Raw genomic sequence first — 568,779 nt, forward strand, 5'->3', positions numbered from 1 at the left:
CAGAATTATTTTGTAAGCTTGGAGGTGGGCTTTTGATACGTAGATGAACGTTACATATAGCGTAGTCACAGGGAGTGGCTAGATCAGGCTGGAGCGGGCACAGGAGAGAGGATACAGTTTTTACCAGAAGAGAACGAGAGAATGGAAAGTTGCAGCTGGTATGATTCATCTCTTTGTTTGTACAACTACTTCAATAAAGAATCAATTAAACTGGAAATAATGACTGGAGGATCCGTTTTCTTGATCGTTTGCGTAAGTTCCACTCCTCCCTGCCTGTGTAGTAATGGCAATGGAAAGTTGGACATTGGAAAGGTTTGAAATTGCCATTACAGTAGTTTTAAAAAGCTCCTATCTGCATAACAGTTTATCTCACATTTTACCTTTTTAAGTTCATATGATCATTCTGCTTCTCTTGGTTACTTAGATTATTGGGAAGAATTATTACTTTTGTCAGCATCATTCCACTTTCAAGTTCACTCATGCCTTTTGTCATTTTACTTCCCCTGCAATCAACCTACATTTGATCTTGCCATCCCTTCAGTCTTTCCCTGCATCTCAAAATAACTATGGGCCTGTCCCACTTAGGCGATTTTCCAGCGGACTGCCGGCAACTGTTAAGTTGCCGACAGTCGCCTGAAAAACCGGCAACTGGAACGGCGACTGTCAGAGTGGAACACACAATCACACACACATACACATCGCTTCCTTCACCAGACCGTTATGCAGGCAGGGGACAGGGCAAGCGGGGCGAGCGCTGTCTAAAACATTCTCATGGTGCGAAGCCAAGGAGAAACAGACACACACCGCGATGAACTGGAAGGTTGGCGCTGTAAAAAGACACCTCAAAGCACAGTGTATGGTAAGTCCTTTAAAAGAGGGGGAGGGGGAAGAAGGGGAAAGAAGGAGTGGAGACAACTTTTAAGAAGCCAGAGATACACGGCTGTGAAGCTTGGCGGACATTTAACATTACCGGTCGGTTATCCTTGGTTCTGAAAACTACTGCTTACCTTTGTTTTTCCCCAATCAGCCAATGAAATTCACCGGTCAGCACCGGCTACAACCTACGAGAACCTCCGAGAACCATCGACCTCCTGGCAATCCATTAGGACCTCCTGGCGACTTCATTCTCGCTACCCTCGATGGCGGCTTCATTCTAGTAGCCGCTAAATTTTCAACATGTTGAAAAATTCATGGCGACCATAATGAGGCCGCGACTAGTTCCCAGAATGCGGGAACATCTCACGATCATGAAGGCGACTGTTTATCTCTCATTTAACCAGTTTTGATGAAAGGGCTCTCTTTACACTTGCTGAATACTGGGTGTGTTTAGCATATCTACTTTAATTTCAGAATTCTAATATCCACAGAATTTACATTTTGTATAATGAACTGAACACAGTTTCACCAAAGGTAGATCTATCGGGTCAAGTTGTTTCACAACTACAAAAAGATCTATATTCCAGGTGCACCATAATTGACTTAAGATTTCCATTTCCACAAAACATTGTGATTAGAAATATTATACTTTCCGATAATTTATTTGTATTGCTGATTGCCCATTTCAAAGCTGGGGAATCTGAGATCATAAATATTGTAAACCTGCATGAACATTGATTACCCAAGTTCAGATCTTATCCTTCCCATATTTCTCTGTTCGCTTTTTTCATCCATATTTAACTTTGCGTCATTGTTAACAAAGGTGGACAACCTATAGACTGGAACAGTGAGTTTAGTATGCGATTGAATAAAATAAATCCTTTACTCAATTAACTTTAATAGTACTGATACGTATATATTTTATGAAACCATCTTTTTTTAGCTTTTGATGGTGAAGTTTGTTCGGCACAGATTTGTGTAATTGAAAGAATACAATAATTTACGCGGAAAAATGATTTATTTCACGCATGTTAAATTAGCGAGAAGGTTGGTTGTTCTGACTTGTCACGTCACCGAAAATCTAAAAAAGAACAGCAAACAGTGGTCTACGTTTTGTATGTATTTCTTTTGGATTGCGACAGTGTTTTGACGGTACCATTATTACAACTATAATGCGCGCTAAACGATTTTTTAAAGTGTGCCTCGGCCGATTGAAAATTACAGAAAAGGAAACGCAAGAGGTCATGCATGTGAAATCAATCCATGTGCACGGTGTCGATATGTTGGGTCCTAAACAGTGACATCTTTACAATTACATCATTGCCGAGAAAGTATGCAGCTGCTTTCGAGGGCGCACAAAGCGTTGACATTTGGAAATGTTACAGCTATCTCTCCAGCATTGATCCTGGAGAGCAACCTACATCTGCCTTTTACTACTACCTACACTTTACACTGCAGCATGTTCTCCAACAGAGCGTCGACTCCAGCGATTCTTTTAATGCAAAATAATCAAATAAAATATTGTAAATCATGCCTCCAAAAAGCATCTGCACACCAATTGCACACACAGCAAACCCCCCCCCCCCCCCCCTCCCCTCTGCTGAACAGCTGGGTAGAGTACGGCTAGTTCCATAGGTGCTGCATTTAACATCTCCGAACCAAGGTATGAGGTAATGCCAAATAAACGGATACGCCCATATCGATCAGGATATATACTGTGCATGAAATTCACCATCACCTGCTTTACACACACACACATATATTGCATAAGTCTCAAAGCATTCTGTTTTACTCACTTGGCTGGTAGCATTACAATCCGTTGCACATGCCGATAATTTTATATGTGTGTGCATATATACACACACACACACACACACACACACACACACACACACATATATATACACATAAGATGCTCGGCATTTGCAACTGATTGGGATGCTATCAGCCGAGTGAGTAAAACAGAATGCAATATATATATATAAGATACTCGGCATATGCATCCGATTGCTATGCTACCAGTTGAGTGGATGAGTAAAATAGAAGGCAGTGAGGTCTATGCGATATATATAATGTATGTGTGTGTATATATATATATATACATATGTATAGATGCACACACACATGTATTGCATATAACTTATTGTATTATATGTATAAGGTGCTCGGCATATGCAACGGATCACGATGCTACCAGCCGAGTGAATGAGTAAATGCAATGAGCTCCACCGTTCCTCGGAGCCGGGCAGCGTGTGACTCGTGCACACTCATACTCACAGAGTGGGAGCGGTGGGGAGGTGGGGAGCGGATGCAGAGGCTGCGCGGCGCCGCCAGGTGCCCCGGGCTCGCGCGCCCTCCCCTCCCCTCCCCTCCCCTCCGCGCTCGAGCCCGGCCGGCTCGCCGTTTGCCGTTTCCACAAATGTCTTTACCCCCCCGCCTCCTCCTCCTCATCCTCCTCCTCCCCTCCCTTATTTAAAACAATTACTGCCGTTTGTTAATGTTAACACTTCCAAACCTCACTCCCAGTCGTGGTCTCCGGAGCGGCGGTGACGGGCGGGCGGGAAGTGAAGGCGCTGGCGACGGTCGCCGGCTCCACATCAAACCGGCATCGGCGGCGGAGGAAATGGCTTGCTCCGGTTTTTATTCCCCTCCTTCAAAGTTGAGGATGTGAACTGAAGAATACCAGGGCTGTCAACGCTTGTTCTGTGTTATAGATATGTAAAAATAACTGAGAAAAGCAGCCCGGGAAGGAGGTGTCAGTCAGGGCGGCAAATGTCAGGAGCAATGGCCGGCGTTTCCCCCTGAACTGTCAAACAGGGGGGGGGGTCGACTTTTTCCTTGCACGATTCTGTTTATTTTCCGCTGGAAGGTGGAGCTTTTTTCCCTCCCCCGGTCTCCGGCTCCGCCGCTGGCCTGAGAGACTGGGAGGAAGATGATGTGCGAGGTGATGCCCACCATCAGCGAGGACACCCTCAGCCAGAGGGGCTCCCAGAGCAGCTCGGAGGACTCCAATTTCGAGCAGCTGATGGTCAACATGTTGGACGAACGCGACCGGCTGCTCGACACCCTCCGGGAGACCCAGGAGAGCCTGGCGCTAGCACAGGGCAAACTCCAGGATGTCATCTACGATAGGGACTCTCTGCAGCGCCAGCTCAACTCTGCATTGCCCCAGGTAGGAGCACCCGGCTTCTCAGAGTAAGATTTGCAATGTGCACTCCTGCAACTGTGGGTTGCCTCCCGCATGAGTTTAACCACCAGATTTCTGCTTCTCGTGATTCATGTAATCCGTCAATATCTTAGTTTGTCAGGCAGATCGCACCTTCGTTACCAATGCAATGGTTTAAAGGGAAGATTAAAAAAGAAATAAAATATGTGTAATAAATCCGGCATACGTTACCCTTCTTTAACTCACAAGCAGCTGCCTTCTAAATCCACTCTTGTAGTGAAGTACTTCCACATTGTAGTTGGGTGTAGAGTTTGAGGATTAGGACATTGCACCCACGATGGAACAGTGATTATATATATTTCTGAGGCAAGATGGTGTGATTTGGAGGATAACTTCCGAGTAATGATCTCCCGATAATGAGGTTGCCCGTTTGGCTTCTTGAGCATTGTTTAAGCAGCACTTTGTTTGAGCATTCCAACATGCTTCTGACTTGCGATTTGTAGATGGTGGAAAGTCTTTGGGAGTCTGGAGGTGAGTTACTCTTGTAAGATACCATCTTCTGATCTGTTCTTTTAGCTACAGTTCCTGGTGAGTGTTCACTTTCATGATACATAAGAGATTGTAGACGTTGGAATCTTAAGCAAAAAAACCAAAACTGCTGGGCAAACTCAATTGGCCATGCAGCACCAGTGGAGGAAAATGGACAATCTGAAGAAGGATCCTGACCCAAAACATCATCACTGTTTCCCTCCCCAGATACTGCTCAACCCACTGAGTTCTTCGAGGTTTGTTTTTAACTTCTAGGATGTGGATGGTAAAGCTTCATCAATGATAATGTTATTGAATTAGACTATTTCATGGGAGAATGTCAGAGTCTGCTACTTGTGTGTTTCAAATGATATTTTTCTTATCTCAGCCCTGAATATAGCATAGGTTATTTTGTTTTGTGAGTTGTGAATGGAATGAAACGTTGTGCAATCATCGACAAACATCTCCACAAAGAATGTGGCTGATGTAGCAACTGAATATGGTTGGGTCTGAGGAATTCCTGCAGCAGAGTCCTTGGCTCGAGATGATGAATATTTAACAACCACATCCAGTGGCGGACTGGGTCTAAAAATATTGGTTGCCAGGAGACAAAGGGGGCCCACTTCATCAGGGGCCCACTTGATATAGGGGCCCCACTTCATCAGGGGCCCACTTGCTATTGGGCAAGCTGACACCCTGGCCAGTCCGCCACTGACTACATCAATGGTCCTTTGCCTGCAGTTTCACTACAGCCGGCAGAGACTTTCCCTTCCATACCTGTTGATTTCACTTTTAATATTGTCTTGGTGAATGGTAAATAATCAAACTAGTAAGCATCATTGCAGGTTTGGATTATGAAATGTAGTTTGTAACACTATAATAATAATAATAATAAATTTTATTTATGGGCGCCTTTCAAGAGTCTCAAGGACACCTTACAAAAATTTAGCAGGTTGAGGAAAATCATGTAAGGGGAATGAAATAAATAGTAGAGACATGACTAGTACACAAAGTAAATAAAGAATTCAATTCAAAACACAATATGAGGCAATTAATGCACAGATGAAAAGGGAGGGGGACGTGGGGCTAAGGATAGGCAGAGGTGAAGAGATGGGCCTTGAGGCGGGACTGGAAGATGGTGAGGGACACGGAATTGCGGATCAGTTGGGGGAGGGAGTTCCAGAGCCTGGGAGCTGCCCTGGAGAAGGCTCTGTCCCCAAAACTGCGGAGGTTGGACTTGTGGATGGAGAGGAGACCAGCTGATGTGGATCTGAGGGACCGGGAGGGTTGGTAGGGGGAGAGGAGGTCAGTGAGATATGGGGGGGCCAGATGGTGGAGGGCTTTGTAGGTGAGGATAAGGATTTTGTAGGTGATCCGGTGGGAGATGGGAAGCCAGTGAAGTTGTTTGAGGACTGGAGTGATGTGATGCCAGGATTTGGTATGGGTGATGAGTCGGGCGGCTGCGTTCTGGACCAGTTGGAGTCGGTTGATGTAGGTGGAGCTGATGCCAAGGAGAAGTGAGTTGCAATAGTCCAGTCGGGAGGAGATGAAGGCATGGATGAGTCTTTCAGCAGCGTGAGGTGTGAGAGAGGGTCTGAGTTTGGCGATGTTGCGGAGATGAAAGAAGGAGGTTTTAATGACATGGCGGATGTGAGGCTCAAGGGAGAGGGTGGAATCAAAGATCACGCCAAGGTTGCGGGCCTGGGGAGATGGGAAGACAGTGGTGCTGTCGATGGTGAGAGTGGGGTTATTGATTTTGCTGAGTGTGGCTTTGGAGCCTATGAGGAGGAATTCTGTCTTATCGCTGTTGAGTTTGAGGAAGTTATGTTGCATCCAGGTTTTTATAGCTGACAAACAGGAGTTGATATGGGAGAGGGGGTGGGGGGGGGGTTGTGGGGGGATTTGGTGCCGAGGTAGATCTGGGTGTCATCGGCGTAACACTGGAAGTCCAGGTTTAAGTGGCGGAGTATCTGACCAAGGGGGAGGATGTAGATGATGAAGAGGAGGGGGCCGAGTACGGAGCCTTGGGGAACGCCTTGAGTGACTGTGGCTGTAGCAGAAGTGTGGTTGTGGAGAGAGATGAAGTGGGATCTGTTGGAAAGGTAGGAACGGAGCCAGCTGAGTGCAGAGCCTTCAATGCCGAGGTCTTTGAATCTGGTGAGCAGGATGTTATGGTTCACTGTATCGAAGGCTGCGCTCAGGTCGAGTAGGATGAGGATGTTGAGGGAACCAGTGTCAGCAGAGGCGAGGAGTTCGTTGAGGACTTTGAGGAGAGCAGTTTCTGTGCTATGGAGGGGGCGAAAGCCAGATTGGAGGGGTTCAAGTAGGTTATACGCAAGGAGGTGGGAATGAAGTTGCGGCGCAACGATACGCTCCAGGGTTTTTGAAAGAAAGGGGAGGTTTGAGATTGGGCGGTAGTTAATGAGAGAGGAGGGATCAAGACCAGGTTTCTTTAAGATTGGTGTGACAGCAGCAGTTTTGAAAGCGGAGGGGACAATTCCTTGGGACAATGAGGAGTTGAAGAGATTTGTGAGGTAGGGGCAGAGAACGGGAAGGCAGGACTTCAGCAGGGGAATGGGGAGAGGGTCGAGGGAGCAGGTAGTGGGTTTGGAAGAGCTGATGAGTTTGGAGATTTCAGTAGGGGTGACCAGGTCAAACTGGGAGAGGAAGCAGTGTGGAGGAGGGGTAAGGAGGTCAGTGGAGATGTTGAAAGGAGGGGCCTTGGTAGGTGATGGAGTAGATGCTGGGGAGTCGGGTACAGGGGATAAAGATTGATAGATGGTGCTGATTTTATCAGTGAAAACGTGGAGGAATGAGTTGCAGAGAACCGGAGTAGAGGTAGGGAGAGTGTTGGCTCGAGGCTTGAGGAGGTTGCCCACTGTGGAGAAGAGGGTTCTGTGGTTTAGGCAGGGATCGGTGAATATAGAGGAGAGGTAGGCAGATTTTGCAGCAATGAGGGCATCTTTGTAGTCAGTGAGGTAGAGTTTGTAAGCTTCAAGGTGGACTGAGATGATTTATTTGTGAGTCTTTCAAGTCGGCGACCAGTCTGTTTCAGTTTATGAAGTGCAGGTGTGTATCAGGGTGAAGATGTGTTGAAAGTTACCGTTCTTGTTTTGAGGGGGGCCATAGTGTTAAGGGAGGTAGACAAGGTGGAGTTGAGATGGTTTGTGAGATCATCAGGTGAGATATGGGTTGAGCCCAGGGGGAGAGTGGTGGAGAAGCAGGTCAGAGAGATGGTGGGGATCAATGGATTTTAGATTACGGAAGGTGATTTCTCGGAGGAAGCGGGGGCGAGGTGTCGGAGAAGGGATGATGAACTGTATAAGCTTATGATCAGAGAGGGGGAAGAGGCGTGGATGGAGGTCGAGTACCGGTTGATTTGTGGAGCAGACCAGGTCAAGGATGTGACCTTTGTCATGGGTGGAAAAGGTGACGTGCTGAGTGAGAGAGAAGTTGTCAAGTAAAAAGGCGAATTCAGATGCGAGCTTGCAGGTGGGGGAGTCCATGTGAATATTTAAGTTACCAAGTAGCAGCAGACGTGGGGAGAGGGATGAGGCAAGTGTGAGGAGTTCAGTGAAGTCAGATAGGAAGGAGGGGTTTGGTTTAGGTGGCCGGTAAATGAGGATGACTGTCATGGAGGAAAGGGCTTTGAAGGCGAGGAATTCAAATGATGCTACTGGGGGGAAGGTGAGTTCAGTGATCCGAAAATTCTGGTTGAAAATAACAGCGAGGCCACCTCCATGGCGGGAGGGGCGGGGTTTGGAAATGTAATTAAATCCAGGTGGGGATGCTTGATTGAGGGAGAAGAAGACATTGGGTTGTTGCCAGGTCTCAGTGAGCAGAAGGAAGTCCAGAGTGTTGTCAAGGACTAGTTCATGGAGGGCAAGGGCTTTGTTGTTGAGCGACCTGGTGTTGAGGAGGGCAAAGTTGGCATTATGAGAGGGTGGAGGGATGGGGGAAGGCTGGAGAGATCTGAGGTTGTCCCGGTTGACAGTGCGTGCGGTCAGCTGGGATGGGGGGTGACGCAGTTGAGGGGGGGTAGAGCGTGGTAGTGAGCAGATGGATGGAATGGAATGTCCGTGGTTGAAGTAAACAAGCTTGCGCCGAGAGCCTCTGTGGATGAAACGGGGTCGACGTAGAAGTCTAAGCTGTTTAATGACTTGGATGCAGGATGGGATGTGGTTGTTGAGGAAACCAGTATGTACTGTAGTTGTTTCTTGTAGTTGAAGTATTTCTGCTATAACTCAATAGTTGTGTTCCTATTGTGTTCCTATCCTAAACTTTGCGTTATAGAAATATTTGTGCCAATGGGGAAAATTGGGTTAGGGGATTGGGAGTTTCAGACTCGAAATAACAAAGTTTTGTTTTCTCCTGCAGGATTTTCAAAAATAGTTTTGTTTTACTATAGAAATAAGGTTGTTTTTGTTACTGTAAGCTTAATATACTAATGGCTTAATGTTATATTGTTTAATGGAGTATCACTGCATAAGTGTCAATAGTAGTGATTGCTGGCAATTTCAATGTCCTGCAGTGAAACTGAGAGGCTGTGTTCTTAAGAAACAATGGTTACTGCAGGGAGTTATGTGAAACAATTCTTTACTCCAGACATTTTGTTTGTCCAAGGCAGCTTTCTCTCTGCTTGTCAATTTCCAAACTAACTTTGAAGTAGTTCTGTAGTCCCTTATCAAAATCGCATTAGAATCAATTTGGCTCACATTGTCTAAATAGAGTTCCCTAATTCAGTGGTTCGCAACCTTTTTTCAGTGATGTACCCCCTGTGAAATATTTTTTCAGCCAAGTACCCCCTAACCAGCGCAAAAATATAAGCCTACATATATGTAGGCCTATATTTTAAAATCTCACGTACCCCCTGGAGTGCCTTCACGAACCCCCAGGGGTACGCGTACCCCCATTTGAAAACCACTGCCCTAATTCATCAATAGCGTTATATCTAATTTGATTTAAAGAAACTTGCATTATAACAGAACTACCCATATTTGATATTTTATCTATATATACTAATCTAATATTTACAAGATTAATGTCCACATAGAAAATAATGGCTTATAGATTGTGTATGATACATACTGGATAATGTATGACTGTAAATTCATTATTTAAAAACAATTATACATAACTGTTGGGTTGTTGAAAATGTTAAATTAAACAAAGACCAACGTTTTCAAATTTTGATGAGAAACTAGTAAATATTGAGTTTCAATAGTGTGCCAATCTTTGTAAGTTTCTTATACATGTTTCGTGATAATATTCTGGAAAAGTAATATGCATCTGGACCATATCACCTGTGTATTTCTGCTGTTTTTCCTGCGATATTGTGTTCTTTATTATTGTGGTAACTAATTTCTTGAAATCTGAATATGATATATAGGCAGACATCCAAAATGTATTCAAAATTGAAATTAGTGTTTGCATGTTGAATGATTTAAAAAAAAAGATTTCCAGCTTGCCATTGTCTTGTTTTGAGATACCTGAGTATATTTGAAAAAGGAACTGAATCAGTGTTATTTTATCTTATTAAGAGGTCAACATAGTGTTAAGGGTGTTTTTAAAAAAGGAAAGCCATTTGGAAAGATGCATAACAGCAGTTTAAATTTGAAAGAGTTATTTTTGAAATTTGAGGACTGTCATCAAATAATATCAAAATATACCATTTGATTCCATATATACATCCAGTAATTTAAAACAAAAATCAGTGTTATGTATTGAAATTATTAAAAATAAATATTAGTTGTAGCATGATTATCTACTATTTGGCTGTGAGCCATACATTTAATTCTATATTGTTCAAATCAATATTTAAAACTCAATTTTTTTGGCTATTTTAAAGACTATTGGACATTGCATTTGAGCACAAGATTTTACAGCTGAGTGTTATGAATGACCAAAACATTGATTGAATCATAGGCCATATTTGCATTTGCTCATTATGTATGTGGTTGCCAAGGCAGTACATGTACATCCTGGTGATAGTCCAAGACAGGTTGGACATCCTCTTCGTTTCGTTGTGTGGTTGTCTAATCCAGACAAGATAATAGGACGTCAAGATGTAGCATGACAGTTTGAGAATTAGAATTGTGTAAAAATGCAATTATAAATAAAATGGGTGCTTACAGTCAAATTAACCATCACGTTTGTGGGGTTATTTATTTATTTATTCCACACTGTTGTGGCTGATTCTTAACTGCTCACTGAAGTTGCTTAAGAAGCCATTGAGTTCCAAGAAGACACTTTGCCAGGATTGAAGAAGGATCAATCATACACTTAGTGTATCTTGGTATGGACAATAAATGCTCTCCTTCCTATTGAGACCTAAAACTTGAGAATGAAGTCTTCAAGTGACAGTATGCTAGCTGATTATAGTGTCTGAATATGGTGGCTAATTCACAATCTTTCTGTTAATCATATTTATTGCTTATTTTTTCAAATAATGTGTGCCCTCTTCCATTTTTTGTACATGCCTACTTGAACATGCCCTGTTTATCAGGAGAGAGAACATGGTTGATTAGAACAAGGCTGCATACTCTCTCCTCTCCTCTACTCTCTCTACACCAACGACTGGACCTCCACAGACACCTCTGTCAAGCTTCTCAAGTTTGCGGATGACACAACCCTGCTTGGACTGATCCAGGATGGGGAGGAATCTGCCTACAGACAGGAAGTGTCACAGCTGGCGTCCAGGTGCAATCGCAACAACCAAGAGCTCAATGCTCTTAAGACAGTGGAATTGATTGTAGACTTTAGCAGGGCTCCCCCTCCCCTCATCCCACTCACCATCAATAACACAGTCACATCTGTGGAGTCTTTTAAGTCCCTGGGAACCATCATCTCCAAGGACCTTAAGTGGGGGGGCTACCATCGACTCCACAGTCAAAAAGGCACAACAGAGGATGTACTTCCTACGGCAGCTGAGGAAGCACAATCTGCCACAGGCAATGATGGTCCAATTCTACACGGCCATCGTAGAGTCTGTTCTCACCTTCTCCATCATGGTCTGGTTTGGCTCAGCCACCAAGCACGGCACCTGGAGGCTGCAGCGAATTGTCCGATCAGCTGAGAAGGTTATTGGCTGCAACCTTCTCTCCATTGATTGATTGATTATTGATTGATTATACCTTTAATAATCCTTTACAGGAAATTACAGTGCCACGACAGCTTCAAGACAGACATAACACCACACATTTCCTCAAATAGCTTCCATACTTAACGTTAAAATACAAGTTAAAATACAATGAATGAAAAAAAGGTGCAGTTATTTATGCACATTATATAACCTTATAGCAGCTGGTATACAAGACTACCTATGTCTTTCAGTTTTGCACATTGGTGCAATCAGTCTCTGACTGAAGATGCTGCTCTTGATCACCTTCAGGGCATGGAGTGGGTGAGTGGGGTTGGTCATTATTGAACCCAGTTTGTTCAGAGTTCTGGCCTCTGAACTGTACACTGCAAGGGCCAGGAAGCGAGCGGGCAAGATCATCTCTGACCCCTCTCACCCTGGCCACAAACTCTTTGAATCACTTCCCTCTGGAAGGCTACTCCAGACTGTCAAAACCGCCGCAGCCAGACATAAAAACAGTTTTTATCCACGAGTAGTTGCTCTACTCAACAGCCAAAAATCTGTAGCTCCCTTTGATCTGGTATTTTGTTGGTTCACATGCTTGATCAATGGTGTTTTATCATTAATGTTTTATTATTATTAATGTTTAGTGTTTTCTGAGTCATTCGTAACTGTCACTGTATGTCATGTTGTTACTTGTGGGCGGAGCACCAAGGCAAATTCCTTGTATGTGAATACTTGGCCAATAAACGTACTTACTTAATGAAGGCTATATATCCACATTGTCTCCGCATTCATCCCTGAATAGCAGTACTATTCTTTGCTCTTTTTATACCTGTGATTGCAGATCTACATGGATTGAACATCTATAGAATCTGTCAAGTAAATTAAGGGGATTTTGTTGGTAGTTTCAAAAGATAGATAGATAGATATAATTTATTGCCACACAACCAGGGTCGGTGGAAATTTGGGTTGTCAGCAGCAGTACAATAATAAAGAACACACAATAAAACTGTAACACAAACATCCACCACAGCTGTGGTGGAAGGCACAAACATTTGGCCAGTCCTCCTCCATTTCCCCCCCGTGTACAGGACCAGAGTCCAGAGTCAGTCCAGGATCGGCTCTTCCTCACCGGAGACCGCGGCTTTAAGATGGTGTAGGCCGCAGGCCAGCGGTCGAGATTTAAAGTCCCCGCCGCAGCCAGAAGCACCGTAAACTGCAGGGCCGGCGGTCGAAGCTCCCCCCCGGGGTGATGGTAAGTCCATGCCGGGCCCGCGGTAGAAGTTGGCCGGCAGTGATGGCTTCTTCTTCCCCCGGGTCCCCCGCGAGGGTGTAGACGCCGCACCAGCTGGAGCTCTGCAGACCGCGGCATCAGGCTGTGACTTCAGGCTGCCGGCTGCCCCGGGCCAGCGAAACGGAGCGCTCCCCTCCAGCGAGCCCCAACGAGGGCTAACCCGCTCCATGACGAGAGTCTACGCTGCGCCCGCCGCTGAAGCCCCGGGCGCATCTCCGGGAAAGGCCGCGTCGATCCTTTATGTTAGGCCATGGAGGAGGCGACCGAAGCGGTTTCCCCCTTATCCCCCCACACCACCCCCCACACAAAACACACGAAGGAACATTAAATGCAGACTTTAAAACATACGGAGAAAAAAAAGGGGAAAAAAACACATAGCTACACAAACGTACTGATTTCCATAGTAGATCCAAAACTGTTGACTGCACAAATGATCTGAACAATCTTATTTGCTTTCAATCTGTGGAATGTATTTACTTTCTTGATGCAGCTGGCAACTTCGTAAATTATGCTACAGGCAACTCCTACATTATGATCGTTCAGATAATGGAAATTCACTCTGATGGAATTCTAAAATCAAAAAATTGAAATTTCTTCTTAGGGAATTTGTGTGTGTGGGGGGATAAAAGGTGAATAAATATAAAATCCCCCCCCCCCCCCGACACTCATTTCTTGATACATGCATAGATGACATCGCTTTGTGTTAAGAAAAGTCTTGATACGCTCTGATTTCTAGTTATTCAACTTCCACCTTCCTCCCCCCCCTTCCCCCGCCTATAATGGGGGGATCGGCTGTATTGTTCTAGATGATATTACCCACAGACTTCTATACCACATTCATCTTATAACGGAAACAAGGTTAGAAGTAAATGTATGTATTCAACCATTCGGAAGTTCATCAACTACAAATCCATTGATGGCTCTGACTTAAACGTTAAATGAACCCAACAGAAACTGAGGGATAGGTTATACGGGCATTTGGATGGGCAAGGGCTGATTAGGGATAGTCAGCATGGTTTTGTACGTGGGAGGTCGTGTCTCACAAATCTGATTGAGTTTTTTGAAGACGTGACCAAAAAGGTCGATGAGGGAACGGTTGTAGATGTTGTATACATGGATTTCAGTAAGGTGTTCGACAAGGTTCCACATGGTAGGCTGCTCTGAAAGGTTAGATCCCATGGGATCCAAGGAGAGATAGCTGAATGGATAGCAAATTTGCTTCATGGAAGGAAGCAAAGGGTGATGGTGGAAGGTTGCTTCTCAGACTGGAGGCCTGAGAATAGTGGTGTGCCTCAGGGTTTGGTGCTGGGCCCGTTACTGTTTGAATGAATGAATGAATGAATGAATAAGTTTATTGGCCAAGTATTCACATACAAAGAATTTGCCTTGGTGCTCCGCCCGCAAGTGACAACGACATACAGTGACAGTTGGGAATGGCACATAAAACATTAAACATTAATAATAAAACATTATTGATTAAACAAGTGAATTAAAGAAAAAAAAACAGATTTTTGGTTATTGAGTGGAGCTACTACTCGTGGAAAAAAGCTGTTTTTATGTCTGGCTGTGGCAGCTTTGACAGTCTGGCATCGCCTTCCAGAGGGAAGTGATTCAAAGAGTTTGTGGCCAGGGCGAAAGGGGTCAGAGATGATCTTACCGCTTCCTGACCCTTGCAGTGTACAGTTCATCAATGGAAGGAAGATTGCATCCAATAACCTTCTCAGCTGATCGGACGATTTGCTGCAGCCTCCGGATGTCGTGCTTGGTGGCTTAGCCAAACCAGACCATGATGGAGAAGATGATAACAGACACTACGATGTCCGTGTAGAATTGGACCATCATTGCCTGTGGCAGATTGCGCTTCCTCAGCTGCCGCAGGAAGTACATTCTCTGTTGTGCCTTTTTGACTGTGGAGTCGATGGTAGACCCCCATTTAAGGTCCTTGGAGATGATGATTCCCAAGGACTTAAACGACTCCACAGATGTGACTGTGGTGTTGTTGATGGTGAATGGGGTGAGGGGAGGGGGAGCACTCCTAAAGTCTACAATCAATTCCACTGTCTTAAAAGCATTGAGCTCCAGATTGTTGCGATGGCACCAGGCCGCCAGCTGTGTCACTTCCTGTCTGTAGGCAGATTCTTCCCCATTCTGGATCAGTTCAATCAGGGTTGTGTCGTCCGCAAACTTGAGAAGTTTCACAGAGGAGTCAGTGGAGGTGCAGTCATTGGTGTAGAGATAGTAGAGGAGAGGAGAGAGTTCGCAGCCTTGTGGTGCTCCTATGCTGAGGGTTTGCGGATCCGAGATGTGCTTTCCCAGCCACATATGCTGCTTCCTGTCTGTCAGGAAGCTGCTGATCCACCGGCAGAGGGGTTCAGGCACAGTCAACTCGGAATGTTTGGAGTGTAGTAGCTCTGACGCAATGGTTTTGAATGCATAGCTAAAATCAACAAACAAAATCCTCGCATAGGTCCCCTGGCGGTCTAGGTGCTGGAGGATGCAGTGCAGGCCCAGGTTGACTGCATCATCCACAGATATATTGGCCCGATATGTAAACTGCAGAAGGTCCTGCAGGGGGTTCGTGATATTTTTCAGCTTGGCCAGCACAAGCCTTTCAAGGGTCTTCATGACTACAGAGGTCAGTGCGACAGGCCTGTAGTCATTAAGACCAGTAATCCTTGCCTTTTTGGGTACAGGAACAATAGTGGAGACTTTGAAGCAGGCAGGGATAGTACAGGTTTGCAGGGACTCGTTGAAAATGTCTTTGTAGACCGGTGCCAGTTGTTCAGCACAGAGCTTGGGAGTCGAGGGGGAAACATTGTCCGGTCCTGGAGATTTCCGGCTTTTCTGTCTTCTGAACAGCCTCTCCACCTCCTCTATTTTTATTGTTGATGATGGAGAAGTGATGTTGTGTAGCACGGAGGGGATGGGTAATTGGGTGTGAAGTGGTGATTGGAGAGGGGTGGGTGGGAAAGGGTCCCGTCTTTTCAGACTGGAGTCTTGCTTTAAGTTGGTGTGAAGTGGTGATTTTGGGAGGAGTGGGTGTAGAAAGGTCCAGTCTTTGCAGACAGGTCAGGGTGTAAAGTGTTGGTTGGGGTGGGAAAGGGTCCAGTCTTTTCAGACTGGAGTTTTGCTTTAAGTAGGTGTGAAGTGGTGAATGGGGAGGAGTGGGTGCAGACTGGGGTCTGGCTGTGTTGGTTGGGGAGTAAGTAAGTAAGTAAGTAAACTTTATTTATATAGCGCATTTTAAGACAATTTGCATTGACCCCAAAGCGCTTCACATAATTTAAATAATAATAAGTTCCATAGAAAAAGGTTTTAAAAAAAAAAAAAAAAATGAATAAAAATGGACACAACATATTACAGGGTTCAACACAAACACCCCCCCACAGCAGAATCAAAACATTTCCACTGCGGGGGAAAGGCACCAGAAAGTTAAGTCCTCTTTCTCTGTGAAACATCCCGAGGTCAGGGCCCATCTGTGGCCGTGCAGCCAGTCCGATGATTTTCAGGGCCCTCTTGCCGTAAAGATGAAACATCGGCGTCGGGTGAAACATTCCTCAGCGGCTTGGAAAAGTCTGGAGCGGCTGTCCCCTCCCCGGAGACCGGAGACCACGGCACTCGTAGTCCTCCGGCCGCGCCGGCTCGAGCTCCGACCCCGGCGAACTCGATCTCTGGCTCTGCGGCGCTCCAAATCCAAATCCAGCGCCGCCCGCGGCCGAACGCCCGCAGCCACAGCTCCGCGATGTTGGAAGTCGGCGACCAAAGCGCTCCGGAGCTTACCGCACGGCGACCCGGTAGGCATCGCCCGCTCCTTGTTGGTATCCCAGCGCTGCGCCACCGCCGCCGAAGCTGTAGTCCCAGCCGATCCCGACAGGAAAACGCCGCTCCACTTTCGGTGGTAGGCCGCGAGGACGGGGCGAAGAAACAGCACGGAGGGATGCTGCCTCTCCGACCAGGTAGGGGACTAAGAATAAAGTTTCCCCCTTCCCCAGGGGAGTGGGGGAGGTGGTAACAGGGTTACGTTTCTGCTTGTCAAACCTGCAGTAGAACTCATTCAGGTCGTTGGTCAGCTGACGATTGTCCAAAGAGTGGGGGGGGGGGGGGGGGGGGGGGGGGGGGGGGGGGGGCCTTTCCTCTTGTAGCTGGTGATTTCTTGCAAGCCCTTTCAAACTGAAGAAGAGTCACTAGCTTAGAATTTTCTCCTCAACTTCTCAGAGTACCTTTTCTTGGCAGCTCTGATTCCTCTTCTCAGCTTGTAGTTTGCCTGCGTGAAGAGGTCTGCATTCCCGCTCCTGTAAGCTTCATCTTTAGACTGTCGGAGCTTTCTGAATTCTGCAGTAAACCAGGGCTTGTCAAGAGACAATAGGCAATAGGTGCAGGAGTAGGCCATTTGTCCCTTCGAGCCAGCACCGCCATTCAATGTGATCATAGCTGTCGTTGTTGAACCAGGTCCGGGCCCTAGTTGGAATACAACTGTCCTCACAAAAGCTGACATATGATGATACAGTGGCTGTATACTCATCAAGGCTTGTGTTGCTTCCCTGAATACATTCCAATCCATGCAGTCAAAGCAGGATTGTAGGTTCTCAATGCCCGATCTTGTCCACCTTTTCATTGTTCTGACCACAGGCTTAGCAGATTTTAGTTTCTGCCTGTAGGCCGGAATAAGGTGAACTAGACAATGATCAGAGAGACCCAGACCCGCCTGGGGAACAGAGGGATATGCGTTGGGGCAGTTAACCTGAAATCTGTACATTGAAAGGTCACGTCTGAGGTTAGCTTTGTTAAAGTCCCCCAAAACAATGAGCGTGGAGTCTGAGAAGTCACTCTCTACCCTCATTACCCGGTCAGCGAGTTGCGTTTGCGCCTCACGTACGCAGGCATGGGGGGGGAGGGGGGATGTAAACTCCAGCGAGAATAAAGGAGTTAAATTCCCTTGGCGTGTAGAAGGGTTTGCAGTTTATAAAGAAGGATTCTAGGTTGGGCAGTTTGATAGTACCGTGATGTCGCTGCACCATTCCTGGTTAGTATAGAAACATATTCCACCCTCTCTTGATTTCCCCGCTGCCTCCACTTCACGGTCTGCTCTGTGAAGTTGGAAGCCAGCCAGTTGCAGCGCGCTGTCCGGGGTCGACTCACACAGCCAGGTCTCGGTGAAGCACAAGGCAGTGGCTCGAGAGAAGTCCTTGTTTGTCCAGCGCAGGAGTTGCAGTTCGTCCACTTTGTTATTGAGAGAACGTACGTTTGCCAGGAATATGCTCGGGAGTAGTGTTGTGAATCGGGTGAGTGCTCCAGAGCACTTTCCACGGGTCCTCCTCCATCTCAAGACCTTGAATGCAGCCACAGCCCTGAGTATGTCCAAATAATCCAATGAGTGAGAGAAATCCGGAATGGTGTTTGGTGGTACTGTATTTCCGATGTTAATGAGTACCTCTCTCGTGAAAGTAATCTTTGTAGGGTTTTTACAGATGACACAATCGAACAAACATACAAAACAGCAAGGAGCTGTACACCGTGGCAGCCATCGTCGGCGCCAGCAGCAGCAAGTTTACTGTTTGTCATCTACATCAGTGATTTGGATAAGAACGTACAGGGCAAACTTAGCAAGTTTGCTGATGATACAAAAGTGGTGGTTTGGAGTTAGTGAAGATGGTTGTGAAAGATTGCAGCAGGATCTTGATCGATTGGCCAGGTGGGCTGAGGAATGGTTGATGGAATTTAATACAGAAAAATGTGAGGTGTTGCATTTTAGGATGTCTAACCTACACAGAACCTACACAGTGAATGGTAGGCCTCTGGGGAGTGTTGTAGAGCAGAGGGATCTAGGAGTGCAGGTGCATGGTGCATGGTTCCTTGAAGGTCGAGTCACAGGTAGATAAGGTGGTCAAAAAGGCTTTTCATCAATCTTTTGGCCTTCATCAGTCAGAGTATTGAGTATAGCAGTTGGGATGTCATGTTGCAGTTGTATAAGACGTTGGTGAGACCGCATTTAGAATATTGTGTTCAGTTCTGGGCACCATGTAATAGGACAGATATTGTCAAGCTTGAAGAGGTTCAGAGAAGATTTACGACGATTTTGCCAGGACTAGAGGGTCTGAGCTATAGGGAGAGGTTGAGTAGGCTGGATATCTATTCCTTGGAGTGCAGGAGGATGAGCGGTGATCTTATAGAGGTGTATAAAATCATGAGAGGAATAGATCAGGTAGATGCACAGAATCTCTTGCCCAGAGTAGGGTAATCGAGGACCAAAGGACATAGGTTCAAGGTGAAGGGGAAAAGATTTAATAGGAATCTGAAGGGTAACTTTTTTCACACAAAGGGTGGTAGGTGTATGGAACTAGCTGCCAGAGGAGGTAGTTGAGGCTGGGACTATCCCAACCTTTAAGAAACAGTTAGACAGGTACATGGATAGGACAGGTTTGGAGGGATATAGACAAAGTGCAGGCAGGTGGGACTGGTATAATGGAATGATGGAAATATCTCCAGTTTAAATACACCTAAAGATTCTGCAATTGCCACTCTTGGGGAGAGAATTCTGAAGATTTACAGTTCTTTGAAATAAATAATCTCATTGGTGGGCACCTAACACATTATTGTGAAATCATGCCCTTTAGACCCTTACCAGGGAAAACAAGCTTCAACATTATTTAGTCCCTTCAGAATTAGGCATTTTTAAATTAGATTATCTCAGGTTATATTCCAATAGAAAGTTCAAGGAGAGGTCTAATGACATCATTTGAAAAATAGCATTATTTTATTTGACTCTACACAGAAGTAAATTGCGATCAAAAGATGTTAAGATTGGTTTTACAATCTGACCAATATGATTGAAAGCTGAAATTAGATGATAAGTAGGCATTTGAGTCTTTGCATCTTCTATATTACTAAATCTCTGTTCTTGACCGCTTTTGGCCTTCTGTGCTGCGATTTCCGAGAGAACGCCGCCACCTACGGCCGCCATTTATGGCCACCTCGCTCAGAGCCCCCCTCCGCCGCATGTGTGGCGAGGATTTTTCCCGTCGATGAAAAATGACAGAGATATTAATGTTTCCACAAAATTCCCCATTCTCTCTGCTGCCCCTGCTGGAGGGAGGGGGAGGGACTATAAAACCAGGAAGTGGTGTGCCTCAATCAGTCTCTGCAAGTGGCGTGCCTCAATCAGAGCTCTGAATAACACTAAACAAATGTCTCCACAGCTGTGAGTACCCATAATGTGGTTTGAAAATGAAAATCTGGTTAGTTTGAGGAACAAAGCACTGCCTGCAAATGGTTGTTTGGGTTGAAGTAAAAAGGCACCCTCTCTCTCTCTCTCCCATTCCTCTCTCTCCCAACCTCTCCCTCTCCCTATCCCTCTCTCTTTCTCTCTCTCTCTCTCCCCCCCTGTCTCTCTCCCTTTCTCTCTCTCTCTCCCCTCCTCCCCCCCCTCTCCCCATCACGCCCCCTCTCCTCTCCCCCCCTCCTCTCTCCCCCCTCCTCTCTCCGCCCCTCCACTCTCCCCCCCTCCTCCCTCCTCTCCTCCCTCCCCTCCTGTCTCCCCCTCCTCTCTCCCCCCTCTCTCCTCTTCCCCCTCCCTCTCCTCTCTCCCCCTCTCCCCCCCTCTCTCCCCCCCTCTCACCCCTCCGCCCCCTCTCCTCCCCCCCTCTCCTCTCCCCCCCCTCTCCTCTCCCCCCCTCTCCTCTCCCCCCTCTCCTCTCCCCCTCTCCTCTCCCTCCCCTCTCCTCTCCTCCCCTCTCCTCTCCTCTCACCCCCCTCTCCTCTCCCCCCCTCTCCTCTCTCCCCTCTCCTCCCCCCCTCTCCTCTCCCCCTCTCCCCCCCCCCTCTCACCCCCCCCCCTCTCCTCCCCCCTCTCCCCCTTCTCCTCTCCCCCCTCTCCTCTCCCCCTCTCCCTCTCTCACCCCTTCTCCTCCCCTCCCCTCTCCTCTCCCCCCCTCTCCCCTCTCTCCTCCCCCCCCCTCTATCCTCCTCCCCCCCCTCTCCTCTGCCCCCCTCTCCTCTCCCCCCCTCTCCTCTCCCCCCTCTCCTGTCCTCCCCCCCCCTCTCCTCTCCTCCCCCCCTCTCCTCCCCCTCTCCTCCCCCCCTCTCCTCCCCCCCTCTCCTCCCCTCCTCATCCTCCCTCCCGCTCCTCCCCCCCTCTCCTCTCCTCTCCCCCCTCTCCTCTCCTCCCCCCCTCCGTCTCCCCCCCTCCCTCTCTCCTCTCCCCCCTCTCCTCTCCTCCCCCCCTCTCCTCCCCCTCTCCCCGCCCCTCTCCCCCCTCTCCTCCCCCCCTCTCCTCCCCCTCTCCTCTTCCCCCTCTCCTCCCCCTCTCCTCTCCTCTCCTCCCCTCTCTCTCCTCCCCCTCTCCTCTCCTCCCCTCTCACTCTCCTCCCCCTCTCCTCTCATCTCCCCCCCTCTCCTCTCCCCCCTCTCCTCTCTCCCCTCTCTCTCTCTCCCCTCTTTTTCTCCCTCTCCCCTCCATCCCCTCCCCCACCGTCCCTCCCCTAAATCCCCCTCCCCTCCACACACCCCTACCCCTTCCCGCCACACTCCCCTACCCCCTTCCCTCCACCCTCCCTCCCCCTTCCTGCTCCCCACATCTCCCCCTCCCCTCACCTCACCCCCCTCTCAGCACACTCTCTCCCCCCCCCTCCTCCCCCTCTCTCCTCCCCCTCTCTCCTCCCCTGTCTCCTCCCCCCCTCCCCCATCTCCCCCCTCTCTCTCCCCTCCATCCCCTCCCCCACCCCCCCTCCCTCCCCTAAACCCCCTCTCCACACCCCCTACCCTCTTCCCTCCACCCTCCCTGCTCCCCACCTCTCCCCCTCACCCCCTCTCAGCACCCCCTCTCTCTCCCCCACACTCTCACCCTCTCTCTCTCCTCCCCTCCTCCCCCACCTTTCCCCCCCTCACCCACCCTCCCACTTCTCCTCCTCTCCACCCCCTATCCCTCTTGCCCCTCTCTGTGTGTCTCTCTCTCTCTGTCTCTGCCCCTTCTCTCTCTACCCTCACTCTCTAACCCCGCTGCCCCCCTCCCTCTCTAGATGTGACTGCGTTGGGGGCTATGCGTCAGTAGATAGGGTGGTTATGGGGTAAAAGGAGCAAATTAATAATATTAATATAATATCAAGGTGAGTGCGGGGGGGGGGGGGTGGGGGATAGTTAGTGTGTGTGACGCTGCATGCCGCATCCCCCCCCACAACCGCACGTTGGGGGAACAGACCCAACGGGTCTGCACTTGGTCTAGTATATTACTAAAAGTCTGTTCTTGACCGGTTTTGGCCATCTATGCTGCGATTTCCGAGAGAACACCGCCACCTACGGCCGTCATTTTTAGCCACCTTGCTCAGAGCCCCCCTCCGCCGTATGTGTGCCGAGGATTTTTCCCGTCGATGAAAAATGACAGAGATAATAATGATTTTACAAAATTCCCCATTCTCTCTGCTGCCCCCGCTGGCGGCAGGGGGGAGGGACTATAAAACCAGGAAGTGGTGTGCCTCAATCAGTGTCTGCAAGCTGGAGGAAGGCAGAGGGTCACGTTTCTCTGAGCTGTGAATAACACTGAACACATGTCAACTCAAATGTAAGTGTCCTTAGTGGTTCTAAAACGCTTGCAGAATGTGTCTATTGGTTCTAAAATGTTTGCAAAAAGTGTCTATTGGTTCTAAAATGTTTGCAAAAAGTCTCTTTTGGTTCTACAATGCTTGCAGAATGTGTCTTTTTTGGTTCTAAAATGTTATTAGGTTCTCCACCCCCTTTCCTCTCCCCCCCCCTCTCCTCTCCCCCCCTCTCCTCTTCCCCCTCTCCTCCTCCCCCCTCTCCTCTCCCCCCCTCTCATCTCCCCCCCTCTCCTCTCCCCCCTCTCCTCTTCCCCCCCCTCTCCTCCCCCCCTCTCCTCTCCCCCCCTCTCCTCTTCCCCCCCTCTCCTCTTCCCCCCCTCTCCTCTCCCCCCCTCTCCTCCTCCCCCCTCTCATCTCCCCCTCTCCTCCCCCCCCTCTCCCCCCCTCATCCTCTTCCCCCCCTCTCCTCTACCCCCCCTCTCCTCTTCCCCCCCTCTCCTCTTCCCCCCCTCTCCTCTTCCCCCTCTCCTCTTCCCCCCCTCTCCTCTTCCCCCCCTCTCCTCTTTCCCCCCTCTCCTCTTTCCCCCCCTCTCCTCTCCCCCCCTCTCCTCTCCCCCCCTCTCCTCCCCCCCTCTCCTCCCCCCCTCTCCTCCCCCCTCTCCTCCCCCCTCTCCTCCCCCCCTCTCCCCCCCCCTCATCCCCCCTCTTCTCTCACCCCCTCTCCTCCCCCCCTCTCCTCCCCCCTCTCCTCTCCCCCCCTCTCCTCGCCCCCTCTCCTCTTCCCCCTCTCCTCCCCCCCCCACTCCTCTCCTCTCCCCCTCCCCCCTCTCTCCCCTCTTTTTCTCCCACCCTCCCCTCCATCCCTTCCCCCACCATTCCTCCCCTAAACCCCCTCCCCTCCACACACCCCTACCCCCTTCCCTCCACCCCCTCCCTGCTCCCCACCTCTCCCCCTCCCCTCTCAGCACACCCTCTCTCTCCCCCTCTTTCCCCTCTTTCCCCTCTCTCCCCCTCGCTCCCTCTCTCTCCCCCCCTCCCCCTCCCCTCCTCTTCCCCCCTCTCTCCCCCCTCTCTACCCCCCTCTCTCCCTCCTCTCCCCCCCTCTCTCCCCTCCATCCCCTCCCTCCCCTAAACCCTAAACCCCCTCCCCTCCACACCCCCTACCCTCTTCCCTCCCCCTCCCTGCTCCCCACCTCACCCCCCTCTCAGCATCCTCTCTCTCTCCCCCTCACTCTCACCCTCTCTCTCTCCTCCCCTCCACCCCCACCTTTCCCCCCTCACCCACCCTCCCTCTTATCCTCCTCTCCACCCCCCTATTCCTCTTGCCCTTCTCTCTGTGTCTCTGTCTCTCTCTCTGTCTCTGCCCCTTCTCTCTCTGCCCTCACTCGCTACCCCCGCCTGCCCCCCGCCCCTCTCTAGATGTGACTGCAAGTTGAGGGCTATGCGTCAGTAGATAGGGTGGTTATGGGGTAAAAGGAGCAAATTAATAATATTAATATATCAAGGGGGTAATTAGCGTGAGTGCGGGGGTGGGGGATAGTTAGTGTGTGTGCCGCTGCGTGCCACCCCCCCCCCCCCCCCCCCCACAAACGCACGTTGGGGGAACAGACCCAACGGGTCTGCACTTGGTCTAGTTCTATATATTATTATGAATGCACTGCATTTCTGAACTTTTTGCTGTTTTATGATCTGTTCATGTGTCATCATTATGCAGCTTTATCATCCACCAATCCACTCCTACTCACTTGGTTCCACATATTGCATTCCAGCTCTTGCCCCACCACCGTCACCTTTTTTATACTGGCTATCCCCCCTCCACTTTTTCTTAAACACTGAGGAAGGGTTTAATCCTGAAATGTCAACTGTCTATTTCCCTCCACAGATACTGCTTGACCCGCTGAATTCTTCCAACACCTTGTTTCTGAAGAAGGTGTTTCGGCCCAAAACGTTGCCTATTTCCTTCGCTCCATAGATGCTGCTGCACCCACTGAGTTTCTCCAGCATTTTTGTGTACCTTCGATTTTCCAGCATCTGCAGTTCCTTCTTAAACACCTTGTTTCATATCATTGATTCTGTTTATCCAATGAGCTGTTGACTGAAGAGAAGTAGGAGTAGCTTAAAATCCATAGTAAATGGATTTTAGGCTACCAATTTGGGCATCACAGTGGCGCAGCAGTAGAGCTGCTGCCTCACAGTGCCAGAGACCCGGGTTCGATCTCGACTGCGGGTGCTGTCAGTATGGAGTTTGTATGTTTTCCCTGGGACAGCGCGTGTTTTCTCCGGGTGCTCTGGTTTATTCCCACACTCCAATGACGTGCAGATTTGTAGGTTAATTGTCTTCTGTAAATTCCACCTAGTGTGTAGGATAGAACTAGCGTATGGGTGATCGTTTGTCGGCGCAGACTTGGTGTGTCGAAGGGGCTGTTTCCACGCTATATCTCTAAACTAAACTAAACTTGCAGGTAGGCCTGTTGAAGGGTTGCTCATAGGAAGTCTCATCTAGCCCTATTATTTTATAGATTGGTATATTATTGAAGATATCTGAAAAGCCATGCAGGAGAAAGCTGCATAGAAGTATATAGGCATTTGCTGAATTATTGGAGATGCCTATTAGATTAGATATTATGCTTTATCATTGATTGCCAAGGTCACTTTAGAGTTTTGTAAGAGACAATAACACATCTCTCAGTTCACTTTGCACAAATGAATCAAACAATTTGCGAATGCTCGCTTCTCCTGAGCAAATTAGTATATAATGTTGGCAATAGATGCCAGTGTTCAGATTTAAAGAGCTCTGAGATTTTTAAACTGTGTAACGATATCCCTTATGTCCAGGGTTTCATTGGTTGATCTTGTATCCATTAGCAAACTACAAGACCAGTGAGCATCCGATGATAAGTAGAAAAGCTATTCCATTATTATCCATGTTGTACAGTATATGACCATGACAGAGGAAAATAAGTTCATGCACATCCTGTGGGTCATAATGTCCCTTTCTTCTCTAACCATCTAGGAGTGTCGCAGGAAGGCTCTTCTGAGCAATGATGCCTATTGTACAATGAATATCTTTACAAGTTTTATTGTTGTTGCTTATTTCACTAAGATAGTTCCTATCTTCGCGACAGTCCAAAATGAATATTACATTTCTATTAAACTAATTGACATAGGAAAATTAATCTAATTAGTTATTCTTTTGCAATGTTTCTCTTGTTGCTTTACTTGTCACACAGGTGGCTTGGTCCCCCAACGCAATATTTCACCACTGACCCATAGCCCCCAACTGCACAGGCGCAGCTCATTTCCCCTTATCCCTAGCACTCTCTCCTCCTATTCACCCTCCCTCCTTTCCCCTCTCCTCCTCCCCTCACCAATCCCTCCCCCACCTCTCTCTCTCTCTCCTATCCCCTACCCTCAGTCACTCCCTCCCTCCATAACCTCTCTCCCCTTCCTATCCCTCTATCCCGCATGTCCCCCACTCCTCACCTCCCCTATCCCCCCACTATCCCTCCACACCTCCCCAACTGCCCTCCTCTCCCTCAACTCCCCACTCCCTGCCTCCCCCACTCCCTCCTCCTCTACTCCCACCTCCGCTTCCTCGATTCCCCCTCCTCCCCCACTCTCCCTCCTCACCTCCTGCCACTTTTCCCTCCTACCCTCCCCCAATCCCTCCCTCACCTCTCCTTTCCCCTACCCTCAGTCACTCCCTCCCTCCATCCATAACTCCTCTCCCTTCCCTACGCCCCTCTTCTCCCTCTATTGCCTCTCCTACCCCACACTCCCTCCTCAACTCACCAGGATCTCAAGGTTGCCGCTCCTCTCCCTTCTTGGGGGGAGAGTTCGGAGAAAAGACAGGGGAAGAGCCATGAGGGAGGGGGTATCACGGGGGCGGGGGGCAAGAGAGAAGGGCCTGGTGCTGCAGGACATTGCGATGGCGGTGCGTTTGGGACTCGCAGCGGACGCTGGATGCTCTCCTCCGCCGGATCAGACTTTCCGCTTTCCGTTTGGTGAAATCTCCGACTCGGGGCCGGGCCGCTTACGGTCCCTTGGAAAATTGTGTCCGGTTGGAGACCTCCGCCGGCCACCAACAGCATCCCTCAGCTCCAGTAAAGACATGATGGTGCAGGAAGGGCAGACCTTCCCGGGGAGTGACAGGAGAAGAGACCAATCCGCGCGGCGCTGACTGGCAGGACACTGGCTGGTTTTTACGATTTTTGAACCTCTCGCTTTTACAATATACTGCCAATCAGAACGAAACTTGTTGCACTCGCAGCACAGGAGAACGGTGAGTGAGCTGACGAAAAATCGTAGCGCTATCGCATACTGTTTTTGCGCAAATAGAAAAAAAACGCAAACCGGAGGAGCACAAGATCAGAGTTTTAGTTATGTATAGATAGATAGATATCAAAAAGAACACTATAAACGTATGATAACAAACTTTAGTTCAATTTGACTAGTCTCTGCGTAAAATGAAACCAGAACACATTTGTAAATATTTTATACACAGAGACTATCACCTTTATATGAATGCTGATCTCTCAATTATATCCTTAATTTATATATAAAAATGATTCAGTTGAAAAATGCTGTGTGTGGGAAGAAACGTTTTACATAATTAGACAATTTCATGAACTTTATCTCACACTGCATAATTTCAGTAATAATTAATTTAATTTGATATTAAATTTACATTGCAGTGGGCCAGGTCAAATTGGAGCCAACAACAGATAACCTCAGACAGGGTGTTTCCCGGATAAGCCAATTGTTGGTGGGACAGTGGGATCCCAAGAGAGATGCATTGTTGCGAACTGCAGAACAGGTCAACCAAATATTAATGGAGGAAGAGGGGAGGGATGAGGGAGAAACATATTGTTTTGTAATTACTTGTGAATTTTCTATGTGGAAATTGAATGCATTACAGCAGTGCTAACACATTACATTAATTCATTGCTGGAGAAAAGCATCCTGATTAGTTTGAGAATGGTGTTGTCAAAACCACTGGCATTTACCTCATTATTCCATGAAACTGACAGCCACTGCAAGATTCACATATATGCCTTTTTGACATGGAAATTCAAAAGATACTGTTTGTAATTTGTCATGAGGTTGTGTTAGGTTGTGTTCTGATGCTGAATTCAACACGAAGTTCACCAAGAATGTGAAAACTTGGAATAATTCCCACTCTTTACTTTCCAAAAAACCTTGCACCGGGTCTGAAGTGAGAATAAATTATTTTTCCCTTGATTTTAATGAAGAGCACAGCTGAAAAATATAATTAACTTAAGAAAACATGCTTGGCTTATTGATTTAACAGAATATTTAAACGCTTACAAGACTTGTTTAAAAAAAAATCTTTGAAGACTTGTTCATTTAGATTTTGTGTGTTTTTAAGACTTTGATGCTTTGATTTATTTTAAAATCTATTTAATACTTTCAATGTTTTGAATATTTTTCAATATAATCATTCAAGAATATTCAGTTGTTTTTAAATGAATAAGGTATTGAAGTATATAAAATTGAGGGGCATGATCAGATTTTTGTTCTCAGGATGGAAAACTAGAGGGCATAGCTTTAAGGTGAGAAAAGAAGATGTGCAGGGCAAGTTTTTTTTACACAATGGTCGGTGAGTACCTGGAATGTGCTGTGGAGGAGGTGGTGGTTGAAGCAGATATGTTAATGGAATTTAAAAGATAGGCATATGGATATGCAGGTTATGGAGAGAGTTGGGTTTTGTGTAGGTAGATAAACGATAGTCTTGTCATCATGATCAGCACAGACATTGTTGACCAAAGGACCTGTTCTTGAGCTGTGTGGAACAGTTCCAGTAAATTTTGCAATGATGAGTTGGCCTTCTGAGAGATGTTAAGATTGTATAAGTGAACTAGTTTGAGTCACTCCAAATGTCACCCTTTTAACATGTGCAATGTAATTTTGCCCAAGGTTTTGCAGCAAATGGCTTAAAATCTTCTTTGAAATTCATACTGGGAGAATGACTAAAAGGTAATGTTGTTGGCCTCAAAATCTCCAAAATGTGTTCTAACTTTCTTTACAATGTTGAAAATGTGTGTTAGAGAGCGAGACTGTTAAAAGCTTTGATTGTTAAGACTGCCAGTGCATATCAGAGGTAAGCAATACACTTCCATATTGAAGCTATTTTGATGGAACCAAGACCATAAAATATCTTCTGGGTAAGAGATTATTATATTTGCCCATTGTTGTTCCACCACTATGGAACAGGATATGGTTGTTGCTTTAGAATGCCTTAGCTGGTGAAGCAAATAGAAAACACAAAGGATGCCTTTTGTATGCATCATAAAAATGTCTGCATTTGATATAGATAGGCGAGCCCCATTGTGTATGTGAAGCTAAAAGGCAGGGAGTGAAATGTTTCCATTGAATACCTTGGAAAAGTTTCCCTTATCCATCAAATTTAATATAACATTTAGTACCTGATTAGCAAGCCTGATCCATCGTAATGCTCTTCAACAGACCGAACAGCAGTTTCTTGATATCCAAATGTAACTAATCTTACTATCCTCCATGTCTATCTAGTTGTGAACACCAAATCATCCTCTGCGATAATCTTCAACACTGGTGCTCCGCAAAAATGCATTCTCAGCCGCTTTCTTTATTCTTTATCACACCCACGGCTGTGCAGCCACTTACAAATCTAATTCAATTTATAATTTTGCAGATGACACCACCATTGTGATGTCAATAATGATGATGGAGTATAGGAAGATTAAGAACTTTGTGACCTGGTGTAAAGACAACAACATTTCTCTCAATATCAGCAAGGCAAAGGAGATAGTGTTTGACTTCAGGAAGTGAAATGGTACACGATGGCGCCGGAGTAGAGATGGTTGAAAGCTTCAAATTCCTAGGAGTAAATATCACCAACAACTTCTCCTGGACCACCCTTATTGAAGCAATGGCCAAGAAAGCACACCAACAACTCTACTTCCTTAGAAGGCTTAGGAAGTTTGGTATGTTCCCAACAACTCTCATCAACTTCTACAGATGCGCCAAAGAAAGCGTCACGCATGGTTTGGGAACAGCTCCATTCAAGGCCGCAAGAAATTGCAGAGAATTGTGGACGCAACCCAGACCATCACACAAACCAATCTCCATTCCATTTACACTATTTATACCTCTTGCTGCCTCGGCAAGGCCACCAGCATAATCAAGAGCGAGTGGTACCCTGGCCACTCCCTCTTCTACCCTCTCCCATTGGGCAAAAGATATAGAAGTGTGAAAACACACACCTCCAGATTTAGGGACAGTTCCCAGTTGCTATCAGGCAACTGAACAATCCAACTACTACTATCTACCTCATTGGAGACCCTTGGACTATCTTTGATTGGACTTTACTGGCTTTATCTTGTACTAAACATTAATAACGTTATTCCCTTTATCATGTAACTGTACACTGTAAATGGCTTGATTGTAAGCATGTATCGTCATTCTGCTGACTGATTAGTACGCAACAAGCTTTTCACTGTACCTCGGTACATGTGACAATAAACTAAACTCAAAACATAAAAAGCTTCCTTTTTATTCTTGACCAAATTTATAACCTCTCATTATCCAAGGTTCGCTTGCCTTGCCATAGTTGTTCCTCGTTAGTGAAAGATGCAAGTGCTTAACTGTGCTCAGATGGTCTTTAAACAATTCCCACATATCAGATGTGGACTTGCCAAATAATAGCTGCTCCCAATTTTCGTTCCCTAACTCTTGCCTAATAATGTTGTAATTTGCCCTCCCCCAATTTAGTGCTTTCCCTAAGGTCCAACTTCTCCGAACTATATTAACATTTCAGTTGTGATTTCTGTCCCCAAAATATACTAGTCACCTGTCCACGGTTGTTTCTCTGTACAAAGTCCAATCTGGTCCCTCCACTGGACTATCCCCTTTTGGATACATCTAACAGATTCTGCCCTGTCTAAGTATCTTGCACTGAGGAAGTGACTATCAGTATTGAACAAGTTAACATCTTCCAGTATGACAACCCAGTGGCTTTTACATTTTACCATAATTTGTCTTCATATATCTGTTCCTCTACATCCTATTGGGAATGACTGCACCTTTCTTATTTTTGAGTTCTACTTTTATTGCCTCAGTGCACAAACCCTCCAGCATGTCTTCTCCAAGCTCGCACCCCTCATTTTTCAAACCATCAGAATAGGATTGGAAGCCCTGGGCATGTGTGCTTGCAGGAGGAGGAGGGTGGAGATCAAAGACCGTTGATAATGGTTTGGATGAAATAAAGGTTAGATCTGAAGCTGCAATGATTTGGGGAAGGGAATAGTAGGCCGTGGTAAATAAAAGGTTGGAGAGTTGGTGAGAAGAGAGTAGAGGCCAAAATTGGATGGAGGTTGTTAACCAGAATGGGGGAATGAGGAAGAGATTAAAGGCAGGGGATGGAGATCAACTATGAAAACTAGTAGGTGGAATCATATAATATAAAACAGAATTGAAAACATATGGCATCACCCATGTACTGAGAATAGGATGGTTATCTGCCCTTGTGCCATCTCCGTTCATAAGAACAGAGAACCAACAAAGTTGAAGATTGCTCTGTAATGGGGCCTTTTCACGGGGCGAGTTGACGCAAGATGTCACAAGAGTGAAGAGGTCGTGGTCCAGCACGAGTCTCGCACGATATAACGGGGATAGATAAAGAGCTCCCACGGTACTCGGCATTTATGTTATTTGTGCGAGTGACTTGGCCGTTTCCCGAGCTTTCGCGTTAAATCTTGAATGAACATCGTGAACTACACGTGACACAAATGATGTAACTTTTTTTTTCACACACTATATATATCCTCCCTTGGTTGAATTGGCTCATTTGGAGACATATTTTACTGTGTATGTGGGAGACACAGATGGACTGAGCACAGTACCTCGGTCTTACTGTGTGTGGGAGAGGGGGAGAAAGAGACGTACACTCACAGAGGCAGAGTCTCTCAGCCTGTGTAAGAGGGAGGGAGAGAGAGAGAGAGGCACACACAAGGTGGATGTGAAATCTCACCTGCCTGTTTCAGTGACAGACACCCGCCGCCAGTAAAGAAGACACCCCCATCTGTCTCCCCCTCCTCTCCCTCGACTCCCCCACCTTTCCCTCCCAACTCCAGTCCCGTCCCGACCCCCTGGGAAACTGAATAGAGCAACAATATAGATTATAGAAACTGAAACAATATAGAAACTGAATAGCGCAACATGGCAAAAACATCTCTGACACGCTTTACCCCCTTTCTTTGAGATTTTCTGGGAGCCATCTCTGCAAGTGTTCCTGTTAAAAAGATTATCCAACAATGACAATTAGGTGGGACGTCCTCGAAGGACACATGTTCCCTTGTCGATATTGAGACCACCTGTTTTACTCACCTTCTGTCCCCTCTGTCCAGCTTCCGGGTTTACCGTTCGCAGGAGTTCCCACGCGCTATATCTCTAAAATCTAAAGTTAGGTAATGTCTAAAGGAACTGCAGACGCTGGTTAATGCTGGTTAATACGTACAGAAGGACACAACATGTTGGTGTAACTCAGCAGGTAAGTCAGATCTGGGAAGAAAAACATAAAAAGCTGGAGTAAGTCAGCGGGTCAGGCAGCATCTCTGGAGAAAAAGAATAGGTGACGATTCGAATCGGAGCCCTTCTTCAGACAGCCTAATCGGAATTGAGTCTGAAGATGTGTCTCGTCCCGAAACATCAGCTTTTTTTCTCCAGAGATGCTGCTTGACTCGCTGAGTTACTCCAGCTTTTTGTGTCTGTCTTCGGTTTAAACCAGCATGTGCAGTTCACTCCTTAAACGGGTCTCTGTACAACATTGATTAGTAGCGTTCCGGACCCCTGGACCCGAGGACTCCGACCTGTATCTCTCAAAGAAGTACATGTGAAAAATTTCTCACGGACCATAAAAATGCGTAACCTTTCAGTAAAGTCCCTTTTAAAGTCCCTTTTAAAGATTATAGTTATTTTCTTGAATCTCATTAACATAACTCATGAATAAGTTGATGTCCATATGCGGATGCAAATCTTTATTTTTATTTATTTTTTAAATTCAATCCCACATAAGATAATTTTTACTCTCCTTCTGTCCCCTCTGTCCAGCTTCTGGGTTCACCGTTCGCAGGAGTTCCCACGGTACCCGCAAGAGTTATTACGGATATCGCACTGGCCACTACGTTCATATAATGTTGCAATACTCAACCACAAGTGTACAAGTCAATCTTGGAGAAATTCAAACTTTCTTGAATTTTCTCCCGAGTGACCAAGTTACACGATGACCTGCCGTTAGCGCTACGGTGGTCCACGAATGACGTACTGTTATCGCACGAGGTTCCCACGATGTTAAACTCCGGTTAACTCTTGCGTCAAGTCGCCCCGTGAAAAGGCCGCTTAAGAAGCCAAATGCACAGAATTAGGTATTTTTCATCTCTTGCTCTAAATTGCCTGGCTGTTTATACTTTACAATATTATTGATAGAATATAGCTTCTATTCTGGATTGTGGCAATCAATTTTCACACTCATTATTTTCCAAATTGACCTTTTTATTTAAGTTGCTGCACAATATTTGCCAGGCCTGATGCTGAAATGTCTTCCTTTCCTGAATTGCTATGACTGCATGCCTCTGTAATGTGATTTGCAGGATTGATTTCATTGTGCTCTATATTCATCAAAGGAATGTACATAAGGTGCTGTCTCAAAAAGGCAGTTAATACCATCACCACAAAACTCTGGCCACACTCTCATCTTGAAACTGCCATTGGGAAGAAGGTACAGGGGCTTAAACCATGACCTCCAGGTTTAAGTACAGCTTCTTCCTGGCAATCATCGGACTTTAGAACACTCCGATACTAGTCATAATACAACCTCAGCAGCTATGAACTATTATGGACTTTGTTTTGGTTGCAATATATACTTTGGATTTGCACTAGGTCTGATTTCATAATGCCGATTGTTATATATTTATTTGTGAGATTTCATCGATGGGCCTATAACCTACAGCGTAAGAATTTCATTGTCCTACTCCCAGTACATAAAATAATTAATCACTCTTGACTCTGGGTAAGTTGCATTGAGGATGGACTACTTCTTCAAAGCCTATCTGAATTCCATTCCCTCACCAATACAGTTTTGATATAGTACAGATAGATAATTCCTTTTTAACACAAGCAAGTCCAGATTAATACTTTTTAACGCAAGCAATTACACCTCCTTGGTGCACAGGTTGGGTTTTGGAAGTAATATTTTGCATTTAAAATATTGACAAAAATATTACCATTCTCTGATGCGAAAAGTCTTTCAGGCGGATGACAAAGAGCAGGCCGAGCTTTTCTAATAAGCCCTTTGATTGCAGATGCTCCCCGACATGAAGAATAAACTTTTTGTCACACTGCGCTTTTGTAAAGTGTTATGATTCTTGCATTCTTGCATGTTTCTGACTGAAATAATCCAATGGGTGTATGCATGGTTTCCTCTCTTGTAAATTAGGTGTTTCTTTTAGGTTTTCTAATCAGTGTTTGAAATTGTGTGGGCCAATTACACTTTGACAGAATGTGAATGTCTGGTTCTCTTTACTTGTGACCAAGAACATGTTATCTGGTCTTAAATGTTAAGGCATTTGTTGATAAGAATTTTCGATAAAGTCTGATCTCATTTGTATTGTAAATCTTTTCAGGTTGCAATTTTTCTTTCATTGCAACTGTGAACAACTAACTTGCCTTATTTAATGTCTCCCCTTGAATGTAGATCTCATAATGCCATGTTTTTAGTTATGCAGTCGATGGCTAATATTTTCCACCATTCATAGTTGTTTTTTAATGCAGTAAACTATATATGCTGTACATACAATGTCTGTTTTGTTTCAAAATTTATTTTATTTTTAAAGTGGAAGCAGAAAATGGTGGAAAACTGTCAGCTTGCAACATCTGTGGAGAAAGTTGAGTTGAAGTTTTACGTTGAGAAAAGGAGGCTGACCTGAAACATTAACACTGTTATTGCATATTGCTTGACCTGCTGAGTATTTCTAGTATAGTTTCGATACAGTGCAGAAACAGGCCCTTCTGCCCACCGGGTCCACGCCGACCAGCGATCCCCACATATTAACACAATCCTATACACATTAGGAACAATTTTTACATTTACCAAGCCAATTTACATACACACCTGGAGTGTGGGAGGAAACCTAAGATCTTGGAGAAAACCCACGCAGGACACGGGGAGAATGTACAAACTCCGTAAAGACAGCATCCGTAGTCGAGATCGAACCATAGTCTCCGGTGCTGCAAGCGCTGTAAGGCAGGAACTCCACCACTGCGCCACCATGCCACCCTTAGTCTGCTTTTATTTCAGATTTGCAGTTTTATATCCCTTTTGATTGTTTTCTCCCAATCCTTACCATTCTTTGTGTCTTTTTCTTGCCACTTGAAATGCTAATCGGATTAGAAATCGGGCTGTCCATTCTTTTTTTGAAATTATGATCACTTTGTTCACTGATTGCATATTCTACAAATAATACTTTACAGGCCTTTTTCCTGTTCGAAACAATTTTTTTTCCAGTGGTTAAAACTACACTTCTGCTCCAGAAGTGTCTGTGTTATGACCATGATTGGACCACATGGTAATCAGAGATGTATATGTAACAGACATTCAGAGGAGATACACGTGGAGGATTTTTTTCTCAACACAAACTGCAAAACATCACATTTTTAGTGTTAATCCATTCAATAGTGCCATACTCAGTATTCGCAACTAAGGGCAGCACAATGGCACAGCGGTAGAGTTGCTGCCTTACAGCGCCAGAGACCTGCGTTCAATCCTTACTGCTGGTGTTGTCTGTACGGAGTTTGTAAGTTCTCCCTGTGACCGTGTGGGTTTTATCCGAGTGCTCCGGTTTTCTCCCATACCCCAAAGGTGTACAGGTTTGTAGGTTAATTGGCTTCTGCAAAGTATAAATTGTCCCAAGTGTGTATGATAGTACTAGTGCATGGGATGATCACTGGTCGGCGAGGACTCGGTGGGGCCACACTGTTTCAACACTGTCTCTCCAAGGTCTAACCTAAACAAAATGACCAAACCACTCGTGGCCCTGCTGGGGTGATTATCCCTTCTCTTGTTTTGAGGGCTGTACCCATCAGATTCTTCCACTCTTTGTCTGGCAGTGGAAGGACCCTAGACCAAGGTCCTCCCCTACAGAGCCTTCGCATTGGCTGCACCAAGTTTCAGTGTGTCCTCAACATGTACTCCTGAAGTCTGGAGTGAGGCTGTCGGTAGCATTCCCAGGCGGATATCTCGCTGTGCTGGACAACCAACATGAATCAGGCATATACAATGGAAGCACATCTTATCTTCAATCCTTTGTTGAGACAAGTTGGATCACATTGATATTCTCATAGTTTTTGAGGACAAAAGCCAGATTTGCAAATCATTCTTTTTACCATATTATTGTGAGGATGGCTCTCCAGATGCACAAACCAGCCCACCCCCCCACCCCTCCCAGCCCCCAAGTACTAATACGCAGAAAAAAAAAGACTGGCATGCGAAGTGCCAAAATAGACTGTCTGGAATCTCATTCTGCGGTTTCTATGTAGTCCAATTCAGATAACATTGGAATCAATTGTTGGTAGATTTGGCCAAATGCATGTGAATATCTCACAATTATGTCAGATTCCAAATATCGATGGTTATCACCTGTGGCATTAGGGATGGTGCTGGGTTTGCCAGTGACCACATTGACACTTGCAGTAGGGTGAACACGCATATATTTTATTCACAGTGGTAAGGAAGACCAGGACCACATGAGGATGCTGCTCCTCGATGTCAGGGTGTATATACGGTAGCACTGACGATCTTGGGCTTGTCCCGGCGGTTCTCGTCTTTGAAAGAGGCAGATTTGGACATGAGGATGAAATATTTGGAAACATTACAAATCTTGTGACTGTTGAGTGAATGGCGGCGCTGTAATGACGGCGGCCCCTGCAGTCCATCTGTCCTTTTTTAAATTATTGTCCCGTTCAACGTGTAGTTTGCTGTGGTTTATATATTGTTTTTAACTGTGTATATGAGGGGGGGGTGGGGGGGAAACTTTTAAATCTCTTCCCTGCATGTCGTTGGGGTCTAGCACTGAGGAGCGGCCTCCAACCGGAACGACCTGGGAGCTCCAGTCGCGGAGCCTGCAGACTTACCATGGCGGGGCTGGCCGGCCTTGGAGCGTGGGGAACTGTAGTGGCGCGCGGCTGCATCCAGACTTCGGGGCTTCGGAGGCTCCAGCTGCAGGCCTGTGGACGGTGACATCGGGAGCTCGCGGGTCCCCCCGGCGGCAGCTTCTCCCGCCCGAGTTGCGGGGCTGAGGACGACCCGGAGCGGGGCCTTACATCTTTGGCTGATTTAACAGCCACGGGACTTGCCATCGCCCGCCGGGGTCCCCAACATTAAGACGCGGAGTGGGGCCTTACATCGCCCGGCGCGACTTTAACGGCCACGGGATTTGCCATTGCCCGCCGGGGGCCCCAACATTAAGACCCGGAGCAGGGCCTTACACGTTGGCGCGGACTTACCATCACCCGCCGGGGGCTTTGACATCGGGAGAGCAGGGGAGAGACAAGACTTTGCCTTCCATCACAGTGAGGAGGAGATTCGCTGTGATGGATGTCTGTGTGAATTGAGTTGGTTGTGTGTCTTGTAAAATTGTTTCTTTTTGTTGTATGGCTGAAGAAACCAAAGTTCCTAACGGAAAAATAAAGTTAATTGAATTGAATTGAATGGGACTTGGTTTAGTTTTAGTTTTGAGATACAGCGCGGAAACAGGCCCTTCAGCCCACTGAGCCCACGCCAACCAGCGATCCCTGTACATTAACATTATCCTACAAACACTGGGGACAAATTACATTTATACCATGCCAAATAACCTACAAACCCGTACATATTCAGAGTTTCGGAGGAAACCCACGCAGGTCATGGGGAGAACGTACAAAGTCTGTACAGACAAGCACCTGGATCTTTGGTGCGGTATGGCAGCAACTCTACCGCTGCACCACCATGCCACCCTGTGTGAGCAGCATTTTTGGATGACCTCAGCTTTATTTAAGGTGCTGGTTTGGGTTTTTGCCAGAAGAGTAATGGAATGGTTGTATTTGGAAGTAACAAAAGTGAGGAAGAAGATTTCAGAAGCAAATTGATTGAGCTATTGCAGCATAATGAAGCAAAGAAACGCACAATGAAGTATAATCAGAACCTTAAGTGGTGGGGGATAGGATAAACATTAGAATAAATCATAATTGACTTGAACACCTGTTTAAATTCTGAGGCTTAATGTGCCTATAATAAATAGTTGAATATTCTGCATTTCAAAGGAAGAATAGTATTGAGATCCTCATTGCATCATCATATCTAGTACACATCACCTTGAAGAGTGATGTTTGAACATGTAATTGCTGTGAAATGGTGGCATAAATGCAGTAAATGGGAATTGGCAGACAGTTCAGGACATTAGTAATAATTTATTTAATAGGTACATTCGTCATCATGATGGCTGCCTTTACAATATCAGTGGCACAGCATGATCTTAGACTAAAACTGCTCAGTCAGTTTCTGCGAGTCACCACTCAAAGACATATGACCCAAGGGATAGCCAAAGTAACAAAGATAGAGGGCCTTCAAATGTGTATGGGTGCAAATTGCATCCAGCTTGTAAGATGCGATATTTCAGATCTGAATTTTCATCAGGACATTTCATTACAGATGTGAAACACTATTTCCACAACCTACTGCCCAACATGTCAAGAATTCTAATGCTTTTTGATTTATATTTTGGATTTTGAGTAAAGTTTTCCTTTGATGAGTAGGTTAGGTGAAATAATTATCATCTGGGAGAACCCTGATGCACCTTTTCAAAAATTGCTAAGTAATATGTCACTATTTGAAGCTAGATGGAGCATAAGATTATTTCACTTATCTAACATTTGAAATAACTCGGTTTGCAAAAATATTTCTCCTTTGCCCGTGGCATCTAATTTTGTCTCCTGTTGCACTAACCCACAATGAATGCTGCTATGGAACTGTATGACTGAATTGCTAAAATGCAGGAGGAAGGCAGTTACCATTTTACAAGGTAAACCCAAGGAACCATAGATGCTGATTTACAAAAAAAGACACAAAGTGTTGGAGTAACTCAACGGGTCAGGCAGCATCCCTGGAGAACATGCATAGGAAACATTTCAGATCAGTATCCTACAGACGGCTTGTGGAAGCGGGGAGAAAGCTAGTAGAGAAGTGGGTGTGGGACAATGCAAGGCAGGTGATAGATGGATAAGGTGAGGGGGTTTAATTGGCAGATTGATGGACTAAGACCAGAGATGAAAAGCAGTAAAAAATCTGTGAGGTAAGGAGAGACGGGGTGTGAAATGTGAGGCCAGAGGAAGCAATATAGGATGGGGGGAGGGGGGGGGGGGGTGAAGGGGAAAGGGAAGTGGGGTGGTGGAAGAAATGGTTGGGCACTTGGGTAAGGGGGCAGAGAGGGGTGGGGACCCGCGAATGGGCATCTTGGCCAAGCCCAGGAGCAAACCGACAGGGTGACCCCCCCCCCCCCCCCCCGATTGGCCCTCCCCACTCCTGCCCTGTGTCCAAACACTGGGATCGTGGGATCAGAACTTGAGGAGCAGCCCCTTCAGATATTCGTACAGGGGCAGCAACCTCACACACTCCATATACATGTGGAACACGGTCTCTCTCTCTCTCTCTCTCTCTCTCTCTCTCTCTCTCTCTCTCTCTCCCTCTCTCTCCCTCTCTTTCCCTCTCTTTCCCTCTCTCCCCCTCTCTTTCTCCCCCCCCCCCTCCCCCCCCCCCCCCCCACATTGTGATGTCATGTGGCACTCGGCAGCTTGAGAGCCAATTGTGATTGGTGCATTGTGAGTAGCATTGTGACATCATCACTGCAAGCTGCTGGAAAAAGAGTTTGTGAGAAGCGTTGGGCTTTTTTTATAGCTTTAATCGTGAATAACGTGAAATATAGGATGAAATCTTAAGTGAACCTGAGTACGGCGTGGACGATAAAAATGTGTCAGAATATGTAAAAATTGAAGAGCTAGCACGTAATGTTTTGAGGAAGATACAAAACATACAGACAGACACACAAGATGAGACTTTTATAGATATACTAGACCAAGTGCAGACCCGTTGGGTCTGTTTCCCCAACGGCGTTTTGCAGGGGGGGGGGGGGGGGGGGGGGCTGCGGCATCAAACTCATATTAACCAACCCCCAAACACACAGGTGGGGGGAGGGAGGGGGGATGTGAAGAGGGGAGGGAGGGGAGAGGAGGTGGAGGAAATGGGACAGATTTGGGAGGGAAAGGAGAGCGGGGTAGGGGGTGAGAGAGGGGGATGGGGAGATAGATGTGGTGGAGGGGGAGGATGGGGAGGTAGGGAAGGAGGGAGGGAGGGGGAGAGGGGTGGGGGAGAGAGGGGAAAGAGTGGAGAGGGGTAGGGGGAGTGATGGAAGAGGGACAGAGGGGTAGGAGGAAGGGGGTGGCGTAGAGAGGGAAGGGGGGGGGGGGAGAGAGGGATGGGTGGGAGAGGGGTTTCGGAGAGGGAAACATAGAACCATTGAAATTAAGTGCAGGAGTAGGCCATTCGGCCCTTCGAGCCTGCACCACCATTCAATATGATCGTGGCTGATCATCCAACTCAGTATCCTGTACCTGCCTTCTCTCCATACCCCCTGATCCCTTTAGCCACAAGGACCACATCTAACTCCCTCTTAAATACAGCCAATGAACAGGCCTCAACTACCTTCTGTGCCAGTGAATTCCAGAGATTCACCACTCTCTGTGTTAAAAATGTTTTTCTCATCTCGGTCCTAAAAGATTTACCCCTTATCCTTAAACTGTGACCCCTTGTTCTGGACTTCCCCAACATCTGGAACAATCTTCCTGCATCTAGCCTGTCCAACCCCTTAAGAATTTTGTAAGTTTCTATAAGATACCCCCTCAATCTTTTAAATTCTAGCATGTACAAGCCGAGTCTATCCAGTCTTTCGTCATATGAAAGTCCTGACATCCCAGGAATCAGTCTGGTGAACCTTCTCTGTACTCCCTCTATGGCAACGATGTATTTGAACATTGGGCATTGTGACATCACACGATGGAACGTTCACCAGGGGCTGGGGCTGGTGCTGCTTCTATGGGTGAGAAGCCAGTTTAGTTGTGAAATATTGGGGGGGGGGGGGGGGGTGGGTTAGGATTTGATTAAAAACGTGCACTTAAACACGACGACCAATGGCAAACCCGTTGGGTCTGATCCCCCAACGCAGCCGTTCCCTACCCGTAGCCCCCCCTGGGGGGGGGGGGTGGGGGGCGGGCGCCTCACACACACTAACCACCCCCACACACAGAGTTGGAAAAGTGCATAAAGACCGTTCCCTACCTGTAGCCCCCAGGGGAGATTTGGTCGTCGAAGTCGGGTCCCTGCCGTCTTAAAATATCGTATCTTGAAGTCGTCGAAGTCGGGTCCGTCTCGGCAACGCGTGGGGGGGGTGGTGGGGGGGTTAGCGGTGCGGCATCACACACACGAAGCTTCGACACACACAGAGCCTTAAAAGTGTAAATGCCCGACCTCTTTTCCGTTTTTCTCTAATTTAATTAAGATGTGCAGGTGGTGTTCTTATCGAGGTTCAGGGGTGAATGACGTAAATATTTTCACACAATATGGGAACATCTCATGTTGTCTTGAAGGCTCCTCGGCCCACATCTGACTCTCTGTACTGTCACTATGGCAACGATGTCTATGAGCACTGGGCATTGTGACATCACACGATGGAACGTTCACCATTGGCTGGGGCTCCTGCATAGGCATATGTAAATGAATCCATTCCGATTGGACATATGTGAAGATTGGGCATTGTGACATCACACGATGGAACGCTCAGCAGGGGCTGGTGCTGGTGAAGGTTCTGTGGGTGTGAAGCCAGTTTAGTTTTGAAATATTGGGGGGGGGGGGGGGGGTTAGGATTTGATTAAAAACGTACACTTAAACACGTCGAAATGTAATGAGGAACGGATACTTAGAAAGAAAAGAGAAATCTCTACCAAAATGGAAAAGATGTCGGCGATTCAGCGTTCCCCCTTATCCTTAAACTTTGACCCCTTGTTCTGGTCTTCCCCAACATCCGGAACAATCTTCCTGCATCTAGCCTGTCCAACCCCTTAAGAATTTTAAACGTCTCTATAAGATACCCCCTCAATCTTCTAAAATCTAGCGATTACAAGGCGAGTCTATCCAGTCTTTCTTCATATGAAAGTTCTGACATAACAGGAATCAGCCTGGTGAACCTTCTCTGTACTCCCTCTCTATGGCAACGATGTCTTTGAGCATTGGGCATTGTGACATCACACGATGGAACGTTCACCATTGGCTTGGGCTCCTGCATAGGCATATGTAAATGGATCCATTCCGATTGGACATATGTGAAGATTGGGCATTGTGACATCACACGATGGAACGTTCAGCAGGGGCTGGGGCTGGTGAAGGTTCTGTGGGTGTGAAGCCAGTTTAGTTTTGAAATATTGGGGGGGGGGGGGGGAAGGATTTGATTAAAAACGTGTACTTAAACACGACGGAATGTAATGAGGAGCGGATACTTAGAAAGAAAAGTGAAATCTCTACCGAAATGGAAAAGATGTCGGCGATTCTGCGTCCAGTTTCGGAGTTGCAGGGAATCAATGGAAGAAATGTGACAGCCGGACGGAGTTCCGTTTCGGAATTTTGGGCGAGAGTTTTATATATTAATAGATATAGATAGATTGTTAAACAAAGGATGAACAAAATGACCATGTGTTATTTATAATTGTATTAAAGATTTGAATTAACCATGCACAACAAATTTGTTGTAATAAACAGCTTAACAATTTTTGTTGAGTAATTCTAGCCTCTTGTGTTTTATTTAGACTTCCAGCATCTGTGATTTCTTGCTCTGAAATTACTGTTGATTTCAGTTATATGCTATTATTTTGACTGGGCTTTATCCATTAATTTCAATTAGATTAAGCTCTATAAAGTGTTGGAAAGTGTAAGATGATAATTTTTGAAATGAATTAACAGTATAGAGACTAAGACAGAATTGTAAATGAGATTGGGTGAAATGAATGGCAAATATTACACAAAAAGAGAGCAAAATAATAATTGGACTTTGTTGGAGAAAAAGTTGTCAGAAAAGAAAAAAGAAAATATGTTTTCCACCTTGTCAAGTCTCAGAACACGTTAAGCATGCAAGAATGAGACTTCAAATCCATTGCCAGAGACAGCGTTTGGCAGTATTTAAAACTAGAGTTGAAGGAATATTTATCTTTGAATGGATAAGAATGAATCAGACGTTGGGAATTGTCGCGCACTGGTATAGCAACACAATATTATTCAATATATTGGAGGTTATGGTGGTAGTGTGGTAGTTAATTTATTTAATTAGTAATTTAAAATCTTGGATTAACAATCCAGAGACGAGAGTTAATATCCTATAATGGATAGCTGTGGAATTTACATTCTGTTAATTAAATGATTTCACTTTTATGTATATTTTTTGTCATAGTGATGACTGATTGGTGGATTATAGTTGAAAGCTTGCCCGTTATATTGAAGCAGAATAAGGATAAAAACCTATGAATCAACCAGTGTCAACCTAGATTCTGATGTTGGTCATGGTAAAGACTTTAACAATTTGAATGACCATTGCAAAATCATCACAAAATGGCCGGGGTTTACATCAAAAGTAGAGAAGCTGCCTAACGATTAAATAAGCAACAGCCTGACAATCATATTTCTCCCCAATGACACTCTTCATCATGTTGACTGGCAGTAGCATTGTGCTGAATGGCTTAGAATTGGTATTTCAAAACTGGATATTCTTAAAACACCTTGGGCCATCAGCACAACCTGTTTGATGAACAGCCAGACTTTTAAAAAGTTTCATCACCACTGCTCTCAGACTCCTGCATCAATCACCTCTTTCCCATCCCATTTCCTGAGGTGATGCCATGTGTTCTAAATTTTAACTGTACCTCATTTGCTTATTCTGCTATTGTACTTTAATATTCTTTTTTACTCAAATCTTGCAATGGCACAATTATGTACCATGTTGCTGTTTTTGCACTCATCATGTTTATTGTATTTACCATTACAAATGTATGCTGTTTACTCTGTTTCGTATGAAGCAGAAATGTCATTGCATTGTGGTGTATATGATAAAAAACTAATCTGTTACTTCATGTTAATTTGTTACTTCATTCATATAACAATCAAGCAGAGAATCAGCCCAAGTATCATAAGACATATTTGGTGTAATACCATGCAAAACCCAATTTAAAGGTTTAGTAAAGAAACCATTGAGAATACAAAGGTAATAGAACTGGAACGTATCCCAATTGTTGTGTTTAAAATTTGATTCTCTGCATTATGTGCACTTCTAGCAGTAGCAGTGTGACATCTTCCTGGCAATATGGAAAATTGCCCAATTTCTGCAAAGTCAGCCGTATGAACATTGAAATCCCCAATTTTAGGTAACTTCTATAAACATCTTCCACGGCCTCCCTCCCCTGCGTCATCCCCTCCCCTGCGTCATCCTCTCCCCTCCATCATTCCCCCTCCCCCCTTACCCTACCTCCACTAAAAAATAGTTCCATAGTTGGTGTAAGTAAGTAATGTTGGCTCACACCTGCCTCTATCTGACAATCAGGGAATCTCCTTGCCTGACATCACCTGCTGCCAACCCTGATTTGTCCTCTGATGTCACCTGTTGCTGGCCCTGATTTTTCCACCTAGTTTTTTTCCCTCCAATCTCCTTCCAACAGTCAGTCTGAAGAAGGGTTCTGACCCGACATGCCACCTTTCCATTTTCCCTCAGAGATACTGCCTGACCCAGTGAGTTACTCCAGCATTTTGTGTCTATCTCTAATGATAAGTTGATGGTTGATTCCATTTTTATCCTCTCAGATAGAACTGTCCATTCCTGGTTGCAGCGAGGACCAGCTAGCAACCAGGGAGGGGCTGGTAAAGCTAAGTAACATTTTGCTCTGCCCCAATTTTAGAAACACAGAAGCTAGAAATATGAAATGCAGAAAATGCAAGACTAAGACCTGCCTTAGTCCTGCAGGTAAGGCAGCATTAGTGAGTGGAAATGCTGAAGAAATGTTTAAGGTCAATGCCCTTTCATTAGATCTAGGAAAAAGTTTAAAAAATGGAAATGCTTCAAGTTGCAGAGAATGAGGAGGAGTGGGAAGAACAAGGTATATATACCAGTTGTGATGTTATCCCTCTTTCCCACTCCCCACACACTAGAGGCAATTTACTGAGGCCAATTACAAACCTGCATGTCTTTGGGATGTGGGAGGGAATGTAGGATGTGTTGGCTGAGAGGAGGTGGTGAAGCCTTATTAACGGCAATGAATCTGTCTGGAAGAAGTGTAAATCGAGGGAGATGATTAAGAACAGAAACGGAGAAAATAAATAAATTCATAAAGTGTTGGAACTGTGAGTAATCTGGAATTTGCAGGAAAAATCAAACAGATTAGACAGCTTCTGTAAAGAAGAAAAGTTGAGTTAATGTTGCAGATCAGATGTAATATTGTGCCTAATCAGACATTGAAAAGCAGAAAAACTAGATAATGGTATCTAAGGAAGAAACAAAATACATACTGGAATCACACAAACTGGACATATCCACAAAGGTAAAAACCAAGGTTGATGACCCATTCGACGCACAATCGCAAAAGATCATTGACCCTAAAAGCCAACTTTTCCACCCACCCAAACCACGCACTGGCACTGCCTGACTTGCTGAACTATTGTTCTTGCATTGGAACTGGAAAGAGTGGTTATCTAAAATTGTTAAATTCCTTTTGAGTTCTGTAGCATGTTTGGACAGAAGGTGAAATTTTGTTGCTTTAGTTAACTTTTTTTTCAAAGAAATATTATGTGCCAAAATGAAGAGCTCAAAGTGGGAATGGGATAGAAACATAAAATGATGGGCAACTGGACAAATGATGTGTAAGGTCATTCTTGTTGACTGAATAGAGATGCTCTTCAAAATTATCGCTCAATCTGCATTGGGTTTCTTATTTGTAGAAAAAGACCCATATCATCAGCACCAAATTCTCGTGGTTCCTTTAGTTTAATATTTCCTTTAGTATGGTGCTCATAGTCTCTTACGCTGGAGAAACTAAACACAGATTAGGTAATCATTTTGTGGGACATATTTTTGGTTTGTAAAGATGGTCTGAGTATTCCATTTGCCTCTCAGTTTAATTCTCCATCTCGCTGCCACTCTGACAGTTTTTGGCCTCTTATACTGTTTGATTGTTGACAAAGAGAGCTTTAGAAATAATATCTCTTTTTTTTTTGTGGCGATTGAATAATCTCCCCCTGCTTTCCTTCTTCACTAATTCCTTCTCTTTCACTTTTTCTTTATCGGTTTTTCACCCACGCTCACTAATCTATTCTTCACTTTTCACAACCTCTTTTTCTTCTCTCCTTTCTCACTTCTCTCTTTAAAAAAAAAAAAAGGGAAGTTGTACAGAGAATGTAATATGTTAACATCGTTTTTGTACCAATGCATTGTACTCATTTAAATAAAATATATTTTTTTTAAATAAAAAAAATAATATCTCATTTATCTTTGGGTCACAACCCCCCACATTTAATCTGAATTCACAGTTTCAGATAACCAACGTTTTCTGTTTGTGTCAAAAATCTCCAGTTCAGATATAAGCATGAGAAATGCTGGACTTGTTGAAACAGTTTAGGTGGCAATTGGTGGTGATGGCAGTTTAGGTCTTTCAAGTTGACACTTTTATGATTGGGTGTGAGAGGTTGATCATTGGCACTGTTTCTGGCTCCATGGTTTTGGCCTGGCCTGATAAGATTTTCCAACATTTTCTCTTTTTGTTCAAGATTTTCAGCATCTGCAATTTTTTTACTGTTTGCCTCTTGAGGTAGAATCACCAATTTGTAACCTTTAAGGGTCTGTCCCACTTGGGCGACCTAATCCGCGAGTTCTGGCGAGTTTGCCCTCGACTCACTCGCAGCATGGTCGACACGAGGTCGTAGGAGGTCTTTGTAACTCTCCTTCATGCTCGAGAGCAGTCCCCGTGTACTCGAGGCCTCAGCTAGGTCGGGCGTATTTTTCAACATGTTGAAAAATGCCCGCGAGTAAAAAAAGGGCGCCATGGAAAAAATCGCTTGAGTGAGGCTCAAACGAAATTCCGTTTCCACAGCCATACAAACAAAGACAATTTCCTACAGACATACACACAATTTAATTCACACAAACATCCATCACAGTGAACCCAGTCTAAAAGTCCCAATGTTGGAGCCCCCGGTGGGCGCTGGAATGTCCCACGGCCATGAAGCCGGGCCGGGCGATGTACGTCCCCGCTCCGGGTCGTTCCAACCCCGCGACACGGGCTGGAAAAGTCGCGTTGCGGGAAGCGGTCTCTCCCCCCGGACCCGCGAGCTCCCGATGTCCCAGTCCACCGGACCTGCGGCTGCGTTGCTGGAGCCTCCGCGCCCCAGGAGTCGAGTCGCAGCAACGAGTCACCACCGCTCCCCACGCTCCGAGGCCGGCCAGCCCCACGATGGTGAGTAGTCCGCAGCTCTGCAGTCTCCCGAGCCCCCGGGTCGTTCAGGTTGGAGGCCGCTCCACGGTGCTAGGCCCCCAACGACAACGACAGGGAAAAGGTCTGGTCTCCCGGACAGGGAAGAGATTTTAAACAGTTTCCCCCTCCACCCCCCCCCCCGCCCCCCGCCCCCCACCCCCCACATATACACATTTAAAACCAGTATTAAAAAAACATCAACACTACATTTAACTAGACAAAAAATAAAAAAAGACAGACAGGCTGTAGGGGCCGCTGCAACGGGTGAGTCGCGCCACCAACCAGGTAGGTCGGCATGTTAGTCGTCGGTAATCGAGGGTAGTCGAAGGTAGTCGTAGATAGTCTTCATCATAGTCGAAGGAGATCGAAGGTCGTCTTCACTCTCCACTATTCAGTCCAATTTTCCCAATTTTCAGACAGATTCATTGCCATTATAACAAGCCATTGTCACTTTCAGTCAGCGACGCATAAGAATATATCATCCATTATCCAACAACTTCCAATCTATCACGGCCATTCCCATTGTTCTCTCCCTCTCCTCCCAACAACTCCGCCCCCAATTTGAGTGGCACAGTGGCACATTAGCAGATACCCAGGTTTGATCCTGACTATGGGTGCTGTCTGTATGGAGTTTGTACATTGTCCATGTGACCGTGCAGGTTTTCTCTGGGTGCTCGTTTCCCATATTCCAAAGATGTGCTGGTTTGTAGGTTAATTGGCTTCTTTACATTGCTCCTAGTGTGCAGGTTAGAACTAGTGAATGGGTGATCGTAGTTGGAGTGGCCTTGATGGTTGTTTTTATGCTGTATCTATAAACTAAATTAAGTTGTCCCTTGTCTGCAACTTGAAATATATCTGACTTTTTAGACATTCCTAGCTTCAATGTAAGATCACTGATCTGAAAAAATCTTTGTTTCTTTTTCCACAGGTACTGCTTGATCTGAAGAGTACTTCCAGCATTTTCTGTTTTTATTTGCAGTAAACAATAACAGACAATAACTGCCTCCAACAAGGAAATGTCTAACTGCCTATCCTTGCATTTAAGGCAATTACCATTGAGTCACCATCATTCACATCCCGCTGGGCACCATTGACCAGAAACTCATCTGAAGTAGTGACCACTGGCGTCACAAGAGCTGGATATCCTGTAGTGAGCAATTCCCGTTCTGGAATCTGAAATATTTATATATCATCTCCATATCAAAAGCATGATGAAAATCTCCTCACTTACCTGAATGAGTGCAGTACCAGCAACACCCAAGATGCTCAGTACTATCTGGTACAAAGCATAATGGAAGCATCAAATACTAGAGGGCGTAGGTTTAATGTAAGAGCGGAAAAGTTTAAAGGAAATGTGTGATGCAAGTTTTTTTTTTTGACATAGATGAGTGCCTGGAATGCGCTCTTGGGTTTGTGGTGGAGGCAGATATGATAGTGGCATTTATGAGTCTTTTGGCTAAGCACGTGGATATGCAGGGAAGGGAGGGTTATGGATTTTGTGCAGGCAGATAAGTGTTGGTCTTGACATCATGTTCAGCACAGACGTTGTGTATCGGAGGGCCTATTGCTCTCCTGTACTGTTCTATGTTTTAAAGTAGTTTGCTTGATTGACATTCTATCCACTTTTGAACGTACTTCCTCCAGCACCATCCACTGTGCACCATCACCGTAATGTGCTCATCTATAAAATTAATCTCTTGGGCTACTTTATTAGCCCGAAGCCAAAAATAGGGCTCCATTACCAAGAAGGACAAGGGCAGAAAGTGCATGGAAACATCACCATCTGCAAGTTGTCCAAGCAACATCTTTCTAATTTGGATAGATATTAGTATTCCCCATCAAGACTGGTTTAAATCCCTACTTAACAATAATGTTAATACCAGAAAGACAAAGACATGGACACAAAACATTGTTTGTAAAGTATTAAAGGTTTAGGCCCTGGCATACATAGATGGCCTATTGAATAAACCGTTCAAGGAGATGGCTCATCAACAACTTGAAATAAATTCAGGAGTGAAATATAAATCTAGATTTTCCACTGATGCTCAGATTTCAAAACCTGAATTCAGAAAATACTTTCATGGTTAGTCAAGCATATGCAATTTTGTGAAGAAAATGGCAAAGCAGTGCAATGTCTATTTAATGACGTATCTGCCCCTGGCTGAAGTTGCTATTAGGTTTGGTTCAAATACAGCCACTCAGCTCAAATTTAGTTTTAACTTTATTGATATACTGTCAGTAGGACTTCAGTAATGATTGCAAAAATACAACCCTTTAGACGAAAAGAAAAATAACACCAAATCAAAAAGTAAAGGTGGATAGCACTTTACCTTGATTTCATGACCAGTTCTTAACTTTAACTCACAAGGTCACCATATAGCTGCCATACGTTATCATAGATCAAATGATGAACATCATAATTTCAGTTTTTATGTAATAACATGGAACTGCAGATGCTGGTTTACACCAAAGTTAGACATAAAATGCTGGAGTAACTCAGCGAGTAGTCATGCAGCATCTCTGAAGAAAATGGGTAGGTGATGTTTTGGGTCGGGACCTTTCTTCAGTCTTAAGAAGGGCCCAGACCCAAACCGTCACCTGTCCGTTTTCTCCAGAGATGCTGCCTGATCCGCTGAGTTACTCCAGCACTTTGTGTCTATAATTCTAGCTTTTCTGTTCTTGCCTGCCGAAGTGAGCCATTATTTGATTGGATCTAATCATTAACCTATTTTCCCATTGATGTGAAGGCACACCATCCATATCTGTCAGATTGTGCCCTATATCACTTTAGAATCACAATTCTATCCTTGTTAAACACAGTTGTCTTTTTCTTTCTTGTGCTGAACAGGACATAATTTCCTTAGTGTGGAAGTTTTGTCAATGTTGAATATCATTCCTTTGTAACTAGCATCTTGCATGCTAGTTACAATGGCAGTCCCAATGCTCTTTCCCAAAAGTGCTTTGTATACACAACAGAGTGTATACTGAAACTGTCATTTAACAAGCACATCTGTTTTCTTATTTCACCCTTCTGCAACCATTTTGTTTTCTGATATTATCCTGTGATGGTTTTATATGGAAACACTACCGAGATATTTATGAGCAACAATATTCTGATTAAATTTCCTGATTAAGCATTTATCAGTTAATTTCAATCTAAGTTCTCGCAAAATAATGGCCAACAATTGCAACAATAAAGAACAAATATTGGCATATGCCAGTTTTGTGCTGAGCCGTAGGAGACCTCTGTGGGGTATGCTGTTCACAGTAGCTTTACAAATCAGGGGATTTGAGGAACTAATCATCCATAAAACAGGCTTAGCAGCATGTGAATTTTGATGCCTAATTTCCCACCATTGTGTGAGCTGGTAAAGGGACAATTCTCAACAGGCCAATAAGACATTGCGGTATCATTGAGCACCTTGAGCAGGGATTGTGGTGGTAGACACCTCCAACCAACAAAAAATATTCCGCTTATGTTGAGGTGCAAGGCCATGTAACATTCAATTCAATTAATGGCTCATTGCACTAAACTTGAGGACCTCAGCTAAATAAGAATAGATCTTTTATTTGCACATAGAATAACATTCGGCATATGTGCAATATTTATAAAGGCTGTTATGGACTTTTTTGAAATGTATGATGCATGCACAAAATATATGCAAATATACATGCAAAATATATTTTTTCAGTGTAGCCGGCAAGGCTAACATTTATTGTCCATCTCTATTTGCATAACTTGATTGCATATAGCATCAAAATGTTAACTACAAGATTAGCAAATTTTCAGATGACATAAAAAGAGTTGTGGGTAGAGAGAAAGATTGTCAGGTTATGAATCAGTTGCATATTGCACATGAAGTTTAATCTGGACAAGTGTGAGGTGTTGCATTCTTGGTAGTAATGAAAGCGTACAGCAAATTTGCCTTCATTGGTTGGGACATTGTGTATAAAAGTCGGGAAGTCATGTTGCAGTAGTATTAAACTTTGGTCAAGGCATGTATGAAGCACTGTATGAAGTTCTGCCAGTCACACTATAGGAAGGGTATGAGGGTTTGGTGTTGAAAAGGTTCACCAGGATGTTGCCTGGTTTGGAATGTATTAATTATAAGGAGAAGTTGGACAATCCGGACTGTCGGAAGCTGAGAGGCGACCTGACAAAGTGTATAAAATTATGAGAGGCATGGATGAAATCGATTGCCAGAGTCTTTTTCTCAGGTTAGAAATGTCAAATTCTAGAAGACATTGGTTTAAAGTGAGAAGGGGAAAGTTTAAAAAGAGATTTGCAAGACAATTTTTTTACCTATAGTGGTAGGTGCCTGGAATGCAATGTCACACTGACCTGTCTGTTATCAGCCTTCTTCACAGCCTGGGTAAGATCCTAAGCAAACTTGAAGAACAGCACCTCATATTCCTCCGAGGTAGTCTATAACCCGGCGTCTACAATTTCGGTTTGAACATTGAAATTTACAATTTCAGAGAACCCTTCCTCCTGTGTTTTCCACCTTCTCTTCTTCTGATCCACTTCCGGTCCTCCCATTTTTATTATCTTTCGTATACCCCTACCTCCAGCCCCGCATCACCTATTTAATACCCCTCCTCCTCCTATCTCCATCCACCCACCACTCCCATATTTCATCCACTGGACCACCTCCTCATCTAGTTCCATCTGCCCTTCATCTCAATTAATGTTTTGCATTCTCACACTAGTAGATGATGTCATCCTCCAGCAATGTCTCCACCTTCACCCGTCCCTCCTTCCACCCGAGTCCGTTGCCTTTTTTCCCCTTGTCTGCCTCCACCTATGCGCCCACCACCCTCCCACTCAAATTCACCCCTAACAAAATCCTACAATTCATCACCCCATCTCAGTTCACCATTCATCTGTTGGCTCCTGTCTCACTCCCCCACTCCCTCTTTTTACATTGGATATCTTCCCTCACTATGTCCTGCTTCATTTTAATCATCAATAATTCCTTTCCTTCACAGATGCTGCCTGATATGTTGAGTTCCTCCTGCATTTTGTAAATTTTCACCATGCTATAAGGAGCCATTGAAGTTTTATGTGAAAAGGAATAAAGTGGTAATAGGGGGCAGTATAGATTGTTGATAGATATTTACTATGCAGCTATAAATGTATGTCCGGAAGGCTGTGTTATGTTTTTTTTTGAACTGGAGGGAAGTAGAGTGGGAAAGGAGAGATTCAGCTGTTGTGGTCCACATGATGCCATTGACAGACAAATCAAGTAAAGAGTTTCTGTTGACCAGATATGAGCAGCTGCATTCTACAGAACAACAAAAGGGACAATCTTTAGGTTGCTACCTGAACTGTGTGATAAAGTATTTGAATTCTACCAAATAGTTCCTTGAAAGTGGCATCAAAAGTAGATAGGGTAGTGAAGAAGACATTTGGCTTGTACTTCATCTATCAGACTGAGTATAGGAGTTAGAACGTTAAGTTACATTTGTACAAGATCCTGGTCAGGCAGTATTTGGAGTACTGTGCTCAGTTTTGGTCACCCTGCTTTAGGAACAATGTCATTAAGATGGAAATAATGCAGAGAAGACATATGAGGATCTTGCTGGGGCTCAAGGGCCTGAACTACAAGGGGAGATTGGACATGCTTGGACTTGATTCCTTGGAGTGCAGGAGACTGAGTGGTGATCTAATAGAGGTGTATTAAATCATGATGGGCATACATTGGATGAATGCACAGTCTTTTTCCAAGGATAGGGGAATCAAGAACCAGGGGGCATATGTCTAGGGTGACAGGAAAGATTTAAAAGGGACCTGAGCGGCAATTATTTTCACACAGAAGGTGGAAGGTATATGGCACGAGCTGCCAGATGAAACAGATTAGATAGGTACAATAGTAACATTTAAAAGACATTTGGGCAGATACATGGATAGGAAAGGTTTAGAAGGATATGGGCCTAAGCTGGGCAAATGGGACTAGCTTGGATGGGGCATTTTGATTAGCATGGATAAATTAAGCTAACCTGGTTTCTAGTGTTTGACTTTAAGACTCTTTGGAGAGGGTACAGAAGAAGTTTAGCAAAATGTTTCCTGGATTGTACAGTATTATCTATAAAGAGAGATTGGATAAACTTGGATTGTTATTAATTTATGAGGGGCATAGATAGTGTCGACAATCAAAACCTTTTACCCAATGTGGAAATATCAAGGACTAGCAAAGTTTAAAGGAAATGTGCGTGGCAATTTTATTGGGCAAGGTCCTCAATGAGTATTTCTCCTCTGTTTTTATTGTGGAAAAAGACATGATGATTGAGAACTTGGGACAGTTTATGGAGATGTCTTGATGACAGTTTGTATTATGGATAAGGAGGTGCTGGCATCCTAAGGCGTATGAAGGTAGATACATTTCCCGGGCCTGATCAGATATATCCGAGGACAATGTAGGAGGCGAGAGGAAAATATTCCAGAACCCTGGCTGGGATTTAGACTGGAGGATGGCAAATTATGTGCTGCTATTTAGGATGGGCTGCAAGGAAAAGCCTAGGAACTATGGACCAATGAGCCTAACATCTGTGGTAGGCAAGTTACTGGTGATTCTGTGGAAATTCATTGCCACAGAAGGCTGTGGTGTCCAAGCCAATGGATATTTTTAAGGTGGAGATTGATAGGTTGTTGATTTGTAAGAGTGTCAAGGGTACGGGGACAAGGCAGGAGATGGGATTGGGAGGGAAAGATAGATTGGCCATGATTGAATGGTGGAGTAGACTTGATGGGCCAAATGGCCTAATTCTGCTGCTGCAACTTATGAACATGAGAGAAATCTGAGGGAAAAAATATATATATGCATTTGGATAGAATGGGTGATCAGGGATAGTCAGCATGGTTTTGCACATTGGAGATCATGTCTTATGAATTTAACCGTTTTTTTGAGAAGTAACCAAAAAGATTAGGGCAGAGCCGTAGATGTCTACATGGTAGGCTGCTCTGGAAGGTTAGATCGCATCAGATCCAGGGTGATCTAACTGACTAGATATAGAATTGGCTTCATGGAAGGAAGCAGAGGGTGATGGTGGTAGGCTCTTTCGGATTGGAGGGCTGTAACTAGTGGATCTTTGCCTAGGGATCTGTGTTGTGGCCAATACTGTTTGTAGTTTATATCAATGCTTTGTATGATGATGTACAAGGCATGATTGGTAAGTTTGCAGATGACACTAAAGTGGGTGGTATCGTAGATAGTGAAGGTGATTATCAAAAATTACAGCAAGTTCTTGATCAGCTGGGCAAGTGGGCTGAGGAATGCAGATGTGTGAGGTGTTGCATTTTGGGATGTCAAACCTGAATAGGACCTTCACAGTGAATGGTAGGGCCTCTGAAAGTGTTGTAAAACTGAGAGACCTAGGAGTACAAGTACATTGTTCCTTGAAAGCATTTCCCCACCACTTCAAGCAGGGTGCAGGGCCACCAAACTCAAGTGCAGTTTCCTACCACTTCAAGCAGGGTGCAGGGCCACCAAACTCAAGTGCAGTTTCATGCCACTTCAAGCAGGATGCAAGGCCACCATATGCTAGTGCTGTTTAATGCCATTTCAAGCAGGGTGCAAGGCCACCAAATTCAAGTGCAGTTTCATACCACTTCAAGCAGGTTGCAAGACAACCAAATTGAAGTGCAGTTTCATACCATTTCAAGCAGGGTGCAAGGCCACCAAATTCAAGTGCAGTTTCATACTATTTCAAGCAGGGTACAAGGCCACCAAATTCAAGTGCAGTTTCATACCATTTCATGCAGGGTGCAAGGTCACCACATTCAAATGCAGTTTCATACCATTTCAAGCAGGGTGAAACCACCATAAAACCACACAAACACCACATTAACACCGCACCGCATAACTCACAGTTCAGTAGACATTCAGTGTGTTCCATTGATTCACAGCTCAGACAGAGTTGTGACCTCTCCCTCCCCCATTTTGCAAAGACTGAACCACACCCACACTTCCGGGTTTTGTAATCCCTCCCCCTCCCACCGGAAGGGGCGTGGCTTTCATGGCGTGATTGACAGGAGAGAGTTTATCAATATTTTTTCAAACACTAATAACACTTTTCTTTTTCATTGATGGGAAGAATCCTCTGCACCTGATGAGCGGAGGGGGACTGAGTAAGATGGCCAAAAATCACAGCCGTAAGTGATAGTGTTTTATCTAAAATCAATATACAGTGCAAACAGGAAGTTGTGCAGTTACCACCACCAACAACCATTTGCAGTGTAGCATTTCAAAGCAGTTACCACCACCAGCAACCATTTGCAGTGCAGCATTTCAATGCAGTTACCACCACCAGCAACCATTTGCAGTGCAGCATTTCAAAGCAGTTACCACTACCAGAAACCATTTGCAGTGCAGCATTTCAAAGCAGTTACCACCACCAACAACCATTTGCAGTGCAGCATTTCAAAGCAGTTACCACCACCAACAACCATTTGCAGTGCAGCATTTCAAAGCAGTTACCACCACCAACAACCATTTGCAGTGCAGCATTTCAAAGCAGTTACCACCACCAACAACTATTTGCAGTGCAGCATTTCAAAGCAGTTACCACCATCAACAACCATTTGCAGTGCAGCATTTCAAAGCAGTTACCACCACCAACAACCATTTGCAGTGCAGCATTTCAAAGCAGTTACCACCACCAACAACCATTTACAGTGCAGCATTTAAAGCAACCACATTTTCATTTTCAAACCACATTAAAGGCACTCACAGTTGAGTAGACGTGCGTTCAGTGTTATTCACAGCTCAGAGAGACGTGACCCTCTTGCTTCCTCCATCTTGCAGAGACTGAGTGAGGCACAACACTTCCGGGTTTTATAGTCCCTCCCCCCTCCCACCAGCAGGGGCAGCAGAGAGAATGTCAACATTTTTAAAACATTAATAACTCTTTTATTTTTAATCGATGGGAAAAACCCTCTTGTCCTGCGTAGTGGAGGGGGACCGTAAGTGGCAGCGTTTTTTTTCAAAAATCATGAAACAAAAAAACAGGATGTTGTCAAGATCTTACTTTTAGTAATATAGATTTGGGCAGGTACATAGACAGGAAAGGTATAAAGGGATATGGGCCAAACATGGATAGGGGGAACTAACATAGATTGGGCATCTTGAACTCAACAATGTTGAGTATAAACCCTATAGTTTCTGGGTCTGTAACGCAAATAATTGCAGATGCTGATTTACAGAAAAAGACAACTAAATGCTGGAGTGACTCAAGGTGACATTTCGGGTGGGGTCTCCACCAGACTCCGAAGTAGGATTCTGACCCGAAGCATCATCTTTCCATGTTCTTCAGAGATGCTGCCTAACACGTTGAGTTACTCTAGCGCTTTGTGTCTGTCTTTGGGTCTGACTAGTACCAAAGTACTGCTACATCAGAGCCTCCCTGGATGCCCGCCATGGCCATTACAACAAACAATAGCTTGCTGTCTCCAAAGCTAACCCTGTAATTCTGAAATCTTTAATTTACACTGGTGATCAGTTTGCCTAAAGGGGCTGTCCCACTTGGGCGACGTAATCTGCGAGTTTAAAAGAGTGGCTTTGACCTTCAAACTTGCAGCATGGTCGGCACGTGGTCCTATGAGGTCCTATGAGATCGCTGGAATGCTCCTTCATGCTCGAGGGAAGTTCCCAAATACTCGTGGCCTCAACTAGGTCGTGGAAACATTTTCAGCATGTTGAAAAAATTTCCACGAGTAAAATTTGGTCGGCATGGTTCTTTTTGACTCGTGATGCAGTGGAGTGGGGTCGCATGTAGTTACAGGCAGTCAAGGGCAGCCGTAGGCAATCTCCTTCGCCGACTGGGTATTTTGATTGGCTCATTGGAGTTTTCAGGACCAAGGAAACCTAACGGTAGGTAAAATGCCCGCTAAACTTTATTATACTTCTTAAAAGTGTCTCCACTCCTTCTCCCCCCTTCTCTCCCCTTCACCCCCCTCCCCTTCTCTCCCCTTCTCTCTCCTTCTCTCTCCGCCTCTCTCCCCCTCTCTCCCCCCCCCCCCCCCCCCCCGCGCTCTCTAAAGGACTTACTGTAGACTGTGGCAGCCGTTTACCTTCCTCTTCATCGCGCAGACAGCGCTCTCCCGCTTTCCCTGGCCCCCGCCTTCGCGATGTGTTTGTGTTTATGTGTGTGCGGTCGGTCGGGGGCGGGGGTGAAACATGTTCTCTGTCTCTTCCTTCGGGGGAATGCGACGTCTGCGCTGAGGCCTAATGGCGGAGCTGGCGGTCTCCAACCTGCGACCGACCCCGAGGCTCCGGAGGCAGAGCCAGCCAGGACTTACCAACGAGAGGCTGGCCGTCTTCGGGGTTGAGGCAGCGGTGGCCCAACTTGCTGGTGCGGCGTTCTGGCTTTCGGCGGCGGCCTGGAGCTGATGCAGCGGGGCTTGGAGCTGGGGCAGCGGCCCGGAGCTGGGGCAGCGGCCCGGAGCGGAGACTGCGGGACCCGGAGCTGGGGCAGTGGGGCTCGGAGCTGGGGCAGCGGCCTGGAGCTGGGGCAGCGGCCTGGAGCTGAGACTGCGGGAGCTGGGGCAGCGGCCCCGAACCGAGACTGCGGGACCCGGAGCTGGGGCGGCGGCCCGGAGCGGAGACTGCGGGACCTGGAGCTGGGGCGGCGGCCTGGAGCTGGGGCAGCGGCCTGGAGCTGAGACTGCGGGAGCTGGGGCAGCGGCCCGGAGCGGAGACTGCGGGACCCGGAGCTGGGGCGGCGGCCCGGAGCGGAGACTGCGGGACCCGGAGCTGGGGCGGCGGCCTGGAGCTGGGTCGGCTGCCCGGAGCTGATGCTGTGGCGGGCCGTCTCGGAGCGGAGACGGCGTTCCGGCTTTCAGCGGCGGCGACAACACCACGGAGGTCTGCTGGACTGGATGGTGGCATCTCCGGCCTGGATCGATCGCCTCAGCGCAGAGGGAGAACAAGGAGGGAAGAGACGGAGACTAAGACTTTGCCTCCATCACAGTGAGGATGTGCTTGGTGAACTCACTGTGGTGGATGTTTAATTTGTGTTTATTGTATGTTTTGTTATTATTGATTCTGTGTATGACTGCAGGCAACATAATTTTGTTCAGTCTGAAAGGTCTGAATGACAATAAAGGAATCTAATTCTAATTCTAAGCTAGGCAGTGTTGCTGTGCGAACAAGCACTCACTGCCTGGTCAGTCAAAACTGACTGCTACTGAATCAGTGCATAGGAAATGCTAACTGATCATTCAGTTTAGTTTAGTTTTAGTTTAGAGATACAGCGCGGAAACAGATCTTTCGACCCATCGAATACGTACCGACCAGCAACTCCTACACATTAACACTATCTTACATAAACTAGGGACAATTTTCACTTATACAAACCTGTACGTCTTTGGAGTGTTGGAGGAAACAAAAGATCTTGGAGCAAACCCACGGGGTCACGGGGCAAATGTACAAACTCCATACAGACAGCACCCGTAGTCAGGATTGATCCCGGGACTCTGCTGTAAGGCAGCAACTTTACCACTGCGCCACCGTGCCACTTAAGTTGATCTTATGTAAACAACGTTTGGAAAAGCTGAAATACAAGTCTGCATTTTGGACAACATCAGAATGCTGCATGTCATTGTTTTAATTCTTTCTGATTACATTTAATCAAGGACACTTGCCTGAATATTGGATGTGAGAATGTAATCTTATTGATAGATTTGCTTATATTTTTCTGATTATCTCCAGAGCCAAATTATTTTCCTCCCTGGATTTTTGTTACTTACCTTACCAAATGCATCTTGAAAAGATCACCTAGAGTCTATCCAGGACCATTATTGCATTCTGAAGACACAAGGAACTGCAGATGCTAGTTTATGAAAAGGACACAAAATCTTGGAGTAACTCAGCCAATCAGACAGCATCTCTGGAGAACATGGATAGCCGTGATTTGGATTGGGACCCTTCTTCAGACTGATTGTAATAAGTGAGGAGGTGGAGGAAGTTGGAAGCAGGACAAAGGGTGGCAAGTGCTCGGTGGATACAGGAGAGGGGGGATTTGATTGGCAGATGGTTGGACAAAGGCCACAGCATTTTCAGTCATCGTGTCTTAAATGAAATAATGCCTGTTGGCAAGGCAAGTGTTAACACTCCAAGAAAAGGCAGAAATCAGATGTTGGTTGACCAAGCAATAATGTAATTGGACTATTTATGTTAACAATTAACACCGGCTTCTATGTTTCAGTGCTCTATCTTGATGTCCAGGATGGCCTTGTTCCTGAACACCAATTGAATTTTCTCTACCTTTGGTCTTTTCGGCATTTCATCATGTTTCCACATGTATATACATATACATATATATGTGTGGGAGCATATATTATATATGCACGCACATATGTACACTTAAAAAATAAACAAATAACAGAAGTGCAAAAAGACAGAACCTATGCCCCCGAGTCTATGCATTTCAGAGCTTATTGGAGGTTGTGGTATTTAATAACATGATGGCTGTAGGGTAGAACCTGTTTCTGAACCTGGACGTTACAATTTTTGGGCCTCTGTACCTTCTTCCCAATGGCAGGGGTGAAATGAGTGTGTGGGCGGTGTGGGTCTCTGATGATGCTGGCTGCCTTTTTGAGGCAGCGACTCTTGTAGATCGCTTCCATGGTGGGAGGTCAGTGCCCATGATGGACTGGGCTGTGTTCACCTCCTTTCGCAGTCTTCTTCGTTCCTGGGCATTCAAGTTGCCGAACCAGGCCATGATGCAACCAGTTAATATGTTCTCGACTGTACACCTGTAGAAGTTCGAGAACATACTGAATCTCCGCAATTAATATGTTCTCAACTGTACATCTGTAGAAGTTCAAGAGAACATACTGAATCTCCGCAATCTTCTCAGGAAGTAGAGGTGTTGATGAGCTTCCTTTATGATTGCATCAGTGTGCTGGGTCCAGGAAAGATGTTGAGAAATATGCACGCCCAGGAATTTGAAGCTTTTGGCTCTCTCCACCATCGTCCCATCGATAGAGACAGGTTTCATCACATCTCACTTATTTCCTCTGACTCATCATAATATGTAATTCGTCCTACAACGCCGGTATCATCAGTGAACTTGGAGATGGAGTTTGTCCTGTGTCTGACTATACTCTGAGTATAGAGTGAGTAGAGCAAGGGGCTGAGCACACAGCCTTGAGGTGCTCCCGTAGTGATGGTTATTGAGGAAGAAGTGTGCAGACAGTGGTGTGTTGATGAGGAAGTCAAGGATCGGTTACAGAGAGATGCGCAGAGACCCAGTTTGGTGAGCTTGATAACTAGCTTGGAGGGGATGATGATATTGAATGCCGAGCTGTAGTCTATAAACAGTCTGACGTATGTGTTTTACCACACTCTGACTAAATAAATTCTTCTTCATCTACTTCCTAAAGGAACATCTTTTTATTCTGAGGTTATGACCTCTGGTCCTAGACTCTCCCACTAGTGGGAACATCCTCTCCACATCTGCTCTATCTAAGCCTTTCACTATTCGGTAAGTTTCATTGAGATCCCCCTCATCCTTCTAAACTCCAGCAAGTAGAGGCCTAGCGCCGTCAAACACTCATCATATGTTAACATGTCATTTCAGCTTTGATTCTTTACTTGCCTTTTTCCTTGGTGCATCTTCATAAAGATCAGCATTTGGTCATCTTTGAAAATGCGTGCTGAGTTTACAGATACCCCATATTCTAGTAATTTGTGCTTCTCTGATGAAATTACATATGTTACACATCAAAAAATCTGTACATTTGGAACTTCCTCTTCCTATGGTGTTGACGGGGCGGGCCAATTTATTATTAATTAATTTTATAGTCTGCAACATAGCTCATTTTCTCATCAACCATTGCAGCTTTATATGAAGAGAATCCATCAAGACTGTTTTTATTGAAACAAGCTTCTTATTATAACTTGCATTTACGTCAACAACAATACTGCCTGATTAATGACATCATTAGAACATATTAGAACAACATATTTTAAGTTTTACAAAGAACATGATAGCGGCTGACAAATAGCAAGCAACACTTGATCCACGCAAATGTAAGGCAACATGTAAGGTAACTTTAAAATGAGACCCCTAATGTTCAGTAGCATTTCCTTTACTGATTTATGCCCCATCAATATTTTACAGTAAAAATAACTGAATGAGGAAGATAATTATAGTGGATTTGTGAGCAGGTCAGAGGCTGGGTAGTCGAGGGAGTGACTCAGTTTCAGACTGCCCAAAGCCATTCTCGTGCTTCCGAGGCACAACAGTGTCTGATGGAATTCTCGCTACTGGCTGAAGGGGTCCAATATCACTTTAGAAGCTTGTGGGATAAAACAATCGACTTGATCCACAGCTGAGCATCAACCAGAAACACTCACTCCACAATCACAAATGCACCTTAGCTATTGTTTACACTGTTTATAATTTACACTGCTGCAACTTGCCAAAAATCTTTATTAGTACCTCTCAATCCAACAACTATGAAGTAGAGTGACAAGCATGTGGGAACACCATATGCACGTTTGCAAGTCACACCCCAGTCTGCTTTAAAATATTTCACCTCTCTCCCACTATCGCTGTAGACCACCCACCCAATAGCACTATAGAAATAGTGTTATTCCCACCATAAGTACTGAAACTGTTCCAAGATACTGGTTTCACCCCACCTTTTCACGGGAAATTAGAAATGATCATCAAGTGCTGGGCTTGCATGACTCCCACATTTCAAATCCACAAAAACTAAGAGAAGCCATACTTTCCATCTTTACTCTCCTTCTGTTATTGATCAGCTGAGCATCTATTTGACCACAAAGAATGAATAGAGGACTAAATCATCAGATTATTTTTATTAAACCAATTAGGAGAAAAATATTTAAATGACAACTCTTCCCTCTTTTTCATATAATTATTTCCTGACTTCCATATGCCTTTGACATGAACGCTTGGCCAAGAAAACCTTATTATGGATTGCACCATCATGCCATGAGCAACATTAGCCTGGGTGACGTACTGAGAGAGACAATTTATTCACTGAGGAACCATTCCCAAATTACCACATCAGCGTATTGACAATCCTAATTAGTGCTGGAAAATAGTTTAGTGGAGTATTGTGACACCCTAAAAGCCTATTTAAATATTAATAATTACAGTTGCAAAGGGAATTTACAGTTCCATAAGCTGAACTTTTATGGTAGATTTTCAAGCTTCAAAAGTAGTACCCAAACTTTTAGTAGTTTGGTTAATGTTGAAATAGAAAATTGGTCATTGATTAACAAATACTTCAATGATGGTTGGCTTCAGAAATGCTGAATTAGTAGTGGATTCCTGCTGGATCTCCCATGCCCCGAAGTATACCAGTCATCCTTTCAGACAGATCAGCCAATGAAACACCAACTTTTGCTGTAGGCTGCTTCTTCACTGTTCTTTTTAAATATTCTGGAGCAGGATGTATTGGCAACCTAGACCACCAGTCGGCTGTTACCTGTGCTAACCTTTTCTTCCAACCTAGCTGCATGATTTTCACTGCATGTAGATCCCACCTCTAAGCAACTCTGCAGAGGACATCATTTTGCATTACCTGGATTTAGTGTCTGAGTATGTCAGATTTTTGTGAATATTGATTGTGTGGGAGAAAAAAAGGCACCAGCGAGGGTCATGGTAAGGGCCATGGTGTGGTGAGAGGGAAAAGGGAAGGAATACATGCTCACTTAAACCGTTTGTAGCTTGCAAATCTGGAAGAGATTGTGGGCAAAAGCAGAAATGGGATGCAGGAAAATCATGATCCCTTCTATAATGGTCTCCATGCCGTCAATTGTCCTCCACTGTGGTGGGGTGTGGAAGCTGTACTATGACGTTTAATATTACCAATACTGATTATGTACCGATTTTTCTTGCAAGAGAGAGGGAACAGTGTTAGTAGGTGCCTTGTATTGTGTTCAGGTAATCTACATGTAATGGATGAACATTGAGGGTGCAGAAAATGGCATGTGTATGTGAGATTTGAATCTAAGTTAAGGATTGGGGTATGCTATAAAGATTGGGTTGCAGCTCTGATATAGATTTTTGCTGATAATTCATGGGTGAGGGTAACAGTGTATTTTGTGGGTATCTCCACCAATCTTGACCAGGTGGTAAGTTTCTATGCTTGTAACAGAACTGTTTTCATATCAGTGCTCACATTGACCATGTCCTAGTCTACTTTAGGGTTTATGACTATATGCCCCTGTTATAGGAATAAACAAACTATATTTGGCTACTTTTTGAAAGTCAAAAACTACAAATATGCTGGAAATCTGAAATGAACACAGAAAATGCTGGAAACACTCATTAGATTGGGTCGTAATTGTGTATTTGTATAATTGTGTACAGGGAATCCATTAACATTTCTGGCTGAAAACCTTTCATAAGAGCTGTAAAATATAGAGAATAAGTAAGTTTTGATTTGTAGAATGGGTGGGGGAAGGAATGAATAGGCCTAGGCTGTTGTGAGGATACTCTATTTGTGAAACAGTCTGATGGAGACATGTATATGCTGAAAAATGCAGTTAAAGCTTTCAGCTATATCTGAAACATAAAAGAGAATTTGGTATAATTAGCAATGCTCAGAAGATCCCATTGTATCTGTGGAGAGAAGAACCTTACAGCAGAACTGTCAAGTGGGTAACCTTACAGCAGAACTGTCATGTGCTGATACAAACAAAGAAAGCAAGTTACCTGAAATTGTTGAAATTGGATTGAATTTCAAATGTAGAGTGGGTGACTTCAAAAAGGGAATATTGGGACATCACATGTCAGTTTGCATTGGTAGTGGGCAGCAACCGCAGCTTCAAATTCCTCGGGTGACCTGTCCTTGGCCCAGCACATAGATGTAATCAAAAGTAGGTACACCAACGCCTCTACTTTTTTGGAAGCTTAAAGTGATTTGGTGTGTCACCAAATACTCTGACAAATCTATGCAGATTTACAAAATAAAGTTTTCGGACTGGTTTCATCATAGCCTGATATTGCAATTCCAATACATGTGAATGCAAGAGGCTGCAGAGAGTGAAGGACTGAGACCAGTCCATCACAGGCACAGCCCTCCTCACTATTGAAACCGTCTACATGATGCGCTATCTCAAGAAGGTGACATCTATCAGCAAGGATGCCCACCATCTGGACTGTGCCCTCTTCTCATTGCTGCAATCATGCAGGTGGTACAGAAGTCTGAAATACCACATCTCCAGGTTCAGAAACAGCTACTGTATTTTCCTACAATCATTTGGTTCTTAAATTTACCTGCACAACCCTAATCCTGCATCAACAATGGAACACGACAGACCCCTCTTGCATACCAGTGACTTTTTTTCTAAATGTTTTGCACCAATGTTTTGTTTTTTTGCAGTCTTTTCCTTTTCACTGTGCTTTGAAATTCTATGTAATTTATGTATACTTTTTATAATTAATGTTTATGCGTGTTGTCTGAGTCACTATACCTCTGTTGCTGCTGCAAACAAAAAAATAATTGTAGCTGTACCTCACCATATTTGTGCATATGAGAATAGAATCTACATGATTGATTGAAGAGTCTTTGCTTGGTCCACAGGGATGACCCAAGCTACGGGCTAGATGCAGGAAAATGTTCCTGATGTTGGTGGAGTCCAGAACCAAGGGTCACAGATTAAGAATTAAGGGTTAAGCCATTTAGGACTGAGATCAGGTAAAACATTTTCACCCGGAGAGTTGTGAATTTGTGGAATTCTCTGCCACAGAAGGCAGTGAAGGCCAATTCACTGGATGTGTTCAAGAGAGAGTTAGATATAGCTCTTCGGGCTCATAATCAAGGGATATGGGGAGAAAGCAGGGAGGGGCTACTGATTATGGATGATCAGCCATGATCATATTTAATGGTGGTGCTGGCTCGAAGGGCCGAATGGCCCATTCCTGCACCTATTTTCTATGTTTCTTGTTTAAGCTTCCACTTGCCTGTCATTGCAGTTCTCAGTCTCACTTTGATGTCTGACATGGTTCCAAGAGGCCCAATGCAAGCATAAGGAACAGCATGTCATCTTCTGCCTGGGCACATTTTAGCCTTCCAGATTCTTGTATTTAACATTTTTGGTTATAACTGCACAAATTGTTATCAGATTCTTTTGTTGCACTCTCAAAAAAATAAGTTTTAGTTTATTTGCATAATATTTACTCATGCAACTGGAAAACAGGGATAACTTACATCAGTAGCTGATGAAAGCTGCAAGCAATAATTATTCCTTTCATGTGCTAGATCTGAATTGGCCTTTCTTAAAATATGCAGCATTGAATGCTGTCAGAGATTGTTGTAATTTAGCATTAATATGTAGAGCAAACAAGTAACAAGGCATAGCATAACCTTGCAACGTTATGTGACAGGTTAACCAATTAACACTTAATGTGAACCCTTGGTTGTTCATCCAATTTTTCTATTCGACCACAATCAGTTTAGCCACCGAACGACTGACTGAAGTAGTAGATTTCAGTTTGTGGGGAGTTGTGTGGAGGCCAGATAAGGTATTTATCTCTCAGTGGACACTCCTACCCCATTCAAAACTCTGTTTGCTGCTCACTCTAAGATTAGGAAGCAGTGACCCAGAAATAGGTTGTTGCCATTCAGGAGCAGAATAAGTCGCATCAATCACAATTAGATGCATGGTCTAGGGCAATGGTTCCCAACCTTTTTTAGTTCATGCCCCCCTTGGGCTCTTTAAATTTTCTGTGACCCCCCCGACATTATTAGTGGAAAAAAAGGTGGCCCCCTTCATTGAACCTGTGGCCCCCTAAATCCCCAAATGTTTCTGTGGCCCCCCTGAAATTTGCCATGGCCCCAGGTTGGGAATCACTGGTCTAGGGTAAGTATTAAAGGTACTTTGGAGCCAGAAGGTGGCATCATCTCACAGGATGTCAGCATCTTTTGATTTGTCAGTGGCTCTCTGGCAATATCCTTAAGGGCCTGTCCCAATTAGGCGATTTTCTTGGCGACTGCCGGCGACTGTCACAGTCGTGGCAAGTTGCCGAGAAAGGGGCGGCAGGACCCCTCCCTATGACAATGTCTATGACAAGCTACTACAACCTACCACCTAGTCGATGTCACGCTACCGATAACCGGCGACCCAATCGTCATGACTTAGGGCGTCATCCTACGACCACACCTACGACAACCTACGACCACACAGGCGACAACCGAAGTCAACCTACGTGCACCCGCAACAAACTAAGACAAGCAACGAACCTGTCGGCGACAACTGAAGACAATTCAGTCGCCGGTATCTGTCACCGGTTGACGTAGGTTGACGTGGGTAGTCGCCAATGTAATTCACCGAAGTCAGCACCTGCCGACAACCAACGTCACCTGGCGACAACCTGCTTCATCCTGGCGACAACCTACGACAGCATTCATGACAGGAGAAGACAAGCTAGGTCAAGCCCACAGTCGCAGAAAGGTTTTGAACATTTCAAATTCCAGCGGTGACCAGAAAAACATTACGACTCTTTAAGCGACTTGAGGAGACTACTCACGACCATACAGGCGTCACCCCGCCACCATGTGGCGACAGCCTAGTCGCCTGTAGTCGCCCAAAAAATCGCCTAAGTGGGACAGGGGCTTTACCTATGCCATTAACTCACAGTTCAGCCAGTGAAAAGTAGAATTGTCATAGTCTTCCAACACAGCTCTCATCCATCACAACAAATGAAACCAGCCTAAAGTGGAAGGGTAGAGTAAAATTGAATGTACTGACTGGTCTGGCAAATATCTGGAAAGCTACTCCTTCGGGGACTCAAGAGTAATAGTTTATATTAATGTGCATTTAGTGCATAGTCTGACTATAATGTAAATAAAAAAATTTAAATAATTAAATTTGGCCCTTTGGGCCACCGAGTCTGCACTGATCAGCGATCTCCCCATACACTAGCACTACCCTACACACTAGGGACAATTTACAAATAACAGGAGCCAATTAACCTACAAACCTGTATGTGGATTATGGGTGGAAACCGTATCACCCGTAGAGAACCCACACGGTCACAGAGCGAATGTATGAACTTCATACAGTCAGCACCTTTATTCAGGATTGAATCTGGGTCTCGCACTGCAAGGCAGCAAGTCAACACATGTGCCACTGTGCCGCCCATGAGGCCTTTTTGACTCCCTTTAATTAATCTCAGCCTTTCTAATCCCTCAGAAGTAAATTCCCTATCATTGATGTTAGGTTCGCACCTGTGAAGTATTTAAAAAATGTCACCCTTTCACACTAAAATGAAATGATAGTACAAAATGCAGTTGATATTAAAAAAGTTCAAATTCTTTATTACTATAACTATAACCCTATTATTCTTACTGCCTTCTTGAAGAAAGGTAGTGAATGTGCTATCCTTCAGTCATCAGAGACTTTACTTTTGGCCAATGAAGATTTAATAATCTATGTCAGTATCCTAGTATTCGCCAACCTTACTTTCCATAGAAATCTGGGATTTCATTGCACCCTGTAGATCTATTCCCCATTAAGCCCAATAAGGTACCTATTGGCTTCTTTGTAATGCAATATTTTCCCGAATTTCACCATTAACCCACCCCCTCCACCTGAATTCTCCACATATAATGTTCTTTTCCTTGGTTGAGAAATGTTCCTTTAAGACCTCACCTATGTCCTCTGGTCACACATGCATTGTAATTTTGGTCCTGAGAGAGCCCTCCTCTTTCCCTAATTACCTTCTTGTACTTAATATACTTTAAAATAAGTTTTAAGATTTTCTGTATTCCTGCCAAAAAATGATATTTTAGGCTCCTCCTTCTGCTCCTGATCTCTTTTTGAAATAACGAGTCTCCTGTTTTCAATTCTCTATACTTGTCATACTGTTCCTTTATATCCAGCCCTTAATATCTCTTGACATCCGGAATTCCCCAAGCCTACCATCATTTCCTTTCACTCTACAGAAATACATTAGCCTTGAACTTCTAATACTTAACATTTAAATACTTTCCACTTGTTGGTTGTATGCCAATTTGCAAGTAGCTTCCCATTGACACTCCAACCATTTGCTACATTCTTTAAGATTAGCTGCCACTGAGCCATCCAGAATATATATATACTGACTCAAAAACCTCTCTGGTTGTCCTTTAAAAGTTCAACCCCCTCCATTCCTTTTACACTAAAATAAAATAATCATAGAAAATGCAGTTAGCATTGGTGAAATTGAAACCTCCTACTATGATAACCATATTACTTTTTTGTGTCTCTGAGATTTTTCTATATACCTGCCTCTCCACCTCATGCTGACTGTTAAGAGGTCTGTAGTATTCTCCTGTGACATCATAATACCTTTTCCGTTACACAATGATATGTTCTATCATTATGGTCTTATTTGAACAACCTTCTGTGATATCCTCCCTTCTTACCGCAGCAATGAATTTTATCAATATTGCATCCTCTTTTAACATCCATGTCCCATCCACCAACTATCATGCCAAAAGATACTATACCTGAAATATTGAGTAGCCAGTTCTGCCCTCCAGTCAACTGTGACTTGCTGATAACAGGCAGTATTATATTTTCACGTGTTGAGCAGCACATCCTCCTTACTAGTCGGGCTTGCATTAAAATTGGCATTCTGTCTTGCAATCCTTTTGGATATCCTATTGTGCACATTCAATGGTACCATATTGTCACACGTATGTAGGCACAGTGAAATTCCGTGTTTGCATACAGATCAGTAAAAATCTTAATGTAATAAAAAGGGACCGCAGATGTTGGTTTATACCAAAGATAGATATAAAATGCTGGAGTAACTCAGCAGGTCTGGAGAAAACGGTTAGGAAACATTTTGGATTGCTTCTTCAGACTGATTAGTAATCAGACTAAAATTAATTAATTAATCAAAGTTATTGCAGATCAGTAAAAATCTTACCATGCGTAGGTATAATCGAGTGGATGAATAAAATATTTCACTGGGGCAATAAGTTCATAAGTCATAGGAACTGAATTAGGCCATTGGGATCCTTGAGACCATTCAAGGATTCAATCATGGTTGATTTTTTTTTTCTCTTTCAACCCCATTCTCCTGCCTTCTCCCAGTAACCTTTGACACCCTTACTCATCAAGAAACTGTCAATCTTCGCTTTAAAAATACCTAAGACTTGACCTCCACAGCCATCTGTGGCAATGAATTCCACAGATCACCACCCTTTGGCGAAAGTACACAAGATTCACCATGTTTCAGGTGCCAAATTGTATCCTTCATGTTCAGAGATATTACATTTTTTTGTCTTATATTGACCTTTTGTCTAGGCAGCAACACTGGGTTGACGTTGCAGGGGTCGGCATGGCTAGGCAATGTTGTCGATGTACTCCACCGCTGCTCCGCCTGCCGAGACTGCATCCAATCCGCATGCTTGGCCACTTAAGCTTGATCTAATTAAACCCCAGTCTGCTGCCGGGTCTCCAGCAGCCAACTCCACCAATGCAATGATACAGACACGTCGACCTATGAACGTGCTGCCCCACGTCTCATGCAGTCTCCATTGTCGAGCGTGTCCCACAGCCAAACAGGAATCATCCAAGAGGGTGGGAGGTGAGCCCCAGCCCACTTACACGCAGCGCTCTTTTGCTCCATCCGCCACTGCTGCCAATTTATGCTCGACTTATTGGTCTGACAGTATTTCAATATTTGACTGCACTACCCACTCAACAGTACATCTATTCTGTACCATTTTCCTTGCCAAATTAGTTAAAACCTTCCCCAAGCACCATCAATTCATTCATCTTCGTTGAAAACATTAGCAACGCAGTGGTCCTGGTTTCCGACGGGAATGTTCCTTCAAGTTCAAGTTCAAGTTCAAGTGAGTTTATTGTCATGTGTCCCTGTATAGGACAATGAAATTCTTGCTTTGCTTAAGCACACAGAAAATAGTAGGCATTTACTACAAAACAGATAAATGTGTCCATATACCATGATATAAATATATACACACATGAATAAATAAACTGGTAGTGCAAATAACAGAAAGTGGTTGCTAATAATCAGAGTTTTGTCCGAGCCAGGTTTAATAACCTGATGGCTGAGGGGAAGTAGCTATTCCTGAACCTGGTTGTTGCAGTCTTCAGGCTCCTGTACCTTCTACCTGAAGGTAGCAGGGAGATCAGTGTGTGGCCAGGATGGTGTGGGTCTTTGATGATACTGCCAGCCTTTTTGAGGCAGCGACTGCGATAAATCCCCTCGATGGAAGGAAGGTCAGAGCCGATGATGGAATGGGCAGTGTTTACTACTTTTTGTAATCTTTTCCTCTCCAGGGCGCTCAAATTTCCGAACCAAGCCACGATGCAACCGGTCAGCATGCTCTCGACTGTGCACCTGTAGAAGTTAGAGAGAGTCTTCCTTGACAATCCGACTCTCCGTAATCTTCTCAGGAAGTAGAGGCGCTGATGAGCTTTTTTGATAATTGCGTTCGTGTTCTCGGACCAGGAAAGAATCATCCCCATCAGTGATACGCCCCACAATAGTGGTGTCGTCAGCGAACTTGATGATGGAGTTCGCACTGTGGTTCGCTACGCAGTCATGGGTATAGAGTGAGTACAGCAGGGGGCTGAGCACGCAGCCTTGAGGTGCTCCCGTGCTGATTGTTATTGAGGCTGACACATTTCCACCAATACGAACAGACTGGTCTGTGGACGAGGAAGTCGAGGATCCAGTTGCAGAGGGATGCGCAGAGACCCAGTTCTGCGAGTTTGGTAACCAGTTTGGAGGGGATGATTGTGTTAAATGCCGAGCTGTAATCAATGAATAACAGCCTGACATATGAGTTTTTGTTGTCCAAGTGGTCCAGTGCGGAGTGGAGGGCCAGCGAGATCGCATCCACCGTTGATCTGTTGTGGCGGTACGCGAACTGCAGTGGGTCCAGGTTTTTGTCGATGTAGGAGTTGATTTGCTCCATGATCAACCTCTCAAAGCACTTCATCACCACCGGCGTTAGTGCCACTGGTCGATAGTCATTGAGGCACGTCACCTTACTCTTCTTGGGCACCGGTATAATTGATGCCCTTTTAAAGCAGGTGGGGACCTCAGACCTCAGAAGTGAGAGGTTGAAAATGTCCGTAAAAACTCCCGCCAGTTGGTCCGCACAGGTTTTTAGAACACGGCCGGGTATACCATCAGGTCCAGGTGCTTTTCGGGGGTTCACCCCTCTGAAGGATTTCCTGACATCGGCCTCTGTGACTGAGACTGAAATGCCATCACAGCGAATGGGGGATCGGGAAGGCACATCAGTATTCTCCCTGTCAAAGCGTGCGTAAAACGCATTGAGCTCGTCAGGGAGTGATGTTACACCGGCATTCGAGCTGCCTCCTGGTTTTGCCTTGTAGGAGGTGATTGCATTCAGACCCTGCCACAGCTGCCGAACATCTGTCTCGTCCTCCAGTTTGGAGCAGAAGTCCCTTTTGGCCTTTTTGATGGCCTTACCAAGGTCGTATCTGGTCTTCATGTAGGCCACTGTATCGTTGGATGTGAATGCCCTGTGTCTGGACTTCAGGAGAGTGCGGATCTCAAAGTTCATCCAAGGTTTCTGATTGGGAAACACTCGGAAGGTTTTTGTAGGGATGCAGTCCTCCACACATTTCTTTATGAAGTCTGTAACGACTGTGGCATATTCGTTCAAGTCCGTTGCCGAGTCCTTGAACATTGCCCAGTCTACAGACTCCAAACAGTCCTGGAGTTGTTCTTCTGCCCCCCCCCCCGACCAGCTCTGTGCTGTCCTCACTTCTGGGGGTGCGCTCTTTAATTGCTGCTTGTAGGCAGGAAGAAGCAGCACCGCGGTATGGTCGGACTTACCGAAGTGAGGGCGAGGGATAGAACGATAGGCATTCTTGATGGTGGTGTAGCAGTGGTCGAGGGTGTTAGGTCCTCTGGTGCAGCAGGAGACATGTTGGTGGAAGTTGGGGAGTGATTTCTTGAGGTTCGCCTTATTGAAGTCCCCAGCAATGGTGGTAAATGCCTCGGGGTAAGACGTCTGGTGTTTGTTGACCACGGCATGCAGCTCCTCCAGTGCCAGACGGACGTCTGCCTGGGGTGGGATGTAGACCGCGGTCAGGATAACGGAGGTGAATTCTCTCGGGAGGTAGAAGGGACGGCACTTCACCGCCAGATGTTCGAGGTGTGGAGAGCAGGAGCATCCTTACAATGCTATGTACGACAGTAATCGCAACTTCTACTGTAGATTACAGTGGATGGTCATTGGTTCGCTAGAAGCTCATCCGCCCTTTGACAGGTCTTGTTTTGGTCCTGCTGGGGGTTCACAGCCCCCTCCTCACCGTGCAAACCAGGTGGGGGAGACGGTTTTGTCGCCGACTATCCAACTATGAAGCAGGTAGCACGGGATTACATGGTACCCATGGCGGAGGAAACTCCCCTCGACCTGACCTGGAAGCACCATCAAGCTTTTCCTCAAAAATGTTAGTCCTGTTTTTGAACATTGTTGGGAAATGGGCAGTACCAGCTGTAAAATATCAGCGATGAAAGCTTGGCAAGTAAGTTAAGGGTAAATAATATTGATAGAAAGTTAGACAGTTCTGTGAAGATTAATTAGAGTGGAATTAAATAAAAACTATAATGATATCTCAAAAAATAGAGGGAGTGAATGGTAGGCTCCAAAGCATGAAGAGTTTCCATAAGTATCTAAAAAGAAAGGGAGTAACTAAGGTGACTGCTGGTCCCTCACTGGATAATAATGTGGAATTAACTGGAAACTTTGGGAAATAGGGGAGATGTTGGACAAATATACTTCACAAATGCTCTAATCAAAGGAAATAAAGGTGTGGGAGGAACATAGAATAATAGCTGTTACTAAGGAAAAGATACTGGAGAATTAATGGGAATAAAGACTAACTAGTCCCCTCAACTAATGCCCTACATTCTGGAGCTATAAAATAGATTATGGTTGCATTAGTTATGATCTGACAAAATTACCTGGATTTCGTGAGGCCCCAACAGCGGAGTAAATAACCATAAGACCATAAGACATTGGATCAGAATTAGGCCATTCAGCGCATCAAATCTACTACACTATTCAATTATGGCTGATCTATGATTTGTTATCATGGCTGAAAACAAATGTAATGTCTCTATTCAAGGAAAGAGGGAGTTAAGGGCCTGTCCCACAATACGAGTTTACCCAAGAGCTCTCCCGAGTTTAAAAAAAAATCAACTCGTGGTAAGTACGTAGAATGTACGTAGCGGGGACGTCTCTTAGCGGCTCGTAACGCTAACGGCAGATACTCGGGAAACGCGGTAAGCTCGTGAAGTTTTTTCAACATGTTGAAAAATGTCCACGAGAGCCCCGAGTACCTACGAGCGGCTATTACCGTAATTCTCCGAGTTCGAATCAGGGGAAACCCGGGAGAACTCTTGAATTACCTCGTACAGTGGGACAGGCTCTTTAGATAACCTGACATTTATCATTTTCAAAAATGTTAGAAACAATATTAAAGAAGTTGTAACTGGAATTTGAGAAAATATTAATCCAATCAAACAGCCATCGTTTATGGTGGGAAATCATATTTGACTATTCATTATTGTTCTTTGGGGATGTCACGAGCAGGATGCTTGATGGGAATTCAGTGGACATTCAGTGTATTTGAGTTTCTCTGAAGCATTCTAGAAGGCAATTCTAGATTATTGATTGATAGGACTTTGTGACTTGCATGGTAATATCTTAGCATACTGTAGATAGAAAATTAATTTATTAATAAAAGAAAGTTGGACTAACTGGATAATTTTCAGTATACCAAGCTATAGCTATACAAATATCATGGGATTCAATGACAGGACCTGAATTATTTATGATATACATGATTTAAACAAAGAGATTCACCGTATTGTCAAATTTTCAAATGTTATGAAGATAGCTGGTTGATTAAAGTGAGGCACTTTGGAAGGGACATACTGTAGATGCGTTAAGCAAGTGGATAACAATTAGGTAAATGAGGTATGTTGGAGGAGAAATGTGAGGTTCTCTGCTTTGGTAAGAAGAATAAAAAGGCAGAATGTTGTTTAAATGGTGAAAAAGAGCTGTAGTACAGATATAGACACAATGCTGGAGTAACTCCGCGGGACAGGCAGCATCTCTGGAGAGAAGGAATGGGTGACGTTTCAGATCGAGACCCTTCTTCAGACATAGTACAGATATTTCTTTGTGTCTCCATATATAAAGTTTATCGTGCAAGCACAGCATGTAGTTAAGAAGGCAAAAAGAATGTTTGAATAAAAACAGAAAACGCTGGAAAGACTCAGCAAGTCTAGCAGCATTTGTCGAAGGAGAAATAATCAGGTCTGTTTCTGTTTTGAATTTCCTGCATCTATTTTTTAGATAGAACACTGGCCTAAATTGTCAAGGCAATGGAATATAAAATTAGATGGGTTTTGCCATTATTGTCCCTAGCATTAGTAAGATGACACCTGGAAGTTTTAGTCATCTCAATTAAGGAGAGGTATGGTTGTATTGTAGGCAGTTAAAAGAAGAAGTAGAAACAAGGCATTGTAGGTGATGGATTGCAAAATAAAAGACACAAAGTGCTGGAGTCACTCAACAAGGTAGGCATCATCTCTGGAGAATATGGATAGGTGACATTTCAGGCTGGGAACCTTCCCCAGTTAAAATAAAGGTTAGGCTGATTCCTGTGACGGAGCTTAGTGGACATTTGAGAAGTTTATGCCTTTACATATTGAAGTTCATGTGATGACAAGGAAGATACTCAGCTAGCATAGCCAGACATTTGATCACCAAGGGAGTTGATGGTTATAGGGAAAAATATGAAATTAAATCTAAGATCAGATCATCCACGATCTTATTGAATAGATGAGAGGCATTGTATGTTGTTAACTTGTTCTTTCTCCTTTTGTTCCTATGTTCTGGTAAGCAAACAATACTTGGTTATTACCCAAATAGTCAAAGTGAAAGTGTGTGAAATACACTGACCCAGGAGTTTCTCTTGCATTATGCATCCTCATAATGTTTCTATATCTTCTATAGTCTCATATTCTCTTTCACAATTATTTTTCATGACTAGCTTTGTTTTTTGCCCCCTCTATGTACTTGGCCTTTATTCTTTCTGAGTTTCTTCTCATTTCTTTTATGATTGGTTCTGTTTCAAATTGAGTTTATTATCATATGCGCAAGTATGGAGAAGTATAGGTGCCATGAAAATTATAAGCACATACTCAGGAACAGTACAAAGTTTGTACGTTCTCTCCGTGACCTGCGTGGGTTTTCCCCGAGAGCTCAGGTTTCCTCCCACACTCCAAATGCGTACAGGTTTGTGGGTTAATTGGCTTCGATAAAATTGTAAGTTGTCCCTAGTATGTGTAGAATAATGTTAGTTTGCGGGGAATACTGGTCTTGTGTTGAAGGGTCTGTTTCCGCGCTGTATCCCTAAGCTGAACTAAACTATAGAAGTTCAAGAGATTATTTGTTGACATATTGAATAATCTTTATTTTTTAATGGAATAAAGGCAAAGATTGAATTTTATGATGATTGCATCAATCTGCTGGGTCCAAGGCAGATCTTCTGAGATAATCACGCCCAGGAACTTGAAGTTGTTGACTCTCTCTGCCAACAACCCGTTGATGGTCAGATTTGTGGATCCTTGGCCTTCCTCGTCTAAAGTCAACAATCAGTTCCTTTCTTTTACTGATGTTGAGAGCAAGATTGTTCTTGCACCATTCAATACTATGATCGATCTCCCTCCTAAACTCTGACATCATTATCCGTAATTTACCCATTAATGGTGGTGTCGTCAGTAAATTTAAAGATGGAATTGGAACTTTGTCCGGCTGCACAGTCATAATTATAGAGTGAGTAGAGTAGGGGGCTAAGCATACAACCTTACGGTACAAATATGTAGATGGTTATCGAGGAGGAAATGTTGTTCTCTCCTGGACCCTGACCCATCACTGTCTATGATTCAACTAACCACAATAGTGTCATTAGCAAATGTATAGATGGCATTGTAGCTGTGCTGCATGGATGGCTCAGCTCACCAATTCTCCCACACTGCACAAAGTAAAATCTTTTCCTGCTGATTCATGTATTTGTTCTGACTCAAGAAACGAACTATTTGGCTTAGCATCCGATTCACTACTATTTATGTCTCCCGCTCTAACTTCACTCAATCTTACATTGCGACTAATAAATATAGCTTACCCTGCACTATATTACAAATGCCTCTCTTAATATATGGATCACTATGTTTGTGTAAATTAAAGATAGAAATTACTTTTTTCATACTTTCAATATTGAGTGTTCCATTAGTGTTTGAAGACAAATTTGCAGATGTTCATATTTCATAGAGATTATCGATCAATTACTAATACGAAGTCAAAACAAGAAACACAAGTAGATATATCTTGTAATCTTCAAGTGCATGGTTCACCAAGCCTACGTTCATTGTGTCACAGTCGTTGAGTCTTAACTAAAACTCTGATCATCTGCTCTTCCGGTTTGCGCGTTTTTTAAATTTGTGCAAAAACGGTACGCGTTAGTGCTACGATTCTTCATCAGCTCACTCGTCGTTCTCCTGTGGTGCGAGTACAACAAGTTTTGTTCCGATCGGTAGTATATTGTAAATGTTAGCGAGGTTTAAATATTGTAAAAACCCGCGTGCGCAGATCAATCTCTCCTTCGGGTTTTGGTCTCTTCTCCTGTCACTCCCCAGGACGGTCCGCCCCTTCCTGCGCCATCGTGTCTTTACTGGAGCTGCCTCCCAAACACACCGCCATCGCAACGCCTCGCAGTTCCAGCCCCTTCCCCTCTGGTCCCCCTCGCTGGCTCCTGCCTCCCTCCCCCATAATACCCCCCTCTCCCTCATGGCTCTTCCCCCGTCTTTTCTCCGAACTCTCCCCCCACCCTCACACCTCCCATCCCCCCACCGCCCACATGCCGGCTGGTGCTTCCAGGCTGGGCCGAGGATCATTCGAGGCGCGCAAGGAGAGGAGCGGCAACCTCAAGATCCTGGGGAGGTGAGGAGGGAGTGCGAGAGGAGAGGGGAGAGAGGGAGAGGAGGGGAGTAAGGAAGGGAGAGGAGTTATGGAGGGAGAGAGGGAGTAACTGAAGGTAGGGAAAAGGAGAGGTGAGGGAGGGAAAAGAAGAGGGAGGAGGTGAGGAGGGAGAGTGGGGAGGAGAGGAAATAGAGGGAGAGGAGGGCAGTGGGGAGGTGAGGAAGGATAGTGGGCGGGATAGGGGAGGTGAGGAAGGATAGTGGGGGGGATAGGGGGAGGTGGGGTTTAGAGAGATAGGAGGGTGGTAGAGAGGGGAGAGGAGTTATGGAGGGAGTGAGGGATTGACTGAGGGTAGGGGAAAGGAGTGGGAGAGAGGTAGAGGGATTGGGGTGGGGAGGAGAAGAAGGGAAAGAAGAGGGAGGGTGAAGAGGAGGGGGAGAGAGTGCTCGGGATGAGGGGAAATGAGCTGCGCCTGTGCAGTTGGGGGCGATGGGTGAGTGGTGGAATATTGCGTTGGGGGACCAAGCCTCCTGTGTGACAGGGACCCAACGTGTCCCAATTAGTCTAGTGTCCCTCTAAACTTGTCCTATCCATGTACCGTCTAAATGTTTCTTAAATGTTGCAATAGTACCACTCACAACTATCTCTTCAGGCAGCTCGTTCCATATGCCCACCATTCTTTGTGTGAAAAAGTTACCCCTTGGGTTCTTATGAAATCTTTCCCCCTCACCTTAAACCTATGTCATCTGGTTCTTGAATCCACTACTCTGGACAAGAGGCTCTGGGCGTCTACCCTATCTATTCCTCTCATGATATATACACCTCTATAAAATCACCCTTCATCCTCCTGTGCTCCAAGGAATAGAGTCCTACCCCGTTCTACCTCTCCCTTTAGTTCAGGCCCTCGAGTCCTGGCAACATCCTTGTAAATCTTCTTTGCACCCTTTCCAGCTTGACAACATCTTTCTCATAACATGGCGCCCAAAACTGAACACAATACTATAAGTGCAGCCTCACCAATGCCTTATACAACTGCAACATGACCTCCAACTTCTATACTCAATGCCTGGATTTCCAGGCAGTTCTTCCTTTAGATTAAGACCTTTCTATGCCATGTCTGACCTGGAAATCTTACACTGCAACTCTTGCATTGATGAAATGGTTCTCTGGGAATTTCAGACTTGTTATTTTTAAAAAGAGCTAATGAATTAGTTCTAGTTGTCCAACCTTTTCATATTTTCTCTATGAAAACTTGCTCCTTATTAGTAACTTATTTTTTCCATTTTAATAGCAAATCACAAAATTAATTTACTATGCACTATAAGATCCATTTTCTAGGCACCCGGTGAACTACATGGTTAAGATATTGAGTACAAGGAACAGTATAGTCAAATAACCATGAATTAGCCATGAAAGAGATGTCATGATAAATGGTTTGTAGTTTGTCTCAGATCAAATGTATGAGTTGGAAGGAAAAGAGGGATTTTCTTTTACGCTGAGGAATGGGAGAACTAAGGTGCTCAAATGTGTTTAACCTGTAAATCACGTGTTACATGTGACCAACAGTGCTGGGAATCTTGACTTGAAGGTCAGATAGCACAATCATTTGCCCAATGTATTTTTTATTTATGTTTGTGTCCTCCGTGAATTTTGTGGGATTGGACATTTGAAAAAAGTATTTGATGCTGTTGGTGGATAAGTACTTAATGAGATATGTGCTAACATAAACAACAGAATATATTCAACAGATATGCTTTCAACATATATTTGCGCACCTTGGTTTTTCCTAAGATAAAAGTGCTAGATTGGTCAACATTTTAATTGTGAACTACAACAGCATCTATATTATTAAATCTCTGATCTTGACCGCTTTTGGCTGACTGTGCTGCGATTTCCGAGAGAACGCCGCCACCTACGGCCGTCATTTTAGGCCACCTCGCTCAGAGCCACCCTCCGCCGTATGAGTGCAGAGGATTTTTTCCGTAGATGAAAAATGAGAGAGATATTAATGTTTTTACAAAATTCCCCATTCTCTCTGCTGCCTCCGCTGGCGGCAGGGGGAGGGACTATAAAACCAGGAAGTGTCGTGCCTCACTCAGTCTGCCAGACCAGGAAGCGAGAAGGTCACGGCTCTCTGAGCTGCGAATAACACTGAACGCACGTCTACTCCACAGTGAGTCCCCTCGGTGCGGCTGTAAAGTGGCTGCAGCCCTTTTTTAACAAGTTTGTGTTCACAAAATGAATTTTGGTTGTTGGGTGTCTGCAGCCCAATTGTTTGCCTCTCCTTTTTCTAACAAGTGTGTGTTCACAAAATGAATTTTGGTTGTCGGGTGTCTGCAGCCCAATTGTTTGCCTCTCCTTTTTCGAACGAGTGTGTGTTCACAAAATGAATTTTGGTTGTCGGGTGTCTGAGGCCCAATTATTTGCCTCGCCTTTTTTAACAAGTTTGTGTTCAAAAAATGAATTTTGGTTGTCGGGTGTCTGCGGCCCAATTGTTTGCCTCGCTTTTTTTTAACAAGTTTGTGTTCACAAAATGAATTTTGGTTGTCGGGTGTCTGCGGCCCAATTGTTTGCCTCGCCTTTTTTAACAAGTGTGTGTTCACAAAATGAATTTTGGTTGTCGGGTGTCTGCAACCCAATTGTTTGCCTTGGTTTGGCTTTTAGAATCGTTGCAACAGTTGGATGCCTGCCCAAGCATCCAAAGGGCCCACAATGTCTATACTAGCCCTCTGGAAACCAGTACCTTCAGCCCGCAACACCCATACTAGCGCAACAGACAGCCCCCCCCCCCCACTGGCGAGCAGTATTGGAATTGGTGGAGAGGTGGAATATTGCGTTTGTGACCAGCCCTCCCGTGTGATGCTGGGACCCAACGGGTCCCACTTAGTCTAGTAACATATCATTGAAAAGACGACTTGTGTAGGGGAAATAAACAACTAACCTGAGTATTTTCTGTTATAAAATTGCACAATTTATTAAATGGAATAGATGTGCATTGTGCACATGGCAAAATATTATGCAGAGCTTGCAGTTGTGGTTGATGGCCGTGTAATGCTGGCTGATATGAAGCTTTCTATCACATACATGTCCAGGTACATGTCTTGGGTCACATACATGCTGCTAACACATAGTGTTGATTAGACACAGGAAACCCCTGAATTGCAAGAGAGCATAAGAGAAGAATCTACCATTCCAATGATAATCAACCTTGCCTGTACCTAGTCTGTAGTGGATTCTGAGACGAAGGCTGGCAGACGCATAACGATTGGGTCTGCAAGTGTAGAAAAGGAGTTGGTCACCAGTCCCATGCTTGATAGCATGCCCTGCCAAAGTTATATATAAGGAGTTCTCCGTGATATTTGACATTTCAGGCAGACCTATCCAAGAATCTCACTGTGTATGCCAATCAGTCATTGTCCTTTTGTCATTAAGATCCTCCTTGGAGTTCTTTGGAACAAAACTTACGTCTTGCCACTATCTCAGGCGTTATCCCTGGCTGGCTGGACACATCTTATACCTGGTGACTTGCCCCTTTCCATGAACCATGTGCAAAGTTTCGTTTTTCAAGCAGCATGCTAGATCAAATGATGGGTTGCTTTTTTCTTCAATGTCATTGTAATGAGTCAACTCGAACACACATCAAGATACAACACATATTTATTAAATCTACATACAGCAAGGATCTGCAGTCATCACATCTCCAAGCTGCTATTCATTCTAACTAGCGTAAGCAGGCTATTGATAATATGAATATATAGTAGGCGGAGTCACTACTAATAAACCTATAATTGGCTAGTATGAAATAGCCAATCTACATCCTTCCTTGTAGAAACAAAAGAAGCATCGGTAACTAAGCAATATAGGAGGGATGTTAATAATATATTTGCAGAATTACACAAAAAATGTTGCTATATCTAACGGGTGGCCTGCAAACCCTTCTGGGCCGTGTGCGGTAGGAGTCCGCCTCATCTCCTTTCATTGAAGAAAAATCCGGGGAGGGAAAGGGGTAAACAACAGACGGCCTGACAGGCAGGGAGGAAGATGAGATAGGCGAGCTAGACGCCAAACGCCGCGGGGAGCCCACAGTGGGAACAATAGGTGACAGTGGGGTCGCGGGACCGACTGTAGGAGGGTATACGAAACGCGAGACATCAGGATACAGAGTCGCAGGACGCTGTTCCTTCACTGGAAGTATATGTTGACGGTTGCGTCTGTAGATGGCTCCGTTCGCTTCGACCAAACAAGTGCACGGCTCTTTGGCAGGGCCGTAGATGTGTCCCAGACGTGCATAGCCTTTGTTTGTCTGGAGACGGACCACTTGTCCGTGAGCGAGAGGTTTAAGTGGCTTGCTGGACTTGTCGAAGAAGTGTTTCCGCGTGTCACATTTGGATTGTTGTTGCTTCTGAACTGCAGTCGGGGAATGAACTTGTGGCTGCAAAAGCTGCTGGGACACAGGCAGAGGGGTACGGGTTTGGCGAGACATCAGTCGTTGGGCAGGAGAACCCAGTATGGGATCCCGCGCAATATTCCTTAGTTTGAGCAAGTCCAGGTACATGTCTGATTTGGCAAGGTATGACCGCTCCATGAGTTGTTTTGCACTCCAGACCGCACGTTCGTCGAGTCCATTGGACTGTGGGAATTTGGAGCTGCTGGTAATATGTTGAAAGTCCCATCATTGTGCAAAGTTTTTAAAAGCTTGGCTGGTGAACTGTCTGCCGTTGTCAGACTGGATAAGTGCAGGGAGCCGTGCACGGAGAGGTGGCGCTGCAATTATTCGATTATAGCTTCAGAAGTAGTGATTTGAAGTAAGTCGATTTCGAACCAGCCAGAGTAAGAGTCTACAAGGACCAGATAGTGTTTCCCATGCCATTCGAAGATGTCAGTGGCTAACGTGGACCACGGGAGAGGGGGTAATGGGTGCGGCAGTAGAGGCTGCTTTTGCTGATGTGGCATCAGGCTTTTGCAGAAAGCGCAAACTTCGTTTTTTTCACGTATGTATTTGGTCATTCCGGGCCAGTAAAACATGCTTTGCGCTCTTTGGAGGGTTGCCTCCACGCCAGGATGTCGTCAAAGTATTTGTCCTGGAGGGCTGCTAAGATCACTGCCCTGTGGCCCTTGACAATAATTTCATCCTCATCGCGAACCAGGAAGTATGGGCGTCTCGAGCGGGGTGTTGTGTTGCTTATCCGGCCAGCCGTGCCGGATGACTGCAGACAACAATTGTAAGGTCTCATCAGCAGCCGTGTGTTGCGCTAGGCTGCTCAAACTGTCAGTTGGCACAAATGAAACCTTCATTACTGAGAATTGGTCCTTCTCGGAGAGTTGTTCGTTGGTTTTACGCGGGGCTCTAGATAGCGTGTCTGCTTTGTGCATCTTTGCCTTTCTTGTAGACAATGTTGAAATCAAATCGCTGTAGTTGCATCATCATTCGCTGTAGTGCTGGGGCAGCGTGGATCGGTTTGTTCAAAATGGTGAACAGGTGGTCAGTCTCGATAGTCACAGACTTTCCCAAGATAAAGTCCTTGAATTTAGTGCAGGCGAAAACTACTGCAAGCAGTTCCTTTTCGATCTGGGCGTAACGCTGTTCAGTATCAGTCAGCATACGGGAGGCGTACGAAACGGGCTTGAAATTTCCATCGATAGTAGTCTGTAGACACGCTGTGCGTAGCCCATACTATAGCAATGTTACAAAATTTTGAGATTTTAAAAATCAAGTCTGCAATTTATCCCATCAGATAAAGCATAAAAAGAAGTTTAATTTGACACCTAATTCACTTTCATATCTTCAGTATTAAAAAGGTTATGGCCATTTTCATACTCGGAAATTAGCATCTTGTTCCCTATTGATTTTCCATTGACTTAACACAAAAGCTGTGATCAAGAACAGTCTAAAGCCCATAACTTTATTAAAAATTAAGAGAACTGAAATAAATTTTCAGTTATTATAGATTGAAGCATTCTGAAACAAATATTAAACAATCTTACTTGGATGACCTGAAATTAAAGCATATAATTAGTTAGTTACCCAATTGTAGCTAATTCCAAAATTCCAAATTTCAATTACTAGACATCTATCCATTTCTTAAGGAAAGATTAACATTTTTAAATAGCCTAAGTGTCTAAGAACATTCACACAAGAATTCACAATAAAACATGATTTTTAAATCTCATTGACATTAATTTATAGATCAAATGGAAGGGATTTAGTGTTCAATTGCTGTAAATTATTGGCCATTTAAATCAGCTTGCGAGTGGGATTTTGTGGAACGCGCTGGTTTGGAATGCTGCCATTGCGGTGGATTTGAAGCCCATATGGCATGAAAGATACTGTGGGATTGAATGGGCCCCCAAGTCAGCTACTCGCAACATAAAATTTTGTATAAAGGGATCTTAAGAAGCCCTTTAAAATGTAAAAATAAACAACCTACCTTGCCTTGTCCCTACATGAGATCCGTCCCGTTGTCGGGGTTCGCGGCTTTAGAGGATGATTTTTAATCTACTATAACAATTAAATAACCCAATTTAGTTTAAAAATAGCTGCAGCGAACGAATTCTGCAGTGATTTTTCGTTAGCAACTAAGTAGGCTGAACAACATCGATTTCAACAGCCTAGAGAAAATCGCGTTTTAAACCCGCCCCCCTCTCAAAGGTGCCAAAGTCGCGCACACGGGCAGCGGCAGAACTGCAGCGCCGCTGAAGGTAAGTTTTGCAACATACCTACATACTGGGACGCATCGCAGGTGAGCGTTACTGGTGATTCCAAAGCAAAGTAGGCGAGAGTGGGGGCCAGCTGGCCAGCTGCAATTTGAGAGTGTCAAAAGCTGTTTGGTTCTGCGTGTACCAGGACCACGCTCCGACCTTGTGTGTCGGTTCTCATAGGGGAAGATATGTCGCTGAGGTTGGGAATAAATTTACCCAGGTAGTTGACCATTCCGAGGAACCTTTGTAAGCTCATGACGTCAGTAAGAACAGACATTTCGTTGATAGCTGTAGTTTTCGACAGGTCTGGTTTGAGACCATCACTTGTGAACAAATGACTTCCTGCACCTATTTTCTATATTGGGGACGTTCAGCCATGATCACAATGAATGGTGGTGCTGGCTCAAAGGGCCGAATGGCCTCCTCCTGCACCTATTTTCTATGTAAGTAACTTGAAACCTGCACTTCAGGGGATTGAGTTTGAGATGAATGGCTTTGGCACGGTCAAGTACTTCCTTCAGATTGGCGTCATGTTCAGCCAGATCGCGTCCGTAGACGAGAAAATCATCAACAATGATAGCGCATGGGTATTCTGCAAACAATTGTTCCATAGTGCGCTGGAAAACTTCGCTGGCGGAGTTGATGTCAAAGGACATTCTCAGAAATTTGTATCGGCCAAAAGGGGTGCCGAACGTAACAAGATTGGACGAGTCTGGGTCCAGTGGAATCTGCCAAAATGAGCCTTTGGCATCCAGAACTGAGAATACTGCTGCGTTGCCTATCTGGGCAGCAACATCTTCTGTCGTTCGCATTAGGTAATGCGGGCGTTTGATGGCAGTGTTAAGATCTCTGGGGTTTATGCAAATACGGATCTCCTCATTATTTTTCTTTGTTGCAACGACCATGGTGGAAACCCAGTCAGACGGGTCAGTAACTTCAGCATTAACACCCATGGAGACCATGAGATTGAGTTCAGTGTGTATTCGGTCGCGCATGGCATACGGCACACGATGTGGCACTCTGACCACAGGAGTAACTTTGGAATCAACAGCAATGTGGTATTTGATAGGCAACTTGCCAAGCTCATCGGTAAACAGTTAGACAATAAACAATAGGTCCAGGAGTAGGCCATTCGGCCCTTCGAGCCAGCACCGCCATTCAATGTGATCATGACTGATCATCCCCAATCAGTACCTCGTTCCTGCCTTCTCCCCATATCCCCTGACTCCGCTATTTTTAAGAGCCCTATCTAGCTCTCTCCTGAAAGCATCCAGAGAACTCGCCTCTACCGCCCTCTGAGGCAGAGAATTCCACAGACTCACCACTCTCTGTGAGAAAAAGTGTTTCCTCGTCTCCGTTCTTTTTTTTTTTTTTATATTTTTTTTTTAATGTTTTGTTTATTTTATTAGAAGTTAATACAGTACAAAACAGTACAGTGGAACCTAATTTTAGGTGCCAACTATGTCATACCGTAATCCATTCTATGTACAACCTCTACTTTTATGTTTTGAGAAGGGAAGTAAGACAAGAAAAAGAAAACAATAGAAAGGGGAAAAAGAGGAAAAATAGATGGTAGAGAATAGAAAAACGTGAAGTGTGTACCCTGTATATAAAAAAAAGAGAAAGTAGAAAGTAGAAATAGGAGAGAAGGCCCCTTAAAAGAGAAATTTTCAAATCTTTATTCGGAGAAGTAGATCTATCCACGGCATGAACTGAAATCAGCAATCTTTACGGTACCGCTGCATCACATGATTCCAAAAAGTCGATGAAAGGAGACCAACTCCTTAAGAATTGGTCATATTTATCTATTAGTCGGAGTCTCATTTCTTCAAGGCGTGCTATGTCCATCATATTCCTAAACCACATTTTAACAGTTGGTATGGTTGTATTTTTCCAAAATTTAAGTATCAATTTCTTTCCAATTATTAACCCATAATTAAAAAAAATTTTGGTCTTTATTTAAATTGATATCTTCTACTATTATTCCAAATATAATCCATTCCGTTTTAGGTTCTATTGTGGACTTAAAAAGCTTTGTAAATATATCAAATATATCGCTCCAAAATTTATTCAACTTTGTACATCCTACAAATGAATGTGTTATTTTAGCGTTTTGAAACAAACATTTATCGCATCTGGGAGAGACGTTTGGATAAAATTTATTCAACCTCGTTTTTGAATAATATAGTTTATGTAATAATTTGAATTTAATTAAATTATGTCTTGCATTAATAGAACAATTATGTGTGCTAATCAGATACTTTTCCCATCTATCCTTCGAGATTTTTATCATTAGCTCATGTTCCCAATCTTCTCTTAGTGCTTCTGTTGAGGGTAATTCTCTATTTAATATATTATTATAAAAGTATGATATTAGTTTTTGTGAATCAGCTTAATATTCATTGCTTCTTCTAAAGGGTCTAAAAATATAGTTTGAAATCTATGTATATATTTCTTCATAAAGTCACATATCTGTATATATTTAAAATATTGATTATCCTTCAGTTTAAATTTAAATTTTAAATGTTGAAATGATAACAGTTTGCCCAATTCATACATATCCCCTACTTTCCTAATCCCCAGTCTATCCCATTGTTGATATGTTTTGTCGATGAGAGATGGTTTGAATGCGGGATTGTTCACTGGTGGGGTTAGTACTGATAGATTATTTGATTTCAAGGATACTTTTATTTGTTCCCAAATTCTTATTGTATTGTGAGTAATTGGGTTCTTCTTATATATTATACTATTCAATTTTATCGGTGAGAGCAAGATCGTTCCTATATCGTGCGGATAGCACTCCTCTTTCTCCATTCTTATCCACTCCAACTGCTGAGTGGAACTATCCAACCAGTACATTATGTTCTTAATATGCACTGCCCAGTAGTAATACATAAAGTTAGGTAATGATAAACCCCCAACTTCTTTAGGTTTACACAAATGCTTTCGTTGAATTCTGTGTGTTCTGTAATCCAATATAAAATTAGTGATAGTAGAATCAAAATTTTTGAAAAAGTATTTTGGAATATATATTGGGATCGCTTGAAACAAATATATTAATTGTGGTAAGAAAGTCATTTTTATAGCGTTAATTCTACCTATCAATGAGAGCGGGAGCGTTTTCCAAAATGTAATCATATCATTCAGTTTATTTAATAGTGGCATAAAATTGGCACTAAATAATGATTTGTGTCTTCTCGTAATTTGAATACCCAGATACTTGAATTTTTCTGTTGCAATTTTGAAGGGTAATTTTAGTAAGTGTCTCGAATCCTGTGGTTTTAAAGACATAATTTCGCTTTTATTCCAATTTATTCTATACCCTGAAAAAGAGCCAAATTCCTCAATTAATGTTAATAATGTGGGTATACTCGTTTGTGTATTAGTAATATATAAAACGATATCATCAGCGTATAATGACATTTTATTCTTTGAGTCCTTAGTGTTATATCCGTGAATATTCGGGTGATTTCTAATCCTTTCGGCCAGCGGTTCTATCATAAGGGCAAATAGCAATGGTGATAAGGCACAACCTTGCCTATTACCCCTTGATAAGTAAAATTTTGGAGATAGCATATTGTTAGTTAATATTCTTGCCGTAGGTCTATCGTAAAGTAGTTTAACCCATCTAATAAAATTCTCTCCCGTATTAAATTTTTGGAGTCCCTTGTATAAATACTGCCATTCTACTTGATCAAATGCCTTCTCTGCATCCAGCGTAACAACTGAAATATCTTCATTGTCCTCATTGTGAGAGTACATTATATTGAAAAGCCTTCTCAAATTATTAAATGATTGTCTTTTGGGTATAAATCCCGTTTTATCCGTATTTATTAAATTGTTAATATAATTATTTAGTCTTCTAGCTAGAATCTTTGCTAAAATTTTCTGATCCGTATTTAGAAGTGAAATAGCTCTATAAGAACCCGGTTCATCTAAATCTTTATCTTTTTCTGGTATAAGCGTTATTGTTGCTTCTGCTAGGGTTTCTGGTAGGTTATTTTCGGTATAAGCCTGCATGTATAAATTGAATAATCTTGGTATAATTGACTCCTGAAATCTTTTATAAAATTCATTACTAAAACCATCTGGTCCTGGGGTCTTCCCATTTTTCAGTGAGTTTATTATTTGTTTTATTTCTTCACTAGTAATCCGTGCTCCTAATTGCTCTTGTTCTAAACTATCCAATTTTGGGAGATTACAATTATCTAAAAAATTTGTAATTTTACTAACATCTGTATTTATTTTAGATGTATATAAATTATGATAAAATTGGGCAAACCTCTTATTAATATCCTTTGGTAGTGTTAGAAACTCACCCTTATCCGATTTAATTTTAGTGATAGTTTTTTCCTTTTCTTGTTGCTTCAGTTGCCTCGCAAGTAATTTATGTGGCTTATCCCCAAATTCGAAGTATTCTATTGATTTTATATTTCAATAAAGTTATCTTATTACGTTTATCTATGGTTGGGTCAGTTGCATTTTCCAGTTCTAGTAATTTTATTTCCTGTTCTATCCGCTGAAGTTCTCTTTTATTTTCCTTATTTTGAAAACTTTGGTAAGAGATTATGACACCGCGAATATATGCCTTGAAGGTTTCCCATAATAGCAGTGCAGAAATACCCGGCGTGTCATTTATTTCGAAAAAAAATGTTGTTTGTTCTTTTATATACTCATAGCCCTGCGGGTTATTTAATATGTGTGCGTTGAATCTCCAAAAAGGTTTTATACCCGGCGTTCCCTCAATTTTAAGTATAAAAGTCAATGGTGAATGATCAGAAATAATACCATTATGATATGATGGTTTATTCGTATACGGGATTAATTTTGTGTACAATAAGAAATAGTCAATTCGTGAATAAGTTTTATGAACTGATGAGTAAAATGAATATTCCCTACCACTTGGATTTCCTATTCTCCAAACATCAGCTTTGTTGTTATTTATTATATGTATTTAAAAATTCACAGGTCTTAGTTTTAACAAGACGCTTCCCTACCTTTATTGATTTATCTAAGTATGGATCTATAACACAGTTAAAATCTCCCCCCATTATTATATTTTGATAATTATGCTCTGCGATTAAATCTATTATTTTCTTTTAAAATTGTGGGTTATCAAAATTAGGCGCGTAAATATTTATCATAGTTAATGGCGTATTGTAAATTTCTCCCGTGACTATCACGTATCTTCCCTCTTTATCAGATATGGATTTCTTTAATTTAAAAGGTATACCCTTCCTTACGAGTTTATTGCGCGTAAGTAGTTAATTAGTTAGTTAGTTATATGTTATATGTGTAAATAATAGGTCATATAATGTTGGACAGGTGCATCATATCATGGCCATTTCAAAAGGGGACAGTCTCATAATTATCAGGGCTGAAGGACTTGGCAATGAGCCTGCGACTTTGAGCTTCAATCTGTGCTCAGTTCAGAAATTTAATTTGGGCTGTGTTATTGAAAAACACATTCTTGCCAGATAAGCCCGTTCTAAATGGCTTACTCCTTATACTTAAACTGTGGCCCCTGGTTCTGGACTCCCCCAACATCGGGAACATGTTTCCTGCCTCTAGCATATCCAAACCCTTAACAATCTTATATGTTTCAATGAGATCCCATCTCATCCTTCTAAACTCCAGAGTGTACAAGCCCAGCTGCTCCATTCTCTCAGCATATGACAGTCCCACCATCCCGGGAATTAACCTTGTAAACCTACGCTGCACTCCCTCAATCACAAGAATGTCCTTCCTCAAATTAGGGTACCAAAAGTGTACACAATACTCTAGGTGTGGTCTCACTAGGACTCTGTACAACTGCAGAAGGACCTCTTTGCTCCTATATTCGATTCCTCTTGTTATAAATGCCAACATGCCATTCGCTTTCTTCACTGCCTGCTGTACCTTTGTGCTTACTTTCATAGACTGATGTACAAGGACCCCCAGATCCCGTTATACTTCCCCTTTTCCCAACTTGACGCCATTTAGATAGTAATCTGCCTTCCTGTTTTTGCTACCAAAGTGGATAACGTCACATTTATCCCTATTAAACTTCATCTGCCATGCACCTGCCCACTCCCACAACCTGTCCAAGTCACCCTGCACTCTCATAGCATCCTCCTCACAATTCACATTGCCACCCAGCTTCGTGTCATCTGCAAATTTGCTAATGTTACTTTGAATCCCTTCATCCAAATCAATGGCGTATATTGTAAATAGCTGCGGTCCCAGCACCGAGCCTTGCGGGTCTTTACATTGAGAGAGTAGCTGTTGTGTAGGCCCGTCAGCGAGACAGAGTTTATGGACCGCGCGGCCAAAGTAAACCAGGCCTAGATCGTGGCATGCATTGATACCGAGCAAAGTCTCTGTATCTCCCTTAACAATATAAAACGGTATGGTATGGGTCTGTTTGTCGATGGTGCACTTTAAATCAGCTTGTCCAAGTGGGTGTAGTACTTCTCCCCCGTAAGCCTGAAGCGTTGCAGAGGCCTTATCAATATGTTCAGCATTACGAATTTTTTTAAACTCTCTTAATGAGATGATATTGCATTTGGCGCCAGTATCTATCTTTGCGATCAAAGGCTTGTTATTCACAAACATGGTTACCTCAGGGTCACGTTGCTTGTTAGACGAAGGGAGGAGAGAGTGGATGGCAGAACTGGTATCTGTACTCTCTTAGAACGGTGCGGGGTATTGCGAGTCAAGCTCTTGGAAGTCATTATCAGTAAACTCATGTTGAAGCAGGTGCAGGCTTGTCCTTGAAGCTACAGGAGTCACATGGGAACGACAGCGCCGAGCAAAGTGGTTTAATTTCTGGCAGGTTTTCTTGCAAGTGGTTTAATTTCTTTACAGGTTTTCCCATAGGCAGCACAGAATTGACGATACGTAGCATGGAAATAGTTGCAATTTTGACAACGAACTGCAGACCCAGTGCGGGGGTTGTGAGGGGAGAGATCTGTAAGATTAACATCATGCTGCGAACTTTGACTGAAGGGCACAGAGTCAGTATGGGGAGACGTTATCTCAGAAATACGACAGGCATGTTCTGGGGTTAAATCAGTTAAATCAGTGTTGCGAAGGAGCTAACCTCATAGCTTGCTGTCAAGCATTCCTCCTACAAGCTTAACCCGGGTGAGTTCATCCCGTAAAGCACAAAACCGCAGGGTCATCGATTGTTTCAGCAGGCACTCTGACCTGACCGACATCTTCCAAAACAGCAGGAGCAAAAGTGAAGTTGTCAGCACAATTCATTGCTTCAGGTCCTGCCAAATTAAGCAGAACAGATGCACACACCTCGGGGGGGGGGGGGGGGGGGGGGAGGGGATAAACATGAGCGGAGTGGGCAAGATTCACTTTCTGACACCATGTAATGAGTCGACTCGAACACACATCAAGATACAACACATATTTATTAAATCTACATACAGCAAGGATCTGCAGTCATCACATCTCCGAGCTGCTATTCATTCTAACTAGCGTGAGCAACCTCTTGATAATATGCAGTACATAATAGGCAGAATCACCACTAACAAACACTATAGTTGGCTAGTATGAAATAGCCAATCTACAGCTATATTATGCAGAAATCAGGGCCTTGTCAGAAATGACACTGACACGAAAAAGATTCTGGGTTATGTCCTTAGAATAAGGAGATGCTTACCTCAACTTTTTAGATTGTGAGGGGTAAGTAGAATATGCAAACAAGAATTTGATATGAGCATGCTTCATTTTCAGCAATCTTAACTTGTACATATGCTACATATGTTTGACAAATGAGTTGCGAGTTGACACAAGAGGTAACCCGAGTTAAACCTCATGGTAATAACGTACGATTAGCGTAAGGCATTCGTGAACGCAACGTAGTGCATCGTGGCGCTAACGGCAGGTACTCGTGTAACTTGTCTACTCTTGCCAAAAATCAAACATGTTTGAAATTTTCCACGAGTCAATTTTACTCTTGTGGTTAAGAATTTTAATAACGTAGTGGCCCGTGCGTTAACCTTAGTGACTCTTGAGTCTACCGTGGGAAGTCCTGGGCACGGTGAACCCGGCAGCTGGACAGAGGGGAAAAAAAGATGAGTAAAAAAAGGTGGTTTCAATATCACCACGTGACCTGGGTCCATCGAGGGCGTTTCACCTCATTGCTGGAGAATCTTTTTAAGAGGAAGACTTGTAGAGATGACTCCAAGAAAAGTCCAAAGAAAGGGAACAAAACATGCCAATAAGGCTTTTGTCATGCAGGAGGAGGAGGAGACGCAACAGGAGAGGCAGGTAGAGAGGCAGCAGGAGATGCCACAGGAGAAGTCAACACTGCCTGTGGGCTCCTTGGAGCAGGGAAAAGGTGATCAAGGAAATCTGCAGATTGCCTCCCCGGTAGAAGCTTTTCATATTGTCCATATAGAGATCTCCTTTGAAAGATGGGCTTCACCCAGTGAGACTTCCTCTTAATTCTCCTTTTTATTAATCTCACCCTTCTGCCTTCACGCAAGCGTCCTCGCATTACACAAATGGCTGCTGCATACAGCACTTGAATAAAAAACACCATCATCCTGGACTCGAAAAGCCTTATTGCAGACATGTCTCCAAATGAGCCAATTCAACCAAGGGAGGATTTTCTAGTGTGTGAAGAAAACACGTCACATCATTTGTACCACATGATGATTTTACAACACGTCAGTAGACAATGTTCGCTCAAGTTTAACGGGACAGGAACTGGTTAACTCGGGAGACGAAAATGTCAGATCGCAGAAATGACAAGTAAACGGGAAACTGCTGTCTACCCGTGGGAACTCGGTTAACCTCTTGATCTTTCACTTGGTATATCGTACACAACCACGAGCCCTTAACTCGGGTTACCTCTTGTGTCAACTCGCAACGTGAGAATGGCCTATTAAGGCCAAAGTAGATAAGGATGTTTATTTAGATTTACAACAGACATTTGATAAAAGTATAGTCCACGGTATTAGATGTAATATAATACGGTCAATTGAGGATTATTGGTCAAAATAAGTCGTTTTCAGCTTAATTATTGGGCTGTGAAAAGGATTAGAGCTTGGGTGTCAGCTTTTTATGATCTATTTTAATACTCTGATGAAGATATTAAGTCTAAAATCATTGCATTTGCTATCAATATAGAACCAAGTGATCTGAAGATGCAGAGAAGCTTCAAAGGGATGGGAAGGTAGGGTAAATCAATAGACCGGAACAAGGCAGATGTATAATGTGAAGAAATGTGAATTTGCATATTTTGGTAGGAGTAATTAAAAAAGCAGAATATATTTAAATAGCAGTTGACTGGAAAAAGTTGCTGTTTCATGGAGCCTGATTATTTTTGTGCATAAATCTGAGGAAGTTAACAAGCAGGTACAATATTAAGCGAAGGATGACATAGAACATTACCAACAATCTGTGATGGATCAACCACGTAAAACATAGAATAGTACAGCACAAGTACAGGCCCACCACCAGGTAGTCACCACCTTCTGTGGAAAAAAAACATGCCCCCCACATCTGCTTTAAACTTTGCAACTCTATTCTTAAAGCTATGCCCTGTGGTATTTGATTTTTCCATTCTGGAAAAAAGGTTCCGACTCTGCCACATCTATGCCTCTCATAATTTTATATACATCTATCAGATCTCCCTGCAACTATGACATTATAGAGAAAATAATCCATCCAATCTCTCCCTGTATCCAATACCCCATAATCTAGGCATCATTCTGGTAAACCTTCTTTGCACAATTTCCAAAACCTCCACATCCTTCCAGCAATGGCGCAACCAGAACTGTACATCTGGTTCACCCAAATGTATAATTTTACCTGGTATGGTTTCTCTGTGACCGCACACACATACCTATATGGTTAAGTTTTAACATTTGCCTCTGATTAGGGGCAACTAGCATTGTCTAATTGCTATTGATAAATATGTATTAAAAAATAATATGAGAGAGGGATTGAGAAATAAGACGGATCAAGGATAGAGTTCCTCGGTCCTTATGTTTCACCCCACCAGTCACCACATCCAACACATCATTCTCCGACATTTCCGCCACCTTCAGTGTGATTCACCACCAGTCACACCTTCCCATCCCCACCTCTTTTCTCCTCCTTCTGAGACCGCTCCCTCCACAACTCCTTGTTGCATTTCATCCCTTCCCAACAAAACTAATGGGCCTGTCCCACTTAGGCAATTTTCCAGACGACTGCCGGCGAATGTCAAGGGGAAGAGGGAGAAGGCGAGAAGGAGTGGAGACAACTTTTAAGAAGCTGACCGGTGAATTTCATTGGCTCATTGGGGAAAAAAAACAAGCAGTAGTTTTCAGAACCAAGGATAACCGACCGGTAGTGTTAAATGTCCGCCGAACTTCACAGCCGTGTATCTCTAGCTACTTAAAAGTTGTCTCCACTCCTTCTCCCCCTCCCCCCCCTTCCCCTCCCCTCCCCCCTCCTCTTTTAAAGGACTTATCGTACACTGTGCTAGCTGTCTTAATTACAGCGCCAACCTTCCTGTTCATCGCGGTGTGTGTCTGTATCATATTGGTTTTGCACAGTGTGAATTTCAGACAGCGCCCCCCCCGCTTGCCCTGTCCCCCGCCTTTGCGATGTGTTTGTGTGTGTTCCACTTTGACGGTCGCCGTTACAGTTGCAACTTGACAGTCACCGGCAGACGCCTGAAAAATTGCCTAAGTGGGACTGGCCCATAAGTGACCATTTTGCCGAACACTTGCGCTCGGTCCACCAAGTTCTGCTGGATCTCCTAGTTGCTAACCATTTTATAGTGTTATGGACCATTTTAATGTTGCAGTTATTTTTTGAAGTCTCTGAGTTTGTGACTCTGGAGAATATGCCTGAATGGAGATTTCTTGGTTAAAAAATTGCACTAGATATTTTCTAAATAAATGTACACATTTGAAGTACATTCACCAGAGATGTAATTTTCTGAAATTATATGATGATCCACTTTCGTTCGCTGTCACTGCTCTATAATGTTTTTTGCAATGTTGATTTAAACAGAGCTATCACACTTCAGTGAAGTATTCTGCCAGCAGGTGGTGCCATTAAATAATTTTTTGTGAAATGGTTTGCACAAGTTGATTGAGGCCAAGCATGTTACACTTGTGTTTGATTTCGAGGCTCTGTGGGCTTGAAGTTCCATATTTCATTTGAGTGTGCCAGTCATCTCCTGGGCTTTTTCTAGTAGAAAGTGAAAACAGCAGAGGGTTGATTAGCAACAAAGATCAGGTAGCCCAACATGTTCCAACACCAGGAATAGGATACCAGCAGTTAAATCCCCTGTGGAAGTTTAAGGTAGATGTGGAGCTGGAAGCTGGTGATGAGTTTGTAGGATTGGGACAGGATGATTTTGCCAGGTTCTGTAGCAGGGAGAAAGGTCAAATCTACAACTGAAACCTGGTCTATTTTTGTTGGGCCTGGAGGAGCACTCTTGGTTAATTATAAAGAATACATTTAACTGACAATCATTAAACTTACAAGCTTAAAAAAAAACTTAGTACATGGGTATAACAGCAAGAGATTAGCAGTAACAATGGAATCCATGTAAGCAGATACCAATGCGTTTGATAACAATTAGGAAGGAACTGCAGATGCTGGTTTAAACTGAAGATAGACACAAAAAGCTGGAATAACTCAGCGGGACAGGCAGTATCTTTGGAGAGAAGGAATGGGTGACGTTTCGAGTCGACAAGGGTCTTGACCCGAAACGTCACGCATTCCTTCTCTCCAGAGATGCTGCCTGTCCTGCTGAGTTACCACAGCTTTCTGTGTCCTACTTCGTATTTGATAATATGCTCCTCCTGGTTCTGATCTGCCATCAAAAGAAGTGGTATTAAAATCTATGATTTCCTGTCTGTCTTAACCTTTCTGCTTTAACTCTTCCTCTCCTGACAAATGGCAAAAATAGAATTCTCCTGATTATGTAAATAATCTGGATTGAGCATGCCAAATATAATGGGATTGAGAATCAGTTCTATTAAAAAAATAGCAAGTTGCTCCATTAGCACACCACTGAAGGACTAGTTGTGCAGATAATTAGTAAAGATTCTCATTATTTTAAAGTGAAAGATGAATTATGTAAGATCTACCAATGTTTAAATGTATAAAAGATCAGGAACTAATGAAGGAAGTAAGAATGTACCGATTAAATTATTGCACTGCAGGTTGGCCACAATCTAAAATGGAGTACAGTTTTAAAAATGAGGCAAATACCAGAGTAATGGATTGAAATGCAATGTTGTACAAAGAGGAGCGGCACCCAAGGCAAAGTAGGACACCGCCTCTGGAGAAAATGGGGCCGCGGTGGTTTACATCGAGATCCTGGGGAGGTGAGGAGGGAGATGGGGGGATTGAGGGAGAGGAGGGGGTGGGGAGGGAGAGGGGGGAGGAGGTGGAAAAGAGGGAGAGGAGGGGGGTGTGGGGGATGCAGGGAGTGGGGAATAGAGGGAGATGAGGGCAGTGGGGGAGGGGAGGAGGGATAGTAGGCGAGGTGGGGGAGGTGGAGGATAGAGGGATAGGAGGGCGGTAAGGAGGGGAGAGGTGTTATGCAGGGAGGGAGTGACTGAGGGTAGGGGAAAGGAGAGGGAGGGAGAGGTGAGGGAGGGATTGGGGAGGGCAGGGGTAGAGGGGAAAGAAGAGGGAGGGTGAAGAGGAGCGGAGGGAGTTCTGGGGAGGAGGGGGAATAGAGGGAGAGGAGGGGGGAATGAAGGAGGTAGGGAGTGTGGTATAGAAGGACAGGAGGGCAGTGGGGTCAGGAGATATAGTGGGGGGGGGTAGGGGGAGGTGAGGAGTTGGGGAGGTGGGGGATAGAGGGATAGGAGGGTGGTGTGGAGGGGAGAGGAGTTATGGAGGGAGAGAGGGAGTGACAGTAGGGGAAAGGACAGGGAGGGAGAGGTGAGGGAGGGATTGGAGGAGGGTAGGAGGAGAGGGGAAAGAAGAGGGCGGACGGAGGGGGGGAGGGAGAGCTGGGGGATGAGGGGAAATGAGCCCCACCTGCGCAGTTGGGGGCTATGGGTTAGTGGTGGAATGATGCGTTGGGGGAACGGGTTACGTTGGGGGAATGGGTGAGTGGTGGAATATTGCGCTAGGGAACGGGTTGCGTTGGGGGAGCAGACCTCCCGTGTGACAGGGACCCAACGGGTCCCACTTAGTCTAGTTATATACTATATATCCTTCCGGTTTGGGACATGTGAACTATCAGGCACTATTCAAGTGGCAGATATCATACTATAGAGACATCCAAATTCCATATAGGAATTTATGGCTGAATACAGAAGCACAGACTTGTACATGAATGCTACTTTCCCCAGAGTTCTGGGCGTTATGATGGTGTGCATGTAGCCCTGAAGGCAGCATCTGAGGATTTACTGATATACACATAGAACAGAAGGAAAATTCTCTTCCCTGAATGTCCAGCATGCCTGTGATTCAAACCAAGCCACGATTTCAATTGCTGCAGGAATGATGTCTAAAAGCAGATCACGGTACCTTCATTATCTGATTGACTGAAATGCTAGTGCCTTGTCATACTTTATGCTGTGTATATGTACAGATTTCTCTGGCTCAGCAGCCCATTCCCTGTTATCTTAGTGAAGTCCAAATCGAGAGAAAAAAATTCTATCATGTGTGTCCAAAATACAAATTGTCTGGTAGAGTATTTCAAAGCAAATATTTTAATCTTCCATATACATTAATGAAGAAATATAAATCTGTGACTTATAGCCCTTTTACACAGAGCATAGAACAGTACAACACATGATCAGGCCAAGCTTGGTATTCAGGCCAAAGGCACATGACAGCCCGCTTGGAATTTGCCAAAAGGCACCTGAAGGACTCTCAGACCATGAGAAACAAGATTCTCTGGTCTGATGAAACCAAGATTGAACCCTTTGGCCTGAATGCCAAGCGTCACGTTTGGAGGAAACCAGGCACCGTTCATCACCTGGCCAATACCATACCTACGGTGAGGCATGGTGATGGCAGCATCATGCTGTGGGGATGTTTTTCAGCGGCAGGAACTGGGAGACTAGTTTTGGTCGGGGAGGAAATGGACAGAGCAAAGTACAGAGAGATCCCTGATGAAACCCTGCTCCAGAGCGTTCTGGACCTCAGACTGGGGCGGAGGTTCACCTTCCAACAGTACAACGACCCTAAGCACACAGCCAAGACAACGCAGGAGTGGCTTCGTGACAAGTCTGTGAATGTGCTTGAGTGGCCCAGCCAGAGCCTGGACTTGAACCAGATCAAACATCTCTGGAGGAACATGAAAATAGCTGTGCATCGACACTCTCCATCCAACTTGACAGAACTTGAGAGGATCTGCAGGGAAGAATGGGAGAAATTACCCAAATACAGGTGTGCCAAGCTTGTAGCGTCATACCCACGAAGACTTGAGGCTGTAATCGCTGCCGAAAGTGCTTCGACAAGGTACTGAGTAAAAGGTCTGAATACTTAATGTAAATGTGATATTTCAGTTATTTCTTTTTAATTTATTTGCAAAAATTTCTAAACACCTGTTTTCGCTTTTTTATTATGGGGTATTGTGTGCAGATTGATGATAAAAATATTAATTTAATCTATCTTTGAATAAGGCTGTAACGTAACAAAATGTGGAAAAAGTGAAGGGGTCTGAATACTTTCTGAAAGGACTGCATATATATATATATATATATTGGTGTCTTGGACATAATTGTGTAAAAAAAAGACACAAAGTGCTGGAGTAACTTGACTGAAGAAGGGTCCTGATCCGAATCGTCACCTATCCATGTTCTCCAGAGATACTGCCTGACCCAACACTTTTTGTCCCTTTTTGTATGCATGTATATCCTGAATGCACTGTATATTCATTCATGGTGACCGGGTACATAGGCAGACCTTGGGTATTCACACTAATAACAAATGGCAGAATGTACATTTGATACCATTAGTGAAAAATTCTACTGTGTACAGTAAACCCTTGCAATAACAGATCTCTATATAGCGAATTCTAGTTATAGCATATCGAGACTTCTGTGGCAACTTTCGCCAGTTACCCAATGAGTGTCACCTGATGGATTGCCTGAGAGAGCTTGCAGCATGTAGGAGGTATGAGTACAGGGCCCATCCATGGTGAACTGTGTGTGGAGCTGGAGCTCACGTATCCCTGGCCTGTGAGTTCCTCCTTGATTAACCCCTGCCCCCCCCCCCCCCCCCATCATGTCTCTTCCCTCCCAGCCTTGGATTAAATTTAATCCCCCTCACTCAGATTAGCAGACAATCGGAAAAAATGGACATCAACCTGCCCACCTCCCAACCCCCCCTCCCCCCCGGTGGTCCATTATTGCGAGGGATCTTTGTATGGCATACAAATTATGCCATCTTCAAATACTGTAGAAGTATTAACCAGAGGTGGAGGCCTGTTCCAGTTTTAGTTAAAAGTTTAAAGGGACTTGACCATACTTGGGCTTTTCCAAGGCACTGACCCTTCCCAAACCATGTTTCTTTTTCTCTTCTCCCCATTCTAATTGCTCTTACCACTTTGTCACCCATGACAGTATCCTCACTGCCCCTGGAATCTCTTGCTTTTCCTGACAGTTTTCTCAGTCCCACCCCAATCATCTTCACTCTTTACCCCATTCATTGATTTCTCCTCCCAGCATTTCCTTGGTTTTCCCCATCCTGATCATGCCTTCAGTCTCCCACTATCTTCTCTGCCCACCACCCTTCCTTTATGCATCAATCTCTCCCAGGCCCTGTGATCCTCCACCCACTTCCCTGGTCTTTGCTGGCAATCTCGCTTCACCTACCCTGCAGTCCAACACATTTTCCCCATGCAAACTCCCTCCTCCAGAAGGCCAGGAATTGCAAAAGAAAAGCATCTATCTATCTATACATAACTAAAACTCTGATCTCGTGCTCTTCCAGTTTGCGCGGTTTTTCTATTTGCGCAAAAACGGTACACGATAGCGCTACGAATTTTCGTCAGTTCACTCGCCATCCTCCTGTGCTGCGAGTGCAACAAGTTTCATTCCGATCAGTAATATATTGTAAAAGTTAGCAAAGTTTAAAAATCGTAAAAACCGCACGTGCGCAGATCGATCTCCTCTCCTGCCAATCAGCACCGCACGGATTGGTTTCTTCTCCTGTCACTGCATGGGATGGTCCGCCCCTTCCTGCGCCATCGTTTCTTTACTGGAGCTGAGGATGGCCAGCGGAAGTCTCCAACCAGACACAATTTTTGGAAGGATTGGAAACGGCCCGGCCCAGCCCTGCGAGGAGTCGGAGATGTCACCAAATGGAAAGCGGAGAGTCTGATCCCGGCGGAGGACAGCATCCAGCACCCACTGTGAGTCTCATTGCAGCGCTCCAGCCCATTCCCCACTGGTCCCCCTCGCTGGCTCCTGCCCCCCCTCTCCCATGGTACCCCCCTCTCCCCCATGGCTCTTCCCCATCTTTTCTCCGAGCTCTCCCCCTACCCCCACACCACCCCAGCTCCTCCTACCCACTCACTGGCACGGCCGTAGCTGTTGGTGCTTCCGGGCCGAGCCGAGGATCCGAGGCCTGGCTCTAAGGGCACCGACGCCTGATGCTCCTCCAGGGCATGCAGGAACCTCGAGATCCTGAGCAGGGAATGTGGGGGAGGAGAGGGGATAGAGGGAGAGGAGGGGAGTAGGGAAGGGAGATAAATGAGTTATGTAGAGAGGGAGGGAGGGAGGAAGGAGGGAGGGTGGGAGTGACTGAGGGTAGGGAAAAGGAGAGGTGAGTGAGGTATTGGGGGAGGGTAGGAGGAGAAGGAAAGGAGGAGGTGAGGAGGGGGAAAAGAGGGAGAGGAGGGAGAGTAGAGGAGGGTGGGTGGGGGAGGTGGGGAATAGAGGGAGAGGAGGGCAGTGGGGAGGTGAGGACGGATAGTGGGGCGGATAGGGGGAGGTGAGGAATGGGGGATAGAGGGCTAGGTAGGGGAGAAGAGATAAGGAGGGAGGGATGGAGGGAGTGACTGAGGGTAGGGGAAAGGAGAGGGAGAGAGAGGTAATGGAGGGATTGGGGTAGGGGAGGAGGAGAGGGGAAAGAAGAGGGAGGGTGAAGAGGAGGGGGAGAGAGTGAGAGGCATGAGGGGAAATTAGCTGTGCCTGTGCAGTTGGAGGCTATGGGTGAGTGGTGGAATATTACATTGGGGGACCAAGGCTCCTGTGTGACGGACTCAACGGGTCCCACATAGTCTAGTTTATGTATAATTGCATGTGCAAGATCTTTTCGACCATGAGTCTCAGGGCTTCATCTGAAACTAGTACCGTCCTCTTCATAAAGTGCCTATTCAATCGTTGTTTTGACATGTTCAAGAATTTCTTTGTATAATCTTTTAGTTTAGGTTATAATTCCTATATTTTGTGGTTTCATGCTCTGTTTTAGATTTTGTGGTTTCATGCTCTGTACAATAAGGTTAATAAACCAAATTTTCATGAACTTTCTGTTGCTATGCTTCTGTAATTTTATCAGATATATCGTGAAATCCTTTTTGCACCTCACTACCAACACAGTTAGTCAGCATTGTGGCAGAATGTCCAAATAATTTGAGGTTTGCAGTGTGACATAAATAACATTTTTATAACTTGTATCAGAAAGACAATTTAAGGCACATGTCTTTTAACCTTTGTTTGTATAGAAAAATATGGACTGTGGATTCATAGTAGAACTCTTGGAAGATATGCTTCCCACTGTGAGTGTGGGACTATCAACTCTTGCTGAAAGTTCTTTCTTTTCATGCAAATTATGATTATGTCTTAAAATGATTTAATTCTATTTTTTTTGGAGAATACATATAATGTTTCAGTAACTTTGGGAAAGCGGAAATCTAATTGCAGATCAGATCTTGGAATCATTTTTTTGTGACCATACCCTAAGAAAGTTCAATAAAAATGCAAAAGTAACTGATTTTACTCAAGTGAAAGACAAGTTCCTAGTCAGTCAGAAGAGGCCCCTGTCTCCCACTGCATACGACTGTAGATGCATACACATGGATGCATGATGTCATTGGTTGATGCTGAATTCTGATGCTGAACATAATCACTAGACTGAAAGCAGTGATTACTGTTGGGTGCTGATGGGCAAGTCCACTTTACTGTGTTTGCACAAATGATATTCGGCGATGATCTCTGTAATTTCACAAGATTCTTTCATATATTCTTTAAATGGTTTTTAATTCAACCACAAGGAATTACCATTGGATGACTTAAAGTTATGGGAACATGCTGCTGATATTAATTGCTGTTACTGAAGAAACAGCAGATTTCATTTGTACAGTAACTACCCAGTGTACAAGAGATATTTAATAGTTAGCTTTATAAATAATATTGTATACCTGTGGATTACATATTGCTGCCAGCGATGATTTTCTCTGACATGAGTACGGGAACTGACTCTGTTAAGGTTCATCCACCTAATGGAACTCGATTTTATACTTTCCAGGTAAGATCAATCAGAAAATTACGACTGAAGCTTAATTAAGAATAGAAGAAAACTACTAACATTATATCAGATATATTTCTATTATAATTCACTGTAATCTATTTATTGTAAAGTGAAGCTTTCACCAATATAAATTTTGAGATTTATAATTTACATTATTAATTATTAATGAAAAATATGCAAAAAATAAGACTTCACTTGTTTATTTCAATAATAATTCCTCAATAAAATTAATGCTAAGCATTAACATATGAACGGACATTTTCCTTGTAGCTGTAAATTGTGCCAGTAAAAGCTGTATTTGGTTTTACAGACGGGTTTGGCATTATGTCTGTTGTTCGTTTTGTGAATTTTAGTTCACGTTTTGTGGTTGAAATATAATATCAGGAATATTTACTAAAATTATTTTGGAGAAAACTTTTTGATCTAGAATGAAGTATCACTTCCATTTTGTTTTGAATTTGTACAAACATGCTTGTTGGGAAACCTTTGTTTTGTGGTGAATTATTATAATTTTCAATCCATATACTTCATTTTGCTGTCTTTGCTAAGGCATAATTAATCATTGCAATGACTGAAGTTTAATCTCCAATAGCCAGTGATCAAACAATTAAGATTAAGCTTGCTCTAAGAGTAGATATAGAAACATAAAAATGACAGATAAGCTGGTATAAAAATGGTGAATGATTTTTAGAAAATATTTTATAGTACCAGATGTGTTTAAAATTTCAACAGACACTTAAAATCTATGAATTAATTTATTTTTGAATTAATTCAGGCAAATAGAATTGTAAATATAAAATTTTGGTCAGGATGGATAGTCAATATTTCTGGCTGTATTTTCACAAAATATTATCCTTAAACTGTGAAAGAATTGCATCTTATGACCTTAATGTACTGTCATCTATTTGTGGTAATTCCTTTGTTAGCAGCCAATGAAGAATAACGGTTACATCATGTGACAGATTTAAATCACCAAAATACATAGAGCATATAAAAGTACAGCACAGGAACAGGCCCTTTGGCCCACAATGTCTGTGCCAAATATGATGCAAAGCTAAATTAATCTCAACTCCTCAGGGTGGTGAATCTGTGGAATTCTTTGCCACAGAAGGCTGTGGAGGCCAGTGGATATTTTTAAGGCAGAGATACTGTAGATAGATTAATGATTTGTACAAATGTCAGAGGTTATGGGGAGAAGGCAGGAGAATGGGGTTAGAAGGGAGAGATAGATCAAGCATGATTGAATGGCGGAGTATAGATGGGCCAAATGGCCTAATTCTACTCCTATCACATGACCTTATGATCTGCCTGCAGAAGACCCATACCCCTCTATTCCATGCATATCCATGCACCTATCTACAGCCCTCATAAGCACCACTATCAAATCTGCCTCCATCACCATCCCTGGCATTCCAGGCAACTGTGTAAAATACTTGCTATGCACATTTCCTTTAAACTCAGAAATGTCTTCAGAATTTTCAGGTTATCAGTATGTTAGAAGAATGCTTAGAAACCAAAGCTATTAACCGCATGCTTCTACATTGAATAAGCCCAAAATTCCTGCTGTGCTCTTGGTTTTTCTATAATACATTGATTTTTTTTCATTAGTGTGGGGAGGGTAGTGGGAGATATAGATGCCCGTCAGGGTGGGTTAAGGAGAAGAGATGGGGGAACTAAAAGGGAGAGGGGGGGGGGGGGGGGGCGTTACCTAAAAGTGGACAATTCAGCATTCATACCATTGGGTTGTAAGCTACCCAAGCAGATGCTGTTCCTCCAGTTTGTGTTTGGCTCACTCTGGCAATGAAGAATCCCCGGGACAGGAAGGTCAGTATGGGAATGGGAAAGGGAATTAAAATTGTTAGCAATCAGGCCTGAGCAGGTCTGTGCTTGGTCTCACCGATATAAAGGAGGCCACATTAGGAGCACTGAATGCAGTAGATGAGTTTAGTGAAGTTGTGTGTGAATTTTTGTGTCACCCGGAAGGGCTGCTGTGGTCCCAGGATGGATGTGACATTACATCTCCTACAGTGGTGCTTTTCGTTTGCAAACCAGAATCTGCATTTCCTTGTATCTCCATGTTAATAATGGTGGGTATTCAAGACTCGTTAAAGATAAATTATGTCTGACTAATGATTATTAGTACTGGGAAATAGCAATAAAATGATAGCTTTTAGGTATGTTCTCGTTTATTCCTGTGTCATTCCCACCTGAAGTGTATCTGTGCAACCCTGCAGTGACATAAGAATTTAAGCAGTTTTTGTGCAATTTTTGTGTTTGGAGCACATAACCATTTTTTTTTTTAGCTCTGTACACTAGTTGGATATGTTCTGCATTTATGATAGCATGCAAGCACATTTTACCATTACTGCTATCATAAGTCATTACACATATTCGGGATCACTCATAACTGTGATGTCTATCCAGAAATGAGAATAAGCATTCTGCACCTCAGAGATAGCAGCAGTTGATTTAGAACTCTGGAATCCTGTCAGCGCTCTAGCACAGCAAAGTAATACACACAGCAAGAAGATGCCAGGATTCATGTTCTAAGTTTTCAGTGCAGAAAGAAGTTCACAGATTTCACATGTGTGGTCAAAATCAGTGAATGCATTAACAGACCCATCTACCAACAACTACACATCTATATTGGATCCTTTTACATGCAATGTATCTCCAACAATAGTTTCTCACAATCAAAATTTCAATCGGATTTTCAAATGTCCCACCACACACTGAGGTTTCATGGCTGTTGGTTTGTTTGAGGTGTTATAAATGATCAATGACATTTATTAGGCACTCTTCTTCTTCTTATCGAGTCCACACACAAGATTAGAAGTTGTTCAGCCAGAGCTGAACACACTTCTTGGCATCTGCCCAATGGTGTCTGTCTTGCGCTTCTTGTGCGTGGTGGTGGAAAGATTGGTTGAAACAGGGCCGCGACGTGAACGCTCTTTCCTTGGCCCCTATTAGGCACTGATTATATCATTATGTCCAACAATCTATGCTGGAATTGCACTCTGTATGGTTGAAAATGGAACTCATCTTGGCAATATGCCATATTATTAGATTTCCAAAATTCACTGAGAAAGCTTGCAAGTAAACAATGGAACCTTGTGTAGAGGAATAGGGTAAATTGAAAATGTGGAATAATATTCCAACAATGTCTCTGGGAGTGAAGGAAAGACGAAAATTGTTGGGAATGACAAACAGCTTTGCCAAACAAATGACAGTGTTTCACCAAAAAGTCGAACACGCTCTGAGACAATACCATTTAAAATCAATGCTGGTATTTCTAATTGAGCAGTTGGGTGGCAAATGTTGTGCCTCTAATTAAGGGCTGCAAGGAGAAGCCTGGGAACTGTAGGGCAGTGAGTGTGACATCTGTGGTCAGAAAGTTACTGGAGAATTCTGAGGGTTAAAATATGCACACATTTAAATAGACAAGGGGGGATTAGGAATAATCAGCATGATTTTGTATGTGGGAGACTGTCTCATGATTCTGAGTTTTTTGAAAATGTAACAAAAATGGTTGATGAAGGCAGAACTGCATACATTGTGAATTTCTGTAAGGTATTTCAGAAGGTTCCTCCTGATAGGCTGCTCTGGAAGGTTAGATTGCTCGGGATGAGCCAATTGGATAGAAAATTAGCTTGATGGAAGGAAACAGAGGGTGATTGTGGAAGGTTGGTTTTCAGACTAGAAGCCTGTGGCTAATGGTGTGTCTCAAGGATCAGGGCTGGGCCCATTGTGGTTTATATCAATGATTTGAATGAGAATGTACAAGGCATGATAAGTAAGTTTGCAGATGACACTAAAGTGGGTAGTGTTGCATTGTAGTGAAGATGGTTATTGTAGTGAAGATGGTTACCAAAGGTTACAGCAGGATCTTGATTAATTGGGCAAATGAACAGTGGAATGGAGTTTATGGAATTTAATGCAGATAAATGTGAGGTGTTGCATGTTGGGGTCTCACCAGGGCAATTTGAGTATATCAAACTTTGTTATGAATAACTATTAAATTCCTAAATGGTGAACCTGAGTACTTGCTCTTTGATGAGTTCTGATGCACAGAGATAAATCAGTCACATTTATTAATCAGCCATTTATAGTGAAAATATCAAACATTATTCTGTTTTTTCCTGGCACTTTCCTGCTTATGAAGTACAGGAAATGCTTCGGGTAGAATTTGCAAAGTTGATGCAAATCATTTTACAATATTTTGTGCAACCTCAACTCATCTGAAAGTGCAAGATATTTTTCCAATTTGGGAAACTGCATGTGCCTCTCACAGTAAAGGAGCTATCAGCAGTGTTTTTACAGGCAATATTCCTGGGCATACTTTCCACAAGAAGCACAGGAAACATGTTCCCACCTCACCTCCAAGAATCTAAAGTTTTCCAAGACATTCGTACTCAAAGATAGACACAAAAAGCTGGAGTAACTTAGCGGGACAGGCAGCATCTCTGGAGAGAAGGAATGGGTGACATTTCATGTCGAGATCCTTCTTCAGACTGACATTTCGGGTTGAGACCCATCCTACACATTGGTACTCAAAATGTGTCAACCACTGCAAGCATTTGGTCAGGTAACTTTGCTGAAATCACTCTGCTAACCAAGGTTAATGTCACTGTTATCTTAAAATTCGTTTTTAAATCATTCTTGTTTGTAGCATCACATGATTTAAATGATGTAATATATTAAACCTTATAGCTAATCGCTATATCATGGATGTCACTAATGGTATCTACTCAAGAAATATGCATTTCATCTTCTACTTAACAAGAGAAGAGCAAGCATAGACACATGGACTTGCCAAGGTTGTCAGCTTCCTGAAAATTCTGAGCATGAGTGATGCCACCCATGTGGTCTACACAAATCACAAAAGCTATACATTTTGAACAATGCAGCGTTTATGCAGTCATGAAATGAAAGTCCTCATGGTGAGGTACTTGTTTCCAGTTGTCTCCTTATCACATCCTCTCCTTACTCCTGATCATATTTGATTTCGGATCTTATTTGTAACTAGAGGCAAGGAGCCAACCTGAGCTGTGTGAGGAGTACAATCAGGTCTGATGAGATGCAATTCCTTTGCCTGGATTGATGTGGGTTCAGCTAGAGAGTCTCGTATTTCGTCATCATCTGTTGCATGCTTCACAACCATGTCATAGTTAGTTGGACATAATTTGTCAGAAAATGATGACAAAGAGATGACACTTGTTAAGTGCTATTTGTGTGAACCAAAGGCCTGAAGATTCTCCAAATAACTACACTGCACTTGCTCTTCATTCAGACAGAGAAATAGTAGTTCAGTCATTGACAGCACATGGCTGTGGAATTATCTGGGACAAGGTACCATAGTGAACAGTATCTGGCATAAGCAGATATACCAGAAGGAGATGAAATTTACCTTCACTTGATTATCAATGGCATGGCCAATGGCCAAGCTAAACATATAAACATGTATGACGAAAATTAGCAATAAAGAACAGCATCTATCAAGCATGGGCTAATATTTTCTGCTACTGCATTTGGAATATTGTCTATAACATGCTTTTGGCAACAATTGTAAAGTTTCCAATTGATCTTTCCATCAAAGAGTTCCATGTTTGGAATGCATCACGATTCTTGGCAAAATCAAAGGAAAAAACTTGGATTCTGTATCTGGCTGAATGAAGGTTGCTCATCTCAAAAGGAAGTACAGAAAAGCATCTGTCTTTATGGATGTTACTTGCACGAGGAAGAAAAATCATTTAAAAAAATGTGCTTATTGGAATATAGACACAAAATATCGGAGTAACTCAGCGGGACAGACAGCATCTCTGGAGAGAAGGAATGGGTGACGTTTCAGGTCGAGACCCTACTTCAGATTGATGTCAGGAGAGTGGGCGGTACTTAGATAAGCAAATGTATAGATAAGAAAGTGTTAGGTGTGAAAACGATGAAGGGAATGGAGATCGAGGAAAATGTAGAATAGATCATTGTTAGTTTGGAGAAGGTAACAGCAAAGTAAACAGATAAAATGTAGTCGGAGACAGTAAGACTGGTCGGTGAACTGGGAAGGGATGGATTGAGAGGGAAAGCAAGGGTTACTTGAAGTTAGAGAAGTCAATGTTCATATCGCTGGGGTGTAAGCTACCCAATCGAAACATGAGGTGCTGTTCCTCCAATTTGCGCTGGGCCTCACTATGACAATGGAGGAGGCCCAGGACAGAAGAATCAGTGTGGGAATGGGAGTTAAAGTGTTGAACAACCGGGAGATCAGGTAGATTAGGAGCCTGCGCCGATATACAGGAGTCCACACCTGGAACAGCGGATATAGTGGATGAGGTTGGAGGAGGTGCAAGTGAACCTATGTCTCTCCTAACAAATCTGTCGGGGTCCTTGAACAGAGTCGAAGGGGAAGGTATAGGGACAGGTATTGCTTATCTGAATGTTGGCCTCATAAAAAGCATATATGTGTATCAATACACTTGGTTGTCTGAGTTGGATTGGATTACCTTGTACAACATTTAGCTTGTATGAAGGGTCTTGACCCGAAATGCTACCCATTCTTTCTCTCCAGAGATGCTGCCTGTCCCGCTGAGTTACTCCAGCATTTTGTTGCTATCTTCAGCTTGTAAGACAACCTACCCTGTTCGTGCAGGATAACATATGTTTCATGTATCCGTAGCAATGTTACAAAATGTTGAGATTTTAAAAATCAAGTCTGCAATTTATCCCATCAGATAAAGCATAAAAATAAGTTTAATTTGACACCTAATTCACTTTCATATCTCAAGTATTTAAAAAGTTATGGCCATTTTCATACTCGGAAATTAGCATCTTGTTCCCTATTGATTTTCTATGGACATAACAAAAAAGCTGTGATCGTGGACAGTCAAAAGCCCATAACTTTCTTAAAAATTAAGAGAACTGAATGAAATTTTCAGTTATTATAGATTGAAGCATTCTGAAACAAATATAAAATAATCTTACTTCGATGACCTGAAATTAAAGCATATAATTAGTTAGTTACCTAATTGTAGCTAATTTCAAACTTCAATTACTAGATCTAAACATCTATCCATTTCTTAATAAATGATTAACATTTTTAAATAGCCTAAGTGTCCAAATAATATTCACAAATAATTCACAATAAAACATGATTTTAAAATCTCATTTACATTAATTTATAGGCCAAATGGAAGGAATTTAGTGTTTAATTGCTGTAAATTAAAGTCCATTTAAATCAGCTTTCTAGTGCGATCCTGTGAACGCGCTGGTTTAAAACATTCAAATTGCGGTAGATTTGTACCCTCAAATGCCCAGAAAAATACTGCGGAATATAATGGGCCCAAAATTAGCTACTCGCAACCTTAAACTTTGTATAAAGGGATCTTAAGAAGCCCTTTTTAACGTAAAAATAAACAGCCTACCTTCCGTTTACCCCTGTATGAGATCCGGCCGGTTGCCGGCGGTCGGGGGTTTAGAGGTTAATTTTTAACCTACTATAACAATTTAATAAAGCCCTTAAAACTAATAATAGCTCAAGCGAGGGAATCTTCCAGCGATTTTTCGTTAATAATTAACTAGGCTGAAAAAGCTCGATTTGAACAGCCTAGGGAAAATCGGGTTTTAAACCCGCCCCCCTCTAAACGGCGCCAAAATCGCGCACACGGGCTGGGACAGATTTTCAGCGACGTTTCAGGTAAGCTTTGCAACATACCTACATACTATGAGATTCATTTGTTTTAGAATATCAGGGACTTGTGGAAGATTTTATCAACATGATGAAATACCTCAATAGTTATAATCTTGAAGCAGCTATAATCATTTTCTGGGTACATGAGATATTATATAACAAGCCAAATCACACAACAGTCTTGATGAAGTAGTTTACTTCCTGGTAGTATGCAGACCCAATAGCTGATGAGTATTTTCCTTCTGCTCAAGAATATTTGAGATGTGAAAGATGATTAATTGGCAATCTAACATTGAAATCCTTGCTTTTGTAATATTAGTTTGTAACATTTTTAGGGAAACCGTTGTCCTAGGAGCAAACATTCCTGGATACTTCTGTAGTTCTTATTAGCACAATGCCAGGTGCTCCTCAACTTACGATGGGGTTAAGTTACCCATCGGAAATCAAAAAATTGTTAGTCGAAAATGCATTTAATACACCTAACCTACCAAACATTCTCTCTCTTCTGATAAGGCTCGAGAATAGTGGGAGAAGGCACTGGGGCTTCGACACTTGATTGTTTAGCTGGCATAGTGTTCTTCAGGAAGATATCAAGTTTTGAGTGCACAGTTTGTTTCCTTTCATTATATATTTCCCTATAGCAGGCAAGAGCATCCTGTATCCAGGGGCGGAAAACCCGGGGGGGACCAGAGGGGACACGTCCCCCCCATGTTTTGAGAGGTGGGGAACATCCCCACCCAAGTTTTTCTCATCCGGATTTTAAAATCTCCACTTTCCGCGAGACAGTGGAGGTGGGACTGCTGTTCGAGCGCGCCGATTGGACGAGAGCGACGTCGGTCAGCAGGCAATGAGGGCGGGACATGATTCAGCGCGATGATTGGAGGAGGGAGGAGTGGGGGGGGGGGTGGGACTGAGGATAGAGTGCGGTGATTGGAGGAGGGAGACGTGGCATAGACCTGCGCCTCATCCGCAGCCAGGATCGATCCCGGCCGGCTCTGTCCCATCCCCACCCGAGTGTCCCCCCCACGGGTGGCCAGAGACATCAGGAGTCAGACGCGAGCTGTACCCCCAAGCCCACAGCCAGCGCAGAGAAGCAGTGCTAAACCCAGCTCAACTCTGCCTGTCTCGCCAGGTGAACCTGCCTGGGATTGTGGGAAATATGGCCAGCGCGGAGAAGGCAGGGCTGTTGGTTAACCCGGCGAGACAGGCAGAGTTGAGCTGCATTTAGCGCTGGATTGAGCCTCCGAAGCCTCGCGCATTTGTGTGTGAGTGTGCGCATGCGCGCGTGGCCGCCAAAAATGGTGTCCCCCGGTCCCCTCCATATTTTGATAGCGAGTACCGTGCCTGCCTGTATCTGCCTGTAAGTTTTTGCGAATCTCTCATAATTGACGTCCATTTCTTCCGACATCCTTACGGAAGAAATGGATGTCAATTACGAGAGATCACGTCGATCACTTCGATCCCAATCGAGAGAATATCGTACTGTATATCGCTAGCCCGGGAAAAGATCAAATTTCAAAATTCGACGTATGCTTTCTACTGAATATATAATGCTTTTGCACCATCGTAAAGTCAAAATATTGTAAGTCGAAGCATCGTAAGTCGAGGAGCATCTGCAATTGAAAGTTCTTTTAGGTACTTACCGGATCTTCACACTCACTCCTCACCTCACCCACATAATTACAACCTGTCCCCAGTCCTGACCGAGCTCACTGATTATTAATATACTGCCAAGCCCTGATCCTTGGCCACCATCTCTTTTCCTTTCTCCTTAACCTTGTCTTAGGCAGCACATTTTCAACTGCAAAGAATTTCCTATGAAACTTGCAACAACAGATCCACATTTAAGTTTTTGTTGATATACCACTACTCTGGCCTGTCAGTATAGAATTTCTTGGCAATCTATCTACCTTAATATATAAAACTGTGTGCCTGCCGGCGTCCGGCGTCCGGCTGCCGGCTGCCGGCCGCCTTTCTTCCTTTGATTCCTTGCTACGCCGAAACCAGACGCAGAATCGCCGAGATCTTTTCCATTTCGGTAGAGATTTCACTTTTCTTTCTAAGTATCCACTCCTGATTACATTTCGTCGTGTTTATGTACACATTTTTAATCAAATCCTTCTCCCCCCCCCCCCCCCCCCCCCAATATTTCAAAAAAAAAACTGGCTTCTCACCCATAGAAGCAGCACCAGCCCCAGCCCCTGGTGAACGTTCCATCATGTGATGTCACAATGCCCGATGCTCACAGATGTCCAATCGGAATGGATTCATTTACATATGCCTTTGCAGGAGCACCAGCACCTGGTGAACGATCCATCGTGTGATGTCACAATGCCCAATGCTCAAATACATTGTTGCCATAGAGGGAGTACAGAGAAGGTTCACCAGACTGATTTCTGGGATGTCAGGACTTTCATATGAAGAAAGACTGGATAGACTCGGCTTGTACACGCTAGAATTTAGAAGATTGAGGGCGGATCTTATAGAAACGTACAACATTCTTAAGGGGTTGGACAGGCTAGATGCAGGAAGATTGTTCCAGATGTTGGGGAAGTCCAGAACAAGGGGTCACAGTTTAAAGATAAGGGGGAAATCCTTTAGGACAGAGATGAGAAAAACATTTTTCTCCCCCCGCCCCCTTCCCCCTGTCCCTCTTCCGTCACTCCCCCTACCCCTCTCTTCCTCCCTCCCCACTCTTCCACTTCTCTCCCCCTTCCCCTCCACTCTCCTTCCCCAATCTTTCCCCTCTCTCCCCCCACCCCTCTCCCCCTCCCTCCTTCCTCCCCTCCCTCCCCATCCCCCCTCCCCATCTCTCTCCTCATCTCTCACCCCCTACCCCGCTCTCCTTTCCCTCCCAAATCTGTCCCGTTTCCTCCTTCTCCTCTCCCCTCCCTCCCCTCTTCTCACCCCCCCTCCCCCCACCTGTATGTTTGGGGGGTGGTTAATGTGAGTGTGATGCCGCAGCCCCCCCCCCCCGCAAACGCCGTTGGGGAAACAGACCCAACGGGTCTGCACTTGGTCTAGTAAATTTTAAAATTCAAGCCACCAATAAAATAATCAATGAATAATTTTGTTTTACTTACTAATGCAGCAGAATATATTGCTGATGTGGAACTTCATTGAGCATTGAAGAAGGGTCTAAACCCGAAACGTCACCCATTCCTTCTCTCCAGAGATGCTGGATGCTGCCTGTCCTGCTGAGTTACTCCAGCATTTTGTGTCTATCTTCGGTTTAAACCAGCATCAGCAGTTCCTTCCTACACAAGTTAGCTGATGTTGTTTCCCTTCACTTTAAAAAAACAGTCATTAGCTAGACTATGCTTTGGGATATTGTGAGGTGATCACTCCCTTCTTCCAGAGTTAAATGTATTGGAAATTATTTGAAATGTTGCAGATGTCACAAAATACAAACATGTGATAACTATTGAGGGAAGATGGCAACAAACTTCACAAAGTCACAGGCAGACACCATGCAGGTGAAATACAATGCAGAGAAATGTAAGGAAGGAACTGCAGATGCTGGTTTAAACCGAAGATAGACACAAAAAGCTGGAGTAACTGAGTGGGACAGACAGCATCTCTGGAGAGAAGGAATGGGTAACGTTTCGGGTCAAGACCCTTCTTCAGAGAAATGTAACCTGTTACTATGCTGCTGTGTAACATCTAGGATAAAGTGAATAGAAGTCTGTTGTGGTATTAATTGTAGACACAAACATCTGCCAGTCCGACACACCAAAGTCTCAAGCATGCCTGATTTAAGCACATTTTACCATCCACCATATCAAAAGAATGGTCCCAACTCCCATAACTAGAGAATTGGAACATTGTGACCTGATCCTTTGCAATATCTACCATACTTTCCTCAGTTATTCAGTGATGTAACTTCGAGAATTTCCATTTTTTATGTTGCTCTTCTATATATATTGAAATGTACATTGCAGCGAGGAATCATTGTTCTATTCACTGTATCTATTCACTGTATCTGGCCCTCTCACAATTTTTATGCATCTCAACTAGATCTCCCCTCACGTTCAAGTTCGCGTTCAAGTTTGCGTTTATTGTCACTTAACCAATTAAGGTGCAGTGAAATTTGAGTTACCGTACAGCCATGCTAAGTGAAAAGCAACAATACATGCAGCCACATAAAATAAAATTTAACATAAACACCCACCACAGTGGAATCAACATTCCTCACTGTGATGGAAGGCAATAAAGTTCAGTCATCTACCTCCTTTGTTCGCCCGTGGTCGTCCGGGCGTTTGAATCCTCCCTAGTTCGCCGCTGCCGACAGTCCGATGTTCAAGCCCTCACGATGGAGACTCCGGCATCAGGATGGATCAGATCAGAACACAGTCAGCCTCTTCTTTTTTTAATTTTTTTAATTTTAATTTATTTTTATTAGAAGCAATTGTACACGGATAAATCGCTCGGCATCTACAATTATACAATTATTGTACAGCTTTTTTTTTTCAAATTTGATCATAACAAACACACAGTAGACAGAGAACAAAAAACAACAATTAAAGAAACAAAAAAAACAAAAACAAAACGAGTGGAGGGCAGCTACAATATCAGTCAGTGCAAGATCAAAGTTCGCTCAGATTAAAGACATAGCACAGCAGCAAAATAAACAAATCAGACAGTTATGCCTCATCAAGCAATATCAAAAATGGTTTCCACACCTTCAAAAAATAATTTTGTGAATTCCCTTTGTTAAAACGAATCTGTTCCATCTTAGCAATAGAAAGCATTTAGTTGAGCCACCTCTTGAAACATGGGGAGAGTGGAGACTTCCAATTCAGTAATATTATTTTTTTAACTGCAACCATACCTGCTCTAAGAATCTGCTTCTGGTGGGAAGGAAGGGCCCTTGTATTGTCAGAGCAACCAAAAATAGCCAGATTACAATCAGGCGGAATATTTATTCGACATTGTTTGGAAAGACAGTTAAATATGTCACTCCAGAAATTACTCAATACTGGACAGTGCCAAAATAAATGTGATAGTGATCCTTCTGCAGTACCACATCTGTCACACATGGAGGAAACCGATTCAAAAATCTTGTTAAGTTTGGTTTTAGAATAATGTAGTCTATGCAAGACTTTAAATTGAATTAATCTGTATCTAGAACTAATAGAGCAGCTCTGTATACCAGACAAACCTTCCTCCCACAGTTCATTTGACACAGGAGTGCCCAATTCTGCAGCCCAGGCCTCCCTGAGATGACCGGCTTCAACTGGTGTCGTAAAGGCAGTGACAAAGCGGGAGATCAAGTGTTTAGAGTCAGGCTGTGAGAGAAATAAATCATAAAGAATGTGACTTTTTGGTTTGACTATGAATTCTGGGATACGCTCCCGTACAAAATGCCTGACTTGAAGGTAGCGATAGAAGTGTTGTTGAGGAAGGCGATATTTAGTTTGGAGCTGAAAAAATGAGGCAAATTTATTATCTATGTAGAGATCATCAATACAACACAGCCCCTTCCCCCTCCAGTCCAGAAACACTCTATCCATCAGTGCCGGTTTGAACAAGTGATTGTGTACTATAGGGGTGTACACTGAGATATTTACCAATCCAAATAATTTTTTTATTTGATTCGGAATCCTTACGGAGTTTCTGAGAATGAAGTTATGGCCAACTAATTTGTAGGGACAGTCAGCCTCTTCTTAACGGAGAACGCGGCTTCACGGTGTTAAAGTCCACAGGCCCCACGGTCGGAGTGCTTTCGCTGGCGATGCTCGACAAAGGATCGCCCGCTCCGCGCTGGTAAGTCCACACTGCGCCCGCGACTTGAAGCTCCGGGCCGATCCCCAGGAAAGGCCGCATCACTCCACGATGTAGGCCGCAGGGAGAGACGAAGATGCGACACGGGAAAAAATTGCTTCTCCGTCGAGGTAAGTGGCTGAAAAAAGTTTCCTTCGGACCCCGCCCTCCCTCCACATAAAACATACCAAGAAACATTAAAACATATTTAAGACATTCTTAAAATAATAAAAACAGAGAAAGGACGAGACAGCCTGTTGGCGAGGCGGCCATTACGGGCGCCACCTGGTGGTCACCAATCTGTTACAAGGATAACAATCCAACATAGCCAAACTTTCCTTACAGCTATAATTCTCCTTCACTGTATCCTTCATGCTGCTTTTACAAATCTCCTATCATTTGGTGATCAAAAATATATGCTTATCTTATTTATTTTCTGCATCACTTCCTGCATACTGTGCCATAGACAGCATCCATTTTGCTTGAACACATATACCTTGTATTTATTCATTACATCTGTCAAAAACCTGGCACCAGTGGAACTGTTATCTTTTGGATCTCAATCAGACTTACACTTCTTTAGTTAACTATTTTTGGCGATATATTCATTACAGACTTTGTGGTTCTCTTTTTTTTTTTAATGGTTTCATCCATAGAATATGGTCATCACTGGTGATGCCAGCACATTGCCCAAGCCGAATTGAATGGTTTACTAAGTCATTTCCTCAGGCAATTAGAAGTCAACCACTTTGCTGCATAGGACAGACTCAATGAGAATGAAATTTTCCTTCCCTGAAACGTGGAAACATAGAAAATAGGTGCAAGAGTAGGCCATTCGCCAGCACTGCCATTTAATATGATCATGACTGATAATCCAGAATGAGTATCCTGTTCCTGCTTTTGCTCCATATCTTGTAGTACAGTTTGAACATGGTGATCATGTTCACTGGAAGAACCATCAGTAATGTCATTTCGGACTACTACTGTGACATCCTCCTTAATCAATAAAACACCACCTCTTTTTCCCCAACTTCCATATCTCCTGTAGCATCTGAACATGAAACATTAAGCTGCTAGTCCCTGTCGCTCTCTTAATCAGGTTTCTGCGACGGTTTCATCATCCCAGTTGCACGTTTTATCCACACCCTGAATCATCTGCCTTACCTGTCAGTCCTCTTGCATTAAACTAAATGCAATTCAATCCAACAGTCCTTCCCCGCTCCATGCCATGCACCTGCCTATTCTGACCACTGAACTTTTTTTCATCACCATCCATACGGACTTCCAGCCTCTCACTTGCCTTGCTCCTGCATTGGATCCTCCACCCTTGACAATCTAATTTAAACCCACACATGCAGCCCCAGCAAACCTGCCTGCTAGGTTATTGGTTCCACTCCAATTTAAGTGTAACTCATCCCTCTCGTACAAATCACCTCTGCCCAGAAGAGATTTTAGAAACTAATCAAGGTAAAATAAATAGGCATTTGAGAGAGGGAGGGGGGGGGGGGGGGTGGCGGGAGTGGGTGTGGAGGGGGATGGAGACGGGGGGAGCGGGACCCTTCCTCTCTGCCCCCCTCTCTGCCCCCCCTCCCTCTCTGCCCCACCTCCCTCTCTGCCCTCCCTTCCTCTCTGCCCCCCCTTCCTCTCAAACCCTCCCTCCCCCTTTCTGCCCCCCTCCCTCTCTGCCCCCCTCCTCGAGGGAGTGGTGAATATTGGGAGCTATGGGTGAGTGGTGGAGTATTGCGTTCGGGAACCAGCCCTCACCTGTGACGCCCCCCCCCCCCCCCTCACCCCTCGATCTCTCCCCCCCTCCATCTCCCTCTCTACCCCCCTCCCTCTCCCTCCCCCCCCCCCCCTCTCCAGGGGTTATGCGTGAGTGGATAGGACGGGGGATGGGGTAAAAGGAGCGAATTAATAATAATGGTTAGTGTGTGTGATGCCGAAGGTCGCCCCCCTCGCAACCGCGCGTTGAGGGGACGGGACCCAGAGGGTCCCCCTTGGTCTAGTTATTGATAAGCAGTCATCAATTGCTAGTATGTATGCTGTGGAGTCATTTGGACATGAACTCACTTCAATCCGTGTGGCAAAAGGTTATAGTTAGAGTTGTGTGGCAGGTTCTAAGCATAGGTTTACCATTAATTGGTTATAATGGGAGCTTCAGTATTAGTCTCCGAGAAGCCCCAAATCGCCAGAATCAAGAGGAGAGGACACACTTAGGGGTTGCTTGATAGGGTTGGTTCTAGCTATCGACTGTATGCCCAGAAGGCTTATAAAAGCTATGGTTCTACCTCCAACTATATGTGGAGCAGCAAATCAAGGTGATGTTTACTACTGCAGGGTTGACAGAATCTGACACCTACTTTACGGACAACTCCAATTATTGTGGAGCAGCACATGAGGGTGCTATTTGCTAGTGCAGGGTTAACAGATCTGATACCTATTGAGGGAAAGCTCCCACCACTCACTAGCTTTTTAAATTAATGGACTTTTGTGATCCTGCACCAAATTGACATTTGTCTGCACTCTCTGCCTGTAGAGGTAATTTGACTGGAGCATGAACAATGACGTTAAAAATAATTGCAGGTCTGTAGATAAAGTCAAAAACTGCTGCCCCAAAATAAAAAAATGTATTAAAAAATTCTCCAACCTTATTTGTATCAGGAAATTCCTAATTTGTTTTAAACAGCTGACCTTGACAGGTGGTTAATTGAGTCAAATTCTCAGAGGAACAGCAGATGAATTCCATAAAATTCGGCAATGTTTATTTACTCTTTGTTATTTTCATGTTTAATGTAATTTAAAGATTTGGGTTGGGTGAAAGTAGTTTTGCCCTGACTGCACTGAAAGTTTCTTAAGGGAGAGAAGCTCCCCCCTTCTCCATCCCCCCTCCACACCCACTCCCGCCACCCCCCCCCCCCCCCCTCTCCCTCTCTCAAATGCCTATTTCTTTTACCTTGATCTGAAGTTCAATTTCAATGATCCATTTTTTTTAAAACAAGGTGTTATTTAAAAACATTAGTAGCGACATTTGAAACCCATAGCCTATCTGTGGTTTTCTAATGGCTATCTATTAGAATTTCACTAGTATATGGCATTCATATCCACTCTGTGCCTATATAGTCTCAGCAAGATGTATTTTAGAGCCTTGACAATATTGTTATGCAATAGAAAATGCCGGAAATGCTCAGCTGGTCAGGCATCATGGAAAGAGAAACACAGTTAACCTTTTGGGTCAAAAGCCCTGTTCCATTTGAATCAGATGGGTGTTATTCAGTCTAATCACACATTTACAGAAGCGGCTCAGCAACTGAGTGAAAAGACATGGTGTTACCATTTCCATGTCCAGTGGGAAAGTATAGGAGCTATCCATGAAGATTTTTGGGATCTTGGCTAAAACTCAAATTGCATTCCCTTTCCCAAAGGGAATATTTGACATCTAGATAACCATCCATGTAGAATTGTTTTCCACCTGATTTAATTATTGCAAGATACTACCCTCCCACTGATGACATTTGGTTTGCTTTTCCTGTTTCATTTGATGACTGTTGATCTGGAGGTTTGGCTCTGCTTACTCAGAGCAGCATGCTCTTATCCTTTCACGAACTGAGGGCATATCCTGATCCCTTTCTGTAACAACAAACACTAAACTTGCCACTAAATTTTAAATGTTTCCTAAATTTACGTGCTTTTCCCCTTTGCAGCTCCTTCTCACTCCTTACCCACCCCAGTGTTATTCCACAATCTCTTTATTATTTTTCTCACAACCTCTTCATCAGCTTTATCTTCTACTTCACTGCTTCCTTCGTTCTGCTCCACATGTTAGTATCATCAGCCTTTCATCCTTTTTTTCAATGATGGAAAGAATGAAGCCAATGTCATGATGCAGCATAGGAAAGCAAAAGCCGTTTCTGTCACATTAGGTTCTCTTGTGCAGAGATTTGCAAAGACTGATGATTCAGTCCAAAACACTGACTAATACCATCTGGATAGTTGAGCAATTTTCCTGTGATTTACTCAGTAAAACCTTCTGTTGCCTGTCAAGTCAACCTGACAAAAAAAGTATGATAATATTAAACATTAATTAAATAAACCTTGTATAAAAGTGCATTGTGCTGAAAATAATTTGAATGTGAATCAAACTGCATCAGTAAACTGAGAAGTAATATATTTTTCTCTAGATATACAACGTCTGCAATTTTGAATTTCAAGAACTGATAAACCAATGTACAAAACTGATTTTACAAAAACCAATGAGCTAAAATAAGGCAAAAGCACCATGGCTTAGCTTCTTGAGAATATAGTTTTACAAATTATGACGTTTAATTGTAATTGTAATATGTTTGAGAATTGTCTGTCCATCTGATGATCCCTTTGAATTTCTGTCAAATTAGAATGATTTTTCTGTGTTAATGGAGTAACATAGATTAGCCTTAGCCATACCTGAGCCTTACCTCAGGGAAGGCATTGGCCTTACTTGAGTCCTACGCTCAGCACCGGTCCTGAAGTCTCCATGCTGCACACTATGCGGTTTGACTGTGGTCACACCACGCGATTTGGCTGTGCTGGGTTCTAATGCCCCCCCCCCCCCCCCCACTCAGGGAACTCAGTGGGGGTTCCACTGGTTCTTCCCCTTTCCCCTTGTATCATGTGACCCCAGCTACTGCCCATCCACACTATAGTCCTCATAACCCCCTCCTCCCTGACCACCCTCCTCCCCCCTACCAGACATCGCCTCGATCTCTACTCACCTGCCTTCCTCCGGCCCCAACCCATATCCTAGCCGTGTGTTCATCACCCTGACCTCCCCCTCTCTGAACGGTCTGTCCCCAACAGAGGCCTCACCTTTGTTCCTGTCCATCCCCATCTCAATGAGTTCAGTGCCCGCCATGATGTGGAGCTCTTCTTCCGTCGCCTCCACATCCAACCGTTTTTCCATGGGAAGGAGCCCTCACCCCCTAGTGATGCCCGCTTCTCCCGTCTCCAATGGACCCCGTCCTCTTGGACTCCCCTTCACGGCCATCTACCTGCTTTAGACCTTTTCATTATAAACTGCCGGTAAGACATCAGCTGCCTCAACTTTTCCACTCCCCTTTCTCACTCTAACCTCTCCCCCCCCCGAACGTACAGCCCTCCGCTCACTCTGCAACAACCCCGACTGGGTGATCAAATCTGCCGACAAGGGAGGTGCCGTGGTAGTCTCGCGCGCAGTCCTCTACCGGTCTGAGGCCAGGCGCCAACTCTACCGGTCTGAGGCCAGGCACCTCCTCCTACTTATCCTTGGACCATGACTCCCCCAGACGAGCACCAGGCCATTATCTCAAGCACCACCACTGGCTTCATCGCTTCTGGCTCCCTGCCCTCCCAAGCCTCCAACCTCATCGTTCCTCAGCCCCACACGATTTTATCTTCTCCCCAAAATCCACAAACCTGATTGTCCTGACAGACCCATTGTTTCTGCTTGTTCTTGTCCCACCAAAGTTATTTCCACTCACCTCGACTCCATCGTATCCCCCCCAGGTCAAATCCCTCCCTATCTTATGTCCAAGACACCTCCCATGCTCTTTGTCTCCTTCATGACTTCTGTTTCCCACCTCTCATCTTCACTATGGATGTCCAGTCACTTTCCACATCCATCCCCAACCAGGAGGGTCTTAAATTCTTCCGTTTCTTCCTCGACTGCAGAACCAACCAAACCCCATCTACTAATACTCTCCTCCGCCTAGCGGAGCTGGTCTTTACCCTCAACAATTTTTCCTTGACTCTTCTCATTTCCTCCAAATCCAAGGCGTAGCTATGGGCACGCACATGGGTCCCAGCTATGCCTGCCTCTTTGTAGTGTACGTCGAACTATCCTATCCCCGAACTCTACCTCCGCTACATTGACGACTGCATTGGTGCTACCTCCTGCACCCATGCAGAACTCACTGACTTCATCCATTTCACCACTAACTTCCATCTGGCACTCAAATTCACCTGGACCATTTCTGACATCTCCCTACCGTTTCCAGACCTCACCATCTCCATCGCAGGTAACAGACTACTGACCAACATCTACTACAAACCCACAGATTCCCATGGCTATCTGGACTACACTTCTTCCCACCCTGCCTCCTGTAAGAACTCTATCCCCTACTCCCAATTCCTTCGTCTACGCTGCATTTGCACCCAGGATGAGGCGTTCCAAACCAGGGCATCGAAGATGTCCTCATTCTTTAGGGAACGGGGCTCCCCTCTTCTATAGATGAGGTTCTCACCAGGGTCTCCTCTATATCCCGCAGCTCCGTTCTCACTCCCCATCCCCCCACTCGTAACAAGGACAGAGTCCTCCTTGTCCTCACCTTCCTCCCTACCAGTCGTCACATACAACATATAATCCTCCGACATTTTCGCCACCTCCAACGGGATCCCACCACTGGCCACATCTTCCCATATCCTTCCCTTTCTGTTTTCCACAGAGACCGTTCCCTCTTTAACTTTTCTAAAGCATTTGATGTCATCCCACACCAGAGACTGCTTCGGAAGCTTGACTTCTATGGTATTCGTTCCAACACGAAACGATGGATTTCCAGTTTCCTGACAAAACATCTTCAGCGGGTGTGTGTGTGAACGGAAAGAGCTCCAATTGGCATCCAGTGTTGAGTGGTACACCTCAGGGCACACACAGTACTTGGCCCACATCTGTTTTTGCTTTACATAAATGACATCCATGAAAAAGTCGCAAGTACGTCCAGACTATTCGCTGATGATTGTTTGCTGTACCGTCCAATTAAGTCAGCTGATGATGAAGATGCTCTCCAAAAAGATCTCAATACTATAGTTGAGTGGTCACAACAATGGGGCATGCAGTTCGACCCTTCCAAATGTGAAACCATGCGTGTCACCAGAACGAGGAATCCAGGCGAAACATCTTACAATATACTTGGTGTCACCCTTGAAGAATCCAAACAAACCAAGTATCTTGGCATCAAATTGCAGAATGATCTGCGTTGGAATGGTCAGGCTCATTATGCAACGGTAAAAGCAACAGGTGTCCTAAATTTTCTGAGGCACAACTTTCATCATTGTTCAACTTCTGTCAAGGAGAAGCTATACTTCACCCTCGTTAGACCTCATTTGGACTACGCAGTTGCAGCATGGGACCCATACACAAATAAAAACATTGCCTCCATTAAACGTGTCCAAAGACAGGCAGCTCGATTTGTTACAAACACCTATGAGAGAGAGGCGAGTGTCACCAAACTTCTGAATTCACTGGGGTGGAACCCTCTCCAAGACGGAGGTGAAGCTCACCGTTTGACCTGTTTTTACAAAATATTAAATGGTCAGCTCGACATAGACTACAAGACCTACACCAAACCCAAACCAGTTAGGAGCAGACGAGGGCATTCGATCCAATTTGTGATTCCAGCTACCAAGACAGATGTGTACAGCAATTCGTTCTTCCCCCGCACAATCAAACCATGGAATAATCTCCATCCTACCATAGTTACCCAACCAGATGCAACTAAATTTAAGGTAGCTCTTTCTTCCCAAAAACCCTTCCTGGCTTAAGTCCTCCCTCCACCACCTCCAGTTTAAATTCCATTTGGAATATTTTGGAGGACCAAGAAACCAAGAACCAAGAACTCCCTGGTCAATTTGTACCTTCCCACCCAAACCCGGTACTTTCCCTTGCAACCTCAGGAAATGCTACACTTGTCGCTTTACCTCCCCCCTCGACTCCATCCAAGGACCCAAGCAGTCTTTCCAGGTGAGGCAGAGGTTCACCTGCACCTCCTCCAACCGCATCCTATTGCATCCGCTGTTCCAGGTGTCAACTGCTCTACATCGGTGAGACCAAGCGCAGGCTTGGCGATCGCTTCGCCCAACACCTCCATTCAGTTTGCAATAACCAACCTGATCTCCCGGTGGCTCAGCACTTCAACTCCCCCTCCTATTCCGAATCCGACCTTTCTGTCCTGGGCCTCCTCCATGGCCAGAGTGAGTCCCACCGTAAATTGTAGGACCAGCATCTCATATTTTGCTTGGGTAGTTTACACCCCAGTGGTATGAACATTGACTTCTCCAATTTCAGGTAGTCCTTGCTTTCTCCTTCCTTTCCCTCCCCTTATCAGCTCTCCCACAGCCTACAGTCTCCGTCTCTCCCCCCCCCCCCCCCCCCTCCCCGACATCAGTCTGAAGATGGGTCTCGACCCAAAAAGTCGCCTATTCCTTCGCTCCATGGATGCTGCCTCACCCAGTGAGTTTCTCCAGCTTTTTTGTCTACCATAGATTAAAGAGCTATCATTTCAAATCTGTTCCAAAATGTCTGTGGCAGATTAATACTCTGATAAAGAACCAGTTCGCTTTTAGATCTGGAGAAAACTTGGTGCATCGTATGTAAATAGAGAGTGCATCAGAGAGAACATGATGCTCCCCTTTCAACCTGCATCCTCCAACTTACACGTCAAAAGCAACCTAAACAAATATTGTCAGTAATAAACAGGAATTTGGATTGAGGGAGGTTATCTTTGAGGTGGAAACCATTTTGTAAATGTCTTTTTTTTTGCTGTTAATTATTTTTTGTTGTTGTACCTTGTTGCTAGGAGGATTCCTCCAGCTCAGCGCAAGGCATTAATTAGTGGAGGATTTCCAAATTTAAATATTTATTTTTTTAGAAATGAAGCAGAAAAGATTAAGACACAAACTAACTTGCATTTATTTAATTCCTCTAATATAAGATTAACAGGTGTATTCACAAACACAATTTTACACTGTTAAAAAGCGATGTACAATTGCCGATGACTAAAGATTTGGCTAATGATAAGGGTTATAGTGATCATTTTAAAGGATGAGAGAGAGGTAGATTTTATGGAGAAAATGCGTGATGTTAACATCAAGGCAGCTAGAAACATAGCAACCATGATGGTGCAATTAATATCTGAACCCAGCAAGAATCCAGATTTGGAGGAGTGAAGAAATCCATAATTTCTAAAGCTGATAGAGAAGTGGGTTCATTCGCTCGTGTGTCAGAAGACGCATAGCTCGCTGTGGGCCTCCGTCGTTGTCCAACATGTTGACAGAATTGGTCGCCCGACGCGTCACTGAGTGCATCGTGTTTTTGTTTCCAGGGATCGCCATGAGGAGGCTTCTGCCATGATCCCCAGAGAAGTGGGTGATGTGGAAGAATGTGAAGAGCATTTTTTAGACCTTTCTTTCAACTTAGCTCAAGCCCAAAAAATCTTTTTTTATCGATTTATTAAACTTTGGTTACTTATACAAAGATAACATTAATAGCAAGAAAATTAAGCTACTGGCATTGCTAATATTTTGTGAAAAATGACAATGGTAATGCCAGTGATTTCAACATAGATGATGATAAATATGCCAATGCATGGCATTCACAATCCCCAGCAAGGAAATAAATATGTCCACTACATTGCAATAACTAGACTCATATGGCAAGAGATGTTCAAACAGTGATAGTCACTTTAACTGATTATACATACAATGTCTCTTGTCTGGTCAGTCTGGGTTGACTGCAGATCCATTGGATCCAATTAATCTTTCTTGGACTCCATCACCAATGACAATTGGTCAGTTCACTTTCAATTAATTTCATTATTTTATGTGTCATACCTTTCAAACTGGCTGCAATTACATCTGCACTCCAGTTGATATCACTTAATTTCTCGTTATCATTACAGTACCAGATATTGTTACAATATTGGATATCACTTCAGTTCTGGACATAATTACAGTATCTTCTCTCTCTGTATGTTTATATCTTTATGTTAGTGTTCCTATGAGCAGATCTTTCTGGACCAATTGCCGGCTTACATAATTTATATTCCAATTTCATTGGGAAGGCTGTTTATCTGTCACAGGGACATCAAAGGCGAGTGTATGGTGGTGGGGGGAAGTGTGTCATCCTTCTTGATCATGTTAAGTTGCATCCCCACAAGTCATTGATATCTCAAGGACACATACATGATTTGATGTTGTTGATCATTCTGAACTCTTGTCACATAAAAGATGGGTTGATGAGGCTATCGTTTCCGGATTATTGACTTTCCATGTATTTGATAAATCAGTACTTGTTCAACCAGAGCTCTCAGAATTATCTGTTTGAGACTAACTGTAGATTAAAAATAAATTATGATGAAGATCCCCATCAATAACTTGGTCTGCAGTAACCTTACTGCTCAGAAATTTGGTTTAAGTGAAATTACATATGATTGCTTTCTTTTGGTGAGACCAGACTTTCAAGTTCACAATCTGACAAGTGTCTATCCAAGGCCAATGTCATATTGATGTTGAAAAAGCAAATCATCTCTGCAGAAGGTTACAGAAAATGCTGCTTCAAAATTTATAGTGTATATGAATTGCACATACAGTTTCAGTTATTGGAAAATCCAGGAAGATGCAATTTAATATTCCATCAGAACTATGAGCATAAATTCTGGTGTGCTTCTTAATTGTATCCATCTGATGGATAATTATCACTCTATTCTCAATTGCAAGACTAAACTCAATTTTTTTCAATGTTTTCAAATCCCTCTATCTTATTAACCAAAACAATCAAATTGCAGTGCTTATTTAAAATATTACCTAATGTTAATAATTTCTTATTGTGTTATTTGCAAGTAGGTGTGCCATATCCAAGATGCATTCTTTCGTCCATTTCCCAATGCATTATGATGTGCTTGTTATCTAACACATAACCACTGGTTTGCTAACACACGGGTAACTCACTATCAACAAGCCATTTTTTTTAGAACCTTACTGAAAGATCCAAGTGAGTGTGTGGTGACCTTGGTCTATCCTGTCCCTTTGGTCTTGATGTGTCACGAATGGGGAGATTATCAAATGAAGCTCAAAAATAAAAATGTTCAGTAGTTTGACACAGCATTTCCTTGAGAAAGTTGCCATATTCATATTCTTAATCATTACTGATGTCTTTCAGAATTTATATGTCCTTGCATCTATAAATCTTCCGAACCGCCCGATCAACTCTCAGAATCCATTTGGTGGTATGATTTTCAAAACTTTAAAAAGATCTGCCATTGTACTGTAAATAATTCTTTTCAGGATCTCTGGGAGAATCTTACTATCCACGATAGTATTTTAATAGCTCAAATACTCTTCTCAGGCACTCCTTCAGAATTGGCAATGACTTGTTTCTCCACTTATTTTGTGGTTCTCAGATAGCTATTGCGGGGGTTAATGTGGGAATTAGACTCTTGACGCTTGAGGAGTAGGGCATGATGACTTTAAAAGAGCGAAAGGGTAAGTAGTTTTTGAGGCACTGTGCTCCTTTTGCTGCTTATGAGGGGCTTCTCTACATCAGTATCTCATTTTTAAACTAGCTTGTGGATGTGAAGTTCATAACACCAGCCTGAATGCTCCTCCATTTTGAGCCTTAGTTGCCAGAAAGTTCCAGGAGCAGGTGGGGGATGTCTCCGTTTTTCTTGGAGGCATTGAGCACATTGTGATTCTGATTCCCCTCATTTTTTTTAAAATATGATGGTGGACTGGCAATGGCTAGTATTTGGGGATATAATGTATAATTTACAGAAAATATATTTCTTTAAGGCGCAAAAGTTTACCAGGAAATGTGGCTGACAGTAGAAATTGATAAATCAAAGAAGAGGTGTATAATAGGAGGTATTCAATTAGCACCGATTTGTACCTCTTCTATCCTTGTCTCACACTTCTTGCCTTTTCATCTCTGGCCCTCATTCAACCATTTGCCTATCAAAACCCACTCTCACCCACATATACCTATCACTTGCCAGGCTTTGTCCTGCCCCTCCTCTTTACCAGCTTTCTCCCCACCCCACCTTCTCCACCACAATCAGCCTGAATAAGTGTCCCAATCCAACACATCACCTATGTTCTGCAGGGATGCCATCTTATTATCTGAGTTACTCCAGCACTCTGTCCTTTATGGTGTGAATGGATGAGTGATGGTCAGCCTGGACCTGGAAGACCAAAGGGCCTGTTTCCATGCTGCATCTCGCAATCAACCAATAGATCATACCCACTTACGTCCATTTGTGCCATTAATTGATCTATCCCGTTATGAATGTGAAGAGCTTCTCGATCTTGTACCTTTACAATACAATACAATGCAATACAATACAATACAATACATAACAATACAATACAATACAATACAATACAATACGGTTTTATTCATCACATTGCACATAAAGTGCAAGTGAAATGAATTTGCCAGCAGCGGTACAGTTCAGATAAGTCCTGAATTGGTGCCTCCCCACCGGAGACCGCGGCTTCAAGATGGTGTAGGCCGCAGGCCGGCGGTCGAAGATTTAAAGTCCCCGCCGCGCCGCAGCCAGAAGCACCGCAGACTGCAGGGCCGGCGGTCGAAGCTCCCCTCCAGGGGTGATGGTAAGTCCATGCCGGGCCCTCGTTAGAAGTTGGCCGCTGGGCCGGCCGTGGTGGCTTCTTCTTCCGGGTTCCCCACGAGGGATCCCGGGCTGCAGACGCCGTGCCAGCTGGAGCTCTGCAGACTGCGGCTTCAGGCTGCCGGCTGCCGCGGGCCAGCGAAACGGAGCGCTCCCCTCTGGCGAACCCCAGCGAGGGCGCGCCCGCTCCGCGCCGATAGTCCACACTGCGCCCGCCGCTGAAGCCCCGGGCGCGTCTCCGGGAAAGGCCGCCCGATCCTCGCTGTTAGGCCACGGGGGAGGCGGCCTGGAAAAAGTTGCCTCTCCGTGGAGGAGGCGACCAAAACGGTTTCCCCCTTACCCACCCACACCACCCCCCACACAAAACACACCGAGAACCATTAAAAACATACTTTAAAACATACTAATAAAATTAAAAAAGTTGAAAAAAGAACACGCTGCTGGCAGGGCGCCAGCTTGCAGCGCCCTCACCGACCTCACCGACCACTTTAATTTGCCAATTTACATTTTACAATATGTTGATCCATTTTACTGCTTGTCTGTTTTTTTCTGACTATCTCTCATTTTCAACTTTTGAAACATATGCTGTATACTTTACGTCTCTCTTTTTAAAATTTCCTTTGAGATTCCCATCCTACTGGCAAACTAGTTTAATTTGAGAATGCTCGGCTACCTCTTGCCATATTTTAGAATGCACTGCATTGAAAAGGATAGATTTCCTCTGCATTTTCTATTTGACTTGAAAATCATTGTGCGTTTACACAAATTGTGAGCTAGGATTTGATATCTGAAACCCACTTCACCCGATTGATATATGAAGACAGAGGACCAGCAGAAGCTGTGAAGGAAACCAGAAGAGGAGAGTCATACCAATTCATTGATATTTTTTCAGATCTTTAAATATATCTGGAATGCTCTCTAGTTATTTCTGGAAAATTCTCAGAAAGTTGTAGTCAATTCAACAATCGTGGTTCAAATCGTAGACACCAATAAATGGGACACAGAAAATGAACACAGGTCTTTACTGTGCCACACTGAAGAGAACTCAAGCGCTCTTTTGAAAATTCAATCCAGGAATTTTGCAAATGAATAGTTTCTGATTCACTTGCCAATCACTCATCAGCCCCGATGATCTAAATACATTTCTTGTTCCTTTAAACTGACCATCCCATTCTCAGTCTGAACTTTGACAACAGCATACCGTATCAGAGAAGCCGTCCAATTCTGCATTAAAATATGCTAGGGATTTAACACAATTATTGCATTACTTGGTTCTGCCATCATGTATAGTGCTTGTGGCCGCAGCATTCTTTTGCCATATTTTGACACAAAACTTGTCAGTATTGTGAACTGCGAAGAGCCTAATGATGGATTGCAACTGGATATAAAAAGGCCGGTAGAATGGGCGGTGAACTCAGTGGTGGAGGGAGGTTTCATTGTGTTTTTCAAGAGGGATCTGGGTAAATAAATGAAGAAAAGATTGTACGACTGTAGAAAGGGCCGAGGAAGAGAAGTAGTGAGTTGTTCTCGTAGGGAAGATAGACACAAAAAGCTGGAGTAACTCAGCGGGACAGGCAGCATCTCTGGAGAGAAGGAGTGGGCGACGTTTCGGGCCGAGACCCTTCTTCAGTTAGTGGAACATAAGGAGCCAAATGGTCTCCTGCACTGCAATGATTCAATAGTTGTGTGACATTGGAAGATTTTTTGCAGGTTTACTGAGCTGCAGAGCCTGCGAGGAAATATTAATACTTTTGTGATGGCAATGGCTTTTCTCAACATCCTCAAGTCCGGATGGCAAATCATTTTCCTGCTGACAAATGTTTCTCACGAGTATTGCCATCATTGAACTCAGCCAGCAATGAGACCCTGGCGAATTTCAGCAAGGACAAGTCTTCCTGTATTGTACGTTCCAACTGATTAGGAAGCACAAATTTTCACTTCTAGGAAATAAATAGCTAAATTGATAAAAATAAAAATAGCTGTACTTAACCTGAGCATGGCAAAAATAGGGAAAAAAAGACAAATTGAAAATGTGTGGTCACGATCCCATAACAATTATCATTTAGTCTTCACTGCAAGGACAGCCAAAGTGACTATAAGTCACAGACTCCCCCATAAAATCCCATGATTGACAATTAATTGTGTTGTTTAGTCACTGGCTGATTGTCCTCTTGAGTCAGAGGAATTACTTTTATCTTGCAGACCCACGTCAGGAAATGTGTGCATACTTATTTATCTATTACGCCCGACTAAAGTTGGCCTAGCCAGGAAAGTCATGGCTGCCTACTTTAGGTTTAGGTTATGTTCAGATTTATTATTGTCACATGTACGTTGAAAATGGGTTTTTTTTGCATGCCTACCGATCAGATTTATGGAACAAAAATACAATCAAGTCAAACTCGAGTACAATAGTTCGAACAAAGGGGAGGGTACAGAATGCAGAATATAGTTCACAGCATTTTAACACACCGGCAGTTCCATTAACAAAGTCCAAAGTCCAAAGTAGGGTAGAGGTGAATCGGACAGTACCATTGCATATGGAAGGACCATTCAGAAGCCTGATAACAGAAGGGATGAAACTGTTCCTTAGTCTGGTGGTGCACATTCTCAAGCTGCTGTCGCTTCTGCCCAATGGGACTAATGAGAAGGAACGACCGGGATGGTACAGGTTTTTGATTATGGTGGCTGCTTTTCCAAGGCATTGTGAAGTGTAGACGGGGTCAGTGGTGTAGAGTCTGTTCTGTGTGATGGATTGGGCTACACCCACAACTCACTGCAATTTCTTGTGGTCTTGGACAGAGCTGTTCCAAACCAAGCTGTGATGTAAGCTGGTGTATAATCTATGGTGCATCTGAAGAAGTTTGTAAGAATCAGTGGAGATATGCTGAATTTCCTCAGTCTGCCAATGAAGCAGAGGCATTGGTTTGTAATCTTGGCTGTTGCTTCAAAATGGTTGGTCCATGACAGATTGTTGAGTATATTAATGCTAAAGAACTGGAAGCTCTCAACCATTTCCACTTCGGCACCACTCATGGTGATTGGAGCATGTATTCAGACAAGTGTCCTGAAGTCGGTAATTAGCTCCTTCGACTTGCAGACATTGAGGGGGAGGTTGTTGCCCTGACACCATGTTACTAAGTTCATTGTTTGTGATTCGGCCCACCACACCGGTATCATCTGCAAATTTGCAAAAGGAGCCGAATGTATAGAAAGTATAGTAGGGGACTTGTGGGCAGTTGAGAGTTATTGTGGAGGAATTGTTGTCACCTAAACTCATTGATTGTGATTTGTGGGTCAGAAAGTTGAGAATTCATTTGCAAACTGGAGTGCTGACTCCAAGGTTCAGGAATTTAGAGATGAGTTTGGATGGGTAATGGTGTTGAGGGTGGAGCTACAGTCGATAAAGAGGAGTCTAACATAAGAGTCTTTGTTGTCTAGGGGTGATTCTTCAGTAAGTGTCTACTTTGGTGTCCAGCTACTTTGATGCTGTACATAAGGAAAATCCGTAATACTATCCCATTTCTTCTTTTTCTATATTGTTAATAAACATAATCCTCATAAATAAAGATTAAACCCTAAATGAATAAAGTGTTATTCCCCCCCCCCCCCCCCCTCCCCCCGACCTTTAATCAGCGCCAACTTCGAACGGTGCTGATCTCTTAGAATTGTTTTTTTTAATCGTTCTTTTTGAATTTGTTCTGGAGAACAAATCGTGCCACGTGCCATTCAGGAAACGATATGGCCAGGCATGACCTTCCGACGAGGCCATCCTGGGCTAAAGGCTTGGGCCACCAGGCCCGTCACGGCCACATCCGCGACTTAACCCCCGATCTCCATCCAGCTCCAGCTTCAGCCGGACACAAAGGCCCGTTGTAGCCGTCACCTCTCCCCGTGACCCGATGCCCCCCGCCACGCCTGGCCCTCTTCAGCCCTTTGTGCCTGGCTGGAGCTGGAACTGGAGCTGCTGGAGCTGGAGATGGAGGTGGAGGAGCTGGAGGTGGAGCTGGAGTCCGGGAGATCAGGGGTAAGCCCCAGCCCCAGCCCTAGCCCCAACCCTAGCCCCAGCCCCTACCCAAGCCCCAACCCCAACCCTAGACCCAACCCTAGCCCCAACCCTAACCCTAACCCCAACCCTAGCCCCAACCCTAACCCCAACCCTAGCCCCAACCCTAGCCCCAACCCTAGCCCCAACCCTAGCCCCAACCCCAGCTCCAACTCCAGCTCCAACTCCAGCCCCAGCCCGAACCCTAGCCCTAAAGATAGTTATAGTCATCTCCATCACGTGACGCTCCCAAACTTGATCATCTCCACTATGCTGAGTCATATCCATCACATGAGTATTTTATGCTCATAATGTGTAAAATAATATAACAATGACCATAATTATCAATTGTAATTGATAAATGAACAGTATTCTTCTGTCTATTCATCTGAAGTTAATATTGTTTTAGAGGAAGTTGGTGAAAAGTTATGTGAAGGTTACCATTCTTGCTGAAAATCACCACTTTTTTCGGCAGTAAACTGTTACGAAGATTTAAAATCAATGCGTTAGACTGAAAAAGTTTTTTTTTTGGTGGTTTATTTGAGGAAGATACTATAATTTGATAGACTGTGACAAAAATGTGATTTTATATTCTTAAATCAGTTATATTTTGCAGTTCATCATAAAAATATGACGGATATGACTGAATGCAATGGGCAACCTGGAAAAAGAAGAGGAAAAAATAAATTATATTCTCTAAAAGATTGCACCAAACATATTTTTCCCATAGTAGAGATGTTCATCTATGTGAAACAACATTCAAAGTTGCAAAAATTTCAGGTTTCCAGAAACTTAAAAGTAGACACTTACTGAAGAATCACTCCTAGGTGTTCCTGAAATTAGTGTAGGGCCAGGGACATGCTGGAGGTGGAGCTGGAGTCCGGGAGATCAGGGGTAAGCCCCAGCCCCAGCTGTGGGCCTGCTGCGATGGGAAACAAACAGCCATGGATCAAGGGTTTTTTTTAATTTATCAAAAAATGTATTCAATTACTAAAAAATATTATTTACACTACAATAAAACAAACCATAACCCACCACCATAATACAATACAAACAAATATCCTAAATAGACTACTATACAACTATGTTACAATCCTTATTGAGAATGCATTCAACCCCCTGTGGTGCGCAGCTGTCCCGGAAATCCCCCAGGGTGCCCGTGGACAGGGCGTAGTCCCTTTCTAACCCCACCCGGGCGCGATGGATCAAGGTTGGCTGGGAGACTGGAGTTCATGAGTTGTGGATGTAGCACAGTTCTCTCGAAGTACTTGATGATGGTGGATGTCAGAGCCATTGGATAGTAGTCATTAAGGCATGCTACTGTACTTTTCTTTGGCACTGTGATAGTGGTCTTCTTGCAGTGGGTGGTGCTTCAGAATGGAGTCGATAGAGTTTAAAGGTGTCTGTGAATACCCCTGCCAGCTGATCTGCACAGGTCCTGAGGACGCAGCCAGGGACTCCATCTGAGCTAGTTGCTTTCCACGGGTTCACTCTCAGGATGTTATTTATACCCACCTTAGTAATGTTGGCACAGATGTACCTGAGAGCAGTGGGGCAGGTGAAGTTGCTCCACTGACCTTCTGTTCAAAACGGTCATAGAATGCAGTGAGCTCATCGGAGGGAGACCCATTGTTGCCATTGATACTGTCTTCCTGCACTTTGTAGCCTGTTACAGCGTGCAAGCCTTGCCGTAATCTATGGATATCCGTGCCGTTGCATCGGGAATCTAGCTTGGTCCGGAATTCTCTTTTGGCATCATTAATAGCTCTGCGAGGGTGCAGGATAGATTACTTGTACCGATCAAAGGCTGCAGACTTGGACTTCACCTCGGAACAGACCTCCATGTTTTTTGGTTGGGGAACACACATATCGTTACACAGTCCTCTACACACTTGCTGATGAAGTCTGGCATTTTTATCTAGGTCAGCTGCAGAGTCCTTGAATATGGACCAACATTGGAATTCTACAGAATTCTGAAGACCACATATAGCTTCAAGAATATTTATGGGACGTCAATTTGAAAATCTGTAGGAGGAATTTTAATCCTACCCAATCAGCCAAAATTGAGACACATGCCAGCCTGCGATATCTCAAACCCATTCAGTTTGGACCTAATCTTAACTTTATTAGGCATCTGATTTAATTAATAACTTCACTAGTAAGTAATTGGAGCTGGAGATAAATATTTAAAGAGGAACTCAGGGGAATTCTGACAGATGGTCTCTTCTATGTGTTGTGAAGTGCAAGTTAAGGTAACATCCAAAATGAACGGGTTTGAGATATTGCAGGCTGACATGTGTCTCAATTTTGGTTGATTGGCTGGGATTCCCTGTGTGAATTCTTCAGAAATCTGTTCAAATGTGTCAGGCGGATCGTATGCTGCAAGTACTGTCCTTGATAACCCTATATTCTGTAATGTTATCTGGTAGCTCATTACAAATAGTCAAAACAAAAGGAAATTAAGAGTTAAGGGTCTGTCCCACTTACGCGATTTTTTTAGCGGCTGCCGGCATCCGTCATTAATCGCAGCAGGTGGCCGAGAATTTTCAACATGTCAAAAATCCAGTGGCGACCAGAAAAAGGTACGACTCTTTGGGTCACTACTCACGACCATGCACGACTCTTTGGGCCAATACTCACGGCATATCGCGGGTGACGCCTGTATGGTCGTGAGTAGTGGCCCAAAGAGTCGTACCTTTTTCTGGTTGCCACTGGATTTTCAACATGTTGAAAATTTTCGGCAACCTGCTGCGACTATGATGGGTGCCGGCAAGTCGCCAAAAAAAATTGCGTAAGTGGGACAGGCCCATTAGGCTCTTAGTTGTTTTTGTAAATTCTATTTCAAAAGGAACTCAATACATAAAAGGACACAAAGTGCTATAGTAAGTCAATGGGTCTGGCAGCATTTTTGGAGAACATGGTTAGGTGATGATTCGGGTCAGGACCCTTCTTCGGGCTGTTTGTTGTTGGGGGGGGGGGAGAGGGGAGGGGGTAAGAAACCTTGAAGAGAGGAATCAGGACAAAGCACAGCAGGTATTAGGAGGACACAGGCAAGGATTTGTTTTGATAGGCTGATGGTTGGGGAAAAGGCCAGAGATAAAAGCAGGAGGTGTGAGACAGAAGGACAGAAGAATTGCAAATTGTCAAGCCAAAGAAAGGAATGTCAGAGAGGAAGGGGGAGGCGAGGGTATCTCATTGAGACATATACGATTGTTAAGAGTTTGGACACGCTAGAGGCAGGAAACATGTCCCCGATGTTGGGGGAGTCCAGAACCAGGGGCCACAGTTTAAGAATAAGGAGTAAGCCATTTAGAACGGAGACGAAGAAACACTTTTTCTCACAGAGAGTGGTGAATCTGTGGAATCTGTGAGGCGGGTTCTCTGGATGCTTTCAAGAGAGAGCTAATTAGGGCTCTTAAAAATAGCGGAGTCAGGGGATATGGGGAGAAGGCAGGAACGGGGTACTGATTGGGGATGATCAGTCATGATCACATTGAATGGCGATGCTGGCTCGAAGGGCCGAATGGCCTACTCCTGCACCTATTGTCTATTGTCTATTGAGAGAAATAGATGTGAGTCCAGCTGGGACACAAGAGACATGTGGGGGAGAAAGGGGTGGTGTGGTCAAAAGCTGTATAAAGTGAACTAGCGATACAGATTTCTAGAGTGGCATTAGTGAAATCAGGACTGTAGGAAGAAATTTCATGCTGAGAATGATCTCTTTCTTGGAACACATCAAGCCACGTGTATTAGTGCCATGTACTGGGAAGGTTATGTCACTGCTCATGATCTTAGATCTTTAAAGGTGACTAGACCAGATTTCTAGAGTGGCATTAGTAAAATCAGGACTGTAGGAAGAAATTTCATGCTGAGAATGATCTCTTTCTTGGAACACGTCAAGCCACGTGTATTAGTGCCATGAACTGGGAAGGTTATGTCACTGCTCATGATCTTAGATCTTTAAAGGTGACTAGACCAAGTGGGACCCGTTGGGTCCCATCCCCTCAACGCAGGGTTGCGGGGGCAGGGGGGGGGGGGTGGCCTGCGGCGTCACACACACACTCACTAATCACCCCCCACACATACAGGGGGGGAAGGGTGGAGGAGTGGGGGGAGAGGGAGGGAGTGGGGGAGAGGGAGGGGGAGGGGAGGGGGAGAGTGGGGTGAATGGGGGGAGAGAGAGGAGGGGGAGAGAGGGGCAGAGAGAGGAGGGGGGAGAGAGAGGAGGGGGAGGGAGGGGGGTAGAGAGGAGTGGGAAGGGAGGGGGATGGAGGGAGAGGAGAAGGGGAGCCGAGCGAGCGGGCTGCAAAAAGCGAGCGGGCTGCGAAAAGCGAGCGTGCGACGTCACTCGCAGTGTGCGACATCACTCGTAACGTCATCATGTCATCAGCCAAAGCCAGCCGAGTTTCTAAGTTATTTGAAATTTTAATTAATAACTGTGGAAATAATGCATGAATTTTTCAGATAAGGCAATTTTTGACTTCACTGCATCAATCTCTACAGGAATATGTAAAAATGTTACCTTTAGAGCGTCATTTTTTCGAGCAGTATGATTACACACACACACACACACACACACACACACACACACACACACACACACACACACACACACACACACACACACACATCCATCGAAGGTCAGAGATTTATAAGTATACTAGACCAAGTGGGACTCGTTGGATCCCTGTCACACGGGAGGCCTGGTCCCCCAATGCAATCCGTTCCTCAATGCAATATTCCACCACTCACCCATAGCCCTCACGGGAGGCCTGGTCCCCCAATGCAACCCGTTACCAACGCAATATTCCACCACTCACCCATAGCCGACAACTGCGCAGGGGCTGCTCATTTTGCCTATGCACCCTCCCTCATTTTTAAACTTAAAAAAAAATGCAATTGCACTTGCTAGTTAGCAGAACTCAGTGTAGTGTGATTAAAAAATAAAAGCATTTGCACTTGCTAGGGCTAGCAGGACTCAGTGTACTTGGATACCAACAATGTTGCGAGCAGGGCTACAATCCCATTGTGACATCACAGCTGTAAGCACAGGGAATTAGCAGTTATTTTTTTCCAAGTTTCTTCAGATATTTGAAAATTTTGATTAATAACTCAAGAAATAAAGCATGAATTTTTCAGATAAGGTGATTTTTAACTACACGGGAAAAAACTCTACAGGAATATGTAAAAATGTTACCGTTATGGGCCTGTCCCACTTGGCCATCATTTGCGCCTCACGCAAGTGGTACGCGAAGATTTTGTAAATCACAAAATCCTGGGACGCCGTACGTGACCGCGCGTCACTGCCTATGTCATCATACGCACATAATGCGCACCATGCGCGCATCATGTGCTTGTCATGACGCGCTTGTCGTGCGTCGTGACGCGTAAATGATGTCGCGTAAATTACGTGCAAATGACGGCCAAGTGGGATAGGCCCTTTAAGCGTCGGTTTTTTGCAAGCAATATGATTATACACACACACACACACGCCTTTAATTAGCCAAGGTAACTTTAATTAGGCAAGGCAACTTTAATTAGGCAACACAGCTTTGGCATATCCAAACCAAAGGCAACACAGCTTCAGCATTTCCAAACCAATGGCAACACAGCTTTAGGATTTCCAAACCAAAGGCAACACAGCTTTAGCATTTCCAAACCAAATGCAACACAGCTTTAGCATTTCCAAACCAAAGGCAACACAGCTTTAGCATTTCCAAACTCTATTTTCAAACCACATTAAGGGCACTGACAGGTCAGTAAAACCACTCACAGTTTAGTAGACATGTGTTCAGTGTTATTCACAGTTCAGACTGAGAGACGTGACCCTCTTGCTCCCCCATCTAGCAGAGACTGACTGAGGCACGCAACACTTCCGGGTTTTATAGTCCCTCCGGAAGGGGCGTGGCCTTCAGGAGAGAGAATCTCAACATTTTTTAAACACTAATAACTCTTTTATTTTTCATCAATGGGAAAAATCCTCTTGTCCTGCGCAGCGGAGCGGGACTCTGAGTAAGATGGCCAAAAATCACAGCCGTAAATGGTAGCGTTTTTTCTAAAATCAATATGCAGAACAACAGGAAGTGGTCAAGATCAGACTTTTAGTAATATAGATAAGATAGGAAACTCTTGAAAAGAGATTATATGAAGAGAGAACTCTTATGTTCGTGACATTTTATAGCCCATACATAATTTTACCGTGGCTTTTGTTTGTCCCTAATCAGAGACCAAAGATTTAATTGTAATGGAAATGTCTAACAGTAGTGGTTTTGAGATGAAGTTTTGTCTTCCTGACTTCAGATATTTAGATGGTCAGGAGGAGAGATCATTGATGCCCACATGCATGAAATAAACAAATTTAATATGTTGGCAAAGTAAAAAACTAAGAAGGCAGATGGACTGTTAATAATTGCTTGTTAACAATGGAGTGCAAGACAAGAGTCCTGTTGGAACTGCACATGGTTTCTGTAAAACTATATCCAGATTATTTTGTGCAGTTTTATTAATATTTTAAAATGGTTATCCCTGCTTTTGAGGCCATATGGTGAAGATTTCAGGAGGTGTGCCTGCAATGATGAAAGAATGGGTCTTTATTCTCTGACGTTGTAAAAGAATAAGAGGTGATCTCATTCAAGCATATAATCTTGACTGAGGTAGATGCAGTGTACTGAAATAACCATATAACCATATAACCATATAACAATTACAGCACGGAAACAGGCCATCTCGGCCCTACAAGTCCGTGCTGAACAATTTTCTTCCCTTAGTCCCACCTGCCTGCACTCATACCATAACCCTCCATTCCCTTCTCATCCATATGCCTATCCAATTTATTCTTAAATGATACCAACGAACCTGCCGCCACCACTTCCACTGGAAGCTCATTCCACACCGCTACCACTCTCTGAGTAAAGAAGTTCCCCCTCATGTTACCCCTAAACTTCTGTCCCTTAATTCTGAAGTCATGTCCTCTTTGTCAACTGTCAACTTTGTCAACCTAACTGTCAAACATACTTTATACTCTTATGAGATTTAAAAAAAAGTACTACTCATAATCTTACACTTAGTGTCAAGACGAAAAGCATCATTTGGGACAAGCAAGAATAAACGAGGGGGAATAACGATCCTGACGATGGTGAGATAGAGATATGAATGGAAGTTCAGAGATGGTGGCCATGGTCTTTGGATTAATGGCTGATCAAAGACTGATACGGGAGAAATTTCTTTGAGGTTAGTGGAATCTTTGGAATTCGTTTGAGATAGATAGCTTTTTGGAGAAAGGCCACCAAAAAGGAGCTGAGAGCACAAATTGATTGAATGACAGAGCAGATTCATAGAGAATCTGCTAGACACATTTCTGATTCTAATCTTTGCTGTGTGCATCTACTTCCCCATTTTTGCCAGTCGACCGTCCTGTGGATTTCATAGCTTAATATTTAGGGAGAATTAAAACTCTTTTGATTTCAATATTGTATTAATTGTTGGTTTTGATTGTTGAAACACTCCTGTATGAAGTAGCAGAATAAAAATACTTTCTCTTCACACATTTTTACCCAAGTGCAAAGCAACTTCACATAAATTAGCACATTGAACACTGAATTTTTATTACCGCTGGCAACCTATTAATTATTTATGTACATGATCAGCGCTGAAGTAAGCTGCTGAAGTAAGCTGCTGTGTACCTTACTTGCCCAGCTGAGTTGAGCTAAATCGGTAGAAGCCTGTGATTAAATGAAAACCTTTGAATTTATCAATATGCTTTGACATTAATCAAAGTCGAACAACCTTGCTTGAAATCGCTAGTAGACTATTCTAGATCATGGATGGAATTTATTCGTGTAGTTCTGACGTACAAATTGGCAGCTGAATGAGGAACAGGATGTTGAAGTCTCTTTATGGCATTCAGGAATCAATAACTTGCTGGAGTTTTCTGGTCCGCCTCATGAGCTGTTGCTTTCCCGGGAACACGCAACTACTTCAAGGATGACTTCTAAAAAATATAAAGATTCATAACATTCTTATATTTTTATTAAAACTCTTAAAAGATGATTTGATATTTATCAGCAGCATAAATCAATTTCTGCTTGCTCTCTGTCACATGAGGCATTGAGAAAAGACCATTAGAGTAGCATGGAGACTGGGATGTTATTAACGTTCAGACAGTTGTATTACATGAGGCAGCAAGGCGAGGTGATTATGGCAGCATGGTGTCTATGGAATTTTATTAATGTTCAGGCAGTTCTATTACATGAGGCATCGAGGGCAGCCATTATGGCAGCATGGTGACTGGAATGTTATTAACTATGGACTGCATGAAGTCAAGTCACTTTTATTTCTATAGCACATTTAAAAAACAACTCTCGGTGACCAAAGTGCTTTACATTGGTGGAGGTACTAACGTTATACAACATGTGTTCATAGATTAAGTACATACAATAAATACATACATATAGCCCTCCCTCAGAGGACGTCAAGAAACGCTTGAGAGTAAAGATGAGTTTTAAGTCTCGACTTAAAAGAGTCGACGGAGGGGGCAGTTCTGATGGGAAGAGGGATGCTGTTTCACAGTCTAGGAGCTGCAACCGCAAAGGCGCGGTCGCCCCTGAGCTTATGCCTAGACCGCGGGTTGTTAAGTAACTCCAAGTCGGCCGATCTGAGGGATCTGGAGGTGGTGTGGTGGGTAAGCAGACTTTTGATGTAGGTGGGGGCAAGCCCGTTAAGGGCTTTGTAAACATAAAGAAGGATCTTGAAATTTATTCGGAACCGCACAGGGAGCCAGTGGAGAAAGGCCAGAATAGGGGTGATGTGGTCCCTTTGTCGGGTGCCCGTCAGGAGTCTCGCTGCGGCGTTTTGTACCAGTTGCAGGTGGGACAGGGAAGATTGGCTGATGTCAGTGTTAAGGGAGTTGCAATGATCGAGGCGGGAGGAGATAAATGTGTGGATGATCTTTTTGAGGTCATCAAACTGGAGGAATTGTTTTATTTTAGCTGTCCGAAGCTGGAAGAAGCTAGCTTTTACCATGGCATTGACTTGTTTGTCAAATTTCAATGCTGAGTCAAATATCACACCAATGTTTTTGACGTGAGGTTTGAGTAATGGGGTAAGGCTTCCAAGGCTGCCTGCTATCGTTTTGAGTGAGTCCGAGAGGCCGAGAAGGATGACCCCAGACTTACTCTTGTTTAGTTGGGGGAAGTTCTGGGCCATCCAACACTTTATATCCTCGAGGCAGTGGATAAGGTTAAGTAGATTTGATCGGTTTTTGGGCTTCAGGGGGAGTTGCGTATCGTCTGCATAGCAATGGAAGGAAATGCCTTTAGATTGTTCTGAGTGTGGACTAGCAGCTGCTGCAGTTAAGAGGTTTCCATCAAGAACACTGATTGATTGAAGACATCTCAATGAAATTAAAGTATGAGAGCACCTTTCCCTCTTCCACGTCTCTTTTATCCGGCTCAGCCTCTTTTTGATTCTTATAGTCATTCTGAATATCTAGAGGTAGTCTTATCAAGTCACCCGTGACTGGAAGTGGGGGTTTGCAGGTTAGAGCATGGAATTTAAAAATGTCTTTGTCGGAATACAATCATCATTACACACTGATAATTTTGTATTCTGCACTTGGCCATAAGGTGTATGTACTCAAACACTTAACCTGATGACATCTAGCATAAATCCTAACTGATATATGTGGCTGCTTCTTGGACCTCAATTTCAATTGTAAGCAAATCATTTGTGAACGCGATACAAACTGGAAAGAAAATCTTGGTGAATTTGTTTATACAAACATGTTTTTTCCAAACGCCTGGTATATGACAATGCAACCAAGTTAAACAAGCTAACAGATGGATCTGGTATGGCTGGATGTATCTTCAGTTGGTGTGAAAATCAGGGGAAAGATTCATGAAAAACTTTTAGTATGCTGATCAACTCAAATATTTTCTTCGAAAAGTATCTAATGATTATCCATGAAATATTCCCCTATTGGATGATTAATTCTCTTGTTGTAGGCAAATTGGATGTGAATGGAACAATCAAATCTGAAGGCTTCATGAATCAAACTATCATGAATGTGATTTTTGGATTACAAAGTAAGGGGTCTCAGAGGAGTTTTTGTCTCCTAATTTGAGGAAGGACATTCTTGCTATTGAGGGAGTGCAGTGTAGGTTCACCAGGTTAATTCCCGGGATGGCGGGACTGACATATGATAAAAGAATGGATCGACTGGAATTTATGATGAGAGGTTATCTTCTCGAAACATATAAAATTCTTAAGGGATTGGACAGGCTAGATGCAGGGAAAATGTTCCCGATGTTGGGGGTGTCCAGAACCAGGGGTCACAGTTTTAAAATAAGGGGTAGGCCATTTAGGACTGAGATGAGGAAAAACTTTTCCCCCAAAGAGTTGTGAATCTGTGAAATTCTCTGCCACAGAAGATAGTGGAGGCCAATTCACTGGATGTTTTCAAGAGAGAGTTAGATATAGCACTTAGGGCTAACGGAATCAAGGGATATGGGGAGAAAACAAGAACGGGGTACTGATTTTAGATGATCAGCCATGATCATGTTGAATGGCGGTGCTGGCTCGAAGAGCTGAATGGCCTACTCCTGCATTTATTTTCTATGTTTCTCTGAGTTTTGTAGTATTTTAATTCACGATTTCAATACTTCAAGGTTTCAAGGTCAGTTTATTGTCACATGTACAGTGAAATTCGAATTACCATACAGCCATACTAAAAAAAGCAACAAGACACACAACCGAGATGAGAAGAACTTTTTTCACACAGAGAGTGGTGAATCTCTGGAACTCTCTGCCACAGAGGGTAGTCGAGGCCAGTTCATTGGCTATATTTAAGAGTGAGTTAGATGTGGCCCATGTGGCTAAGGGGATCAGAGGGTATGGAGAGAAGGCAGGTACGGGATACTGAGTTGGATGATCAGCCATGATCATATTGAATGGCGGTGCAGGCTCGAAGGGCCGAATGGCCTACTCCTGCACCTAATTTCTATGTTTCTATGTTTCTAACTACATAAAAATTAACATAAACACCCACCACAGCGGATTCTCCACGTTCCCCACTGTGATGGAAGGCAATAACGTCTAATCTTCTTCCTCTTTATTTCATTTAATGCTGCCAGGAGGTCTTTTCTCAAATGCTCTCTTTGCTTTTCTTTTAACCATCTTTCCCTTTGATTCCTTGAGGTCAACCTTGTTCTTGCTATTTATAATCCGATTCTAGTCATGTGCAGCCTTTTTTTGTTTTATCTTCCTCTGTATTACTTTTATCGTCCTTAGCCTCTTTTGCTGCTATGTATTAGATGAACAACAAATGAGACTGGTCCACTTCAATAAATGATGCATCATAATAATCAGATTGCTCATGTGACCTCCTGTAAAGTGACAGGATCATCTATTTTGAGATGGTGATAATGAGCTCTGGCTTTTCAATGTTTCTTCTGCATCACCTTTTGAAAATACATAGCTTTAGCTTCACTAGATGAGTGTCTGTGACACACGCCTCCCTATCAATAATTCAGTAAGTGGTTGTCGTTAGTCGATATTGGTGTATTTACAAAGTCTCAGAAATATTGAACTTGGAATACATACACCAATGGGCATGGCACTGGAAAGCAACCACCAATGCTGTATCTGCAAATTTCTCTGAATTCAGTGGAATGATAAGGGAATCAATGTCAGTGTCATCATTCAAGCCTCCATCTCCAGCATTGGGCAGGGCTTGTCATTTACATGCCTGACACTTGACCTTCAAAGTTTATATTCTACTCAAAGCTCTGTCACAGGAAAAGATTACCAGTTAGGGAGAGGATAAGATTCAAGGATATGCTCAAAGCCTGCTTAAAGAATTGCACCAGCCACACTGACCTTTGGGAATGTCTTACTTCATGACAGGTTAAAGTATAGAAGGAGCATTTGGGATGGTATTGGGTGCTTTGAGCCCATCATCAAAAATACGCAGAAACCCAGAACAGGTGAAGAAAGGAATAAACTATCTTAAACTATCAATCCGCCAAATCGGACACTGCTTGCTGCAGCTGTGGGAGAGTCTGGAGTTACCACATTAGTCTCATTAGTGGCTTAAGAACCTTCAAATTCTTATTGGTAACAAACCATCCATGATCCCAGAGGAGTGCCAACGATGTGGAAATTTGAATAGGAAGCGAGTAAGTTCTGGCTCCATTTCATATCCTCACATATTTTTCAGTCCATCTTTCACCGATAAAACACAAAGTGCTAGAGGAGCTCAGCGGGTCACGCGGCATCTCTGGAGAAAGTGGATAGGTGACGTTTCAATTCGGAACATGAAGAAGGGTCTCGACCTGATGCATCGCCTATCCATTTTCTCCCGACATGCTGCCTGACCGCTGATTTATTCCAGCATTTTGTATCTATCTTTGGTATAAATCAGCATTTCCTTTGTATTACATTTAATCCAAGACGATCAGTTTCTGAGCATCAAGGACCAATTTCAGACTAAAAACAACCTCTTCAACCTCTCACCTACATGCGAGAGCTAAAGCAGGAACATGAGGAACACTGTCAAACTTGTGAATGGACATGATTATAGACAATAGACAATAGGTGCAGGAGTAAGTCATTCGGCCCCTCGAGCCAGCACCGCCATTCAATGTGATCATAATAATAATAATAATATATTTTATTTATGGGCGCCTTTCAAGAGTCTCAAGGACACCTTACAAAAATTTAGCAGGTAGAGGAAAAACATGTAAGGGGAATGAAATAAATAGTAGAGACATGACTAGTACACAAAGTAAAGACAGAATACAATTCAAAACACAGTATGAGGCAATTAATGCTCAGATGAAAAGGGAGGGGGACGTGGGGCTAAGGATAGGCAGAGGTGAAGAGATGGGTCTTGAGGCGGGACTGGAAGATGGTGAAGGACACGGAATTGCGGATCAGTTGGGGGAGGGAGTTCCAGAGCCTGAGAGCTGCCCTGGAGAAGGCTCTGTCCCCAAAACTGCGGAGGTTGGACTTGTGGATGGAGAGGAGAGCGGCTGATGTGGATCTGAGGGACCGTGAGGGTTGGTAGGGGGAGAGGAGGTCAGTGAGATATGGGGGGGCCAGATGGTGGAGGGCTTTGTAGGTGAGGATCAGGATTTTGTAGGTGATCCGGTGGGAGATGGGAAGCCAGTGAAGTTGTTTGAGGACTGGAGTGATGTGATGCCAGGATTTGGTGTGGGTGATGAGTCGGGCGGCTGCGTTCTGGACCAGTTGGAGTCGGTTGATGTAGGTGGAGCTGATGCCAAGGAGAAGTGAGTTGCAATAGTCCAGTCGGGAGGAGATGAAGGCATGGATGAGTCTTTCAGCAGCGGGAGGTGTGAGAGAGGGTCTGAGTTTGGTGATGTTGCGGAGATGAAAGAAGGAGGTTTTAATGACATGGCGGATGTGAGGCTCAAGGGAGAGGGTGGAATCAAAGATCACGCCAAGGTTGCGGGCCTTGGGAGATGGGGAGACAGTGGTGCCGTCGATGGTGAGAGTGGGGTTATTGATTTTGCTGAGTGTGGCTTTGGAGCCTTTGAGGAGGAATTCTGTCTTATCGCTGTTGAGTTTCAGGAAGTTATGTTGCATCCAGGTTTTTATAGCTGACAAACAGGAGTTGATATGGGAGAGGGGGGGGGGGGGGGGGTTGGGGGGGGATTTGGTGCCGAGGTAGATCTGGGTGTCATCGGCGTAACAGTGGAAGTCCAGGTTGAAGTGGCGGAGTATCTGACCAAGGGGGAGGATGTAGATGATGAAGAGGAGGGGGCCGAGTACGGAGCCTTGGGGAACGCCTTGAGTGACTGTGGCTGTAGCAGAGGTGTGGTTGTGGAGAGAGATGAAGTGGGATCTGTTGGAAAGGTAGGAACGGAGCCAGCTGAGTGCAGAGCCTTCAATGCCGAGGTCTTTGAGTCTGGTGAGCAGGATGTTGTGGTTCACTGTATCGAAGGCTGCGCTCAGGTCGAGGAGGATGAGGATGTTGAGGGAACCAGTGTCAGCAGAGGTGAGGAGGTCGTTGAGGACTTTGAGGAGAGCAGTTTCTGTGCTATGGATGGGGCGAAAGGCAGATTGGAGGGGTTCAAGTAGGTTATACCCAAGGAGGTGGGAATGAAGTTGCGACGCAACGATACGCTCCAGGGTTTTTGAAAGAAAGGGGAGGTTTGAGATTGGGCGGTAGTTAATGAAAGAGGAGGGATCAAGACCAGGTTTCTTTAAGATTGGTGTGACAGCAGCAGTTTTGAAAGCGGAGGGGACAATTCCTTGGGACAATGAGGAGTTGAAGAGATTAGTGAGGTAGGGGCAGAGAACGGGGAGGCAGGACTTCAGCAGGGGAGTGGGGAGAGGGTCGAGGGAGCAGGTAGTGAGTTTGGAAGAGCTGATGAGTTTGGAGATTTCAATAGGGGTGACCAGGTCAAACTGGGAGAGGAAGCAGTGTGGAGGAGGGGTAAGGAGGTCAGTGGAGATGTTGAAAGGAGGGGCCTTGGTAGGTGGTGGAGTAGATGCCGGGGAGTCGGGAACAGGGGATAAAGATTGATAGATGGTGCTGATTTTATCAGCGAAAAAGTGGAGGAATGAGTTGCAGAGAACCGGAGTAGAGGTCGGGAGAGTGTTGGCTCGAGGCTTGAGGAGGTTGCCCACTGTGGAGAAGAGGGTTCTGTGGTTTAGGCAGGGATCAGTGAATATGGAGGAGAGGTAGGCAGATTTTGCAGCAATGAGGGCATCTTTGTAATCAGTGAGGTGGAGTTTGTAAGCTTCAAGGTGGACTGTGAGAGATGATTTCTTTGTGAGTCGTTCAAGTCGGCGACCAGTCTGTTTCAGTTTACGAAGTGCAGGCGTGTACCAGGGTGAAGATGTGTTGAAAGTTACGGTTCTTGTTTTGAGGGGGGCCATAGTGTTAAGGGAGGTAGACAAGGTGGAGTTGAGATGGTTTGTGAGATCATCAGGTGAGATGGGGGCTGAGTCCAGGGGGAGAGTGGTGGAGAGGAGGTCAGAGAAATGGAGGGGATCAATGGATTTTAGATTACGGAATGTGATTTCTCGGAGGAAGCGAGGGCGAGGTGTCGGAGAAGGGATGGTGAACCGTATAAGCTTATGATCAGAGAGGGGGAAGAGGCATGGATGGAGGTCGAGTACCGGTTGATTTGTGGAGCAGACCAGGTCAAGGATGTGACCTTTGTCATGGGTGGGAAAGGTGACATGCTGAGTGAGAGAGATCAATGGCTGATCAACCACAATCAATACCATGTTCCTGCCTTCTCCCCATATCCCTTGACTCCGCTATCTTTAAGAGCTCTGTCCAGCTCTGTCTTGAAAGTATCCAGAGACCCAGCCTCCATCGCCCTCTGAGGCAGAGAATTCCACAGACTCACAACTCTCTGTGTGAAAAAGTTTTTCCTCATCTCCGTTCTAAGTGGTTTACCCCTTATTCTTAAACTGTGGCCCCTGGTTCTGGACTCCTCCAACATCGGGAACATGTTTCCTGCCTCTAGTGTGTCCAAACCCTTAATAATCTTATTTGTTTCAATAACATCCCCTCTCATCTAAATTCTAGAGTATACAAGCACAGCCGCTCCATTCTATCAACATATGACAGTCCCGCCATCCCAGGAATTAACCCGGTGAACCTACGCTGCACTCCCTCAATAGCAAGAATGTCCTTCCTCAAATTGGGAGACCAAAACTGCACACAATACTCCATGTGTGGTCTCACTTGGGCCCTGTACAACTGCAGAAGGACCTCTTTCCTCCTATACTCAACTCCTCTTGTTATGAAGGCCAACATTTGCTTTCTTCACTGCCTGCTGTGCCTACATGCTTACTTTCATTGAGTGATGAACAAGGACACCCAGATCCCGTTATACTACCGCTTTTCCCAACTTGACTCAATGTAGATAATAATCTTCCTTCCTGTTTTTGCCACCAAAAAGGATAACCTCACATTTATCCACATTAAACTGCATCTGCCATGCATCTGCCCACTCACTCAACCTGTCAAAGTCACCCTACATCCGTATAGCATTCTCTTCACAGTTCACACTGCCACCCAGCTTTGTGTCATCTGCAAATTTGCTAATGTTATTTTTAATCCCTTCATTGTACCGGTTACCGCAGCCAGCAGCTGTCCGTCTTTTCATCTCTTTTTTTTATTTTTAGTTAGTTAACGTGTTTTTGTTCTGGAGGTCTAGACTTTTTTATGTGGGGGGGGGGGGGGGGGAAGGAGGAAACTATCTTTCAGGGTCCCTACCTGGTCGGAGAGACGGCTTTTCTCCGGGCTGCAGTTTCGACCCGTCCTCGCGGCCTACCAGCGGGCCTGGAACGGCGTTTCCTGTCGGGGACCACCCAGAACCACGGCTTCGGCAGCGGCACAGCGCTGAAGCGCTATCGCGGAGCGGAGTGGGCGATGCCTTGCCCGGGTCGCCGCGCTGGAGCTCCGGTGAGCTGAAGACCGCCGAGAAAAACATCGCGGAGCTGCGGGACTGTGGAGCGGCCGGCCGCGGGCAGCGGCGCTGTACTTTACATCGGGAGCCTGGGATCTCTCGATGAGATCGCCAGTAGTGGAGCTCCATCCGGCGCGGCCCTGTTGGCTTCGGAAGCCGCGGCCTCCAGTACGGAAGCGGCCGTTCCAGGTGTCCCAAGCCGCTGTGAGGATTCTCCCGACGCCGGACCACCATCACCCGGCGAGAACGGCCAGGAACATCGGGTCTCCGTGGAGGCAACTGTGGAGGCCTCAATAGGCCTGACTATGGGTGGACTGGGGGTGGGGACTGGACATTGTGCCTTCCCTCAAAATGGGAACCATTGTGGGGGGATGTTCTTTATGTTTAAATCTCTTATTAATGTTATGTCTGTATTCTTTCTTTATGTGCTGCATGGCAAGAAGCATTTCACTACACCTAGGTGTATGTGATCATTAAATAACCTTTGAACCTTTGAACCTTAAATCATTAATGTATATTGTAAATAGCTGCGGTCCCAGCACCGAGCCTTGTGGTACCCCACTAGTCACTGCCTGCCATTCTGAAAGGGACCCGCTAATACCTACTCTTTGTTTCCTGTCTGCCAACCAATTTTCTATCCATGTCAACACCCTACCCCCAATACCATGTGCTCTAATTTTGCCCAGTAATCTCTTATGTGGGAGCTCATCAAATGCTTTCTGAAAGTCCAGGTACACTACATCTACTGGATTTCCGTTGTCCATTTTCCTAGTTATATCCTTAAAAAATTCCAGAAGATAAGTCAAGCATGATTTCCCCTTCGTAAATCCATGCTGACTCGGACCAATCCTGCTACTGCTATCCAAATGTGCAGCTATTTCACTTTTTATAATTGACTCCAGCATTATGCTGCATTTGCATGCTCAGAATTGTATAATACATCATTAACTATTTATCTGAAACTTGCAATAGCGTAGCAATCTTCAACATTGGCTAAACAAAAATTCTGCAACAGCCTGCTCGCAGTTCATAAGTTACTAAGTTCTCAAGTGATAGGAGCAGAATTAGGCCATTCGACCCATCAAGTCTACTCTGCCATTCAATCGTGGCTGATCTATCGTTCCCTCCCATCCCCATTCTTCTGCCTTCTCCCCATAACCCCTGACATCCTTACTAATCAAGAATCTATCAATCTCTGCCTTAAAAATATCCATTGATTTGGCCTCCACAGCTTTCTGTGACAACAAATTCCACAGATTCACCACTCCCTGACTAAAGAAATTCTTCCTCATTTCCTTCCTAAAGGTACATCTTTTTATTCAGAGGCTATGGCCTCTGGTCCTAGACTCTTCCACTAGTGGAAACATCCTCACCACATCCACTCTATCCAGGCCTTTTACTATTCGATCAGATCCAATGAGGTCTCCCCCTCATCCTTCCCATTCCTGGGATAATTCTTGTAAACCTTCTCTGGACCTTCTCTAGCACCAGTGAAACAACAAACTCCAAAAATAAGGTCTATATTGACAGAGGAACTAGACAATGTTGAGCAAATTGTTTGCCTTAGTAGTCATCTCTCCCAATGGACAAATATTAATGTCATGGTTTAGCACAGTATGCAATGTCTCACCTTTATCTTTGCTAGGCTGTCTCATCACTGATAACCATGGCAAGAGAATACATACTAGACTTTTAATTTACAACGTAATGTGTTCTTGTTCATGCAGGCCGTAGGTGACGCCCAAAATGTTTGAAAAACCTGGAATACCAGCATTAGAGTTTTCTTAAAAAGACATGAACTGAGAGGATGCTGGACAAAAATGCTGGAGAAACTCAGCGGGTGAGGCAGCATATATGGAGCGAAGGAATAGGTGACGTTTCAGGTCGAGACCCTTCTTCAAACTGAGAGTATTGTCACCTACCCTCCATATCCACAGGGGAGTGAACATTGGGTATCTTTATTACCTGTTGAGGCTTGCTTATCCTGCATCAATTCAAGTGGTGCAGACATTTGGTATAATGCCTGCTGCATGCCGACTAAAACATTTGTTCATTAATGGTGAAAGGAAATGAGAAGGCCAGAAAAAAACTTTAAAATCACCCTGAAAACAAACATCACATCACACAATGGCAGTCAGTCGATCCAGACAGTAGATCAAGACAAAATGAAGTTAGCTTGTCAGGGAAGAAATGAGCACTTTTGAGGAAAATAATCTTGCCTTGATTGCAGATAAAAGCAAGAAAAGTAAGGTCAGAGAGCTGTTATTCATAGCAACCATGCCTTTGAACATTACGTGTACCATCTGCTGATGTAGCTGCGATACAAGGCATAGACTCCTCACTCACCCTAGGACTCATGGTAAAATAAAATACATGAGGAAAGCATCTTCCGACTTGGATTGCGTCTGCTGCCACTGACAATCATAATTTTCGCAACCAGGGATGTGAGTTGAGAGGACCTGCAGGTGAATTATTATGATGTCCTGTACATCATTGACATCCTTTCGCAGTGTCCTCCAACTGCTTTTCGATTCCAATCCTCCAGGCAAAATTTGTAACATCTTGCTCGATATGTGATGCACCTGACTGCCTTCATACTGCTCTTCGTTGACTGAACTAACTCTGGATTCCCAAAGAGTCACACTATTCTGCTTAGTTTATACCTTCATCTGTCTTATGGGAACAGCACATCAACTTCGCATATTCCTTGCCTTCCATGCTAGGTGTTTGTTCCTTGTGAGAAGGTGGGATCGCATCTCGTCATGATATCAAGCTGTTTTTACAATATGAACCTGCAAAATGACTGGAATACAGTCAAGCAGCGACATAATTTCACCTGCAATTGAAGCCTTATATGAGCAGCACCAACTGGCAGTCGTGATGCTGCTACAAGCAAGATTTTCAGTGTAGCTGTACCTCACCATAATTGTGAATATGAAATCAGAGCACATGCATTCTGATTATACTGTTCACTTTTGTACCAGAAATATATACATGTTGACTGTTGACACCTGCCCACAGTTTAGCTGAAAGTCTGTGGAAAGAAAGAAAGATTTGCTTTAAGAACTGTGCCATCAACCAACATTTGAGCAAAAATAAATCATTTATTGTTTCATGCTAAAGACCTTCATTAGAACTGAGGAAGAGTTAAAGGATGTTCTTTTAGGAATGAGATGAGGAGAAATTTATTTTGACTAAAGGGCGGTGAATCTGTGGAAATCTTTGCCACAGAAGGCTGTGGTGGCAAAGTGAGTGGATATTTTTAAGGCAGAGATGGATAGATTCTTGATTAAGGTTTCAAGTTCAGTTTATTGTCACATGTACCAATTAAGGTACAGTGAAATTCGATCAAGTCAAGTCAAGAGAGTTTATTGTCATGTGTCCCAGATAGGACAATGAATGCTTGCTTGCTGCAGCACAACAGAATATTGTAAGCAAAAATACAGAACAGTTCAGTTCAATATACACATAAATAAGCAGATAAAGTGCAATAGGCTGTTACAGTTCAGAGTCTGTTTGTTGGCGAGTTTAATAGCCTGATGGCTGTGGGGAAAAAAGCTGTTCCTGAACCTGGATGTAACAGTTCTCAGGCTCCTGTACCTTCTGCCTGATGGTAGCGGAAAGATGAGTGTGTGGTCAGGATGGTGTGGGTCCAGGATGGTGTGGGTTCCACCAGCCCGGCGTGAGGGCCTGAACATCGGGCCGCCCGGTGCGGCGACTGCGGGTGCTCGGAAGGCCCAGACCACGGATGAACATCTGGGAAGATCGGAGGGGAGGCTGGCTGGACTATGGTGCCTTCCTCACCTTGGGGCCACTGTGTTATGTTGTGTCGTGGACTTTCTGTGTTTGTGCTTTTCTTTTTTAAATTCAATTTTATTTTTAATATGTTTTATTATTTATTATTTATTTATTTTTTATGATACTGCCTGTAAGGAAAATTCATTTCGTTGTCTCTAATTGAGACAATGACAATAAATTTGAATACAATACAATACAATACAATGATGTTGGCTGCCTTTTTGAGGCAGCAACTGTGATAGATCCCTTCGATGGTGGGGAGGTCAGAGCCGACGATGGACTGGGTTGTGGTCACAACTTTCTGCATCCTTTTCCGTTCCTGGATGCTCAAGTTGCCGAACCAAGCCATGATGCAACCAGTCAGCATGCTCTCTACTGTGCACCTGTAGAGGTTCAAGAGAGTCCTCTTTGACATACCGATCAGTGCAGGTGTCAGAGGTTATGGGGAGAAGGCAGCAGAATGGGGGACAGGAGGGAGAGATAGATCAGCTATGATTGAACGGCGGAGTAGACTTGATGGGCTGAATGGCCTAATTCTACTCCTAATCCTGATGACCTTATGACCTTAAGAGAGAAAGCAAGTACCAGTGAAGAGGGCAAAGGGTAAAACAAAGGAAATGCCAATAATAGTATGATATGAAGGACAACCCATTGGATGGACGGTTCAGCTCCTTTGTCAGTATAATGTGTTGCTAATGTTGTGAACTTTGGGTAAATCCACAGCAGTGTCCCTGGAGCCTGGAGCGAGTATTGCATTCGGGAACCAGCCCTCCCCTGTGACGCCACGCCCCATCCCCACCCCTCAAACTCTACCCCCATCCCTTTCTGTCCCCCCCCGCTCCCTCTCTGCCACCCCCGCTCCGCCCTCTGCTCTCTCTCTGCTTCCCCGCCCCGGCTCGGCCCTCTACCTCTGTCCTCTGTCTCTGCCCTTGCCCCCGCCCTCTGCTCCTGCTTGCCCTCTGCCCCTGCTTGCCCTCTGCCCCTGCTTGCCCTCTGCCTCTGCCCGCCCTCTGCCCCTGCCCCCCCCACTGCCCCAGCCTGCTCTCTGCCACCGTCCTATGCCTCTGCCCTCCCTCTGCCCCTGCCCATGCCCTCTCTCTGCCCCTGCCCTCTCCCTGCCCCTGCCCTCTCACTGCCCCTGCCCCTGCCCTCTCTCTATCCCTGCCCTCTCCCTGCCCCTGCCCTCTCACTGCCCCTGCCCCTGCCCTCTCTCTACCCCTGCCCTCTCACTGCCGCTGCCCTCTCTCCCTCACCCTCTCTAGCCTTGCCTGCCAGTTGGGAGCTATGCGTGAGTGGGTAGGGCGGGGGATGGGGAAAAAAGAGTGAATGATTAATATTAATATATAGGGGATAATATAATATCAAGGGGTAGTTAGTGTGTGTGTGTGTGTGTGGGGGGGGGGGGGGGGGTGGTTAGTGTGTGTGTGACGCCACAGGCCACCCCCCCCCCCCTCCCCAGCAAACGTTTGTTGAGGGGATGGTTCCGAACATAATTTTAGTATATTACTAAAATTATTGTCTTGTTTGTTTGTCCGTTTGTTTGCCCGGTTTGTATTTGCACAAAACGGTACACGATAGTACTGCAATTTTTGGCTCACCCTACTCACTATTGTCATGTGATGTAAATTAAACAAGTTTCATTCAGATTGATGGTATATTTTGCGTTTAAAACTTTAAAAAAGTAAAACAGCACCCCACTTGCCCCGCCCCCACTTGCCCCGCCCCCACTTGCCCAACTTGCCTAGACCCACTTGCGTCTTTACTTGACAGGCGTCACAAAGGACACCCCACAGGTCCTGAGCTTGCATTGTCAGACGTCATAAAGGACACCCATCGGGTCCTCAGCGCGACCTTTGCACAATTTCAGTCCGCCATCGTTTATTCCTGTCACAACGGCGATCCGACGGCTCCAAGGGTAAGTTTCCTATTTTAATTTCTGTTTCCTGCCTCTAGCGTGTCCAAACCCTTAACAATCTTATATATTTCATTGAGATACCCTCTCATCCTTCTAAACTCTAGAGTGTACAAGCCCAGCTGCTCCATTCTCTCAGCATATGACAGTCCCGCCATCCCGGGAATTAACCTTGTAAACCTACGCTGCACTCCCTCAATAGCAAGAATGTCCTTCCTCAAATTAGGGGACCAAAACTGCACACAATACTCCAGGGGGTCACAAGCCCTCCCCCTCCCCAGGCTCCCGGACGCTCGCCCCCCCCAACAGCCCCCGCCTCAAGTACAGCATCATCGCCGCCCTGCTGGAAAAAACGGGGTCAGCGGTGGTTTACATTGAGATCCTGGGGAGGTGAGGAGGGAGACTGGGGGGATTGTGGGAGTAGGGAGGGAGAGGAACGGGAAAGTGGGGGAGGTGAGGAGGGACAGTAGGAGAGGAGGGGGGATAAAGGGAGAGGTGGATAGGGAGGGGAGAGAGGTTATGGAGGGAGGGAGTGACTGAGGGTAGGGGAAAGGAGAGGCAGGGAGTGTGGGAGGGGAGGAGGACAGGGGAAAGAAAAGGGAGGGTGAAGAGGAGGGGGAGGGAGTGCTGGGGATGAGGGGGAATGGAGGAGGATATGGGTAGGAAGAGGGATGGTGAGACGCAGTTGGGGAGGGTTGCCCTGATGGCGAAGCGCAGTTGAGGGAGGGTTGCCATGACTCACGTCTCAATGGGGATCTCTGGTGTCACAATGGGAAACCCTCAGCCGCGCCTGCGCAGTTGGGGGCTATGGGTGAGTGGTGGAATATTATGTTGGGGGAACGGGACATAACTGGCCCCACTTGGTCTCGTAATAAATTAAAACTAACAATGCACTCATCTTTCATCTCAGCATATTGCAGCCTAGAGGACTAAGTATTGAATTCTCCAACTTGCTCTTTCTTTCTGTTTGCATCAGAACTAGCCATTTGTACATATACCTCCTCTCTCCCTTTTATCTCGATTGTATACTCCGGCCAGTTCAGCATGTCCCAGTAACCCAGCAGACTATACAAAATCAACACATTACACAGGCAAATGACCTTAACAGTCCATTCATTGGCCACCATTTCACTTTATTCGTGACATCTTCTTTGTTCCACTTATTGCTTACTCCCACTTTCTCTGTTACCTGGTCTAATTTGCTTTCTCGTGCAGGAAAGAACTGCAGATGCTGGTTTAAATCGAAGGTAGACACAAAATGCTGGAGTAAGTCAGCGGGACAGGCAGCATCTCTGGAGAGAAGGAATGGGCGATACCTTTCTCATCTGAAGAAGGGTCTCGACCCAATACGTAGCCCATACCTTCTCTCCAGAAATTCTGCCTGTCCTGCTGAGTTACTCCAGCATGTTGTGTCTACCTTTCTCTCCTACTTAGCTCTGAGGTAGGGTCTTCAACCTGAAACATTAAGTTTCGCTTTCCACTAATGCTGCTTGACTGACTGAGTAGTTTCACCATTTCTCATTATGTTTTAGATTTCAGTATCTTCGGTTTTATTTGTTTTCCATTACTGCAGTGACTTGTAAGCATGACGTTCCAGCCATACAAGTACCTGTTAAACTTGTGGTGAGAACAAAATGATATCAATAGGAGCAGAAAGGTTTTTACCAGCAGGTGTTAATAAATCTGATGCAGACTATTTTTAACTATCTTCGAATGGTGGATTTTGTAGACGATTGCTAAATCTTCCATGCCTAGTTCTGAATAACTTTGCTATCATTTGAAGAAAGATTTTTTTAGTTTAGTTTAGTTTAGAGATACAGCACGGAAACCGGCCCTTCACCCCACCGGGTCCTCGCCGACCAGCGATCCCCCACACATTAACGTTATTCTACACCCACTTGGGACAATTTTTACATTTACCAAGCCAATTAACCTACAAACCTGTACTTCTTTGAAATGTGGGAGGAAACCGAAGATCTCGGGGAAAAACCCACGCAGGTCACAGGGAGAACATACAAACTCTGTACAGACAGCACCCGTAATCGGGATCGAACCCGGTTCTCCGCTGCTGCATTCGCTATAAGGCAGCAACTCTACCGCTGCGCCACCGTGACTTTAGTCTTGCATCTCCATTCCATCAAAAATACACAATTCATACAGAAGCTGAGCTGAAACTATTCAGTGAATCTAACTCCACACCAGTATAGCGAGCAGATTGAAGAAACTGCTAATGTGACATGTTTTATAACTAGTTTTAAGACTTTACACAATGGTGCTATGAACCACAGTGCCAGCTATTTATTTCCCTAATAATCTAATTTTCAGAAAAGCTATTTTAAAGATGGTGTTATACCACCTCAGTAATATTGTCACTTATATTACTGATATGCTGACATTTCTTGCTGATATGGAACATGTATTTCATATGTGTTGGAAGGAACTGCAGATACTGGTTGAAACTGAAAATAGACACAAAATGCTGGAGTAAAGCAGCGGGACAGGCAGCATCTCTGGGGAGAAGGAATACGTGACATTTCGGGTCGAGACCCTTCTTCAGTCTAGAATTAGGGGAATGGGAATCGAGAGATATAGATGGTGATGTAGTGAGATATAGAACAAATGAATGAAAATATGCAAAAAAGTAATGATGATAAAGGAAACAGGCCATTGTTAGCTGTTTGCTGAGTGAGAATGAGAAGCTGGTGGGGGAGAGATGGAGTGTGACTTGGGTGGGGGAGGGATGGTGAATATTTGTAATGCAAAAGCTGTCTTATGGTTGATTATGGGAAAGATATATATGACTTTTCTTCTGTCATTTTTTCTCGTAAACTAATAATAATTCTCGAAAAATTAATAATAATTTAATTTATGGATAGAATGATAGCAGTAAGACCATAAAGGTTTTTAATTATATGTTCTGGCGAATCAAATGCAGACTACTTATAACGATCTTCAATTTAGGCATAACATCTTGTTCTCAGCATTTACAATTAGAATTGCAAAACTTCAAATGCCGTGCCATTGAGCTCCTCAGTGACACATACAGTATAATATGTGTGTCATCTTCTCGGTGTTTGACTTTCAAATGTTGGCTCAAAATATTTTGAAAGCTGTCTTAATCTTTCGCCATAAGCAGTCTTTATTGACATTGTGAACCATACTCCAATCCTCTAACTCAAAATGGTACTCTCAATTCTCCTACGTTGCTGAAGCTGCTTGAGCAAACTAGATGTACTTTCATTGTCACCCTTTATTCCCCTCAAACATTCTCAGCTCAATAAAACAACTCAAAACTTGAATACTAAAACCAAAATAATGCGGATACTGCAAATATTAAATAAAAACAGGCAGCAACTGTGGAGAGAGAAACAGAGATAATCCTTTGGGTTGATAACAGTACAATAATAAGAGTGATGTTAGAACAAGGAAGGATATAAGATATTAGTCCCAGAAGATTTACGCTTTCCGTAAGAGAAAATTCTTCTAACCCTCATAACCCTGGATGAAGTGACTCCTTTGCATCTCTAACATTACAACCTTTCTATTAAATTAACACTACTGTTGTTATTTTTTCCATTCTTTTTCTTTTAAAACTCCATTTACAGCATCTTGTCTGTTCCTCCTTCAAATTTCCTCACTGTGGCAAAATCAAATTTTAGCTTTCTAGCCTTTTTTTTACACTGGGCCACACTCAAACTTTATTTGCCTCAGTCTTTACTTTCTCCTAATGTTTCAAGCTTTTGATACCCAAACGTGGCATGACTCTTGCATCCGTTCTTGATATACCTGATCCTTATCATATATCATTTCAATTAATTTGGCAGAATCTTGCTTTCTCAATATATAATATGGTTTCTATCAATAATATGGTACATTGCTTCATCGTGTTACAGACTGTCACTTAGTAATAAAAGGTGATTATTTTTCCTTTCATTTTCCAATGTTCTTGGATTATTTGGAGATACTGAGGTTGATTTTGATTTCATGAGATTGTCAAAAAGATACAAGCAAATTGGCACCCCTTTTTAACCTTGTCAATTTTATTTTGAAGATAAGACACAAAATGCTGGCGTAACACATCGGGACAGGCAGCATCTCCAGAGAGAAGGAACAGGTGACGTTTCGGGTCGAGACCCTTCTTCAGACTGAAGTCTTGCGTCAGTCTTCTGTAGTTAGTCTTCTTCAGCCTGAAGCTGTTATTGTATCTATCTCAACGGCCTCCCCTGTCAGCTAGTTCCATATACCTGTCTGAGTGAAAAAGTTGACCTTCTGGTTCCTATTAAATCTTTCCCTCTCACCTTAAACCTATGGCCTCTACTTGATTCCCTTACCCTGGGAAAAAGACTCATGATCTTATATACATCGATAAGATCACCCTCCATCCACTTGTACTCCAAGGTATAAAGTCCTAGCCTGCCCAACCTCCCTATAGCTTAGGCCCATGTGACCTGGCAACATCCTCATAGATCTTCTCTGCACTATTTCAAGCTTAATAAAGAAGGGTTTCGACCCAAAACGTAACCCATTCCTTCTCTCCAGAGGTGCTGCCTGTCCCGCTAAGTTACTCCAGCTTTGTGTGTCTATCTTCGGTTTAAACCAGCATCTGCAGTTTCTTTCTACACATATTTAATTTTATTTTCTTTGACTTGACTGTTCTATCACCTATGCATATTCAGTCAGTGTCAGTCGCCCCGTATTGAATCAATTGACTAATTATTTTGTGAAGTAAAGGACAACACTTTGGTGCTTCTGGATAAGCTACTTTTCCAATGGATTGAAATGAACTGCTCTGAGATGTTGCTCTTTGTAAGTCAATGAACAACCACACTAATCTTGCCATGCTTCCTGGAAGAGCGTTATGGGTAATATGTTGTTAGAATCATTTGTCCGTAGTAGGACCTCTGCAACCATTATTGTCCGTAGTATGACCTCTGCAACCATTATTTATTTGCAAAGAATGATTTTGATTTGGGTTGATCATATAAAAGTTTCAATATCAGATAAACAACACTATTTCTTCCAAGAAACATTTTGATTAATTCAGATTTCATGCTCTCTTTCTACATTTGGCTTTCATTTGGCTGCTACTTTGTATTTCGCCTTTTTTTCAGTACAGTTTCCTTAGCAACGGATTCGCTCACTTCTGTACCATGCGGTAAAAACTGACACGGTACTTCTGAGCTGGACTGGCAAGACCTTTATTTATTGCTTATCCCTAAGTGGCTGGTAGGGCTATTTCAGAGACCCAATAAGTGTCAACAACGTGAGCCGAGGGTTACATTCAACAAATATCATTCCTTGCTGGCTATTAATGTTTCATGATTACTGATGTCTTTCCGCATTTTGTAATTCAAATGCAACTGATGTGATGCTGGGATTTGGACTGTAGTGGTCTTGTGTCTTTGGATTGCTAGCCTCAACCACCTTCTTCAGAAGTAATACCTAAGGGTTTTAGTTTAGTTTAGAGATGCAGCCTGGAAACAGGCCCCTCAGCCCACAGAGTCCACACCGACTATCTATCACCTGTTCACACATAGAAACATAGAAAATAGGTGCAGGAGTAGGCCATTCGGCCCTTCGAGCCTGCACCGCCATTCAATATGATCATGGCTGATCATCCAACTCAGTATCCTGTACCTGCCTTCTCTCCATACCCCAACTACCTCAACTACCTTCTGTGGCAGAGAATTCCAGAGATTCACCACTCTCTGTGTGAAAAACGTTTTTCTCATCTCGGTCCTAAAAGATTTCCCCCTTATCCTTAAACTGTGACCCCTTGTTCTGGACTTCCCCAACATCGGGAACAATCTTCCTGCATCTAGCCTGTCCAACCCCTTAAGAATTTTGTAAGTTTCTATAAGATCCCCCCTCAATCTTCTAAATTCTAGCGAGTACAAGCCGAGTCTATCCAGTCTTTCTTCATATGAAAGTCCTGACATCCCAGGAATCAGTTTGGTGAACCTTCTCTGTACTCCCTCTATGGCAAGAATGTCTTTCCTCAGATTAGGAGACCAAAACTGTACGCAATACTCCAGGTGTGGTCTCACCAAGACCCTGTACAACTGCAGTAGAACCTCCCTGCTCCTATACTCAAATCCTTTTGCTATGAATGCCAACATACCATTTGCTTTATTCACTGCCTGCTGCACCTGCATGCCTACTTTCAATGACTGGTGTACCAGGACACCCAGGTCTCGTTGCATCTCCCCTTTTCCTAATCGGCCACCATTCAGATAATAGTCTACTTTCCTGTTTTTGCCACCAAAATGGATAACCTCACATTTATCCACATTATACTGCATCTGCCACTCACCCAGCCTATCCAAGTCACCTTGCAGCCTCCTAGCATCCTCCTCACAGCTAACACTGCCCCCCAGCTTCCTGTCATCCGCAAACTTGGAGATGTTGCATTCAATTCTCTCGTCCAAATCATTAATATATATTGTAAATAGCTGGGGTCCCAGCACTGAGCCTTGCGGTACCCCACTAGTCACTGCCTGCCATTGTGAAAAGGACCCGTTTACTCCTACTCTTTGCTTCCTGTCTGCCAGCCAGTTCTGTATCCACGTCAATACTGAACCCCCAATACCGTGTGCTTTAAGTTTGCATACTAATCTCTTATGTGGGACCTTGTCGAAAACCTTCTGAAAGTCCAGATATAGCACATCTACTGGTTCTCCCTTATCCACTCTACTAGTTACATCCTCGAAAAATTCTATAAGATTTGTCAGACATGATTTACCTTTCATAAATCCATGCTGACTTTTTCCAATGATTTCACCACTTTCCAAATGTGGTGCTATCCCATCTTTAATAACTGACTCTAGCAGTTTCCCCACTACCGATGTTAGACTAACTGGTCTGTAATTCCCCGTTTTCTCTCTCCCTCCCTTTTTAAAAAGTTGGGTTACATTAGCTACCCTCCAATCCTCAGGAACTACTCAAGAATCTAAAGAGTTTTGAAAAATTATCACTAATGCATCCACTATTTCTGGGCTACTTCCTTAAGTATTCTGGGATGCAGCCTATCTGACCCTGGGGATTTATTAGCCTTTAATCCATTCAATTTACTTAACACCACTTCCCGGTTAACTTGGATTTCACTCAGTTCCTCCATCTCATTTAACCCCCGGTCCTCTGCTATTACCGGCAGATTATTTATGTCTTCCTTAGTGAAGACAGAACCAAAGTAGTTAGTCAATTGGTCTGCCATGTCCTTGTTCCCCATGATCAATTCACCTGTTTCTGACTGCAGGGGACCTACATTCGTTTTAACTAATCTTTTTCTCTTCACATATCTATAAAAACTGTTGCAGTCAGTTTTTATGTTCCCTGACAGTTTTCTTTCATAATATATTTTCCCTTTCCTAATTAAGCCCTTTGTCTTCCTCTGCTGGACTCTGATTTCTCCCAGTCCTCTGGTAGGCTGCTTTTTCTGGCTAATTTGTATGCTTCATCTTTTATTTTGATACTATCCCTGATTTCCCTTGTTATCCACGGATGCACTACCTTCCCTGATTTATTCTTTTGCCAAACTGGGATGAACAATTGTTGTAGTTCATCCATGCAGTCTTTAAATGCCTTCCATTGCACATCCACCGTCAACCCTTTAAGAATCAATTGTCAGTCTATCTTGGCCAATTCATGTCTCATACCCTCAAAGTTACCTTTCTTTAAGTTCAGAACCCTTGTTTCTGAATTAATTATGTCACTCTCCATCCTAATGAAGAACTCAACCATATTATGGTCCCTCTTGCCCAAGGGGCCACACACAACAAGACTGCTAATTAACCCTTCCTCATTACTCAATACCCAGTCTAGAATAGCCTGCTCTCTCTTTGGTTCCTCTACATGTCTCCTCATTGCAATTCAGGCAACGTTCCTGTGAAACTTTTTGCTGGTGGTCCTATCCGGTCAGTAGTACCGGACCTACATATAGATGGTTATGGAGTTAGACACAAAATGCTGGAGTAACTCAGTGGGACAGGCAGCATCTCTGGAGAGAAGGAATAGGTAACATTTTGTGTTGAGACCCTTCTTCAGATATCTGCAACATAAAGGTTGTGAGTAAACCCATGTCAGATTGTTAGTTGACTGGTCTGTAGAGCAACTTTTCCAGTTTAGACACCAGTTACCCAATGTTTGCAAGATGAACTGGATTACAATTGACTGGTGTATGACAAGCTTATACCTAACTACAGTATTATTTTTCTTTTATCTATCTGATATAACTGAAGAGGTTATTAAGCCATTTCATAGTCCATTGAATTGTCATCTGGAAAGTTGTGGCTCTGAAGTCATAAAGGGCAGAGAGCTAAGAGTAATGAATCCTTTCCCTGCGGGGTGTTTGAAAAGCAGATGGCAATTTTGTCGTCAGTAGTAAGATTATGATTGAATTTTTGCTTATCCTTAATTCTTGTGCTTCTCAAGCAACCTCTGAAACAAAGTGTAGATTGGTGAATAAATACTCTATTTTAGTGGTCTGAGAAACGACTACTGGAGTTTTCAACAGATCTTTATTCAAAAGTTTGATATCCAGTATACAGGCTTTCCAGGCTCGTCTGCCCACAACGGTGATCAGCGCTGAACTAACGCGCGCAAGTGAAAAAACGCGCGAAACAAGCAGCCCCTCCTGAGTCACGTGACCGCGGCTTCCGAACGCCGGGTTCAATATCTGCGTGCGCTAGCAGGCGCTGCTACACTATTTCAATTTAATAATGGATTGGGTGCCACAGTCCACATATACCATCAGTTACAGTTTTCTTAAACTGGCCTGTAATAACTTATGAAACTTCAGGGTGACATCTGCTGGAGCCACTGCCTCACAGCACCAGAGACCCAGGTTCGATCCTGACCACAGGCGATGACCATGTGGAGTTTGCACCTTTTCCCTGTGATTGCATGGGTTTCCTTGGGATGCTTCGGTTTCCGCACACATCCTAAAGACATGTGGGTTTGTAGGTTAATTGGCCTCTGTAAATTGCCCCTAGTATGTAGGGAGTGGATGAGAAAGTGGTAATAACATATAACTAGTGTGAACTGGTTGGCGTGGACTCGGTGGGCCGAAATGCCTGTTTCCATTCTGTCTCTAAACTAAACTAAAATATCCACACCCTATATGAACTATATGTTGCGAGAAATAAGATGAATATCATTATGCCTATGTTTTAAGTAAACATTAATTTTACTTCGGAGTCACGTGAGTGACTACGTGAAGAACCCCGCCAGGACGCATGCGTGTCATATCGCTTTCACGCTTGCGAAACGACAGGCGGGGTGGAGCGTTCCCCCGCAGCGGTAAGTTTGAAACCGCGACCTGCAGGTAAGTGACTTCCTCTGCGGTAGTTTTTTGTCCCCGCGCTGTTTTTACACAGGGGGGGAAGCTGGACAAAATAGTGTCCACAAGTGCTGCGAGTGAAGCTGGCTGGGGAGGACCGCGAAGTTGCGGGAGCCAGCAGCAGCTGAAGGCACAAGCCCCGTAAGTGGGATCAGCTGTGCCGACTTTTGGTCCCGCGCCGGCCAGAACACCACGGCCGGGCAGGAGACTATTCAGAATGGGGCCGTCGACTTTGACAAGTCGAAACGGCAGGAGGCGGGGTGGAACGACGTTCCCCCGTAGCGACAGTTTAAACCTGGACCTGCAGGTGTGAAACTGCGGTCTTTATTCTCCCCATACTGTTTCACAGGTGGGGAAACATGGAGAGCTGTGCAAACCACGGCAGGCGGCACAGGAATCACCCGTAAGGGAACAGCTGTGCCCGACTTCGCTCCCGCACCGGCCAGATTAAACACCATGGCTGGGCGGGAGACTATACAGAACGGAGCCGTTGGCTTTGACAAGTCAAAACGGCAGGAGGAGGGGTGGAAGGACGTTCCCCCATAACGGCAAGTTTTAAGCCTGGACCTGCAGGTAAGTGATACTGCGGTCTTTATTGTTCCCATACTGTTCTACAGGTGGGGGAAACATGCACAAGGCAAAGAAGTCGACCAGAGCTGCGACAAAGCTGGTGGGGGAAGACCGCGGAGTTGCAGACGCCAGCAGCGGCCGGCGGCACAGGAATCACCCGTAAGGGAACAGCTGTGCCCGACTTCGCCCCCGCACCGGCAAGATTAAACACTGCGTCTGGGCGGGAAGGCAAGAAGTAAACCAAAAGAGTCGTTGACTGATGAGTCCGACTTTGAGCAGCCGTGAGCGGCCAGCGACTTTGAGCGCTGGAGCCGGTTGGAGCGGCTTATGGAGCAGAGCTCCAACATGACAGACTCCGGGAGATGGAGTCTAGTCACCGTGGGGATATAAAAAACACCCACAGCAGCACCTTACGTAGGGCTGCACAGTGCATCTCCCTCGTCAGAGGGGAGTACTGGGGGGTCAATTCTGGGCTGACCCTGAAGAGGGGTTTTGACGAACAAAACTACAAGTGTGCAGGGGGTGCAGGAAGGCAAAATCTACTGTTCATGGTGTCCAAATACATACAGCCAGACCACGATGGACACCACTGCAAAAATACTTGGGACCAGGAAACTGCGTATCCCTGAATGTTCCAGTCGTGGAAATAGCATCTGGAAACATGTCGGAGCAGGACTTAGGAAAGCCCTGGGGCTCATAAAGGCGACAACATTAAGGATCTCCTACAGCCAAAGACAGCACCCTTATGCACCCACCAGCAGCACAAGAGAAGCTGGTGAAAGCTCAAAGGCCGGGCATACAGGACAGCGGTCTTTTAGACCATAGCCCAGACCGGCCTTCCTGGAAGATGCGCAAACCCTCAACCCAAAAACAAACCCAGACACCGGCGCCTCAACCTCCACGAAGACTACACAGAAGAAGCAAACTTCCACTGGTAACAATGGAGGTAGGTGGGTCTGGTCCCTTACAAATTATAGGAAGAGTGGATAATACACACATTGGTGGGAGATTACACTCTTTTGGATACATGGTGTATATCAACTACAGACACTTATATCCTAAGCAGTATCCAGGGATATACCATTGAATTGTGCAAAAGGGGTAATGGGTAAACCCAACACGATTGGCTGGAATTTGTGTCTTACATCTTTACCAAAAACAAAATAGATGGTGACAGTCGCATCATCATCGAATTGACCAAATTGAATACATTGTACTATATATTCAGTACAAAATGGGAACTGGTAACTGCTAAAGAACTGATTTCCAAAGGCTACTCCATGGCTAGCATCGACCTAAAAGATGCTTACTATTCAGTGCCTACACGGACTGATCACAAACGTTATTTTAAAAAATTCAACTGGATGGGGCAGCTCTGGCAGTATAGAGCTCTACCAAATACATAATCATATGATCATACTAATTGTGGGCATAACTTTGGAGTTGGCCTAACTAGCTGTAACAGCCACCATACAATTGGGTGAAAACTGGGGTTATCATCCATCCAGTTAAATCTAAACTAACGCCTACCAACATAATGGATTATTTGGGGTTCACTATGTCGGTGACTTTACCAAAGGACAAGGCTACAGTCTTAACTGAGGCCTGCAACAACCCCACTGACATCAGTGAACCGTCTATCAGATTGGTAGCAAGGGTAATTGGCATATAGTGTCTGCCTTTCCAGCCACACAATTTGGACCTTTGTATTACCAAAAATCTACAAAGGGCAAAAATACAAACACTCAAAGTTAATACTGGTCATTTTGACAGACCAATAAGCCACCAATCAAAGCTTATGGAATTAAAATGGTGGAGGGATAACATTCGGCATTGTTCCAACCCTATCGTTATCAGCAAACCCTTAGTGGTGCTACAAACTGATGCCAGTGTGCTTGGTTGGGGTACTACCAATTTCCATCTCCATCTGTGGAGGTAGATGAAAGGCACAGGAGGCATCATTATCACAGACACTGGGCATAAACTACCTGGAAATGTGGGGTGCGTTCTATGGCCTAAAGTCGTACTGCTCTGGGATAAATCACCAGCATGTTAGAATACAGAGTGACAATCTGACTAATACAATTTGGTGTTCAAAAGGGAACTGCAGATGCTGGAATATCGAAGGTACACAAAATTGCTGGAGGAACTCAGCGGGTGCAGCAGCATCTATGGAGCGAAGGAAATAGGCGACGTTTCGGGCCGAAACCCTTCTTCAGACTGATGGGGGGTGGGGAAAGAAAGAAGGAAAAAGGGAGGAGGAGGAGCCCGAGGGCGGGCGGATGGGAGGGTGGGAGGAGACAGCTAGAGGGTGAAGGAAGGGGAGGGGACAGCACAGGCTAGCCAAATTGGGGGAATTCAATGTTGATGCCATAAGGGCGCAAGGACCCCAGACGGAATATGAGGTGCTGTTCCTCCAATTTCTGCTGTTGCTCACTCTGGCAATGGAGGAGACCCAGGACAGAGAGGTCGGATTGGGAATGGGAGGGGGAGTTGAAGTGCTGAGCCACCGGGAGGTCAGGTAGGTTAAGGCGAACTGAGCGGAGGTGTTCGGCGAAACGGTCACCCAACCTACGCTTGGTCTCCCCGATGTAAATTAGCTGACATCTAGAGCAGCGGATGCAGTAGATGAGGTTGGAGGAGATACAGGTGAACCTTTGTCGCACCTGGAACGACTGCTTGGGACCTTGAATGGAGTTGAGGGGGGAGGTGAAGGGACAGGTGTTGCATTTCTTGCGGTTGCAACGGAAAGTGCCCGGGGAGGGGGTGGTGCGGGAGGGAAGGGAAGAATTGACGAGGGAGTTGCGGAGGGAGCGGTCTTTGCGGAAGGCAGACATGGGGGGAGATGGGAAGATGTGGCGAGTGGTGGGGTCACGTTGGAGGTGGCGGAAATGGCGGAGGATTATGTGTTGTATTTGCCGGCTGGTGGGGTGAAAGGTGAGGACCGTGACCCCACCACTCGCCACATCTTCCCATCTCCCCCCATGTCTGCCTTCCGCAAAGACCGCTCCCTCCGCAACTCCCTCGTCAATTCTTCCCTTCCCTCCTGCACCACCCCCTCCCCGGGCACTTTCCGTTGCAACCGCAAGAAATGCAACACCTGTCCCTTCACCTCCCCCCTCGACTCCATTCAAGGTCCCAATCAGTCGTTCCAGGTGCGACAAAGGTTCACCTGTATCTCCTCCAACCTCATCTACTGCATCCGCTGCTCTAGATGTCAGCTAATTTACATCGGGGAGACCAAGCGTAGGTTGGGTGACCGTTTCGCCGAACACCTCCGCTCAGTCCGCCTTAACCTACCTGACCTCCCGGTGGCTCAGCACTTCAACTCCCCCTCCCATTCCCAATCCGACCTCTCTGTCCTGGGTCTCCTCCATTGCCAGAGTGAGCAACAGCGGAAATTGGAGGAACAGCACCTCATATTCCGTCTGGGGTCCTTGCGCCCTTATGGCATCAACATTGAATTCCCCCAATTTGGCTAGCCTGTGCTGTCCCCTCCCCTTCCTTCACCCTCTAGCTGTCTCCTCCCACCCTCCCATCCGCCCGCCCTCGGGCTCCTCCTCCTCCCTTTTTCCTTCTTTCTTTCCCCACCCCCCATCAGTCTGAAGAAGGGTTTCGGCCCGAAACGTCGCCTATTTCCTTCGCTCCATAGATGCTGCTGCACCCGCTGAGTTCCTAATACAATTTGGTAATGGTGTATCCAGAGAAATATTTGAATATCAGCTACTTACCTACCAGGTAACCCAAAATTCAGTGACAGACATCAGGTCACGCAAATTCAATAAAATAAGACTTAATCACCAGTTACCAAACTGTGTTTCTTGGGAACCAGACTGTGGGAAAGCAGGGACAGATGCTTTTCACTGCATTGAGGGGGCAATTGTTTATCTATGCATTCCCTCCTTTTCTGTATCATCAGTCAGGTATTACGAAAAATACAACAAGACTCAGCGTCTGTTAATTGGTAGTGCCGATTGGCCTACTTAACCATGGTTCCCTGTGATACTCGACATGGGTTTTAACCATGTATCACCATCCTGAAACAACCAGATTATTGGTTCATCCCGTAACAAGGGAACCCATCCATGTCAAAAACAACAGACCTATCAATTTGTAGAGTCTAAAGAAACCTCTACTGCAACTGGGACTGGCGGACCGAACATTGAACATTATCTCAGCGGGCCACAGACAGTCCACCAAAAAACTATATCTGGTATACATCAGGAAATGGGAGATATATTGTCACAGAAACAACATCACCTACAGTTCGATGAACATAACGTCTGTTCTGGAATTCCTGGCAGGCCTCCATTATGATGAGGGGCTCAGTTACAGTGCCATTAACTGTGCCAGAAGTGCCCTTTCAACATATCTATGGCGAGGATCAGAGCGTCATTCTGTTGGGACTCACCCCTGGTAACCAAACTTATGAGGGGAATTTTTAATATCAATCCCCCAAGAACCAGGTACTCTCTAAAATGGGATATGAGTATTGCCCTAACGTTGCTAAGGAATTGGTCTCCAGCAACAGCTCTGTCCCTGCAAAGACTGACGCACAAAACAGTCATGCTGATGGCTTTGGTCACGGCACTAAGGGTACAGTCGTACATAAGTTAAGGCTGGACTATATGACTTCTTCAACAGGAATATAACGTTTCATATTACGAATTAGTCAAACAGAACAGACCGGGATCATCAGGCCTCAAAATAGAATTTAGGGATTACCCTACAGATATCGTCTCTGTATAATAAGACAAGTATTGTTATATATGGAGAACACCAAAAACATCTGAGGCTATGAGATGGCACTACTAATCAGCCACAAACAACCCACAAAAAAGTGTCGGTTCAAACTATTTCCAGATGGCTGAAACAGGTTTTAACAACAGCTGGGGTGGATACTAACATATTCAAATCTTATTCCACCAGGGCTGCAGCTACATCGGCAGCTATGGAGTTGGATGTACCAATGAACCAAATCCTCGAGACAGCAGGATGGATCAGGGGAAAATGTTCCAACTATTCTACCACAAACCAGTAGTTAAACTGGAACTTTGCAGAGCCAATTTTAAGTTCTGTAATATAATTTTACCCCATAAATAGGGGCTATAATTTGTTGTTAACAATTTATCATGGATTTCAATGTTGGATTCATGTCTAAACATGTTAACACAATTCCTCCCCCAGTCAATTAAGGCAGATGTGATGCATGGACTCGTTTCCACGGCATGAAATCACAGAGCTTTGAAATCTTCACGTAGTCACTCACGTGACTCCGAAGTAAAATAGTAAGATTAAACGAGAACTTACCAATTCGAAGTTTGATCGTTATTTTATGAGGAGTACGTTGAGGGAATACGTGCCCTCCGCTCCCACCCTTGATCATATACTCAACTGGTATTTTCTTCTCTAATCTTACTATGTTCAGTCATTACAGTTATCTGTGATTTCACACCGCTGCTTTGAAGAATGACACGCATGTGTCCTGGCGGGGTTCTTCACATATTCCCTCAACGTACTCATAAAATAACGATCATACTTCGAACTGGTAAGTTCTCGTTTAATCTTACTATTATTGACTGGATGAATTTCAGGTTGAGATATCATGGGGCACAAATTTTTCCTGTTGGTCAAAAGCTACAATGTCTGTTTTAAAATCCTGCTGTCTGGCAGAACTATTACAAAACTGTTCAAATAAGGGTTCTTAACTTCTTGAATAACCCTTTTCCCAATTTGAATGGTGTGAGGACCTGGTTCACCTATTCTTCATTTCATTCAGTAATTATTGGAACCAATTAGCAGCAAACACACTGGTTGAGGGAATTCTCCACCTGCGTGGAAATGTTTTCTGCTATGACACTTTTTATCACCACCATGAATATTACATTTTTGGTAATTTTTTGTTGTTGAATATTTTGTTTACGCACAAGGCCACAACTTGTTATTAACACTAATAAGCTGTGGTCTCTGCATAACCAGTGTCACTGGGCTGGAGGAGGAATGCCAGTAGGGGGAATGCATCAGAGTCTTGCAAATTACGCACATTGGAGTCTTGCAAATTAATGCCATTTTACAATAGAATTCTTGCAGCCAGGGCAGGTCTTGAGGGCTGCTCAGGAAACCCAAAAGGGAGTCATCATGCCCCATTCCACTACTGCAAATTCATCCTTCCAATAGAACAATCTCTGGACCCATCTCAAGGAAAACATGTGGAGAAACAATGTGAATAGAAAACCTAGGCAGATGAGGATGAACAGGAAGGCCACATGTAACTGCCAATAAACAACTCATCTATCAATGATTCAATACCAATGAAGCACAATGTTAAATTTACACAAACTTCTCCTTTGTGGATGGAATTGTTTTATATTACTTTCTTTGACACAAGAAACGTAGTGTTTGTGGTGGGTGAAAATAGAAAATAGTTAAAATAGTTAAAAGTTGTAGTATCCAGAAAATAATGTTTTGCTTTTGTGCTATGTATTAAGTTTAGGAGACTAAGGCATTCATTAATATTTAAAATTTATCCTTTAACAGGAGTTTGCTGCATTGACAAAAGAGCTAAATGCATGCAGAGAACAACTGCTGGAAAAAGAAGAGGAAATTTCTGAACTCAAAGCTGAGAGAAATAACACAAGAGTAAGCTATCTAAGCATATAACCTGGAAATTGTAATAGCCAGATATTTGAGAAGTAAACCACACCCGGATTCTTTCAGGGATTTTATTTATATGGGTTCAAGTATATTTTTGCTATCGTCTACCTATGGCTAAAGTTAGACCAGCTTATCAGCAGGATAAACAACAAATTAAACCTATCTTCTAAATCATCTGTAAACTGCAATGAGAGCAAAGAACAGAGAGCATAGAAAAGTACAACACAGGAACAGGCCCTTCGGCCCACACTGTCATGTCAAACTTGATGCTAAGATAATCACATCTGCCTGTGCATTATGTATATTCCTCCATTCCCTGCATATCTATTTGATATGTAAAAGCTTCTTAAATGCCACTTTTGGATTTGCCTTCACTACCACCCCTGGCAGTATGTTCCAAGCACCCATCAACCTCTTTGTAAAAAAAGGTTGCCCAGCACAACTCCTTTAAACTTTGCCCCTCTCATCTTAAAGCTATGGCCTCTAGTCTTTGACGTTTGCACCCTGAAAGGGTTCTAATTATTTACCCTTTCTAAGCTTCTCATAATTTGATATAGTCTATCAGGTCTCCCCTCAGGCTTAGGTGTTCCATAGGAAACCATACAAATTTGTCCAACCTCTCCTTGTAGCTAATACCATCTAATCAGGCAGCATTCTGGTAAACCTCTTCTGCACCTTCTCCAAAGCCTCCACATCCCTTGTGCAATGGGTTAACCAACACTTCACACATTGCGTGCACACCAGAGTCTTGTAGAGCTGCATCAAGACTTCTTGGCTCTGATACTCAATGCCCCATCCAATGAAGGGGAAGCATGCCATATGCCTTCTTTCCTACTATATCTGCTTGTGTTGCCACTTGCAAAGAGTTATGGGCCTAGACATCAAGATCCCTCTGAACATTAATGCTGTTAAAGGTCTTGCCATTAACTGTGTACTTTCCCTTTTCATTCGACCTCCCAAAGAGCAACACCTCTCGGATTAAACATCTTCTGTCATTTCTCCAGTCATTTCTGTAGTTGATCTATAAACCCGCTAAATACCTTGAAATGCTTCTTCACTATCCGCAACTCCAGTTAAATTGGTGTCATCTGCAGACTTACCAACAAACTCACCTACATTTATGTCCAAAGGAGATACAAGGAACTGCATATACCCATTTACAAAAAAAGCCAAAAAGTGTTGGCAGTATCTCTGGAGAACATGGATAGGTGATGATTCGGGTCAGGACCCTTCTTCAGACAAGTTACGCCTGCACTTTGTGTCTTTTGTTTTACACATTTATGTCCAAGTCACCTTTATATATATATATCACAAACAACTGAGGTCCCAGCACAGCTCCCTGCGGCACTACATTGCTCACAGACTTCCAAGTGAAATAAATTGCCATAGCATGTAGTTTATTCCAGAATTTGTGCCCAAATTGCATTTCGTGATTTGTTTAACCCAAATCAATCAGGCTGATGCACTAAGCAGCCTTATATGTGCATTTTTTCCGTTTCTTCTCGTTCATGTTTCATATGCTTACAGGTTATATAAATTTCCCCTGCATATGCAATTACAATCTTTATATCTGCACATTTATATGTTCCATTCCACCTGATTTTCACTAATTTTGATTTTCTATGATTTCTAGACATCCATCCTTTCTCTATAACCCAATCCTCTCTGATCTGTCTGGTATACACATTCTGCACGTAGTGCCATTTCCTCTCAGTGATATCTGACTCTTTGTTACAGTAGACCAGAAGCACCCATTAAATATGAAGGAAACAAATAATCACTGCAGGATTTAATTGTCCTGAACTAGTGAACTTTAACTCAGCCTCTGAATCTATCCATCCCTGCCAACAACTCTGAACATGGCTTCCAATTCACTGTACCTACCTTTTACTTCTCTTCATTTCACTTGTAGGAAGTTGACATACGTTTTGATGTAACTATTAGGAGTTTGTTAGGTAGTTTCATTTTTACTGGAGTTACAGAATAGAACTGCACCAGAATTTTAAAACCTGGGTATAATTTAATTTGATGAAGTTCCGCATTTGGAATTTTTTGACAATATTGCTATCTCGTATGCATTAGAGCTGTCTTAAATATCTGAACCAAGCAGAAGATAATGTTCAGTAGGAATGAGCTATCCGAGGGAAGGGTGTTTTACAAAGCACTATTTTGTTTTGTATGGAGATTAAAATAAAAAATCATGCAAATACCAAATTATGTGAGTAAGAATAAATAGCTATCACAAATGGACAGGTGGGAAAAGTTACGATAAATATGAACCTAGAGTTACGGTGGATTTTGTCTCTAAAATTACTATCACTCCTTGATCGGACTTTGCTGCCTTTACCTTGCACTAAACGTTATTCCCTTATCATGTATCTATACACTGTAAATGGCTCAATTGTAATCATGTTTTGTCTTTCTGCTGGCTGGTTAGCATTGCAACAAAAGCTTTACGGTCCACATGACAATAAACTGAACTGATAAACTAAACTGAAAATCACCTGTTAAGTAAAATGGAGCAAACCTAATATCTTACTATTTCTTTCAGCTTTTGTTGGAACATTTGGAATGTCTTGTTTCGAGGCATGAGCGATCACTGAGAATGACTGTGGTGAAACGGCAGGCACAGTCTCCTTCAGGAGTGTCCAGTGAAGTTGAGGTTTTGAAGGCACTAAAGTCACTTTTTGAACACCATAAAGCTTTAGATGAGAAGGTAAGTAGCTTGCATAGGAGGAGATTCTGTGAACCCACAACCAACAGGAAATTAACGCTCGCATGGAACACATTTCAAGAAATCATGGAAACATTATTTTGCAATTCCATATCCCATGAAAATTTATACACTTGTTAAGTGAGAAATATTTGATATTATCTCCCGTATTTACTGTTGTTTCTTAAATGACTAATTTGGAATGAAGGCCAAATGTAACACTGCTTAAATGAAAATTCTGTGTGCAGATAAATTGGTGTTTATCTGAGATTTTTAGCAAATGTATAACAAATCGGAGCGAGAGATCAAGAAACCAGACATATTGAGGATATAACATTGCTTTGTGTTAAAATCAGCAAACATACATATCTGGCTTTGAGTCTTATATATTTTATGCATTTATACAAAGGTGATTGAGCTTTGCGCAAAGTGCATGCATCGATGAAATGCACTGAAGTCTTTGGAGGTCTGATAATGTTTCACAGAGTATGTCATGTATAAATAATGGATCTTCTACCTACATCAAGTTCCTATAATCATTATGGGCTCCATAGTTTTTTAATACTGGTTTTAAATGTGTATATGTGGGGGGCGGGGGGGGGAGGGGGAAACTTTGAAATCTCTTCCCTGTCCGGGAGACCCGACCTTTTCCTTGTCGGGTTTCCGTTGTCGTTGGGGCCTAGCACCGTGGAGCGGCCTCCAACCTGAACGACCCGGGGGCTCGGGAGACTGCGGAGCTGCGGACTACTCACCATCGTGGGGCTGGCCGGCCTCGGTGCGTGGGGAGCGGTGGTGACTCGCTGCTGCGACTCGACTCCTGGGGCTCGGAGGCTCCAGCACCGCAGCCGCAGGTCCGGTGGACTGTCGGGGACATCGGGAGCTCACGGGTCCGGGGGGAGAGAGAGACCGCTTCCCGTCGGGAGAGACATGGAGAACAGGGGAGAGAAAAGACTTTTGCCTTCCATCACAGTGGGTTCACTGTGATGGATGTTTGTGTGAACTAAATTGTGTGTATGTCTAGAAATTGTCTGTTTGTATGGCTGTGGAAACGAAATTTCGTTTGAGCCTCACTGAGGCTCAAATGACAATAAAATTGTATTGTATTGTATTGTATGTATTGTAGTTTCCAATTTAATGTAATCTGCATGGAGTAATCCCGAGAGTGTCATGAAAAGTGGAAAAAATGAATTGCTTTAACATCTTTTATTTTAATCTGATTTATTATCAGATTCCATACATACAATTATGTTACCCAGCTCACCCCCCCACCCCCATTCGTCATCTCTTGACCCTGCCATTGTCTTGAAATTGTCCGACATTTTGGAGGAATAAACAGAAATGTCTTTCAACTTGATATGAAAGCAACTGAAGCCATTTTCTTCAGAATCCACCATGTACTTTGTGTCTTTTCTTGTAAACCAGCAACTGCAATTTCACCTGCAAACAGCTAACAATGACCTGTTTCCTTTATCATCGTTACTTTTTTGCATATCTTTCATTCATTTGTTCTATATTTCTACTTCACCGTCTATAACTCATTTCCCTTTCCCCTGACTCTAGTCTGAAGAAGGGGCTCGACCCAAAACTTCGCCCATACTTTCTCACCAGTGATGCTGCCTGGCCTGCTGAGTTACTCCAGCATTTTCTCCGTAAATCGCTAACCAATTAATCCTTCCCTTCGGATTCTGCTGCACTACTTTATTTCTTCTTTTCTATTGTAATGTTCATGTTATGCATTTATTTCTCTCAGGTGTTGAATTTGCAGCACGTCATTCTAATAAATGAACTAATCATATTGAAAAAGTCATATTAATAAGTTGAAAATATTAGGGCAAAAATTACTGTGTATTATGCTCATCATTCAAACATATTTCTGCAGAGTCTCTTAATTTATCAGAGGATTTGCCACTGTACCTAACCTGTTAAAGCATTAATGTCAGTGCTAAATTCAAAGTGGAGAAGGAACATTTATGTTGGCCAGGAAACAGAGAAACAAGCAGAAACCAAACACCAATGGTGGTAGGAGCGCACCACATCCCAAATTACCTAACTTCGTACCTCCCCCCCCCATACTGCCTGTGGCAGTGGATCAACATGGCCTTAACAGTCATTTTTCATATTCAGTTTCTTGAATGAAGGCAGAGTTGGTCAATTATAATGCGTCAAGGAAGATTTTTAATGCAAATGTAGTAAATGGCCCTGTGATGAAAAGTCTGTTTATATATACAAACTAAAAATGATCATCAAGTGGATTGCAGATTGTATTTTCAATTTATTGTGCACAACTGACACGAAATTGATCTCAAAACATCAAAAATAATTAAGTAGTTCTGAAATTATATTAATATGTTTCACGAAATTATATTAACAAACTATGGAAATCAAGGTTCTGCTTTCTCTGAGTGGTTATACAATGATTACTAACTTCCTTTAATACTGACTGGGAACTGTGGCATTATTTCTGTATTCAGTATGCTTCCAATAGTTTATATTTAGCATTAAAAGGTCAAAAAATAGAGCTATATGGGAAGCTATTATCATCACCAAATGTTCCAAGTAAATATAGAAAAACGATAACCATTCATTAAACCTGAATGCGCAAGGGATCAGTGTGAGGGGGGTGTCCACAACATTCGAACATGCTACTTTTTAGGGCTGCACATCTGAAACTGGGAGTCACAAGGTCGTTTTTGTAATGCACTATTTCTGAATTCAATAAAGCTACTCCAAAAATTCAACTAGGCATGTGTAGCGGAACCCAAACCACAGTAGCATTATAAAATGTCAGGAGTGAAGGTGTTGCTGATTTTGTTCAACAGTGAATTACTGATTGGGGAGAGGGTCTGTCGAAGCTAACATTTAATAAGGAAGGGGCGGTGAGTAGTTCTAAAAAATAGAGTTGTTAATGACGAAAAGTGTATACCCGCCTCTTCTCTCCCCCTCCCCTTATCTCCCCCGCCCCTATATTCCTTCCTCTGGCCTCACATTTAGCACTCCTTACCTCACATTTTTTGTATTTTTGTATTTTCATCTCTGGCCATTGTCCAGCCATCTGCGTTTCAACCATCTCTCCCCCCCATACCCCCCAAACCCCTTCCCCCTAACCCTCCCCGGATGTGTATCTATCTATCACTTGGGCATTATCCTGCCCTCCTCTCTTGCAGCTTTCTCCCCCTCACCACAATCAGTCTGAAAAATGGTCCCGACCCAAATCATCACCTATCCACGTTCTTCAGACTTGTACACTGAGTTACTCCAGCACTTTGTGTCCTTTTTAGCATTATTAAAACTTGCAAGTATCAATATTCCCCAATGATGAACCATGTGCCCAAATCTTTCCAAAATGCTTGATAGCTGACCACCCTGATTCCACCCCATGATTAGGATATCAATGTCCAACCAGCTAACACTACTCCACTTTGCTCCCTCCCCACTCCAACCCCTTCAAACCCCAAGAGGACATTTGATATTAAACAACTACCAACACATTTATCCCCATGGATAAACATTCATCAGTTCCTTGTTATTAAGCCTGACATCATAACGAACTCCAGGCTGTATTGAACCTCAGACTTTTGGCCTGCTAACATCTAACTCCCTGATCGAGCCACTGTATTTTTCTTCACATACTCTTCAGTGGTACAAATCATGGCCTAATCATTTGCTATAACACTATGCTGTTATCTTTGCAGGTCACACAACAATTTCTAGGCCACTGTACTTTCATTGTTGTAGTGTAAATTGGTCCATAACAATGGGATGAAAGTTGTATTTTGTTGTGGGCTTGAAGAGTGAGCTATGGTGATCAATTTGAATCCCAGTTGCTTTGAGTCCACAAAATAAAATCATCCATTATGTGTGATTAATTAGCAGTTCCAGTCAAATAGACCGTATGAATTACAGGATTACTTAATCACATTACATTTAAGACATAACTGTTGGGGCAAGTTGTTCTCTTGTTTGTACAGAACCTAACTGAGAAGTATCATTTTGACATTGTTCTTTTAGAAATTATCATTACTTGATGATTCTGAGATCTGAATGTTTTCTGATATATAACAACCAGTGCATGAATGTGATGTACAATTTGCTGTGAACCATGAGATGAATTTATAAAGGGATGAGCTTAATTCATAAGGTTATAAAATATGGTAATCTATTAATCAAGCATCTGATGTTGTTTGGCCAAGTTTTCTTCCTCTATCAATATACAGAGATTAGAGTAATAGCCTTCCTGTATTCAGGATAATCTTCCTCTAGTGTCAAGCGTAACACCTTGCATTGAATTTATTTCTGTGGATTTTATTTAATTTAGTTTTACATAGGAACCTAGATATGACATTGATGTCATAAGGAGTAACTCTCCACTCTTCCCATAAAGGTAGCCCATAGGTTAATGCTTTATTTTTAAACTATTAAGTATTATTTTTTATGTGCGATCCTGTACTCCTCATTGAATTATCATTAGTCTATGAGCTTAATTGTGATTAAGAAACAGAGATGCACTGGGTAACAAGATTGTTGAGATAAGGCCAATAACTTCCATGTTAATCATCTGGGAAATAATATACAACAATTGATCATTTGTCCCATGTAGAGCTCATCCAATTGTTGCATTGTATTGGGATGAACAGTACTGGGATTCTTCAGCGATAAGGTATTTAAAGGCTGCTTGGTTAAATAAACCTACCTACCACTTGACTTCAGAAGCCTGGTCATGAAAGATGAACCGAACCACTGGTGTCTATCTATTTTATTTCACAGATAGTTAGGGTGGTGAAGAAGATTTTGGGCACATTGGCTTTCAATGGTCAAGGAAATTAGTATAGAAGTTGAGACTTTATTACAGTTCTGCAAAATGTTGGCAAGCTCGCATTTGGTCTATTGTGTTCAATTTTGGTCATCCTGCTAGAAGAGGGATGTTATTAAGCTGGAAAGAGTGCAGAAGAGTTTTACGAGGATATTGCCAGGTCACAAGGACATGAGCTATAGCAAAAGGTGGGGCAGGCTAGGACTTTATATCTTGAAGTACAGGAGGCTGAAAGGTGATCTTATAGAGGTATATAACATCATGTCTTTTTCCTTGGATAAGGGAATCAAGAAGTAGAGGCCATAGGTTTAAGGTGAGAGGGAAAGATTTAATAGAAACCTGAAGGTCAACTTTTAAGACGGTCAGATGGTGTTGGGTATGTGGAACTAGCTGCCAAGGGATACCTTTAGATAGATGCTATAACAGCATTTTAAAAACATTTGGATAAGTACATGGGCCTAACACGAGCAAATGGGATAGTTTAGATGGGGCATTTTGATCGACGGATGAATTGAAGCAAAGCACCTGTGTCCATGCTGTATGACTATGATACCGCACCTCAATAATTGAAAGAATCTCATTTTTATTGTTCTTCATTACTGATGAGCTAAAAGAATTAGATCTTACTGTGAAGGCTGTATTTTCATTTTGCATGTATCCTGTCAATACTATAGAAACTAAAAATTATAGCCACGTATTGGTGAAGTGACGCTTCAGTTTTCAATGAGGTTACAACTTTGGGGAATTAATATAGTTTGTAGAACATCAAAGAATGGTTTGTGTTCTTATTCAAAAGAGTAAGTTTGGATTTCAGCTGGCTGTATTTTTCAGCACCTTCTATGCATCTTGAAAGTTAAGGTGCTGCTTTCTTCTTGATACTTGGATGAAATTTGCTCTCTTGGCTTGTGCAGGGCATTCAAATTCCAGTTGTATGATGCCAACTTCCTTCCTTCTGGTATAGCTGTGTTACTGACTTAGAGTCAACTTTGATGATTCTGTTTGGAGAATTTGTCAAGAATCAACTCGTGCTTACAGATATTGAGTTTATATTGAGTTTATAACATTGCTAATTCTTAATGGATTTTTCCAGAACTTCCATTTATTTGTTTTTGAATGAGTCACATTTTTAAAATTTAGGTTGACATAGTACTGTAGAAATGTACTGCAAATCATTCGGTCATATCTGTGCTAACATTTTGAGAAAGCAGTTTTGCTTTGACCCACATCTCCATTGTTATCCTTAACATCATAGATTGCTTATCTTCAAACATTTGTCCGAATTCCTGTTAAAATTATTTATGGTATTAGTTTCCACCTCATTTCCTGGGTGATATTCCAGATCCCAAAACTTCTGATTATAAACAAATTCTTATTTCACTTCTAGATCATTTTAAACTTTAAATCTTCAATCTCTGGTTATTGGTCATCCATTCTAACAAAAATTCTTGTCTAGAAAACCTCGATACCTCTATCCTTGACTATTCCAAGGAGAAAGGTTCAAATTTTTCATTTTATATTTTTAACTGAAATCCATTATCTTTGGGGCATCTATCAGGATGTAACCTCATCGGTAATCATATTATAGTCTTTATTTTATTCTCCAATTGTGGTGGTGGGCAAAATAATCAACAGTTGTCCACATGAGGTTTTTAACCAGTGATATATGAGATTACATAGAAACATAGAAAATAGGTGCAGGAGGAGGCCATTCGTCCCTACAATGCAGCACCGCCATTCATTGTGATCATGGCTGATTGTCCACAATCAATAATCCGTGCCTGCCTTCTCCCCATACCCCTTGATTTTGCTAGCCCCAAGAGCTCTCTCTGACCCTCTTGCAAATTAATCCAGTGAATTGACCTCCACTGCCTTCTGTGGCAGAGAAGTCCACAAATTCACAACTCTCTGGAGAAGTTTTTTCTCATCTCAATTTTAAATGGCCTCCCCTTTATTCTTAGACTCTGGTCCCTGGTTCTGGACTCCCCCAATATTGGGAACATTTTTCCTGCATCTAGCTTGTCCAGTCCTTTTATATTTTTTTATGTTTCTATAAGATACCCTCTCATCCTTCTAAATTCCAGTGAATACAAGCTTACTCTTTCCAATCTGTCATATGACAGTCCCGCCATCCCGGGAATTAACCTCGTGAACCTACGGTGGACTCCCTCAATAGCAAGGATGTCCTTCCTCAAATTAGGAGACCAAAACTGCACACAATACTCCAGATGAGGTCTCACCAGAGCCCTGTACAACTGCAGAAGGATGTCTTTACTCCTATACTCAAATCCTCTCATTATGAAGGCCAACATGCCATTAGTTTTCTTCACTGACTGCTATACCTGCATGTTTACTTTCAGTGACTGGTGTACAAGGACACCCAGGTCTCTTTGCACTTCCCTTTTTCCTAGTCTGACACTATTGAGATAATAATCTGCCATCTTGTTCTTGCCGCCAAAGTGGATAACCTCACATTTATCCACATTATACTGCATCTGCCATGCATCTGCCCAAGTCACCCTGCAACCTCCTAGCATCCTCTTCGCAGTTCACACTTTGTGTCTGCTTTGTGTCATCTGCAAATTTGCTAGTGTTACTTTTGATTCCATCATCTAAATCATTAATATATATTGTAAATAGTTGTGGCCCCAGCACCGAACCTTGTGGCACTCCACTCGCCACAGCCTGCCATTCTGACAGGGGCCAGTTTATTCCTACTATTTGTTTGAATGAATGAATGAATAAGTTTATAGGCCAAGTATGTACACGTACAAGGAATTTGTCTTGATGCTCCGCTCGCAAGTAACAGCACGACACAGTAAACCATTAAGAATAAAGCATTAAACATTAAAACATTAAGAATAAAACTTTATACTTTTAACATGTGAATGAAATAAAATACCAGAGCAAAAGGAAGCTACAGACATTTGGTTATTGAGTAGAACTGCTGCTCGTGGAAAAAAGCTGTTTTTATGTCTGACTGTGGCAGCTTTGACAGTCTGGAGTCACCTTCCAGAGGGAAGTGCTTCAAAGAGTTTGTGGCCAGGGCGAGAGGGGTCAGAGATGATCTTAAGAGATATCAAGAGTAAAATGTAAAAACTCTTGTAAGATGTAAAATGTAAGAACAAGATGGCAGATTATTATCTCAATAGTTGTTGATGTATGAACGTATTGCAAGTAAAATAAACAAATGGCATTATATGGTTATTGAGAATATAATCTGTGTGTCCAATTAGTAGGCAGGGATTGGAAATGTCAGCTGAGTGACATCGTATAAATTATAAATACCAAAGAGCTTTATATTCTCTCCTTCCTGTAATTTAGCTCTAGGCAGATGATCTGTCACCTGAATCTACCTGCACATGAAGTGAATGTACATGATAAAATGTCTGAAAGTGGCACTAAAAATGCTACATCCCCTCAGGAATCAAACTCCGAGAATGCAATTACCTTCAAACAAATGACAGCAGGAAGGGACCATATACAATAGTGGTGAAGATTTTAACATGAATTTTTTCTGGACACATTGTATGAAATGAGTGACAATGCATGGCCCCAAATTTACTGGCTCATCGTTTTGTTGCTGAAAAGTCTCTTTCTTTAGATTTGAGGCAACGTTAAGGCCTGCGCAAATGAATTGTGGAAGACACACCTAGATGCACAGAGAGCATAGAACAAGAACAGGCCCTTCGGCCCACTCTGTCTGCACTGAACACGATGCGAAGACCAACTCTTATCTTCCCGCACATAATCCACATCTCTCCATTCCCTGCATATACATGTGCCTATCCAAATGTCTCTTAAATGCCGCTATCATAAATGCTGCTATCAAACACCACCCCCGGCAGCGCGTTCCAGGTATTCACCACCCTCTGTATAACAGACTTGCACATCTCCTTTGAATTTTGCTCCTCTCACCTTAAAGCTATGCCCTCTAATTGATATATCCATCCTGAAAAAAAAAAGTTCTGACACTCACGCCTCTCATAATTTTATAACTTCTACCAGATCTTCCTGCGTTCCGGAGAAAACATTCATCATACAGACAATCATCATCCTTCTCATTCAGATTAGGCTATTGTCCTTACATTAGGCTATTGAGATAAATCGATCAGTCAAAAAAATCATGGCTTTTTGACTGATTCTGATCATAACTCCATTGGAAGGGTGCTGAACTGTTTGGGTGCTGAACTGTTCAAAAATAAGCCATCCAATGTATATTTATAAATATGCAGGCCTTGGAATGATCAAAGACGTTGCTAATAAGGTTATGGGAACAGAAAGAGCAAGGGATTCTTGCAAGCTAAATCTCAGTGGGGTAGTTAATGCTCAATGTGTTTTCTACAAACTTGACCTCAAATCTGTATACCCCCACTTGGAACATGATGGAAACAGACTTGCGATTTTAAAGCATTACTTTGTGTTTGATCTGAACAAAATAATGCAAAAATATAAAACTAAACATCCCTTGTGCAGAAGAACTATTTCAAAATTTAAACCAATAAATTATTCAAGGAATTTAAAAATACACTTCATTGCAATGTATTTTTCATAAGCTTTGGAAAATTGTCTTCTGTTTACAAGTGTAGAAAACACTGGAAACACTCAGAAAGGCAGACATCCAATGTGGAAAAAGAAATTGAGTAAACATTTTAACTCAAAGTCCCTTCATCGAGTTGGGGGAAAAAAAGTTTTAAGTTGCAGTGTTGGAGCCTCGTGAGAATAGAGCAAGTACCTTCGATAAAATGAAGTCAAGACTGCAGTAAATGTTAAGTAGGGAGGTTGGATGAATAAAACAAGCTAAATAGCTTAGAAATTAAGGCAGTTAGTAAGAGTGAGAGAGAGAAACACGAGCAAAGGGGTGTAAAAATTGCAAATTGCAAAGCAGTAGGAAATGCCCAAAAGGTCAGGCTATGTCTGTGGAGAGAGAATAAGACTAATCAATGCTATGGTTAGATTACTTACAGCATAATTTTCCAGTTCTGATATGAACAAAGAAGGATCTGCAACCTGAAATGTTAACATTGTTTCTGTTCCCACAGATGCTGACTGCCATACTGAGTATTTTCAGTGTTATCTGGTTTTATTTCAAATGTCCAATATCTGCATTAAAAAAACAAATTAATTACACTCACAAGTATTACTTGTACTTTGACATTGGGAAATGCACACACAAAGCATAGACATTCACAAGCACAGTGGAATTTTAAAATAATAATAAGCATGTTGGTTTATTGCCTGACAGAAAATAACAACTTTACATTATTATGACCTCAAGCAGTTTAGTGTTCAAAATCACTGAATCCTTCTATTTCCCTGCCTCTATCTTCTCCTGGAAGTCCTAGCATAAATTCTCTCCCTTTCTCTAATTATTTCTGTGAAATGACTTGGAACATAATTCTGTGTTAATATGTTACATAAGTGGAAATAACAAACATAGATGAAGGATGAAATAGGAATGGTTGTAGCTGTTAATATAAATGCCGAAGGGAATGGTTCTTGTGATGATACGTCTGTTCAACAGAAGTTGAGTGCTTTTTCGTAACCTTTTTAGTAACCTGTAATTCTTTCCAAGATTCAGTTTAAAGCTTCTAACATCCCACTTTAATAATTAATTGTGAGTGTGGAAGTTAGTCTTGCCATGTACTAGATCTGCATGTTGGTATCTAATGCTCTATATTACCGGGCTGGGATTTTTCATTGAGTCCTTGGAAAGTGAGAACTTTCCCCATGAAGGATGTGGAGCCAGAACACATTTCCTCTTCGATGAATTTGATGCTAATAGTAATTATTGCATAATTTTAATGAATTGTACATTGAGAGTTTTCCATCAATTGCTTAGGCACAGATATGCTTATTCAGTTCGGAGTACCTGAAAAGTGGATGCACATTGACCATTAATTTTTGATTGTCTTATGTTGACAGTCATGTGCACAGATTAATCCTTAAACTAATCGAAAATGGTATTCTAATGAATTCTGTCACTGTTTTGAACTCAAGTTCTCAGCTCTATTAATTTATTCAGTCATTTCTGTCAATCACAATTATCAATCAATGATGCATATTTCTCAGTGTTAAATGAGATTAAATCTTATTTCTATACCAACTATCCTATCTTTTTGCTAAACATATTCATTATAATAAATTATAAGTAGTGTTGATACAATTGGTTCGAGTTTTTTTGGGTATTCTCTGGGGTAAGATCTGTCTTTTTGATGGATCTCCACGGTTTCTACTGAAGTCAACAAGGAGATCGGGAGAAGTCTTGAGAAATACATTTCCAGTATAATTATAATTCAGATGAACCAAACAAAGGTAGAGTGTAGATAGACACAAAATGCTGGAGTAACTCAGCGGGACAGGCAGCATCTCTGGAGAGAAGGAATGGGTGACGTTTTGGGTGGAGACCCTTCTTCAGACTGGTTATGGATAAGGGAAGCTAGAGGTATTGACGGTGTTATGGAGAGATAAACATAGAAACATAGAAACAGAAAATAGGTGCAGGAGTAGGCCATTCGGCCCTTCGAGCCTGCACCGCCATTCAATATGATCATGGCTGATCATCCAACTCAGTATCCTGTACCTGCCTTCTCTCCATACCCCCTGATCCCTTTAGCCACAAGGGCCACATATAACTCCCTCTTAAATATAGCCAATGAACTGGCCTGAACTACATTCTGTGGCAGAGAATTCCAGAGATTCACCACTCTCTGTGTGAAAATTTTATTTCTCATCTCAGTCCTAAAAGATTTCCCCCTTATCCTGTGACCCCTTGTTCTGGACTTCCCCAACATCGGGAACAATCTTCCTGCATCTAGCCTGTCCAATCCCTTAAGAATTTTGTAAGTTTCTATAAGATCCCCCCTCAAAGAACAATGAATGAAAGATATGCAAAAAAGTTATGATAATAAAGGAAACAGGCCATTGTTAGCTGTTTGTAGGGTGAAAATGAGAAGCTAGACTGACTTGGGTGGGGGGTGGGATAGAGAGAGAGAGAGGGAATGCCAGGGCTACCTGAAGTGAGAGAAATCAATATTCATACCACTGGGTTGTAAGCTGCCAAAGCGAAATATGAGATGCTGTTCCTCCAATTTGCGTTTAGTCTCACTCTGACAATGGAGAAGACCTAGGACAGAAAGGTCTTTGTAGGTATGGGAAAGAGAATTAAAGTGTCCAGCAACCGGGAGATCAGGTTGGTTCACGCGGGCTGAACGAAGGTGTTCCGCAAAATGATCGCCTAGTCTGCGTTTGGTCTCGCCGATGTATAAGAGTCCACATCTTGAACGATGGATACAGTAGATGAGGTTGGATGAGGTACAAGTGAACCTCTGCCTAACCTGAAAGAACTGTCGAGGTCCCTGGACAGAGTCGAGGGAGGAGGTATTGCGACAGGTTTTGCATCTTCTGGGGTTGCAGGGGAAGGTACCTGGGGAGGGGGTGGTTTTGCTGGGAAGGGATGAGTTAACCAGGGAGTTGCGTAAGGTGGAAAAGGATGGAGATGGGAAAATGTGGCTAGTGGTGGGATCCCTTTGGAGGTGGCGAAATCTCGGCGAATTATGTTGAATGCGACGGCTGATGGGGTGGAAGGTAAGGACTAGGGGGACTCTATCTGTTGCGACCAGGAGCAAGGGCGGAGCTGCTGGATACCGAGGAGACACGAGTGAGGGCCACATCTATGATGGGAAAGAGGAACCCCTGTTCCCTAAAGAATGAGGACATCTTGGATGTCCTAGTATGGAACACCTCATCTTGGGCGCAGATGCGGCGTAGACGGAGGAATTGGGAGTAGGGGATAGAATCTTTGCAGGACGCAGGGTGGGAAGAAGTATAGTCGAGATAGTTGTGGGAGTCAGTGGGTTTGTAATAGACGTCAGTCAGAAGTCTATTTCCTGTGATGGAAACTGAGATCAAGAAAGGGGAGGGAGGTGTTGAAGATGGTCCGCGTGCAGGATGGAAATTGATGACGTCCATGAGTTCTGCATGGATGCAGGAGGTAGAGTTCGGGGATAGGCCCACTGTATGCCTGGAACAGAGATTGTTCAACGTACCCTACAAAGATCTTAGCTACGCCTTGGACTTGGAGCAAGTGGGAGGAGTCAAGTAGAAGTTGTTGAGGGTGAGGACCAGCTCCGTAGGCGGGGTAGGGAAATTGGATGGTTCTGCGGTCAAGTAAGAAACGGAGGACTAGGAATAGCATGAAAACACATTTATGATTGAATATAATTGGACTTTATTGTCACAGTGTCCACATTGAACTATGGTAAACTGTCATTTAAGAGGGTTCTCTTTATTGGCATGAGTCTACAACCAAATTATCTTTCTATTTTCTTTTAATTTACTGACAATCTAAATCCTGATTCTGTAGATTGTATCATTATTCATTGCAGTTATGCAAGACTTTGGAGCAATAACTTTTGCCCTTTACCTTAAAAGTTAAAAGAAAAAAAAGAGGATTAAAGAATCAAAAGGTAAGAAAATGAAAAGGAAAAAAAAGAACAAAATCCTGGAAGTCTGGCATGTTTGGATACAAAGATCTTGCAATCAGTGGAAAGTCTTGCTTACAAACAATACTTTCAGAGCATAAAAATCATGGCACATCTGTGTTCCAAAAGAGGATCTTAGACATTAGCAAAGTTTTATGTAATTCCCCTGATAATCTTTTATCTTGTTTGCCTTGAGTAAAGATCTAAGATAGCCTGTTGGATTTTTTCATTCATTTTCCTATCTCTTCATCAAAAAATTACACGATCAACTTCACAATTCTGCCCCAGAGACCAATCTGCATCTTGTAATATTGTTTGTGTTTCTGAATTCACTGAATTTCTCGTGAAGGAAAAAAAATGAATTTACCGAACACTCTCGAATTATATATGACAGAGTTTGGTGCTAGTTGGATGTCCAAAGAGTTTTAAATGGATATTGCTGCGGTACCAGGTTGGAATATGCAATGTTTTGATTGTCATCAAAATAACAAGTCAATCTGAAAAGTGCTGAATGCACAACAGTACTGAATTACAAAACAGAGGCAAAAGTGGACTAAATTGAGAAATTGTGATTACTTGATCAACATTACCATCGGCTCAAACTGATCGCTTATGGAACCATAATGATGGGCTACATCAGTACAGTAAGTAGCATTATGATGCACTTGCATTAAAAAAAATCTACCATTTATACAAATTTGTTGTGTTTTATCTGAAGGTGAGGGAACGTCTACGAATTGCATTGGAGAGAGTATCCACACTGGAAGAGGAATTGACTGCTGCTAACCAAGAGGTAACACGTTTAAACACAAATCTCTTTGGTTAGACGATTTTTGCCTTTTTTTAACCATACATCATGTGGCTTACATGACAATGAAATATCACCAAATTATGTTCAAATCATTAGTCTTCAGACCAAACTCCATGTTACCAACGTGTGATCGCAGCAACTAATCATACTGTGAAAGTAAAATCAAATGGGAGTTAATCACAGATTTATGTGATGTTTCCTTAAATTCCTCAAATGTGAAATATGTTTTATGGCCTTTGTGCAGTAGATTGACATGTGTGCATTTAAAAGGAGAACATGATCAATATTTAATGGACAATTAATAGGTCAATCAGGTGGAGGAAAGAACTGCAGATGCTGGTTTAAATCGAAGGTAGCCACAAAATGCTGGAATAACCTAGTTGGACCGGCAGCATCTCTGGAGAGAAGGAATGTGTGATGTTTCTGGGTCGAGACCCTACTTCAGACTGATGTCAGGGGAGTGGGTGGCTCCACTCCCTTGACATCAGTCTGAAGAAGGGTCTCGAACTGAAACGTCACACATCTCTCTCCAGAGATGCTGCCTGTCCCACTGAGTTACTCCAGCATTTGTGCATACAATATGTCAATCATTTTCTTTGTAAACCTGAGCACATAGCTTGGCAACTGTTATTTTGATAGGACTGCAAAACAGATACTGAGATTATGATTCACCCAACTAACTTGTGTCAGATGCACATAAGTATACAGCTGAATCATCCAACTGGCTGATACACAGTTATTGCCTTACCTTCCACAAATAAATACTGATTTAAGTGAGAAGGTCAGTAGTTCAGCAGAGGCATGTGTTATTCACTGAACTGTCAAGGTTACAATTTGCTCAGGTAGTAATATCTCTGTGTGCTGTTGAGTTTCTAGGGAGCTCAGAGACTCCTGGCCTTTTGCTGATGGATGTCCTCTGCTATGGGCAATCCGGGCAGCATCATTATTCCTTTTACGCATCTGAATAACAAGAGGCCTCTGACTTTATGAGACCCTGAGAAGGAACATGGTCACTGGTTCATTCTGGGACTTTGAGAAAAGAGGAAGCAGCAATAGAGGATGTGTAAATTATCCGATGAAGGTTTGAGAGGTGTTCCAGTTGTTTCATGTTGCACCATACAAACCACCTCTGCTCGATTGTCAATTTTAAAGCATTCATTTTATCTACCTGGTAAAATATTTTGATATTTTACATTTGTTTGTCCCTCAACCAGTAGTTGGAACAACCCTTGTAAAGCAAATGCAAAATAAGGTAGCTGATTGACTTTTAATCGAACATCACCATCAGTACATTTATGGGAATGGTTTTCTTATTGATGTTTGTGATCTCGGGTATCACTACAGTGATACTATGATCTCAAGTACCACAACAAATACTATTTACGGATTACTCCGAAAACTGGAGAAGACTATAATCTAACAAATAAGAGCATCGCAATTTGAGAACAATGGATAGTTTGTAAAAACTGAAGAGAAGTAAGTTTCAGTAAACTAAATACTGTTATAATTAAAATTGAAAATAATTTTGTTCAGCAAATTCACTTTATATGTGAGATTTCAAAGCATTTATGTATGTTTTCAGTTTTGTTTTTGCATTGGATATGATAAGGGGATGCCTGAGCCACATGGAAAAACATTTTGGTGAAATAGAAACTATATTATAGCCCATGAACCCCTCGACATTTTTCTCCCTCAGCTTGCTGTGTATAAACTCCTGGAAAATGACATTATCTGCATGTGGGAAGACTGGTCACATGGTCTTCAGTACGTGCCAATGATGTCTGTGCCACACAGGGTTTATCAGACAGTCTAGCTGCCAAACTCCACTGGCAGTTGGACAAGTTCAGCAGGGAGCGAAGGAACAGCATGTGATGCGACTGTAAGTACCTGGAAAATAGCTGGCAAGCAATGGTTTGAACTATCTGGACCATTGGATTGTGATCTCATTAACATACTTTGAGTAACCAGTCAATATTAACCACAAAGTCTTAGTGCAGCAAAACATAGTCAAGGTTTTAGTTTAGTTTAGTTTAGAGATATAGTACGAAAACAGGCCCTTCGGCCCACCAGGTCCGCGATGACCAGTAATCCCCCGCATATTAACACTATCCTACACACACTAGGGACAATTTTTACATTTACCAAGCCAATTAACCTACATACCTGTACGTCTTTGGAGTGTGGGAGGAAACCAAAGATCTTGGAGAAAACCCACGCATGTCACGGGGAGAACATATAAACTCTGTACAAACAGCACCCGTGGTCGGTTTCTCCGGCGCTGCAAGTGCTGTAAGGCAGCAACATACTGCTGTGCCACCGTGCCATGCATAGTTCTATGAAAAGCAAGTATCAATTTAAATTAGACAACACAATCATGCACGATGGTAATTAGTTGACATTTTAAAAGTAGTATTGATTGCTTAGACTGTTGAGCAAAACACTTAGTGCTAGAGGATCTTGGCGACTCAGGCAGCTTTTGTGGAAGAAATGAACAGACATGTTTTCGGGTCAAGACCCTTCTTCAGACGGATTGGAATTGGAGAAGAAAGTTGGAAAGGAGAGGTGTAGATAGAAAAAAGTCTGGCAAGTGATAGGTGGATTCAGATGAGGAAGGGGGTTGATTGGTAGGTCAATGAAGTAAGTGACAAAGGCTGGAGGTGAAAAGGAGACAAAAGAATGACAGATAAGGAGAGAAGAGGAGGAGTTAAATGTGTGCAGGAGGGAGGTATATGGGTGGATTTGATCAGAGGGAAGGGGAAAGAGGGGGTAAAAGGGAAATGGGAGACACGGGGATGGGTGGAGAGAAAGGTAGCAGGGAGACTGGGGTGTCTGAGATAATGCATCATGCATCAAGTATTGGATACATAATTTGCTTGCTGGTCGGAAGCAGAGAGTAGAAGGTAGTAAAATTAAAATATAGGTAGTCGCAATAAAAAGGTGATGATCACCTTGTTGGGATTGGACAATAGGCCTCCAAATAGTCAACGGGAAATAGAGGAACAAGTATGCTGGGAGATTGCATTATTTATGCATCGGTTTTAATGAGTCAGTTAGTAAGTTTATATATGACACCAAGACTGCTGGAGTTGTGGACTCTGAAGAATATTGTCAAAGCATGGAGTGGAGTATAGATCAGCTATAGAAATAAATGGAGACCCGCCAGATGAAATTAAGTCAGAGCAAATGTGAGGTGCTGCACTTGGGGAGGCCGGATGAAGAGGAAAGAACACAGTTAATGGAAAGCCTTCGTAATAGCACTAATGTATTGAGAAATCTTGGGGTCCAAGTCCATAGCTCCATTGAAAGTGGCAGCATGTGTAGATAGAGTGGTAAAGAAGGCGTATGGTATGCGTCCTTCGTGGATTGGGACATTGAATATAAGTATCAGGAGGTCATGATGTAGCTTTCTAAGACGTTTTTTGGAGTATAGTGTGCAGTTCTGGTTGCCTCAATGCAGGAAGGATGTGGAGGATTTGAAGGGGGTGCTCAGGAGATACAGAATAATGTCTGGATTAGAGGGTATAAGCGACACTAGAGGTGCGACAAACTTTGATTTTTTTTTCTGGATGGTCAGATGTTGAGGGGAGATCTGATAAAAGTATATAAAACTAGACTAAGTGGGACCCGTTAGGTCCCATGTTCACACGGGAGGGCTGGTCCCCCGACGCAATATTCCACCTCTCCACCAATTCCAATATTGGTGGCCAGTGGGGGGGCTTTCTGGAGCGCTGGTATGGGTTCTTGGGGTGGCAGCTCAGTCCCTCAAGCCTGATCTGCTGGCAGCTGGTGGGCTGGCAGTTGACTCATGGCTATTCCTTGAAATTCCATTTCAAGCAGGGTGCAAGGCCACCAAATTCAAATCCATTTTCCTACCATTTCAAGCAGGGTGCAAGGCCACCAAATTCAAGTGCAGTTTCCTACCACTTCAAGCAGGGTGCAAGGCCACCAAATTCAAGTGCAGTTTCCAACCACTTCAAGCAGGGTGCAAGGCCACCAAATTCAAGTGCAGTTTCATACCACTTTCAGCAGGGTGCAAGGCCACCAAATTCAGTGCAGTTTCATACCATTTCAAGCAGGATGCAAGGCCGACAAATTCAAGTGCTGTTTCATTCCACTTCAAGCAGGGTGCAAGGCCACCAAATTCAAATCCATTTTCCTACCACTTCAAGCAGGGTGCAAGGTCACCAAATTCAAGTGCAGTTTCATTCCATTTCAAGCAGGGTGCAAGGCCACCAAATTCAAGTGCAGCTTCATACCATTTCATGCAGGGTGAAATCACCATAAAACCACACAAAACACCAAACTCACAGTACAGTAGACATTCAGTGTGTTCAGTTGATTCACAGCTCAGACAGAGTCGTGACCTCTCCCACCCCCATCATGCAGTGACTGAGCCACACCCACACTTCCGGGTTTTATAACCCCTCCCACCGGAAAAGGTGTAGCCTTCATGGCGTGATTGACAGGAGAGAGATTCTCAACATTTTTTAAACACGAATAACACTTTTATTTTTAATTGATGGGAAGAATTCTCGGCACCTGCTCAGCGGAGGGGGACTGAGTAAGATGGCCAAAAATCCAGCCGTAAGTGGTAGCATTTTATCTAAAATCAATATACAGTGCAAACAGGAAGTAAGTGCATTTGCACTAGTGTCTTTTAACTTCAAGCCAAAGCCCCCAAGCCGCCATTTGCAGTAAGTAGTGCCTTTCAACTTCAAGCCAAAGCACCCAAGCCACCATTTGCAGTAAGTAGTGCCTTTCAACTTCAAGCCAAAGCTCCCAAGCTACCATTTGCAGTAAGTAGTGCCTTTCAACTTCAAACCAAAGCACTCAAGCCCCCATTTGCAGTAAGTAGTGCCTTTCAACTTCAAGCCAAAACACCCGCCACCATTTGCAGTAAGTAGTGCCTTTCAACTTCAAGCCAAAGCACCCAAGCCACCATTTGCAGTAAGTAGTGCCTTTCAACTTGAAGCCAAAGCTCCCAAGCTACCATTTGCAGTAAGTAGTGCCTTTCAACTTCAAACCAAAGCACTCAAGCCCCCATTTGCAGTAAGTAGTGCCTTTCAACTTCAAGCCAAAACACCCGCCACCATTTGCAGTAAGTAGTGCCTTTCAACTTCAAGCCAAAGCACCCAAGCCACCATTTGCAGTAAGTAGTGCCTTTCAACTTGAAGCCAAAGCACCCAAGCCACCATTTGCAGTAAGTAGTGCCTTTCAACTTCAAGCCAAAGCACCCAAACAACCATTTGCAGGCAGTGCCTTTTTACTTCAAACAAACCATATTTTCATTTTCAAACCACATTAAGGGGACTCAAAGTTGAGTAGACATTTGTTCAGTGTTATTCAGAGCTCAGAGAGATGTGACCCTTTGGCTTCATCCATCTTGCAGAGACTGAGTGAGGCACACCACTTCCTGGTTTTATAGTCCCTCCCCAACCCTCCAACAGGGCCAGCAGAGAGAATGGTGATTATTTTTAAAAACATTAATATCTCTCTGATTTGTCATCGATGGGAAAAATCCTCTGGTCCCGGAAGGCGGTGGGGGGGGCTCTGAGCGAGGTGGCCAAAAATGACGGCCGTAGGTGGCGGCGTTCTCTCGGAAATCACAGCACAGCGAGCCAAAAGCAGTCAAGATCAGACTTTTAGTAATATAGATTACTAGACCAAGTGCGACCCGTTGGATCCCTGTCACACGGGAGGCCTGGTCCCCCAACACAATCCGTTCCCCCAATGCAATATGCCGCCATTCACCCGTTCCCCCAACGCAACCCGTTCCCCCAATGCAATATTCCGCCACAAGTGAGATTTTGTAAAGTAAAACGTGAATAACGTAAAATATAACATCAATCTGAACAAAACTTGATATAAAACACACCACAAGACAATTGTGGGTGAGGTGGTGCAAAAATTGTACCGCTATCTTGTACCGTTTTGGCGCAGTTCAGGGCATTCCTCAATCACAGGCAGGCAGACAGCAGACTCACAAACAAACAAGATGAGAGTTTTAGTAATATATAAATATAGATAGATGAGAGACATACTTGGATAGACAATCAGAACTATTTTCTCAAGGTGGAAATGTCAGACTAGAAGGCATAACTTTAAGAAGAAAGCCAAGTTTTACGAGATATGCAGGTTAAGTTTTTTACACAGAATGTGGTGGATGCACATGGAGTACAGGAATTGGAAGGGTATGGAACATATGGAAGCAGGTGAGATTAGTTTAGCTTGGCATCATGTTCCGAACACACGGGTGGGTTGAGGGGCCTGTTCCTGTGCTGCACATTTCTATGTTCTATATGAATGGTGATAACTCTGCAGAGCCTGACCAATTATTTCCAAGGACACTGTGATAAGATAGAGAAGAAATTACTGATGCCCTGGCTAAGATATATGAATCTTGCCTATATGATCTTGTCTATATATCTATGATATATTAAGCTATATGAACCAAGAAGGTTGATGCGGGCAGAGCCATAGATGCAATCTATGTGGACTTCCACTGGGCCTTTGATAAAAGTCCGCATGGTATGAACATTAGATTGCTTGGGTTGCACCTTGTACCTTGTGGTCATCACTTCCAAAGAGTTCACCAGGGACTATACTGGAAGTTGGAATTTTATACTGAACAATTTTTACATTTATCAAGCCAATTAACCTACAAACTTGTACGTCTTTGGAATGTGGGAGGAAACCAAAGATCTTGGCGAAAATCCACGCAGGTCACAGGGAAAACGTACAAACTCTGTACAGACAGCGCCCGTAGTCGGGATCGAATCTGGGTCTCCGGCGCTGCATTTTGCTGTAAGGCCGCAACTCTATCGCTGCGCCACCGTGACTGCCCGGTTCCAAGATGAGCTATATAACTGGATACAGTGACACCAGGAACTACAGATGTCGCTGTACAAAAAACGACACAAAGTGCAGGTCAGGCAGCATCTCTGGAGTTCATGAATAGGTGATGTTTCAGTTGGGACCCTTCTTCAGACTGATTGTGGTGGGGATGGGGGGAAGAAAGCTGGAAGAGGTGTCAGCAGGATAAAACCTGGCAAGTGGTAAATGGTTACAGGTGATTGGGTGGAGGGGAGTGGGGTTGATTGGCAAAAGGCCAGTAAATTAAAAGACAAAAGGTGAGAGAAAAGGATAGAAGAGCTGTGAATTGTGAAACCAGAGGTAGGAATATAGGTGGAAGCGGATGGGGGAGGGGGAAGTGGAGAAATAGATGTGAATTCAGTGAGGCACAGGGACTAGAGGGGGAAGAAAGGTGAGGGGGTGGTTGTTGGAGAATTCAATGTTCATACCATTGTTATAAGCTAATTAAGTGGAATATGAGGTGCTGTTCCTCCAGTTTGCATGTTGCGTGATGCCCAGGACAGAAAGGTCAGTAAGGGAAAGAGAACATAAAATGGTCAGCATTTGCCAATCCACCAATAATACTCCCCCCCTCACCTGTATCAACCTATCACTTGTCAGATTTTGTTCTGCCTCGACTTTTCTTATAGCTCTCTTCCCAACCCACCGCCCCCGTACCTCCTCCCCCACCACCACAATTAGTCTGTCTGAAGAAGGGTCCCAACATGAAACTTCACATAATCATGTACTCCAGTGATGCTCCCTGACCTGCTGAGTTACTCCTGCACTTTGTGTCTTTTTTTACCGGATACAGAATTGGCTTCATGGCAGGTTGTTTCTCAGACAAGATGCCTGTGACTGGGTCAGTGCTGGGCCCACTGCTATTTGCCTTCTATATCAATGCTTTGGATGGGAATATACAAAGCATGATTCGTAAGTTTTCAGATGACATTAACATAAACAGTGAGGAATTACAGAGGAATTACAGTTGAGCAAGTGGAGAGAGGAATGGCAAATGGTGTTTAATTCAGATTGGTGGGAGGTGTTACATTTTGGAAAGTGTACTTATACTCTGAAATCCCCTATTCTAAAACATTCCCTCGGACCCTACCCTTCTCTTTGAAGGTCCAAGATACCAAGAACAAGAAGTCCTGCCCTTGTTCAACTTTACATAAAGCTTTTGGCATGCTCGCCTACAGAGAATTGAGTATAGAATTTGAGCCATTATGTTACAGTTGTATAAAATATTGTTGAGAGGCTGCACTTAGAGTATTGTATTCAGTTTTGGTAATCTTGCTCTAGGGAAGATGCCTTGAAGATGGAAAGAGTAATGAAAAGATTTACAAGGACATTGCCTGGAAATTAGGGCCTGATCTGTACGGAGAGATTGTTCAGGCTAGGATTTTATTCCTTACAGCACAGGGGGTAGAAGTGTGATCTTATAGAGGTGTATAAAAACATGACCGGCATAAGTAGGGTGAATGCAGTTTTTTCCCCCGAGATAGGGGATCAAGAACTGGAGGGCATAGGTTTAAGGCGAGAGTGGAAAAATTTAATAGGAACCTAAGGGACATTTTTTTTAACATAGAGAGCTGGGTATATGGAATGAGCTTCCATATGAGGCTGTTGAGGCCGATCCAATAATAGCATTTAATGACCATTGGACAGGTAGATGAACAGTAATGAATCAGAGGGATATGAGTCCACACCGACCAGCGATCTCCACACATCAACTCTATCCTACACACACTAGGGACAATTTACACATACACCAAGACAATTAACCTACATACTAGCAATGTTACAAAATTTTGAGATTTAAAAAATCAAGTCTGTAATTTATCCCATCAGATAAAGCATAAAAAGAAGTTTAACTTGACACCTCATTCACTTTCATATCTCATGTATTTAAAAAGTTATGGCCATTTTCATACTCGGAAATTAGCATCTTGTTCCCTATTGATTTTCTATGGACGTAACAAAAAAGCTGTGATCGTGAACAGTCAAAAGCCCATAACTTTCTTAAAAATTAAGAGAACTGAATGAAATTTTCAGTTATCATAGATTGAATCATTCTGAAACAAATATAAAACAATCTTACTTGGATGACCTGAAATTAAAGCATATAATTAGTTAGTTACCCAAGTGTAGCTAATTTCAAACTTCAATTACTAGATCTAAACATCTATCCATTTCTTAATAAATGATTAACATTTTTAAATAGCCTAAGTGTGCAAATAACATTCACAAATTATTCACAATAAAACATGATTTTTAAATCTCATTTACATTAATTTATAGGCCAAATGGAAGGAATTTAGTGTTCAATTGCTGTAAATTAAAGTCCATTTTAAATCAGCTTTCTAGTGGGATCCTGTGAACGCGCTGGTTTAGAACGTTCACATTGCGCTAGATTTGTGCCTCAAATGCCCAGAAAAATACTGCGGGATATAGTGGGCCCAAAATTAGCTACTCGCAACATTAAACTTTGTATAAAGGGATCTTAAGAAGCCCTTTTTAATGTAAAAATAAGCTACATACCTTCTGTGGTTTGCTCTATGAGACCCTGACGGCTGTCGGTGGTCGCGGGTTTAGAGATTGATTTTTAAACTACTATAACTATTATCCAAGGCCTTTAAAACTAATAATAGCTTTTGCGACGGGGTCTTCCAGCGATTTTTCGTTAATAATTAACAAGGCTGAACATCTTCGATTTAAACAGCCGAGAGAAAATCGCGTTTTAAACCCGCCCCCCTCTAAACGGCGCCAAAATCGCGCACACCCGCAGCGACAGATTTTCAGCGACGCTTCAGGTAGGCTTTGCAACATACCTATACATACCTGTACGTCTTTGGAGTGTGGGAGAAAACTGAAGATCTCGGAGAAAACCCACGCAGGTCAGGGAGAGAACGTACAAACTCCGTACAGACAAGCACCCGTAGTCAGGATCGAACCTGGGTCCCTGGTGCTGCATGTGCTGTAAAGCAGAAACTCTACAGCTGCACCACCGTGGCCGCCTCCTTTGCTGCTTTCCTTTTTTCAATAAGTGAGAACAATAATCTAACCAGATAGTGGCAGCTGAGCAGCAAAGAGTTGATTTTTTTTTAAAAGGTACTCCATCACTGAATCTGACCCTTGCAGACAATAAAGATCAGCTTCTACTAAGGAGTTGCATGTGGTGAGTCATTGGGCATTAGTGATGCCATCATCACATTCAAAGTGCATCTGGCTGAACACTTGAAGAGTCAGAACTTAAGTATGGGCCAAGAACTGGGAAGTGAGGATTCTGTTTTGGCCAGCTACAGATTCTAATGATTCTCTGATCAGCCTTCAACCAGGGCAGATGGAATATATGGCCTTGGTGCCAGCTGCATGGAAGATAGAGGGATGCACTAGTTCTATTGCTAAGGGTGCAGATATCGACTATAATAGGGCAGTTTATAGAGGAAGACAATTGTTCCTTGCATGTTAAAGTACTAAGTGTAAATTAATCAAGTATACTAAGACAGCCAGTTCCAAAATTTCACACTATTCTGGCATGAATGTGCTGTCATATTCCATTTCAACACTGGGTGACCCAACCATTCTGCATCATCTGGTGATTATTTCCTCACGTTCATTGCACCTCAAGCTGACCCAAATTATGCTGATCTTTGCACTCTAAGGCAATCAAGATTTAAATATTGCATGTATGTGACACTAAGTTAAAAGATCAGCTCTAATCTTATTGCACAAGACAGCACACACAAGTGCTGTATGGACTATTCCTATTTTTCTTTATTATCTGTTGCCAGGACTAGAGGGTGTGAGCTATAGGGAGAGGTTGAGTAGGCTGGGTCTCTATTTCTTGGAGCACAGGAGGAGGAGAGCTGATCTTGTAGAGGTGTATAAAATCATGATAGGAATTGATCGGGTAGATGCACAGAGTCTCTTGCCCAGAGTAGTGGAAGTGAGGACGAGAGGACATAGATGAAGGGAAAAATATTTAATAGGAATATGAGGGGTGACTTTTTCACACAAAGGGTGGTGGATGCATGGAACAAGCTGCCAGAGGAGGTAGTTGAGGCTGGGACTATCCCAATGTTTGAGAAACAATTAGACAGGTACATGGACAGGACAAGTGTAGCTGGGACATGTTGGCCTGTGTGGCCAAGTGCCTGTTTCCACACTATTACTCTATGACTCTAATTATAAATGACCTGGATGAACATGCAAGTTGCTAAGTTTGCTGATGACACAAAGGTAGACAGGAAAATAAGCTTTGAAGATGGCATGAGGCTACAAAGGTATAGTTTCACTAGCAGCATCTGTGGAGCGAATGATCAGGTGATGTTTCGGGTCAGAACCCTTTTGTTCAAGTTCAAGTTTGCGTTTATTGTCACTTAACTAATTAAGGTACAGTGAAATTTGAGTTACCGTACAGCCATACTAAGTGAAAAGCAACAATACACACAGCCACGTAATAAAATTTAACATAACCATCCACCACAGTGGAATCCACATTCTTCACTGTGATGGAAGGCAACAAAGTTCAGTCATCTTCCTCCTTTGTTCACCCCGTGGTCGGGGCCTTTGAACCCGCACTTGCCGCTGCCAACGGTCCGTTGTTCAAGCCCTTGCGTCGGGATGATAGAAACTCCGGCATCGGGACGGATCGGAACATTCCGCGGCATGGAGCTCTCGAGTCGGGCTCTGTTAAAGTTCACAGGCCCCGCGGTTGGAGCTCTCCACAATCCTCGGCAAAGGATCGCAGCTCCGAGATGGTAAGTCCGCGCCGCGCCAGCGGCTTGAAGCTCCGGGCCGGTCCCCAGGAAAGGCCTCACCACTCCACGATGTAGGCCGCAGAGGGGACGGAGATGCGACACGGAGAGAAATTGCATCTCCCTCAAGGCAAGTGGCTGAAAAAGATTCCCCCTGACTTAGATATAGTGATTGACTCAGAATACCAAATTCTGATCACGACCCCTTGCAACAAAATTTAACGTGACTAACTGCTGTGAAAATCAATTAAGGTAGTGCACGGTGGAACAAATAAAGTCACTAAGCCACTGCTTTTCAAGCTAAGTACTTTGCCAAACAAGTGAGGACAGTGAGGGAATAGGTAACATTGTGCTGAATTGTCTATGGATGACGAACCAAACAAACTGAAAGTAAATAAGTTATTGTGTTTCATATCAGATGGAGAAAGAATTGGGTTATAGTATGAAGCTCACAAATGAGACCTTAGAGATTGTATTAAATGTGCTACAAACATATTCTAATCCGTTTAGAAATGAAACAGTGGACTCTGTATTTAACCAGGACCAGGGAGAACCCATCGACACTCTCAACAGAACTAGGATTGTTAGCAGGTAATTGCAGTTATACAGATTTGAAGGACTCTCTTCCCAGAGAGCAAATTGCTTGTGGTTTTCAGGAGACCATCTTTAGAGAAACACCCTCATGTGAAAAAAAGTTAACTCCAGATAATACATAAAGACATGCAAAGCCATTAGAGTTAGTCTAAAAATGCTGGATAGCCAATAGTGGTTCATGCGATGTTGCAAGACAAAAAGCGGAAAACGAAAAGCTCTACTAAATCCTTTATTATGGATAGGGTCATGGGGGACTCATAAAGGAATGTCCCACATATGGGAAAACATGTTAGTTGTGCCATTTTCAGGACAGTGTGCAAATGTTTTCATGGACCTAGGAAACCAGTTTCTTCATTACCATATCTTGTTGGCACCGGGCAACTCTACTGTAATGGTGTGCCTAGGAAACCAGAAGTGCAAAACAAAGGCATTTTGAGGTGGCCAAAACAGAAAGGCACACCATTACAGTGGAGTTGCCCGGTACCAACAAGATATGGTAATGAAGAAACTCATTACAGATCAACAACAGAGACGGCAGAGGTAGTGCCTACCGGATCATACGATGTTATGATGGAAGGGCATTTAATGGAAAACAGGTACAAACAAAGGATGATTGCCAGATGCCAGTTTGGAGCTTGTGAACGATGCATGAATTATTCTGCAGAGCAAGAACACCACAGTTTGACAGAAAACGGCACCTAGTTACGATTAGGTCTGGATGGACAGTCCATCAATTCAATCATCGTCATTAGGAAGTTTTTTGTATGAAAGCTTATGTCTGGATGTTTAGATTTTTTTGTTGCCTTTTTCATGTGAAATATGACCTTTTGTTTGTATTGGTATAGGTTTATTATTGTCATGTATTCTGAGATACAGTGAAAAACTTTGTTGTGTGCCATCCAGGCAAATCATACCATACATGAATACATCAGGTAGTGCAAAGGAGAAAATAAATAGAATGCAGAATACAGTGTGACAGCTATGGAGAGTCATAGAGTCATAGAATGATACAGTGTAGAAGTAGGCCCTTCGGCCCAACTTGCCCACACCGGCCAACATGTCCCAGCTACACTAGTCCCAGCTGCCAGCATTTGGTTCATATCCCTCCAAACCTATCCTGTCCATGTACCTGTCTAACTGCTTCTTAAATGTTGGGGTAGTCCCAGCCTCAACTACCTCCTCACGCAGTTTGATCCATACACCCACCACACTTTACGTCAAAAGGTTACCCCTCAGATTCCTATTAAATCTTTTCCTCTTCACCTTAATAGAGAATGCAGATTTAAAAAAACCTATAGTCATTGTTGTTTGATGGATTTGTAGCATGAGACTAACTGCCCGCTCTATTGTATTAGTATTATTTAGTGTCGAGCATTCCAGAAGCTGCCATCCTTTGTGGAGACAGCTAGAATAAGGATGGCATTCTTACATTGTAAGCTTCTCTATTTTTAAGCGACCAGTTAGATTGAAGTCAACTGTTTTTCAGTTTCTTAAAAAGAAATATTGACACATAAATCATCAACCTTGCTCCAAACATATTATAATCACTGCAAGAACATTGTACAGACCAATATGCTAGGAGAAGGCATGTGAAACGCTTTCTCAGGGTGTGCCTAAGGTTGATTTATTACCAGTGGTTTGTTCAAAAGATTTGGGCCATTGGGATATAGGGCAAGTTGGCAAACTGGATCTAAAATTTAGCTTGGCAATAGTAGACAGAGGGTGATGGTAGAGGGTTGTTTTTGCGATTGGATGCCTGTGGTTCCCACAAGGCCAGTGTTGGGACTCCTATTGTTTATAGTATATGTAATTGACTCACGTAGATGTGCGAGGCATCATAAGTAAGTTCATAGATGGCTGGATAATTAGCTGAGTAGTTGATAGCTGCAGACAGATATTAATGTGTTGATAATGTAGGCCAAAATTTAGCAGTTGGGAGTTTAACCCAAACAAATGTCAGGACATGGATTTTGGGAATAATTAGACTGGGCAAAGCAGTTGCCAAACCAAGTTTGAAAAACTGCAGGCAATTTTGGTTAAGAATAATGAATGGATGGGTAGGTTTGTTCTTCTTGGGTGAAGGAAGATTTACTCAAGGTGAACAAAATTGTGTGAGTCAAGGATAGGATGAACAAGAAAAATCTATTTTCCCAGAAAGAACAACACAGAGTAATTTATCTCTTTTCTAAGGTAATAGAAGAAATAAAAGGAAGAAAGGGAGATCTCTCCTTCAATGTTAGCAGGATGTAGAAGTTCGTCATTGGCTTCAGGTAACAGGGTGGTGCACACACACCAGTCAGCATCAATGCTTCTGAATTGGAGATGATCAAGATCTTCAAATCCCTGAGCAATATTACTAATTATTTAAAGGTAGACACAAAATGCTGGAGTAACTCAGCAGGACAGGCAGCATCTCTGGAGAGAAGGAATGGGTGACATTTTGGGTCGAGACCCTTCTTCAGACATTTTCTTTCCTACTCACTTACAATTTATCCTGACACAACCACATTTTCACTTTCTTATATTTTGACTTCCTTTGTAGCTGTCGTATTCTGTAGTCTGGTAATTTTTTTCTTTGTGCTAATATTTTTGCTTGTGCGTGATTTAATTGTACTCATGTATGTATGATTTGACTGTATCGCAATAAGCTAATGCCAATACCAACTCGTTGCCTAAAGGATGTTGAAAGCAAAGGCTCTCATCATATTTAAAAAGTACCCGAATGAGAACATGATGATCTTCACAGCATAAATAGAGGTGGGAATTGTGATTCTCCTCATAGTTCATTTTGACTGGGATTGACATGATGGGCTGAATACCTTCCAGTGCCATAAGTTTTTATGTTTTTCTGAATGCTGATGAGTGTTATCAATTTACTTTTTACATTATTTTCGTAGAGGTGTTAATTAATGTATCACGTAAATTGCACATTGATATGAACAAGCTAAGGTTCTGTCGATAACTTCACTGAGAGTAAATTCCAAGTTTCTATGTTAAGACACACAACAGTTTGACTCCATATGCAAGAGTAGGTGTGAAGTGCAGGGTAGAACCTGGCAGTGACAGACGGCTTGATGATAGAAATCACAAGTATTCAGATTACACTATGGCATGTATAGTATATCCTGTCCTGCAGTAAAGCTGTGATGACTCACTTCACAGATTTTGATTGCTGAGGATAAACTGACTACAGTGACTTATTTTGCATCTCAGTGGGAAATCTGTGGTACAGATATTTTTCATGACATTTCTACAGCATTTTGCATTTTTATTTGTCCTAGTCTTTTTTACATGTGTAACTTATTACTGACGATTTTGAAATACTGTTGACTCCCAGGAAATGTATCCTTCCTTGAATAATAACGGTTAATTTCTGTAGTCCATTTCAGCAGGGGGTTGCAGGGATTGTTCTTCTCAGAGGTGTTATCTGATTGCCTTCCTTTTTGATAAACATATTAGGTTTTTTTTCATGACACTATACATACAAATACCAAAACTAAATCCGGGTCAAAAACAAAATTAACAATCTAATTAAAGGTACACAAAATTGCTGGGGAAACTCAGCGGGTGCAGCAGCATCTATGGAGCGAAGGAAATAGGCGACGTTTCGGGCCGAAACCCTTCTTCAGCTCAAAAATAAAAAAAAGATTTATCATGATCACTTAATTGTATGTGAACAGAGTGGCATGGTGGCGCACCAGTAGAGTTGTTGCCTTACTGCACTTGCAGCACCGGAGACCCAAGTTCGATCCCAACTACGTTCTGTCTGTACGAAATTTGCACGTTCTCTCCATGACCATGTGTGTTTTTCTCAGAGATCTTCGGTTTCCTCCCACATTCCAAAAATGTACAGGTTTGTAGGTGAATTGGCTTGGTATAAGTGTAAATTGTCCATAGTATGTGCAGGGTAGTGTTAATGTGTGGGGATCACAGGTCGGTGCGGACTCGGTGGCCCGAAGGGCATGTTTTCGTGCTGTATCTCTAAACTAAACTAAATTAAACTAAACTAAACTGGCCACCACAACTCTAACCTCATAGCCATGTTGACTCTTCTGAATTTATCAGATGTGCCTGATTCATATTTGCATTTCTTTTTTTTCCCAAAATATATGAAATAGAAACAGGAGTTGCCATGTGCACCCACCCACATCCCCTTCCACAACCCTGTTCTGGCATTCATAGTTGCTCCATGCCTTAAGTTCATCTCCTGCTTCAGTCCCATACTTTTTGATTCCTTTGTTGTCTAAAAATCAGTCAGCCTCCACTTTGAATATTGTCAGTGACTGAGCATGCATAGCCACTGGAAAGAAACGCCTGAAAATTTATGTATCTGAGTAAGCACACTGAAAGAGTGTTTTGGTAAGCGGCCAATCGTGATATCTTCTTATAAGAACAACCATCTCTGGTAGTATGTCACCGGTTTTAGTAGCCTTCTAGAATGTCGCTTCAAGAATTAACATCAAAGACAAGATGCCGACATCTGATGGAGAACAAACAACTATTATCGATGCTGGAATCTGAATCAGAATAACCTGAAGAACACAGCCACTCAGGCAGCCTCTTGTGGAAGAGAAATCAGTCAACACAAAATGTTGACCAGCCTTTTTTTCCATAGATGCCTGATTGGAAGAGTTCTTCCAGCATTTTAGATTTTGCTAACTATCAGATGACTTTCTAGTTCTATGGGTTCCGAGGTGACTAAATAGTCTTTTGGGGAACTGCAGATATGGGGAAGATGATGTTTTATGGTTAAAGTGGGCCAGATGTTGCATATGGCTTCTGCCTGCTTCTGTCTTAAAGCCTCAAGATATTTAGTTACCCTATTTTGAGTAGTCATGGATCAGGAATTCAGTACAATTTTTTCAAAGAGGCTTTGGAAGGAACATTGAAGCATTGTCTTTGTTCTCTTGCAAATCTCTTTCCATGAGAGAAAACTTGTAATAGCGTACTTGTTTCAAAGGTCTGGTGTTAGGCATGCATGCAATATGGCTTGCCCCCCAAGGGTAATTGACTGTGATCAGATTCCGGATGTTGGAGATGTAGTTCCTGGAAGAGAATCCAGACATTAATTTGCTTACCCTGCCAATGAATTTGGAGCATGTCGCAGAGATAGTGTTGTTGGTACTTCTCCAATGCTTTCAGTTAACTATTCTAGTCCATGTCTATGCAGGAGGGTGTTGGCCATTGCTGGACAGTAGACCACTCTTTTTCTATGAAGACTATCCAAAAATATCAAAGTTGGTATAATTAAAAATGTAGGAACTAATTAGTTATAGACACGTAGAATCTTGAACAGCAATCCGCATCATATTTCAAGACAGGGAAAAAAAACATAGATGCAGAATTCAAAAGGCTGAGTTCCAACAAAAAGACTTGTGACCAAAAAAACAGATGGGGCTGGAAAGAAAGCAAGAGATCCAGCTACCAGCCAATAAACAGTGTTGATAAGATCATCTATGGCTCAAACACCTGATTAGTACAGGTGTCAGAGGTTATGGGAAGAGGGCAAGATAATGGGGTTGAGAGGGAAAGATAGATCCGCCATGATTGAATGGCAGAGTAGTCTTGATGGGCTGAATAGCCAAATTCTGCTCCTATAACTTATGGCCCACCATCTGAGAGAACTTATCAAAGACAAAGGCCATAAGTGTCCCCTTAAGCAGCACTTTAGATATCTCATAAGATAGGCACAAAAAGCTGGAATAACAGCGGGAGAGACAGCATCTCTGGAGAGAAGGAATGGGTGACGTTTCTTGTCGAGACCCTTCCTCAGAACACATACCTGAAGCTATCTTTGACCAAATGCCATCACAAGTTTAGCTGAAATTTTGGAAGACCCCATATAGTTAGAGCCTCTGAATCCAAACAGAATTGAGATCAAACTCAATCGATATTCACAATGATGTTGAAGGATTCAAATAAATTGTTGCAGTGGTATTAAATATGTTTAATTACTTTGAATTGACAAATGCACAGTAATTGCTGACTTTTATTGTTTTACAGTAGACAATAAATCTTATGCAATTGCTTAAATCAATCTGCTCACTTGTTTTAAATCGATTTAAGATGTCAGTCTTAATGAAACTTAATTTTGCTTTGATTACATTTGGGGGATGCTGATTTAATTTCTGTCTAGTTGGTAATGGTATATAAAAGGTGATAATATTTCATCCCACTAAAGACTAATGAGCAGACTTTCACATTGATGAAACTCAGAACATGTTTTAATACTCCTTGTTTAAATGTGTTAATACCTTTTGCGATCGTGTTGATTAAAGATTTAAAATACATTTAAAACAATTACATCTCAAATTAATAGATTTTAAAAATAGTGAAAAATTGCAAAACTTATATAATGTGTAAATTAAATATAATTTAGAAAGGATGCATTTTCAAACAGAATTTTTGAGAATGCATTTTATTAAATTTGCTAATGCAAATACCTTAATTAATCTAATTAAAAAAGTTAAATTAAGATAATAATGTTTTATTTGCTAACGAAAGTTAGCTCGCAAGGCTGGGATCATGTACACAACTAAATTAATCTTGATGTACGAATTGTATAATTTGGCAGCAATAACTTGCTCTCATTGTAATCTAATTTTCATTCTTTAATTGGAGATAAAATGTTGACCATACCCGAGGTTTAAAGGCCTTGAAGAGACAAAGTAAGGGAGGGGAGTAAAGAGGGAAGAAGCTGAGTTAATTTAGCTGCCAAGGCATGGTTATGGGAGGCAGTGGAGAGTGGGGTGAGATTGTGAAAGATTTAGTTGCTGGCCAATTGAAAAGTGTGAGTTTCCCAGAACTACTGCTCAAGTTAACAGCAGAAACTGCTTCAAATTAATCAGATCTGTTTCTTGGGTACATCCTGACAAATTGGGAGTAGATTTGTGGTTGACAGCTGAAGATTGGAGCCAGTGAGTTTTACATTAAAAAAATGGAGATTAAAAGAATATAAGCCCTGTCCCACGGTACGAGTTCATTCCAAGAGTTCTCCCGAGTTTGCCCTGATTCGAACTCGGAGATATACGGTAATGGCCAGTCGTCGGTACTCGGGGCTCTCATGGACATTTTTCAACATGTTGAAAAATCTTCACGAGTCTTCCCGGGCTTACCTGCCGTTAGCGCGTCTTCCCGAGTACCTGTCGTTAGCGCTGAGATGTCCCCGAGCTCCGACGTACCCGCTACGTTCATTCTCTGTGCTTACCACACGTATGATTTTTTTTAAACTCGGGAGAGCTCTTGGAATGAACTCGTATCGTGGGACAGGGCTTTAAGGAGGTATCGGGGCATTGGAAAGTGACAAACATGACTTCATTGTTGACGAAAGGAGGAAGTGGGTTATCATGGGCCTGTTAGCTTAACATCGTTTGTTGATGTCTATAATCAAGGATGAAATAACCAGTCATCAAACAAAATCAAAATAGTTTTATGAAAGATAAGTCATCGAATTTGCTGGAGTTCTTTGATAATGTAACAGGCAGATTTTATAGAAGGGGACCTGTGGGCATTGTATTTTGGATTACAAAATGGCATTTGACAATTTGCCACACTAAAGGCTGGTGCATTTGAGCTCATGGTATTAGGGGAACTATGTGTAGCACGTTTTGAAGATGGGTTATTAAATAGAAGTCAAAGTTGGAATAAATATGTATTTTTTAGGCTGAAGGATTAAACTACTAAAGTACCAAAAGGATCAGCTCTTGGCTGTCAAATATTTTGATTTGTATTAATAATCTGGAGGGGGAAAAGTGTATAAATTATCCAAGTCTCTTAATGACAAGAAGATTGGTGGGAGGACATGTTGCAATAAGGTTATTTGGACTTTGCAACAGGATATAGGTAGGTTGAATGTGTGGGTGAAAATTTGGCAAGTGGTATTTAATGTGGGAATGTGTGAGATCAATGCACTTCAGTAAGAGGAATATAAAGACAACCTATAATCTCAATGGAGAAAGATTACAGATGAGTGAAGTACAGAGGGATCCTGCACAATTCATGTTCTTTAGCAGGCAGACAGATGCAGCGTGTGTCGAAAGACAAATGGCATATTGTCATTTATTTTAAGACTAGACTAAGTGGGACCCATTGGGTCCTTGTCACATGGGAGGCCTGGTCCCCCAACGCAACCCGTTCCCCAACGCAATATTCCACCACTCACCCATAGCCCCCAACTGCGCAGGAGTGGCTCATTTCCCCTCATTGCCCAGCACTCCCACCCCCTCCTCTTCACCCTCCCACTTCTTTCCCCTCTCCTCCTCCCCTCTCCAATCCTTCCCTCACCTCTCCCTCCCTCTCCTTTCCCCTACCCTCAGACACTCCCTCCCTCTCTCCATAATTCCTCTCACCTCCCTACTCCCTCCTATCCCTCTATCCCCCACCTCACCTCCCATACCCCCCCACTATCCCTCCTCACCTCTCCAACTCCTCCCTCCTCTCTCTCTATTCCCCCTCCTCCCCCCCTCTCCCTCCTCACCCCCCTCACTCCCCCCCCCCTCTCCCTCCCTACCCCCTCCTCTCCCTCAATCCCTCCACTCTCCCTCCTCACCTTAGGATCTCAAGGGTGCAGTTCCTTTCCCCCCTTGCATGTCCGGAGGTGCAGCAGCAATCGTCAGCTTCAGAGCCAGCCTCAGCGCCCAGGCCCTGGATCGTTGGCATTACCTCTGCCCGCCCCCCAGAGCCAGCTGCCCGCAGACACAACCCCAGCCTCAGCGCCAAGGCAGCGGATCCCCGTGGTCGGCGACAGTAAAATTAAAATGGAAGTATTCTTACCCATGTCACCGTTGTCAAAAAAAGATACCGATCTGACTTCTGGAAAGGCACCAACTGCGCCGGCATGGCTGAGGACCCATCGGGTGCCCTTTGTGACGCCAGTAAAGATGTGCACGGGAACTCTCTCCCAATTAATTTGTTTGAAACGTTAATAACTTTTAAAATATACCATCAATCTGAACAAAATGTTTCATTTACATCACAGGACAATGGTGAGTAAGGTGGGGCAAATATTGTAGAACTATTGTGTACCATTTTAGCACAAATAGAGGTACAACACAAATCTGCCAACAAACAAGATGAGAGTTTTATAAATGGCTAGTGTTTAGAAATAGGAATGTATTATGACAGTTATTGTGGTGTGGCCACACCTGAAATACTGTGAACAGTTTTGGTCCCCTTATACTGGCATTGGAGGTAGTCCAAAGGAGTCTGACCAATTCCTGGTTAGTAGAATGTTATCTCCTCATATGTAGCTTTGCATATAAAATGTAAGCTAATCTTATTGAAAAATACAAGATCCTGAGCGGGTGAATCTCCGGAATTCTTTGCCCATGGAGATTAAATCATGGGGATATTTAATGAAGAATTAGATTAATTTTTCAATATCGGGGAATTGAAAGGCACAGCAGACGGGACGAGGCCTGGAAAAGAACAATCAAGATCATATTTGAATGCTAGGGCGGACGTGAGTGGCTTTCACCTGCTCCTATTTTCTTTTTCTTTTTGTTCTGTGTGTTGGGGTTGGGATAATCAGTTGGATTTTGAAAGTTCAGAGAATCAAACATCAGAGGTTAGGAACAGGACTGGAAACTTGGTGGATAGACATCAGATCTCTAATTTTGATGGGAAATCGATTGATTGAGAGGTTCTGATCAGGAAAACGTTTGCAGAATAGCTTGACTTCTGGGATATCAGCTCCTGCTATTTCTGAATCCCAAGCAAAAACTGGAAAAGCACTTCCTGTTACATCCACACATTTTTTTAATCTCCCTCCAGTTACCTTGTTTCTTGGACTGTGGATAACATGTATTGATTTTGAGAGGGAATTGTTTTGGTAGTAAAATCCAGGTTTGTTAATGTAAGATATATTAATGGATAGACAAGTGCTAACTCCACACTCTGGCAACAAACTATCCCTGCTCTCCAGGCAGCAGAATATTATAATAATTGTCGGCAGGGGGTTTTAAGAGCAGGTGGTTGGTAAATGCACGTGCTGTGACTTTTAAGGATTCTCTTTGATACTTTACAGGCCTACATTTTAGTGCCACCTTAAATCACATACATATAATACCTGGTTAAGATTGGGTAGAGAGCACATACAACAACGGATGTTGACCAGTTTGATGTATATTGGACAAGGTTAGGCTGCAGCTAACATTTAATTCACCTAAGGAGGCAAACTATTAGCTTCCTCTCAGCATGAGTCCTTCCAAAGGTTTGCCTCTGCTCTACTTTACTCCAAAATATTTATCCACTGAATCTTTTTTAAACAACGATTATGCATTTTCTCAGCCATTTTTATTTTGTAGATGTGCCACAGTAAACAATATTAGCTGCTCTCCTTGATTATTGTTCCCAAATTAGTATTTGCGTGGACATTAGCATGGTACGTCACCATCTCATGAACAATAGGGCTTTCGTTACCAGAAGTATTATTTTGCTGACAATTTAAAAGTTTCTGAAAGACTATCTGTGTGCATGGGTTGTCCACATGTCAGCAAATTAAATGTGATTTTCCTATCATTCCTTTCTTCCCCAATTCATTGCTTAAACTCACTTTGCTTCATTGGTGAATGCCGAATTAAAAAAGGGCTACATGCATGAAACACTGAAGCACAACGCTTTGTGAATTAATAAAGGACTGTAATATCTTGCAGCTATTCACTCTTCTTAATCTATCTGTAAATTGACATACTAACCCATTGGCAATACACCCAGTAATGTGAGGTTAAAACCCCATACTGAAACTCAGAAATAGTGTAATTAAAGCCATTAGACCATCCGGTGTATCTCAGAGTATACCAAATCTATATATTATCAATTTATTAATATATTACTAAACCTATAAAAAAATCTGCATCTGTGCGAGGGTAGATTGCCTGAAGCAGCATGTGATGTACTGACTATGAGCTGGGGGAACAGAATATCAAGTTGAAGTTGCAAGCAGAGGCACCACTTCCATTTCTTCTGTCGCCATCACTCCTCACCATGAGATTTCCACTATTTTTCATTTGAATGAGCTATTGAGTGGTTTGCTACATTTCCATGTACAATGCCCATGGACAACACTGCATTCATTGTAATGCTTCCCTTGATGAAAGCCATCATGCACTTGCTGAAATGGTTGATATTCCTTTAAGGTGGTACGAATTACGACATTGTAAATGCTTGTAAGATTAGGCACTCATGTTTGAGACAAATACTGCTAACATCTCCAAGCATGCATGCTGTACCTCACTATTCTCAGTTTCAGCTCCAAGTATATTGTGTTTGTTGACAGCCGCATCAATACAACAATTTTGACCAGTTAATAATAGTCCTACTCCATCCGAATGTCTGTTTAATATCCCTGACACCATCTCCTCAGCTGCTTCTCTGGAGGTTGCAGGGACTCTTAATAGAAGTATATGAAATTAGGGTCGACAGCCAGAATCATTATGGGAAAGTTTAAAGGAGAAGTTGCAAGATTCTTTCACAGAGTGCAGTGAGTGCCTGGAATGCACTGCAGCGAAGGATAGTGGGGGAAGATGCATTTAGGAGACTTATGCATTCCCTGCTTGCTGAGCAGCAGGGCAGCAGGTAGCACAGGTAGCACTCTGCCTGGCAGCTTTACCCACGAGGTTCAACCCTGATCATGGTTGCTGTCTTTGTGGAGTTTGCATGTGGTCCCTCTGAAAAAGTCGAATTTCCTGTGTGCTCTGTTTTCCACCCGCATCCCAAATACTTGCTGTTTGGTAATTTAATTTGCAACTATTACAATTGCCCCTATTATAGTTGGGTGATAGGAGAATCTGGCTGTTTGGGAGAGAATACTGTATGTCATATTTCATTTCAATTAAGAAAGTTGCTGTTCAGCCTTTGCTGGTTCTCAGAGCAATCATATTGATCCTGTTGCTGCAGCTCATTGCTAGCGATGAAGTTCTTAAAGGCCTTTCAAGGAACCGTGGTGCAAAAGAATATGGAAGCCACACCACTTTTCAAAGAGTCTCAACCCTTGCTTCCCCTCCAGTGAATACTTCTTATGTTATTTTGTACATTGATGACCGATTCACAGGCACTTTTAATGGTCCTCCAAAACCTACGGGATTTGGCTGAGACTATTTCAGCACTCAGTGCTGGTAGAATTGAACTCAACTACACAATTGTTAGAACTTGCCTCAATGTAAAATCATAGATGATACAAACATGAAGCACAAACCAGGCCATTGATCGCCGTCTCTGCTCCTGGCACCATATATAAATTGCAGGAGGAATTGATTTTGCAGAAGGACATGCACATTTATGCACTAGACAATTAACTTTCTGGCTTTCCATCCACCACTTCTCATTTTTGTCTATTTTATTTGCTGGTTGAAAAGTTGCCAATTTAGTTATGATCACTGGTAAAACACCATAGATGTCTGAATATTGGAAAGAATACCTTGTATTTTCGGAATGAGGCTTGAGAAAATTAGATTTTATGTGTAGCGGTTAAATTGGTGGACTGATGAAATCGACAACGATATAAACATTCTCTGCTGTATTATTTGGTGCTGCTGGAGTATTCGTTTCTTCATGTCGATCCTCTCCTTCGTTCCTTTTCCCCCTCCTCCTCTCTTCCTCCTTCAAGGAATCATCTGGATAGACTGGGTGCTAGATCATTGTTTCCCCGCCTGGTCCAAAATGTTGCCAAATAAGGTAACAGTATAACTTCCACTCTGGAGATGCTGACGGTTACTTATTGAAAAGCATGTTGATCTGTTTAGGCCCTTGAGACAGATTTTCAGCGCGGCAGAGAAAAATCTGGTTGGCGTGCAAGCTTCATTTTGTTGTTTACGGACTTCATTTCATGAGATCTTCATTAATATTATCAGTACATTCTCTCCAATTATCAGTACATTCTCCCAGTAAATCAGCATTGAGGAGCGAATAGGTCTCAATTAATTTATTTATTTGTGGGGTCTTCATTCCTACATTTGCACAGTCAATGACTCTCTACAAATCAGGGATGTCAGCCAGTCTTCTGCTGATTCTAGTGTGAATCATACAGTTGCACTGCACTCTTATGGGCCATTTTGTCCATCTACACAAAACAAAATTGGCTGCATTAGGTCTGTGTCCTTCTCGGCCTTGTTTATTTAAGTGCTAGTCTTAATGATAGTGATTGGAGCCTTGTGATATTTTTTCACCTGATCATACTTCAGATCATTTTGTCCTTTGTTTGAGGGGAGCAATTCTGAGGAAATATCATTGTTCTGAGACACTAACTTTATTTTTCTCTCACTACAAATACTGACTTTCCGACGTGGAGCGTCGTTCATGTTTTCTATTTAATTTCACATATCTGCAGTATTTTGTTTTGGGATTATTGTTTAATTCACTGCTGCTTCTCTTCCAGGAATGCCGAATGATATAACACTGTGATATTTTCTCCAACCAGATTTCTATTTATCTTGCTTAACTGTTAATCATCTTTAGTTTCCATTTTTGTCCTTGTTTTTGATAAGATATCATCCATAGCCACATCTCCTTCCTTAGTTTGTGTCCAGCTTGGATTTAATTCAAAAAGATTATAATTATAATGATTTATTTCACTCTTTGCGTGAACCACACTGAATGTAATGCACAGACATTTACAGGCCCTTGATCACTTTCTCCATCAGCACTGACTCGCTCTGTCTTTCAACTACCCCGGATAGTGGAACCTCTTCATCCTTTATTACATTTAGTGCTTTAATAAAATACTTTGTTTGCTTCTTTTCAGATGTCAACAATCACAAACTCCAACAGTTCTTGAATTCAAAGTCTTTAAGATCTGTCTTCACCTTCATTTTTCTATCACTCCACCTCTCCTCCTAAATGTATCCCTTGATATGCTTTCACAACCGTTTACCCCTTTCTTGCTCTGATTCTAAATTATCAGACCTCAACTTCAACAAGCGGAACCTCAGCTTCAACACTTTGATATACACATACGAATTAATTCCAGACTTAATGTTCATCCTCATACCCATTTCTTTGGCCATGTGTATTTATTGCAGTTTTTTGATCGCTTCTTCAATCTTCAGAACGTTTCATACTGCCACCTTTGCTGTTACCTTGCCAGATTCTTTTGTCACAAAATGTATCGTGATATTGAGCAGCTCAGTTCTCCACTCTACTTCCTCAGCCTAACCAAACCCATTTGAACTTGCAGCACGTCAGTGACTAAGAACCAACATCTTCTGATATAGGGGTGATGCGGTTATTTGGTTAAGACTTGTCAAGGTCATAAGAACTGGAATTCCATCTATAAACCTATTTGTCTTGCATAAATACAAGACTTAAAATCTATTTCTTAAACCAAGCCTTTGGTTATCTGCAGTAATATTATTTTGTGTGATGTTCCCAAATAACATTTTGTGATTATATGTAAATGGGAGCTTTTATTTAAGTAACTTTGATGGGTTATGGAAGTCTACTCATTTCATGCCTCACAATAAAATTGCATTGCACACACAATGTTCTAAAGGATATGGAGGAACTCATATTTTGCTTGGGCATCTTACAACCCAGCAGTTTGAATATTGACTTCTCTGACTTCAAGTAACCCATGTGTTCCCCCTCTCTCCATCACTCCCCCAGCTCTCCGACCAGTTTGACTGTCTTCCTGATGAAACTTTATCCTGTTATGCTTTGCTGTCACCTTCCCCGAGCTAACAATGATTCTACATTTTCCTTGATCTCCGTTCCCTTTGATGTATCATTTTCACACCCTACTCTTCCACAACTGTGTCTCCCTCTCCCCTGACTCACAGTCTGAAGAAGGGTCTCGACCCAAAACATTGTCCATTACTGCTATCCGGAGATGCTGCCTGTGTTACTCCAGCATTTTGTGTCTATCTTCAGTGTTAACCAGCATCTGCCGTTCCTTCCGACACATTTAATCCGACACAATTGAAACAAAAAGTTTTATACATCATATGACACATTGAAACCTGGTAGAGAATCCAGATCTTAGTCAGAAGGCAACAGCCCAAGCATTTCAAAAATGTGTCACAAACTATCTTTCTTCGTTGCTGAAAGAGGTAGGAAGTGAGAAATTATATTGGCTGAGCATTGGCTGCTATTTTTAAGTTGTGCTTAAGATCTGTTATATAGCTTATAAAAAGACCTATGCTGTGAATTTTATCCAAGAGAGTCCTAAAATAGGATTGTCTGATGCTGAAATTTTGTGCAAGGGGTTGAAAATGTGGAATAAATTGGTATGTTTTAAAGTGCTTTTACCCAATGTACACTGGCATTTGCAGCTATTGTCAAATAATTCATCCATTTCCAGACATCACAAACAGCTGATATTTTGTTTGAGTATGTTAATTTAGGGGATATATGCTTGTTTGGGGACCGTTAAAATTTATTACCACAAATGTGATTGTAATCATGGGCCTGACCACTTGACTTACTCAGGAATAAAATATTATGCAGCACTAGGAGGAACTACCCAGCTCCATACTACCCAATTCACCCACACCCTTATTGATTGATCCACACATCTGTCCTGCAACCTATTTATAATTTTCTTCCAGTAAGGCAGGAATCCATATTTTTGTTTTGTAAAACAAGCAATCTCTATTGTCAATTCCTCATCTCCAATACGTCAATGAGGCATATATTGTGGCTACACACCACCCAAAAATATACTGTTTTAGTTATTCTTAAAGGCACTCAAGATTAGATTTAATTGCACTTCTCAGAGCGGAGGGGAGGCTGGCTGGACTATGGTGCCTTCCTCACCTTGGTGCCACTGTGTTATGTTGTGTCGTGGACTTTCAGTGTTTGTGCTTTTTTTTTAAATTCTATTTTATTTTTAATATGTTTTATTATTTATTATTATTTATTTATTTTTATTTTTATGATACTGTCTGTAAGGGAAATTCATTTCGTTGTCTCTAACTGAGACAATGACAATAAATTTGAATACAATACAATACAATACAAATATGATTGTATGCTATGCAGTTTTCAGTTACATGGACATCTTTTGAAAATATTTTTCAGAATCAATATTCTTAGACACAAGAAACTGCAGATGCTGGTATAAACAGAGACATGATCAGTCTGAAGAAGGATCTCGACCCGAAATGTCACCTCCAGAGATGCAGTCTGACCCGCTGAGTTACTCCAGCTTTTTGTATCTATCTCCCAATCAGTTTACCTCTACTAACACTCTCCTCCATCTGGCGGAACTTGTCCTCACCCGCAAAAACTTCTCTTTAGACTCCTCTCACTTTCTTCAAGTTAAGGGTGTAGCCATGGGCCTCAGCTATGCCTGCCCTTTTGTCGATATGTCGAACAGTCCTTGTTGCCATCGTACACTAGTATCATGCCGATATTCTTTCTCCCTTATATCGATGACTGCACCGGGGCTGACTTCTGCATCTGCGTAGAACTCATTGATTTCATTATCTTTACCACCCACTTCCACCCTGCCCTCATATTCACTTGAACTCTCTCTGACATCTCGCTCCCCTTTCTTGATCTCTCTGCCTCCATCTCAGGGAACAGAATATGAACTGACGTCTAGGACAAACCCACTGTTAGCTAGACTGGACTTCCTACCACCTTACCTCTTGCAAAGACACTATCCCTACTCTCAATTTCTCCCTACTCTGCCGAATCTGCTCCCAAAATTATGTGTTCCATTTTAGGGCATGTGAGATGTCATTTTTCTTTAATAAATATGATTTTCCCTCTGCTGTCATAAATGAATCCCTCATCCGCCTCTCCTCTGGGTCCCGTAGTTCTGCCCTATCCCCAGACGGGACAAGGATAGAGTTCCCCTGGTCCTTAACTTTCACCCCATCAGCCTCCACATCCAACACATCATTCTCCTACATATCCAACATTTTCAATGTGATCTCACCAGTCACATTTTCCCATACTCATTGTGTCTTTGCCACCCTCCACAACTCCTTTGTTCATCCTTCCTTTCCCATCAAAACCACCTCCTTCATAAGTACTTTCCCTAGCAACTACAGTAGATGTAACACCTGTCCCTATAACCCCCTCCCTCACATCCATCCAGGGACCGCAGCAATATTTCCAGGTGAGACAGAGGTTCACGGCACCTCCTCTAACTTCATCTTCTGCATCTGATGTTCCTGATGTGGCCTCCTTTGTGACCAAGCGTAGACTAGGTGACAATTTCGCCAAACCTTTGTACTCGGTCCATCAAGGCCTGCTGGATCTCCCAGTTGCTATCCATTTTAACTCCTCTTCCCTTTCCCATACTTCTATTTCTGTCCTGGGCCTCCTCTGCTGCCAGAGTGAGGCGATATGCAAGCTCAAGGAACAGCACCTCATATTCCACTTTAGTAGCTTACAACCTAATGGTATGAACATTGAATTCTACAATTTAAGGTAACTAGCCTACAAACACCTCACCCCCCATCTACCTTTCCCTAAGCTTTTTTTTTCTCTCGCTCTCTTTCCTGTGCTCCAGCTGGATATAGATCCATTTATCCCTTTACCCTGTCCGCTTCCGCCTATATTCCTCCTTCTGGCTTCGCAACTCCCACTTCTTCTATCCTTATCTTATACTTGTAGTATTTTCATCTCAGGCCTTTGTTCAGCTGCAAGCACCTCTCTTCCATCTTTCTCCCCCCACACCACAGTTAAAGCCCTGTCCCACGGTACGAGTTCATTCCAAGAGCTCTCCTGAGTTTGCCCTGATTTGAACTCGGAGATTTACGATAATGGCCACTCGTCGGTACTCGGGGCTCTCGTGGACATTTTTCAACATGTTGAAAAATCTTCACGAGTCTTTCCGTGCTTACCTACCGTTAGCGAGTCTTCCCGAGTACCTGCCGTTAGTGTTACCAGCCGCTAAGATACGTCCCCGAGCTCCGACGTACCCGCTACGTTCATTCTCCATGCTTACCACGAGTTTTTTTTTTTTTTAACTCGGGAGAGCTCTTGGAATGAACTCGTACCCTGGGACAGGGCTTTTAGTCTGATGAAGGATCCCGACCTGAAATGTCACCTATCCATGTTCTCCAGAGATGCTGCCTGACCTGCTGTGTTCCTCCAGTACCTGTATTTTGTGTCAATATTCTTAGTATTCAAAGTAGACTTTAGCACAATGAAACTATGATAACCTGACATCTGATTATTGCAACATTCTGATATTTTGGCATCTGGCTCATTCATTTTTCTAAAGTTTGAGTGAGGAGTCCAGAGCACAAGTTGGGTGTGCTGTCAGAGCTTATGGTTGAGGATGTAGCCAGAGCAAAGGTTTGTATTGTGGCCTGGGTATGCGGCCAGAGCCAGCCTTGTAGTCTGGAACCCCAGGGGTCAGGAGCATGGTAGGCTTGTGGTCAGAGCCAGGGTACAGAGTGCTTCTATATTTCCACCTCCATTTAACTAACCATTTTTCAATGAAAAAAAATGATCATACATTGTGTAACATATTTTTAAAAAAGGGATATATTTTGTATGGGTATGAATAAGAATAACATCTTATAGTCCAGAATGTACACTTGTCCGGCACCTCCAGAGTTCCAAGGGTGCCAGATTATCAGAATTTTACTTTAAGTTATGTCTTATTGTAGTTATGTCATTGTTTAATTATAATTAAAAATATTGAATGCAGAACTGCAGAATTTGTGAAGAGAGAAACAGTTAACATCAGAGTTTGGGGGGATGTGCAGGTAGATAAGTGATGGTCTTGATATCATGTTCGGCACAGACATTGTGGGTCGAAGGACCTATTCCTCTGCTGTATTGTTCTATGTTCTATTTCTTCAGAACCTGTCACCTTGATGCTTTTGAATTTCATTTTATGTACAAAGTGGGCTTTTGGCAGAATATTTATTGCCCCCAGAATATTTATTTATTGCTGGGATGCAATCCTTGGGATATCCAAACAAGAATGGGAATCTAGAGATTAGTGTCTCCAAGCTACTATACTGCATTATTCATTTGATAGAGCAATAGAATATACAACCCTTTGGACCTTACATCTAATGCCCAGTAGTTTCACTGAAAGTACACCATGTTGAAGTGCATACACGTTATATGCATGCTGGTTGTAGAGAATGAAATCAATATAATTTTAGAGGTAGAAGGTACTTAATGATATAACCGGCGCATGATATGTAAGTAGAGATTCATTTCCGTTAAGTATATTTTAGTATAATTTCAAATAGAAAATTATACTGGAATAAAATCAGCCTAGAGAAGCTTTAATTTTCCATGAAATATTTATCAAATTTCATACATCATTTATGACAAGTGTTTTATTTAAATTCTTACAGATAGCACTACAGCAAGAGCAAAAGGCACACTTTCAGAAGAATGAAGAATCTGCAGAATCTGAGCTTCCAGAGGGAGCAGAGCCAGGTCAGAGGCTTCATGGAAAGGTGAGTGAATGCATTGTCTCAAGTAAAACTCATTCTTTGTATGCTTGTCAAGTGTGGCATTAGTTCAAGTTATAGGCAATCAATTGCTTTTAATAGCCTTAAATTCCAAATGGTCCTTTCCAATTGAAAAATGACAAATTTCTTATTTGTGTTCTGCTTTGGCATTCTTGTTCTTTATTCACTGTGATTCATTCCTAACAACATTTAGTCCAGGAAATCTGTGAATCCTCCACCCCTTTCAGTAAACATTTGGAAAATGTCAAGAACATTTTCAGATCTGCTTCAACTTGCTGGTGAAAATTTGATGAAAGGATATTGGAATTTCCATTTGCACATGTATAATTTCTGGGCAAGTTAAAATAGTGGAATGAAGTACCTGAATGAGATCCCTGACAACATCTCCAGCCATTTGCATTTTCAATGATTCTGACAAAGAGATTCTAAGGGGTCGGCTTTGACTGCTCTACAGCTTTTCTAGACATTTTCTCACGAAGTAACAGTAAATGCCGAAAAAAGTCTATAGATCAAGGAAGAATCAGTGGAAAGAGAAACAGTTAACGTTTCAGATTGAAGTCACTTTATCAGAACTTGAGATGTTGAAGTTTGTGATCTTTAACATCAGAAAGGAAGGGTAAATGTCATCTGTAGTAGAGCCAAATGTGGCTGAGACAGCTTTGAGATTGACTGAGCTGGTATTGGTGCAGAGATCACAAGCATTCATATATTGACACCAGACATTCCAGGAATGAGTGGGTTAGCATATGATGAGCATTTTACAGCACTGGGCCACTACTCGCTGGAGTTTAGAAGATTAAGGGGGGACCTCATTGAAACTTACAGAATAATGAAAGGCATAGATAGAGTGGATGTGGAAAGGATCTTTCCACTGGTGGGAGTGTCTAGGACCGGAGGTCATAGCCTCAGAATTAAAGGGCGCTCTTTTAGATAGGAGGTGAGGAGGAACTAATTTAGTCAGAGGGTAGTTAATCTGTGGAACTCACTGTCACAGAGGGCTGTGGATGCCATGTCAGTGGATATTTTTAAGGCAGAGATAGACAAAATCTTGATTAGAACCGGTGTCAAAGGTTATGGGGAGAAGGTAGGAAAATGTGATTAAGAAGTGGAGATCAGCCATGATTGAATGGCAGAGTAGACTTGATGGGTCGAATGGCCTAATTCTACTCCTATAACGTGTGAACTTGTACATTTAGCATGGATCGCAGGATGTACTGGGAAGCACTGGGTAAATGAATATAACAGTGATTGCAGGTGGGCTGAATTGTGAAGTTGGATTGCAGTATAAATCCATGTGAGGTGAGTTGAAGCTGAAGACATTTGGTGAGGAAAGAGATATGTTTGTGGAAGCAAGTATTTGTCAACACTATGTTGAAGGCTAGGAGGGAAAGATAAACCAATGAGACTAAAGATGACAAAGGAGAGGTGGAAATCCCACTAGAGAGCCGAGGAGAACAGTAAATGAAAATAAAAACACTTCATCGGAAAGAGAAACATTAATGGTTTCTCTTTCAACAGATGATGCCACACCTTCACTTTCTATTTTTAGTTCATATTTCTAATGTTATCACCATTTTTGCTCACTTAAGGAGTTGGAGGGATTGAGTGGGTTTTCAGTGGTGATAACTAACAATGTTATAAGCCATCTCTGACATCATGGGCAGTAGTGTGGGAAGCTGGTACTGTTTTACAATATTTATCTTCCCCCTCATCTTTCATCCTCGTCCTCCTGTGGATTAATCTGTTAAAATGCATGGTCTGGTACATTTCTTATGAGCACACTTGAAATTATTCTGGATACCTGTGCTAATGAGTGTTGAAGAGTGCCTTCAAGTCAATTTAAACACGTGAAGCTCATCTTGCCCACCCTCGTGGCCTGGTGAACAGCAGATCAAGGCTTTTGATATCTGGTTTCTCATCAGCAATATCACCAAACTCCCAAGTCTGCCTCCAGGTTCAAAGCTGACACTAACCTTTTAGTTGTGCAGAACAAAACTATCATGAATATTTAAATGGAATTAAAGTTCTAATAGTTCATTGATATACCTTGTTGTCATGTGTGTGACTTGGTTTAGATTAATGATGGAGGTGCAATTTGAGCATCTGCTCAATTTGATTAGGATCATCATGGTAGAAGTTCATTATAATTCATCCATTAGTCAATTGTTTGCTGCATTTTTGTGCCCAAAGGAGATTGAGGATATATTTCCGTCAGCTCCAGTAAAGATCTGGGGACAAAAGATAGTTAAGTACTGTGTAAACTTTAACAGCTACTTTTAGTACGAGACCACCAGGTCCGTTAACTGTTTCTGGGTGAGAAAGAACCCCCTGTTTTTGAGGAGGCTGTTGATATCACCATTATCTCACACAGCAAGTCGACTTCCAAAAACAATGAAATTCCAACAAGTCAAGCAATGGAAAACTGCAAAGCATGAAATAGTGCACAGCATGGAATAGTGCAAAGCATGGAATAGTGCATAGCATGGAATAGTGCACAGCACGGAATAGTACACAGCATGGAATCGTGCAAAGCATGGTATAGTGCATAGCATGGAATAGTGCACAGCATGGAATAGTACAAAGTTCATCAGATGAATCCAACCCCTTTCTTTTCATGGTTAGTTTCTTCTGCAAATTGCAGTCCTTTGCGGCTGACCTCACAGGTATTCCCTTTTCAATGGACTCCATGCTCTCCCTTTGAAAAAGTGTCAACATTAGATAGTGACTATTAATGACTACTTCTATGGTGTCAACTCCAGGTCTATTAACTGTACTGTGTGACTGTGAAAATGATCATATTGCTTCTGTTTAAAGTCAAATCTATGACAGCCTAGGTGGCATCCTTGCTAATTTGATTTAAAAAATAAGTTAAACTCCCGGGAAAATTCCAGTGAAGAAACATTTCCCATTCATGGATACAAAAACATAAAAGTTTGTGTGCAACATAAAGTTTGAAAATTCTGTACTGCCACAAAGTTTGGAAGTGTAGTTAAATACTATGGAGGATAGTAGTTGATGCCAAAAGAACATTGTTGACTGGAAGAAAAGCAAATGTATTACAAATATATGCAGTGTAGTTCAAATCAGGCAATAGCAGGTGTACTTACACCAACTTTATAGATGTGCCGCAGAGAGCAATTTATCGGGATGCATCACAGCAGGGTTTGGGAACCTCCTTCCAACACTGCAAGAAATTGCAGAGTTGTGGACGTAGCCCAGTCCATCATGCAAGCCAACCTCCTTTCCACTGACTCTGTCTACACTTCATGTTGCCTTGGCAAGGCCACCAACATAATCAAGGATAAGGTCACTCCCTCTTCTCCCTTCTCCCATCTGGCAAGAGATGCAGAAGTGTAAAAACACACACCTCCAAATTCAGAGACAGTTTCTTCCCAGCTGTTATCAGGCAACTGAACCACCCTATCACCAACTACACCGTGGTCCTGACCTACCATCTACCTCATTGGAGACCCACGGACTATCTTTAATCAGACTTTACTGCACTTTATCTTGCACTAAACGTTATTCCCTTTATTCTGTATCTGTACACTGTGGACAACTAGCTTGCAAACATGTATAGTCTTTTCGCTGACTGGATAGCATATAACATAAAAAGCTTTTCACTGTACCTCGGTACACGTGACAATAATAATAAACTGAACTGAACTGCCCCAATGACCTGAATGCAATATGATAAAAGTTTAATGAAGTACTTTCAGAACCGATGCCAGTGAATGCATCTTCAAGTAGTAAATGCACTACTGGATTCAATCTTTGGTGTAAAGCACCATAGCCTCATCAATCATGATCCATCAATCTCTATTAATCAGGATACAATCCTCAACTTCTTGCTGTTCAATAATAAGCCTCTGGGCATGAGTAATCTTCAAGGGTAAAGTATAGATTTAGCCAGACGTTTCACTATTGAGCCTGCCATAAAGTCTATGTATGTGATGAAGAAGCATGGTAGAGCACTAACGTGCACAGAGCTTGGCCTCCATAAAGCTTGAGGTCTACACATTTCAACTTAGAAATTTCAACAATTCCACTGATATATTTGTGAATCCGCCGATTGATTGCTGATTGTAAAGGATTCTTTGGGATAGGATTTACTTGCATTTTGAATCAGAATGGGCTAATGAGGGACAGTAAGCACGCTTTTGTCAGTAGCAGATCATGCCTTACGAACTTGATTGAGTTTTTTGAGGAGGTGACAAAGGTGATGGATGAAGGAAGGACAGCGGATCTTTGTCTACCGATTTTGGTAAAGCATTTGATGATGTCTCTCAGTAGGCTGATCCAGAGATTAAGATGCATGGGAACCAGTATGACTTGGTCGTTTTTATTGAGAAACGACTTACTCATTGGAGATTGACGGTCGTAATGGAATGGTGTTGTTCTATCTGGAGGGCTGTGACCAGTGGAGTTTCACAGGGAACTGTGCTGGGGCCTTTGCTTTTTGTGTCTATCTTCCACGAGGAGGACATATCAAGCAGGTTAAATATAGAAACAGGTGTGATCCCAAGAGGGATACATAGTTTCAAAGTGTGAAGATAGTTAATGGACTTTCAGTCTGAAGAAGGGTCTCGACCCGAAACGTCACCCATTCCTTCTCTCCAGAGATGCTGCCTGTCCTGCTGAGTTTCTCCAGCATTTTGTGCCTATCTTCAGTTTAAACCAGCATCTACAGTTCCTTCCTACACTCCTCATGGAAGCCTTTCTTTCAGCCTTTCCCTCCCTCTTCTTGTAGCTTTTTCTGCTCTTTCTCTTTTCTCTTTCTTACCAATCATGTGGTATTACAAGGAGGGTAACTACAAATGCACCCAAATCTGGAGACATTTTGAAGTAAAGATAAAATTATTAAGGAAGCAAAGGAAAAATACTATGAACTTTAAATTATTTTAAAGGAAGTCCAAGAACTATCAACAGTTGTATAATGTTACCATCATACAATATAAATCAATTAGTAATTAAACTGCAAGTAGTCCTTTCAACAAACTCTGCTGGTGAAAACATCCTTCTGATGAATTCAAAGTCAGCTGTGCATTATAAAAGAAGGGGATTAGCTAGATCATTGAACTTTAATATTGCAGCATTGGCGTAAACATGTTGCGCACCGATTAACATCAAGAACATTCGGTTCAACTTTCATCCATTGGGAATTTGCCATGTATGTGTTAACATCTTCAAGTTAATGATCAGTAAGACCAATGCTACAAACATCAGCACTTGCCATATGTGCCATGTTGGAACCAAAGCAGCATTAGTAGTGCCAAAACAACAGGTACTCTAGCGCCAACGTTTACATCCACTGAATTAGTGAGAGGATAAGATTTGAATTTCACCAGAGGATGGATTTGGATATCTTGCAGCAATCAGAAAAGAATCCCTGAGCATCTAGCTCCTGGAATATCTATACCGTTGAAGTTGGGCAATGTCCTTGTACATCAATATACAAAGTTCTAATTGCAAAGTTAGAATTAGAACAACTCTTTGCAGTCTTCTGGAGAAAACTTCAAAGTTATTCTGACTTGTCCAGGCATCAAGTTATCAAGATCTTGATGTTTCCCTTGATAACCAGCTTCATAGCTCCGTTTGTCTCCAAGTATTTCGTACATCCTTCAGGATACTCTGAATCAATAATTCTAAATCAGCCATTTGGAAAGATAGATTGACACAAAGTGCTGGAGCAACTCACTGGTTCAGGCAGCATCTCTGGATAAAATGGTTCGGAGATATTTTGGTGGGACACTTCTTCAGACTGATTTTAGTGGAGGAACTGAGAAAAAACTGGAAGCGTAAAGAGGCAGGGTAAATCATTGTCGGCAACAGATGAGCACAGGTGAGGGGGTTCCCCGATAGGCAGACGGTTGGACAAAGGTTAAATATAGAAACAGGTATGATCCGAAGAGGGATACATAGTTTCAAACCGTGAAGCTAGTTAATGGACTTTTAGTCGAGGAGGGAGGGGAGAGAAACTGGTGCAAGGTCAGCCAGGATTCAAGAGAATGGAGGGGGGTAAAGTAACGGGGGATGCTTTCTCACCCAGAAAAAGTTCATGGATCTGATTTTCTTCCCTAAAGAACTCGTTGGGGTGAAATGACAAATGGTGAGACATTTTCCTGCATTTTGATTGATTCGCTGGAGTCATTAATGACAACCACAGTGTGTGCCTTTGGAGAATGTGACAACAGCAAGCTTATGTCAATCTGTGACATTGTTTGGAGAATCCTTATGCAATGAAATTGACAGTGAATGTATCCATGACCATGAAAAAAACAGAAAACCCATAAAAACGCATGGCCATATTTTTTTTACTTTATACAAAAGATTATTAATTGGGCATTCCTGTAAATGTCATCAATTTACCATTGACCTTATCCTTGTAGTTACTTGAAATTACCTTACACTAATAATGCTGAGCTGAGTGGGATTTTTCTCAGCTGTTTGGATAACACTACAACAGATGAGCGTGACAGCAAATTTTCAACAAGCACTTCCATTTCTCTACTCTTAACCTTGCATTTATTTAGCACTCTCAGGGTCAGAATGAAACCCTTTTTTTGCATTAGTGTAACAATGTCTCTTTTCACAAGTTCAGAAGTGATCTTGAACTTGAATGCTGTGTATGCAGATTATTACATGTTTATCCTGTAACTGCATGGGCTTTCCCTGCATTTTCTCGTTCTCTCCCAATTACTGATAATGTGCTGCTTAATAGGTTAATTCAATACTCTAAACTGCACTTATTGAGGATGAATGACTGGAGAATTAGGGTGGTGAGTTGCTGCAGGTATGAGATGAATGATGGGATTAGCATCGATGAGTGTTTGATGATCACAGCAAGTTCCATTTTCATGCGGTATGACTCTTCTGTGTTTCCTGCAGCTAATATATACAAGACCTTTCTGGACGAGGCAGTCTGTCAAGTCTTAGTAGTATTATGTTATGGCTGGATATTTAGTTTCAAATTATCATAACCTGAATTACAAAATCTGACCAATTTTATATCTTCTGCAGTATTATTGAGCTGGCAAAGACTTGCATTAATTCCATTGTTTGAGGTTATATTTAAAGTTTACTAACTATAACACCATTTAGACATTCACAACATAACAAATGTTATATTTAAAATACATCTTGGAGTCTATCTTAAGCACATTAAGTATTAAACCATCACATGTTATCATATCAAAAATACAATTTCAAGGTCGATACAAAATAAAAGAAGAATCCATTCTCTTCTCTTATGGCACCCCTCTGGTGTCATTTTCCTGGGTCCCAATAGCCCTTTGATTCTCAGCTATGGAATCATTCATTCTATCTGTTTGGAGCCTGCAAATGTGGATTTCCGCATGGGTGCCCCAATTTCCTTCTACATCCCAAGCATTTGCATGCTGAGAGGGTAATAGGCCGCTGTAAATATCACCAGTAATATATTTAGTTGATTTGTTCTAAACCATGCACATCCCTAACCTAATCTCAGCACTGAATTACTATGGATCAGAAGTGATGATATTAATGCAGAGGTGTCTTGCATAATAATAAATATCAATATTTTTGAACAAGGTTATAGTCTAAAAATTCCTTAGTGTTTCACCTGCTCCACAATCTAATTATCCATCTGGTCAGGCATTTGTGGAGGAGAAACAACTCTTTTTCAGGCTAATGATGTTGTATGAGAATTTGGCTTTGGTGAAAGGGCAACAGAAGTCCTGTTAATATTTGAAGAAGGTTTTCATTGCTGGTCTGATAAACTAACAATGATAAATGGGTAGCAGCTCTTAGATTTTTCCAGACCTATTAGTGCCAAAGGTTAATTTTCTCTCCTTAAATTCTTTTACATAATCTTAAAATGATCCCATGCAGACAATAGAATTTGAATTCAAATTTCATTCTTTCTGCTTAGCTTGTTCCTGAGTAATAGAACCAACATGACCGTTTCCCATTGATTGAAATTGGTGTACATAAGGTCTAAACATTCAAGACCCTTTGCATACCTCCATCAATGTGTTAATCATAGTTCATCTTTCCCAGTTTTGTTTTGGGATTTTGTTGATTTTATTGTAGATATTTTAACAATTCTCAAGAGCAACTCTATGTATCTGTTGTTTTTCTTTGCAGCGCCTTTCCAATGGTTCAGTTGACACCAATGATGAAATGAATCAAGTTATGGAACTGCAGGACTTACTGGAGAAACAGAATTTTGAAATGACACAGACAAAAGAGCATCTAGCAGCGTTATCTGGTCAGTTTGCTGTTGTGGAACAGGATCTAGAAACAGCCAGAAAAGATCTGATTAAATCAGAAGACATGAGTACTAAATATCAGAGGGATATTAGAGAGGTATGAATTTTATAAAATATTTATTTTGTATTAATCTTTGGGCTCAATGACAGTTGGTGATTTGAATAGTAGATACTTTGGGATAAAATATGCTGGTTTAAATCGAAGATAGACACAAAAAGCTGGAGTAACTCAGCGGGACAAGCCGCATCACAAAAAGCTGAATTAACTCAGTGGGACAGGCAGCAGGGTCTCGACCAGAAATGTCACCCATTCCTTCTCTCCAGAAATGCTGCCTGTCCCGCTGAGTTACTCCAGCTTTTTGTGTCTACTTTGGTATGCACTTCGGGATTGGTGTACACAAGGTCCAAAAATGTGAGAATCTTTGCGTACCTCCTCAAGTGTTAATGTGTTAATCATAGTTAATTTTCGTTGGTTAATCTATTAGCATAATTGTCTAGTTCAAGGTGTAGATTTAAGCAAGTGCATGGAACACACTGGTGGTGGGAATGAAAATTGGGTATAAGCGACTTTTTAGAGGATGTTTAGAGGACGTTTAGAGGATGTGACAGAATGAGAACAAAAATTCATACAAACCTTTGAAAGACAAACTAATATTCAACTGGAAAGGTAATGGTTATTGGTACTTTAAAATAATTTTCACATATATTTGCAACCAAAATTAAAATAATATAAAGACACATGGTACTGCAGATATTGGTTTACATAAAAAATACAGTGCTGGAATAGCTGAGCAGGTCAGGCAGTAGGTCTAGAGGACATGAATAGATGACATTTCAGGTCTGAAGAAAGATTCCAATCCGAAATGCCACCTATCCATGTCCTCCAGGCTTGCTGCTCTGAGTTGCTCCAATATATTTTTTTAAATAATATATTTTTTTAAATAATAGGAATCCCAGTATTTTACCATTTTTTACATGAAATACAATTTTTTTTGTGTGCAAAAAATATCTCCAGTTAAAGTAGTCAGATTGATTTATTAATTTTCCACAGGTAATCGCTCAGAAAGAAGATATGGAAGAAAGGATAACTACGTTGGAGAAGCGGTACCTTAATGTACAGAGGGAATCAACCTCAGTACATGACATAAACGACAAACTGGAAAACGAGTTGGCAAATAAGGACGATTTCTTTCGCCAGGTTCAATACATTTATAAATTAGTGGTTAATATAGTAATGGGATATAGTTTTCAGCATTAACTTTCAAAACAAATATTAGAATTTTGAAAAAACATCAGGAAAAATACATTTATTTTCTTACCACTGTTGAAGGTTCTTTATTATGCAAAATAATCATATTCAGTTGCCATAAATTAATAATTTCAGTAAATTATTGATCATAGTCTTTACCAGATTTTAAATCAGTAATTTATAAAAACACCTAGTTACATGTATTGAAACTACACATTACTAAGGTTGCTCATTCAGCCCAGTATAATTGATGAGGTTGCTGTATCCAAGTAAAAAACACACAGAATAAGATTTGGAGAAAAAAAGAATGAAGTTGTCTTTTATGTTGGAATGGTAACAAAGAACAAAACTGTAATCTTTCACATCTGCTTCAAAACTCAACAGGAAGGACCCAATGGGAATTAATTAAGAATTATTTCCAGTCTGGCAGATTGCTGATGGTTGAAATTAGGCAGGGGAGATCTTGCCTCTGGAAGCCCAAAGCCAAACTGATGCTAATGCATATTTTACATAAGCTTGTAAATTGATGCACAGTACTCCCAACAGAAACATATTGCAACTAATTAGATATATACACATGAATCCTGTTTTGTACAAGGATTTTTCTAGGGTGCTATAGCATTTTGAGTACCATGTTCCAGAGAGGATGTCGAAATCCACACATCACAGAAATTATATATTCATCAGGATTACACCAGGGGAAAAAAAATTTAAACTCAAGTTGGCACATTGGTATTGGCACAGCAAAAGTCAATGATAATAACTTGAATTGTTCACAGATATGCTGGCAGTTCCATGTCGAGCCTCTGGCATTAATTGTCATATCAGTGTAGTAGTTCAGTACTCCCATGTGCAAGTAGATGTCTGGAACATCGACACAGCTTCTTGATGATGATTCCCCAATTGTATTTTACCATGGCCCTCATCAGTACACATGCACGGATTGCCAGAATATATTCTGGGAAATCTTCCTGCTGTTTGTGCTCCAGGTTTAATCTAGAAGTCTATTCTAATGAATGGAGGAAACAGCTGTGAGGTAAAATGTATAACACGAACATATACTTATTTAATTTAATCAATGAAAGTGATTATAATTGTTTTAAGTTTCTTTTATTTCTTAATTTTTTCTCATGACAGGACATCATCACTTTGAAACGATCATTAGGAATAACGCAAGAGGAACAAATTATTTATGTCGATACAATAAAGTTCTGATAGCCGGACAGGTGTTGCTGGATTTTATAGAATACTGGATGTTACTCTAAAACCACAGCACACCTTTAATTCACCTTCTTTTAGATGCTTCACGGTAGCAAAATAAATGTTCCTGCAAATTTAAAGGGAGCCTGGGAAATAATGCCTCAGTTATTTTGAAAGGAGCAGGGCTCCAGTAAGGTTAAAGACAGCATGGAAACAGGGCCCTGTAAATTAATGGGAGTGTAGATAACAAGAACAAAGCAATAATATTTCAGATCTGCTTCAAGACTCAGGCTTTAAGAAATTTAACAGGATCCTGACATTATGTTGTAATAGGAGCCCAGTAAATTTAAGAGCCACGAGCGACAAGGCTTGTGTGTTCAAAGGGAGAGTGGGAAACAGTGCTCTGGTGTGATAAAGGGAGCATGGACAACATGTCCCCAGTATATTTATGGGAAGCATTGGGATTTTGGTCCCTGGTTTACTTGCAGGGAGTCCAGGTATGGAGCCCAAGTGAGTTTAAAGGGAATGTGTGAATTTCACTCGACACCCAAGCAGTTTAAAGGGAGCACATGGAATTGGGTATTAATGTATTTAAGGAAGTCCAGGTATGGGAGCCCCGTGTGTGTTTAAAGGGAGTGTGGGGAACAAGGCTGTTACTCGGACCCTTGTTATTCAGCTCCAAAATCATCTTAGCCAGCAAATTTGCCCATGTGGAGCCAGACCACATAAGTTCAAATTTATAGCAGAGCATAACAGTATGAATACACTGCAAGGCCAGCTCACCAACATACAGGCCTTTGAGAGCATTATTGTTTTTTTTATGACAAGCCAGAAATGTTGGCCGTAATCCCAGCCATGTTAAAGGGAGTTATATTTTAAGATTTTTGAATAAGTATATAACACAAATATTTAATATAATCTTTCATTGTTGATGGTAATGGACACCACCTTAAAATCTATAATAAATCACAGGATTAAAATATTTGAAAATAATATTTATATTCTGCTGAATAAATGTATACGATGTATTTAATTTTAGTTTATTGGAAACCGCAGACAGAAACTTTTTCACTGATGATCATTCAAATGAATGTTTTGCATCTCTATTACATGGGAATTTAGCTCGAAGAGAAAAATAGACAGTTACAGGAACGTTTGGAACTTGCTGAACAGAAGCTACAGCAAACAATGAAGCGAGCAGAAACATTGCCAGAAGTAGAAGCCGAACTTGCCCAGCGAATTACAGCCCTAACAAAGGTAAATATATTGATATGAATGTATTTATCTTATATTGCAAAATGTAAAATCCACCTTACTAAGTACACTACCACCTCAAATATACCTGCAACTACTGGATAAGGTATCACTGAAGCTTTTAACTGAGAATATAAAACATAGTTTTCCATTGACTACAGAAAGAGAACTGTCATATATAAAAGTTGGCTGTCCACTGACTATATTTCCATTTACATTGTCGAAAGGTACGTCAAGGGAGTGGGGGGGTATGCATTTTAAGTAATTCGCTGTTCAAAATAGTTAAATTATCCCGATCTACCTGCATGCTTTTCTGTTGATATGAAATTCAGGCTTGGCTGTTAGACATGGATTCCATTACTCAGACATTGAATGGAACCTGGTCAAGTGTACTAAAAGAGCAAAACACAAATGATGAATTGACATTTTGTTTTCAGTACTGCAATTAACACAGAAAATACTGGAAGCCATGTCTTCTTTAATAACCATCAAATAAAAGTAAAGGTGGCTTATTGGAAAGGTCTCTTTATAGCCATAGTGCTACTTGACTAAAGACATGAATTCTGGAGGAGGATTGCCCTTGACATCATTTGAGCTATTGTTGCATCAGATCTGGTAAAGGTCCCCTTGGCCCAAACATCTTCAGCTGTTTTACCAATAACTTTCCTTACCATCTATGTTATGAGGATGTTGCCAGGATTTAAGGGCTGAGCTATAGGGATAGGTTGGGCAGGCTATAACTGTATTCCTATGACCGCAGGAGGCTGAAGGGCGCTCTTATTCGGGTGTATAACATCATGAGGTGAATAGATAGGGTGAATGCACATTCACCCAGAGGAGGGGAATACAAAACAAGAGGGCATATGTTTAAAGTGAGAGGGGTAAGATTTGATAGGAACTTGAGGGGCATTCTTTTCACTCAGGGGTTGGTGGGTATATGGACAAACTGCCATAGGAGATAATTGAGGCAGATACTATTGAGGCAGATACTATAACATTTAAAAGACACTTGAACAGGTACATGCCATTGTAGGAAGGTTTAGAGGGATATGGGACAAACAAGTGGGTCTAGCTTAGGTGGAGCATCTCGGTCAGCTTGGAATGTTTGGCTAAATCTCTCTATGAGGTCCGACGCCAGGTATGGCAATGACCATACCAACACTTGCAATAGGGTGAACGCGTATATATTTTATTTACATTGGTAAGACAGTCCAGGATGGCATGGGGATACTGTCCCCTGCCGTCAGGGTGCATGTGCGATGGCGATCACAGCCTTGTCTCAGCAACTTAGCCTGATCTTCGAAGGAGGAAGCATGGTAATCTTAATCTTCTCACTGTAGTTCACCCTTAGCTTGAGAGGAGGCGCTGGCAGTCTCAGATTATCCTGGCAGCTCAGCTTTGTACTTGAAGAGGCAGTGCTGCCTGTCTGTGTATTATCCTGGCGACTCAGTCTTTGCCTCAGTGAGCGGCCTCTCTCTCTGCCTCTCGCTCTCTGCCTCTCTCTCTCTGCCTCTCTCTCTCTGCCTCTCTCTCTCTGCCTCTCTCTCTCTGCCTCTCTCCCTCTCCCTCTCCCTCTCCCTCTCCCCCTCCCCCTCCCCCTCCCTCTCTATCTCTATAATTTTAAGGGAGTACATTGCCTGTAACATCTTTCTTTTTCCTAATGTGAATGTAAAATTGTCTGGTTTTATCGATATAATTTGCATTTATTTTCATCCTTTTGATGTTCTTAGTATCTCTACTTGTCACTAGTTATTTTTACTGTTTTGTGTTATGTGATTTATCTTCCCCTTGTTTAAAGTCATCCATGACTTCTATTTTTGCAACTAGAACTCGTGTTACCTTGGTACATAAAATGGCTGTCTCAAAATTCATCTGTTGCATTATCCATGAGCATATTTCCCATTCACCACAGGCACTCTCTATTTCATTATATAGAAGTGAGGAGAATGTCCAAAAAATCTACATAAGCATCTAAGTACCAGCTTTATGAGAACACAATGATTACCTTAAAAATCATACATATCAAATGTTTGGTTTCATGCCTATCAGGCATTCTTGCAGTACAAGACACTGGGCCCTGTTATCGTTTTTAAGTGGTGATTTTCCAATTCAGCAGTTGGAACAAAATCTAATTTTTACTTTTAGGTACATGCAATGAATAAAAGGATGATCCAAGTTATAAGATTACAACGCAAATGAACACAGGAATCCAATTGGAGTTTTTCTCACGACCATTGTAACTTTGCTGATGCCCTACTCCATGATTTTTTCCAGGTTTTAGAATTCCCAGGTTTCCCATTCAAGCCTCAACGCAATGAACGAGCACATGTTGTCAATGCAGTTAAGAGGAGATTTGCATGGGTAGAGATAAGTTGAACTGAAGCTCTGACTTTCTATTCAGATACTATATTACCTTGTATTACATAGAAGTTAACTTGGGAGATATCCTGCTTAATAATTATCCTTCAACAGATATGATCCAAGACAAACTGGCAATTGATCAATTGGTTGCCTTGTTTCCTTCAACTGAAATCTAAGTAATCAACTGATAAGTGCTTTTAGGGCTATGATAATGTGAAAACATATATATAAATACAAGCTCTATAGTTATAAAATTGTAAAAAGTTGGTGAAGGAAAATGCCTCCTTTCTAGTTTTATAAGTGATCTGTAAAATGGCCTCCTTCTGTGCTGTAACTTATCAATGACTATGTTCTGATTTTTTATTTGTCCCTCCTCTTGCCCCCCGAGTTGTCAGTCTAGCTTAAGCTCTTCTATCTCATATAATGGCTATCCATATGTTTTGGAAGCAAAACTGCAAGAAATGATCACTACGTTTAGGATAGTAGTACCATTGATACACATGTAGAGTATTTTTTTTCCACGATTTATCATTGGGCAGTTTTGTGCTTCTGGATTTCTGTTTGTTACTAGACCAAGTGCAGACCCATTGGATCTGTTCCTCCAATGTGCGGATGTGGGGGGGGGGGGGCATGGCAGGGGGGGCGGCATGTGGCAGATGAGGAGAGAGTGGGGAGGGGGAGATGGGGAGAGAGTGGGAGGGGGAGGAGAGGGGAGGGGGGAAGGGAGAGAGAAGGGGATGAGGATGGGGGAGGGGAGGGGAGGAGAGCGGGGAGGGTGAAGGGGGAGACAGGGGTAAGGGGGTGATAGATGGGGAGGGGGGGAAGGGTGGGTGAGGGGGGTAGAGAGAGGTGGGGGAAGAGGAGGGGAGAGGAGAGTGGGAGGTGAGAGGAGAGGGGTGGGGGAGAAGAGGGGAGATGGGGAGGGGAGAGAGTAGAGGGGGAGAGAGAGAGAGAAAGGGGAGGGAGGAAGGGGGGGAGCGAGAGAAGGGGGAGTGAGGGAAAGGCACGGGGGTGGAAGGGAGTGAGAGAGGGGGAGAGATCTGTCCCATTGTGATATCGTATGTAAATGAGATCCATGGTGATTGTACATCTGTGAGATGGCACTGAGACTCATGCAGCAGTTTGATTTTAGTGGGAGCACATGAAGGTTCCAATCACACACCCCTGTCCCATTGTGATGTCATTTATGTAAATGAGATCCATTGTGATTGGACATCTGTGAGGTGGCACTGTGACTCATGCAGCAGTTTGATTTTAATTTTTTTTGATGTTTTGTGAACAATTTTATTCAAAATCTGGGGAAATAATTGACCATGTAAATCCAGCATGTTGTTATATTTGGCTGAATTAATCACTCATAAAAATACCTTTAACTGTATAACAAAGTACTGCTGGTGCTTGGGTGTTATAGGCTGTACAGTCCACCATGCCCTCAAGTAGCAATGTTACAAAATTTTGAGATTTAAAAATAAAGTCTGCAATTTATCCCATCAGATAAAGCATAAAAAGAAGTGTAATTTGACACCTAATTCACTTTCACATTTTCAGTATTAAAAATGTTATGGCCATTTTCATACTCTGAAATTAGCATCTTGTTCCCTATTGATTTCCATTGATTTAACTCAAAAGCTGTGATCAAGGACAGTCAAAAGCCCATAACCTTCTTAAAAATTAAGAGAACTGAATGAAATTTTCAGTTATTATGGATTGAAGCATTCTGAGCCAAATATGAAACAATCTTACTTGGATGACCTGAAATTAAAGCATATAATTAGTTGGTTACCCAATTGTAGCTAATTACAAAATTCAATTGCTAGATCTAAACATCTATCCATTTCTTAAGAAAAAGTAAACATTTTTAAATAGCCTAAATGTTCAAATACCATTCACACAATAATTCACAATATACCATGATTTTTAAATCTCATGGTCATGAATTTATAGGCCAAATGGAAGGAATTTAGTGTTTAATTCACGTAAATTAATGGGCATTTTAATCATCTTGCGAGTGGGTTTTTGTGGAACGCGCTGGTTTGGAACGTTGCGGTTGCAGTGAAGTTAAACCTCATATCGGCAGGAAAAATACTGCCGGTTCGTATATTTACATAATTACATTTTCGCAACGTGAAATTTTGATTAAAGGCATCCTTAGATGCAAGTTTATATATAAAATAAACGGCTTTCCTTTACCTATCCCGTACATGAAATCCGTACCCGTTGTCGGCGTTGACGGCTTTAGAAGATTATTTTTAATTTACTCATGTTCGTAAAATATTCAGTGCAATTTAAAAGAAACTTAATAAAACGGCAGTCCAAGCAATTACTCTTTAGCAGCTAAACAGCCTGACAGAAATCGATTTGATTAGGCTGGAGAAACAAGGCATTTTAAACCCGCCCCCCTCTCAAAGGCGCCAAAATCGCGCACACGGGCAGCGACAGATCTGCAGCGCCGCTGAAGGTAAGTTTTGTAACATACCTACCTCCAGCTGCTTGCTTAATTCTGGACAACCATGAGTATGGAACATGTAGGCTTGAGCTTGGCTTAATTATTCTTGGTTTAGGAATATACATGACAGATATTTCAACGTAATACAATAACAGAGTTCTGGTCAGCTCTTTCAATTGTATTTTAGGCTGAAGAGAGGCATGACAGCATAGAAGAACGTTTGAGACATTTAGAAACTCAGCTTGAAGAAAAGAATCAGGAACTGCAAAGGGTAAGTCATATCTGCTACGATAAATCCATATCCTGCTGTTTCAGTTCCTTCTGTTGTTAAATGTATTATTACTTGTTAAAGTAGATGGTCATGATGCAGCACATCATTTGATCAGCTGAGAAGGTTGTTGGCTGCAATCGTCCCCCATCGACGAACTGTACACTGTAAGGGCCAGGAAGGGAGCGGGTAAGATCATCTCTGACCCCTCTCACCCTGGCCACAAACTCTTTGAAGCACTTCCCTCTGGAAGGCGACTCCGGACTCTCAAAGCCGCCACAGCCAGATATAAAAACAGCTTTTTTCCACAAACAGTAGCTACTCAATAAACAAAAGTCTGTAGCCTCCTTGTGCTCTGGTATTTTATTTAATTCTTCACATGTTTAAATTATAATGTTTTATTTTTAATTGTCTACTGTATATCGTGTTGTTACTTGTGAGCAAAGCACCAAGGCAAATTCCTTGTATGTGTACATACTTGGCTAATAAAATGTATTCATTCATTCATATAGATGCTGGCGACTGCATTGTTTGTGCTGGGAGGCTTTGGAACTTTAGTCCCTTGATTCCATTTTCAATCAAGTTAATGACTATTCTGAACCTTACATTACCTTTACATGACCAGTGTGACTCTATTAAGCCTCTTTGGAGGCAAAGGAAAGGTAGGAGGGAATAGTAACAATCATCCCTCCCACGCTCCCTGAATCTGGGTTTAGCAGTAAGCAAGAGTTCAAATCCACAAGATATGGTTGGTATGCCAGAAGCCTGCTTCCACTTTACTGATTTTTGTGTGTTATCACAATTTATCAGATGGTGAGCAATAAATCTCCCTCAAGACAAACAGGTTGGCAATTCAATAATGTCAATCTCTCAACTAAAAATAATTTCAACATTGTGTTTGGAATTTATATTCAGATAAGAAGAGAAGTGAAAGAAGCTTGTCTCCAACATCAACTACATCTACTACCGACATCTACAACAAACCCACTGACTCCCAAAGCTATCTTGACTACACTTCTTCCCACCAAGCTTCCTGTAAATCCCCTATCCCCTATTCCCAATTCCTCTGTCTGCGCCGCATCTGCACCCAGGATGAAGTGTTCCGTACCAGGGCTTCGGAGATGTCCTCATTCTTTAGGAAACGGGGGTTCCCCTCTTCCATTATAAATGAGGCTCTCACGAGGGTCTCCTTGATATCCCACAGCTCCGCTCTTACTCCCCCTCTCCCCATTCGTAACAAGGACACAGTCCCCCTTGTCCTTACCTTCCACCCCATCAGCCATCGCATTCAGCATACAATCCTCGACTCCATCCAAGGACCCAAACATAATTTCCAGGTGAGGCAGAGGTTCACATGCATCTCCTCCAACCTCATCCACTGTATCCACTATTCCAGGTGTCACTTCTCGACATCGGCGAGACCAAGTGCAGGCTCGGCAATTGTTTCACTGAACACCTCTGCTCAGTCCATCTTAACCAACCTGATCTCCCGGTGGCTTAGCACTCAACTCCCCCTCCTTTTCCCAATCCGGCCTTTCTGTCCTGGGCCTCCTCCATTGCCAATGTGTGGCCCAGCGCAAATTAGATGAACAGCACTTCATATTTCGCTTGGGTAGTTTACACCCCAGCGGTATGAACATTGGCTTCTCGAACTTCAGATAGCCCTTGCTTTCTCCCTCCATCTCCTTCCCGATTCTCCCACTAGTCTTACTGTCTCCGACATTCTATCTTTGTCCCACCCCCTATCCTGATATTAGTCTGAAGAAGGGTCTCGACCCAAAACGTCACCCATTCCTTCTCTCCAGAGATGCTGCCTCACCCGCTGAGTTACTCCAGCATGTTGTGTCTACCTTCGATTTAAATCAGCATAGGCTGTTCTTTTTAACACACCATTCCCTCTTCTCTTCTTTTCACCCTAATATCATTCATAATAGAAATGCAGAGCTTATTCAGTAATACTCTAGAGATGTTCCAGCAAAATGAGAATGGCACAGTGATGCTTTCCAAGTTGCATCATAATAACCCATATATTTTAAATACTTTACCTCCTAATCCAAGCAGGTTTACCAAACTGCTGCTTGGATTAGAAGGTATTGAATTGAATTGAATTGAATTGAATAAATTTTATTAGCCAAGTATGTATACATACAATAAATTTGCCTTGGTGCTTTACTCGTAAGTACCAACACGATATACAGTAGACTATTAAAACTAAAACATTATAATTTACATATATGAAGAATGAAATAAAATACCAGAGCAAAAGGAGGCTACAGACTTTTGGCTGTTGAGTAGACATTACCTACATATTAGCTACAGGGTGAAGTTGAACAGACTTGGATTGTTTACTCGGGAATGCTGGTTGCAGGGAAATCTGATAGAAGTATATAGAATAATGGAGTCATAGACAGGTAGATTTTCAGAATCTTTTTCCCAAGAAGGAAAAATCAAATACTAGAGTACATAGTTTTAAGGTGGTAGTGCAAAGTACAACGGATATGTGGGGGCAAGTCTTTTGTTCAGAGGATGGTGAGTACCTGGAACACACTGCTGGGGTAGTAGTAGAGCAGATACAATTGTGGCATTTAAGAGCTTTTGGATACGCATATGGATATAGAGGGATATGGATTATGTGCAGGCATATAAGAGTTGGTCTTGCAATCATGTTTGGCACAAACATTGTTGGCTGAAGGGCCTGTTCTTGTGATCTACTGTTCCTTCACCAGCACCAGCGGAAAAGCAGTTGGAAATGGTGAGAGAATGCTGGCTAGATGAATCCACAGTCTTTGATTGACTAAGAAACCCAGGGGCTTTTCCTCCAGTGAAAAGCACAGACTCTAATCCTAAAAGGGGCAACATTTGAAGGAAGGAATATCATTTAGGTTAGTGAACAAAAAGCAAAACTGTCCATAGAGCCGATTGACAATCTTTTCCCCTCATTATTTTTGTTTTTCTTCCTATAGACTTCATTATTACTGAGGTTATACCAAAGGGCTTGTGGTTGCATGGGGACGAGGTCTGTCTTCAAATAAGTACACCCATAAAGACGGATGAAATTAAAGGAAAATAAACCAAATGAGCAAAAAATACTTTGCAAATGAAAATTAGCTTGAGTTGAGTAGGAACAATAAGGAATGAAGTTTGTTCCTTAACAAAAATTTTGAATGTTAAGTAAGAGATAAAGTGGATTTGTTCACCGTTCACTGTTATGTGTCATTATTGAGCTTGAAAAGTAAATCACTTGATTCTTGTCTTTAACAGCAAAATGGAAATATTTTAAAATTTCAAATGTTTTAGGCTCGACAAAGAGAAAAAATGAACGAAGAGCACAATAAGCGACTGTCAGACACGGTGGATAGATTGTTGACAGAGTCGAATGAGCGACTTCAGCTACATCTAAAGGAAAGAATGGCCGCATTAGAGGATAAGGTAAAATGTTACATCTTTATTCAAAGTAACTATCATTTTATTTTGTGACAATCAAATCGTAGAGTTGTACAGCACAGAAGTAGGCCCATTAACCCATAACATTCATGCAGATCTACACCTACACTCCACGCTGTTCCATCAACACCACGCTGCCCCTGCAAGGCTGCCAGCATAATCAAGAATGTCTCACTCCGGTCACTCCCTCTTCTCCTCTCTTCCATCAGGCAAGAGGTACAGAAGTTTGAAAACGCACACCTCCAGATTCAGGGACAGTTTCTTCCCGGCTGCTATAAGGCAACTGAACCATCCTATCACTAACACCTACCTCATTGGAGACCAAACTATCTTGAATCAGACTTTACTGGACTTTATCATGCACTAAACGTTATACCCTTTAGCCTGTATCTGTACACAGTGGACTGCTTGATTGTAATCATGTAGTCTTTTCGCTGACTGGATAGAGCGCAACAAATAGCTTTTCGCTGTACCTTGATACACGTGACAAAAATAAACTAAACTAAACTAAATACTATATTATTATCCCACTACATTAATTCAATTTGCCAGTACATGGTCCCTATCCTTTTGCATTTAAGTGCCTGGCTAAATGTCTCTTAAGCATAGGAATTGTATCTGACACCATCATCTTTTCTGGCTGTGAATTCCAGTATCAATCCTATGATGTCACAAAAAAACTTTAGATTTTAGAAACTTTAAAAGCTCCAATCCACTTTAAAACTCCTTCCTCTTATTTTAGGCCTGAGCCCTCATGTTTTTGATATCATGATTCTAATTATTCTATGCTTCTTATAAATTACATACTTCTATCGGGTGACCACTCAGCCACCTTTGCTCCAGGGAAAACCAATCCAACCTATCCAATCTCTCCCCATAAAGGAAGGTAGTGGAAGCAGATTCAAAAGTGAACTTTAAGAGTCATTTCGATAGGCACTTGAACATGTGGGGAATGGAGGTATATCGATCATGTGCAGGCAGATGGGCTTAGTTTAAGTTGACATCATGTATGGCACAGGCATCATGAGCTGAAGCTCCTATTCCTACTGTGCTATTCTGTGTTCTATAATTAAAGTCTTACATGCAAGATAACATCGTGGTGAATCTCCTCTGCACTCTTTCCAATGTAACTACATCCATCCTTTAGTGTGATGCTCAGAACTGCATGCTGTTCTCCAAGTATGATCTAACCAGTATTTTGTGAACTTGCAATATAACCTCACAACTTTTATGTTATTCTTTAAATTATTTTTTGATGCGAGCAAACCCAGCACTAATTGTCAATTTGTAATTGTTCTTGAGAAAATATTGGTGGGCAGTCTTCTGCTGCAATCCTTCTGATGAGCAAACTCCCACAGCTATTGTGTGAGGAGTTTTAGTATTTTGAGCCAGTGAAAGATTTGTGATGTATATGTGTGGAGGGATTTGTGTTTAGCCAGCAAACTGAATCTGATTTTTTCATGCGGGACCCATTCATTCTCTGAATTACAGCTGATTGGGACAGCATTAAAGAAAATCTTGTACAGCAGAGTTTCTTGAACAAATCAGGTTATTAAGGTTATTATCAGGTTATTAAGGCCTTGACTGGCTACAGTCAGCGATCATAGGGTGCAGAACCGAGGAATTGTAGATGTTGGTTTATAGAATGTATAAAAATATATATTGATCCTAGTTTGCAGTCAGATTGCTTATCCTGACTCCACAGCTTCATTGTGAAACTGGAAGTTGTGAAACATTGTGAGTCTGAAGAAGGGTTTCGGCCCGAAACGTCGCCTATTTCCTTCGCTCCATAGATGCTGCTGCACCCGCTGAGTTTCCCCAGCAATTTTGTGTACCTTCCACTGCTTCATTGTTCAGTTGATATGCAGTTGTGCACTTGGTGGTTGGCTAAATGCAGAATGCCACCCATACCTGTAAGCATAGTCGGCATGGATGAGTTGGGCTGAAGGGCCTGTTTCCATGCTGTATAATTCTATAACTAACTCTATAACTACAATAGCTAAATGACTGCTTAAGGAATTGTTAAGTACAGTGCAAATACAATGATTAAATTACTGCACTAAAACCCAGGGCCGTGAGTTCAAATTGCACATGGCAACTGCAGCTTTAAGTTCCATTAATAATCTGGAATTAAAACAAAAACAGGTATTTTCAACAATGATGACCACAAAATTATCAGATTCTCATAAAAGCCCAAGTAGGGGTTAATGGGGAAGAAATCTGCCATCTTTACCTAATCTGGTCTGTTTCAGACTCTAAATCACAGAAATCTGACTGGTTTAGTTGAGACTATTTTAGTGAAAGTAATTTTAGGACCATAGAGATGGGCATACCACTGATGGCCACATCCTGAAAAGTGAATAAATAGAAAAACATCCGTCCAAAGCTTCTCTATCCTGCCACCGTGAATGGCATTGGATAGTAAATAGTTTACAGGAAGAGGAAGATCCAAGTCCATGGAGGAGTCCAGCATATAAATGGAATTACTCACAGCAAATTGATCCAGAAGTACCATGTTGTTGATTTATCCTGGCTTCCTCCCGAGCTCTGCATCAACTGATTTTGCGGCAGTCGCCTGTAATCGCCAAAAAAATTGCCTAAGTAGTACAGGCCCATTAGTTTCCAATAAATTATTCACCAATTCCCTGTTTGCATTTTGCCAAGATTATTCAGCAGCCTTGTTCAAAATATGAATCAAAGACCTGGTTTCAAAAGGTGAACTGAGAGTGACTTCCATTGACACGGAGACAATATTTATCTGAGTGCGACATTAAGGAGCATTGGTAAACCAGAATGTAACATGCATCAAAGAGAAAACACTCCAATCATTAAAGTTGCACCAATCACAAGGAAGGTGGTTGTGATCGTTGGAGATCAGTCGTTAAAGCCCCAGAACAATGCTGCAGGAGTTCCTCAGGGCAACCAATAACAACTTTCCTTCCACATTAAGGTCAGAAGAGGGAATATTCACTGTTTAATGTATAATGCTCAATTCCATTCCATGGCTTCAGTTGGACAAAGCCATCTATGCTTGCATGAGGAAAGATGTAGGGGACACATTGGAAACAAAAGTATCAGATCATGACTATCACTAACTGGGCCAAGTCTAACCACCCACTGTTATCTTTAAATATATCTAATCCACAAATGTCCATGGGCTATTGACACCCAACCTAATACCAGTATTCTCAATCCCAGTTAGTCTTTACCTGCTGGTGCATTCAGCAACTGTTTCTATCTTCTGTTATAGGAAAAAACTTCACAATAAATAATAACAATGAACTGCTCCTGTTTCAGGTTTAACATTCTGATCGCCAGCATTGGCTGTAGGCCACGTGCCTTGAGTGCAGATGTGTTTTCGATCAACACAGGTTACTTTCAATGTAGGACTTCTGAAATTACTCCCCATTAACGTGCAACACTGCAAAGTGAAAGCATGATTGCTGCTCTCTAACACCACATAACATTCCACAGGTTGCACCACCTTATTCATTGTGTGGACAAAACAGGGACAATATGTCCCTGCACATGGCCATTTATTCAGTGTGATTGATTTTAAGTCTTCTTCTTCTTGCGTATGGCGTGCACAGCCTAAAGTTGTAGGTCAACTTGTTCTTAATTTGTTCATTAATTTGATCTATTTGTTTGTGCACGTCGGGTTGATTGCATTAGTTGAAACAGGGTGGACCACGTGAAGGTTGCAATCTCCCACCCCATTGATTTTAAGTAATAGTAAGTTTAACTTGTTCAGCAAAAACACAGAATAAGCTTCCATTCATGAAAGTATATATAAAGTGTTCTAAAAATACATCATAAACTCTTGCAAGAACATTTGCATATCATAAGTAGTGAGGTCCTTTGTGTGCAAACTCCGTTAATGTACTTAACATGCCTGTTTCATCAAATTTGTCAAATACAAATGCTTGTTTTATTATTTTAGAACATACTGATACAAGAATCTGAACTCTTAAGAAAACAACTAGAAGAGTCTCTTCATGATAAGGTAACATTATGAGCTCAGTTCAGGAGAAGATGTGATATAGTAACATTTTTTGATTATACATAATTAATCTGTTAAAGTTTAGTGCTTTGGTGGCAAACTGTTGAAGATCCATGATTTCATCATAATGGCAATTAATTATTATGACATTAAATAATAGTACATTAAAAGTTTCAGGCAGGCTTCTTTATCACTGTGTTCAATATCACCTTTAATGTGATTCAGTTATATTGCAACTTTGATCGATGAGCTGCACTTCACAATTACATTACAGTAGTCCAGGAGAGTATATGATTAGCATTGTGTGAATTAATTTATTGCTTTAAAATGGCTTATGCATGCACTATTTTGTCATTGAAGGGCTTTATAGTATTATAAAGACACTCTTCAATAAACTATGGATTAATTCTCGAACTCCTATTCATCTCAACAATGATTGTTTAATTGAGCTTGCAAGTGGTTTTCTGAAGAGGTAAACCTCCTGTTAGCAAAATATTTTACTAAGAGCAGAAACAAAGTCATCAGTGTTAATGCAGCTTGTATAATGACCCTTTCCAAGTTACAACAAATGTGGTACAGAATACTGGTGTCTCAGTATATTAGTGTGTGGGTTTTAATTTCCCAGTATTTTAGTGGTGATACTAAAACCAATTTCTGTTATTTCTTTTTGCAATTTGCACATTTCTATAAATTACATGGTTGTGTATTGTAAGAACTTTTGTTTAATTGCTAAAATTTGTATAATGACTTTTCTCCTCAGGAGCAATTAGCTGAAGAAGTAGAAAAATTACATGCAGAGGTTCAACAAATGAAAATGCAGTCAGTTTCTTTATTGGACTCAACCATGTCCAGGTAACCTGAAGGAGAAATGCCAGTTGAATACACGTATTTTAAATTGATATAGAACAGCACTCAAGGGCCTGTCCCACTTACGTGACTTTTTCGGAGACTGCCGGCACCCGCCATAGGTCGCCGAAAATTTTCAACATGTTGAAAATTCAGCGGTGACCAGAAAGATGCTATGACTCTTTTGGTGACTAGGAGACCTCTCACGACCATAGAGGCGCCACCCTGGCGACCTCTCACGACCATGCAGGCGACCTCCTGGCAACATGCCCCCTGGTGACACCCCGCAACACCCGTGACATGTCGCCAGGGGTCCCTGTATGGTCGTGAGAGGTCTCCTAGTCACCCAAAGAGTTGTAGCGTCTTTCTGGTTGCCGTTGAAATATAGTTGATGTCTCAAGCGTTTAGATAATTTTGTTTACATAACATTTCATTTATAGCATGTTAAATATTACAAATATAATGACTGTTATGATTTACATTAATATTTCAGCATTATTTACAGTAAAAATAATTTTTGGAAGACGGTGACCTCCAGTCCATAATATTCTTAGCAATATAATCTATGTATTGTTATCTGCAGGCCACTTTTGGATCCCTCACCTGAGAAACGGTATTCCATGGGCTCATTGATAGATAGCCAGTCTGACCATTTTAGGTCTTCCAATTTGCTAAGGAGATCACAGAGAGGGCGTTCATTGGGCCGCAGAGAAGAACCAAAGGTTTGTACTTGAGGTTTGAATTAATGCATAGCTACATAATTGTTAATGTACATGTTATCTTTTGCTCAACTCTTAATTCAATTTGTATGATTAAATAAGAATAAATTGAGTCCAATGAGATAACTTTATTGATGATGGTTTTATAGTCTTTATAGTTAATAAAGAGATTGAGGTCACACAGAAAAAGAGACTGCAGGTGCTGGAATGTGAAGCAACACATATCTGCTGGAGGAACCCAGCAGGTTGAACTGCATCTGCAGGGAAATGGGAATGGATGACATTTTGGATTAAAAACCTGCATCAGGGCTCAAAACATTGAGTTTCTCTGGCAAATTGTTGCTGATTGAGATTGGGAATCAAGGGTTGTGCTGGGAGACTCATTGATCAGAGAACTGATCTGTATGCAGAGCAGATTCAATGGGCCAAATAGCCTAATCATGCTCCTATATCTTATGGTCTAACTGTGAGTTAGTGGAGATTGGAAGACATGTGGAGTGGCTAGAGAGATCAGGGTTAGAGAGAAACAATATCTACCAAGAGCAGAGAATTTGATTGAACATAGATGAGGGGCTGGGAGAATATGTGTTTGGGGAGATATTTATGGGGTGCCCAGAGATATTGTGAGTTAGTGTTTAAGAAGGAACTGCAGATGCTGGAAAATTGAAGGTACACAAAAATGCTGGAGAAACTCAGCAGGTGCAGCAGCATCTATGGAGCGAAGGAAATAGGCAACGTTTCGGGCCGAAACCCTTCTTCAGACCGTGAGTTAGATTTGATATTGCCATTTCAACCGGTGACAGCTATATGGAAGTGGTGTGGGTGGCATTGGGAAATAGAAGATTGATGTGCAGGTCAGTCAGATCATGTAGGATTACAATTGTTGCAAGAGAAGGAGAGAAAATCCGTGAAATCTTATGAAAGACTTGGATTGAAGAGGGTCAAGGTGGCCTCATGGATTGGGGAACCTGGGGAGAAAATAAATCAAATGGAAGGGCAGATGGCTGGAGGTGATTTCATCCCTCATCGGGCATATGTTTGTGAAGGTTTGGAAGATTCCAAAGTCCAAACAGGTTTCCTTGGTACCAGCACAGAAACATTTGCATCCACTACCAAGAAGCAATGGTGCAAGAGTATGACTCCTTTTGGCTCGCAGGTTTCTCAACTCCACGAAACCAGAGGTCAGTGTTAAAGTTTAAGAATGTGAGGCACGTATCATCATTAAAATATTTCAATAAGGGATTCAGTTTCCGCAAGCAAGTTGCCCCCCAGGGCCTGGTTCACCTCCATTATAACTGTAAGTGAAAAGATTAGGTATAAATTGGGTTTGGGTTTGAGATCTTTTATACCTGTAGTTCTACCTGACTGAACCCCAATTATTTGGAGGGAAAATTGCTTTAAAATCTCTGCACTGAAAATGAAAATATGTGCAAGAAATTTGACTTCAACATGAAAAATAACAATTAATTTTCAACTCAGTAGATTTTATATACATGATATTTTTCCCATGATTTGAAATGTAACATTAATTTCTGTTGATGTATCTATGGATGTGACTTCTGAAAGATACAAATGATAATAATATGGAGGGATTTAAAACCAAGATAATATAAAAGTAATAGTTTCTAGCTTTCCATTTAGTTTGCATCGACCATGGGCAATGAAATGTGGATGACATGGGGAGTCATGGAATATGAGATTCATCTACCATAACTACAGCAGAAGATTTGCATCTCTAAGCTTCCTGTAAAACCTTCCACTAAAGTTATAATAAATGATTAGGACAATCATCCCAGAAATGTGACACTTTGTTTGCATTTCAGATACAGACACTTGGTGACAATGAATGGAGCAGAACTCAGCAGATTGGTATGCTGAGCAGCCATCAGTTTGAAAGTGACACTGAAATGTCTGACATTGATGATGATGATGACAGAGAAACAATATTTAGTTCCATGGATCTTCTTTCACCTAGTGGACATTCTGATGCTCAGACGCTTGCCATGATGTTACAAGAGCAGCTTGATGCTATTAACAATGAAATAAGGTGTCTTTATCATATTACATTTCAATAATGACTTACTATTATAAAAGATATTGAAGACAAATTTGGGAGATTAATTAAGATTTTGCAGATATGCTTTAATTTAGATAAATATAGATAGTACACGGAGTAACCAGTATCTGTACAAAGTGGTATAACGTGCAATGAACCTATTCTCAAGTATGTCTATGCAAGCAATTGAATCCACAATTTTTAATAAGAGGACCTAGCCAGACTGATTATAAATTCATAATTAGTTTACCTTTGTAGTTAGATTGGCTTTGGTACATGTAATTTAGTTTGTTTTTATATTTCAATGAAGCTGTATGACTATGAATTCAGAAGAAAGCTACCTGATTGCTGGGCATTTCCAGCATCACTCATTTCTTTTTGAACACTTGTTTAATAGTTTTCTCCTTCTCCTTTAATCTCTACCTTTTAGAAACATAGAAACTTAGAAAATAGGTGCAGGAGGAAGCCATTGGGTCCTTTGAGCCAGCACCGCCATTCATTGTGATCATGGCTGATCATCCACAATCAGTAACCCATGCCTGCCTTCTCCCCATACCCCTTGATTCCGCTAGTCCCAAGAGCTCTATCTAACTGTCTTTTAAATTCATCCAATGAATTCCACAAATTCACAACTCTGCGTGAAAACGTTTTTTCTCATCTCAGTTTTCAATGGTTTCCCCTTTATTCTCAGACTGTGGCCCCTGGTTCTGGACTCATCCAACATTGGGAATATTTTTCCTGTATCTAGCTTGTCCAGTCCTTTTATAATCTTATGTTTCTATAAGATCCTCCCTCATCCTAAATTCCAGTAAATACAAGCCCAGTCTTTCCAATCTTTCCTCATATGACAGTCCTGTCATCCCGGGGATTAACCTTGTGAACCTCCGCTGCTCTCCCTCACTAGCAAGGATGCCCTTCCTCAAATTAGGAGACCAAAACTGCACACAATGCTCCAGATATGGTCTTACCAGGGCCCTGTACAACTGCAGCAGGACCTCTTTACTCCTATACTCAAATCCTCTCTTTATAATGGCCAGCATGCCATTAGCTTTCTTCACTGTCTGCTGTACCTGCATGTTTACATTCAGTGACTGGTGTACAAGGACGGTCAGGTCTCGTTGCACTTCCCTTTTTCCTAATCTGACACCATTGAGATAATAATCTACCTCCTTGTTCTTGCGCTAAAGTGGATGACCTCACATTTACCTACATTATACTGCATCTGCCATGCATCTGCCCACTCACACCTCCTAGCATCCTCTTCGCAGTTCACACTGCCACCCAGCTTTGTGTCATCTACAAATTTGCTCGAGTTACTTTTAATTCCATTATCCAAAACATTAATATATATTGTAAATTGTTGCGGCCCCAGCACCGAGCCTTGCGGCACTCCACTCGCCACTGCCTGCCACTCTGACAGGGACCAGTTTATCCCTACTCTTTGTTTCCTGTCTGCCAACCAATTCTTTATCCATGTCAATACCCTACCCCCAATACCATGTGCTCTAATTTTGTCCATTATTCTCCTGTGTGGGACCTTATCCAAGGCTTTCTGAAAGTCCAGATACATTACATCCACTAGCTCTCCTTCATCCATTTTACTTGTCACATCCTCATAAAATTCCAGAAGATTAGTCAAGCAGGATTTCCCCTTCATAAATCCATGCTTATTTGGACCAATCCTTTTACTGCTATCCAAATGCGCCATTATTACTTATTTAATAATTGACTCCAGCATCTTCCCCACCACCGATGTCAGGCTAACTGTCTATAACCATATAACCATATAACAATTACAGCACGGAAACAGGCCAACTCGGCCCTTCTAGTCCGTGCCGAACACTTATTCTCCCCTAGTCCTATCTACCTGCACTCAGACCATAACCCTCCATTCCTTTCCCGTCCATATACCTATCCAATTTATTTTTAAATGATAAAATCGAACCTGCCTCCACCACTTCCACTGGAAGCTCATTCCACACAGCTACCACTCTCTGAGTAAAGAAGTTCCCCCTCATGTTACCCCTAAACTTCTGTCCCATAATTCTCAAGTCATGTCCTCTTGTTTGAATCTTCCCTACTCTCAATGGGAAAAGCTTATCCACGTCAACTCTGTCTATCCCTCTCATCATTTTAAAGACCTCTATCAAGTCCCCCCTTAACCTTCTGCGCTCCAAAGAATAAAGACCTAACTTGTTCAACCTTTCTCTGTAACTTAGTTGCTGAAACCCAGGCAATATTCTAGTAAATCTCCTCTGTACTCTCTCTATTTTGTTGACATCCTTCCTATAATTAGGCGACCAAAATTGTACACCATACTCCAGAATTGGCCTCACCAATGCCTTGTACAATTTTAACATTACATCCCAACTTCTATACTCAATGCTCTGATTTATAAAGGCCAGCACACCAAAAGCTTTCTTTACCACCCTATCTACATGAGATTCCAACTTCAGGGAACTGTGCACAGTTATTCCTAGATCCCTCTGTTCAACTGCATTCCTCAATTCCCTACCATTTACCATGCACTTCCTATTTTGATTTGTCCCGCCAAGATGTAGCACCTCACACTTATCAGCATTAAACTCCATCTGCCATCTTTCAGCCCACTCTACCAAATGGCCTAAATCTCTCTGTAGACTTTGAAAATCCACTTCATTATCCACAACACCACCTATCTTAGTATCATCTGCATACTTACTAATCCAATTTACCACACCTTCATCCAGATCATTGATGTACATGACAAACAACAGTGGACCCAACACAGATCCCTGTGGCACCCCACTAGTCACCGGCCTCCAACCTGACAAACAGCCATCCACCATTACTCTCTGGCATCTCCCATTCAGCCACTGTTGAATCCATCTTGCTACTCCACCATTAATACCCAACAATTGAACCTTCTTAACCAACCTTCCATGAGGAACCTTGTCAAAGGCCTTACTGAAGTCCATATAGACAACATCCACTGCTTTACCCTCATCAATTTCCCGAGTAACCTCTTCAAAAAATTCAAGAAGATTAGTCAAACATGACCTTCCAGGCACAAATCCATGTTAACTGTTCCTAATCAGACCCTGTTTATCCAGATGCTTATATATATTATCTCTAAGTAACCTTTCCATTAATTTGCCCACCACTGACGTCAAACTAACAGGTCTATAATTGCTAGGTTTACTCTTAGAACCCTTTTTAAACAATGGAACAACATGCGCAGTACGGCAATCCTCCGGCACTATTCCCATTTCTAATGACAATTGAAATATTTCTGTCATAGCCCCTGCTATTTCTACACTAACTTCCCTCAATGTCCTAGGGAATATCGTGTCAGGACCTGGAGACTTATGCGCTTTTATATTTTTCAAAAGTGTCAGTACTTCCTCTCCTTTGAATCTCATAGTTTCCATAGGTACTCTACTTGTTTCCCTTACCTCACATAATTCAATATCCTTCTCCTTGGTGAATACTGAAGAAAAGAAATTGTTCAATATCTCCCCCATCTCTTTTGGCTCTGCAAATAGCTGTCCACTCTGACTCTCTAATGGGCCAATTTTATCCCTCATTATCCTTTTGCTATTAATATAGCTGTAGAAACCCTTTGGATTTACTTTCACCTTACTTGCCAAAGCAACCTCATATCTTCTTTTAGCTTTTCTAATTTCTTTCTTAAGATTCTTTTTACATTCTTTATACTCCTCAAGCACCTAATTTACTCCATGCTGCCTATAATTATTGTAGATCTCTCTCTTTTTCCGAACCAAGTGTCCAATTTCCCTTGAAAACCATGGCTCTTTCCAATTTTTACTATTTCCTTTCAACCGAACAGGGACATAAAGATTCTGTACTCTTAAAATTTCATCTTTAAATGTCCTCCATTTCTCCTCCACATCCTTCCCATCAAACAAAATGTCCCAATTCACTCCTTTTAAATCCTTTCGCATCTCCTCAAAGTTAGCCTTTCTCCAATCAAAAATCTCAACCCTAGGTCCAGTTCTGACCCTCTCCATAATTATATTGAAACTAATGGTCTATAATTCCTCGTTTTCTCTCTCGCTCCTGTCTTGAAAAGTGGGATAACATTAGCTCCCCTCCAATGCACAAAAACTGATCCTGAATCTATAGAACATTGGAAAAAGATCACCAATGTGCCTCCAATTTCTAGAGCCATCTCCTTGAGTACCCTGGGATGCAGGCCATCAGGCCCTGGGGATTTATCAGCCTTCAGTCCCATCAGTCGACCCAACACTATATCTCGCCTAATGCAAATTTCTTTCAGTTCCTCTGTCTCCCTAGTTCCTCTGTCCTCTGGTACATCTGGGAGTTTATTTGTGTCTTCCTTAGTGATGACAGAACCAAAGTACCTGTTCCACTCTTCTGCCATTTCCTTGTTCCCTATAATAATTTCACCTGTTTCTGCCTTCAAGGGACCCACATTTGTCTTTACTAATCCTTTTCTCTTAACATACCTAGAGAGGCTTTTACTATCCTTCTTCATATTCTTGGTGAGCTTACCTTCGTACTTCATTTTTTCACCATGTATTGCCCTTTTTGTTACTTTCTAATGTCCTTTGAAAGTTTCCCAATCCTCAGGTTTCCCACTACTCTTTGCTATGTTATACATCTTTTCTTTTAGTTTTATACCGTCCCTAACTTCCCTTGTCAGCCACGGTTGCCTCTTACTCCCTTTAGAATCTTTCTTCCTCTTTGGAATGAAATGATCCTGCATCTTCTGGATTATGCCCAGAAGTTCCTGCCATTGCTGTTCCACCGTCATTCCTGCTAGGATCTTTTTCCAGTCGACCTTGGCCAGCTCCTCTCTCATGCCTTCACAATCCCCTTTGTCCAACTGCAACACTGACACTTCTGATTTAATCTTCTCCCTCTCAAATTGAAGATTAAAACTTATCATATTATGGTCACTACCTCCTAGCGGTTCCTTTACCTTGAGTTCCCTTATTAAATCTGGTTCATTAGACAACAGTAAATCCAGAATTGCCTTCTCTCTGGTAGGCCCCAATACAAGCAGCTCTAAGAATCCATCTCGGAGGCGCATGGATAAACATGGCAATTGCACAACCAGAAAATTCACGAGCATAACCAAAATCATAGTTCATTTATGAGAGGTGGTTTTGCTGTTAAGCCCAGCATTTATTGTTCATCCCCAATTGCCTTTGGAGAAAATGGAGAGGCGCCATTTTGAACTGATGCAGTTCATGCATTAATCAGTTTTGAGGAGCCTTTGGCCATTTCGGAGAGCATTTGTGAGTTAAGCATATTTCTTGAGAGTCCAGTTACATTTTGGAAAGATTGCAGAAGAACAACAGATTTTCCTCCATGTGGATACGGAGAACAGTCCAAAAGTTACAAGATTACTAATTCTAAATCATGACAGTATTTTAAGCATTGACTTGACCAATGATCAAAGGCATTTGAATGAATTATAAATATTGTGTGGGGTGTGAAAGAAATGAAATGCATGACAATTTTTTCTTAAACCTTTGTGAATTTTTCAGGTTAATCCAGGAAGAGAAGGAGTCAACTGAACTTCGTGCTGAGGAAATTGAGAATCGAGTGGGTAGTGTTAGCCTCGAAGGTCTAAATTTGGCCAGAATGCATCCAGGGAGATCTATTACAGGCTCGGTTACTGCGTCTTCATTAGCCAGTTCCTCCCCTCCGATAAGTGGGCACTCAACACCAAAATTTCAAGCACGTAGCCCTGCCAGGGACATGGATCGTATGGGCATCATGACACTGGTAAGTTTATGAATGAAATGTGATGCACTTTTTTCTGAATTTTCTTGAGAGTACTTACTGGAGAAAAAGGCAAGGCAAACTAGAGTTGAATTTTTTGCATTCCAAATTTTTAGATCGCAGAAAGCACGGGTCATCATCATAGTTCAAGCCTTACATAGAAAATTGCATGGTATTTTTGAATGGAAAGTCTAGGTTCGAAAGCATGTTCGAAGCTCTGGTTGTAAATGCTTTTTCTGGTTTATTATGTATGACTTATTGTAAACTATTATTCATATTCAAATTGGCAATGCTTGCAATGACCATCTGCTGTTCTTATTTATTTTTGTGCCTTTACTCTTTTGCCAAATCAGCCTAGTGATCTAAGGAAGCATCGGAGAAAGGTAATTATCTTAATTGCATTTCAAGGGAATACTATATATTTAGATTTTGAACATCAAATCATTCTTTGATTAGCATTTTTCAAAAAATCATAATTTGTCTAAACTCATTATTTATTTGATATTGTTGAGCATATATTTAGATATTTTACGGTTAGTGCTAATTATTACATTTTATATAATTTAGTAATATACATTTAGTGAGTAATATTAAAACTGCAATTTTGGAAGTATTTTCTGACATAGACACTTAGTATATGTTTGAGAACGGAGATCTCTCCTCTTGCTGTTCAGATTGCAGCTGTGCAGGAAGATGATCACGAAGATAAAGCTACGATAAAATGTGAAACATCACCTCCATCATCGCCAAGACCACTCAGAATGACACATACCCTCCCATCCTATCATGATGATATGCGAAGGTGAGTATCTCTATTGCAGGGATCCATCCCCATAAGCTCCTTCAAACATACATTGATGGATTTATACATAATTTACGTTTTGACTGATGGTATAATAACAATGTATTTTACCGATAAATGTCATTTAAGGATAGGGATAGTACACAGGAATGTTATACCAAATTGTGGTCAGAGCATACCCATAATACCTTTTCTTCTTAATGAGAAGATTATTTTTGGAGTTAAATTATTTGAACTGGTGTCATTTGAATGGCAGGCAGTGACTAGTGGCGTACCGCAAGGCTCAGTGCTGGGGCCGCAGCTATTTACAATGTACATTCATGATTTAGATGAACTGATTAAGTGTAACATTAGCAAATTTGCAGATGACACAAAGCTGGGTGGCAGTGTGAACTCTGAGGAGGATGCTATGAGGATGCAGGGTGCCTTGGACAGGTTGGATGAGTGGGGAGATGCATGGCAGTTGCAGTTTAATGTGGATAAATGTGAGGTTATCCACTTTGATGGCAAGAAGAGGAGGGCAGATTATTATCTGAACGGTGTCAAGTTAGGAAAAGGTGAAGTACAACGAGATCTGGGTGTCTTTGTTCAGCAGTCACTGAAAGTAAGCATGCAGGTACAGCAGGCAGTGAAGAAAGCTAATGGCATGTTGGCCTTCATAACAAGAGGAGTTGAGTGTAGGAGCAGAGGTCCTTCTACAGTTGTACAGGGCCCTAGTGAGACCACACCTGGAGTATTGTGTGCAGTTTTGGTCTCCAAATTTAAGGAAGGACATTCTTGCTATTGAGGGAGTGCAGCGTAGGTTCATGAGGTTAATTCCGGGGATGGCGGGACTGTAATATGTTGAAAGAATGGAGCGACTGGGTTTGTATACACTGGAATTTAGAAGGATGAGAGGGTATCTTATTGAAATAAAAAAGATTATTAAGGGATTTGACACGCAGGAGGCAGGAAACGTGTTCCCGATGTTGGGGGGGTCCAGAACCAGGGGCCACCGTTTAAGAATAAGGGGTAGGCCATTTAGAATGGAGATGAGGAAAAACCTTTTCACACAGAGAATTGTGAGTCAGTGGAATTCTCTGCTTCAGAAGGCAGTGGAGGCCAATTCTCTGGATGCTTTTAAGCGAGAGTTAGATAGAGCTCTTAAAGATAGCGGTCAAGGGATATGGGGAGAAGGCAGGAAAGGGGTACTGATTGTGGATGATCAGCCATGATCATAGTGAATGGCGGTGCCGGCTCGAAGGGCCGAATGGCCTACACCTACACCTATTGTCTATTGTCTATTGTCTATTATCTGTTGAAACACCTCTGTGATTTTTTTTCCTTCCTGGGCTGAGCTTATGCGCAAAGGATACATTTAGCAAATAAACAATTTTAAAAATATTTTTCACTTAATTTATGAGTTTACAAATGCTGTGTTTTTTATGTTTATTAAATTATAGTGAAAATACATGAAATTTTCATGGCAACCTCATTTTTATTTCATTTATAGGCAGTTAAATTTGGTGACCCGTTATTTGAAGTCTTGAAATTTTGGCAGTAGGTGAGGAATTATTTGTAAAGTGCTGAATGAGAAAAAAATATTGCAAATAGCCAATTTCTAATCTAATCATTTACAGTTTTTCAGCATCAATAGAAGCAGAAATGGGCAATTATAGTAGTACAAGTAGCCAGGACTCACTCCATAAAGGACAAAAGAAGAAAGGAATCAAATCCTCAATAGGCCGCTTATTTGGAAAGAGAGAGAAAGGGCGCCTAGGACATCTTGCCAAAGACCATTTGGCCTCAGTACAAGGTTAGCAAACCAATTATTAATTGCTGGATTGAATTAGAAAATGTTTCCTATTTTATGAAGTGACTACATTTGTGTATATATTTTGTTTGCTGCTGAAATAATTTTCTTTTTATAAAAGTGTTTCTGGAACAAAAAGCATCTTGTCTACTCTGTCAACCAGAATAAAAATAAACAAGTTTATTTTCTTTTTAGTTTAGCATTTGAATGTTGTTAGCTTTTATTCATCTAGTAAACTTGATCTCTTATTGCTTTGCACAAAAACAATGTAAAATATTGTCTTGTGGCCGTCATCCTGGAAGCTGACAACTCCTCGTTACTGATTCATCAACAATTAGAACATTATTCCTTTGTAATGTAGAAATGATAATGCTCAGAAGGCAATTCTGTATCAGTTATTCAATTAGTTCCACTCTCCTCATTCACCATGCACTGGCATGTGTTTTTAGAGCATATGTTTTCTTTCAAAGAGTTATCTAATTCGATTTTGGAATTTATTATTGACCAGTAACCATTTCTGGCAGTACATTCCAGATTATTATAACCATCATGGCTCTGGTTCTTTTGCCAGTTATCTTAAATTGTTAATTGTTAATGAGAATCAGCACTTGCTTAAATAAAAATAAAATTCAGATGATGGCAGTCAGTTCAGATAACAGATATGTTTAACTGTTATCTTTCATTCGTGTTTTCTATTCACTCCATTAAATCCCCATTTAGGGTTGTGCCGTGTAGAACTGCAGTACAGAAAACAGTGTATAAAATAATCCTTTCATCAGCTCTTTTCCATTCATTTATGCAGCTATAGTTAGAACCTTTTGTTCTGTATAATGTTATAAGCAGGTTAAGATCCATGGTATCAGGATATATGCTTATCACTCTACTTTACACCACCTTTTTTATATAATCAGACCCTTTTGCATAGTTGCTTGTTGTCTTTTTATCCTCCATTATAGTAATGTTTCCATCGTCATTTCTAAGAATTACAGCAAAATATTATCTTAACATCTTTGCCATTGTTCAATCCTATATTTGTGATATGATCTTCCCTTTTGTCTATTATTTTACAACTTTTATGCTTGTAGTGTCTTTATATTCTGTTAATTTCTTTTGATTCTTTTTAATATGAAATTTATTTCTAATATGTGTTTCTTTTAAGCTTCAGTATAGTTTTAATTCCTTTATGTATGGGATTGCAGTATATCATTTTAATGCAGTTACCTTTGCTTTATTGAGATATATTCATATATTATCGAGCACATACTTGATTTTTCTTTTAATGCGTTTGTTTATAAGGTGGTGCTCACTTTTCTCACAAATTCTACTTATTTGTCTGAGTTATATCTTCTATATTCAATCTATTCTGCATTAACATTTCCAAATAAGTTAGCCAAAGAATATTGCTATAAAAGAAAAAATGCTGGAAATACTCACCACACTAGACAGCATGCAGTATGTATATTGATGATCAGCAGTTTACGTCAATAACCTATCTTTAGAACTTGGAAAAGTTAATTTAATAAGTTTTAAGATGCAGTGAAAGGAGGTTGAGTGGTTAGAACATAAAATAAGTTTTATAATACGAGTGGCAGAAGAACTAAAATGCTGTACCCCAGCCATGTGAAGGCATGGGAGCGTTAGTTAGCTTGCAGTGCAGGCAATGTGCTGGAGGAGAAAAGAGTGGGAGGACCCCTTATGAAGTACAAGCATGCAAATCACGTCAAAGAGAAAGAATATAACATCCTAAATTATGTTATTTTCATCTTTAACCTTGCTCTTGTGCTAACCTGTAAAGATAGGAAATCCTAACAGGATCAGGTTTCTGAGTTAAAGGGATGTTGCAAAGCTCTAAGGTAGGCAAGAGTTTTTATTACATTCTAGAGAGAGGGGTGGGGGACGGAGAGGGAGAGGTGTGGGGTAAGGGGGAGAGAAGTGGTAGTGGGGAGGGAGGGGTAGGGGGAGTGGTGGAAGAGGGACAGAGGGGTAGGGGAAGGGGGCGGGGGAGAGAGGGAAGGGGGTGGGGTAGAGAGGGAAGTGGGGTGGGGGAGGGAGGGATGGGGGTGGGAGGAGGGGGAGGAGAAGGAGAGGGAGATGGAGAGGGGGAGGAGAGAGGTGGGGGAGGGGGAGAGAGGTGTGGGGGAGAGGGGAGGAAGGCGAGGAGGGAGATGGGGTAGGGGGTAGAGGGGGAAGAGTGTGAATGGAGGGGGAAGAGTGGGGAGGGGGAAGGGGGGGAGAGAGGGAAGGGGTGGGGGACAGAAGGGGGTGAGGGAGAGAGGGAAGGGGTGGGGGAGGGAAGGGGGGAGAGGGAAGGGGGGTGGGGGAGAGAGGGATGGGGTGGGAGGAGGGGGAGGAGAGGTAGAGGGGCGAGGAGAGGGAGATGGAGAAGGGGTGGAGAGAGGGATGGGGAGGGGGAGAGAGGGATGGGGGAGGGGGAGAGAGGGATGAGGGAGGGGGAGATATGTGTGGGGGAGGAGGGAGATGGGGTAGGGGAGGGAGGGGGAAGAGTGTGGAGGGAGGGGGAGAGGGGTGGGGGGAGAGAGGGGAAATAGTGGGGAGGGAGAGTGGAAGGGGGAAGGGTAGGGACAGTCCATCTGTTCCCCATTCCCTATCACCCCCAATCCTCTTTCTCTATTCCCACACACATGATGACGCACTTCGACACAGGCTGCGGGGGTGGGTGGGAGGGGCTGGGGCTGCTGCAAAGGCATATGTAAATGGACCCATTCCGATTGGACATCTGTGAGCATTGGGCATTGTGACATCACACGATGGAACGTTGCATTGTGACATCACACGATTGAACGTTCACCAACATGTTATGGGTGAGAGCAGTTTTTTTGGAAATTTTGGGGGGGTGGGTTAGAAGGATTTTATTAAAAATGTGTACATAAACACGACAAAATTTAATCAGGAGTGGATACTTGGAATGAAAAGTGAAATCTCTACCGAAATGGAAAAAATCTGGGCGTTTCTGCGTCTGACGTTGGCGTGGCAACGAATCAAAGGCTGGCAGCCACAAGTCAGAAACACACCCACACAGAGTTTTATATAATAATAGATGGTCTTAAATTACTATGGTTTTATTCCATATAAGACTCCATTTCAGTCCTGAATCTCTTCTAGGAAAGCGAACCTTTTATCCACTCTGCATCCGCATTATTTTTGTTATCCACTTGAATGGCCTGGGTGAGTGATTGCAAGCTAGTGGGCTTTTTTTTTCATTACAAACCCTATTTTTGTCCTACCTTGGTTTGCTATTCATAAGTTTACAAATAGAGCTAATAAATTATGAAAGTTCTTTTGTTAATAACTGATATGCACATTATCTAATGATATTACCGCAATCATTTTCATCCAAGTTCTGATTTTATCCAACATCCTCAAACAAAACTCTGTTTTTTTGTTTTTTTACAATCACTGGCTAACTCACATTTCAATTGATCCTCCAGTCACATAATTGCTGTGTGTTTAACATATTAATTGAAAACAATACTTCAATGAATCTGTTGTTATTGAGGGCAGATTTTGAAACTAACTTGCAGCCCCTATATTGACAAACACAAAATGAACTGGAAAAAAAGAGAAGTATGACTTAATTCTTTCTGCATATTTGCAAAGTGGTTTGTTAATTCTGTTCATTTTACCTTAAACACACACTTCCTTTCAGCAGGTATATTTGATGCAGAAATGAGTAACCAAGATTCCCTTGGATTGGGCAAATTAGGAACACAAGCAGAAAAAGACAGAAGATTGAAGAAAAAGTAAGTATTAACCAAAAGAAAATCTTATTTAATGAAGATGCATTAAATGCAAACATTGTGACAAAAAAAGAAAATTTCCCAAGGTTTAAACCAGTTGCTGATTTGTTTTATCCCATTTTGTACTCATATAGAAGATTATGCTTACGTTGATGATTTAAGATTAATACCTAGTGAAGATGTCCATTTCAATATAGCTTGTATTTTACAGACATGAATTATTAGAAGAAGCCCGGAGAAAAGGTTTGCCATTTGCACAGTGGGATGGACCAACAGTAGTAGCATGGCTTGAGGTAAAAGAGTTTTATCTTTGTTGTTTCTGTATGTAAACAATTCACGACTCATCCAAAGAATGAATACGTATAGTCAGCTGAATAACAGTTTACACAATCAGATAAAGGTTTACATGATAGCTTTGCTTTTCATTATTCAAGTTTTTTTTTCTACAGGGATAATGTTATAAATTTGTGTCACTAGCAATAAGTGTGTCTGTCAGGTGAACCAATTCACTTGTGGTATAAAATTATTCAGGTTGTATGATTATATAAGAGGTTAGATATAGCTCTTAGGGCGGACGGAATCAAGAGATATGGGGAGAAAGCAGGAATGGGGTACAGATTTCGGATGATCAGGCATGATCATATTGAATGGCGGTGCTGGCTCGAAGGGCAAAATGGCCTACTCCTGCACCCATGTTTCTATTATTAATTTAAGGTGATAGAACACTCAGCAAGCTCTCAAAATGCACTCTGCACTGGTAACATTTTATACCAGAAATGTCTATACATTCTGCACCATTTTTGGATGTTTGATTGGTATACATCCAGAGTCGTGGATGGATCATGCAAGATTTATACATGTCTCCAGAATCGATGCCTGTTTACCCCCCATTCCCATTTGTTCCTCAGCCTGACATGGAGGCTGAATGTGGACACTTATCTCAGTGGGCTTCTGCCTCCTAGGCTCCAGCAGTAAGTTTGGTCAGTGATGGGGACCTTGGGTGGCTCGATGAGGAGACCCAAGAACTCAATACTCCTGACGGCATTTCACAACCAGCAATGCTGGGTGTAAAAGCTGAAATGGTTTTACATAGTTTTAAATATTTCTTATCTACTGAGACATTGGAAAACTAATGACATGGAAAACATAATTACAATGATTTAAAAAAAAACAAGTTAACTCAGAACATTAACAACCATATCAATAACTTTCATTCATTCATCATCGTTGAAAACATTAGCGACGCAGTGGTGCTGATTTCCGACGGGAACGATGACGGACGCACCACACATCTCTGTCCTCCAGTTCCTGCGGACTTCCGCCGCTGGAAATATAGGATTTTGGTGCGTGTGCTTTATCATCATTCCTTACAATGCGATGTATGACTGTGATCGCAACTTCTACTGAAGTGTGGATGGCCGTTGGCTCGCTAGAAGCTCACCTGCCCTTTGACAGGTCTTGTTTTTGATCCTGCTGGGGAATCCACAGCCCCCTCCTCACCTGGCAAACCAGATCCGAGTGGCAAATTCCCCAGTATGGTTATCTCATCAAGGCGTGACTCCCAATCTGCGCTCCATGTGGAGTTCAAACATGGAGTAAACTGAGAGATTCAGCATTCCAAATATGTCAGAATTTTCCCCTCTCTACATCTGGTAACCCTTTGCCATGACAGAGCTCAAAATAGACTTTGTAGTTAGATGTGCGATCGATGTGGCCTGCCCGACATAAATTATATCATGTAATAGAGCCTCTATTGAAATGTTGGCTTGGAAGCAGACAGCTACATTGGTTGACTTGTCCAGGTGTATTTGGAATATTTTACATAGACACCAATGTTGCTATCTTTCTGTTGATAAACTGTCATGGCTGATGTTCACTAAATGAACTGAAGACAAACTTCAAGGATGGGATCTGAGGAGAATATTTATTTCATCCAGAGAAGTTAAAATCTAGAATTTGCTGCATAAAAAGGTGATGGAAGGCACAACATTTAAGAAGCATCTAGTCAAGCATTTGATTAGCCAGGGCATACAGATCTATTGGGGGTAAATACGACTAATCTAGATAAGTACCGTGGCTGGCAGAGACAGTTAGACCAAAAAACCCATTTTAATGCCATATCAAAGCTTCTCAAAGCTTATTTTGAGAAAGTGCAACATCGCTGCTGTCTGTTGGGATCTCGCAACCTTTGACCATGACTGGGCAAAGTGGAGAAGGAGCATTTAGACGGTAGTGTGAACTTCAAAGCCATGCTTCATAAGCATACAAACATTTTACATAACCAGTGGATGGTGAACTGCCCACCTGCCCATCATATAACTAATTCCCAATCCCAATCCATGGAAAAGTCTACAGTTCCCACATTAGCCTTATGATCCATTTTAGGATTCATAAAAGTAGACTGGAAGCAAATCATCCTCTATTCAAAGGGATTGCATAAGAGGAAGAAAACAATCTATATCAATGATTTGGAAGTGGGGATTGACTATAATTCATCTGAGTTTGCTGATAATGAAAATCTGAAAGGCATTGGGAAGAATCCAGACAAGCTACAGAGAGATAAAGACAAGTTAAATCAAGACAGATGGAAGACAATATTTTAAAAATATATAATTCATGCACTCAAGTTGAATTCAGGGTAGAAAAAAAGAAAAAAAGCATTTTTAAATGGTGAGGATTTGAAAGGAGTCGACATTTAGCCAGATTTAGATGACATTGTATGTGATTTACTGTAATTTAACGTACAAGAGTCTAACTCTTCTTCAAACTTTAGGAGTCCAAATATTGTGTGCACAAGTGGTCTAGGGAAGCATATACTTACAGTTTATGGAATTAAATTAAAGTTTATTAGCGATTCCTGGGATGATTGGTTTACCATATGAGAAGTAATTACACGCAAGTACTCAATTCTGAGGTTAAAGAAATGAGAGATGAGCTAATTTAAACTTACAAAGAGTATCACTAACAATTCAACTGGCAATTCAAGAAATTGTATCAGCACATCCAATGGTAAAGAACAGTACAGGTAGGTGCATGGATGATTTTTCCTTTGCCTGGGTGTCCAGAACTAGGAGTTACTGTCTGAAAATAAGGAATCAGTCATTCAGAACAGAACGAGAAGAACATTCTTCATTTAGTGGGTTGTGAATCTTTCAAATTCTCTGCCAGGAAGGGCAGTGGAGACTCATTTGCTAAATAGCAGACTGAATATGTTTGAGGCCAAAAGAGTTGCATGATGCAGTGTTAGTACAGGAAAGCCGTACTGAAGTAAAGATCAACCATGATCTTATTGAATGGTGGAGCAGGGAAGAGGTCCTGCTTCTATTTATCATGTTCTTTTAACAAACAAATTGCTGATTATTAAGTATTAAATATGTTACATCAATATTTTAATTGAATGTAATTATGATGAGGCTCCAGTCATTTTCAAAATTATACCCACCTGTTTGCTTTGCGATTCTGGCAACATTTAGATATACTTGAACAACCTTGTTAATAAGAGAATCGTGTTTTATTGCTGTGTACAGCTGTGGCTTGGAATGCCTGCTTGGTACGTGGCTGCTTGCCGGGCAAACGTGAAGAGTGGAGCCATTATGTCGGCCTTGTCTGATACTGAGATTCAAAGGGAAATAGGAATCAGCAACCCTCTTCACCGGTTGAAACTCAGACTAGCGATTCAAGAAATGGTATCACTAACAAGTCCATCAGCACCTCCAACATCAAGAACAGTGAGTAACATTTGTCATAACTTTTAACTGTCTTATCTTCACACTTGCATGTTGACAGTATATATCGTATAACACATATCAGGGAATGAATAACCAAGATATAATCAAATTGAAGGATTTAACATGTGAATAAAGTTCTCGCAATTTATCAGGTTTGGTTTACATGCTACTTTCATTTTAAATCATATTTCATCTTTTGGCTATTTCTAAACTATTCAATTGAATTGAATTTAATACTTGAATACTTTATTATCACAGTGAAATTCTATGCTTGCATGCCCAAGGTATGCAAACAGTCATCACACAAAGGGCACAGATAGAGTTACAAAGTTACCCGCACCAGGACCACCCTTGTTACTCCCCCCCCCCCACAGTGGTCCACACCTGCCGGATCCTCCTTTATTCTCGCCCCATCCTTCCCCCTCCCCCGCGCCAGGGCCTCCTTTGTTTTTTCTATGTCATTTATGTATTTAGTTATTGGTTTCAGTGCAAATCAAGAGAGTAAACCATTATACACAGAAAATATATTCAGATGTTATGAATACATAAGTAGTTTTGCCGTAACTCTAAGAACATACTACATCAAATAAAACAACCATTTCATTGACTGTATAACACTTCTTATATCATTTTCATTTAAATTGTGTCTTAAATATCATAATTGATAAAATATATAACACACTGATTGTTGTAAATCTCTAAATCCCGTGAAATATCTTTTGTATTATAAATTTTAACTTTAATTATTATTCCTGGTTTTTGCTGACGGTATAACTATTGTTTTTAATCATAAATTTATATTATGTATGTTAACCTGCTGTTTCATCATTTTTGGTATGTTATTCCAACTGTAATAATGCATGCATAGTTTTATCACAGTTTGCTTCTTGTATGAATTCTTCATTTTGTTTGTGCCAAAACTAGTACAAACCACAAATGTTCATTATGTTTCTATATTATCACATTAATCTCTACTTTTAATATGTCCTATCGCTAACATGTGTTTGCAATTTGTTTTTAAATTATTTGGTTGTTTTCGTATGTATTCTAAATTAGGTCAAGATTAGTAAGTCACATCAATACTCGAGTATGGATTCTAAGTATGGCTGATTGATTTCAGTGCCTAACTGTTGTATGCAGTCAACAAAATAAAGCAATAGGAGATTAAAACTGAAATTAGCCACTTTCCCCAAAAATAAGGAAGGCATATCAGTATATTTTGCAACTCCTTATCCCTGTTATACTACATTAGCATATCATCTGTCAGTGCTTTCAACTGGGAATAAATTGAGGGAGAAAAAAAAACTCAAGCAGCAGCAACAGCTTATATATATAAAACATCGTAGGTCACAGCTCTTCAAGTGTTCATCCAGGTGAATTTTAAATATAGTGAGCTTTTTTGCCTCCTATAATTTCAGTCGGTGAGCTCCGGAAACCCCCATCCCTCATAGATAAAAAAAACAATCTTTCCTCAGCTCCCCTCTAATCCTCCTTGACTTTACTTAAAGATTTATTATCTCTTATTTATTACATTCTTAGTTTCTCAAGCCAGTTTTTTGTGTTATTTCTAATGCTAGCTCTCCGTACCATTTGAGGAACATTTATACTGTAGCTAAATTCTAATATTATGTTTGCAAACAAATGTCTTATAAAATATATATTTTTTAATTAGGATTCAATTTTATTTATTTGTTCATACTTATTGAATTAGATAATAGACAATAGGTGCAGGAGTAGGCCATTTGGCCCTTCGAGCAAGCACCGCCATTCAATGTGATCATGGCTGATCATCCCCAATCAGTACCCCGTTCCTGCCTTCTCCCCATATCCCCTGACTCCGCTATTTTTAAGAGCCCTATCTAGCTCTCTCTTGAAAGCATCCAGAGAACCTGCCTCCACCACCCTCTGAGGCAGAGAATTCCACAGACTTCCTGTTTAGTACATATATCCAACAAATTCACTAATACAGCCTTTACAAAAAAATGTTCCCAACAGTGCATAACATGTAAATATTTGAGTTCTTTAGAGTAAAATACTTCAGTGTTGGGCATTAAGAAAAAAAAATTTCTGTCGGTGTAAAGTAAACAGACAGTAGAGAACCAAAAATGAAGATTTTTGAATAACTTAAAAGTAATTAATATTAATAAAGAAAATATACTAAATAAATTAATTGAACTAATAACTAACCCCTCCTCAGATCAGCTTTTTAGGATTCTAAACAGTTGGCTACAGTTTTGATGGATGTATTAATAATGATTTTCCACAAGTGAAAAATTTTGAATCTTAAATAAATACATAAATACTGAAAGAGGGGGAAAGTGGGAAACAATAGACAAGTAAATCATTAATTGTCAGGAAGTTACTATAATCCATAACAAAGATGCACTTAGAAAATCATAATGTGATGAGACATGTAATGAATGGGAAATAGTGACAAATCAAAGAGATGCAGGATAGATAGGAGAATACCAATGTACATAACAATTGGATATTTCATAAAATGCTGCACAATAGATTGACGTGTAAAATAGGATTGCAGAAATATACCAACAAAGATCTGATTATAAGGCAGAAAGTAGATGCGGGATAATAAGCTTTTTCAGATTGGCAACATTGTAAATGATATACCACATGGCTCAGTATGAGGCCGCTAGCTCTTAACGCTCTGCATTCATGACTGAGACGAAAGGGCAGAATGTACCTACGTGGGAAGACGAACTGTGAGGCGGATGCAGGAAATCTGTAAAGAGATATAGTCAGATGATGTAGGTGGGCAAGCAGGTAGCAGATGGAGTAAAATGTAGATTATCTCATTTGAAAAGAAGAGTAGAAAAAACTTTTTTTAAAATGGTGATAAACTAGATCTGGTGTATGATTTATAAGACATTAAGCTAACAGGCAATACATCAAGGCATTAAAAATGTGAATAGTATGTTAGTTTTTACTGCAAAGGAAGTGATTAAAAAAATGTCTTGCTGCAATTTAATAGTGCTTTCACGAAAACCCAACCCAATCTGTGTCTGGGTGCAATTTTGATTGTCTATTTGCCTTAAAAATGGTGCAGGATTGATCCACCAGTGAGGAAAGTTTGAGTGGTGTTGGCCAATACTTGGAAGAATCTGAGTTAATATATTTAACCATGTCGAATATTGATGTGGTTAATAGGTAGATTTTAAAAGCCTCTTTAGCTGGAGATTATGGATTCATGAGGTTGTCAAGGTAAAGGGTCAGTAATTTAGGACTGAGATGAGGAAAAAAATATTTACTCTCCCGGAGGCTGTAAATGTTCAGACTCAGCACTGATTTCAAAAGATTTTGGAAACTAATAGAATCAAAATAAATTGAGTTAGAGGATCAATTGTGATCTTAGTGAAGGGGAGAGCAGGCTCCGTGGGCCATGTGGCCTATTCCTGCTTCTATTTCTTATGTTTTTTATGTTCTTCTTTATCACTGCTTGCCTCACCTGGATTGACATTGGTTCTCTGTGGGCTTTATAAATAGCCCTCAGGAAATGTCTGGGTGACTCATGAGGAAATGGAAAATTTAACATCTGCTACAAGAATGGTTAGTCTCCTCTTTATTGCTCTTTTACATTAATGCCGATTTAATTTTGATATGGCTCAATTCACTTCTGGCATGCTTAATTTCCAAATATCTTTAATTTGTAATTTATAATTAAATATACATTCGCTAATGCACTCTTCATAACATTAATTAAATAATCATACATTAAGAAAAATCATGCAATATCCTCGACTGCTGTAATCTTAATTTCTCTTTGCGTAGGGAAAGGTTAGTAAGAATGCTGTTATGATTCTAAAAGAAGATAAAGAGATTTACTATAAACTATTTAAATTTCTCTGTAATTCTACCATTTGTCTGAGTTATTCTGTTTCACGCAGTTATGTTGTTATAAAATAGGAAGTAAATTTCTCCAAAATATTTCAAATGGAAGAATAATAAAACAATTTCTATGTAAAATTTACATTTGTCATAGTTTTACCCTCTCTAGCACATTTTTATGTGTTTGCAATTTGATCTGAAAGTGAAATCCTTTCAATCCATATTAATAATGTAATATGGTTATTGTAATCACATGTAATGTTCTACTATATGTCACCATGATTCACCATTTATTTATGTTCTGCTAATTATTTTATTATCACTCAAAACATCTTAATCCAGGAAAGTTCTCAGAATTTATTTTGTGTTGAACAATTAGGAATTACTAATTATTTTTCCAAATGAGAAAGTAGGTCAAATGTGGTTACAAATCTCTTAACACCAGTCTAAATTTACAGATGAGACTTGTTCTGAACCTGTCCACTTGAAGGTTTTATGGCACAGAAAGCTCTTGGTAGACACAATCAATGTAATATTTCAATTATTATTATCTCAAACACCACTGTCATCTATATTACTAAATCTCTGTTCTTGACCGCTTTTGGCCTTCTGTGCTGCGATTTCCGAGAGAACGCCGCCACCTACGGTCGTCATTTTTGGCTACCTCGCTCAGAGCCCCCCTCCGCCACATGTGTGCCGAGGATTTTTCCCGTCGATGAAAAATGACAGAGATATTAATGTTTTTACAAAATTCCCCATTCTCTCTGCTGCCCCTGCTGGAGGGAGGGGGAGGGACTATAAAACCAGGAAGTGATGTGCCTCAATCAGTCTCTGCAAGTTGTGTGCCTCAATCAGTCTCTGCAAGTGGTGTGCCTCAATCAGAGCTCTGAATAACACTGAACAAATGTCTCCACAGCTGTGAGTACCCATAATGTGGTTTGAAAATGAAAATATGGTTAGTTTGAGGAAAAAAGCACTGCCTGCAAATGGTTGTTTGGGTTGAAGTAAAAAAGCACCCTCTCTCTCTCTCTCCCCTCCTCTCTCTCCCCTCCTCTCTCTCCCCTCCTCTCTCTCCCCTCCTCTCTCTCCCCTCCCTATCCCTCTCTCTTTCTCTCTCTCTCCCCCGTCTCTCTCCCTTTCTCTCTCTCTCCCCTCCTCTCTCTCCCCTCCTCTCTCTCCCCCCCTCTCCCCTCCCCTCTCCTCTCCCCCCCTCCTCTCTCCCCCCCCTCCTCCCTCCTCTTCTCTCTCCCCCCTCTCTCCTCTCCCCCCCCTCCCCCCTCTCTCCCCCCCTCTCCCCACCGTCCCTCCCCTAAACCCCCCTCCCTCCACACACCCCTACCCCCTTCCCTCCACCCTCCCTCCCCCTCCCTGCTCCCACCTCACCTCACCCCCCTCTCAGCACACCCTCTCTCCCCCCCTCCCCCCTCTCTCCTCCCCCTCTCTCCTCCCCCCTCTCTCCTCCCCCTCTATCCTCCCCCCTCTCTCCTCCCCCCTCTCTCCTCTCCCCCTCTCTCCCCCCCCTCTCCTCTCCCCCCCTCCTCTCCCCCCTCTCTCCTCCCCCCTCTCTCCTCCCCCCTCTCTCCTCCCCCCTCTCTCCTCCCCCCTCTCTCCTCCCCCCTCTCTCCTCCCCCTCTCTCCTCCCCCACTCTCTCCCCCCATCTCTCCCCCTCGCTCATCCCCTCTCTCTCATCCCCCTCTCTCCTCCCCCCTCTCTCCTCCCCCCTCTCTGCTCCCCCCCTCTCTCCTCCCCCTCTCTCCTCTCCCCTCTCTCCTCCCCCTCTCTCCTCCCTCCCCTAAACCCCCTCCCCTCCACACCCCCTACCCTCTTCCCTCCACCCTCCCCCCTCCCTCCCTGTCCCTGCTCCCCACCTCTCCCCCCTCTCAGCACCCCCTCTCTCTCCCCCTCACTCTCACCCTCTCTCTCTCCTCCCCTCCTCCCCCACCATTCCCCCCTCACCCACCCTCCCTCTTCTCCTCCTCTCCACCCCCCATCCCTCTTGCCCCTCTCTCTGTGTCTCTGTCTCTCTCTCTGTCTCTGCTCCTTCTCTCTCTGCCCTCACTCTCTAACCCCGCCCCCCCCCCCCCCCCCCTCTCTAGATGTGACTACAAGTTGGGGGCTATGCGTCAGTAGATAGGGTGGTTATGGGGTAAAAGGAGCAAATTAATAATATTAATATAATATCAAGGGTGGTAATTAGCATGAGTGCGGGGAGGGGGGGGGGGGATAGTTAGTGTGTGTGACGCTGCATGCCGCCTCCCCCCCCCCACAACCGCACATTGGGGGAACAGACCCAACGGGTCTGCACTTGGTCTAGTTTTGTATTAAAAGCTTGTAGGATGGGAGAAGGTGCTTGAGATGTGCCATGGCCATATGCTGATGGTGACTGGGCCCTTGCAAGTTCCTGCCAGCATTGATTGCACCATGTCTGACATGGCACTGTGCTGCATTATCAAAGCTGATGGAGCAATGCATCAAAGAGTGTTAAGCTCGGGCAAAAACCATGTGGATGATGGATTTTATGGAATGCATTCCTGCTACCTTGGCTCCAGCTGCTGTCCCTTCCCCATCCCTGATTCATACGCCTGTTTCCCATTTCCTCACTATTATTTCCTGTTCCCTGCTTCTGCTTGGGATCCCACAGTTTTCTCAGAGAAGATTATTCACCTCAAAAGATGAAATGCTGAATTATTTTGATTAGGAGGAAAACTGAAAACGAAATTTCAATCCACGCTCATTTTGATATGGTGGTAGTGACTATTATATTGATATCTAGGTTATGGCATCGGGAATGGTTGTATGAAGGTCAGCCTGGTGTCCCTGAAGAGATAGGAGAGAAAGACGGTAACATTTGCATACTGCTCCAGCTAACTTTCATTACCACTGTTGACCCTGGACCTTGAACCCCCACAGCTATCTGAGCTCCCCACCTCTGCCCCAGTTCCTCCCAATTTAGATGAACCCGCACTGAATTTGCGTAAGTTGTGAGTAGCAGGAGTACCACTGGAAGAAAGTGTCCATTACAATTCAACGACTGTGGAATAAATGCCACTGTAATACAATACGTGACTAGAGCTTGATCTTTATCGATCTAAAATGATTTAAGATTTTTATTTGGATTAGTTTATTGTAATATATACCAGTGTGCAATAAACTTCCTTATTCACGGTTCATAGATTAAACTGTATGCAATAATGATAAATAAGACAATTAATGGAAAAACAGTAGAATGGTGCAAAGATTGTAGTGCAATCTAAAGTAGTGCAAAATAATTACGGAAGTGCAATAAGAAAATAACTGAATGAAATAGTTAAACATAAGAATACATGACAGCACCACCGAGAAGCGGTGTGAAAGAGATGTTTGGTTCAAGAGTGTGATAGAAAGGAATCTATAGGAGGCATTGCCTCAAAAAGGCAGTCAATATCATCAAAAACCCACACCATCCTGGCCACACTATTTCACTACTACCAGTGGGAAGCAGGTACAGCAGCCTGAAAACAATAGACAATAAGTGCAGAAGTAGGCAATTCGGCCCTTCGAGCCAGCATCGCCATTCAGTGTGATCATGGCTTATCATCCACAATCAGTACCCCGTTCCTGCCTTCTCTCCATATCCCTTAACTCCGCTATCCCTAAGAGCTCTATCTAACTAACTGACCACAATACTCAAGAACAGCTTCTTCCCACCAACCAGCAAACTCTTCAGCGTTGCACAACACTAACCCTGCCTCATGCACAATACTAACCCTGCCTCAGCAATTATGATCTTTGGTGGACCGTCTTTGGTTGCACTACAGATTTCAGATTTGCACTATTATGGTTACCTAGCATTACAGTTATTAATTTATTGATTATCTGTGTGTTATTGCATTAACATGCCTGTTAAGCTGCAGCAAATAAAAATTTCATTATTTTGTTGCCAGTACATATGACAATTAATGACTCAATTCATCTCAGATTCCTGGAAAGGATAGAACCTAATTGTCTTAATCAGAATGCAGTTGTTAACACATTTCTTAATGACAACTGTTATACTCATTCAGGCTGGATGAAGTAGTCTCGTCCCTGTCCACCATTTCAAGCGAGCAGATCCTCAGTCTCCTGAGGCCACTGCTGTATTACATTCGTTGTTGTTGCCTCGTGCTTCAATCTGTGTCTGTAAGCTGACAGGAGCAGCTCCGATGATGATCTAACTGGCCGAAATAAGGGCGATAGAGCACTAAATGTACTTGATGGTAGTATAGCATTGATCCAAAATATTAACACCTTGTGTGTGACAGGGGACATGATGATAGTAATTTGTTTCAGAAGTTTACTTGATTGATGGAGATGATGGGGATGATGAATAATCCAGCAGGATTTGCCAACTCAACAGATTTCATGATCAAGTATAATTCATCCATTACCATCTTGGTATTGGTTTTGGGTGGTATAAGGACCACCACAAGATGGTTAGTCATACAGCATGGAAACAGGCCCTCCAGCCCAACCTGCCCATACCGACCAAGATGCTGCATCCACGCTAGTCCCACTTGCCCGCGTATGGCCTATATCCCTCAAACCTTTCCTATCCATGTAATTGTCCAACTGTCTTGTAAATGTTGTTATAGTACCTGCCTCAACTGACCCCTCCAACAGCTCATTTTATATATGCAACCTGTGAAAAGGTTGCCCCTCAGGTTCCTATTAAATCTTTCCCCTCTAATCTTACACTTATGTCCTCCGGTTCTTGATTCCACCACTCTGCGTTAAAGACTCTGTGCATTCATCTATCTATCCCACATGATTTTATACACCTCTATAAGATCAGTCCTTAGCCTCATGCACTCCAAGGAATAAAGGCCTAGCCTGCCTAACATCTTCTTATAGCCCAGGCCCTCAAGTCCTGGCAACATCTTTGTAAATGGTTGAGGTGAATTCCTATGATACATATAAGGGATGACTTTTTGTGACAAGGCATTCCGGATCAGGGGAGCAGAAGTGAGCTCAGACCATCACATTAGCACATCCCAATGTTGATCAAAAAGCAGACGTCAAGATGTTCCCCCTTGCCTGAGGATTCCGTAGAGCCCGTACAAGTAATGGACAAATCCTCAGGTGGTATAGCAAGTCGGGTGAGTCATGGGTGTGCCATGTTACAATGAAACACAGAACAGAGCTGTGCTTGATTTCAATCTGAAACAGCAGGCCTGCTCCAAGCTTTTTGTTCTTCAGTAATTGAACCTAGTCTGAAGAAGGGTCTTGACCTGAAACGTCACCCATTCCTTCTCTCCAGAGAGGCTGCCTGTCCCGTTGAGTCATACCAGCTTTTTGTGTCTATCTTCTAGTTGAAAGTATAATGGGGAAGCGGGACAAAATCGGCATCCTCTCAGCTCCACCGGGAAACCCCACCCCCAATCACCATGCTGCTGTGCTTATTTGTACTCACGGCTGTACTGGTTGTATCGGCTCCAAATAGAATGGGTGGTCATCCACTAAAGGTGCAGGGAAAAAACACCATGCCTTTGCTACACATTTGAGATTTAATTTCTTTGAAGCAGAAATAGTTCAAGAAATTTGCTATTTTTTAGTTCACGATTTGGATAACGGTTTGAAATTTAAGGTAAAACTGTCCTTACAACAATTTTCTGCCTGTTTTCTTAATAATCTGAATATCATTCATTTTTAAACATTGGCATTTTATTGTATTGTATTTGATAGTTTTGCCAATTCTTTTTCTAAATGTTCTCTGGGTTAAATATAAAGCAGAGCTGGAGGATCAAAAATGAGCGTGACTGAGCGTTTAAATGATTTTGCATTTTTGGCAAAAGTGTCACTGATACATAATGTAGTGGCAGTAAAAAGAAATGGCAACTTCACTTTGCATTGCAGAGTTCGCCCCTTAAAGGTGAGCCCTGCAGGAAATAGGAGTAGGTGGAAGAGGATATAAGAGCTCAGCAGGCCATTGCAACATGGTGTACAAATTATTTGCATCTGTCATTGCACAGATGGGAAAGATTTGCTTCTGCCCATCTATTTGTTATGTGGCAATGCAAAATTATTTCTTAAAAGTTTAAATATTTTTAATAAAGTTGAATACAGATTCAAAAAAGCAGATTTTATACATCTATTTCAGTGCATTACAGAGAGCAAAAATGTTATGTTTGATACTTCATGGTAATAATTTGTTAAAAAATGGTCATGGCTGAATATCTGAAACACAAATTTTTTTTTCTGAGAATGTCAGAGCAAGCAGCAAATAAATTAGCATTTTGGAGAAAAAAAGATGAAGTGGCATCAAGCATAAGGGCCACAGGGTGAATCATTTCCATGTTGTCTGTGAATATGTTAGCTGACACAGCATGTCTACAGATTATTGCTTTTAGTAACAATTCATATTGTTGCAATAGTACTTTGGCCAAAATGATCATGATCTTACCAAAGACGACAGCACTTATTCTAGCTGGTCCTCAGTAACTAGAGGTGTTTCACAGGGATATGTTCTGGGACCTCTTGTTTCTGAAATAAATAAGTGACTTGGATGTAAATGTCGATGGGTTGGCGAGTAGGTTTGCTGACGATACCAACATTGGAGGAGTTCCAGACTGTGAGAAATGCTGTCAGAAGATACAGTGAGATGATATGGATCAGCTGCAGAAATGGGCAGAGAAATGGAAGATGGAATTTAAACTGAAGTTTAAAGATTTGCAGTTTGGGTGGTTGAATGCAATGAGAGAGGATACAGTTAATGGCAAGACCCTTCACAGCATTGATGTGCACGGGAATCGTGGAGTCCAAGTTCATAGCTCACTAAAAGTGGCAGCACAAGTAGATAAGGTGGTAAAGAAGCCATATGGTATGTTTGTTAGGGGAATTGAATATAAGAGTCTGGAAGTCATAATGCAGCTCTATAGATACTTTGGTTAGGATGCATCCGGAGTATTGTGTGTAGTTCTAGTCACCCTATTGCAGGAATGATGTGGAGGCTTTGGAGAGGGTGCAGAGGAGGTTTACCAGAATGCTGCCTGGATTAGAGAGTTGAGGGGACTTGATTAGAAGTATATAAAATTATGAGTGGCTTAGATAGGGTAGACAGTCAGAATCTTTTCCCCAAGGTGGAACTGTCCAACACTAGAGGGCACAACAATAAAGTGAGGGGTGTTTAAGAAGGAACTGCAGATGCTTGAAAATTGAAGGTAGACAAAAATGCTAGAGAAACTCAGCGGGTGAGGCAGCATCTATGGAGCGAAGGAAATAGGCAACGTTTCGGGTCAAGACTCTTCTTCAGACTAAGGGGGAAGGTTTAACAGAGATGTGCGATGCAAGTTTGTTTACACAAAGCGTGGTGAGGGTCTGGAACACGTTGCCAAAGGGACTGGTGGAGGCAGATACAATCATGACATTTAAGAGGCTTTTGGATAGGTACATGGAAATGCAGGGAATGGAGGGTTATTGAACATGTGCAGGCAGATGAGATCAGTTTCACTAAGCATCATGTTCAGCACAAACATTGTGGGCTGAAGGGTCCGTTCATGTGCTGTTGTATGTTCTATGTTTTGGTCGCCTCACTACAGGGACGGTGTAGAGGCTTTGGAAGATTTGGAGAGGGCACAGAAAAGGCTTACCTGAATGCTGCTTCGATTCAAGGGTATAAGCTGTAAGGAGTGGTTGGCCAAAGTTGGATTGTTTTCTCTGGAGCTTCAGAGGTTGAGGGGAGGCCTGATGGAAGCAGATAAAATTATGAGGGACATAGCCAGGGTAGACATCCAGAAACTTTTTCCCAGAGTGGAAATATGAAAGACGAGAGAACATAGCTTTAAGATCAGAGGAGAAATGTTTAAAGGAGATCTGCAGGGCAAGTTTCTTTTACACAGATTGGTGGATGCCTGTAGTGTGCTGCCATGGGTTGTGCTGGAATCAGATATGATAGTGACATTTAAGAGGCTTTTAGATGGTCACATGAATATACAGAGAAAGGAGTGAAATGGATCATATACACACAGAGAAGATTCGTTTTTAGCCTGTTTCTGTGCTGTATGCCTCAATATATTGCATTCATAATGTAATGTTTAATATAGTCATTGTACTAGCTTACAACTTTTTAAAAATGATATATCAAGGGCTATTGTATGAACCAATGCACCAACAAATAAAATCCTCCTACGAATAATCCGTGCATCTCCTCCCAGACCCCACCTCCGCTACTTCCATTTGCGTACAAACATTATTACTCACAGCTTGAGCTTCAAAACACTGCAAATCTGTCACAGGAAGATGTAACCTCATCTTGGCTTTCACTGCATAGCAATGATTTTCTAACACTCTTGGAACAAGTGCAGATGTACAAAGCATGCCACTGCATACATTTAAAATCTGGTTAAAAGTAATGTGAAAAGATAATTCAAATGAACTGCTATATATGTGTTTATGCAGATTCAAGCAACTAAATGTTTGCTACTGTATAGCCTCAGCATCTAATTTATTATCACAATGTGGAGTTTTATATTACACATAACAAAATAGAACATAGAAATTGTACTGTTTTGAATATTTAACACATTTGATATATTTAATAGTTGATAATTGAAGGGTATCTGGAAGTACTGTTGTGTTATCCGAGCACAGTTAAGAATGTCTGTTTGCAAAGGGATGCCTAAAATTCCCCCAAAAAATAGGTTTCACCAATTGATGTGGATGCTTTCAAAATTGCATCTAGCATAGTGTTGTTGGACTTAATGTAAAACATGGAAATGAGGTTTTTAAGGTAAGGTGCTCTGCAAAGCAACCATCCAATCTGCATTTGTTTTAGACTGCACTGTGAATACCAAATGTTCCAGATTAAAATAAGCACAAGTGAATCACTGCCTCACCTGGAAAAAATGTTTAGATCCTCAAATGACAGGAAAGACATTCAGCAGGGAAGTGATTCTAATGGGCATGTCCCACGTACACAATTACCTGTGACTGTCGGCACCCGTCATAGTCGCAGCAGGTGGCCGAAAATTTTCAACATGTTGTAAATCCAACGGCGTCCAGCAAAAGGTACGACTCTTTGGGCAACTAGTCATGACCATACAGGCATCACCCAGATTGCCTACCACTTTAATTCTCCATCCTACCACCACTCTAATCTATCTAATTGTGACTTTTTCACTGTTAAAATGAGCTTGGGTAAATAGCTTCTCACCTCCTATCTAAGCATGATGCTGCTTTTGAGTTTCATTATCAAATTCTCCATCAATAGTTTTCTGTCTGCATCAGAGCTGGTCATTTCTGCTGTAATGATGACATTGATTGACTCAGCCTTCAACACCATAATATCATATAAACTCATCCTTAAAGTTCTGAACCTTGGCCATGGGTCCTCCCACTGCAAATGGCTTCTGAACTTCACAACTGGCAATCTCTATCGGTTCAAATGAGTCATGACCTTTCCAACACCCTGGCAAAACAACATTGGTTCCCTCATAATGTTCTTTGCTTTGACCTTTGATCTAATCGCTGTACACCCATAGCTGTGTGTCCAACGCCAACACGATCTTTAAGTTTGTCGATGATACCACTGTTGTGGGCTGGATCTACCACAATTAGACAGTTTAAAGGAAAGAAATTGAGAATCTTGTCTCAATGTATCAGGACAACAACCTACGCCCAAGAAGAGTAAGGTAACATGCTTCAATGATTACCAACCTGTGGCACCAACGTCTGTGGTGATGAACCTTTTTGCGAGGGTTGTTATGGCACATATCAACTCCTACCTCAGCAAGAACCTGAACCCACCACAATTTGCCTACAGCCACAATAGATCAACAGGGGATGCAATCTCGCAGGTTTTCCACTCCGCACTGGACCACTTGGACAATAAAAACACATAAGTCAGGACGTTGTTCATAGACTACAGCTCAGTGTTTAACACCATCATCCCCTCTGAACTTGTTACGGACCTCAGTAATCTGAGTCTCTGTGCATCCCTTTGCAACTGGATCCTCAACTTCCTCACTAATAGAACACAATCGGTATGATTTGGCAACAACACTTCCTCCTCAATAACCATCAGCACAGGAGCACCTCAAAGCTGTGTGCTCAGCATCCTGCTCTGCTCACTCTTTGACTTTATAGCAGATGCAGTTCCAATTCATTTTAAATTAGTTGATGAAACCACCATTGTTGGATGAATTATGGATACCAGTGAGTCAGTGTATAGGAAGAAGATCGATCATCTGATCGATTGGAGCCAGAATAACAACCTTGCTCCCAACATCAGTAAAAGAAAGGAACTGATTGTTGACTTTAGAAGAGGCAGTCCAAGGATCTACAAACCTGTCTTCATCGGTGGTGGAGAGAGTCAACAACTTCAAGTTGCTGGGCGTGCATATCTCTGAACCCAGAGATGGAACCAGCACATTAACGCAATCATAGTGAAAGCCCATCAATGCCTTTATTTCCTTACAAGATTGAGGGGATTTGGAATGTCGATGAATACTCACTTGTACTTCAAAAGGTATATATTGACTGGTTCCGTCATGCCTTGGTTCGGCAACTCGAACGCCAAGGAACACAGGAGATTACAAACGATGGTGAGCATTGGTCAGTCCATCACAGATACTGACCTCTCCACCATCGAAGGGATTTATAAAAGACACAGTAACACCGCATCGTTAAGCACAACACTACCTTGGGTACACTCATTTTACTCCTGCCATCGGGAAGAAGGTTTAGGAGTCTGAAAACTGCAACATCCAAGTTCAGGAACAGCTTCTTCCCTCGGACCATCAGGCTATCAAACACTACGAACTCTAACTAAACTTTGAATTGCCTTGATTGCATTATGGACTTTGAGTTTTGTTTTGTTTATTACACTCTATAGTTTTTTTTTAATTGAAACTTTTTTAATGTTTGTTCATTATATTATCTATTGAGTACTGTGTTTACAAACCTGTTGTGCTGCTGCAAGTAAGAATTTAACAGTTGCATTTCGGTACATATGACAATAAAACTCTCTTGACTCTTTTCCCTCTTCTACCATCTGATAGAAAATACAGGATTTTGTAGGCTCAGACAGGCAAATTTCAGAACACTTTCCCCATAGCTAGTCAACTTCTGAACCAATCACCACTTTTTTATGCCTCCCCGAGGTATTGCCACGTGCTCTTACTATTTAACTATCTAATTTGGTTATTCTATTATTGTACTTTAATATTGTTTTGCATCATTCAGCTTTTACACTGCAATCTTGCACCATTTTGCTGTTTTGCTCTTATGCCATTTATTTTTCATTGCTGTATGTATACTGTGTAATCTAAATCTCAGGTGAACAAATGTATACGTTCTTGTAAAGTCAAAGAACAGGCTACTGCAAACAAGCAGTCAGGCCCAAGCATGTGCTTTGAGCTCGCCCTCTTGCTCTGCCTCGCTCACTCTGCCTCTCTCTCCAGCAAGCCAAGGTTTTACATAACTGTTTACCCGTTGCATTTTACAACTGTACTTAATGTATTTTTGTTTATTCCTTTAATCAGTGTTGGAGACTATCTGGCCATCTGCTGACAAATCCAATCCTGATGCATTTAGTCAGAAAATAGCATCTTTGTCGTCTCTCAGTACCATTGCTCAGTTCAACTACACTGTTTCCATAGTTCATCTCTCGCATAGTTGTTACAGTGACCATTCCTTGATCAGGCAATATACTGCTCGTTCTCAGTAACTAACAATTTATGTGAACGCCATATTAAACAATACAAGCACACTAAATCATGTGCATTTTGTGCAAGCTAAAGACTACTATATTATTACTGGCCTCACCCATCACAGATATTCCCTTTGTCCTATCCAATTCTCCTGCTACCTTCTGCACAACTCAGTACCGGTACTTAAACATTAGATTCCTCATTGAGATGAACAATAGAACCCAAACATGCAAGTGCTGCACCTCTTTCCATTTGAATGGAAATAAATGGCTGTGAGGGATCATGGTGAGTATAGGGTAAACTATATATTGTGTACAATTATTTGAGTTTATTAAAAGTTTTCAAGTGTTTTTTTGTCCTTTTTTTTCCTGGGACTTTAAAATAAATCATGCAAGTGGGTTTGTTCCGCACCAATCATCTGTCTCTCCCCTAACTTCTGAACATGCCTCAGGTTCAGTGTTTTGATGCCACTGAAAGGAATAAAAGTGTGGACTTGCCCTCAAGTTCATTGATTCCAATGCTAGTTTGTCTTTTCGTTTCATTCTCATTTCACTTTTATTTCAATCTCATTTCAGTCACTTCTTGTAATTTCCTATTTATTCTGATTTTAATCTATAATGCCCACTTGCGCATCTATCTTTATTCCTTAAAATTTTCTCTTCATTTTCTTTTTGTTTTGTTACTGATGTCTCTTTATCATTATCGCCATGATTTGTTCCAGGACACTCTGAAAAATGAAGGTATCCAAGGACCTTGTTCAATATTTACCTCTCAGTCCACATTGGGGTTATTTTTCTCAATGTGACATTTTTGAGTACTTGTTATTGTCATGCTTATCAATCTGACTGCCTTTCAAAGGTCACTCATAAATTGTTAACTACCCGGAGTATTTTCAGGACGTAAAATGTTCTGCCTAATTGTAAGGATTTGTTTAATTGATTGGGACAAAATGCATATCAGTCCAGTGCATATGCACTGACAACATTTGAACTGTTATCTGTGATTTTTTTTTCTCAAAGTTTCAACAGATTCACTCTCAGATCAAGGATCAAAATACTTTGATTTATTTTTTTGGGTACGGATTGGACACCAAATTGTTCCAAAATCTGGTTTTAACTATAATCTGAGGAATTTTGTCCAGTAGTCCTAAAAGAACTCCACCAATATCCTCAACAAAGATTGCTGTTGCTGCCATTTCTCTGATACCATCAGCTGAGGCTAGCGAATCTGTGTTATCTAAGAACAAATACTGTTGATAGTTATCTAACCTTTCTAGATGATAATGTAAATAACATGCAGTTATATACTTGTCATTCTGTAAATATTTTCTGTAAAAAAGTTTTCATTGATCAAAATCAATCAGTTCTAAAACGTTGGGAAATGTTAAAGAAGTTGTATTGCTGTAGTTCCAACAAACTTCAGTTAATAACCAAACGGCCTAGCACCATGAATTTAAATTTCATTGCAAGCATTGTTCTGCGGCACTATAACTAAATATTGTAAATGGGATGCTATAGTATACGAGTGTTCACATTTGGAATGGAGATCCAAATCATCGTTCATTTTCTACTCTGCAATGTAAGCATCCACTCAAACCCTTTTCCTTCCTTCAGAATGTAATTTAAATCAAATTTGCCTATTGGGAGTATATTTACTCGTGTAACATCACAGTCAAAGAAATGGTAGATTCTACTTATTTGTAGTGCCCAGAACCTTTTTATTTAAGCAAATTTGAGGAAGTTGCCAATATTATACATGATTCACAGAACCTGAATTCTTAAGTATTTAACTTTTTACTCGAGGCTTTTTGAAAACCAATTGGGATAACTCAGACAAGTAAAAATTCTAGAGAATTGAATGACAATTTGGGATTATTTCCAGAATATTGGATGATATGTCATGCATGCGCATTTTTTTTTAGTTTGAAAAAATCATTCACGGCACCCTGAGATTGTTGATTTATACTGATATAAGCAAGTTAGATGGGACATGTATGTAATAGGTGTGAGTTGAAGATGCTTGTCGTGGAAGAATGTGACATTCCTGGCTTAAAAATGTAATAGTATTTACACAACTTTCACAAAAGATTGAAAGGTAGAGAGTATTTGATTTTGAAAAAAATCATTTAGTCTTGAAATTCAAATACACAACTTCATGCATTTTCATTTAACTGCAGTTTGTTATTACAATTGTATTCATAAATAACCATTATTTATACTTATATTTAATAATCCATATGATCTCACTTTTCTTATTTTTATTAACTGTACTTTCTTGCAATCCTTAAGGACTCTGAAGAAGGCAGTTGGGCTCAGGTAATGCACGTTAAAATAGATAGTTCAAACATGTAAGTCTTAAATGGTTGACTACTTGTGTCTTTCAACATACTCTACAGTTTAAGTGGGTAGCATCTAAGGAATCTAAAATCTGTTCTGTTTGTAGATCATATAGTTAGCTCTTGTTTCAATGTACTGAGGCTAAAAATCTTTGGAACACTGCCAGGGACCATAGCAACGCGAAAAAGATACCCAACATTTAGCCTTCCTATTAAGAGCTAGATATTTCTTTATGGATGCGTGTGTGAACCCCAACAAGGACTTTCAGTGGGGTTATTAGTCTACCTGCTTGGACCGGTGCAACCCAGGCAAAGGACATATGTAGAAAATGTTTCCACCTAGCCCAGTCTCCTCTATGTGTAATGGTATACAAATGACAGAAACGCATCACATCATTTATTTTCCATTATTTTTGCCTGAGCAATATTAGAACACGAACTATCAGTGTGCACGTGGCATTAATTGCTGCTATAACTTTGGAGGTATTTATTAGTGTGTGCCATTTTGTTCTCTGCATTTTTATTTAATTTGTTTTAATTTTCAGCAAATGAGACATTCTTTATTATGCTATGCTTCTCTGGGCTGTGCGATACCATCTGAAAAAAGTGCAAAGTACCCATCATCAGAGCGTACAACGTTCACTAAAATCCATATCTACCCACTAAATTTAGATATGATCAGAATTAGAATATCTACTCTAGAATGTTTTGTTTTTTTATAATTTTTCACTGCACGGCTACATAATGCTATATCAATTTCCTCATTAAACTTTCAAAACAAATATGGAATATTTGTTCACTTTTCATGCAGGTTTATTAATCTGTCTTGATGAAGATTAACAATATTATGGAATAAAATTTGACTGGATAAGAATAATCATGGAGAAATATTCCTTTAGTATATTTCAACTTGTTGCTACTCCATACTGCAAATGAAAGAGAATATAAACCTATATTGTTAACATTTATTGTGCATTTTTAATAACCCCATCCCTCAACTTTCTTTGGATAAATCAGTTGTTGTGTTCTCCAACAGACCTTGGCTTATGGTGACATGAATCACGAATGGATTGGTAATGAATGGCTTCCTAGTTTGGGATTACCTCAGTACCGCAGTTATTTCATGGAGTGCCTGGTAGATGCTAGAATGCTGGATCACCTGACAAAGAAAGATCTCCGCATTCATTTAAAAATGGTGGATAGCTTTCATAGGTATGTTTAAATATTGTTAATAAAATATCCTTCTATACATAAAATACATTATATCACAAATGCAGACCTTCAATAAAATTAATTGAGGGACTTGAATAAACTGTAAACTAAAAGCACATTACTACCAAGGGTCATAAGTGCATAATTGTCATATGTAACAAAAATGTAACAATTCAATTCTTACTTGCAGCAGCATAACAGGACTGTAAACACAGTACTCATAGAGAACACGTTAAACAAAAGAGTTCAAATAAGTAAAACTAATAATATTAGTGCAAAACAAAAGCCTGAAGTCCCTAGTGTAACCAAGACAGTTTGTAGTTTGTAATTTAGTTGGTGTTTGTAGTATTCAAGTTGGTTGTTGAGAAAAAGCTGTTCCTGAACCTGGAGGTATTAGTTTTCAGACTCCTTTACCTTCTTCCCGATGGCAGGAATGAAATGAGAGTGTGGGCGGGATAGTGAGTGTACATGATGTTGGCTGCCTTTTTTGAGGCAATACCTCCTACAGATCTCTTTGATGGGGAGGTCAGTACCCATGATGAACTGGACAGTGTCCACCAGATTATGTAATCTCCTATGTTTTGGGGCATTCGAGGCCTAAATTGGGCCATGATGCAACCAGTCAATATGCTCTCTACTATACACCTGTAGGAGTTCAAGAGAGCATTCAGCGATATACCGAATCACCTCAATCTTCTAAGGAAGTAGTGGTGTTTACGGGCTCTCTTTATGATTGTAAGCAACCATAATTATAGATAGGTGCAAAGTTCCTCTGGGACATTGGTACACTGATGTGTACTGTGCAATAGATTTCTCCACAGCAGTCTTAACCTACTTCAGAGAATACTCAGACTGACTGTGGTAAGGTACACCAAGTGAAATTTAGATTAAGTAAGATCACAATTGAATTTCTACTTAATCACTATTTCCCTGACCCTATCCTATGCCCCATGATTTCATCAGTGCCAAAAACCCATCAGTCTTCATCTTAAATCTATGGAACAACTGAATATCCATTGTCCTTAAAGGTATGTAATTTTGATACCCGTTAACTGTTCCTCTCCATTCTAATTGCTGCCCTTGTACTAAGAATATGATTCCAAATAGATTCTAGGTAACTGCCTTGCCAACTTCTCAAAGAATTTTATAAAGTTTCATGAAATAACCACTCATTCTTCTAAACTCCAGAGAACGTAGGACAACTGTCTCATCCCAGGAACCAATTTATAAAACACGTGTTGCAATATCTCCAAGGCAAGCAATTACTTTCATAGGTAAGGGATCCAAAACTATATATGGTTTTTCAGGTATGATTTCGCCAAAGATCCTATTACTCCTACGCTTTCTGTCTGTCTTCCTACAGAACCAACTACTAATTTCCTCCTCTTTCTACACATATGGAAGGAACTTTGGTGTTGCTTTCAACTTTCCTCTCCTAATCGCTTTTTCCCTTCTTTTTTAACAATTTTCTGGTTGTCCTGTATTGATTTTTTTGAATTACCAGTTGTACTATAATGTTTTTACAGCATTGTAACATTTTTATTTTAATACTAATGTTAACTTCTGCAGTGAACCTGTTCCAGAGACAATCCCCCAGAAAAGGTACTACCTTCCTGGGTGATTTTTGTTTGCATAAAGAATGCTATATAGTCACAGCTGGGTATTGTATTCTTTCTACTGAGATCCAAGGCCCAAATTCTTACCTTTGTTTAAGGTTGCCCATCACCTTTACCATATAACAATATAACAGCACGGAAACAGGCCATCTCGGCCCTACAAGTCCGTGCCGAAAACTTGCCTGTCCAGATGGGAGGCCCGATCTCAGAGTTAAAGACAACCTGGAGTCCCAAATACAACTTGGCCAAGACTTCTGGCAGAATAGTAAGGCGGTCTTGTCTCCACGATACCTCTGCCAAATTTTGATAACTGGCAAAATCTCTCCCCAGCTTTGACAGAGTTAAAATCAGGAAGTGATTTTTAATAGTTTCATTGAACAATAAATCCAGCAATAATTTGGAAATTCAAAAAAGTTACCTTATTTTTTGAAAAAAATCTAAAATCACCAAAAACAGATAAATAATTTAAAACATAAAACTGGCACAATTTTTGTTTTTAAACTTAAGTTTATTTCCTAATATGAAACCTATTATACTCTTTGAAATCAATGCTATCTCAAATTCTGTGGCAGGCTAAAAAATACTCCAGATTTGAGATGCCGTTCACTTGTATAATGCTTCCCTTCTGGATCCATTTGGACGAGAGCAAATTGACAGATCTTCCATTCCAAATCAGCCATCAACTTTAGGACTTCTGAGTTTCTCAGTGCATGCTCATACACTGGTCAGGAAAAGGTAGGCTTATATCAGGCATAGGTAGCTTTGATCAAATGAATCCCTTGAGGAGTACAAGGGGTGTAGGAGTACACTTAAGAGGGAATTCGGAAGGGCAAAAGGGGACATGAGATATCCTTGGCAGAGAAGGTGAAGGAGAATCTTGAGATAATCTATGTGTAGTAAGAGCAAAATGCAATTAGGGAGCGATTAGGTACCAATAAGGATCAGCGCAATGTGTGGAGCCATAGGAGATGGGTCTTAATTGAATACTCCCCATCTTTACCGTGGAGAAGGTTATGGAAGCTGGGGAGTTCAAGGAAGAGAACAGTGATGCCCTGAACCATATTATGAACAAGGAGATGCTGGCGGTCTTGAGATGCTTTAAGATCAGATAAATGCCTGGGGCCTAACCAAGTGTGATACACAGGGACTAACCAGCCATGACCTTGCATGAGGTGGAAAGCAAGGGAAGAAATTTCTGGGGCCGTGGCAAAAATGTTTGTATCTTTCTCAGCCCCAAGTGAAGTATTAGAAGATTGAAGGGTGACAAATGTGTCTTTACTTAATAAGAGCTGTGAGGCAAAACCAGGAAACTGCAGACCAGTGAACATAAATGGCAGGAAAACTACTGGAGGGGATCTGAAAGCTGGGGCTCAGAAATACTGGCACTGATTGGAGATAGTCAGCGTGATTTTGTGTGTGGGAAATCATGTTTCATGAATTTAATTGTGGTTTTTGAAGAAGTGACCAAAAGGGTTAACATAGGCAGAATGGTACATGTTGTCTCCACGACTTTAGCGAGATTTCTGATAAGATCCCGCATGGCAGACTGATCCATAAGATTAGATCACCTGGAATCCTAGGTGAGCGAGTTAATTGGTTACAGAATTGGCTGGGTGGAAGGAGTCTGAAGGTGGTAGCAGAGGGATGTTTTTGCAGATTTGAGCCCTGTGACCAGTGGTGTGCCACAAGGATTGGTGCCTGGTTCCCTTTTGTTTGTTATATATATTTATAATTTGGGTGAGAATGTGAGTGGCATGACGAGTAGGTTTACAGTTGACACCAACATTAGTGGTATGGTGGACAGCGAGGAAGGTTGTCCAAGGTTGGAATTTAACTTGGACAAGTGCAAAATAATATACTTTGAGAAGTTAAACCAGGGCAGAACACTCAGAGTGAGTGGCAGGACACTGGCAAATGTTGTGGAACAGCCAGACTAATGGGTACAAGTACATGCTTCCCTGAAATTGGCCATACAGGTAGATTAAATAGTGAAGAAAGTCATTGGACCTGAGTACAAAAGTTGGGAAGTCTCATTGCAGCTGTACAAGATGTTGATGAGAATACACATGGATTATCATGTGCAGTCTGGTTGCTATACTGTGGATGTAATTAAGCTAGAGCGGATGCAGGAAAGATTCACAAGGATGTTGCGGGGCTGGAGGTGTTACATTATAAAGAATGATTGGATATGTTAAGATTATTTTCTGTGGATTAGAGGAGGTTGATGGGTGACCTTTACAGAGGTTTATAAGATGAGGTAAATGCATTTTAATCATATCAAAATCATATCCAAGATGATATGAATGTTTGTATTGAAATTGTATTCTATTTTCAATGGGTTGATGGCATAATAGTTTTATTAATGCACTGGTAATCCAGAGTCCCAGATTAATAATCCAAGATATCACTTCAAATTCCACTGCAGCAGCAAGGAATTTTTAATTCAATTAATTAAATAAATCGCTGAGAAGAACTAAAGCACGATCTGACTATCATAGGAATCTAACTTTTTTGCAATCATTCTTTTTGGGAGGAATTCTGGCTTCCTTCCACAGTCTGGCCCATTTGTAATTCCAGATCCACCGCAATGGGGCAACCTTTAACTGCCCTCTGAAATAATCCAGCACTTTATTCATGTCGGAAGGAACTGCAGATGCTGGTTTAAACAGAAGATAGACACAAGGAGCTGGAGTAACTCAGCGGGACAGGCAGCATCTCTGGACAGAATGAAAGGGTGACGTTTCGGGTTGAGACCCTTCTTCAGACTGATTAGGGATAAGGGAAACGAGAGATATTGACGAAGATGTGGAGAGATAAAGAACAATAAATAAAAGATATGCAAAAGGATGATAAAGGAAACAGGCCAATGTTAGCTGTTTGTAGGGTGAAAATGAGAGGCTAGTGCGACTTGGGTGGGGGAAGGATAGAGAGAGAGCGAATGCCGGGGCTACCTGAAGTGAGAGAAATCAATATTCATACCACTGGGCTGTAAGCTGCCCAAGCGAAATATGGGATGCGGTTCCTCCAATTTGCATTTAACCTCACTCTGACAATGGAGGAGACCTAGGATAGAAAGGTCTGTGTAGGAATGGGAAGGAGAATTAAAGTTTCCATTACAGGAAATAGACTATTGACTGACGTCTATTTCAAAAGCCACTGACTCCCACAACTATCTCGACTGCACTTCTTCAAACCCTACCTCCTGCAAAGACTCTATGCCCTACACCCAATTCTTCCATCTACGCCGCGTCTGCGCTCAATATGAGATGTTCCATGCCAGAACATCCGAGATGTCCTCATTCTTTAGGGAACGGGGGATCCCCCCTCCCATCATGGATGAGCCCCTCACTCATGTCTCCTCCGTACCCCGCAGCTCCACCTTTTCTCCCAATCCCTGTAGTCGCATCAGAGACTAGAGTCCCCCTAGTCCTTACCTTCCACCCCATCAGCCGTCGCATACGACACATAATCCTCCGAAATTTCCACCACCTCCAACGGGATCCCACCACTAGCCACATTTTCCCATCTCCACCCCTTTCCACCTTCCGCAGAGACCGTTCCCTCCACAACTCCCTGGTTAACTCATCCGTTCCCGCCCAAACCACCCCCTCCCCATGTACCATCGCCTGCAACCGTAGAAAATGTAACACCTGTCCCCATACGTCCTCCCTCGACTCTGTCCAGGGACCCCGACAGTCCTTTCAGGTTTGGCAGAGGTTCACTTGCACCTCCTCCAACCTCATCTACTGTATCTGTTGTTCAAGATGTGGACTCTTTTACATCGACAAGACCAAACGCAGACTGGTGATCGTTTCACAGAAAACTTTCGCTCAACCCACCTAAATCTGATCTTCCGGTTGCTGGACATTTTAATTCTCCTTCCCATTCCTGCACAGACCTTTCTGTCCTAGGTCTCATCCATTGTCCGTGAGGCTAAGTGCAAATTGGAGGAACAGCATCTCATATTTTGCTTGGGTAGCTTACACCCCAGTGGTATCAATATTGATTTCTCTCACTTCAGGTAGCCCTGGCATTCCTTCTCTCTCTATATCCCCACCTAAGTCGCACTAGCTTCTCATTTTCACCTAACAAACAGCTAACAATGGTCTGTTTCCTTTATCATTGTTACTTTTTTGTATATCTTTTATTCATTGTTCTTTATCTTGCCACATTATCGTCTATATCTCTCATTTCCCTTATCCCTAACCAGTCAGAAGAAGGGTCTCGACCCGAAATGTCACCCATTCATTCTCTCCAGAGAATGCTGCCTGTCCCGCTGAGTTAGTCCAGCATTTCGTGTGTCTATCTCAGCATTTTATTCAATTGTACTAAACCGCTACGACATAAGATGTAGCCATTTGAGGTGGTAGTTCATCACTAAATTCTTAACAGATCTTTGGGAGGGGTAATAAATGCAACCCTAGCCAGTGATGTCCATTTACCGTGAGTTAACGAAATAACTTCAAACTATAGATAGACGCAAAAAGCTGGAGTAACTCAGCGGGACAGGTATCATCTCCAGAGAAGGAATGAGTGACTTTCGGGTCGAGACCCTTCTTCAGACTCAGCTATGTTAGTAGAACATTCTTTGTTCTCCTCTACTATTGTTAGTTCCCATTGTTCTCCAACATCTAGGAAATTGCGTTTATCCAACATTGGACATGCAGTACGGTGTTAATAATATTTGGTTTCAGCTGCAGAGGCCATTATCTATCCTCTTAATTTTTTCACCCCATACGATATGATACGATACGATAAAACTTTATTTTATCCCAGGAGGGAAGTTGATCTCATTGCATACCATTGCAGCATTCCGTCTTACCTATCGCAACTTAAAATAACTTTGGTTGCCCATTTTCCTTATAATCTTTATTTGTATCTACAATGTTATTGAATATCTTATACCTTGTTGGATACTTCATATAAAATCAGATTACCTATCTAAGTTAGAGTTACATCATCATACACCTGACTACTAACCAAATCGAAACATGTAGGTAACCTGTCTTCTGAACCCAAATTTCCTAATAACTCATCCCCACGACACAGTGATAACATCTCGCTCCAGCTCAACAGCTCTGGCACCCACTGAAGATATGATTGCATGGAATCATGCTGCTTTCAACAAATTTGTATATCTTGGTTACGTGGATGCCACTTGCACTAGAGTAAAGACTAATTTTAACCGATTGTACTTAATTAAAATTTTATGTACATGATTAACTTATTTTGCTGCAAACTAGTGTTTTTATTGATGGAGTTACCCCCTTTCGGTTTGCACTGTATTGCAACTATTACAAAATTCCCAATTTCCCTCTTTGTTTATGATGTTCTCCACTGACATGGTACTACTTTGTCTTGGCTCATGTACTATATTTTTGCTAACTTTATAATATGGATATTCTGTCCAAAGTGATGCAAAACAGTTTATCAAGCGATTTACAGAAACTCCTTCAGTCTGCATCATAAGCCACCCGCAAAGTAGATGTTAACATGTACCCCTGTATTAAGGTCCTCTACTTTCTGAGCTAACATTTCCAATAGCTTAACTATTATAAACATTTGTCGTGTAAAACAGAAACAGCTGTAACACAATTCCAAAAATTGTTGTATTGTTCTTCTTCAGGACAAGTTTACAGTATGGTATTATGTGCTTGAAGCGTTTGAACTATGACAGAAAAGAACTAGAAAAGAGGAGAGAACAAAGTCAGCATGAAATTAAAGGTGAGAGATGTTTTATCACAGTTTCAAAATAAGTGAATAGTGAATAGTGGAACATCTGATATTTTCTTAAATGAGAAACTATGTATATGTAAAATATAAATAAGAGTATCATTCTTATTGTGTAGAACATATGTTAAATTAAAATGTATGAAATGTGATAGCTGAAATATGATAAAGAAGTAACTGATATTTTCTGGGAGTCATTGTAACGCATAGGAATTTTAATATATGTTGGGTGTATTTGAAGATGAAAGATTTATACTGATAGAGCAGAGCAACACTGTACTACTAATGTGTTCCATTTAATGACACACTGGTTGTGTCTCTTAAAAGTCTTTAAATGTCTTCAAAACACATATACTTCAGAAATGAACCTAAAATCTTGCAGACAGTTGAAAATAAATTCCTCAAAGCTGGGTCAAGTAATGGCATGTTTCTGTTCACTGCACAATTCAATATTAAGGGTTCAACACATGATGGTCACAGTGTGACTCTGAGTCTTTAAAAGTGGATATAAACAGCATTCTATGTATAGAAGACACACTTCATAAATAATATTGTGCAACAACTAGAAATTCAATAGAAAAATGGTGGAAATATTCATTGTGCAGCAGCAATTTGTGCGGAAGGAAACAGTTGTGTTTCAGATTGATGGCTTTGCATCAGAACAATGATAAATTAAATGTAAACAGATTTGAAACAGAGGGAAGAGTAAAATTGAAATCTGTGACAAGATGCCAAGCAACATTGAACAGAGGGGCCTTGGGGTTCAAATCCATTGTTCTCTGAAAGTGGCAACACAGATAAATCGGCTGTTGAAAGAAGCATATTGCATTTATAGGTTGGGCGATAGAATATAAAACTTGGAACATTATCCTCTGACTTTACAAAACAGTAATTAAACTGAATTTGAATTATAGCTTGCTACAGGCAAGAGGGCAGAAATGATTCATCAAAATGTTGCCTGGATTAGAAGATTGTAGTGTCAGAGATTCATACAGCACAAAAACAAGCCCTTCAGCCCAGCTTGCCCATGCCCACCAATGTGCCCTATCTACATTAGTCTCACCTGCTCACATTTGGCCCATAACCCTTTTTGATTCTCCTAAGATAGACACAAAATTCTGGAGTAACAGCGGGTCAGGCAGCATCACTGAAGAAAAGGAACAGGTGACGTTTCGGGTCAAGATCCTTCAGATTGAGAGTCAGGGGAGAGAAACACTAGAAGTATGAAAAGGTACAGCACTGATGGCCAAGTAACCCACAGTGGTCCATTGTCAGCTGTAGTGGAGGTGATAATGAAGGGATATGAACAGTGAAACTAGCAGGACGACTATGGCGGGCGAGCGAGGAAGAGAGAGAGAGAGAGGAGGGGGAAAGGGTTATTTGAAATTAGATAAATCGATATTCATACCGCAAGGTTGTAAGCTTTTGATTTCCCTACACAGTAAATGACTGTGCATCTACCTTATCTATTCTCCTCATGTTCTTGTACATGTCCATAAGATACCTCTCATCCTTCTACGCTCCAAGGAATACAGTCCTGGTCTACCAAACCTCTCCCCATAGCTCAGGCTCTTGAGTCCTGGCAACATTCTCATAAATCTTCTCTGCACAATTTCAAGCGTAATAACACCTTTCCTATGTCAGCGTGACCGAAAATGAGCACACATTTATCTTCCTGTGATGCCACTTTCAAGGAACTATGTACTTGCTCTCCTAGACGCCTCTGATCTACAACACTCCCCAGAGTCCTGCCATAATACGGTGAAGGGCCTGCCCTGGTTAGACTTCCCAAAATGTAACACCTCACAATTATCTGTATTAAGCTCCATTAACCATTCCTTTCCCCACTTGCCCAACTGATCAAGATTGTGTTGTAACCTTTGTTGTAACAAAGGAGGAAGATTGACTGAATTTTATCGCCTTCCATCGCAGTGAGGAATGCTGATTCCACTGTGATGGATGCTTATGTTAAATTCTATCATGTATTGTGTTTTTTTCACTTGTATGGTAACTCAAATATCACTGTACCTTAATTGGTGCATGTGACAATAAATGTGAACTTGAACTTGATAACTATCGTCGCTATCTACAATACTACCCACTTTAATGTAATCTGCAAACTTAATTAGTTAGAGGAAGAGTTTGGATGGGCTGGTTGTATTTTCCCTGGGGTGAAAAAAGCTGAGGGATGATCTGATTGGGGTGTACAAAATGATAAGAGGCATGGATAGGATTAACTGTCAGAATCTTTTACCCATGATTGGGGATATTAACAAATGAGAAGGCATATGTTTAAAATAAAAAGACGTTTTAAAGGGGATTTGAGAGAAATTTGCTTCACAGAACAGTAGGTATCTGAAACTGGCTCCTGGAGCAATTGGTGGAGTCAGATACAATCACTATGTTTAAGAGGCATATAGACAAGAAAAGTATGGAAGGCATACGGGCCTTCAGGAATTAGTATATATACACAAAAAGTTTAGTGTGGATTTGGTGGGGCAAAGGGCTTGTTTTGTGCTCTACATCTCTGACTCTAACCTACAGTTATCAAATCAAAGAGAAATAACAATTTTGAGCATTCTGATTACCTGCTGAGTCTGGAATGTTGTAGTAAAACCAGTCAGAATGTGAGATGCTATTCCTTGAACTTGCATTGAGATTCATTCAAAACAGTTTTGGAGGCCAAGTGCTGGGCATCATGTTTGGCATGCGACATGGAATTAAATTGCCAAGAATCAAGACCTCAGAGTTATGTCTACAGATTACAAAATCAGTCATCTCATCAACGCATGGTCGTCCCAGTGTACAGAACACCAACACAGAAAACAGTTCACTAAATTGAAAGAACTACAAATAAGTTGCTCCTTCACCTGGAAAGAGTGTTTGGCAGCATAAATGATAGCAAAGGAAATAGTGGATTTTTTTTCAATTTCTGCATGGAGGAAATTCACAACATAAATTGCATTCATTAGTTAATAATGAGGAATACCATGCCAATTTTCCTGGTGGCATATTGAAACCATTCTTACTTGCTAGGCAGTGGTGCGCAATTTGGAAATGAACAGTTTAATGTATGGAAAAAAAGAGGATCTCCACACCTTATAAGTTGTTTTCAACTCTAAACAGTCCCCGTTCTGATCAATCAATCAATCCAATCAATCAACCTTTATTGTCATCTTGCGAAGCAACAATTGTACAGTGCAAAATGAGAAGACGTTTCCCAGGGAATACCGGAGCATCGCACATAAATCTTAAACATTTCACACATAGTAACAATAAAAACAATCCAGTCCCTGATGAAACAGTATAAATAGTTAAAGGTGATGAAGGTTCTTTGACCTAGAATTGTGTCTGCTGTGTTATGTGGTTCCAAAGTGAACTGTTAACAATCAGGCCTTTCCAAGTAAGTAAGTACACTTGAGAATTGGCCTATATAATGTACACCAGCCTGACCCAGGAAAGATTTGGAATCGCATTTAATTTGATTGGAGACTGGAAATCGGTTATTTATTTTTGATTTTATTTCTGTTTAATATTTTTAGGTATCTTATCGTGCCTTAATTCCATTTAGTTTAATGGTAATGTTAATAACGCTCATTGTACAATTTTACCGTTCCAGATGCAATAGTATGGAGCAATGACCGTGTCATCAGGTGGATATTGTCGATTGGTCTTCGAGACTATGCAAACAACCTCACGGAAAGTGGTGTCCATGGATCACTCCTTGCTTTGGATGAAAACTTTAACTACAGCAGTTTGGCTTTAATACTTCAAATTCCCACACAAAATACACAGGTAAACCAAGCTCAAGTTCAATATGTCTTTTTTTCCATTTTTTGTGCGGATTTTAATCAAATTCAATTTTCTCTCTGAGAAAATATTTCTGCTTTGGCAAAAGTGAACTGATACATTGTTAGATGAGTTATAATATCTTTGTGAAAGTTAGGTATATGGCATAAGTATTAGTTTATTATTGTCACATGTACCAAGGCACAATGAAAGACTTTGTCTGTGTGCTATCCAGTCAAATTATACTACACATGGGTACAATAAAGCCATACACAAGTACGACAGATAGTGTAAAGAGAAAAATAGCAGAGTGTGGAATATAGAGTTAGAGCATTTTAGTGTTGCAGTTACAGAGAGTGCAGAATAGAAAAAAAGTGCATGTGCCACAGTGAGGTAGGTTGGGGATCAGGCCTACACTTTCAGCTTGAGATAGGACATTCAGTTGTCTAATATCTGTGGTGAAGAAACTATTCCTGAATTTTCTATGGTGCTAAAGCTTTCAAGCTTATCTATTTTCAAGAGAGAGAGGAGGGGCTGTGAAGTGTAGGTGGTCGATGGGGGGAGAAGCTGGTTTGTGATAGACTGGGGTACATCCACAACTCTCTGTTATGTTCTGCAATCTTGGGCAGAGCTGTTGCCAAACAATGTTGTGATGTATCCCGAGAGGATGCTTTCTGGGCACATGGCAACTTCCTTAGACTTCTGAGAAGTCGAGATGTTGGTGTGCTTTTTGGCCATGGCTTCAATGTGGACAGATTGTTGGTGCGGGACACATTTGGAATGTGTTAAACATTGAAGCTACAGCCAAACATGCACACCAACACTTCCACATCCTCGGGAGACTGAGGAAATTCAACATGTCTCTGATGACTCTTACAAACTTATACAGATTCACCATCCCAAGCATACTATCGGGCTGGATCACAGCATGGATTGGGAACAGCTCTTCCCAAAACCACAAGAAGTTGCAGGGAGTTGTGGATGCTGAGAAACTACAGTATATTCTGCTCTCTGGTATTTTCCTCCGCTCTACCTTTTGCATATGTGTTTGGCTTGATAGTATTTAAGTACAGTATTATTCAAATTGATTGGATAGCACACAAACAAAAGCTTTGCACGGCATCTTGGTACATATGACAATATAAACTTAAACTTAACCTGGTGATATTTACGCCTAGGAACATGAAGATCACAACCATCTCCACTGGCACCGCTGATACTGACAGGAGCGTGTGCGCCACCTTGTTTCCTAAAGTCAATAACCAACTCTATCAATTTTCAGCCATTGAGGGAGAAGTCATTCTTAACACCATGTTCTCCCTCTCCTTCCTGTACCCAATCTGGTCATGCTTTGAGATCCCGTCCATAATGTTATGAATCAGCATGTTGCAATCTGTAAAGAAGTCCTGATAAGGAAGGGTGCTTTAACTAAAAATGATCATAACCAAGAAAAAAAGTACAATAAATAATGTTGTATGGTGAGCAAAAGTAATCAGTATAATATATTTATTCATTTTGTTCAAGGGTACGTACAAACCCAATTGATTAAAATCCAAGAGGCATTTACACTTTACATCTTACCTGTTGGAAACACTCAGCAGCTCAAGTCATTTACACTGTTTCCATAACATGGTTCGCTGAAAGAGCATCGACATTGGGGTTGAGGGGAGACCTGGCGGAAGTATATAAAATCATGAGAGGCATAGATGGCGTAGACAATCAGATTTTTTTTCCCGAGGTGGAACTGTCAAACACATGAGGGTTACATGAGAGACATAGGTTAAATGGGAGAGAGGGATTTGGATTACGTGCAGGCAGAGGAGATTAGTTTATGTTTAGTATCAACATTGTGGGCTGAAGGGCCTTTTTCTATGTTGTACTATTCTATATTCTAAGATTAGATTGTTAGTAAAATCATGAAATCGAAACAAAGGCAGCAGTAACAATAATTGTGCCAAACACCGTAGTGAGGGGTGCAGGTCATGGTATCAGTTTGCTAACAGATTCATGTGATGCCAGTGTGCATTCGTTATTGAGGTTCCTGTTGATGTTTCCTTCACATCACATAGTTGAACATATTAAACTTAATTGATGCTATTTAGAAGTATCAACAATTATTCACGTTAGTAATTGGTTAATTTCTCCCCGCTTTAATATCTTCAAGTTTTCAAGTCGTTCATCGTTTTCTCTAAGTAGGAAAAGTTCACGTAATAATATTGTAGTGCTGTAACTTCAAACCGCTGCACAAATCAGTTGTTTCTGCACAGACCCAATCAAATGTGATCCTATCAATGTTATTGACCATAAACTATCTGATTGTCATTTAAAATCTGTCTGGTTCTGTAATCTTCTTGTGGGAAGGAAATCTTCCCTGAACCTAACTTAGTCTGGCCTTGTGTGTGACTCGAGCCCCATCAATGTTGGTGATTCTTAACTGCATTCAGAATTAGGCAGTATACACCAATCACTACATCCCATGAACAACTTACACAACTTTGCTTTCCAGGTGCTGCACATCAACTCACTCCTAATTGTATCCAAAAGGGACCTGCTCCCTCAATATCTAATTAATGTGTGACTTCAAGTAGAAAGTTTTGCATAGTCTTGCAAAGGACATTCTTTTAGGAAGGAGACGAGGAAAAATGTATTTAGTCAAAGGGTGGTGAGTCGATGGAATTATTTTCCACAGTTGGTTGTGGAGGCTGAGTCAGTGGATGTTTTAAGGCAGAGATAGATAGATTATTGATTAATGCAGTTGTCAGAGGTTATGGGGATAATGGGGTTAGGAGGGAGAGATAGATCAGTCATGATTGAATGGCGGAGTAGACTTGATGGGCCGAATGGCCTAATTCTACTCCTATTCCTTATGACCTTATATCAGTGTCCAGGATATGAACATCACTCAAGGGGTTAATAAAGGGGACCTCTTGTAGCAGTGTCATTGAGTATTAAATAGAGGAGAAACTGCGTGGTGCAAATGTTAGCATTCTGGTGTTTCCGCCTGTGAATTTTCATGGTATTAAAAATAGATCTCATTTGAGCAAATTAAAATTAACAAACTACAGGTGATGAAAATCTGAAACTAAAACATAAAATCCTGGAAAAACGCAGCCGGTCAGGTTCCTTCTGTTAAAGGATAAACAGTTAACGTTTTCAACATGTTCTGTTTTAAATCGTGAGAACAGGCATTTTTCAAAAATCTCTTCTATTATTGTGAGCAAATGAGACAAATTGTTATGATGTGCCTCTTGCCAGTGTCCGTCTCCACCTGCACCATAACCTGCGGCAATTGCAACCATGTTCACTGTCTGGGGACTGCACCCGTGATTTTTTCTGCATGTAGCAAATGAAAATATCCCCATCACTCCCTGAATGAAAAAGTTGCCCCTCGGGTTCCTATTAAGTCTTGCCTCTCTCACATTAAAGATGTTAGAGGGGCAAGACTCTCACATCTCTCCGCTGCCACCAGGTAGAAGGTACAGGAGCCTGAAATCTGCAGCATCCAGGTTCAGGAACAGCTTCTTCACCACAGCCATCAGACTATTAAACACAACTTCAAACAAACTCTGAACTATAACAGCCTATTGCACTTTATCGGTTTATTTATGTGTGTATAAATATATTCTATGGTATATGGATATACTGATCTGATCTGTATTTATGCCTAAAATGTTCTGTTGTGCTGCAGCAAGCAAGAATTTCATTGTCCTATCTGGGACACATGACTTGACTTGGTTAAACCTTTGTCCCCTAGTTCTTGATTCCCCTACACTGGGTAAAAGATTCTTTGCATTTACCCTATTTTTTCCCCTCATGATTTTATACACCTTAAGCTGGAAAGGGTGCAGAGAAAACTTACCTGTACGAGGATGTTGCCAGGATTTGAGGGCCTGAGCTTTAGGGAGAGGTTGAGTGGGCTTGGACTGTATTCCTTGGAGGCCTGTAGGCTGAGGGGTAATCTTATAGAGGTGTATAGAATTATGAAGGGAGTAGATAAGGTGAATGCACAAAGTATTTTACCCAGGGTAGGGCAATTAAAAACAAGAGGACATATATTTAAGATGAGAGGGACAAGATTTAGAAGGAATGTGAGGGGCAACTTTTTCACACAGATAATGGTGGGTATATGGAACAGGCTGCCAGGGAAGATAGTTGAGGCAAATACTATAACAGCATTTATAAGACATTTGCACAGATACATGGATAGGAAAGTTTGCAGGAATATGTGGCAAACGCACACAAATGGAATCATCTTAGATGGGCCATCTTGGTCAGCATCGACAAGTTGGGCTCAAGGGATTGTTTCCATGCTGTATAAACTCTATGACCTCCATAAGATCACCTCTCAGCCTCCTGCCCTCCAAGAAATAAAGTCCTAACCTGTGATATTTCCCTATAACTCAGGCCCTCAAGTACTGGCAACATCCTTGTTAAATATTCTCTTCACTCTTTCCAGCTTAATGGCATCCTTCCAATAACAAGGTGACCAAAACTGAACACAACACAAATGCAGCCTCAGCAACATCTTGCACAACTGTAACATGACATCCTAACTTCTATACTAAATACTCTGACTGATGAAGGCTTTTTTTATCACCCTATCTGCCTGTGATACCACTTTCTCGGTAGGGGGGCGCTGCTCTGGCAGCAGCCATGTCAGCAGCGCATCAGTTTTTTCAACTTTTTTTTATTTTTTAGTATGTTTTAAAGTATGTGCTTAATGTTCCTTTGTGTGTTTTGTGTGGGGGGGTGAGGGGGAAACCGCTTCGGTCGCCTCCTCCATGAAGAGGCGACTTTTTCCAGGTCGCCTCCCCCGTCGCCTAACATCAAGGATCGGCGCGGCCTTTCCCGGAGACGCGCCCGGGGCTTCAGCGGCGGGCGCAGCGTGGACTCTCGGCGTGGAGCGGGTGAGCCCTCACTGGGGCTCGCTGGAGGGGAGCGCTCCGTTTCGCTGGCCTGGGGCAGCCGGCAGCCTGAAGTCGCGGTCTGCAGAGCTCCAGCTGGTGCGGCGTCTACAGCCCCAGTGGGGGACCCGGGGGAAGAAGAAGCCATCACTGCCGGCCCGCGGCCAACTTCTACCGCGGGGCCGGCATGGACTTACCATCACCCTTGGAGGGGAGCTTCGACCGCCGGCCCTGCAGTCTACGGTGCTTCTGGCTGCGGCGGAGACTTTAAATCTCGACCGCCGGCCTGCGGCCTACAACAACTTAAAGCCGCGGTCTCCGGTGAGGAAGAGCCGATCCTGGACTGACTCTGGAATCTGGTCCTGGCCACGGGGGGGAAATGGAGGAGGACTGGCCAAATTTTGTGCCTTCCACCACAGTGATGAATGCTGTGGTGGATGTTTGTGTTACATTTTTATTGTAGTTGTGTGTTCTTTATTATTGTATCGCTGCTGACAACCCAAATTCCACCGACCCTAGTTGTGTGGTAATAAATTCTATCAATTCAATTCAGGTGAACTATGTACCTGTACTCCTAAATCCCTGTGGTCTACAGGGCCCTGCCATTCACTCCTCTGGTTTGACTTTCCAAAATGCAACATCTTGCATTTATCTGCATTAGACTCCATTAGTCATCCCTCGCCCCACTTGCCGAGCTGATCAAGATCTTGCTGTAATTTTTGATAACCATCTTTACTGTTTATGATACCACGTACTTCAATGTCATCTGCAAGCCTGCTAATCATGTCTTGTACATTCTCATCCAAATCATTAATGCAAACCACAAACAGTAATGGGCACAGCACTGTTCCCTGAGGCACACCACTAGTCACTGGCCTCCAGTCTGAAAAACAACCTTCCACAATCACCCTCTACTTCCTTCCATGAAGCCAGTCCTGTATCCAATTAGGTAGCTCTTCCTGGAACCCATGCGATCTAACCTTCCAGAACAGCCTACAATATGGAACCTTATCAAAGGCCTGGCCATATAGGCAACATCTACGGCTTGTCCTCGTTAATCATTATGGTTCCTTCCTCAAAAAACTCATCAAATTCGTAAGACACCCATGTACAAAACAATGCTCCCTATCCTTACTAAGCTCTGTCTACCCAAATGCATATATACAGTATCTTATCTCTCAGAATTCTTTCCAGTAATTTGATTTACTGCTCTATAGTTTCCAGGCTTTTCCTTGCAGCCTTTCTTAAATAGAGGCACAACATTGACCATCCTCCAGTCATTCAGCATCTCGCCCAGTCTAACGATGATTCATACATCTCAGCTAGTGCTCCCACAAATTCTTCTAGCTTCCCGCAGCATCATTGGTTCCATCTCATCAGGCCCAGGAAACTTATCGACCTTCATAAAACTTAGAATATCCAGCTGCACCTCAACCACGATACGGACTGTCCTCAGAACATCACCATTAACTGTCACAAGTTCCCTCAAGAAATACTTATTGAGGACTTTGCCTATGTTCTGCGGCGCCACACATAGATACCGCTTTAGTTTCTGAGGGGCCCCATTCTCTGTCTAGTTACCTTCTTCCCTTAATGTACTTATAACATTCCTAATGACTCTGGGAATAGCTGGCCCCATGACCATTCAAATTGGAGAAGCAGCACTCAGGCTGATGCTGGTAACATTGAATCCATGCATTGGAAACACACAGAGGGCCATTCATGTAATTGTAATTGATTTTATTAGCCAAGTATGAAAACAAAACAAGTATGTAAATCTTACGAGGAATTTGATTTGCCATACACTCATACCAAAAAAGCAACAAAACACGCAACCACATAAAAATGGTTAACATCCATCACAGCGGCTCCTCCACATTCCTCACTGTGATGGAAGCCAATAAAGTCTTATCTTCTGGTGGTAGAAGCACACCACAGCACACACTGTTCTCACACCCATCCTTTGGACAGCTCCTGCCCCATCTGTGGAATAGTCTATGGGTCCCACATTATTCTCATCAGTCACCTTAGATCCCAGTTGAATTTGGAGCACAAGCAAGTAATCCTTGACCCCAAGGGGCTGCCTAAAAAGAAGGTGGTGCAATTGCCAATCACTCATATGAGATATTAATAACAAGTGCTGAGTGGAATTAAATAACTTAACACCGTTACCTTAGTCACAGACAAAGTGAACCAAAGGGCTTGCTTCTGAGCTGTATATTCGATGTCTCTTTATAGGGAGATATTTCTGCAAGGTTAAATAGTAATGTTATCTATTAGAATTAGAATAGTAGATTCTATAAGTCTTATTCTGATGGATATTTTCATCGTGCTCCTCCATGAAGTGTTGCCATGGTACCGTGCCTGATAAATCACAAAGCCATGTTGTGTCAAGATAGCCCATTATCGTCTTCCTGCCAGGAAGCAGATCTAGTGGTGTGAAGTCCTCTTGAGAAACAATGTGTTAGGAAATTTGCCCTGGCAGCACATCGGGGGAAGGCCTCTCTCTTACTGCATCTTTTGATAGGATCCTCCTTTGCCTAAACTTCTTTCTCCTTCATGAGCTTTTAGGATATAAAGATCAGCCTGCCATCCGATAATTAGATCCCGCGCATTCAGTTTTGAACTGTGTAGGTGAACATCATGCTTTGAGTGATATAGCTATCAGGTTGAAATAACAGAGCATGTGTAAACTGAAATATAGGTATGAGGCTGATAATAGTGATAAATGTGTGAGGAACAACAGGAACATCGTTGTACAGATGGAGATGTACCCACCGAGAATAACAATGAGGTCAATGCGAGAATGGCAATACAGAAGCTCTTGTAGCTACTTTCTACTGCCTTCTGTATCCTGGCCCCCTAAAGTGATTCTTAATAATTTCTAATTACCTTTCCTATGAAATAAACATTGTCAAATATTCATTTATCCTAGAGCAGATGATAAGTGCATAAAGGGCCTGTCCCACTTAGGCGACCTAATCCGCGAGTTCTGGCGAGTTTGCCCTCGACTCGTACTCGCAGCATGGTCGACACAAGGTCGTAGGAGGTCTTCGTAACTCTCCTTCATGCTCGAGAGTGGTCTCCGCATACTCGAGGCCTCAGCTAGGTCGCAGCGTTTTTTTCAATATGTTAAAAAATGCCCGCGAGTTAAAAAAAAGTTGCCATGGAAAAAATCGCTACTTTTTTTACTCGTAGGTTTAGTCATAGTAGGTCGTAGTAGGTCGGCATGTTAGTCGTAGGTAGTCAAAGGTAGTCGTAGATAGTCTTCATCATAGTTGAAGGGAGGTCAAAGGGAGATCGAAGGAGGATCAAAGGAGGTCGTCTTCACTCTCCATTATTTGGTGTCCAATTTTCCCGAAGTTAGTCGTAGCTAGTCGTAGCTAGTCGAAGCTGGTCTTCAACATAGTCGAAGGAGGTCTTCAACGTCATTTTTTCAAACTCTTCTAAACTCGCCAATTAGGTCGCCCAAGTGGGACAGCCCCTTAAGAAAACTTTACTACTTCTGTTCGCTACATCTGATTTGAAATTATTCCTAAATGTAACCCTAAAGATTTAAGCTTGAACATGGGTTAATATTGAAATTATTTTGTTAATTGACATGTTAATCTATTACATTTTATTTTATTCAGGCAAGACAAGTTCTTGAAAGGGAATATAACAACCTCCTTGCACTTGGTACAGAAAGAACTCTTGATGATGTAAGTAATTTCCCACACTATAATTTTGCATCATTTTACTAGCAATAGTTATTGGTTGATTTATAAAACATTTGCTCGGTATCCAGATAAACATTTTATTCTTCATAAATCTTTTCAAATATCTCTCAGTGAGAATGGAACCTCTATATAGCAAAACTGGAACCAAAGTTTCCATGCTCTTTTGCACTATTTTCAAAAAGCCTTGTAAAACCTTCCATGATTTTAAGATATGTTTTCAAATTCTTCCGTAATCTAATATCTCCATATTTGTGTAATCGCCAACTTTATAACCTTTCAAAATATCTGTGCCCTTTCTTTATTTCTCATTTCATTGCTGCATCTTTGGCAGCCATTAATGGGCATGACCATGTACTCCACAGTTCTCACCCAGAGCTTTTTCGCCTCCTTGCTTCTACCTCCAAAATATGCACTTTAAACCCCTACCTCTTTGACCAAACTTTTAATAATTTGTTACATGGCACCGTGGCAATTATTGTTTTAACCATACTCTTGCAAATTGCCTTGAGGATTCTACAGAGAGTAAAGTTCACGTTGTGTGGGAAGGCAACTTGCCAATTTATTTCAAACCATTAAAAATATATTGTGTTCTTTTCTTCACCATTCAAGACTAATGAGAAAGATTTTCAACGAGGGCCTTCCTGGAGAAAACAGTTCCCTCCACGTGAAGTTCATGGAATCAGCATGATGCCAGGATCTTCTGAAACACTTCCAGCAGGTTTCAGATTAACAACAACGTCCACAAAAAGAGCTTCTGATGGTAAATTGTAAAACTGTATTCCTACCTTGATAATTGTTAAATTATATGTATCTGCTGTCATTGCCAAATTCAAATTGAACTGTTCTCTGACCTACTCAAATGTTCTCTGACCTACTCTTGACTTACTCAAACTTGGTGATTATTGTAACTGTTGATTTCAAACGTGTGAATTTAGTGGTTGAAATATGGTTTCCCCGTTTCTCACAATGAACAAGCTTCCTGTATCATCAATACAGTGTAATATCTGAATAATCTCAAACTTGTAAGCATGGAACCTAAAACAACCTTAGCCAGATGCACATTTTTGTCACAATTTCCCACAGTAAATTTCAAAATCTTTGGCATATTGTTGTGCAATTGTTGCATATAAATGGTGGAAAAAATAATCTTTAGGCTGCATCCTATATCCGGTTACTAATGGGGAAACAATTCAAGGATGAACCACCCATCCATCTGACCCCAAGGCTAAGGGCCAGATTTATGGGATAGAAACAATTTAAATTTTACTTTGACAATGACACTTTTGAAAGTTGAAGGCGAATGCACAAAGAAAAGGCTCAAATGGAACCTGCTCCTGATCTCAAAGAGATATTGGTGAATAACCACAACCGCAAAACAAAATAAAATAATCATTGTAGATCAAGAAGCAAAGTGCTGGAGGAACTGTGGGTCAGATAGCATATGTAGAGGGAATGGCCAGATGACTTTCTAGGTTGGGAGCTTTCCTCAGACTGAAATGACCACTGTCCATTCCTTCCACTGATACTGTCTGACCCGCTGTGTTCCTCCAGCACTTTCAGATTGCAGATAATCAGTTCACTTTCAATTTGTTGTTGTGTGAGGTCAGTTTTGACATATGTGCTATTTCAGTACACACAGTTCATATTAACTTGTAAGGCCATGTGCATATTGATCACTTGTAATTCCAGTTGCCTCATCAGGAATGCAAAGAATAGACAATTCCACCATCCGGACTTACTCTTGCTGACATCCAGAGAAATTATGCAACAATGTTATGTGGTAAGTATCAAATTCAATTCTTATCTTCCTCAGGATCATAATATCAACATAACTTTGTTGGCAATTTTATTATTTAAGTTTCTAGGTTTTGCACACTGAAAGACCAAGAGTGATTATTGCCATCAGTTTCCATTAACCACATACAATCCGTCCTGGTATAAAAACTAATCATTCTGTTTTTTATTGAGCCATGTTAATGGCAGTATTTTGCAGCAGGAATTTACCATAATTTTTCCATGAAATTGACAGAAACTTTTGATTTTTTTTGTGTTCGGTAGAAGATAGAAATCTGAATGTTGTCAGTAATTCACCTTGATACTGAAGACTGTACTCTAAACTGTGTTCAACCAAGGAGAAAGAATTGTAGAAACTCCAAATATTCCATGCCAGAATTGAGGAGGTGCACAAAATGTTCCCAGTCTATTGTAATAGAAATAAATGGTTGTAGGCTGTGGGCCGAGCATCAAAAATGTGTCTAGAAATCAGTTTTCGTGACCCAAAGAAGGTGGTGCAATTGCCAATCACTCATATGAGATATTAATAACAAGTGCTGAGTGGAATTAAATAACTTAACACCCTTACCTTAGTCACAGACAAAGTGAACCAAAGGGCTTGCTTCTGAGCTGTATATTCGATGTCTCTTTATAGGGAGATATTTCTGCAAGGTTAAATAGTAATGTTATCTATTAGAATTAGAATAGTAGATTCTAAAGTCTTATTCTGATGGATATTTTCATCGTGCTCCTCCATGAAGTGTTGCCATGGTACCGTGCCTGATAAATCACAAAGCCATGTTGTGTCAAGATAGCCCATTATCGTCTTCCTGCCAGGAAGCAGATCTAGTGGTGTGAAGTCCTCTTTAGAAACAATGTGTTAGGAAATTTGCCCTGGCAGCACATCGGGGGAAGGCCTCTCTCTTACTGCATCTTTTGATAGGATCCTCCTGTGCCTAAACTTCACAGAACTACATGAAACTTTCCACAGATTTAGATGAAATATAATTGAGAAGGATGTCATAACTCGTCAGTGCCAAACGTTGCACATTCATTAATTAAACTAATTAGAAAATGAGATCGGGAAAGTAAGCGCCATCTCGTGACCAATGCCCATATTACACCATGGGCAGCCTATTTCCGTGTTGCAGTCCATTTAAACTATATGATTATACCAATATATATATATTGGTATAATCATATATATATATATATATATATATCTTGTAAATATGACTGTAATCATATATAATTAAGTATAATTATATTATATTAAAATAATATGATGAATATAATTGTGAGTGTGTTTTTTTAATGACACTGTCGCAGAGGTCCTGCTCCTGAACCAGCCTAATTAATGGGTTAGGGCAGTTCTTGTGGGTTCCTCCCTTTACTGAACCCCACTTACTGCCAGTGTGCAGAGTGGGGGTGATGGCCATAGTGGGACTGGGGCAGTGCCAGGCTGGGGGACAGTCCTGCAAGGCATCTTCCAGTCGTTTTAATAGGAAATGTAATGAGACTGCAGCAGAGGTCCCAGGTTTTAAGGGCTCATGAACCTGCCTAATTAATTGGTCAGGACAGATCCTCTGGGTTCCCCCATTTACTGAACCCCACTGACTGCCATAGTGGGGAGAATGGGGGTAACGGCAATAGTGGGACTGGGGCAGTGCCAGGCTGGGTGACAGACCTGTAAGAGACCTGTCTTATTTCTGATGTAAATGTCACATCCTGGCCAAGAATCGAATGCTCTGATGTTTACTCGATGAGTATTCATTTTAAGCTACAATGAGCTTATATTTATGTTATGGTGCCTTTGCAAATGAGGGCTATTACCTTTAACCTAAAAGAACCCTAAAAATGTTGCACTGTTTATCTCTAGTTTGTGTGTGTGTCTGTGTATACCTTTCAAACGTGTATCTGTGGATGTGTGGATGTAAGTGTGTATGTACGTGTGGATGGATGTATGTGTGCAAGTATGTGTGGATGTGTGTGTGGATGTGTACATGTATGTCTGCATGTGAATGGATGTGTGGATGTTTGGTGTGTGCGGATTTATGTGTGCATGTATGTGTGTGTTTGCATGCATGGAAGTGTGCCTACGGATGCATGTGTGTGTGGATATGTGTATGTATGTGTGGATCGGTGGGTGGACTGTCGCAGTCATTCACCAGCACGCCATTATCATAAGTAATTAACTCTTCCAGTCCCGCCTCAAGACCCATCTCTTCACCTCTGCATACCCTTAGTCCCATGTCCCCCTCCCCTTTGCATCTCTGTCTTACTGCTCTATTTTGTTTTGTTCTTGACTCACCATGTAAAGCGACTTTGAGTCCTTGAAAAGCGCTATACAAATAAAATGTATTATTATTATTATTACTCATTGTTTAAATAATTTGACCAAATAAACAGTGAAACGATCGACATTAAAATAAAACTTTATATAATCATTTATTTCCCCAATTTATTTTGTTTACATTACATCTGATCTTCATCTGAATATTCTTCATCAGATTCAAAGTCTTTTGAAGTGACGATAGCACTGCATGATAACCCGGGATACACTGCTGCCTCCTAATAATAGAAGATAATATGTGTCAGAGAGTATTTTACATCTTTTCATGTTTTATATTATGTAAGACAATATCGACATAACAATGAGGAAATTAAACATGTATGCATGTCCAGGTAGATGGGATGGCAAGTCTGCAAATTATCAAATTAGTGTTCATTAAAGCACAGTGCATGTCCACACAAAACACTTTTGTGTGGACAGGCTCTGAAGAGTGGAGGGGCAGAAGCTGCAGAAAAAAAATCTCATATTACTTGGGTCTGCATGGACTTCAATTCATAAAATGTCAATCTCTTCTTAATGTCAATGAGACTTACACTGTCATATTTACTGCCATAGATAAGTTAGTTCAAGTTCAAGTGGAGGAGCAGAGGCTGCAGAATAGCTAGAGAAAGAAACATCTCATAGTACCTAGGTCTGGATGGGCTTCAATTCATAAAATGTCAACCTCTATTTAATGTCAATGAGACTGTAATTTACTACCATTGATAAGTTAGTTCAAGTTCAAGTGGAGGGTCAGGCAGAGGTTACAGAAAAAAAATCTCATAGTCATTAAGTCTGCATGGACTTCAATTCATAAAATGTCAACCTCTTCTTAATGTTAATGAGATTAACAATAGGTTACTACCATAGAAGAATTAGTTCAAGTTCACATACACCAATTCATTTCTACAGAAACATCAACCATTTCTGACCATTTCTCACTCCAATGGAAGCCTATAAAGACCCTCCATTTTTCTCCTGTGGTCGGGGCCTGGAAATTGGCTGCTGCGGACGGCACTATGTACAGCCTCCCCCCCCCCCCCCCCCGCGAAGATGATCCAAATACACCCCGCGGCTCCGCGTTGGCGAATCGGCCGCTTCTTAATTGAGACCGCGGCTTCACTATATTAAGTACCTAGGCCCCGCGGTCGGAGCACTTTTTCCCGGTAAGTTATCGCTGGCAGCTCCGAGATCAGATGTTAAAGATATTAGACTACAACAAGCTGGCATTAGTGAAAATGTTTAATTTACTGTGTTATGGATACACATAGTTTAGGCTCTCAACTTCATGAGTGAGTGAGTGAATGAATTAATTAATTGATTAATTGATTAATTGATGAGTGAGTGAGTGAGTGAGTGAATGAATGAGTGTACAGCCTCCAAATCTCATTTTTCACATTATAAAAGGGTGCAATTAAATTAATTAAAGTCCATACAGATAGATTTTCATAAATTCAGACTTTAGATCTTACCTTTCAGTTTGAGTTGATTCACAAAGTTTGACTGGTTTCACAACTTTGTGTTGCAGCACCTCAGCAGGGACTTTGCTTTCAATACTTTCTTCCACTTCTATCCACTTAGCAGCACATTCTTCAGACTTCTTAATGCTTTTCTCACTAAATTGAATTGTCCTGCTGCAAGTTTCCACGACATGTATTCCACAGAACTAGAAAGAACCTTCATCGGAATCTCCAGTAAAACAGGCATCAGTCAAGTCCTCTCAGCCATGTAGTGTGCTCCCTGCCTAGCTAGCCTGAAACAAAGCGCGTGATTGGCCAACTGGCATACAACTCAATGTTAAACGTGCTTTGATTGGACTAAAAATACCCGAACATTTTCCGTTTTTTCTCTAATTTAATAAAAATGTGCAAGTCTTGTTCATGACGAGTTTCAGGGGTGATTTATATAATATTTTTACACAATATGTGAACATTTCATGTAGTTCTGTGACTTGGGTCACAAAACACTGGAATAAAGCTCCTCGGCCCACAGCCTACTGAGAGAAACTCAATTAATTACTATGTATTTTTAAATACTTTTCCATAACTTTAAAAAAGCAATAAAAAGCAGATTCTGAAATGAAAAGATTTTTTTTTAATTGAGCAAGTCATAAGAATCTGAGACGGGAGCAAAGTTAACATATCAGCTCATTAACCTTCTGATATTTCAATGACTTACAATAAAAAAGGTTAGTTGTCCTCTCTCCCCACAAATTTCCTGCATTGTATTCAGATTCAGATTCAGATTACTTAATGACCACACAGTCAAGCTGGTGGAATTCATGTTCAGTACAGGATGTTACACAATAGTATTCCAAAGATAATTCACAAGATCATGAATAAAATATAGGATCTGAGCTTCATAATGGGACAAATGACTTCCTTCATCAAAACAATAAGATTTAAGGAATACCTTAAAAGAGAAAGAAGAAATCGTGAAGAAAAGCTAAGAATGAGAATTGTCGAGCTTACGGTATTGGCCATTGCTTATGTGTCACACAATGATTCCTTTCCTTTAAAAATAATTTGGAAAATTGTTTGCACTTTCTGATGAAAGGTCTTTGACCTTGAAATGTTAACTGATTTATTTCTTCCATAGATGCTGCCTGACAGGTTGAATATTTCTACCGTTTTCTGTTTTATTTTTCATAGATTATCAATTTAACAACATTACAAAAATTCCAAAGGCAATTTAAAAATCTCAAGTGGTTTATCTTAATTTATGATTTTCAAGGTCTTTTTAAAAATCGACATATTTTTGTTATTTTGGATTGAAAAAATGAAGATTTGAATATTAGTCCTGATTAGTTATTTAAGGACTCCTTCCTCAGTGTTCATCGCTACTTGGCCCATGACAGTGAATATTCTCTGTAGAAGCAGAGATTTTTATTAAGTTCCTGGTTGAAGAGGAGATGATTTGGTGTTAGCATGGTGCACAATAATGACTTTGTTCACCAAAAACAGGTGAATGATAATTTTAAGACAATTAAATTTGTTGCACAGGGAGAATCCACGATCTGCTATGTCTCATTGATTTATCAGCGTGCTTCATTGCCTCTAATCATTTATCAATGAACATCTATATGAGGAATTAATGTTTCACACTTGCTTTTTATTCTTTTATTCTGTTTGAAATAAATAATAAAATAAAATAATAATAAAATAAAATAAATGTAACAATGGGACATACAACAGAACTAAGTATTAGTTTGTGCTTCACTACTTTGTACATAAATATCATGGCCTAATTAGCGTAGATTCCAGACAAGATGATGTCAAATTGTTTTATTTCATATTATTTATAATTCAAACTGCAATTCAATATATACTTGGTACAATAGTCCTCTATATAGTCGTTCTGATTGGCTTTCAAGTTTGGATGGCTAAAACAAAACACCAACCAGCACGCTGTATTTTTTTATTTGATCAAAGTGATGAGTTCTGATGTGGCTTGCCTTATTCTTTCATGACAGCAAATGGTTCTTTGATTATAGTCAAGGCACTAATGGAATTGTCTTAAGACTCAATAGAGGCACATAGGCTTTGGCTGGTCTCCACCTGTGCTCACATGGGAGATTATCACAATCTAGATATCGCTGGCAACGCCAGCTTTTATTGCCAATCACTCATGGCCCTTGAGGAGATGCTGGTGAACCATATTCCTGAACAGCTGCAGTGGTTCTGGTTAAGGTAGTCCCACAGTACTGTTGACGAGGCAACAATGAAGGACCAGTGATACATTTCTAAATCAGGACAGTGTGCAATATTAGAGGAAACTGCATGTGGGATTATCCCATTGTGCCTGAGGGCAATGTAACTTGTTTGGGAGATGCAGCAAGAATCTCCTAGGAATGTAACTACATGCATTTCATAGTTAATGCGTACTGCACAGTTCATTGGTAATGGAGTGAATGAATATTTAGGGTTGATGGGATGCCATCAAGCAGGTAGCTATGTTTAGGACAATATTGGATTTTTTGAGAGTTGTTGGATGTACACTCGTCCGGGTGCATGGAGTTTATCCCAGCACATACCTGATGTTTGCCATGTGGATGGGCTTTAGGGTGTCAGAAGGTAACCAAATGATACCCAGCCTCTGACCTGTTGTTGAAGCCATGTATTTATATAGCTGGACGTTGGCAAATCATGGCACCCAAGTGGTTGACTTTGGGAAAGGGTTAAACAGGAAGGGTCATTGGTTAGCTTGTTATTTGTTGGAGTTGTTCATGTGTCTGACAATGTGGCACAAATGTTACTTGGCACTTATCAGTTTGTCTAAATATTGCTTAAGTCTTGCTGCATGCAGGCGTACACTGATTCATTTACTGATAGAGGGAAGGTCGTTGAAAATGCAACAGAAGATGGCTGGGCCAAGGACATTGCTGTGAGGGACTCCTGCAGTGACGTCCTGGGAGTAAGATAATTGACATCTAACAACCAGAACCACTTTGCTTCGTGGGATGTCTGTTGACTTCTGTGTTCCCAGGGCTACAATGACACATTCAAGCAAATGCTGCATTATACTATATTTTATGTGGAATAAAAGTGTCACAGAACCTTGGCATAGAAGTGTATGTTACTCCAAAATATGAATGATTCTGTCATGACTCTGCACAGTCACTTGCAAGAGGTTGCCAATGGATTTCTCCACAATCTTTGTCATCTCCTCATATGGTAATTCAGGCTGGATAATGCACTGAATAAGCAAACATCTCTACTTGCCTTCACATAACTGAGTCTCAACTGAGTCTTCCCTTCAGGCAATGTGTCCTGCAGGACTGTAGTTGACCTGCAACCAGCTGTCTCTCCTCATGCAACATATCTCTCTAACATATTGTGTTTTCTACCACCACCGCTACCACTGCAGCACAGCCTCCAATGAAGAATACCAAAATAAAAAGTCAACTCTACAGCATTGTCCTTTTGGGCGAATGTGACAGAAAAGATTGCAATCAGAAAAGCTTGGAGCATTGATGAGATTATTTAAGATGCATGCTTACCTCTCTGGTTGATTATCCTTCTATAAGGGTCAGCGCTGCCCCAATGTCCATGTGGACCTTGGTCTCCAACATGATGCCCTAAATTAAGTGCACTCTCCTTTCTGATGAATCTTTGTAGTTTTGACTAATGCGATACAGGAAACCTTTTTCTAATTTGTTCACCAATGACATTCTTGCTTCAGCAGATCTAACAGTGAATATCTTATTGATTCCGCATGAAGCAATACATGTGATGTGTGCCTAATGTGACTAAGTGTGGCAGCTACAGAAAGAATGTTTCAGGAGGAGTCCTAAGTGTCAGCTCTTGACATGAAATACCTAATGAGATTTTGGTAGATTTTGCAGAATCGCTCTGTATTTCACGGGTTTTCTCTTGTATAGCCCAACTTCCACCTGCTGCCAGTTTCTTCTGTTTGTGAAGACCTCATGGGTCTCTCCATCCTGACATTGATTTCTATTCACCGACATCTCCAAATTGTGTTCTGTTCGATGGCGATCTCCCTTTCCCTTTTCTAACTCATTGACTTCTAGGGCAGCAACTAAATCTATTGTGACAAGCGCTTGTCTATAAGGACTGGGTCCTTCAAAGGATTGGACCCTTTACATGCAGCAAAATGATGCCACCTCCACCAATCCATCACTTCGTCTGGCAGCTCGTTCCATGTGTACACCATCGTCTGTGGGGGAAAAAATCCCTTAGCTTACACCTATGTCCTCTAGTTTTAGATTGCCCTACCTTGGGGAGAAGACTTGTTATTCACCTGTCTATGCCGCTCATGATTTTATATATCTCTATAAGGTCACACTTCAACCTCTGACGCTCCAGATAAAACTGATCCAGCTCTCCTTATAAATCAGATTCTTCATTCCAAGTAACATCCATGGAAATCTTTTTTACTCCTTCTAGTTCAATAAAATCCTTCCTAGACAAAGGTGATCTGAAGTGTACACATTACTCCAAATGTGGCCTTACCAGCATCCGTTACAACAGGAACGTGATGTCCCAACTTCAGTATGCAATTTCCTGACTGATTAAATCAAAAGTAGCTAATCTCTACTGCACCACCCTGCCCATTTGTGTTGCTCATGAACTATGTACCCACACCCCTAGGTTTCTCTGATCTACAACACACTGCAAGACCCTTTTGTAATTTCCCAAGAGGAGGTCGAGTTTTACTACTTCTCCAGTTGGGCCATCTACATGTTAAGTGAGAAGGTTTTCCTGAACAGATTTCACTAAAACCCCTTAGCACTATGACACTTTTGTAAGGTAATTAAATTATTTTGAAATGTATCAATGTCTAATCACTCCAAAACCAGAATTAATAAATTTCTAAGCAGCTTTTCGAAATATTTTATTATGTCTCAAATTTTTTTTAAATGTAACAATTAACTTTTTGTTTTTCAGCATTTGGCCAATACCTGTATGCAAAAATTTCCATTGGCTTTGAAGACTGACGATACCAACAGCAATTTGCCAGTTAAATGAATTGATATTGCTAAAAGTACATTCTCAAAGTGCAACAATGTTTTTGTAAAGAATTTAGCTTATGGGCGGTGATGATTTATAGATGTCATTTTATTATATTTCACTATCAACTGAGTTGATATTATTCAGTAAATGTTTGACAGAAAAGTACCGCGCTCACTGTTTTCAAACATCAGTGTAAGAATGGACAAGTATTAGCACCATTTTATCATATCATTTGTTCTTGACTCATGGTTTACGAAATTGTCTTGTATAATATTGGCTGAACATATGTATTGTGTACGGATTTCTTTATATATATGTATGTTGTATGTAAATGTATATAAATATTTTATAAAAGAGCAAAAGTACTGCACAGAATTTACATGTGGTTTTAATCAGAACACACTCATTGTCAAATAATTCTTCTGTTTGTCATAGAGTCGTACAACACGGAAACAGGCCCTTTAGCCCAATTCATCCGTGCCACCCAAGATGCCCATCTAAGCTAGTCCCATTTGCCCGCATATGACTCGTATCCCTCTCAAACATTCCAATCAATGTACCTCATCTTGTTTATATCTCATCACCTGCCATAGACTTTGTGATATTTAATACACAAAAAACATTTTTACAAAGATTTACTAAAACAATGCAATTTGGACTGTAATTTCAGTAATATTCCTAACTTTCTAACATGCAGTTGAAGCTGGAATCCTGCCATAATCAGATGTTAAATATCTGACAACATTACATTGCAGAATACATTTTCCTCTGGGCCTTCATAAGGTGATGAGACTGTACTGAGATGACAAATAAGCATTGCAATCATTCTGCTAAACTGCTAATCTAAAATACTTTATTCCTGGAACCTATTCTGCAGCCCACTACTAATTTGACTTGTGGACCAAGTTTTACTTTGTAGCCTTTGTCAGAATTGTGCTATTATGATCTCAAAATGTGAACCAAAATTTTACAAACTGGTATATTTGGTGTTACCATTTGTTTCTGACAAATCTTCTGTCTTAATAACTTGGCATTTGTTGAACTCTCAGCTTACCTGCAAGCTACTGCCAAGCTTGCCTTGTAAAGACTTTATACTGTTAAATTCACTTTATTAGAAGAAATAACTGAAAGACAGAAGGTTATGCAAAATTAAGTATACACAATATTAGTCATTTCATCAGATTTATTGCCTGCTGTAGTATTATTTGTCCTCATATTGTTACTCTTTGATTGTAGACATTTGGAGAAAATAGTGATGGCTTTAATATTCTGGTTGCAAGCTCCAGCTGCTTTGACCTCAGCTTTCTGAACTGTCTTTTAGTTATTTCCCTTTGCATTTCTTTTGCTATGTTTTGTATGATCAAACAATTCTGTTTAGTCCCATATTTGTTTCCTGCTTGATTTCAGTCAAAGCTAATGGTGATCCAGTTATTTTGCACTGTCAATAAAGAGTACCACTGATAAGACCTATTTCAAAGTCACTTCAGTGAACCATAGTGAAATGGATTGCTTAATTTATCTCGCTGGTTATATAAATGACAGATTTACTGAGCCATGGCAGATATTTGTTCAAGATGTCCATTGAAGTTTCAACAGGAAAATGAGATTCATATTGAAAATCAGTCTTGTTTGTCCATATATTTGCCACTAGTCCATTCACAGCAAAATCATCTTAATATCAGCCAGAAAACAACATATACCTTATTACCTGATCTGTTATATTTTCCACATTTATCGTTTGTGCTCCCTGAATGCTTAAAGTTCATTAACAAGTGAACTGAAAGTACCAAAGATTATTTTGTTTATCATTAGTATTACTATGATCGAGGAAAGACTTCAACATTAGAAACCAAACAGGATTTGAACCCATACCATGAATGTCAAAGAACTGCAGATTCTCAAATGGGACAAGCAGAAAGATCTTTTGATTCTTTTAAAATAAATGTATTTTAGTGTGTGGGCATTGGTGGCATTTATTGCCCAACCCTTCTTGCCAGAAGGTGCTGATGAGATCCTTTCTTGTACTCCTGGTGGACTGTTCCCATTGTACGGTTGAGTAAAAAGTTCCAGGAATTGAATCCAGAGTTGATTAAGGAAGAGCAATATATTTTCAAGACAGGATGGTATGTGACTTGGAGAAAAACCTGCAAATGGTAGTTTTTCCTTGCACGCTTCCACATTGGTGGAAATTGGTATTGACTGTGAAGGATGATGAATGCCTTGCAGTCAAGTGGGAATTAAATATTGAGTATTTTGCAACCATCAGCAATTTTCCTCAGTTACAAACCTTTGCTGGAAAGAAGTTGAGGATGAAACAACTGAAAGCGAATGGGGCTCTCACCCACCACCCTCCAGGCAGAAGCCCAAAACAATATAAGGGGGTTCCATCGATCACACCATACGCCCCCCCCCCCCACCCCCAAACACAGGCCTCTGACCTCATATTGCACCCCAATCCCACACTGTCTCTCCTCTGAGCACCTTGATCTCTGCCACTGTTGATCATACCAAGCCCCCACCCGCCTCTGACCTAATATTCCAAACCAGCCCCTCTCTCTCTCTCACATGTGAGTCTCCTTCCCCATCACATTATCCACACCCCCCCCCCCCCCCCCCATCCTCGAAACCCCTCTCCCATTATCTGCTGCTGACCACACCTGGCCCCAGCTCCAACCCCTACAATTTTTTCATCATCCCCTCTGACCTGCCCTTCTCTGACACTGGGCTGTCTGTCCTCACCAGAGACCTCCTCTTCATGCCCCTGCACCCACACTTCGAGTTCCAAGTTTGCCATGATGTTGAGTTCTTCTTCTGCCACTGTGCCCATTTCTTTGGCAAGGAGTCCATACCCCGCCTCTGATGCCCTTTATTCCCATCTCCTCTTCCTCTGGACCCACTACTAGCCTTTTACCGTATCTGAACCTTTTCATTTCTAACTATCAACATATCAACCTGTTATTTCCCCCCTCTCTCCTACACACTTCTCCAACTGAATTAATACCCCTCCTTTCCCTCTGTTGTTCCCATCTAACATCACCCCTCATTCAGTATCATTCTTCACCTTCCTTTCCCATAAGATTACAAATCAGCATTGTTTCATTTTCCATTGATCAGCCCGAGTCAGCTGCTGACTCCATTCTCCCCTCCACTTCCTCATCTCCCAATCAACCCTTCCTCACCTGTATCCATCTATTGCTTGCCACTTTTTGCCTTGCCCCTCTCTCCACTTCTTTGCACTGTCTACTTCCCCTCTGTACTTTCAGTCTAGATGAAGTCTCAACCCAAAACACGATTGTTCGTTTCTCTCCACAGATGCTGTCTGTTGTTCTTTAATTTTTCTGAAAGTAAATTGGTCCTCGACATTGCCCTGAGGAACTCCTAGAGATACCTGTGACAGGAAGGACGGAAACACTTGTCATCACTTTCTGCAAGGTATGACACTGACTGTTGAAATGTTTACTCCTAAATGCCCATAGATTTCATTTTTACCAGGGCTACTTGAAACCACATTCAGTCAAGTGCCCCCCTGGTGTCAAGGGGCAACTTACCTCTGGAACTCACCTCCCTGTTCCATAGTTAAAGAACTCTGAAGCCAAGTAGTCGTGGAAAAAGCAAATTGGACATCTGTGAGTGGGTGATTGGTGAGTACTGTAAATGACACCTAATAGAACAGTAAACAATACCATCCACCGTTTAGCCAATGATAAAGAATAGATTAGTAGAGCATTATTAATCATTTTGGGTGTGTCGTCTTTGTGAATGCAGTCATCATTTGCCTTCTGATTCTTTATCATTAATTTTGTTTTGTTCATGTCCAAGCCTTTTAGTTTCCAATCTGTCTGTCTTTCTCTTGCAAAGAAAATTGACAAAATATTCTTCAGCCATTCTTGGAAACAAGAATATCAGCAAAATAGGTGTAAAGTTGGGCCCCTTCCCTGGAGGTCCCCTGGAACTTAGTTGAAGTGAATTAGCGAGGATGGCCATTAACCCTCTCCACAAAGATGGACAAAGGGAATACAATAATAGTTCAGTAGCATTCTACCCAAGATCAGGGACTAGTGGATTAATTCCAGCCTAATATTCTTGGTATTACTTAATCAGTGATGTGTAAAATGTATCCTCACTATTCATGTTTATAAATGGCATTCCATGAATAGGTCAAAAGTCATTGTCTGATCTTTCTGCCCTGAGCCACCCAAGCCACCCAAAACCAATCCCTTGTATCATGTATTAATCCTATCATGTATTAAATGTTTTCTAACTCACCTAATCCCATCTGTACTTATGGCTTAAATCATTTGTCTCGGCAAAGTATATTCAAGATGCATGTTCATTCATTGCAGGATCGTGCAGCCACAAGATATCATGTACTTTTCTCTTCTCCCCATACAGGTTTATAGCTACCTAATTCATAACTACTTATATAGCATATAAAAGACAGGGAGGACTTGTGGAGACTGCAAAGGTGCTGCCCGACTCTCATGGAGTGATAACAAACCTGGCTGGCTGTTATCACTGCTCTCTGACCAATGTGGCTCCCTTATCAATGATTTTGTTTAAATATTTACTTCAGATTTCATTTCTTAAATTCATGACTTGAAAAAGATAATCTGAAGTAAACCTTTAAAAAGTACATTTAGCATTTTAAGATTAGGACTATATCCGATTATCTCAATAACAGAACATTCTTCTTTAATATAACTCAGTTCTGAACAAATACACTTCACAAAAATACATTTGATGAACATTTTCCACTTGCCAATCCGATTATTTTTGCTGAATTTGGTTCCTCAGTATAAACGGTTTGTTCTCTGATTTATGTGGGTGTGCGTTGCATGGTACCTACCCTCTTACTGAAGCCAGCACTGCAATCAGAAGCTCAGTGGGTTTTTCTATAACAATTCTGGTTCTTGTTGAACTTTGTTGGATCTGCAGCATCTGGTGGTAGTGTAATTTGGTGTTTGGGAAATAGAGGGAAACCCTTGTTCATTAGGATCTGTATCTCCAGGCAGAGGAAAATAAAAATCTGATTATTCACAACCAACTGAACTTTAGGAGAGACAAAACAGTTCCCTTTGATGAGATTGTTTGTGTAATTAGTGGGAGTCTTTATGGGTACATGAGTGCAGTCAATGGCTGCCTGGTTGTGTGTGAAGCCAACAATGTCCATGATGCTACCTGATTGTCATACAAACCCAAGTATTTGAAGTCATCCCCATGGTGTTTGAATGCTCTACTGCTGTTCAGCAGCAGACAGGGAAACATTGTACAGATCTGATACAGCTGCTTGGAAAGATCCTGTGGCAAGGATGCCAATAGTCAATGTGACCTAGATCTTCACAAAGATAGCAGCCTGGGCACAACAGTCCAAGATCTTCCTGCATGATAACACATTTCTCAGCTGTGACAGCTTTGAAACATGCAAGCCTACAAATATGTCTCTGACAGTCTCCTCACAGATGAGCTTGTCTTTACCACCTGCTATGATGCCCTCAACCTACTCGACGTGACCAGCTATTATTATATTGACATCACATGAAAAATAGTTGGTTGAACTACCGATAACACCAAATCTCCATTTACTAACTGCCCCATGCTGCTGGCCAGCACTGGCCAATGCTAAAATAAATCCAATATAAAATAATCAAACTAAACCAAATTGATGAATAAACCATGTCAAATATCATTCAAATTACATCTAATCCGGTACAGTTCCTCAGTCCCTGTCATTCCCATGCATTTTACTCTCTTTAAGAAGGGTTCAATCACCAACCCAGCGAATTATCGTCCTGTTTCACTAACAAGTACTTGCTGCAAATTGCTGGAGCATATCATTGATAGTAATCTGATGCGTTACGTGAGCAAACATAATATTCTGGCCGACAACCAACATGCATTTAGGAGGCATAGATCATGCGAGTCTCAGCTTATCCTGACGACAAATGACCTGGCCAAGCACCTTGACAGTAACGTCATCATGGATTTAGTTGTGCTGGACTTTTCTAAAGCATTTGATGTCATCCCACACCAGAGACTGCTTCGGAAGCTTGACTTCTATGGTATTCGTTCCAACACAAAACGATGGATTTCCAGTTTCCTGACAAAACGTCTTCAGCGTGTGTGTGTGAACGGAAAGAGCTCCAATTGGCATCCAGTGTTGAGTGGTACACCACAGGGCACAGTACTTGGCCCACACCTATTTTTGCTTTACATAAATGACATCCATGAAAAAGTCGCAAGTACGACCAGACTATTCGCTGATGATTGTTTGCTGTACTGTCCAATTAAGTCAACTGATGATGAAGATGCTCTCCAAAAGGATCTTGATACTATGGTCGAGTGGTCACAACAATGGGGCATTCAGTTCAACCCTTCCAAATGTGAAACCATGCGTGTCACCAGAAAGAGGAATCCAGGCGTCACATCCTACAACATACTTGGTGCCACCCTTGAAGAATCCAAACAAACCAAGTATCTTGGCATCAAATTGCAAAATGATCTGCGTTGGAATGGTCAGACTCATCTTGCAACAGTGAAAGCAACAGGTGTCCTAAACTTCCTGAGGCGCAACTTTCATAATTGTTCAGCTTCTGTCAAGGAGAAGCTGTATTTCACCCTCGTTCTACCTCATTTGGACTACGCAGTTGCAGCTTGGGACCCATACACAGATAAAAACATTTCATCCATCGAACGTGCCCAAAGACAGGCCGCTCGATTTGTTACTAACACCTATGAGAGAGAAGCGAGTGTCACCAAACTTCTGAATTCTCTGGGGTGGAACCCTCTCCAAGACAGACGTGAAGCTCACCGTTTGACCTGTTTTTACAAAATGTTAAATGGTCAGCTAGACATAGATCACAAGACCTACACCAACCCCAAACCAATTAGGAGCAGATGAGGGCATTCGATCCAATTTGTGATCCCAGCTACAAAGACAGATGTGTACAGCAATTCGTTCTTCCCACGCAAAATTAAAGCATGGAATAATATCCACCAAACTATAGTTACCCAACCAGATGCAACTAAATTTAAAGTAGCACTTTCTTCCCAATAACCCTTTCTGGCTTAATCCCTCCCTTCACCACCTCCAGTTTAAATTCCAGTTGGAATATTTTGGAGGACCAAGTAACCAAGAACCAAGAACTTTCCTACCTCCCTGTGCTCCCACATTAGCTGTAGCATGGCAAGCAGCTTGACTTTTAATGTGGGAATCTTCAGAGCCTTGCATGATGATCTGCGTCTCAGAATCTTAGCTTCTGCTTTGTTATTTCTCAATTTAAGTAGCAAGAGCCTGGGCTAACTTTCTGATGCGCAACAGTACAGACCCTGGTAGTTTAGCATTCTTCTTCTCATGCTCATTCACCAAAGACATTGGTGGTACTATGGACAGTGAGGAAGGATATCCAGATTTACAAAATGACCTAGATCATTTGGGTAGCTAGGTCAAAGAATGGCAAACGGAATTTAACTCTCACGAGTGTGTGAGGTGTTGCATTTTGTATGTCAAACCAGGTCAGGACTTGCACAGTAAATGGTACAGCCCTGGAGAGTATTGTGGGACAAAGAGATCTGGGAGTATGGTTTGCCTGAAAGTTGGCAGGTCAGATGGACAGGATGAAGAGGAGGGCATTCAAGAAAAGATATTGAGTATAAAAGTTGGGACATTATGATACAGCTGTACAAGTTGTTAGTGAGACCCACTAGGAGCACTATGTGCAGTTCTGGTTGCCCAGCTACGGAGAGAATGTCATTAAGTTGGAAAGGGTGCAGAACCGGTACACCAGGCAACACCATACCCCTCAACTCTCTTTCTCCCTCTGTATTCTGTCTCATTTTTGTTCAAGATTCGGCCCACTATGGTGGTGTCATCTGCAAACGTACTGTAAATGGATTTGTAGCTCAGAATCCTGAGTGTATAGGGAGTGTCGTTAGGGGCTGAGGACACAGATTGTTGGGGCACCTGTTTAGTTTAGTTCTGAGATAAAGCATGGAAACAGGCCCTTCAGCCCATCAAGTCCACCAAAAAAATAGCAAATCGAGTTAAATCGCTGCCTCACAGTGCCAAAGACCCAGGTTTGATCCTGAACACAGATATCGCCCAAGTGGAATTTGCACTTTCTCCCTATGACCGTGTGGATTACCCCATGGGTTTCAGCAGGGTGCTTCAGTTCCCTCCTACATTCCAAGACATGCAGATTTGCAGGTTAATTGGTCTCTGTACATTGTCCCAAGTGTGTACGGAGTGAATGAGAAAATGTAATAACGTGGAACTAGATTGATTGGGTGATCAATGGTTGGCGTGAACTTGGTGGGCCGAAAAGCCTGTTTCTATTCTGTATTGCTAAGCTAATCTAAACTACAGTACATCATCATCCCTTGGGTTTTAAATTTGACATCTGACGGATAATGAAATACCCTGAATCCCTTGAAGTATATTTTTAAATGCTTCCTTTCTATGACACAGATTTATCTTCAATTATCTGTTTCTAATCTAAATTTGCTAAATCACTTTTCAGTCTAGTAAAATTGGCCTTGCCCTATTTTAGAACTTTTATTTCTATTTTATCTTTATTCTTGCCATTTTCCATAATTATGTTATCTAACTGAATGACAAATGCTATCACAAATACTTCCAAGAGTGGCACAGTAGAAACGTTTGCTCGCAATGGCAGAGAAGCAGGTTCAATTCTGACCTTGGGTGCCATCTGCAAGTAATTTACATGGTTTCCCTGTGACTGTATGGGTTATCTACAGGTTTGTAGGTTAATTGGTCACTGTAAATTGCCCTTAGTATGTAGCCATGGTAAAATCTGGATGGAATTGATGAGAATGTGAGGAGAATATGGTTGGCTCGATGGTTGGCATGGACTTAGGGGGCTGAACATAGAACAGTACAGTACAGAAATAGACCCTTGAGTGCAGTGTCTGTGCCAAGGTCAACACTTATTCGTATCCCTCCACTCCCTGCATATCCATGTGCCTAGTCAAAAATCTCTAAAATGTTACTGTCATATCTGTCTCCATCACCAACCCTGGGCACACATTCCAGGCATTCACCACACTCTGTAAAAAAAACTTGCCCCACACATCTCCTTTAAACTGCCCCTCTTACCTTAAAGCTATGTCCTCTAGCATTTGATATTTCCATCCTGGGGAAGAAGGTTCTGACTATTTATCCTATCTCTGTATCTCATTATTTTATATACTTCTATCAGTTCTCTTGGCATTCCAGAGGAAACAAATTCAAGCCTGTCCAACACTTGTCCTTTACCTAATTTCCCATTTTCTAGGCATCATTTTCATTTAAAAAAAAACATAGTCCTGGAGTAACTCAGTGAGTCAGGCAGTATCTCAGGAGAGCATGGGGTGACACGGTGGCACAGCGGTAGAGTTGCTGCCTTACAGCTCTTGCAGCGCCGGAGACCCGGATGTGATCCCGACTACAGGTGCTGTCTGTATGGAGTTTGTACGTTCTTCCCATGGCTGCATGGGTTTTCTCCGAGATCTTCGGTTTCCTCCCACACTCCAAAGACGTAGATTTGTAGGTTAATTGGTTCGGTGTATATGTAAATTGTCCCTAGTGTGTATAGGATAGTGTTAATATGTGGGGTGGCGGGTCGGCACGGACTCAGTGGGCCGAAGGGCCTGTTTAAGCGCTGTATCTCTAGACTAAACTAAACTAAACAAAAAAAAGTGATGTTTTTGGTCTGGAACCCTTCTTCAGACTGATTCTGGTTGGGAGAGTGGGGGGTGGAAGCTGGAAGAGAGGTGGGGGCAGGACAAAGCCTGGCAAGTGATGGGTGGATACAAATGAGAGGGAACTACAGATGCTGGTTTGCAAAAGACACATCGTGCGGGAGTAACTCAGCATGTCAGGCAGCATCTCTGGAGGACATGGATAGGTGCCGATTTGGTTCAGCACCCTAGTGAACCCATTGAGTGGATTTTCATAGCAGATCCCAGGCTTTGGTCAGGTATCAATGGAAGCCTATCAATGCTGATTTTTAATTAGGTTGTGACATTGTCGTCAGGTCAGGTCATTGAGTATTTTCACGATTTTATTGTTAAAGTGTGGGAACAGAATTTTTTTAATTTTAAGCAGTCCTTTTTAAATTAAAAATTAGAGCAATGATCCTCAGTGCTGTCTGTTGTACCGCCAACAGCATGCTCGCTCCATCTGGCCTGCATGACTGTGTCTGTAGGAGCTGCCTCCAGTTTAACCAGCTTGTGTGCTGTGTTTTGGAGTTTGCACGCTGACTGGAGGCATTATGGTGCATCCGCGTGACTGAAATTTGGAGATATTGTCATCCTGGAGCTCAAAGAACGGTAGACAGAAGAAATGGTGACCAGTAGGGGAGACAATAAGGCAGGCTGGCAGTCAAGGAAACCTTGGAATACATCTTGCTCCAACATTTTCTGTGTTGTCCAGCCAGAACCATATTTCCACCACAGCGGGTGGCTCATTTGTGCAAGGGGAGAAGGAGCAAAAATCCAGGAGGAATAGTGGTAGGAGATTTTATAGTCAACAAAATACACAGGCTATTAACATGAATGCAATGTGGCCTCCCTGGGGCCGAGGTCAAGGAATGTTTGTAGGGCATTTGGAAGGAGAAGAGCGAGAGGTCAACATTCAAGAGGGATGTAGTCCTGCCAAAAGGACTTGGAGAGTTAGATTGCAGATTAAAGAGCAGGATCTCAGAGTTTTATGCTCTGGATTTCTTCCATGGCCAGTTACTGGTGATTACACAAAGAGGAACATAGGTCAGATGAATATGCGGCTAAAGGGAGGGGGGGTTATATATTTTTCAGATCATGGAGAGCATTTGTGAGGAAATTGGAACTGAAAGCAGGTTGTGTTACACCCCTATGTCCCATAGAGATATTTGCTAGTGCTGTGGTAATGTATTGTAAATAAATACCACAAGGGGAGTTCATTTTTAGCTGGAGGGAGAGATGTCATCAACTAAAGAAGCAAAACTAAGTCAGTCCAGTAGGCAGTTAGCTTTGGCATGAGAAGGCGCATGAAAGGAATGTAAGTAACTTGCATCTGGTAAGGTACTTGAACTTGTAATGTTGATCAGCATGCGGGAATTTGATATTGTTACTTTCACTTGAGTTGTGGTTGAATGAAGAACAGGACCGACAATTCAACATTCTAGGGTACAGAATCTTCACGCATGAAGGGTGAATTTCAGAAGAGGTGATAATATTACAATGTTTATTGACAGGTCAGTTTCAATGGGAATGAGTGAGGATATCATGTAAGTTTCTTTGATTGAGACCAACGAATTGGAAAAAAAAGGTGAGTGGGGAGTAATCACTTTGCTGGTGGTATACCACTGGCCTCCTAACAGTCAGCAAGAGTTATGAATAATAAGGTTTCAGTAGTACAAGATTAGTATAAGTTCTCCAATATTAACTAAGAGAATCTTGGAATGAAAGGCAGTGTAATTATTACAGTCCAACAGAGCTTTCTGACTAAAACACAAAGTGCTGGAGAAACTCAGCAGTTCAGGCAACATCCATGAAGGGAATGGATAGGCAATGTTTCAGATAGGAACTGTTCTGAGACTGTAGGTTGTGCTCTCTTGGAGAATTGGCAGTGCTGGACCTAATCTTATGGAGTGTAGCTGGACAAGTGGTTGTAGAGTCAGTGGGAGACAATTTTGGAGTTAGTGATTGTAAGTCTGTAAGTTCCAGATAGTTAAGAAAATAAATATGAACGTTACAGAAATAATGACTGATTTCAGTATTGCAAGACTAGACCTGACAAAAGTAAACCAGGAGCAACTACTTTCAGGAAGGTCTACATTGTTGTAGAGGAATGTCTCATTCTGGTATGTGGGAGACATTCAGAAGTGAAACAGTGAGTTTAGGGCGAAGATAAAGATAGCAGGTGCAAGGAATCCTGGATGTCAAGGGATAAAGAGGGCTGAGTAAAAGAGACGGCTCTTGAGGATATAGAAAGTTCAGATATAACAAAGACATCAGGAGGGCAAAGTGAAACTGGCAGATACTGTAAGATTAAGAAAAATCCCATTTTATAAATATATTAATGGCAAGAGAGTTCCCAGGCAAGTGTAGGGCCCAGTGCAGACCAAAATCATAATCTATGCACAGGACTTGGCTGCAACATTGAATGCATGCTTCTCATCTCTATGCATTAAGGAGGACGTGGCAGTTGGAGAATTCAGGAAAGGGGGAACAATGACATTCCAGAACATTTTATTATTACAAAGATTTTGGATGTCTTGGCAGTCTAAGGTGGATAAATCCACAGGGCTTGATGAAATGTGTTCCAGCCTGTTATGGGAGGCAAGTAAGGAGATTCTTACATCTTTGTCCATAGATGAGGTGCCAGTTCAGAAGAATGGCAATTGTGGAATCTTTATGCAAGAAAGGCAGCATGGAAATTACAATCCTGTAGGTCTAACATTAGTGGGAGGGAAGCTGCCGGAATAAGCTACACTTGGATAAACATGGATAATTAATGCAGTTAGAGTCATACAGTATAGAAACAGGCTCTTCGGCCCAACATTCACATCGGCCAACATGTCCCAGCTACACTAGTCCCACCTGCCCGCATTTGATCCATATCTTTCCAAACCTGTCCTATCCATGTACCTGTCTGTTTCTTAAACATTGGGATAGTTCTTGTCTCAACTACCTCCTCTGGCAGCTTGTTCCATACACCCACCACCCTTTGTGTGAAAAAGTCACCCCTCAGATTCCAATTAAATATTTTCCCCTTCACCTTAAACCTATGTCCTCTAATCCTCAATTCCCCTGCTCTGGGCAAGAGACTCTGTGTATCTACCCGATCTATTCCTCTCAAGTTTGTCTGATCAAATTTTGCAGATATGACAAAAAGCACGAATGAGAACAGTGTACTTGATGCAGTTTGTTGAGACTTAAGTAAGTCCTTCAGGAAAGTTGGTCAAAAGATGAAAGCCCATGGGAGTCAGTACAATTTGCAAACTTTGATACGGTAAAATGTTGGTGATTTAGAAGCAAAGGATTTTAATAAGGGGTTGATTTGTGATTGAAAGCTTGTGATCATCAGGGTACAGCATGAACCAGTGTTCAGCCACTTGACAAACAACTAACATCCTTTAGTATTGTTACTTTTTTGCATATCTTTCATTCATTCTTCTTTATCTCTCTCCATCATCGTCTATATCTCTCGTTTCCCTTTTCCCTAACTAGTCTGAAGAAGGGTCCATTCTTTCTCCAGAGATGTTGCCTCTCCCGCAGAGTTACTCCAACTTTTTGTGTCTATCTGCTGTTTAACATTAATGATTTGGATGCGAATGAAAAGGGTATGATGAGTAAATTTGCAGATTACGTGAAAATTGACGGTGGTGTTCAAGGTGCGGAAGGTAGTCTTGGGTTAAGGATAGGTGTATTCATGTCAGATGCATTTTGGGCGGACTTATGAAGGTAGAACTTAAGCAATGAATGGTTATGCCCCAGGGACAATTGTGGACATGGGAACCTCCAAGAATCTCTAAAGTTGGTTGAATACAGGACACTTGCCTTCATTAGTCAGGCCAAAAAAACACAAGCACAGGAAGATTATGTGCGGCACGATGATGCAGCGGTAGAGTTCCTGCCTTGCAGCGCCAGAAACCCGTGATTGATCCCAACTATGAGTGCTGTCTGTATGGAGTTTGTATGTTCTTCCCGTGACCGCATGGGTTTTCTCTGAGATCTTCGGTTTCCTCCCACACTTCTTTAAAGTACAGCTTTATAGTTGAATTAGCTTGCTATAAGTGTAAAAAAAATGGTCCCGTGTGTGTAGGATAGTATTAATGTGTAGGGATCGCTGGTCAGTGCAAACTTGGTGGGCCGAAGGGCCTGTCTCCACGTTGTATCTCTAAACTAAACTAGATTATTGTATGAAACATTGATTAAGCCATTTGATTGCTATGTATGGTGCTGGTTGCCATATTCTAGTAACTGGAGAGGACCCAGAAAACATTCACTAGGATGTCACTTGGAATGGAGTATTTATGTCAGACTGGGTAAACTCTGTCCTGGAGTGCAGGAATTTGATAAGGAGCTTGGTGATCCTGTACAAAATTCTGAGGGGCCTAGAGTAGATAGTAGGAAATGTTTCCCAAGGCAGAGATATTTGAAACTAAATGACAAAGGTTTGGGGGGGTAGGAGGGTGAAAAGCTTTGGAAGAGTTCTGAGGAAGAACGTTTACAGCAGAGAATGACTGGAATCTGAAATGCATTGTAGAAACTCTCAGAATATGTAAAGAGTTGCCGATAAAGACTTGAATTGCCAAGACATGGAAGAGTGCAGGTCAAATGCTGGTAAATGGGATTAGTATGGAAGGGTACTTGGTGGTTGGCTCGGACATGGAAGGCTGAAGAGCCTATTCATGGTCTGACTCCATGACGGTGATTCTGTTAAATCAGTGCAAAGTCCTCAAATAAATGTTAAAGACAAATCATAATTCGAGGTTACCTCTTAAAAAGTCATACTTTAAACAGTGGCTTTATTTATTTATGTTTGATATTTTTATGGAATTTTATTCCATAATCCTTTAAAGAATTTTATTGCTAAAATGTTAAACACTCCCTCCAGCATTACAAATCGTTAATTTCATTAACTATTCATCCTCGAGGCATGGTCAAAAATACAAACATTGCAATATTATGGATAAAACCTATTACATTGAAGCTTTTCAGTATGGCACCATTATAGAAATTAAAGTTTACACTATGTGGTTTAAAATCAGTTCTTATCACATTCAGTAATTTGCTGCATAAGAACATTGAGAGAGAGGGGGGGGGGCAGTCATGTTGCTTCATATTGCTCTCAAGTTAAGATATCACTTTTTGCTGTTTCAAAATAGCTTCGATTTTTGAAAAAACTCTAGGATCTTCAATGGTGGGTGTTATCTATGGAAGAAATAAAAAGATTGTGCTTAATAATGGTAATATGTCTTTCCCCTCTCAACTTAAAACATCTGTCCTCTGGTTTTAGACTTCCCTACCCTGGGAAAAACAGAGTAAGAGAGTCTAAAACAGTTTTGTCACCTTATCTATGATTTTCTACACCTCTCTCAGCCTCCTATGAGGGAAAATGTGGTTATCTATCCTATTATCATAACACAAACCATCCAGAACCGATAACATCTTAATAAATTTTTACCACATTTCCAATTTAATGGCAGGGCAAACAGACTGTGTACATGAGTCTAAATGTGGCCTGACCAATGTCGAGATCAAGTGTAATATGATGTCCCAACTCCTATATCCTTATCCACCTTCTGTCACCACTTTTATGAAACTGTGTACCTGCACCCCATAAGTGTCTCTCTGTTCTACACTCGCCAAGGTTCATATATTTATTGTAAAAGCCCTGCCCTGGTTTGTTTTACAATTCCTCGGCACGTTGGCCCTTTAGATCAAAATTCTGTTATAAATATGAAGTAATCTTCTTCCCTGTCTCCTACACCGACAATTTTAATGTCATCTGCACACTTACTAACCATGCCGCCGACACTCGCACCCAAATCACTTTCTTAACGAACACCAATGGACAAAGTGCTGAGCCAGCAGTCCACTTATTACAGCCCTCCAGTCTGGAAAAACAACTCTCTAGCACCACCATCTGGCTCCCACCTCCCAAATCACTTTTATATCAAATTGGCTATCTCACCTTGAATCCCATGTGATCTAACCTTCCAAACACAACTCTTAACTTCCCTGAGTTCCCAAGCATCTATGCCTTTTTCCACAGTAAATACAGACGAGAATATAACACCTTGCCCATTGCTTGCAGCTCCACACAAAGACAACCTTGTTGATCTTCAATAGGCCAACCATGTCATCTCTGGGTTCCCGCTCTACCACCCACCAAATGGAGCCCGGGGCCTGGCAGACATTGATGTAGAGACAACAACCTGGCTGCTTAACACCCGGCTTGAGATCTAATTATTCCTTTGGTTTATGTTTCATTCACAATGAAGAATAGGCCCTATTGTCTCCACATTTGTTTACACTTTTGCCCTTAATATTGCACAATCTTTTTGGATTTTCCTTTCGCCTATCTGCCAAAGCTACCTCATATCTCCTTTATGCCCTCTTGATTTTCCTCCTAAATATACTGCTACACCCCCTGTACTACAAGCATCCGTTGTTCTTTCCTTTCCTACACTTCATTTGATACCCATTTCTTAATTCCTATGTGTTAGATTTAAGGGCCTGTCCCGCGGGCGTCATTTGAGCGTAATTTACGTGATATCATTTACGCGTCACAACGCATGACACGCGTGTCGTGCCGCGCACGTGGTGCGCCCATGGTGCGTGGTGACGGAGGCAGTGACGCGCGGCTGCTCGCGGTGCCCCAGGATTTAGCGATGTACAAAATCTTTGCGCACAATCTGTGTGACGCGCAAATGACGCAAAAGTGGGACAGGCCCTTTACATTTACCCCATCAACTGTGAAGGCAAAAATGTTATAAAACAGTAAGTGTGATGCAGGAAGCATGCACTAAATTCCTTCCTATAGTTATATGCGTTTACTTTTTTTCAGCCACCATGCTCTCACACTTTCTTCTGCTTCCAATCTATATTGTGGACTTGTTATCCTTTACTAAATTAGGTTAACTAATTCAAAGAGGACAGCTCTATGCACTGGACATATTATTGCAGCAAACTGATCAAACTGCTTATATATATTTCAGAATTGAAATTGAAATGTTTAAAAAATCACGAAAACTTACTGAAAAAGGTATGCCATTTACAACTGCTGAAAGTGCAGAACGAGGTATCTTGCCGGAGCGAGTTTTTGGTAACTCTGGGACAAAAACTGTTTTCCTCAATGCAGCGACTGGACCAATGGAATCCCGAACAATTTTAACAATTTCTTCTGTAAGTTTTTCAAATGACTCGGCTATACCTGTTTATACATATCATGAAATGCAATTAACTTACTGATCTGGAATTTTTAAATGAAGCTGTGCAACACTAAAAGATTAAAGTAAACACTTACCGTTTTTTAAAACGCACAAGGCTAGTGGAACATGTCCCTTTACGGGATCCTCGAACCCCACCACAGCACAGTCTGCTATTGCTGGGTGAGTGATAATCGACTGAAAGAGTATCAACGTATACATTCAGTATAGTATAGACTGTACGATGCTTTGCTAAATTATATCCAACTGTTTTTAAATCATTCTTACATTTTAAACTTTTAAAATCTCGAACCCGGCGGTGCAGCTGGTAGAGCTGCTGCCTCATAGCACCCGAGGTTAGGATCGAATCTGAGACTCTGGCGCAGTCAGTGTGGAGTTTACACATTCTCCCTGTGTCTGCATGGGTTTTCTCAGGATGCTCCGGTTTCCACCCACATCCCAAAGCGTGTGGGTTTGGAGGTCTGTTCGGTGTGGCCGCGCCTTGTGTCAGCGGCTCGACTGCAGTCCGTCCGTCTTTTCTTTCTTTTTGTCCCGTTAGGTGTATATTTTTGGTTTTAGTTTTTAGCTGTGTATATGTGGGGGGGGGGGGGTGTTGGGGGAAACTTTTTATACTTTTAAATCTCTTCCCTGTACGGGGACCCGACCTTTTCCCTGTCGGGTCTCCGTTGTCGTTGGGGCCTAGCACCGGGGAGCGGCCTTAACGGCCACAGGACTTACCATCGCCCGCCGGGGCTTTTACATCGGGAGAAGAATAAAGTACAGGGGGAGACAAGACTTTGCCTTCCATCACAGTGAGGAGGTGTTTGGAGATTCACTGTGATGGATGTCTGTGTTAATTGTGTGTCTTGGTTCTTTTCTTGTTCGTATGACCGCAGAAACAAAATTTCGTTTGAACTTAGGTATTGTATTGTAATTGGTCTCTGTAAATTACCATTGCCTCCAGTGTGTAGGAAGTGAATAACAAAGAGATAACATAGAACTAGTGTGAACGGGTGAAAGATGGTCGGCATGGACTCGATGAGCTCAAGGGCTTGCTTTCATGCTGTATCTCTCAAACTAAACTTCAAAAGGAAATTAGCGACAAGGTGAATTAGCTATGTTTAAAGGGGAAAATTTAAGATAAAGAGAATATTTCAGTGTAATTTTACCTCTTCAATGGCACCAGCTGAAATTCTATGACCTGCGACATTGATCACATCATCCATACGAGACATGACATATACATATCCATCATTATCCATATAGCCAGCATCCATTGTATCATAGTAACCCTGGCATGGTAAAGAAAACTTATGAATTTTGGATTAAAGTTCACTCTAAATTATCCCACAATGTTCGTATCATTATTACCTTTGAAAATAGTTTATAAATCATGACCAATTTTACTACAAACGAACATCAAACATAAAGGTTTCTGTACAAGCACAAGCTACTGATTATTGATATATGATGAGCACTATAAATAGGCCCATATTTTGCAATCTAGGTTTTGGCACAAAGTGGTCTGTCGCAGTAAATCTGTAGTGTATAAAGTCATACAGCACAGTAACTGATCCATCAGCCCACAACATCCAAGACTGACTATTGTGTATACATTGATCCTGTTTCCCACAGGTCCATATCCTCCTATACTTTCCCTATCCAAGTGTCTGTCTAAATGCCTTTTAAACATTATGATGGTGTCCGTGTCCACCATCTCTTCTGACATGTTCCAGACATCAACTATTCTCTTTGTGGAAAAACCATCCTGTTGGATCTCATCCCCTTCACCGTAAGCCTAAGGCTTTTTGTTGTTGGCCAGAGGATCTAGGGTGACGGAGGAACTGAAGGAAATTCACATTAGGCAAGAAATGGTGTTGGGTAGACTGATGGGACTGAAGGCTGATAAATCCCCAGGCCCTGGTGGTCTGCATCCCGGGGTACTTAAGGAAGTGGCTCTAGAAATCATGGACGCATTGGTGATCATTTTCCAATGGTCTATAGATTCAGGATCAGTTCCTGTGCTTGGCTAATGCTATCCCACTTTTTTAATAAGGTGGGAGTGAGAAAACAGGACATTTTAGACCAGATAGCCTGACATCGGTGGTGCGGAAGATGCTGGAGTCAATTATAAAAGATGAAATAGCAGCACATTTGGATAGCAGTAACAGGATCGGTCCAAGTCAGCATGGATTTACGAAGGGGAAATCATGCTTGACTAATCTTCTGGAATTCTTTGAGGATGTAACTAGGAAATTGGACAAGGGAGAGCCAGTTGATGTAATGTACCTGGATTTTCAAAACGTATTTGATAAGGTCCCACATAGGAGATTAGTGGGCAAAATTAGAGCACATGTTATTGGGGGTAGGGTGCTGACATGGATAGAAAATTGGTTGGCAGACAGGAAACAAAGAGTAGGGATTAACGGGTCTGTTTCAAAATGGCAGGCAGTGACTAGTGGGGTACCGCAAGGCTCGGTGCTGGGAGCGCAGCTATTTACAATATACATTAATGATTTAGGTGAAGGGATTAAAAGTAACATTAGCAAATTTGCAGATGATACAAAGCTGGATGGCAGTGTGAACTGTGAGGAGGAAGCTATGAGGATGCAGGGTGACGTACAGGTAGGTTGAGTGGGCAAATGCGTGGCAGATGCAGTTTAATATGGATTTGATTTTATTTAATTCTTTATTTCAAACATAATAAAAAAATAGAAAGCAAGTGTGAAACAGCATACAAAAAACAAAAAAACAAACGATAAATGTGAGGTTGGTAAAAGTCAGCATGGATTTATGAAGGGGAAATCACACTTGACTATTCTTTTGTATATATGTAATTGGTAAGCAAATCGTGTTTTGCTATTATATGTATATGCTTCTAATAAAAAAATATATTTTTTAAAAGGAATTTTCTGAGGATGTAACAAGTAGAATGGATAAGGGCGAGCCGGTGGATGTGGTGTATCTGGACGTTCAAAAAGCCTTTGACAAGGTCCCACACAAGAGATTAGTGTGCAAAATTAAGGAACATGGTATTGGGGTTATCCACTTTGGTGGCAAGAAGGCAGGTTATTATATGAATGGGGTCAGATTAGGAGAAGGTGAGGTGTAACGAGACCTGGGTGTGCTGGTACAGCAGGCAGTGAAGAAAGTGAATGGCATGTTGGCCTTCATAACAAGAGGATTTGAGTATAGAAGCAAAGAGGTCCTTCTGCAGCTGTACAGAGCCCTAGTGAGACCACACCTAGAGTATTGTGTGCAGTTGGTCTCCAAATTTGCAGGAGGATATTGAGGGAGTAGGTTCACCGGGTTAATTCCCGGGATGGCCGGACTGTCATATGTTGATAGAATGGACCGGCTGGGCTTGTATACTCTGGAATTTAGAAGGATGAGAGGGATCTTATTGAAACATATAAGATTATTAAGGGTTTGGACATGCTAGAGGCAGGAAACATGTTCTCGATGTTGGGGGAGTCCAGAACCAGGGGCCACAGTTTAAGAATAAGGGGTAAGCCATTTAGAACGGAGACGAGGAAAAACTTTTTCACACAGAGAGTGGTGAGTCTGTGGAATTCTCTGCCTCAGAAGGCAGAGGAGGCCGGTTCTCTGGATGCTTTCAAGAGAGAGTTAGATAGAGCTCTTATAGATAGCGGTCAAGGGATATGGGGAGAAGGCAGGAACGGGGTACTGATTGTTGATGATTAGCCGTGATCACATTGAATGGCGATGCTGGAACGAAGGGCCGAATGGCCTACTGCTTCGTCTATTGTCTATTGACATCCCTACTATGAAAAAATGATTTTATCTACCAAATCTACGCCTCATAATTTTGTAAACCACTGTCACGTCAACCCTCAGCCTCTTTCACTCAAGGGAAAACAAACCCAACATATCCAATCTCTCCCGCAGCTAAAGTTCTCAATCCACACACCCTCTTGGTGAATCTCTTCTGGAACCTTTTGAGGGTAACCACATCCTTCCCAGTGTCCTGACTAGAACTGAGCCCAATACTACAAGTGTGTTGTAAGGTTGCAACGTAATGTCCCAATTCTTGTATTTTATACTCTGACCAGCATGGCATATTGCTATCGTCACCACATGCTTGCTTCTACTTGTATTACTAATTTGATGAGACTATGGAATAGAATCCCAAGGTCTCTCTGTTTACCAAGATCTTTAATGGTCCTACCATTTCTGTATATGTCCTACCCTTATTCCGCTTCCAAAAATGCACCATCTTGCACTTGTTGAGGTCAAGTTCCATCTGCCAATCCTCCACCCAACTTTGCATCAAATTCATCTACAGCTGTCGGCTTAGACAACATTTATTATTCACACCACCTCCGATTTGCAGATCATCTGCAAACTTACTAATCATACCTCCTCTAAACAGCAACATTTCCAGCACTGATCCCTGCAATACAGGACTGGTCCCTGATGTTCAACCAAGAAAACACCCTTCACTATTACTCTGACCCCTAATCATAAGCCAGTTTTGGATCTAAAGAATGAACAAGTTCTAAAGTCAAGAGAGTCAATAAAACATATATTTTATTGTCATATGTCCCAAAACAGAACTATAAAATTCTTACACAGCAGCTCAACAGCGTGTAAACATAGTACTCAGTAGATACTATAATATACGGCAAAGAGTAGTTCAATAAATTAAAAAAACAATATAGTGTAAAAACAAAAAATAAGCTTGGTCCCTGGTGCAGCTAAGACAGTTCAGAGTTTAATAGGAGTTCGTAGTGCTCAATAAACTGATAATTGTTGGGAAAAAGCTGTCCCTGAACCTGGACGTTAGTGTTCATGATAGCAGGAGTGAAATGAAAGCATGGTCAGGGGGATGTGGGTCCTTGACAATGCCGGCTTCAATCTTCTAAGGAAGTATTGGTGGGCTTTCTTTATGATTGCATCAATGTGTTGGGTCTAGATCTTCAGAAATATGCACGTCGTTGACTCTCTCCACCAACAACCCCTCAGCCTTTCTCTTTTTTAGTCAACAATCAGTTATTTGCTTTTACTAATGCCAGGAACAAGATTGTTGTTCTGGCACCATTCAGCAGATGACTGATCTCCCTCGTACTCTGTCTTATCTTTATCCGTGATTTGTCCAACAACGGTGGTGTCTTTACCGAATTTAAAGATGTAGTTGGAATTGTGTCTGGCTCTACAGTCATGAGTATAGAGTGAGTAGAGAAGGGGGAACCTCGCAGCCTTGAGGTGCCCCTGTGCTGATGGTCATTGAGATCGGGGGCACCTGTGTTGCCAAAGCGTACCAATTGTATTCTGTCGATCTGTGAACAGCCTGACTCTGTGTTTTCATTGTTCAAATGGTCCAGTTCAGAGTGGAAAGCCAGGGAGATTGATTCCCCAGTTGATCTATTCTGGTAGACAAACTGTAGTGGGTCTAGGTTCTTGCTGAGGTACGAGTTGATATGCAACATAATCAACCTCTGAAAGCGCATTATCACCATGGACGTTTGTGCCACCAGTGGGTAGTCATTGAGGCACGTCACCTTTGCACTTCATGTGTATTATTGATGCCCTTTTAAAGCAGGTGGAAACCTCAGATCTCAGTAATAAGAAGATGTCCACAAGGACTCCTGCCAGTTGGTGCGCGCAGGTTTTGAGAAAGCTACCATCAAGTCCAGATACTTTCAGAGGGTTGACCTTCCTGAGGATGTTTTGACGTCGGCCTCTGTGATTGAGATTGCAATCCCATCTATGGTGACCCAAGAAGGCAATTTGGAATTTGAAGGTTCGAATTAAACTCCATACAGCCTTAGACCACTCGGCCACACTACGACATGGTTGGAGGGAGGGTGCATGTGTAGTTTTAGGGTGTTGTGGAGAAAAAGGAATTGTGGTTTGATAGCCTGGTATTACACAGAACAACAGAGAACTATTCTTATTTTTTGGGGCACAATCCACATTCCTGGTAGCCAATACAGCGCAAATTGAAGAAATAGCACCTCGTATTTCATCTGGGCAGCTTACACCCCAGCAGTATAAATATTGACTTCTCTAACTTCTCTCACCCTTGCTTTCCCTCTATCTCCATCCCTCCCCCTTCTTAGTTTTCCGACCAGTCTGACTGTCCCCCTGATTAAATTTTATCTTTGTATGCTTCGTTGTCACCTTCCCCTAGCTAACAATGATCTTCTACACTTTCCTTGATCTCTCCTTTGATGTCTCATTTTCACACCTTACCCTTTCTTATCTCTGTCCCCCTCCCCTGACTCAGTCTGAAGAAGGGTCTCGACCCGAAACATCGCCCATTATTTCTATCCAGAGATGCTGCCTGTCCCGCTGAGTTATTCCAGCCTTTTTTGACTATCTTCGGTGTAAACCAGAATCTGTATTCACTTGTATTCACTGGAGTTCAGAAGGATGAGGGGTCCCCTTATAGAAACATATAAAATTATAAAAGGAATGGACAAGCTAGATGCAGGAAAAATGTTCTCAATGTTGGGCGAGTCCAGAACCAGGGACAACAGTCTTAGAATAAAGGGGAGGTCATTTAAGACTGAGGTGAGAAAAAACTTTTTCACCCAGAGAGTTGTGAATTCATGGAATTCCCTGCCAGTGGAGGCCAAGTCACTGGATGGATTTAAGAGAGAGTTAGATAGAGCTGTAGGAGCTAGTGGAGTCAAGGGATATGGGGAGAAGGCAGGCACGGGTTATTGAAAGGGGACGATCAGCCATGATCACAATGAATGGCAGTGCTGGCTCGAAGGGCCGAATGGCCTCCTCCTGCACCTATTTTCTATGTTTCTATGTAGTTCCTTCCTACACATTTTTTATTATGGCTGCTGCTAGATTGAGTGAGGTAATGCTGTATTTGCAGTTTTAAAGGACAAACTTCGTAGCATCCCCATGGTGCTTTTTGCCTGCTAGAAAGGGATTATTTAATTTTGGATTGAGACAGTTAGATCTGAAACAGAACCTTATTGAGAACATATTATTTTTCTTCCTCGCCTGTTTCTACGGGAGAATATGGTGGGAGCTTGAAATTGTCTCCTAGAACTCAAATAATCTTTTTCACCCTAAAATTAAAGCATTCATCCTGCAGACCTAATTTAATAATAAGTGATTTTCTTAAAGTATCATACTTACAGGATATTTAGTAAAGTAAATTTCTTTAAACAACTTTTCATTTTCCCAAAGTGTTGACAATGAACCCGGAGGCAAAGGTAACCTTAAAAATAAAACGCAGCTATTAAAACAGGGATGGCAGCCTGGAAGCAGAGATGGAACCAAGCCAGCACCAATATCTATGTTAATGAAGAAATTGTCCTAAATATTCAGTAAGTTTGAAAATGAGAAGCAGTGAACACTTAAGAGGGATAAATGTTAACCAGAATTGGGGAAAGTCAGAGATAAAACACTGGCCTTGACATTTGTCTGCACATGTTTCCAGCATTAGTATGGTACAGGTCCACCACGATTTCCCAGCCTCCTTGGTTCCAGAGCCTTTCTGGATTAGGAGTCCAACGGTATTGGAACGGTCCTCCATGACCACCGAGGAGCCGAAATACCGGCCCGCAAAGCGCCGTCAGAAATCAGCCAAGGGAACGATTTGCCGGCACTTTGCTTACCGCGGGGGTCAAATTCGACCCGCAGATCGGCACAGAAGTGCCGATGAAGTTGAGATAGGCCGCCTCACCAGACCTAATCATCACATTTCCGGGGATGGGGGGGGGGATTTCAAGTGCACTCTCGGAATTTTATCTGGATTAAAGAAAGTGCTGGACCAGCAAATGCCAGTAAATCGATATTGGACCCGTATTTGTAAACTTCTTCATACTTTCAGAAAGTTTTTTTTTAAAAAGAGCATCAAATTCATTAATACATTTTCCTTTTTTTAACCCTAACCCTTACTGTTTCAGAAATAGGCATTAAGGATTGAACTTCCAGCAGTGCTACTCTTTCTCAAGACATCAGGAATTTGCATTCATCACAACTCAATATAATCAGCACTTTCAGTAAAGAGGGCTAAGGAATGAATGCATACTACCGTGATGCAAACGGATGTCAGAGGTCTCACAGGGCATGTAAAGAATAATGCACATAGGAGGCTATCTCCCTGTGCAAAGGCCTCTTTGTGGCAGGAGGTTGCTAGAAAGTGTCTGCAAGGTCTCAGTGTCAGCAGTTTAGGGAGCCAAATGCCTCCTCGAAGTGTGAATGCAAATGTTGCACTGACCATAATTGGAAAGATCCCCAATATGCTGGTTGACCTATTCTTGCCTTTTGCAATGTAGCAAAGTGTTATATCTGGCACGTTTCAGTGCAGGTTTCCTGCAAAGATCCTGTAGTAATGATTGAGTAAGGGTGGCCTATCCTGCTGTTGTTTGCCATTTGTTGCCATTTGTGTGGCAAACAAACCACTGCACTGCTCTCAAGGTCAGTCAGTGAAATCTGCAGAGAATTGGCACTTCATACCTCTCTGCTCACTGCCACCATACCTCTCTGCTCACTGCCACATTATAAATCAAGTATAACTATCAGCAAAGTGGAGAATACCATTTTTGACAAATGTGACTTTTGCATTCAGACTTGGATGTGGAATTTGGCTCGTGTTTTCCTTTCCCCATGAGAGATCTGCACACCTTGAATCAGATCAACATAGTTAAACATCACACCAGAAACAAATTTCTGACATTAGACGACTCCTGACATCGTTAGAGCGAGATGAACATGCAAAGGTTCACAAATATTATGCACCAATCAATCAATCTTTACTAATAGCTGGTATTAACTCATTCAGAAAATGTGGAAAAATGTTTAAAACTCCACAAAGTCAATTTTGTTTGATCTATAGAGCCCCGTTTTGGGAGACATTGTGCAGATGAGTAAAAAGGACATTTTACCTTTTACTTTTCCAAGTTCACAAAATGTCACAACGATTATTAATCATCTGTATTGAATTACAACCCACTTATTTAATTTAAATTACCTTGAACCAATGAGCCGACATTTCAGTTTCAATGTTTTTGAACATTTAGGGCTCTTTTAAATAAAGTTGAAATCCTAAACTTTTAAAGCAATTGCTTAATTAAGTCTGAAGAAGGGTTTAGGCCTGAAACGTTGCCTATTTCCTTCGCTCCATAGATGCTGCTGTACCCGCTGTGTTTCTCCAGCACGTTTGCCTGCTGATGATTCATATGATAGGACTTTTCCAATTACAGTGCCCTCCATAATATTTGGGACAAAGACTCATCATTTATTTACTTGCCTCTGTACTCCATAATTTGAGATTTGTAATGGAAAAAATCACATGTGGTTAAAGTGCACATTATCAGATTTTAATAAAGGCTATTTTTATACATTCCGGTTTCACCATGTAGAATTTACAGCAGTGTTTATACATAGGTCCCCCCCATTTCAAGGCACCATAATATTTGGGACACAGCAATGTCATGTAATTTAATATTAGTACTGAAAGTAGTCATTTAGTATTAGTATTTTGTTGCATATCCTTTGCATGCAATTACTGCTTGAAGTCTGCGATTCATCGACATCACCAGTTGCTGGGTGTCTTCTCGGGTGGTGCTCTGCCAGGCCTGTATTACAGTCATCTTTAGCTTATGCTTGTTTTGGGGGCTAGTCCCCTTCAGTTTTCGCTTCAGCAGAAAAAGGTATGCTCAATTGGGTTCAGATCGGGTGATTGACTTGGCCATTCAAGAATTGACCATTTTTTAAGCTTTAAAAAACTGCTTTGTTGTCTTAGCAGTATGTTTGGGAGCATTGACTTGCTATAGAATGAACCACTGGCCAATGAGTTTTGAGGCATTTGTTTGAACTTGATGTGTCTATACACTTCAGAATTTATCTGTTGTCTCATCTGTCCACAAGACCTTTTTCCAGAACTATTGATGTTCTTTTAAGTACACCCGACTCCTGAAGAGTGTTTCTGATCTGTCGGACTGGTAATTGGGGATTTTTCTTTATTATAGAGAGAAGTCTTCTGTCATCAGCTGTGGAGGTCTGCCTTGGCCTACCAGTCCCTTTGCAATTAGTAAGTTCACCAGTGTTTTCTTTCTTCTTAATGACGTTCCAAACAGTTGATTTTGGTAAGCCTAAGGTTCGGCTGTGTCTAACAGTTTTATTCTTGTTTCTCAGTCTCATAATGACTTATTCGACTTTCATCGGCACAACTTTGGTCCTCGTGTTGATAAAGGTTTCTAAAGGTGATTGACTGGAGGAAAGACTAGGTGCATTTAGGAGACAATTAAACACACCTGAGCAATTACAAATGCCTGTGAAGCCATGTGTCCCAAACATTATGGTGCCCTGAAATGGGGGGAGACTATGTATAAACACAGCTGTCATTTCTCCATAGTGAAACCAAAATGTATAAAAATGTCCTTTAATAAAATCTGACAATATGCACTGTAACCACGTGTGATTTTTTTTCTATTACATATCTCAAATTGTGGAGTACAGAGACAAATAAATAAATGATGGGTCTTTGCCCCAAACATTATGGAGGACACTATAGATTTATTTCTATTTTGAGTTCATTCCATTTGACAAACTGTGGCATCGTGGTAGGTTTATCATATTGAAGTTAATGAAACAGGAATAAACTTTCAAATGGTTATGACTAGTCATGCTAGGTAAGGGCATACTAGTTTGTGCTCCTCAAGACCAATCATTGCGAACTCCAAACAGCCCTGCAGTAGATGTACAATCTACCATTCTAGACTAAACTGTATACAACAGCATCAACTATGCAATTCACTTCAACAAAAAGGTCATAAAATATAGCTATATGCTGATGGTTTAAAAAAATCTTCAGATGGTTTAAAAAATCTTCAGAAGATTACAAAAAATGGTAGACACCATCTGATCCATCATGGGTATTGACCCGTCGACCATCAAAGCATCACTAGGAGGTACTACCTCAAAAAGACAGCCAGCAACATCAATGTTTAATTGAGTTTAGAGATACATTGTGGAAACAGGACTTTCAGCCCACATAGTCCGCTCTGAACAACGATCACTCGTACACTAGTACCATGTTATCCTAGTTTCGCATTCTACACACTAGAGGAAATTTGGAGAAGCTAACCAACCTACAAACCTGCATGTCTTTGCAATGTGGGAGGAAACCAGAACACCCAGAGTAAACCCATACGATCACCAAGAGAACATGCAGACAGCACCCATAGTCAGGATTGAACACTGGTCTCTGGTGCTGTAAGCAGCAACTCTACCGCTGCGCCACTGTGCTGCCCAAACATCACTCTGGCAACGCTCTCCTTTTTCCCTCCTGCCATCGGGAAGAAGCATAGGAGTTTGAAAATCATGATCAGGAACAGCTTCTTCCCAACGACCATCAGGCTATTGAACACTACTAATGACAACTAAACTACGAACTGTCCAGTTTGCACTAGAGACTTTGGGCTTTTTTGTTTTGCACTATTTTGGATTTTTTAAATTTACTGAACTTTTTTGGTTTGTTTATCATGTTTCTATTGCGTACTGTGTTTACATACCTGTTGCAAGTAAAATACCTGCTGCGAGTAAAAAAATGATTGCTCTGTTTCGGTACATATGACAATGAAACACTCTTGATGAGTAGCTGCAAAACACTCAGGAACAAAAGAGCAGGAGTAGGCAACCTGGCCCCCGCAGCCAACGTGATCCGTTTGACTGACCAATGCTGGCCTTAACTCTTCTTTTGAGCCCTTCAATCCCCTAATCTTCTAAAAATTTATATTTACCCATATTAAATAGTTATAGACACATTAGCATTAAGTGCAAAGCGATGCATTTATCAGTGTCTGTTCGATAGTTTTTCAACCACTCACTCTAGCACTGGTATACTGTGGCTGTATTGCAGACTTAACTCAACAAGGTTGCTTCAGCTGCACCTCAAAAACTCACAGTCTTTGGCACCTTTATGGGCAAGGGAGAGAAGTGTGGGAGAACACCATCAGCTCCAAATCATCTCGTTTTGGATAGAAGTTGCCATTTCTTACACTGAAAACCAAATACTGAAAATCTATTTGTGGAAAAACCTCCTCATCACCAACTTCTCAAGTGGAATTAAGAACATTCCAACAAAAACAGCCACTGGTGCACACAACCCAAGATTGAAATATACTACAGCTTCACTTGCAATTATTATCATGCTTAAAAACCGCATGGTATCTCATGGCCTTGATTACATTTTAAGAATTTATCTTTGCACAATGAAATAAGAACCGATCTGTTAAATGGAACAACAATGCTGAAAGCTTCCTGGAAGGGCAATGGATACTCACTTGATTGCAATATTCCCCAGTTTATTTCGGTTCACTTCTTTCGCATCTTTGCCCAGAATTACAGCTAAAAAATATAAAAATCTTCGTAATAAATCGGATTAATTATTTACCATCCAAACAAATTAACACCTGATCAAAGTTTTAAATGAGTTGCTGCCTGCTTTGTGTGTGGATTTCATGGAAATTAAATAATTCTAATCAAATTGCATTAAGTAGTAGAAACAAGGAACTCCAGATGCTGGTTTACCGAGAAATGACTCCAAAACTGGATTAACTCAGGCAGCATCCCTGGAGAACATAGATAGGTGACTTTTTGGGTCCAAACCCTTCCTCAGACTCTATCTCCCCAGATGGGGTCTGAGGAAGGGTCCCAACCTGAAATGTCACCTATTCATGTTCTCCAGGAATACAGCCTGACCTGTTGAGTTACTCCAGCATTCTGTGATTTTCCAAGTTGCATAAAGTAATTGGATTTGTGGATATCAATAAACAAACACAAAGAAAATGTCAAAGCATGCCTAATATCCTGACTGTCGTACCAACAGAAAACAATTATATAACCAATATATGCTGGTTTTCTTAATAACGTGCAACATTGATAAAACACCTACAATTCCCATTAAGGGTTTCAGGCCATTCATGATTGATGTTGTTGTTAAATAATAGAATGTGACATTTGGATAAGGCTACAATCAATGAAAATATTTACCCTGGACAACTCTGCTGACAATTGTGCCTTTTAAACCCAATTTTAAAAAATGTTGATGGTCTAAAAAATTAGAGTCTGCGTGGACTCAATGGGCCGAAGGGCCTGTTTCCGCGCTATATCTCGAACCTAAAAACAAAACTAACAAGTAAATATGTGGTACCAAAGAACAAGGAACTCAGCAGTCAAGCAGCATCTGTGGAGGGTTTTCTTCATGACTGCATTACCCAAATGTTGCCTGGATTAGACGGTACTAGCTATAAGGAGAGGTTGGACAAACTAGGTGTGGAGGAAAGAATTGCAGATGTTGGTTTACACTTAAGATCGAAGGGTCTCAACCCGAACCCGTCACCTATTCCTTTCCCCAAAGATGCGGCCAGACCTGCTGAGTCATCTTGGACAAACTTGGATTGTTTTCTCTGGAACGTCAGAGGTTGAGAGCAGACTTGATAGATGTATAAAACTATGAGAGGAATAGATTAGGTAGACAGTAAGAACCTTTTAAACGGTTGAGATGGCAAACACTAGAGGGCCTGGCTATAAAATGAGAGGGGCATTGGTTATAGGAGATGTGAGGGGCAAGTTTTTTTTACACAGAGAGTGATGTGAATGGAATGCAATGCCAGAGGTGGTGGTGGAGGAAGACATGATAATAGTATTTAAAAGGTTATTAGATAGTTACATGGATATGCAAGGAATGGAGGGATATGTACAGGGCGAGGAGATTAACTTGGCATCGTGTTTAGCACAAACATTGTGGGCCAAATGGCCTGTTGCTGTGCTGTACTGCTGTATGACTGGAGTTATGGTGACCCGCCTAGTAGAAAGAAGTATGGGGATAGGAAGGGCAGATTCAGAGCTGGCAAGTGACGGGTGGATTCAGGTATCAAGGGGTTAATTGGCACGGGCCAAGTGGGTGAAAGGAGGGTGCAGGTGATAAGTGGGCAAAGCAAAGGGTTGCAGATGGTGGAATCTGATAAAAAAGGAAGGTGCGGAGTGAAATGTAAACAGAGATAGGGATGGTGGGTGGGTCGGGGGTGGTGGGACTGGGCGGCCTGGAGCAGTTAGGGGTGAGTGAGGAGCAGAAGGACGAGGTGAAGGAAGGGAAAGGAACTGGAAGCAGGAGGTGTGGGGGAGTGGATATCTGGTTTTGTCAGGGGGATCATCAAAATATCCTTTCTACTTTATCTTTCCTGTGTTATGATGTACGAAGATAGAGGAACAGGATTTAAAAGCTACAAAGCACATGGTCAACTCTCTGATTTTGCCTAATTCGTTTTATTATGTACGATTTCAAAACAGTTTCATTATTAATTGTCCTGAGCAATTTCGATTACAATTTGGAGCACTGCTCCTATTTTGTGAAATGTGGCACCAACACATTACAAAGACCAAAACCTAATTTTCATCAATAAAGATGAGCATTTATTCAATCATTTACCACCAGCAATGGGACAAATAAAAATAAACACCTTAAGTTTCTCAATTGGAATTACTGACTACTTTGCATCGCGATGGTGGAACTCACCTGATATAATTATGTCCCATGATTGAGGCAGCTTTAGTTAGAATAAGAATTTAAACTCACATTAAATCTATGATGTTAACATATGTTACAATCTGCAAATAGCTTTACATATCTTTCATCATACATCATTGATTGGATGCACTCAAATTGATCGGCCAAAAGCATGCAGTACCAATGGTCGCCACACTGCTGTGCTCAAAGCAAAAATACAGGAACAGATGGCAAAACCCAGGAAAGATGACCTGGGCTTTGCACAGAACTGCTGGCATTTCCCCCAGATTAGTGAACATCCGCCTCAAATTCTCAGTGCGCATACAAAGCCAAAAACCCTGAACTTGCTGGCTGTTCTTCACCAGCCTTCTGCCAATCTCTTTTGGAAAAGGATGTGATAATGCTGTTTTAGATAAAGATATGAACATGCATGGAATGCTGGGATATGGAGCACGAGCAGAAGGGATTAGTTTAAGTAGGCATTGTGTTTAGCAGAGACATCATGGGTCATAGGGGCTGTTCCTTAGCTGTACTGTTCGGAGTTCTCAAACATTGGAATCTAAGTAGAAACAAATGGTGAACTGCAAATTTGTGCCAATTCTATTGCATTTATCACTGGAAGTCCACCTGTAAAACATACCATCAGGCTAGACCAAGTGAAAGCATAGCATTTGCATTCATTTGAACAGAGAGAAACAAGCACAAAAGTCCACAAAGATTAATAGGTAACGTATTAATTAACTGTTTAGTTACATTTTAATTGTTTTAAGTACTTCAAGTTTTTGTCTATTTCTAAAAACTTTTACATTCATATAATTTTACTTGAGTGCTTATTTTCAAATCAGTTTTTGGATCAGATATATTTTTAGTTGTGATACATTCTGCAGGTAGCTAAGCTGGGATAGTTATTGTTAATCAGTTTTGTAAATTGCTTGTTCTAACCCCCCTACGAGATGGTATTTGCAGAAGCAAGGCTGACCTGCACACAGAGCTCCAGTACAGGGCCTCAGACCAGCAGGTTGGAGCATGGTATTGGTGGAGAAGCATTGGTGAGCTGACACTGGCAGGTAACTCTAGGCTGAAGTGAATTTGGCTCTTGTGAGATTTTAAATTCTAACTCTAAATAAAAATAGTCTTGGGAATGTACAATTGCTTGGAAAAACGTTCCTCTCCTGATTGTAATATTTCAAAATTTATCCTTTGAAGTGCTACCCAGTGAAAAAGCTATTCAGGAACTCCCCGGGTTACATAAGGATATCAATGCTGAGAGTCGTTAGGAATTATGAGAGGCATGGGTAGGGGAGGTAGGCAGCATTTTTCCCCAGGGTAGAAATGTCAAATACCAAAATACATTGTTTTAAGCCGAGAAAGGGTAAATTGAAAGGAGTTTTACAAGGCTAGTCTTTTAGCCAGAGTGGTGGTGCCTAGATCAGAGCTCTGGCAGTGTTTGGAGATGCAGCATGGAAACAGTCCCTTCAGCCCACTGAATCCATGCCGGCCACCAATCATCCATACACTAGTTCTATCCTACACACTAGGGACAATTTACAGAAGCCAATTAACCTACAAACCTTCACGTCTTTGGAATTTGGGGGGAAACCGGAGCACCTGAAGGAAGCCCATGCAGTCGGAAGGAGAATGTGCAAACTCCGTACAGACAGCACCCGTAGTCAGGGTCAAACCTGGGTCTCTAGCGCTATAAGCAGCAACTCTACCGCTGCGCCACTGTGCTGCCACAAATGGTGGAAGCAGAAAATGACAGCAAGATCTAAGAGGCATTTAAGAAGGCACATGAACAGGTCTGGAATGGAGGTACATAAATCATGTGCAGGCAGATGAGATTCATTTACATCGGCATCATCGTGGGCCGATGCAGGTTGTGTTCTGTGTTCTATCTATAAACCAATTCATCCACAAGTCAGTAATGAACAATTTCTCTGCCAGACAAAACAAGTGGGTGATTGAAATAACAACAGAAGGTCACTCATTTACAGCCAGTCACTGCTGTAAATGAGTGACCTTCTGTCATAAAAGAGCCAGAGGGCCAGCAGAGGCAACAAAGCACCACCTAGACAGTTTTTGATCAAGCCGCAGTTTAAAAATATGAATATTTACAGACAGACATTTTCAACCAATTATTCAATGTTATTTTAAACTATGAAGACTCTACGAGAATCATCCATGATCAAGTACAATTGACACGTTTAGTTTCACAGAGACATGGTTTATTTATGTTTTTAGAGAAAATGGGCGAATTTCAATGTCAGGTCTCCTGTAACCTGTGGAGCCCATGTAGTCCTCCCTTGATAAACTTAGAACTTAAAGACCATTTGAATCAATTATCCACAAGAGTAAGAAGGAGCTTTTGACAGCACTGGGCCTGTACTCGCTGGAGTTTAGAAAGATGAGGGGGGACCTCATTGAAACTTACCAAATAGTGAAAGGCTTGGATAGAGTACATGTGGAGAGGATGTCTCCACGAGTGGGGGAGTCTAGGACTAGAGGTCGTAGCATCAGAATTAAAGGACGTTCCGTTAGGAAGGAGATGAGGAGGAATTTCTGGTGAACCTTTGAAATCCTTTGCCACAGAAAGCTGTGGAGGCTAAGTCAATGGATATTTTTAAGGCAGAGATCGATAAATTCTTGATTAGTACGGGTGTCAGGGGTTATGGGGAGAAGGCAGGAGAATAGGGTTTGGAGAGATAGATCAGCCGTGATTGAATGGTGGAGTAGACTTGATGGGCCGAATGGCCTAATTCTGCTCATATCACTTATGACTAGAGCTAGAACGTTTAGGCACTAAAAAGCTGAAATAGGCAGGCAAAAAGGCATAATAAAATTACAAAAAAGGCACGAAAAAGGCATTTATTGACAAAAAAAGGCATACAAAGGCATTTATTTCCACCACCGAAATATGGTTTAACATGATAATTTAAAGGTATACTACATTAAATGACCAGTTGCCTGGTTGCACATAATTACTAGCATTTTTTTCAAATGATCTGGTGTTAAACTATGCCGTTTGTCAGACAGAATATGCTTCAGTTGTGAAAATCTTCTTTCTACCTCAGCTGAGGTCACTGGTGCATATCCAAAACAAGCCACAAGACTCTATATTCATGTCAATATCTTGTGCATTACAACTACCTTTGAGAACTTTAGCTATGTTTTGTATTTCTTCAAGATCTTTGTTAGCTAAAATCACTCTCTCACATTTTCCTTGTATGTCTTTACCTACATTGCCAGGAACTTTACAAATATCGTCAGTTACTTTGTTGAAAACCTGCAAGTTATTCACTAATGTTCACCACGTTTCTCTTAGAGCTAACGGAAGTGCAAAAATGGAAGCAATAAACACAAGATCACGGTGGAGGGACTTTTTCTGCATGATTTCACTGACGATCCTGACTGCAGCAGATTATTCTTCTTCAAAACAGTTGACGATTTATTTTATCTTTTCAAAATTTGCAGATAGTTGAGTACAGCAGAGACCCATGTACCCCATATAGTCAAATTGGGCTGAGGAGGTAGCGGAATCTCGGGTGCCATTTCCTTGAACAACTGCACACGTGACGGTGCTTTGAGGAAGATTTTCTTGACATTGGAAACTAGGCGATCGACATTTGGAAACAAGCTACGTATGTGCCTGGCAATTCTATGAAGTTCATGAGCTAAGCATGTCAAATGCAACATTTTGGGGAATAAAACTTTAAGTCACAAACAGAAGCGTGTTTTATACCTTCTGGCCAAAGTACAGCAAATGAAGATGTAAACAACTGAGCAATAGTTGAGCTGTTTGACTTCTCCAATATTTCCAATGTCAACAAATACTCCTTTGATGGTTGACCTGTCTCCAGTGTACCGATGACCACATTGGCGACATATCTCCCCACAGCATCGGTTGTCTCATCTATTGAGATCCATATTTTGTTGCATGCAACTTCATCTCTAATTTTCTGCACAACAATGTTGAAGTTGCTGTCAACATAATTTTTCTGTAATGATGACTCGCTTGGTATATGTTCCTCTGTGTATTTCTCTAAAAAAAACCCTGAGAGATTTGTTATTCCAATTTCCACAGTGGAATTCCAGCATCAATGAATGCCTTGCATAGATCACTCAAAATCTCAGATTTGCGACTGGAGCCAGCAGTAAATGTAGTGAGGAGACAAGCTTGGGTGTTTCACTTGGGTAGTCTTCTCCCTCCTCCCCCTCCCCTTTCCCAGCTCTTCTTCTAGTCCTACTGTCTTCACCTCTTCCTTCCACCCCCCCCCGCCCCCCATTAGTCTGAAGAAGGGTCTCGACTCGAAACGTCGCCTATCCTAGTCTCCATAGACGCTGCCTCATCCGCTGAGTTTTTCCAGCAGTTTTAGTCTAACTTCGATTTTTCCAGCATTTGCAGGTCTTTCTTAAATAGATCTTGAAGAAGACTGAACCAGCGGGCAGCGGCACGAACAAATGAATCACTGACTCCCCTGGTTTCGCCCCGGTGGTGGAACTTTTTTTGTAAGTTATACTATGCTAACAAGTTAATAATAACATTTATATTTACGTGTTAACAAAGAAAACGTAATTGTAATCACGGTACAATTAGAGAAAATAGCACAAACTTTTAGCAAAACGGCAAAAAAAGGCTGATTTAGGCACTCGATCGTGAAAAAGACATTATCCTGGAGAAATTATCAAAAAAGGCATGAAAAGGCACATGGTAATCATGGCAAAATCCTGGCTACTTATGAGCTTATGACCAAATAACATGTACTTTACCATTATATCCTGGAACAGGCCTTCCAGCTTGTCCTGGTGGAGGATTTAGAGAATTCCCCAGACCTACACAAGATGCACTTATTGGTGATCCAGTTTCTGTTTGAAATAAAAAAAAGAATACATTTATATTCAGGCTCTAACAACATAAAAGATTTTCCACATCCCAAAGGTGTGCTGGTAGTTAAATTGGCAAAAGGAGATGTTCCCTTGGTGTAGATATGTGGCAAAAAAGCCAAAGGGGACTTTGTGGATTTGAAAGATACAAGAAGTTGGAGGACTACAAAAGAAAGGGATTGATGGGACTGCTCTGCTGGAAAGCACAGAGCCTTTGGGACGAATGGCGTATTTTTGTGTCTTAACAGCTGAACCACCGCACCTCTGAAGAGGATGTTGAGCAAGATGTTGACTTGATAATCACACACTACAAGCAATTAATGAGATCAACAGCCCGTACCTGTTTGCCACCAATGATCTAGAACAGGAACTTTGAAGACTTGTTTGGCCCATTTCAAAGTATTTGGATCGCAGTGTTCCCCAGCCACAAACAAAGTGCGGAATCTGGAAGCAGAATAACGTTAATGACGTACTACAGGGGGATGTTGAATGTTTTTATAAGCTTCCTTGCATCTCACCCTGATCTCCCTGTGCCTTGGCCTCTTACACTGTTGCAAAGAAATTTAATGCACATTTGAGGAACATCCAGACAGGAAAAACAACAATTGAGCAAGAGTAGGCCAAATGGCCCCTCAAACTTGCCCCACTATTCAGAATGATCATGGCTGATCTGCCCCAGGTCTCATCCTCTCTTCTGTGCCAGTTCAAGGATTTTTAATTACTTCCTCTTTAAATGTCCTCACAACTCTCCAGGGCAAAGAATTCCAGAGGATTCACTCCCTTTGCAAGAAGAGAATAACGTGGAAAGTTTCCCTTGCGTAACAATAGTGGCCAGCAAGGGCATTCTCTAAAAGAAAGAAATGTATTCACTTTGCCATCAAAATCAATGGCATTATCCTTGTCCAAAGGGAGCAATGAACCTTGATTCATTAAGCATAATGCAACCACCCAGAGCATTCACTCTTGATCAAAGATATGGCAATGCCTGCCTTGCAATAGTTCTCTTTTTCCCCTTATCAGAGCACACATAAACCTTGACATATACCACTTAGAAGGATATAAAAGTGGTTCCCTAACATTTGCATGTCAGTTCACATACCAACATCGTCTGGAATCGTTATCTTTGTTCATATGTGTTCAACCATTAGAAAAGTTGGAACTCCTGATGGTGTATCGCTGGGGTGTTTCTTCACTACTTAACATCATAGAAAGGTGGGTCCTCTCCTTTGATGGTGATTGGGGATGATTGATGCACAGTGACAGCACACAAAAGTCTATTCCCTTGAGGGTATAAACAGTGCCATCCCATTGCTGATGCTGATCTCACGGTGTCCACTCAAGCAGTAACTACAAATACACAAACCCAGCAATCCACAAACTGCTGGAGGGACCCAGTAGACTGAGCAGTATCTGTGGAAGGAAAAAGGAACTGCCAGTGTTTAGAGTCAAGACCCTGCATCAGGACTAAGAGTGGAGGGAGGCGATAGCTATCTTTCCTCGCCACTCTCAGCCCGAACGCATGATCTCAATCCAATATGCTGACAGTACCATTCCCCACCACCACCCCCCAACCACCAACAAATGCTGTTCGACCCACAGAGTTCCTCCACCAGTTAATGTTTTGCTCCGGATTCCACCAGTTGCAGTCTACAGTGTCTCCAAATTTACATGTCATGTGATTTTATACAACTAATCAAGTCGTCTCTAAACTAAACTAAGATCAGCCATGATTGAATGACGGACTAGACTTGATGGGCCGAATTGCCCAATTCTGCTGCTATCACTCATGAACCACCCCATCACTGCTGATCAGCCACTCTTGTGCCATCCATTAGAGCCCAAGATCTCAGATAAATTGGCTGCACGCTCTTCGGCTGATGTGAGAGAATACCACCATCCTTCCCTCTCCTTCACTACCTTCCCTCTCCTTTTTTTTTTTTTAACTATCCGACCCTCCAACTCGCCCTCCCTCACTCCCCCCCAACAAGTTGTCCTTTTCAATTTCCTATTTCACTAGTGTTTTAATTGTGATTTAAACTGCAGTGAACATGATTTATTCTTTTAAAATTCATATGGCTAATTGTGATTACTTTAATCGCTCAAACGCCCAAACTTTTAATGTTACAGTGTTAAAAATGTTGATCCTGTTTCACTACATTATCTTGTTATGTTATAATGTTTATAGCAACAGACAAGCATAGTTCCCGTCAGGGTGCCAGCATCAGGAATTTAGCTGATAAGAATTATTTTTTTGAACGTGTTCCCAGATTCCGATTAGAAATCACTTAAAAGCGTAGAGACATCAAACATGCACTTCCATATTTCCAATATCCAATTTAAATATTTCCATATTTTCTGACAGGATCCTAAGGTGTGCTTGGATCAATCCACCTCGGGTTTTGGTCCTTAAAGTCCTTAAAGCAATCTTGACCAATTCGATAGCAGCCAATGTAGAAGAATCACAGGACTTCATCTTGACACCACAAACAATGTTGGCTTCACACCAAAAATCAAGGAGGCAACACGTAGCAGCACACATAACACTACACTGTATCCATATAATCTTTGCTAAATAAGGTCTCTCCCATGTGCCAAGAAACTAGATCAAGCTCACCCATTAAAATGATCCTGACACCCCCACTCAAGGAAGTAAATTGCAGTGAGATTTTCTTTTAAATGCCAGTTTTAAGTTTCTTTGACCCTTTAAGGCCGTGAAGAGTCACCTTGGGAAATGGTACTGTTTTCCAAGCATGGCATCAGAATCTTGCTGCCGAATTACTCTCAGTGCCGTTGGTGCAGTGAATAAAGCTGCGACTCCATGATCAGATAAGAGGCGGAAATATGCTCCCGCGTCGGGGGTCCCAACCGGCTTGCCCTGCAAAGAGGAATGGACAGTTGAAGCAGACAGACCTACTGAGGGATGCACAGTTGAACCAGACAGTTGAACCCGTTTTTGCAGCAAAATTATGGGTAAGAAAGGCCCTGTTGCTTTTTCGTTAAAAGAGTGTTTTCGGCCAATTTTGCAACTTCTTAAGGGCCTGTCCACTGTACGAGGTAATTCAAGAGTTCTCCCGAGTTCTCCCCTGATTCGAATTCGGAGAATATCCGTAGCAGGTCCGTAGGAGTTCATGGATGTCTCGTAGCAGCTAGTACGAGTAACAGTAGGTACGCGGGAAATCCGGTAAACTCGTGACGTTTTTTCAACACTGAAAAAAGTCCACGAGTAAAAAAATACTCGTGATGAAAACAATTGTTACTTTTTACTCGTACGAGCCGCTACGAGACATCCACGAACTCCTACGGACCCGCTACGGACATTCTCCAAGTTCGAATCAGGGGAAAGCTCGGGAGAACTCTTGAATTACCTCGCACAGTGGGACAGGCCCTTTACTCTATATACACCATCCAGTTGGACACCAAAAATGCCTTTTTTGGGATCACTAAAAAAAACATTTCTAAAGATGTTTTATTACGAAGCAAAGAATCCACACATTTTAACATTTTCTTATGACACAGGACATTGAACCCATTCAATTAATGCTACCATTCTGAGCAAAGCCAACAATCCCACTCCCTCCAATCTATTATTTTTCACATGTATACTTACTTTGACCTGATCCTCCTAACAACCACTTACACACAGAGTAATTTAAAGCAAACTAATAATCTGCTAATCAGAACACCTTGAGGATGTAAGAGGAAATCATGGCACTGAGGGAAACCCATACAGTCACAAAAAGAGCGTGCATACTCCACGCAGACAGCACTGGAGGTTACATTACTAGACATGAGGCAGCAGCACTACCTGATGAGCTGCCACAGGAAGTTTTCAACTGATTGGCTTGAATTGCTAATTCGATTAATGTTACAAGTACCTACTTTAAAACCTCCCAAATATAGAGTGAACTTAAAATGAATCATTGGCATTTCAAGTTATGCTTTAGGTTAAGAATACAATTACAGTGATGCCATATGCTGCAAATACAATTCATTTCATGTGTAGGAAGGAACTGCAGATGCTGTTTCAAACCGAAGATAGACAGAAAGATGGGACCCATTTCAGAGATGCTGCCTGTCCAGCTGAGTTACTTCAGCTTGTTGTGTCTCTCTTCACTTTTCATTTCATGCTGTATTGTTATTTTGGTAACATTTTTGTGTCAGTAAAGGCAACTGTTTCATCGAATGATCTTGTACATTTGGCTAAAACACTAATGAATGCCTGCATGTGCTATTCTGTTGCTGTTATTTTATTATTCCATAGAACTCAAGAACAGACCAAAACATGCATCTCCCATATTAAGAAATCTCCATCCATCATTACTAAAATAAATTGGCCTGGAAGTAGTGTTATTATGATCATTTTATACAGAAAATGTTGAAATGGTGAGTAAGAACATGAAAGATAGCAGGAATAGGCCATTCAGCCCATCATGCCTGCTCACCATTCAGTAAGATCACATGGCTGATTATTTACATCAGTGACACTGACCTGCACTGACACAAGCTCCCTCAATTCCTTTACGGTCTACAAATATATCAAAATTTTCCTTTAATTGTACTTCTTGACCGAATCCCTGCAGCATTTTTGAATAGAGCGCAGGAAACGGATTCTGGCTGAAACAGTTGGCAAAAACATTGAATCCCAGTGGAACCCTTTATTTTGCATCTCTTTGCTGTGAGGTTTGCTCCTTACATTAGAGTGAGGTACTGCACTGTAACAATCCCCACTCTGTCGGTGATTGCTGAGATGGGCACTGCACAGAGGTGGACATCATTATATGTGTGGCTGCCATCAGGAAAAGCACAATCAATGGTTCCTATCCCCGAAAGGGTAGGATGCAACAAGAAATGGACACTATTTAATATGGAGAGAATGGCTTTTATGTAGTTTCTGGGCATAGAAACAGAAATGCAAGAACATAACAAAACTAAGAATCGGCCATTTGACACCTGTGCCTGCCAATAAAATCATGGATAATCTTATATTCCAATGCACTATCCTACACTAACCTAATTTCCCTCAATCTCCTTAATATCCAAAAAAAAGATACATTTCTGGCATGAATATTCTCAGGTAGGGCTGCCTCCACAGCCTCCTTGAACAGGGAGGCTTTAGCTTCCAAGTGAAGACGTCTCTTTTCATCTCTGTCCTCAATACATGACCGCTCACTTTGAATCAATGAATCCTGATACTATTCTCCTCACCAAATGAACATCTCCCCTATCATTCCCATGAGAATTCTGTCTTTTGTGAATAGCTCGATTGTAATCATGTATTGTCTTTCAGCTGACTGGTTAGCATGCAACAAAAGCTTTCCAATGTATCTGTACACTGTACATGCGACAATAAGCTATACTGAACTAAACTATTGGATGAATGACTAGATAATGACTTTTCAACTGTATTAGCATTGTGGTTATTCTTATCCCACATGCACCCTGCACTGAATATTAATACATAATCAACACAGAAACACAGCAGATCGGGCAGCATCTGTGGAGAGAGAAACAGATGAATGTTTACTGCAGTGGATCTCCAGCTTTTTCAATTCTTAGAGTTCTACTTTTTAAAAATTGTTGAACAATAAATACTTTGCTTCACTGGACAACTATTTTATATCACTTCTATGCCCTGCAGCACTCAAGATATTTGAAGATGCCCTTTACCCTATTTAATTATGATCTGTTATAACCCTGATGCACTCAGCATTTAAGGTCTTCAATACTCCTTCCCGAGACTCAGTGGATGGCACGGTGGCGCAGTGGTAGAGTTGCTGTCTTAAGGGGCTGTCCCACTTGGGTGACCTAATCTGCAAGTTTAGAAGAGTGTCTTCGACCTTCTAACTCACAGCATGGTCGACATGTGGTCCTAGGAGGTCCTATGAGGTAGCTGGAACTCTCCTTCATGCTCGAGGGAAGTTCCCGAATACTCGCAGCCTCAGCTAGGTCGCGGAAATTTTTTCAGCATGTTGTGCAGTGGAGTAGGGTCGCTATGTAGTTACATGCAGTCGAGGTAAGCTATAGGCAATTTCCTTCGCTGACCGGGCATTTTGATTGCCTCATTGGAGTTTTCAGGACCAAGGAAAACCGACTGGTAGGTAAAATGCCTGCAAAACTTTATTATATTTCTTAAAAGTGTCTCCACTCCTTCTCCCCCCTTCTTTCCCCTCCACACTCTCTAAAGTACTTACCGTACACTGTGGCAGCCGTTTACCTTCCTCTTCATCGCGTAGACAGCGCTCCCCCGCTTTCCCTGGCCCCTGACTTTGCTGTGTGTGTGTGTGTGTGTGCACGTGCGCGCGCTCGCAGTCGGTCGATCCAGCTCGCGGTTTCAATGCTGACGGTCGATCCAGCTCAAGGCTTTCCAGGCGAGTACCTTCGAGCTTGATGGTTGACAACACTTTTCTTAACTCGCGGGTTAGGTCACCCAAGTGGGACAGCCCCTTTACAGCACTTGCAGCATCAGAGACCTGGGTTCGATCCCAACTACGGGTGCTGTCTGTACGGAGTTTGTACATTCTCCCCGTGACTGCATGGGATTTCTCCGAGAGTTTGGTTTCTTCCCACACTCCAAAGGTATATAGGTTTCAAGGTTAATTGGCATGGTATAAGTGTAAATTGTCCCCAGTGTGTGTAGGATAGTATTAATGTGCGGGGATCGCTGGTTAGCACAGACTCAGGAACATAGATACAAACCATTCATCCTGTACCAACCTCATACAAAATAGATGTATTGCCATGAAGAAGAGGCGCATAGCAAATATAAGAATGTCCAACTACCCAGCCCAGATCAGAAGCAGCCCACCAGACCTGGAAAATACAAAACACAAATATCTTGGTTATAAAATGAAGTCTCAGAGAACATCTTTCACAAGTAATAAAATTAAACTTTACCTCACCAGGCTTGAGGCCATACACTTTTGACATAGTCCAATTAAGCATTACGGCATATCCACCAGATGTACGAACGATTCCCTGAAAAAACATTTTAATAATTAACTTCATTTGCCATGTTACTTTATATCTTGAGAAAGTGCCAGCGCATTAGAAATGGAAAATAAAACCAACATTTCTGCAAATGATCAAGGCTGGAAGAATGTAAATGTCCTTATAGAAACCTTATTTAGTTGAGAGCAAAACAAGTTCAGCACTTTGTTCTCTAGTTGGAACAACCTTTGTATCATGCAGAGATGAATGATAATAATTTGAGTTGATATCAGAGATTATTCTGAAAATAGAGGAATGATATACCCACCAACTGTGAGAGAAATATGAATGTGTAGGAAAGAACTGCAGATGCTGGTTTAAATTTCAGTTGACACAAAATGCTGGAGTAACTCAGCGGGACAGGCAGCATCTCTGGAGAGAAGGAATGGGTGACATTTCGGGTCGAGACCCTTCTTCAGGCTCATAGAGAAATATGAATGTCACTTATTTGCAATTACCCAGCTGAAACAAGAGAAACATGCAAAATGTTTTGGGTAAATGTTTAGGGCCGCGGACGCCTATAGGATTAACAAACTCATCAGGAAGGCTGGCACCGTCCTGGGGGCAGAGTTGGATTCATGGGAGATGGTCTTGGAGAGGAGGATGCTCCTCAAACTGCAGAGCATCCTGGACAATACAGCTCAACCCCTCCATGACACAATGGTCAACCTGAGGAGTACCTTCAATAAAGGACTGGTTCCACCAAGATGCAGGACAGAATGCCACAGGAGATCCTTCTTCCTTGTGGCTATCAAACTGTACAACTCCCTCCTCTTCTGTCATGGGGTAGATGGACTCCCCCCCCACCCCCTCCCAATCTTTGCACATCCCCAATCCTTTCTACTCATCACTCTAATTTCATGTACTTTGTGTTTTTATGACTGTTGGCAGATCCTGGGATAAATAAAGTTCTATCGTATCGTGACATTTAACATCATTTGAAAACCATTGTCATTTTCCTTCTTAATTATTAAACGTATTTCCAAACTTATTTGAGGAATTTGAGCAGCTATGATAATGAACTCACGTCGAGCACTACAACATGCATACGTTTCAATGAAATTTCGACAAGGAAAATCCATGCCAAGTCAAAGGATTGAAGATTTTACCTTTGGCATTCCCGTCGTTCCTGATGTATAGAGGATGTACAAGGGATGGTCTGAAGACACTGGGACGCAGTCGTGACATTTAGCTGCAGAAATCTCTTCATCCCAGTCTAGCTCACAGCCAGAAGTCAAATGAACTTTCTCCTGCAACACAGTTTAAAAATATAATCAGTAGCAAATTGCACAATACACAACGTTTACTATGAAACCTACTGACTTTTCATATTTCAAGTTGTATCAATTGTCTAATGCACAAGTGTGATGCGATGCAGGTTCAATGTAAAACATTGCTTGCAGCAGCACCACAGACACATTGAGTTTAGTCGAGTTTATTGTCATGTGTACCGAGGTACAGCAAAAAGCTTTTGTTACATGCTTACCAGTCAGTGGAAAGACAATACATGATTACAATCGAGCTATCCACAGTGTACAGATACATGATAAAATGAATAATGTGAATAATGTTTAGTGCAAGATTACATCAGTGAAGTCTGATCAAAGATAGTCCGAAGGTCTCCAATGAGATAGCTAGTAGATCAGGACTGCTCTCTAGTTGTTGGTAGGATAGATCAGTTGTCCGAGAAATTGTCCCTGAATCTGAAGGTCTGCATTTTTACATTACGATACCGTTTGGCCGATGGGTGAGGGGAGAAGAGGGAATGGCCAAGGTGCAACTCATCTTTGATTATGCTACTGGCCTTGACGAGGCAGCATGTGGTGTAAATTGAGTCAACGGAAGGGAAGTTGGTTTGCGTGATGGTCTGGGCTGTGTCCACAATTCTCTGCAATTTCTTACGGTCTTGCATGGAGCTGTTCCCAAATGATTTCTGTGGCACATCTGTAACTTTGTGAAGGAATTTCTCTATATTATTTCTCTACATAACAGGCAAACACCCTGTGAAATATTTCTCAAATATAGAATGATTTCTTAGTTATTACGACACAGGAGGCCACAGTGAGTTATACAGCTGCTCATGCTCATCAGACTCCTCTCCTTATTTCCCTGCAAGTTATTTATGATTCGTTTTGCCACTTGCCTGCACTAAAGGGTAAAGTACATTAACCAATTAACATCTTTGAGATGCATGAATCTGGGCACCAGGTGCATATCCACACTGTCAGGGGAGAGTGCAAATTCTGCACAGTCGGCACCTATGGTGAGGATTCATCTTCGGCTCCTGGAGCTGTGAGGCAGCACTGTGCTGCCTTACCAAGGTCACAAGTGATAGGAGCAGAATTAGGCCTTTCGGCCCATCAAGTCTACTCTGCCATTCAATCATGGCTGATCTATCTCTCCCTCCTAACCCCATTCTCCTGCTTTCTCCCTGACACCCGTTATTTATCTTGTTATTTTCAACTGCCAGTCGCTGAGAAGAAAATAGGAACAGGAAATGTAATACTTATTTTTCCAAAGACAGAAGTGGTGATCTGCTTTTCTCCAATTCCTTTCAATTAGTTCAGCTGAGATCAGACAATTTGCATGCCTCAGAAATTAAACCCAGCAAATTTCTCATCTATGCAGCTCAGCCTACATTGTGAACCATTTGAAAACCTTCACACATGTATTTTTGACTGAACCCTGCCATGAGATAGTAATATATAATGCAAACCCCATGTCATCTTTAATTCACCCATTTTCCTTGAGCCTTGGTTCTTGTGGAAGCACACAAATTAGTTTGTATTTGTTGTATTGAAATTGATTTATTATTGTCATGTGCACTAAGATACATTGAAAAATGTTGTTTTGCACACTATTCACGCAGATCATGCCATACATGAATACCACAGATGGTGCATAAAGTGAAATGAAACAGAGTGTAGAATAAGTGTTACAGCTGCAAAGTAGGAATGAAAGAAAATGCTAGCGCCGCAACAAGGTAGAGTGTAAGATCAGGAATACATCCTTGGCATACGAGGTCCATTCAAGAGTCTGAATAACATTGGGGAAGAAGTTGCTCTTGAACATGGTGGTACGTGCTTTCAAGGTTATGTACCTCCTGCCCAATGGGAGACAGGAGAAGAGAGAATGATTGGGGAGTGAGTAGCCTTTAATTATGTTGGTTACTTTCCTGAGGCAGCATGATGTGTAGATGGAGTGAAGGGTGGGTGATGGACTGGGCTGTGTCCTCCACTTTCTGCAGTTTCTTGTGGAATTGGGCAGAGTAGTTGCCATACCAAACTGTGCTGCTTTCTGTAGTGCAGCTGTGGACATTGGTAGGTATCGGTGAGGACATGCTGAATTTCCTTGGTCTTCTGAGGATGTGGAGGCATTTGTGGACTTTCTTGGCTGTATCATTGATGTGGTTAGGTGACATGAAGTGGATTAAAAGGCCGTAATAGTGTGAAGAATTTCAATATCTTTTTCTTCACAAAAGAATAGAAATTTCGAGATCTGGATGCCATGGTAGCGAAATGGAGAATTCACTTAGATATAGTACCTTTTTGAAGTTCGGCCAGGTTTGGAAAAGTTCAGGATCAGTCAGATGCTGATTTGGGGACTAGTTAAGCAGCAAATATCCATTCTCCAGTACTAGTAAATCTAATAGCAAAGGAATGCCCATTGAAAAAACTAGGGAGCATCAATGATCCCCACCATCTGGGCCATGCACCTTTCTCATTTCTATCATTCAGCTAGAGGTACAGAAGCCCGAAGTTACACACCACCAGGTCCAGGAACAGATACTTTCCTGCAACTGTCAGGTTCGTAAAACAACCTGCACAACCCTAATCCTACCCCAGCGGCAGTCAACCTCTTATATATACCACCACAGACATGGGTTTATTTTCTAATTATATTTTTGCATTAATGTGTTTATTTTTGCAGTTTTCTTTCTTTTAGAAATGGTGTGTTAAATTTATGTGTATATTGTTTTGTGTGTTTGAGTCTAGGGACTTGGAGTCGAAACACATCTCTGCAACTGTATCCTTGACTTCCTGACCAACAGACCCCAATCAATGACGATACAGGACAAATCATCCTCTACGATAATCCTCAACACTGGTGCTCCTCAAGGATGCGTTCTCAGCCCCTTCTTTACTCCTTGTACACCCACCATTGTGCAGCCATGTACACATCTAATTCAATTTATAAAACTCAGACGTCACTACCATTGTGGGCTGGATATCAAATAATGATGAGATGGAGTACAGGAAGGAGATTGAGAACCTCGTGACCTGGTGTAGAGATAACAACTTTTCTCTCAATGTCAGCAAGACAAAGGAGATAGTGATCGACTTCAGGGGGTGAAGCGGTCCACATACCCCAGTTGCATTGATGGTGCCAAAGTAGAGATGGTTGAAAGTTTCAAATTCCTAGGAGTAAATATCACCAAAAACTTCTTCTGGACCACCCATATTGAAGAAAGGACAAGAAAGCACACCTTAGAAGGCTTTGGAAGTTCGGCATGACCCCAACAACTCACACCATCTTCTACAGACGCACCCGAGAAAGCATTTTATTAGGATGCGTCACAGCATGGTTTGGGAACAGCTCCAACTTAGACTGCAAGAAACTGCAGAGAATTGTGAACCAATCACCCTTCCAATAACTCCATATACACCTTGCGCTGCCTCGGCAAGGCCATCAACATAATCAAGGATGAGTCGCACCCCAGCCATGCCCTCTTCTCCCCTCTCCCATCAGGCAAATGGTATAGAAATGTGAAAAAACAAACCCCAGATTCAGGGACAGTTTTTTCCCAGCCGTTATCAGGCAACTGAACCATCCGACCAACAAGCAGTCCTGGTCTACTATCTACCTCAGTGGAGACCCTGGGACTATCTTTGATAGGACGTTACTGGCTTTATCTTGCACTAAATATTATTCACAATATTCCCTTCATCATGTACTCTGTGGATGGCTCAGTTGTTATCATGTATTACCTTTCCACTGTCTGGTTAGCACTCAACACAAGCGTTTCACTGTACCTTGGTACGCGTGACTATAAGCTAAACTCCTCAACTCAAAGTTGTTATCTAAGAAGAGGATTTCAGAGATGTGGGTTTTATGTCAAAATGACAAACGGCTTGAATTCAATACTCACCATACCAGGGCGATTGTAGATTATGACTTTATCTGGCTTGTGTTCAGCGATTTCCAAAGCTTTCTCCAGCAATGGTATGTATTCTATTCTTCTTTTTGGCTCAATACCAAATGATGCTGTCACAATCAGTTTTGGCTGCAATGTGATGAAACATATGTGATTCAGAGAATGGAGGCTGCCTTTTTTTAAACAAAACAACTTCAACCACAAATAATATCAATTTGTATTTAATGTTCGATAGAGTTAGATAGAGCTCTAGGGGCTAGTGGAATCAAGAGATATGGGGAGAAGACAAGCACGGGTTATTGATTGGGGACGATCAGCCATGATCGCAATGAATGGCGGTGCTGGTTCGAAGGGCCGAATGGCCTCCTCCTGCACCTACCTTCTATGTTCCCTTTTGGCACAGCAAAATCTCCAACATGCTTCAGAGAAGCATTAATAATAACCAACGCTAAACACAAACCGTGCAAGACAACCGATGTTTGATCAGAGAGAGAGAAGCAATTTAAATGTAGTGTGTAAAACAATAAAAATGTCAGGGAGGGAATTTTACAGGTTGCGATCTTTGCAGCTTAGAGCAATGACAATTGTAAGGAATTCATTTCATATTGTTGAAGAGGCCAAATTTGGAGGAGCATATGTCTCAGAACATTACAAAATGGAGGAGATTACAGATATCGTGAGCAATTTGAAAACAAGTAAAATAATTTTAAACCCCAGGTGTTAAGCAGGGAGGCAACTCAGGACTGATGGGTCCACAGATTGAACAGATTGGTATGAATACGATATGAGCAACGAAGTCTGGATTTAGTTTAGTTTAGAGCTACAGCGTGGTAACAGGCCTTTAACCCACCGATTCTGTGCCGACCAGCAATGCCCGTACACGAGTACGATCCTACAATACTAAGGACAATTTACAACTTTTACAGAAGCCAATTAACCTACAAACCTGTACGTCTTTGGAGTGTGGGAGTAGAGAATATACAAACTCTGTACAGACAGCACCTGTAGGTGGTATAAAACCCGGGTCTCTGGCACTGTAAGGCAGCAACTCTACCGCTGTTCCACCGTGCCGCCCAAACAGGATGATCTCCTGTTTACAGTGAGCCTGTACAGCAGTACAGCTGCCTCACAGCTCCAGAGAGCCCGCTTTGATCCTAACCTCTGGCGCTCTCCGAGTGGTATTGCCCATTCTCCCTGTGACCATGCGAGTTTCCTCCAGGTGTTCCACACAGTTCAGAGATGTGCAGATTCATAGCTTGATTGGCCGCTGTGAATTGCTCCTGGTATGTAGGCAAGTAATCGAATCTGGTAGGAGGAGTTGATGTGAATATGGGGAGAATAAAATGAGTTAGGGTACAATGAATGTAAAAATGGGAGATTGATGAATGGCACAGAATCAGTGGGATGAAGAGCCTATTTTCAGGCTGTATCTGATGTTTTGGACCAGGAAAGTCAGATCCAGCCTTCCTGCCTTACCAACCTCCACAAGACATCTTGTCAGTATTACTAAAGTCCAAAACTATTTCCAGCACTATTAAATCCTATTGCTGCTTCACAAAACATTGCAAGTTGGAACATTTCCTACCCTACTGTCAAGCCTTTCTTTGTATCCCTGATCCCAAAGAAAGAAAAAAAAGTGTACTTGTTGGCATTGTAATTGAGTTCTTGTGGGAAGTAACCAGCAACAATTTGTGGGCAGTATGCCTCATAGCTCCAGTGACTTGGATTCAATCCAGGCCTGCTCTGCCGGCAGTGTGGAGTTTTCATATTCTCCTCTTGTCTGCATGGATTTCGCTGACCACACCAGCTTCTCCCCACATTGCCAAGGATGCAGTTTGCGAGGTTAGTTGGGCTATACGAGTTGCCCTGACTGCATAAGTGAGTGGTGGAATCACGAGGAGGGTGGGGGTGGAGAATTTTAAAAGGGCTTAGTCTAAGATGGTTGTAAATGTATGGTCGATTTCCAGTGCGGACCTGGTGGGTTAAAGAGCTAATTTCCTTGCTGTGCAGCCAACAAAAAAGTGACATAGCAAAATAGACAATAATGTGCAACTTTCAGATTTCACAGAATTGGATTTTCCTGCAATTAAAAGATTTTAACTGATTATTTATTGCACAAATGTCCATCACCAAATTTCAAAGCAAGGATCTCGTGGGCGTCATAATCATCGTGACTGAAACCATCTGCTCTTTGCCTCTGCTACTTCCCTCACTTCTACTGTCAAACCTCTAAGAATTCCCCCTTATCGTTAAACTGTGACTCCAGAACAAGGGGTCACAGTTTAAGGATAAGGGGGAAATCTTTTAGGACCGAGATGAGGAAAACATTTTTCACACAGAGAGTGGTGAATCTCTGGAACTCTCTGCCACAGAAGGTAGTTGAGGCCAGTTCATTGGCTATATTTAAGAGGGAGTTAGATGTGGCCCTTGTGGCTAAAGGGATCAGGGGGTATGGCGAGAAGGCAGGTACAGGATACTGAGTTGGATGATCAGCCATGATCATATTGAATGGCGGTGCAGGCTCGAAGGACCGAATGGCCTACTCCTGCACCTATTTTCTATGTTTCTAATACCTGCAGTGCTGTTATCCACCTATGTTTCTCTTGTTTCTGCTCCCTTTCCCCTTGTACTATCTCCACTCACTCTAATTGTCTATTTGCACCAACTCCCTAACCATAGTTGCAATAATCTGCTGAGCTCCTTTAAAGACAAAGAAATGCAGAACAATGAAGTCTTGGCTAACGATGATGTAACCTCCTCCATTCCTTTTCACTGAAAAATGCTTGAACATATGCCAGCTTCCAAAATTAGCTGGAACTCTGGACTTCTTCCATCAAGAGAGTTAGTGCTTTAGGTCAATGCTTCATGTTGTCTGAAAATGGAGTAATGGGGTTGAGAGGGAAAGATAGATCTTCCATGATTGAATGGCAGAGTAGACTTGATGGAACAAATGGCCTTATTTTACTCCGAGAAATTATGGACTTATGACTAAAAAGACTTCACAGTCCTGTCCATCTCCAAAAAAAAAACTTTGAACCATGCATCAACACCATTACTAATGCTGCCTATTTCCATCTCAACTTCATCACCCGACTTTGACAATCATCAAATCATGTGCTGCTGCTGAAGCTTTCATCCATGACTGCATTTTCTCTAGAGTTAACTAAAGCAGGGTTCCGACCTGAATCGTCACCCATCCTTTTCCCCCCAGAGCCTGACGCACTGATTTACTCCAGCACTTTGTGTCTATTTTTGGTTTAAACCAGCATCTGCAGTTCTTTGTTTCTATATTCTTGATCTGCCACCCTTAGTTACTCATCATAAACAAGGTGAATTCCCAACCACAGCACATTCACTCATCTAAATACTGCTTGTTTACAGCTGTTGACTTACAGTGCATTGGCTACCTGTTTTAAATTCTAACTGTTCTCCTATTCTCCCATGGTTTCACCCTTTCTGTCTCTATATTGCCCTCTGAACACTCCTGTGAGCTAAACCAGTGTTTAATCATTCCACCACTTTCAATCAGCTGTCAAGATCGCAAGCTCTGGGACCACCTCCGTAAATCCCACTGCTTCTCAAACTCCCTGCTTCCTTTGTAATCATTTACCATAATATCTTATTTTGTGACAATGAAAAATTGTTTCACATCACGTCTCTGAAGTAACTTGCTACATAGGTCCATATCTTCAGATATTAGACACTACAGCATTTTTTTGTTCATCTTCAATGTAAAGTAGATCTGCAGTTCCTTCCGACACGTTAGGTCCATGTTAGCTCGGATTGCAATTCCAAGCTCATGCATACAGTATGTGCTGCATTGATTGTCCAACATTGTTCTATTTTATGATGCACATTACCTTAGCATGGTCCACGCGGGTAGCAAGCTCTTTTGATGCAAAGCCGCCAAATATCAGACTGTGCGTGGCTCCAATTCTGGCACAGGCCAGCATCGTGTACATTGCCTGAGGGATCATTGGCATATAAATGACAACTCGATCACCCTTCTGTACTCCATGTTTGACCAGGACACCGGCCAACCTGGAAACCTATCAAAATAAAAGATGCTTTAAAAACTGAACACCCAACATTCACTTTCAGGATGAAATGAAATTTGCTTTGGTGTTAAAATAATACATTTTATTTTAATTTCAAACAATGCAGAATTAATCCGACAGCCATATATTCTCAGGTATCGTAAATGGAATTGAACAATAGAAAAATGTCATACTGGAGTAACTCAGTGGGTCAGACAGCTACCTCTGAAGAACATGGATAGGTTATGTATTGGGTCTGGACCCTTTCTCTAGAGATGCTACATGACCCGCTGAGGTACTCCAGCACTTCATATCGCTTTTTGTAAACCGGCATCTGTAGTTACTATTTCCACAATAGAGGAATGCCAAGGGTCATACCAAATCATCTGGTAACTGCATTCAAACATAGCAAACAAGCCTGCTCAATCTTAACTTCAACTCTTTGAAAAATCCAAATCATCCATATTTGAATGCAGGATAGTGAAAATATTCACAGCTCATTTTGCAAGTGGATATATCAAAGAGATTATAGTGCTTGGATCAATGTATCAGAGAATATCAGGACATCAAACACTTGCTCCCGGGCTAAAGATTGTCCAGATCAAAATGACATACATTTTCTTAATCTGTAAGAAAACAGCATAATCTTGAAATCTTTTAGTTAATTTCCAGTTTAAGAATTAATCGACAAGAATTGCATTTTAAATAGCCTGCATGACCAGTAGTTGAGGTGAAATGGATAAATACATTTAAGGAGGAAGGAAAAGAAAGATAAGCTGATCGATCTAAATGAGGCCAGGATCGGGGTAGTGGGTGGTGAGCAGAGGCAGCTCATGTGGACCACAAACACCACCTTGTGCCAGAAACACATGTAACTGTAAAACGCTGCAAATGCACATGGATGGTCTGAAGCAGCAAGTAGGGATCCACGGAACAGAGAGTGTCAGCTTGGGAAATGAAGACTTGGAGGAACTTTGAGTACTGAAGAAGAGAGGAGAAGATTCAGGTGGAAAACTAAAAAGCTATAAATCAGAAGTTGGAACCTGGCTTCAAATCCTCACACATTTTATTTAATGAGGGGGGCAGGGGGGGAAAGCAATGATTCAACGATTCCTTTGTTGTCACGTGTACCAGGTACAGTGATATACATTTTAGTGCATACAACATCAACAAGACTATCCCCGTACATAAGCACAATACCCCAGTTAGCACAGAATGTACAGACCATCCCCTGAGTCCGTATGCAAGAGGTGCCATTTTTGCTGCAGCTGGCCACAGAGGCCCATTGCAGCCATCATGCTGTCGTCCCACCAACCGATGTCCCTCTCCGCGCCTCTTCCTCTTCAGCCCTTGTTTCCCGGGGACCTCCTCCCGCAGCTGACCTTGAGGGCGCGGAAGGTGAGACCCCCTGGTTCTTCTTACCCTTTGTCCAGCAACTGCTGCCGTCTTCACAAACTGTCCGTTCACAGAAGCTAGACAGCTCATTCTAAATGAGCTGTCCAGCTACCGCCTTCATTTTAATAGCTGTTTTAGGTGCAATTAGCTTGGTTTTTCTTGCTCTGTGAATGCTGGCAAATTAACGAAAGTCAATGCTCCCCCCTCCCCCCCCCCCACACCCTCCTCCCCTCCGCTCCCCAGGCACCTTCCCCTGCAACCATATAAGGTCTGATTATCTGTCTTCAGGAACCTAGTTCCAGTTTTAGAATTCCCTCTTCCGGTAATAAACTACGGCTATTCATCTTATCTCTGCCCCTCACGATTTTATAAACCTCTATACACTCCGCACAACCCTCAATGCTGCAGGGACAATAGATGCAGCCTCTCCTTACATCTCAAACACTCCGTTTCAATGATACCAAAACTCCTGTACCAATACCCTGACCAATGAAGGCAAGCATTCCAAAAGTACCTTTCACCACCCTGTTTACCGGCGTCACCACTTTCATGAAACTATGCATCTGCCTCCCTTGGTATCTCTGTATTACAACACTACCCAGTAGTTTATGTGAAAATTTAGTGTTTATACAACACCTCAGATTTATCTCCATTCCTTGGCCTTTGGCCCAGTTTGATCAAGATCCAATTGGAATTTGAGATAAGCTTCTTCACTGTCCACGACCAAGAAAGCACAACTATTGCAGCAACAACCAAGAAAGCATACCAACACCTCTACTTCCTTACAAGGCTTAGGCCAAGCATTGCCTTGAAGGCCAGTTTTACTTCCACGCTATCCATGGGTGACCTAAACCTAGTATTACCGGTAGTGTTCCAGGCTGCACCTCCTTCCCATTGTGCAGTGCTGCTTTATAAAAATAAATCTTCAATCAAATGTTCTCTCACCATTCAGAGAGAATAATCTCAGCTTTTGCTTCTACTCGTGCATAAAATACCTAATTCCTGAGACCATACTAAATCTTGTCTGCACTCATTCCAAGCCTTCCTGCAGTAAAGTAATCAGAACAGGACATAATATTCGGGTTGCAGCCACAATAATGTGCAGCAGCGGCTCAACTAAACCTCCTTATTTTGGTTCTCTACATCGCTATGTACATTATTGATAATGCAATATGACTTTTTAAACAACTTTTCAATTTGTCCAGACACCGTCAAAGATTTGTGCAAATAGTTCCCAGTTCTCTCTCTCCTTTTTTTGAAATGCTTCTACAGATTCTTGCAACTTTAAGTTGACTCATTTTACCGACAATAGCATCATAGACAGAGCTAGACAGCTTGGAAATAGCCCCTTCGGACCAACTTGTTCATGCCGACCAAGATGGCATTCTGGGCTAAAGAAGTGGTGGCGCTGTGTAACGGCTGCGGCTCGCCTGCAGTCTGTCTGTCTTTACTTTTTTGTTGTTGTTTTTTTTGTCTTGTTTTAGTCAAATTTTAGTTATTAGGTTGTGTTATGTGTGGTGGGGGGGGCTGAAACATGGTTTTCTGTCTCTCCCTTCGGGGGAATGCGACTCTTTCTGTCGTATCCCCCTTCTCTGCCTCCGTCTGCACTGAGACCTAATGGCGGAGCTGGCGGCCTCCAACTGCGACCGACCTTGAGGCTCTGGAAGCAGAGCCAGCCAGGTCTTACCAACGCAGGGCTGGCAGAATTCGGAGCTGTGGCGGCGTTCCGGCGTTCCAGTGGCAGCGGCACGGCTCGTGGCTGAGACGGCGCTCCGGTGAGGGCGGCCCGGCTCGTGGCTGAGGCGGTGCTCCAGTGGCTGAGGCGGCGTTCCGGCGGCGCCGACGCGGGCCAGTGGACGACGTCGTCGGGAACTCGCAGGTCACAGGCTGGTGCCTGTTTTCCGGAGCTCCCGCGGCAACAGCTGCGTCCGCTGGACTGGAGGGCGGCAGCTTCGACCATCCAGGGCCGCGGAGCTTGAACCAGCCCGTTCGCGGAGTTTGGTTGAGCCGCGGGACTGACTACCATCGCCCGGTGGGGTAACAACATATCGCCTCAGCGCAGAGGGAGAATGAGGAGGGAAGAGACAGTAACTTTAAGACTTTTGCCTCCATCACAGTGAGGAGGTGCCTGGTGAACTCACTGTGGTGGATGTTAATTTGTGTTTATTGTGTGTTTTGTTGTTTATTATTATATGTATGGCTGCAGGCAACGACATTTTGTTCAGACCGAAAGGTCTAAATGACAAATAAAGGATCTAATCTAATCTAATCCCATTTGCCTACATTCGGCACATTTCCCTCAAAACCCTTCCTATCCATATATCTGTCCAAATGTCTTTTGAAAGTTAGAATTGTATGTGTTTGCGTCGCTTCCTTTGACAGCTTGTTTCAGATACAGATACAATTTCCCCCGAGCTCCCTGTTAAATCTCTCCCTTTCACATTAAGTCTGTGCTCTCTAGGTTTAGAATCCTTTACCCTGGGATAAAGATGGTGTGCTCACATTATCCATGCCCATCAAGACTGTGTACACTTCGATAAGATCACCGTTCAGTCGACTATACTTGAAAAACCTCCCAGCCTATTAAACCATTCCTTATAACTCAAGCCTGCAAATGCCGGTAACATACTGGTAAATTTCATCTGCACTCTTTCCAATTCCATGATATTCTTCCTACAGTATTAAGTACAAAGACTCCGGTAAAACAGAAGTCAAATGGCCAACAAGGGAAAACAGCAGCCACGCTGGAGTCATCAACTCACAAAGGAAGAAGGTTCAGGTTGGTGGAATCAATCATCCCAATCTCAAGCTATCACTCCTGCTGTTACTCACAATAAAGCCCGAGGCCCAGCTATCTTCAGTTCCTTCATCAATGACTTGTTTTCCAACAATGTATCCAAAGTAAACATGATCGTTGATGGTTTCACAATGTTAAAATTAACTCATTACTCTTGGCAAATACAGTAGGCCAAGCATGAGTGCAGCAAGACCCAAATAATGTTCTAACGTGGCCAAGTCACATTTATACCACAGAGTTACCGGGCAATGATCATATCCAACAAGACAGAATCTGAAGAAGAGTCTCGAACCGAAACGTCACCCATTCCTTTTCTCCAGAGATGCTGCCTTACCCACTGAGTTACTCCAGCTTTTTGTGTCTGCAGTCCCTTCCTACAGTCTAATTAGTTATCCTTAACATTCAATAGAATTACCACCGATGCCCTAAGGGGGTCCCCATTTGCAACATAAATACCCTAGCTACAAGAGATTGGCTATTCTGTGGTAAGTTGCTCACAACATGACACCCCAAAGCATTTCCACTGTCACCAAGGTGCAGGTTAGGAGTGTGATGGAATACTCTTCAACATCCTGGGCAAAAGGTTCTAATTTCTACCTTATCCATACCTCTGCATTTCATATACTTCTATCCCATCTCCCCACAACCTCCAGCATGCCAGAGGAAACAATCCAAGTCTGTCTAACCACTCCCTGTAGCTAATTCCCACTAATCCAGACAGAACTCTGGGAAACCTCCTCTGTACCCTTTCCAAAGCCGCTGCATCATGACTTTCTGACTCTTATTCTCAATGTCCTGATCTATGAAAGCAAACTTACCATATGCTTTCATAACCACGATATCGACTTGTGTTGCCACTGTCAGGGAGTAATCTTGGATCCCAAGGTACATTTGTGTATCAATACTCTTATGGGTCATGCCATTAATTATATATTTTCCCCTTACACTTGACCTCCCAAAGTGCCACAGAGGGGAAGATCACCAGCCTATAATTCCATGGATTCTCTCTATTTCCCTTGTTAAATAAAGGAACAACATTAACTCCTCTCCAGTCTAAACTACATTGTAGTTTGCCTTACTCCAGGTTAGTACCTTCCCGCAGGGTCCAGCCTTCGCCCTATTCAAAATAATTTAAAAACTTATATAGTTGTGATCACTATCTACAAAATGTTCTTCCTCTGAAACACCAGCCATCTGTTCAGGATCATTTCCCAACACGATCTTGGGGTGGCCGGTTGCATAGCCCCATAGAGTGTGGCCCCCGGTGATTCCTGCTCCCTCGCTTGGTGGCCATTCATCTACTTCCTGCCTAAACTTAGGTGTGACCATATCACTGCAACTCATATCAATGACACTCACGCACACACACACATAATTCTGAGGTCCGTCCGTAAGGAGCTGCAGCTGGCTGCAGATGTAGTTCTCAGGCCACTGGCAATCTCCCCGACTTCCAACACCCTGCAGGAGGTGCATTCCACTGTCCCACCTGCCACATCTATGGTACCTATGGTGTAGGTGTCGTAGAGGATCTGAACACACTTATTGCAGGATTGTGTACATTGAAAAAACATTCAGTTCCATACAGTTTTACCCCAAAAAAATCGTGGCATTATCTCCTGCTCAACCTTCATACTGAACCCTCTTGAGCCAAAGCCTCAGTACTAGACTTATCCTCAAACACAGCACTGCATCTCAACATGTATAGGAAAGAACTGCAGATGCTGGTTTAAATCGAAGATAGACACAAAATGCTGGAGTAACTCAGCGGGACAGGCAGCTTCTCTGGAGAGAAGGAATGGGTGACGTTTTGGGTCGAGACCTTATTCAGTCTCTGTTACTCCAGCATATTGTGTCTAACTTCATCTCAACACATCCTCTCTCCCAACACTGCCGCTCTCAATAAGCTGCTCCACAAACCTTTCCCTTCCTTATATTGGCTGCTTTGCATCTTCCTGAGCCAAACAAATATCCTTTCTAAATGACCCTCATTCCCTTGAAAAAAACTCAGAAACAGCTCTTTCTCTCAACTCTCCTGCCAAGTTTTCATAAATGGTTTCTCTCCTCTCCAAATGGCTGCTCGCCAACTCCCACCTCAAATTTCTTGATTATTTTCAAGAAGCTCAAATCCATTTCAGACAAAGTAGCCTGCTTTATTGGCACCCCATCAATTATGCTATCCAGTCCTTCCCATCACCATAACACACAATGTGCAGCATCTACAGTAGTTATTTACACAGGATAATCAACAATGCCTCCCAAGCCAGTGTGTGCTTTTAGCAAGCCTGCATGTGAGAACACCATCACATGCAGCTTCCACTCAATGATGCTAACCGATATTTCTGAGTTGAAATCCTGGAACTCCCTGCCCAACAGCGAAGTCAATGTGTAAGAAGGGACTGCAGATGCTGGTTTAAACCAAAGATTAACACAAAAATCTGGAGTAACTCAGCGGGACAGGCAGCATCTCTGGAGAGAAGGAATGGGCCCATTCCTCCAGCTTTTTGTGTCCAGCAGAGTGAATGCACTTTCAACAGGCCTGCAGTGAATTAAGAGGATGTCGGACACCCCCACCTTCTCAAGGCCAAGTACCTCTGAGAACCTTGGCACGAGTGCCCAGATCCCACAAAAATGACACAGAAAGAAAATCATGAGATGTAAATCAGATAAGACTATACGCAAAAGATTTTCTAATGTGGATTTAGCGGCAGTTTGGCTATTGAAGGATGATTAAAATACCAATAAAAGTTTTAATTATTAATTAAACCACCAACATTTAAAATGATTGTAAGTTATCTTGTGCAACCATGCTATTAGTTAAAGATTAACAAATGTGAAGTGCAAAGCTGATGCTCATATGAGAAACACACTGGCCTGCATGGGAAAACGAGCTTTGTTCCCACAAACTCACTTTGTGCAAGGCATCGTCTGGTTATTATAAACTGTTAAACTGACAGATGAGGACAGAAGTAGGCCAGCAGAAAGTTGGGAAATACAATAAACTGTAAGGAAGATAATGATGGACCTCCAATCAATTTAAACAAACTGGTGAAATGAGCCAACACGTGGAAGGGGACAGATGCTCGTCCCAAATACGTCAGGGTTTGTTGGTTAATTGGCTTTTGTAAATTGCCGCTAGTGTGTAGGATAATAAAGTGGGATAACATAGAACTGGTGTACGGGTACACAATGGTCTGTATGGACTCGGTGGGTCGAAGGGTCTGTTTCCATGCTGTATCTCAACTAAACTAAACTCAGTACAATAGGTAGAGCAAAGGAGAAGATACAGAGTGCAGAATATAGTTCTCAGCTATTCTAGACAAGTCCAATGTCCGCAATGAGGTAGAGGTGAATCAAACATCACACTAACACAGAAGCCTGTAATTACCAATTTAGTGAGTTATTAAAATTAATTATTAGCATCAACTGCCATCACTTTGTAACTTTGTCGGTGCCCTATACGTGGCGACTCTTTGCATACATTGTGTATGTGGTGTGCAAAGCAAAAATTGTCACTGTGACATGGATAGGACAAGTTTGGAGGGATATGGACCAAACGCAGGCAGGTGGAGCTAGTGTAGATGGGACATGTTGGCTGGTGTGGGCAAGTTGGGGCAAATGTCCCGTTTCCACACTGTATCACTCTGTGACTCCATGTCACATGTGATGATAAAGCATCAATCAATCATAGTGCAAAGATGGACAAAATCATACATTTTGGTGAGAAGAATTATTAAAAGTCTCAACAACATGAAATACATAATTCCTGTGGGAACAAAGAACCTTGATATTTATGTGGACAACCCTCTGAAGGTAGCAGTCAAAACAATTAAACAAGCATCTGGGATCCTGAGATGATTAAAAAAAAAAACAGGCAATAGGAACATTAAAATGTTACTGAATCATAATTGACCACAAGGTGAGTATTGCATCTAATGCAGAGCACTTCCCTGCAATATGGGAAAGCCCTGAACAGGAGGCAGAAAGGATGAGGCAGAATGGTCCCCGTTAATTGAATAACTATAAGTTCTCACTTAACAACAAAGCTGCTATGAAAGCTAATTAGAAATGCCAGAATAATTAAGAGTCAAGGAAAAGTAAATAAATTAAAACTGTTTTCATAGGCAGAAATGGTTGAAGGTGGCCAACAGATCAACAAGGGATGCTATCTCACTGACTCTGCATTCTACTCTGGACCACCTGGATAACAAGGACACATACATCAGGCTGTTGTTCATTGACTACAGCTTCGGAGACCCAGGTTTGATCCTGATTGGCTTGGTGTATGTGTAAAATTGTCCCTAGTGTGTGTAGGATAATGTTAATGTGCAGGGATCGCTGGTCATGGTGGACTCGGTGGGCTAAAGGGCCTGTGGGGTTTTTTCCAGTGGGCGGCGGGACTCGTGTCGCAGCGGCCTCTGCAGTCCGTCTGTCTTTTTATTATTTTTTGTCTCGTTTCAATGTAGTTTTTTTTTTTTTTGACGGGGTATGTGTGTGTGGGGGACGGGGAAACTTTTAAAATCTTTCCCCTGCACGAAGAACCCGACCTTTTCCCTGTCGGGTCTCCATTATCATTGGGGCTGAGCAACGTGGAGTGGCCTCCAGCAGGAACAACCTGGGGCTCCAGTCGCGGAGCTGCGGACCTACTCACCATCGTAGAGCTGGCCGAGTTCGGAGCAGATGGAGCTGTGGTGGCGCTCGGCTGCGACCCGACCCCCGGAGATTCGGAGGCTTACCGCAGGTCTGGTGGACAGTAATACCGGGAGCCCGCGGGTCCCTGCTGGGAGACCGCTTTTTGGGGCTTCCGCAACGGCGACTTCTCCCGCCCGAGTTGCGGGGTCGAAGAGTACCTGGAGCGGGGCCTTACATCATCGCCCCGCGCGGCTTGGAATGGCTGCGGGACTTTGCTAGTGCCCGCCGGGGGCTACAACAATAAGACCCGGAGCGTGACCTTGCATCACCCGGCGCGGCGTTAATGGCCGCGGAACAATTACCATCGCCCGCCGGGGGCTTTGATTCTGACATCGGGAGGGGAATGGGGAGCGCAGGGGAGAGATAAGTTTTTGCCTTCCATCACAGCGATGAGGAGATGCGCTGTGATGGATGTCTGTGTAAATTGTGTTGTGTCTTGGGTCTTTTTTCTTGTGTGTATGACTGCAGAAACAACATTTCATTTGAACCTCGAGGTTCAAATGACAAATAAAATTGTATTGTATTGTATTGTATTGTTTCCGCGCTGTATTTCTAAACTAAAACGAAACTATCATTCCATCCAATCCTATCAGCAAACTCCGTACTTTGCTTTGCAACAGGATAATTGGCAGACCTCAATCAGTGCAGTTCAGGAACAACATATCCACCTTGCTGACCTCAAGGCTGTGTACTTGGCCTCCTGCTCCTACACCTATGACTATGTGGCCACTATGAGAGCAGGAGGCTCCCATGCCATCTATAAATTCACCGATAACACCATTGCGGTTGGCCACATCGCCAGTGGTGAAGAGTCAGCATGAGGGAGAGAGTTAGAACTTGTGGTTGACTAGTGCTGCAACAACAACCTCTCACTCAATGTCAACAAGACCAAGGAACTATTCGTTAGCTTCAGAAAAGGGAAATCAGGAGACCACGTGCCAGTTTTCATAGGTACGTTGACAGTAGAAAGAGTTAGCAGCTTCAAATTCCAGGAGTTGACCTGTCTTGGAGTTGCCCTCGTATGACTGGTCTTGGGCCAGCAAATAGATATAATCACAAAGGAGACATGCCTGTTTAGAAGGTTAAAGAGATTCAACATGTCATTGAATGATCAAACTTCCGCAGATCAACTATAGAATGTGCCTGTGGGTATTCCAAGGCAAGGAATATTGTAGAAAAAACAGATGACCAGAGCATAGATCAGTGCTTGGGACTGTGGTGTTGTGGCCATTGAGGAAGTGCGATTGCAAGAGGGACATGACCAGCAGCTTAATGTTTTGGGGTTTTGATGTTTTTCAGATTTGTCAGATGCGATTGCGAATGAGGCAAAAGAGGTGGAGAAGTGTTGCGACTAATCAGGGAGACTGTCGCGGCTGCACTGGAGAGCACACACTGGAGGGTTCGTCTACTGAGGCGATATGAGTAGGGCTTAGAAATATCTATGGTGCAAGCACTCTAGTGGGATTGTACAGTAAGCCTCCCAATACCAAGCGGAGTATAGAGGAACAGATATGTGGACAGATCACTGAAAGATGCCAAAACAACAGGCTGGTCTCAGTGGGTGACTATTTCTCCAATATTGACTGAGACTTGCTCAGTGCCGAAGGCTTAGACAGGCTAGAATGTCTGAGGCGTATCCAAGATGTGTTTTTGAAATGGTATGTGGATAGTCCAACCTGAAAAGTGAACATACTGATTAGTACGTTTGCAGATTACACCAACATTGCTGGGGTTGCGGGCTGTGGGGAAGGCGGTCAAAGTATACAGTGGGATATAGATCTGCTGCAGAATTGGCTGGAAAAATGGCAGGTGAAGTTTAATCTGAGCAAGTGAGAGATGTTGCAGTTTGGGAGGTCAAATATATAGGGAAAATATATTATATGGCATGACCCTTAACAACATTGATGGACAGAAGGATCTTGGGGTCCAAGTGCATAACCCCCTGAAAGTGGCAACACATAGAAACATAGAAAATAGGTGCAGGAGTAGGCCATTCGTTCCTTCGAGCCAGCACCACCATTCAATGTGATCATGGCTGGCCATTCATAATCAGTATCCCATTCCTGCCTTCTCCCCATATCCCTTGATTCCACTAGCGCTAAGAGCTCTATCTAACTCTCTTTTGAATGCATCCAGTGAATCAGCCTCCACTGCCTTCTGAGGCAGAGAATTCCACACATTCAGAAATCTCTGGGTGAAAAAGAGATAGACTGGTGGTGGTGGTGAACGCAGATATGATAATGGCATTTAGGAGAATTTTGGAAAGGCATATGGTTATGCATGGAATGGATGGATATGGATTATACAAGTAGATTGACTGGTAGAGAAGCCATATGGTATGCTTGCTTCTAAAGGTCTTGTATTGAGTATAAACAGCAAGTCATGATGCAGCTTTATAGGACTTTAATTAGGTCGCATTTGGAGTATGGCATGTAGTTCTTTTCACTCCATTACAGGACAGATGTGGAGACTTGGAGAGGGTACAGAAGACATTTATCAGAATGATGCCTGGATTAGGGGTTTTAGCTACAGTGGGAAGGATGCACAGACTTGGATTGTTTTATCTATAATGTTGGAGGTTGCGGGGAGGTCTGATATCTATATACCATTAAAAGTCTCATCTTGTTTGTCTGTCTGTGATATCAAGGAACTGCGCCAAAATGGTACACAATAGCGCTATTTAATGCCCCTCCCCCACACCCCCCTCCCCCCCCCCCAACGTGGGAAGGATTGATTGCATTGGGGGAACAGGTTGCGTTGGGGAATGGGTGAGTGGTGGAATATTGCATTGGGGAAACGGGGGCCCAACGGGTCAGGGGGGTAGGGAGGGGAGAGGATTTATGGAGGGTGGGATGGAGTGACTGAGGGTAGGGGAAAGAAGAGGGAGGGGGAGGTGAAGGAGGGGAGGAAGTGAGGGGATAGAAGAGGGAGGGTGAAGAGGAGGGGCAGGGAGTGTTGGGGGATGAGGGGAAATGAGCTGCGCCTGCACAGTTGGGGGCTATGGGTGAGTGGTGGAATATTGCGTTGGGCGAATGCGTTACGTTGGGGGGGGGCGGGTGATAGGGGTGATTAGCTCCGGGAGAGCGCCTGTCTAAGGGGTGAGTGCCGAGGCCGCGTTCGGAGACTAGCCCTCCCATGTGACACCGCCCCCCTCCCCCTCCCCCCCCCCCTCCCCGGATGGAAAAATCAAACGGTAGATTTAATCGCTTTATGGTAAGAGGGCCAAAGTTTAAAGAAGATTTGCATGGCAAGTTGTTTTTTATAAAGATGGTGGAGCATGCATGGAATGTGCTGCGGGTGGTGGTGGTTGAAGCAGATATGACAATGCCATTTAGGATAATTTTAGAAAGGCATAACATATGGATGGATATGGATCATGCGCAGGCAGATAAGTGTTGGTCTTGACATGTTTGGCACAGACATTGTGGGCCACTGTACTGTTGTGGGCCTGCTGTACTGTTCTGTTCTAATGTATGCTGACTAGTTGCCACATGTCCTGGTATGGCAATTTCAACACAAAGGGACGCAAGAAGCCCCAGCGAGTGGATGCTACAGGCCTCCTCCATCTGCATGAAGCACTGTCTCAAGACAGCAGCATCTATCATCAAGGATCCACACTGGCTGGGTCATGCTTCCTTCTCACTGCACGCATCAGGTTGGAAGTACAAAAGCCCAAGGTTGCACGCCACCAGCTTCAGGAACAGCTACTTTTGTACAACTATCTCGATTTTACACCAATCTGCACAACCCTAATCCCAGCTCAACAACGGAATGCTCCAGACTACCTCTTGCACTATCATAGACTTGTTCTTAATTCTCAAATTGCGTTTTTTACTGATGGCTTGTTTTGGTGTACATTCTTTGTTTCTTTTACTGTTTTGCTGAATATTGTTCAATTGCTGTGCGATTTATGATTTTGTGTGTTGCCTGAGTGTGTGCCTTTTATCCGAAAGCCTTGGGACCAGACACTTCTCGGATTTCGGAATTTTTCGGATTTCGGAATGGAAGATTTTTAGCGTAGATTAGGTAGGTAGCGCGGGCGGCTTGAAAAGTCTGGAGTGGCTGCCTCCTCCCCGGAGACCGGGGAATCATTGTAAATCATTGCTTAAATGTTAGTCAGTTAGTTTGGAGAGATTTTATGTGGTGGGGGGGGGTGAAGGGGGAAACTTTAATTCTTAGTCCCCTACCTGGTCGGAGAGGCGGGGAGCGGGCAATGCCTTACCGGGTCACCGTGCAGTAAGCTCCGGAGCGCTGTGGCCGCCGACTCCCAACATCGCGGACCTGGGGGCTGCGGGCGTCCGGCCGCGGGCGGCGCCGGTTGGAGCTCCGACCCCGGCAACTCTGCCCCTGGCTGCGCGGCACTCCAAATCCAGCGCGGCCCGCGGCCGGACGCCCGCAGCCCCAGCTCCGCGATGTTGGGAGTCGCCGGTCACAGCGCTGTGATACCAGCTGGGAGCGGGCAATGCCTTACCTGGTCGCCGTGCGGTAAGCTCCGGAGCGCTGTGGCTGCCGACTCCCAACGTCGCGGAGCTGGGGCTGCGGGCGTCCGGCCGCGGACCGCGCTGGATTTGGAGCGCTGCGCAGCCAGGGGTAGAGTTCCCGGGGTCGGAGCTACAACCGGCGCCGCCCGCGGCCGGACACCCACAGCCCCAGCTCCGCGATGTTGGGAGTCGGCGGCCACAGCGCTCCGGAGCTTACTGCACGGCGACCCGGTAAGGCATTGCCCGCTCCCCGCCTCTCCGACCAGGTAGGGGACTAAGAATTAAAGTTTCCCCCCCCCCCCCCCTTCACATTCCAAACTAACTGACTAACATTTAAGCAATGATTTACAGATGTTTAAGTGTCTCCCCGGTCTGCGGGGAGGAGGCAGCCGCTACAGTAGTACAGACCTGGGTTGACCGTGGGTCGTTTCGGGTCAAGTTTGGCGCCAAACGCGAGCTTTGGTGTGCAGACGACATCCTGGAAAAAATGTCCGGTTTTCGGAGCTTTTTGGTTTCCGGAATTTCGGATAAAAGGTTGTGCACCTGTACCTGCACCTCACATATATGTAAACTCATCTTGACTTGTGTTAAATGCAATGTGGCAGACAGATTACATTCACAATCATTAGGTTATTCATTCTAATGAGAATTTAAAAAATAGATTGTTTTAAAAGAACAATTTTTTTAATTGTTGGCATTCGGATAGATTTTAAACAAGAATTACTAAAATAAATTTGAATGCAGGTAAAACAAGTTCCTTGGATTACCACTCCCATGGAAATAGTCTGACTGCAGGGTTTTGACATCTACAACACTTTCTCTGACCTTGGCCTTCTTATCTCAGGAAGCATATATTTACTTTGTGCAATAAACATTACTAGATTAATTCCTGGAAAGGTAAGGCAGGCTGGTGCTGGACTTGCGTCTTTCAGATCTCACAGGCTGTCCAAGCAACACAATCTGCTGCACGGGACAAGAAAAGCCCTGGGCCAAGGCTGATGAACTGGGAATTGGTCCCCTGCTGGAGCAGTATGTCATATATCAAGCTGGATTAAACTAGTGGGAGAAGATTTTGATTGTTTCAGGGCAATTTTAAGGCTTTTATTGGGGTTTGCCAAATGTGGACGTCGACAGCCCTTAAAACGGACCAGATGTGGACAAGTAGGCAATTTAGTAGCAGGGCAGGGGTCAAGTGAAGGGGTCAAAATGGAGCTTGCTCTTGCTGCTGTAAATGTCAGCGTACATCACTTGTCAGGTGACATTGTTGACAGGTGACAGGTGGAGCGCAGAAGGTTAAGGGGGGACTTGATAGAGGTTTTTAAAATGATGAGAGGGATAGACAGAGTTGACGTGGAAAAGCTTTTCCCACTGAGAGTAGGGAAGTTTCAAACAAGGGGACATGACTTGAGAATTAAGGGACTGAAGTTTAGGGGTAACATGAGAGGGAACTTCTTTACTCAGAGAGTGGTAGCTGTGTGGAATGAGCTTCCAGTGAAGGTGGTGGAGGCAGGTTCGTTTTTATCATTTAAAAATAAATTGGATAGTTATATGGATGGGAAAGGAATGGAGGGTTATGGTCTGAGCGCAGGTATACAGGACTAGGAGAGATTATGTGTTCGGCACGGACTAGAAGCGTCGAGATGGCCTGTTTCCGTGCTGTAATTGTTATATGGTTATATGGTTATTGAAGCAGGAGGGGAAAGTAGCTACAGCTGGCACAGATAAGTGAGATGTAAAACAACAGATCCTCTGCTGTACTCAGTGCCCTGAACCGCAATATTTTAATCAATCTTCCTCCACAATACACTCCTCCACCAGGGGACCCATACACGTTTAGTTTAGTTTAGTTTAGAGATACAGCGTGGAAAAAGGTCCTTCAGCCCACTGAGTCCGCGCCGGCCAGTGATCCTCGCACATTAACACTATCCTGCACACACTAGGGACATTTACACTTATACCAACCCAATTAACCTACAAACCTGTATGCCTCTGTGGGAGGAAACCGAAAACCTCGGATGAAAGCCCACGCGGTCACAGGAAGAATGTACAAACTCCGTACAGACAGCACCCGTAGTCAGGATTGAACCCGGGTCACCGGCGCTGTAAGGCAGCAACTCTACCACTGCTCCACCGTACTGCTCCATTCACACGCATGGGTGAACATGGTACGTCGTACCATTCCCCTCAGAATAAAAGGACGTACCCATACATACGACACTATCTGAAGCATTGGAGACATTTATAGAAATAAATTACTGAATACCTCCACCTGCAGGGACAAACAATTTCCATCAGACACGTGGCACAGAAGAATATCCAAAGTGGTTCATAATTCATCAAAATCAAAATAAATTTTGAAATACCAAACAAAGGAAATGCTCTCAGCCCCCTTTCCATCAACTACACAAGGAGAATCACAAGTCCTATCACACAAATGTATTAAATTCACTCCAAATAGGGAAGGAACATTGAGGAGACACACGGGGAAAGCCAGAAAGAGCACAAAAAGATAACGAGAGAGTAATTAATCTAATATTCCCATTATTAAACCTTATTGTTGTCCTCTTCCCTCAGTAGATACGCAAGAAACAAAGGAGAAACTGAGAAAAACAGTGATACAGGGCAACATTCCCCTTTTTATAAGAGAGGGCTATTCTTGCAAGTCCAATATTTCTTCATTACTTGTGCTTGTATCATTATAGTCATCCTGAGGTACAGCATAGGATGAGGGAAATTGGATGTTGATGGAGAAAATTAACCAGGTAGGACCTGGTACTGGGTCAAAGAATGTTAGAGAGGCTACAGACATCGATGGGAAGGGGCATGATGATGCGAGAAGTAAAGAATAGTGTCAAGAAAGAAATAAGTTCCATAGGACAACTAAGGCTGAAACAATAGGTCTACTTGCTAATCAAGATGAGAGCCCATGGTATTAGAGAGAAGATACTAGCATGGATAGAAAGTTGACTGAATGTAGGTATGTTGCAAAACGTACCTGAAGCGTCGCTGAAAATCTGTCCCAGCCCGTGTGCGTGATTTTGGCGCCGTTTAGAGGGGGGCGGGTTTAAAACGCGATTTTCCCTAGGCTGTTCAAATCGAGGTTTTTCAGCCTAGTTAATTATTAACGAAAAATCGCTGGAAGATTCCCTCGCTTGAGCTACTATTAGTTTTAAGGGCTTTATTTAATTGTTATAGTAGGTTAAAAATTAACCTCTAAACCCCCGACCGCCAACAACGGGCCAGATCTCATACAGGGGAATACGGAAGGTAGGCTGTTTATTTTTACGTTAAAAGGGGCTTCTTAAGATCCCTTTATACAAAGTTTAATGTTGCGAGTAGCTAATTTTGGGCCCATTATATACCGCAGTATGTTTCTGGGCATTTGAGGGTACAAATCTACCGCAATGTGAACGTTCTAAACCAGCGCGTTCACAGGATCCCACTAGAAAGCTGATTTAAATGGACTTTAATTTACAGCAATTAAACACTAAATTCCTTCCATTTGGCCTATAAATTAATGTAAATGAGATTTAAAAATCATGTTTTATTGTGAATTATTTGTGAATATTATTTGGACACTTAGGCTATTTAAAAATGTTAATCATTTATTAAGAAATGGATAGATGTTTAGATCTAGTAATTGAAGTTTGGAATTAGGTACAATTAGGTAACTAACTAATTATATGCTTTAATTTCAGGTCATCCAAGTAAGATTATTTTTCCTCACCCTCAACAACTTTACATTTGACTCCTCCCATTTCCTCCAAACACAAGGCGTAGCTATGGGCACACGCATGGGCCTCAGCTACGCCTGCCTCTTTGTCGGGTACGTTGAACAATCCTTGTTCGAGACGTACCAGGGCCCCATCCCCGACCTCTACCTCCGTTACATTGACGACTGCTTTGGGGCCACCTCCTGCACCTACACACAACTGACTGACTTCATCCACTTCACTACCAACTTCCATCCGGCACTCCAATACACCTGGACGATTTCCGACACTTCCCTACCATTCCTTGACCTCACCATCTCCATCGCAGGGGACAGACTCCTGACCGACATACATTACAAACCCACTGACTCACATGGCTATCTGGACTACACGTCTTCCCACCCTGCCCCCTGTAAAGACTCCATCCCCTACTCCCAATTCCTCCGCCTACGCCGCATCTGTTCCCAGGATGAGACATTCCACACCAGGGCATCGGAAATGTCCTCGTTCTTCAGGGAACGGGGATTCCACTCCGCCACCATAGATGAGGCTCACACCAGGGTCTCATCCATACCCCGTAACACTGCTCTCTCTCCCCATCCCCGCACTCGCAACAAGGGCAGAGTCCCTCTGGTCCTCACCTTTCACCCCACTAGCCGCCAAATACAACACATAATCCTCCGCCATTTCCGCCACCTCCAACGTGACCCCACCACTCGCCACATCTTCCCATCTCCCCCCATGTCTGCCTTCCGCAAAGACCGCTCCCACCGCAACTCCCTCGTCAATTCTTCCCTTCCCTCCCGCACCACCCCCTCCCCGGGCACTTTCCGTTGCAACCGCAAGAAATGCAACACCGCAATAACCTACCTGAACTCCCGGTGGCTCAGCACTTCAACTCCCCCTCCCATTCCCAATCCGACCTCTCTGTCCTGGGTCTCCTCCATTGCCAGAGTGAGCAACAGCGGAAATTGGAGGAACAGCACCTCATATTCCGTCTGGGGACCTTGCGTCCGTATGGCATTAACATTGAATTCTCCCAATTTTGCTAGCCCTTGCTGTCTCCTCCCCTTCCTTAACCCTCTAGCTGTCTCCTCCCACCCTCCCATCCGCCTGCCCTCGGGCTCCTCCCCCTCCTCCCCTTTTCCTTCTTTCTCCCACCCCCCATCAGTCTGAAGAAGGGTTTTGGCCCGAAACGTCGCCTATTTCCTTCGCTCCATAGATGCTGCTGCACCCGCTGAGTTTCCCCAGCAATTTTGTGTACCTAAGATTATTTTATATTTGTTTCAGAATGCTTCAATCTATGATAACTGAAAATTTCATTCAGTTCTCTTAGTTTTTAAGAAAGTTATGGGCTTTTGACTGTCCACGATCACAGCTTTTTTGTTATGTCCATAGAAAATCAATAGGGAACAAGATGCTAATTTCCGAGTATGAAAATGACCATAACTTTTTAAATACTTGAGAATATGAAAGTGAATTAGGTGTCAAATTAAACTTATTTTTATGCTTTATCTGATGGGATAAATTGCAGACTTGATTTTTAAAATCTCAAAATGTTGTAACATTGCTACTGAATGGTAGGCAAAGAGTGGGAATAAAGGTGGAGCTTATTCTGGTTGGCTGCCAGTGACTAGTGGGGTTCCTCAGTGGTCTGTGTTGAGTCCGCTGCTCTTTATGTTATCTATCAATGATTTGAACGATGGAATTGATGGCTTTGTGGCTAGGTTTGATGAGGAAATTGACAGGTTCGATTAGTAAGAGTGTCAAAGGTTATGGGAAGAAGGCAGGAGAATGGGGTTGCTAGGGAAAGATAGATCAGCCATGATTGAATGGCGGAGTAGACTCGACAGGCCGAATGGCCTAATTCTGTATGAGCTTATGAACTACCAGGACATGCCTGCTTGTGGACTTTGGAGAGAAGATAGGAGAGGGTTGGGTATGGTTGGGACATGCATGAGGCTGTGAAAGGAAGATCTCAGGAGGAAATAAAGTCAGTGACAGCCTGGGATATAATGCCCTGAAGTTCAGTGGTGGGGTCAGTGGAGCGGGGGAGGTGCGAGAACTAGCATACAGCCCCGGAGGTCGAGGTCATTTGGCCAAACAACAACAGCAAAGTCCACGTCAGCAAGTTTGATCGCAAACTAGTTTGAAAGACTAGTTTGAAAGAGTGCTGCAAATTCAGAGCGGGTCAGTTAGTGATACGAGTGGAATGGAATAATTAATACCAGCAGGTTCTGAAGAATAGATCTTGAGAGCGCACAAGATTAGAGGGAGGAGTCCAAGTGCAATGGGTATTCCAAAGATGGGATAAGGGGTTTACAGCCTGAGGTGACGATTTCTGCCCTAAGAAATAAATAGAGAGGCAAAGACGGCAGAAAAAGAGCTTGGTGTAATTTTGGACATAGATGTCCGAGATTGGGACATTGAGAGGTGAAGCTGAGGCCTCCGTCCAGGACAGATTATTTTGGATACGAGAGTAGATTTTCCTTAGGTGTAGAAAGGATCCGCAGATGTTGGTTTACACCGAAGATAGGCACAAAGTGCTGGCGTAACTAAACAGGTCAGGTAGCATCCCCTTACACCTATTATCAATGTTAATGGGTCGTAGGCAGGACTACTAACACTGCTGGGGTAAAGTTAGCCAAGTGCCCTCCAACAGCACGACTCAGAACCCTTGTTAGATAATTTATTAATATAATGTGAAATACAGTACTACAATTAATCGGCCTAAGATATTACAAGAGAACACAATATGATAAGGACTACCAGATGCTAAAATCGTGCAAAGAACAGAAACCATTGGAGCATCTCAGTGGGTCAGCCAATATCTCAGATGATTGACAGGTGACATTTCAAGAATAGGGCCCCCAGACAGATTGTATTGGGGCGGGGGGGGGGGGGGGGGGGGGGGGGGGGGGGAGCTGAAAAGGAAGTGGGGTCAGGACAGGTGACAAGTGGATGTAGGTGGGAAATGTTGATTTGCAGATGGGTGTAGTAATGCTACAGGTTAATAGAACACAAATGGGTGACAAAAGGGGACAAAATAAGTCAAAAAGGAGCTAAGGTGACAGAGGGTATCAAATAAGGAAAGAAGAGTGAAATAGAAGTGAAATGTAAAGCCCAAGGGAGAGGTATGGTGGAAGGGGGATATGGGGGGAGATAGTAAGAGAAACGGGTGCGCACCAGGGTAGGGTGCTCCACAGAACAGTGGTGAACAAATGAGGAATGTTATCTAGAATTAGACAATTAATTGTCCATACCATTGGGCTGTAAGCTATCCAAGTAGGGAGAGGGATGGGGCTCGCATTACATCCCCTGCGGTTATATGGGAACGTACCTGGAGAGAGGGCGGTTTTGGTGGTAAGGAGTGAGTAGAGCAAAAAGTTGCAGTGAGAGCAGTCTCTGCAGAAAGCGGATAGGGGTGAAGATGGGAAGATGTGACGTGATATAATCACGTTGCAAAGGGTAGAAATGTCAGAGAATGATGTATTGGATGCGGAGGCTGGTGGGGTGAAAAGCAAGGACCAGGTGAGCTCTATCCTTGTTTCGTCTGGGGGAGGGGGGAGTGAGAGCAGAACTGTCGGGCACACAGGTGAGGGACCCATCCACAAAAACATGGAGGAAACCATGTTTACTAAACAAATGGGGATATCTTGGGTATCCTACAGTGAAAAGCCTTATCTTGGGAGTAGGTGTAGCAGAGACGGAGAAATTGAGAGTCAGAGATGGTGTCCTTGCAAGAGGCAGGGTGGAGGGAGATGTGGTCAAAATAACTGTACGAGTTGGTGGGTTTACAGTAGATTCCTGTTGTTCATCAGCCCCCCGTGATGGAGGCAGAGAGATGGAGAAAGAGAAGAGAGTTGCCAGACATAGTCCAGGGAAATTGAGAGCTGGGTGGTAAAGTTAATGAAATGAACGAGTTCTACACGGATGCAGGAGGCAGCCCTGATGCCATTGTTGGCATAGTGGGGAAAGAGCTAGGGAACGGTGCCTGTGTATGTTTGGAACAAGAACTGTTTGAACAAGGATCATTGCAGGGAAGATGCATTAATAAAAAATAGGAGCCCTGAATGGATCACAGCCATTATGAAAATCAAAATGGCAGTTTTGCAAAGGAACGATGGACAGATTTGATCAACTTGTGCAGATGGAGGCTAACGCCAGGATGAGTTGGGTCTGAAATCAGAGTTGTAACTATTTATATGGGGGTTAAAATTAAAAGTTACAATTTGTGCAATACTATGAAGAGTATAAAACCTGCAACACACTATATTGTATTTCAATATATTTTGGAACATTTCTGATCACAATCATATATCAAATATCTTTTATAGCTTCTTGTAATGTCATACATTATCTTATTTGTAGTATTTTACATTATTTTAGCAGTAATATAACAGGCGTTGTACATGTAATGACTGTTTGGATGGTGGGAAATGTGCCTGACAGAATTATCAAAAAACTGCCCAAATATTTTAGATACAGAATAAAATTTAAATGAAAGTAAATGAATAAGTTTTTTAATTGTTTGCGCGGGTAATGTGACTTGTTGCAGAAATATCACAGTAGGACTGTTTTCCTACCCCCACGATCGCACACAAACACAAAGGTATGTGGTTTTAACAAAGTTTTGAAAATAATTCCAATCTGTACTGCTCGGCAGGTCCAAGCCTGCTTTACCCCAGGCCATGTATGTGTAGCATCAAAGTACAATGAAGTTTAATTCAGTGAGAAGTCAGCATTACCTGTTCCAAAGCTTCTCTGTAAGTAATGGATTGCACAGTCTTAGTAACTGGGCTGTCATAAATTATGGCATTTTGGTCACCTCGTCCATTTTCAACGTGACGATCTAGCGCATTATAGCAGACGTTAAGTTCACCATCAACAAACCTGAAATATACAGCAGAAAGGCAAGCTTTAGGAGGCATTATTTAAAGCATGGTCAATAGGGTAATTCAGGGTCTCTGTCTCACTGCATAGAAGATACAAATGAAGGAAGTCTCTACTAGTCCTACTCATTCTTAATATTCCCCTCTGTACAAAGCTCTCTCCTGCATTGCAATCTGTATGAAAACAGCTTGAGGGACAATAATAACATCGTTCAAGTCCTACTTTTCTGCAATCCCAACGAAAACACGACTGATTAGACTTAAATATTGGCGTGAGAATGCTTTGAATTCTCTGGATGCACTGGCATACGGAATCAATGTAGATCAAGAGTGGGGGGAGGCACGTTTACAGGTGATTTAGTGTAGTGTCGGAAACAAGCATCCATAATCTAGGCTGGATTACTGTAACGCACTCTATTTTGGAGTTGCTCGTTCTTCACTGGCTCGTCTCCAGTTGGTTCAGAATGCTGCTGCTCGCCTTTTAACTGGAACTCGAAAGAGGGAGCACATAACACCAATTCTGGCCTCCCTCCACTGGCTCCCGGTGCACTCTCGAGTTCATTTTAAAATTCTGTTATTTGTTTTTAAATCTCTGAATGGGCTCGCCCCGCCTTACCTCTCTGAGCTGCTCCACCCATACACTCCTGCCCGGTCCCTCAGGTCAGCTGATCAGCTGCTCCTGGAGGTACCGAGGTCTAAGTGGAAGCTCAGAGGGGATAGAGCCTTCTCTGTTGCTGCTCCGGCACTCTGGAACGCTCTGCCGTTGCACGTCAGACAGGCCCCCTCACTGTCCATCTTCAAAGCCAGTGTTAAAACACATTTATACTCCCTGGCTTTTGACCATGCATGAGACTTTGCTCCTGTTTTTAGTGTTTTTAATATTTCTTTATTTTGAATATCTTTACTTACTCCATCTTTTAATTGTTATTATTGGTGTGTATTGACTTTTTTGTCAATGATTAGTGATGTACAGCACTTTGTTGCAACTATGATTGTTTTTAAAGTGCTCTATAAATAAAATTATTATTATTATTATTATAAGCAATGGCTAATTCTGAACTACCTTCTGAGATGGCCTGGCAAAAGTTACTGAATTTAGAAGGCAATTAAGGAGTAGACCGTAAATAATATAAATAATGGCTTTATCAGCAACATCCACATCCTGGCAATTGCTTTATATAATAAAATTAGAAAAAAAACAAGACACCAGTAACTGGATATATATGCAAGTTCTCCTATTCTAATTCTAAAACATATCAACATGGTGTCATTGGGCAAAATGCAAAAACTTCCAAGCTGATAGTATTTTGAAAGTACCTACATCACGCAGATTGCAGGGATTCAAAAAGGCAGCACACGGGATTTTCGAGGGGAATAATGAATTGGAAATAAATATACATATTGCCTGCGATCCTAATGTTCATGAACAAAAAACTGTAAAATATTAAACTAGATTATCCTAATAATAGCAGATTCTGAAATCTTGAGCAAAAAAAACAAAAGGTCAGAGGAACACAACATTTCAGGTAGCATCATTGGATGGAAAACATTTTGTGTTGTAGGGTCCCAAAACAAAATGTTGTCTGTCCATTCCCTCCAGAGATGCTGCCTGATCGATTGAGTTCTTCCAGCCTATTGTTTCTTATCCTATCAATAATATTGAAGTAAACATGTATATTTCAAAAGCTAGACTGTTAACCTATTTTAAAGGAAATACATGAAAATAAGGAATAAAATCATGTTAGTGAATAGCTCAGCCACCTCTGGTTGATTCCATGTCCCTGGGGCTACGAGGCAACAGCTCCAACTCTTGGCAGTTTTAGTCATTGAAAACAACTCTTTTGTACTGACATTTAAAAGCGTCAATTTTGTTTTTATTTAAATTTCCAATTGTGTATTCAATCTTGATTTCAATTTCTATAGAACATTTAAGAGTTATTAGTGTTTACCTTCCTTTTTTCTGGAACATTTTTCGATCTGATTCACACTAGGTAATCTCTTGACGGTGGAAATCAACAGAATTGCCACTAGCAGTGAAAGTGTCTTAAATGTCCTACAGATGCACCATGCAGATGGCTTAAAGCAACTTGCGAGTCCACTTTCTCCACCTCAGCCCATTATCACCACAAGGTGAAACCTCCCAACACTGTGCCAGCAGCGGCTACAGAAACGGTGACATTTCTAGGGTAGACACTAAATGCTGGAGTAACAGGTCAGGCAGCAACTCCGGGGAGAAGGAATGGGTCACATTTCGAGTCGAGACCATTCAGGCTTTAGAACTTTAGGTCTTAAGAAGGGTCTCGACCCGAAATGTCAATGATTCCTTCTCTCCTGTCCCGCTGAGTTACTCCAGCATTTAGTGTCTATCCTCGGTGTAAGTCAGCATCTGCAGTTCCTTCCCACACGCGGATATTTGTTAAGTATTCCTTAAAATAATACTTACCAACGCACAAAAGGCGGGTTTGAATAATCCAGAGTTTTTTGCCATGGTTTAAACCAGTCGATCTGCTGCGCACATTCACTCCAAAACTCTTGTGGTTCCTCGACAGACTTGCGAAATGCGTCCTCGTAGGCTGCACCAGCGGCCGGGCAAGGGGGAGAGGAGTGGAGGCTTCGCCGGGTCCCGCTACGGTGCAGAAGGCAGGAGGTGGTGGAGGAGGTGGCGGCGGGGTGTGGCGAGCTGACCCACACGGTCCTCAGTCCGGTGGTGCCGGAGCCCCGCGGCTGACCCCTGGTGCCCCAGCCAAGCTTGCAACTCTCCTTCCCAAAGCGTACCACATCCCGGACCAGCTCGGCGTCGCCGCAAAGTCTGCTCAGGTACCATCCGTTCACCCTCAGTCCCATTTCCCCACCAGAACTTCACTCGCAGGGGATCCAAACCCGGACAAGTGCGAACGTCTCACACACGCACACACACAGTCAGAGGAGATTGTATCGGTACTCACCGCCCAGCGGCAAAGGGTGGAGGCGGACGCTGCTCTACCTAAAAACATAGAAAAGACGTGGCAGAAATTGATGGCACACTTCCAGGGGGCTGTTGCAAGCGGGGAACCAGGTGGGAACTCAACTGTTGCAAGTCTCTGATCAGTCCCCAATCCTTCTGCCCGCTTCATGTCTGCGCCCCTTCCCAAGGCAGGGCTGTCGGAATTGCAGTCTGTGGGGCGCGGACATGGCACCGGGGAAACAAACCGAGAAACTGTGATCAGGCCGTTTTGACATTGAGATTGTCCGGTCAGGATTGTCGAATTATTTCAACGTGTCTCTGTTTGGGGAAACACGTCTGGCTGTGGAAGCGAGTCCGGGTCAGAATATAGTCTTGGGGCAGTAGGAATCATAAAAGGGGAGCAGTGAGAGACGCGCTTGCACAATGACCCAAGGAATTACTCCAGCACTTCATGTTTTAGAAACATAGAAATTAGGTGCAGGAGTAGGCCATTCGGCCCTTCGAGCCTGCACCGCCATTCAATATGATCATGGCTGATCATCCAACTCAGTATCCTGTACCTGCCTTCTCTCCATACCCTCTGATCCCTAGCCACAAGGGCCACATCTAACTCCCTCTTAAATATAGCCAATGAACTGGCCTCGACTACCCTCTGTGGCAGGGAGTTCCAGAGATTCACCACTCTCTGTGTGAAAAAAGTTCTTCTCATCTCGGTTTTAAAGGATTTCCCCCTTATCCTTAAGCTGTGACCCCTTGTCCTGGACTTCCCCAACATCGGGAGCAATCTTCCTGCATCTAGCCTGTCCAACCCCTTAAGAATTTTGTAAGTTTCTATAAGATCCCCTCTCAATCTTCTAAATTCTAGAGAGTATAAACCAAGTCTATCCAGTCTTTCTTCATAAGACAGTCCTGACATCCCAGGAATCAGTCTGGTGAACCTTCTCTGCACTCCCTCTATGGCAATAATGTCCTTCCTCAGATTTGGAGACCAAAACTGTACGCAATACTCCAGGTGTGGTCTCACCAAGACCCTGTACAACTGCAGTAGAACCTCCCTGCTCCTATACTCAAATCCTTTTGCTATGAAAGCTAACATACCATTCGCTTTCTTCACTGCCTGCTGCACCTGCATGCCCACTTTCAATGACTGGTGTACCATGACACCCAGGTCTCGCTGCATCTCCCCTTTTCCTAGTCGGCCACCATTTAGATAATAGTCTGCTTTCCTGTTTTTGCCACCAAAATGGATAACCTCACATTTATCCACATTATACTGCATCTGCCAAACATTTGCCCACTCACCCAGCCTATCCAAGTCACCTTGCAGTCTCCTAGCATCCTCCTCACAGCTAACACTGCCCCCCAGCTTAGTGTCATCCGCAAACTTGGAGATATTGCCTTCAATTCCCTCATCCAGATCATTAATATATATTGTAAATAGCTCGGGTCCCAGCACTGAGCCTTGCGGTACCCCACTAGTCACTGCCTGCCATTGTGAAAAGGACCCGTTTACTCCTACTCTTTGCTTCCTGTTTGTCAGCCAGTTCTCTATCCACATCAATACTGAACCCCCAATGCCGTGTGCTTTAAGTTTGTAAACTAATCTCTTATGTGGGACCTTGTCGAAAGCCTTCTGGAAGTCCAGATACACCACATCCACTGGTTCTCCCCTATCCACGCTACTAGTTACATCCTCGAAAAATTCTATAAGATTCGTCAGACATGATTTACCTTTTGTAAATCCATGCTGACTTTGTCCAATGATTTCACCACTTTCCAAATGTGCTGCTATCCCATCTTTAATAACTGACTCTAGTAGTTTCCCCACTACCGATGTTAGACTAACTGGTCTGTAATTCCCCGTTTTCTCTCTCCCTCCCTTCTTAAAAAGTGGGGTTACGTTTGCTACCCGCCAATCCTCAGGAACTACTCCAGAATCTAAAGAGTTTTGAAAGATTATTACTAATGCATCCACTATTTCTGGAGCTACTTCCTTAAGTACTCTGGGATGCAGCCTATCTGGCCCTGGGGATTTATCGGCCTTTAATCCATTCAATTTACCCAACACCACTTCCCGGCTAACCTGGATTTCACTCAATTCCTCCAACTCCTTTGACCCGCGGTCCCCTGCTATTTCCGGCAGATTATTTATGTCTTCCTTAGTGAAGACGGAACCAAAGTAGTTATTCAATTGGTCCGCCATATCCTTGTTCCCCATGATCAACTCGCCTGTTTCTGACTGCAAGGGACCTACATTTGTTTTAACTAATCTCTTTCTTTTCACATATCTATAAAAACTTTTGCAGTCAGTTTTTATGTTCCCTGCCAGTTTTCTTTCATAATCTATTTTTCCTTTCCTAATTAAGCCCTTTGTCCTCCTCTGCTGGTCTCTGAATTTCTCCCAGTCCTCCGGTATGCTGCTTTTTCTGGCTAATTTGTACGCATCATCCTTCGCTTTGATACTATCCCTGATTTCCCTTGTTATCCACGGATGCACTACCTTCCCTGATTTATTCTTTTGCCAAACTGGGATGAACAATTTTTGTAGTTCATCCATGCAGTCTTTAAATGTCTTCCATTGCATATCCACCGTCAACCCTTTTAGAATTAATTGCCAGTCTTGGCCAATTCACGTCTCATACCCTCAAAATTACCTTTCTTTAAGTTCAGAACCATTGTTTCTGAATTAACAATGTCACTCTCCATCCTAATGAAGAACTCAACCATATTATGGTCACTCTTGCCCAAGGGGGCACGTACAACAAGACTGCTAACTAACCCTTCCTCATTACTCAATACCCAGTCTAAAATAGCCTGCTCTCTCGTTGGTTCCTCTACATGTTGATTTAGATAACTATCCCGCATACATTCCAAAAAATCCTCTTCCTCAGCACCCCTGCCAATTTGATTCACCCAATCTATATGTAGATTGAAGTCACCCATTATAACGGTTTTGCCTTTGTCGCACGCATTTCTAATTTCCTGTTTGATACCATCTCCAACTTCACTACTACTGTTAGGTGGCCTGTACACAACACCCACCAGCGTTTTCTGCCCCTTAGTGTTTCAAGATTGCTCAAGATTCCAGAACATGCAGTTCTAGCCATCTCTGTTTGAAATGGAAAGTGAAAGTGAAGCAGATGAGTTGGAAATTGGAAACTCGTCCAAAGTGCTGCAGAAACTCAATCGACCAGGCAATATCTATAGAAGGAATGGGCAGACGACGATACAGGTCGGGACCCTTCTCCAGACTGATTGGAGGGGGGGGGGGAAGGAGAGGGGTAGATAACTGGAAATGAGATGTAAGGGGGGAGCAAGATGAAGCCTGGCAAGTGATTAGTGGAGGAAGAAATTGCGTTATACAGGTTTATACCGAAGATCGAAGATAGAAAGCTGGAGTAACGCATCAGTCAGATGGCACATCACCTATTCCTACTCTCCAGAGATGCTTTCTGACCTGCTGAGTTACTCCAGCTTTTTGTGTCTATCTTGAGTGATAGGTGGATACAGGTGAGGGATGTTTTGATTGAATTAGTGACACGAACTAGAGATGAAAAGGAAGCAAAGGGGTGTCAGATAAGGAGAGAAATGGAGTGAAATGTTTGAGAGTTCCGGCACACACGGAGGCACCAAGAAGATCTCAATAAATCTCAATCCCACCAAGAGTGGAAAGACCAAGTTCAGATTGTGGGTCAGTTGATGAGACAGATTTGTGGCTTGTGGACAGTCACTGCAGGAAGAGGTTGAAGACACAGTTTATGGAGTTAAGGGGCTGTCCCACTGCAACGACCTAATTGGTGAGTTTAGAAACGTTTAGGAGAGTTTGAAAAAGTGTCATGTTGAAGACCTCATTCGACTATGTGGAAGACCTCCTTGACCTCCTTCGACTATGTTGAAGACTAGCATTGACTACCTTCGATTACCTTTGACTACCCTCGATTACCTATGAATAACATGCTGACTTACTATGACCGACTTCGACTAAAGCTACGAGTAAAAAATATATAGATTTTGTCCATGGCGATCTTTTTTTACTCACGGGCATTTTTCAGCATGTTGAAAAAAACGCTGCGACCTAGCTGAGGCCTTGAGTACGCGGGGACTACTCTCGAGCATAAAGAAGAGTTACAAAGACCTCCTAGGACCTCGTGTCGACCATGCTGTGAGTACGAGTCGAGAGCAAACTCTTCTAAACTCGCCAATTAGGTTGCCACAGTGGGACAGCCCCTTTATGCTGTAGGTTGGATTATTCAACCTTGGTCTCACGACTGACAATCACACAGGAGTCCATGTCAAAATGAGTTGTCCAGTTGTGGATGGATCGACAAACTGCCTGATAATCAGTGGTAGACGCCAGATGCTGAAAGAGCTGGTTTCTGATGAACCAAGGGGCAAAAGGGATAAAATTAATGAAAAGCTATTAATGATTTTTTTTCAAACACTGTCATTTCTGCCATGTGTTGGTTGGTGCCTTCAGTTCGTTTCTCTCCGCCTCCCATCTTACTATTTCAAATATTCCACCTTGTACAGTTCTTCTTGGTCTTGATTGGCGAACAGAGTAGGGAATTTCAAAGGTTGCTGGCAGATCAGAACACCTAGTGGCCAGTTTAAAAAGAAGCTGATCGCTTAGCCCATTGAGAGACACAGCAGCCAATAAAAAGAAGGGAAGGTAAAATGGACTGGCATATTGAGAGCAGCTGTGTTGAGGCAAAGTGAGATTGAGGGTAAGTGCAGAGACGTTGGTTGGTTGAGGGCAAGTGCAGAGGCTTCGGCGAGGCAGCTGAGCAGAGGGTGACAGTAGGTTAAGATACTTTCTGTTTTGGGCGTAATTCTTCCTTGGTCTTGGTACAGTAGAGATGATGGGTGATATTGTGGAATGCGCTTCCTGCAGCATATTGGAAGATGTGAGATGCTCGTATGATATGGTGGACTCGCCAAGACCTTGCAGAGTCCAGATGATCATTGTCAGATACCACATGATCCCGCAGACCATGACCCCATCAGTGAACACCAGGCCACTTTTCCCAGACTGTTACAAATCTTTCCGCACTAGGAGATCTCCCCACCACTGCCCCTACCATGTAATGCTCATATCATTCTCTTATCCAAGATCCACAAACAGAGCTGTCCTGGTAGATCCATTATTTCTGCCTGCTGTGGCCTCGCCTAACTTACCTCTTCATACCATGATTCTCTTCTGTCTCCTCTTGTCCAATCCCTTCCCACCTACATCTGGAGCAACTCTCGATGTCCTGTACATTTTTCATAACTTCAAGTACCATGCCTCATCTTCTCAATGGACATCTAATCATTATAGGTCTCCATCTCTCATCAGTGAGGTTTTGAGGCCTGCTTCTTTCTGCAAGAAAGACCCAACCATCCCTCCATTAATGTTCTCATCCTCCTGTCATTACCGACAACTTCCCTTCTAATTCCTTCCACTTTCTACAAATTAAAGGTATAACCATGGGTCCTACTCTGACATCCATCCCCAACTCTTTTGCTCCATTATTGGTGCTAATGACTACATTGGTGCTGTTTCCTTAACTCGTGTTGTACTCATTTATTTTCTAAATTGCACCCACGCAAATTTGTTTTGACTATTTCTGATACTTCTCTCCATTTTCTGGATTTCTCCGTCTCCATCTCAGGAGACAAACAACCCACCGATATCTAATCTTAACCCACTGGCTCCCATAGCTATAACAACTATACCTCCTCTCACCCTGTCTCTCAGTTACTCTGTCTCCGTCAAATGTCCACAAGGTGAGGATTTCCATTCCAGGACTTCTGAAATGTCCTCTTTTTTCTCAGGAAGCATGACTTCCTCTACCATAGTTGATGAAGCCCCCAGTTATATCTCCTCCATTTCCCGGATGTCTGCTATCATCCCACCTCCCTCCAGACAAAACGAACATAGAGTTCACTATTCACCGTAGTCATCGCTACATTCAGATTATCATCCTTTGCCATTTCCACCAGCTTCAAAGTGATCCCACTACCAGTCACATCTTGCCCTCCCCCACCACTTTCTGCAGGTACTGTTTTTCTCTGTAATCCCCTGGCCTACTTATCTCTCTCTGCATCCACTCTTTCCTGCCGACATTTGCCCCCTACACCTCCACCCATATCACGATTTAAGGACCGTAACAGCCCTTCCAGTTGAGGCAGAAATTCACATGCTCCAAGCTCGTCTATGGCATTCATAGCTCTCAATGTAGTATCCTCTACATTGGCGAGACCACGAGCAAACTAGGGGTCTGCTTTGCAGATCACCAGCACTCTCTCGACAACAGCCATCTTGAGCGTATCATTTCAACTCCCTTTTACAATCCCTCACTTACCAGACTGCCTCGGCCCAATTCACTGTCATAGTGAGGGCAAATACAAACTACAATAACGACACCTCATTACTATAATAAAAAACTGCAGATGCTGGTTTATAGCAAAGATAGACACAAAATGCTGGAGTAACTCAGCAGGTCAGGCAGCATCTCTGGAGAAAATGGATAAATGGCATTTCGGGTCGGGACCATCAAGTATAACTGTATTACAGTATACTGTTTACTCTGACTTTAATACAAACAAAGAATTTCATTGTTCTCTGGTTATCCGACAATAAACTAATATGATCTGATTCTTGAAGTTCACTTAGAATCCTAAAACGTGGCAACAAAAAGCTTCAGTTCCAAGTCCACAGCCTCAGAACCCACAGCTGGGACGAGAAGGAGATTCCACAAGCTGTAATTGTTATCCTCTTCAAGAAAGGATGCAAAATGATAGTAAATATGGAGGGATCCACCCAGGGAATGGCATGGCCAGGGTCTGTTTAGAAAAAAGGCACGGCCAGTATCTGCCGAGAGAAAGGAGTAGCAGAAGTCATCCTCAACTGTTCTCTCCCAGTGGCTGAACACCAGTTCCTGGAATCCCAGTGTGGATTGTAACCATCCAGAGACATTATGGACATGAGCTTCTGTACACAACAGCACAAAGAAAATTGCGGTGAGCAGAGCCACCCACTTTTTTCAGGTCTTTTCTTCAACCTCACTAATGCATTTGACTCCATCGGTTAGAGGGGCTTGTACAACACCCTCAACAAATTCAGCTGTCTACAAAAGTTCATCTCCATCTTCCTCTTGCTGTAAGCCATGATACCAACCCGGAGATGTACAAGAGAATCAACTTCAGTGTAGATATCAGTGAAGAGCAGTTAGACAACGCTTGTGTCATTGCCCCACTATTTTGCAAATTTATTCTTGCTCTGATGTTGTACCTGACGTTGATGTTGGTCAGTGGAATGGTGCCACCCACCCAAACAGCCTCAGTTGCGCCTGTATCCACGGTCATTGTAGCGCACAAGGTTGGTCCTCTGGAGAGTGCACCCACAGAAAACAACAGGCCCAGGTAGACCCGTTGTGTTCTCAAGATCGGTGCCAGCAGCTATCAGGAGTATTTGTGGACATCATTAATCTCTTCCTCTGCCCATCTGTGGTTTCCACCTGCTTTAAGAAGATCACTACCATCCCAGTCCAAAAGAAGAACAAGGTTGTGTGCCTCAAAGGCCACCGCCCAATGGTTCAACATGCCACCATCATGAAGTGCTTCGAGAAGTGTCGACTCCACAGCAAGTTGCCTACTGCCACAACATATACATGGCGGACACTATCTCTGGCTCAGAGTGGAGGATAGGTATTGAGGATGATGTACTTGAAGGCCATACAAAAGCCCAATGTAAGTGGTGAAGCAGGTAGCTCAGCTTACAAAGTGCCCACCCACCTGCCTCATCAACCACTGTTGTTCCATCTGTCAAAAATGTCCTACATTATCCACATTAGCCAGCTCAAAACCCAGATGTAAATTATCCTCCATCTCAAGGGATTGCATAAGAAGGAGAAGGAGATGATAATGACAGTGAATGCTGATAGTCACTGCTACAGCAGCAGTATCTGGGCAATTAGGAAATACAGTAGTACTCATAAATTTCTTGAGTAATGCCTTTTCTCCATGTATTACATATAAATAGGAACTTACTGTTTTATGCGGTCTTATCTACTAATGGAAGACAAAGTATATTTAATAACATGTTGAAGGGCATAATTGCATAACATTGAGCTATCTTTCATTTCAACATTTCTTTGAACAGACTTCTATAAACAAGTTGCTTTTTTCAGCTCAAAAGTAACAAGATCTTGGGAACTGATGTTATCGCTACTGAAATTCTACATCTCGGCAATGTAGAGCTTCAGTCACTAAATCCACACGCTCCTAGTCCACATCTTGGAAATTCAGCTGCCCACAGAAATTCATCTCCATTTAATGTTTGTTCTGCAATGGCGTGCGAGCCCTGAAGCTAACAAATGGGTCTAACAACAGAACCAGTTTCAGTGAATCCCATGTTAAACATCAGTTGTATCATTGCCCCAACAATCCTCTCAATCTTTCTCGCTGCAGTGTTGGATCTCACATCATTCGGACTTTGTGTGGGAGTAAGGCTAATTGAGTCATAGAGTGATACAGTGTGGAAACAGGCCCTTCGGCCCAACTTGCCCACATCCGCCAACATATCCCGGCTACATTAGTCCCACCTGCCTGCGCTTGGTCCATATCCCTCCAAACCTGTCCTATCCATGTACCTGTCTAACATTTTCTTAAATGTTGGGATAGTCCCAGCCTCAACTACCTCCTCTGGCATATTGTTCCATACACCTACCACCCTTTGTGTGAAAAAGTTACTCAGATTCCTATTAAATATTTTCCCCTTCACCTTGTACCTAGGTCCTCTGGTCCTCGATTCACCTCCTCTGGGCAAGAGATACCCGATCTATTCCTCCCATGGTTTTATACACCTCGATAAGATCACCTCTCATCCTCCTGCGCTCCAGGGAATAGAGACCCAGCCTACTCAACCTCTCCCTATAGCTCAGACCCTCTAGTCCTGGGAACATCCTCGTAAATCTTCTCCGAACCCTTTCAAGCATGACAATATCTTTCCTATAACATGGTGCCCAGAACTGAACACAATAATGTTCAGAACTAAGGGGAAACTGTTCAACCTGCAAAGCCTAGAATCTGAAACCAAGATTACACAGACCTCAGTAGTGAGCTGCAGATGAAACTTGCATTTGCATGTATATGGAGATTCCAAAATTCACTGAAGCAAACAAAAGGATGAAAACACAGACAGATGCAAGAGACTGCAGATGCTGGAATCTGCAGCAAAAGCAAACCTGCTGAAGGAACTCAGCATTTCAAGTAGTATCTGTGTAGATAAAGGGATGGTCAACACTTCAGATCGAGATTTACATTCGACATCCACAAACCCAATGTCATCTACCGACCTACCCCCGTTCCACTGCCCTCCATAAATAGAGATTAAGAGCAAAACCTTGGTAAGTGGACAACACTTCCCAGATCTCAGGCCACATCTTGGCAAAGGAAGATCTCAATGGTGAAATTCATCACCATCTTCAATGCACCAGAACAGCCTTGGGTCAATGATGGTACAAGAGACTGGATGCAGTACAGATAAGGTCTGGGCAAGCAATTGGAGTAGTGCGCTAACTCACAATCTATCCACCCACTAAACCAGACCCATTATCTTCTGATCCATCTGATAATGTCCCACACTTATCTTGTTAGCCATCTCAGATATGAAACCAAAGTGGAGGCAAGTCATTCTTGATCGCAATGGACTGCGTAAGGATGAGGGCAGTTCCTTTGTAAAACTTGTAAAACCTCTCGCTAGTTGTGATGGAACATTGGACATAATAATGTATGTCTATGTTTAACCCTTTTACTAAATTAAATTTATTTAATTCACAAATTCTTTCCCAACATATAGTATAAAAATTATATTTATCACAGATTTTCATAATTACGTCTTTCCACTAGATTGAAATAAAAACGTTTTGAGGGGTTTATTTTGCTGAGGGTTGCAATTTAAAAGCCATGTTTCCTTATTTTCCACGCTATATTACCTTTAAGATCATACTTTGTTTACAACAAGATATATTATTGGATTACAAAATGTATCTTTCCACAACACTTTTGTGCTCGTTTTCCAAACTTTCAATGGTCTCAAAATCCATATCTCTAAAATCTCCCCTAGACCTGTTTGAAAAAAACTGCACTCATCAAATTCTGTCACTTTAACAATCCTTAGATTTAATTTGCCTACCATTGGTAATCATGTCTTTGGTTACTAAAGTCCTAATCTCTAGAATCCTCTCCCTAAATATTTATGCCTCTATCTCTACTTTTCTCTAAATGTTACCTGTTTGGTTAAGTTTTTGGGCATCTATTCTAAAATATACTTATGTTATAAAGAGTCCTGGAAACAGGGCCTCAGTGAGCCCTCCCTGGAAATGGGGCTCTGGTAAATTCAAAAGGAACTTGGGGAAAAGGGCTCTGGTGGGTCAGATATCAAACAATTTGATCGTAGATTATTGGACCTTTACTGCACGTTCTGTTTTGTACCAACCAATAACTCAATCTGCAAGCTTACCACTGCGATATTTAAGCCACACCCAGCCATTTATCATATACCATTGGTATAGAAAAAGCGTTTGTAACAAAGATAAAAAAGTCATGACTTTGATTATCTTGCTAACTGAACTGCCAGCAAACTCTGTCATTAAACACAGCAAAAATATCCTGCTCTTGCACAGAATGCTATCAACACAGGATCATTGATCTGCCATGAAATTCTATCTCTCTGCGCTATGTTCTTAGTTAAAAACCATGCAGGTGTTGAATGATGTGTCACTGAGTTTTAGGTGGTCAACTAAATACGATCCTAGCCATACAACCTCCTTAGTGTGAAAACCAATTTTATTTGTTCAATGGTTTAAAAAAAATTAAAGACCTTAAGGTATTTCTACAACATGTGAGTTACTACTTTAACCTCATGCAAGTCCCCAACATATTTCATGTTTTGTAAAATGGTTGTATGGGTTGAAGTAAAAAGGCACCCTCTCTCTCTCTCCCATCCTCTCTCTCCCCATCTCTCTCTCCCTATCCCTCTCTCTTTCTCTCTCCCCCCCCTGTCTCTCTCCCTTTCTCCCTCTCTCCCCTCCTCTCTCCCCCCCTCCTCCCTCCTCTCCTCTCCCCCCCCCCTCTCTCCCCTCTCTCCTCTTCCTCCCCTCTCTCCTCTTCCTCCCCTCTCCTCTCTCCCCCACTCTCCTCTCTCCCCCACTCTCCCCCCCTCTCTCCCCCCCCCCCTCTCCTCTCCCCCCTCTCCTCTCCTCTCCCCTCCCTCTCCTCTCCCCCTCTCCTCTCCCCCTCTCCTCTCCTCTCCCCCTCTCCTCTCCTCTCCCCCTCTCCTCTCCCCCCTCTCCTCTCCCCCTTCTCCTCTCCCCCTCTCCTCTCCTCCCCTTTCCTCCTACTCTCCCCCCCTCTCCTCCCCCCCTCTCCTCTCCCCTCCCCCTCTCTCTCTCTCTATCCCCTCCCCCACCATCCCTCCCCTAAACCCCCCTCCCCTCCACACACCCCTACCCCTTCCCTCCACCCTCCCTCTCCCCTTCCCTGCTCCCCACCTCTCCCCCCTCTCCTCTCCCCTCCCCCCTCTCTCTCTCTCTATCCCCTCCCCCACCATCCCTCCCCTAAACCCCCCTCCCCTCCACACACCCCTACCCCCTTCCCTCCACCCTCCCTCTCCCCTTCCCTGCTCCCCACCTCTCCCCCTCCCCTCACCTCACCCCCTCTCAGCACCCCCTCTCTCCTCCCCCTCTCCCCCCTCTCCCTCCCCACCTCCCCTCCATCCCCTCCCCCACCCTCCCTCCCTCCCCTCCACACCTCCTACCCTCCACCCTCCCCCCTCCCTGCTCCCCACCTCTCCCCCTCGCTCCCCTCTCAGCACCCCCTCTCTCTCCCCCTCACTCTCACCCTCTCTCTCCTCCCTCCCCCCACCTTTCCCTCCCTCACCCACCCTCCCTCTTCTCCTCCTCTCCACCCCCCATCCCTCTTGCCCCTCTCTGTGTCTCTCTCTCTCTCTGCCCCTTCTCTCTCTGCCCTCACTCTCTAACCCCCCCCCCTCTCTAGGTGTGACTGCAAGTTGGGGGCTATGCGTCAGTAGATAGGGTGGTTATGGGGTAAAAGGAGCAAATTAATAATATTAATATAATATCAAGGGGGGTAATTAGCGTGAGTGCGGGGGGGGGGGGAAATAGTTAGTGTGCGTGATGCTGCATGCCGCCTCCCCCGCCACAACCGCACGTTGGGGGAACAGACCCAACGGGTCTGCACTTGGTCTATTTACTTATAGATTTCCATTTGTGGGAATGCATCACACTAGTTCATTCCTCAGTCTGCAGAATAGCATCACTAATGTTGGATTTCACAGATCCACGAGAGTTGCAACCCAGTTGCACAAATAGAAGGAGGAGGCCACCTGGCCCTTCAAGCTGCTTTATCATTCATTGAGATTGTGGCTGCTCTTTCAGCACTGTCGCCCTATGCCTTGATGCCTTCAATATCCAAAAAATTGATCTCCCTGAATGAACTCAACGATTGAGCCTTCAGAGTCCTCCAGCATTAAGAATTGCACAGGTCCATCACCACCTGAACAAGAAAGGTTTTCCTAATGCTGTTCATTGGACAGAAAGTAAAGAATTTTGTAAACAATTCTTTCTTGGATTGCCATGCGATACTGAAAAGTGTACTAACAGTACACCTCGTAAGGAATGGAGCAGTGTCACAAGGATTCAGGAAAGGCTAATCTTGACCAACCCACTGGACGAGTAGGGTGGGGAAGTGATAAAGGAATCTGCACTTGAGCCCCAGCTATTCATCATCTACATCAATAATTTGGCTGAGAGAACCAAATGGTGTATTTCTAATTTACTATCAGCAGCAAATTTGGGTGGGATTGTAAATATAAGGAAGATGTAAAGAAGCTTCAATGGGGATATGGATAAGTTGAGCGAGTGGTAAGAAGGTGCATGTCGATTTTAGCGTGGGCAATTGTGAGATCCATATTGGTGAATATAACAGAAAAACAGAGTTGATGTTAAATGTGAAAGACTGTTTAGTGTTGATGCTTACAAAATCTGGCTTTGTGTGTATACAAGTCACCAAAGGCCAACATGCAGGCGAAACAAGTGATAATGAGCAGAAATGGTATGTTAGCCGTTAGCCACAAGAATAAGGAAGTCTTACTGCATTTGTGTTGGGCTTGGGTATAACAGGGGTTTTGTGTTTGGTTTTGGTCTCCCAATTATGTATCTGCCTCAGAGTCAGTGCAGTGAAGATTCATTTGATACACTCCAGAGATAGTGAGTTTGTCAATGAAGAGTGATTGAGAAGACTGAGAATGGATTCTTTAGACTTTAAATTACTGAGAAGGGATCTCCTAGAAACTCACAACATTCGCATCCAACACCTCTACTTCCTTAGAAGGCTTAGGAAGTTCGGCATGTCCCCAGCAACGCTCACCAACTTCTACAGATGCACCATAGAAAGCATTTTATTGGGATACATCACATCATGGTTTGGGAATAGCTCCATCTGAGACCGCCAAAAATTGCAGAGAATTGTGGAGGCAGCCCAGACCATCACGCAAGGAACCTCCCTTCCATTGACTCCATCTACAGTTCAGCAAGGCAAGGTCATGAGGATGATCAAGGTTGTCTCACCCTGACACTGCCTCTTCTCCCCTATCATCAGGCAAGAGGTACAGACATGTGAAAAGGCACACCTCCACATTCAGGGACAATTTCTTCTCAGCTGTTATCAGGCAACTGAACCATCCTATCACCAACAAGAGTGCGGGCCTGACCAACCATCTACCTCATTAGACACCCTTGGACTATCTTTAATCGAACTTTGCTAGATTTTATTTTGCATTAAACGTTACTGCTTTTATCCGGTATCTGTACACTGTGGATAGATGGATTGCAACCATGTACAGTCTTTCCGTTGACTGGATAGCACGCAACAAAACCTCGGTATACGTGACATTAAACTAAACTAAGCTTTATGAAGTGATTGACATGTTGGATGCATAAAGAAAGTAGTGCTAGCTGAGGAATATAGGAGCACAGTTCACACCTTTTACCTTAATTTCTCTTCAAACTAATTTTCTATCCCCGTTAATCTATTGTGATGGTAGGCAAATTGTATTGGGTCCAGGTTCTTGGAAGGTAGGAGTTGATATGCGCCATAACCAACCTCTCAAAACACTTCATTACTGTGGATGTCAGTGCTACCGGTAGGTAGTCATTGAGGCATGTCACCTTACTCTTCGTGGACACTGATCTGATGTTATTGAAGCAGGTAGGAACCCCAGACATCAGTAATCAGATGTTGAAGACATCTACAAAACTCCAACCAGTTGGTCCACGCAGGTTTTGAAAAGGCAACCAGGTACACCATCAGGTCCAGGTACACCATCAGGTCCAGAAACTTTCCAAGGGTTCACGCTCCTGAAGGATCTTCTTATGTCGGCCTCTGAGCCTGAAATTGCAATACCATCGGGGGGCTATGCGGGCACCAGTGTTCTTCCTGTCGAAGGTTGCGTAGAAATTGAGCTCCTCTGGGAGTGATGCCTCATTCATGCCTCAGCTGCTACTTAGTCTTACTTTGTAGGAAGTGTTGCAACCCTAACACAATGTCCAAACATTTGCCATATCCTCCATATTCCACGGAAACAGTTTTTATTCCACCTATACTGTTTAATTCCAAAATAGCTTTTTTTCTGCTTGTCAATTTCTAAAGTAACATTTTAGTAGTTCTCTCGTCTCTGATTGAAATTGCCTAATAACAAATTGGTCCCCGGAATGAAATCATATTCCCTAATTCATCACTCACGTTACACTGAATTAATGTTTTGGAAACACACATTGTAGCAGAAACTACATGTACCAGTGGCGATAAATAATTCCAAATCACACCAACAAAGGAGAAATTACGTCCACAGAATTAAAAACAGACACAAAGTGCTGATGTAACTCAGCAGGTCGGGCAGCATTGACAGGCAGATAGTTGGACAAAGACCAGAGAGGAAAACTGGGTAGGTACGAGACAAAAGGACTGAAGAGCTGTGAATTGTGAAACAGGTGCAAGTCCAGGTGGGGCACAGGGGGAGAGGTGGGGTGGGGGCAGGTACAGAACGGTGTCAAAGATAGACCACGTGAATTTGAGGGCAGGGTGCAAGTTAGAGGTAAAATTAATGAAATCAATGAGTTCTGCCCAGATGCAGGAGGCAGCCCCGATGCAGTCACCAATCTAGTTGAGAAAGAATTAGGGGTTGGTGCCAGTGTATGCCTGCAAAATGACTGTTGGATGTAACTGACTACAAGGCAGGCATAGCTGGGACCTTTGTGAGCGCCCATGGCTACATCTTTAACTTGGAGAAAGTTAGAGGAGTCAAATGAAAAGTTGTTGAGGGTGAGGACAAGTTTTACCAGTTGGAGAGTGTTAGTGGAGAGAAATTGTCTGGGTCTCTGTTCAAATAAGAACGGGAGAGCTTTGCTGATGGGAGATAGAGATAAAGGGACTGGACGTCCATGATAAAGATGAGGCAATGAATGAAGGACTGGAAATTGGAAGTTATTGAAGAGCTGAAGGGCATGTGAGGCGGCTTGGATGTAGGTGGGGACTGGACAAGTGGGGATAGGATGGAATCAAGTTATTTGGAGATGAGTTCAGTGGGGCAGAAGGAGGCAGAAACAATGAGTCTACCAGGGCAATGCTGTTTGTGGATTTTGGGTAGGAGATAGAAGCGAGCAGTGTGGGGCTGGGGAACGATAGGGTTGGAGGGGTGATGGCCAGATGTGATGAGATCAGGAACAGTCTGGGAGATGATGGCATGGTGTTGGTCTGTGGGTTCATGGTCAAGGGGTAGGTATAAGGAGGTGTCTGAGAGCTGGTGCTTGGCCTCAGCACAGTGGAGGTCAGTCAGCCCCCCAGGACTAGCACAGCACCTCCCTTGATAGGGGTTTGATCACAATTGGTGAGTGAGCGGAGGGCTGTGTGTTCAGAGGGGCTGAGAGGGTAGAAGGCCGGCAGGGGATGTCCATGAAGAATAATGTTGGAGTGATCACTGGAGAAGGGGTGATCACTGGGCAGCGAGGACTTCTTACCAGAGAATAGGACACAGGCGGAGGCAGGCCAGGGCCACTCACTGACTCCGTCAAACCTCACCTCTCCAGGGCCAGGCCCAGGGCTGTCGACTCAACTGGGTTCCAGGCCCAGTTCCAGGCTGGGAGCTGCCATGATGCTCCAGTTGCTACATGTGGACTGACTCTCCTGGGTCCTACTGCTCCTCTCTTCCAGCAGGGAACCTCAATAATAACACCGCTGGGTCCTGCTGCCCTTCCTCCTATTCCAACCATGCTACTTCTCATACCTCACACACCCCTCCTCTCTCAGCCCCTACCATTCCCTACTGTGCCTCCCTCCACGCTGCCCCCTACTGACCCCAGCCTTTACCCCTAACAGGATTTCACCATCCCCCTGATATCCTTTTTTCTGATGCAGAACAGTCAGACCTCAGCAGAAACCTTACCTTTGTACACTCGCGGGTAGTAGGTGGAGATGGAACCTGACAGGTCGATGAAGCAGACGGGACGAGAGGTCGGTGTGGGGGTCGATGATGGCGCCGACCGACGGATGAGGACGGACACATGGAAGTGAGGACGCCGCTGCCGGGGTGAAGGAACAAAGGAGGACCCGGTGTGGGGGGACCACCGTGTGGGGGGACCACCGTGAGGGAGGGGCGAAGATAAACAGTGACCAGGCGTGGGAGGGAAATTTGTAACTTAGTAAGCGCACTATATGGGCGACTATTTACATATCTTGGGTATGCAAGCAAAGATTTTCACATGTGACAATAAAGTATTCAATTCAATTCAATAGGGTATGATCTTTAAACAAACATATTCTGTAAATTTACACACTAGAAATTTAATAAAGGCAGGAAATTACTTCTGGTTTGCTGGGAGCAAAGAGGAAAGAGTAATTTTTACACCCACTCAAACGTATATCACCATTCAGTTACACCACAACAGATCTGTAAAATATTTTGCTACTGATTACTCATAAACCTAGTGTCCATAATTTTTTTATTTATTCTATTCCTTTAGTACCTATGAGCATTTTCATTTGACTATGGTAGTTGGATAGTATTAATGGTATCATGAGGCACCAGAGCAATTCAAAGTCATGGGGTTATCCTTTATCAAAGCTGCTTCACATGACATTGTACAGTACGTTGGGTATTGTTAATGTTCCTGGGAGGTTTCCTGAGCAGTAAACAGAAACTGCTTGGCAGCCTAATCTACCTCTTATTAAGCTCTAGACTAAGTGGGACCCTGTCACACAGGAGGCTTGGTCCCCTAATGCAATATTCCACCACTCACCCATAGCCCCCAACTGCACAGGCTCAGCTCCTTTTCCCTCAACCCTAGCACTCTCTCCCCCTCCTCTTCACTCTCCCTCTTCTTTCCCCTCTCCTCCTCCCTTCCCCCAATTCCTCCCTCACCTCTCTCTCCCTCTCCTTTCCCCTACCCTCAGTCACTCCCTCCATAACTCCTCTTAACTCCCTATCCCTTTATCCCTCACCTCCCCCACTGCCCTCCTCTCCCTCTATTCCCCACTCCCTACCCCCCACTCCCACCTCCTCTAATCCCCCCTCCTCATCCTCTATTCTTCCTCCTCCCCCACCCTCATCAGCTCCTCCCTCTTTTCCCTCCTCCAATCCCTCCCTCAGCTCTCCTTTTCCCTCCAAAACTCCTCTCCCTTCTCTACTCATCCCCTCTCCTGCCCAACACTCCTTCCCTCACCTCCCCAGGATCTCGTGGTTGCTGCTCCTCAGGGGTTGGTGTGGGGGGTGAGAGGGGGTCGTGTGGGGGAAGGGGGTGGTGTGGGGGAGAGGGGTGGTGTGGGGGAGGGGGGTGGTGTGGGGGAGGGGGTGGTGTGGGGGAGGGGGTGGTGTGGGGGAGGGGGGTGGTGTGGGGGAGGGGGTGGTGTGGGGGAGGGGGTGGTGTGGGGGAAGGGGGTGGTGTGGGGGAGGGGGTGGTGTGGGGGAGGGGGTGGTGTGGGGGGAAGGGGTGGTGGGGGGGAGGGTGTGGGCAGGTGGGGTGGTGTGAGGGGAAGGGGGGAGAAACGGGGGAGGGGTGAAGGAGGGGTCTGGGTGTGGGGGAAGGGGGGTGTGGGAGGGAGGGGGGGTGTGTGGAGGCGGAGGGACTCCACTCAGCAGCCACTGGCCACGGCACCACTCAGCACCTCCCGACTTCACACAGCGGCTTTCCCAACTCCACACAGTGGCTTCCCCCGACTCCACACAGCGGCTTTCCCGACTCCACTCTTGCGGACTCAATCAGCATGGCTTGTTTACTCAGCTCCGCATCCGAGGATTTATTCTCCAGCGGGTGCCGGAAGGAGCATTACCTTCATGGTGACTGACAGGCGAGAAGACCAATCTGCTGATCTCACGATTTTTTAAACCTTCGTAACTTTTCTCATATTTCACCGATCGGAAAAAAACTTGGTGTCTTGGAGTAGAGGGGAATGGTGAGTGAGGTGGCAAAAAAATCCTAGCGATATAGGGTAGCATTTTTGTGCAAATTTAATTACAACGCACACCAGAAGTGGTCAAGATGAGAGTTTTAGTGATAGTATAGGTAGAAGATAGATAGATATAGAATAGAGATAGACAGACAGACAGACAGACAGACAGACAGACAGACAGACAGACAGACAGACAGACAGACAGACAGACAGACAGACAGACAGACAGATAGATAACTATTTTATTCTCCTATTGTTTTATAGGTGGATTTATTTTTCTCTTAATTTAGATCAGATGATAAAATAAAATCAATGGTAATACTAAGAAAACACCAATGCCATTTGGACTAAATCAGCAAAATAACTGTAATTTGCAAAAAATTGCATTGTAGGTACTTCTCAGCAAACAATTTTGGAAATGCTATTTCAAAAAAGAGTAAATGATTCAAAATTTTATTTCTGTAAAATGTAATCCTTAATGCAATTGTCAAGTGGAATCTTATTTAGTTGGCTGTGTGTGTGTATGTGAATTTGTGAGTGAGTATGTGTGTGTGAGTGTGTTTATTTGTGAGTGAGTGAGTGTGTGAGTGAGTGTGTGTGTGTGAGTGTGTGTATTTGTGAGTGAGTATGTGTGTATTTGTGAGTGAGTGTGTGTGTGTGTATTTGTGAGTATCTGTGTGTGTGTAAATGGGTGTATGCGCAGGAACATGGATGTGTTCTATATTAATGCTGCCTGATTATTGTGGGGAGGAGGTGTAAGGCTGCCTGAGTCAGGAGAACCGGCGCTGCACATCCAATCTGTTGTTGCTGATCCTGCTCTCTGCAAGATATGCTTAAGGTATTTCTAAAACTGTTAAATTCCTTGCCAATGTAATGAACCACAGTGCCACACATAAAAATTAATGATGTATACTTGTCTGGTAAACCAGAAATGGCAAAATAACTATTTGTCAAACATTAGAAAAAATGATAAAAGTCTGAAGAAGGGTCCCGACCCTGAATGTCATCCACCCATGATCTCCAGAGATTCTGCCTGACCCATTGACTTACTCCAGCACTTTGTGCTTTTTTTTGTAAACAAGCATCTGCAGTTCTTTGTGTCTACATTAGAAGGCTTGCGTTTGTATACTGTGTTATCATACCATTAGGTTTGTGCTGCAAGGGGGCAAGAAACATTTACTCCATGTGTTGGGGAAGGACTGGTTCTAACAAGTGAGAGTTCAGCCATCTCCTCTGGACAATCACTTTCATTACCACTGCCAAATCCCCCACCAGCTTCACCTGGCGAACGACAATGGGTTCACCAACAAAGAGAAACCAGTCTTATTTAAATATTATGACTTCAAAACGATCTATGAGCTTTGATTCAAAGGATCTATCTCTTTGGTGTGTCGGGCCAGGAGGACATTTCTGATTGTATTTTATTCCACGAAGCTGCTGATCACAGAACTCCTCCTGATAACAAGGAGGTAAAAAACATTAAAGGGACAGGAGGCCTCACGTTTTGCCTTGGAGTTATTGAGCATGGAAACGGGCCCTTTAGCCCAACTCACTCTTGCCAACACGATACCCCATCTAAGCTGGTCCTATTTGCCCTCACTTGGCCCATATCACTCTAATCCCTTCCTATTCACATGTCCATCCAAGCATCTTTTAAATACTGTTATGGTACCTGCCTCAATTACCTCCTCTGGCAGCTCATTCCATATACCCATACACAATACCTACCACCCTCTGAATGAAAAAGTTGCCCCTCAGATTTGTACTAAATCTTGCCCCTCTCACCTTAAACATATGTCCTCTTGTTTTTGATTCCACTACCCAGGATAAAAGATTTTGTGCATTCACACTATGTTCCCTTCTTGATTTCATAGACCTTTATAAAATCACCCCTTAGCCTCCTGCACACCAAGGAATAAACTCCAAGGTTGCCAATCTCTCCCGATAGCTCAGGCCTTCCAATCCTGGCAACATCCTTGTAAATCCTCTCCGCACCATGCCCACTTTAACGACATCCTTCCTATAGCGGGGTGATCAAAACTGTACTTGGTACTCCAAGCGTATCCTCACCAATGTACGACTGTAACATAACGTCCCAACTTCTGTACTTCAAGAGAGAGTTAGATTTTGCTCTTAGGGCTAATGGAATCAAGGGATATGGGGGAAAAAGCAGGAACGGGGTACTGGTTTTGGATGATCAGCCATGATCATATTGAATGGCGGTGCTGGCTCGAAGGGCCGAAATGTCCACTCCTGCACTTACTGTATTTTCTATGTTTCAATGTACCAAGGGCCTTCTTGTGATGCCACTTTCACGGAACTGTGTATCTGTGCTCCTTGGTCCCTCTGCGCTACTACACACCCTGGGTTCCTACCATTCACTGTAAAGGTCCTGCCCTGGTTTCATTTCCCAATATGCAACACCTCGCACATACAGTACCTGCATCAAACTTCATTAGCCATTCGTCATCCCACTTTCCCAGCTGATCAAATGCCTGCTGCAATTATTTTGCACTTTTGTACTTATCTATGATTGTACTTATCCATAGTATGATTTCACTGGATTGTATGCAAAACTAAGAATTTTACTGTTCCTAAGTATGTGATAATAAAGTATTATTGAATTAAATCATTGAATTGAATCATTTCCTACACACAGTGTGGGACATTTCCTAAGCACAGTGGCTTCCCTTCATGAGTAATTCACCGGCTGTAGAGACTTTCCAAACAGGCCAGAGGGCTGAGAGGCCTTTGTTTCGTGATACCTCTGAAAGATAAAATAGCAAATTTTCTATTTGCCCTGACCAGCAACTATCTGTCAACCGATAAACTAAGTTTATTGGGTCTGAAGAAGGGTCCCAATCCCAAAGTTCACATAAACATGTCCTCCAGAGATGCTGACTGACCCACTGAGTTACTCCAGAACTTTGTGTTTACTCAAGATTCCATCATCGGCAACTCCTTGCGCAGTTCCAATAAACTAACACGTCAGCTAGTTGTTTCAGATTGCTATTGTGGAATTGACTGGAATGGTTCCCTTATAATACAACTTCTAAATTAACTGTAAATTAAGCTTTACAGGCTCATTAAATAGACCACATATTTGCCAACAAAACAATGGTTTGCAGTCCTCAATGATAATTAGTTCTGCATGAAGCTTTTTTGTGATACTGTGAAAATATGAAATGCATTCACATTCTGCTTGCTAACATAACACAATGTATCCATTGTATCTAATCATAAAATTGATATCTGCCAAAATTTTGATAAGGATCTCCAGATTTAAATTTTCAAATCAGCCCTGATTATTTTCTGTAATTTATTGCTTTCTTTTCTTCTGAGATTAACCCACGTTCTCAAGAATCTCTGTTTATGTGTGTCCCGAGGAGAAAAATTAGGCCAGTCTGGGAACTACAACCTCCCAGGGCAGTGGGCGGCTGATGGAGTAGGTAGGTGGGTAGTTTACGACATGATACAATACGGTACGATATAACTTTATTTATCCCAGGAGAGATCCACATTTTTCAGGGTCTTACTGTGAACCTTTATTGTCAGTGGGCTGTGCAGCCCTTTGATTTGTGAATGTTGAGTGTAAGTCCCATCCTGTCGTAAGTTCATTGAAGTGGTCAAAATGACTTGGAGATCTGTTTTCAAACTTGCACAAGTGCAGTGCTGTCTACATTCTGCAGTTTTACCACTGAGATTTAGATCACCTTGCTTTTGGAATATGTTCATCACTTGAACAGTTTCCCACTGGTTCTGACTATTAGGCCCATATCCAGGCTAGAAATGCATATGGTGATTGAATCTGAGATTTATCATTATGATAAAAACAATGAACATGAATTGTGGAAATTCTCAGCATCAGTAGCATGCAACTGATAAATGAATTTGGTTTTTTTCTGCACTGTCGATATGGAGATTTACCAGGAGATATTAGATGTTAGTTTACATCCTAACAGTGCTATGCAGAGGAAGATAATGGATTTGTAAAATGCTAACATAAGATCATGTTTGCATTGATGGGGGATTTGTAATCTTCATGTATGTATCCATCAGCCACCTTTCTATTTGTTTTCAAGTTTGAAATGCGTTGAACTGACTTCACATTAACATGCTGATATTGCCAGTGCAGTAATATGACAGCACTGTTGCAGAGTAAATACGGCATTAAGATTACGAGCTATGGCCTTTAAATCAGAAGCCTATGTTTCTGATTTTTAACCCCAGTGTGAATGGATTTTGTATTTCACATGCTCAAATTGACCAGCTGAATCTGTGACTAGTTCTTGGTTCAGCTACTTAAAATATATTAGCCAATTAACATTGGGAATAGAAAATCAAACAAACACTGTAAATGCTGAAAATGTGAAATATAAACAGAAAATGCTGGAAATGTTTTGGTTGACCAGTATCTGTGGAGAGAACCACAGTTAATGTTTAAGGCCAGTCACCTTTCATCAGAACAACTCATCCCCATTGGAAGATTAACTCTTGTTCTTTCTCTACAGGTACTACTATCTGCTTTACTGATTATCCCTCACCATTTTCATTTTTATTTCTGTGGGAAAATTGACCTGCTGAAGAAATTAAACTTGTCTGCTCATTAGGTTTTTGTCAGAAACATTAAACAAATAACTGGACCACATAATACGATGCCACAACACCAAGGAATAAGATAAACACTTTCCTAAGGTGAATAGAAGATGCATGCTGCCAGAAACAAATTAACACAAGGATTATATTTCTGTGCTCCATAGTTTCAGACTGATGAAACAGATCATAAGGCAAAAAGATTTATGCACACTTAAGTCAGGTTTATTTACTGCATTCTTTGCTTTATTATTATTGCACAATATATACACGCTGCAGGCCTACTTGTTCATACTTCTTACTGCACATTTATCTTAATTGAGCAGCAAAGTGGCACAGCTAAGGCTGCATTATGTCCCAAGAATTCTTAATCCAGCTCTGCTAATTAACTTTTGACAGATGCACCAATTTGAAATGTGGTCTCCGGACTGCTAAAGCACAGTCTTCTCCCCAGGTAGTTTCCTAGTGAAGTACCCAGAACATAAGAGGACATAAAAAACAATTCCATGATATCCATATGCTGCTAAAGCACTTCTCTTAAGAAGGGCTTTCCACACTTCCTCTTAACCATGCTGAGGTCACGCTAAAGAACATAAAATTCTGTTGAAGGGTCATTGACCTGAAACTTTAACTCTGTTTTTTCTCTTCACAGTACGCTGCCCGAGCTGCTGAAAATTTACAGCACTTTCTCTTTTTATCTCATATAATACCACAGCGCAGCAGTAGAGTTGCAGCCTTAAGCCCCTGTCCCACTTCGGAAACCTAAACGGAAACCTCTGGAGACTTTGCGCCCCACCCAAGGTTTCCGTGCGGTTCCCGGAGGTTGCAGGTGGTTGCCGGAGGTTGCAGGTAGTGGAAGCAGGTAGGGAGACTGACAAAAACCTCCGGGAACCGCACGGAAACCTTGGGTGGGGCGCAAAGTCTCCAGAGGTTTCTGTTCAGGTTTCCTAAGTGGGACAGGGGCATTACAGCGCTTGCAGTGCCGGAGACCGGGGTTCGATCCCAAATACGGGTGCTGACTGTATGGAGTTTGCACGTTCTCCCCGTGACCACTTGGGTTTCCTCCGAGATCTTCAGTTTCCTCCCACACTCCAAAGGCGTACAGGTTTGTAGGTTAATTGGCTTGGTATAAGTGTAAAATTGTCCCTAGTGAGTGTAGGACTGAGTTATGTGCGGGGATCGCTGGTCGGCGCGGACTCAGTGCTCCAAAGGGCTTGTTTCCGCACTGTATCTCTAAACTAAACTAAACTAAATACTCATACGTGGGCATAATGATTATTGGGGAAGAGCTGGCGCTGCTTCAGGCCTTATCTTCAGCCCACCACTCTGCAGCAGTGAATGACAGATGAGAGCTCATTAAAAACAATGCAGTGAACAACTTTGCTATGCAGGAAGAATGCATCATTCTCATTCTTGGAGCTACATCATAAGTCATTTGATGAGGGTGATTTTGGAAAATGGCAGACAGCAGTTGGTTCAAAGGATAGATTCAAAATGCTGGAGTAACTCAGCAGGTCAGGCAGCATCTCTGGAGAAAAGGAACAGCAGATGTCGCCTACTCATTTTCTCCAAAGATACTGTCTGACCCGCTGAGCTCCAGCATTTTGTGTCTATCTTCAGTTTAAACTAGCATCTGCCGTTCCTTCCTATGTGTTTTATTTGCATCAAAGGCAGTTTGATAAGTTCATACATACAAGGAGTTATGCAATGACATAAAACCAGTGGTAGATTTAAAGAATGTGAAAATTGTAAAGTTTCTTCGAAACTCACTTGGCCAAGCACATTTAAAACAAAGCTTCACAGATGTATTTGTGAACCACACCCCTCTGCATCTTTCAATAGTAATAAAACAAAATCATGCCTTTAATGCAACTACCTGGAAAAATACAATAGCTTCTGAATAAGCATCCTCCTCAGGAACAGTTTCTTCCCCTGTTATCAGGCTTCTGAATGGTTCTCCTATAAGTTAAGGTGCAGTCCCGAACTTCCAACCTACCTCATTGCAGACATTAGACTTTTTCTCTGGAACAATCCTGAAAATTATATTCTGCACTCTGGTATTTTTTCTCTTTGCTCTACCTATTCCACATGTATTGCCTGATTGAATTCATTAGAGCATTATCTAAATTAATCAGTTAGCACGCAAACAAAAGCTTTTCACTATCTCTCGGTACATGCGACAATAATAAACCAATACAAATACAGTTGTTAGTGACTGGTGGTGATCCCACCTCCATTCACATCTTCCCATCTCCTCCCTCTGCAAATGTTCACTCATCCCGTCCCACCCAACCACCCGCTCCCCAGGTACTTTCCCGTACAACCACAGATGTAACACTTCCCTATGTATCCTGTACACGATGCTGGTGAGGCTAAATTTGGAGTACTGAGTTCAGTTTTGGTCAACATGCTAAAGGAAAGATGTTGTTAAGCTGGAAAGAGTGCAGAGAAGATTTACGAGGATGTTCCCAGGCCTTGAGGGGCTGAGCTTTAGGGAAAGGCTAGGGCATTATTCCTTGCAGCACAAGAGGATGAGGGTTGATCTTGTGGAGGTGTATAAGATCATGAGTGGAATAGATTGGATGAATACACAGAGTATTTTACCCAGATTAGGGCAAGAAAGAAACAGAGGACATAGGTTTAGGATGAGAGGAAAAATTACTAGGGACCTGAGGGACAACCTTTACACAGGGTGGTGGGTATATGGAACAAGCTGCCGGAGGGAGCTATTGAAATGGGTACTTTTAAACGACAACATATAAAATACATTTGGACAGATACTGTACATGTATAGAAAGGGTTTAGAGGGTTATGGGCCAAATGTAGCCAGGTGGAACTAATGTAGATGAGGCATCTTGGTCAGCATGGGAAAGTTGGGTTGAAGGGCCTGATTCTATGCTGAATGCAGTGGCGGACTGGCCAGGGTGTCAGCTTGCCCGATGGCAAGTGGGCCTCTGATGAAGTGGGCCCATCTATATCAAGTGGGCCACTGATGAAGTGGGCCCCCTTTGTCTCCTGGCAACCAATATTTTTAGACCCAGTCCGCCACTGGCTGTATGGCTCAATGACTATGACTCTATGACTCACATCTATCCAAGGATCCCAGCAGTCATTCCAGGTGAGACAGAGGTTCGCATGCACCTCATCTAATCCCATCTACTGTTCCCGATGAGGCCTCTTATATATTAGACCAAGAATAAGCTCAGCAAACGTTTCGCCGAACACTTGTGCATGGTCCACCAAGACCTGCTGGATCTCCCGACTGTTAACCATTTTACTTCCTCTTCTCATCCCCATACTGACCTTTCTGTCCTGGGTCTTCTCCATTGCCAGGGTGAGGCCACACACAAACTGGAGGAACAAAACCTCATAGCTTATCACCCAACAGTATGAACATTGAATTCTCCCATTTTAGGTAACTAACCAAACACCATCCCACCTTCTTCACCCCACTTGATTCTCTCCCCTGTGCCCAACCTGGACTTGCACCAATTTCTCTCCTTCCTATTCCCTTCAATCTACAGTCCTTCCACTAGCCTCACAATTTGCAAATCATCTCACACCTTCAGTCTTTTCATCCCTGGCATCCAGCCATCTGCTCATCAAAATTCCCCCTAACCTATATCCACCCATCACTTGGTAGGCTTTTCATGCCCCTCCTCCCTTCCAGCTTTCTTCCCCACCTTGATCAGTCTGAAGAAGGGTCCCAACCCGAAACATCATATATTCATGCTCTCCAGAGATGCTGCCTGACCTGCTGAGCTACTATAGCAGTTTGCACATTTATTTTTAACCAGCATTTGCGGTTCCTTGTTTCTACCAATACTGTGAAATCCAGATTGGCTACATGTATAAATCACAATTCTGAGGAAGCATCTCATTTTCCTTCAAGAAATTAAAATGTTATAAAAGATTAATTTTCTATCGTTGATGATGATAAGTTCTCCAGAATTGCACAAGGATATTGGAGCAGGAGAAGGTATGTAGGCCCCTCAAGCATGCCCCGATATGGGTAGAACCGAGGATGTCCTGGTTGGGTTGTTCCTGGGCCTGGCCAAGCTGGCTATGCGTGAGTCACGGGCGGTGCCAGGCAGAAGAGGGCTCTGCCCCAGCCGGCTGCCTGTCCCTTTTCCGGGGTTACGTCCGTGCCAGGGTGTCATTAAGGAGAGAATATGTGCTGTCCATGGGCACCCTGGAGTGTCTCCAGGACTGCTGGGCACCGAGGGGGGTGGAATGTATCTTTAATAAGGGTTGTGAAATAGTTATTTAATATTCAGTATTTAATAATATTTGTTTGTGTTATGGCGATGGGTTTGTTTGTATTGTTTTGTACTGTACATATTATTTTTGTATATAATTGATTACATCTATTTTTGGTTAAAAAAAATAGCATGCTCCACCATTCTGTACAGTCCTGGCTGATCTACTCCAGGCTTCAACTCCTCTTCTGTGCCAGCTATCCTTAGTCCTCAATCAACCATCTTTCAAACCCGCATCTACGTCTTTAAGACAAGTACCTCCAATAATCTAATCTGCACAAGTCACAACGCTCGGGAGATTCAGTGCCCAAGAATTAATTGCTGGGGGAATGGCAGCTCTTCAATGTGTCAATTCTACTAACAGTCACAAGCTCCTCAGGGAGGAACCGTGGCTGGCAGTCAGTGTACGTGTGGCTGTAGTGGATGTGTTGGACTCTGAGTGGCGAGGCTCGGTTCCTTGAGCCCTTCGGTCAGTGAGTTAGTTACGCCGAGTGACTCGGGCAATGCACCCGGCGTGATTTCCGAGTGCGCGTTGTTGTTGCTGCTGCTGCTGCTTTCTTCCCTCCCGAGCTGATGTTGCGGGCAGCGTCACTCCAGCCTCTCTCACCCTCGCTGCTGAATGAGCTCCTCCTTTCATCGGCTGCAGCAGACATGGCGACAACACTGCAACCGCTTACACTTAAGAGAGGTAAGCAAGAGCCTGCACCCTCCAGCTCCTACAATCATCTCGCGTTTGAACGGCGTTAATAGGGAATGGGGGGAGATTTGATTTGGGGGGGGGTTGTGCTGTTCATGGAACACAATGATGGGAAATTCATTGGTACTGTTTCCTGCTAAGGATTAAGAATCCACGATAGGTTACATTTTGCAATGTATTTCCTTGTACGGCCGTTCCCCTCGCACTCCCTCCCCGCGCGGTAGGAAGGTAAGTTCACGGTGATTCTGCCCACGGTAGCAGATGGTGAAATGAACGGTAAAGTCTTCAAGAAACACTGACCAGCCCGCGGCTGGGGCTCGGTTTGTTTATTCGGGGGGGCTGAACGACAACGGGCAGCGACTGAAAGACCCCGATCATGTCCTTGCAAGTTCACCCCGTGATATTCGCCCTTTCTCTTGAATCCGATTTCACTTGGTGCAGGTCAGGATCTGATTTTAAATCAAGTTGTTTGGTAACGTCTCCCGTTATGTGGGGCAGATCTTGGTTGTGTTACAGGAAGATATAGAGATAGCTTTATGTTTAGGAGAACCGGATTGGGCCGTCTGGAGAGCAGAAGTACTCTGAAAACAGGAGGAAATACAAGTCCGGTCTTTAGAACTAATAAGAAATTAATATTTTTTAAAAAACGAATTGTTGGAATAACTCAAGATGGACCCAATAAGTAACTCCGCGGGTCCGGCGGCATCTCTGGAGGACATGAGTAAGCGACGTTTCTTCATACAGATGGAGGGGGTGGGACAAAGCATGGCGAGTGATAGGTGGATACAGGTGGGGGGGGGGGGGGGGGGGGGGTGATTTAATTGCAGGTGGGTGACAAGGGCTAGAAATAAAAATTACTGATTTTGGATGATTAGCCATGATCATATTGAATGGTGGTGCTGGTTCGAAGGGCTGAAAGGCCCACTCCTGCACCTATTTTCTACGCTTCTATGACTTGACTGGCATTCTCTACTGCCACGATAATCACACTGTAAAATGATCCCAACCTCAAGTGCCACTTAGCCATGTCCTCCAGATATGCTGCCTGACCCATTGAGTTACTCCAGCACTTGTGCATTTTTTTTTGTTGTAAACCAGCCTCACTGCATCTACAGTTCCTTATGTCGAAAACATCGATTTGAATTGTTTGCTGCCTGAAGTTACTGATTTAGGTATCCTTCCAGCTGTGGGTCACAGAAGCTCATGTCATTTACTCATTCGGCACGCCAACAGGCCCTTAGGCCCAACTTGCCCATGCCGATCTACACTAAGATGCCCATCTACACTAAGATGCCCATCTACACTAAGATGCCCATCTACACTAAGATGCCCATCTACACTAAGATGCCCATCTACACTAGTTCCACATGCCCTCATTTGGGTCCATATCCCTCTAAGCCTTTCCTATCCACGTAAACTATCCAAATGTATTTTAAATGTTTAGGAAAGAACTGCAGATGCTGGTTTAAACCAAAGATAGACACAAAAAGCTGGTGTAGAAAAGGAATAGGTGACATTTCGGATCGACCCGAAACATCACCTATCCCTTTTCTCCAGAGATGCTGCCTGACCCGCTGAGTTACTCCAGCTTTGTGTCTATCTTCTTTTAAATGTTGTACAGTACCATGCCATTAAATGATCAAGAACAAGAGGTTGTCATTGGTCCTTCCTGCCTGAAGGGACTTGGGTGAAACTATCCAATTAACCGCACTTCCAAAATCTTTTCCCATAACCCTGCAATTGTTTTGCTTTTGGGCATTTCTTCATTTTCCTTTTGAAAGTTATTATAGAATCTGCTTCCATCAACCTTTCAAGCAGACTATTCCGGATCATGATGCCAACATAAAATATGTTTTCCCCAAGTCACCACTAGTTCTTTTGGCAGTAGCTAAACTCTGATTACTGACCATACTGTCAGTTTCTCTCAGCTTGATGAAATACTTAATTCTGAACATCTGTGGAATCTAGACACAAAAAACTGCAGAAACTCAGCGGGTCAGGCAGCATCTCTGGAGAAAAGAAATAGGCAATGATTCGAGTCGAACCCCTTCTTCAGACTGAGAGTCAGGTTTCCTTAACATCACATGTATTAAATACTGTTTATTTTTTATTGCACCCTCTTTAAAATGATACCATTTATTTACAATTTAAGAACAGCATTGGCTCCATAAAGCAAACATTTGCTGGACAAATACAATTCTCATAAATTAATAGTACAGACTATAAGCACCTTTTTAAAGAAAAAAATATATAAATGTTTAATGGGGTTGTGTTTAAAGACTGGGTTTTTATTGTGTTTATGGTTGACACAGTGATGCAGCTGGTAAAGCTGCTGCCTCACAGCGCCAGAGACCCGGGTTTGATCCTGACCTCAGTCTGTGTGGAGGTCTCCTTGTGACTGTGTGAGTTTCCTTCAGGTTCTGCGGTTTCCTCCCACATCCCAAAGATGTGCAGGTTTGTAGGTGAATTGGCGTCTATAAATTGCCCCTAATGTGTAGATAGTGGATGGGAATGTGGGATAACATAGAACTAGTGTGAGCGGGTCATCAGTGGTCGGCGTGCGATCGGTGCATCGATGGGCCTGTTTCCATGCTGTATCTCTAAAACTCAAATTAAACTAAAGACTGGATTTTGATTCGGATTAGGAACATTGGGTATGTAACATCTGTTAGATGTTACAAACTCTGAGTTTAAAAGCATGGTGAGGAAAGTGTTAGAAGATGAGTATGACTGTTGCATTGTACAAAGAAAGGTCAAGAATGAATTATGCATACTTTCAAGAGGGGAGTGATATTTTCATACAAGGCATGCAGTTTAGATTCTATTTCATCACAATTAACAGTCATGGAGTCATACAGCGTGGAAACAGGCCCTTCAGCCCAAAGTCCACACCAACCAGCACGTCCCATCTACACTAGTCCCACCTACCTGCATTTAGTCCATATCCCTCTAAATCTGTTCTATCCATGTACCTGTCAAAACATTTCTTAAACGTTGTGATAGTAACTGTCTCAACTACCTCGTCCGGCAGCTCATTCCATACACCCACTACCCTTTTTGTGAAAAAGTTACCCCTCGTAGGTTCCTATTAAATCTTTCTCCCCCTGCCTTAAACCTATGTCCTCTGGTTCTCAATTTCCCCTACTCTGGGCAAGAGACTCTGCATCTACCCGATCTATTCTGGCATATCCCAGATGATCAGATGAAGTGGATTTGTATATTTCTTTCAGATTTCTGAGTGGTGTATTTCTGGTATGGCACATCAATAATACACAAGCAGAGGGCGATCCCATCAGAATACTTACAAGCATTCCCAGAATCCTACATATATAATCACCTTAAGGAAAGCCCCACATAACCTTTCTTGACCGGATTTGAGCAGACCTGCAGGAACTATCTTTTTCGCTACTAATTAATTTTGAGTGCCAGTGGCTCCAGCCCAACAACTGTCCCTCCCGATAATAAAAGACCAATATCGCCTGAGCCCATAATTATTCCTTCAACTAAACAGATAATTAGGTTATCAAAAACCACAAAAAAAACACAGATGCTGGAAATAAAAATGGGAAATATTGGCAACATCTCTTGAGTATTTCCAGTCTTTTCTGTTTTTATTTCAGATATTTTTTAAACTTCCGTGAAGTAACTAGTGAAAATCTCACCGACTAATTTTTCCAGTATACAGCGTTAACTTTAAACTTAAGATGTGCAGTGCCTTAAATTTATCTTGTCCATCGATTACTTGTGGTGCACAATCTCTCGCTGAACAAATAATAAAACAATTAGAAACCAGATGGTCTTTTCAAATAAACATAGAACAGCACAGCAACAGGAGATTTGGCCCACAATGTCTGTGATGAATGAACATGATGCCAAGGCAAGTTAACCTCTACAGCATGCATGTGATCCATATCCCTCCATTCCTTGCATGTGCCTGTTTAAAACTCACTTAAATGTAACTATTGTATTCGCTTCCACCATCCCTGGCATCACAATCCATGCTCCATCAATCTCTGGATTTTAAAAAATACCCCCTGCACATGTCCTTTAAACTTTCCCCTTCTATCCTTAAAGGTATGCACTCCAGTTGTTTGACATTTCATCCCTGGGAAATGGTTCCGACTGTCTACCTTGTCTATGTTTCTCATAATTTTATATACTTCCAGCATACTTCCCCTTGACCTCCACAACAATCCAAGTTTGTCCAACTTCTCCTTGTATCTAATACCCATTATACTGGGCAGCATTCTGGTAAACCTCTTCTGCACCCTCTCTAAAGCCTCCATCCTTATTTATGGGAAATGCACACGATAGTCCAGATGCAACCTAACCAAAGTTTTATAAAAGCTGCAGTATGACTTCCTGCCTCTATTCAATGTCCCGACAGATGAAAGCAAGCAAACCATACACTGCCTTTATCACTCAATTTACTTGTGTTACCAATATCAAGAAGCTATGGGCTTGGACCCCGAGATCCTTCTGTACATCAATGCTATTAAGGGTCTTGCTATTGTGTGTTATTTTCCCTTGCATTGGACCTCTCGGGATGCAGCATCTCACACTTATGCAGATTAAACTCCATCTGTTATTTCCCCACCCATATCTGAAACTGATCTACATCCTGCTATATACTTGACAGGATGTTGCTGACAAATATATTTTTCTTATGGATCTTGTCTTCAATGTTGAAGTGTGAGAAATAAATGGTTCCATACTGACTACTGAAAATTACATTGCAGATCACCTTTGTAGATTAGTAATCCTGAGGAAGTCTGCAGTTATATGTTCAGTAGAGGACAACTGACGGGCCGGCATGGTGGCACAGCAGTAGAGGTGCAGTCTTACAGTGTTTACAGCGATAGAGACCCGAGTTTGATCCCAACTACAGGGATTGTCTGTACGAGTTTGTACGTTCTCCCCGTGACCGCGTGGGTTTTCTCCAAGATCTTCGGTTTCCTCCCACACTCCAAAGGTTTGTAGGCTTGGTATTAATGTAAAATTGTCCCTAGTGTGTGTAGGATAATGTAAGTGCGCGGTGATCGCTGGATGGTGCGGGCTCGGTGGGCCGAAGGGCCTGTTTCCGTGCTGTATCTCTTAAACTAAATTACAGTAGTAGCAACAAACAAATTCCTCAGGGCACTAAAAGCTGGGCCAAGTGTGCTTAGCACAAATACGACCAGCAGGATTGTTTGGCAGAAACAAGTGATGGGGCAGCTGCTGACTCTCACTCCTATGTGGAATACGACGCTACAATAATCGTGGATAACTTAAAAACTACTAGTATTTGTTTTATAAATTCACCAATGAACTAAAAATTCTAATTAAGATAATTATAGAATCGAGCTCATGAAAAATTCAACTATCATCTCGAGTGGAAATGTTGAACGCTATGTTTGATTAATTCAGTTAGTTATATATTGAATAGGCCTTCAATGCCATCAGATATGTATTTGGTTCGCTGACAAAACACAAGGGTGGTTGTACTAAGTTGTTTTTAAATGTCATTATTTGATTTAGTTTAGGTTAGTCTAGAGATACAGTGTGGGCACAGGCTATTCGGCTCACCGAGTCCATGCAGACCAGCGATCCTTGTACACTACCACCATCCAATTTATAATTTTTACCGAAGCCAATTAACCTACAAACCTGCACGTCTTTTGAGTGTAGGAGGAAACCAGAGCACCCGGAGAAAGCCCATGCGTCATGTGGGGAATTACAAACTCCGTTCAGACAGCACCCGTAGTCAGGATTTGAACTTGGTTCTCTGGCACTATAAGGCACCAACTTTACCGCTGCGCCACTTTGCCGCCCATTTCATTTGGGCATCATTGGCAAGGCTAGTGTATATTGTAACCGGAAGGCACAGATTCCAAATTAGTGGCTAAAGCACCTGAATAGAGAGGAAGAGAGATTTGTTTAATGAGAGTTGCTTGTCTGTAAAAGTGCAAAAAGATTATAAAGCACCTTTCAAATGAGATTTGAGAGTTGAAACATTTGCAAGGCTTTAAGCAAAAGCAGATGAGTGGAATAAATGTAAAAATGTCCTTCTATTGTATGTAATTCACCAAGTGTACTGTTGCTTGGCATGAATATTTAAATTGAAGGGTGGACCATTCATTGTTCTGCGCTGTGATCTCTGTGCATGGTGTTTTGTACCGTATTTACCCAGGCAAGTGACTATAATCCATCAAACTCCAGGTGCTTAGTTGAGATTTTGAGAGTTAAAAATTGTGCCATTTCAGTCGTGTTTAGGTCCAGTTGAGTTTCCAGTTAATTGTAACCTTCTAGAACAAGGGTTCCCAACTTGGGGTACATTTACCCCCAGGGTGTACATTTCACCTACCCAGGGGGTTAATTTGTTGATTCTGGATTTGTATATATTTTTTCTCATTGACTGACTGTGTTTGGTTCTGGTATACTGGTATCTCTTCATCATTAGTTGTACATAAATAAGTGAAATAACATTGCCATTTTGCTTCGGAGTCACGTGAGTGACTACGTGAAGAAGCCCGCCAGGACGCATGCATGTCATATCGCTTTCACGCTTGCGAAACGACAGGCGGGGTGGAGCGTTCCCCCGCAGCGGTAAGTTTGAAACCGCGACCTGCAGGTAAGTGATTTACTCTGCGGTAGTTTTTGTCCCCGCGCTGTTTTTACACGGGGGGAAGCTGGACAAAATAGTGTCCACAAGTGCTGCGAGTGAAGCTGGCTGGGGAGGACCGCGAAGTTGCGGGAGCCAGCAGCAGCTGAAGGCACAAGCCCCGTAAGGGATCAGCTGTGCCGACTTTTGGTCCCGCGCCGGCCAGAACACCACGGTCGGGCGGGAGTCTATTCAGATGGGGCCGTCGACTTTTGACAAGTCGAAAACGGCAGGAGGCGGGGTGGAACGACGTTTCCCCCGTAGCGACAATATAAACCAGGACCTGCAGGTAAGAGCTGCGGTCTTTTTGTGTTTTCCCATGCTGATTACAGGTGGAGAAACCAACGGGCTGCGACAAAGCTGGTGGGCTAGCAGCGGCCAGCGGCACTTGAATCACCTATAATGGGATCAGCTGTGCCCGATGTCGCCTCCGCACCGGCCAGATCCACTCCGCGGCCGGGCGGTAAGGCGAGACAAAAAACAAACAAGGTCGTGGACTCAGAGGAGTCCGACTTTGAACAACCGCGGGCGGCCAGCGACCGTGAGCGCTGGAGCCGGATGGAGCGGTGTGTGGAGCATTTGCTCCAACGTGACAGACTCCGGGAGATGGAGTCGGGTCACAGTGGGCCCTATGATAAACCCACAGCAGTACCTCTTGAAGGGCTGCACAGTGCTTCTACCTCATCAGAGGGGAGCACTGCGGGTCAGTTCTGGGCTGACCTGGAAGAGGGGTCCGCAGAAGGAAAGACAAGTGTGCAAGGGGTGCAGGAACGAAAGAACCTACTGGACATGGTGTCCAATTTCATACAGCCAGACCAGACTGGTAAAAATCTGGAGCCAAAGCTAGCTGCCAGTATAGACTATATGTCTCTTAAACCAGTTACAAGAACAGGCTGTACTGGACACCACATCAAGACATCTAGCACCCCTACGCACCCACCAGCAGAACAAGAATGACTGGTGAAAGCTCGAAGGCCGGTACTCAAAACATGAGTCTTTTTTAGGCCATGGCCCAGGCCGGCCTTCTTGGAAGATGCGCGGACCTCCAACGCCAACCAAACCACAAATCCAGACACCAGCGCAACAACAGCAGTGAAGAACCTACAAAAAGAAGTAAACCTGCCACTGGTAACTATGGAGGTAGGTGGGTCTGGTTCCCTACAAAATACAGGGAGCATGGAGGTTGGTGGGAGATTACACTCTTTTCTGAATGCATGGAGCATGTTAACAACCGATACTTGCATCTTAAGCAGTATCCAGGGATATACAATAGAGTTTATACACAAGTACAGCCCTCCAGTTCAACATATACCGAACCGAATGTTTGTGCTTTCTGATAAAGAAAAATCAGAAGCGCAAGCTGAACTGGAGCGGCTTTACGTAAAAGGTGTAATTGAGCAAACTCAACACGAACCATTAGAATTCGTGTCCAATATATTTACCAAAAACAAAAAAGATGGTGGTTGTCGCATCATCATAGATCTGACAAAATTGAATACATTTGTAAAATATATTCACTTCAAAATGGAAACCTTTGTTACTGCTAAACAATTAATTTCCAAAGGTTACTTCATGGCCAGCATCAATTTAAAAGATGCTTACTATTCAGTGCCTATACGAGGTGACCACAGATGTTACTTAAAATTCAACTGGATGGGACAACACTGGCAGTATAAAGCACTGCCAAATGGGTTATCATCAGCACCCAGGCTGTTCACAAAAATTTTGAGACCATCCCTAGCGTTTCTACGGAAACGAAAACACATGGTCATGGCATATTTAGATGACATACTCATTGTGGGCAAAACTTTGGAATTGGCCAAACAAACCGTAACAGCCACAAAACAGTTATTTGAAAAACTGGGATTTATTATCCATCCAGTTAAATCTAAACTAACGCCTTCCACTACTATGGACTATTTGGGGTTCACCATTGACTCAGTTCACATGTCGGTGACTCTGCCTAAGGGAAAGGCTAGAGATTTAATAGAGGCTTGCAATAACCTCATTGACATCAGCAAACCATCCATCAGATTGGTAGCAAAAGTAATTGGCAAAATGATGGCTGCCTTTCCAGCCACACAATTTGGACCTCTACATTACCAAAACCTACAGAGAGCAAAAATACAAGCACTCAAAATCAATGCAGGTCACTTTGACAGACCTATGAAACTACCAATCAAAGCTAAAATGGAACTAAAATGGTGGATAGATAACATCTGGCTTTGTTCCAATCTAATCATTGTCAGTAACCCTTCCATGGTACTACAAACTGATGTTAGTGCATTTGGGTGGGGAGCCACCAATACCATCACCAGCTGTGGAGGTAGATGGACTGCTCAGGAGGCATCATTATTACTCACACTGGGCATAAACTACCTGGAAATGTTGGGTGCATTCCATGGCCTAAAGTCATATTGTACTGGGTCATATCACCAGCATGCTAGACTACAGATAGACAATACCACCGTGGTAGCATACATTAACCACATGGGTGGAAACAAATCGACATCATGTGACAATCTGGCTAATACAATTTGGCAATGGTGTATCCAGAGAGATATTTGGATATCAGCCACTTACCTACCAGGAAGACTAAATTTAGTGGCAGACACCAGGTCACGCAAATTTAATGAAAACACCGAATGGATGTTGAATAAAAAAGTATTTGCTGATATTACAGCAAGATATGGAACACCAGATATCGATCTATTCGCATCCAGACTTAACCACCAGTTAGCAAATTATGTTTCATGGGAACCAGACCATGGGGCAGCGGCGACAGATGCATTTTCGCTGCATTGGGGGAAATTGTTTATTTACCATTCCCTCCTTTCTGCCTCATCAGTCGGGTATTAAGGAAAATACAACAAGACTCTGCGTCTGGTATTTTGGTAGTATCCGATTGGCCTATTCGACCATGGTTCCCAGTGGTACTAAACATGGTATTAGAACCATGTATCACCATCCCACATAGACCAGATGTATTGCTACATCCCGTAACAAGGGATAGCCACCCATGCCATAACCATTTGAACTTATTAATTTGTAGAGTTTAAAAACACCTCTACTACAACTGGGACTGACGGACCGAACAGTGAACATGATCTCGGCGGCCCAAAGACAGTCAACCAAAAAACAGTATCTGGTCTATATCAGGAAGTGGGAGATGCATTGTCACAAAAACAACATCACCCACAGAGACATGAACATCCCGTCTGTTCTGGAATATCTGGCAGGCCTCCACTATGATGAGGGGCGCAGTTACAGTGCCATCAACTGCGCCAGAAGTGCCCTATCGACTTACCTATGGCAGGGGACAGAGTGTTACTCTGTTGGGACTCACCCACTGGTAACAAAACTTATGAGGGGAATTTTAATACTAATCCCCCAAGAACCAGGTACTCCCAAATATGGGATGTAAGTATTGTCCTGAAGATACTCAGGAATTGGTCTCCAGCAACAGCTCTGTCCCTACACAGACTGACATTAAAAACAGTCATGCTAATGGCATTGGTCACGGCACACAGGGTACAGTCACTGCATAAACTAAGACTGGACAACATGACTTCCTCAACTGAAAATATTACGTTTCATATCTATGAATTAGTAAAGCTTAACAGACAGGGATCAGCAGGCCTCAATATACAAATTAGGTCATACCCAACAGATGACCGTCTCTATAGTAAGACATTTGTCGTTATACATGGAGAAAACGAAAATCATAAGAGGCAATGAGAAGGCACTTCTAGCCAGCCACAAGCAACCACACAAAAGAGTGACGGTCCAGACCATCTCAAGATGGCTGAAACAGGTGCTAACACAAGCTGGGGTGGATACTAATATTTTTAAATCTCATTCCACCAGGGCTGCAGTTACATCGGCAGCGATACAGTTGGATGTACCAATGGACCAAATCCTCAAGGCAGCAGGATGGTCAGGGGAAAAAAAAAAACATTCCAACTATTTTACCACAAACCAGTAATGAAACCTGGAACGTTTGCAGAAACAATTTTAAGTTCTGTAAATTAATTTAAACCCATAAAAAGGGGTTATAATTTTGTGTTAATAAATTTTATGATTTCAATGTCGAATTCATGTCCAAATTATGTTAACACAATTCCTCCTACAGTCATCAAGGCAGACGTGATGCATGGACTCGTTTCCACGGCATGAAATCACAGAGCTTTAAAATCTTCACGTAGTCACTCACGTGACTCCGAAGTTAAATAGTAAGATTAAACGAGAATTTACCAGTTTGAAGTTTGATCTATATTTTATGAGGAGTTACGATGAGGGATTACGTGCCCTCCGCTCCCACCCTTGATCATATACTCAACTGGTATCTCTTCTCTAATCTTACTATGTTTAGTCATTACAGTTATCTGTGATTTCACACCCTGCTTTGAAGAATGACACGCATGCGTCCTGGCGGGCTTCTTCACGTAATCCCTCATAAAATACAGGTCAAACTTCAAACTGGTAAATTCTCATTTAATCTTACTATTTACCCCTGGCAACACTGCAATTAAAGTTGCCAGGGGTAAATGGGATGATAACGGTTGGGAACCCCTGTTCTAGAACCTAATTAAAGCATATTTAATGAGGATAATTTGATTACATGTAATGGAGAAATAGTTGGAGATAATTGACTAGCTCTTGTTAAGTGCAAATATATCCGACTACTTATCAGCAAATTGTTTGATGTATACAATTCGTGCTCATGCATGCAAAACTATGTTTCATTACCTGTAATAACACAAATGGAAGTTAAATACTAAGCAGTCATCGGTGAAGGTAAAATATCTTGACAATTAACTGAAGAAAACTTGTATTTCATGAGCCAAGAGACCACAACAACTTATTGGTTCACTGAAATATACAAAACAGGAAATCGTTCAACCCATAGTGTTCATTTAAGCCCTAAAAAAAGTTATTAAAATTAATCCCATTTCTCAGCCCTGTTGATATCACATTGAGCATTCAATTAACAAAAAAAATCTGGTGGGTTTCTATTTCCTACTCATTCATGCAGTGAGTTTCAGATTCCTGTCATACTTTAATCATCCACCAGTTTCCTTCAGTGTATATACCTTAGTTTTTTACTTCTCTGTTACGCAATTTAGGTGCTTCCTGGTCATTCATTCCAAGCCTCTCATGACTTTATACATTCTAATTAAATGTTCCATCAGCATCCTCTGTACCAAAGAAAATTATTCCAGCCAAACAAATCTCTCTCCCCACTCCTAACATTCTCCATCCTTGCCACGTGTGGCAGCAGGCAGAAGGTATGGTCTGAGGATGGGTCTCAACCTGAAACATCACCTATTCCTTTTCTCCTGAGATGCTGTCTGACTCACTGGGTTACTCCAGCATTTTGTGTCCATCTTCAATTTAAACCAGCATCAGCAGTTCCTTCCTACACAGATGATAGGACTGTTTGGTGAACTTTTGTAACTTTGTCAGCACCAGACACATGGTGACTCTTATGTACTGCCTGGGTGAGGTCTGCTGTACGATTTTACCGAGTTGTATGCAACACAAAGCATTTCACTACGCCCAGGTACATGTGAAAATAAAATATCATTAAATTGAATTACAATGTAATGATCAAAATTATGTGCAGTTTTTTAATTGCAGCCTGTTTAATGTTTTAGACTTTCTCGGTATGACCTCACTTTTTTGTATCCTTTGCATTGACTAGGGAACGCAAGTATCCTTTGTGACCTTTATGCATTACTTACTTGTTCTGCTACCTTTGGAGATAGGGAGACACAAGAGACTGCAGATGCTGGAATCTGGAGCAAAATACAGCTTGCTGGAAGAACTCAGCAGTTCAGGCAGCATCTGTGGAAGGAAATGGATAGTCGCCATTTCCAGAAACCAGATGAAGGGTCTCAACCCAAAACAAACTATTTTCCTCCACAGATGCTGCTTGACACACTGAGTGCCTCCAGCAGTTTGTTTTTTACCTTCAGAGATATGTCAACATGTACTAACATCTAATTATTCCTCTGCACTGGCCTTAAAACTAATGAACCAAACAACTGGGATAATGGCTAAACTTCAGAAGTGACAATTTGATTAGAATTTGTTTCTCCATTAAGATTTCATAATAAATGGTTAATTATTAATGCAATGCAATTTGTATTGACATTTATTAAATATCATTACGGGCATAACGGTGCGGCAGTGGCGCAGCGGTAGAGTTGCTGCCTTGCAGCGCTTGCAGCACTAGAGGCGGCGGTTCGATTCCGACTACGGGTGCTGTCTGTACGGAGTTTGTAGGCACTCCCTGTGACTGCGTGGGTTTTCTCCGAGATCTTCAGTTTCCTCCCGTACTCCAAAGACGTACAGATTTGAAGGTTAATTGGCTTGGGTTTGTATACTTGGTAAAAGTGTAAATTGTCCCGGGTGCTGTATGTGTATGATAGTGTTAATGTGCAGGGATCACTGGTCGGCACGCACTCGGTGGGCCATAGAGCTTGCTTCCGTGTTGTATCTCTAAACTAAACTAAAACAGCGTTAAAAATTCGAATGTAATTTAGAAAAAAAGACAAAGTTGCAAAGGCTCACAATTCATTGGCTGACCGCTGTACCTAAATATCAACCTGAAGCCATAGGACCGGAGCAGAATTTGGCCATTCGGCCCATCAACTCTGCTCCACTATTCGATCGTGGCTAATCTACTTTTCCCCCTCAATCCCATTGTCCTGCTTTCTCTCCCTGACCTTTGACACTTTTGCTAATCAATCTCCGGTTCAAAAATACCCAATGACTTGTCCTCCACTGCCATCTCTGACAATGAATTCCACAGAATAAAATAAATTCCTCCTCATCTCCTTTCTAATCCTTTTAATGTGAGGCTGTGCCCTCTGGTTCTCGACTCTCCCACAACTGGAAATATACTCTCCACATCTACTCTATTTCGTCCTTTCATTATTCTATAGGTTTCAATGAGATTTTACCCGTAACCTTCTAAACTCCAGCGAGTACAGACCCAGAGCCATCGAATGCTCCTCAAACATTAAAGCAATCATCCAATCATTCACATATACCTATACAACCTTCCGCTTATTAAATGATGTTGGATTACCATCAACTTTTAGTTATGCACTGTCCATAATAAAAACAAAGTGTATTTCTGCCAATGTACGAAATGCAGTCATACTTTGCAGTTTGCTTAAATTTCAGGTTTTCCTTTCCAAATTCTCATGGGATTTTTTACATCCAATTCCAAAATCTCACCACAAAAGTCTGAAAGATCCCTGGAGAATCCTATTTTAGTGAAACTAATAATGGCTCATTACAAATCAACCAATAACTCGTGACTCATGATTGCTGCGATATCTCTTCCTTGCCACAATGGCCTGCTGTGTTCATGGTCCTCTGTGTGGCAAAGCCTGAGCCAATGTTCACTGGAAAACCATTCAGAAGAAATGCTGAAGCAATGACGAATTAACAAAATACAAATAACAAAATGTAAAAAAACATACAACTTGTGTAGCACATGACTGGCTGTGGACATATAATGTTCACCATAAGAACCATATGCTAGTAATGTTGATTCGGTCAGTGAAATAATATGTAAATAGTTGGACTGTCATTATAATCTGTGACAATCACAGCCTTCTTTAAATGAATTGTTAATAGAAACATTTGCATCACAACCAGCAGGACCAATGCTAGAATTCAGACTCTTGATTCCTGTATTTTTGTTGTAAAACATTATTTAACATTGTAATTTTTGACAACCTGCTATTATGCTGCAAAAAACAATTGTTTTGCAAAAGCCGGGTATACCAGAGCATCAAGAACTCTGGTATCAATGCCTTATTTAATGATGGTATTCAATGGAAAATTAAGTTTAAAGAGAAATAATTGATGTCTTGAAATATTTGGAAATGACACTAATCTGAGACATTGTTCGATGAACTTGAAAACATTAATCAGCATGATTTGAAATATTCACTCGCAGATCGCAGCCTTCACGATTCAGAATGCAAGTCCCTAACAAGATTCATTCATGTAAAAATGATTTATTGGTTTGTGGAAGTGTGAGAATGGTCAGCAATGTTCCTCTGAGGGGTAATGTGTTGTGCATTATCAATAAAGCTACAATTCTACCCATTTCACTGTTTTATTGGTTATGTTGCCAGATAAATAATTCAGCACTTGTGAGTTTAGGTCAATGTTGAGAGAGACTGTAAAATTTTAATTTGGTGCATTGTACCAGATAATTGGAAAGCTATGCTTTGTCACATAAAACTAAAATGGAAGGTATGGCCTTACAATCTGCCTGTGACACCAGGCTCGCACTAAGCATTGCTACATTTGGCTGAATATTTCTTCATTCACTTCAATCACCATAAAGGTGGCAGCCAAGAAAAAATAACTGTGAGAAAACTTGCACTTAGTAATTGGACAGTCAGTTCCGTCTTGTGTGCATCACACGTTGCAATTTAATTGAAATCTGAGGAAAATTGGGAATTCTGCAAAGTCTGCAATTCTTTTTCCAGGGCCTCTGTGCATCTGATGTGCTTACGCACAGAGGAGCCTTGATACTTAGTTATCGGAAAGCAAAATAAAGAATTTCAGTACTCCTCGCGTGAATGAGTAAAATCTTTTTGTTACAACTTCTGGCGTTTCTCTTTTCAGATGTGGCTCGAGCCATCGAATTGCTGGAGAAACTCCAGGAAAGTGGAGCGGTGCCAATCCACAAGTTGCAGTCCTTACAGAGGGTGCTGCAGAGTGAATTCTGCACAGCTGTCAGGGAGGTATGGAAGTCTTTGTTAGCCCAATGTAAAGCAACAGTCGTTTTCAGCTCGTGGCAGGAATCTCTTACAGCAAATATTTTTTGAAGCAATGTATGGGCAAAATAGATTGAAGGTGGAACAGCTGGGAAATGTCTACTAATCGTGGATATTAGTTGGTCTAACATCCACTGTTTTGTTTTGTGGAAGAGTGCTCAACCCTTTCATGCTGTATATACCTGCCTCCTGTTCCACTCCTTAGTAAGATAATGACTGATCATAGCTGATCATCACACAAAAAGCTGGAGTAACTCAGCGGGACAGGCAGCATCTCTGGAGTGAAGGAATGGGTGATGTTTCGGGTCGAGACACTTCTTCAGACTTTCCTGAATCATATATCGATCATATATCTTGATACTATTTTCTCTCCTTTTGTGACAATCCCTTGTCCCAATTAAACCTTTGCACTCCCTTTATCACACGTACATCTTCCTTAGTTGAGGGGAATCAGACTTTTACACAAGATATAATTTAGCATAGAGGTGTTTATTTTGGTACTAAATCCTCTTACTATAAAGTCCAACTTAACGTTTGCCTTCATAGAATGTTTGTTGCATTCGCACATTACCTTTCAATTATATTTATGCATCTTTCAATCTTGTGATAGCAAAAATGAAAGTGTATAATTTTGCATTTTCCCATGTAATATTAATTCTGCAATATCCTTGCCCATTTGCCAAGCGCACCTATATCACCAAAGTGCCTTTGCATCCTCTTTCATGACTCACATTGCTGTACAGTTTTTTTTATCAAGAACAAACTTGGATACATTACACACAGATCGCTCATCAAATCATTGACATTGGTTTTAAACCCAAGCAGGCCATGCCTCAGCACCAAAGCAGTCTTTTAGTAGTTTTAGTTTTTAGTTTTAGAGATACAGCGTGAAAACAGACCCTTCGGCCCAACGAGTCCACACCAACCAACAATCCCCACATGCTAACACTATCCTACACAAGCTAAGGACAATTTATAATTTTACCAAGCCAATTAACCTACAAACCTGAATGTCTTTGGAGTGTAGGAGGAAACTGGAGGCCCTGGTGAAACCCCACGCAGGTCACGGGGAGAGTGTAAAACTCTGTACAGAAACCATCCATAGACAGGATCGAACCCTGGTCTCTGGTGCTGGAAGGCAACATCTCTATCCTGGCCTTCTTCCCGACAAAGACCCACTTATTCCTACTCTCCACTTTCTGTGCAATATCAAAACCTTAACCACAACAGTGTATTAGACCTATAACTGTTGCTATAATCAAAGGTCTTATTGAAGGTCTTCTCAAAGTTTACAATTTCCTCTTTTTGCAGACTTTAGCCTAATACCTTGTTTTCCATGGACAATCATATTGCATTTAGTTACAGCTGCATTCTTAGCATGTTGTGAAATTTTGCAGTGCAAGAATGAGCTATTTATGATGATCTTGCCTGGTGTTTTTTCCGGGCAAGACTTTAGGAAAATGTTATCCAATTGGTTTCCACATCCTGGTTCCCAACCCTAAATTTTCAAATTACATTTCTGATGTTAATAAATTGAATTGTAAGCAATGTTATTAATTCATAAAAGTTGTATTGATGAAACGTTCTTGTGTATTTCCAGTGTCTGGCTTGATATGTTGAATATTGCTTTATTTTTTTCCCCTGGAGGTATCCGCTGTTTTACAAATCAATGATGTAGCTTTCTATTTACAGTCACATGCAAAAAAACTTTTTTTTTGACTTGGTGGAGATGCTATAATTTAATAAATTGGTGCAGAATGTGTTCTGACTGCACGGTCATGAAGTCAGAATTGTGTGGATGAACAGATAACTGAGCTTACATTGCTGGTGGATGAGGGGGGTTCCCAAAATGTAAACGTGTTTCTCCATATAACCATATAACAATTACAGTACAGAAACAGGCCACCTCTGCCCTACAAGTCCGTGCCGAACACTTATTCTCCCCTAGTCCCATCTACCTGCACTCAGACCATAACCCTCCATTCCTTTCCCATCCATATACCTATCCAATTTATTTTTAAATGATAAAATCGAACCTGCCTCCACCACTTCCACTGGAAGCTCATTCCACACAGCTACCACTCTCTGAGTAAAGAAGTTCCCCCTCGTACTACCCCTAAACTTCTGTCCCTTAATTCTCAAGTCGTGTCCCCTTGTTTGAATCTTCCCTACTCTCAATGGGAAAAGCTTATCCACGTCAACTCTGTCAATCCCTCTCTCATTTTAAAGACCTCTATCAAGTCCCCCCCCTTAAACTTCTGCGCTCCAAAGAATAAAGACCTAACTTGTTCAACCTTTCTCTGTAACTTAGTTGCTGAAACCCAGGCAACATTCTAGTAAATCTCCTCTGTACTCTCTCTATTTTGTTGACATCCTTCCTATAATTAGGCGACCAAAATTGTACACCATACTCCAGAATTGGTCTCACCAATGCCTTGTACAATTTTAACATTACATCCCATTCTCCCCCAGGCAATTACAAATATAATCCACACTTATGCCACTGTAGGTGATTTAACCAGCTGAAACAGTACCATTAGCCATAGATTCGACACTCACAAGATTATAAATGATTTCAGTAAACATTATTTTTAAATACTGTAGTCAGTGGGTATTGTCAGTGATTTCCAGTACTTAAGGTGGAAAATGTAAATTTTATTTAGGAAAAGTGTGCACTTCATTGAGACCAGATCTCCAGTGATTGATAAGGAAACTATATTAACTTTAACACTATCGGGAAAGCCGATTGATCCATGCGACGGTGACCATGGTTACAGGTCCTCCCGGGGCTGTCGGTGCAGCTGACATCATTCGCAGACTTTCCGTTCAAAATGAGCGGAGAATGCACTGAACTCATTGATGTGTTGATGATCCGTGTCTTGAAATCAATCCACCAACCTATTAGATCACTGTATTCATTTACATCTTCCTGGCTGCCTTTCCTTCGAGACTTGCAGGTCCTAACCACTATCCCATCAGTCCTCATATTTTCTGACATTCTACTCTGGTTTGCATTTTTCTGGCACTCTGGTTTAAACCCTCATGAGTAGCAGGTGCAAATCTTCCTGCAAGGATGTTGGTCCTCCTGAGGCCCATCACTGTACTACATCACCTCTGTCCCTGCGGAGAGCCGACTGGTTCAAAATTCTGAATTTTTGCACCCTGCACCTACTCCTCAGCCGTGCATTCATCTGTCCTGTCCTCCTATACCTACCCTCCCCAGCAGTTGGCACCAGTGCTAATCTAAAGAATATTACCTCCGAGGTCCTTTGTGCCCAACTCCCTACGTTCACTCTACAGAACCTTTTCCTTTGCCAAAGATAGACACAAAATGCTGGAGTAATTCAGCGGGACAGGCAGCATCTCTGGGGAGAAGGAATGGTGACGTTTCGGGTCAAGACCCTTCTTCACACTAGTCTGAAGAAGGGTCTCGATTCGAAACATCACCCATTCCTTCTCTCCAGAGATGATGCCTGTCCCGCTGAATTACTCCAGCATTCTGTGTCTATCTTCGGTTTAAACCAGCATCTGCAGTTCCTTCCTCCACTTATCCTTTGTCATTTGTGCCAACGTGCACAATGATTTCCAGCTGCACTCCTGGACACTGGCATCAGGGTGACAACATACCATCCGATAGTCCTGCCTGGGGCTGCAGAACTTCCTCTATGAATCTACTTTCAATGTATTGTTGATTCTAATTTTGTTTGGCTTTCTGGGATCATTAAGGGCACAATCGTTGTAAACATGTTTTCTTAAATTCCTCGAACACATTGAAACGCACATCCCCTGAACTTGCATGTTTCTTGAGTTTTTATCCATCGCGTGCATTGGCCAAGTTTGTCAAGTCTGTAGACATTTAGCCTAACTTTTCTTTCCGTGTGTTAATCTTCATCTGACTTTTATCAGCATCACCTTCTGTTTTGCTCTCCTTCACATGCTTATCTGGCTTCCCCTTAAATACAGCTGTGTTATGACTTCCAACGGCAGTAGGGATTTGCAGCAAAGCAATTTCATTAATGACTGTTTTTAATGAATCTCATGCTCAGGATAAAAGATCTGCAGGCAGGAATTGGTGATCACGGAAAAACTGTTGTGGAATTGTCATGCCGTGTGTTAAAAGCATTAATTTCATGATTAAAACCATTATACTAAAATATCATAAAATATACATGATTCCTTATACACAGCACTTTAGCCATTTGTTATAATTGAAATCAACACTTTTGCGGTAACAAGAGGTACAAATATTTTCATGTATGGTTAATAGAATTATTTGAGAATAAACTTTGCTTGATTTAAAAAAAAAGATATTGATTAGCTAAGTGCCGTGGGCATCAATAACTGAAAATGATCAATGGGTTGTCTGCATAATGAAGAGATGGTTTCCAGGTTCATCAGTGATTTGTATACAACGATTGCTGGATGTAATCTCAGAAAATTTGGCTTTATAAAGCGGAATTTAATTCTGAGAAAGATGATCTTGTCACTGGGCAGCAGGCTATTAATCATTACATTTATAGAACGCTGCTAGGCTCCCTAGGATTGTTAAGCTTTTGTGCAATTTTGAGTCTCCTGCAGGTTGATGGTAGATGTTCTGCTAATGTTCACATAATGATTCAAGACCACTGTTGCCAAATGCATATACTGTAATGGCGGTTTTGATAATTGAATGGTACATGTGTTTTTTTGTGTGAAATGCAGCACTATAAACAATAATTGTATGTATGTACTGATAGTCCATAGCGGTATAATATGGTGTTACTTAAGTAAAATCCATTTGCTCTACAAATCTATAAATAAAAAGAAAAAAATTAAGAGTTCATGTTATTAGACTTAGAGATACGGTGCAGAGACGGCCCCCTCGGGCCACCGAGTCCACGCTGATGAACGATTAACCCGGACACTAACACTATCCTGCACACCAGGGACAAAATCATAAGAGGAATAGATTGGGTAGACTCAAAGAGTCTCTTGTTCAGAGTAGGGGAATCAAGAACCAGAGGACATAGGCTAAAAGTGAGAGGGAAAAGACTTAATAGGAACTTGAGGAGTAACTTTTCATACAAAGGGTGATGGGTATATGGAACGAGCTACCGGAGGAGGTAGTTGAGGCAGGTACTATTGCAATGTTTAAGAAACAGGTGCATGGATAGGACAGGTTTAGAGGGATATGGGTCAAACGCATGCAGGTGGCACTAATGTAGATGGGACATGTTGGGTCGAGGTGTGTGTTTCCACACTGTAAGACTAGGGCCAATTTATAATTTTACCAACGCCAATTACCTACAAACCTGTATGTCTTTGGGATGTGGGGAGTAACCGGAGCACCTGGAGGAAACCTACGTGGTCATCGGGAAAACGTATAAACTCCATACAGACAACACCCTGGAGCTGTAAGGCAGCAGCTCTAATGCTATGCCACTGCCGCCCTTTGTGAAAAATAAAGTTGTATTTACCTTCATACATGATAATAACAAGATATTAATGTAATAGGCATTAGTAAAATGGTTGAAGACAGTTGAAATTGCAATTTCTGAAACTACATCATATTTATTGATGTTTAAAACTGAAATAACTGTATTTAATTTTCTTCAAGATGTTAATTGTCACCATTTCCCCCTTGCAAGGTTTTATCTTGAATCTATTATCCATTAAGACCAGTTATTAATTGAATTATGTTGTTAGAATTTATAACATAACAACATTGAACATAGAACCATAGAACAGTACAGCACTAGAACATGCCCTTTGGCCCACAATGTCTATGCCCAACATGATGCCAAGACAATCTCATACTGTATCTACTTGCACAAAACCTATATCCTTCCATTCCCTGTTTTGCCTATTTGCCAATCAAAAGTCTCATCAATGCCACTATCATAAATGCCTCAACCACCATCTGTGACAGCATGTTCCAGGTGCTCACAATCCTCTATGTAAAATTAAAAGTTGCCCCAAGCATCTCCTTTAAACTGCACCTCTCACCTTAAAGCTAAGCCCTTTAGTTTTATACTTTTTCAATCTAGGAAAAATGGTCTACTTGTTTGTTCTATCTATGTCTCTCGTTTTTATATACTTCTATCAGGTCTCCCCTCAATCTCCACATTCCAGAGAAAACAATCCAATCTGTGCATCCTCTTCCTGTAGCTAATACCGCCTAAACATGGCATAATTCTGGTGAACCTCCCCTGCATCCTTGCCAAATCTTCCATATCCTTCCTGTACTAGAACTGTATGTAATACTCCAAATGCGGCCTGAGCAAAGTCCTACAAAGTTGCTTCATGACTTCCTGACTTAAGGGAGACGTGTGCTGACTCAATGCCCCAACCTATGAAAGCAAGCGTGCAATATGCTTTCTTAACCATTCCATCTTGTCAGTTGTCACTTTCAGGAAGTTATGGACTTGGACCCCAAGATTCCTCAGTACATCAATGCTGTTAAGGGTCATGCCATTAATTGTATGTTTTCCCCTTGACCTCACACTTGCTCGGATTAAACTCCATCTGCCAATTATCTCCCCATTTCTGTCCCTAATCGATATCCTCTGTATATCTTGACAGCTTTCTTCACAGTCTGTGACCCCAGAAATCTTGTGAACTGCAAATCTACTAACCAATCCGTCTGCGTTTACGTCCATTTGATTTATATCACAAACAGCAGAGGCCCCTGTACAGATCCCTGTGGAAATCCACTGGTTAGAGACCAGCCTGAATATTGTCCTTCAACCATAACCCTCTGTCTTCTATCACTAAGCCAGTTCTGAATCCGTACGACCAAGTGACTGTTAATCTTGTGCATCGTAATCTTATGAATTAACCTACCATGGGAGACTTTATCAAATACCTTACTAAATTCTATGTAGACAATTTTCACTGGCCTATCCTCATCGATCATTTTCCTCACCTCAAAAAAGCCTCCTGCAATATATATATATATATATATATATCTATATATCTATATATCTATATATCTATATATCTATATATCTATATATCCCCACTCCCCCTCTCTCCCCCCCCTCTCTCCCCCCCTTCCCTCCCCCCCCTCTCTCCCCCCCCCCCCTCTCCCCCCCCCCCTCTCCTCCCTCTCCCCCCCCCCCAAAGTGGAATCCACCCAGTGGCATGTTTCAGTGCGTTGACGTAAGACAATACAAGATATTGTTGGTGTGATTTTGGTATCAAGCTCATGAACTTTAAGATTGTTGCACGGTTGCCAGATTGTCTCCTCAGTAAGAGAAGATAGACAAAAAGATTTTCTCCTCAGTAAGAGAAGATAGACACAAAATGCTGGAGTAACTCAGCGGGTCAGGCAGCATCTCTGGAGAAAAAGAATAGGTTACGTTTCGGGTCAGACCATTCTTCAGACTGAGCTGTCTTCCCACATTGGTGGATGTGTGGCGTCGGCTGTTAGATAGACCACTTATGGTCGAACCCTCGTCAGTGGTTACGAGGGCTGACACATGGCATCATGAGTTAAGGGGAGTGTCCTGCAACATAAGCATATCTCACCTTGAGATCAACCCAGTCGACAGGTAGCTGAGATGGAGACAACACTCTCGCTTAGCTACAGCAGCAATGACAATTATGTTAGTGGACCGAACTTGCATGTAACACCTGAAAAAAGCAACTGTTTATTCATCACGTTTGGTGCTGCTACTTTGGTGACCCCGACGATTCAAATTGGGATTTTGGATTTCTCCCGACACACGCATCCGCGGGTGACCTGATGTCTGCAGCCGACAGCCCAGCCCTGCAGAACGACGCTGCCGCCAACCCGGCCCTACCGTAAGGTATGCCACAAGCTGCCCAGGTCAAGGAGCTCAGCCCGGGTCTTGTGTGACGGTTACCAGGCTCTCCTGCATGACTTGCCCGGAGCCGACCACCAGGGCTGAGAGACCGCGGCTGCCGCTGTTCCCCACCAGCTGCTGCCCATTGGAGTTGAGAGGCCGCGGCTGCTGTCGCTCCCCCACCAGCCGCCATTCCCCCATCAGCTGCTGCAGGAGCTGGGAGTGTTGCAGCCCCCAGCATCACCGACGCCTGCCCAACGGCTCCGGGAGTGGTGAGAGAGTGGTCCCGCCCTTTACCCCGCCAGCCGCTGCTCAAGGCCTAGCCACCTGATAGGACGGGCCCAAAGACTTCCTTCTGCTCCTCACCGGCGTGGACCCCGAAGATCCATGGGCGCTGGCTGCCCATCCGGCCCAGCATCGGGGTGGAGCCTCGGCCAGTCGAGAATTGGCGGTCCCACGACGGATTCCCCGGCTGCTTCCAGCCTCCGCCAATGGCGCGGCAGCACAGCCGGTGTCCAACGGCAATGGTGGGTGGAGTCCCTACCAGCAGCAGTACGGCAATGCCGGCCGCCCCGCACACATCCGCGAATTACTTAGGTTGGCCACCTCAGCCGGCCGCCAAGATGATCGCCACGGCCTACTGCCACATGGCCGCCGCAGTGACTGCAAAAATGGCCGACGCAGCCGGCCTGAAAAGACGCTCAACCTTCCCTGATGGCCGTTAACAGCGTCACCTGCAGGTCGGCTGCCGTAACTGCAACCTGATCGCAGTCCACACCGCCGCCTTCTGGCCGGACGCCGTCCCTGCAGACTGACCGCCGGCACCAGCACCACCTTCAGGTCAGAGGCTGTCACTGCAACCTCTAGTTTTCCAGCACAGCTTCCCATCCTGCACCATGGACACTGGACAATTTGAACTTTCCTACCAGTTTGCACTTATTTGCTCACTGTAGTTTGTTTTGTTTCTTTTCACTTTTTTACACTGTATCACCACACTGGGTTTAGCAATCAGCATATCTATTTATTTATTTATTTATTTATTTATTTATTTTGCATTGTTGCCGATGTCTCCCAGCTGGTTGCCGTATTTCTCAGGACACGATCCCCTGCTGGTCGAGGAGATGCAACTGTGTCTCGTCCATCCGACGGCTTTTGCATTGGTCCCCTCGCACCCATCGGCATACGGCCGGGATGGCCCACAGCCGAAGCATAGACTGCGCGCGTGGGCCCCACCATCCCGACCCACCGCCTCCAACCCACAGCAGGAACCGCCCTCGGCCATGTTTGCGAACCTTCTTGTAGAAGGTTAGCACGTTCTATTCCTTCCTCCGGTTCTGGGGGGGGGGGGGGGGGGGGGGCTGTGGCATCAGCTGATAGTCCACTTATGGTCGAACCCTCGTCAGTTGTTATGAGGGCTGACACGTGATGTCATGGGTTAAGGGGAGTGTACTGCTACATAAGTGTATCTCACCTTGAGATCAACCCAGTCGACAGGTAGCTGAGCTCGAGACAACACCCTCGTTCAGCTACAGCAGCAATAACAATTGTGTTTGTGGACCAAACTTACATGTAACACCTGAATAAAGCAACTGTTGATTCACCACGTTTGGTGCTGTTACAGATGGATAATTTAGAAGCTTACAGGAGCTCTATCAATACCCTGATAACGATTGCAGATTTGTTTCAGTTCAGTTTAGTTTATTGCCACATGTACAGTGAAAAGCTTTTTGATATCAGTTGATATTGATGTGAAATCCTGAGTTTATTATAATAATAAAATTCATAATTTTGTGCATGCAATAAAGTAAAATATCGCCTTTGCTATTTGTGTTCACTATGCAGTTCCGCCAACACAAACATAAATGGCATCTTGAAATTATTTTTGGATCCTTGTAGAGCATCCGGGAATACCAAAGGTTGCTTTGTGATTTATTTTATTTTCAGTAATTTCAGTAATGTGAAATGCATCATTTCCAGGCCAGTGCTCCAAAAGATGCAACTCATTAATATGGTTATGCGCTGCAATTGAGACATCTTTAAATTAAATATATATATATATATATATATATATATATATATATATATATATATATATATATATATATATATATATATATATATATATATATATAACCAAGTGCAGACCCGTTGGGTCTGTTCCCCCAACGTGTGGTTGTGGGGAGGAGGTGGCATGCAGCGTCACACACTAACTACCCCCCCCCCCCCCCCCCTCCTGCACTCACGCTAATGGAGGGGAGGAGGGGGAGAGAGAGAGGAGGGGGGGGGGGGGATGAGGGAGGGGGGGGATGAGGGAGGGGGGGAGAGGGAGGGGGAGAGGAGAGGGGGGTGAGAGGATAGGGAGAGAGGGGGGGAGAAAGAAGAGAGGGGGGGAAAGAGGAGAGTGGGGAGAGGAGAGGAGAGGGGGGGGTGGGGAGGGGGGGGGGGGGGAGAGGGGGGGGGGGGGGGGTAGGAGAGAGAGTGCCTTTTTACTTCAACCCAAACCCAAACAACTATTTGCAGGCAGTGCTTTTTTACCTCTAACCATATTTTCATTTTCAAACCAAATTAAGGGTACTCACAGTGCTGTAGACATTTGTCAGTGTCATTCAAAGCTCTGATTGAGGCACACCACTTGCAGAGACTGATTGAGGCACACCACTTGCAGAGACTGATTGAGGCACACCACTTCCTGGTTTTATAGTCGCTCCCCCTCCCTCCAGCAGGGGCAGCAGAGAGAATAGGGAATGTTGTAAAAACATTAATATATCTGTCAATTTTCAGAGACGGAAAAATCCTCGGTACACAGGCGGCGGAGGGGGGCTCTGAGCGAGGTGGCCAAAAATGACGGCCGTAGGTGGCGGCGTACTCTCGGAAACCGCAGCACAGAAAGCCGAAACCGGTCAAGAACAGAGTTTTAGTAATATATTAGACCAAGTGCAGACACGTTGGGTCTGTTCCCCCAACGTGTGGTTGTAGGAGGGGGGGGGGGGGGGGGGGGGAGTCGGCATGCAGCGTCACACACTAACTATCCCCCACCCCCCCCCCGCACTCACGCTAATTGCACTCACACTTGATATTATATTAATATTATTAATTTGCTCCTTTTACCCCATAACCACCCTATCTACTGACGCATAGCCCCCAACTTGCAGTCACATCTAGAGAGGGGGGGGGGCGGGCGGGGGTAGAGAGTGAGGGCAGAGAGAGAAGGGGCAGAGAGAGAGACAGAGACACAGAGGGAGGGGCAAGAGGGATAGGGGGTGGAGAGGAGAGGAGGGTAAGAGGCAGGGTGGGTGAGGGGGGAAAGGTGGGGGAGGAGGGGAGGAGAGAGAGAGGGTGAGAGTGAGGGGGAGAGAGGGTGCTGAGAGGGGGGAGAGGGGGAGCTGAGAGGGGGGTGAGATGAGGGGAGGGGGGAGCGGTGGGGAGAGGGGAGGGAGGGTGGAGGGAAGGGGGTAGGGGTGTGTGGAGGGGAGGGGGACTTAGGGGAGGGACGGTGGGGGAGGGGATGGATGGGAGGAAAAAGAGGGGGGAGAGAGAGAGGGGGGAGGGGGGGAGAGGAGAGGGGGGAGGGGGAGAGGAGAGGGGTGAGGAGAGGGGGGGGAGGAGAGGAGAGGGGGGAAGAGGGGGAGAGAGGAGAGGGGGGGAGAGGAGAGGGGGGGCGGGAGGAGAGGGGGGGGGGGGGGGGAGAGGAGGGGGAGAGAGAGAGAGAAAGGGAGAGAGTGCCTTTTTAATTCAACCCAAACAACCATTTGCAGGCAGTGCTTTTTTACTTCAAACTAACTATATTTTCATTTTTAAACCAAATTAAGGGTACTCACAGTGCAGTAGACATTTGTTCAGTGTCATTCAGAGTGACAGAGACTAATTGACAGAGCTCCAGCTTGCAGAGACTAATTGAGGCACACCACTTCCTGGTTTTATAGTCCCTTCCTCTGCCTCCAGCGGGGGCAGCAGAGAGAATGGGGAATTTTGTAAAAACATTAATATCTCTGTCATATTTAATCGACGGGAAAAATCCTCAGCACACATATGGCGGAGGGGGGCTCTGAGCGAGGTGGCCAAAAATGACGGCAGTAGGTGGCGGCGTTCTCTCGCAAATCGCAGCACAGATCGCCAAAACCGGTCAAGAACAGAGTTTTAGTAATATAGATATATATATATATATATTTTAAAAATATTTTATTGGCAGCAATTGTACAACAACGTGACATTTTTACAGCTTTGTGAACAGCTTCGATTTTAACATTTTCCAAACAGAACATTAAATTAAGAAGAGGAGAAGGTGAAAAGAAAGAAAGAAGAAAATAGAGGAGATATATCTGCCAAACCACCCATAAGCCCGCTCACCCAGCCCTCTGATTAATTTCGAATTTGTGTTCAATATTGTGTTCAAGAAATTCAATAAAAGGAAACCATAATTTTTTTTAATGTCACGGTTTATCATTCAAGACAAACCTAATTCTCTCAGATGTAGTTTGTCCATCATTTCTGTAATCCACATCTTCACTGGAGGGACTGTAGTCTTTTTCCAGAATTTAAGTAAATTAAATTTACTGATAATAGACCATAATCGAGAAAGCATCGTTGAAAGGCCGTTAATTTGCTACGCGCCTCTGATATTCACCGTATTATCAATTTTGGGTCTGGCTCTAATGGGATTTTCAGTGTTTTGGAGATAACGCTGAGTACTTCTGTCTAAAACCGTTCTATTTTTGTACACAATACAAAACTGTGATTTAAAGTGGCTTCTCGAGACTGACATTTATCGCAAAGAGGGGAAACACTGGGGAAAATCTTGCTCAGTTTGGTTTTTGAGTAGTATAGCCTGTGCAGCACTTTGAACTGTATCTGGCAGTGCCTGGCATTTAAGGAGCAATAATGGATGTATTGTAAGCTTTCATCCTATATATCATTGGAGATTTGTTGACCCATCTCATCCTCCCATGCACGCCTGTAAACCTCAGATGATGCGGTGTTGATGTTTTGAAGGACATTGTAAATGTAGGATATCAACTTCTCTGTATCTGCATGTCTATTCAAACACTCATCGAGTCCATCTGGACTTGCAGTAGTGTTCTCTTGCCTGTATGTTCTCACCTCCTAACCTGGAGGTATCTGAAAAAATTATTAGTGTTTAGATCGTATTTCTCCCGCAACTCTTGGAAGGAGGAAAGGGTCCCCTTCCAATAAAGGTCTCCTACAGTGTTGATTCCCTTGTTCTTCCATTGGGTGAAAACACCATCTAAAGTAGAGGGTTTAAAAGAGGGATTGTTTGCAATAGGAAGAAGGAGAGACATGTCTCTCAATTTAAGACTGAGCTTCAATTGTTTCCAGATACGAATAGTACCATGTATTTATAGGGTTATGCTCATACATTGACTTATTCAGGGGTAAAGGAGGCAGGACAATCGAGCCTATGAAGAAAGGCAAGCAATCTTCTCTTTCCATTTTTAGCCAGTTGGCCTGTTGGTGCGAATCATCCAACCAGAAAATTATGGTTTTAATATTCGTTGCCCATCAGTAAAAGAGGAAATTGGATAAGGCTAGTCCTCCATTCTCTTTGGATTTGCACAGGTGTCGTTTATGTATTCGGTGGCTTTTGTAGTCCCAAATGAAATTAGTAACAATGGAATCGATTTTATTGAAGAAAGATTTGGGAAGATATATCTGTATTGTCTGGAATAGATATAAAAGCTGCAGGAGAAAGATCATCTTTACGGCATTTAGTCTGCTGAGGAAGGAAATAAGCAATGTTTTCCAAAATTGAATATGTATGGAGTTTTGTGATTAATGTACGGAAATTTGTTTTGAACAGATGGTAATGTTTCCTGGTAACGTAAACTCCGAGATATCTGAATTTGTCAGTAACAATTCTAAAGGGGAATTGTTGGAGCCGGGTGATGTCTTGTTAGTTTAATGGCATAAATTTGCTTTTATTCCAATTAATTCTGTAGCCAGAGAAGGTGCCGAATTGGTCTATAATGGATAGTAAATTTGGGATACTGGTTCGGGGGTTAGAATTGTATAACAGTACATCATCTGCATAAAGGGAAATGTTGTTCATAGTGTGTTTAGTATTGTATCCATATATGCCTGGGTGGGACCTAATACTCTCAGCAAGTGGTTCTATGGCTAATGCAAATAGCATCGGGGGAGAGAGCGCATCCTTAGAAAGTATGTTTTAAAGTTGGACACTGATAGTTTTAAGTAATGTTCAATCATTTTAACCTCCAATTAAAATAAATAACAATATACGCACAAAACATTTATAAATAGTTTTGCTGGATTTACGTTTGACCTGATGTAATTTTTCTAATACCTTTTTATGGCAATGTTTTTTTTCCCTGAAGCATAAGAAAACTGGGAGAAAAAAATGTTTATGTAAAATCCAATACCGTTAGCCAGCAGTTCTCTAAAGCATCACCAGCTAGAGTGATCCAGCCCATTGGACCTAATGGGGATGTCATTGAAATGTAATTGAAAGTGATTTTTATTAAACAGCATTCTGCAAGAAATCATTGCTGTTTAATTTAATTTCCTTGGACTTTGAAACTGGCACCAAAACCTGGCGACTTTTGTGTATGATCTCAGTGGACTGTTTATGTTTAGTGATGATTTACTGAAGGGCGGGAATGGGGTGTGGGAGGGGGTGTGTGTGTGGGCTCAGCAGCTTCTGACTCAGACCACACTCACCGGCGCCAGGACCCGACTCTGGACTCACTCAGAGGCTCCCGTCCCCGGCTCCTGTCGCACTTAGTAACTCCTGGCCCCGGCTGCACTCAGCGGCTCCTGGCTCGTTGTGGTGGTCGCCGCCGCCCGCGGACACAGCCCCGTCCGCGGTATAGAGAGAAATCGTGAAAGTAACACTTAAAATGGTTAATGGGAAGTCAATGAAACATCCCTTGTTATCCTAAATTATGTGAAGCAACTTTAGCATTGTTGGGACTGCACTGGGACTGCACTCATTCTTAGGGGTGGCGTATGATGGAAAGGCTCTTGGGTGTCAAGAGATAAGTTGTGCACCAAGGGATACCCACTTTGCGTTCTGTCCCTGTAGCCAAAATATTGATGTTGCTTGTCAAGTTATATTTCTCAATAATGATGAAATCAGGATGTTAGTGTGGTGGACCCAAATCAATTTGAGTTTATTGTCAGATACAAAGGCACAGTGACGTAGCGATACAAGAATAGTCTGGCTTTTAACAGCATCTTTTACAAGTACTTAGATGTAGATGAATATATAAAGACATAAGTGATGTATAAATTTCACATAACATTCTGCACGTAAAAAGGAAAAAATACTGCAAAAAAAATAACACGACTTTGAAAAAGGCAATAAGAGAAAAAAAAGCCCATGGTAGTGCAAGAGCTGATCTGTGGTGTTCCTTTCTTGAGAGGATTAGGATTGTGCAGGCTAATTCAAAAGCCTGAAAGCTTGTACCTGACTCAGCATTGTTAATGTCACACCAGTGATTCGACTCTCCCACGATGGAGATGGTAATTGCCTGGCCCCTGTTGAGATGTTGGTTGCTGATGAGAACTAACTTGCACAGTAGCAGTAGCACACAATGCACAATTTTGCTCTGTGGAGTGCCCCTCATTACAATCTTAATAATGTTTAAAACTTTAATTGACTAGCTGTTTTGAGTCAAGGATTAAAGATCTTTCACTGATTGAATTTTGTGTTCTCAGTTTAGAGTCATAGGTGATACAGTGTGGAAACAGCCCCTTCGGCCAACAATGTAGCAGCTACACTAGTCCCACTTGCCGTCCATATCCCTCCAAAACTGTCCTATCCATGTACCTGTCTACCTGTCTCTTAAATGATGGGATAGTCCCAGCCACAAATACCTCCTCTGGCAGCTTGTTCCATACACAAAGTTGTGGAAAAAGTTACCCTTCAGATTCCTATTAAATCTTTTCCCTTGAACCTATGTCGTCTGGTCCTCGATTCACTTTTTCTGGGTAAGTGACTATGTGCATCTACCTGATCTATTCCTCTCATGATTTTGTACACCTCTATATGGTCACCACTCATCCTCCTGCGCTCCATGGAATACAGACCCAGCCGACTCAACCTCCCCCTTAACTCACACCCTGTAGGCAACATCCTCGTAAATCTTTTCTGGACCCTTTCAAGCTTGACAATATCTTTCCTATAACATAGTGCCCAGAACCGAACACAATATTCTAAATGCAGTCTCACCAACGTCTTATGCAACTGCAACATGACATCCCAACTGCTATACTCAATACTCTGACTGATGAAGGCCAAAATGCCAAAAGTCTTTTTGACCACCTTATCTACCTGTGACTCGACTTTCAAGGAACCAGGCACCTGCACTCCTAGATCCCTCTGCTCTACAACACTACCCAGAAGCCTACCATTCACTGTGTGGGTCCTGCCCTTGTTTAATGTCCCAAAACGCAACATCTCACACCATGTGAATTACTCCACATCCATCTGGGGTTATAGTTATTTTTGAGCGATGCAGTCGACAATTGGGAGACACCAAATCCCCCCACACAGCAATGAGATAAAGGACCAATATAAAAGCAGAATATTCTCGAAACACTGAGCAGGTCTGGCAGCATCTGTAGAAATTAAAACAAAATCAGTGTATCAGGTTAAATGCCCTCTGAGAACTGGGAAAGAGAAAACAAATGAGTGTTGATTTAGCAAAGCGGGTGCAGGAGGAATGGGTAAAACAATGGGGATATCTCTGGTAGGGTGAGGCCAAGGTTTGAAGCTGACTGACTGATAGAAAATATAGACAGAAAGAAGTAGACAAATGAAATATGAAAACTGTGAAATGCAGAACTGTAGGAATACCCAACAGATCGGGCCATTTAGAAAATTAGTCAACATTACAGATGGATAAATTACATCAGAAGTGGCCCGTTCTGATACAAACAGAAAGCAAGTTACCTGAAGTTGTTGAATTCAGTCTTGAGTCTCGAGGATTGCAATATGCAGAGACATAAGATAGGGTGCTATTTTTCAAGCATGAATTAGGTCTCTTTAGTACAGTGAACGAAGCCACAGACAAACATATCAGAGTGGATTAGCCAGTTAAAGTGATTGGTGACTTCCTGTTTCTTTGATTTTAGTTGACTTTCTGTTGGTTGGCAAATTCATTTTTATGGGGTAGGAATAGAAGATTGATGATAATTGAAGCATAATGATTAAAATAAATAGAATAATATTGTGGTAGAGATAATTAGATTTAGGGAACCTTGCTTTCATATTGTGCACTCTGTAGTTTTCAATGAATAGGTGCTTTTAGCATATAGTTTTTCTGTCTAGTTGTAAAAAGCTTTCTGTTAAAGATGAAACCCTAATTGTTGGGCAGGTGGCAGAATTGGAAAGATGTTGCGCATATTTTTAATTGTAATTTATTTGTTGCTTAAAGTTATATTTTCTAATAGACGAGATGTCTATAGAACAAATTTATTTTAGTCCACAATGCCAAACGCTTGCCTGGGTATAATCTGCAGGTGGTATTTAACCTGCATGTTTGGTTTCATTGCGTTCACTTAGGACTGATGTTGGCAAATGTATTTAATGTCAGTGTTCAAAGTTGTATTTCTTGCCATGTCTCTACAATATTGCTCTTACAGAAACAAAAGGTCGACATTGTGAATCGACGTGCCCAGGCTCAGAACTGCACCATTGATTTAATAATGATTCTTGCAAAATACTTCATTTGGACTGTGATTTAATCCACTTGTCTCCATTAATTACGTATGAATTACATGTGTCATTCCATGTTAACATAAAAACGTACTTAACATTTTAGATAAGATTGATTAATTAAACAGACAATTAGATCTGTTGAGTTGATGTTAATGCTAAAGTGGGGTAATTAAAATGAAATTATCTGATTGTTGAGAACAATTTATATTTTATCATCCAGACCTTGTATTGCTGCTTTTATGAAGGATTGAATGGTGATACATTTGAAGTATTTTATTTGCCACTATTTATAAAGAAATGCAACAGAATATTTTAGTTTCATTATTCATCTCGTTAAGCACTGTCACTAGAGGGAAATGTGAACCTTTTCTGCATCCTATTACATTTGCTGTGAACAATGGTTTACTTTGTAATGGTGTAGCTATATGTAGTTGCTGATTTGTTCTGAATATTTACAGTGCATAATAGGATTTTATGCAGTAGGATAAATCAGGAAAAATGAGGGCGGCACGGTGGCGCAGCGGTAGAGTTGCTGTGCCAGTGCTGGGTACAGTGCCAGTAGACCCAGGTTTGATCCTGTACTTTCCCCCCTTGACCTCGTGGGTTTTCTCCGAAATCTTCGGTTTCCTTCCACATTCCAAAGACGTACAGGTTTGTAGTTTAATTGGCTTGGTACAAGTGTAAGTTGCCCCTAGTGTGTGTAGGATAGTGTTAATGTGCTGGGATCGCTGTTCAGTGCTGACTCGGTGGGCCGAAGAGCCTGTTTCCGCACTGTATCTTTAAAGTAAATTAAATCCTGATTTAAAAACAAGGTTCTGCCATTATCTACTTTGAAATGAATTCAAAACCAGTTTTTCATTGAATACAAACTGACATTTTCTAACTGTTCAAGGAAGTCCATAAGGGTAAATAAGTTCAAATTCCTGTTGTGTATTTCCATTGGCAAGAAAGATAGAACTTTATTTATAAAGCACCTTTCTTGATCTTAATGCTAACATTATGCAATAGGCCAACTTTTATTGAAGTGGGCTTTGTGCAACAGGTAAATGCCCGCTCACCTTAAAGCTATGCCTTCTAGTTTTAGACAACCTTACCCTGGAGAAAAGACTGTGGCTGTTTATCTATGATCCTCATGGTTTAAAAACCTCTGTAAGGTCAGTCATCAGTTTTTTACACTCCATGGAAAATAAAACCCAGCCTATCCATCGTCCCCTTTTAACTCAAGCTTTCCAGACCCTGTAACATCTTCGTAAATCTTTGTTAAACTTTTTCCAATTTAACAGCATCTTTCCTATAGCAGGATGACCAGAACTGTACATAGTACTCCAAATGTGGCCTTACCAATGTCTTGCACAGATGTAGCATGACATCCATACTCAATAAACTCAATATACTGACCAGTGTCGCATGTGTGCCAAACATTGTCTTCACCACCATCTTTACCTGTGCTGTTACTTTCATGGAATTAAGTACCTACATGGTCACCCTGTTCTCTAACACCCCATGGCAAGCTGTTTACAGGCCCTGGTTTCACCTACCAAAACACAACGCTTCGCGTTTATGTGAATTTAACTCTACCTATCATTCATCTACCATCCCTCCCTCCCTCTCTAGGGATTGAAGAGGGAGGGTGAAAAGGAGGAGGAGGGAGTGCTGGGGGATGAGGAGAAATGAGCTGCACCTGCTCGTTTGGGGGCTATGCGTAAGTGGTGCAATATTGCGTTGGGGGAATGGCTTGCATTGGGGGAACGGGTGAGTGGTGGAATCCTGCGTTGGGGGAGCAGACCCAACGGGTCTGCACTTGGTCTAGTATACCTTTCAAAGTCTCATCTTGTATGTGTGTGTGTGTGTGTGTGCCTGTATGTCTATTATTTGTATCTTCCTCAAAACGCTACGCGCTAACGCTTACATTTATGCACATTCTTACTCACATTTTTACCGTCCACACTGTAATCGGATTCACTGAAGATTTAATCCTAAATTTCACAAGTTATTCATGATTAAAATTAAAAAAAAGCTACATTTGAACAAAACCAACTGCTTCTGAGACACTCCTCTAGCAGCTTCCACTGATGATGTCACAATGCTATCTCAGTCATCCAATAACAATGGATCTCATTTACACAAGCTGCCGTGAAGATTCCGAAAACCGAAAATGTGTGGGTGGAGGGGTTAGTGTGTGTGTGTGTGAAGGGGGGGGGGGGGGGGTTAGTGTGTGTGTGTGTGTGGGGGGTGGGGGGGGTTAGTGTGTGTGTGTGTGTGTGTGTGTGTGTGAAGGGGGGTTAGTGTGTGTATGTAGGGGGGGTTAGTGTGTGGGGGGGGGGGGGAGTCAGTGTGTGTGTGTGTGTGGGGGGGGGGGTTAGTGTGTGTGTGTGTGTGTGTGTGTGCGAAGGGGGGTTAGTGTGTGTGTGTAGGGGGGGTTAGTGTGTGGGGGGGAGTTAGTGTGTGTGTGTGTGTGGGGGGGGAGTTAGTAGGTGTGTGTGGGGGGGGGGGGTTAGTGTTTTTGGGGGGGGTCATGTCACAACGGAAACCCGTCAGCCGCATCTGCTCAGTTGGGGGCTATGGGTGAGTGGAGGAATATAGCGTTCGGGGACCAGCCCTCCCGTGTGATGCCACGGGCCCCCCTTGCGTTGGAGGAGGGGGCCCAATGGATCCCACTTTGTCTAGTAACTATTAAATCTTCAAGATGGCCGTGGCGACTGACAGTGGAAAAACACAGTGCCAGTGAGTGGGCTGGGGTCCTATCTCCCATGCCCTCGGTGGTGCTCTGGGAGCTCCAAGGTCGGCTGTGGGAGGCTTCCTGAGACTGAATAGCGATCGTGTGGGGTGAAGGATGGCACCTGTGTGGTCGATGTGTCCAGATTAAGGTGTGGTCAGATTAGGCCGCATGAGGCAGGATATTATTAAGGCAGAGAAAGATAGATTGCTGACCCTCCTCACCCCATCTCCCTCCTCCTCATTTCCCTCATCCTCCTCCCCTCACACCTATTCCCTGTCCCAGCATCTACCCAGGTCGTAGAGCAACGCCAGGGCCTGGAACTCGGCCTGGTCTTGGCTGTAGACTCCAGCCGTTAGCTCGGCTGCTGCCTGGGCTCCAGTCCAGCTCCGACTTCATCTCCCTGCTCGTCCCTGACCCCGGACCCAGGCTCGTCCTTGGTTCCAGCGGCAGCTTCTTTGTCAGCCCCAGTCACGGCCCCATCCCAAGCCCCGGGCTCGGCCCTCACTCCAGCTCCAGCACCAGGCTCGGTTCCAGCCCAGGCCCAGTCCCCGGGTTCGGCCCGCGACACCATCCTCCCCACTAGGTGCCAGTCGGGCACCGTCAGCCGCCGCCAATCCTCGTTCACCGCAAGCGCTGGTGTGCCCCTCCCTCCTGGAGTGTCCCGTCCTGCCTTGCGAGAGCATTGTGATGTCACTCTGATTTTTTTCCGAAATAGGTGAGTTTTCGGGACTGTTTTTAAAATGTAAAGGATTAATAACTTCAGAAATATAGGTGGGAATGCGACAGGAGGATGTTTATCGCCACAACGGGGAAAATGTGAGTAGGATGTGTGAAAATGGGAAGGCTGTAGCCTAGCATTTGGAAGAAGATGGGAAAAACAGATTGACAAATCGTGAGCACAAACAAGACAAAGACATTTAGTTAAATACAGATAGATTGTAATAATTGGGAAATATTTTCTTTTTCCATTTGTATAACGTGCATTTTTTACATGAAATTTAAATTGTAATTTATTTTTCACTATTTGTAGCCTGCATTGTGCCAAAGCGATCACATAAACCACAGAATTAGCATTCAATAACAGTTTTAATGCAATAAAATCTCTTATGATGCCTCTTGGTTCAGTATAAGACGAAAGAGTCCATCGAGGATCTGTTGGTACAGTTAGAAGAGGAGCATTTTATATAAGGAGTAAAATATACTGGTGATAGAGCAGGAAAATAAGGAGCAACAAGGGACCGCGACTTCCACGATGTTAAGTCCGCAGGCTCCTGCGGTTGGAGCTCCGAAGGCAATCCCTGACAAAGGGATCGCAAGCTCCAATATGTTGTCCGCAGGCTTCCGCGGTTGGAGCTTCCAAAGTCGATCCCCAGCAAGAGGCCGCCAGCTCCACGGTGTTAGGCCGCAGTGCGGACGGTGATAGGATACGGAAAAAGTTGCATCTCCGTCGAGGAATGAGATTTAAAAATGTTTCCCCCACTCCCATCCCCCCCCCCTCCCCACATAATACAAAATTAAAGATACACTAAAGCATACATTTAACAACAAATTAAAAACAACACAAGAAGAAAAGGATGAGACAGACTGTTAGTGAGGCTGCCATCGTGCGGTGCCACCTGGTGTTTTCTGATTGAGCGCAACTATGCTCCCTCTTGAATCAAGCTGTAACTTTAATATTCCTTCATAAAACTCTTGCTCTTGCAAAAGATCCAGTGTCGCCACATCTACCCCTTTCAAAATGTCAACGATGATGCACAAAACTACCCTTTTAAATGGTATGGTCTTTGGTTCCAAGATTAAAGCCAAGATGGATTTCAGTAACTGCCTACAATGAAGTATGTTAATAAATCAAAGTTGTCTGATGTCTCACATGCTGATATAATTTTATTTTGATCATTGCTTGATGTAATATGGCCAAAATAAACCATAATTCAGGGAGCAAAGAACTGCCTTGCTGTGATGCCAGGCACGAAAGTTAAAAACCATGTCATATTGATGTGTTTTATGTTAAGCCCACTGTAGGGAGATGGAGATGCCTGCAGGGTAGAGCTACATTGAACATAGCTTTAACTTCAGAATCTCCAGTTTCCTTTGTCAATTGTTACCTTCTAAGTGCTACTGTGTTTTCAACCATGAGAAAGATGCTGTTATTTTACAAAATGAATTATGGGGCATTAAGGACATGTTGGAATGAAAATTGTGCACAGCTCTTCAGTACTGATTTTGCTGAGCACATCTGCTCTCACTCAATGCCATTTTGTAGACAGCTGCTGAGCAAGCCACTCAATACATTATTGTTCTACAGTAAGTGCAGTGGGATGTACGTCAATAACACAATGACATTTAAATCATCCCAAAAAACTCTAGCAGTGCTGCACTCTTTAATAATACAGTATATTATTATTAGACATTTAATCTTGTAGGAGTTGAACTCCACATTTTGTGACCTTTTAATGTTTCTGTATCTGAATAAGTCCACTTCAATCTTGGTACCAAAGGCCATACTAATTGTGTCTTCCTACGTAATATAAATTGTTGCTGTTAAAAAAAAGTGTCTTATTACTTAATGTAATTGATGCTGTCAAAAGCAGCAGGTCAGGCTGCATCTGTGGAGAGAATGGACAGACAATGCTTGAGGTTGGGACCCATCTTCAGTCTGAAGAACTGTCCTGACCTGAATCGTCGTCAGCCCATTCCATCAACAGGTGCTGCCTGTGGCGTAACTCGTAGGCCCACTGCCTCACAGCACCTGCGACCCAGGTTCGATCCTGACCTCGGGCGTTGTCTGTGTGGAGTTTGCACATTCGCCCTGTGACTGCGTGGGTCTCCCCGAGGTGCTTCCGTTTCCTCCCACATCCAGAAGACATGCAGATTTGTAGGTTAATTAGACTCTGTAAAATTGCCCCAAGTGTATAGGGAGTCAATGAGAAAGTGAGGTCATATAGAACTAGTGTTAATCGGTGATCAATGGTCGGCATGGACTTGGTAGGCTGCAGGGCCTGTATCCATGCTCTATTGCTAAACTAAGAAACGAAACATTTATATAGAGCCTTTCAGAATCAAAGGATGTTCAACATGTTTTTAAGAAAATGAAACTTTGTTTGAAATGTGGTAATTACTGTAATGTAATAATTACAGCGGTGAATTTACAATAGCCAATTCCTGCAGACAACGGTGTAATAATGGCTTGATCACCTGCTTTCTTTATCTTGACTGAAAGGAAAATAGTGGCTGAAATACTGAGGATAATTGCCTGCTCTCCAATTCAACATCTCAACTGATAACACAATAATGTAGTCATAAGGTCATGTGATATGAACAGAATTAGGCCATTCAGCCCATCGCCTATCCCACCATTCAATCATGGCTGATTTATCTCTCCCTCCTAACCTGCCAAAGAATTCCACAGAAGGTACTCTTCACTCCTTCTGTTGGAGTGCCGACTCTATAAGTTTCTGGATTGGTACATGCACCTGCCCCTTTCATTCAGAGACAAGAAAACTACCAACTACTGAGCCACGGCTGACAATAACTACATTTTGCAACATGTAATGAAGGATCAAAATGATTTAGATGGAAAACTCTCAGGGAACAACTTCAAACAAGAGGAAGGGTCTCAATCCAAAAATAGACACACAAAGCTGAGTAACTCAGCGGGCCAGGCAGCTTCTCTGGAGAGAAGGAATGGGCGATGTTTCGGGTCAAGACCCTTCTTCAACCCTTGTCCATTTCCGTCCAGCAATGCTGCTTGATCTGCCAAATTCCTGCAGCTATTCTACGTTTCTTTCCTGCAAATCGAGATGAGTTAGTTTAATTTAGTTTAGTTTATTGTCACGTGTACCGTGGTACAGTGAAAAGCTTTTATCATGTGCTAACAAGCCAACGGAAAGACAATTCATGATTACAATCGAGCCATTCACAGTGTATAGATACATGATAAGGGAATAACATGTAGAGCATGTTTAAGCCAGTAAAGTCCGATCAAAGATAGTCCGGGGGTCCCTGATGAGGCAGAAGACGTACGTTTTAGATCATTTATTGCGCAATTCCACTCAGCCAAGAAAATATGTTACTAGTTGTAGCTCTTCCCCACTGGTGACATGAATGTGTCCTCCTCCTCATGTTCAGTTCTAAACCTATTCTGTGTAATGGCCAACCCATGCCTGAAACCATGCAAGATATTTGTCTACTGTTTAAATTAATTGGCAGTCTGGTTCCCTCTGGCATTAGATCATAAGATCATAAGTGATTGGGGCAGAATTAGGCCAATTGGACCATCAAGTCTACTCTGCCATTCAATCATGGCTGATCTATCTCTCCCTCCTAACCCCATTCTCCTGACTTCTCCCCATAACCTGACACCCATACTAATCAAGAATCTATCGATCTCTGCCTTAAATATATCCACTGACTTTGCCTTCCATGGCAAAGAATTCCACAAATTCACCACCCTCTGACTAGAGAAATTCCTCCTAATCTCCTTCCTAAAAGAACATCCCTTAATTCTGAGACCTAGACCATCCCACTAGTGGAAACATCCTCTCCACAGCCACTCTATCCAAGCCTTTCACTATTCTGTACGTTTTAATGAGGTTCCCACCCTCATTCTTCTAAACTCTAGGGCGTAGAGACCCAGTGCCGTCCAACACTCATCATATGTTAACCTACTCGCTCCTGGGATCATTCTTGTAAACCTCCTCTGGACCCTCTCCAGAGCCAGCACATCCTCAGATATGGTGCTCACAATATATTCCAAATGCGGCCTGACCAGCGCTTTATAGAGCCTCAACATTATATCCATGTTTTTCTATACAAGCCCTCTCTAAATAAATGCTAGCATTGTGTTTGCTGTTGGTGATGGTGAAGGAAGAATTGCACATGGAGGAAATATGACCAGTGTTTTTGAAATGGATTGTATGCAGAATTAGAGAAGACATCATTTGTTGATGAAACTGAATTGGCCAAAATGAAACATGAAGAAGGAAGAGAGGCTCGGAACTATTTATACTATGATGGCGTGGACAGGTTTTATCAGTGCTGTTTTAGTAGATAAAAAGATGCCGGTTACGATAATGTTCCTTGCTGTCGGTGTCTATGCAAACCATCATGCAATAAGCTGTTTAAGGGCCAGACCACCAAATTCAACGAATAAAGTCTATTTTGAAAAGTCCAACAATCTTTTTGTAATATTAAAACATCTGGTGTCCAACACAGGCGACTGTTTGCGTTCTAGCCACAGGCAGATCTATAAACTCATATTACAATTGGTCCACACTCTTAAATCTGTATTCCTACAGTACCATTTCTTACTTTGGCTATGATCTTCTTAAACTCCTTTCAGATATTCCCTTATGTATCTACTGTATCCACTGTAAATAGTTTGACTGGTTAGCGTGCAACAAAAATATTTTCACTGTACCTTGGTACACGTGACAATGAACTGTACTGAAAAATATTAAAACTTAGTATTTAACTTTTTAGAATTAATGGCACACTACCACCACGTAACATCACAAAAAAAGCACTCCATCTTATTATTTTAATATATTTAATCCAAGTTCTTATGTAACATAAAGAGGTGGAAATGTTACAGCATTGTTCAATCTATAGCCAATGTTATTGTGCTGTCAACTCCCATCTCCTTTAAAGAATTATGACATGTAAGATGTAATTTGAAATGGAGAACAAAATATTGTAAACGAGATACCTAAATTGGCTCCCAGAGAAACCTATGTCCCAAATATTTATTCTAGTGCAACCAGTCTATTTTTCCTTCTTTTCACTGCAATACAGTCCAAATATATCCACTTTAATAATTGGACACTTTTGAATTTCAAAATGTCTGGCCTCAGGCATAGAACATTGCTTTGAAATGCTGCCAGCTGAACTCATGTTTCTGTAATGATTCTGTGATTGAATTATATCCCATTTTATAGAAGTCAGTTTGACAAATATAAGGAGGGAGCTATAAATTGGATACATTTCAAGGAAGTACTGGAGTTCAGTAGATTTTATCTGTAGGTGAGAGTTTACATGCATAAATGCTTTAAAAAAAATTATTTCACCCTATCTTGGTGTTGTTTGTCTTCCAGCACCTGAGAATTCAAAAGTACTGTAGAAACAATAACAACAATGTTGAATAAAACAAATCTAATAGAGATCATTAATTGCAGTGTCACGGAATTCTGACATTTCAATCATTTAATGAATAGTATTTCACAGCAAAGTATTTTCAACAGTATGATCCAATTTATTGTTTTCTAATAGGTCCTGCCCACGATGGATTCATTTTATTTTTCCATAGAATCACTTAACCAAGTGGTAAAGCATTGAAACATTCTGTTGATGCTTATCCATTTTTGCATAAGCACTGTAGTTAGCTGGATCAAGTCCTGTTATAAAATACATTATTCATTTCGACATTTCAGATGCCTTTATTTTAAACAAAAATCTGGTTAAAACCCATTTGTTTTAAGCAAGTTCATTGTGATTTTCTATTCTCAAGGTATGATTTTTGTTGAGGTTTTATTGAATTGTTCCATTCAGTGTTATTTTGTATTCACCATCCATCTTCCGAAGATTAATTTTCATATTGCACTGCTAAGTGACGTTTCTGTTGTGTGTATTGTGAGCACTGACAACGGAACCCTTGGCAGATTTGTATTTATCCTTAAACAACTGCTTGAATGGTACTATGTGCAGTACAGCACTTGGTTGTTGGAGTACTATGTAAGGAGAATAAACCTACTTATTAAATAGCTCATTATCTGATAACTACTAGTGTCTCTTTTGTGGGTTTCCATGTTGTCTTTGGAAGCTGATGACTACGGCGTGGTGTAGTGTTGTGTCTACTGTCTGGTTGCCCCTCCTCCAGGCTAAGGGATACAGATATCTTCTGAAGATATGAACATGAAGCTTTTGTCTTTAATGGACTAGGCACAGACTGCAGCATCACAAGTGTGGTGCCAGGATCCACTAGCTATGCCACTGTGCAAACATGTTGTTAGAGCCTTTAGCCATCAGCTCCCTGAGCTTTGCCGTTATGCCGCTGCGTATATCATTTCCTTACTGCCAAGAAATTTGACCCATTTCTGCACATTTCTACTCACAATTTGCACATAAAAGCTGTTTTGTGCACGTTAGCAGCTTCTTGGAAATTGGCCAGGGCTCCTCCAGAAGTGACCCACATTATTATAGGTGCATGATGGAAGGAATATTGTTTGTGATTGCTCCATAATGGTAGTTTTGTTTGAATACTGCATTAAGTGAATTGCTAGGATGCACTCTGTGTTATATGTGACCATACGGTATATTATAGAATGGATTGAAAAATATGAGTTTGCCTAAAAATCGCATCTGTCCTACTGACATCTTTACGTGGCTGGCAGACTCCTTCCTGAATGAAGTACTAATATGTGGATTTATGTAATGCTGTAATGCATTAAACTTTCACACTGATATGGTGTCTACAGACAATTGCAGTATAGCTATGGGTGTAATGAGCCATTTTTGCCATTTCATTAATAACTGCATAACCTTTAAGCGCTTTTTCAAAGGACTCAATTTGTTAGTCAGACCTCGCCTCTATGTCGTACTCTTTACAACCCAGACACTCATAAGTTTATGTTCATAAATGATAGGAGCAGAATTAGGCCATTCGGCCCATCAAGTCTACTCTGCCAGTCAATCATGTTGAGTGAGGTCATAAATGTTGAAATGAATGAATATCCATGATTTGACCAACTTGCTCAGCAACTCCTGGTGCCAGGAATTCACTAGCACCAGTACCAACCGGGTCCAGTAGCCTCTCTCCACAAGCTTGTGTCCACAATAGAGCGATCCTGACAACATCTATCCATCCAGTCTGAAATGCTTCCCTTCATAGATACCTTGACCTGAAATACATTGAGATCATGAGAACTGTTGTAGACATCCTAACCATCTTTGAGTTAGAAACAAAGAACTGCATATGCTGGTTAGTACACAAAGGACATAAAGTGCTGGAGTAACTCAGCGGGCCAGGCAGCATCTCTGGAGAACACGGAGAGGTGACGTTTAGGGTCGAGACCCTTCTTCACACGTCAGACTGAAGAAGGGTCTCGACCCAAAATGTCATCTATCTATGTTCTCCAGAGATGCTGCCTGACCCACTGAGTTATTCCAGCACTCTGTGCCATTACCATCTTTGATGATGGTGAATGTGAAAGCAATGGAATGAGGGAATCAATGAACCATCGGCTAACTGGGGGAAAACTGTTTATGTGTCGGGGGTGTTGGATGAGCGAATGTAAGAGGATGGTGAAGTTGCCTGTGTGTTTGGGTGAGTACGCGTTGGAGAGGGATCTGGGAGCAAAGTGGCTGATTTATAAGGTTGTAGATGATCTTACTGACTGTAAGGACTTACCTCCACGTGTCCTGTGCTACAATTCTCATGATCCCCATGTATTTCAGGTCCATGTATCTTGATACCGTGTAACAGGTTGTTACAAGGTATTAGGTTGTAAGCACTTGATAGTGGAGAGCTGGTTGCAGTTTTGTTTTGCAGCAGTTCATCGCAGCCCTTGGACCATCATTACTGGCAGAGAGCCCCTAGGTTAATACCTGCCAGGCGCAGCAGACTACAGCCTTGGTGCTCTTCCATGGGTCCAAGAGCAGACTCAATTTCTCCTATTGGTAATGTGTTCCACCAACCTCCTAATATTGCAGCATACATACAGTCCACTGGTATCCAGCTCTGGTGCTTTTAAGTGTCGGTTATCAAGGTTACAGCTGTGTGGCTACAGGTACACAACTGCATTACTGCAGCTCACCAGCTTATTAGCACATGTAGGGGCTACTAAAGCATGACATTGCACAATTAAATCCAATAACAGTGTTTCACCAGAATGTAATTTTACTGGTCACACCCTCTTCTCCCCTCTCTCATTAGGCAAGAGGTACAGAAATGTGAAAACTGTTTCATCCCAGCTGTTATCAGGCAACTGAATCATAGAAACATAGAAAATAGGTGCAGGTGTAGGCCATTCGGCCCTTCAAGCCTGCACCGCCATTCAATATGTTCATGGCTGATCATCCAACTCAGTATCCTGTACCTGCCTTCTCTCCATACCTCCTGATCCCTTTAGCCACAAGGGTCACATCTAACTCCCTCTTAAATATAGCCAATGAACTGGCCTCAACTACCTTCTGTGGCAGAGAATTCCAGAGATTCACCACTCTCTGTGTGAAAAATGATTTTCTCATCTCGGTCCTAAAAGATTTCCCCCTTATCCTTAAACTGTGACCCATTGTTCTGGACTTCCCCAACATCGGGAACAATCTTCCTGCATCTAGCCTGTCCAACCCCTTAAGAATTTTGTAAGTTTCTATAAGATCCCCCCTCAATCTTCTAAATTCTAGCGAGGTTTTCCTGGTGGCGGCGCGACTCGTTGCAGCGGCTCCTACAGCCTGTCTGTCTTTTTTTATTTTTTGTCTAGTTAAATGTAGTGTTTGGTGTTTTTTAAATACTGGTTTTTAAATGTGTATATGTGGGGGGCGGGGGGGGGGGGGGGGGAAACCGTTTAAAATCTCTTCCCTGTCCGGGAGACCCGACCTTTTCCGTCGGGTCTCCGTTGTCGTTGGGGCCTAGCACCGTGGAGCGGCCTCCAACCTGAACGACCCGGGGGCTCGGGAGACTGCGCTGCGGACTACTCACCATCGTGGGGCTGGCCGGCCTCGGAACGTGGGGAGCGGTGGTGACTCGCTGCTGCGACTCGACTCCTGGGGCTCGGAGGCTCCAGCAACGCAGCCGCAGGTCCGGTGGACTGGGACATCGGGAGCTCGCGGGTCCGGGGGGAGAGAGAGACCGCTTCCCGGAGCTCCCACAACGCGACTTCTCCAGCCCGTGTCGCGGGGTTTGGAACGACCCGGAGCGGGGAAGTACATCACCCGGCACGGCTTCGTGGCCGTGGGACATTACAGCGCCCGCTGGGGGCTTCAACTTCGAGACTTCTAGACCGGGAGCGGGGCCGTAAATCGCCCGGCACGGCCTAAAATGGCCGTGGGACTTATCATCGCCCGCCTGGGGCTTGGACATCGGGAGAGACATGGAGAGCAGGGGAGAGAAAATACTTTTGCCTTCCATCACAGTGGGTTCACTGTGATGGATGTTTGTGTGAACTTAATTGTGTGTATGACATTGTTTTTGTTTGTATGGCTGTGGAAACAAAATTTCGTTTGAGTCTCACTGGGGCTCAAATGACAAATAAATTTGTATTGTATTGTATTGTACAAGCCGAGTCTTATCAAACCATCTTATCACCAATGAGTGAATGGTCCTGACCTTCCATCTATCTCTTTATAGACCTTCAAACTATTTTTAATCTGACTTTATCTTGCAATAAAGGTTATTCCTTTATCTTGTATCTGTACACTGTGGACAGCTTGATTGTAATCGTGTATGGTCTTTTCACTGACTGAACTGCCCGCAACAGAAAGCTTTTCACTGAACCTTGGTGCATGTGACAATAATAAACTAAACTAAACTTTTTAAAAGTGTTGCTCATCATGCAAGTTTATTTCAAAATTCTTAAGTTGGAAGAGCAGACTTTTAAGACCTTTGAGTATTGGAAGAGAGTTTCCGAGGCTTTAGAGCGATTTATGAGATCCAAGATCTGTGTTGGGTTTGAGGGTCTGAGCAAGGAGTATCTGAGAAACATAGATGAAAGGAGAGGGAGATGAGGAAAGTCAGGCAATATTTGGTGGATTTCTGGAATGTTGCAGCATTATGAGGTGGGTGAAAGATGGAGCCATCTTGTCAAGTGAGTTGGGTCAATATTTACCCTGTTCAACTCTTAATGCTTCCTGTCAGCCACCTTCACATTCCTATTAATGACATTGGAGTTGCCAATGATTAGAGCTATCAATCTCAGCCTTACACAAAGGTAGATATATTTTTTTAATATTGTAATGAAGTTGGGGTAAGAGATTTATGATCACTGTCGTGAACAGCAGAAAATGTGAGGGACATAATTATTTTCATCTTTCAGCTAAGGTTATCACTTGCAAAATGAACAAAGAAATAATTAATTTGCTTTAAATCACCAGCAAACAAATTATCAGCTAAGCCTATATGCAATCATCTCCAAATGGGAAAAAAAGTCATTTTTATTATTGGGAAAATGGTGTTTACATAAGTCACTGTGAATCCAATTTTCACTTTGCTTCATTTTTTTCCGACAAAGACTAGAAACTCACAAATCGAAGCAGAACTTAGCACTCAGTTTAGAACTCCACTGTTGCACGTAGACATTGTTGATACATTTCCAGGCATTCAGAGATGAATCCAGCTGAAGCCTACACTGAAAATAATGAAAGTATTAGAATGTTTCTGAGAAGAAAGTAACATGAAAAGATCTTTCTTTTCTGAAAAATAAACAATGATTTTTTTTCCACTATTTCCGAATGTCACTTATTTTCTTTGTTAGCAGGGAGAATAAGTTGCTTCCTGTTTTGCCTCTGTCCAAGTCAGTCCCTTCTCCTTTGATTCTAAATTTACTTTTAACTTATTGTCAATGATTACATTCAGAACTCCTCAACAGATCCGTGTTTGCTGTTTTTAACCTGTAGTTTTTCCCACTTAATTTTGCACTTGTCCGATCATTTTGTGTCTATCTTCGATTTAAACCAGCATCTGCAGTTCCTTCCTACACATTCTAGTTAGTTTGCAGCTGGAAGTCTAATTGGAGGAAGTAAATGTGAAAACAAAAAACAGGAAGTGCACATATGAGATTTGAAGTGGGATAGAACACAGATACTGAACTAAATCAACTAGTTTTGGAGAATGCCATGGTCCATGGTTTAATGTTACTTATTTTTCCATTCTGTTCATTAAGATTCCATGATTTAATCTTAATGTTGCATGGGGAATTTATGCTGACTCATTCCAGAGACAGTTCTTTGTTTAAGATGGTATCTATGGAGAGAGGAACAGAACTAATGTTTTAAGTCAATGGCCTTTCATCAAATCTGACTTGCCTAGCATTTCCAGGAGTCTCTGCTTTATGCAAAACACATCAGCTAGAGAACCATAGCAGGTCAGGCAGCATCTGAAGTGGGAAATGGATAGTCAATGTTTTGGGTTGGGACATTGGGAGGAGAGTAGAAGAGGTTAGACTTTAGAGATACAGCGCGGAAATTAAGAATAAACCATGTATGGAACCATGCCCTTCGGCCCACCGAGTCCACGCTGACAAGTGAGCACCCCATACACTGGCATTAATCCTGCACACTAGGGACAATTTACAATTTTTACCGAAGCCAATTAACATATATTGGCTAATATAGGTAGAATGGAGGCGAGGGGCAGGGGTGGGCCAAGAGCTGGCAAGCCATAGGTGGATCTAGGTGATTAACAGATGGGGTCAGGTTGGGGTGAAAATTGTGTCAGAGGCTGGGACGTGATTGTAGATGATGGAATCTGAAAGAAAAAATATGTGAAGCATATGGTTTATGTCTAATATCCAGGATCTGCCATAATTTGTTTTTGGGTCATTGTACATTATATTAACATAAGGTTCTTCCAGTTGAAAACAATGTACCATCATGGATAGGATATACCATGTGGCCTCATCCTGAGCTATAATTTGCACGATCATGGTTAACAAGTTTGGTGGCAGTATTGTTGGCTTTGGTAACGATAAGCTGCTGTGAATGTTGGGATTTGCAGTAATTTATCTCATTTTGTTTTTCAATTTTCAGTCCATTTATGTGCAAACATCACAGCTGGTTATCTGGGGGAAATGCTCATTGCATTTGAACTTTTTTAGCCATTTTTGTTTACATTTATCTTACGTGATTTCAATTAAATGAGAAAACGGAGAGCTAAAAATTCATTTTGAGCAATTTGAGATCTTTTGATATGCCCTATAACAAAACTTCCCTCAGATATCATTGCTGTTGTGAGACACACTGGAAATGTAGACTTTTGGACTACATGGAAACATAGAAAAATAGGTGCAAGAGTAGGCCATTCGACCCTTCGAGCCAGCACTGCCATTCAATATGATCATGGCTGATCATCTGAAATCAGTACCTCATTCCTGCTTTTTCCCCATATCCCTTGATTTCTTTATCCCTCTTGAAAATATCCAGGGAACTGGCCTCCACTGCCTTCTGTGGCACAGAATTCCACAGATTCATAACTCTCTGGGTAAACAAAAATCCTCATCTCAGTCCTATTCTTAAACTATGACCCCTGGTTCTGGACTCCCCCAACATCGGAAACATTTTTCCTGCATGTAGCCTGTCCAATCCCTTAAGAATTTTATATGTTTCTGTAAGATCCCCTCTCATCCTTTTAAATTCCAGTGAATACAACCCATTCTTTCATCATATGTCAGTCCCGGGAATTAAAAATTGCACACAATACTCAAGGTGTGGTCTCACCAGGGCCCTGTACAACTGCAGTAGGACCTCCTTGCTTCTAAACTCCTCTCGCAATGAAGGCCAACATTCCATTTCCTGCATGCTTACTTTCAGTGACTGATGTACAAGCACTCCCAGTTCTCGTTCCACCTCCCCTTTTCCTAATCTGACACCACTCAGATAATAATCTGCCTTCCTGTTCTTGCCACCAAAGTGGATAACCTCACATTTATCCACATTACCTGCCATGCATCTGCCCACTCACCCAACCTATTGAAGTCACCCTGCAGCCTCGTAGCATCCTCGTCGCAGCCCACACTGCCACCCAGCTTTGTGTCATCCCCAAACTTGGAGATGTCACATTTAATTTCCTTGGCTAAATCATTAATATATATTGTAAATAACTAGGGTCCCAGTGCCTTGCAGCACCCCACTAGTCACTGCCTGCCATTCTGAAAAGGACCCGTGAATTCCTACTCTTTGCTTTTTGTCTTCCAACCAGTTCTCTATCCATGTCAATACCATATCGCCAATACCATGTGTTCTAATTTTGCATACTAATCTCTTGTGTGGGACCTTGTCAAAGGCTTTTTGAGTCCAGATACACCATATCCATTGGTTCTCCCTTACCCATTCTACTGGTTACATTCTCAAAAAATTCCAGAAGATATCTCCCTCCTTTCTTAAAAAGTTGAGTTACATTGGCCATCCTCCAATCCACAAGAACTGATCCAGAGTCGAGAGAACATTGGAAAATGATCACCAATGCATCCACAATTTCTAGGGCCACCTCCCTGAGTACTCTGGGATGCAGACCATCATGCCCTGGGGATGAAGGACCAGTTCCTACGATGATACTGGGCTGAAGGATCAGGTCCTTTGATGTATTACTATGATTTTGCCTTGTGATGTTTTTAACATTCTTTGAGCAGCAGTTTTGTTGTGAATGTTGGGATAAAAAGATGCAGGTTTCTACTTTGATTTAACAATAATACTTTTTGGTTAATTCATGATTTGCGAATAAGTTGCTAGACAAAAGACACTTACACCATAATAATAGGGTGGCACAGCGGTAAACGCCAGAGACCCGGGTTTGATTCTGACTTCAGTGCTATCTGTGTGGAGTTTGCATGTTCTCCCTGTGACCACGTGGGTTCCCTCCATGTGCTCTGGTTTCCTCCCACAGCACAAAGACGTGCGGTTTGTAGTTTAATTGGCCTCTGTAAATTGTCCCTCGTGTGTAGTGGAATTACAAGTATGATTGGGTGATCAATGGTCGGCATGGACTCAGTGGGCTGAAGGGCATGTTAGCATGCTGTATCTCTAAACTAAATAATCAGTGCAAATCCAACAATACTGTAAATTGATCGTGTTAAATATAGAATGCCACTTACGTTTGAAATACGAAAACGCATCTTACAAAACCTGTTCAAAATATCATAAATAAACACCTCTGCAGAAATTATTTATTTTTACTTAAATCTTCAATGTGAACCATGATTGAACTATTATAATGCACCATCTGTTTTGTCATGAGTAAGTACATAATTTTCCATTTTAACACAACAGAATAAATCACTTGGCGGATTACATGCAAGGAAAAAAACAACCTATAATTGTCTAGTTTTCAATTCCGTTAATTATTTTTTTTAAAAAAGGGAGCAAAATCCTGTGCCTGAATTTTCTTAAAGATTTCTCAGGAAATTTCATCCTTATCTGCTGCGCTAAACTGATACAGTTTTTACTCATTGTTACCCAATTGACGCCTACAAAAAAGATCAGGTAGATGGGAACATTTACCTTTGAAAAAATTAAAGGCATATTTTTATTTATTGACCCGAAACGCCACCTATTCCTTCGCTCCATAGATGCTGCCTCATCCGCTGAGTTTTTCCAGCATTTTGTCTACCTTTAAAAAAAATGTAATAATGTTTCATCCTCATTACAGCAGTAAAATGTGGCATTTGCAGTGCCTGACAACAGCTGACTGCAGAGTTTGTTATGCAGCAACTTCACTACTAGAATGAATGGGAAGGAATTCCCACCTGAAGTAGTGGCTCCACACGAGAATAGAATAGATGTTCAAACAAATGCTATAAAATTGAAGGAAAATGCAGGGCGGAGTTCATATGTTTTCATAATGTTGATTCAACCAATCTCAGGGTAATTTCAAAAAACTGGAGTAACTCACCGGGTCAGGCAGCATTCCCGGAGATCAGGAAAAGGTGATGTTGTTTCAGGTCAAGACCTTTCTTCAAACTAAGTTTAAACCAACATCTGCAGTTCCTACCTTCACAAACCTCAAGATATTGGTCCTCATAGACTGTGTCTAGCACTGTGGGTGACCCCCAAGCAATATGAGTGCAGGCTATTTATTAAGGCAGGGTATCTGTGCTGTGAATGAATTTAACCAAGTCTGTAATGATTCCGGAAATTACATAGCAAATGTGGACAGCAATGAAATCTGAGACAAACACATGCAGATGGCAATATTAGTGCCTTAGTTAGGACCCTTAAATTCACATTGTCTCTTTGTTTCTTGTCTGTTTGTCAGGATTTGCTTCTTGTTTTTTTGGGAATCAAGCATGAAGGTTGCAAACTAATGTTCCAGTTTCGGCTGGTATGATAAGATGAGCAAAACGCCGTCGATAACATTATAAAAGTAGAGGCATAAAGGAAAGAAACAGGAGCAGGAATTGGCCATTTGATCCAAGTACGATTGCGGCTGAACCATTCTAGGTCTCAGCACTACTTTCTTACTCTCTTCCCATTTCTTTCGACTTTTTTTTGAATATAAGCATTCTTTGCCATGACCTCTGAGATCCTGAACATGGGTGCTGTCTGTACGGAGTTTGTACATTCTCCCTGTGACCACATAGGCTTTCTCCGGGTGCTCTGGTTTCCTCCCATATGCCAAAGGTGTACAGGTTTGTAGCTTAATTAACTTGTGTGTAGAGAGTGGATCCGATAGTGGGATAACATAAAACTAGTGTCAACTGGTGATCGATAGTTGTCTTGCACTTGGTGGCCTGAGAGTGTCTGTCCATAATCTCTGAACTAAATCTGTCTCGCCAGCATTTTGTACAGTTACATTAAAATTACATTATTTTTATACTCCATACCACTTTCGCCCGAATGCGCACAAATTATGCTGGTGACATGTTGGCCTAAATAAGTGAATAGTACCCAGAATAGCCTGGTCCAAATTTCTGATGAACAAGTTTTCCACTGGAAATATGCATTGTCACATTAAAACACAGCATTACTTTTATGTGTGAGTGACTTAAACTGGGACAGCAATGGAAACACCAACAATATGCTGTGAGAATTGGTATATCGAGTAAAACCTCATGAAGTTGAAACAAAGAACTGCAGATGATTGTTAATACACAGAAGGACATAAAGTGCTGGAGTAACTCAGTGGGTCAGGCAGCATCTCTGGAGAACTTGGAGAGCTGTCATCGGGACCTTTCTTCAGGCTGATTCAGTCTGCTGAGTTACTCCAGCACCCCTTGTCGTTTCACCTTAAGCCGAGGCACTGTTGCCTCTGGTCTGTACCAGCGAGCTCCTCACCATCAGCTGCCCTACCACCCGCCGTCGCTGCTCCTGGCCGTCAACTCCTCTCTCATTCCCCAACGACAATTTGCAAAACTCCCCCTCCCTCCCTACCTCTCCCCACCTCTCCCCCACAGCTGCAGACACCCTCCAGGGTGGGGTATATTGCCAACTCCAGGGGAGCAGGAGAAGAGGGAGGAGGCAGTGGAGGGGGAAAGGTGAAGCTGAGTGTACTGAGCGACGGGAGAAGGATGATCATGGCCCGAAGAAAGCGGTGTCCCCAGGGGCAGCAACATGAGCTGCAACAACAGTCGTGTCAATCGGACCAGGGGATGGGTGAAGAAGGGCTCGCTGGTGCCCCTTGCAACCCAGGGGTAGCATTGGTAGCTGGGCTGGAGAAGCCATGCGGGTCGGGATGGCATCTGCAGGTCCGTCCTCTATAACCGATATCCGTTATAAAGGGGCCCATTAAAACAAGGTGTTCTGTGCTGGGCACCAATGGTTCTTCCCAACATAAAGGGAGATTTAGCAATGTATATCAAACAGAGTAAAACATGGGAAGCTGCTGGATCAGGCAGCATTTGTGGAGCTGATCAGGCAGCATTTGTGGAGGGAAATGGAGTCAACGTTTCAAGATTGTTCATCTGAATCTTTGTGCCAAATTCCAGCAACTGCAGTCTCTTGTACCTCTGTGCCTAGATATGAAACCTATGAATGCATTTTCTCCCATTCTCATTTTCACTTTCATCTCTTTCTCTCTGTTTTTTACTTAATTCTACTTTCATGTTTCTCTAATAATAATAATAATAATAATAATAATAATAATAATAATAATAATAATAATAATAATAATAATAATAATAATAAATACTTTATTGATCCCCTCAGGGAAATTCAGATGTCCAGAAGCCCTCAACCAACAAACCCACAAATTCAAATCGAACGCAGACAGAAAATACATAGAATACAATGTGGACACTACCTGAGAGCAATAAATACCTAAAAAGACCAATAATTAACAATTAAAATTAAAAATTGCAAAATGCATCTACCATTCATCTTAGGTTTCTCCTACTTTCTCTTTCAGTCATTCTTTCTCAGTCAAATACCCACCAACCCAATTTCCCTTGTTTGTTCGGAGATGGGAGGTGCCTTTGCCTAATGTGTGCTTAGATTCAATGAAAAATGTTGTTTTGTGTACTACCCAGGCAGATCCCAAACACGAGTACAACATAAGAAAATAAACAGAGTTCAGAAAATGAACCCATCAGTCTGAAGAAGGGTTTTGGCCCGAAACGTCGCCTATTTCCTTCGCTCCATAGATGCTGCTGCACCCGCTGAGTTTCTCCAGCATTTGTGTGTACCTTCAGAAAATGATCTTACAGCTAACGAGAAATTGCAGATAAAAGATGTGCGGCATTCTGGGTGGCACAGGGATAGACAATGGTAGAGTTTCTGCCTAACAGGGCCAGAAACCCCAGTTCGATCCTCACTTCTGGTGCTTGTCTGTATGGAGTTTGTATGTTCTCCCTGTGACCATGTGGGTTTTGCCCAGGTGCTCCGGTTTCCTCCCACACTCCAAAGACGTACAGGTTTGTAGGTTAATTGGCTTCAGTAAGCTGTAAAATTGTCCCTAGTGTGTATAGTTTAGGGCACGGGGTGATCGCTGGTTGGCACAGACTCGCTAAGGGCCTGTTTCTGTGCTATATCACTTTAAAAGTGCCGTAAGCAACAAATAGTCCACATTCAGTAGCACAAATAGTGTTGAAATACTGTTTTTCACTTAAAGGGAATTCAATGGAGAGCATATCGTATTTTATAACTGTTAAAACTCTGATCTTAGATGTGTGTGTGTGTATGTATTTATTTGTTTAAGTGTTTTCACATCTTCTTGAAAAAATGACTCGCGTACGGGAAATATTTTACATATTCTGGTAGAGATTTACCCCCTGGAGTCCAAAAACGGCTTACCTGAAAGTTTTGTGCTTTATTTCTTGAGTTATTAATAAAAATGTTCACAAATCCGATCAAACTTTGAATTCAAAACGCCTGTTTTTTTCCGCTGATGACGTGACCATGGATCTGCCTGTTTGCCTTCTGCTCCACTGCGACTGACGTCACCTCCCCCCCCCCCACCCCCTCGTTATTCAAAAGACGCTGCCAGAGATGAAGCCGCCGAACTTGCAGTCCTATGGTCACTGCCCGCAGCTCCCTCTCGGCCCCCTCCCCCCCCCGACCCTACCCCCCCCCAATCCCTCCCCCAATCCCTCACACCACCATCTCCCCGTTGCCGGAGGTGAAGTCAGGCCCTGCACTGAAGCCGCTGAACTTGCATTCCTTTGTTCGCCGGTCGGCAGCCCGCCCCCCCTCCCTCTCTGGCTCCCAGATCCCCGTCTGCCTCTCCCCTGCTCCCTCTCTGCCCCCCCCCGCTCCCTCTCTGCCCCCCTGGCCCCTCTGCCCCTGCTCTCTGCCCTCTGCCCCTGCTCTCCTTCTGCCCCCGCCCTCCCACTGCCCCCGCCCTCCCTCTGCCCCGCCCTCCCTCTGCCCCCGCCCTCCCTCTGCCCCCGCCCCTGCCCCTGCCCCCGCCCCTGCCCCTGCCCTCCCCCTCCCTCTGCCCCCGCCCTCCCTCTGCCCCCGCCCTCTCTCTGCCCCAGGCCCATTCCCTCTCTAGCCGCGCCTGCGAGTTGGGGGTTATGCATGAGTGGGTAGGGAGGGGGATGAGATAAAAGGAGCAAATGAAATAATATTAATATAATATCAAGTGGGGTGGTTAGTGTGTGGGGGTGGTTAGTGCGTTTGTGTGTGTGGGGGGGGGGGGGGGGTGATTATTGTGTATGTGATGCCACAGGCCGCCCTCCACCTTCCCCCATAACCATGCGTTAAGGGGACGGGTCCCACTTGGTCTAGTAAGCATTTATTATTTACATGTAATGTCAAAACTTTCTTGAATATGATTTGTACAGCAGTAAGTCATGGAGTAATTTATTTTCGCCTAATTTGCTAATAATTTTCCAGGTTTATCAGTACATGCATGAGACAATAACCATCAGTGGCTGTCCAGAATTCAGAGCTCGTGCAACGGCCAAGGTATGCTTTGCAGAAGTACTGGTGGATGTGTTGTAACTGTGTGTTTTAATTCTGTGTACATGTGTATTTCAGGTGTTCGAGAGTATATATGAGAATTTAGACATCAGTGGCAGCCCAGAAGGTAGAGCCAGTGCTACTACCCAGGTAATTTCATTGACTGGAGTCAGTGTTCATAATGATATTTTCTGATTAGATTAAGAAAATTATTACATTATCAATTGTGCTAAACTACTTGCAATTCAGCATTTATGGTGCTGAACCAAAACAGAATTTAATGCATAATAACTAATGAAAGGGCAGTAAAAACCATTTCCCTCGTTTTATCTGAATGCACTAAATTTGATCTGGTCACTTCTGGGCTCTCCAGATATTTCTTCAATGATCTTGTTCCAGTTTTGGAGAATTTAGCTTTACCTTCTATAATCTGATTGTAAAGTGAATGCAGTCATTATTGAGAGGCAACAGTTACCTTTAATGAGAATGTGTTTATTGAAACTTATTCGATTACCTTCATTTCTAAGACAGCATGACCTGAACATTTTCTGCACGGAAATTAGGATCAATAAATGTTTTGCTTTAATTAAGAAATGAAATCTTTTAGTCTATGCGCATGTTTGGAAATATAAATATGGCTTTATTATTGTGGGAAGTTTACGGATATCAGAAATTTGTCATGATAAATATCAATGGGAATAAAGTTATTATTTGATCTCAATTGAACTGTTTTAATGTGCTTTTCTTTTAACATGTTTTTGTCTGGGTGTAACACTTCATTGAGATTGTTGAGATTGGTGGACTTGGTAGCACTGAGTTCTGTTTGTGAGTTGTATCTGACACAGCTTGTTGAGTTCTAGATGATTCCTTCCTTTAACATAACTCTCCAGTCACCTCCATCCCCCTTTCATCAGCAAGCACAAGGATTTTATAAGTTTGTTTGCTATACAAATTATAACCAGCCAGCCCCTGTTCCCACCACCTTTGCCTGTCACCCACCAGGTCAGAATTTCTCCAAGATGTTTCCCTGCCATTGTTCAGAACTCCCAACATTGTCCAGTTTTATCTTAAACTACTTCCTGTTCATTCTGAGCCCTTTTTGTCCAAAGGTCCTACCTCCATCAACCACTGTTCCCACTATCCTGATGACCGCCCAGAATTCCCACCTTGCTGCTAATTGTTCTCTCTCATCGACTCCAGCCAACACTACCCCTATAACTTGGACATTTTCACCCTCCCCTCAAAGAACAAACGCCTGCTGTCTCTGTTCTTGCAAATTATTGCCCCGTCTTCTTTCATATGTCTTGGTACTTAGCAGCAACTTACAAATATTTGCTTGTCTTTCCTGGAACTCAAGCTTTGAATCCTTTCATTGTTCCCACACTTGGACAGTATTGAAACGCCCCAAACAAAATTACAGATGCATCCCATCTAATTGTGACAAAGATATGCAATTTCCCCAGGCATATTCCACTAATTCCATCAATTCCACTATCACCAAATGGGTGGGGCATCTCTTCCTGAATCCCATTTTCTCCCCAACCATAGCCAGAGAATTACTTACAATGTTCTTCTCTTCCTGGTCCACTGCAATACCTATGCTTCCCAGCATATTAAAAAAAAAACTGTGTAACAATCTCCCCATTCTTCAGTAGTCGCCTGACCAGATATTAAATGAGACCTGATAGTCGCCAAAGAAGGGAACTGAAAACCATGAAAAAGATGTATTATAGGTATTATTGGGGCGATATTTAAGTGGTTAAAAATGTTGTCCAATGGTAAGTTTGTTTCATAACTTGCTTGAGGAGGAAGGTTATATGACCATGTCAAAGAAAGTATAAAGTAAGAAATAAAATAAAAACTCTGGATATACAATAATTGTTTTAAATTCAAATTCTAGAGGGAAAATGAACCTGATGTTAATTTTACTGAAATGTGTTTCGAATTGCAATGCTGCATTTTTTTCAATAACTTGAGAATTCTGTTGGATGAATTGCCTTTAATAGACAATGAGCTTAAAACTCTGTCTTGTGGAGCAATATTTCATGCACGATGAGATAGCTTTCATCTAAAACCAAACTCCTGATGGGCAGAGTTGCTGACAAATCCTTTGCATGTGGGATTCACCAGAGGGTAAAGATCTCCTCCTATGGAAGATGAAGGGGAAAATCCATGTCAATGATTGTCACGAAGCTTGGCAGTGATGCAAACCCAGGAATATTCTAAGATGGTCTCAATGTTCTCCATTTTCCAAGACCTTCTACTTCTTCCTTGGCAGAGATCCTGACACTGATGGTTCTTGCATTGGTTGCTCATCTCTGGTGACACTCTGTCCCAACACCAATCAACAACTTCAGTGGAAAACTGTCTTAGAGTGGCCACCGGTACCTCAAAGGAGACTGCGTGGCATTCTTTCCACTTCTCAACTTAACAACAAATACATGGAGAACGGGGGGTGGGGGGGGGGGGGGGGGGGGGGGGGGGGGGGGGGATGGCTTACCCAAGTAAGAATCAAAAGCAAAATAAGACACAAAGTGCTGGTGTAACTCAGTAGGGCTGGGCGTATCTTCGGAGAACATAGATGTTGACATTTTGGTTTGTGACCCTTCTTCAGATTGGTTGGGGTGTGGAGGGGGGAAGAATATTGGGGGAGAGAGAGGAGGGGCAGAACAAAGCTCGGCAAGTAATAGGCAGATACAGATGATGGGGGGAGGGGGGTGTTGATAAGCAACAAATGCTGGACAAATGCGGAGATGAAATGACAACAGGTGTGACATAAGGATAGTAGAGATGCAAATTTTGAAGCCAGGTTAAAGAATGTTGGTGGAAGGGAAGGGGAATAGAAAAAATAGGTACAAATCCTGGCGGAGCACAGGGAAGAGGGGAGCAAGGGAGGAAGTGGAGGGGTAGAAGGAGGGGGTTGGGGGGTTTGGTAAGTTACCAAAAATGGGAGAATTTGCTGCTCATACCTTTGGATGGCAAGGTTCCCAAGTGGAACATGAGGTGCTGTTCCTCCAGTTTGCGCGTGGCCTCACTCTGGCAATGGAGGAGACCCAGGACAGAAAGGTCAGCATGGGAATGGGAAGAGGAGTTAAACAGTTAACAACTGGGCGATCCAGTAGGCTTGGCGGACCAAGCGCAAGTGTTCAGTGTGACGGTGGCTGAATCTACCCTTGGTCTCACCGATGTAAAGGAGGCCACATCGGGAACACCAGATGCAATAGATAAGGTTAGATGAGGTGGAATGCACCTGGACGACAGAGGTCCTTGGATGGATGTGGGGAAGAAGGTGTAAGGACAAGTGTTATATCTCCTGCCATTGCTGGGTAAACTACCTCGGGAGGGGCATTGTTTGAAGCAAAAGCATTCAGTCTGAAGAAGGAACCTGACCCAAAATGTCAACTGTCTATTTCCCTGCACAAATACTACCTGATCTGCTGAGTTCCTCCGACATTGTTGTTTGCTTCAGCATACAGAAAGCTATTTCACAAATCATGTACGTATATGGATTTTTCTGCCCTCTGTTCCATGTGAGCACCATTTAACTGCATTTTTAAGTGCTGAAAAATGTTGGAGCATATCATTTTATTTATCAAATTTCAATTAGAATGATTTGAGTACCATTATTGTACACTTACATCCTTAGTGTATTGCTTTCTCTTTGCCATTCTTAAATCCCCATTCTGGCCTCTGACATTTTCCACTCAATAAAATTGTTTTTTGAAAATGCGTTCTCACCAGCTTATGCATACCAGTCAATGTTATTAAACAATTCAAATACAGCGAATGCAGCGCCGGAGACCCGGGTTCGATCCTGACTATGGGTGCTGTCTGTAAGGAGTTTGTACGTTCTCCCCGTGACCTGCATAGGTTCTCTCTGAGATCTTCGGTTTCCTCCCTCACTCCAAAGATGTACGGGTTTGTAGGTTAATTTACTTGGTAAATGTAAAAAAAATTGTCCCTAGTGGGTATAGGATAGTGTTAATGTGTGGGGATCGCTGGTCGGCATGAACCCAGTGGGCTGAATGGGCATGTTTCCGCGCTGTATCTCTAAACTAAACAATGAACTTATTTTATTACTCTTAGTGCAAACCTCCTTGATGACTCTGTGACTTCAGATACCATATAACCATATAACAATTACAGCACGGAAACAGGCCATCTCGGCCCTACAAGTCCGTGCCGAACAATTATTTTCCCTTAGTCCCACCTGCCTGCACTCATACCATAACCCTCCATTCCCTTCTCATCCATATGCCTATCCAATTTATTTTTAAATGATACCAACGAACCTGCCTCCACCACTAATTACAATTAAATTACCTGTAAGCTCACACGTTCCAACAAGCAAAAACTCATCTCTGGGATTAAATAGCAATTGGAGTTCATTTATTAAACGTAAGAACAAGTATAAATAAACTGTGGATGTTGGAAATGTAAAATAAAACAGAAACTGCTGAAAATACTCAGCAGGTCAGGCCACATCTGTGGGAAGACATTCTGTTTTTATTTTATTCATATATAAAATTTATTTGCTCCTACTTCTGCTCTTATGACCTATGAACAAACCCCAGTGTGCCTTAGAATATCTACAACTCGACTAGGGCAGCACAGTGGCATAGTGGTATAGGTACTGCCTTACAGAAACAGTCCCTTCGGCCAACTTGCCAATTAGCAACATATTAAAGAGAAATCTGACATCTGAGACAACAAAGTTATCTCATACTGTAATTAGTTCAAAGAAAAATAATGCATATCTTAATTTTAGTTCCTTCAAAACAATGGATTAAGAAAAAAACATAGGCTTGGAAATTAAATTAGTGCAATGGGGACAGGATTATTTTAGGCATGGGTTCATAGCGACAGCAATCAGCAGCGTCTGAGGCTCGACAACTCCCAAGGCCACAGGTGCTGTGAAACGCCACTGACACTCCGAACTCCACACTACACGCGATTATGGAGAATGTCAGCAAAGTTTTGGCTAAGACAGGGAGTGTGCGCTGCCTGGGGATTACAAAAGGATTATGAGCCAGAATAAGAAATGTAAGAGTGTCATAAGTGATAGGAGCAGAATTAGGCCATTTGGCCCATCGAGTCTACTCCGCCATTCAATCATGACTGATCCGTCTTTCCTCTCTCAACCCCATTCTCCTGTCTTCTCCCCATAACCCCCAGACACCCCGTACCAATCAGGAATTTGTCAATGTCCACCTTAAAAATACCCAGCTGACTGTGGCAATGAATTCCACGGATTCATCACCATTGGATTGAAGACATTCCTCCTCATCTCCTTTCTCAAGATGCATCCTTTTAATCCGAGTCAGATTGGGATGTCAATTAGATGCCAGCTCAAAGGTCAATCAGAGGTCAAGGCCAGTATCTGGCTCATCAGTGATCAAGATCGGTGGGAGGGGAGGATCGACAGTGCAGACAGGTCAGTCCTGGTCTGGGATCTGCTCAGGGATTAGTACTTTAAAAATTGTCATTCACTGGTTGTAGGCACATTCCATGCTCCTCTGACATGTGAATGATATCACCAGTGCAAGTGTAATTCATGCACTGTCCAGATGAAACCACTCCAGAAATACATACAATGCTGTGTACTTAACACACAAACAAAGCCATCTATACAAACATCTAGGCCTGAACCATTAATTCCCTGTTTGCTATGAAACTCAAAACCCATTTTAAATTTCAGGCTTAAATATGTGGTGTTGATAGGCATTCTGACTATTTGGGTGTTGTTGTAAAATGCACATGAGGCATTGTGGCGAAAAGTGAGCACTTTCATTCTCTTAGAAATGTCTCGTGGAAGCAAAACGCTGAGAGGAAAAGAAACTGTAGATTTTATATTGTGATCTAATTATCAACCACAATGGCATTAACAATAGAATTTGCTACGAATGGGAATTTTATTTTCTTTCAGGCCACTGTCGCTGCTTTCGCCGCCAGTGAAGGCCATTCTCACCCTCGTGTGGTGGAATTACCAAAAACGGAAGAAGGCCTCGGATTTAACGTAATGGGTGGAAAAGAACAAAATTCACCCATTTACATCTCTCGCATAATTCCTGGAGGTGTCGCGGATCGACAAGGGGGCCTAAAGCGCGGTGATCAATTGTTGTCCGTCAATGGAGTGGTAAGTGATTGTCTGTGGGGGGAATTTTAGACTTATGTGTCAGTAATCTCAGGATAATCAATATTACATTGGCCTGAAATTTAGGATGAGATGTTAGAGATGAACAGTTCATAAGTTTTAGAAAGGACTGCAGATGCTGGAAAAATCGAAGGTAGACAGAAATGCTGGAGAAACTCAGCGGGTGAGGCAGCATCTATGGAGCGAAGGAATAGGTGACGTTTCGGGTCAAGACCCGAAACGTCACCTATTCCTTCGCTCCATAGATGCTGCCTCACCCGCTGAGTTTCTCCAGCATTTTTGTCAACCTTCAACAGTACTTAAGTACACACTTGCCTTCTTAAATGTGTGAACTCAGAATCTAATCTGACTTTCAGAGTGTGGAAGGGGAGCACCATGAAAAGGCAGTAGAATTGCTGAAGGCTGCTCAGGACAGTGTGAAACTGGTGGTGCGTTACACACCCAAGGTGCTAGAAGAAATGGAGGCGAGATTCGAGAAACTGCGAACTGCCCGACGCAGGCAACAACAACAGCTTCTGCTCCAGCAACAACAACAGCAGCAGCAGGTTCAACAAAACCATATGTCATAGGTGAGACCATTTATATTTTATCCCAAGCTCAAAGTTCAAGTACGGAACACAAAGTGCTGGAGTAACTCAGCAGGTCAGGCAGCATCTCGGGACGGCATGGATAGGTGACGGTTCGGGTCGGGATCCTTCTTCACACTGATTGGCAAATGAAATTCCTCGTATGTTGCAAAACATACTTAGCTAATGAAGTATTATTGTGATTGTGATTCTACTCGGGGGATGGGGGAGCAAAAGCTGGGAAAGGGGGGTGGAGGGGCAGGACAAAGCCTGACGAGTGATAGGTGAACATAGGTGACGGAGGAAAGTACAAATTAAGAACTCGATGTTCAAGGACTTGATTTGATCTAATTGTGGTGCAACCCCATAAGAAGTCCATCAGATTTTTTTTTTAATTTAATGCTGAACCATCTAAAATATTAGAGCAAAAAATAAGTTTTAGTTCTTCCTGCTGCCTGGTACAGTGAAAATTATTGCAAGGATCATTTTTGGTTGTCTTCACCCGATGGCTGGAGAGTGATTCTTTGAGTCATCCAGATATCTGATGGATATTTACCAAGAAGCAATGTCAAAAGAAAATGCATAGAGCCGCATCAATTACTCTACTCCTTCCAGCTTTTCATCGTCCTCTGTGTGAAAAACTAACTTGTGGATATACGTGGTGTGGGCCTGAGCTCTGGGTTGTCAATGACTGCACTGGAGAAAACAGATATGTGGGCTGTACACTGAACATTTATAAGATCCATGTAGCTACCCTACTCCAAATGTCCCTGCTAACATAGGTTTATGATTTAAAACTGAAAAATGTGGATCTCTTTACAAATTACAGGAGCCATCTGTCGAGTGTGATACACGCACTCGTGTATATATATATATATTTAGTATATGACCTAGACATAAATGTAGATGTGTTGGTGAATAATTTTGCTGACGACACAAACATTGGAGGAGTTGCAGATGGTGCGGAAGGCTGTCAGAAGATACAGTGGGATATCGATCAGCTACGGAAATGGATGGGGAAATGGCAGATGGAGTTTAACCCGAGCAAGTTTGAGGTGTTGCACTTTGGGACGATGAATATAAGGAGAGAGTATACGGTTAATGGCAAGACCCCAAATCAGCATTGACATGTAGAGGGACCTTGGAGTCTAAGTTCATAGCACATTGAAGATGGGCAACACAGGTAGCTAGGGTGGTAAAGAAGGCATATGGGTTGCTTGCCTTCATTGCTAAGGGCATTGAGTACAAGTCAGGAAGTCATTATGCAGATCTGGACTGACGATGGGAACCTAGAATCCTTTTGTAGGGAGCAACTTTGTAGACACCTGAAAAAGAGGCCGATGGAATAACTTTCCATGTAACCCACAGATCTGTCCCTCAAGCACCTTCTGCCCTTTCCATAGTAAAGTCTGTAAATCTGGAATGGAGACATCATCAGAGACCTTTAGGAATTACCTTGGAAAAGGAAGGATAAAACACAAGAGTAAAGAAGCAATACCCAAATTATGCAGGGCAAGTTTTATTTGCAGTCCATGTTTGATGCATTTAGACTTTAGAGATACAGTGCAGAAACAGGCCCTTCGGCCCACCCTATCTGCACGGACCAGCGATCACACTGTATACTAGCACTATCCTACACATTAGGGACAATTTACAATTTTACTGAAGACAATTAACCTACAAACCTGTACGTCTTTGGAGTATGTGAGGTAACCAGAGCACCCGGCGAAAACCCACGCTGTCACAGGGAGAAAGTACAAATTCCGTACAAACTCCATACAAATAGCACCCGCGGTTAGGATCGAACCTGGGTCACTGGCGCTTTAAGGCAGCAGCTCTACCACTATGGCACTGTGCCGGGTTTTCTGTCTTCCTCTGTTGGCTGATCTGTTTCCTTTTAGCATCTCACCATCCTTAAGTAGGTCTGGGAGTGGAGTTGAATCTCAGTCCTCAACAATCTTCAGTATCTTATGATATTTTATAAACAGAATGTTTTTAAATTTTCCATGCATTTGTATTTTATGTAACAAAACGCCCGTAGCTATTTCACAAAAAGAATGAGCAGTAAATTGAACACCAGGCAGGAAATGAAAGCCAGTGGTAAGTGACTGGAAAGGAAATTTCCTTTCCCTATGGAAGGTAGAGAGGAAGCCATCAGGTTTTAGAACAAATGTTGTAGTACGCAGCTGTGAGTCAAAAGTTCTTAATATTATTGATTGCTGTATTATTGGACAATCCATGATAGATCAAAGAAAATAAGGAGAAAGGAACTCTGGAAGGATGAATGGATTAGGAGAAGGAAAAGCTAGTGCAGGGGTGGGGAACCTGTGGCCTTAAGGCCGCATGCGGCCTTCTAGGCCATTAAGTGCGGCCTTTTGAATGAATCCAAATTTGGTAGAAGTAGTGGTAAATGGCAATATACGTTCAGGAGCACCTGTTCCGTTGTTTTGCACAATCCACAGGCATTGCCACTTTCATTTTACTGCACATCTTGTATGTGTATGTGACAAATAGACTTGACTTACCTTGACTTGTTGTTCGCAAACAAGGCACAAGGTAGGCAAAAGACGCCATCTACATGATCGCTATATATGCTCGTAACTAGTCAGGGTTAAATCTTCGCCAGCACCCATTCTTATAGAAGGCACAATATTTGTGTGTTGGACCCAGTTTAAAGTGATTCTGTATGAGGTACAGCTTCTGAGCATCTGAGAGGTTGGCAATAGCTTTAGCAGCTTCTTCATTGGTTGTGGTAGAATTAAGGAGCACTAGACCAAGTGCAGACCCGTTGGGTCTGTTCCCCCAACTTGCGGTTGCGGGGGGGGGGGCATACACATTAACCACCCGCACACACTAACTGCCCCCTCCGCACATGCGCTAACTACCCCCCCCTTGTCAATATATTAATGTTATTAATTTGCTCCTATTACCCCATAACCGCCCCCATCTACTGACGCATAGCCCCCAACTCTCAGGCGCGTGTAGAGAGGGCGGGGAGGGGGTAGAGAGTGAGGGCAGAGAGAGAAGGGGGGAGGGGGAGGAACAGGGACGGGGGGGGCAGGGAGGGGGGAGGAACAGGGTGAGGGGTGGGGGAGAGAGAGGTGGGGGAGAGGGAGAGCGGAGGGTGAAGAGAGAGCGGAGGGGGGAGAGAGAGCAGAGGGGGGAGAGAGAGAGCGGAGGGGGGAGAGAGAGAGAGGAGGGGGGCAAGAGAGAGAGGAGGGGGGGAGAGAGAGGAGGTGGGGAGAGTGAGTGGGAGGATAGAGAGAAGGGGGGAGAGAGAGAAGGGGGGAGAGAGAGAGGAGGGGAGAGAGAGGGGGGAGAGAGAGAGAGAGAGCGGAGGGGGGAGAGAGAGAGCGGAGGGGGGGGAAGAGAGAGAGCAGAGGGGGGAGAGAGAGCGGGAGGGGGGAGAGAGAGAGAGAGAGGAGGGGGGCAAGAGAGAGAGGAGGGGGAGAGAGAGGTGGGGGGAGGAGAGTGAGGGGGAGGAGAGAGAGAGAAGGGGGGAGATAGAGAGGAGGGGAGAGAGAGAGAGAGAGAGGAGGGAGGGGAGAGAGAGAGCGGAGTGGGGAGAGAGAGAGTAGAGGGGGAGAGAGAGCGGAGGGGGGAGAGAGAGAGCGGAGGGGGGGGGAGAGGTGGTGGGGGAGAGAGAGAGGTGGGGGGGAGAGAGAGAGGTGGGGGGGGGGAGAGAGAGGTGGGGGGAGAGAGAGGAGGTGGGGGAGAGAGAGGTGGTTGGAGCGGGGGTGGCGTGTATGAGCGGGGGTGGCGGGGATGAGCGGGTGGGGGGTGGCGGGGATGAGCGGACGTGGCCACCCCCACCCATTCCACTACTTACCTGGAGTAGACGCGAGGTATCGCGCTCAATGGCTGAAGCACAAATGGCAGTCTGATCCCGCCCCGGGCCCACTGCGCTCGCGCGGATAGACGGCGCCATTTTGCGTCGCTTCCCCAACTGCGCAGGCGCAGATGGGTGCATTTATTTCTCCCCCAGCGGCCGGAGCCAGAATTGCGGGCGATTTCCCACAAAGTGGAAACGCTGATTGTGCTCCGATATTTTAAAATATTCTGGGGATTTTTTCTTACTCTGGGGGAAAAAAGGGGGGGTGCGCCCAGCGCACCCCCCCTTCGGACGGCCATGCAGAAAAGCATGGGAGAAATTGAAGTCAAATGTAATAAAAGCAAGATTAAAATGTCAGCACATAATGATAGTAACAAATGCTATTGATGTTTTTAATGTGAATATATTTGAATGAGATTTAATCCACTTCTGACAGTGGAAGCAGGCAATCTAAAGCAACCGATCAAGTTTGAATGGTTGGACAAGAACAAAAAAATCTAATTTAGTCATAGTTAGCAACTGAACAGGGAGTAGAGTTGAGAACTTTTGGCAAGAAACAAATTGCATGGCTTGGTCCACACTATAACATTGGACCCAACTATTACAAATATTCCATGTTGGGAGGTATCCATCTGATGAATATCAGGGACCAATTCTGTTCTATGTTAAAAATGTTACTAATATTCATGCATTCTCTTTTAATTTCTATTTTGAAAATATTTTAATGACTTCCACTACGTTGCTTTTTCAAAGCAGATTCTTTGCAAGTAGATTTTCAACTTTATACTTCAAAGCATCTTCAAAAATAAGATTTTAATGAGCTAAAAAAATCTGTCACATTGCATTTCAATTCATTCCTCATTTGTTTATGAACAACAAAATACTTCAGTAGCCACCTTATCTGGTAATCGAAGAATTCCAGTACCTTGATTCATTCCAAGCACTGGGAAAGAAAATATATACTTCCACTGTCAGAAGTGGATTAAATCTCATTCAAATATATTCATACTTCTGTATTGCAAGCTCTGTGTTACCAAAATAAATTGTTATTTATAACATTTCTAGCTGATGATGTGTGGAATAATATTTAGGAAGTCAGCCAAATCTGCCAATCTCAAAACTACTTAAATGTGAATACAAAGTCATAATATAAATTAAGAATGTCTGCGCGCACACACACACACACACGCACACGCACACGCACACACGTACAGTTTATAAATACATATTCTACACATAGTAGTGACCATTGGAGCAATCTCAAGTGGTCAAGTCCAGTTGTGTAAAACAACATAGAAACATAGAAAATATGTGCAGGAGTAGATCATTTGGCCCATTGAGACTGCACCGCCATTCATTGTGATCATGGCTGATCATCCACAATCAGTAGTCCAGGCCTGCCTTCTCCATATATATGTGTTCAAGAAGGAACTGCAGATGCTGGAAGATCGAAGGTTACACAAAAATACTGGAGAAACTCAGCAGGTGCAGCAGCATCTATGGAGCGAAGGAAATAGGCGTCGCCTATTTCCTTCGCTTCATAGATGCTGCTGCACCCGCTGAGTTTCTCCAGCATTTTTGTGTACCTTCTCCATATATATCCCTTGATTCCGCTAGTCCATAGAGCTCTATCTAACTCTCTTTTAAATTCATCCAGTGAATTGGCCTCTACTGCCTTCTGTGGCAGAGAATTCCACAAATTCACAACTTTCTGGGTGAAAACGTTTTTTCTCATCTCAATTTTAAATGGCCTCCCCTTTATTCTTAGACTATGGCCCCTGTTTCTGGACCCCCAACATTGGGAACATTTTTCCTGCATCTAGCTTGTCCTTTTATAATTGTATACGTTTCTATTAGATATCCTCCCATCCTTCTAAATTGCCTATTTCCTTCGCTCCATAGATGCTGCTGCACCCGCTGAGTTTCCCCAGCAATTTTGTGTACCTCCAGTGAATACATACTTATTTTGTACAACATACTCTTTTGGTAGAAACAAAGAACTGCACCAAAGATAAACACACACATAGTGCTGGAGTAATTTAGTGGGTCTGGCAACATCTTAAGTCTTTTGCTGGTTTATACCAAAGATAAACACATAGTGCTGGAATATACCAAATGCCGCCTGGCCCATTGTTACTCCAGTACCGTGCCTAAATTATATTGTGTCATTTTGTATTTGCCTGGTCAGTTGAACAGAATTATATGAAGCTCAAATTAATATTTGTCTTATTTTAAAGTTTGGAGTATTTTCTAATATCTTTCTCTAGATTATTAATGTTAGATCATATGAAATATTATTATATTCAATAATTATTTTTATGTTAATACTACTTGTTTGTAATTAATGTTGTGACTTTTACATGCGTTATCTTATTTGTGGAAGATTGGTGCTTCAACAATGTGACTTCAAGCTTCCTTATTTAAAGGTCATTTTATAAAGCCTTGAAAATGTGTTATGGTTTCAGAAACTGTTTCCATAGTGAAATCAATCCAATAGAATTAATGAGTTATCTTAAATCATTTGAAAGGGATCAAGAGCAGGAGATGAAGTGTGCAATTTAATGGCTGTTTTAATTACATTCCATCGTGCATATGTACCAAAAGATTATCATGAAGCAAAACAAACGTTTCTTTAAAGAAAGTGATTATTGAAGTGGGTTTAATCATAGCGAGAAGATTTGGGGGTGGTCTGTTTTCTTTTTGCCTTTATGCACAAATCAAAAAGATTTTCAAAACAGCACAAAATTGGAAAAGCAAATGGTGTATTAGACCTAAAAGCAAGCAAGGGAGTAGAAGGACAGGAAAATATTGCTGGAATTAATTATAATATTTCCTTACTAAAGAAAGAACGTACTTGCAAAGTACTGCCAATCTGAAATAAAAGCTAAACTTGGAAATACTCAGCTTAAGTGGAGGGCATCGTGAAGACAGAAACAAAGTTGTTTCAGGTCAATATCCTTGTCAGAACTGAAACTTATATTTGCCTTAGAGATGGTGGAACAAATGTTTACCAGATTGATTAATTAGATATGAGGTCTAGGCCATGAGAATAGATTAAGTAGAATGGACGGGCTCAGGAAAGTGTATAGCAGAGGGATCTAAGAGTGCAGTTCTATAGTTCTTTGAAGGTGGCGTCACAGGTAGATGGGGTCGTCAGAAAAGTTTTTGGCACATTGGCCTTCATCAGTCAGAGTATTGAGTATAGAAGTTGGGAGGTCATATTGAAATTATATAAGATGTTGGTGAAGCCGCATTTAGAATATTGTGTTCAGTTCTGATAAAGATGCTATTATGTTGGAAAGGGTGCAGACAAGATTGAGAAGGCTGTTGCCAGGACCCGAGGGTCTGAGCTTTAAGGAGAGGCTGCGCAGGCTGGGATTTTATTCCCTGCAGCGCAGGGGGATGAGGGATGATCTTATAGAGATGTGTAAAATCATGAGAGGAATAGATCGGAAAGGACGCACAGAGTCTCTTGCCCAGAGTAGGGGTATCGAGAACCAGATTTAAGGTAAAGGAGGAATTACCTTATAGGAAACTGAGGGGTAACTTTTTCACGCAGAGGGTGGGTATACGGAACGAGCTGCCGGAAGAGATAGTTGAGACAGGGACTATTGCAACGTTTAAGAAGCAATTAGACATGTACATGGATAGGACAGGTTTAGAAGGGTATGAGTCAATCACAGGCAAGAGGGAGTAGTGCAGATGGGACATGTTGGTTGGTGTGGGCAAGCTGGGCCGAGGGGCCTGTTTCCACACTGTATGACCCCATGACTCTATGACTGAGATGAGGAGAAATGTCTTAATTCAAGAGGCTATAAATCCTTGGCATTCTCTATCAGAGGCTGAGGGAACTCAGTTAATAAAAGTGGGACCAATAGAGCTTTGAGCTGTCAGGGATTCAGGGGAGTGAAAAGAAGGTCAGGACAGTGGAATTAATGTCAATGGTTATGATCTTGCTGATAGGCGCCAAGGTTTTGTTACCTCCTTTTTCTTATGTCTTTTAACATCCAAGGTAATGAACCTAATCCAGGTCACACATAAAATAGTAAAACCTCCTCCAAAACAAACTATGTGAGATACTTCTAATCTACCCATTTTCTGTTGGCTAGGTTAAAATTGTCCCACCCCGTAACATTACTTTGGATATATATTTGGATGTCAACAGTAATTTGAGTCAAAATCAGGTTTGTCTGAGATGTCTTGCACAGCATAGAGATCTGTAACAATTGTCCATGTATTGACCTCAAAATATTCGAGTTAGTGGTGTGTCATAAAACTCTGATAATCTGGCATTCTTGGTGGTGATGCCAGGTTAGCAGATTTCCCAGTCTATTGGATGTTAACCAATTTATATTTCAAATTAAAAAAACATATAACATATGCTTAATGTGCTTAATACATTTTTGAATGAACCCAGTGAGTGTAAAGCAGTGGGAATCTATCTGGTGAATGTTAAGGGAGCACAGGAGGGCCTGGTGAATTTCAACATGCAGGTTTCAATTTGGTAATCTATCTTAAATATATAAGCACTCTAGTCCATAAGCAGACCGACCCATGTTCCTGACCCCGGTGTTCTCAACCCTGACCTCAGCTTCAGTGCACACTCCCAGGAATACACAGCTGAAGTCATGAGTATGCACAGAGTAGGTCTGTGAGCACATGGTATACTCACGAATTAAGACAAATGCCAAACCATCAGCATGTACAAACAATGGGATTCTGGATTATTGGAGTTTTCAACACAAGCACAGCACAGCTTTCAAGGAGGGAGAATAAACTAAATGTATGCTATAAATGAAAGTACTGTTTCAGAACTCAAGATATTTTTCTAAAAAACACATATAGTTTCTAAAAAATAAACACTTTTGAAAAGTTAAATTTTGTTTGGCTACATTGAAATTCAAATTAAATAATCTTGCAGAAAAATATTTAATCAAGCACTTTACTCAAGGCCAGAGGAGGTAGTTGAGGCAAGTACTATAACAACATTTAAAAGACATGTTGACATGGATAGGAAATGTTTAGAAGGATATGGGTCAAACACGGGTAGGTGGGACTATTATTATAGTTGAGGCGTCTTGGTTGGCATAAGCCAGTTAGGCCGAAGGGCCTGTTTCCATACACTACGACAATATGACTGTTCTTTTATTTATGCTTTCAGATTTGTGAAGAAGGAATTTCCCATTTCTTGGTGATGAAAGCTGCCAATTTAACAGATGATACTGCAATTGATAGTAATACTGTGGGAAGAACAATAACCTTCAGATACAGTAGATTCTTTGTGAAGATGTGTATATAAATTCTCCAACCCTGATATATTGTGTACATCATGCTGTAAATGATTGTGAAGTTTTAGCTAAGCTTAGCGTAGCTTAGAACAAAATGGCACAAGGTTTTTTTGACAAGTAATTAAATACAATACAATAATCTGTTGCGAGTCATAGTAACTGTTACAAGTTAGAATTCTTCTTTTAAATGAGAGATTCTAACTTAGCAAACAGAATATGGACAGAGTTTTTCTCCATTTAAAGACATCTATATTGGCGTGTAAATGTTTGTCTTGGATATAATTACAATGCTATAAAATAAGCTTGTTTTCAAATAATATTTCTTAAGAGAATTCCAAAGAAATATCAGATTTTGAAATTATAATTATTTTTCACATATTAATGTAAGATTTTATTTTTCCAACCAGTCTCCAGTTTATTAAAAGTCTTGTGCCTAATCGTAAAAGCCAAGTTCAAGCTATCTTGTGAAACATATTTGGACATGCAATTTTAATGTTGTTTAAAGGAAGTATGAGTTAACACGTTGATTGTCTCAATAAAGTAAGTCTGTTGTATTGATTATTCAACCAACTCTCTCCAATTCCTCCACCTCTTCAACTGAATGATGTGAAACACAAATGATAAATCATCCTTAAACGAGATTCCTTCCCTTTGGCCTGATTACCAGTTTCAACAACAAATATTGCAAAACTCCATTTGAAGCAGTTCTCTTTCTTCATGTTCCTTTGAGCCTCAGTTTACTAGTTTGTGAAGGTACACAAAAATGCTGGAGAAACTCAGCGGGTGCAGCAGCATCTATGGAGCGAAGGAAATAGGCGACGTTTCGGGCCGAAACCCTTCTTCAGACTAGTTTGTGAAGTTGGGCCTATATCTTATTACTGCAAATGTTATGTAGAGACTATGCAGCTTTTTATAGAAACATTTATCATTGCTAGATGTGTAATGGAAAGTTTACATATTTGGGTGTAACTGTGCAAGGAACCAAATCAAAACATCAAGTGTCCACTGATTCGTGGGCTACTGAATTGAAAAATATATATTCACAAAGAATATTGAACATAAATAAAGAAAGAAAGCATTCATCACGTGCAGAAATACAAATCTAACCACACAAAAATCTTCTTTATATATTAGATTGCTCGAGTTGAATGGATTAACTGTTCACTAAATTGAAAGGTGCACAGAATCAGCTGAACTAGCATTCCACAAATGCATTCCTTTGTTATTTTCTTCTGGGCTGCCAATTGAGAACAAGCAGATGCCTATCCTGAAAAATTGTATTTCTGTTAAACTTAATCATTTGGGCTGTTTACTGTGCTAGTGACATCTACACTGGCAGATTTAATTAGTTAGTATGTTGCTATTAGCTAATAGCTTATTCAGCAATATTTTAAAAAATATTTTAAAAAACAGCTTTGAAAAGAACATTTCTCGAAAGTACGGTGGCACAGCGGTAGTGTTGCTGCCTTACAGCGCTTTCAGCGCCAGTGACTGGGTTCGATGCTGACTAGGGGTGCTGTATGTACGGAGTTTGTATGTTCTCCTCGTGACCGTGTGTGTTTTCTCTGAGATCTTTGGTCTCCTCCCACACTCCAAAGACGTACAGGTTTGTAGGTTAATTGGCTTGGGTTTGTTTACTTGGTATAAGTGTAAATTGTCCCTAGTGTGTTTAGGCTTGTGTTAATGTGCGGGGATCGCTGGTCGGTGCGGACTCGGTAGGCCAAAGGGCCTGTTTCCACGCTGTATCTCTAAACTAAACAATGCCGCTGTTTTATGAAGGGGAACAAATATAATGAGTGGCAAAAAACCTACTCAAAGATTAAAAAAGACAGAGTGATGGAGTTACGCAGCGAGTCAGGCAGCATCTCTGGAGCACATGCGTTGGTGACATTTCGGATTGAGATCCTACATCACACCCTACTTAAAGATAAATCCTGCATGACAGACGTATTTAATGTGAGATGTTTTTTGTTAACGGATCTAATTTTAGGTTCCTTTGATTAATATCAAACTCTCTATGTTTCCAAAGGAAATTTGTTCTCCTCCCTCCTGTACAAGCCCAATTAAGGACCAAAGCAATTTTCTCACAGCTAGATCACCTATAGACCTGACGTTACACACATTTTTACTGCAGCATTCAACCTTCAGAAAGAAGAAAGCATTAATTTTGTTGTGGATGGAATCTGCTGTAAAGTGTGACATTTTTATTTCTGCATGGTCCTACAGTTAGGCAGAAAAGATTCATACATTTCCTAATATCATATAGATATATATCTGTGCAAATCCCAAAATATATGTACAATTCTATCAGTTTGAAATTTGCATTTCATTTTGATTGTACAGAATTGTTTAAATTCACATGATGAAGATGAACAATTGTGCTTCATTTTTTTAAATTTGGTTTTCCTTTCCAAACTTGGATTTAGTTAGAAATGAATATTCCTAACCTAGTACTGGTCTATCAATGTGTATGTAAATGATTAGAGTTTTCTGTTGTTTTATGTAATCCATAAAGTGTTTGATGCAAATGTGTGATGTGTATCTCAAATAAAAAATCTAATTTTGTAGTGTTTTTATTATTTCATTTTCTGTGTATGATAAAACTTTAGCTAGTTATAAATAACTGTATTAATTTCTAAAATGAATTAGAAATTTTGATGGCTCCAATGGTATCCACGTGTCTATTTGCTTTTTTGATTCCTGTTTTGCAAAGAGCCATTTGTTTCAGTTTATTATAATAAGAAATTGCACTGCACAAAATAACACTGCATTTTTGCTTTTATCAGAGGCACTCAGAAATACTAATACCTATAAAAGCAATGTCAAATTCTGTTTAAAAGTGTACAATGGTGATATACAAAGTTTGTTTAACCATTAGGGAAGACCAATTGATCACTGTGTGTTGCACCAACCATTACCAGAGATTGGCTTAACTCTATGTTTGGGCCAAATTCTGACACAACATCAGATTGCATTCTGCAATGCCAAAATATAATTGCTGAAGCAATTCTCACCAGTGTTTGTGCGTGTCACGGTTTTGACATTTTGAGAACATTGTGTGAAACAATGCACAGCCAATCATACACAAATTGCAAAACAGTGTGCTTTAAAATGATTAAAATAGTTTACAGTTCTAATCTGCTTGATTCTCAGAATAGCTGCCATTTCACACATAATTGACTCCCATAGTTTTGGGTGAAAAGTTCAGGAGTCTGCAACATTTTTTAGCTGGCAAAATTATTGTTTATAGTTATTTAATTATTTAAGAGTTATTTAATTACTCAAGATTCCTCATAGAAAATAATTGACTGCTAATAAACCAAATCATGTACTACTTATAGAATTGAGAGGTATATAAGGACTCCATTACCACACAGACCTTTCTGTCCTAGGTCTCCTCCATTGTCAGAGTGAGGCTAAATGCAAATTGGAGGAACAGCATCTCATATTTCACTTGGGCAGCTTACAGCCCAGTGGTATAAATATCGGTTTCTCTAACCAGGTAACACCGGCATTCCCTTTCTCTCTATCCCTTCCCCCACCCAAGTCACACTAGTTTCTCGTTTTCACCTAACAAACCGCTAACAATGGCCTGTTTCCTTTATCATTATTACTTTTTTATGTATCTTTCATTAATTGTTCTTTATCTCTTTACATCATCGCCTATATCTCTCTCGTTTCTCTTATCCCTAACAAGCCTGAAGGGTCTCAACCCGAAAAAGTCACCCATTCCTTCTCTTCAGAGATGCTGCCTGTCCCGCTGAATTAGTCCAGCTTTTTCTGTATTTCTTCAGTTTAAACCAGCATCTCCAGTTCCTTCCAACACAGGGTTAAGTGTACTCAGATAAGGAGGAAATGGGGAAATTGTTGGTATTGCCATGAATAGCATCAAATGCATGTATCTGTAACATTAACATGCCCAATACTCAAGCTGCACTGAGATTTATTTTAAGATTCAAGAGTTTATTGTCATGTGTCCCAGGTAGGACAATGAAATTCTTGCTTTGCTTCAGCACAACAGAATATAGTAGGCATAAATAAATACAGAACAGATCAGTGTGACCTTTGTGAGAACCAGTGTGAGGTTATCCACATTTGGAAAGTGGTGAAATCATTGGACAAAGTCAGCATGGATTTATGAAAGGTAAATCATATCTGACGAATCTTATAGAATTTTTCGAGGATATAACTAGTAGAGTGGATAAGGGAGAACCAGTGGATGTGTTATATCTGGACTTTCAGAAGGCTTTCGACAAGGTCCCACATAAGAGATTAGTATACAAACTTAGAGCACAATGTATTGGGGGTTCAGTATTGATGTGGATAGAGAACTGGCTGGCTGGCAGACAGGAAGCAAAGAGTAGGAGTAAACGGGTCCTTTTCACAATGGCAGGCAGTGACTAGTGGGGTACCGCAAGGCTCAGTGCTGGGACCCCAGCTATTTACAATATATATTAATGATTTGGACGAGGGAATTGAACGCAACACCTCCAAGTTTGCGGATGACACGAAGCTGGGCGGCAGTGTTAGCTGTGAGGAGGATGCTAAGAGGCTGCAAGGTGACGGATAGGCTGGGTGAGTGGGCAAATGCATGGCAGATGCAGTATAATGTGGATAAATGTGAGGTTATCCACTTTGGTGGCAAAAACAGGAATGTAGACAATTATCTGAATGGTGGACGATTAGGAAAAGGGGAGATGCAACGAGACCTGGGTGTCATGGTACACCAGTCATTGAAAGTAGGCATGCAGGTGCAGCAGGCAGTGAAGAAAGCGAATGGTATGTTAGCCTTCATAGCAAAAGGATTTGAGTATAGGAGCAGGGAGGTTCTACTGCAGTTGTACGGGGTCTTGGTGAGACCACACCTGGAGTATTGTGTACAGTTTTGGTCTCCTAATCTGAGGAAAGACATTCTTGCCATAGAGGGAGTACAGAAAAGGTTCACCAGACTGATTCCTGGGATGTCAGAACTTTCATATGAAGAAAGACTGGATAGACTCGGCTTGTACTCGCTAGAATTTAGAAGATTGAGGGGGTATCTTATAGAAACTTACAAAATTCTTAAGGGGTTGGTCAGGCTAGATGCAGGAAGATTGTTCCCGATGTTGGGGAAGTCCAGAACAAGGGGTCACAGTTTAAGGATAAGGGGGAAATCTTTTAGGACCGAGATGAGAAAAACATTTTTCACACAGAGAGTGGTGAATCTCTGGAATTCTCTGCCACAGAAGGTAGATGAGGCCAGTTCATTGGCTATATTTAAGAGGGAGTTAGATGTGGCCCTTGTGGCTAAAGGGATCAGGGTGTATGGAGAGAAGGCATGTACAGGATACTGAGTTGGATGATCAGCCATGATCATATTGAATGACTGTGCAGGCTCGAAGGGCCGAATGGCCTACTCCTGCACCTATTTTCTATGTTTCTCTGTCCATCTGCCATTGAATATATATATATATATATGTATGTACACACATAAATAAGCATATAAAGTGCAATAGGCTATTAAAGTTCAGATTTTTGTTTGAGTTGAGTTTAATAGTCTGATGGATGTGGGGAAGCAGCTGTTCCTGAACCTGGATGTTGCAGATTTCAGGCTCCTGTACCTTCTACCTGAAGGTAGCGGAGAGATGAGTGTGTGGCCAGGATGGTGTGGGGCCTTGATGATGCTGCCAGCCTTTTTGAGGCAGTGACTATGGTAGATCCCCTCGATGGTAGGGAGGTCATAGCCGATGATGGACTGGGCAGTGTTTACAACTTTTTGCAGTCTTTTCCTCTCCAGGGTGCTCAAGTTGCTGAACCAAGCCACGATGCAACCGGTCAGCATGCTCTCTACTGTGCACCTGTAGAAGTTTCATGCCAATTGTTTCAGTGTTAAATATTCCAGTTGCTTCTGGCAGAGCAAAAATGTTAAGACCCAGATATATCTTGTCCCTGATCCTTTTAGGGATTTATTTGGAGACACTTTGGAGGATGTTTTCAGGATTCAAATACATTTTAGACACCATAACCGTTGAGGATGTGTGATGCTACTTGACGTTCTAATCTCCTACTTAAAGCTATAGGCACGCTATTCTGTTCAGGATCCACTTCAGGTTTGCAAAAAATGCATTGGAATGATTATTCCAAATGGCCATGTTCCCAAACTGTTGCAACTTATAATGCTTGTTACGTGCAGGCAGAATTCATTGCCAACCAAGATGAACCAAGAAATTCAGAGGACTAGGAAAGTGTGAAGCACTAATGCTGCCACCACTCCAGCTAATAAACCCAGATTCACATTTATAAGGATGAATGTGGCCCCTTCCACTTTTTAATTGAAGAGCTGGGTAGTTTCAATAGGAAGGTTCACAGGCACAAATGGTGAATGGTAAAATATAATTTTCCAGTGTAGTTTCCCATAGGGTGTGAATGAATGTTGCAACCAATGTTACCCCATTTCTGTGTTTATTTTCCCATTGTCTATTTACACCCACCTTGTTAGGTTATGCTGCAAAATAAAAATCACTGCGAATGATCAGGACCCATGAGAAAAGAGCCAAATTCATAGGATATGTTACGTGTGAAAATTACAATTTCATCCATTGTTCGTTCCCACACATTAGGCACAGCATGTTTAAGAACATGCAATTATTTAAGCTTTTCAGGGTTTAATAGAGCATACTATAGCATTAAAAATACATTAAATGAAACAAAATACCATGTAGGTCTTGAATTTCGGAATCGGAAACACACACTATGTTTGTGTTTGACATTACATGGGTGAATAGACCCCTTGGTGACACAACAATCAACCAGTCATCTAATCAACATTCCTATGACAAGTTTGGTGAAAATCCGGCCTTAAAATAGGTGTACAGTTCATCATCTTCTTCAATCAGCGATAATTTAAGAATCTTTAATTTCAATCTTTTTTTTATAGAAATTTGCCTAAGCTCCCCATTTAAATTTACTTTTGATGTCTAAATTATTAGTTCACATCAGATGTAATCCACCAGTTTCTAATCAACTGAGGCTGACTGCTTTCATTCTATGTTAGCTTTCTTCCATCATTCATCTTACACACTCTAACTAGGCTACCTGCAACAATTACACTAATGTGATGCAATCAATCGCATGCATGTATGTTCATAATTAACTAAAGTGTCAACTAAAAGTCATCCAGGAAATAAACTTTTAACCCTTTTACCGTGGAAAAAAGAAAGTAAAAATATTAATAATAGATGTACGTTACCATCATTGTATTTACATCTTGAGGATAAATTAGAAAATAGCAGTTGAGCTATTTTGTTTTAGCAGTGACTAAAATATCGGATTAAAGTCTCAAGATCCACCAGGGCAGGGAAAAGTGCCTGGGAGAGCTTGGTGTGGGGCCTCGCATTGACCATTACCTTCTAAGAGGTAGGCCAAATCAGTCGAGTGAAGCCCAGTGGCAGGTTAACCACCACAGTCCACAGGGTATCAGCATCCCAGGCGAAGCTCAACCAAGTACTGTCCCACCAACGGACACGAGTCCAGAGCCCAACCAGCCACAGTCTGCGGTAGAGAGGAAGATGGAAGGGAAAAAAAGCAGAATGGAGCAGTCACTGGCTATGGCTGAAGAGAAAAGATGCTGCCTGGGCTGCCACGTGACTATCTAGCGGCTAACCATAAGACACACACCCAGGGCTGATCACCCTGCGGTGGGCCTGTCTCGACTGAGGGTGTCTTGTGATAAAAGGTCGAAACATCCAGTGATATTAAGGTACACAACTGAAGATGTGTCTGATTGGCAGCAAAATCACCTTGTGGTCATCCCCCAAGAATACCGGGTGTCAGTTGTGGTGAAGAACTTTAGGGATTGTAATATCCAGTCCTACTAATCAATCTACACCTGCTTTAAGCTAATATAATCACAAAAAACATCTCTCATGTGGCATTCTGATGCCAACAGTCTGTCCCTTCCTTCTTTGTGTTTTAATAGTATGGGTTAAATGTATATTTTTAGTGTTCTTTAGCTTGTTTTATGTGAGGGGGGTGGGGGGGGGGGGGGGATTGGGTGAAACTTTTTCTAATCTCTTGCCATGACGGAGATGCGATTTTTCCCCGTATCGTGTCTCCGTCCGCACTGCGGCCTAACATCGAGGAGTTGGCGGCTTTCGCTGGAGACCGACATTTGAGAGCTCCACCGCGGGGAGCCTACGGGACTTTAACATCACATAGCCCGTGATCCCTTTGCCAGGGATCGACCTCGGAGCTCCAACCATGGATGCTTGCGGACTCAACATCACAGAGCTCACGGTCTCTGGCCAGGGGTCGACATCGAGAACTCGAGGCCGCAGGAGCTGCGATCGCCCTGACGTGGGAGTTTTGATCGCCACGACGCGGGAGCTTCGACCACCAGCTGCCGGAGCTTCGATCACCCCGACGGATGGTTCAACTGCCCGTCTGCGGGAGAATGAAGAGGAAGAAGATTGAACTTTTTTGCCTTCCGTCAGAGTATGGAATGCGGAATCTGCTGTGGTGGATGTTTATGTTAACTTTTATGTAGTTGTGTCTTGTTGCTTTTTTTTTCATATGACTATGGTAATTCGTATATCACTGTATCTTAATTGGTATATGTGACAATAAAATACCTTTGAAACCTTTAATTAAAAAAATTTAATTACAAAAAGAAACTTCAGACCTATATTTTTCTTCTCTTTTACAATAAATGGTTGCTTCACTACCTTTGTATGTTTTGCCAAAAGAATACAGAAAATTATTTCTTCGCTTGATTTTATGATCTACCAATTTGTTCACAAATATGCACAGGAATTGAATCTTTCACCAGTAAACTCAGCACAACTGAGAATTGGGTGGATCCTGAACCAATCAGAATTTTATTCGGGATACTTGGACAAGCTATCAATCACACTTAGGACTGTGTTTAGATGAGCAACAGCAGTGATAATTGGATTTAAAAAGCCACTTTAGTAAAATACTCTCAAGAGCTATGCTGGAGTGCTCCCAAATTTGACACCATGACAAATAGATAGTTTAAGGCTGATGACCAACAAAATATGTTTTTAAAGAGCAGCTGGAAAGGGGAAAGTAACACAGGAAGTTTTACCAAAGGAATTAAAAGCCCGGCATTTATCATCGAACGTTGTTAATTCTCTCTCAGCTATCATTCTTGTCATCTTTTAACTGCTGATTTATACTGGAGTATTTTTCTCACTGCCAGACATATCCTTAGAAATTGGTCCCAAGACGGCCCATTTTACATGTGTCCTTCACTAATTGGACCAGGCATTTCTAGGCACCATTAATCCTTTCACAGAAAATAATTTATGGTTGTTATTCTTTGCAAATAGCTCATAAAGTAGTAATTAAACATGGTTCAATCAGAATCCAAATTTATTTTTAATTTATTCATGAGTTTAAAGGCCAGTACATTATTGGCAAAACTAGGTACTCCCATATACTATAAGGTAAGGTGTTTTAGGATTTAGACACAGCAGTGATTAAAGATCATTGATGTATTTCCACATAAGAATGGAATGCATCTTGGAAAGGAATGTGGAACTACTAATGGTCCCATGCACATGAAGCCCATGTTCTTTGAGGTGGTAGCAGTCAAGGGGTTTCGGGGTGCTGTTCGAGTGGCCTAGGCAAGTAGAGAGTATGCACTGCTGCCATCACAGTGGTGAAAGGAATTAATGTTTTGGTTGGTAGATGTGGTTCCAAATCACTGAGTTGCTATGTCCTGCTTGGTCATAATGTCATAATGTTTAAGAGACATTTGGCCAGGCACATAGATAGAATTGGTTTAGAGGGGTATGGGGATCTAATGCAGATGGGGCAGGTTAAAGACCTGAATCTATGTTTAGTGTAGTTCAGAGATACAGGGCGGAACCAGGCCCTTCGGCCCACCAGGTCCGCGCCGACCAGCGATCCCTGCACTTTAACACTATCCTACACACACTAGGAACAATTTACACATACACCAAGCCAATTTTACTTCGGAGTCACGTGAGTGACTACGTGAAGAAGCCCGCCAGGACGCATGCGTGTCATTGCGCTACACACATTACAACTCGTCATTGTCGGGAGGAAGGACGTTCCTCCCAAATGGCAGGATTTTTGAACCTGCAACAGTAGGTAAGGGAACGTCGTTTTCTTTACTTACCTTTTTCTACAGGAAGGCTGTTGAAAGCTGGCGGGGGATGAGTCTGCAAGCAGCAGGCAGCCAGCAGCCAGCAACGGCCGGTGGCACGACAGTCTCCCTTAGTGGGAGTTCGTGCGACTTTAGCTCCGGGAAGAAAACACAGACAAGGGAGTACTCCGGAGCCGTCAGTCCGACAAACTCGGACAACAGCCCCAAGGACCTACGCTACATGGGTCCGTGGGGCTGCGGAAATCACAGCGGGAGGAAGGACGTTCCTCCCGAACGGCAGGTTGAGAACCAGCAACAACAGGTAAGAGAAATGTTCCTTACCTTTTTTCTTGATTGCAGAAAGGCTGCCGAGCTGCCGCTGAACAGCAGCAGGCAGCCAGCAACGGACGTCGGCACCACTATCTCCCATAACGGGAGCGAGTGCCAAACTTCACCCCAAACGGGTGGAGGAAATCGGAGCCAACAACCCACAAAGACAGTGGGTTGTATTTGTGTTCTGTCCCCTTTTTAAGATTAGGGGACAAAAGGAGAAAAGCTGCTGCAAGAACCAACGGACATGGTATAAACCGCGGATTCGCGGGCAGCCGGCAGCAGCAACCTAAGGCACGCTATCTCCCGTAATGGGAATAGCTGTGACCGACTTTCTCTCCCGACTCGCTCCCGCACCGGGCCGGGCGGGAGAGGGAGCATAACTAATGTTTCCCCGCGCCGGGTCTGTACAGGAGGGGAAGCTGGACTAAGGAGTGTCCACAAGTGCTGCTAGTGAAGCTGGCTGGGGAAGACAGCGGAGTCGTAGGCAGCCGGCAGCAGCTGAAGGCACGTTTATCTCCCGTAATAGGAAGAGCAGTGCCGACTTTTGGTCCCGCGCCGGCCAGAACACCACGGCCGGGCGGGAGACCATTCAAATGGGGCCGTTGACATTTGACCAGTCAATAACGGCAGCAGATGGGGTGGAACGACGCTCACCCGTAGCAATGATTTTAACTTGGATCTGCAGGTAAGAACTGTGGTCTTTTTTGTATTTCCATGCTGATTGTAGGTGCAGAAACAACGGGCTGCGACAAAGCTGGTAGGCTAGATGGAATCAGCTGTGCCAGATGTCCTCCACACCGGCCATATCCACTACACGGAAGGACAGTAAGGACAAAGCTGGAGAAGGAGGACCGTGGAGCAGCGGGCAGCCAGCAGCAGCCAGCGGCACTTGGATCACCCGTAGTGGGATCGGCTGTGCCCAATGTCGCCTCCGCACCGGCCAGATCCACGCGGCCGGGCGGAAAGGCTAGACACAAAACAAACAAGGTCGTGGACTCAGAGGAGTCCGACTTTGAATAACCGACGGCGGCCAGCGCCCGAGAGCGCTGGAGCGGGAAGAAGCGGTGTATGAAGCTTTGCTCCAACGTGACAGACTCCGGGACATGGAGTCGGGTCACTGTGGGCCCTATGATAAACTCACAGCACTATCTCTTTGAGGGCTGCACAGTGCTTCTACCTCATCAGAGGGGAGCACATCAGGTCAGTTCTGGGCTGACCTGGAAGAGGGGTCCGCAGAAGAAAAGACAAGTGTGCAAGGGGTGCAGGAACAAGAGAACCTACTGGAACCCAGCACCCCCACGCACCCACCAGCAGAACTGGTGAAAGCTCGAAGGACCAGTACCCAAAAACATGAGTCTTTTAGGCCATGGCCCAGGCCGGCCTTCTTGGAAGATGCGGGACCTCCAACGCCAACCAAACCGAAAATCCAGACCCCAGCGCTACAACAGCAGCGAAGAACCTACAAAAAGTAAACCTGCCACTGGTAACTATAGAGGTAGGTGGGTCTGGTTCCCCACAATATACAGTGGGCACGGAGATTGGGTGGAGATTACACTCTTTTCTGAATGCATGAAGCATGATTAAGCAGTATCCAGGGATATACAACAGAGTTTATACACAAGTACAGCCCTCCAGTTCAATATATACTGAACCGAATGTTCGTGCTTTCTGATAAAGGGAAATCAAAAGCGCAAGCTGAACTGAAGCGGCTTCACATAAAAGGTGTAATTGAGAAAACTCAACACGAACCATTAGAATTCGTGTCCAATATATTTATCAAAAACAAAAAAGATGATGGTCATCGCATCATCATAGATCTGACAAAATAGATACCTTTGTTACTGCTTAACAATTAATTCCCTAAGGTTACTTCAATGGCCAGCACCGATTTAAAAGATGCTTACCATTCAGTGCCTATACGAGGTGACCACAGATGTTACTCAAAATCTAACTGGATGGGACAACTCTGACAGTATAAAGTACTGCCAAATGGGTTATCATCAGCCCAGGCTGTTCACAAAATTTTGAAACCAGCCCAAGCATTTCTACAGAAACGTATACACATGGTCATGGCATATTTAGATGACATACTCATTAAGGGCAAAACTTTGGAATTGGCCAAACAAACTGTAACAGCCACAAAAAAGTTATTTGGAAAACTGGGATTCATTTTTCATTCAGTTAAATCTAAACTAACGTCTTCCACTACTATGGACTACCTGGGGTTTCACCATTGACTCAGTTCACATGTCGGTGACTCTGCCTAAGGGAAAGGCTAGAGATTTAATAGAGGCTTGCAATAACCTCACTGACATCAGCAAACCATCCATCAGATTGGTAGCTAAAGTAATTGGCATAATGATGGCTGCCTTTCCAGCCACACAATTTGGACCTCTACATTACCAAAACATACAGAGAGCAAAGTACAAGCACTCTAAATTATGCAGGTCACTTTGACAGATCTGTGAAACTACCAATCAAGCTAAAATGGAACTAAAATGGTGGATAGACAGCATCTGGCCTTGTTCCTATCCAAGCATTGTCAGTAACCTTTCCATGGTACTACAAACTGATGCCAGTGCACTTGGGTGCGGTGCCACCAATACCATACCATAGCATACATTAACCACAGGGTGGAAACAAATCAACATCATGTGACAATCTGGCTATACAAATTGGCAATGGTGCATCCAGAGAGATATTTGGATATCAGCCACTTACCTACTAGGAAGACTAAATTCAGTGGCAAACACCAGGTCACGCAAATTTAATGAAAAACACCAAATGGATGTTGAATAAAATAGTATTTGCTGATATCACAGCAAAACATGGAACACCAGATATCGATTTATTCGCATCCAGACTTAACCACCAGTTATCAAGTTATTTTACGCATTCCCTACTTTTCCTGCCTCATCAGTCGGGTATTAAGGAAGTACAACAAGACTCTGCATCTGGTATTGGTAGTACCCGATTGGCCTACACAACCATGGTTCCCAGTGGTATCAAACATGGAATCAGAGACATGAACATCCAATCTGTTCTGGAATATCTGGCAGGCCTCCACTATGATGAGGGGCTCAGTTACAGTGCCATCAACTGCGCCAGAAGTGCCCTATCGACTTACCTATGGCAGGGGACAGACCATTACACTGTTGGGACTCACCCACTGGTACAAACCCTATGAGGGGAACCAGATACTCCCTAATATAGGATGTGAGAATAATCCTGAAGATGCTCAGGAATTGGTCTCCAGCAACAGTTCTGTCCCTACACAGACTGACATTAAACAGTCATGCTAATGGTATTGGTCACGGCACAGAGGATACAGTCACTGCAAACACTAGACTGGACAACATGACTTTCTCAACAGAAAATATTAAGTTTCATATTTATGAGATAGTAAGCAGAACAGAAAAGGGATCAGCAGGCCTCAATATACAATTAGGTCATACCCAACAGATGACCGTCTGTGTATAATAAGACATCTGTCGTTATACATGAAGAAAACGAATATCCTAAGAGGCAATGAAAAGGCACTTTTTGGTCAGCCACTAGCAACCACACCAAGAGTGACGGTCCAGACCATCTCAAGATGGCTGAAACAGTTGCTAACACAGGCTGGGGTGGATACTAAATTTTTTAAAATCTCTTTCCACCAGGGCTGCAGCTACATCGGCAGCATACAGTTGGATGTACCAATGGACCAAATCCTCAAGGCAGCAAGATGGTCTGGAGCGGAAACATTCCAATTATTTGTAATAAACCAGTAATGAAACCTGGAATGTTTGCAGAAACAATTTAAGTTCTGTAAATTAATTTAAACCCATAAAAAGGGGTTATAAACTTGTGTTAAACATTTTTATGATTTCAATGTCGAATTCATGTCCAAATTATGTTAACACAATTCCTCCCACAGTCAAGGCAGACGTGATGCATGGACTCGTTCCACGGCATGAAATCACAGAGCTTTAAAATCTTCACGTAGTCACTCACGTGACTCCGAAGTAAAATAGTAAGATTAAACGAGAACTTACCAGTTTGAAGTTTGATCTGTATTTTATGAGGAGTTACGATGAGGGATTACGTGCCCTCCGCTCCCACCTTGATCATATACTTAACTGGTACCTCTTCTCTAATCTTACTATGTTTAGTCATTACAGTTATCTGTGATTTCACACCGCTGCTTTGAAGAATGACACGCATGCGTCCTGGCGGGCTTCTTCACGTAATCCCTCATCGTAACTCCTCATAAAATACAGATCAAACTTCAAACTGGTAAGTTCTCGTTTAATCTTACTATTAACCTACAATCCTGTCTTAATTTGCACCATATATTTATTCAGTGCCTGCTGTCCTTCATGGGTCGGTCACATGCCAAGAAATAACTTGAATTTTTACTCAAATACCTCATGACCTCCATTCTTATGTCCATAATGGCTTCCATCCTCACAACTCTATTAGATGTCTGTGCCCCTCCAAATCTAAAAATTGATTTTCCCACCACTGATGGCTAGGTCAAGCCTGCAAATGTTTTCCCTAATCTCTTTACGTTTTTGCCTCTCTTTCCTCATTTGGTATATTCCATAAAACCTCTTTTGCCGTTTGCTCATCAGGAAAACCCAGGCCCTCTTTGCTTTTACAGATGTACAAAAAGAATTAGGCAAGTCAAAAGTCAAGAGTTTACTGTCATTTATCCCAGATAGATCAATTAAATACTTACTTGCAGCAGCACAACAGAATATGTAAACATAATACACTGCAAACAATATAATAAATGAGATTTTTAAAAGTTCTGTGTGTATATACACTCACACACACAAACACATACGTACACATAAAAAACAAGCAAAGAATAAATGTGCAAGAATAACAATGATAGTCAATGTAGGTGCTCCCATACGCCTTGCTCCAATACTCAAATCCTCTCGCTGTGAAGGCCAACATGCCATTTGCTTTCTTCACTGCCTGCTGGACCTGCATGCTTACTTTCAGTGACTGAAGGCAGATGATTACCTGAATGGTATCAGATTAGGAAAAGGGGAGGTGCAACGATACCTAGGTGTCGTTATACATCTGAAGAAGGGTTATACGTCTGAAGAAGGGTCTCGACCCAAAACTACACCTATTCCTTTGCTCCATAGATGCTGCCTCACACGCTGAGTTTCTCCAGCATTTTTGTCTACCTTGTCCTTATATATCAGTCACTGAAAGTAAGCATGCAGGTACAGCAGGCAATGAAGAAAGCAAATGACATGATGGCCTTCATTGCGAGAGGATTTGAGTATAGGAGCAAAGAGGTCCTACTGCAGGTGTACAGGGCCCTTGTGAGACCACACCTGGAATATTGTATGCAGTTTTTGGTCTCATAATTTGTGGAAGGACATTCTTGCTATTGAGCGAGGGCAGCGTAGGTTCACCACATTAATTCCAGAGATGGCTGGACTGACATATGATGAAAGAATGGATTGACTAGGCTTATAGTCACTGGAATTTAGAAGGATGAGAGGTTATCTTATTTAAACATATAAAACTTAAGGGATTGGACAGGCTGGAATGTAGGAAAAATGTAGGAAAAATGTTTCCGATGTTGGGAGAGTGCAGAACCAGAGGTCACAGTTTAAGTTTAAGAATAAGGGAGAGGCCATTTAGGACTGAGATGAGGAAAAACGTTTACACCGTTAGAGTTGTGAATCTGTGGAATTCTCTGCCACAGAAGGCAGTCAAGGACAATTCACTGGATGTTTTCAAGAGAGAGTTAGATTCAGCTCTTAGGGCTAACGGAATCAAGGGATATGGGGAGAAATCAGGAACGGGGTACTGATTTTGGATGGTACACAAAAATGCTGGAGAAACTCAGCGGGTGCAGCAGCATCTATGGAGCGAAGGAAATAGGCAACGTTTCGGGCCGAAACCCTTCTTCAGACTGATGGTCCGAAGAAGGGTTTTGGCCCGAAATATTGCCTATTTCCTTCGCTCCGTAGATGCTGTTGCACCCGCTGAGTTTCTCCAGCATTTTTGTGTACCTTTGATTTTCCAGCATCTGCAGTTCCTTCTTAAACACTAATTTTGGATGATCAGCCATGATCATATTGAATGGCATTGCTGGACCGAAGGGCAGAATGGCCTGCACCTGCACCTATTTTCTATGTTTGTATGTAGTTCAAAGCTTATTTGAGGTTGTAGTGTTTAATAGCCTAATGGTCGTAGGGAAGATGCTATTCCTAAACCTGGACTTTACAGTTTTCAGGCTCCTGTACCTTCTTCCTGATGGCGGAGGTGAAATGAGTGTGTAGCCAGGGTGTTGTGGGTCTCTGATGATGCTGGCTGCCTTTATGAGGCAGCGACTCTGGTAAATCCTTTTGATGATGGGGAGGTCAGAACCCGTGATGGACTGGGCAGTGTTCACAATGTTTTGCAGTCTTCTTCATTCCTGGGCATTCAAGTTGCTGATCCAGGCCATGATGCTACCAGTCAATATGCTCTCTACTGTATGCCTGTAATAGTTCACGAGAATCCTCTGACATATCGAATCTCCGTAATCTTAGCAGAAGTAGAGGTGTTGATGTGCTGTCTTTATAATTGCATCAGTGTGCTGGGTCCAGGAAAGATCTTCAGAAATATGCACACCCAGAAATTTGAAGCTTTTGACTCTCTCCACCATTGTCCTGTCGATATAGACAGGTTTGGGGGTCCTCATTCTTCCTCTTCCAAAGTCCACAATCAGTTCCTTGGTCTTACTGACATTGAGACCCAGGTTGTTATGCTGGCAATGTTCAGTCAATCGATCTCACTTCTATACTCTGACTCATCACCACCTGTAATTTGTCCAACACGGTGGTGTCATTGGCGAATTTGAGGATGGAGTTTGGCTACACAGTCATGAGTATAGAGTGAGTAGAGCAGGGGACTGAGCACGCAGCCTTGAGGTTCTCCTGTACTGATTGTTATTGAGGAAGATGTGTCTTTGCCAATTCAAACAGTCTGTTGGTGAAGAAGTTAAGGATCTAGTTGCCGGTGGACAGCGCATAGTCCCACCTGGGCACAGACGTAACTCTGGAAAATGGGAGGTAACCAGCTTTTTTTTAAATCAAAAAATGTATTTAATTATTTAAAATAATATTTACTGTACAATAAAACAAACCAGAACTTTTATTATTTGTTTGTCTTTTATGTGTATGTATGTGCCTGTGTGTGTGAGTGAATATACACACAGAACTTTAAAAACATCTCATTTATTATATTGTTTACAGTGTATTATGTTTACATATTCTGTTGTGCTGCTGCAAGTAAGTATTTCATTGTTCTATCTGGGACAAATGACAATAATACGGGCCAAACAAATATACCAAATAAACTACTATACAGCTATGTTACAATCCTTGTCCAGGATGCATTCAACACCAACGGTGCCCAGCGGTCCCGGAAATCCCCCAGGGTGCCCGTGGACAGCGCGCAGTCCCTCTCTAACACCACCCGGGCACGAACGTAACCCCGGAAAAGGGGAGGTAACCAGCTTTTTTTTTTTTTTTTTTTTTTTTTTTTTTTTTTTTTAAATCAAAAATATTTATTAAAATATTAAAATAGTATTGACAATACAATAAAACAAAACACCACCATAATACAAGACGAACAAATATGCTCAGCAACTGCTAAACAATTATATTGCAATCCTTGTCAAGGATCCATTCAACCCCCCTCGGTGCCCAGCGGTCCCGGAACTCCCTCAGGGTGTCCGTAGACAGGGCGTATTCCCTTTCCATCTGCACCCGGGCACGGACGTATCCCCGGAAAAGGGGCAGGCAGCCGGCTCGGGTAGGTAACCAGCTTGGAGGGGATGATGGTATTGAACACCAAGCTGTAGTCTATAAACAACAGCCTGACGTATGTGTTTTTATTGTCCAAGTGGTCCAGTGCAAAGTGGAGACATTATTTGTGTCATACACAGTGCACAATAATGCACAGTGACAATATTTCAAAGAAAAACAGAGAATCAAATGTGGCATGTGGCCAATATTCCTCTCTGACCCAGTCACCACAAAACGTCAGTTTATTATATTGCAGTTGAAGGAATTTGGTGGTACAAAATCTGCTACCATTTTTCCAATATTACAAAATGTTTTGGAATATCCATTGAGTGTGAAAGGTGCTCTACTAATGTATATCTTTCTTTAGTATCTTCACTGTGTACGATGCCCAATTTTGTTTTATAATCTCTCTTAAGAAATGTTATTACATTAAATAGTGCTGCGTAGTTTTGTATCAATTGTAAACAAAGTAAAATAACTGAGCTTTAGATTTAATCTTGATGTTTCAAGGTCATTGTAACTTGGCTGATTGAAATGCTGTTTATATCTTGTGAAATATGACCTTATATTATTGAGTGTGAGTGCGTGAATTTTGAGGGAATCTATTCATTGGAGGCACAAATAACAATGTTAGTTTACCTCATACATTTTACATTCCAGTTATTTTATGGGAAAATTAGGACACCAATAAAGATATTGCTATAAATGATGTAACACAGGGAGCAGGTATCTCTGCCTTAAAAATATCCATTGACTGCCTCCACAGCCTTCTGTGGCAAAGAATTCCACAGATTCACCACCCTCTGACTAAAGAAATATAGGTTATGTGTAAGTAGATAAGTGTTGGTCTTGGCATCATGTTCGGCACTGACATTGTGAGCTGAAGGGCATGTTCCTGTGCTGTATTTTTCTATGTTCTATGATGCAATAACTTTGAACTATTATTAAGATATTTCATTGACAAGTTTTAAGTTTCTGCTCACAATATTTTCTTTAATGTTAGCCTTGATCTGTGTTGGAATATTTGAGTTAATGATCTCTTATTATTTCAGTATGACATACAGCATATCAGTATCTTATAGTTTGTCTCATATAGAATCAGACAGCAGGGACTCAGGCCTTTCAGCCTTCAGTCAAGGACATTAAAAATAGATTGGACAATCATTTATGGATTTTGCTCAATGCAAATTACCTGCCCATAACAACTTTCCCAAAGTATTCAATTGAAGGTGGAAAGTTTGGAATACATTCCAGGCGGTGCTGCCGACCTTCACCACCACACTGGGTTGCCAAAGCTGGACACCACTACCTCCTAGGATTCTTCCAGGCCTCACTCCCCACCAACATCCTCAGGACTTTCTACAGGGGTACGGTGGAGTCTGTACTCACGTACTGCATAAATACGTGGTACTCCACCTGCAACTGCTCGGACAGGAAGGCTCTGCAGAGGGTAGTGAGGGGAGCAGAGAGGATCATTGGCGTCTCCCTACCCTCGGTACAAGAACTGTTCCAGAGCCGCTGTCTGAAAAAAGCTCAGAGAATTGCTAAGGACAAACTGCACCCCCTCCACATACACCTGGATCTCCTGCCATCAGGCAAGAGATATCGCAGCATCAAAGCCCGGACTACAAGACTGCTAAACAGCTTCCTACCACAGGCTGTGAGGCTGCTAAACAGTCACTCTGTACTCACAGTTACTTGATTCTGAGGCTTGGCACGGACACTTTAATAACTGGCACTGGCCACTCAAATCAGCTGCCCCGGACATTTTTATGATTGGTTTTACTGTATTTTAACGTTGTTGTTTTACCTGCTTTTAACTATTTATTTATACTGTTCCATCAGGGACTGGATTGTTTTTAGTGTTATTATGTGTGAAATGTTTTAAATTTCATGTGCGATGCTCCAGTATTCCCTGGGAAACGTCTTTTCATTTTGCACTGTACAACTGTTGCTTGCAAGATGACAATAAAGGTTGATTGATTGGATTGATTGATTGATTTGCCACTGCTGCCTCCGCCACTGCTGACCCTTACCTGCGCTCCAGCTGCCCGTGGACCGCGATCAATGACTCCGCCGATCCTCGCCTCTCCGTTGGCCGCCAGCAGTCCGGGTTTGTCAACTCACCTGGATTCCAGGATTAGTTGAAGACCAAGAGTCTGAAGAAGGGTCTCGACACAAAACCACATCAATCCATGTTTTCCAGAGATGCTGCCTGACCTGCTGAGTAACTCCAGCACTTTGTGTCCTTCTGTGTATTAACCAGCAACTGCAGTTTTTGTTTCTACCGCCTACACAATGATAATCCCTTACCCGGTTATAGTGGACAATCGCCAATAACAAACATTTCCATGGTCTGTTATAATGAGGGTTTACTCCATATTATAACAAAGGCAGAGGGCTGTGATGTTTAGTTAACTGTGCCATTGGAGATATCAGCCATGATCATATTGAATTGCGGTGCAGGCTTGAAGGGCCGAATGGCCTACTCCTGCACCTAATTTCTATGTTTCTATGTTTCTATCTCTAAAGGCCTTCTGTCCCCACTGGAGTGTGAAGGAGCTTTTACTGAAGGCGATGTCCACCACGTCCTCATTTCAACCACAATAAATCATAGAAAAAAGAGAGTGAGGGAGGGCCAGGTACAAGGTGTTAGTGATCAAAGGGTTTTGTTGTTGGGACTGTTGCTTGCTTCATTTGCTTATTTAATATTTCACTTGTGTGAAGATCTATTTGCATATACGGACACCCACATACAAACACAGGAAGCTGTGGGTCAGAAGCTGGGGGATGCAATCACTCTTTGCAGTGACATATGCTGTTTGTGCTGTTTCACGCTCCTGTCGGAACAGATGGTGCTCGTGGGTGGCTGGGAGTTTATTTCAGTGAACACAATGTTGAACTAGAGCCGTCTCATTCATTGTTTTTTTCTTCTATTTTCATGAGGGGTGAACATTCTCTACTCAGGATTTATCAACTTTTCCTGTGATTTTTCTTCCCCCCAATAATGTATTTTTTGCTTGAGTTCCCACTTTAATTTCTCCCTCCCCTCACATGTAATGACAAATTCTATTTGAAAACATTTAATTTATCAGTGGACAGCTTTTCATTGCGTAAACATTATCCATTCATTGTCTCATTCTCAGTTTCCTCCGTGATTACTTTGTTCCAACTATATATTTCTCTGTATCCCTGTATCCATTCTATAGGGGCAGTGTGTGTAGCCGGGGCTCAGTGCTTTTATATCAGTTTGAAACCTGCTGATTAACATTGAGGTGTCATGGATTTTGAGTCTGTGCTCGTGAATCACAAGCCTTAACATCAGCCCTATGAAAAGAATTAGGTCATTGCAGGCCAACAATGAAACTGTCCCTCAAAAAAGTCCTTATCACCAGGATGAGTGGTACTAATGATAATTAAAGATGATGACCTGTATGTTAATCCTAACCCCTGCCATTATCTCAGCAGGATTTCCATGGTGGAGGGTGAATGAGAATAGGAAATTTATCATTAACACCCCACAGCAGACACTGGGCTGCATTTTAATCTTCAAATTCTACTCTCATATTATAGTTTAAGGTCCTGGTAATTAGAAATTCTCTTAAATCATTCTAATTATGGTTATAATTGAACCGGGTGACCAATATCCTTGTGGGAGTTTAAGAAGGAACTGCAGATGCTGGAAAATCGAGTACACAAAAATGCTGGAGAAACTCAGCGGGTGCAGCAGCATTGTGGGAGTTGATTGTTCAATTAAACGTATTATACTGAGACTGTTTTCTTTTTTTAATAATTCTGTTTTTAACTCATCTTAGCTCTGCTTAAAGATCAGGAGGAACAGAAGTACTTCATCCCTGTCCAACGGACAATGCGATCCCAAGACCCCCAACCCCCATCACCAACCCTTTCCTACCAAACCTCCACAAGATCAGACACCTCTTCCAGCACCATCAGTCATTCCACTACATAGGAACTTATGGATATTTTAGTGAACTCGCTCGTCAAATTGGCCTACCCTTCCCCTCCCCTCCCCAGAATTACAAGGGCTTGGTCAGAGTCTGTGGCCTGCAGCCTACAAGGTCTCAGAGTCGGCTGAGTGTCTGAGCAGGCTACTTATTATCAAGAATTTTAACAGCTATTGGGATACCTTGTTTACCATTGAACGCGATTCCCTCATTAATCTCACTTCTCTCCAACTCTACATTTGGAACCCAACTGCTAGGCTGCTTTGCGCTCCACATGTCCACATTCACCAAGCTATCAGTCTGTTAATCAGGCTGTCCTTGAATGTGTGAAACTGGTAAGAAAAACAACCCTTAAAGAAGCCCTTCAGTTCAAAACTGCTGGACATTCAAGAAGCACATACTTCAGACTTCCTGATCTCACAATAAGTCTCAACTGAGTTAATCGCCTGGTCTGAGTTTCAGTGAAATGGATAATAAAGATTTGACTTTAATTTCACATTGAAATAATTTAATAATCTCTGATACCTATCACTACATTGTAGGAGTCCATTCGGTCCATTGTAATTTCAAACTAAACCCTTTTTGATGCATTCCCTTTCTCTTTGTTTCTGTCTAGCCCGACAACTTAGTCTAAAGAAGGGTCCCTATCTGAAACGTCACCCATCCCTTTTTCTCCAGAGATGCTGCCTGACCCATCGAGTTACTCCAGCACTTTATGTCTATCTTTGGTAAACAGCAGCTTTTTCAGTTCTTTGTTTCTACAACTTATTCGCTCTCACACACATCCTTAAATTGCTTTGCCACTTATTTAGATTAAGGAGTAATTTGGAGCAGGAATTGCCCTACCCCAACCAGGACATCTTTGGGATGAGGGAAGAAACAGGAGCCACTGTGATCATGGGAAGGACACACAAACTCCACATACCCAGTGCCTGAGGCCAGAACTAAACTGAACTGTAAACCTATTGTATTTGCTGCCGATGCACTATGCTGCACCACTGTTCCGCCAATAATCCTTTTTTTCTGTGAGATTCAGCTAATTTAAAGAAGCTGTAAGAAATTAGTAATGGTTGAAAAGTGTTTTTTTTAATTTTGCGCTAAATACATTGGTAGAGTCAAAGCATTTTGTTAGCATGGATTACAAGGTCACTTGGGAACTACATATTATATTTGACTTTGGAAGATTTATGTTCACTTTTTATTGAAAGTTACTGATTTCTGGCACTGACATCTGTGGTGATGAAATGCTTTGAGAGGTTGGTTATGGTACACATCAACTCCTACCTCGACAAGAACCTCGATCAACTACAGTTCGCATACTGCCACAACAGGCCAACGGAGGATAAAATTTCACTGGTTCTCCACTCCGCACTGGACCACTTGGACAATAAAAACACTTACGTCACGCTGTTGTTTATAGACTACAGTTCGGCGTTTAAAACAAACATCCCTTCCAAGCTGATTACCAAGCTCACGGAACTGTACCTGTGCGTATCCCTCTGCAATTGGATCCTCGACTTCCTCATCCACAGACCACAGTCTGTTCGAATTGGAGGAAACACTTCATCCTCAGTAACAATTAGTACGGGAGCACCTCAAGGCTGCGTGCTCAGCCCCCTGCTTTACTTACCCTATACACATGACTGCGTGGCCGGTCATAATGCGAACTCCATCATCAAGTTCGCCAACGACACCACTGTTGTTGGACGAATCACAGATGGGGATGAGTCAGAGTATAGAAGTGAGATCAACCGACTGACCAAATGGTGCCAGCACAACAACCTGGCTCTCAACATCAGTAAGACCAAGGAACTGATTGTGGACTTTGGCAGGGGTAGGATGAGTGCCCACAATCCTGTTCACATAAATGGGACGACGGTGGAGAGGGTCAATAAAATTTTCTGGGCGTTCATATATCAGAAGATCTTTCCTGGACCCAGCAAACTGATGTAATTATAAAGAAGGCACATCAGTGACTCTACTTCCTGAGAATATTACGGAGATTCAGCATGTCGAAGAGGATTCTCCTAAGCTTCTACAGGTGCACAGTAGAGAGCATTCTGACTGGTTGCACCGTGGCCTGGTTCGGCAACTTGAACGTCCAGGAGCGAAAAAGACTACAAAAAGTTGTGACCGCTGCCCAGTCCATCACCGGCTTTGACCTCCCCACCGTCGAAGGGATCTATCGTAGTCGCTGCCTCAAAAGGGCAGCCAAAATCATCAAGGACCCACACCATCCTGGCCACACACTCATCTCACCACTGCCATCAGGAAGAAGGAACAGGAGCCTGAAAATTGTAACGTCCAGGTTCAGGAACAGCTACTTCCCTACAGCCATCAGGCTATTAAACACAACAACGAATAAGCTCTGAGCTCTGAACTGCAAAAGACTATTATTATTGCACTATATTTGTTATTTATTGAACTTTTTTTTCTATTCCCCGTTATGTACAATGTATACATATTCACATATTCTGTTGTGCTGCAGCAAGTAAGAATTTCATTGTCCCATCCGGGACATATGACAATAAAACACTCTTGACTCTTCTTATGAAGGTTCAGGCCGGATATTATTGGGAATCCAGTGCCACCTACAGGTGAAAATCTTGCATTGTTTTGAAGGCTTCCCAACTCAGTCAATCCAAGAATAGAGCACACAAGAGAGACACAGAAAACGAGTAAATCAGCGGGTCAGGCAACGTCTCTGGAGCAAAGGAATGGGCAACATTTTGTGCCTAGACCCTTCTTCAGACTCTGAAGAAGTCTGAAAAAGAATCCCGACCCGAAACGTCACCTATTCCTTTTCTCCAGAGATGCTGCCTGACCCACTGAGTTACTCCAGCTTTTTTGTGTCTATCATCGGTTTAAACTAATATCTGCAATTTCTTCATACACAATAGAGCACACAACCTAGGCTAACAATTCCATATCTGAGGGAGTGCTGCATTGATGAAGGTAACATCCTTTATTTGCAATACTAATATTCCATCTTTTGGATAACATTATAAACTGAAACCTGGTGAACACAAATCCCCCATGACATTAATCCTAATGTCATGTTCCATATCAATGGTGCATTGTTTTAGGGGGGAGGACCAGAATAACACATGAGGGTCTTTCACATGTAATACCAGATAATTAGGCACTGAGAGTTAAATTATGGAAATGAAAGCATCAATAATTAAAATTATCTATGGCCTAGATTTGGTGAGTTTACTATGAAGTGACAAGAAATCATTAATCTTCTTCAAAATTAGGGAAATTACCACATATGGTTTTCTGAAGAAGGGTCTCGACCCGAGGTGTCACCCATTCCTTCTCCCCAGAGATGCTGCCTGTGCTGCTGAGTTAAGGGCCTGTCCCACTTTCACGACCTAATTCACGACCTAATTCTTACTCGTGGACATTTCTCATCATGCTAGAAAAACGCCCCGACCTACTTGATGCCACGAGTACCTACAACAAGCATCACGGCCGGCTACGACCTATCTACGACATCCCACGACTTCCTACGACCTCCTACAACCTCGTGACACCATGCTGCGAGTATGAGTCAAGGGCAAACTCGGCAGAGGTTGTGAATTAGGTCGTGAAAGTGGGTCAGGCCCTTTACACCAGCATTTTGAGGTGATGTATGGTTTTCTATGTTTGGGAGTACAAGTTGCCTGAAATCTCCTTTGGTCATTATTGGGCGAGGGGAATTAATATCAATCTGAAGTACATCCAAAAAGAACGTATCATTAATTTAAAAAAATCTGTATCTTATTAATTAAATAAAATATTTATTATTAACAGATTTCCTCCTCGTAACTCCATGCCCGGCATTAATTTGTTTTGGTTTTAACTCTGATTTGTTTTGTCCATTTGGTTCTGGACCATTAATACATCTTCAGCTGCTTCCAAGTCAATAATCTGAATTTTTATTTTGTCTGACATGGTGTAGATATCTCCTTTTCCTCATTCCCCATCCCCACCCCAATTCACAGTTGGACTTTTACAACATGTAATTGAGTAAAAAAAAACAAAAACACGAGACTGCGGATGCTGGAATCTGGAGCAAAACACAAACTGCTGGAGAAACTCAGGGAGCTCGCACCTCACAGAAACAAAGAACTGCAGATGCTGGTTTACAAAAAAAGACCAAAAATGCTTGAATAATTTAAAGGGTCAGGCAGCATCTTTGGAGAACATGGATAGGTGACATTTTGGGGCAGGACCCTTCTTCAGACTGATGGTAGCATCTATGTTGAATTTCTAGGTCAAGACCCGGCATCGACTCAACCATTTGTTTTTTTCTCCAATTTACAAATAGGTTGACAGTAGAGTTCTGGTCCACCAAAGTTATGAAGATTATATGGACTGTTACCTGATGAATGAACAAAAGCAAAACAACTTATCTCAGCAGTGCACCTGCAGGCCCATAAGGCACTTAACGTAGAATCTGGTGGTGATCAATTTCCTCAAAAGAAATCATGAATTTCTGCCGTGGGCTTCCTAGGCATTGCCTAAATTGTTTTTCTACAGACAAAAAAGAAGGTGAAAATGAGTATCCCTCCAGCCTTTCACTATTTCCCTTCTCCTTTTGGATAGTAATTCCCAGCAGCATTGGCACCATTACCCAGTACAGTATAACAGAGAAGGTCCTCTCAAACCTCCAAATCTAATTGCCCATGTTCAATATTATTGGAAGTTATTTTAAAGGGAATATTTAATTGATCTTAATATTGCGTCTTTAACTCTTTGCACATTTGCAAATTTTCGATATCCTGTTCATCTGCTGAGACTCCAATCAATATAACAGACATAAGAATCACACATTTATCTTCAATTTTCTGGCAAATGAGTGAGAAATCTCATCCTAACCTTCACTTGTGCCATTCTCAAAACAGCTCTGAAAAGCCCTGCCTTGTTATTCTTTATTCATTATTATATCCTGCTGTTGAAATTTGGCAAAGCAGGAAAAGCTACAGATATGACGTGATCACTGAATCAGTGAGGGATGTCAAGTTAAATGGGCTGGAATGATTCTAGTGCTTCTGATCAATAATGTCACAGTGGCATTTGTAAGCTGTGTTGGTGTGTTTACTTACTAAGATGACCCATGCACCTCCTTTGTAGATAGTTGTATGATTTTGTAGATGAACAATCCCAATTTAGGCAGTTAACTTAGATCCTAAAGATTTCTCAGTCACATGGATGAGGTTTTGCCTGTGGGATCATCTAGTCAATTAATCTTTGCTACTGTGTTAGAGGTTCCTGGACAGGCAAGAAAGAATGATCTCACCAAAACAAAAGAAAGCTCCTTGACTTGTTTGCAAGATTATACTGTGTCTAGAATTGGCTACTGTGTTTGTCTATTTTACACCACGGTTTAAACTGCAACTGTTCCTCATTAATCACAAAATACTTTGAATTGTTGAAAAGATGATAAGTGTGTGGGGCGGCAGAGTAGCACAACTGTAGAGTTGCTGCCTTACAGCGCCAGAGGCCTGGGTTTGACCCAGGTTCGATCCTAACTACGGTGCTGTCTGTACAGAGTTTTTACGTTCCTCTTATGACCAGGGGGGGTTTCTCCAGGTGCTCCGGTTTCAGCCCACACTCCAAAGTCGCACAGGTTTGTATGTTAATTGGCTTCGGTAAAAATTGTAAATGTTCCCTAGTGTGTGGGATAGTGCTAGCATACGGGGTGATCACTGGTCAGTGCGGACTAGGTGGGTTGATGGGCTTGTTTCCATGCTGTATCTCTAAAGTCTGAAGTGTGAATACTTTCTTTCTCTTGTCGTACAGCCCCATCTGAAACGAATTTAATTTGGATGTAATCATACTACATCATACCCCTGTTCATAAACCATGTATTTTCCTGTGTTGTATTTTTATATAATTACTGTGGAAAGTGGGTGAGAATAAAAGTTCAAAGAGGAAAAGAGAGAAATCAAAGAGGGAAAAGTAAAATATTCTGGAAATGTGGGAAAAGGAGGATTTTGGATCACATGCAGGCAGAGGAGAGTAGTTGAACTTGGCATGATGCTTGGCACAGACATTATGGGCCGAATGGCCTGTTCCTATACTATGATCATAGGCAAGTAGAGAAGAAAAGATGTTCATACAGTGCTCAACACGGAAATAACAGATAGGTAGATAAAAAATAACAAATAGATTAAAGCGAATAAAACAATGAATGCACACAGAATTTAACCGGAACGAGATTTGTGACACACAGGAATTTATACATATAGTCAAATGATGTAAATATTAAAATATGCATTGTATGATGAAGAATATATCATATACATCTTTACTATGAAGTAAGCGCCATAAATCTGATAGAGATAACGGAGAACTAAGTATTGAGGTGTTCTCCCATCCAAGCTATGGTAAACATAACCAGTCATATCCTCAACATGAGCTTGTTGCTAGTACATTTCACATATGTGCCAAATGTTGTCTTTACGTTTATGATTCCATGTCACCTTTTCTTGATATATTTCTAACTTGTGACTGACTCTATTTCATTTTTTTTTAAATGTTCTATTTAATTTGCTATTTAATGTTTAACACACTACAGCTCCAGCTCCTGCATTTCCATTAACATACTGGACCGTGGTTTCTGTGCTCTCTTTAACACACTGGGGCCAGGCTCCCAGGTTCTTGTCAATTTACCTGGGCCCTGGTTCCCTCCCTCCCTTTAATACACTGGGGTCCCAGCTCCTGCACCCCATTTGCACTACAGTAGAGCCCTGATTCCTCTTCCCCCTTCAAACCCACCTGTTTCCACTTTCAAATCCCCTTTCTATTTCTGTTTCCTGTGTTCTTCAGCGGGACCCCTCTTTCCCACAAACAAACTTTTATATTGCTGTGTAATATCCAATAATGTGAATCAAAAGTGTGTTCGATTTATTTATTGGATTAACATCGAATAGTCTGGGAATTCTGTCAACCCGAATGTGAGTACCACATTAACGGAGTTTTATTATATTGGAAACTTATGAGTAAAAGGTGAAGCTCATGAAACACTTCAGCTCATGAAGCTCATGAGTAAAAATGTAACATGTTGTCATGGGAGGTATTGTCATCAAAATCAACTTTTAATTTAAATCATGTTTATTTTGTTTCCTCAGTTTTATTGGCAGATTTGGTCCATTGATTGAAAGAATCCAGTCTGTTTAATGGTGAAGATCTACATGTTTTTCAGTCACGTTGCAGTAGATCTCCATCATATCCCCTAGGGGTGTTACAGTGAATCATGATAGAATCTGTTCTAGTTTCACTTCAGCCTGTAAATTCCTTTCCAACATGACAACCTTCACCTTTTCAAAAGAAATATTACCATAATGCAAGAATCAAATCTATTAATAGATTATTCAGATCAAGAATTAAAATTGGAAAAACTGCAGATGCTGGAAACTGAAATAAAACCAGAAAATACCAGAAACACTCACCAGGTCAATCAGTATCTGTGGGAAGAAAACTAGTGTTCATGTTTCAGGTAAAAAAAATATTGTTCTGAAACATTAACTCTGTTGTCTCTTTTCATGAATGGTACAACAGAAGAAATGTTCTCGACCTGAAACGTGACCCATTCCTTCTCTTCAGAGATGCTGCCTGTCCCGCTGAGTAACTCCGGCATTTTGTGTCTATCTTCGGTTTAAACCAGCATCTGTAATTCCTTCCAACACAACACCAAAACTGGTTATCTGTGAACACACTTGCAGGTGAAGTGGGTAGTTGTCAGGCTAACAGAGGGCACTACCCACATGAACAATACCAAAACACAAATAATGCAAAGGAGCTACCAACACACACCCATGGATACCATGGGATACACTTCTGTGTCCAACATCACCCACACCTATCTCAAAGGCACCAAGCAGGTTTTCAGCTGCCTGGCCACATTATACTGTAAATTCACTTGCAAATTGTGAAACTGGACTAACCCAAACAGGTGCATAATTGCCAGCTCTGCCTCAAGATCTTGCCCTCCCTCTTCAAACACAGTGAACTCATGGGCGGGCTGGGCTGGGCTACTGGGCTTAGAACTGATGATGATGTACCCTCCATCTAACTTCGGTTCTGAGGTCACTTGATCTCTGCAGCTTTCAGGTGAATATGCAATGTTTCCCACAGCAATAGAAGACAAACACTGGATTTTAATGCTAAATGTGATGTAAAGTCATGACAGTACATGATACCCTGCATCAGAAATTAATTTGATTGTTCACTATCTGAAAACACTTTGGTGGAAGAAACCTTCAGCACTTGAATAGCAACTTGCAAAGCTATGAGGCACCAATGGTTGAAAGAGCTGGATGTGTTATAAATTTCTGTCATTCCACAAAGTCAAAACTATGCATGGACTGTAAAAAATATTATTTTCCGTGTTAAAAAACTAAGAAGCAGCCAACTATTCATCTTGCTTTATCCCTTGGTCTGTGAAGATGTTCTGATATTCTACTCATTCCTTTCATTTAAAGGTCAACATAGTCAAAAGTTAGATATGAATATATAATGTCATAAATGTAGAAAATACATCAAACAAAACTGAAAGAGCATTTCGTTAAGGGAAAAAACTGAAGGGCATTCCTTTAAAATGCTGTTGCGCACATGTATTTTACATATTAAGTTTGTATGGGTTAAAAAAATTCTTACCATACTCCCAGGGATCAGTTCAGTTTAGTTTATTGTCACGAGTACCGAGGTACAGTGAAAAGATTTTGTTGCACGCTAACCAGTCAGCAGAAAAACTATATTGTTTGTCTACCACCAGAAAAACAAAACATGATTACAATTGAGCCATTTCCAGTGTTTCGATACATGTTAAGGGAATAACGTTTAGTACAAGGTAAAGCCAGCAAAGCCTGATCAAGGATAGTCTGAGGGTCACCAATGAGGTAGATAGTAGTTCAGCATCGCTCTTTGGTTGTGATAGGATGATTCAGTTGCCTGACAACAGCTGGGAAGAAACTGTCCCTGAATCTGGATGTGTGTGTTTTAACACTTCTATGCCTTTTGCTGATGGGAGAGGGGAGGAGAGGGAGTGACCAGGGTGCAACTTGAGCTGGGAATAGATCCATCCTCTGGTTGTGCTATGTGCTAGTCAATACTGATAGACTCTTTAGTACTGGTTATCCATCCCCTTCAAATAGGGCCATTATCCAAGTTTGACTTCCAGCAGCAAAACTATCCCTGTATCGGAAATGTGGTTACATTGCTCATAGCCATTTTAATACACAAGGTAACTATGCTGGTTAACTTTAATAGCTGCAAAATATTTTCAGCACATCATGTGTTAAACCATGAGTGCACTCTCAAAATATTGAAATATTTGGAGAGATTCCAGTGCATTAATTTATCTAAATTCTCATCCAATCGCAACTTCAAGGAATATAAAAAATGCTTCAGAGTTGCTATAACTGCTACTATATATTTTTTTCTTATGGTATTAGTAGTTTTATATACCCTTAAATACCCTTCTGTTTCAAATATAAATTTAAATTATGATCTTCTTGTTATGGATGATATTGTCCAGATGATGTCTCTATTTCCCAACTTACACAGAACCATCTTGTGAGCAAACAAATCTTTTCACACCATGGAACAAATCCACTTGTTTAAGGTAATAGAAACTCATTGTCCATCATTACGCTAAATATCATTAGTGCACTAGCAGGAGTAATGATTGTTCTATATACCTGTACATGCTAAAATAATTAATTGTGACATACAAGTGGAATTCTATTTTCTGCCATGTTTAGCTGATAATTACATTGATGAGTAGAAATAAAACTCCATGTCTTTATTTTTTTAATGATATATTGATATTGTTCCAATCATGGTTGAATATTTTCAGTTTAACAATATGTTAGCAATATTGTTTCATGTTAGCAATATTGAGTATTTGTCACTGAAATATTTACAGTTATTTGTTTGTTAAATGCAGTGGCACAGCTGGTGTAGCTGCGGCATCACAGCACCAAAGACCGTAGGTTCGATCCTGACCTCGGGTGCTGTCTGTTTGGAGCTTGCACGTTCTCCCCGTGACTGCGTGGGTTTCCTCCGGATGCCCCGGTTTCCTCCCACATCCCAAAGACATGTGGTTTGTAGGTTACTTGGCTGCTGTAAATTGTTGCTAGTGTGTCGGGAGTGGAAACGAAAGTGGGATAGTATGAAACTAGTGTGAACAGGTGATCGATTTTCGGAGTGTACTCGGTGCGCCAAAGGGTCTTATTCCATGCAGTATCTAAATTAATTTATGGATGTCTTGATTTCTGATGATGCAAGTTTCTACCCAAGATAGACACAAAGTGCTATCGAAGAAGGGTCCCAACCCGAAACAGCACCTTGCCTTTTTCCCTTGAGGTGCTGTCTGACCTGTTGAGTTATTCCAGCACTTTGTGTCCATCTTTGCTGAGAATGAGACCCTGAATTCACCTGAAGCCATTGGCAAAAAGCAGAGCTGAGTTCGGAACTTTGTTTTCTGTGAAATTCATCAATGATTTTATTAGAGACATTCAGAAACTATAAGAACTTTTTTTTTTAAACCTGACATACTTTTGAAATAAAGTTAATCAAAATACATGAAAATAAATTGAAAAGATCAATAACATCAAACTAAATTAAAGATAAAATGAAATGCTTTTTCCTTTGCTTCCTATGTCACAGGTCTAGAATCTCCATTGGTATCAATAGAGCTTCGGGTCAAAGTGGGATTTCTCCAGTGAAGTGCTGGGAATAGCAACAGAACTGGTCCTCACCATCAGAGGCCATGTGCAGTCAACGGTGGGAAGAGCTGGCAGACTCACCCTCAGAGTGAGTCCTGGACTCATACCATATGCACGTAAATCCAGGAATTTAATTTTAAAGAATAGAAACAAGGAACTTCAGATGCTGATCAATACATGAAAGGACATACACAAAAACAAGGTTAATACACAAAAGGATACTGGTTTGAAGAAGGGTCCAATGAAATGCTGATTCATGATTGAATTGAATTGAATTGAATTGAATCCCTTTATTGTCATTCAGACCTTACGGTCTGAACGAAATTTCGTGCCTGCAGTCATACATACATCATACAATAATAAACAACAGTAAACACAAATTAACGTCCACCACAGTGTATCCACCAAGCACCTCCTCACTGTGGTGGAGGCAAAAAAATCTTAGGGTTACTGTCTCTTCCCTCCTCTTCTCCCTCTGCGCTGAGGCGATTCCCCACCGGGCGATGGCACAACAGTCCCGCGGCTCACCGAACTCCGCAACGGGCCGGCTCAAACACCGCGGCCCGGGGGTGGTCGAAGCTGCCGCCCTCCAGTCCAGCATACGCAGCCGCTGGCCCGCGGCTGAACCCAGGACTCAGGTCACCGCCGCCAGAACGCCGTCCCAGCCACCGGAGCACCGTTCCAGCCCCGAGCCGGATCGCCCTCAAGTGAGTGCCATTCCTCCCTCGAGCTGGGCTACTCCGACGGGAGTGCAGTTCTCCCTTGGACTGGGCCACTCCGACGGGAGTGCCGTTCCTCCCTCGGGCTGGGCCACTCCGACGGGAGTGCCGTTCTCCCTCGGGCTGGGCCACTCCGACGGGAGTGCCACAGCCCCTCGCGGGAGAGTCTCAGCCCCTCGCCAGGCCGTCCTCACGGGAGCGCAGTTCCAGCCCCGAGCTGGGCCGCCCTCACGGGAGCGAGCCCAGGGCAAGTCCTGACAGGCTGCCTCCGGAGTCCCGAGTTCGCCAGCTCCGCCATTAGGCCTCAGCGCAGACGGAGGCAGAGAGGGGGGATACGACGAAAAAGTCGTATTCCCCCCAAGGGAGAGACAGCAAACCCCGTTTCAACTCCCCACCCCCCCCCCCCACATAAACACAACTTAAAAACCCAAAACGCAACTACACAAAACGAAAAAAAACAACACAAAAAAGTAAAGACAAACGGACTGCAGGCGAGCCGCAGCCGTTCCCAGCGCCGCCACTTCCGGTTAATGATAATTAAGATACCGTAAATCTCAAGAAAGCAAAATATATTATATTTGATTGTTTACAAAAAGATATTGGAAATTAATTGACTATTTCAGCCTAGGAAGGTTTTGGCAGTGATTCTGCCCAGATTTACTTCCAGGTCATTTATTTAGATTCATAAACCTCATGATGCGAGATGTTGTATTTTGGGAAGTCAAACCAGGATAGGACACAGTGAAAGATAAGGACCTGAAAGTGATGTAGAACAAAGGGACCCAGGACAACAGGTATATAGTTCCCTGAAAGTGGCGACACAGGCAGACAGGGTGATGAAGAAGGCTTTTTAAAAAAAAATATTTTAATCAAAAATATTTATTCAATTATTAAAAAATAATAATTACACTACAATAAAACAAGCCAGAACCCACCACCATACTACAATACAAACATATATCCATAATAACCTACTATACAACTATGATACAATCCTTATTGAGGATACATTCAACACCCTGCGGAGCCCAGCGGTCCCGGAACTATGAAGAAGGCTTTTGGCATGCTGGCCTTCATCATTCAGGGCATTGAGCATTCAAGTTGGGACATTATGTTACAGGTGTACAAGATTAGTGAGGCTGCATGAGGGATATGGTGTTTTAGGAAAGATGCCATTAACCTGGAAAAGTTCAAAAAAAAATATTATAAAAGTATGTTATCAGAACCTGAGAGACTGAGTTATAGGGAGAGGTTGAACAGGCTTGGATTTCATTTCTTGAAATATAACCATATAACCATATAATAATTACAGCACGGAAACAGGCCATCTCGGCCCTACAAGTCCGTGCCGAACACTTATTTTTCCCCTAGTCCCATCTACCTGCACTCTCCATAACCATATCCATAACCCTCCATTCCTTTCCCATCCATATACCTATCCAATTTATTTTTAAATGATAAAATCGAACCTGCTTCCACCACTTCCACTGGAAGCTCATTCCACACAGCCACCACTCTCTGAGTAAAGAAGTTCCCCCTCATGTTACCCCTAAACTTCTGTCCCTTGATTCTGAAGTCATGTCCTCTTGTTTGAATCTTCCCTACTCTCAATGGGAAAACCTTATCCACGTCAACTCTGTCTATCCCTCTCATCATTTTAAAGACCTCTATCAAGTCCCCCCCTAACCGTCTGCGCTCCAAAGAATAAAAACCTAACTTATTCAACCTTTATAGTAGAGGAGTATGAAGTCATGAAGAATATAGAGAGGGTAAATGCACACAATCTTTTCACCGGTTTGTGGTAATCAAGAGCTAGAAGGCAAAGCGTTGACGATGAGAAGAGAACATTTTAATAGGATCCTCAGAGGCAACTTTTCACACAGAGTGTGTACATATATGGAAGGAGCTGCCAAAAGAAGTAGTGGAAGCAGGATCAATGCCAATATTTAAAAGACATTTGGACAGGTAAATTGATAGGAAGGATTTTAAGGGATTTGGCAAGTGGGCAAATGGGAGCTGGCCTACCGGGGAATCTTGGTCAGCATGGACAAATTGGGCTGAAGGACCTGTTTCCTTGCTGTATCACTTTATGGCTCTTTAACCTTTGCCTACATAAGCTCTTGTAAGTCTACTGCACTGTACACGTGTATTTGTTTCATTTGTTCTCAGCAACTTTAGTAACAATAATCTCCGTGGTTTGTAATTCAGATTTATGAATGAAGTTACAGAACAGCAGGTAGATGATGGCGCAATGATTTCTTTCAAGGTTGGAGGCAATTATTTCATCCGCACTGACTTGGAGAGATGCAATTTCCATATGTGAATGAAAAGAAATTTGGAGAACCAGCTTTCCTCATAGATAACTTTCCCACAAATCATCTCTGGCATTAATTGAGCGGTCACATCAGGAGCCTGCGTTCTGCCTGTTTTAAAATAGAGATGATTTGTATCTTGGAAATACCAGATTTATTTTACTGTCTGCTGTAGAGTAACATTCCAGCCATGCAACCTCATCGATTGCAATGTGGACACTGACTTTGAACTTACCACACTCTTGCTTAGAACAATTCCTTGTACACAAACCTGTTCGTTAAGTATAAAAGCAAAGCCACATTTCAGCAGGTAACTTAATTTTCCTGAAGATAGACACAAAAAGCTGGAGTAACTCAGTGGGACAGGCAGCATCTATGGAGAGAAGGAATGGGTGACGTATCGGGTCAAAGACTCTCGACCCGAGACGTCACCCATTCGTTCTCTCCAGAGATGCTGCCTGTCCCGTTGAGTTACTCCAGCTTTTTGTGTCTGTCTTCAGTTTAAATCAGCACCTTCAGCTCCTTCCTACACTTAATTTTCCTGAGTGTCTTTTACGGCCTCATTCCTGTTGTAAATGCTGATGAGGATGATTGCTCCTCTTGTGTAGTTTAGCATATAGTACTTCTATTTTTGCTTTTCAGCTATGCAGTGTCAGACGATATCTAATACTGATGATAATCTGACAGTTATTATGTGGACACTGGTGATCATGTTCTCCTCCTGCAACAATTCACATTGCTAACCAGCACTAAATCTTAAAATAACTCACTGGAACAACCTATAGATCGGAAAAGATTATTGTATATAACATTTCAAAGGAACTGTTGCATCTATGATCAGACAATTCGCACTTAAACTATGAAAAGTGACATTTTAAAACTTCTGTTTGGTGGAACTGCTTACAAAAAACTGAATTAAAGAAAATAATTTAAAACATACTTTATTTGTTAGCTTGCCTATTTGTTTTTCATTTTTGTCCAGTATATGCATAGGTAATATGCAATTTTAATTGTTCACTCAGGCAGTTAAAATATCAATTCAGGTGTTTTTACATCTCACCTGCTGTTAGCATTACCACAGAAATTGCAAGATTCTCCTGGGATCTTCTACAGGTTTCTGAATTGGCCAAGATGGGTTCCTTAGTTTTTATCTTCCATGTTCCCCAGCTGCCCTTGAACTCTGCCAGCAGCTGAAAACTTCCCATCATTTCAAATGGGGAAACTGATGGGTAACACTCAGATGAGTCCAAAATTAATATCTCCTCAGCCACACCCTGCCAAGGTTGGGACTTTCTACATCCTCCCTCAATCCCCACACATCAGATATCAACTTGGAAGTACAATCATATTGTTTGATCAAAATAGTACATCAGTACACCATCAAAGACCAAGATAATAAAAGACTGTCAAAACTATTAACCTGTTTTATTTTCTTTGATGTTGATACTTTTTATATATGCTGTTTTTATTTAAGCTCAGCAATGAATTTTGTAATACCTTTGACATATTAACCCCATTCCAAAGCACTGGATGATGTAACGGTTCCCTATTAAGGAGTAATATTTAGACAATATCATCATTGACCTATCTGAAAGGGCAGATTTTGAAACACCTTTTGACAAAGGATAAAGAATTAATGGGTTTTACCGAGGGGATGGGAATTGGGCAATGTTCAACTTTGGATGGTAGACCAACAATACCCAAATGATGAGAATCAAAAGAAAATGGGAATATTTCTAGCCCAGATAGTAAGATGTGCAAAGGAAGAGATGTGCCAATCCGTCAAAAATCATGAGATAGCTGTGAAACATTTAAACACCATTTGGGCAAGTATATGGATAAGTGAGGTTTAGCAGAATATGGGCAAGATGCAGGCAAATAGGGCTAGTAAATAGGGCATCTTGGTGGGCAGGTTGTGGGATCTGTTTCAGTGCTGTATGACTACAACTATTCAAATTGCACTACAATCTTTCATTCTTCTGTTTTGCACGACATTGTGTTTTTGGCACATTTATCATGACTGTATGTATAGTGTTTACTTTGTGAGTATCTAGTGCACAATGAATCTCATTACATACCCTGATGTTTTTGACAATGAATATGAATCTGGACAAGAATTTTGCAAAAAAGTTTAAAGTAGAAAAATTAGAAAAATTAGAAATTCAAGTTGGGAGGTAAATTGAAAGAATGGATAAAATGTTGCAGTATAAGTGGGTCTTGGGATCATTGCCCTGGAGAGGGTCCAGAGAAGGTTTACAAGAATGATCCCAGGAATGAGCGGGTTAACATATGATGAGCGTTTGATGCACTGGGCCTGTACTTCCTGGAGTTTAGGAAATTGAGGGGGACCTCATTGAAACCTTAAGACCTGGAGACTAAAACTGAGTGTGGCAAAAACCACCACAACGGCCTTTCACCTGAACTACAAGGAAGCTCAACGCCAGCTAGCCGTCACCCTCAATGGATCACCCCTACCTTATAACCCATTTCCTACATACCTCGGGGTGAAACTAGATCAGCAGCTGACCTGCAAGCAACATCTTGAAGCTCTCCGTGCTAAAGTCTCGGCGCGGAACAACCTCCTGCCTTGCTTGGCTGGATCGTCATGGGGGGTCAGGACATTTACTCTTCGAACCAGTGCTCTTGCACTCGTATACAACGCTGCTGAGTACGCTGCCCCAGCATGGTGCTGCAGCGCTCATAGTCGCAAGCTAGACACCATCCTCAACGACACCATGCGGATCATCACCGGCTGCGTACCCCCTAGTCCGACGGATCTTCTGCCGGTGCTCGCAGGTATCGCACCCGCCAAGCTTCACAGAGAGTACTTCACTCATAGGCTGGTGTGCAAGGCCCCATCGGACACCAAACATCCTTTGCACCACCTCGCCCAGGACTCACAGCAACTGGGACCTCAATGCCTGTCATCTCGTCGCCCCTTCTCCCGTCATGCAGCGACCCTCTGTGGCTCCGGTTTCAATACACTAGGAGCATGGAGAACCAGCTGGGACCAGACTTTGCGACCTCTGCAATTCACTGTTGCACCGAACACCACAGCCCCACAGGGCTCGGACCTGCCCCCGCAAAGAGTGGGTCGCTCTGAACCAGCTCCGTACAGGGGTCGGCCGCTTCAACGGCAACATGCATCGCTGGGGGCTGCGTTCATCAGCAACCTGCGTGTGTGGAGCAGACCAGCAACAGCGCAGCACGTCATTTTCGACTGCGCTGTCCTCCACCCCCTGGTGGAGGGGTAGACCTCACGGCCCTCGACAACAGCACATTGAACTGGCTACAGTGCCTGGAGGGCGTTACATAACCTCTGCTGCCTCAAACGCAAGAAGAAGATTGAAATGAACCGAATAGTGAAAGGCTTGAATAGAGTGGATGTGGAGAGGATGTTTCCACTAGTGGTAGAGTCTAGGACTAGAGGTCATAGCCACAGAATTAAAGGACGTTCCTTTAGGAAGGAATTTCTCTAGTCAGAGGGTGGCAAATCTGTGGAATTCTTTGCCACAGTAGGCTATGGAGGCTGTCAATGGATATTTTAAAGACACAGATAGATACATTCTTTATTAGTGTGGGTGTCAGGGGTTATGGGGAGAAGGTAGGAGAATGGGGTTAGGAGAGAGAGAGAGATCAGCCATGATTGAATGGCAGAGTAGACTTGATGGGATGAATAATTTAAATTCTGCTCCCATCACTTAAGCCCTTATCACCTTATAGTATACAAAAAAAAATAAGCAAGCAGGTACAGAATGTCATTTGAAAGACAAATGGATAATTACCATTATTGCAAGTGGTATGAAGTTTAAAAATAAGGTTGTTTATTACTGACCCCATGGAGCAATTCACTGGGTCAGGCAGCAGAGATGGAGGAGGGTCCCATCCAAAAACATTGCCTGGTCATGTCCTCCAAAGTTTGGTTAGACCAGCCCTGCGCTCATTGAGAGGTGATCATATTGAAACCCATAATTACACGACAAAGTGGCTGCTGAGAAAGTGTTTGCCCAAGTGGAAGGTCTCTAGAAGTGGGGAGAATAGTTTTAGAACAAGGGATCACCAATTCAGATGGCTTGAACAATATCTTGTCTCAAGCGATGATGAATCTTTGCAATTGTATATATGCAAGGCTAGCACTATCAGATATTTCAACTACATGTGGGAAGAAAGCCAGAAATTGGTGTGAGGCCAAAATGTAATTAGCCCTGATGCTACTGAATGATAGAATTGGCTACAGGGACCAATTCGCCTTCACCTGCTCCTGTTTTTTAAAATATTTTTAGGTTCATATTTTCTTTCACTTTCCTACTATGAACTGAACCAAATAATTGTAACTAAGGATCCCGAATAAATCAGTGCTGATTTGGTGATGAAGATGCATTGGGACCGTGAGGCTAAGATACATAGTTATATTCACCCAATTGTTGTCAGTAGTAGACGCAAAAAGCTGGAGTAACTCAGCAGGTTAGACTACATCTTTGGAGAAAAATTATAGGTGACGTTTCAGGTCAAGACCCTTCTTCAGACTGAGAATCAAGGGAAAAGGAAACGAGCGATATAGACCGTGATGTAGAGAAATATAGGATCACTGAATGAAAGATATGCAACAAAATTAAGATGATAAAGGAAACAGGCCATTGTTAGCTAGGGACTAGATGAAAACGAGTTACAGACAATGAGACTCAACAAGACGACTTTGAAGCTAGTACGACTTGGGTGGTGGTGAGGAAGATGCATAACCTAATTTGCATTGCTGATCAAACTAAACACATGGAAACAATTGCTCATCGGCATTAACATGTAGGCGAGCACCTCACTGTAAATACATTCCCAAATTTAAAAATGTGAAGGCATTTCAGATCACCACCTGCATTGTTTTACTTAAAGCCTGAAACGATTGGGTCACACCACTTGCACTTCTATGACCCGTGGAAAGACAGAAACATTGTGTGGTTCTCTCCGTGTGGTGAGGTCTTGCACTTAATATAAAGATGCCAAACTGCCAAACTGGTTAGGTCCCTGTTGTGGCGCAGAGACTGCTTCATTGGGATGCCATGTGCTGTAATGCATTGCCGTCAGCTGCTACTGAATCGCTTTTTTACCATTCTGATTTCACGAGCGCCCCTTCCTCCACCATCTGCTACTGCCCTTCAAACTCTGGGGAGAAGCGCAGCTGATGAATAATATCCCTGTTCCCAAGGCAATGGATATGAACCGCAGCTGGGTCGGGCAAACTGACAGATTTTTTTATTGTTTATATTTCTAAGTGCAAAGTATAAGAATGAAGTATTTCAGTTTTGTAGAGTAAACGTAATTGGAGAATAATGCTTCGAATGTGGGTCAAATCCTTAAACCGTGAGATAGGCACAAAAATGCTGGAGTAACTCAGTGGGACAGGCAGCTTCTCTGGATAGAAGGAATGGCAGGACAAGGTGCATGTCTGGAAAGAAGGAAGATGCGCATTGAGACATTTCATTAATCTCAGTCCTAAAACAATATGGGAGACACAGTGAACTCTCTGGGGCAAAATTAAAATGATACAGTCCACGTCGCGGATGAATTCAGATCAATCCTGCAAGTGTTTGGGCCTGTAAATCCTGAATGGTCCTTCATTATGCGACAATAAATGTCCTTTGTCCTTAAAATGCAATCAAGGAATTGAAATTCAAAAGATTCACACGTCGACTTCTGGCAAGAAGCTGCGCGCTCGACAAATGTTTATTCCGCGGTGATAATGAAACCGCGAGGAGTCATAGTCGTCCTGTCAAATGGTTTTTTTTTTGCCATGAAAACCGAAAACTCAGTCGACCGCCCAGCTTCTGAGTAGACAGGGGAAGAATTAACGGTTCCGGGACGGTGATCGGTCATGAAAATAGAATTGGAGCTGTTTTCTGCTCCTGTGAAGTATAATTAATGCGCGCCCGCTCGTACATCACTTGTGTTCTCCCCTTAATAGGTGCAAACACTACACTTCTCGACGTGTAGGAAGGAACAATGGTCAGTTTCCTTTATCAACGTTACTTTTTTACATATCTTTCATTCATCTGTCCTGTATTTCTCTATATCACCGTCTATATCTATCGTTTCCCTCTCCCCTGACTCTCAGTCTGAAGAAGGGTCTCGACCCTTTTCTCCAAAGATGCTGCCTGTCCCGCTGAGTTACTCCGGCCTTTTGTGTCTATTATACTCCTCGGAGTGTTTTCAGAGCTAGAAAACCAACTCTGAAAACTCTCAAACAAAAAAGTCAAAATTTGAAATAATGAGATATATAAAGAATCGTTCGTGATTTTATTTAATTCTTAAATACAATTATTTTAATGACGGTAATGAATATAACGTTATTTACAAATATACAGTCAACATTTTCCTATGTATGGAACTCGATCCGTTTGACCTTGATAGTTACACGCTGTATTTTGCGGTGGCTTTGTTGGACGGTCTAAAGGACGTGATAGACTGGCTGGCTGGGAGTGGTCGGCTGGGACAAGTCGCTGACAAGCGGCGACGAGATCCTTCCGTCCGGCCCTGAAAGGAGACAACGCTCGGGGGACGGTGAGATCCGTTCCACTATATTGGACAGGTAATCCAAGCTGGAAACACCAAGGCCTCGACCGCTGGCACAGACTGCATGGGAATAAACGAAATAGGCGTGTGATGACCAAATATACCATGCAAAAACAATCCTCGTTAGCATTTGGAATAGATGTGTAAAGCACATATTATAGATGAAGAGAAGTTCGCATCACAGAAATAGACTACAATCCACAGCTCTACGAAGCTTTGTATAGACCCGAACTGGCTCCACAGACCGCGGTCCTAAAGCTCCTGTAAACGCCTATGCATTATTTGCTGTGATCCTTGGGAAGCGTAATGGGGCTTCCCAAGGCTAAAGCGCCCCATGTTGTATATAAATACATCATTTCTCACCTTTATTCATTATGTAATGTTCAATTATTGCTTACTAAACCACATATGCATCAAAGTACATTAAAATAATAATACCATACGGCAAAGACAATGCTCTGAACAATACATATGGGAGACACAAAACCTTGAATTCCCTTCAATTATACGTTGCAATCTTGGGGGGAAACACTGATGAATCTATTTTGCCGGGATTTGTTTTCTTTAATGTATATTTCGTTATCCCGCTGGTTCTGAAGTCGGGACTTAATGGGTTCGGTGGCTGTTCCATCGTGATGTGTAACATTGAAACGGATTTGCCAATGCAGTATTGAGAACATGCTGTATTATAGAGAAGGATTTCTCTGGGAGACATTGAAACGGTGCTCCATCTGTGATTAGGTGATATTAACGTTCCATACATTTATTTCAAAGAGGAATATAAGATTTCTCCCTGGTCTCGGGGCCAATACTGATTGTTCATCTAATTCCGCCTATATTTAGTCATTCTCATGGTACTAACAGTGGAAAATTGATCGGTGGCAAATTAGTGTTCACTCTCTTTAGGAGATTCACTCTAAAGTGTTTTGGGGATATCTTTAATGCTGAAATGCGCCAGAATTTCAAAATCGACTAATTTCTTCAATGTTTAATTAAAAAAATACCATATGTAAATATATGTAATTGTACAACCGCCGTCTAATCAGTATTTCTATAATTTGTCTTTATTGGTTTATCTACAAGTTGTCCTACAACTTTAGACTGTGCACGCCATAGGCAAGAAGATTGCTTTATGTCTGCTATGTGTCCCTGTTTATTGCTAGTGAGTAAATGTGAGTATGCTTAGCGTTAATGAAGTATTTCTAAAGGATTTAAAAGGAAATGTATCTGACTCCTTGGTCGCTTCTCAAAAACGTTGTTTAACTGAACCACGTGTTCCTCAACTTTAACTCAAACTCAGAATTCAAAAACGCGATGGCACTGCTTGTATTTTGTTTGAACTTGTTCCGCTAATTCGCTGATCATTGAAAATTGGGTTGTTTTTTTAAAAGTCGTTTATTGCTTCAAAACGTGCTGGGTGAGCTGGGTGAGGGCAAATGGGCGAGAGTTCAAAACAAGATGACTTCTCCGCCATCGCTTACAATTTCCCTCTGATTTGCCGCTTTCACAAGCTCCACCCGCCAGCTTAGGTTTAACATGATCACTTTAAGGCAGGATTGGGAAGAAGGGCAACCTGCATTCAAGAAAACTATAGGACGTACCGTTCTGTAAGTCCGAATAGTAAATGCGATCACAATTGATGTTTCTTCTGGACCAAACGGGACTATTACACCCCATCTGTAGAAACAAGACACAGGGAAATCAAAACATAGCAACTTGTGAGAGTTTCACTTAAGCCTTTATAAAGATGCGACGGTAAAGCCTCTCTTTAAACATAAAATGTCATGAGCCTGATTATTCTTGGACGGAAACAAGCCCATCTGTTAATTAGACATAGTCAGTTACCTCGCCACACCATGGTTTTCTCACATGATATGTCAATATTCTTGCACAGAAATGTGCGTTGTGTTATCCATGGAAAATGGATTGCATGTCTCTGCAGTTGACCGAGAAAGTTTAATTGCGCCGGGTCAGGTTTTCGCATATTAAATTCATATCAAAGCCCGGCTCCAATTGTGAAAAAAAAACACCGTTCTGTAAGAATGCTTCAGTGATTGTTGTTTAAAATAACACTCTTTCAGACTCCTGTGGATAGCAATAGGTGGGGAGGTGGGAATGTCATCATCCCCGTAGCCAAAGGGATCAATGTGTGTGGCAGCAACTCGCAGTGAAGTAGCAAGAAGACACACTCGGTCACACTTAATGAGACCCAGATATCATCTACACCAAATCCTGAGCTACGCTAACATTCCGACTAATTTCCAATGTGTTAATGAAGATGTTTAACTATAGCTCTCCCAAGTTAGTTCAGGAAATATTTCGTTGAAATGAATGCCCGACAGCTGTGAATGCAAAGTTTTGCCCATTCGCACAGCTGCCCTCTTGAGTTTCAACACGGCTTTTGGACAGTGTCAAAGTAAAAACTTCCTGGTTGCTCGATTTAAAACGTGGAAATGGATCAATGTTTATCGGGAGCGGTTTTCAGTGGAATTATATATATATATTTTTAATTACACAAATCAAAAACCTAATGAGTGGATACGCCGATGACAACATTGGCCGAATCGCAGATGGCGAGTCAGTACAAGAGTTGAGTGGTACACATCAACAACCTCCAAAGTCCACAAGGCCAAGGAATTAAAAGTGAACTTCAGAAAAGTGGAAGTCGGGAGACGTGGAGCCTGTTTTCATTACTGGATCAGCGCTGGGGAGAGTTAACAGCTTCAAATTCCGAGGCGTTCACATCTGGTCAATCTGTCCTGGGCTCATCACATAAATGTACTAAGGGGAAAGACGCGCCAGCGCTTCTATTTTGTTTAGAAGTTTAACGAGATTGGCCATGTCGCAGAATACGTTAACAAACTTCTACAGATGCAGCTTGGAAACTACCCTGACTGGTTACCTCGTGGTTTCGTAACACAAAGGACTGCAGAGAGTGGTGGATTCAACCTGATCCATCAAAGGCACAGCCTTCCCCGCCACTGAAAGCACCTGCATGAGGCATCCATCATCATCCGGGCCGTGCCGTGCCGTGCCCTCTTTTCGCTGCTACAATCCGGTAGCAACTTGAAGACCACCGGGTTCAGCGACAGCTACTTTTCTACAATCAGATTCTTGAACGGACCTGCACAATCCTAACCCTGCCTCAATGTAACCCTGTCTCAACATGAGACCCTGTGGACCACCCCTTGGACTGAAGAAGGGTCTCGACCCGAAACGTCACCCATTCCTTCTCTCCAGAGATGCTGCCTGTCCCGCTAAGTTACTCCAGCATTTTGCGTCTACCCCAGACTACCATGTACTTGTTTTCTAATCGTGTTTTTCACTAACGCCTTGTATTTGCAGTCTTTTTCTGTTCACTGTCTTGAAGAATTTGCGTGTAATCTGTATTATTTATGTATTTGTGCATTATCCGCGTCTACATGGCCGTGATGCTGCTGCAAGCACAATTTCCATTGTTCCTGTACTTGTACATGTGTCAATAAACTCAACTAGACTTGAAATAAAACATTGGCAATTTAATGCCCGAATCCCCAATTTTATTAAATATGCAATTATGCACTATATATGCAATTGGAAAATATCTGGCCGGATCAATCTTCTTGGCTTTCATTCGTGGTGGATGTTACGTGGAGGTATGTTTTATAACTACTGAGACTCATTGATAACCAAACTCGAGGCAATATTAAAGATTGAAATCGGGAAAATGTTCCCTTCACACACAAAAAGTGTATGAACACCGTTTATAATCTATTCATTTCTCCATAGCAAATGTAATTAGCTGTTAACTTCAAGCTGTGTTAGAAGATCAGTTGAAACAGTTTTGTGAATAAGCTTGTAATCGATATTTACGATACGAACTCATGAATATCAGGTTTTCTTTCAAGGCACGAAGAAGAAAGCTTTATGGACAGATGTTTTAAGTAAGGCTTGATTACGTTAACCAGAAGTTTTCGTTTTGCATTAGCTATACAAAGAACCCATGGACCCACAGTAATAGTTGGACACGCTGCTTGTTAGTGAGCAGAATAAATGCCCGTCCAGTAAAACGGCAAATGGGGGGGGGGGGTTCACAGAATAGAAACTTTACGATGCATGAGGCTATTCGGCCCATCCTCTCCAGCCTGAAAATCACAAAACTTTCATATTCAGATTCCACCGAGTCACTACCATTACAGATTATATTTGGAACTTTCCACAATTCCAGCAAATATTATCATATATTATCGCAATAGGTCGGAGGTCTGCATGAATACGCGCGCGCGCGCACGTGTGTGTGTGTGTGTGTGTGTGTGTGTGTGTGTGTGTGTGTGTGTGTGTGTGTGTGTGTGTGTGTGTGTGTGTGTGTGTGTGTGTGAGTGTGTGTGTAATTGAAGAAGGGACACGGGGAGGGGGCGCAGATTAGTGCTCACCATTCCGTCTGAACAATTGGACGTGGGGCTGCCCGGCTCCGAGTTGTCATTGCCCGGGAGGCTGTAGTAGTTCGCCACCTGTTCCCTGAGAAGATCCTGGAGACTTTCAATATAGCTGATGGCGTTCCTCAATATCTCTACCTTGGGCAGTCTCTGGTTCGGGTTGGCGCTTGTGCATCTCTTCAGAGTCTCGAAGGCCTGATTAACTTTCTTAAGTCTCCTCCTCTCCCTCATGGTGGCGGCTTTTCTCCTGTCGGTGTTGGAGCTTTTGCGCTTGCAGGCTTTGCAAGCCCACGCAAGGCAACCAGCCTGGTGGTGGCCGTTCGGTGCTTTGATGTGTTTCTCTTCATCGGTTCCGCGGGACTCCAGCTTGTGGTCCCCAAATACCACTGCGCCGTGCTCGGAATCATCCGCAAAGTCTGCTTCCTCGGGCGATGACAGACAAGAATTATCGTAGAACAGATCGGATGGAGAAAAGTGGCACTCGACCATGATATCCATTTGTAATAACAGCGAAACAAAGGGTTTAAGTGAAACTCAACACTCGCTCAACGTTCCGGTGTAACTGCACCAGGCGATGGAGTTCAAAAACAAACATGAGCTGGAGTCAGTGAAGTGGTTCAGCTCAGCACTGAGCAAACTTTATATACACCCGATGAGGTCGGTCACACCGGCGAGCATCCAGTCCTTCCCATATGTCACTAACCCTAGATCTGTCCCAGGGGGGTCTCATTAACGTTTGTTGGGTCGGGAGGGTCTCCTCCCACAATTCAAGCACAACATTCTGCGAGGAAGGATTTTCCAAAGAACCGGGATTTTCCAGAGAATCTCCGCAGTTGGAGGAAAGCCTCCAGTAGGCAGGCAGTCGTCGTTTGCAGGAATCCCCAAAATATAGGTGTTCCCTTGTATTTATTTTTGAAAAAAAGTTTTATAGAGAAATGCAAATAATCTCCATCCAGTCTCCAAAGTAGTTCTGAGCTACTATCTACCTCATTGGAGACCCTAGGACTATCTTTGATCGAACTTTACTGGACTATATATTGTACCAAACGTTATTCACTTTATCTTGTACTAAACGAATTCACTAAACGTTATTCCCTGCATCATATGTAGGAAGAAACTGCAGGTGCTGGTCTAAACCGAAGATAGACACAGAAAGCTGGAGTATTTCGGGTCGAGACCCTTCCCCAGACAGAAAGAAGAGTCTCGACCCGAAACGTCAACCTTTCCTTCTCTCCAGAGATGCTGCCTGTCCCGCTGAGTTACTCCAGCTTTTTATGTCTGTATTCGCTTTACCATGTATCTGCGGACTGTGGACTGCTCGATTGTAATCATGTATTGTATGGTCTTTCCGCTGACTGGTTATCATGTAACGAAAGCTTTTCACCTGTACACGTAACAATAAACTAAACTGAACTAAACTAAATTAAATGTCAGTATCCGTGCCATCTCGGTTCGCCGCTGCGGAGCAAGGCATTTAGTTTCAACGACATTTGTTGCGTGAATTATCTGGGGTTTTACTGACTGGTTTCCTACCGGTTCCTGTTAACTTCTGATTATCATGGTTCAAACAACAATAGAGGCAAGGTGGCTGGATTAGTGTTTGCAATATGCATATAATGTTTGGTATGGGTCAGATTGTTGTTAATTTCACTGGAAAAATATGTAACTGAATGAATGCCCCCCCCCCCCCCCCCCCCGCACCCACACACACACACACACACACACACACACACACACACACACACACACACACACACACACACACACACATAAATCGTCAAAAATATGTTATTATGATTAAATCAAAGAATATCGAAGGTTAATTTCAAATGTTAGGAAGCCTATGTTTTAAGCCTTGACTTCGCAGGCCAGAATATGTTCCATTAGCAGTTAGCAACTTTAAAATGTTGTCAGATCAAACTTGTCGAAAGCCCCGACATGTTGCTTCTCAGGCTGCAAACGGCATTTTTACTGCTCTTTCGGGTTTGCTGATTTTATGGTTGAAACGAATTGGCACCGTTACGGATGCGTCCCCAGCTGCAGGTTCGCCAAATCTTCAGAAGGTGCAAAATTCCTCTGCAAAAATGTGCCGGGAAAATTCACACAGCGAATAGGTTGACCAGAGAATCTCTTAAGTGGTCATCAAATCGGTAATGGAGCGCATTAGTGGCCATTTGTTAGATTAGCTGAAAGTGAAATGAAAGTGAAAAGCCATTTAGCCGCAAAGGGATAGATTTCCTTTGCGTGTAATATCGTTTTATTTGGATAACCTTCCGTGGGATTTACTGATTTGGTTTATTAACATTCTCCCTTATCTAATTTTAAACACTTCATTGTGAAAACAAACTCATTTCTACATCCCAATTTCAAACGTGATATTGGAAACTCAAAGATAATCACCAAACAGAATGCAGATAAATAAACGAGGAAAAAAAATATTTGATTGCAATGAAAGTTGGTTATACAATTGCCATTATTCTGGCATGAAGTAATTAGTTCCTTTATTTTGTAAAGTACATTTGTACAGAATCCCTAACGCACACTTTAAATTCCGTTCGGACACGTCGCCTTAGCTTTGAAGGAAGCACCTCTTTACTGCATCTACTTGGTATGTTTTTCGAAAGTGCTTATCAAAACAACTGCTAAAAACAAGCGGGCAATGGCAATAGAACTCCGAGCGTAAAGCCAGAGTGTGCAAAGCGAAGAAAGCACTGGGGAACCGACTCCTGTTACTTGCTGTTCTGTGGACTGAGGTGCTAAAACTCCAGCCAAGTCAACAAACGCATTTCTTTACTTTTACACTCACCCCCCCCCCCCCCCCACCCAAAAGACAATCCGACTCATTATTAAATTCGACAATCTACTGTTTCCAGCTGATATATTTTTGCAATTATGTTTACTATAAATGTGTTATACATGTAATAACAAAAATTCTAAACTTGATACTTTCTTCATTCTCTTAACGTTTGCAATCTGATTTTCCCAAATTGGTTGTCAATCCTTTGTGTTATAAAACACATTCACTCTGGGTTTAAATTGACACCTACTTAAACTCTTCTAACTGTTGGCTAATTATGCAAACGTGAGAGAGTTGTTGCAGTGTTAGCTCCAACCTGCCTTGGGGAACATACGGCAAAGTTGTGTTACATCTGTCAAAACATTTGAATGCTCGGATGTTCGACCCCTTTTTCATGTTGCTCCGAGGTACACGCATGCCAGCCACTTTCAGCTCAGTGGACGATACCAGAACAAGGACAGCTGAAGAAGACATTGAGCTTTGCTGTTCTCATCGCCTTCCAAGAGAGATCAAAGTGAACTAATTTCCCAAGACCCCCTATAAGGATGCGTTTTAGCTGCTCCCCCCCCCCCCCCCCCCCCCATTTGAAGTGCCTGGGTAGCCATGCAGATGGCACAGATTGGAACTGGTTCTGTACAAGTAACACATTTAGCCAAAGTAGCATAACTACTGAGATGTTGACAGGAGGTGGTGTGTGCATTTTTAGTGCAAGCAAACCAATAAAGAATCACATTGCACCTAAAGCATGCAACCAATATCTTTAATCCGAGCTCTCTTGTCACCATACAAGAAGACTTGTGCAGCACGCTATCTTGACTTTGACAGTGCCCGTAATCGGAGCGGACCTGGACTCTCTGAAAGTTCTATGGCATGGGCGATAGCTGCTGGATCTGGCAATGTGCATCAGCCAATTAAGGTAAAAAAATAATTCGGATCGTCTTTTACGAGGAAATCTTTATGAATAAATATGACCGCTCATTGATAAGGTGTTAAAAAAAAACCAACCTCTGCTTCTAGCTAAACGTTTCGACATGCCACTAAAGAGTGCCTGGTTGGAGCACGGTCCCTCTTAGTGGGGACTCAAGCAAACCACTATCTGAAAATCCATCACATGGGGTGTGTGGTAGTATTGGCGCTGTTCTGTTCCACGGGTTTGCTGATTTATGCAGTCAACGCTGACATAATACCTGACCCAGGGATAGATGCCTGCCCCCAACAACTGAAAACATCACTGAAAAACGTAAGGCAAAATCCGTGATTTTGTTTTTGACCTTGTTACTGATTAATTACTTTTGTTAATTATTAATGCTTCAAGTTTTATAATAAATTGCCTTTAGTTATTTAACATGACACAATCATAATCGCGCACTAATTTTGACGAACATTAAAGGTTGATTTGTGAAAATGGAACTTTCATTATTTTTTAAAATACCGTGTACATATCAGATAAGATCTCCAATGCACTTTCATTAGATCTTGAGCTGGCCATCTTGCAACCGAATCCCCCTGGAAATAGCATTAATTAAATCATATCTTCTGATCTGGAGAAAGTTACTGGTAATCTTAGCATACCTGAGATGTATTTGTTCACATGCAAAGGCAATAATCATCAGAATTATTTTCAGACATAAACAATACCAATGCCCTCACGTTTCATCAACGATAACGTTAAAATAATGCTTTCGACAGATTATACTCAGTAAAGTTATTGTATTCACAACTGTGAAATGGTTGTATTCGTTAGTTGCGAGTGATATGCGCGGTATCCAATATTATTGCATTCGAGGCTAACTACCGTCAGGCGATATTGCTTTTTTTTGTTATTATTTTAATAAATCGTTTTATAAGGCAATGTACAAAGGAGAACGGTCATCGTTAGCTTTAAACATAATTGACAAATATCAATTTGAGTTTTCTATGAAAGTAAACAGCATTGCTGTGACAAGTAAATTAGCGATTGGCAATTGAAATAATGAAAAACGAACAAAAAACTCATGATTAACAATTGCCCTGGTTAGCTTCTTCTTTTTGGGAATGTAATTCTACAACACCCCCTTCACTTTCCTTCCGAGCGCCCCACAGTGGTTGACAACTAGTTACACGTTTGAAGTGTAGGCGCTGCTGCAATGTAAGATGCACTATATAAATATGCCGCACAAACGATCAGTTAACCAAAAGTTGACGTTGATTTATTGCTCTTAGCAAAATTTCGATAAATATATTTTCCGGTTAATAAATGTAACCTGAAGTTGTGATGTACTGTTAACTAAAATCATGTGAGACCGTTTTAAATGGTTTCGGAAGGCAACCCTGACCCGCTGAGCTACTCCAACTTTTTGTGCCCAATCTTACCCTATCGTTTTCTCATCTTTCTTGGCGAGAAAGACTTTTCACTTTTCAATGTAAGTATGCATAGAACCCAGTGGTTAAAAAGCCACCTAGTCATTATATTTACGTTGGCAAATATTCTCTGCGAAGCATAAAATACACCCCCCCCCCCCCCTCCCTCCCCTCCACGTCGGAGAAATAGTATATCTGGCGAAAGAGATCTGTAAACAAAGTGCAAATATCTGACCACGCTGCTGCCAGTTTAACACGACATTTAGCTCCCGACCGGAAGCATGACCAGGAGATAAGTATGCGTTGCTGTGATATTTATATTACACCCCGTAACAAGTTTTATAAAACTAGAGTGAATATTCCATTACCGTTTACATTGCGAGCTCTGTAAATATCTCTAATTAAATTCTGACACACTGAATGGTGAATCTATCAGGTCATAGAAAGAAAAAAAAGAATCTTGCAGCTTGCAGTAGAATAGGGACAATCAACTACTTTGTCTCTATTGGCCGTGGAAAAGCTGTATTTCAAACATTGGTCCAAATAATTCCATTTAAATAATTCCCTGTTAATTTAAGGAAAGAACTGCAGATGTTGGTTTAAATCGAAGGTGGACACAAAATGCTGGAGTACCTCAGCGGGACAGGCAGCATCTCTGGAGATAGGGAATGGGTGATGTTCAGGGTCGAGACCCTTCTTCAGACTGAAGTCAGGGGAGTGGGCGGGAGAATGTAGCCTGAGACAGTAAGACTGGTGGGGGAACTGGGAAGGGGGAGGGGAAGGAGAGAGAGGGTAAGTAAGGGCTATCTGAAGTTAGAGGTCAATGTTCACACCGCTGGCGTGTAAACTACCCTAGCGAAATATGAGGTGCTGCTCCTCCAATTTGTGCTGGGCCTCACTCTGACAATGGAGGAGGTCCAGGCCAGAAAGGTCAGATTGGGAATGGGATGGGGAGTTAAAGTGCTGAGCCACCAGGAGATCAGGTAGGTTAAGGCGGACTGAATGGAGGAGTTCAGCGAAACGATCGCCGAACCTGCGCTTGGTCTCGCCGATGTACAGGAGTTGACATCTGGAACAACGGATACAGTAGATGAGGTAGGAGGAAGTGCAAGTGAACCTCAGCCTCACATGGAAAGCCTGTCGTGGTCCTTGGATGGAGTCAAGAGGGGAGGTAAAGGGACAAGTGTTGCCATTTGGAAGTGGAAAGGGACATGGCAGTGCAGATGCAGGATTCCCAACAGGGTAATTTGCAGGATGAATCAGTAGTAAGGAAGGCAAACGCAATGTTAGCATTCATTTTGAGTGAACTAGAATATAAAATGGTGATGGATTATAGGGCGCTGGTCACTTTACATTTGTGAGCAGTATTGGGCCCCATATGCTGACATTGAAGTGGGTCGAGAAGAGGTTTACGAGAATGATCCCATGGATGATCAGTTAATTTATGATGAATGTTTTGGCGGCTCTGGACCCATAATTGCTGACGTTTAGAAGGATGAGGGGGATCTCTTTGAAACTGGATGTGGAGAGGATGTTTCCATTAATGGGAGCGTCTAGGATCAGATTAGCCTTAAAGACCTGTCCCACTCGGGCGACCTAATCCATGAGTTCTGGCGAGTTTGTTCTCGACTCATACTCGCAGCATGGTCGACACGGGGTCGTAGGAGGTCTTTGTAACTCCCCTTCATGCTCGAGAGTAGTCCCCGTGTACGCGAGGCCTTGGCGTATTTTTCAACATGTTGAAAAATGCCCGCGTGTAAAATAAGGTCGCCATGGAAAAAATCGATACTTTTTTTACTCGTAGGTTTAGTCGTAGTAGGTCATAGTAGGTCGGCATGTTAGTCGTAGGTAATCGAGGGTAGTCGAGGGTAGTCGAAGATAGTCGTAGATAATCTTCATCATAGTCGAAGGGAGGTTGAAGGGAGGTCGAAGGAGATCGAAGGAGGTCGTCTTCACTCTCCACTATTCGGTGTCTAATTTTCTCGAAGTTAGTCGTCGCTATTCGTAGCTAGTCGAAGCTAGTTTTCAACATAGTCGAAGGAGGTCTTCAACATGACATTTTTTTCAAACTCTCCTAAACTCTTCTAAACTCGCTAATTAGGTCTCCCAAGTGGGACAGCCCCTTAAGATTAAATGGATGTTCCTTTAGAAATGAGATGAAGAGAAATATATTTAGCCAGAGGGTGGTGAACCCGTGGAGGCCACACCTTCGGGTATTTTTAAAGTGGAGATGGATAGATTCCTGATTAGTAAGGGTGTCAAGGGTACGGGGAGAAGGCAGAAGAATGAGATTGAGAGGAAAAGAGATCAGCCATGGTTGAATGGTGGACCAGACTCGATGGACCGAATGGCTTAATTCTGCTGTGATGTGTCTTATGTTTCCTGTGTTACTACATTTTGTGTTCCATTGCTCCAACTATTTTATTATTCCAATACCATCACATTCTGAGTCCATGTTTTGTGCAATATTGATGGTTCATCTGATTAAAAAAAAAAAAAGAATGTGAGGAGAGAGAGAGCAGAGGAGCAGAGCAGAGCGAGGAGAGAGAAGAGAGGAGAGGAAGAGAGAGAGAGGAGAGAGAGAGAAGAGAGAGGAGAGAGCAGAGAGAGAGAGAGAGAGAGAGAGAGAGAGAGAGAGAGAGAGAGAGAGGAGAGAGAGAGAGAGAGAGAGAGAGAGAGAGAGAGAGAGAGAGCAGAGTAGAGACGAGAGAGAGAGAGAGATAGAGAGAGAGAGAAGAGAGAGAGAGAGAGAAGAGTGGAGAGAGAGAGGAGAGCAGAGAGAGAGAGAGAGAGAAGCTATCGAGAGCGCGAGCGCGCGAGAGAAGCGCGAGAGGAGAGAGATCGAGAGAGAGAGATAGAGAGCAGACGCTAGATATCTCTCTCGCTCTCTCTCTATCTCTGCTCTCTCCTCTCTCTCTCATCTCTCTCTCTCTCTCTCTCTCTCTCTCTCTCTCTCTCTCTCTCTCTCTCTCTCTCTCTCTCTCTCTCTCCCCACATACATGTGATATGACTGTCTGAATGTAATAGAATGACATTTAATTTTCAGCAGCGTCCTTGATGAAATGTCAAGGTTTCTCATTTGACTCCACTGAGCCAGTGGCATAAAATAGAATGGGCACATTCAAATCAAGATGATGAAATATAAACCGACTGTTTACATCTTGAATCTCGGGAAGTAGTTTTGTTTCTCATAATAAATTAAATAGTTGCATACAACTCAGGAAGGAATGCAGTTCATTTTGCTGGATCTTGCAGCTGAGCACAAACATCTGGGTTTAACAATTCTTCAATGTTACCAGCACACAACTATATTCAAACTATTATAATTTTAATTTCCAAATCTATAGTGTCAACAGCAATAATTTTGCCCAATCCCCGCCTGCGTTAAGATCTCTGATCTGTGGAGATTTCGTTCAAACGAAGAAGTGAAATGAGCCTGTGAGGGCCGGTAGTTTGGTGGAACTGGAGCAGATTGAAGGGGTTCAAAGGTTCGCTGCCCCTCTGGAACACGAGGACCGCTGTACTGCGTCGCGAACATGAACCAAAGGCGGAGTTCCAGGACAACATGGAAATCCCACCCCAATTTGATTCAATTAATGCAAGGATCGGGATCTGTGGAATATTATGGGCCTGTCCCACTTGGCGATATTTTAGGCAACTGCCAGCGACTATCGTAGTCGTAGCAGGTCGCCGAACAACCTACGACAGCACCCACGTCAAGCTATGCTCATTGGCGTCAAACCCACTGTCGCCTAATATTTTTCAACATGTTGAAAATTTAGCGGCGACCAGAAAGACGCTACGACTTTTTGCGTGACTGAGGAGACGACTCCTGGCGAACATGTGGCGACAGTAGTCACCTGCAGTTGCCTAAAAATTTGCCTAAGTGGGACAGGCCCATTAGTCCTATGGTGTTAGATCATTTTGTACTCGATCTTGGCATGATGCTGAGACAAATATTGTGTAACACAGATGCAAGATGCAACGATGAAGATTCTGAAAATGCAATCTCAGAATTTTTACATATTTACATTTTTGTTAAGTTATTATTTTGACCTCAGCCATTACTGTACTGTTGGTTACAGCTGCATTCTGTATGGTTAATGAGGCCCGGGATGACTTTAAAGTGAACGTTTTTAGAGAAATTCATCGCTGCTTCGGTAGAGTCACGCATACAGTGCACTCTCGCAGTTATTATCAGCCAAGCTGCTTACCCGCCTGTTTGTGCCAGGACAGTAAAATTATTTTTTTCAGTAGTTCAGTGTTCAAAGGTTGATTATCCCTGTTGTAGAGAGAGAGAGAGAGCGTAGAGGAGAAGGATGATATGTCAGATTGAGTTTCAGTATTTTGATCAAACATGTTCAGAATGTTGTTGACGATCGCTCTGTTATTCTGATCAATCAAGACGGACATGTCATTGGGAGCTAGAATTCTTCCCAGTTGGTATCAGATAAGATAATAACACTAATTTTTTTTTCTAATTTGTCTGAAAAGTGATGAAATTAGTTTGTGATGAATTCAATTAATGACACCAGCACAAACTGTCCCCATTATTTTACAGATATCATGATATTCTTGTTTTCTCTCCACCCCTCCCCATCCTCTTTCCTCTTTCCTCAAAGCTATTGATTTATAACGTATCCTTGTTCTGATGAAAGGTCATCATCCATAGACATAGAAAAGTGTAGCATTACAATAGGCTCGCAATGTACGTGCCAAACACGATGCCAAGTTAAACTAATCTTCTCTGCCAGCACATGATCCATATCCTTCCAATCCCTGCATATCCACGTGTCTATCTAAAAGCCTCTTAAATGCCACTATCGTCTCTGCCTCTGCCAGCACCCCTGGCAGCGTGTTCCATGTGTAAAAAATATGCCCCGCACATCTCCTTTAAACTTTGCTCCTCTCACCTTAAATCTATGTCCTCTAGTCTGTGACATTTCCACCCTGGGAAAAAAACATTCTGACTTTTCAAAAGGAAACTAGATAAAGCTAAGAAATATTTTTTTAATGAAAGGAATAATTTGCATGGCTATGTCGAAACGGGCATAAAAAGTCAATATAATAGTATATTTATTTTGAAAGACTGGCATCTACATGACTGGCCAAATGGCTTCTTGCTGGTAAACTTTATTAAACTTTATTTGGTAAACTGTACAGGATTAAACTCTGGTAGTTTCCCCAATGCAATCTTACAATCTGAAGATCAAACATTTATGGAATCACAGGCAGACATTCAGCCTATTGTATCCACGCCAGGAGAAATGAGCTGTGTTGCACGGTCCCACTTTCCACATCTTGCTTTGCAGTCATAGTCATAGAGTGATACAGTGTGGAACAGGCCCTTCGGCCCAACTTCCCCATGCCTGCCAACATGTCCCAGCTACACTAGTTCAACCTGCCTGCGCTTGGCCCATATTCCTCCAAACCTGTCCTATCCATGTACCTAACTGTTTCTTAAACGTTGGGATGGTCCCAGCCTCAACTACCTCATCTGGCAGCTTGTTCCACCCACCCGCCAGTGTTGTAGAAAATAAATAAGCACTTGATAAAAACATTATAGAGAATCAAAGCAAAATGACACTCAGCAGGTCAGACAGCATCTGTGCAAAAAGAAGCAGTGTTAGTGTTAACTGTTTCTTTTTCTATCTGTGCTGCCTAACATGTGTGAGTTTCCAGAATTTTCCTTTTCAAATTCCCAGCATTGACAATGTTTTGAAGTTTATGTTTAGCACTCCATTAATTGCTGTTGCATTTTTTTGCTGCAAAATACCTCTCTATTGTGACTATGTGTCCCTCATGCATTTATCCACATGCAGCTTAATGTCACCATGCTGCTGATGAAAAGGGCCAGTCTATAAGTCCACTCCAGTGCTGGCTAACAATGCCCTGCTTGCTTTCTGCTGAAATTTGAATATCCTTTGCAAGATCGCAGGTAACGTCAACAAAATTATCACAGATGCATTTGATATCATTCTGGTCATTCTGAAATAACAGTCATCATCTCTACCAGAGACATAAACAATTATCCATGTGGAAGTAGTTCTGGGAGAGATTTGTTACTGGCCCTGGCCGTAGAATACCAATGTTGGACACACGTCTACAGAATCTGCTCTGGACATGGATGGTGTGGTTATCTTGTTTGCAAATGAAAGATAACTGATACCCAAAATTCATCTGTGGCCATGATTTCCTAACCTGCCCTTTCAGATCTATAGTGGAAGACACCACATTTCATCACTTGGGATCTCAGGTGCCAGTGAATGCATGACAAGTTGAACATGAAAACAAGGAGTTTAAAGTATTTAGGAAGGAGAATAGTTAAATTAATAATGTTTAGAGGAATCAGGTTACGAGTTGATTCAGCCTCCCCCATGCTTTAAGGAAGTGATTTGCAAACCTCCATCTCTTTCTGGGTGATAAACATTCTCCATAACCTGTTTCTGTGCCCTATGACTATATGACGTTTTGCCTCACTTTGTGACAACTCTTTAAAACTTGTATTGATTAGATTTTTTTTTTTTTTAAATCTTTAACTAACTCTCTTTTAATTTCACGCCTCACAATGAAACTCTCCTCAACTTTCATTGCTCTAAATAAAATGATCATTTTTCTTTAAGTTCTGGCAAATTACCTTTTTCCTCTCCACAGGAAAAGGTACTTGAAACATTCTCTTTTATTTCAGATTTTAAGCATAGTATTTTATTTCTCATTGTTTCAGGACTGTGATTTTTTTCTCTCTTTTTGACCTTATTCATCTCCCTCTATAGACACAAAAATCTGGTGTAATTCAACGGGTCAGACAGCATCACTGGAGAAACGGAAGAGGTGACGTTACGGTTCGAGACCCTTCTTCAGACATCTTCACCGGTCCCAGGCTTCATCTCCCTCTACTTACCTCTGTTGCAGACAGATTCGCCGCAATTAAAAAACATTTACCCCTCTCTCTTAGCTGGCACCCATCTCCCCCAATATCACATTGCTCTCTCTACTCTTCTCCCATCCTTAGAATAAAACATCTTTCATATCCAGATGTTCCTTTGTTTGATGAAATGTTATCGACATGCAACATTAACTTTATTTCTCTCACCATAGATGCTGTCTGGCCTGCTAAGTATCACCTAGGAACATGAGAATTCAAGAAATAAAAGCAGGAGTAAACTATTCAGCACTCTGTACATGCTCCACCGTTCAATGAGAACATAGTTGATCTTTGACTCACCGCATAAGCACCACTTCCTAGCAGTAACACAATCCTTTGATTCCTCTAAACATCTACCAATCTTTGTCTTCAACATACTCAGCAACTCATCCTCTACTTAGGAAATATATTCCTTCTCTGTTCTGAATTGCCGAACTTTCCTGACCCCTGGTTCTAGACACCTCATCCATGGGAAAGATCATTCCTATATCTACTGTCAAACCCTTTAAGAGGTTTACGTTATTCAATAAGAATAAGCAGCTTAATATCTTTTCATATCGTAAATCTTTCATCCGAAGACCTGACAAATCTTTACTGCATTCACTCCATCAGAACTTATTCCTTTTTTAAATGTCTGCACCAGAAGTATACACAGTGTTTCAGGTGTGGTCTTGCCAAAGCTAGAACGAGATGTGTCCACTCATGTACTTACATTCCCTTGCCAACAGTTGATTGCTTCTTAATTGCTTGCTCTGCCTGCATATCAATGTTCAGTCATTCATGTACAAATATACCCAGGTTGGTCTGAATATTGACACCTATCAAATTCACTTAAAAAAAAGTTGTGTTTTGTTTACTACCAGAGTGAATTACTTTACATTTTTCCACATGTTATCTGCCATTTCCTTGCACAATTACCTGGTCCTTCTATTTTTCTGTGTTCAGCCTCTAGGCATCCCCCACAAAGACAACACTGTTTATTATCATCAGCAGATGTGAATATATTGTACTGCACTTCACCCCCAGCACCAAACCGTGCAATTTATTTGTCATAGCCTCCAAACCCCAAAATGACTCATTCATTCCTGCTCTCCGTTTTCTGCACATTACCCAATCCTCAATCCATGCCAGTATATGATCCTAATACCATTAATAATGTTTAATAATCTCTGGTGTGACAGTTTAATGGAGGCCCAATGAAATCCACCAGGTTAACTGGCTTGTCTTATCTGTTCTGCTATTCATAACTTCAATAATTTCCAAACAATTCTTCAAAGTGATTTCCCTTCCAAAAATCTAAGGCACCGCTGCTCAATCTTCATGTTATTTTCGAGGTGCTCTGTTACCACCTCCATAATGATTCATTCCAGCATTTTCACTTCTCCTGATGCCAGGCTGACTGATCTGGTCCCATTCTTTCTTAAATAGTGGCATTGCATTTGCCACCCTCCAATCTGTGGGAACAATTGTAGAATCCATGGAATTTTGGAAGATGAAGTCATTTGTGCTTGGATCCAGTTCAAATGATTTATCCCCACTCATCCTCATCAATTTGTCCAATACTAATTTCTTACTGAAGCTACTTTTTTTTAACCTATTCACATCAGACCTGCAATCCTCCACTATTTACAGTACTTTCTCTTCATATTTCCGTATTCAACTGTTCACTATTAGTCTCTGCTTCCTGTATACAATTAAAGAACTTTAGAACCAAATTGTCACTTTTTTTAGATCTTACTGACCAATTTGGTAATTTTGATATTTTCAGACATCTACGTAATATCGAAAAAGTTCAGATTATGACACTACATGTATTGGTCCTCCCTGTGGGCAATTCATAAAAATTGCTATCAACTTTCCCTCTTTCCGCTCACAAATACACGCTGAACATCAGTCATTCGTGCTGCTCTAACTGCCAAGTAATATTATCCCTCAGAGTTATTTTCCAATAATTTGCCTAGCTGTGCGATTCAACTGACTGGCCATTGCTCACTAGGTTTATCTTTTTTTAAATGGCAATACAGTCATCTGCAACCCTCCTTGTTGCCATATTGGACAATGGTTGGAAAAAGATGGTCAGAGCCTCTGTTATTTCATCTCCTGCTTCTCCTAATAGCCCAGGATATATTTCATAAGGCCTGTGGATTTACGTACTATCAGATGTGCTAAATCCCTTATTATTACCCCTGTCCCCGTTTATGTCATCAGGTGATTAATACTCCTTTACAAGTAGCTTCACTTTTCTGTCTTGTTGAGACAGACATAAATATTCATTAAGGGCAATACTTATGACTTCAGAAGTAGGTTATACATTTAGTGTCTAATTGACCTTGCTCTTCCCAGGGTTATCCTTTTCCTCTTCATCTATTTAAAAATCAGTAAGTGCATGGGCTTGGTAACTGGCACGCAAGTTGTAACACTAGTCACATCTAGAGGAATGTATTTCAATGGGTAAACTATTTATGGCCTCTATCTGACCAAATTATTATTTAATTTGTATGTAATTTCAACAACAGTTATATGGATAGCAGAATTAATGGCCCTGGCATTAAAAGAGCAGTGATTTCACAGATATACAATTCTTAAAGCTAATGCTATTGGTGTTTCTCATCCTGGGGAGAACAACTGCAGTGGTGTTATCCAAAGTTAGGTCCACACTTCCTGATGTCTTGATACTGTATATAGTAGTCTTTTGGAAGGATATGCAGAACAAATTAAACACATATATAGTTGGTATAAGATTTTTTTTAATGTAGTATTCAGCGCAAACAGTAGTAACAGACTTTAGGAGGTCTGACTAACTTTAATAGAAACTTTGTTAAGGAAAATGCTAAGTGATTTATCTTGGTGGGATGATTGGGAATAGCGTTATAAACCAAATGGTACAATTTAAAATGAATTCAAAGATAGGGACCTGGAAATGAACATATACACGTCTCGAATGATGGCAGAATCAGTAAATAAGGTTCTTTGCATCCCGTGAGACCCTTGGCTTTATAACTGCAGGCATATGATATATTGCACAAAGGCAAGAATGTTATGTCAAAGTATTATAAAACAATGGTTAGTCCACGCATGAAGTATTATGACGATTCATTATACCACAATTTAACAATATAATCAAGGTCATGTGATGGGGACACATGACTTTCAAACTGTTATCAGAAATGGGAAGCATCAGTCACATAAAGCCTGGGGGAACAGATGATGCTATATTCCATTGAACAGTAAGTTGAGAAAGAGTTGGTAGAACTGTACAAAATCACAAGGGGCTATGCCAGAATAAATAAGGCAAAGTTGTTTCAATGGCAGAAATGTTAGTAACCATAAGGTTATAAGGTCATAAGTGATAAGAGCAAAATTATGTCATTTGGCCCATCAAGTCTACTCTGCCATTCAATCATGGCTGATCTGTCTCTCCCTCCTAATCCCATTCTCCTGCCTTCTACCCATAACCCCTCACACTAGAAAATTAGTACCAGAGGGCGACATTGAGTGAAAATGGGATAATTTTTAAATAGTAAGTTGTTAAGAGTTTAAATATATTGCCTCAAATGAAGGAAGATTCAATTAAAACTTTTAAGAGGACATTGAATAATAAATTTGAAGGGGAAGAGTAATGTGATGAGAGGAGAATAAATGTAACAAGAATTCTTCTAAAGAAAAGTATATTGACAATGATTTCACTTTGTCCTGTAAGCTTTTCTGATTCTATGAAAGGTGGTTTTTAGAGTCTGTACGACAGCTATCTATGTAATCAAACAAATTGGAGCATTACATTGAAAATTATATGGATGATATTAAAGAAAATTAACATTGCACAATACCAAGCTATTAGCAGATACTATAATTTGAACTATAGATTAGCTCTGGTGAAAGATGCCAGGAAACATATAGAAAGTGACAAAAATATCAATGTGGTATTTGCCACATCGCATCTCACTTGCATCTCTTCCAACCTTTTCTATTGCAGTTGGTGCTCCAGAAATGACTGTATTTACTTCAACATGACCAAGTTCAGATGATGCAACCGTATCGACGGACACTTATGCTCTGTCTACTAATGCTCCAGGTGCTGGAGCTCTTGGTTGCCAGCTATTTAACTTCCCTTCCCATTCCTATTCCTTCCTTTCTGACCTTGACATTCTCAAGTTCTCCAAACTAAAAGAACAGCACCCCATATTCCATTTGGGTAGCTAACAATCCAATGGCAAGAACATCAAATTCTCACAGCGGGCAGTGAAGAAAGCAAATGGCATGTTGACCTTTATAACAAGAGGAATAGAATATAGGAGCAAAGAGGTCCTTCTGCAGTTGTACAGAGCCTAAGTGAGACCACACCTGGAATATTGTGTGCAGTTTTGGTCCCCTAATTTGAGTAAGGATATTCTTACTATTGAGGGAGTGCAGCGTAGGTTTACAAGGTTAATTCCCTGGATGGCAGGACTGTCATATGCTGAAAGAATGGAGCAGCTGGGCTTGTACACTCTGGAGTTTAGAAGGGTGAGAGGTGACCTCATTGAAACATATAAGATTGTTAAGGGTTTGGACACGCTAGAGGCAGGAGGTTTGGAGGCAGGAAACATGTTCCCGATGTTGGGGGAGTCCAGAACCAGGGGCCACAGTTTAAGAATAAGGAGTAAGCCATTTAGAACGGAGACGAGGAAACACTTTTTCTCACAGAGAGTGGTGAGTCTGTGGAATTCTCTGCCTCAGAGGGCGGTGAAGGCAGGTTCTGTGGATATTTTCAAGAGAGAGCTAGATAGGGCACTTTAAAAAAGCGGAGTCAGGGGATATAGGAAGAAGGCAGGAACGGCGTACTGGTTGGGGATGATCAGCCATGATCACATTGAATGGTGGTGCTGGCTCGAAGGGCCGAATGGCCTACTCCTGCACCTATTGTCTATTGTCTCCAATTTCAAGCAAACTGCCCAACACCTTACTCATTTCTCATTCCGTACCCAGTGCTCACACCTCTCTCCCACCACCCAAATCCCCATGTTCTTATCCCTTCCTTCTTCTCTTCTTCTTCCATTCCTCCTCATGCCATCCCCTATTTCTCTTTCATTCACCCCTCTTCTCCCTCTTGTCCCATTCCACACATGTACCTCTCTCTGGCTTTACAATTTTGCCTCCTCCTCCTTCCTTACCTGCTACTCATTTGTCCCCATTTCATGTCTAGTCTTTGCACTATCTACACTCATCTGCCAAACACCCCTCCTCCCGTGCATCCACCTCTACCTCTTTTTTCCAACTTTATTTCCCCTACTCCACCAGTCTGAAGAAGGATCCCAATCTGAAACATCGCCTGTCCATTTTCCTCCACAGATGCTACATGACATTCTGAGTATCTCTGACATTTTGTTTTTGTTCGTTTTACAAGATACAGTACCTTTTGAGATTGATGTTGTTAAATAAACTCAATATTGTTTTTATTTTACTAAATTTCTGATATTCTGCTCATGTTTTCTGGCATACTGATAATGGTCCAAAAATGACAGGAAATATGGCCCAGGCTTTCTTTTGTTGAACCTACCTGCCAGGTTTAGGTCATTAGAAATGTTTCTGCACAAACTAAGGCCTAACACTTTTAGTTTCCAATAGTTAACATCTGCATCACTAATGTAAACTTGGAGCAATGTGAAATTGGTCATGAAGCTATATTTTACTGATGGTGTGAACTCTGATATTGTACAGGGTTTTGGTCTGAAGATAGAAACAAAAAGCTGGAATAACTCAGCGGGTCAGACAGCATCTCTGGAGAAAAGGTGACGTTTCAGGTCAAAACCTTTCTCCAGTCTGGTGATAGGTCAGTCTGAGAAAGGGTCTTGACCCAAAAGGTCACCTATTCCTTTTCTCCAGAGATGCTGTCTGACTTGCTGAGTTACTCCAGCTTTTTGTGTCTATCTTTGGTTTAAACCAGCATCTGCAGTTCCTTCCTACACAGTTTTGGTCCCCTTAGGTAAGTGGAGGTGGGTCCAAATTCACTGGGCTAACTCCCGGGATGTGATAATTCTCCTATCACTGGTGCCCATAAAAACCACACTGTATTTTGAAGTTTCAAAAAGTGGGAGGTGATCTTATTGAAACACAGACAATGGGACACAGCAGGCTAGATGTTGAGTTTAAGAAGGAACTTCAGATGCTGGAAAATCGAAGGTACACAAAAATGCTGGAGAAACTCAGCAGGTGCAGCAGCATCTATGGAGCGAAGGAGATAGGTAACGTTTCGGGCCGAAACCCTTCTTCAGACGTTGAGATGGTTCCATGAGTCGGAGAAACCCAAACTTCTGGAAATACTTTCCAAATGAAGAGGTAAAACTGAGGTAAATAAAATTTCTCACAAAAGTTGGTGCATCTCTGTAATTCTCCACCCCACAGTACTGTGGAAATTAGATTAGTGGTGATATTTAGAGAGAAAGTAGATACATTTCTGAAGGTTCATGGAATTGTGCGCAAATGGGAACTGGTACAGAGTGGAGAGGAGAAATGGGCAGAGCAGCCATTATTATTTTGAATGGTATGGTAGGCTTGAGGGGCGATTTGGTCCACTCCTGTTTCTACTTTCTTATGCTCGTATGTAAACCGGACCTTGCCAGGTTCCACAACAAAGGGGATACACCCCGTTGGTGGGTAGTATCAGGCTGTCTTGCTTTGCATCCATTGTGGTGTCAACTCTGAATTACCAAAGTATCTGAAATCAAAAGCATCTTGATCTTAATAGACAATAGACAATAGGTGCTGGCGTAGGCCATTCGGCCCTTCGAGCCAGCACCACAATTCACTTCGATCATGGCTGATCATCCACAATCAGTACCCCGTTTCTGCCAGAGAATTGACCTCCACTGCCTTCTGAGGCAGAGAATTCCACAGATTCACAACTCTCTGTGTGAAAAAGTTTTTCCTCATCGCCGTTCTAAACGGCTTACCCCCTATTCTTAAACGGTGGTCCCTGGTTCTGGACTCTTAATCTCTTAGCATTTGGAAATCCCTGCTCTTTTCGAGGTTTATGGGCATCAAAATCCGGACAAACAGACTCAAGGACAGTTTCTTTCCCTGGGCCATTAGAACGTCCTCAAATATCCGTTCCACTGTCATCCATTCCACTATAAAACAGACCACTCAGCTAATATTTCTTTTTTGTTTTTAATTCTTTTAAAGTATTTATTACATTTTAAAGTGTAGCATTCTCCCATTGCAATGTTCTATCTAGGCGTGATAATTATAATGTATCTACTATTTTAAGCAGTTACATAACGTATTGAATGTATTGGATGTGTTTTCGTCTTGTTTGGACTTGTTTTGGTTGCACTGATCAGGAGTAGCTCTCCTAATTCCGTTGTATTTCTAAGTACAATTACTATAAAGGCTTATTATTATTATTATTATTATTATTATTATGATGGGCGCGATTCAAGGTGGGCAATTATTGCAAGTGTCCTCGTACCACGCTAGGATGGGAACTACTGCACTTACAGCGCGAAGGCAGCAGTGAATAATTCCAGGGCAGCCGTGACTCTACTGCTCCTATCACCGATGATAATTGCTGAAACGGAAGCGACCACCGAGCTGTAAGCCGTTGTACTATTATAACTCAAAGCTGTGGGGGTATTGCGGAACAATTAAATTGAGACATTTTGATTGACTCCAGGTAAGTTTTAAACGAGACATGTCAATGTATACAACATGACAAAACACATTACACGTTATGAAATAACGTAAACCTGGGATAATCTCCAAGTGAAATTGCCAGTTTGGACGGTAATCCTTTCTGGTTTTACCCTTTCGCTTTCTCTGAGTCCTAATGCATTGGAAGCGTTGAGCAACCGGCGCCTGTTGACAGTGAACGGAAATGCAGCAAACTCAGAAACAGTAAGTTGAAACAATAATATAACTAAAGGCAGACTACTTCCTACAGTTGTAAATTCCATCACATGGCTGCTAAAACGAAGAACATTTGAAGCTATGCAAATATATCAACCGTGGATAGAGAAAGACTCTCAGTACTGTTGTCCAGTAAGATTTGGAACTATTCTGGGGCCTCCATAAAGACTATTCCACATTCGGTCGATTGGAGCGCAGTTCACATTGACTTTTTTTTTGCAAAACTCTGTGGCTGTTTGCCCGCGCCACAGCTTTACCAAGCACAGCGACAAAAAAAAACTGTAAACATCAAATAAAGGATTTTATTCCGATTTTACAATATAAGTTCAATACATATTGCTTAAAACAAAGATATCTTATAAAATTATGAAATGTCAGTGGATATACGCACGCTGGGTTTTTTTACAAACATATTTACAACGCATTATGTGATTCAAACGGTTGCTTTAGAATTAACCTTGGTCGAATAAATGATTTTTGGCCTTTTCCTTCTACGAAAGGGAATGATTATTTGTTTTTCTAAAGATCGATATGTTCACTAGGTATAACAATATTTTGTCCTGGTACAACACAGCAAAACGATATGGGGCAAGCGAGTACAGTATAGCAAACCATCTGTATATATTTCCAATCGGAGCGTATGATTACTTTGCAGATGAGTCTTGGTTGTATAGTGCAGTGGATTCGTCCGTGGAAATGCTGTCTACTATTGAGGTCAGGTAACGAAGGCTGCTGGTTCCTGATGATTCCAAGTTGTTTCCTGAATGAGAGAAAACAGTAATCCCGGAAGAAATTAGTGCTTGTTCTCAGAACATGTATTTTCCTTACCTCGGGGCCGTCCCAACATTAAGGGCTTTTCCTGAAGACAAAGTTCCCGGTCGCTAGCAACCAGAACCCGCTGGGCTACTCAACTTGTGACCACAGCTCAAGTTCAAAACATGGTTGTAATTATTATTCGCAAGAACTTGATTCGTTATTATTCTCCGTTATATAGTAAATAAAGTTGTTTTGTTTAAATATAATTCGTTAATTATTGACACTGTGCTTCCTGGCTAATTTTCTAGCAGGCATCAAAAATCAGTAACTGCAATCCCATTGAATATATGTCGGAAGGAACTGCAGATGCTGGTTTAAACCGAAGATAGACAAAAAAAAGCTGGAGTAACTCAGCGGGACAGGCAGCATCTCTGGAGAGATTCCTTCTCTGGAGAGATGATGCCTGTCCCGCTCAGTTACTCCAGCTTTTTGTGTCTATCTCTCATTCAATGTAAAAACAAATCCTTTCTACAAGCGACTACATTGCGCTTAGAAGCGCGTTTACCTTCTTTGTGTAGTTTGTTTGGGATGTTGGAATGGTCAGACAAGTTTGCCCATCCAGAAGGACAGGTGTTTGTTCCCCAGTGATCTGCAGCGTCCATCTGTGAATGGAAGTCGAAGACATGAGACAACTTTGTCGTGAACGACCCGGAGTGTCAGAGTCAGTGCACCCCACAACCGGCGTGGCTCTGCTCGCTTACCAGTGAATGGGAGCCATTGCAAGTGTTGATCGACCCCACGTTCTCCTGCAGCTTATCCTGCTGGTCCAGGCTTTGCAGCAGATCTTGGAGCTTCTCGATGTAGTGAATGGCGCTGCGGAGAATCTCCACTTTGGGGAGCCGCTGGTTAGGGTTTGGCACTGTCCTGCGCTTTAACGCCTCGAAAGCCTCGTTGATTTTCTTGAGCCTCCTCCTCTCCCTGAGAGTCGCCGCCTTCCTTCTGTCGGTCGTGGCCGATTTCCTCTTGCACGCTTTACATGCCCAGATCAGGCACTGTCCGGGGCAGTGGGACTTGAGACTCGGCGGCGCGTACACGTGTTCCTCGCCGCCGCTGTCACAGCTGGGCTCGGCTTGGCCAGCGTCTCCGACTGGGGACAAACCGTCCTCGCTTCCTGGGTAGAGGGGAGACACGGCAGTCCCATCCAATTGTGTAAAAACCATGCTCTCGCCAACCAGATACCGCTGATCGTGGCAGTAAAAGGGATTGGTTTCAAACAACTCCATCATTATCGATCCTGCGCCGTTTTGAATGTATTGGATTATGAACGTGTGTGTGTGTGTGTGTGTGTGTGCGAGAGAGAGAGAGAGAGAGAGAAGTGGTCAAAAGCTGGCGAGGGGTTTAGATGGCATTTAAACAGTTGGATGACAAGTCCCCATGCTATATATACATACATACATATATATAGAAACAGGTGTAATTCTATCCAACTATTAGCTGTCGCAGTACATCAAGCTCCCAAGACCTGTCTTGCCGAGCTGTCTGAGCACTGTCATTATTACGGCGATTCTATTTTAGATGCCCAATGTCCAGGGCTGGAGAAACTCGCTCAGTTTCAGTCCTCTCTCCGGAGAGCCCTGCCCTGTTGAAGGTTTGCTCCAAATACTCAGCTGACTCTATTCTGTATAAAATCGATTATTTTATACCCCCCACCCCCACCCTCTTTGTTAAATTGTTACCCTTTGGGAAGAAAACAAGCTTATCTTAAAGCTTTTACCTTTCTGGTTATGTAGTTATATTACACAGGCTACCAATACTGTAAGTCAACTTTAATGAGGTGTTAAAGTGTCTTCCCGTTGCTGTTGAACTCCAGGGCGAAGCCGGAACCAGGTAATAACTGAGCGAAATCACACACAACAGGTTGGCATCTCCTGTTAAAAAAAACCTATCTGATTCCTATCGTAAATATATTTCATGATTAGCATTAAAAAATAACCTATTATTTATTCCTTATTTATCTATTATAAATCGAATTGTTAGAGGGTTTTGTTTGTGATTTGAGCAACTCCACAAAAGGTTGGCTGCTCTCCAGCTTGTTGTATTCAGGGTTCCTTTGCAACGATTCAAACTAAATGTAGCGGATTCGTGTCCATCTTGTTTTGTAGTGACGAATAACACTTTAACTCAGTTTACAATTTACAAATTAAGGTTTCCCAGGGCACTTAAGCAGTTTATTGCTCCCCCTTTACGAACAGAATGCATTGTTTGCTTGATGCAAAAAGAATGGAATTCGATTGGAAAGTGGAGGGTGTTCTAAGGACACACTTGCGGCGGGCATGTGCTTGAAACTCAGTCAAGTAAACAGTCACGACTGAAAAAACACCCAATGGTTACTAGGGGATTTCATTGGGCATCACTGAGGGGCGGTTCATCACTGATTGGGCAGTCAACACTCTTGTTGCCGGGTGCTAAGTGTTCAGATCTGACAGTGCACTGGATATTAAGTGGGTAACAACCGGCCATCGATTGTACAGTCTATATAAACCCCGCGGCCCTCTGCTAGCAAACCTCGCGGCCCTCTGATAGACTGTACAATGGATGGCCGGTTCTTACCCACCTCATACCCAGTGCACTGTCAGAACTGAACACGTAGCACTCGGCAACAAGAGTGTTGGGTAACTCATATAAACACCGCGGCCCTCTGCTACCGCCCTCTGCTAGGTAGAAACACAATGTGGGAGTAACTCAGCATTTTGTGTCTATCTTCAGTGTAAACCAGCATCTGCAGTTCCTTCCTACACATAACACCCTCTGCTAATTCTCTTCCCGTCTCTTTTAAATGAAACAAACAGGAACAGTACATTGAAGAAAAAGTCAAACACAATCCTACTGACACAACACTTCTGAAATGTTAAAATATGAATTGTTACATAATTGGAATCACTTTTTGCATTGGCCATTTATTTTGAGATGCAAGTAATATTCAGTTTCAATGCTCAGTTTTTAACTATGATATAGTGGCAGAAACATGTAGCCGTGTTTAACATCCTTCAGGGTGTCAGTTGGGGACAACACAAAACCTTCAGTAGTTCAAGAAGAAGGGTCGTCACCTCCGATGCAGACTGGCTCCATGCCTCGCCATAATCATCCACATCAAATATCTCACAACACACAAGTAATTAAATGTACAGGGCAGAATGCAGATGTGATTGAACAGAATGATTCCAGGGACGAATGGTTTTATGGATAGACTGAAGAGAGTCGGGTTGTTTTCCTGAGAACAGAGGTGCTTGAGAGGGGGACTAAGAACATTTAATTGCCCAAAGCTGATAAAGTGAAACTGTTCCTCTTGGTGGAAGGGTCAAGAATGACATGACATTGAATGAATCAATGGTGCAAGAACCAAAAGAGACGATGGGTAAAATGCTTTGATGCAACAAGTGGTCGGGTCATGGAATACTCTGTCGGGGTCTTTGTGGGGTTACATTCAATTGCGACATTTAAGAGGGAGGTTGATGAGTATCAGAAAGGGAATAAATTGGGAGAATGAGAGAGTGGAATGAGCTTGATTGTTTTTGTGTAGAGTCATAGTTATACAGCATGGAAACAGGCCCACGTCGACCAAGATACCCCCAGATGGAACAAGGATAAAGTCTCCCTGGTCCTCGTCTTTCACACCACCAGCCTCTGTCTCCAGCACATCATTCACCAACATTTCCCCCGCCTTCAACATGTTCCCACCACCAGTCACCTGGCTCTTTCTTCATCATTTCCAGGTTGCTCCTGAAGTGCATCACTTGAGGCCTATTCATGTTACATTGAACCTTATGCTTTTCTATCCCTTTAGAAACACCGAAACAGAAAATAGGTGCAGGAGTAGGCCATTCGGCCCTTCAAGCCAGCACAGTCATTCAATATGATCATGGCTGATCATATAAAACCAGTACCCAGTTCCTGCTTTTTCCCCATATCCCTTGATTCCTTTAGCCCTAAGAGCTAAACCTAACTCCCTCTTGAAAACATCCAGTAAATTGCCTTGTGGCAGAGAATTCCACAGATTCACAACTCTGGGTGAAAAAGTATTTCTTCATCTCAGTCCTAAATGGCCTACCCCTTTTTCTTAAACCTCTGGTTCTGGACTCCCCCAACATCGGGAACATTTTTCCTGCATCTAGTCTGTCCAATCCTTTAAGAATTTTATATGTTTCTATAAGATCACCTCTCATCCTTCTAAATTCCAGTGAATACAAGCCCTGTCGACTCATTCTCTCATTATAGGTCAGTCCTGCCATACCGGCAATTAACCTGGTGAACCTATGCTGCACTCCCTCAATAGCAATAATGTCCTTCCATAAATTAGGAGACCAACATTGCACACAATACTCCAAGTGCGGTCTCACCAGGGCCCTGTACAACTGCAGTAGAACCTCCTTGCTCCTAAACTCAAATCCTCTCGCAAGTGAAGGCCAGCATGCCATTAGCTTTCTTCACTGCCTGCTGTACCTGCAAGCTTACTTTCAGTGACTGATGTACAAGCACACCCAGGTCCCATTGCACCACCCTTTTCCTAATCTGACACCATTCAGATAATAATCTGCCTTCCTGTTTTTGCCACCAAAGTGGATAACCTCACATTTATCCAAATTATACTGCATCTGCCATGCCTGCCCACTCACCCAACCTATCCAAATCACCCTGCAGCCTCATAGCATTCTCATCGCAGCCCACACTGTGTCATCCACAAACTTGGAGATGTCATATTTAATTCCCTCGTCTAAATCGTTAATATATATTGTAAATAATTGGGGTCCCAACAACGAGCCTTGTGGCACCCCACTGGTCACTGTCCGCCATTCTGAAAAGGACCCGTTAATTCCTACTCTTTGCTTCCTGTCTGCCAACCAGTTCTCTATCCATGTCAGCAGGGCCGTATTAACAGCATTATAGGCCTCCGGGAAAAGCAATGCACTGGGGCTCCTACATTTCCAGTTTCTTTATGCCAAATCAAATATGCCGTCAAGCACTTGCGATGTTCTCCTCCGTTTTCATGTCCTACAATATCATTCTACAATACATGGATTAGCATGGGTCCCTATGCTTGTGGGACCCTGGGCAACTGCCAACTGTGCCCATGCGTTAAGACGGCCCTGGATGTCAGTACCCTACTCCCAATATCATGTGCGTATATTTTGCACGCTAATCTCTTGTGTGGGACCTTTTCAAAGGCTATTTGAAAGTCCGCATACACCACATCCACTGGCTCTCCCTTATCCATTCTACTTGTTACACACCCTAAAAATTCCAGAAGATTAGTCAAGCATGATTTTCCCTTCATAAATCCATGCTGACTGACTGATCCTGTCACTGCTTTCCAAAGGTGCTCTTTAATCTTTATTTAACATCTTTAATAATCGACCCCAGCATCTTCCTCACTACTGATGTAAAGTAGATATGTTACAATACTTACCTTCAGCGGCGTTGCAGTTCTGCCACTGGCCGTGTGCGCGATTTTAGCGCGTTTGAGGGGGGGAGGGGGCGGGGTTAAAACGCAATTTTCTCTTACCTTGTCCTGGATTATATTTTGTCGGAGTCCAAGCTTTTGCTGAAGAATCGTTCCGACAGCCGTTCTGTGTCTTTTTTTTTTAAATCGCCCGACAATTTCAACGCTGGAGTCATTTTAAAATTAGCTTCTGAAGCCGTCAACGCCGACAACGGGGACGGATTTCATGTAGGTGGCAGGTAAAAGAAAGTCGTTAATTTTTATGTATAAAAGTGTTTCTTAAGATGCCTTTAATTCACATTTTAAGTTGCGAAACGGCGATTTAGTCCCCATTCGAACTGGCATGCCGATATGGGGGTATAAATCACCACAACCTCAACGTTCCAAATGGTCGCGTTCCAGTAGAACCCACTCGCAAATTGATTTAAATGGCCATTAATTTACAGGTATTAAACATTAAATTCCTTCCATTTGGCCTATAAATCCATGACAATGAGAATTAAAAAACATGTTTCATTGTGAATTCTTGTGTGAATGTTATTTGGACACTTAGGCTATTTAAAAATGTTAATCTATTCTTAAGAAATTGATAGATGTTTAGATCTAGTAATTGAATTTTGTAATTAGCTACAATTAGGTAACTAACTAATTATATGCTTTAATCTAAGTTAGATTGTTTCATATTTGTTTCAGAATGCTTCAATCTATAATAACTGAAAATTTCTTTCAGTTCTCTTAATTTTTAATAAAGTTATGGGCTTTTGACTGTCTTCGATCACAGCTTTTGTGTTCAGTCAATGCAAAAGCAATAGGGAACAAGATGCTTATTTCCGAGTATGAAAATGGCCATAACTATTTTAATACTGAAGATATGAAAGTGAATTAGGTGTCAAATTAAACTTCTTTTTATGCTTTATCGGATGGGATAAATTACAGACTTGATTTTTGAAATCTCAAAATTTTGTAACATTGCTATGTAAAGTTAACTGGTCTATAATTCCCTTTTTTCTCTCTCCCTCCTTTCTTAAATAGTGGAGGTACATTGGCTACCCAACAGTCCACATGATTTCTCTGTGGATTGTCACCTTGTCGTGGTGGAGAAGCTTGTGTGGACCTGAGATCCTGAGGGCGATGCCGTCTGGAGCTATGCTCCTGTTAGGGCCACCCATGGCGGTAAGGTCGAGGGGGAGGTCTCTGACAAAGAGCAATCCAACCAACAGACGGAGGATGATGGCTGACCGTCAGAGCGTCACATCGGCTGGGAAGGCGGATGAAAGCTGCAGCAGAAAAGGGTCTCTGGTCGTCTTGGACTCCATGCCACTGGATCCTGACCCAGATCTGTCAAGGACCGTGGGGTGGTTGTCTGTGCACCAGTCTCCCCACGGTAAACAAAGTCACGTACATGCGTCCTCCATATAGAGAACAGCACCCTGGAGACACCCATGGTTAGCCATGACTGAAGGGGGCCTAAGAGTCAACAGGAACTGATTCAGAGTTGAGAGAAAATTGGAAAATGATCACCAATGCATCCATGATTTCTAGGGCCACCTCCTTGAGTACTCTGGGATGCAGACCATCAGGCCCCAGGGATTTATCTGCCTTCAGTCCCAACAGTTTATCTAACACCATTTCCTGACTAATGTGGATTCCCTTCAGTTCCTCCCTCCCACTAGATCTTCGATCCCCTCGTATTTCTGGGAGATTGTTTGTGTCTTCCTTAGTGAAGTCAGAACCAAAGTACTCGTTTAACTGTTCTGCAATTTCCTTGTTTGCCATTATAAATTCACCTGTCTCTGACTGCAAGGGACCTACTGTACATTTGTCTTCGTTAATCTTTTCCATTTTACATATCTAAAGAAGCTTTTAGAGTCCGTTTTTATATTCCCTGCAAGTTTTCTTTCATGCTCTTTTTCCTCCCTCTTAATTAATCCCTTTGTCCTCCTCTGTTGAGTTCTAAATTTCTCCCAGATTGTTTGCTGCTTCCTCTGACCAATTTACGTGCCTCTTCCTTGAATTTAACACTATCCTTGATTTTCCTCGTTAGCCACGGTTGAGCCGCTTTCCCTGTGCATCGCGAGACAGGGATGAATAATTTTTGGAGTTCACCCACGCGGTCTTTATATCTTTGCCATTATATCTCCACCGTTAACCCTTTAAGTATAATTTGTCAGTATCCTAGTCAATTCCCACCTCATCCTTCAAAGTCTGCTTTCATTAAGTTCAGGAATCAAGTCTCTGAATTAACCGTGTCATTCTCCAACCTAATGCAGAATTCCACCATATTATGGTCACTGTTTTTTTTTTTGTCTTATTGTTAATGTTAGATGTATGTTATAGTCTATTTTTAGTTGTGTATTATGTGGGGAGTGGGTGGTGGGGGAAACTTTTTAATCACATTCTTCAAGGGAGATGCAAGCCTTTCCCTGTCCGCGCTGCGGCCTAACATCGAGGAGCTGGCAGCCTCCAACTGGAATCGACCTTGAGGGCTTCGGTCGCAGTGTCTGTGGACTTATCATCGTGGAGCTGGCTGACTTCAGAAGCTGTGGTGGCGCTACGGCTGCGACCCGACTTCGGAGGCTTTGGAGGTTTTGGCCGCGGGCCCTGTGGACTGTAACATTAGGAGCTCGCAGGTCCCTGTTTCGTGACCGATTTTCGGGGGCTCCAGCAACAGCAGCTTCATCCGCCCTGAATCGTGGGGCTTGAATCGGCCCGTTCGTAGGGCCTTTCATCGCCCGGTGCACCTTAAAATCGGCCGCGGGATCTTCCATTGCCCGGCGGGGGCTTCAACATCGGGAGCCTCGATCGCCTCGACGCAGCAGATAGACTGCCTGACCGCGGGAGAAGAAGCACGGAAGAGATAAGACTTTTTACCTTCCATCACAGTGAGGAGGTGCCTGGAGGAGATTCACCGTGATGGATGTTTGTGTTAAATTGTGTGTTTTGTTGCTTTCTTACTGTTAGTCAGCTCAGGTCGGGGGGAGTTCCCCCCGCCACTGGTACCATGTAATCCCGTGCTACCTGCTCCATGGTCGGATAGTCGGCGACTAAACCGTCTCCCCCATCTGGTTTGCCAGGTGAGGAGGGGGCTGTGGACCCCCAGCAGGACCAAAAACAAGACCTGTCAATGAGCGGATGAGCTTCTAGTGATCCAACGGCCATCCACACTTCAGTAGAAGTTGCGATCACTGTCGTACATAACATTGTAATGAATGATGATAAAGCACACAGACCAGAATCCAATACTTCCAGCGGCGGAAGTCTGCAGGAACTGGAGGACATAGATGTGTGGTGCGTCCATCACCGTTCCCATTGGAAACCAGCACCACTGCGTTGCTACTGTTTTCAACGATGATGAATTGCCCAAGGTGCTCTGCACGACAAGATCGCTAACCTCATTACACAATACCAAGTCTAGGATGGCCTGCCCTCTGGTCGGTTCTTCTACATATTGGTCTAAAACATCATCCCGTACACACTCCAGGATATCCTCCTCCTCAGCACTGCTACCAATTTGGTTGGCCCAATCTATATATAGATTAAAGTCACTCATGATAACTGCTGTACCTTTGCTACACACATCCCTAATTTCTTACTTGATGCTGTCCCCAACCTCACTACTGCTGTTTGGAGGTCTGTATACTACTCCAACAAGCGTTTTCTTCCCGTGGCTATTTCGCAGTTCTACCCATACTGATTCTACAGCATCCAAGCTCTCTCCTTGCTATTGCATTAATCTCCTCTTTCACCAGCGATGCCACCCCACCTCTTCTTCCTTTCTGTCTATCCTTCCGGAATATCGAATACCCCTGCATGTTTAGCTCCCAGCCATGTTCACCCTGGAGCTATGTCTCCGTAATTCCAACTATATCATATTCCTTAACTACTAACTACACATTCAATTCATCCACCATATTACGAATGTTCCACGCATGAAGGCACAAAGTTTTCAGGTTTGTTTTTCTTATCTCCGTTCTACCTTTTGCTTCTGCCCTCATTTTATGTCCCTCTGTCTCCTTGCATTGGTTCCCATCCCCCTGCCCTGTTACTTTAAACGTGACCTTTCCTGCACTCTCTTTCCCTGAAACTGCACACCTGCGTTTCCACGTTGTTGACTCCACTATTTAGTTTAAACCCACCCGTGTAGCACTAGCAAACCTGCCTGCCAGAATGTCAGTCCCCCTCCAATTAAGGTGCAACCTGTCACTTTTGTACAGGTCACCCCTGCCCCAGAAGAGATCCCAGTGATCTAGAAATCTAAATCCCTGCCCCTTGCACCAACTCCTCAGCCACACAATCAGATTCCCTATCTCTCTGTTCCTACCCTCGCTGGCACGAGGTACTGGAAGCAACTTTCACCAACCAACCTACAGTATGTGCTTCTGAAACTCATAACTATTTTGTTCCTTTTTTATTACATTGACATGTTTTATATCATCCATAATCCTCATGCTGTAAGATTTATAATACATAATAAGAAAAACACTCATCCTCCTTCTGATAACAATCCGTAGCTATCTCCATAATTACCGTTGTCCGTATCTCTCAATTATTTTTGTTATCTGGCACAATAACAATATCCATTCAAAGATTCATATATACATTAACAGTTAGATGATCATCAATGATGATGATCAATGAAATGTTCCCTTTATATTAGCCGGAATTATTTTTCCCCCAGCCATGATATTGTCAGAAGAAGGGTTTCGACCAGGAACGTCACCCATTCCTTATCTCCAGAGATGCTGCCTGTCCCGTTGAGTTACTCCAGCTTTTTGTGTCTATCTATGATAGTGAACTAATATGCTCGTAGGTACGTAGGTTTACTCTTTTCACATTTTTGAAATGGGATGTCAAGGGTTGGAAATGGAACAGAGAAAGAGTGTTCTTGGTCGGGTCACTTGTCACCCCATTAATCTCTGCAACACTAGTGCTCTATATGCAATGGCTATCTCGAGTTTCCAGTTACCTGCCATTTAAACTTATTTTTCCATTTCCACACTGACCAATCTTTTCCACAACCTCATGTCCTGCTTGGGTACCTTGCAGCCTAATAGTATGAACATTTAATTTTTGAGTTTCAACTCACATTTATCTACCAATCCACCCCTGGTCTCTTTCCTTTCTTCATCTGTTTCATCCCTCCCCATCCCCTCATTGCCAAGCCATACCTTCCCTCGAAGATGGACACAAAATGCAGGAGAATCTCAGTGAAGCTTTACACCATTATTACAATTGTTAAAAGAACATTCTTAAAATTAAGAAAATATCTATTACGTGTAATAAATGATTGGGTTAAAACTGTAATAGAGTAATATCAGCTGAGTAATCGCTGAGGATGTGGAATGGGACAGTACCAAGCCTTGATCACAAACCAGCTTATGTTGATTTGGTGTTCAACAACATGACAATAACATAAAATAATCATATCAAAAAGAAAGGAGGATTTCTTGACCAATAATCAAAAAGTAAAAAGATGTTGATAATAGAAATCTGAAATAAAACAGAAAATGTTAGAAATACACAACAATTGAAGCAGTATGGGTTGAAATAAAAACTAGATTAGCATTTTGGGCCAGTGAACTTCAGGGGGCTCAAGTAAAGTATTCATTCAAGGACTTTGGGGCAGCACAATAGGACAGCGGTGGATTTGCTGCCTTTCAGCTCTGGATAACTGGGTTCTGACTATGGGTGCTGGACTGTATGGAGTTTGTACGTTTTCCCTGAGACTGCGTGGGGTTTCTCCAGGTGCTCCGGTTTTTTCCCACATTCTAAAGTCATGCTGGTTTGTAGGTTAATTGGGCTCTGTAAATTGGTCTTAGTGTGTAGGATAGAACTAGTGTACACGTGATAATTGGTTGCCATGTACTCGTTGGGCTGACGGGCCTGTTCCCATACTGTATCTCTAGACTAGACTAAACTGGATTTTTGGAAACCATGTCTGCTGAAAGATCATTAAGATGAAAGTTTAACTAATTCTATCTGCACAGAATATTTCCAGCACCTTACATGAATTCATTAATATCCTTCTTTAGCTTGTAAAACGTCATAATTATGACCAGAAATTGCTTTGCACCGAACACAAT

General features: G+C 42.5%; 5 protein-coding genes and 1 long non-coding RNA gene across 17 annotated transcripts; 2 read left to right on the top strand and 4 right to left on the bottom strand.

Moving 5' to 3' along the window:
- The first annotated feature begins 2,961 nt into the window (after positions 1–2,961).
- Positions 2,962–314,057, top strand: ppfia2 (PTPRF interacting protein alpha 2). 10 transcript variants are annotated; one of them, XM_033038206.1, is made up of 31 exons: positions 2,962–2,982; positions 3,591–4,048; positions 170,736–170,837; positions 173,404–173,568; positions 187,574–187,648; positions 219,141–219,245; positions 227,385–227,606; positions 228,561–228,707; positions 231,081–231,215; positions 236,207–236,290; positions 239,585–239,716; positions 243,672–243,734; positions 244,492–244,583; positions 245,161–245,299; positions 247,120–247,343; positions 252,869–253,109; positions 253,460–253,489; positions 253,781–253,908; positions 255,528–255,703; positions 259,368–259,461; positions 259,670–259,751; positions 262,986–263,186; positions 266,688–266,750; positions 280,982–281,008; positions 282,065–282,240; positions 289,483–289,580; positions 293,206–293,381; positions 301,912–301,980; positions 302,608–302,758; positions 303,688–303,778; positions 312,511–314,057. In XM_033038206.1, the coding sequence occupies exons 2-30, from the start codon at positions 3,809–3,811 to the stop codon at positions 303,744–303,746; spliced, it is 3,696 nt and encodes a 1,231-aa protein (XP_032894097.1). In that variant the 5' UTR covers positions 2,962–2,982; positions 3,591–3,808; the 3' UTR covers positions 303,747–303,778; positions 312,511–314,057. The 10 variants fall into 10 exon arrangements, 9 of the variants coding, with proteins under 9 accessions (XP_032894097.1, XP_032894098.1, XP_032894101.1 ...); XM_033038207.1 differs by lacking the exon at positions 2,962–2,982 and having other exon boundaries at positions 3,104–4,048; positions 259,371–259,461; XM_033038210.1 differs by lacking the exons at positions 2,962–2,982; positions 280,982–281,008 and having other exon boundaries at positions 3,104–4,048; positions 259,371–259,461.
- Positions 171,721–173,707, bottom strand: LOC116984116. The gene is made up of 3 exons (XR_004414888.1): positions 173,698–173,707; positions 171,961–171,964; positions 171,721–171,824 (listed from the first exon to the last, which is right to left on the bottom strand). It is a non-coding gene; the product is annotated as an uncharacterized LOC116984116 (long non-coding RNA).
- Positions 314,058–327,041: 12,984 nt separating the features above from the next.
- On the bottom strand, positions 327,042–390,231 carry acss3 (acyl-CoA synthetase short chain family member 3). The gene is made up of 16 exons (XM_033038215.1): positions 389,463–390,231; positions 386,876–387,020; positions 364,876–365,064; positions 361,010–361,144; positions 356,970–357,110; positions 355,768–355,848; positions 355,588–355,683; positions 351,597–351,748; positions 349,214–349,317; positions 348,760–348,855; positions 341,768–341,831; positions 336,612–336,693; positions 330,659–330,781; positions 329,588–329,687; positions 329,319–329,494; positions 327,042–327,489 (listed from the first exon to the last, which is right to left on the bottom strand). Exons 1-16 carry the CDS (start codon positions 389,861–389,863, stop codon positions 327,412–327,414), a joined length of 2,163 nt encoding a protein of 720 aa, XP_032894106.1. The 5' UTR covers positions 389,864–390,231; the 3' UTR covers positions 327,042–327,411.
- Positions 390,232–417,727: 27,496 nt separating this feature from the next.
- On the top strand, positions 417,728–490,118 carry lin7a (lin-7 homolog A, crumbs cell polarity complex component). 3 transcript variants are annotated; one of them, XM_033038216.1, is made up of 7 exons: positions 417,728–418,010; positions 433,318–433,436; positions 473,647–473,718; positions 473,791–473,862; positions 479,639–479,848; positions 480,223–480,435; positions 489,426–490,118. In XM_033038216.1, the coding sequence occupies exons 1-6, from the start codon at positions 417,896–417,898 to the stop codon at positions 480,433–480,435; spliced, it is 801 nt and encodes a 266-aa protein (XP_032894107.1). In that variant the 5' UTR covers positions 417,728–417,895; the 3' UTR covers positions 489,426–490,118. The 3 variants fall into 3 exon arrangements, with proteins under 3 accessions (XP_032894107.1, XP_032894109.1, XP_032894108.1); XM_033038218.1 differs by lacking the exon at positions 473,791–473,862 and having other exon boundaries at positions 417,729–418,010; XM_033038217.1 differs by lacking the exon at positions 473,647–473,718 and having other exon boundaries at positions 417,729–418,010.
- A 41,662-nt stretch (positions 490,119–531,780) lies between these two features.
- Positions 531,781–537,378, bottom strand: myf5 (myogenic factor 5). Its single transcript, XM_033038219.1, has 3 exons — positions 536,495–537,378; positions 533,684–533,759; positions 531,781–532,142 (listed from the first exon to the last, which is right to left on the bottom strand). Exons 1-3 carry the CDS (start codon positions 536,993–536,995, stop codon positions 531,958–531,960), a joined length of 762 nt encoding a protein of 253 aa, XP_032894110.1. The 5' UTR covers positions 536,996–537,378; the 3' UTR covers positions 531,781–531,957.
- A 19,347-nt stretch (positions 537,379–556,725) lies between these two features.
- myf6 (myogenic factor 6) lies at positions 556,726–558,629 on the bottom strand. Its single transcript, XM_033038220.1, has 3 exons — positions 557,961–558,629; positions 557,765–557,861; positions 556,726–557,203 (listed from the first exon to the last, which is right to left on the bottom strand). The coding sequence occupies exons 1-3, from the start codon at positions 558,483–558,485 to the stop codon at positions 557,088–557,090; spliced, it is 738 nt and encodes a 245-aa protein (XP_032894111.1). The 5' UTR covers positions 558,486–558,629; the 3' UTR covers positions 556,726–557,087.
- Positions 558,630–568,779: the final 10,150 nt, after the last annotated feature.

This window comes from Amblyraja radiata, chromosome 19, assembly GCF_010909765.2.
Source record: "Amblyraja radiata isolate CabotCenter1 chromosome 19, sAmbRad1.1.pri, whole genome shotgun sequence".
NCBI classification, from domain to species: domain Eukaryota; kingdom Metazoa; phylum Chordata; class Chondrichthyes; order Rajiformes; family Rajidae; genus Amblyraja; species Amblyraja radiata.

Excerpts from the sequence above, each read along its gene's own strand:
- ppfia2 (XM_033038206.1), top strand. The coding sequence starts at position 3,809 with ATGATGTGCGAGGTGATGCCCACCATCAGCGAGGACACCCTCAGCCAG. Across the intron at positions 173,569-187,573 it reads ATAAAGCTTTAGATGAGAAG|GTGAGGGAACGTCTACGAAT; the intron begins GTAAGTAGCTTG and ends TTTTATCTGAAG. Across the intron at positions 253,909-255,527 it reads TATCATGATGATATGCGAAG|TTTTTCAGCATCAATAGAAG; the intron begins GTGAGTATCTCT and ends AATCATTTACAG.
- acss3 (XM_033038215.1), bottom strand. The coding sequence starts at position 389,863 with ATGGGACTGAGGGTGAACGGATGGTACCTGAGCAGACTTTGCGGCGAC. Across the intron at positions 365,065-386,875 it reads ACAGAGAAGCTTTGGAACAG|GTTTCCAGGTTGGCCGGTGT; the intron begins GTAATGCTGACT and ends TTATTTTGATAG. Across the intron at positions 349,318-351,596 it reads AAACAGTACCATTTCCCAAG|ATTCCGCACTTTGTTTGTGG; the intron begins GTGACTCTTCAC and ends TTCTGCTTCCAG.
- lin7a (XM_033038216.1), top strand. The coding sequence starts at position 417,896 with ATGTTGCGGGCAGCGTCACTCCAGCCTCTCTCACCCTCGCTGCTGAAT. Across the intron at positions 473,719-473,790 it reads GAGCTCGTGCAACGGCCAAG|GTGTTCGAGAGTATATATGA; the intron begins GTATGCTTTGCA and ends TGTGTATTTCAG. Across the intron at positions 473,863-479,638 it reads GAGCCAGTGCTACTACCCAG|GCCACTGTCGCTGCTTTCGC; the intron begins GTAATTTCATTG and ends ATTTTCTTTCAG.
- myf5 (XM_033038219.1), bottom strand. The coding sequence starts at position 536,995 with ATGGATATCATGGTCGAGTGCCACTTTTCTCCATCCGATCTGTTCTAC. Across the intron at positions 533,760-536,494 it reads CCAATTGTTCAGACGGAATG|ATGGGGTGTAATAGTCCCGT; the intron begins GTGAGCACTAAT and ends TTGTTTCTACAG. Across the intron at positions 532,143-533,683 it reads CTATTCGGACTTACAGAACG|TCTGTGCCAGCGGTCGAGGC; the intron begins GTACGTCCTATA and ends ATTCCCATGCAG.
- myf6 (XM_033038220.1), bottom strand. The coding sequence starts at position 558,485 with ATGATGGAGTTGTTTGAAACCAATCCCTTTTACTGCCACGATCAGCGG. Across the intron at positions 557,862-557,960 it reads GCAATGGCTCCCATTCACTG|ATGGACGCTGCAGATCACTG; the intron begins GTAAGCGAGCAG and ends TTCCATTCACAG. Across the intron at positions 557,204-557,764 it reads AAACAAACTACACAAAGAAG|GAAACAACTTGGAATCATCA; the intron begins GTAAACGCGCTT and ends TCTCTCATTCAG.